At 43.2% G+C, this 551379-nt stretch overlaps 1 protein-coding gene and 1 pseudogene across 1 annotated transcript; both read right to left on the bottom strand.

Annotated features, from left to right (window-relative positions):
- Positions 1-64078: 64078 nt before the first annotated feature.
- LOC126176415 (uncharacterized) lies at positions 64079-308763 on the bottom strand. The gene is made up of 5 exons (XM_049923572.1): positions 308677-308763; positions 106409-110708; positions 94537-94853; positions 87614-87724; positions 64079-65655 (listed from the first exon to the last, which is right to left on the bottom strand). The coding sequence occupies exons 1-5, from the start codon at positions 308689-308691 to the stop codon at positions 65500-65502; spliced, it is 4899 nt and encodes a 1632-aa protein (XP_049779529.1). The 5' UTR covers positions 308692-308763; the 3' UTR covers positions 64079-65499.
- LOC126177467 (5S ribosomal RNA) lies at positions 72647-72764 on the bottom strand (annotated as a pseudogene).
- Positions 308764-551379: the final 242616 nt, after the last annotated feature.

Genomic DNA, 551379 nt, shown 5'->3' with positions numbered 1-551379 from the left:
CATGGTAGTTCAGGTGAGACGATGTCATAAACAACTGTATTCGCGAAAATCTACCGCATCAAGCACGATGTTTAAATGTATTACTCCTGCAGTGCTAACTACATTTGGAGTTAATTTCGGAGACGGTATCTAAATATGCCGCTAAAATCACCTTCAAAAATATGTCATGGTACCACAAATAGTTCAGGAGGTATGACGTAATAAACACCGAGATGCGTGAAAAATTGCCGCAGCATGCTTGACGTTTAAGTTTGTTATTACTAAGCTACTAATGCTATTCACATCACAATGTATTTCGAAGACAGTATTCACATATACCGCAGAATGTACCAACACAAATATATCGGTGTACGACACATAGCTCAAGAGATATGACGTCCTAAATACCGACATGCGTGAAAAACTGCCGCATCATGCATGAAGTCTTAATACATTTATCATCTTTTACTAAGACACTCGTACAGTGCATGGGGGCTTAATTAAAATAAAGATATAAGAATGCAATGCAAATACTTTTTAATTTTCTGTCGCTGTATGTCCTATTACGCAAGTCTCGTAAACGGATGGCCCTGAGTAGTATTATTACGCTATCTGACTGCATAGAACAACAACAAAGAATGAAATGAAAATTTCAGTTAATACAATTAATTAATTAAGTCCCCAGCAACTATAAAATCTACGAAGCCAACAAAGCACAAGTGTAGCTGTTCTGTGTGTGGTAGTGTGACTCAACGCACATCTGGCACGGTTCTTCTTCAACAAGACAATAAATTTTAAATACCATTTATACTGACGTGATAAAAGAAAATTAGAAATACTATAATTGTGCAAGAAACCCAGAATTACACTCTAATACAAAAACACACGCCAGATGCTTTGTTGACTGAACCTGTAATGAAGCATTATTCAGGACACACAAATAATAAGAAAATAAAGAACAGTAGTTAGTTACCTTAATTTATATTGACGAAAAGCACTCAGATCATTACAATATCTCCATTGGAACAACATCTGCCATCTCTCCCATCAAATAACTGCATAAACATGGAACCACACTCTCCACTACCACATCTCACTCTGACTTCACGACATGCAGTGTCCACCACAACTTCTCGGCCAGCACTGCTTGCTGCTACGTCTCAATAATCACTGCCAGTGGAGGCGGCGGAACAATACTCTCTGGCGCGATTTTTGGCGCTGTGGCTCAGTGTAGCCACCTTTCATATGCCCTTCCTCCACGGGCTAGAATTTGATGGTATTTTTGCCAGCATTGGTGGTGAAAATACCACCAAATTCGTCAAAAAAAATACAGACAAAAATAAAAGATAATATTAATACGTAAATATAACTAGATAAAATTTTGGCTTTGCACTGACCTTTCAATAGCCTAATATACAAAATACACTAAGCAATACAAATTCTTTCATACATGTGACTTTACATAATAGTTTACACAAGTATTATGTGGTTAAACAGTTCAATCAATAGCGTCAGCAATGACGAATATGTACAGGTAAGAGTCTCATAACTTTTCACAAACAGTAATACACAAAAAATCAGTTTATACAAATATTCACATAAAATGTTTACACAACAAGTGGTTGACAGTTCCAGCAGTAGCACCCAGCAATGTTGAGTAGGTGCAGACTCCAACAGGTGACATCATTTCAGTAGAAGCAGTCCATCAGTGGCACCCAGCATTGTGGAATAGGTGCAGACTCCAACAGGTGACATCATTTCAGTAGAAGCAGTCCCTCAGTGGCACCCAGCATTGTGGAACAGGTGCAGACTCCAACAGGTGACATCATTTCAGTAGAAGCAGTCCATCAGTGGCACCCAACAATGTTGAACAGGTACAGACAGCAAGAAGTAACATCATTTCAGTAGAAGCAGTTCCATTTGTGGTACCCAGCAATGTTGAAGAGGTACACACAGCAACAAGTCACATTTCTCAGTAGAAGCAGTTCATTAATGGCACCCAGCAATGTTGAGTAGGTGCAAACAGCAACAGATGACATCATCTCAGTAGAATCAGTCCATCAGTGGCACCCAGCAATGTTGAGTAGGTGCAGACAGCAAGAAGTAACATCATTTCAGTAGAAGCAGTTCCATTTGTGGTACCCAGCAATGTTGAAGAGGTACACACAGCAACAAGTCACATTTCTCAGTAGAAGCAGTTCATTAATGGCACCCAGCAATGTTGAGTAGGTGCAAACAGCAACAAGTGACATCATCTCAGTAGAAACAGTCCATCAGTGGCACCCAACAATGTTGAACAGGTGCTACAGCAACAAGTGACATTATTTCAATAGATGCAGTCATCAGTGGCACCCAGCAATGTTGAGCAGGTGCAGACATCAGTCCATAATATTCACTATCACTTATCACACTGTTGATCAGAGTTTATCAGCAGAAATGAAACATGTCCTAGTGGCACCAATCACGTAGAAAAGTGCAAGTAACAGTCCATAATATTCACTATCACTAATTAGACAGTTCATCAGCAGTAATTAAACATTTCCAGGTGGCACCCATTATGTTGAACAAGTGCAGGTAACAGTCCATAATATTCACTATCACTAATCAGACAGTTCATCAGCAGAAATTAAACATTTCTAAGTGTCACACATCAATTTGAACAGGTGCAGGTGTGAACAACAGTTTGAATGCACACACAATTGCTTTTACAAAATTATTATCAATGCTCTTACACTAAACATACAAATCATAACAAACACACAAATGATGTCAGATAATTGTCATATTAACTATTACAAGTACACAAACATCGGTAACCTATAATATTTATGGGTGTCAGTGCAAGCCACTACAAACAAATAAAATAATATTTAGGAGATAGGTGGGTAGGATTAGGAAAGGAAAACACACAAAACACACTCACTCATCTTTCATCCACATTAAGTACTACTGTGTAATTGAACAGTGTTAACTGTGTACATGCACTTCTGTCAAAATTTCATGTTCATCATGTGTATCAAGTAGTAGTGACAGCAATGTATAACAGTCAATAATAGTTAAGTCAACGTCATAGTCATCATGTCAAGACCAATGTTTGCCAAGCCAGATCAAAATGTACGGTTGCTGAACAACTGTCAGTGTGCCAAGACATGCAACTTCCTCTCTCCAAAAAAGAAAGTACATACTGCTTAGTGATTTAACAAAGTGTGTGTAGACAATCTTCCTTCCATTTTAGTGTTCTAGTCTGCTATCTTCATCCTCCTTGTTCCATATAGACCAACAACAAAAAAAATATGCACCTCACTTATTTTACCTCTTATACACCATAACTCCAATCAACTTCATATAATCTCAATACCTCCATAATACCTCTTCAATACGTCGATACATATAAACCTTATTGCCAGTATCATTTCACTTCCATAACAACTCTTTCCTCTAGTCAGTCTCCTCGATCGAGTACAGATAAAATCCTAATGCAAACCTCCTCATCCCATACAATCCGAAGACACACTGTCAACACACAACCTCTGTGTAATCCATCTGACCAAAATCTTCTACTCATTATGAATTATAAACAAAGAATGCATACATGACCTCTAACAGACTTAGTTCCAATAACTCTCAGTAATTAAGTACGATTACGAAGTGTGAATGATCCTAATATTTCACAGTTTGTACACCACTTCAAGAATTATGGCAAACAGAAGCAAACATGTGGAGTATTTCTTGTGTCAAGTGTCACTTCCTATTTCAATTGCTCACGAAAAATGCAGTGTAATAACTGTGTTGGTATGTCATGTCGTTAGCTTCCTTCCTATTGGCATACATTTATACAGCTTTCATAAAACCTCCAGCTCATGTGACTTCTATGAAGTTTCTTGTACTAATGTCGTTCGTCGAATTATAGCAGTTCATTTTCTTATCTTAAAAATATAAGGCACTGAGCGTAAGCAAGGCAAGCAATAGCGAGTAAATATACCAGTAGTGAACAGAATGTCAACAAGTGGATGCAGCACAATTCTTACAACGAGGCTCTGCCAAGCGAACAATCTGTAACTAGTACCATAGTGTAACCTAAACTCTATGTTTGTACACTGTACATCAGCATTGCTATATACCAAATTAAAGTATAGTTATGACAACAAGCAGAAATGTGTAAATATGCAATCCATACGCATAGCAGCAAACATATCTTACGTAATAAACAGGTCATCAGCATCGTATAACCGTAAGCAAATAAATGTTCATATGTAATCTTAATAAATAAACATGAAGGCGCAAGCAAATAAGTAAACATGAAGGCGCAAGCAGATAAATCACAAAGTATAACTTACATACCTAACCACATCAGCACAATTAATCAGGTGACAATTATAATTTAAATAAATAGGCACAGCAGGCACATAATTAAAAATATGACATCAGTGAAAAAGCAGTGCAGCCAAGCGATGCATAATATACACAAGTAACAATCCAGTTCATTAACAATCATTGTCAAAATCAGTTAACGTACGCAAGCACGTCGCTTCACAAGTAATTTCATTGAACATGTAATTAGCACAAAGTATGAATCACGTAATCGCGAGCAGCAAATTACGTCTAAAGTACGTACCTAAGTGGAAATATGTTACCTGAAAAATAAACTCAATTAATAATTACCTTTTTAGTTTATTACTTTCTTCTTCGAAATGACATTTTTCCTGAAATTTTCTCGATAGCAAGTCGTCTTAACGTCGGACACGCACAGAATTTACCTGAAGTTCTTAAATATTTTATAGAACTGTATCCTGAAAAATACTGAATGTTAATAACAGAATTCATCAAGTCACTATAGCTTTATACTGAATTTAGTCGGAGACATTAGACTGTGTATTTGTCAGCTGTAGGCGCGTGACGTAGGAAGTGATTGTTTGCGGTCAACGACTGCCCTGTGCGGCGCGCAGACTTGACTGTTGCTTTGAGTATACGCCGCCGCCAAAACACAGCGCGGTATCCTTGTACTCTCCGCATGTTTACATGTAGCTGTTAGTTTCTCAAAAGTATGTCATTCTACAAAAATTTTTCAAAAGTATATCATTCCACAAAAATTTTAACGTTAGATATATGATGTATTCCCTTAGAGCGTCGTGATTTAAGAGTTTCTACTTCGACAGTGTTATCATGAATAATTTTGCGAATTCTATATCGGCCGTTATAAAGCAGAAAAAATTTGCGACACAAGCCTTTTCCTTTGTGAGACAAACGATAAGACTTAATTAACACTTTCTGACCAACTGACAAGATTTTTAAACGACCAGGACGCTTAGCTGATTTCTCTCTTCTAGCAGCCGCAGATGCAATATTTTGTAGAGCCAGGTTGACAACTTCAGAATGCCGCACTTTCCGTGTAGGCGGAAAAGGAACGATTTCAGAAATGCGATTTGTCGGTGCTTTGTTTTTTAATATCAGTATAGGTGGTAAAGAAGTTGAGTCGTTAGGAAGTTCATTCAGAATGTTTTGAAAAATATGAAGATACTGATCCCAAGTTCTGTGATTCTGATGACAATAAAGACGACACAATTTATTGATTTCCTTCATCCATCTCTCTGAAGCGTTAGATTGAGGGTGAAAAAGTGAAATGAAAATTGGTTTAATTTTACGACGCCGTAGAGTACGAAGCCAAATTTTAGAACGAAACTGCGATCCATTATCTGATAAAAACCTTATCAACATGACCCACTTCTTTAAGAAAATGGTTAATGAAAACATTAGATACTGAACGAGCTGTTGCTTTGCGTAATGGTGTAAAACACACATATTTTGATGTCAACTCCACTGCTACGAAAATGTACGCAAAACCATTAGTAGATCGAACCACTGGACCGAACAAATCAACTGCAGCCATGTCCTTTAATTTTGCTGGAATGATAGGAAACAACGGTGCTCTGTGAGAAACTGTCGGCGGCTTAGCCTTTTGACATAATTTGCATTTGGCAAGAACAAATCGAATACGTTTTTCCATATTATTGAAGTAGCAATTTTCTCGTAATTTATGAAAGCATTTTCTGGGACCAAAGTGTGCATAACTGAAATGCGTATACCAAATCAGCTTATTAACCCACTCATCAGGAATACAAACTAACCAAACAGAGTTGTCCACCGATTTTCGTTTAAAAAGAATGTCATTGCGAACTAAATAATGCTGTCTAATCGCTACGCTTTCCTTTCTCTTCCACTTCTCCTTAATGTCCTTCCAGATTGGATCCTTATTTTGCTCCTTAGCCATGTCCTGGAGCGAAGACGAAATAAAGTTCTCAAACGCAACACCTTGAATATACATCAAACAATAATTGTTTTCCTTGCAGTCCTCTTCAGCACTTTGTTTCAAACCCATAGGTGCACGTGATAAAGCATCAGCAACAATATTTGAAGAACCCTGTATGTAAACAATACTAAAATCAAATTCCTGTAAGTACAACGCCCATCGTGACAATCTGCCATGAGTTAATTTTGTCGACATAAGAAACTCCAGAGCTCGATGATCGGTGTAAACCTTAGTATGTCTGCCCAACAAAAATGTGCGAAATTTGGTAAAAGCCCAAACAACAGCCAAAGCTTCAAGTTCCGTAATCGAATAATTCTTTTCTGATTTAGAGAGAACACGACTTCCAAATGCAATAGTCTTTTGTACTACAACGCCGTTTTCTTCTATCTCTTGAAATAAATGTGCACCTAGTCCTTTGTATGATGAGTCCGTCGCCAAACAAAAATCTTTAGATAAATCCGGGTGTGAAGGAAGTGGAGCAGCAACTAAAGCATCACGGAGTTGTTCAAATTCTGACTGAGCTTCCTCATCCCAACACCAATTAGATTTCTTTCCAGATAGTTCACATAAACGAGGTGTGGCCAAATCGTCCAGTCTAACAAAGCGTCTAAGAAAATTACAGACACCAAGAAAACTACGAACATCACGTTTTGTGGTAGGAACAGCATAATTACGAATAGCGTCTAATTTTTCTGGATCAGGAAGAATACCTTCTGTAGAAATAATGTGACCGAGAAATTTCACCTGAGAACGACCAAATTCAGATTTTTCTAAGTTCACCGTAATGCCAACTCTTGCAAAAATACGTAATAATGAATCCAAAATTTTGTTGTGCTCACTCCAAGAACGTTTAGCAATAAGAATATCGTCAACATATGAAGTAATATTGTCACGAAGATAAACAGGTAAAATTTCATTTAAGCTACGAATGAATGCTGCCGAAGATACAGTAAGTCCAAACGGTAATTTCCAAAGTCACTTTTGGGTAAAATAGTCATATACGGTTATTTTTTAGCGTCTCTCTAGATAGATTGATAGTCGAAGAGTTGTTTTGATAGATGCAAAGAATAGTAAAAGAGTAGGCAGCGGTGCAGAAAACTAAAAGAGAAATAGCACCACTACAGCTCGAGGCCCTGTGCACGCTACGGCACATATTCACTTAGTGTAGTGAATCCCCTGAGGACATTAATAGCTGCACATAAATTTCAGTTTGTGACTTAGTGGCAAATTTAGCGGAAGTGCGTACGTAAATTTATCTAACCATGAACATGGATGTATGTCATTGTTAGAATTACGAAAGATCTTAAATTTCCGAACAGTTAAAAAGTGTTTATAGTCAAAGTTTTCGCCTCGTGACGACAAAGACCTACCGCGTCTGTCCCAGTCCGAATGCCGATTATTGTCAAGTTCGCGCGCCTGGCGCTCTCTTGTTGCATCCCGTAAATGAAACAAATTATTTTCTTCAAACCCCTCTGGTATCTGTGATTCTAAATTTCTTTTGCCGTCTTTTCCTACGATTTCGCCTTCAATTTGTTTGACTTGCTTTTTTAATGCCTCAAATTCCCTTTTCACGCGTTCATTAAATTTTCCCTGATTTTCAACATGTTTACTTATGCTCTGGTACTCTTCGGTTTCTGAAAATGGCAATGGAGCTGTGTCATCTGAATCTCTGTCCCCATTTAAACTAAGATTTGTCAATTTATCTGAAATCTCCTCCACTCTTTCCGATAAGTCACCAATTTGTTCTTTCTGTTTATTTACGTCTTCCGTAAGTGTCGCGACTCGCGTTTCAGTATTAACGCATTTAGTAGTTAACTGTTCATACTGTTGTGTTAGGTTATTTAATCTGTCATTTGGTACGGATTCCTCGATTCTCTCAAATATTTCTTCCTTATCTTTTGCACGTTGTAAATTTAACTCTGAAAATTTCTGTACTATCACGCGATCTCTTTCTTCCTGTTCTCTATCCTGTTCCCTTTGTCTAATCTCTACTGCACTTAATCTATTATTGTGAGAATTCAAAATCGGTTGTACTTCTTCTCTGATTTCTTTCTTTAATTCATCTTTCATATTTTTGAAACATGTCCCTATTCGTGAGTCTAACCGTGTTTCCATTGTTCCCATCTGTGTTTTTAATTCAGATCTAAACTGTGTTTCCATTGTTCCCATATCATTTTTTAATTCAGATCCCAAAGTTCCCATCTCAGTTTTAATTGTTCCTATCTCTGTTTTTAATTCAGATCGAAACTGCTCCATTGTTTCCCTATCTGTTTTTAATTCAGATCGTAACTGTGATCCCATTGTTCCCATATCAGTTTTAATTTCAGATCGCAACTGTGATCCCATATTTAATATAGCACTCATCAACCGCTCCATAGTAACTGGTTCGAAATTCTTTTCGCCCATAACGTTTCCCGCAAAACCAGCTTCCTTTGTCATAGCTGTAAGACTATCTGAGTTCGATACTATTCCAGAATCTTCTGTCGTTAATCTCGGATTCTGTGAATTTTCTAATTGAGAAAAATTTTGAAATGGTTCCGGACTATTTTCCCGACTTACTACATTGTTTTCCACTTCATTATCCATCATACTGTTTTCCTCTGTTGGCGAGTTCGCCATGTTAACAATTTCGTCATTCTCACTATTCATCATTTTTGCCTTTTTCATCGATCGCGTAATCATTTACAAAACATACAAAACTCGTCACTATATGAAAATTACACACAATGACTATTTATCTTCAACAATACCATTCACACGAAATATTTCCCTCAAACACGATTAATCGAACAATTGAAATAATTGCACCAAATCGTCAAACGCGTATACAAGGCAATAAAAATTAAATTTTGAAAAATACCATTAGAAGAATGCCAATTACCAAATCTACACATGCAAAATAGACTACAATTACTAAACTACAAATTACTACAACAATACTACTGTCTACTATTTTTACAATCAGAAGAATTCCAAGGGACGATCCGAAGCAGCGGTCGCCACGTGCATGGGGGCTTAATTAAAATAAAGATATAAGAATGCAATGCAAATACTTTTTAATTTTCTGTCGCTGTATGTCCTATTACGCAAGTCTCGTAAACGGATGGCCCTGAGTAGTATTATTACGCTATCTGACTGCATAGAACAACAACAAAGAATGAAATGAAAATTTCAGTTAATACAATTAATTAATTAAGTCCCCAGCAACTATAAAATCTACGAAGCCAACAAAGCACAAGTGTAGCTGTTCTGTGTGTGGTAGTGTGACTCAACGCACATCTGGCACGGTTCTTCTTCAACAAGACAATAAATTTTAAATACCATTTATACTGACGTGATAAAAGAAAATTAGAAATACTATAATTGTGCAAGAAACCCAGAATTACACTCTAATACAAGAACACACGCCAGATGCTTTGTTGACTGAACCTGTAATGAAGCATTATTCAGGACACACAAATAATAAGAAAATAAAGAACAGTAGTTAGTTACCTTAATTTATATTGACGAAAAGCACTCAGATCATTACAATATCTCCATTGGAACAACATCTGCCATCTCTCCCATCAAATAACTGCATAAACATGGAACCACACTCTCCACTACCACATCTCACTCTGACTTCACGACATGCAGTGTCCACCACAACTTCTCGGCCAGCACTGCTTGCTGCTACGTCTCAATAATCACTGCCAGTGGAGGCGGCGGAACAATACTCTCTGGCGCGATTTTTGGCGCTGTGGCTCAGTGTAGCCACCTTTCAACAGTCGGGCCAAATTAAGGAAATTTCTGACACCTTGCAGCATTTTTGACAGCTTTCAGCTGGGGAGAGCAAACTGCTGTAGGCGTAAACAGTAGCAGCCTAGCCGGCCGGAGTGGCCGTGCGGTTCTAGGTGCTACAGTCTGGAGCCGGGCGACCGCTACGGTTGCAGTTTCGAATCCTGCCTCGGGCATGGATGTGTGTGATGTCCTTAGGTTAGTTAGGTTTAATTAGTTCTAAGTTCTAGGCGTCTGATGACCTCAGAGGTTAAGTCGCATAGTGCTCAGAGCCATTTGAACCAGTAGCCGCGTAAATAGCTACGACGAGTCGTTGCCATAGGGACGTGTACAAAATCGCGTTGTAGACAAGGGGGAAGCAGCTGTGCCTAGCGCACGGAAAGTGTGCCGGATCGCGTTTCTTGATTTGGGTACTGTACTTTAAATTTGTATGTACTGTTCATTTTTTTGTACTATGTTGTTGTTGTTGTGGTCTTCAGTCCTGAGACTGGTTTGATGCAGCTCTCCATGCTACTCTATCCTGTGCAAGCTTCTTCATCTCCCAGTATCTACTGCAACCTACATCCTTCTGAATCTGCTTAGTGTATTCATCTCTTGGTCTCCCTCTAGGATTTTTACCCTCCACACTGCCCTCCAATGCTAAATTTGTGATCCCTTGATGCCTCAAAACATGTCCTACCAACCGATCCCTTCTTCTAGTCAAGTTGTGCCACAAACTTCTCTTCTCCCCAATCCTATTCAATACATCCTCATTAGTTACGTGATCTACCCACCTTATCTTCAGCATTCTTCTGTAGCACCACATTTCGAAAGCTTCTATTCTCTTCTTGTCCAAACTAGTTATCGTCCATGTTTCACTTCCATACATGGCTACACTCCATACAAATACTTTCAGAAACGACTTCCTGACACTTAAATCTATACTCGATGTTAACAAATTCCTCTTCTTGAGAAACGCTTTCCTTGCCATTGCCAGTCTACATTTTATATCCTCTCTACTTCGACCATCATCGGTTATTTTACTCCCTAAATAGCAAAACTCCTTTACTACTTTAAGTGTCTCATTTCCTAATCTAATTCCCTCAGCATCACCCGACTTAATTTGACTACATTCCATTATCCTCGTTTTGCTTTTGTTGATGTTCATCTTATATCCTCCTTTCAAGACACTGTCCATTCCGTTCAACTGCTGTTCCAAGTCCTTTGCTGTCTCTGACAGAATTACAATGTCATCGGCGAACCTCAAAGTTTTTACTTCTTCTCCATGAATTTTAATACCTACTCCGAATTTTTCTTTTGTTTCCTTTACTGCTTGCTCAATATACAGATTGAATAACATCGGGGAGAGGCTACAACCCTGTCTTACTCCTTTCCCAACCACTGCTTCCCTTTCATGTCCCTCGACTCTTATAACTGCCATCTGGTTTCTGTACAAACTGTAAATAGCCTTTCGCTCCCTGTATTTTACCCCTGCCACCTTCAGAATTTGAAAGAGAGTATTCCAGTTAACATTGTCAAAAGCTTTCTCTAAGTCTACAAATGCTAGAAACGTAGGTTTGCCTTTCCTTAATCTTTCTTCTAAGATAAGTCGTAAGGTCAGTATTGCCTCACGTGTACCAACATTTCTACGGAATCCAAACTGATCTTCCCCGAGGTCGGCTTCTACCAGTTTTTCCATTCGTCTGTAAAGAATTCGCGTTAGTATTTTGCAGCTGTGACTTATTAAACTGATAGTTCGGTAATTTTCACATCTGTCAACACCTGCTTTCTTTGGGATTGGAATTATTATATTCTTCCTGAAGTCTGAGGGTATTTCGCCTGTCTCATACATCGTGCTCACCAGATGGTAGAGTTTTGTCATGACTGGCTCTCCCGAGGCCATCAGTAGTTCAAATGGAATGTTGTCTACTCCCGGGGCCTTGTTTCGACTCAGGTCTTTCAGTGCTCTGTCAAACTCTTCACGCAGTATCTTATCTCCCATTTCGTCTTCATCTACATCCTCTTCCATTTCCATAATATTGTCCTCAAGTACATCGCCCTTGTATAAACCCTCTATATACTCCTTCCACCTTTCTGCCTTCCCTTCTTTGCTTAGAACTGGGTTGCCATCTGAGCTCTTGATATTCATACAAGGGGTTCTCTTCTCTCCAAAGGTCTCTTTAATTTTCCTGTAGGCAGTATCTATCTTACCCCTAGTGAGACAAGCCTCTACATCCTTACATTTGTCCTCTAGCCATCCCTGCTTAGCCATTTTGCACTTCCTGTCGATATCATTTTTGAGACGTCTGTATTCCTTTTTGCCTGCTTCATTTACTGCATTTTTGTATTTTCTCCTTTCATCAATTAAATTCAATATTTCTTCTGTTACCCAAGGATTTCTATTAGCCCTCGTCTTTTTACCTACTTGATCCTCTGCTGCCTTCACTACTTCATCCCTCAGAGCTACCCATTCTTCTTCTACTGTATTTCTTTCCCCCATTTGTACTACTGTTTCATAATTTCAAAGATGTTTTCACGCTTATATGGGAACGAAATTTTTCCAGCACTTCACGACAAACATAGTTCATTTTTTGTTTTGTTTTCGTTTCTAATAGAAAATTGGCAAATTGAATACCCGGGCAATGACTGTTTTGTCAGCTTATTAATTACTATAGGTGGGAATTGGATTTCCTGTTGACGTGTGGATTTAGAAAGTGGCGCGAAGTAAATAATGGCGTATAAATCATGAACGCCGAGCGTGTGTCTGCTTTGTCTCTGCCTACAGCGCCACTCTCTCGACAGATGCTCTCGGGGTGGAGTGTTGAATGAGGCCCCTGCGGCGCCCCGAATATTGATACCGGCGCACGGACGCGCACATTGGGTTGCATATCTCGCATTCGCAGGCGCCGCGCCTCTGGCGGCAGCTGCGCCTCCGCCGGGTACTGGCAGACACGTACCGCCCGCCGGCATAGGTACGGCGCTGCTGTAGCCACGCCAAACAGAAGACTGTCGGCGCTACCATGGCGCCCGAATATTTGTTGCTGGTGCAGTCGCGGAAAGTCTGTTGCGTGATACAACAACGCCTTAGATGAGAAACGCAAGCGAGACATGCGATTCGAATTACAGTAGACCGTAGTGGGAAGAAAGAGAAAGAGAGTGTTCTAGTCTCACAGAGGCCACATGTATTCCTCAAAATAACCGGCTTTTGTTAACTATGAAATAGTGCAATTACGTACATTAAGATTCTGAAGAAATCTTTGTGTGGCAGAGGCAGGTTGACAGAATCGTAGCAACCGTCTGCAACAGGAGCCTAACATAAAAATCACTGTATAAGCAACAGATTTTCCAAAAACAATTGAGGTATTGTCATGGGAAAACGTGTAAGTCAAATAGCTAAAATCAGTTTTTAACGGTTCCGTATCCCAATCGTAAATACGAAACACTTATAGGATCTCGTCGTTGTCTGTCTGTTAGAAACCCTTTTTCTCAGGAATGGATAGACTTATCACGTTAAAATATATATTACATACTACGACCTACGGCCCGTTGGAGTTGTAACACATAGTAACTTCTAATATAATGCAATCAAAAGCTACGGCCATATATGTCACATATTTTGATACTCAAAAATTCATCAAAATTTATAGGGTACTTCCCTTTAGCATAGAATCATGAAATTCGACACGAAGCAAGGTTTCACAGTACAGCTAAATGAAAAAACCGAAAGTGTTAATTTGTAATTATATTACACAAAAAAGATTGTCATTTTTCATCTATCTGACCATCCATCTGTTATTACCCCTTTTCCTCATGAATAAGTAGATGTTGTTGTTGTTGTTGTGGTCTTCAGTCCTGAGACTGGTTTGATGCAGCTCTCCATGCTACTCTATCCTGTGCAAGCTTCTTCATCTCCCAGTATCTACTGCAACCTACATCCTTCTGAATCTGCTTAGTGTATTCATCTCTTGGTCTCCCTCTAGGATTTTTACCCTCCACACTGCCCTCCAATGCTAAATTTGTGATCCCTTGATGCCTCAAAACATGTCCTACCAACCGAGCCCTTCTTCTAGTCAAGTTGTGCCACAAACTTCTCTTCTCCCCAATCCTATTCAATACCTCCTCATTAGTTACGTGATCTACCCACCTTATCTTCAGCATTCTTCTGTAGCACCACATTTCGAAAGCTTCTATTCTCTTCTTGTCCAAACTAGTTATCGTCCATGTTTCACTTCCATACATGGCTACACTCCATACAAATACTTTCAGAAACGACTTCCTGACACTTAAATCTATACTCGATGTTAACAAATTCCTCTTCTTGAGAAACGCTTTCCTTGCCATTGCCAGTCTACATTTTATATCCTCTCTACTTCGACCATCATCGGTTATTTTACTCCCTAAATAGCAAAACTCCTTTACTACTTTAATGTGTCTCATTTCTTAATCTAATTCCCTCAGCATCACCCGACTTAATTTGACTACATTCCATTATCCTCGTTTTGCTTTTGTTGATGTTCATCTTATATCCTCCTTTCAAGACACTGTCCATTCCGTTCAACTGCTCTTCCAAGTCCTTTGCTGTCTCTGACAGAATTACAATGTCATCGGCGAACCTCAAAGTTTTTACTTCTTCTCCATGAATTTTAATACCTACTCCGAATTTTTCTTTTGTTTCCTTTACTGCTTGCTCAATATACAGATTGAATAACATCGGGGAGAGGCTACAACCCTGTCTTACTCCTTTCCCAACCACTGCTTCCCTTTCATGCCCCTCGACTCTTATAACTGCCATCTGGTTTCTGTACAAACTGTAAATAGCCTTTCGCTCCCTGTATTTTACCCCTGCCACCTTCAGAATTTGAAAGAGAGTATTCCAGTTAACATTGTCAAAAGCTTTCTCTAAGTCTACAAATGCTAGAAACGTAGGTTTGCCTTTTCTTAATCTTTCTTCCAAGATAAGTCGTAAGGTCAGTATTGCCTCACGTGTTCCAACATTTCTACGGAATCCAAACTGATCTTCCCCGAGGTCGGCTTCTACCAGTTTTTCCATTCGTCTGTAAAGAATTCGCGTTAGTATTTTGCAGCTGTGACTTATTAAACTGATAGTTCGGTAATTTTCACATCTGTCAACACCTGCTTTCTTTGGGATTGGAATTATTACATTCTTCTTGAAGTCTGAGGGTATTTCGCCTGTTTCATACATCTTGCTCACCAGATGGTAGAGTTTTGTCAGGACTGGTTCTCCCAAGGCCGTCAGTAGTTCTACTGGAATGTTGTCTACTCCGGGGGCCTTGTTTCGACTCAGGTCTTTCAGTGCTCTGTCAAACTCTTCACGCAGTATCGTATCTCCCATTTCGTCTTCATCTACATCCTCTTCCATTTCCATAATATTGTCCTCAAGTACATCGCCCTTGTATAAACCCTCTATATACTCCTTCCACCTTTCTGCCTTCCCTTCTTTGCTTAGAACTGGGTTGCCATCTGAGCTCTTGATATTCATGCAAGTGGTTCTCTTCTCTCCAAAGGTCTCTTTAATTTTCCTGTAGGCAGTATCTATCTTACCCCTAGTGAGACAAGCCTCTACATCCTTACATTTGTCCTCTAGCCATCCCTGCTTAGCCATTTTGCACTTCCTGTCGATATCATTTTTGAGACGTCTGTATTCCTTTTTGCCTGCTTCATTTACTGCATTTTTGTATTTTCTCCTTTCATCAATTAAATTCAATATTTCTTCTGTTACCCAAGGATTTCTATTAGCCCTCGTCTTTTTACCTACTTGATCCTCTGCTGCCTTCACTACTTCATCTCTCAGAGCTACCCATTCTTCTTCTACTGTATTTCTTTCCCCCATTCCTGTCAATTGTTCCCTTATGCTCTCCCTGAAACTCTCTACAACCTCTGGTTCTTTCAGTTTATCCAGGTCCCATCTCCTTAAATTCCCACCTTTTTGCAGTTTCTTCAGTTTCAATCTGCAGTTCATAACCAATAGATTGTGGTCAGAATCCACATCTGCCCCAGGAAATGTCTTACAACTTAAAACCTGGTTCCTAAATCTCTGTCTTACCATTATATAATCTATCTGATACCTACTAGTATCTCCAGGATTCTTCCACGTATACAACCTTCTTTTATGATTCTTGAACCAAGTGTTGGCTATGATTAAGTTATGCTCTGTGCAAAATTCTACAAGGCGGCTTCCTCTTTCATTCCTTCCCCCCAATCCATATTCACCTACTATGTTTCCTTCTCTCCCTTTTCCTACTGACGAATTCCAGTCACCCATGACTATTAAATTTTCGTCTCCTTTCACTACCTGAATAATTTCTTTTATCTCGTCATACATTTCATATATTTCTTCATCATCTGCAGAGGTAGTTGGCATATAAACTTGTACTACTGTAGTAGGCATGGGCTTTGTGTCTATCTTGGCCACAATAATGCGTTCACTATGCTGTTTGTAGTAGCTAACCCGCACTCCTATTTTTTTATTCGTTATTAACCCTACTCCTGCATTACCCCTATTTGATTTTGTATTTATAACCCTGTAATCACCTGACCAAAAGTCTTGTTCCTCCTGCCACCGAACTTCACTAATTCCCACTATACCTAACTTTAACCTATCCATTTCCCTTTTTAAATTTTCTAACCTACCTGCCCGATTAAGGGATCTGACATTCCACGCTCCGATCCGTAGAACGCCAGTTTTCGTTCTCCTGATAACGACGTCCTCCTGAGTAGTCCCCGCCCGGAGATCCGAATGGGGGACTATTTTACCTCCGGAATATTTTACCCAAGAGGACGCCATCATCATTTAATCATACAGTAGAGCTGCATGTCCTCGGGAAAAATTACGGCTGTAGTTTCCCCTTGCTTTCAGCCGTTCGCAGTACCAGCACAGCAAGGCCGTTTTGGTTAATGTTACAAGGCCAGATCAGTCAATAATCCAGACTGTTGCCCCTGCAACTACTGAAAAGGCTGCTGCCCCTCTTCAGGAACCACATGTTTGTCTGGCCTCTCAACAGATACCCCTCCGTTGTGGTTGCACCTACGGTACGGCCATCTGTATCGCTGAGGCACGCAAGCCTCCCCACCAGCGGCAAGGTCCATGGTTCATGGGGGGAGGAAGTAGATGTATGAAACTGAAATGTGTCTCACATATTAAGATCTATGGTACCTTGGCTGTGTAATAAACGTTATCTTTCAAATCAATGCATTCAGAAGGTGCCACCATCTATGTCATAAATTTTCATACTCATATTGGTAAACTCACTCATCAAAAACCTATAGGGTAATTCCTGTTGGCCTATAATCATAAAATTTGGCAAGAAGGAAAGTTTCACGCTACAACTAAAGGAAAAAGACCGAAAATTGATAATTTGTAATTATATCACACGAAAATAATTTTTATTTGTTATCCGACTTCAAACTTAAAATTAAAACATTCTCGAAACTCTTGGAATTCCTGTGACCGATATGTTGCCAGTATCACTCTCGATAACAAGCACAAATCGTCGATATTTTCGATTCTCAGGATGGATGAACCATCTATACACACAAATGAATTTGAACGGAACCCTCACATCGTGAGGTTTACTTGTACCTGGCCTATTTTTCACGGATTAAATGGTATGAATCTACGTAAGTGTCCTGGTAAAGCCAGTAAACGTATAGATAAAACAGTTTAATTACTGCAGCACTCCAAAGATGGTATAAGCAGTAGGTATGGTGGCTTTGCCTTGCCACACAGAAGTAGTAGATTCATGTCAGCTGTTGACTGAATATAATCTTTCAAATTACGTTCTCAACAGTCTTAATTTGTTCGACGTTACCGTCAGACTGGTTTAGCAATTAGGCTAAAGTTTCCTTCAAACCGGTAACCTACAATGAGTGATTGTCATCCACAACTACATATTTCTTCACTGTTTGCTCGTCAACTAAGCTTCATTACTTTTGGTTATGTTTTGTCAGGTCACTTGCAAGTGCCGCTACAAGAGTTGGGTCGTCACACAACACGAAGAACGTAAACTTTATTGCACTGCACAAAGAAGAAAATTTTATTTTTGTCCTAGTGATCATTGCAAAAATAAAAAGGAGATGGCTGCGTAATGACAACCTCGAATCCCAAACCTCTAGGGGACAGGCTTCGATCAACTATACTTCATCTACAACTCGTGATCACATTCAGACATGTGATCATCCATTTAGAAATATTTTGGGACTTTCTGGCATTCGCGTTTACACCAGCATACGGAAAATGAAGAGAGGGGTTGTCATGTACCAAACATACGGGGACTGGACTCTTAATTTCATCGCCACAAGTCTAAATAAGCATAACAGGATGTCGAGTTAAATAAAGCTCGTATTTCCTGTTTCCCAGAGGAAGGAACTTATTACACACGACACAAGCCTAATAAGCTATCCGTAAGTCTAAATTCAAACATCCACAATACGTACCGAACACTTAACATAGCTCATTCCACAAAAAACACTGACCATCGGTTCTACCTACGAGTTTTCAGGAAACGCTTCAAGAAACTTTCATTTCACAGTCGCCGTTCAGATATATGACCAACCCGTGGCCAAGTAACAAACAAAAAGTAACTGTGTATCCTAGAAGGTGGCTTTGATAGGTAAAAAAGTACTACAGCTACGAGAAACATAAAAAACCACAAAGAACCTTGGTTCTGACAACTCTAAACCTCGAATGCCTTCAAGTACCTTCTGCTCACTTTCTAAGAACATATAGCAAGTGGTCGTATTGGTGAAAGTAGGCAAAGTTACATGTGTTTGTGGCACGAGAGCATAGTTGGAAGAAGTGTGAATGAGGTCGCATTGTATCTATTAAAAATAACTACATGACATGGATTTATTTATAAGACTTCCTACAGATCTGGTTTGATAACTGTGCAGGACGAAACAAGAACCGCATGGTTCTTATGACACTTATTCATGTTGTATCTGATAAGTACTTCGAAACAGTTGACAGGAAATTTCTAGTGTTGGACACTCCTATTTGTCTTGTGACAGAGATTTCTGCATAACTGTGAAAAAGTAATAATGTATGGAAAACAATGATGCCAGAAGAAGTTACAGATGTGATACGAGACGCGAAACATGTACTGGCATTCACCGTTACTTCCATGGTCCCTGGAGATTTTCTTGACGTGGCAAGAGCAAGGACGAACACCTGAATAAAATCACTCCGAAAATAAGCACCCTCTCTTGGATCATGGTGTCTAAACCTGACTTTCCCCTGGTAAAAACATGCCTTAGATTCAAATAGATTGACACATGGTTGTTGCTGTTGTGGTCTTCAGTCCTGAGACTGGTTTGATGCAACTCTCCATGCTACTCGATCCTGTGCAAGCTTCTTCATCTCCCAGTACCTACTGCAGCCTACATCCTTCTGAATCTGCTTAGTGTATTCATCTCTTGGTCTCCCTCTACGGTTTTTACCCTCCACGCTGCCCTCCAGTACCAAATTGGTGATCCCTTGATGCCTCAGAACATGTCCTACCAACCGATCCCTTCTTCTGGTCAAGTTGCGCCACAAACTCCTCTTCTCCCCAATTCTATTCAATACCTCCTCATTAGTTATGTGATCTACCCATCTAATCTTCAGCATTCTTCTGTAGCACCGCATCTCGAAAGCTTCTATTCTCTTCTTGTCCAAATGACACATGGTAGGAGATAAAAATTACCAAGAGAAGACATTCTTTGGGTACCATCACTCATGTGGGACATTTTCCAACAGTCGAGACCAAGCCATAGGTTAGTGAACATAAAAAGAAACATTTATTGGAAATGCTTGAATTTTTGTTTCCAAAATATCACATATTTTATAGAGATGTTTTCTCTACATATTGGCACGTGTATTACAATTTGTTTGTATTATGTTTTGCTTTCTTTTTCTTTTCATCCCATATTGTATTATTCACATGATACACTTGTTCACTTACTCATATTACTTGATGTCCATGGTTTGACATGAGTTTTGTGTATTTTGCTACCAGTTTATGGAAATAAAACTGTTTAAAGCTACTCCTGTATAATTAGGTTTTTGCGAATTACATGCTTTCCCATGTCAGTGCCTCAATTAATAACAGGGTTATCCGTCACTTGCAGCCCTTGTCCCGTCGCTCAGCAGGTGCTTATAACGCATCAATCTATTTTCTTTTTTATTTTAGGGTTCTACGTTAGAGGAGGAAATAAAATGGAAATGTAAGGTAAAAAAAGTGAGACTTAACGATGTTATGACTACACTGCTAACGTCACAGACATCACTTTCAGGTACATGATGATAACGTCATATATTTCGCCTCTGGCGATTATGTCACCAAAACGTAACTAGCAAGGAAAAATAAATCCACTCGTAAATTCGAATGTCTGCGGTAAATACGTGAAAATCAAAAAAGTGAAAATTTATTTCCTGCTTGCCATTATTTCAAAGGCAACGTAAAATTAGTGAGATGACGCAAGTAAACATGAACTCTTTGTTATTCAGTCACACCGATTCGAGTTTGAATGAAGTTTATTTCGAATTATCAAAAATAAAGGGAGATGATAATTGTTTTAATATAACCATATCAGACGTAACTCTTTTTTTTAGTTAGGGATTTCAGATTCTTTCACTAACATACGAATTATTCCCTGAGTTTGTAACACATGTCCTGTCATCGTGTCCTTTCTTGTCGTCATTGGTTTCCAAATATCTCTTTCTGCACCAACTCTGCAGGGAATCACATTCCTTATCTTATATCCACCTAATTTTCAATATGTTTGTATAGGACCACATTTCAAACGCTTCGAATCTCGTATTTTCTCGTTTTCCACTAGAGAAAGATTGAATAACCCATCACATAGTGTTTTTAATTCTGGAACCGGTTTTCGGATGTCATTCTATTTTCAGGTTTTTGTACATCATATGGCATCTGTTGAACAAATCCCTCTAGGTATCAGTAGTGTTATGTATACGTGCACTGTGCACTTCAGAATAATATACATGCTCATTATACAGCGAGGAGGTACGACAATCCATTCAGACAGTATCTAGTACGATACACGATGACTTGGAAATGGAATGACTTGGTTGTGGAATTAAAGATAAATATGTGATACAGCTGGGTAGTTTTATAAAAAGATTGGTCGTATCTGAACTATAGGCACACAAGACCCATCATGGACGAATCATATAGAGGGTGATTAAAATTAAACTTTCAAAATGCTGTAGAAATGACACTACTGGTCAAAATGACGTCAAATTTCAACGGAATATTATCAGAGAAGGGGGAAAACGTATGGCAGAAGAAAAAAATTAATGTGAAAATTGATCAATAGATGAAGCGGTAAGTGCCAGAATACGTAAATGAAATCACCTGTCATGCGCACGACCTGTGAAGTTGGTATAAACACGCCGGGAACACACCTTTTCCTCCGTTCGCGTCTGCGACGTTTGCCATGGCTGCCTCAGTGCCGGAAATGCTGCAGACGTTCCGGACACTGAAGGGTTTGAAAAAAGTTGTTGGTCCGAGGACTGCCGTGGATATGGAGAAAATGATTCGGAAATTCGACAAGACGGGTTCTTTTGGTATGCAACTAGGTAGAGGGAGGAAACGAATTGATTCGTCGTCAGTGGAAGCAGTGACCACAGCAGTGCAGGAGGAGAAGAATGGTGGTATGCAAACGTGTAGTGCACGACGAATTGCCCGAAAATTGGACATACCCATGAGCACGGTGCGTAAAATCCTAAGAAACATCTTTCTTTGCCATCCATTCAAAATTACTCATGTCCACGAGATGCTTCCTGATGACCTGCCAGCAAGAGAGACCTCTGCTTTAGAATTTCTTGCTCCCATGGAAGTGGACACTGATTGGCCGTGGAAGGTTTTGTGAACACGATGCCCACTTCCGTCTGACGGGATACATCAATAGACAGAATTGTCGAATATGGGAAACGGGAAATCCACACGCAAATCAACCAGTACCACTTAATCCTGAAAAGGTCACTGTGTGGTGCGGGTTTACGGCATCATTTATCATAGGGCCATATTTTTTCGAAGAGACAGGTGCTTCCTGTCCTATTACCTGTACCGTCACTGGTATGCGCTATAGGTGTCTTTTGCGCAACCACGTCATTTCAGTTCTCCAACAGCGTGAATGTGTGGATGAGATCATTTTTATTCAAGGTGGCGCACCTTCGAACATTGCAAATTCAGTTGAGCAGCTGCTGAAGTGCCATTTCGGAGACGCTAGAATTATCAGGCACCATTTCCCGACAGCCTGGCCGTCCCGATCACCTGAGCTTAATCCGTGTGACTTCTGGCTGTGGGGCTATCTGAAAGATGTTGTGTTCAGTGTTCCGATTGTAAACTTACTGCATTGAAGGCACGCACTACGCAGCACATTCTGAATGTGTCCGCGGAAACACTTCGATCAGTTGTGAAACATGCTGTTTCTCGATTTCTACTTTTTGCAGAAAACGGTGGACAGCATATTGAACATGTTTTGCGCATCACAATGAAATTAATAATTCGATTAGATTTTTATTGGTGCTTTTTATGTGGTTTTTGGTCTCAGGACACTTAAAAACCGATGTGACTGATGCTTGTTATGTGGATTTTGGCCTCAGGACATGATTTTTATCCGGTGTTTGGCCCCAGGACAATTAAAAAACGATTTTTCCCGTCCGATGTCATATGACCTTTCCGTGATGGATGGGATTACGTAAACAACAGTATCACACCTGTACATCTATGCACACTGGGTAGTACAGTTTGTTAACGTTGTAAGACGTGTATATTTATATTGTCTATTGTCAAACCACAATTTGTGAAAGATGTTTATATTTTATTAATAGGATTAAGTAGGAGTAATTAATATTTTCCATGTAGAAATAATTGTGGTAGCAGGGAATGTCTGTACCAAAGTATTGTTGGCAAGAGAGACCATACATTGATATAATTTTAAAAAGGGAGGGAGAGACAGCGTATGGATACATTTTAAGAAAAGAGTGGGAAAGACCGCGCATTGATACATTTTGTAAAGGTATCAGGGATTTTCTGCACCAGAGAGCATTGTTGGCAGGAGAGACCGCACTTTAGCGTTCGTAGGAAGTCAGTAGTAAGCGAGATGTGATGCGAGTTGGTAGCAGGTCTGAAGCGAGAGGAGCAGTGTGCCTGCCCGAGGCAGGATTCGAACCTGCGACCGTAGCGGTCACGCGGTTCCAGACTGAAGCGCCTTTAACCGCACGGCCACACCGGCCGGCCTGGTTGGATATATATGGCAAAGTTGTTTAACTTCGAGAAGTGAGTGAAAGTCAGAAGTATATTTCAGCTTTATGACACTTCGACAATGAGTATTTAAGAAAGAATAATTTTGTGTTTCAAAGACAGGCAGGAAATACAAAATTTACATTAATATTACCTGAGAAATAACCCCAGGTTGAGTTAATTTTGAAAATTTAACCGCTAGAGCAATAAGCATGGTAGAAACCCACGACTCATCGATCCCATTGTGTGCCTGTTAAAACAGCTTCTCTGTTTGTCTGGGGGAGAAAATCAGTGACTGAACTAATGACAATTTCCAAAAGTAACTACAGAACAGAATTTTATTTTCTTTAACATGTTTCTCAAATCAGGTCAGCCAGCATATATTCATGGATTTAAGGAAATACGGTTAAATTGTAACAAGCATCAGACGAAATTGTGGTGCTGACAGATCAGCACATGATCTTAACATCATAAATTATATTCTTTAATATTGTTTCATTTTCGAAAGGGATCCGTGTCACAACAAATACGGAATACTGTTTCACAAATAATAGATGCCTGATATGTTTACCTCCGTCGGCAGTGGTGAATAAGGTGCCAAGAGCTGGAAGAGTGACGTGAACCTTGAATAGTGTCTACCAACGCCTTCGGCACATGATGAGGCAACGGTCGGTCAAAAGAAGCACCGCGCTGTGGTTTTGAGTCTGAACACGAAGTCGGGCTTTGTCTTTCCTTTCCATTTACATAAATGGTAGGAAAACTTTTAACCGTTTATTGTGACATACATGCAGCTCGGTTAACACGATAGCTGGCCTCCGTTCACAGTCGATGAATATAACGGTGCACCGTAGTAAGTCGGTGCCGTGTGCTCATGTCGCCTTTACAATATTCACTTCCTTTCCCTATATAAGTGTCTCTGCCCTAAGCAAAGTGGTGAAAACCAAGACCACACACATGTTTATTTAAAAAACCGAAGCACAATAAAATTCATTGGGAAGGCCTGTGGCGTTCGTGAAAACAGTTTTATACCGGGTTCAACGTTCGTGGAGCTACGTTCCGTCTATGCAACTAACTGATGGTAGTTTGTTTATTCCTATACGTGTTTCGTTTCTTCTATTTTTGAAGCATCTTCAGCGGCTTGTAATACATATTTCTTTTTAAAAGTATAATAAATGCATTATGTGGTAGTTACAATATGTTACTATGTTACATTTTGTCACGTTTTTCTCCTGTTTTTTAGGTTAGAATCAACTTTTGCAGCACAAATTTCGTGATGTGAAATTATCGTTCGGTGTTAGTTACGATTTCCAGTGCTGCTAGCCCATGAGTGCGGTTCTGGAGATGTGTTCATTAGTCTTCATGCTCCAGTTGGCCGATTTCCGGCGTTCCTCCGCCAACATTTGATTCAACACATCGCATAAATCTCTTGCACTTTACATTCTGTGTTCGACATGAGTGTGTTTTCGGTTTATAGTGTTGCCAACTGTCGCTGTTTCTTTATCTCTCGTCTTTTGTTTGCTTTGTGTGTGTGCGTTGATATTTTCATTTGTTTTATGTGTGTGTTTAACATATATAAGTGCAGATATTTTTATACATGGCGTCTTAATATGTACATACAGTCAGAGTGTTTGCTGTTTTTTCTCTGCGACGAACAGTCTTTCGACGAACATGTCACGTAATTCACTATCTGATATTTTTTGCACGGTCGTAATTACACCACTAAGTGGACTACGCAGGTCAGTATAGACTACCTGTTTTGCGTCGGCACTTAAACACCTGACCTGTTGCCCATGAGAAAAAAGCATTAATAGCGTACTCTTTTGACATCTACTTGAGAGTTACAAACTAACTTAAAAACATAAAAATCCTGATAGATATAGTTATTTATCTGCAAATGACGTAAACAGTGATGTAATGTTCAGTATACCGCACTCGGTCACCAACAGAAATATCTGCACGTACACCCGTTACCGAATGTTTGTTGTTGTGGTCTTCCGTTCGACGACTGGTTTGGTGTAGCTCTCCATGCTACTCTATCATGTACAAGCCTCTTCTTCTCCGAGTAACTGCCGGCCGCGGTGGTCTAGCGGTTCTGGCGCTGCAGTCCGGAACCGCGGGACTGCTACGGTCGCAGGTTCGAATCCTGCCTCGGGCATGGGTGTGTGTGATGTCCTTAGGTTAGTTAGGTTTAAGTAGTTCTAAGTTCTAGGGGACTTATGACCTCAGATGTTGAGTCCCATAGTGCTCAGAGCCATTTGAACCATCTCCGAGTAACTACTGCAACCTAGATCCTTCTGATTCTGTTTGGTCTCCTTTTACGATTTATATTCCCCTACACACTTCCCTCCAGTACTAAATTAGTGATCCCTTGACGTCTCAGAATGTGGGCTACCAACCGATTCCTTTCTCCTAGTCAGGTTGTGCCAGAAATTTCTTTGCACCCCAATTCTCTTTAGTACCTCCTCATTAGCTACGTGATTTACCTATATAATCTTCAGCATTCTTCTGTAGCACCATATTTCAAAAGCTTCTACTCTCTTCTTGTCTAAACTGTTTATCGTCCATGTTCCACTTCCATACATAGCTACACTCCATACAAATACGTTCAGAAAAGAGATCCTGACAGTTAAATCTGTATTCGATGTTAACAAATTTCTCTTCTTCAGAAATTCTTTCCTAGCCACTGCCAGTCTACATTTTATATCCCCTCTATTCCGGGCATCATCAATTATTTTGCTGCCCAAACAGTAAAACTCATCTACTGCTTTATGTGTCTCGTTTCCTAATCTAATTCTCCCACCACCACTAGATTTAATTCGACTACTTTCCATTATCCTTGTCCTTTGAATAAAGTGTTTATTCCGTTCAATTGTTCTTCCAAGTCATTTGTTGTCTCTGAAAGATTTACAATGTCAAAGGCAAACCTGAAAGCTTTTTACTTCTTCTAAATTCTTGTGTAAACTCCTAAGGGATCAAACTGCTGAGATCATCGGTCCCTAGACTTACACACTACTTAAACTAATTTAAAGTAACTTATGCTAAGAACAACACACACACCTATGCCCGAGGGAGGACTCGAACCTCAGACGGGAGGGGCCGAGCAATCCGTTACATGGCGCCTCAAATCGCGCGGCCACTCTGCGCGGCTTAGTTGTTTTCCCTTAACTTTAATTCCTGCTCTAAATTTTTCCTTTTGCTTCCTTTACTGCCTCCTCAGCGTACAGCTTGAATAACAATGGCGATAGCGTACAACTCTGTCTCACTCTCTTCTCAACCACTGCTTCCCTTTGATACCCCTCGACTCTTATAACTACCGTCTGGTTACTGAACAGGTTGTGAATAGCCTTTCGCTATTTTACTCCAACTGCGTTTAGAATGTCTAAGAGAGTATTTCAGTGAAGATCGAAAAAGATTTCTAAATGTCTACAAATGATATAAACGTGTGTTTGGCTTTCCTTAACCTATCTTCCAAGAAAAGTCGTGGGGTCAGCATTGCCTGGCGTGCACCTAATTTGCTCCTGAATCCAAACTGATTTCCCTCGAGGTCGGCATTTACCAGCGTTTCCATTCTTCTATGAAGAATTCATGTTAGTATTTTGCAACACTGGCTGGTTAAACTGATAGTTCGATAATATTCACATCTGGCACTACCTGCTTTCTCTGGAATTGGAATTATTGCGTTCTTATTGAAGTCTGAGGGTATTTCACCTGTCTCATACATCTTGCCCCAGTAGGTGGGTGTAGTTAGTACTGATTAATTTGTGTTACATGTCTCTTACGTACAGATCAAGGGACTCTGTATTTTTGCTACGGTTTCTGGATTGATTATTGTGACATGACCAAGTCGACTGACTTTGTGATGAAGGTGGTCTGACTCAGTTAATATGGTAGAGGCGTAGTCCACTATCTTCTCCTTTATGTACTTCTCTTGACATTCGTTATAAATACCCGTCGTTCCACACCATCTTCGAGCCCAGAGCGATGTTTTCCGTCAGCTGTTTTGGAGTGTTTATAGGGATTTAAGATGTGGTTCCCCAAGCCGGGCATCCGAAAAGAATTGTTGGCTGCACTCTCGATTTATGAAGCTGTATTTTCGTCTTCGGATTTAAATCTTGGCTGGCGAAAAATTGTATCGGTGCTCTGGTAATTTTAAATTTTGTTTTCTTCCGTTCACTGCTGTTAGTTGTGAACGTTAATGATTTACGCAGGACGATGCTGACGTATTTTGTAGTGGCCGAGCACTGGTTTCTTCACCAGGTATTTGAAATATTGTCCTTTGGCCAAGTTTCCACGATATTTGTTTTGCTTTCTGCTGGTAACCCAGTCGACGTCAGGACCGCCGTGTCATCTGCGTATGCGGCACAGAGCTACAGCTTCGTAGCAACGGTCTGAATCAGCTCTTCCTGACAGTGACTCTACAGGACGCCGGAAGTGCTGGGGCGCCCTCATGAGTCACAACCAATCAAGTAGTCACTCACAGCTCACGAAGGTTTATCGGGGAAGGGAGCTCGAGACGCACATCCCTCTTGACAACAAGCCGGACTCGCTGACGTCAAGCAATGTTAGGAAGCCATGAATATACTACCATGCTCCCCCCCCCTCCCCCCCAGATACACCTAAACTCGTAGTCCGTAGGACTCTATAACGTGTGTGTGCCAGAGAATACACTGCACTAACCTTATATAAACGGAAGTAGCCCATCTCAGTAACTCCCCTCATAAAGATTTCAGTGCGTAGTAATCGATAGAAAATCGTTAAGTAAAACAGAAGTGATGTCAGACATTCCCCAAGCAATTGTTATACAGATGATGCTGTCATTTACTGTCAGGAAAGTCATGGGAATATCAAAACCAATTGCAGAAGATTTGGACACGATATCTGAATGGTGCGTAAAGTGGCAATCATCTATCAATAAGGAAAAGTGTGAAGTCATCCACATGGATATAACAAGAAATGCGTTAAATTTCGAGTACATGGTAAATCACACAAATCTAAAGGCTGTCAATTCTATTAAATACCTAGGCCTTACTATCAGGAAGAACTTAAGTTGTAACAATCACAAATATAATACAGTGGGAAAGGCAAACCAAAGACTGCGTTTAATTGGCAGAAAACTTAGTATTGCTAAGAGTATGGCTGTGTTATGTGGGATCCTTACCAGATCGGACTGACGGAAGATATCGAAAAAGTTCAGAGAAAGGCAGCTCGTTTTGTAGCATCGCGAAATAGGGGAGAGAGTGTCCCGGATATGGTGAGTTGGGACGGCAATTATTAAAACAAAGCCGTTTTTCGTTCCGGTGAGACCTTTTCACGAAATTTCAGCCACCAACTTTCTCCTCTGAATGTGGAATACCTACATAGGAAGATATCACCATCATAATAAAATAGGGAAAATCAGAGCTCGTACAGAATGATTTAAGCGCTGATTTTCCCCACGGGCTGATAAAGAATGGAACGGTAGAGAAGCTGTCTGCAAGTGGTTCGAAGAACCCTCTGCCAGGCACTTAAGTGACTTTAAAAGTTCTCTAGATTCGAAGAACCCTCTGCCAGGCACTTAAATGACTTCAAAAGTTCTCTAGAATCACATAGTTTAATTTGATTAAAATTAATCAGAGGAAAGGCAGATGTTAGAGATTCATTGGAAGAATCGTCATGTATTCGACTCTTGAACGTGGTATTATGCTAATGTCTTGGTCGACCGATACTTGAGTTCTGATAGCCAGTCTGGGCTTGGGCATACGATCTCAGTTGGCCCATGTATTGCTCCCTCTACATACATCTCACGAAAGGGCCACGAAGATAAGGCCAGTCATCTTCGAGTTCACATGAAGGCTTTCCGACAGTCACTCTTCCCGAGCATCATTCTCAACAGGAACACGAAAGGGGAGGCGAGATAGCGGTACGTGAAGTACAGGGTGTATCAAAAACAATAGTCCAATTTTAAAAAATCATAACTATAATGTTATTTGAGATATGTGCGTGAACAACGTACTGTTAGAAAGACCAAATCTCGAGTTTTAGATGGTTCCCTCTAGGTAGCAGCAGCGTGTGCCCACTTCAGTTTCAGTAAAAATGGTGTCGGGAGAACAGTGAGCGTTTTGTGTTCTCCGTTTTACGCGGCGCGGGTCAGTAATAACTGTTCAGCGTGACTTTCGTACTAGGTATGGTTTGGACCCTCCTACAATACAGAGCGTTAGACGATGGCAAGAACAATTCTGAGAAACAGGCTGTTTGTGTAAAGGCAAATACCCGGCCTGTCCCCGAATGTTTGACATAGACGTCGAACGTATTCGCCATAGTTCGACAAGGAGTCCGCAGAAATCCGTTCGCCGTGCGCCTCGACAGCTCTACATGCCCCCGATGTCTGTCTGGCGTGTGTTACATCGATGTTTACACATGAAACCATATAATATTCAGCTACTGGAAGCTCTTCGTGAAGGTGACAGACAACAACGTGTCGACTTCGGTAATTTCGTTCATGGTAAGACGGAGGATGACAGTTTTCTTCCACGCTTAGTGTTCAGTGACGAGGCAACATTCCATTTAAATGGAATAGTGGACCGTCATATATGTGAGAATATGGGATACGGAACAACCATATGAAGTTGCACAACATGAGAGGAACTCTCCAAAATTTAATATGTTTTGTACAGTTTCACGGGAAAAGGCGTATGGTCCTTTTTCTTTGTCGAGAACACTATTACAGGAAAGCACATATTTCGATATGCTTGAGAATTCTTTTTCCCACAGCTGGAGACTGATTCGAAGGACTTCATTTACCAATAATATGGGGCATCGCCATACTGGCATCCGGAAGTGAGGGAATTTTTAAATCAGAGGATGGTTCAAAAATGGTTCAAATGGCTTTGAGCACTATGGGACTCAACTGCTGAGGTCATCAGTCCCCTAGAACTTAGAACTAGTTAAACCTAACTAACCTAAGGACATCACAAACATCCATGCCCGAGACAGGATTCGAACCTGCGACCGTAGCGATCTTGCGGTTCTAGACTGCAGCGCCTTTAACCGCACGGCCACTGCGGCCGGCGAAATCAGAGGACTACTGAACGATAGATCGATCGCACTGGACCAAATGATTCAGTCTTACATTACTGGCGTCCAAGGTCAACGGACCTGACTGTACGTGATTATTTCTTGTTGGGATTTATAAAAGACTCTGTTTATGTGCCTCCATTACCAATAACAATGAATGAACTGACACATCTCATAACAACAGCTGTGGAAGCTGTAACTCAAGACATGTTCGCTGCAGTGTGGGAACAATACGAATGCCTCATTGACATATTGACATATCCCGTGGATATCAAGGGTAGGATATTGAATACTTGTGAAAAGGTATTAAAAAACTTTTTGAGTTTCCCGATCATCAAAAAACAAAACTATATGTTTATTAGTTTCAGAAGTATGGACGTACCAAATCGGATGATTCTTTTTGATACACCCGGTATTTTCCTTGCAGACAACGAATGGTGACTTACAGAGTGTGGATACAGATGAAGATGTAGACGCAGATGAGCGATATACACTATGTGATCAAAAGTATCCGGACATCGGGCTGAAAATGACTTACTAGCACATGGCGCCCTCCATCAGTAATTCCGGAATTCAATATGGTGTTGGGCCACCCTTAGCCTTGATTGCAGCTTCCACTCTTGCAGGCAGACGTTCATTCACGTGCTGGAAGGTTTCTTGGGGAATGGCAGCCCGTTCTTAAAGGAGTGCTGCACAGATGAGACGTATCGATGTCGGTCGGTGAGGCCTGGCACGAAGTCGGCGTTCCAAAACATCCCATAGATGTTCTGTAGGATTCAGGTCAGGACTCTGTGCAGGCCAATCCATTACAGGGATGTTATTGTCGTGTAACCACTCCGCCACAGGCCGTGCATTATGAACAGGTGCTCGATGGTGTTGAAAGATGCAATCGTCATCCCCAAATTGCTCTTCAACAGTGGGAAGCAAGAAGGTGCTTAAAACGTCAGTGTAGGCCTGTGCTGTGATAGTTCCACACAAAACAACAAGGGGTGCAAGCCCCCTTCATGAAAAACACGACCACACCATAACACCACCGCCTCCGAATTTTATTGTTGCTACTACACACGCTGGCTGGTGACGTTCACCGGGCATTCGCCATACCCACACCCTGCCATCGGATCGCTACATTGTGTACCGTGATTCATCATTCCACACAACGTTTTTCCATTGTTCAGTCATCCAATGTTTACGCTCCTTACACCTAGCGAGGCGGCGTTTGGCATTTACCGGCGTGATGCGTAGCTTATGAGCAGCCGCTCGATCGTGAAATCCAAGTTTTCTCGCCTACCGCTTAACTGTCATAGTACTTGTAGTGGATCCTGTTGCAGTTTGGAATTCCTGTGTGATAGTCTGGATAGGTGTCTGCCTGTTACACATTACGACCCTCTTCAACTGTCCGCGGTCTCTGTCAGTCAACAGACGAGGTCGGCCTGTACGCTTTTGTGCTTTACGTGTCCCTTCACGTTTCCACTTCACTATCACATCGCAAACAGTGGATCTATGGATGTTTAGAAGGGTGGAAATCTCGCGTACAGACGTATGACACAAGTGACACCCAAGCACTTGACCACGTTCGAAGTCCGTGAGTTCCGCGGAGCGTCCCATTCTGCTCTATCACGATGTCTAATGACTACTGAGGTCTCTGATATGGAGTACGTGGCAGTAGGTGGCAACAAAATGCACCTAATATGAAAAAGTATGTTTTTGGGGGTGTCCGGATACTTTTGATCACATTGTGTATATCTTGGAGGCGGACTCTGTTATCGTAACCATATTGCTTCGTAATATTTATTTTATTGCAGGTTTTGACACAGCTGTTCTGTTTATACTTTCGTGAAAATCATCCCCTCAACAGTCACTCAGTTTTACAATCGAAACAATACCGTGTCATATGCTGTTGATGTTGAAGTATCTGCATTTTCATATGGAATTTTTACACTAAATACCTTGAGGAAATAGGAGTCTCTGTGGAATGAAGTCCTTAAGGAAGCGATCGGCCTGACCGAAACTGGGCAGTCCAAAATTGCATCTCAGTACCATTTTCTTTCATCAAAACTAATATCTGTGAGTGTTTGCTAGTGCAGCTAAGGCTGGCAAACAACAGACTACAACAAGCGTTCAAACATATCTGACGTTTATACACTCCTGGAAATGGAAAAAAGAACACATTGACACCGGTGTGTCAGACCCACCATACTTGCTCCGGACACTGCGAGAGGGCTGTACAAGCAATGATCACACGCACGGCACAGCGGACACACCAGGAACCGCGGTGTTGGCCGTCGAATGGCGCTAGCTGCGCAGCATTTGTGCACCGCCGCCGTCAGTGTCAGCCAGTTTGCCGTGGCATACGGAGCTCCATCGCAGTCTTTAACACTGGTAGCATGCCGCGACAGCGTGGACGTGAACCGTATGTGCAGTTGACGGACTTTGAGAGAGTGCGTATAGTGGGCATGCGGGAGGCCGGGTGGACGTACCGCCGAATTGCTCAACATGTGGGGCGTGAGGTCTCCACAGTACATCGATGTTGTCGCCAGTGGTCGGCGGAAGGTGCACGTGCCCGTCGACCTGGGACCGGACCGCAGCGACGCACGGATGCACGCCAAGACCGTAGGATCCTACGCAGTGCCGTAGGGGACCGCACCGCCACTTCCCAGCAAATTAGGGACACTGTTGCTCCTGGGGTATCGGCGAGGACCATTCGCAACCGTCTCCATGAAGCTGGGCTACGGTCCCGCACACCGTTAGGCCGTCTTCCGCTCACGCCCCAACATCGTGCAGCCCGCCTCCAGTGGTGTCGCGACAGGCGTGAATGGAGGGACGAATGGAGACGTGTCGTCTTCAGCGATGAGAGTCGCTTCTGCCTTGGTGCCAATGATGGTCGTATGCGTGTTTGGCGCCGTGCAGGTGAGCGCCACAATCAGGACTGCATACGACCGAGGCACACAGGGCCAACACCCGGCATCATGGCGTGGGGAGCGATCTCCTACACTGGCCGTACACCACTGGTGATCGTCGAGGGGACACTGAATAGTGCACGGTACATCCAAACCGTCATCGAACCCATCGTTCTACCATTCCTAGACCGGCAAGGGAACTTGCTGTTCCAACAGGACAATGCACGTCCGCATGTATCCCGTGCCACCCAACGTGCTCTAGAAGGTGTAAGTCAACTACCCTGGCCAGCAAGATCTCCGGATCTGTCCCCCATTGAGTATGTTTGGGACTGGATGAAGCGTCGTCTCACGCGGTCTGCACGTCCAGCACGAGCGCTGGTCCAACTGAGGCGCCAGGTGGAAATGGCATGGCAAACCGTTCCACAGGACTACATCCAGCATCTCTACGATCGTCTCCATGGGAGAATAGCAGCCTGCATTGCTGCGAAAGGTGGATATACACTGTACTAGTGCCGACATTGTGCATGCTCTGTTGCCTGTGTCTATGCGCCTGTGGTTCTGTCAGTGTGATCATGTGATGTATCTGACCCCAGGAATGTGTCAATAAAGTTTCCCCTTCCTGGGACAATGAATTCATGGTGTTCTTATTTCAATTTCCAGGAGTGTACATAATTGGGTTATTGGTTGTTTTACTGTACGAAACATTTCTCGGACAACGCCGAACAATGTCTTCTACATAATTGAAATATTTTAAGTTTATTAGTCGCATACAAGCTTCAGGTACGAACCACCTGCGTTATTCTGAGTTTTAGTGTACTTAAAAATGTATTTTCAGTGTAATAAAGTAAGTTAATTTTTTAGGAATATATACTGAGCTTCAGGTTCAATTATGAGCATCTTGGCCTCCCTTAAATACATTTGCAATAGTAGTAGGGAGGTCTCAGTTGACTGATGCTAGGAACAGGGTGTGATGCCTGAAGTTTTGCTCTGTCAAATGTGGAAGTATTCGCTGCCATCTTGTCCCATCGTCTGTTCTAATCAGACAGAAAAAAATGTGTTCTACAATTGGCGACGCGTTTTTGAACCTTTTGTCAATGATTTGAATTTCAGCTAGACAATTAGAGTAAGTAATAAGCTATTACTATGGAGACTGATGTTCCGACGATTGTGGCGTGTTGTAAACACAGCTTGACATGCACATAGAAGAAAGAAGGGCTAAGAACGCTAGAAGATCGTCTCATAAATACGGATTTTCACATGTCCTCTCCAACTGGAAAACACATGCATCGCTACATCTAGCTGTGATTCACCAAGCTTCGTTTCCATTTCTCTTAAACAACTACTATCCCTATTAACATCTGTTAAGACGGCCTTCTTAGGCAGCAGCAGTTACAATAAATCTTTATTAAGCTCTCTTTTGCCCCAAGAGTACAGCACTTTGGGAAAAAGTTATACCATAACGTTTCCATTTGTTGGCAAAGTGCGCTCAGCAGTGATGTAAACATTTTGAATATGAATTTCCTTTTGATATATCCATTACTCCGTCTTCAGGCCACGAGTGGCCTACCGCAACCATCCGACCGCCGTGTCATCCTCGTGGAGGATGCGGATACGAGGGGCGTTGGGTCAGCACACCGCTCTCCCCGTCGTAAGATTGATATATCCATTACTACAGATTTAAAAGGATGTAATAATCTACTGTGTAAGAAAGGAAACAGAAAGGAGTAGGAATCCTTAGAGGACAGGGTTCAGCTGACACATATCTTTTGACAGATTTTTATATGCTGAAAAATCTGCCTCCTTCGAAATGCGTCATTTTTTATAAGTTACAGCATTTATTGTTCTGTTTCACATGATATGATTATTTTTCTTTTCTTTTCGTTGTGAGCAGAGGGTGAAGTCGCAGACATGCGCTGAACATTGACAGGCCACTTGTTTTTCGGCGTTTAGAAGCCCTGGTTTTCTTTTCCATTTTATATTTTTGTACTTCTCATTTTCAACTAGGAGGACTTTGTATTAGAGCTCATTTGCGAAACTACACTATAAATGTGTGTGTGTTTTGCACTCAGTACTGTTTTTATCTTTAACCGCCAACGCCTAGAGTGGACTGCTTCTTTTATCACTGCTTGAATGGACGACTGCGTGGGCGCGTGTGTTTATACGTATGGGGGGGGGGGGAGATTAGGGGATTAGGGAGTAAATATGTTAATACTTTACAACGAAGGTTCAGATTGTAAAAAAAAAAAAAACTTCTATGTGTGGATTACGCAGCAAAGCTATAAATTATATCCCATCTGATTTTTGATATGTTTCTGAATTCTTTTGAAAGTCTTTCAATTCTGGTGGCTGGTATTGAACTTCGCCTCGTGAAATGCTTCCTCCAATTGATCAGTTAAAGTTTGGCGTTGGTAATTCTTAAATAGTTTATAAGCTTTAACCGTCACTGAAATTGCAGGTTGTAGCACGCCTCATCATGAATTGCCAATAAACAGCGTACCACGTCACTTCTATCTTGAAGGATCAATCAAGAAGGTTGAAATAGTAATTAACATAATCACACGGATTACATTTAACTGTCGCACCTTATTCTTACGACGTTTATTAATTCTTTGAAAATACTACGGCCGTCAGTTTACGAATCGCACCTAGACAAAAATGGGGTGGTCAGTCTTTAACGAAAGTACGTCCAACTACAAGACCAGAGCGCCTGTAAAATTTCCATCTTTTCAGTTCATGATTTCGGAACAGTCAAATGAAGGCAGAGAGAACAACACGTAATCTATGCATGGGCACTGCACTACAGACTTATACTGCATGTTGCTTTGAACTCAGCGCTGCCACACTAATTGCCCCACAATATTTGCAAGATACTATTTACAATTGCTTCTTGCTCTTCGTTTCTGCCATGTGCACGGAACAGTTGTTTTAAACAGTAAACGTTACAGTGCTTCCGTGAATAATACAGGTCAGGAAGGCATTTTCAGACGTTCTTTCTGGTCTTAAATGCATATTAGATACAGTATCACGACGCATTTAGCTTCGATAATGTAACCTTGCTTTTATTATATGTTTTGCACAAACCAGAAGAGAGGTGTGTAACGTGACAAGTCTGCATTCCTAATCCAGCATTTTCCTTAATATGTACTGATGAAACTGGTGTTAGTCCTATGTCCTCTTCCCGTAATTTTCTGAGAACATATTTTCCTATGTTAGGTCGGTTTTCAGTCTTTCCTCCCAACAGCGTTCACCCAATGAGCTTTTGGAGTTGGGGGAGTTCTGAAGTCAAATGACAAAAATAAAACGACTACAATAGAAGTAATCAGCGAAATCAAAATTCATGTTGGCCTATATGAAAGAAAATATGGCTTGAATGAGTCAAATTACACTCTAGACTACAATCAGAATGATTAATACACCAGTAAATGACGCAAGCTGGCATTTTTTTATCAAAACGCATCTACTTAAAATTAATGCTTCGAGCAACTAACATAGCTGACGTCGACTTCTAGTTTGTGACATCATAACAACTCCCCTTATTATACCTACATGCACATAACATCACCATCTCTATCACAACGGATATTCTGGCTGGCTCTGGCTCTGAGCACTATGCGACTTAACTTCTGAGGTCATCAGTCGCCTAGAACTTAGAACTAATTAAACCTAAGTAACCTAAGGACATCACACACATCCATGCCCGACGCAGGATTCGAACCTGCGACCGTAGCGGTCGCTCGGCTCCAGACTGTAGCGCCTAGAACCGCACGGCCACTCCGGCCGGCCGGATATTCTGGCGTACACTAAAATTCTTAATGTTTATATTATATTACTATCCATGGTTGAATATGGAGCTAATATACGAGTGAATAGGTCAAGGATCATGAAAGTTACGTTATTTGTTCAGGTGCATTTGTTTCAATGAAATTCTTCTGGGTGTGTGACCGCGACGTGATGCGATAAAACTAATGACGTTTCGGCTACTTATTGCAGGCAGCCCCCGTCAGGGTGACTACTTTAGGTTTGTAGTTGCTGCTTTATATATACGAAAATCCATAGTTGTCTGGGAGTGCTATGTTTTGATTCGGTGACAGGATGGAAGGGGAAAATGTCATACGCTTTTTCTGGGAGTATTTGATACTAATTTTTATCGATTGTTATCCGCAATTCCGGTGGAGGCTGCCACTGAGATATAATACTGCTAATATGTCAGCTGACGGAGCCTGCGACCTGTCATTGATTCCAGTAGACTGTTGTGCGTTGTTTACGCCAACGCAAGCGCGGGCGGCCAGACCTGCAATTAATGGCAACCCAGACGGGGAGAGTCTGTGGCCTACGTCGGTATTAATGTTGGGCGGCCGTCTTGCCACCTCAACTGCCTCTCTGACTGGCACTCAGTGGTGAGTGGCTGCCTGACTAAAACACGGGTTGGTGTAAACTGTATCGATCGCCACGATTGTCTTCATGTTGTGCCGCCGAGTATTTAGTACGCTGAGCAAGCCGTACATATCGCTTGTGTTCTGCAATCAGTCTTTGACCGACGATGACCTGTACACAGTAACAATTAAGCTCGTAAACTTCACTGGTGTGTGAAGTTTGTCCGCGGCTTCTGTAGTAGAGCTCAGGAAGAATTCTGCCATTCTTGCACTAAATGTATTTAATACCCCATTCTACCAATAGTATCTCGTACGCATTATGGGCGGGCTATTTGCTATGGCATTTCCTCCAAGAAGCCCTTGATCTGGTCTCGCTATCTTTGTGGCACTCTCACTACATCCATTCGCTATAAAACTGGTTCATTGCTTGCGCAGTTCATCCACCAGGCTGTCAGTATTGCTGTTTCGGTGTGCTTTGGTGGGCAACATATCAGTCACTGAGTTCTTCAGCTTTGGGTGGTGATGGGACTCTCAGCTTTGGGTGGTGATGGGACTCTATGTCCATGTTTCTCGTCACGCCCTGAAAAGGAAGCTCACCGTCCTTTCCGATCTCCACCACTCACTATATTCAGACATGTTTGATGATTTGTGTAATGGTGAAAACCGAAATTAGTTTTCTCCATATGAGCAAATGGTGACTGTTCCATCCACATACCGGATACAGCATTCAGGGCGAATGAGAGAGGAGAGAAGATGTGTCTCCCGTAAAGGTCTCATCAACAGGTTTGAGCTTATTTATAAGAAAGGGGAACTCATTACCGCGCCGCACGTCTAACCGCTAAATTTGTCATTCCAGTAATCAGAACTATGTCAAAATTGCAGCTTCCAGCGGATTGGCCAACAGCGCTCTATAATGATGTATATGAGATATTCACAGTATTCTCAGCAGTAGCATCCGATACCCCTGCATTGCCTGATAGTGAATCACGGACAGTGGTAAAACCAGGAAAGGTGGCAAGTGTTTGACACCCGTCGTTACACATGCATGTTGACGGCGATGACAAATGAGGAGATCCTCCACAGAATCGCCGAGGAAAGAAATATGTAGAAAACTCTGAATATAAAAAGGGACAGGACGGTAGGACATGGGTTAAGACGTTATGTAATATCTTTTATGCTAATAGAGCGATGTGTTAGAGGGTAAAACTGTATGGGAAGACAGAGTTTTGAATATACATAACAGTTAATCATTGATGTCGGGTGTAGGTGCTTTATATATGAGGGTTGTTGAGAAAATAAGTTCCTATCGGTCCCTAAATGGAAACCACAGTTCAAAATGGTTCAAATGGCTCTAAGCACTATGGGACTTAACATCTGAGGTCATCAGTCCCGTAGACTTAGAACTACTTAAACCTAACTATCCTAATGACTTCATACACATCCATGCCCGAGGCAGGATTCGAACCTGCGACCGTAGCGGCAGCGCAGTTCCGGACTGAAGTGCCTAGAACCGCTCGGTCACAACGGCCGGCGAAACCACAGTGAAAAGCAGAAACATTTTATTTGCAAGAGTTAGCTACACTTTCCAGATACTTCTCTACATAGTCGCCGCTCCGACTTAGACATTTGTCGGAGCTGTATTCATTAAGGCGAAGCCTCTCAGACAGCTCTCCTACTTGCCGGGAGACATCGTTGTTCTAGGCACCTTTACTCGCTCACAGTGCGCTCACAACTGAAAAGAGCGTCTTGATACGATCGACGGTCATACTAGAGACACTACCCAACACATCTGCTCGAAGCTTCATCAGGTTTTCGCTGTGGGGTCCATTTCACGACCGATCGGAACTTACTTTCTGGACAACCCTCGTATGTAATAACTTTAATACTTTAAAATTGCCTGTTTCCTAAAATTCAAGGCCTGTAAAGTGTGACAATGAAACTGAAGTTGAAAAGAATTACTAGACGAGAATCACTCCACTTAAAAATAAAAAGAACGACGGACAACGAAGGAATTATCCGAATGGGAGGAAATCGGTAGATGTGATGTACATGTACAGACAACAAATGATTACAGTTTCAGAGAAATTGGATGATTTCTTCAAGAGACAGAACTTCACAAATTGAGCAATTCAATACCAGTTTGGTCGACCTCTGGTCCTTACGCAAGCAGTTATTCGGTTTCTCACTGATTGATCGAGTTCTTGGATGTCCTCCTGAGGGATATCGTGCCAAATTCTGTCCAACTGGCGCGTTACATCGTCAGATTCCTGTGTTTGTTGGAGGGTCCTGCCGATAATACTCCAAACATTCTCCATTGTGCGAAGATTCGTCGACCTTGCTGGCCTAGGGAAGGTTTGGCAAGCACGAAGAGAAGCAATAGAAACTTTTACCGTGTGCGGTCAGTTATTATCTTGCCGAAATGAAAGCCCAGGATGGCTTTCTATGAAGGTAACAAAATAAGACGTAGAGCATCGTAGACGTACCGCTGTGCTGAAAGGGTGCCTCTGATGACAACCATAGGTGTCGCGTTATGAAACAAAACGGCACTCCATATATCATCACTCCTGGGCTGTCGGGCCGCGTAGCGGGTGACAGTCAGGTTCGTATCCCACCATTCTCCACATGCTTCTTCTACTGTCATCTGGGCTCATTTCGAAGTGGGACTCATCACTGAAGACAGTCCTACTCTAGTGAATGAGATTACAGGCTCGAGGATAAGTGTGGAGACGTTTCGGATAACAGTGCGATTCCAAGCTGACTGTCGCCTATGATACGGCCCTACAACCCAGAGTGATGGTCTTGGCTGCCATTTCTTTTCATAGCACCGCCCCTTTGTTTGTCATCCCTGGCACCCTTATAGAACAGCAGATCGTCGACAATGTTCTACGCTCCGTTTTGTTTCCCTTTATGGCAAACCGTCCTGGGCGTACATTTCAGTACAGTAATGCCCACTCTCACACGGCGAGAGTTTCTCGTGCTTGTCTTCGTCCTTGGCGAATTGTACATTAGCAAACAAAGTCGGTGTATCTCTCCCCAATTGGACCGTTATTGGCAGGTCCCTCCAACCACCTCTGGAGTCCGACGATCTAACACGACAATTACGGAATTTGTCACGATAACCCTCAGCAGGACATCCAACAAGTTGATCTATTAATGCCAAGTCGAACAACTGCATGCATGAGGGCCAGAGGCGGACCAAGGCGTTATTGACTTGCTCAACCTGTGAAGCTGTTTCTCTTGAAAAAATCGTCCTAAAATTATAAAACTACAGTCGTTTGCTTGTCTGTACACGTATATCACATACACCGAATCCCATCCCACTCGGATAATTCCTTCGTGGTGGGTCGTTTTTTAAAGGGTACGTGTCAAGCAGTAACCACAGATCACGCAACGCTGATGAAGACTGGGCGCAACTTTACTCGAGCCATCGGTAGTTTTATAACATCACTAGGCGCTCACACAGCCAGAAGAATTCTATTGAAAAGGTCCGTGAACGTGAATGCCTGCACTCCTGTATCAGGTGCATTTGGTACTAGACCCACTAACCCAGTAAAGATTAATTTTTGTGTCCTGAGAACATTTCTGCGTCTTCGAAAAAGAGGACTGATTTAACGGTGGAAGTTATCACACCACACGAACAAAACAATTGGGACTCAAGTAGACAATCGCATCTGCTTCAGATGACTTGTGGGCAGAAAGATCGGACTCTTCTGCCAGATTGCTTCACTACGGATGGAGCAGTGGTCCAAATAGCTTACTTAGAACAAACTGCTGGTCTTGTCCACTATTTGATAATCTATAGCCTCTGTCAAAAACAAGTCTGCAATTTGTTTAGAAGGTATGACCTAGCTGCGACCATGCAACAACAGGTCCGCCTGACGACATTCTACTAAAACGTGCACAGTAGGCTCTGTTTCTTGGTAGGAGGGAGACAGTTGCTAGTGTCCTCCCTAGAAGGCAGCAGTTGCTCCATGTTTAATATAATGGTAAACTCTACTACCATAAGTCACACTGTGTCTCCAGCCAGCCTTATTTTCTAGAGTTCGCGTCCTTACGATGGCCACTAGCGTTTGTGGTCGACACATTCCTACTGGGACTTGTTTTACACTACGCTGTTCCGGCCTTCGACAGCTAATTTGGTTGTTTTTCGCGAGTATTTATCTTCTTCATATTTCCCTGTAGTGTGCTTTTCTGGGAAGAATCCAGATGTTTTACATTACTTCTCATCTGTGTGAATGAAGCAAGACCTAGCTGTCAGAAAATGTGCAAGTAAGTAAATAAACGCAAAAATGTAATTAAATCCAGTACAACTCTTGCGAACATTTTACTACGTTTGAAAAGTCGAAAAGAAACGTAAGTGCATCGAAATTCTTCGTTTCGTCATTTGTTCGATCAAAATAGCTTTTAAATCGTAACAAATAATTTTTATATCTCCAGTATAAATACATACATTTAATAGATAATGCAATCATTTACGATGTCCTTTTAATGCTTTAAAATCGTCTCTGTTTCCTAAAATTCTTTCGCCCGCGAAGTATGGCAATTAAACTGCAGGTTAAAGAAATTACTACACGTCACTCACTCCACTTGGTGTAGCTGTACAAGACTGTGATACTGGCGATTTGTTTGGAAAGTGTTTCATACCAAAAAGAGTATCTTTTCGGTGAGAAGCAATTCTATCTGTCATAGGTAATAAGCGATAATTTTCTGTAAATTTTGTTTCGTTTTATCTCAGAATACCTAACCATTCTGTCTCCTCTTATTTTATATCACTGTCCTCGCTGTTTTTCATGTCGTGCTCCGCGACTTTTTCTTTCCTCTTCTCTGGCAGTCTCTTCATCTCAGAGTAATATCAATATCCAAGTTTTTCAGTTAGTCGTTGCATACCTGTATAATCTCTACCTTCCTCCACTATTTTTACCCTCTACGCATCCTGTTACTTATTTTACGCATTAATCTTTCCTCAACGATTCCACGGAATTTGCCGCACCCCCCCCCCCCCCCCCCACACACATACACAGTCATGTCTGTCACCAATCCATTTAATTATCAGACTCGTTCTCTAACACGTCTCAGACGTTTCGATCCCTTTAGAGTTTCCCACAGTGCATGATTCACTTCGAAACACTGCTGGGCTCACATGTACATTACATCGTTTCTCAAATTAAAGCCTATGTATGTCATTATCAGACTTCTTTCGGCGAAAATGTTATCGCTATCTGTGCCAGTTTGTTTCTTATGACTTCCGTGCTTCGTCCGTGATCTGCTGTTTTGCTTCCATTGAACGGAAGTTCCTTCACTTCGTATATTGTGTAGCCGTCAGTCTTAGTGTTTTATCACCAATTTTATTTCTGCCGCCCTTCAGAACTTTCGTCTTTCTTTGATTAACTCAGTCCATATTATGTATTAAATAGACCCTTCTTTACAAAGAACAGTGTCAAAATTTTTCCTCACTTCCACATAGGACTACAGTCTCGTCAGCGAACCTTGTCATTGACATCTTTCCACCTTCATTTTTGAAACACTTTTCTGAAGGTTGTTTTACTTCCTTCATCTCTTGTTCGGTGAACCCATTGAACAGTAGGTGAATGAATCCCTGGATCACACCCTTTGAATCCGAGTGCTTCCCCCACGTGGTCTTCCATTCTAATCGTTACGTCTTTAAGCGTTTTTACGCGTACCACAGTCATAATGGCTTCCTTTAGTATGTGAGTAACAGAAATGTATCATCAATAAAAATAAATCACTGTTCTGCAGTGCCTGTTGTCAGCGGTGTACTACGCAATTCCCTGCAGACAAGCATGTATGTCTGAAAGGAACAGATACTGTTATCATCGACAGCTGCATGAAATATAAATGTATTCGCAATTATGGATAAGATTAGACTTCAGGTGCACAGTTTATTAGTGATGGACCAGGACTCTAACTCGGATTTCCCATTTTATGTAAGCATGTAGGCTGTCCGAGCACGCTACTCGGACCGACCCAAACCACCACATGTCGTTGTGTATCGACTTCCTGCTCTCACACAACTGCTGTGATTCCTGTCCCACAACAGTGGATACATTTGTTCCACTTCATATAGCTGTAGATCGCAGCAGGTCTGTTCCTCCAGACATACATGTATGTCTTAAGGACACTGCATAGAACCTTATCATTGACATTAAAAGGTCTCTGTTGGATTCCTTTCATGTTAATTTCTTAAATCTGTTGTCATTTACGGCATAAATTCCTCTTCTAAATTTACTGTGGCGTTTCTGACTATCTGGGAGGAGACTGAGTAGTGGAACGTGTTACTTTTACACATAAACAAGAACGATCTGTCACACTACTACACTTTAAAACACAGTTTATATGTAATTCATGTCACACAGTCTCATACGGAACCTACATCCGCTTTCTTTTATATACTGTATATGATAAGATACTGTCATCCCCCTTCCCTTCTGTGTGAGAGGATGAATGAGCAAATGTATTTCTAGTTGCATGCTTGAGGGTAGCAGACAAGCCTGTCTGCTAGAGAACAGTAGGACCAACGTCGGAACAGGTAGCTACGCTTTCTAAAAGCAAAGAGGTTTCTATCCTTAGTATGGTCCTGTCCGTCCTTTGTCATGTTGGTAAAGGAAGCTGCCTCTCTGGCCACTTCCGTTTGTATTTGTGAGTCACCCTCAGAAAGGGACCAGTCAGTCTGTCCGTGGCGAGCGTCTGAAGTGGTAAGATCTCCGGCTAAGCGCGTGTCTGCTAAGTCCGTAGGACAATGGATTTCTTAAGTTCAGCCTAACTGAAAATTTAATCACCTTTATTTCAGGTTTAGCTCTAAAATATCTAATGTTATCTTAAATTGCAACGCAGTGTAATTCGCGTGTGAAGGTCAGATTATTTTCCGGTAGTTGCTTTGTCACTACTTTGTGAGTAAAGTGGAACCACGTGTTGATCAGTAACTCTAACTAAGATCATCAATCTTAAATGCAAAGGTGCGTGAGATTATAACGTCTCGTCTTGACAATATTTTGCAATATAGCAACTTTTCTTTATGTTCAACCCACGTGGGGTGTACTTTGTGAGACCAGTACCACGTGCTTATACAATTGTTTGACACATCAGGTTAATAGTAAGACGTTAGTAACCAGTTCGAGGTTTTTCTTTTGTAAATTGCTTTTCGATCTAATTTATTTTAATTATCAAAATTATTGTGGCGTTACACGCTTTGTGTAAACCAAGTTGACCACGTGAAGCATGTGGTGTAATCATCAAAGTAGCCCTCAGCTATTCTTTTTGGGAAGATTTCACAGAGAGTTAGTATGAATTTTAGTATACCAGTGTGTGGTAATTACACGACGGACAGGATTGTGCTACGAATGTAACTTCTTTGGGTGAAAATTGAATCGGTTGGTTGTGGTTAATTTTCTCTAGCATATGTTTCAACGTTCTTCGTGTGTTATTTTATGAATGCAGTGTTGTACGCAGTCTCCCAATCTTGGCTCCCTATTTGATGTGTTCCGTAAGATTACAAACTCACATTTTCACAATCCTAAATAAGGCACCAGCTTAGTTATGACTCACGTTTAATATGCTGAAATTTCAATGATCAATGTTAAAATAAATTTCCAAATATAAACTGATTTATTTCTTTTTATTTAAATTCTCTTTATATATATATATATATATCACTGGATGTCGTATAACTATTAAAAGGTTATAATTAATGTTAGTCTGGTTGGGAATTTGGTAAGCTAGACTGGATACCTGGTGAAACAGTTGCGCAGTAATGCAAGGTTAACTTCCCCAGACAGCTCACAGCTTTTAAACCGCTTTTATCGTCTATCAGCACCGCTTACACCACAAAATAAAGCGACAACGTTATAACATATTTCCACCTTCATTTTTGAAACACTGCAAAACACTGCAAAACTATTAGATTGGTGCATTTTGTTTTGCATGTTGGTATCCCGGTTGCTATGGGTTTATTTACCGATAATCATCTTTTATTTGTAGTTCGCTCCTGCTATTTGAGTTTATGTACCATCATTTTGTTATTTGAAGATAGCGAATGGAGTTTTGGACGCTAGAAAATGGAGTGCCAAGTGGAGAAATCGGAATATTTCCGATATATCCTTCTGTTTGACTTCAATAGAGAGGAGACAGCAGCAAAGGCAGCGAGAAACATCTGCGCCGTGTAATAGGGATAATTCCATTGGACAGAGCACAAAATGGTTCACATGGCTCTGAGCGCTATGGGACTTAACATCTGAGGTCATCAGTCCCCTAGAACTTAGAACTACTTAAACCTAACTAACCTAAGGACATCACATACATCCATGCCCGAGGCAGGATTCGAACCTGCGACCGTAGCGGTCGCACTGTTCCAGACTGAAGCGCCTAGAACCGCTCGGCCACATCGGCCGACTGGACAGAGCACATTAGTGACTCCACGTTCAGGACGACATTCAGGGTTTTATGAAGATCGTTTGAACACATTACCGCACAATGATCCTCGCCATTGTAGTTGAGAACTGGCAATTGTGATGAACTGTGATCATTCCATCATCGTCTGACATTTTCATACAGTGAGGAAGGTTCAAAAATCGGGTGTATAGGTACCGCAGTCTCTAAGCCAAAATTACAAAAATGAGTGGGTGGCCATATGTGCTTATCTGCGTACCTGTCATCAAGTGGCTCATGAAAAATACCGACCATGCCTATCCTGGTGAGGAGAAATGGCGACATTATGCTAACATAAGGGAAAAAAAGAATGGTTGCATTCAAACAAAGCAGCAACTTCCTTTACAAAAAGTTGAGTGCATCCACAGAAAATAATGCTATGCATCTGGTGGAACAGCGGCGGTGTGGAGTATTACGAACTGCTTCCCTGAGGTGAAACTATAACTGCTGACATTTATGATTAACAACTGAGACGTGTTGCAGACGCAATACAAGAACAACGACCATAAAGACGGCGTGAAGTGATGCTGCTCCACGGTAACGGCCGTCCGCCTTCTGCTGGACTGACAAAAAAACGATGTACAGGATTTGGGTTCAGAATTCTTTCCGCAACCCACCTTATTCACTCGATGTTGCGTCCTCAGATATTCATCTTTTCCGCTCTCTATCGAACAACCTTCGAGGAACTTCTTTCCTATATGAAAATGCGCTCCGAACATGTCTCGACGAGTTCTTCGTCTCAGAACCACTCTCTTTCTGTAGTCGCGGAACCGAAAAGTTACTCTATCGTTGGCAGACTATTGTAAATAGTGAAGCAGAATATACACTGAAGCCCCAGAGAAACTGGTGTAGGGATGCGTATTCAAATACGGAGATATATTAATAGCCAGAATACGGCTGTGCGGTCAGCAACGCCTATATAACACAACAGGTGTCCGGCGCAGTTGTTAGATCGCTTACTGCTGTTACAGTCGCAGCTTAACAAGATTTAAGTGAGTTTCACGTGGTGTTGTAGTCGGAGCACAACCGATGGGACGCAGCATCTCCGGAGTAGCGCTGAAGTGGGGATTTTCCCGTACGACCATTTCACTAGTGTACCCTTAATATCAAGAAACCAGTAAAACATCAAATCTCCTACATCGCTGCGGCCGGAAAAAGATCCTGCAAGAACGGGACCAACGACGAATGAAATCAATCTTTCGACGTGACAGAAGTGCAACCCTTCCGCAAATTGCTGCAGATTTCAACGCTGGGACATCAACAACTGCTAGCGTGCAAACCATTCAACGAAACATCATCGATATGGGCTTTCGGAGCTGAAGGCCCACTCGTGTACCCTTGATGAATGCTTGACAAAAAGCTTGACAACGCCTCTACTGGGCCCATAAACACCGAAATTAGACTGTAGATGACCGGAAACATGTTGCGAGGTTGGACGGGTCTCGTTTCAAATTGTATCGAGCAGATAGACGTGTACGGGTATGGAGACAACCCCATGAATCCATGGGCCTTTCATGTCAGCAGGGCACTGTTCAAGCTGTAGGAGACTCTGTAATGGTGTGGGGCGTGTGGAGTTTGAGTGACATGGAACCCCTGATACATCTAGATACGAGTCTGATAGGTGACACGAACGTAATCATCCTGTCTGATCGCCTGCTTCCATTCATATCCATTGTGCATTCCGACGGACTTGGGCAATTCCAGCAGGACAATGTGACACCCAACACGTCCATAATTGCTACAGAGTGGCTCCAGGAACACCCTTCCGAGTTTTATCACTTCCGCCGGCCACCAAACTCCCCAGACATGAAAATTATTGAACATATCTGGGACGCCTGGGAACGTGTTATTAAGAATATATCTCCACCTCCTCGCACTCCTACGGATTTATGGACAGCGCTGCGGGATTCATGATGTCAGTTCCCTCCAGCACGACTTCAGACATGAGTCGAGTCCATGCCACGTCGTGTTGGGGCACTTCTGCGCGCTCGCCGGGACCCTACACGATATTAGGCGGGTGTACCAGTTTCTTTGTCTCTTCAGTGTTTTATTTCTTACTAAAGGCGCCTTTATGTGTATCTGTTGTGTTTATTAAACTTACGGAAAAACGCTACGAAGTTATGCACTGACTTAATAGTTCTACATGCGTACACAGGGCGCGACAGTAATAAATAAGTCTCTCCCTGTGTGGGAGAGTGGAGGATGTGGACACACTGCGCATGTGGAGGTTTGGGTCGGTGCGGGAAGTGTGCTCGAATAGTCGGAGTTGTTAAGGGGGTAGGACGTCAAACGGGCCGACTTCGAGAAGGACAGGCACCATAGAACATTTTAATTTTACTGTCTATACTTTTACAAATAAATTAATAAAAATTTGTCAGCATGACCAGGAAGGATTCAGGATTCACACTCATAGCAGTGGAAGTTCAAAAACACGAAAAAATAATATTTTTTAAATGTGAAATTTCATGTTTTTTTTTTCACTTACTGTTGGCTGCATTTGTTGCTATAGGTACACTTTTCTTCATTTGTAAGAGAGATTCTTCGATGAATTTTGCATAGCTTACAAACCGTATTTGCATGTGTATGAAACTCTAGAATTTATTTAACCTGTGGAAAAATGAATGGGCTGTTACGTTTTAAGCTTCGTGTTTAGAGAAAACTCGAATTTTATAGTTAATTATCTCAATTTCTACCACAGTTTTTAACAGATTTGGGAAATTCTAGAGTTTCATACACCTGTAAGTATGGTTTGTATGCTGTGCAAAATTCATCGAAGAATCTCTCTTACTTATGATGAAAAGTGTACCTACAGCAACAAATGCAGCCGATAGCAAGTGAAAAAAATGATGAAATTTCACACGTAAAAAAAATTTGTTTTGCTATGTTTTTTGAACTTCCTCTGCTACGAGTGTGCATCCTGAATCCTTCCTGGTCATGCTAACAAAGTTTTATGAATTTATTTGTAACAGTATAGACAGTGTAAATTAAAATGTCCTGTGGTGCCTCTCCTGCTCCAAGTCGGCCCGTTTCACGCACTACCCCCCGTAAGGCGACCATTCGTGGAAAGTGGTAAGTCCGGGTTCGAGTCCACGTGCGACACACACTTCCGTAGGTCACAAATAAACTGTGGAACTGAAGCCCAGTCGTATTCGCACTCGTGAATACACTTCTTTTAAAAATAAATTGTCCACAGTGTGTTTTACAACAGTGCAGAATTTTATGCAGAGCAATAGCGGAAGCAGCATGGCGTGTTCAGCTTCGCGGCATCAAATTTCCATTCGCAGTGCTCGTCAGGAATACGTCGCACCTTGCGCGGGCGTTTCCAGCCCCGCGTGCGCGGCGCTGCTGTGGACCCATTCATGGCGGGCGCGCCGCTCCGGCGCGGGACAGCTGCGATCGCGGGGCACCACGCAGCGGCGGGCTGCGGCTGCGGCTGCGGCTGCACTGCCTGCCGCCGGCACATGCATTATGGATCGGCGCGCCGCCGCGTATCTCGGCACGCACGTCCGCCGGCCTGCAAATTCGGACGGCGACCCGCGTCTCGTGCATTATTCAGCGGACACTGGGCCCGCAATCATAGCCGCCGCGTGAGCCATCGGCCGAGCCCGGGGCCGGGGGCATGTCCCAGCACGCACCCGTCTGCTACCCTATCACTCCCGCCAGGTGATTGCTTTCCTCTCTCGGCGGCAGTAGCACTTTCGCGGCAGTAGTTGCGTTTCGACATGATCATTACTTCCGAGCTGATGATGACAGTCGTGGCGGTAATGAATGTCCCCGAACAAAATGTGCAACCGTGGTACAGATAGATGGGAAGTAATTATGTAAGTAACTAAAATTGCCCATGTGGGAGTAGGACTAGCGCTCTGAGGGTTCAGTACAAACTTAATTATGTACCGGGTGATCAAAAAGTCAGTATAAATTTGAAAACTTAATAAACCACGGAATAATGTAGATAGAGAGGTAAAAATTGACACACATGCTTGGAATAACATGGGGTTTTATTAGAACCAAAAAGAAAAGTTAACAAAATGTCCGACAGATGGCGCTGGACAGCAAAAAGGCAGTGATTGCGCATAACAATCGTGTATAAAAGGAGAGAGAAATGAGAGAGAGAATCAGATGGGCCAGCAGTCACAGCATGTTGACGTTACCTGAAAAGGCTCTTTTAGTGAAGCTGTATCATCAGAATGGGGAATGTGCTAGTTCAGCGTTACGATCCTATCGCCACAGGAAGGGGATTCGAACGGGTAAAGTTCTGTTGACAAATGCAACTGTGGCGAGAATCATTTCGAAGTTCGAAGCCACGGGTTGTTTAGACGATAGACCCCGTAGTGGCCGGCTGAGCACAAGGCGTGATGCTGCTGAGACAGTTCAGGAAGAAATGGAGACTGTAGTGCACGTCGCACCGGCATTCCATACACTACTGTTTTGTTGGCACTGAGGCGTACCCTCCGATGCTATCCGTACAAAATCCATCGGCTTCATGAACTGTTACCTGGCGAATTAGTGAAATGGAGGGCATTTGCGGTGTGGGCGTTTCAACAGATGGCGGAAGATGACGATCGGTTGAGTAACGTGTTATGGACCGACGAAGCTCATTTCACGCTCCGAGTGTCTGTCAACGCCCACAACTGCAGAATTTGGGCTACCGAAAATCCTAGAACTGTCGTGGAAACTCCATTGCACGACGAGAAAGTCACGGTATGGGTTGGATTTACTACATCTACCATTATCGGGCCTTTTTTCTTCGAGGAAATGCTTGATTCTGGTTTTGTAACTGCTACCGTGACGGGTAAGAGGTACGCTGATATGTTACATAATCCATCATCCCCAGCCTGGCTGATAAACACCTGCTGGAACGTACGATGTTTATGCGGGATGGTGCTCCACCCCATATTGCTAGATGCGTGAAGGATCTCTTGCGCGCGTCGTTTGGTTATGATCGTGTGCTCAGCTGCCACTTTCATGTTTGGCCTCCCATGTCCCCAGACCTCAGTTCGTGCGATTATTGGCTTTGGGGTTACCTGAAGTCGCATGTGTCTCGTGATCGATCGACATCTCTGTGGATGCTGAAAGACAACATCTGACGCCAATGCCTCACCATAACTCCGGACATGCTTTACAGTGCTGTTCACAACATTATTCCTCGACTACAGCTATTGTTGAGGAATGATGGTGGACATATTGAGCACTTTCTGTAAAGAACATCATCTTTGCTTTGTCTCACTTTCTGATGCTAATTATTGCTATTCTGATCAGATAATGCGTCATCTGTCGGTCATTTTTTGAAGTTTTGTATGTTTTTGGTTGTAATAAAACCCCATATCATTCGAAGCATGTGTGTCAATTTGTACATCTCTACATTATTCCGTGATTTATTCAGTTTTCAAATTTATACTGACTTTTTGATAACCCGGTAGATACACAGTTCATTCATCCCCGAAATCGAGAATCTCAAAGATTTTTGCCTGTTGTCGACATTGATACTGGCAACATATCAGTCTCGGGATTCCAAGACTTTTGAGAATGTTCTAATTTTAAGTTTGGAATCACACAACAGATGACAAAGGAATTATTTTTTGCGTGATGTAATTACAAATTAACAATTTTCTGATTTTTTTTCCTTTACTCGTACTGTGAAACCTGCATTCTTGTCAAATTTCATTATTCTAGGTCAACGGAAAGGACCCTTTAGGTTTTGATGAGTGAGCTTTCGATTATCAGAATATGTGGCATAAGCAGCCTTAACTTTTGACTGCACTTACTTAGATATTTACATTGGTTACACTGCCACAGGAACTTAGACCTTAGTAAGTTGCATAAATTTAAACTCTGAAACGTCTCCTTAGAAAAATTAGTGGATTACTGTTCTGATAAACCTTTACGTTATTTGATTTTCAAACAGCTGAGCAAAACTGAACGTACTCTGACATTACTCTCTCTACTTATTCTGATCAACACTAAACTGACACACAGTATTTTTAGCGCAACGCAATCTGACTTTCAAAAATCCCTACAAAAGAATGGCCCTGACTAACAATAACCAATACCTTTCATGAATCACTTACCTCACAAAACTCTTCGTTACTCGAACTACTGCAATACAGCGGCGCCAATACTGCCAGCTAAATAAAAGATTCTAACTACTGAAGGCACTAACTACTGATGGGCATACTTAGCAAATGAGAGATTTTGATAGAGAACAAACAATGTATTTACCTTAATAGTGTTAAACCATTGCTGGCGGCTCACCTCCAACTGCGCAACGCTACGCGCTGTTTGCATCCAACTGCCCAACACTACAATAGCAAATTCCAACAATGCAAACCAGCCACAGACTGCACACAGCACAGTCAGTGATTTTCATACAGAGCGCTACGTGACGTTACCAACATAAAAACCTAAATAGGTTACTTAGAACTTGGTACATCTAAACGTTCTTGGGAGAAAGGAATTTTAGCTGAAGTACAGGCAGTCAGAGAATCGGATTACAAGTGACTACAAGTTTCTGTGTTATATAATTACAAATTAACCATTTTCGCATTTTTTCCTTTACTTTTACTGTGAACCTTTGCTTCTTGCACTATTTCTTGATTCTACGTCAGCGGGAAGTATTCTGTTGGTTTTGATGAGTGAGTTTCCGAGTGTCAAAGTATGTGACATATATGGCTATATCTTTTGATTGCAATGGCTTGGAAGCTTCAATTTTTTACACTGCTAAGAGACCGTAGACATTGATATGCGACGTAAATATCAACTTTTACGCCTACCCGTCCCTGAGAAAAAGGGTTTTTAACAGTCGGACTGATAGACAGACAAAGGGACGACAAAATCATCCTATAGTGGTTACTTTTACCGACAGAAGTAGGGAACCCTAAATATTTTCTAATACAAGTTTTTAAAAAGGAATAAAAAGTATAAAATAATTTATTCCTAAAACTATACAGTTAGTCGTTAAAATTTGAGCTTGTGAACTTTTAATAGCTATGACAATATTTATAAAATTTAAAACGAAAAACGGGGTGTGTATGCAATAGGTAATTGATGCATGATTTAGTTCACTTGCGTCGCAAACAACTTCATCGCACAGCATATGATATGAACTGTTGTGTGATTGTTCTCAATGACAGATACTGCCTGCGCTCCTTACTATTATGTGTTACACTTTTTTTCGTTTTAAATTTTACAAGCTATTAAGTTTTACAAGCTATTACAAATTCACAAGCTCAAATCTTGAAGACTATCTGTTTTTTATTTAAGTGCTTATTTTCCACCTTTTAGTCTCAAGTGTGCAAAACTTTTCAATCGATTTCAAACGTTTTAGTGCGATTACAAGAAGACATGCCGTAAATTTCAGGCTTTTTCAGTTTCCATGCAGCTGAGTCAGCCAATATCTTGCTTCCTCCTAGCTATATCACGCCAAAAAGGCCATGAAGGTAAATATTATAGAGAACCCAGAGGTTTACCGGCAATTGTTTTTTCCGCGAAACTTTCATGAGTGGAACAGGAAAATGGGACAATAGCAGTTATACATAAAGTACACTTCGTGACACGCCAGACAAGAAAGCGAGTTAGTGTTACATTGTCATCTAGTTTTGAACTTTATTAGAAGTTTCAAGTGTGTAGCTCATTGGAAAGTTAGTTTAAAATAATTTGCAAAATTTGTTAGAATCATTTGCAAAATTTATGCTGAACCGACACAGAGACAAGAAAGCGATCTAATAAAAACGTAAAAAAGTAGCAGATTTTAAAGTTTATTTCGGGTGTCCATGTTGTCTCAAAGGCCGTGAACAGCCACAAAACTTCAGTAAAGCATTCTGAAAGCTCACATTCGGGAGGACGACGTGTAGGGAAGCAGCCTACTCACGCTGTAGTAAATTCACATCAGTTTCCATTGTGTGCTAGCCAGTCTGCTGTAACTAGCTCTGACGTCATAAATGTTGCGCAATACCTTAAAAATCAAGCAAATGACCTAAAACTGTTCTAGCATGTCAGGAATAATACTAAATTAATGTGTGTTAAATATCAGTTCGATAACTTCAGCCATTTTTGAAATTTGGACGTTTTTCTGAAAAAATCATTGGCGCAACAGAAAAGAGCTAGAGACTTCAAAATTTATATTTAGATTCATCTTTCATAATGATTTAATAAAAACAGTACTTTGGATTTCACAAATTGAGACTTTAGTGGAAATTCATGATTTTCTGGTTTTCATCTCAAAACTGAAGGAAGCAAGATAGATTAAGTAGGCTAATAAATAAGGCTAGGATGTTTAGATTTAAATAGGTTGGAGGTCCGCTATGACTGTGTAGATGTGAAAAGTTTCTTTTGAATACCTATAAAAATATAGCGATAGCGGATCTCAAAAGGGCCAGTTCAGAGCTTATCTACTGCGTGCAATGTAATTTAATTAATTCTCTCGCCCAAAATATTTAACTTAGCCACGTCAAAATTTTATTATCAATACTTACCTGCGTGTTGAATGCACGTTTAAATTAAGAGCTTCATCGGCCATCAGCAAAAGAAGCTATAAATTATTATGTAACTTGAAGTGGTGCGTTACTAGCCCAGCGGCTAGTCGGGAGAGCCGATTTGATCAGGCGTTCCCTTAGCCGTCCGCACCGCGGCTATATATATATAAGAGCGCTGCGCGAGAAAGGAAGGCCCCAGTTCTCTCCAGACGCTGAATAACATGCCATCTGTGTCGGGAGTCGCGTCGCCTCGGTATCACTGCTACAAACAGCCTCGGGTGCCGTATTAAGTTACTATAGATACGCGGAACCATGAAATCATTTCAAGTGAAGGGTTAATTCTGGGATGATTTTCATTATCTAGCTTCAGTTTGCGTATTGTCGTATTTTCACGTGCCGTCGCGTGACAGACATTCTACCAATTATTTAGCGTGGCGTTTGATGAAATATTCTCATCAAATTTTGGCGAGCATTCTTTTAACATTTAATTCGGACATTTATAGTTGCATCAGCGCATTAGACTCTGAACTGCTCTGTTAGTTAGGTTGTAGGGATACTTGTGTTTTTATCAGTGAATTTCAGAATATACTCAACTGCTTTGGAAAATCGTTTTTTTTATTAGAAATCCCGGACAATCTCCTAATTCCTCAGAGCTATAAGCTGCAGCTATAATGGTGTTCTCAGATGAAGTGGGCACTAGGAACTCTAACTACAGGCTTCACGTTTTGTTAAATCACTTTCTGGGTGCTAAAAAGTAAATAGAGAGCCAGTGTTGAGAACGGCGAAAGACAGCATTAACAACATTCTAAAAGGCTGAAACTGATTCAACATTCAAACATTTGTATTTCAAACATTTATACAGCAATTATTTTAATTTTGACAAGTTACTCGCCGCCCCACAGACGGTTCTATTCTCCGTCTGGTAATGCAGATTTACGTTTTCAGCTGTATTGTGCTTCCACGCTCAGGTGCCCATACCATCCATCTTGGCACTTCCTGTGTGATGCAGGACCAACACATCCGTGCGGGCTTTTCCACCTAGGGCTTGAGTTACGCCTGCTGTGTCATTTCCACTGGCGTTCCAACGTCTACTAATATAGACAGTCATTCATTACACCATTTTGGTAATAAAGACACTCCGTCACCATTCATGCAATAAGCGTTAACAACTATTTTCAAGGTGTACATGAGAATGTCAGCCTTCTTTAAATATTCGTGTATACGGTATACAACCTATCAAATGATACCTAATTGCGATTGTAAATCATAGCAAAGTATGTAGATGAGTGTTTGTAAGGTGCGAAATTATAGCCACCTTACAATCTTTCCACCTTGTACGAGGTCAGCCCAATGGTCTTCTTGCCTGGAGAGTTCTTTCAAATGCTTACTTGGTGATACTGTTGTTTACCATTCTAGCCACATTTCTGGATAATAGTGGGTTGCTTCATTAACTGATAAATTTAATTTCTCCAACACAGGTCCCCAGATTTTTCTTATTACTTTTCTTTTGAAAACATTCAGTTTTTGTCTTCCATTCTTTGTAAGCGTTCAGATTTCTGAACCCTACAGTACTATGGGGCAGATGAAAGCGTTGTATATTTTCATCTTTGTGGTGATTGACAACGCTTCACTTTTGAGTGGGTTGCTTAGTGAGTACAGAGATCTAGACCCTGAGGCTATTCTTTCGTTTGTATCCATTGTTATGATATTTTTACTGTTGAAACATGATCCAGGGTATTTAAACTGAAGAACGTTACTGAATTTAGAATGTTGGGTTTATGACTCGACCTATTTTCATATATTCTGTTTTCTCTTGGTTAATCAAAAGCCCCATTTTGCTGGCACTATGCCTGAGAGATCGTACATGTCTTTCAGTTCTTCTTCAGTTTCACTCAGCAACACTGTATCCTCTGCATAATCCAGGAGTTTTACTTCACTGTGTTCGAATCGGAGACCATTGTATAGATGTTAATTACTCTCCCGAACTTACTTTCCTATCCTTCCTTAAACCCAGATTCTTCTCCATCTCTAATGATCTCGTTATTGTTGGACGTTAAACACTTATCTTACTTTCCTTTCATTCTTAGTCAAGGATCAAAGCAGTCAGGTGGATGCAGTTTTCTTGACTTGCGAAAGAAATTTCACTCAGGACCACATCAACCCTTATTAACATTACCGATCTGAAGGGGTATCAATTGAAATTTGCTGCTGGATTGAGGAATTCTTGGTAGCATGTAGCCTGGGATGAAGAGACATCGAAAGGTGCAACAACGTAAGGAACATTCATAAATAAACGAGGTGGAGGTTGTAAAAAGAAAATCCCTGAACAGATCGCAATACCATTGCCAACGGAAAAAGGTGTGGTCCTCAGAACATGCCCAGGACAGAAGAGAATCGCAGCGTTTAATATGTGGCGTTACAGAAGAATGTTGAAAATTAAGTGGACTGGTAAGGTAACGAATGAGGAGGTTCTCCGCAATATCGCCTAAGAAAGGAACAAATGGAAAACACTGACAAGAAAAAGGGACTGGATGATAGGACATGTGTTAAGATATCAGGCAATCTCTCCAAGGTACTAGAGGGTGCTATAGAACGTAAACACTGCAGAGGAAAGAGATTGGAATATATCCAACAGATAACTCAGGACGTAGGGTGCAAGTGGCACTCTGAGATGAGGAGGTTAGCGCAGGAGACCAGTTCCTGGTGGACGCATCGAACCAGTATAAAGACTAATGACTCAAAATAAATAAATTGTTATTATCCCAGTTTCGCCACTAGAGGGACACGGGCGCACAACCATATGGTGGCAGTGGGAGGACGCCCACACGTCGACCGTCCACGCTGCATTCAGTCGATCTGAAAATTTTGAAACGGAAATTCGAAAAGAAGAGGGAAGACGTGTAGTCCGTTTTGAGTGGCGGCGACGCTGCAAGCTGCCACTGGAGACTGATTTTGACTCGCGTTCAAAGTGATGACACCATGCCTAGTCTGGAGCGACCACTCGTGATAGGAACTCATTCACTTCCTTGGCACACCACTGCAAATGTTCAGGAGACAGTCAAATTCGACATACGTCCTGTGCTTGCTGTTGACTGTGAAGATCCCACTGAACGCTCACTCTGCGAATTTTCAGTCTGTTCTGACGGCGTGAACAACTCTGACGCTCAATTCGACCTCAGCAACAGTGGTTCCTATCGTAACTGGCCGATCTTGATTGGGTATTCACCTGCCAGACAGTGGAACAGGTAATGTACTGTGGCATTCCAGATTGTGCAGCGTCTGTAACATTAGTCCTTTCCTGAATCGCTTATGTTACACCTTAATCTTTCCAGTGAACAAGTACTGCTGTCGGTACACTTGTGTCATTCTTCGATGAATTTCTGTTCCCCGCTCTCCTCCCAAAGCCATGAAATGCACTGCTCCCCTTTGCTCTACTTTTAAAGTTTCTGTTTCACTGTTCACAGCTCGACTGAGCTTGCGCGTGCTACGCCCATCATCATGTGGCTGTGCGCCATTGACCCTCTGGCGGCTAGTTTGGGACATCACTGTTCTTCTCCCGGAGGCAATGACATTACGATCCTTTCAGTGGTTTTTGTTTTACAGTCTGTGGCTCGTTTCTTTTAGAATGCACCTTATAAATTCAGGAGTGCCCCAAGGACGTGTGATGGGTCCTTTGCTGTTCATACTCTGTACTAGCAATTGCTAAATATGTATGGGAATTGGATATACATCCTAAAGTCCTACCCCCCTCCCTCTCCCATCTCCCTCTATTTATCTCTCCAACCCACTTTCACTGTCCATCTCCTTCTCATCCGCTTTCTCTGTGTGCGTTGACTCTTTCCCTCCTCCCTCTGTCCACCTCTACAACCCCATTATCTCTGCCCATCACCTCACTCCTCCTTCTACGTCTGTGTCCATCACTTCCCCTTCCACCTCTGAGCTTGAGTCTTGTTTATTATTGCGTGAACGATTGTAAATGAAAGTAGCTTAAAAAATGAATCGGTAGGAATCTTTGGTGTACGAGGTACGAGAGATACAACTGCTGGATCTATGAGGACAGTAGCTACAACGATATTATTTCGCACAGTTTTAATCTGTGGATCAGCAGAGTTATAAAGTTTCGAACGATTCGTACTCTGTAGAAATGTTATAATTATAAACCATAAATACACCTTCCCTGTTTCCTACAACGAACGCCAATAGAGCAAACAAAGCATAACACTATTGTGTACACAATTTTTGTTTGAAATTATTTGTAAGTAGAAAGAACATACAGGAATATTCCGAAAATTTTGCTAACAACTGCTAACAACCTTTCCCCATTATATATATATATATATATATATATATATATATATATATATATATAGAGGGTGAGTCACCTAACATTACCGCTGGATATATTTCGTAAACCACATCAAATAATGACGAATCGATTCCACACACCGAACGTGAGGAGGGGGGCTAGTGTAATTGGTTAATACAAACCATAAAAAATGCACGGAAGTATGTTTTTTAACACAAACCTACGTTTTTTTAAATGGAACCCCGTTAGTTTTGTTAGCACATCTGAACATATATGCAAATACGTAATCAGTGCCGTTTGTAGCATGTTGTGTTAATTACATCCAGAGATATTGTAACCTAAAGTTGTCGCTTGAGTACCACTCCTCCGCTGTTCGATCGTGTGTATCGGAGAGCACCGAATTACGTAGGGATCCAAAGGGAACGGTGATGGACCTTAGGTACAGAAGAGACTGGAACAGCACATTACGTTCACATGCTAACACCTTTTTATTGGTCTTTTTCACTGACGCACATGTACATTGCCATGAGGGGTGAGGTACACGTACACATGTGGTTTCCGTTTTCAATTACGGAGTGTAATAGAGTGTGTCCCGACATGTCAGGCCAATAGATGTTCAGCGTGGTGGCCATCATTTGCTGCAAACAATTGCAGTCTCTGGCGTAATGAATGTCGTACACGCCGCAATACATCTGGTGTAATGTCGCCGCAGGCTGCCACAATATGTTGTTTCATATCCTCTGGGGTTGTAGGCACATCACGGTACACAGTCTCCTTTAACGTATCCCACAGAAAGAAGTCCAGAGGTGTAAGATAAAGAGAACGGGCTGGCCAATTTATGCGTCCTCCACGTCCTATGAAACGCCCGTCGAACATCCTGTCAAGGGTCAGCCTAGTGTTAATTGCGGAATGTGCAGGTGCACCATCATGCTGATACCACATACGTCGACGCGTTTCCAGTGGGACATTTTCGAGCAACGTTGGCAGATCATTCTGTAGAAACGCGATGTATGTTGCAGCTGTTTGGGCCCCTGCAATGAAGTGAGGACCAATGAGGTGGTCGCCAATGATTCCGCACCATACATTTACAATCCACGGTCGCTGTCGCTCTACCTGTCTGAGCCAGCGAGGATTGTCCACGGACCAGTAATGCATGCTCCGTAGATTCACTGCCCCGTGGTTTGTGAAACCCGCTTCATCGGTAAGCAGGTAGAACTGCAACGCATTCTCTGTTAATGCCCATTGACAGAATTGCACTCGATGATTAAAGTCATCACCATGTGATTGCTGATGTAGCGACACATGAAACAGGTGAAAGCGGTGACGATTCAGTATGCGCATGACACTACTTTGACTCAGTCCACCGGCTCTCGCAACGTCCCGTGTACTCATGTGTGGGTTCATGGCAACAGCAGCTAACACACCAACTGCACCCGCTTCTCCTGTGTCGGGCCTGTTACGGACCCGTTTGCGTGCTACAACCACACCTGTTGCATACAGTTGGCGGTGAATATTTTGCAATGTGCGGCACGTTGGATGCTCTCTGTCCGGGTACCGTTCTGCATACACCCTGCAGGCTTCAGCTGCATTTCGTCGACACTCGCCATAGATGAGTATCATCTCCGCCTTTTCAGAGTTCGAATACACCATGGTCACAGTTCCTACAACACTACACTATCACAGACGTCTGGTACCACGGTGTACTACAGTTGGTCTGCGTGCGGAGACGAATGCAGAATAACAATAGCAGCAAGCGCTACATGCGGACGCTGCAATAGCTAGACCAAACCACAACAGTGCACTACAGCCACACTCGTAAACACGGTCGTCATCATAAACATGTCCCTGCAGATGCTGCTCGCCGACCGTGGCCTGTGTTCGTTACAACACACAACTGAACGTCGGAGGTTTCAAGCGTCAAATTTAGGTTACAATATCTCCGGATGTAATTAACATTTTACAATGCAACAAACGGCACTGATTACGTATTTGTTTATATGTTCAGATGTGATAACAAAACTAACGTGGTTCCATTTAAAAAAACGTAGGTTTGTGTTAAAAAACATACTTCCGTGCATTTTTGTATGGTTTGTATTAAACAATTACACTAGCCCCTCTCCTCACGTTCGGTCTGTGGAACCGGTTCGTCAGTATTTGATGTAGTTTACGAAATATATCCAGCGGTAACGTTAGGTGACTCACCATATATATATATATATATATATATATATATATATATATATATATATATATATATATATATATATATATATATATAGTATCGTGTATAATTTGAAATAAATCAGTCACGGACTTTTCGTGATATTCGATAACAAAGCTCCATTTACATATTACACATATATATTGAAAAAAGTACGTATCCTATGTCTTTCCAGACTTTCGTTAGAGTATCGTGTGAAAATTGGAAGCAAATCGAGCCAAAACTTGTCGAATTTTTTTCTAACATCGTTTCCCCTTTATATATTACATTTACATATATATCACATACAGGGTGTTACAAAAAGGTACGGCCAAACTTCAAGAAACGTTCCTCGCACACAAAGAAAGAAAATATGTTATGTGGACATGTGTCCGGAAACGCCTACTTTCCATGTTAGAGCTCATTTTATTACTTCCCTTCAAATCACATTAATCATGGAATGGAAACACACAGCAACAGAACGTACCAGCGTAACTTCAAACACTTTGTTACAGGAAATGTTCAAAATGTCCTCCGTTAGCGAGGATACACTCATCCACCCTCCATCGCATGGAATCCCTGATGCGCTGATGCAGCCCTGGAGAATGGCGTATTGTACGAGTATCACAGCCGTCCACAATACGAGCACGAAGAGTCTCTACATTTGGTACCGGGGTTGCGTAGATAAAGCTTTCAAATGCCCCCATAAATGAAAGTCAAGAGGGTTGAGGTCAGGAGAGCGTGGAGGCCATGGAATTGGTCCGCCTCTACCAATCCATCGGTCGCCGAATCTGTTGTTGAGAAGCGTACGAACACTTCGACTGAAATGTGCAGGAGCTCCATCGTGCATGAACCACATGTTGTGTCGTACTTGTAAAGGCACATGTTCTAGCAGCACAGGTAGAGTATCCCGTATGAAATCATGAAACGTGCTCCATTGAGCGTAGGTGGAAGAACATGGGGCCCAATGAAGACATCACCAACAATGCCTGCTCAAACGTTCACAGAAAATCTGTGTTGATGACGTGATTGCACAATTGCGTGCGGATTCTCGTCAGCCCACACATGTTGATTGTGAAAATTTACAATTTGATCACGTTGGAATGAAGCCTCATCCGTAAAGAGAACATTTGCACTGAAATGAGGATTGACACATTGTGGATGAACCATTCGCAGAACTGTACCCGTGGAGGCCAATCAGCTGCTGATAGTGCCTGCACGTGCTGTACATGGTACGGAAACAACTGGTTCTCCCGTAGCACTCTCCATACAGTGACGTGGTCAACGTTACCCTGTACAGCAGCAACTTCTCTGACGCTGACATTAGGGTTATCGTCAACTGCACGAAGAATTGCCTCGTCCATTACAGGTGTCCTCGTCGTTCTAGGTCTTCCCCAGTCGCGAGTCATAGGCTGGAATGTTCCGTGCTCCCTAAGACGCCGATCAATTGTTTCGAACGTCTTCCTGTCGGGACACCTTCGTTCTGGAAATCTGTCTCGATACAAACGTACCGCGCCACCGCTATTGCCCCGTGCTAATCCATACATCAAATGGGCATCTGCCAACTCCGCATTTTTAAACATTGCACTGACTGCAAAACCACGTTCGTGATGAACACTAACCTGTTGATGTTACGTACTGATGTGCTTGATGCTAGTACTGTAGAGCAATGAGTCGCATGTCAACACAAGCACCGAAGTCAACATTACCTACCTTCAATTGGGCCAACTGGCGGTGAATCGAAGAAGTACAATACATACTGACGAAACTAAAATGAGCTCTAACATGGAAATTAAGCGTTCAAATGGCACTGAGCACTATGGGACTTAACATCTATGGTCATCAGTCCCCTAGAACTTAGAACTACTTAAACCTAACTAACCTGAGGACATCACACATATCCATGGCCGAGGCAGGATTCGAACCTGCGACCGTAGTGGTCACGCGGTTCCAGACTGTAGCGCTTAGAACCGCTCGGCCACCACGGCCGGCCAAATTAAGCGTTTCCCGACACATCTCCACATAACATCTTTTCTTTATTTGTGTGTGAGGAATGTTTCCTGAAAGTTTGGCCGTACCTTTTTGTAACACCCTGTATATTAAAGAACTATGCAATCTATATCCATCCGAAGGTTTATCAGAATATCGTGTAAAATTCTGGAGTAAATCGATCAAAAACTCATCGATATTTCTGCTAATAACATTACCTCTTTATATAATTTATGTATCCTTATATACAATACCTATTAAAAATGTGTAGCCTATGTCAGTCCGAACTCTTAGTAGAGTAACGTGCTAAAATTGGAAGTAAGTCGGTCATGAACTTTTCCAGACTTCTGCAAACAACTTTACATGTCGACTTATCCTTGATAACAGAATAAATTTTAAATATATATTTATGTATCATATATATTAAAAATATGTAGCATATGTCCGTCCGCAGGTTTATTAGACTATCGTGTAGAAAGCTGAAATAAATTATTTCTGCTAATAGCATTGCCCATTGAATCAACCACCTCATTCATCAGCTACGGCACCTTCAGACTTTTATCAGTTCTCACATTTCGGAAATTTGTGGTTAACATCCGTTCTGAGTCTGTTATAGTTATCGAGGCAGCCTTAAATAAGTATTCTGTAGAATTCCAAAATCAAACGCTAGGTACAGAATTTAAAAGTGTAAAAAACGTTGGACTAAGTGTATTAACCAGAGGTTACATCGAAAAATTAGTGTAGTTTTGTCTTGTCCCTAATTATTCAATCTTTTACCACTAGGCCCAGAAACTTTCATGTTCCTTTTTTTTTAATTATCATGAAGAGAAGTATGGTCACATTGAGACTGAATAGAATTAACGGCACCTGTAAGTGCATACCACATTTAACAAGCGTTTTCTGTGCAGTGGTAAAACATGTTGTAAGTGCAGGGTAAAAGACTGCTGCCTTTTAGTATGCACTAAGTGATCACAAAGGTTTTAAAACTAATGTCAATAACAAGACTACTTTTTAAAAAGTTTTATTACAGTTGCTAAAATTATGTATAAAAATACACAATGTGGTATCATAAATAATTACATTTAGTGAACTTATCGTGATTATTTCAAAGACACATCTACTGGCACATAACTTTTAAAGGGTCGATTTTATTCATGCACTGTCCATCTGTATGCGGTCTGAAAAATAACCAATAATATGGTAGTATAGTTTGACTGAAATAACTTAAGAACACACAAAGCGACAATGCAGAAAAAAATATTTGATTTAGCGTATCTTACTATAAGATACGTAATCAAGACATGCAATATTTTATTTAAACGTGTTTCTTATACATTCACTCTCTTGAAATATAAATACTATTGAACTATTCACTGCACGCACTCGCACGTTCACTCCCAAACTCTTTCATTCTGGAAATTGATGTAAGATTGCTCGACGACTCCCGTCGAAATCTAAACATCTCTTGGGTATGAAGATAATGGTGGGTGCACATTAAGTTCATATCAAGGACTATACATCATGTTTGATATACGGTTCGATTATGTCAGTTCCTGGAAAAAGTCACTCAAGTACCACTCTGTTCTAAAACGAAATGAAACAAGTAAAATTTTGAAAGAAAATTAATATTATCTGACGACAATGCCAGAATTGAGAGAGGAACAAGCTTCTTGTGATTTATCTGTGGGAGTAAACAGATTTCTGTAGCAGGAGCCAACTAAGGTTCTGTATCGCCACAAACTACAAAATTGGCAGCAGGTGTCTACGATATTCCCCATAAAAACAAAAGTGCTCTCTACTTCGAAGAATATACTGTATCAAACTGATAAGTCAAAAGTTTGCACTCAGAGTATAATTGTGGCTGGTTATATTCATGTTTTTGTCTTGAAAGACGCTTTTTCGCTACTGAACAAGAACAACAAAATGTCTCGCAGCCACAAAAATCGTTATGATTATGAGACAGAGAAAACTGGACTATTAATAATACTCAGATTCTATGTCAAATAGTTATCCCGAAAACTAATTCCGGCTTTGTGGCAAAGCTTATTTATGCAACACAGCTAAACAAAAGAGGAGACAACGCTCTTTCTCATATAAACGAATTTAGTGCCTATTAATGATTTTCGAAAGATTTGCAGAAAATATTTCTGCTGCGACGACTGACCAAAGCATCATGGCAGTGCGCGTAAAACACTGCTCACGTCTTGTCAGACAGACATGGACTGAAAGTACCGTAGTTAGTGAGTGACTCCTTGCAGGTAATTGTTAGTTAACTCTGACATAAATAGGGTAGTGTAAATTGCCAGTATGGCTATAAATACGTGGGACTAGCGGTTCAGGGTCGCCTTCATGTGGCGAGGTAATAGCAGTGTCCTTTGACAGAGAGTCCTATCGCTTTTGTTTGGTCACTTTACTGCGGTGGCGCTGGCCTCAGCAGAGTTCCACGAGTGAGGCGTCCTCAGGACGAGGGTTTCTGGCTGCGCGTGTGGTCGGCGGCCGTTAGCGACAAGTCCTGCTGCGCCTTCCCGTCCAGCACGGGGTCTGGGAAGTGGCGCAGGTACGAATCCCGCGACGTCCTCCCTCCCGGTGTCGCCGAGGTTGCCGCCGTCGACACCTGCAACATCAGCGCCAGAAGAGCGTCACTTTAGCCTACACACTAACACACGCTTACTCAATACAGTAATGGAGTACTGAATTGGAACACTAATATTGGCGGGAAGTATCCTTCGCCGTGCATTGTACGGTAGAGCGGCAATTATCCGAACGTCCGCTTAACCGAACTGTGTGCTCGCTCGCACCTGTTACTCTCCCACCCTACCGTCCATCATCCCCCTCACTCCAAAACCAAGTTCCCACAGTAGTCGCCGCACTGGGCCACCGCTGGCGGAACATTGCTTCTAATGGAGCCTTCACAAGGCGCTGCTGACCGGCCAAGCCGCCAGTCGCTGTGTTTCAACAATCAGCACACTTCTGTCGGCTTGGCACTGGCAGTAGAAGTAGCGGCAGTATCGAAGCTGTTCACAGCAACAGCTGCGCCGGCTTAGAGTTGAGGCGTGCCCCTCCACGCAGTTTTGAAGGACTTCTTATTACAGCCCATGCATCAATGCGTTATTGAGACTTTCAAACGATGTTACAGGAAAGAATTGTTGCGTAAGTTATTGTTAAGAGGATGGAGAAGAAAGTCTCTTAAGAAATCATAAGAATATTGACTTGAAAGATGTCAGAAATTCTAGGTATGCTAAAAGAAATAGATTGCCACGAATGGGATGAAGAAGACGTTCATGAATGGATGAATATCGATGATGCAGATCCAGGACACCAAATCATGCAGGACAGCGAGATTGTAAACGCCGTCACTAATAAAGATGACGCCGCCAGTATCTCATCAATCAGTGCTCCAGAAAGTGAAGACGAAAGTATACCAACAGCTTCTGAGGCGTTCACTTGTTTAGATACTGCCTTGCGATGGTTTGAAGCCCAAGATGAAAGTGACCAGTTTCAGATATCTGTAATGAAAAAAGTACGTGACATAGCTGCTCGTAAGCGTGTAGGCTTGCTTAGGCAGACCAAAATAAAGGATTTTTTGTAAACGTTAATTTTGTATACTGTGTGTATTGTTCATGTAAAATGCGTATGTAATATGTATATATTTTTGTTTAATAAACTGTGCCACATACTATATACTCCTACTGAAGTTGCCTTTGTATGTTACTTTGTAATACTGAAAGAGATGCCTGTTTTTATGAATAAATTTACTGTACAGTACTTGTTTTTGGCAAATAAACATGTAAAGTTCGATTATCCGAACAAACCAGTTTTCCGAACACCCATGTCCCCCAATTACTTCGAATAATCGACGCTCTACTGTACAATGATTTAAGTACCTTCCGTCATGCACTGTACAGTTATTTGCTGGGTACAAACGAAGAGTGGAAATGGCAACTGCCAAATCTCGCAGTTGTCAAGAGAATCTAAAAACATTGTAAATAACTAATTTTTACCAGAAAAACTGAAAAGGTACTCAATAATGCACAATTATGCTCCTCACGTCATCACTCCACAAAATAATAAGATGAATTAGAAAATAAATAACTTCCTTAGAACGTTCTACACTACTGGCCATTAAAATTGCTACACCAACAAGAAATGCAGATGATAAACGGATATTCATTGGACAAATATATCATACTAAAACTGACATGTAATTACATTTTCACGCAGTTTTGGGTGCATAGATCCTGAGACATCTGTACCCGGACCAACCACCTCTGGCCGTAATAACGGCCTTGATACGACTGGGCATTGAGTCAAACAGAGCTTCGATGGCGTGTATAGGTACAGCTGCCCATGCAGCTTCAACACGATACCACAGTTCATCAAGAGTAGTGACTGGCGTATTGTGACGAACCAGTTGCTCGGCCACCATTGACCAGACGTTTTCAGTTGGTGAGAGATCTGCAGAATGTGCTGGCCAGGGCAGCAGTCGAACATTTTCTGTAACCAGAAAGGCCCGTACAGGACCTGCAACATGCGGTCGTGCATTATCCTGCTGAAATGTAGGGTTTCGCAGGTATCGAATGAAGGGTAGAGCCTCGGGTCGTAACACATCTGAAATGTAACGTCCACTGTTCAAAGTGCCGTCAATGCGAACAAGAGGTGAGCGAGACGTGTAACCAATGACACCCCATACCATCACGCCGGATGATACGCCAGTATGACGATGACGAATACACGCTTCCAATGTGCGTTCACCACGATGTCGCCAAACACGGATGCGACCATCATGATGCTGTAAACAGAACCTGGATTCATCCGAAAAAATGACGTTTTGCCATTCGTGCACCCAGGTTCGTCGTTGAGTACACCATCGCAGGCGCTCCTGTCTGTGATGCAGCGTCGAGGGTAACCGCAGCCACGGTCTCCGAGCTGATAGTCCATGCTGCTGCAAACGTCGTAGAATTGTTCATGCATATGGTTGTTGTCTTGCAAACGTCCCCATCTGTTGACTCAGGGATCGAGACGTGGCTGCACGATCCGTTACAACCATGCGGATAAGATGCCTGTCATCTCGACTGCTAGTGATACGAGGCCGTTGGGATCCAGCACGGCGTTCCGTATTACTCTCCTGAACCCATCGATTGCATAATATCTTAACAGCCATTGGATCTAGACCAATGGGAGCAGCAGTGTCGCGATACGATAAACCGCAATCGCGATAGGCTACAATCCGACCTTTATCAAAGTCGGAAACGTGATGGTACGTATTTTTCCTCCTTACACGAGGCATCACAACAACGTTTCACCAGTCAACCCCGGTTAACTGCTGTTTGTGTATGAGAAGCCGGTTGGAAACTTTCCCCATGTCAGCACGTTGTAGGTGTCGCCACAGGCGCCAACCTTGTGTGAATGCGCTGGAAAGCTAATCATTTGCATATCACAGCATCTTCTTCCTGTCGGTTAAATTTCGCATCTGTAGCACTTCATCTTCGAGGTGTACCAATTTTAATGGCCAGTAGTGTAGGTGCCACACCTGCTAACTGACTGGATCTGACGAGGAGAACACAAGTGCCATAACCCGGTTTCTTAGAAACTTCGCTCGGTGGAAGAGGGATCAAAATGAGCGAACTTGTGTCTCAGCTTATATGTAGATACTCAACCGTTTCTGAGAAAACGACGGTTACAGTGTTCAAGGTAACCTCTGTGTCTCTTAGCGAATAAATAGCACAACCGAAGCGGTAGTACAGCGGCTAGAGTCGCGGCTCTTCGCACTTTTGCGCTCCGTGATCGAAAGCCGATTATTATTTTTATTTTTGTTTTCCAGTTATCTACCCTTGTCCGTAGAATATTCACGAATGATTTCAAATGTATATTTAAGTAACGTTGTTCTTATTCGTTTACCCACCGTATTTTTTGTTAATGAATTTAAAAAATAAGTGAATTAGGAAAGTGAATCTTCCTGGCAGATTAAAACTGTGTGCCCGACCGAGACTCGAAATCGGGATCTTTGCCTTTCGCGGGCAAGTGCTCTACCATCTGAGCAACCGAAGCACGACTCACGGCCGGTACTCACAGCTTTACTTCTGCCAGTATCTCGTCTTCTACCTTCCAAACTTTACAGAAGCTCTACTGCGCAGGAGAGCTTCTGTAAAGTTTGGAAGGTAGGAGACGAGATACTGGCAGAAGTACAGCTGTGAGTAGCGGCCGTGAGTCGTGGTTCGGTAGCTCAGATGGTAGAGCACTTGCCCGCGAAAGGCAAAGGTCCCGAGTTCGAGTCTCGGTGGGGCACTCAGTTTTAATCTGCCAGGAAGTTTCATATCAGCGCACACTCCGCTGTAGAGTGAAAATCTCATTCTGGAAACATCCCCCAGGCTGTGGCTAAGCCAGGTCTCCGCAGTATCCTTTCTTTCAGGAGTGCTAGTTCTGCAAGGTTCGCAGGAGAGTTTCTGTAAAGTTTGGAAGGTAGGAGACGAGATACTGACAGAAGTAAAGCTGTGAGTACCGGGCGTGAGTCGTGCTTCGGTAGCTGAGATGGTAGAGCACTTGCCCGCGAAAGGCAAAGGTCCCGAGTTCGAGTCTCGGTCGGGCACACAGTTTTAATCTGCCAGGAAGTTTCATATCAGCGCTGTGAAAATCTCATTCTGAATTAGGAAAGTATCTGAACTAGTTTCAGGTGAACTCTTGTAGTGTAGCTTGATTCACAATTAGTTGCAAGCTCCAGTTTTCAGAAAAGCGATTCATTGTGTGTGGTTTGGCGCGAAATTATTGCCAACGCATGAAACCATCATCATTGTTAACGTTTCTTTCTCGTGCGAGATTCATACGAAGAAATATCACTGTAGCCAATCTGCGCGCGCTGTTCAGGATTTCTACGTTCCGCTTGTTTCTACAATCGGTAAATGCACCAAATCTTCCTGAAGACTGAACGCAAGACAAAAATATAAGAATTAATACATGAGTTCATATGATAATGAAATACAAGAGTATGAGAATTTGAAAAGGTTTTAAACCCTGAAAATAGCATACAAAAATACTATATAACAAATGTAGGGTATTGTGATACCCAATTGTAATTATACAGTTAATATAACGCCCTTGTACCCCTAACTTGTTAAGAAACATTCACATAGTAACCTTCTTCGGACGTGGATAGGTATATGAAGAAATAAAAATATAAAATAAATAATAACAACAATCGGGTTTTGAATATGGGACAGCCGGTCGGAGTCACCGTGTGGTTCTAGGCGCTACAGTCTGGAGCCGAGCGACCGCTACGGTCGCAGGTTCGAATCCTGCCTCGGGCATGGATGTGTGTGATGTCCTTAGGTTAGTTAGGTTTAATTAGTTCTAAGTTCTAGGCGACTGATGACCTCCGAAGTTAAGTCGCATAGTACTCAGAGCCATTTGAACCATTTGAATATGGGACACGAAACTGAGAGTCCGCCGCTCGTGGTCTCGCGGTAGCGTTCTCGCTTCCCGAGCACGGGGTCCCGGGTTCGATTCCCGGCGGGGTCAGGGATTTTCACCTGCCTCGAGATGACTGGGTGTTTGTGTTGTCCTCATCATTTCATCATCATCCAGGAAAGTGGCGAAATTGGACTGAGCAAAGGTTGGGAAATTGTACGGGCGCTGATAACCACGCAGTTGAGCGCCCCACAAAACCAAACATCATCATCTCTCATCACGAAACTGTGAGGCCACCACGCTAAGCACTGTGTCTCTATTTCAGCTCAGATTATCGCGCTATAAAAGGCATTACGTTGAAACTATTACCATCATTTTCTCAGAACTGGCCGACTATTTATGGATAAGCCGACAAATGTGTCCGCTTATTTTGAGTTGTCTTCCACTGAATGAAGTTTCCAGAAAATTTGGTTATGGTTCTTATATTCTCCTCGTAAGTGCCAGTAATACTGAAGCACTAAGTTTTGTTTGTGATAATACCAGTAGAGAGATACAGCAATAATATTTCAACTGTTAGAATTGTTACCAACAAAAACCATTTCTCATGTCTTTTAAATTTTTCCAAGAAAAGAACAGGAAAGGGAACTCTGCAATAAGGCTGAGAAATGCCAGCAGGTCTTGGGTGTCGACATCACAGGGCGCTTTGGGGTTGATTATCTGTAGCCAAAGTGGACGCGCAGCAGAGTTGAATGGTGCGAGCGCTCATTCTGGAGTCGGCGTGTGAACGAGGGAGGGCACGCATGGTCCGCTGGAGCACCTTCAGCAGCTTGTTTATTGGTATTGTGGGCGATAAGGGAATTCATGAGTTGCGCCCGCCAGGTAAAGGCTGTTTGTCTATCCATACGGCAGAGCGATACCAGGTGGAATGAGCATGTAAAAAGTGTGGTAGGGAAGGCAAATGGTCGACTTCGATTTATTGGGAGAACTTTAGGAAACCACATATAGGACACTAGTGCGACCTATCCCTGAATACTGCACAGGTCGGTTTGAAGGAACACGTCGAAGCAATTCAGAGGAGGGCTGCTAGATTTGTTACCGGTAGGTTCGAGCAAAACGTAAGTGTTACGGAGATGCTTCAGGAACTCAAACGGGAATCCCTGGAGTGAAGGCGGCGTTCTTCTCGGGAAACGCTATTAAGAAAATTTAGAGAATCGGCGTTTGAAGCTGAATACCGAGCCGTTCTGCTGCCGTCAACATACATCGCACGTAAGGACGACGGAGATAAGATACGAGAAATTAGGGCTCATACGGAAGCGTACAGACAGTCTTTTTTCCCTCGCTCTATTTGCGAGTGGAACAGGAGGGGAAATGACAAGTAGTCGTACGCGGTACCATCCTCCACGAATCTTATGGTGGCTAGCGGAGTATCTCTGTAGATGTGGATGTAGATGTTATGACATAGCCTACACTGAATGCAGGCTTTGTGCCTGTTATTACGTTGGTGCCGTGTACCGCGTGGACATTGCGGGTTCGTTGGCAACAGGTGTAAACTGTCGGCTTACCACTTTCTCGCTACCGTGTACATGCTGTACCAGTCCTGTCCCTGTCGGACTGGATGCTGAAGTGACGGCGTCAGATAAACATGGTGCTCAGCTGTGGCTCCAAGAGGTCGATCAAGTGAGTGAGTGACGATATTTTGCCCTCCATCGTGGCTTTTACGGCGTTGTATTTCTTTCTGATGTCTTCTATGCCACGCTCGTCTACTTAATTTAGTTGTGTTTGTGTTACACCTGCTACATCTGAGATAAAGTTCTTGGTAAACTGCTTTCGTACAAGTTTAGAGCGTGAAACTTGTTGTTTGGCCCGGTTAATTGAGGTTAGTGTTTAACTTGGCTTGTCGTTTGTCTACCTGTGCCTGTAGCCATGTATGTTTCGCGCTGCAAAGAACAGTCACGTTTTATTGAGAGGTTAAATTGTAAAGCTTCCTGCCAAACAAACCTCCCGAACAGGCCATGAAGGCCCAAAGGTACCGACCGCCTGCCGTGTCATCCTCAGCCCACAGGCGTCACTGGATGCGGATATGGAGGGGCATGTGGTCAGCACACCGCTCTCCCGGCCGTATGTCAGTTTCCGAGACCGGAGCCGCTATTTCCCAACCAAGCAGCTCCTCAGTTTTGCCTCACAAGGGCTGAGTGCACCCTGCTTGCCAACAGCGCTCGGCAGACCGGATGGTCACCCATCCAAGTGCTAGCCCAGCCCGACAGCGCTTAACTTCGGTGATCTGACAGGAACCGGTGTTACCATTGCGGAAAGGCCGTTGGCAGCCTGTCTATTAGATGGTTCCAAATAAGTGAAGCTATACATCTCAGGTAGCGATCGTTCCATTCTGTAAGTTTTGGTCCGTCACTTGCACCAAAGCTATGTGAAGACTTCGATGTGTGGTAATCTAACTGTAGTACATGTCATTTACGTTATTTCACGCAGAGTTTTGTGTTGACTATTTGTTTTAAAGAATTTCTTGTCTGCTTGTAAACGTGTCACCGCCTTATTCGCTCAGTGTCCCAGCTGAGCTTTATTGCTTTCACGATTGTGAAGACCTTAGTAATTATTTCTCGACAACCTAAAAGGGTCAAAGGTACACGTACATAATTTAAATCTTCCACCGGGTAAAGCATTGTGCATACGTGGCTGCCAAAAAGGGTCAGTTAACTTAGACAGGGATATTGGTAAGAATTTGTGTCACCCTATCTCCTGACTTGAACCACGAAGGGAGCATTTCAGCAACGTGCACCTAGTGAATCAGCTGCTTATAGTAGCACTGAAATCACTACAAGCCCATCAGACAAGTGCATGAGTGTTATGTGCTAGATGTAGAAATGAGGGTGGTACGAAGGTGTGCACGTGGAAATAAAGACCTGCGCTTACAGCTCGCGATGCCGCTCAACTGAGCAGGTTCCCGAGATGCGACGGTGGACAAGCCGGTTTCCACGTTAATTATCCCGGGCAGCCAGTGAAAACGGCACTCGGGGGCCCCGGAAAGTGTAACGGAGGCGGCTAACTGCAGCCACGTGCTACTTGTCCCTACCAGCACACACCTCGCCAATACGAAGCGCACCCACCAATTGTCGCTTCAGGTAAGTCTAGTCACAGTTACAAAAGTCGTGTCCTCAGATACCAAAAGGTCGGTAGACGAAATATGTACAAGGTGATGATAATTAAAGTTAAACTTGCAAAACGCTGTAGAAATAACACCACTGGTCAGATTGACATCAAATTGAAACGGAATATTATCGGAGAAAGGAGGGAAACGTATGGCAGAAGAAAAAAAATGGTGTGAAAATTGATCAATAGATGGCGATGTATGTGTCAGAATACGTAAACGAAAACACCTGTCATGCGCACGATCCACTGAAGTTGGTATAAAAACGCCGGGAACACGGCTTTTCCTCCTTTCGCGTCTGCCACGTTTGCCATGACTGCCTCAGTGCCGGGTCCCGCTCTGCTTGTAAAGCTGTATTACAAGAAAGATGACTGTGCACTCGTCGCCCTGCAGAAGTTCTGGACACTGAAGGGTTTCAACAAAAGGCGTTGGTCCGATGACTGCCGTCGGTCTGGAGAAAATGATTCGGAAATTCGAAAAGACGGGTTCTTTTGGTCTGCAACCTGGTAGAGGGAGGAAACGAATTAATTGGACGTCAGTGGAAACAGTGGCAACAGCAATGCAAGAGGAGACGAGTGGTGGTGTGCAGACTTCCAGTGCACGGAGAATTACCCGATCATTGGACATACCCATGCGCACGGTGTGTAAAATCCTACGAAACATCCTTCTTTCCAATCCATTCAAAATTACCCGTGTGCACGAGTTGCTTCCTGTTGACCTGCCACCAAGAGAGAAAATTGCCTTAGAATTTCTTGCTCGAATGGGAGTGGATAATGATTGGCCATGGAAGATTTTGTGGACAGACAAAACCCACTCCCATCTGACAGGATATGTCAGTACACAGAATTGTCGAATAAGGGCAACCGAAAATCTACAAGCAAACCAACCAGTAGCACTTCATCCTGAAAAGATCACTGTGTGGCGCGGGTTTACAGCATCATTTATCATAGGCCCATATTTTTTTGAAGAGACAGGTGCTTCCGGACCTGTTACCTGTTCCGTCACTGGTAAGCGCTATGATTGTATTTTACGCAACCATTTCATTCCAGCTCTCAAACAGTGTGGATGTGTGGATGGGATCATTTTTATGCAACATGGCGCACATCCGCACATTGCAAATCCAGTTAATCAGCTGCTGAAGCGCCATTTCGGAAATGCTAAAATTATCAGCCGCCATTTCCCTACAGCCTGGCTGTCCCAGTCACCTGATCTTAATCCGTGTGACTTCTGGCTGTGGGGCTGTCTGAAAGATGTTGTGTTCAGTGTTCCGACTGCAAACTTAGCTGCATTGCATTGCGCAACACATTATGAACGTGACCCCAGAAACACTTCTATCAGTTGTCGAACATGCTGTTTCTCGATTTCAAATTGTTGCAGAAAACGGTGGGCAGCATACTGAACATACACTCCTGGAAATTGAAATAAGAACACCGTGAATTCGTTGTTCCAGGAAGGGGAAACTTTATTGACACATTCCTGGGGTCAGATACCTCACATGATCACACTGACAGAACCACAGGCACATAGACACAGGCAACAGAGCATGCACAATGTCGGCACTAGTACAGTGTATTCCACCTTTCGCAGCAATGCAGGCTGCTATTCTCCCATGGAGACGATCGTAGAGATGCTGGATGTAGTCCTGTGGAACGGCTTGCCATGTCATTTCCACCTGGCGCCTCAGTTGGACCAGCGTTCGTGCTGGACGTGCAGACCGCGTGAGACGACGCTTCATCCAGTCCCAAACATGCTCAATGGGGGACAAATCCGGAGATCTTGCTGGCCAGGGTAGTTGACTTACACCTTCTAGAGCACGTTGGGATACATGCGGACGTGCATTGTCCTGTTGGAACAGCAAGTTCCCTTGCCGGTCTAGAAATGGTAGAACGATGGGTTCGATGACGGTTTGGATGTACCGTGCACTATTCAGTGTCCCCTCGACGATCACCAGTGGTGTACGGCCAGTGTAGGAGATCGCTCCCCACACCATGATGCCGGGTGTTGGCCCTGTGTGCCTCGGTTGTATGCAGTCCTGATTGTGGCGCTCACCTGCACGGCGCCAAACACGCATACGACCATCATTGGCACCAAGGCAGAAGCGACTCTCATCGCTGAAGACGACACGTCGCCATTCGTCCCTCCATTCACGCCTGTCGCGACACCACTGAAGGCGGGCTGCACGATGTTGGGGCGTGAGTGGCAGATGGCCTAACGGTGTGCGGGACCGTAGCCCAGCTTCATGGAGATGGTTGCGAATGGTCCTCGCCGATACCCCAGGAGCAACAGTGTCCCTAATTTGCTGGGAAGTGGCGGTGCGGTCCCCTACGGCACTGCGTAGGATCCTACGGTCTTGGCGTGCATCCGTGCGTCGCTGCGGTCCGGTCCCAGGTCGACGGGCACGTGCTCCTTCCGCCGACCACTGGCGACAACATCGATGTACTGTGGAGACCTCACGCCCCACGTGTTGAGCAATTCGGCGGTACGTCCACCCGGCCTCCCGCATGCCCACTATACGCCCTCGCTCAAAGTCCGTCAACTGCACATACGGTTCACGTCCACGCTGTCGCGGCATGCTACCGGTGTTAAAGACTGCGATGGAGCTCCATATGCCACGGCAAACTGGCTGACACTGACGGCGGCGGTGCACAAATGCTGCGCAGCTAACGCCATTCGACGGCCAACACCGCGGTTCCTGGTGTGTCCGCTGTGCCGTGCGTGTGATCATTGCTTGTACAGCCCTCTCGCAGTCTCCGGAGCAAGTATGGTGGGTCTGACACACCGGTGTCAATGTGTTCTTTTTTCCATTTCCAGGAGTGTATTTTGCGCCAGTCGCACGGAAATTAATAATCCGATTTGATTTTTATTGATTCTTTTTATGCGTTTTTTGGCCTCAGGATAATTAAAAAACGATTTTTCCCATTCGATGTGATATGAACTTGCTGTGGTGGAGGGGCTTACGTAACTAACAGTATCACACCTGTACACCCATGCACACTGAGTAGTACAGTTTGTTTAATGTCAAACGTACACCGTAGGCATTGTTGAATGATTCATTTATGGTTCAAATAGCTCTAAGCACTATGGGATTTAACATCTGAGGTCATCAGTCCCATAGACTTAGAACTACTTAAACCTAACTAACCTAAGGACATCACACACATCCATGCCTGAGGCAGGATTCGAACCTGCGACCGCAGCAGCAGCGCGGTTCCATACTGAAGCTCCTAGAACCGCGCGGTCACAGAGACCGGCGATTCATTTATCATTTGTAGTCGACTACTATACAATTATTATGCTTACAGAGCCATCTATTGCTACATTTTGTAACTATTTATTTTTCTTTTGCCAGTCGTTTTCCCCATTCTCTGACAATATTCCGTTGCAATTTGACGTCATTCTTCAGTCTGGAACCGCGCGACCGCTACGGTCGCAGATTCGAATCCTGCCTCCGGCATGGATGTGTGTGATGTCCTTAGGTTAGTTAGGTTTAAGTAGTTCTAAGTTCTAGAGGACTGATGACCTGAGATGTTAAGTCCCATAGTGCTCAGAGTCATTTGAGCCATTTTTTTGACGTCATTCTGAACAGAGATGTTATTTCTACAGCGGTTTGAAAGCTTAACTTTAATTATAATCACTCTGTATAAGAGCTCCCAAATGACCAAATTAATCCCGATTTATACGTGGTGTCATGACTATAAGTGCAGATATTTTTATACGTGGTACCTTAATATGTGCACACTCAGTGTGTTGATTGTTTTTTCTCTGTGTCGAAAGTCTTCCCACAAAGACATTACTTAATTTACTACCTAATGTTTTCTGCATGGTCGTAACTGCACCACTAAGTGGAGCAGGCCTGCAGTTTAGGCCAACCGTTTTGTGACGACGTCTCGATGCTTCAACACCTTATATGCTTTCCATGAGAAATTAAGCATTAATGTCTTGCTCTTGTCACATGTACTTGGAGGTACTAACCAACCCAAAAACATACTACTCCTAATAGCTATAATTATTTGTCTGCAAATGAAAAATACTGATGTAATGTTGTTCAGTAGGCTGTCGTCAGTCACCAGTATCACTAGACATATCTTACCGCCGTTGCACCCTGTATATGGAAACTGAATACAGATGACGAAAGAGAAATTCCGATAGCAGCCGCATTCGAGCAATGAAATGAATTCAGTGGTATGTCGGGCCGGGACTCGAACCCGGATTTCGTGCTTATTGCGAGCGGTCTCTTTAACCACTTTGGCTATTCGAGCACATTTACCGTCCAAACCATATTCCCATATGTCTTACGCTACATACGTAGTGTACCCATTATCCTCATTGATTGAAGTTCCAAATTTACTAAATTAGTCCACATTCGTATCTTTTAATGTGTGTCAGGGCGCTGATGACCTCGACGTTGAGCGCCAGTGATCACCAACACACACACACACACACACACACACACACACACACAACTCACTCACACACACACACACACACACACACACGCGCGCGCGCGCGCGCGATTCCCACAAGAAGTGCATACACACTAAGGCTAGGCGCAAATTGAGACGCGTATAGCGCGTGTGGTGCGACGCAGCGCAGCGCGCGTTTTTGTGACATCACAGGTTCAAATGGGACCGCGCAAATTGCGACGCGACGCGACTGGGACGCGACACGCGCCTGCGCCAGGTCGCGCGGCGTTGTGGTTGAGGCACAGTTTCTCGCGCCGCGCGTCGCGCTTGCCTCGCTAGCACTGTGGGAAATTTGAGGCGGGGAGCGGAAAAGTAGCCCGGCCATATGCTCACATCGGAACGGCGCATATCAGCAGTGGTAGTATTGCCAATACGATAAATTTTGCCTTACTGCGTAGTGAACTTTATTGCCTTTGGGTAGTGTTTCGCTTTTCGCCATTTAAACGCTCCAGCTTTCTTCGTTAGCACGTTATACTTTTCTGTTATTTATATCTGCATAGTTTTGTTTTGTTTTTCTTCTGTCAAGAAAAATGTATACTTCAGTAACTGATGAGCCATTGGCCGCTGGAATTGCACCATATGCCTCCGTGATGTTTTCAGATCGCAAGAAGGGACAGAGGGTAGTGAATTTCTAGCAAGGAATATTATAAAATCATGTGATTAAGAATCAGGGCAGGAAAATAAAGCAAGGTTATATTCTCGCTGCCTAGTAAGCTAGCGTATCTGTACGATCTGTTACAAAAATTTAGAAAGGGATAATCTCCCTTTGCGCTTGTGGTAAAAAGCGTCCAAGATCTGTAGAAGTTTCACTGTGATTACTCTGATATGGATGTAATAATGTAATACGACACACTGTACTACATGCATGTGAACAACATATTTCCACTGCAAGCTAGAAACAGTCGAAAAGCAGTCTCAAATAACAACGTTTTAATTGGTTCGCCGTAATGAGAAAAAGCATTTCAATTGTTGCATGGACATTATCAGCATTAATAAACTAATTATACAACAACAGGCTACACAAATGAAGAAAATGGTCGGTATTATTACGAAAGTAGGAATATCCTAAAAGAGTGTTATGATTAGATATATTTAATTTTTTGAGCTACGGTCGCAGGTTCGAATCCTGCCTCGGGCATGGATGTGTGTGATGTCCTTGGGTTAGTTAGGTTTAATTAGTTCTAAGTTCTAGGGGACTGATGACCACAGATGTTAAGTCCCATAGTGCTCAGAGCCATTTGAACCATTTAATTTGTTGAAATGTGCTGCTGACAAAGGCAGATCTACTTTCATGACTTAGTTTTTCGAACTCCATCTCACAAGGCACACAAGGCTAGCTTGTGCATTCCTGTCGCGCGCATTATCCTTCGCTGCTGACAATACACTGACCATTGTGTTGTGCGATAGATCATTTGTTTATTTTTCTCAATAATAACTATTTTATTCGCGATCACGCATTGTTAGTTTGGCAAGCCCTAGGTGAGTAAACAGTATATGGCATGTGCCTATCATTTCGCCTGAAGGAACGCTCGTCATTATTTACTGCTCAGATCAAGAGAAGGAATAAAATCCTTCGGTAAGTTTCCAATCCAGTCGCTCAGTGTTAAAAATACGATGGGTTACGGGGATTCCACCAAAATTCCAACAGAATTGCCAATCTGTTTTTGTGTGAGTTGTTAACCTTTTCTCATTCGAAGAAGCATCACTATTTATGAGTAAAAGCCACATTTTTCTTGGTGACTGGTTTAATTGTACTTTCTTTGTCACAATGTAATTTGCCAAACTCATCTCACAGCAGCTATTGAGACAGAATTCCGAAACGGAGGGCCTCATTAAACAAGTAATTGGCAATCACAGAGCTCAATAGCTTATGAAAAACCTCATAATATCGGTAGATAAGAAAGTTCCGTGTGTTTAATAATTGGCAAAACACTCTCCTCCTTGTGTGCTATCATTCACCAAACTTTCGTTTCGATGTCTCAAGCGGTTTAGGAGATACGAGAGATGTTGCGAGTATTTCATTCTCGCGGGCGTGAGATCGGAAGTGAGCGCGCTACATGGGATCCATTTTCTCGAGATCGGAGGCAGATAGAGATCTCCTCCCAAGTCTAAACAAAAATTCAGCATGTTAGCTAAATTTCATACGCAGCAACATATGGTGTAATACGAACCAAACGCAAAATCATAGCGACCCCTAATTTTCGTTGCAAACTTTTTGAGTTTTGTGTAGTGTCTTACTAAAATGTGTACATCACAATAAGAATGGTCATTAGCGAGGTGATGGGCACTTCGTCACGAAGCTGACATATAACGCTACTAGTAAGGCAAAAATCATATATTTTCAAAGAATAGTTTCTGTAAAATCGTTTGAGAAAGATAAGAGGTTGCGCGCGCTTCGGTTCAGTCAGCGCAGAGCGTCGCCAGTCGGCGCGTGCGAAGTGTGGTTGGTGTACGTGTCGCAATATGCGCTGGAGCCGCGCGACCGTGCGGCACGTGCGTGTCGCGCTGTAGTGTCGTGCCACGTCACACGTGCTATACGCTTCTCAATTTGCGCCTAGCCTAAAGGTATCATTATTTCTTGTCAAGTCCCGTGTATTTTTATGTTTGGTGTTGCGCTTTCGGACATATCCGAAAAAACAGGCAACACACATGTAAATTAATCCAAATAATGGCATGGTCAGGGTAACGGCTAGAGCAATGGTTCCCACTGGGGAGCTTACCCCCTGAGGGGTACAATAAAATTTTATGAGGGGTAAAAGCAAAGGGTTCAATTGTTTTTGTGTCACGAAACCAAATTATTTTTAAAACATTCAATATTTAGTACGACTGTAATACGGAATACAGAAGTTACCAATAATTAAATGTATTTAAAAAAACCAGCATTAACATTTAACACATTGTGGTCGAAGTTACAACTTGTGAAACAAATTTATGATTATCTTTCTCGAACATAACAGACGTTATGATTTTTAGTGCCAGTGGACAGACACGAAGCATTATCAATCAGAAGTCTTCCAATTTCTGCCTGTTCACAAGTAAGGAGTCCAGCAATCAAGCGATTTAGAAACAGTAGGCCTACTTGCAGTTCACACATTTTAATTTGGTTGATTTTAAATGTGAGTGTAGGGTATGGGTGAAGCAAGCGCTGCTAGAGAGAGGTTCAGTCCCATATATCTCGCGCCTCGCTGTGGACAGTTAGCCTTATTTTCTGAGGACGAGTTGAACGTACCACCCTCGATGCGGTAAGAATTGCTTCGCAGTTCTGTAAGAAGAGGTTAGAAATAAGCAGTAACAACTGTCTAATTAGTTCTTGGTTTAATAAACAACACATACAAAAACTAAATAATATTTTTCTTTCTTCGTGTTAGATGGTTCAAATGGCTCTGAGCACTATGGGACTTAACATCTATGGTCATCAGCCCCCTAGAACTTAGAACTACTTAAACCTAACTAACCTAAGGACAGCACACAACACCCAGCCATCACGAGGCAGAGAAAATCCCTGACCCCGCCGGCAATCGAACCCGGGAACCCGGGCGTGGGAAGCGAGAACGCTACCGCACGACCACGAGATGCGGGCTTTTCGTGTTAGAAATAAAGATATTCAGGGAAAATATATTTTCATTGTAAAGTTTAATTAGACTGAGGTGACGAAAGGCATGGTGTACTTCCTAATATCGTGTCGGATCTCCTTTTGTCCGGTGTAATGCGGCTGCTCGACGTGGCATGGTGTCAACAAGTCGTTAGATGTCCTCTGCAGAAATACGGAGCTATGCCGCCTCTACAGCCGTCCATAATTGCGAAAGTTGTGTCTATATAGGAGATTTTACACGAACTGACCTCTCGATTATGTCCCATAAATGTCGATGGGACGCATATCGGGCAACCTAGGTAAGCAAATCATTCGCTCGACTTGTCCACAACGTTCTTCAAACCATTCGCGAAAAACTGTGGGGCGGTAATCTGGCTCATTGTCATCCATAAAGATTCCATCGTTGTTCGGGAACATGTAGTCGATAAATGGCTGCAGATGGTCTCCGAGTTGCTGAATTTAACCATTTCCGGCCAATGATTGGTTTAGTAACACCAGAGGACCCAGTCCATTCCATGAGAACACAGTCCACGACATTAGGGAGCCACCACCAGCTTGCACAGTGTCTTATTTTCGGCTTCTGTCCATGGCTTCTTGGGATCTGCACCACACTCTAGCCTAACATCAGCACTTAGCAAGAAATCGGGACTCACCTGACCAGGCGACGGTTTTCCAGTTGTCTAGGGTGCAAATAATATGGTCTCGAGGCCAGAAGAAGCACTGTAGGCGATGTCGACCAGTTAGCAACATTGTTTTCTGCGGTTATTTCAGGCGGGGTTGCTTGTCTGTTAGCACTGACAACCCTACGCAAACGCAGCTGCTCTCGGTCGTTAATTGAAGGCCGTCGGAAATTGAGTTGTTCGTGGTGAGAGGTAATGCCTCAAATTTGGTATTCTCGGCACTCTCTTGACACTGTGGATATCGAATTACTGAATTCCCTAACGATATCGGAAACGGAATGTGCCATACGTCTGGCTCCAACCCCGCGTCAGGATCTGTTAATTCCCATGATCCGGCCATAATCACGACGGAGACCTTTTCACATGAATCACCTTATTACAAATGACTGTTCCGCCAAAGCACTGTTCTTCTGTACCTTCTGTGTACGATAATATCTGTGAATGTGCATATCGCTATCACGCCATCACATGACTTTTGTCAGCTCAGCGTAGGTGCTAATGCTGAAGATGATCGTGATGGAAGGTGGGGGTTACTAGCTAATATCTGATTGCACTCAGGAGTAATAATTTCAGAGAAGTTGGAAACCACTGGGGTAGAGTCGTAATCAGGCATGATTCTTTATTTTATCTATCGCCTCGAAGTACGAGGGGTTGCATGTAGTTTTAACTACCAACTAGAAAAAAAAATTACATAGTTCATTAATTTGTTTGTTCGCAGCTGCAATTCTGCAGTTGTGGTATAAACTTACATCTTCGCATGACAGTACCGCAGCACAGCACTAGAATAGCTAAAATAAAACCGCACTCAGCTCAGTGATAAAGTAGAGCATCCGGCAGTAATTTGTTTTCAGCAGCAACGGAAATGCCGGAGCTGCTGCCAAAAATGGATTAACACACAAATGGTACACTAAACGGGTAAATACACTGCTGTGTGAAGAAACATTAGAACATGCACCTATATTTAAATACTTAGGAAGCGGAATAGGAAGTGACTAGAAGTGCAACACGGGAATTAATTCCAGAATAGCTATGGCGTAATAGGCATTTTTTAGATATGAAGAAGAATGTGTACAAAGAGTTGAGGATAACACAGACAAAGCGTTTTGCATGAAATGCCCTCCTGAATAATGCTGGAACGTGGACAATGAGGACGAATGTTAGAACAAGTTTGGGGGCTCCTGAGTTGTGGACGTAGAAGAAGAGAAATGTATTGGGAAAGAGATGGGAGGTAGGGCGGTATTTGAGATCTTGGACAGGAGCATTCAATAGGAGACAATACGCCTTAACAAATGGGGAGGCAAAAGGACCCGCTAACATTGAAAACAAGACGAGTCGTCAGGAGTGCCCCATGGAAGTATGCACCGTTGTTCTCTATATACACAAATTCCCTGACGGACTAGGTGAACGGCAATCTGCGGCTGTTTGCTGAAGACGCCGTAATGTGACTGTCATCTTCGAGTGTCTGTAGGAACACGCCGATTTCTTTGGACAGAATTTCTATTTGCTATGATGAAGGGCAGCTCGCTCTAAATGTGGAAAAACGTAAGTTAATGTACATCAGGGGGGAAAATAATTCTAGAACGTTCGAATACGGTATCAGTGCTGTGCCGCTTGAAACACTCGCGTTGATGAAACATCTAGGTGTAACGCTGCAAAGCAACATGAAATAGGAGCACGTCAGTTCGGCTATGGGATAGGCGGTTAATCGTCCGGAGTATTGGGAGAATTCTAGGAAAGTGTAGCTCGTCTATAAAAGAGACTGCGTACAGAACACAGTCATGACTACTGCTCAGGTGTTTAGGATCGCCACCAAGGCGCGCTACTGGATTTGTTAGCGGTAGGTTCGATCAACCTGTGAGTGTTACGGAAACGCTCTATGAACTCAAATGGGAGTTCATGGAGGGAAGTTCTTTCCACGAAACACTGCTGAGAAAGCGTAGAGGAACGACATTTGCAACTCACCGACGTACATCTCGCGTAACAACGAGGAGAGCAAGAGGAATCAGGGCTAGTACGGAAGCATGCATATAGTCGTTCTTCCCTCGCTCCATTTGCAAGTGCAACAGGAAAAGGAATGACAAGCAGTGGTACAGTATTACACGTACCCTCCTCCATGCGTCGTTTGATGATTTATGTAATACGTATATGGATGTGGACATCAGGAAACTGATGATGAAGACTCCACATTACCAAGGACCGGCGCTGTTGTGTTTTGGCCCGTCTGGCGGCCAGCTACGGTTAGGCGCGGAGGTCTGGATTTGAACCAGGACTGTAGACCTACACTCGCCAATAAACAAAAATAGATTACGTTACCTTAATACTTAAAACCTTACGACTACCCAGCGAATAAGTAGGATTGCCTTCCAAATGGTGATGCAACAGCATCCGGTGGCAGTCATAGTCCCTAACTAAAGTATATATCAGTTCAGAACTAAAGCTCGTATCTCTACAGAAGAAATTCACACAATGCCGTTCAAAGGGTTTGGTTGTTAGAGACTGAACAAGGATACGCAAGAGATTGTAGCGTCTCCTTCGTGGGGGACCGATCATTGAAACCCTCAATGATTATAGTCAGACGGGATTTGAGCTCTATTTATCCAGAACGCAAGTCCAAGGCTTTAACCAAAGGACCACCTAGTCAGATTTTAAGGTGATGCCGGACAGGTGACTCCTAGACATAGTGAAGTTAATTTTGCGTTCAAAGAAAAACCACAGAAACAGACAGGCTCTCGTATTTTTAGCCCCGTTTATCCGAGAGACACGGCAGGCAACTGTCAAGACTCGTTAAAGTGTACCCAACAACTGGTTGCCTCGCGAAACAGGTTTCGTATGTGGCCTGTTGCATACCTTCTGAGTAGTAAAAGCAGAGGTAGACAGCTCGCTGTAGCCTGCGAACGTGTCGTTATATCTCTGAAGGCTGTGTGTGGCTGTTTCTTTTCTTTCTTTTTTCACATTGCGATATACGTGTAGATATTATGAGTGGTTCTTCAGTCCTTTCGAGACTTTTCCTCAGATGCTAAAATTGAAAGTCACTCGCAATGGTTGCTCAAGTGTAAACCATGCATTTATTTCGATGACCTTGAACCTTTTACCCCCCGCTAGTGCCAACATTTTCAGTCTTTAGTGTGATCAGTCGCATTTTATAGTTAATGACAGAGTGTTGATTACCCTCCCTAATAACAGAACACGTTAAAGCGCTGCTTCCGGGAGGGGGAGATGCGTCGACTACACGTCGAATCCGCCCGGCTGAGTGACGACTAGGGTCGGTATGCCGGCCAGTCCGGATGTGGTTTTTCGGCTGTTTCCCACATTCCATTAAGTGACTATCGGGCTGGCAACCAAGTCCCTCTTTATTTACACAATTTGGAAACATTCAGAAAACTGTCGCTCACTTTCACAGGCAAATGCGGGGATGGTTCCTTTGAAAGGGCATGGCCGACTTCCTTCCCCATCTTCCGCTAATCCAATGGGACCGCTGACCTCGCTGTTTGGTCTCCTTCCCCAGTCAACCAAGCCGGCCGGGGTGGCCGAGCGGTTCTAGGCGCTACAGTCTGGAACCGCGCGACTGCTACGGTCGCAGGTTCGAATCCTGCCTCGGGCATGGATGTGTGTGATGTCCTTAGGTTAGTTAGGTTTAAGTAGTTCTAAGTTCTAGGGGACTGATGACCTCAGAAGTTAAGTCCCATAGTGCTCAGAGCCATTTGAACCAACCAGTCAACCAAGAAACTTGGTACACACAAACTGTTGGGGTACACATATTCCGTCCGGTGGGGTAGCGGTATGGCGTTGGGAAGAGCAGCCAGCCGCCTCTTAAATTAACCAGGCCAAACCCGTTAATAACCTTGCCAACACTAAGCCAGTGCGGGACAAAAATAGAAGAAAAATAATAACAGTGTGTCGCTTATTCTTTGAGAAACGTGAGGTTCGATAAGAAAAATCCAGGCAGTGTCTCTTTTCCATTGTACTAATAATAGTGTTACTAGTATTCGTTATTCAATAATTATTTCTTCATACTCGTAACACATCAGTAATATTTTAAAGCAACTCAGTACAGACTATTTTACAACTATGGAAACAGCTAAGTTGGAATCCATTAAATCATTGTGGGAGCAGTGACTTCGTAGTATTCAGGTTTAAAGAAGACAGAAATCACTCTCAAAATCCGTCATTTACTGGAGCAGATCTAATGGCATTATTCTTTCGAAGAGAAAGTAAACTGAAAATGAAGTATTACTGGTGTAATCAAATGCATAATCGAATACAACTAAACTCATGGGTCTAAGTATTGTATTACTGGATAGAGAATCTGTAGATTTGTGTCTCATACTCAGAGCTTAACAACTGAAGCTATAAGCTTTCACACACATTTTTGTTGTTTCTCTTCCGCGCATCCTTACATATGTTTCCATAAAGTTTCATTACCGTACGATCACTTGTGTTTCACGGTGCCGTATATGGAGTACAAGAGCAGTCCTATGAAACTTCTCTGGCCACTCCTTGATCTGGCACAGAGGCGCCATCTAGTACAACATACTGGACTGTTGATATTATTGTGGTCTTCAGTCCAGAGACTGGTTTGATGCAGCTCTCCATGCTACTCTATCCTGTGCAAGCGCCTTCATCTCCCAGTACCTACTGCAACCTACATCCTTCTGAATCTGCTTAGCGTATTTATCTCTTGGTCTCCCTCTACGATTTTTACCCTCCACGCTGCCCTCCAATACCAAATTGGTGATCCCTTGAAGCCTCAGAACATGTCCTACCAACCGATCCCTTATTCTAGTCAAGTTGTGCCACAAATTTCTCTTCTTCCCATTTCTATTCAGTACCTCCTCATTAGTTATGTGATCTACCCATCTAATCTTCAGCATTCTTCTGTACAGGGGTTATGTAACTTAAAAAGTCTTCGAGTCACTCACGAGTCTGAGAATCTACTCCGTATCCTCGGACCTTCGTAACAGTCTGAAATTTGGCACAGTATCAAACGATTTCCGGAATTCCAATAAATTGGAATCAACCTTCCGGTTAACGAAAGCCTTATCTTCTCTATGATGCATTAAGTAACATTTCTCCCGCGTGCAGTTCTGAGTCGCGCCGTACGTACAGAATACGCCTACACATCTCAGGAGTCGATTCTTCCCCTTAGTCTGACACCCCAGTAGTGGATAAGAGGAACGGAACCTAATGTAGTCATAAGAGGACTTAGATGTGCTAGCTCGTGTGCGTTTCAGGTACTACGTCACATGTTGCTGAGCGGACATGGCGGGGACGCCCACCTTGGAGTGCCCGGTGATGGTGTGGATGGCGGCAGCGTCCGGCGGCGAGTACGTGGGCACGTCCAGCAGCCGCAGGAAGACGGCACCGGCGCGGGACCGCATCGCCATAGGCGTCGGCGGCGTCGGCGGTGACATAGGTGACCCCGGCGACGTCGGCGGCGTCGGCGTCGTCGAGTTGCTGAGCTCCTCCTCTGCAAGGAACAGCACGCGATCAAGTTCAGGCCACCTAAAGCGACAGCAGCATTTCCCGCTGCCTACAGGATACATCAGAAATTATATCACAGTTTTTGCAATACGAGAAATTCAGAACATTTTTCCGATCCGAGGTTTTGTGAGGCCTGTACGACGAACACATCCATAACAACTTCATTCAGTCAGCCATGCTAGAGATGCAATCAGTATTTCTGCCACTTCGCGAACACTGTTAGTGTTTTCCTCATCCCTGTCTATTGCTGTTTCTTTTCCCCTCTTCTCACCCATTAACCTCATCCTGCCACTTCCTGCTCTTCTCCAGTCCAGTGAGTTTTTCCACATTGCGTTCCTTTTACAGTGTTGCAATATGTTTCTGTCAAATGTAATTAATCACATTCGACAGACATTTAACGAGTAAATTACTTAATACAGTATTAATTAAACTGACATTCCTGAAATGCCATACCTATATTAGTAATTATTACTGTTATTGTGATTACTGTTTTTGTATACAGGGTCAATCATTTTGTCTTGAAACTCTACAATTGATCCGTGTTTGCATAAAAACAATAACTTAAGGTTGTGGGCACACCTTGATGAAAAACACTTTTGCTTTATTTATTTTCCTTCCCAAAATAGCTTCAGCGACATATCGTCATCACCAGTGGGTTTTTGTTTATTCTAAAACATGTAAAACGAGTATTCATATAAACATTTATTACATACGTACCGTTTGGTTTTAAATATTATATTCTGTGAATGGTTTTACAATACCTTATTTAATTAAAGTCACATCATGGTCTCTACGTTTGTTGCTGTTACTTTCTATATATTCTGTTACCATTTCTCCGGCGTTCAGCATGTCGTCTGCGACCGCACGAACTAATATAGATGAGCGTTATACTATTGGGAAATGCCGTAGTGATGTGGATATAGTTTTAGTGTACATTAGACTGCTACGTGTGGTAGTGGTAAGGTCTTACGGGATCAAACTGCTGAGGTCATCGGTCCCTAGGCTTACACACTACATAATCTAACTTAAACTAACTTACTCTAAGGACAACACACACACACCCGAGGGAGGACTCGGACCTCCGACGGCGAGAACCGTGCGAACTGTGACAGGGCGCTCGAGTCCGCGCGGCTGCCAAGCGCGGTATTCCATGTTTCCTTCAGTTTACATTGTGAAGTGTGTTTGTCGACATACGGTGCTGATGTTACTTTTAGCTCTTCTATCCTATTCCGTGTTTCATGTAGGAGACAGATTATGTCGCCGTAAACACACTCCACTTCGCAATAACACACTCTTGTCCGCCGCTCGTGGTCTCGCGGTAGCGTTCTCGCTTCCCGAGCACGGGGTCCCGGGTTCGATTCCCGGCGGGGTCAGGGATTTTCACCTGCCTCGAGATGACTGGGTGTTTGTGTTGTCCTCATCATTTCATCATCATCCGGGAAAGTGGCGAAATTGGACTGAGCAAAGATTGGGTAATTGTACGGGCGCTGATAACCACGCAGTTGAGCGCCCCACAGACCAAACATCATCATCATCAATAACACACTCTTTACGGCTTTAACAAACAGAACTGACCCAGAACACCTACCCACCCACCCACACACACACACACACACAATCACTCCCCCAACACACAAAGAAACATGAGCAAGGAACAGCGGTCGTCAGAACTACCGCTATTATTCTCAAACACTTCAAAACATTTTCGTCACACATGCGAACAGCAAGATGACGTAGTGTTTTTACAATGGCTAAGTTGTAAGAGTTACGTTTTTCTATGTGTAAAACAACCTGCAAGCCGACTAACAAACGTGAATACATGAAAAATTAAGTAGCTGTTAATGCACACCAAAATTGTATCCACGACACTACGACAATTCCCAATAGTATAATGCTCACGCATATAAGTTCACTTCCGTCGCTCTTTCTATACCACAACCAATCACTATGTACTATCTTCCAGTATTTACACTCCTGGAAATTGAAATAATAACACCGTGAATTCATTGTCCCAGGAAGGGGAAACTTTATTGACACATTCCTGGGGTCAGATACATCACATGATCACACTGACAGAACCACAGGCACATAGACACAGGCAACAGAGCGTGCACAATGTCGGCACTGGTACAGTGTATATCCACCTTTCGCAGCAATGCAGGCTGCTATTCTCCCATGGAGACGATCGTAGAGATGCTGGATGTAGTCCTGTGGAACGGCTTGCCATGCCATTTCCACCTGGCGCCTCAGTTGGACCAGCGTTCGTGCTGGACGTGCAGACCGCGTGAGACGACGCTTCATCCAGTCCCAAACATGCTCAATGGGGGACAGATCCGGAGATCTTGCTGGCCAGGGTAGTTGACTTACACCTTCTAGAGCACGTTGGGTGGCACGGGATACATGCGGACGTGCATTGTCCTGTTGGAACAGCAAGTTCCCTTGCCGGTCTAGGAATGGTAGAACGATGGGTTCGATGACGGTTTGGATGTACCGTGCACTATTCAGTGTCCCCTCGACGATCACCAGTGGTGTACGGCCAGTGTAGGAGATCGCTCCCCACACCATGATGCCGGGTGTTGGCCCTGTGTGCCTCGGTCGTATGCAGTCCTGATTGTGGCGCTCACCTGCACGGCGCCAAACACGCATACGACCATCATTGGCACCAAGGCAGAAGCGACTCTCATCGCTGAAGACGACACGTCTCCATTCGTCCCTCCATTCACGCCTGTCGCGACACCACTGGAGGCGGGCTGCACGTTGTTGGGGCGTGAGCGGAAGACGGCCTAACATTGTGCGGGACCGTAGCCCAGCTTCATGGAGACGGTTGCGAATGGTCCTCGCCGATACCCCAAGAGCAACGGTGTCCCTAATTTGCTGGGAAGTGGCGGTGTGGTCCCCTACGGCACTGCGTAGGATCCTACGGTCTTGGCGTGCATCCGTGCGTCGCTGCGGTCCGGTCCCAGGTCGACAGGCACGTGCACCTTCCGCCGAACACTGGCGACAACATCGATGTACTGTGGAGACCTCACGCCCCACGTGTTGAGCAATTCGGCGGTACGTCCACCCGGCCTCCCGCATGTCCACTATACGCCCTCGCTCAAAGTCCGTCAACTGCACATACGGTTCACGTCCACGCTGTCGCGGCATGCTACCAGTGTTAAAGACTGCGATGGAGCTCCGTATGCCACGGCAAACTGGCTGACACTGACGGCGGCGGTGCACAAATGCTGCGCAGCTAGCGCCATTCGACGGCCAACACCGCGGTTCCTGGTGTGTCCGCTGTGCCGTGCGTGTGATCATTGCTTGTACAGCCCTCTCGCAGTGTCCGGAGCAAGTATGGTGGGTCTGACACACCGGTGTCAATGTGTTCTTTTTTCCATTTCAAAGGAGTGTATTACTTCTCCGTCTCTTTCCCACTGCCTCAGTCTCCTTTTCTTTCACCATAGAAAAGCTGAATATGTTCTCATGACATTATTGGGATAATTTTTAAAGGTGCTGAGGAAAGTAGAACGGAGCAGCTATTATTTTTCAGTTAGTTTATCAGATAGAAGCGTATTTGCATTTCTTGTGCTCCAGTGGGAGCATTTTCCCGCTGGTTCCCTTCTTTTTCCTGCTGCAGAAGGTCGTGTCATTCATATGAAAAGAACTTAACGGGTTAGTAAAATTTTGACAGTTTAATTTTTTGCACAGATATTTTGCTTGTACCTCAGTACTAGAACTGGAGCTCCCAGAACTCTTCTGATGTTACCGGACACACTCTGAAGCATGTTTCTCCGTGCTATGTTACTCAGATTTTACATGCGTGTTTTGCTTGTAAAGTAGGGTAACTTTGAATATTTATATCTCGGAAACGGACAAAAGTATCAAGACAATTTTCTAGGTTTTTCTTTGGAATATATCGTAACAATTTGAGCCATTTGCTGTGCATAGCCATCATGGAATCCGTGGCTTGGTTTAGCTACCGAAATACCAAATTTCTGGAGTGTTTTTAGGTAACGAATGAAGATTTTCTAAAACTGAAAGGTGGAACTTCTAGATAAATGCCTAGAGATTATTACGTTAAAATTTGAGCAATTTTCTGCGAGTAGTTATTTAGATATCCGGCGGCGAAAAAATGGTGAAAAAGCCTTTTTCAGGTTTTCTCAGGAGCCGCCCAGTATATGGTGCCTCCATAAGCCCGTTAAGGCGCACCGTAAACCACATCTAATACAAAAAGAACCAACCTATTTGCTCTATTTGCCTTGGCTGGAGGAAGTGTGTAGTATTCAAACTTTGACACTACACTGTAAGACATTAACACTACGCCGATCCATCGGTTGAGCATACAAATGATTCCTAGCCCAAGGGCTATCCAAAACATCTGACTATCTTTTATCACAAATAGAACCCGAGGCATGAGCACCGGAAAAATCACGTTTTTATGCGCAACGTTTTGGAACGTATTGGTAGCGTATATAGTTACACTGTGCTTGAGTGCGTGGGTACGCTTGTGTGTGTGTGTGTGTGTGTGTGTGTTTGTTTGTTTCACAAAGATGACGTGAGATCGATGTGTTGGCACATATGTTCCGTGCTTGCCCGTCATCGGCGAGGTGTCCCCTCGGCCCTCTCGTATATCACGATCCCTCCATTAACCTTTAGCCGCGTCCGCTGGATCTGATTGAAGCGTCTCACGCAAACAGCTATTCCCTGAATAATAGCGCCGTTACTCAACGCAGTGTGTGGGTACGTGTACACGCACGCGTGTGCACGTAACACGGCCACGTTGCCGCTCCATTGGCCTGCATTGCAGTCCCGATCCCCAAGCGATTCTGCGCAACTCCATCACTGTTGCACGGTGTGTGGCAAGAGCGAGCTACGACTGCTGAATCAGGATTGCACTCTTGTATTTGTTTGGCAAAACAACCTCTACAGTTGGGTAAACCTTTGTTTCGCGCTGCAGGAGGCGGGAAACTGGTATCCCTCTTGTGAATACAAATGACGTAACATCTTTCTGCAAGCTCTGAAGCGTACTTGAAATACAGAGTGTAAAGCCAGGACTGTGTACAGAATCGATCTCCCATGTATAAAACATCTTCGAACTTCTGACTACAAATGAGTTAGTCTGTTAAATACACACTAAGACAAGAAAAGACACACCGCGAAGGAAATACCCGGAAGGGACGGAAATCTGTAGATATGATGTACATGAACAGACCAACAAATAATTACAATTCAAGAAAAATTGGATGATTTATTCAAGAAAAAGACCATAAAGCGAGCAAGTCAATAGCGCGTTATGCCCTTTATGCCAGCCGTTATTCGGGTTGGCATTGTTGGGTAGTGTTGTTGGATGTCCTCCTGAGGTTTGTCGTGCTAAATTCTGTCCAACTGATCCCTTTGATCGACAAAATACCTCGATGGTTGGAGCTCCTTGCCCATAATGCTCCAAACTTTCTCATTTGGCGAGAGATTTGGGGGCCTTGCTGGCCAAGGTAGGGTTTGGTAAGCACAAAGACAAGCAGTAGAAACCCACGTCATGTGTGGGCGGACATTATCTTGCTGAAATCTAAGAACACGATGACTTGCCATGAAAGGCAACAAAATAGCGCGTAGAATATCGTCGACGTACCTCTGTGCCAAAAGGGTGCCGCGAGTGATTACCAAAGGAGTTCTTCTATGAAAAGAAATGACATACCTGACACGTACTCCTGGCTGTCGGGGCCATGTGGTGGGTGACAATAAGGTTGGTATCCCACCGCTGTCTGTGACTTCTCAAGACATATTATTGGCATGCAATCGCGCTGACTGGAGTAGTATTGTCTTCAGCGATGAGTCCCGCTTCGAAATGACCAGCAATCACCAGCGACTCTGAATTTTAAGCAAGCCTGTATCTTTCTTTCCTACTCGGTGAAATCCCTGAGAGATTCTTCCTTTAACTATGCTGCACAAGTACATGTAGAAAGTAGCACGCCCGCCTAGCCGCGCGGGCTAACGCGCTGCTTCCCGAGAGGGAAGGCGTGCCGGTCCCCGGCACGAATCTTCTCGGTGGATTAGTGTCGAAGTTCGGTGTGCCGACCAGCCTGTAGACGGTTTTTAGGCGGTTTTCCATCTGCCTCGGCGAATGCGGGCTGGCTCCCCTTACTCTGACTCAGTTACACTATGTCGGCGTTTGCTGCGCAAACACTGTCTCCACGTACGCGTACACCATAATTACTCTACCACGCAAACATTTGGGGTTACACTTGTCTGGTGTGAGACGTTCCCCGTGGGGTCCCCTGGGGGCCGAACCGCACAATTACTCTGGCTTCGGCATGAGGCAGCGGTGAGGTGGGTGGACTGCTGTGGCTTGTTGTGCGGTTGTGAACCACTGAGGGCTATGGCGGGACGAAGCGTCTCCGTTGTTTCTACGTCCCCGGTTCAGTACACAGTACACATACACATGGAAAGAGGGACACAGATATTTCCAGTTCAGCAGCTGTTGTCGGCAGTGGGATGCATTCTTGTTGCTGAGATACCGCTGATCCTTTGCAATGAAAAGAAGGCTGAAGTCGGACAGTCGGCCTGCGTCAACAAGTAATGAGCTGGGAGAAAATTCTTCTAGGGATGGGTCAGGAAACGAGCGGAATATCTGACCAAAATGAGTCCCCTTCTTTTCGCTGAGTTGGCGGCGTCGCTTCCGGTTGGGAAGTTGGAGCTGACGGGTGGTGCGTGATGCCTGGCCTGCGTTCCTAGAGCTTGCCGGTGGAGGTGGTGGTGGAAGGAGGGGCAGGGGGGAGGGAGGCTGTGGAGGCGGCTGGACTGGCGCGTCGGTACTCGCGCCGAATTGCCAATCAGGATGAAGTGGTCCGCGGATCGATTTCACTTGCCACCCGCGGGCGGTGGCTGCGGCGGCGGTCAGCCCTCGACGCCTTTTGCGAATGCTGGCGGCAGCGCCGCGTTCGGGGCGGCCTCGGCTGCCCGTGTTTTCACTGATAAGCGGGCAGGCCAGCGAGAGTTCCGACCCGAGGTGCGCTCTGAAATCCAAGCAGGACCGCCTTCCCTCTAGTGAGGAGTCTCCTCCACACGGCGAAGGCCTGGGCCGGCTTAATAGTTAGCCAAGCGCGCTGTGACATCAGGCGTTTTCCCAGAGAGGGGTCTCTGAGCTTCTCGGGTGAGGCTACCTGCTACCTACAAGTAGTCGGCAAAGTTCATAGCGATTCCTCGTCGGTTCTCTGGTAAGCATGAGCGTCAAGTACAAGTAACTCACGTCATACGTGTAACTGTGGAAACAGGGTCCTACCTTCAGCAAATACAATTTTCTTCTGCAACACCCATACATCGTTCGGTGAAGTTTCATTATCGTCATTGGCTTCCTTTCATTGTCTGTCGCATAACAGGTAAAATTACGCATAATACACACTTTTTTTTAAATTGTGATATTTTTATACGTAACATTATTAATAAAATACGTAGTATGTTAAAAATGTGTCACATATTACTACAGGAGGTAACACTGGTCGAAACTAGAAGAAAAGTTTGTTTGCATGGCCATCACAACAACAAGGACAAACAAAATGAAAATTGGGAAGAAAAATGTTCGAAACATGCTAATGTTTCGCAAATAGTGCGACTTCCATATGATCAGATGAAACACCGATGCTAACAAAAAACGTGAAGAACTATCCCACTGATGACACCTTGAAAGTGAAAAAAGGCGAAAAGTCTCTGAGAGAATAAAATACAGTGCAGCAAGAGAAGGCGTTCTTTATTTACAAAACAAATACAGAAGAAAAGTTCTTATTATGATATGTCGAAAACCAGTACATGTTGAGATCTGGGTCAACTTGTCCTTCGTTCCTCTCCGATTATACGTAAAAGTAGGCAAGACAGGCGCGAATGCGTCCTTATACACCCTTCAACCCTTCCTCGCAGTGAATCACGAACTCTTCCAAACGCACTTGGCCCCATACGGATTGCGTCACTTGCGTTGGTCACACTCTTCTGCAACTTCTGCACACTGTTCCGTAACTCTGCGTCTGGGCATTCACTAATGACTTTAAATGTTGCCACAACCAGATGTCCAACGGATTCAGGTCCGACGAACTGGTAGACCATCATACAGAAGTTCCACGACAAAAAGATTGCCCATGAAACGTTGCACTCAGGTTCTGTCGCACGATGCATAGAAAATGGAGTGGTGCCCCATCTGTATAAACAACAGCCGTCGTTCTTCTGCAAGGGTTACGTTCTTCAATACTGTTGGTGGTTCATCGAGTAAAAATCGGTGATACACAGCACACGTTAATTTGTCTGGTAAAAGTGTTTATCCGTGTCCGAAAATTCCTGCCCTTACAATATTCTCAGAGATAGTTCGGGACCTCGGTTGTTCAGTACAGAATGTCAAATCAAACACCTTTCAAGCGTCTAAATTTCCAAATTGTTATTTTATTGGGCTACGAATTTAGGCGATATATGACGCCATCTTCAGGCCCCCTTACCAACGTGTAGGAAGATTTCAACCTCCGTTCCGGTCAAAATAGAGGCCAACATTCAAAGACTGGTAGTGCAGATTTTTGAGGCGGCGATCACTTCAAACACCACCTGCCGACTCAGAACGGAGGTTGGAATCGTCCATCAAGGGGCCTGAAGATGGCGTAATATATCGCCGAAACGGGGAGCGCAATTAAACGATAATATGGAAATTTACACGGCTGGAAGGTGTTTGATTTCAATCAGTGGTGACAGCAGAATGTAAGTTAACTGCAGTGCTGTCATGTAACATCAATAAAGTGGGAAATCAATAGTCGTTTAACACCAAACATTTTGGTAAGTATATGTTACACATTGTTGAGAAATTCTTTTTTGGTGCAGATGACGAACTTGACTAAAATATCAGTTGTACTGCAAATGACAGAAAGCTGCCAAAACACCAATACGTGACATTAAAGTACAGTTCTTTAATAATGCCAGAAACCCAAATACCTTGAACCTCAACGTGTACACACTATAATGCCAAATTCTTTACATATTATTCGAAAGAAAACGAAATGTATCCATTAACCACGAAGAAACTTCACCGAATCATATATGGGTGTTAAACAAGAAAATAGAGTTTGGCAAAGCCAGAACCACATCTCCATAATTATGCAGGGTGGTCAGAAACAGTCTGAAAAGCTTGTAGGCGTGTTGTAGGGTAGGTTACGCTCGCGCCAGGTTAGTGTCAATTGTTCTCAAAGCGTAGACGACTGCGCACGAGACTGCTCAGCCTTTGGCTCGGGTTCGATACTTACTACCATCTCATGTCTAATTTTTGTATCGCTCTCTTGTTTGGTTTTAGGAAACCAAATGAAAAACACGTTTGGCGGGCCATTCGAATTTGCGCGCACCACGGCTTGATTGGTTCACTTCAATGCTACTCAACTAGGAAACGGTGCAACGTATCGAATTTTTTTTAAACATTTATTTCTCAGCACAACCTAGCCTGTGGTACCCTTACAACCTCTTGAGACTCTTTCTGACGATCCTGTGTATTTGAAGCCAAACACGCGCAAAAAGGGAACTTCAGTCAAAGATGCACTACTTCACACAATTGTGAATTTTGTGGTGGAGATCAACATCACAAAAAAAGACTGTACCAACAAACTCTGAGCGTTTGTAGGGAAGGAAATTTGGGATGGGAACTCATATCCCGCGCCGGCCCCAGATCGAATCCGCCTGGCGGATTAACGACGAGGGCCGGTGTGCTGGGCAGCCTGGATGTGGATTTTAGGCGGTTTTCCACTTCCCACTAGGTGAATACTGGGCTGGTCCCCACGTTCCGCTTCAGTTACACGGCTCGCAGAAATCTAAACACATTCGCTCTGTTCTATGGATTACACTAGACGGTGACAGTTGGAGTACACTAACTCCTTCCCGGTGGGTGTGGGTGGCGACAGGAAGGGCATCCGACCGCCCCTTAACATTAACATGCCACATCTGATTAAACCAGCAAACCCCGAAAGTCGGGATAAATGCTTGGAATGAGAGAGAGTATAAGTTATGAAGCCAAATTTACACAGATTGTAGTCCATAACACACTAAGTACCTATTAATGGCTGCACGAATACTAGCATGGGACAGTGGAAATAAAACTTTAAGTTGGCATCTTTATCAGTGTGTGTTGTGCGAATGACAAGTCAATTTGTTTCGAAGAAACAAATGACAGAAGACGGTTAAATTTTTTTACCTATAAAACTAGTCGTTGATTCGGTGGCCACTCAAAAATCTATGTAGTCTCAGCTCGATGATGAAGTCGAGTGGTCAACGGCCTAGTGCAAGAATTTTGTCGATTTATTCCTGTTCCCCGGCTGGCATTACAAGTACAGCTGTCTTATATAGGTGCTTGTGATGAGTGTATTTGTAGTGTTGTGTTTGTGTAGCTGCTGATGATGAGGGCAGGAGAGGGGAGGTCGCTTATGGCATTGTGGGGTGAGATTTGAAATTTCAACCGGGGCACTGGCACAAAGCCATCAGATACCACCTCTTCTCATCATCCCGACCAAATTTGTTTCACCAGCACGATTCCGTACGAAGCCACTGGTCAGGGAACAGTGCCACATTCAGATGCTCGTCACGGTCACTTCATTCCCTCGGAGTGACCACTACCAAGCTACGCGACGGAGAGGTATGCTTGGCCCAGAGGAGCCTATTGTCCGTCACTGCCATCCACTCTTTCTCCCATGGTTTCATGGCTCTCTGACTGAACAGCGAAATGACAGTCTGAAGAAGAATGGAGCATTGTGTCACGTCATTGGCGTCTCTTGCTTCTTGTGCATTTCCACAGATTCTCAAGTGCTCTGGTACCCAGTAGAATGATACATGTTTCCTTTGCTGCTGAAGAACAAAATGTTCTGAATTTTTGTATAATTTTCTCCGCTGGCTTGTATGGACATGAGATATTTTATATAGGTAGCAGATAGAAAGAGTGCAATGGAAGGCAGTGAGGTAGGTAATGGAAGCTACAAGAGGATAAGTAGTGCCACAGAAATGACAAGTAAACTAAAAAGAAAAAGCCTTACACAAAGAAGTAAAAGTGCCATTTTTGAGGGAATTTAGCAAGTCTGTCTGAGTGAGAACGCATGGGAAGATATAGGACGTAGGATAGTCTCAGATGATGTGCACAAAGGCAAGAAATCTCTAATTCATTGCGTTAAATCCCGGAATAGCAATGAGGGTAAATATTCTGTGCTGATACAGGAGTAAAAGGTTGGAATTATTTTCCAGGATATATGCTAAGTCTTTTCCAGAAAGAATCACCATATTTAATACCTGGTTCTCAAACGGCAAAATACCCGAAAATATGGAAATCAGCATAAGTGTCAATTTAGTAATAAGGAATAAAATTTACTTATAAAGTTAGGCTATTGTTACGTTCATCCCCATCACAACAGACGTATCTGTAAGTTAATAAAAATTAATGCGTAAGTGAAAATGGTGCAATTAAAATGATCTGTCGCATTGCTGGCAAGACTGCCCTCATAAAGGTACGCGGAGATGTGCTAACACAACACTAATTTTCTGCTGAGAGCAGAAAATTGAAATGAATTTTATGATGGACTTTCCGAAAGTTAGGTGAAACATGCTTATAATTGATTATGAACTTATAAAAATAGTTGTGGGAAGCTTAAATGTGTACTGCAAAAAGTTACATACTTGAAACTTCACAAACGAATTGTAGTCAATAGCTTATAAGTAAACAGCCATGAATCCAAAGGTAGTTTTGAGCATGATAGCGCTTTACAAAGCAGGAACCCGTTGGAGGTGGTACACCGTTGCATTCCTCCGAACTTTGAACTGATCCAGCCAGTTGCGAAGGCACCTGCAGTTTAACGCGAATTTCGAGACATGGTGCAACTCCGCATGCTTCACATCATCTATCAGAGGTGGAGGAAGCGATAAGCGACAGATAAAAATCCCAGGATTGCTGGGGATCAAAACCAGTCCTTGGATTTATTGTTTGCCACTTCACCACTGATCCACAGAGCCAAATAAAAAAAGACTAATAGAACTAGTTCTCATACCGAGGCCGTTTGATACAGAGCAAGTGTCTACACGATCTTCATTTCGAATGGCCATTTATGCTATATCCCCTAATACTCTTCTTTCATCGCGGTACGCCTTTATAACAAGAATAAGAGCGAATACATCGAACAGGCGCCGAACTCTGATGTGGCGGTAGTACATTGTCCCCAGGTTATGCCTAATGGAAACTAACGAAGCTGCCTAATACATTTTTGTGCTACTACTGGTAAAATGTAAATTATACTAATTACCAACCCTTTATTGCTGGTGATAGTGACACGATTTGGCCTCACGCGGTTCGGTATAGACCTCGCAAATCATCTCCGCTATACACGGAATTAACGAACCATGAACGGATGCGCTACGTAAGACTGAACGCGACAAAAGAAGTACGTGTTTCCCATTCTTATTTTGGATCCAGACTTAGAACTGGCCTGGCTGTTTTAAACTGTAAATTTTTGCTTGTAATATAGAGTAAATTTCATGTAACAAAGGTCAGTAAATGTTACTACATCTGCTCGTACATTATGCAAAGGTACATCCAGCTGTTCTCAACATTAAAAAGTGTATTTCCATATTACGTGATCGAAGGGCACCGTTTTCTTCATTTTACAAGTGTGTCATTACGCTACTTAACGATCTATCGTAGCTACGATTGATCATTTACGTAAAGGTTTTTTTACAGTATTTTACTCAAAATAAACAATCAGAAAATAAAGAAGTAAAAAGAAGAAAAAGGGCTTGCAATTTTGGCTGGGTTACATTTTATAATCATACATCGCCAATAACAAGGCATCGTAGGCCTTCTAATATTTGAAGATCTCCATAAAGTAATGTGACTTTCCCAGATAAATGCCTTATACAGAGGTGAAAATAATAGTAATACAGGCGGTATTTTATTACATGGTTAGTGAACTGGTAAATAATAATACAGGCGGTATTTTATTACATGGTTGGCAAACTGGTAGATCTGTAATTCAAATCGTGATCGAGCAAGATAAAAGACAGGCACGAAGCAAACGTAGTCACAGTTGTTACGCTAACAGATCTAAGGCACATTCTTCGTCATCATTTTATTTCCTACACGGTTGAACAACTATTTACAGAAGAAAGTGAGGACTAGTAGAAACCGATCTTTGAGAAGGTCAGCTTGACTGCCGGAGAAATGTAAGAACGCGCCATTCAACGCTCACCCTACGATTTATTTTAGAAGACAGGTCGAAGAGAGGCAAATTTACGTTTATAGCGTTTGTAGATTAAGAAAAAGCTTTTGTCAATGTTGACTGGAGCAAATGCTTTAAAATTCTGCAGCACGAGGCCAAAAGTAAATGGAGCGGAAGGCTATCTACAACTATCCAGAAACCAGACTGCATTTGTAAGAGGCTAAGGGAATTAAAGAGCAGGAGGGAGACAAGTTTGTGGCCTATCCCGAATATTATTCAATCTGTACGCTGACAAAGCAGTAAAGGGAACGGAGGAAAAATTTGGAAACGGAATTAAAGTTCAGGGAAAAGAGATGATATTTTGATTCTGATGGAGACAGCAGAACATTCGGATGAGCAGTTGAACGAAGTGGATAGTCTTCAAAATTGGTTAAAAAATGGCTCTGAGCACTATGGGACTCAACTTCTGAGGTCATTAATCCCCTAGAACTTAGAACTAGTTAAACCTAACTAACCTAAGGACATCACACACATCCATGCTCGAGGCAGGATTCGAACCTGCGACCGTAGCGGTCTCGCGGTTCCAGACTGCAGCGCCTAGAACCGCACGGCCACGTGGGCCGGCATTGGTTAAAAGATGAATATCAACAAAGTTAAAACAAGACTAACTGAATATAGTCGAATTAAATAAACTGATGTTTACAGAATTAGCACAGGTAATCGATGAGTTGTGCTATTTGGGGCCGGCCGGAGTGGCCTGCGGTTCCAGGCGCTACAGTCTGGAACCGAGCGACCGCTACGGTTGCACGTTCGAATCCTGCCTCGGGCATGGATGGGTGTGATGTCCTTAGGTAAGTTAGGTTTAATTAGTTCTAAGTTCTAGGCGACTGATGACCTCAGAAGTTAAGTCGCATAGTGCTCAGAGGCATTTTTTTTTTTGTGCAGCAAATAAAATAACAACGGCCATAAAAGAGAGGATATATACAGCAGACTGGAAACAGCAGGGAAAATGTTTCTGAAAAGCGAAGTTTGTTAACATCGAATATAATTTTAAGTGTTAGCAAGTGTTTTCTGGAGGGTTGTAAGCAGTCTACGCCTGTACGGAAGTGAAACGTAGACGATAAGCAGTTCGGATGATAAGAAAAGAGGAGATTTTGAAGCGTGGTATAACAGAATAATGCTCAAGATTAGACTGGTAATCGAGTTATTAATGAGAAGGTACTGAATCGAACTGGGGAGAAAAGGCTCCATATCTATGGTACCACTTGACTTAAAGAAGGGATCAGTGTATGAGACACATTCTAAGGCATCAAGGAATCATCAGTTTTGCTAATGGGCGGAAACATATGTGGTAAAATTATGAAGATATACGGTGGCTTGACTACAATAGAATGAAATGATCGTGTGCTATTGATGGCCGAGAGTTCCCACCTGGGCAGTTTGGCCCCCGAGATGGAACTCTTTTCAACTGATGCCACATTAGGCGACTTGCGTATCGATGATGATGAAATGATGGCGGACACAACACGACACCCAGTCCCGGAGCGGAGAAAATCTCCGGCCAGGCCGAGAATCGAACCCGGGCCCGTCGCATGGCAGTCAGACGTGCTGCCCAGTTTGTTTCTTACTTTTCGTTTTCTTTGTTGTATTTGGTGGGGGAGGACGTCACATGACACCCCTTCAAGTTCATCGTTGACCCCTTCACTCAGTTTATTTTATTTACTTTGATGCTACGAACCTAATTAGACCCACGGTCTAATTCCGTAACGGAAGAATCTTATCCAACACGGAATTGTGTAGTCCTCTCTATCGAAATTTTTCTTGGACGTATCTTTTCAGTTCTCAAATGTAAGAACTGTCACTGCAGAAAGACTATCTCCGAGTGAGCTATTCAGAGCTCTTTACCTGAATATTTATATTACGCTCAGACAACCGGAGTCGCCGAGTAGTAGAAGACTGTCTCTACCGAGCTGCGTATCTCATTATATTTTTTCAGAACAGATTCACATTGTCATTTAATGGTGCTCTATATTATTCAGCAAACACAGTCAACAGCATTTACAGATCCTACAAAATTTCCAGTCATTAAAGTGAAGTTAATCATAAAATTTACTTTCATATAACTACGAGATTACAGTCTGATAAGTAAGGTCATGGTTCGCTTAATCAGTAGAAAAATGTATTTGAAAACAAACTAAAACATGTACATACACCATTTATGAACAAAAGAATAATGCAGTTGCAATTACTAATAAGTTCAGTCACCCGCAGCGTCGACAATTTCTTGGCATCTCCGAAGCATGCTTGAAACCAAGTTGCCCATGTATTCACGTCGAAGAGACCTCCAAATGCATAGAATTAGCGCTGACAGCTGTTTCGAAGTGAATGTATTTTTCCTTGCAACATCTTCTTGATATAAGACCATACACTTTCAAAAGGGTTAGGGTCAGACGGCTGTGAGGGACAATGCAGTACCCGCACACCTTTCTTCTTTTTCCAGTCACAGCAAAGACGCGATGCTTCCTGTCATTGTTCTCTTGCAGTTTCCAGTCTTTATTTTTGTGGATGGAGCAACGTTTGGCAATCGGCATCAAGCATCTCTGATAAACGCGACGCATAAGCTGCACCCATGTCTCTTCTTGCGTAACGCACTCAACAATTCAAAGTAAACTAATGCTTTATGGACACCGCATAAACGGTCTATTGACACACAGTCAACATGGGTTTAGAAAACATCGTTCCTGTGAAACACAACTAGCTCTTTATTCACATGAAGTGTTGAGTACTATTGACAAGGGATTTCAGATCGATTCCGTATTTCTGGATTTCCGGAAGGCTTTTCACACTGTACCACACGAGCGTCTCGTAGTGAAATTGCGTGCGTATGGAATATCGTCTCAGTTATGTGACTGGATTTGCGATTTCCTGTCAGAGACGTCACAGTTCGTAGTAATTGACGGAAAGTCATCGAGTAAAATAGAATTGATTTCTGGCGTTCCCCATGGTAGTGTTATAGGCCCTTTGCTGTTCCTTATCTATATAAACGATTTGGCAGACAATCTGAGCAGCCGTCTTCGGTTGTTTGCGGATGACGCTGTCGTTTATCGACTAATGAAGTCATCAGAAGATCAAAATAAACTGCAAAACGATTTAGAAAAAATATCTGAATGGTGCTAAAAGTGGCAGTTGAACCTAAATAACGAAAAGGGTGACGTCATCCACATGAGTGCTAAAAGGAACTCGATAATCTTTGGCTACACGATAAATCAGTCTAATCTAAAAACCGTAAATTCAACTATATACCTAGGTATTACAATTACGAACAGCTGAAATTGGAAGGAACACATAGAAAATGTTGTGGGGAAATCTAACCAAAGGCTGCGTTTTATTGGCAGGACACTTATGAAATGTAACAGACTTACTAAGGAGACTGCCTACACTACGTTTGTCCTATTTTAGAATACTGCTGCGTGATGTGAGATCCTTACCAGATAGTACTGACGGAGTACATCGAAAAAGTTCAAAGAAAGGCAGCACGTTTTGTAATATCGCGAAATATGGGAGAGAGTGTCACAGAAATGATGCAGGATTTGGGCTGGAAATCATTAAAATAAAGGCATTTTTCGTTGCGACTGTATTTTCTCACGAAATTCCAATCACTAACTTTCTCCTCCGAAAGCGAAAATATTTTATTGACACCGACCTGCATAGGGAGGAACGATCACCACGATAAAATAAGGGAAATCAGAGCTCGTACGGAAAGATATAGGTGTTCATTCTTTCCGCGCGCTATACGAGATTGGAGTAATAGAGAACTGTGAAGGTGGTTCGATGAACCCTCTGCCAAGCACTAAAATGTGATTTGCAGAGTATCCATATAGATGTAGATAAAGGAAAAATTTCCCTCCGTTGCGTTGTGAAAGAACATTACATACCATCTGTATGTAATGTCGTCCACGCTCTTAGCCCTAGGACGCCCAAGCCTTCTTTTCTAACTTGGATGCCTAAGGGAGGGGGGAGAGGGGGGGGGGGTTCGGCGAGCCCAAAGGTATTAAATAAGTTTACTGACGAAAAATTACAACTTTCAAAATGGTTTATGAATTTAAACTAAGGCATCAGCTTATAAATGTTGTTAATTGTTATAAATATTGGATTGAGTGAATAAAAAATTGACATATTACAATACAATATACAGATGTGTTCGTATACAATAGACTACTCTGAGTCCTCAACTTCAAGGCAAGAGAGACACTGCACAATTTTCTCTGAATGTGTGTTACACACATGTTTATGACACTGTCCACAATACTGTTTTGGTTTACTTAGATTGTTGCACTTCTGCTTCTTTGTTTTAGCTTTTCTTACACAAATATGGCACCGACCTTTCCCTGCAGGAGGCTGACGTGCTTCTGTTGTCACTTCTTTGATTTTCTTTTGTAGAATAGTCTCCATTGATTGAACAGTTTGGTTAGATAAGCCTCTTGCATTGACACCTCTTTCTTCTACCTGCAATTTCACTAGTTCCATCCCAGCTTATAGAAGATAAAGTTTCCGTTTGTTGTGTTTCTTTTCATTCCATCTTGGATGTTGCTAGATGAATATGATGGTTGCATTGATAGCACAAATGTCGATGAGAGTAAAATACAGATAGCGGCCATCTCATTGTTCCCCTCTTGCAGGTGAACATACGCGCCATTTGATCAATGGTATCATTTCCACCTTTAGTGGAATTATAATATGCATTTATCTCGGTTTTATTCTTCTCTTCTCCAACAGTGCCTTTATCTTGGTGCATTGTTGACAACATCAGTAAGTTCTTACTTGGTTTCGTTTCTGCTGTGTAGGACACCAGAGTTACTGGAGGCCTACGTGTTGGGAACTGCACTAACTCACTGCAAGTTTACAAGATAAATAACAGCTGACTGACATCAACAATCACTACCTCTGAAAGTAAACAGATTGTTGCGAATATCAAGAATACCAGCCAACAAGAAACTAACTTGTATTGTTGTAGAGATGAGAAATACGAAATCCTACTAAGGGAAATTTTCTATAGTATGGGAGCTTAAGGGGGGGGGGTTTGTTGGACCCATAATAAGTTTATTTACTTTTTCTTTCAAAGCAGGAATTTTCTATAAAATATGTTGACACTAACATTTCATAAAATAGCCAACAAACAATAACTCAAAGGGAATATGTAGTATGAAAGTTACTTGGGCAAAAGCAGGGGACATAAAAAAATTGTGGGTTCAACGAACCCCCCTCCTCCCCCCCTTCGACGTCCTAGGGTTAATAGACAGACTGTAAATCTGATTTTCAGTAGAAGAGATCAGGTGAAGTTGCAGATAAAGAAATTAACTTCAACAAAACAAAATAAAGGGAAGTGATGATTACTTGCTGCTATATTACCTGTGCTGAATAACGACACGAAGTCGTCGAACAGGGTGTTGCCGGCGCTGGCCGTGCTGTTGGCGTCCTCGTGGACGGTACTGCTGCGGTCATCTGCTCGGGCGCCGCCGTCTGCCGCCGAGAAAAGCGTCTGCAGTGGCAGCGTGGTCGCCGGCGTAGGCCTCACGACGAACCGCGGCGAGTGGAAGTCGAATTCTTGCGACTTGCCCTCACGGTACGACTCCCCCGGGGTGTACCTCCGCTGCGCTGTCGGCGTAGTCGTCCCTTCCAGTTGCTGCTGTTCCCAAGACGAGAGCGGTGTCACCACGTACACCCTCTCTTTTGTGATTGGAGAGATTGACACCTGCAGGTTGGTCCACGGCGCTTGCGTCGTTGGCGGTGGCGTAGTCGGCACTTCCGGCTCTGTATCAGTTTTCTGTCGCTCTTCTGCAGCTTCCGTGGTGACCTGTTCTTCTGCGGGCGTGACAGTGGCTGCAGTCGATGCGACCGTTGTAGTTAACACAGTCACGGCTTCTGGGAGTACGAGGTTATTCTCAAAAAACTTCCATTTGTGGTCCACAGGTTCGCTGACCCCGTTCGTCTTCTTCTGCGATGGTCTGTCGTACGCGTTGGCTGTAACTGCGTGGCTGTAGCTACCCGCAGCTTCGTGGTCGAAGAAACGACTAGAAATTGGGGGCGAACTGGAAGCAGTGCTCGGCTTCAGGGCAGGGACGGCAGTCGGTGCGAAAGGTCCCACATTCTGGTTGATATCGTCGTACGGCAGTGGTGTAGTCGTCAGGTACTCTTCTGGGATCTGCTTTGACGAAACTAAGCGGTGTCGGAGGGCACTGACTGGTGGTTTTGGTGTCGTCGTCTTGCGTTCCTCTGCTCTGTTGTGTTTGGAGTAGGCCAGTGCCGTCCATTCGTCAATGTTCTTCTGGAGCCGCAGAAGAGTGTCCTCAGTTACGTTCTTCACCTCCTCTTCACCGCGCAGTAGCTCACGAATGTTAGATGCGAAAATGTGTTGAATTTCTCCTGTCTTTGAGACTGTTTGGTGATTTTTCAGTTGTGGGTGGTTCTGAATGGTGGCTTTCTGCGTCGCTGGTCTGGATTCCTGATGCTGTTGGTAATCCTGTGAATTATCTGAAGGCTGCGAAATGTAAAACTGAGATGGGTAGCAGAAAATGTAACCTTGCCAAGGTTTCTGTGGATCACTACAGTTGACTTGTGGGACAGGCTGCTGTTCTGATACGGCCACGCCTTGGTTAGTTTGCGGTACGGGTGTCCACGGACCAGCATTCAGGTCCGCTGCATTCTGACTGCCTGCAGAGGGGAATTGAGCAAGGTCTTTGGTCGATGTGTATGGAACTATTACTTGAATCTTCTTTGGCCTTTTGTGCCCCTGTTGAGGGGTCTGTTGGGTAGGTTCCTGCTGCGGCAGTGGTACTGGTGGGGGTGGATATAGCCCAGGACTGGAGAACGAAGCTACAGCACTACTGTCAGGGAGGTATTTGAAAGGTGGAGGCCCTCCAGCGTTTGCCCATGGAGCACTGTAATCTTCAGCCGACTGTGACCAGATAGGTGGTGGATTGATGCCTGGAGGGTTCAGAAATTGAGCGGGAATGTCAGGTTTGTAGAGACTCTGGAACGCAATGAGTGGATTTCGAAAGGAATTCGGTGGTCTCACGAAGGAATCGTGTACTGGTCCTGGGCCAGGAGGAGGGACAGCTGGTGGGACGCTCTGAGGAGCAGTAGCGCCTTGTAACCCATTCTGGAAGGACACAAATACTGCCGTCTGTGTTGGACGGTTGGGAAATCCATTGGGATATGGAGCTGTTGGTGGTGGAGCCTTCAGATTGTTGATCTGATAAATGAGTGATGCTCCTTGAGCGGACGTTTGCACCGATGGCTGTATATCGACAATGACTCTCTGGCCTTCTGGCGGCTTCACGAAGCCACTTTGGAGCAAAGATGGTGTTTTCTGTGATGGTAACACATTCTGGCCCTGTGGAACCAAATAATAATTGTTTCCACTCTGCTGACGCGGCGGTTGTAGAAGCACGTTGGATTGTTGATGAAAATCTAGTCCAGATGTTTGCTCAAGAAGAGGCTGGTCGTTGGTCTGGCTATGGTCCTGACCATATACATTGTCTGTGGAAGTACTGTGCTGTTGGGTACTCACACCAAACCCAGACTTATTATCTTTTGTTTGGCTTTGCACATCTTGTGGGAATGTGATGTTCTTGTTTCCTGCGTTAAACGAGTTCTCATTTGAATAATGGCTAGATGGTAAGGAGAATGACTGAGGGCTCTGGTGTGTGGTCCCGAGATAAAAATTATTCCCTTCCGATTTTAGGTCACTTCCTTCTGTTTGGTCCTTAACAACTGAGTTTACGTTGATGGGTTGCTTTATAGATCCACTTTGCTTCTGATCGCTCTGATCATTTTCTCCTTGCTGATTAACATTGTTACTCAGATTTCCAGAATCATCACCATTATGATTTTTATATCCTTCATTGCTCGTGCTCTGTGCAACCTGTTTTATATTTAGTTCGCCCTTCAGAACCGGTTTACCAATTACTATTTCTTCATTCTTCGGAAGATACTCAGGATTTTCCCTAACTTTCTGTTCTGCAGAATGGATGCTGTTTCCATCATTGTCAACTGGTGCATCTGGGGATACATCTACATAAGATGGAGACTGTATGACTTCTATTGGGTACTCAATTGAGGACACAAAATCTGCCAGTGGCACGCTCTTTATAACTTCTAGTTCACTTCCTCCATGCCCTTTGGTTTTCGTATGCTGAGTAAATTCAGATTCTAATGTATGCTGGTCAGTAAATGCATTATTTCCTGCCTCTGATATTGATGAGTGAGCTGTAGGTGGAGACGGCCAGTTAGGATTACTTGCTGGTATAAGGTGTACAGGAGACTGGTACAGTTGACTGTTCTGCCCTGGAGTGTTGATGGTAGGAGGATAAGATTCGGAAAGCAATGTTACAGACTTCACAATGTCCAGAGATTGGTCTCCTTCTGTTGAACCCCCGTAAATTCCATTTTGCGTTTCTGCAGCAGTCTGTTGATGTGACTGAGACGACGATATAGTAGGTAAGTAAGCTGGACCTTGCTGGATGCTTCCTACTGTCGATGCAGAAGCTGTAGATTCTGATGCACCGTATTGTATGTTTGGAATCTGTAATAAGGGTGGAATAGGCGGAGGACCATAGTTGCCAGGAGATCCGTTTGAATTGGTATGTGAAGTGTGAATGTGCCCACTTTGTCCATTAGATCCACTTCCAATGTGTCCCTCTATGCCAACAGCTGCGTTTCCTGAATTGTAAGCAGAGGCACCAGGAATGTTCAGAGGTGGAGGTGGTACATATGAGCTTGATGGTGATGGCAAATAAAGCCCACCTGATGATGCAGAAGAAGATGGAGGCAGATCTGATACTCCTCCTACAGACATCGGAACCCAAGGAACCCTGTTGCATGGATTGCAGTCCTTTTTTGGTGGTTTAGGATGACTGACAATTCCTGGAGATCGGGGTGGACCATACCCTGGCGATGGAGGCCTGTGAGATGTAAGTAGTCCTGGAGATCCATATGTTGGTGATGGTGGTCTTGATGGCCGGAGTGGCCCATGAAATATTGAAGATTGGCCACTGCTACCAGTAGGCTTTGGTGAGCCATAATGAATCGATGGAGGAGTTAATGGAGGTCCAGATATACTGGGAGGTTTCAGCGATATATAGCTGGCTGGGGAAGAAACAGATGGTCCACCGTGTGCATTGGTGGGAGGACCATAATTACTTGTAGGTTTAGGTGGGCCGTAACTAGAGGAAGGGGTTTTAGGAGGTCCATACTGATTTGCTGGGGGCTTTGGCGATCGCAAATAGTGACTGTCTCCAAGATCAGGACGCTTTAACGGTTTTCCTTCAGGACGAGAGATGAAAAAGCCAGGTGGTGGACCGCTGGGGAATTCATGTTGATTCGATGTCTTTGGAGGACCGTAATGTGTGGTAGGTGGCTTTGGAGGACCGTATTTGAATCTGGGTGGACCATAGTTGGACTTGAGTGAGCCATGTCGTCCATGGGAGCCGGATGGATGAGGCGGTGATGACGGTGGCGGCGGTCGACCGTAGTCCTCATGGTGCCCAGCTTCATCATCACCCGAGGAAAAGAACCATCGAGCTACCCTCTGCACAACAGAACGGGGTTCTGACGATGGCGAGGGAGGACGCAGGAACGTTACTGGTTGCGGAGGCTTCTCAGGCTCTGCGAAGGCTGCAGTAGCAAACAGCAGCCATATCAGCGCCACCTGCAAAGGAAAAGGTGTAGTCAATGCACTGCAGTCCCACAGGAAAGCACTTTAATCAGATTTACAATGTCTAATAGCGTATGCTGCATATACTCTGTTCATCGCATATTCCCTTTCCAAATACGAATACATAACCGATTTTTGTTAGACCCTTCAAACGGATCATTGTAGAATCGTTCCCTGGATGCAACACTTAATATTTCTCAATGAAATTTTCCAACCACGTGTCTTATATATTAATTACTAAATATACGTTACGGCAGTTGGATGTATCATAACATGAACTTAAGATAACAAATGGCGGCAAAACATAATTTGGTTTGTTATACTGTGCAACGAGATGTGTTCATTACACACATTTCAAAGTGAAAATGGAATCGTTACGAAATGATTGTTTTCCTTTTTCCATTTTACTCAGTGCGACGAAAATTTTAAAGAAAGAGGTGGTAATGAACTGACGCAGAGGTGAGAGAACAGACAACGGAAAGAATCTTGAATGTGTACTGTTACTACTGTGTCCTGCTGAATACTGTCTTCAAACGTTAGAAAAACATAACTTAGACCAACAGTTCATAGCTTAGGCCTACAGTAATACATCGACTTCAGCTGAAAACTAATTTGAAGATGTTAATCTTTGACAGTACTTGTAGTCACAGCATAGCCGTGCACGCTATCCAGACATATTTTTTGTGAAACTTGATTAACAACATCTAAAGTCGTGAAATAACATTGAGCGTGGTTTTCTGTCACATTCGTCAAGACAAGCAATCATTACTTCCATACTTGAAGTCATGAATAACACCGTCAGTTGCGTGCTTGCATTTATTATTTATTTAATTGCGGTCAGTTTCGGTGGTCCCTTCCACGGTTGTCGGGCCCTCTCTATGGTACATAGTGGTCATATGACCAACGGTAATCATCACTGTACAAGGGCCGAAAACATCGGCGTCCGCACATCTGCTCACGTGTGGTACCTCTAGTTACGGCACTGGCTCCGTGAAAACGGAGAAACTGAAAGGGCTTACAAAATATTAAGACTGAGCAATTCGATGGTGTGTGAATTACAGAAGTGGGCCAATTAAAGTCGAGTAACTACCTCAATGGAGAAGATACAAAGTGTTCATAATAAATATTACGCCCACAATATGAATAAAGGTGCCGTTTGGCAAATAACTCTATAATACCAGGTGGTTATAATTAAAGGCAGCTGTTCACAGAGGTCCTGTGTGGGCTGTAGCTATCTTCTGGCAGCCAAACTGGGTAGATATTCTGATGCAATAATGCGGAAGCGATTTATGATGGAAAAATTTAGTTCCAATTTTGGCCACCAGGTTCTAATCTGGCTCTGTGAACGCAAGAAAAACATGTAGAAATACGTATATGAAGATAGTTACTGTTCTCGAAAGAACAGGTACCATTGATGACCGTGCAGCTTCACTAGAATAAATGATAATTAATTGAAACCCTCAGCTGCCGACAGGTGTTGTTGACATACCTTGATGGGGACAGCTGGAAATGTGTGCCCCGACTGGGACCCGAACCCGGGATCTCCTGCTTACATGGCAGACGCTCTATCCATCTGAGACACCGAGGACACAGATGAATAGCGCGACTACAGGGAATTATCCCTTGCACGCTTCCCGTGAGACCCACATTCCCAACTGTCCACAATCTACATACGTAATGTTCCTAATAGATACTGTGTCCTCGGTGGCTCAGATGGATAGAGCGTCTGCCGTGTAAGCAGGAGATCCCATGTTCGGGTCAAATCGGGGCACACATTTTCAGCTGTCCCCGTCAAGCTATGTCAACAACACCTGTCGGCAGCTGAGGGTTTCAATTAATTGTCATTTACATGTAGAAATGTTTCCATATGTAATGAGTTAGGAAAGGGACGTGGGCATAAAAGGTCAAACAAGTAAGAAGGGCATAACGTTGACGTTATTATTAGTCACAGCAGTATGAACATCGGAGACATCGACGAGATGCTACATACGTAAAACGACGTGTTCAACAATTGCTCGCCGCAGTTCCGATGGAATATGAGCAACTGTATACTCACCTTCAGATCAGGTAGAGACCGAACGTGTCCCTGGTGAATGCGTTCTTTTAAGTATCCCCAGAGACAATAATCACATGGATTCAGATAATCTGATCTTCCAAGCCATGCATCTGAGCAATCTCTGGAAGTAACACGTTCGTCGAAGGCTGCATTAAGCAGCTCTTTCACTGAGTGAACGACATGAAGTGTTGCCTCACCTTCTATTAAAACCATGGTTTCCACGCAGCTGCGCTCTTCCAAAGCAGGAATCACATGATGTACGAGGATGTCTCGATAACATGCAAACGTCACGGTGCACCCGACAGGCTTTTTGGCCGTATTCTTTTCAAAAAAGGACGGACCAAGAATAGAGGTGCTTGTGAGTCCACATCATACAGTTACATACGGCAGTGCAGTGGCTCTTCGTGCACAACACGCACCCCAAATCTGGCAGTTCTGTGTATTCAGTGCTCCATCTAGCGTAAAATGTGCCTCGTCACTTCCATAGTTCACGTTCAAATCGTTCAAAAGGCTCTAAGCACTATGAGACTTAACATCTGAGGTCATCAATCCCATAGACTTAGAACTACTTAAGCCCAACTAACCTAAGGACGTCAGACACATCCATGTCCGAGGCAGGATTCGAACCTGCGACCGTAGCAAGAGCAAGTTCAGAACGTTGCTGCGGATCACGAGGCTTCAGTTGCTGTACCGTCTGGTTGTTGTAGGGGTTGAGTGTAAAGTAGATAGCAGAACTTCCCGTACTGTTGACCACGGGATGGACAACTCTTTTGACACTGCACGAACACTAGCGCTACCCGGGGCACGTGCTGCACGGTCAGTTAACAGCAACAGCAATCTCGTCAATAACATCCATCGGGATAGGAGTCCTTCCTCTTCCAGGTGCCATATCAAGCTCACCCGTGTTTTAGAATTTCATCATTACCTTTTTTAAACAATTTAATGACGTCGCGCCTCTCCTCAGACCTTCAGTCAGTGATACTCTCCCAATGCAGAATTGTAATTGCTGCCGTTCACATAAAACAGTTTCACTAACAGCGCATTGTCTCTGTTTTCTCACGATTGGGCTTGTCAAATTACAGCGTGAACGTCATACCGTCATACAGTGTACAGCGCCAGATTTGCGCCTGCTGGCCACAACTGTAGCAAACTTTTTTTCATTGTAAATCGATTCTGCTTTAACGTATCAGCATATCAACCAAGTTTCTCTGCCATATGATAATTACAGCCCACGCGAGACCTCTGCGCGTTACTACGTGTCATAGACGGAAATGAAATCACTGCAAAAAGAAGTGGACTTGCTCACAACTGTACTTCAACGTTAGCAAAGAGAGACGATAGCCTCAAAAGCTGCCTCATTAAATGAATGACCATGAGTGGACGAAAGGTCAATTGTGAAAAAGGCATACTACATTAAAGTTCTACCAAAAAAAAAAAAAAAATTAACATCACAGTTCAAACGGCCAGTGGATTATTTGCTCGAGACGAATTGACAGTCATCAAACAGTAAATAAATGACGAAAATGTCACAGTGTCGTCGCGCATTTGCGGAACAAATGTGAGGAAAAAGGAAGAAAGTAAGACTGTAGCTTAACTTCCCGTCGACTACGAAGTCATTAGAGATGGAAGACAGACGTAGATGGAGGCAGGATGGAGAAGGAAATCGGCCATGAGTTAATCAAAGGGACAATCCCGGCAAACTTCCCAAATGCGAGTTATTACTCACCACTGCGCCATCCCACTCGGACCAAGTTCCCATCAAAGTTTATTTATTGCTAGACGACCATTTGATAAAAGTGCTCAATTTGTAAGAATGTCGGAGTGTTCGCCGTTGTTGACTACCTCTCTCTTTTGGAGTGTTAAACTCAACGATGGAGCTGGTCTAACATCAACTTCAGTTTGCATTGTAAGGTAATATTTATAGGCTGAATAAATATAGCTACAATGGCAAGTGAGTATTGTCTCCCTCACGAAAAGTGGCCGAGCTGAGAATCGACGAACCGCCGGAGTCCTTCTACAACAGTTCATTTCCTGTTGGCTGAAATCAGAATCCTCTTACTCCAGCTGACAACAAAGCGTGTCGTTAGGCTTTAAACATTATACAGAGGGTTTCAAAAGGATGAATCCAAATTTACAAGGCTGTACTTTCTATATGAATCAAGATAGAACGAGAACGAAAATCGATATTCCAATAATGGAAATGTGAAGGTATGTGAGTACAGGAGTACCCAAAAACAAACAGTGGCTCTCAGTGGAGGATAAGTGGTGCGCTCTGATCTGCCATCATGTTATCTGGAGTCAGTAAGATACGTATTGCTGTACCCGAGACCATGGTTAATCTGGTGCGGAAGAACTATACAAGCCAATAATAGTGAAGTTAGTGTGTGTATGTTTCTCAATCTATAGCGAACAGAAAATGTGTGTTATCATACAAGACGACGTACTACTTAAGTATGCCCTGAAGATAAGCGACCAAAATGTGATTAGAAGTGATATAAGTGGAGGTATGGTATTATTATCGGTCACGTAACAGGGCCTACTAATATTTGTAATGTTCAAATGTGTGTGAAATCTTATGGGACTTAACTGCTATGGTCATCAGTCCCTAAGCTTACACATTACTTAATCTAAATTATCATAAGGACCAACACACACACCCATGCCCGAGGGAGGACTCGAACCTCCGCCGGGACCAGCCGCACAGTCCATGACTGCAGCGCCCCAGACCACTCGGCTAATCCCGCGCGGCGAATATTTGTAATGGGCTACTTGTGTTTGTAGAAGTAGAAATAGTCTTGGTTGCTGCGATAGCACTAATAGCAGCAGAAGACAAAGATAATAGCCTAATTAGTGAAAACGAAGCGAAATAAGCAAAATCTATGGCTCATTTTCTGTGACGAGAGCGATACTGTAACTGAACTGCATGTAAAGTACCGTACAGGTAGCAATAGAAAGGGTAGAGGAATAGAAACGACGAAAAGTAATATGACAGATATAGTAAACTTAGTTAAACGTTCAGTCTAGAACAAAAGCACTCTAAGAATTGTTGTCGTAATGCGTTACGTAAATACAGTCTGGCCTGCAACGGTTTGTAGTCATGATCAAGAAAGTGGACTGGAATGATTACATTAATCAAAATTATCAGTCCTATGTTCATAAGATCAACTAATTTCTGGAATCTCTATACGAAGTTTCTTGGAGACCATCCGTCTAATATACAACAAGCAAAATTAGTTCTGTGAATAGCCTCTCTCTAAATTTCAAAAAGACACATGTTCAGTTCTAGAGGTCAACGCCAATGGTCAGTGTAACAAGCGATGAAGAAATAATATCTAGGGTGGAAACCAAACATGTAGTGGTCCATATTGTTGAGAATTTAAACTGGAAAAGACACATTTCTGAAACTCTCAAAATAACTTAGTTGCCATATTTGCACTTCAAGTGATTGCAAATCTTGGCTAGAGACAAATCAGTAAGTTGACATGTTTTGTGAATGTTCATTCAAATGATGTTTCGGGGAACCTCATTTTCAAGAAAGAAAGTCTTTATTGCTCAAAAAGATACTGTAGGAATAATATTGGTTCACCCACAATCATCTTGCAGACATTTGTTTAAGCAGTTAGGCGTTCTGTCTACTGCTTCACAGTAAATTCATTCCCTTATGAAGTCTGTTGTAAATAATTCTTTGGAGTTAAAAATGTAAAATGATGAATGTAGTTACAATTCCAGAAGAAAGAATGACATTCATTATCTCATATTAAGGCTGTGTTTAGCGCAAAAAGTGCACGCAACACTGTCACCTGACATAGGCTACAGCAAAGATAAATTCGGAAACAATCTGAAGAATTTCCTCCATGACGACTGGTTGTCCCGTAGAAGAATTTCTGTTTTTGTAACGTGTTTAAAGGTGCATGGTAGGACTTATTGTTTCATGTCTGTAATTAAAAATGAATAAACGGTGAGCTTGTTGCCATATTTACATGAGAATATGTAATGTGAATGTAAAATGACTCGTCCCATATAAATACGATTAATCATACAAATGATTCATGGAAAATGAAATAACTAACGAACTGATTAACCAGTTAAGAACTCAAGGTAGAATTCAATATAAGGCCTCTGAAACTCAATTACCGTTCAGTATCAAATCACTTCATTCGTGAGACTTATGTTCAGGTTATCGGGAAAAAACTTTATAAATAAAGTTGAAATACTTAAAGAATTTCATTTCGTCATTGAATTATTTCAGTCCTGCGGCATTTTTCCTCAAATAAACAGTTCAATATTTATTAGTCTTAAGCGTTTATATTTCCGGCACGAGATTTCCGTGGTAACCCACCTGAACTGCAAACTAGTGTGTCTTTTAGGTATGTTTCTTGAAAAGGAACTAAAAAATGTTGTAATTTAATCTCAAAGATACAAGAAGAAAATTTGTTCGACTGTCATACCAGAGGAATACTCTAAAAAAATCTTTTTTATCATTGAGAGACAAAGGACTAATTTCGAGATTCTTTTATTACATCTAGTATTAACTACCCTTTTTGTTCTGATGTGCTGGCGTAAAGACGTACTGTATAGTTTCATGTCTATGTGTGTGTTAAATGAAGGTGTTAAATGATGAAAAATGTGTTTTATAATTTCTGTCAAGATCAAGCCTAAATCCCATACCAATGGAGTACAAATTATTCTGTTAATTCGAGAAGGCGAATTTTAGATGGAGGCGACGATCTTTACGACGGCGCTGCTCAACAATAGAGGTACGTGGTTGTGCTCACTACTTTCCTTTGGTGGCCGCTAAGATTAATTTCGATGTGTTTATGCCGAGACATTCAGAACCTGCAATCTTCCTTTTCGTATAAAAATAGGAGTCCGATTGAAAAAGAAATATTCTTAAATTTAAATAATTGCAATTCTTTTACCCAGGCCACGGGGAATGATAGAAAGTACGTGCCTCTACCCTGATTGTACGTTCGTAATCTCCGAGTGTTACGACGTAATTATTTTACACACAAAAAATTAAGATATATCTTTCTCATCAGATCGCAGCCACTCGTACGCGAATGTACGTACCCTCTGAATGTGTCTAGTCAGTCGTGAGCATTGTTCTAAAGCTTTTCTGTTAATATTCTGTGGATTGCATCTCCACAATTAATTTTTGTTTATGCCGCAAATCGCACTTCACGCGAAGTATTTATTACGCAAGTTTCAGGCTCCATTTAATGTCAAAAAATTCCGAAGTACGGCTGACTAAGCAAACCGCTACAATAATTTCATATCTCTACAACTACAATAACAAAAAACAATAACAAAAAACAATAGCAGAGAGGGGACGTTACAATCTGCACGCAGCCATAGGATCACACACAGATCCTACAGCTGTAAGGACCGACTAAGGTGGCGCAATGGTTAGCATACTGGACTCGCATTCGGGAGGACGATGGTTCACATCCGCCTCCGGCCATCCAGATTTATGTATCCCGTGATTTCCCTAAATGACTCAACGTAAAGGCGGGGATGGTTTCTTTGAAAGGGTTCGGCCGATTTTCTTCCCCACCCTTGACACCATCCGAGCTTGTGCTCCATCTCTAATGACCTCGATGTCGATGGGACATTAAACTCCTTCAATCAGTTGTAAGGAGCTCGATGACTGCACTATTATCGAGCTGCGAGCTCTCTGTCTAATCCAACTCCTGTTTTCTGTCATTTCCTAAATCGTTAAAAGCGGATGTTGGAGTGGTTCCCTTGAGAAGGACACGGCCTTGAGAGTCCAAGCTTGAGCTCCGTCTCCGACAGTCTTTTCGACGTCTGGACGCTGCATGACAATTTCCTTCCGTTGGGCGCCTATGCGTGCCGTGTACCACAGCTGGAAGAGGCACGTGTTAAGACGTCACACATCAACACAGCAAGTGCAGAGCAGCCGGCACGCGCCCACGCCGCCTGGTTTGTCGGCCTCCGTGTGATGGGAGTCTCTGTGTCGGCCGTGGGAGCGTCCCACGCCCACGCCCAGTCCCAGACCCAGTGATTCACTAACCCAGTACGGCTGCTAACTGCTCCGCTCAGGTGTGCCTACACCCGTGGAACCGTGTTTGCTTTCACTTTACTTACTCTCCCAGGCCACCACCTACGCAAGTCTGTACACTTAAGGCTGGCAAAACTGGTTCCCTCCAGTAAACTCGTCTTCAGATATACGTAACAAGACTGGAGCGAACCACGGATCTTGCTGTGGCGGGACAGCACGCGTGCCTCAAAGACGTGCAAAAGGTCTAGGTCTCTACAGCTGTTTCAGAGAGAATATATGTATTATAAAGTGTTATGTTGTCAAAACTATCACCGAGTGAGGTGGCACAGTGGCTAACACACTGGACTCACATTCGGGAGGGCAGCGGTTCCAACTTCCAACCCGCGTCCGGCCATCCTGATTCAGGTTTTCCGTGATTTCCCTAAATTACAATGAAATGAACACCCTTAGCTGCTTACAGGCGTTGACATACGTCAACGGGGACAGATGAATATGTGTGCCCCGACCGGGACTCGAACCGCGGGATCTCCTGCTTACATGGCAGAGACTCTATCCATCTAAGCCACCGCGAACACAGAGGATAGTGCGACAGGGGGGATTTATCTCTGGCACTCCTCCCGCGAAACCCACATTCTCAACGTATTGTCCCGCACTACATTCGTAGTACCCCCGCCGATTATACTCATTTCTCGCGGCGCGTTGCCGATTCCCCTAACAGTTCGGGCACTGTTTGTGCATTCGCACAGAAGAAGATGGTCAAGTGGCCGATGAGCCTTATATATATATATATATATATATATATATATATATATATATATATATATACTGAGATGGTATCTGTTCTTTCAGACATGTCCGAAAGAACAGATACCGTTTTAGTATATACACTCCTGGAAATTGAAATAAGAACACCGTGAATTCATTGTCCCAGGAAGGGGAAAGTTTATTGACACATTCCTGGGGTCAGATACATCACATGATCACACTGACAGAACCACAGGCACATAGACACAGGCAACAGAGCATGCACAATGTCGGCACTAGTACAGTGTATATCCACCTTTCGCAGCAATGCAGGCTGCTATTCTCCCATGGAGACGATCGTAGAGATGCTGGATGTAGTCCTGTGGAACGGCTTGCCATGCCATTTCCACCTGGCGCCTCAGTTGGACCAGCGTTCGTGCTGGACGTGCAGACCGCGTCAGACGACGCTTCATCCAGTCCCAAACATGCTCAATGGGGGACAGATCCGGAGATCTTGCTGGCCAGGGTAGTTGACTTACACCTTCTAGAGCACGTTGGGTGGCACGGGATACATGCGGACGTGCATTGTCCTGTTGGAACAGCAAGTTCCCTTGCCGGTCTAGGAATGGTAGAACCATGGGTTCGATGACGGTTTGGATGTACCGTGCACTATTCAGTGTCCCCTCGACGATCACCACTGGTGTACGGCCAGTGTAGGAGATCGCTCCCCACACCATGATGCCGGGTGTTGGCCCTGTGTGCCTCGGTCGTATGCAGTCCTGATTGTGGCGCTCACCTGCACGGCGCCAAACACGCATACGACCATCATTGGCACCAAGGCAGAAGCGACTCTCATCGCTGAAGACGACACGTCTCCATTCGTCCCTCCATTCGCGCCTGTTGCGAAACCACTGGTGGCGGGCTGCACGATGTTGGGGCGTGAGCGGAACACGGCCTAACGGTGTGCGGGACCGTAGCCCAGCTTCATGGAGACGGTTGCGAATGGTCCTCGCCGATACCCCAGGAGCAACAGTGTCCCTAATTTGCTGGGAAGTGGCGGTGCGGTCCCCTACGGCACTGCTTAGGATCCTACGGTCTTGGCGTGCATCCGTGCGTCGCTGCGGTCCGGTCCCAGGTCGACGGGCACGTGCACCTTCCGCCGGCCACTGGCGACAACATCGATGTACTGTGGAGACCTCACGCCCCACGTGTTGAGCAATTCGGCGGTACGTCCACCCGGCCTCCCGCATGCCCACTGTACGCCCTCGCTCAAAGTCCGTCAACTGCACATACGGTTCACGTCCACGCTGTCGCGGCATGCTACCAGTGTTAAAGACTGCGATGGAGCTCCGTATGCCACGGCAAACTGGCTGACACTGACGGCGGCGGTGCACAAATGCTGCGCAGCTAGCACCATTCGACGGCCAACACCGCGGTTCCTGGTGTGTCCGCTGTGCCGTGCGTGTGATCATTGCTTGTACAGCCCTCTCGCAGTGTCCGGAGCAAGTATGGTGGGTCTGACACACCGGTGTCAATGTGTTCTTTTTTCCATTTCCAGGAGTGTATTTCCCTAAATCGGTCAAGGCCCTGCCGGGATGGTTCCTTTGAAAGGGCACAGCCGACTTCCTTCCCCATCCTTCCCTAATCCGATGGGACTGATGACCTTGCTATTTGGTCCCCTCCCTCAAATCAATCACCCAACCAATCAAAACTATCGGTCTCTGCGCCACGGTTCTGTCATTGGAGGAACGAATGCGATGTCTAATTTATATTCGTTGCCACTAGATGTCGCTTGTCTTCCGTTTGCTCGCTTACTGTCACGTATTGCAAAATGGCTACTCCGCAGTAGAAATCATTTTGTGTTCTCGAGTTTACGAACTGTAATTCCATGATTGCAGTGCAAAGACGTTTCAAGCTGAGGTATCAAACTGATCCCCCAAATGGATTGAACTTTCGCAGATGATATCGGAAGTCTGTAGACACAGTATGTGTATTTAAAGGAAAGAGCCCTGGCTGCCCTTATGTTTCCAAAGCAGTCCTTCAAAATCTACTCTTCTTGCCAGTCGGGAATTAAAACTGTCTAAAAAAACAATTTGAAGAGTCTTGAGGTGTCGGCTGGTTACGATGCCGTACAAGTTAAAGTTGTTATAGTCTCTACGTCACGATGACAAACGCAAAAGTGTCACAATTTCTCACGAGCTTCAGAATGCTGTTTACAATGATAACACTTTCGCACAATGCATCGCATCAGCAAGGTTCAATATTAGGGCCTACAGAACCGACATGCACACATTTAACACGCGCGAGATTCATGCAATGTCAATGTGTCTGGGCGCTATAGTCTGGAACCGAGCGACCGCTACGGTCGCAGGTTCGAATCCTGCCTCGGGCATGGCTGTGTGTGATGTCCTTAGGTTAGTTAGGTTTAATTAGTTCTAAGTTCTAGGCGACTGATGACCTCAGAAGTTAAGTCGCATAGTGCTCAGAGCCATTTGAACCATTTTTTTTCAATGTGTCTTGTGCAATATCCCACTCTTTTTTTTATGGAAACACGGTTAACCGTCAGCAGTATCTTCCTATGTTACGTTTCCGAGGTTGAACGAGGACAATTTAATTTTGCAACAAGACAGGGCACACCCTCCCTAGCGTCGCAAAGTGCATGAATGTCTTAAAGAAACTCCATCGAGCCGTTAGATTGGTCGCCAAACAGTCGGCGACGTGGCACTCCTCAGCTGGCCTGCAAGGTCACCTGATTTCACGCCCTGCGACTTCTTCCTATGGGGTTTATTAAGGACACCGTATGTGCACCATCATTTCCACAGAACCTAGACGAGTTGAAAAACCGGATCCGTACTGCCATAACACCACTAACGATGGACACGACTACTCGAGTATGGGGGCAATTCGAGTATATGTGTGACACTGTCCGTGTCGCTGGTGGAGGAGATGTAGTTCATTTGTAATCTAAACTTGGGGGATACACAAATACGTAAATATGTGTTTCAAGTTTCATACATGTATGTAAAACAGATTAATAAGTATATGAGTTTGAAATGCGTATATTCTTTTCGATACACCGTGTACATTGGGCGGGTGTCTGTGGAAATGCTAGTCTATCATATAAAGAGTGGAAATTTGAAACTTTCTAAGTGCCATTTTTTCTACAAAACACATTTTCAGAGCTGTTTGTTTCCGGTATTCTACTGCATATACCTAGAATTGTTCCGAGTGTCAAATTATGTAGAAAATGTTCCAAACATACATTACTAGATGACACACGGTCTTCGTGCTAAGCAGTACTTCCTAATGGAGTTCCAAGCGCCATGTGTCTAAGTCTCTTCCATTAAGTCTGGGGTGGTACGAAGAGACAGCACACAAGTTTTTTCTGAGTCAGTGCAACTTTTTGAGCTGCGACGAAGGTTTTACAGCTGTAGAGAAACGAAAAAAGGTAAGGAAGAACTCTCTTCCGCAAGATTTACACAAGTTCGTTATGTCAGCTAAAGTTATGAACCCTTTCCATGTAATTTCTGTGCATACAAATAAATTCTTTGATTTTAAAGGTGCTACTGAAATACTGTCCGCCCCGATAGCTGAATGGTCAGCGCGGTGGTCGTCACGCCAAGGGGCTCGGGTTCGTTTCCTGGCTGGGTCGGAGATTTTCTCCGCTCAGGGACTGGGTGTTCTGTTGTACTCATTATCATTTCATCATCGTCAGTGGAAGGCAACGGAAAACCACCACTGGAATCTCTTCCCTAGACGCTCATGTGATGGACCTCTCTGACGAAGCTCCCCCATGACAAGACCTGCCGTAAGGCAGAACACAGAGTTAACTGAAACATTGTTCTCAATGTTGACGTGTATGATTTCCAGATGTAGTGTGATCAAAGAGTCCCATATTCGTCCATCTCAAATAGCTGTTAAAAATTCTTGCTCTTGTAACAGAAGAATGGAAAAATGTGAGTGCTTTCAGAAGAGGACAAACAATAGCAGATGTATGTCATGCCGCACTTCGTCTGAAAGATCAGCCATGTTTATCAGTTGCAAAGCAGAAACACATGTCGGCGATGTTGCCATTTCTTCCTCAACAGCTCGAGAAGTTTTAGAATAAACTTTGCAGAATCTGTTGGCAAGATTGGAGTTGTATAATAAACAGAAACCAAGATTTTTTTCCTTGAATTTAATTTTGTTGTTCTCTTGTAAATAATTTGAAAGAAATGAGAGCTTGTTTTGTTGACTAGTTTTACTATTATTGTAGTAGTTCTGTACTCGTATTATCACAAATAATACATAGTCTTAATGGCAGTTGCAAAAACGTTCTTATTGACACTTGGAACCAATCAGTTTTCTTATTTCGCGCTTAGAAAGCTGTTAACAAATTATTTGATTTCTAATTTGTCTCTTTTTTTCGGTGATAAGGCTAGCAGCAAAAATCTGTGGTATCAGAATACCTTCTCAGATTTCTGGGTACAGATCAATTATATACCAAGAGATACATTGTGCCTGGGCTCTCCTGGCAAATGTGGGATTTGGTACTTAGAACCTTGTCCATTTCCGCTGTTCATACGGTTCCTGAAGAGGAATTAGCTGCAGGGACAACAGTCTGAACGTTTGGTTGATCTGGCCTTATATAAGTACGTAGGCTTTCCCTGCTTTCTGTGTATGGTGATGTGTCATATTGGAAAATAACTGTCACTGACTAACATCGACACTTCGGCCACAATTGCAGTGCTCAGAAGACGCAGGATAAGGACATTGCAACCGGAGCTGAAGCGTCGATTTTATACAGTGACAGTAATTTTACAATATGACGCAGTATTTTACGTAAAAACTTGTATATTAACTGACATGGCTTTGTAATGTTACCTTCATGGCCACGCTATGTCGATGTTGGGGACACCTGAAAACAAACGGAAATTACAGCAGTTGTACTTGCCGAGAATATGCAACTGTACAGTACAGTTTAATGATGATGGAATCCTCCTGGGTAAAAATGTGCCGTATTCGTATTTTCTGCCGGGATTTAATCAGGAAGACGAGGTCATCACAAAAGCAATCGTGGTGCTACAGAATAATGCTGAAGGTTATACGAGTTTATCGGAAAATGTTCGAAATCTGGAAGAGGAAACCATTTCTTTGTAGCATAAGTTTACCTAAAAGAAGGAGTGGATGGATGAGGTACAAATAGAGTACAGCAGTTGATTCTAAATAAGCGCCGGCCGGAGTGGCCGTGCGGTTCTAGGCGCTACAGTCTGGAGCCGAGCGACCACTACGGTCGCAGGTTCGAATCCTGCCTCGGGCACGGATGTGTGTGATGTCCTTAGGTTAGCTAGGTTTAATTAGTTCTAAGTTGTAGGGGACTGATGACCTCAGAAGTTAAGTCGCATAGTGCTCAGAGCCATTTGAACCATTCTGAGTGGTAATTCGATGCTTAACCTGTCCTCACATACCGAATATAGCTCGCGTTACTCTCACCGACTTCATGCTTTTTTCTTTGAAATGCTAATCAATTGCTTATCCAAACATGTAACACAGCTGCTTTAGGAAGTGTGTAGTAAACAATACTTATTAATCTGAATAATATGGAATTACGGGAAAATATTTACTCCTTGAAAAAGCTATCTACTCATTGACTTTCGAAGTTTATCATGCTTGTGTAAATGCTTTTATTGGCTGATACGTGCTACGTGATACGATTCAAAGTAATGGATACAATTCTTATGCAGTCTACGATCTATTTATTCCACACTTCCACTTACATCTTTAACTTTCGTAATCCTGTCATCCTTAGTTGCGTTTAATGTTACAGTATGTTGATAACTATTACTTTGGGACCATCTAATCAGAGCTTAGTAATACAGCATTTTTGTACCATAAGCGTTTGCCTTTATACTTCGCAAGGCATCTTCAATAGCCCTCAATATGCACATATTGTTGATTACACTATTTAGTTTGCATTTAGAACGTAGTATATCTGGGTTATAATCAGTTCTGACATTTTTACAGGATGTAGTAATAATTTACTAACAGTGCGTAGGATATTAAATTATTATTACATCACAGAGAAACAAAAACTAGTAATAATTTAAGATATACTCACAGCAAGTAGTACATTAAATTATCACTATACTCACAGTAAGTAGTACATTAAATTATCACTAAGTCATAGAAAAACAAAAAGTCCCAGGAGTGTTTATAACAATAAAAACAACGCCCTAAATGTAAAATAAATAGTATCAACGAAAATAAGTACATATTCCATCCCACTGAAGATGCCTTGCAAGGAAAAGAAACGAAACACATATGCCACAAAAATGGTATGTTATTCAGTTACGATTAGCCGGTACCATAGCAGTAATTATCAACATAATGTAGTGGCACACTTCCACTTACTTGTTGCATAATGTACACGTTATGTAATGTTGTATAATACTTCAGTAGCACAATGCATACATCCGCGCTCCTGCCCATTCCCCTCTGTAAGCACTGGTCAGCAGCGGTGTCGAGCGTGCCGACCCGTCAAGAGTTCATACAGCTTGGGAAGGGGTAGAGCGTGGCGCACATCAAGAGCTGTGCATTCCTGAGCAGACAGACAGCTAAGGGCAGCTGATGTTATTGCTCGTACAGTAGCTTACTTACTCATCATAACTAAAGTACTGATATGCGAGCACAGCCAAAGGGCAACAGCTACTCATAATGAGTGAAAATTCTTTATTTTCTACTCTTCTTGGTGTTGCAATTTTAACTACCGTTGGTGTATTTTCCTGAAAAATTGTAGTATGGAAATGTTCCTCAAAGAAGTGTACCACACTCTCTACACTGATTGAAATGCACATCCTCACATTAAAGTAGCTCCTTCAGTGGTCTACTCACTGTGTGACAGTATTGATTGTGTTTCAACATAGTACACTGAGGAGTCAAAGAAATATCGTGTACGCCTCACGAGAGCACGCAGAAGTGCCGCAAGACGACGTGGCATCGACTCGACTAATATCTGAAGTAGTGCTGGTGGGAACTGACGCCGTGCAGGACTGTCCATAAATCCGTAGGAGTAGGAGGGGATGGAGCTCCGTTCTGAACAACACTTGCAAGGCATCCCAGATACGCTTAATAATGTTAATATCTGGATAGTTTAGTGGGCAGCGGAATTGTTTAAACTCAGAACAGTGTTCCTGGAGCCACTCTGTAGCAAAACTGGACGTCTGGGTGTCGCATTTTCCTGCTGGAATTGCCCAAGTCTGTCGGAATGCACCATGGACATGAATGGATGCAGGTGATCAAACAGGATGCTTATGATACGTGTCACCTGTCAGAGTCGTGTCTAGACGTATCATGGGTCCCATATCACCCCAACTGCACGCCCTCCACAGCATTGCAGAGCCTCCACCGGCTTGAACAGTCCCTTGCTGACATGCAAGGCCCATGATGGATTCATGAGGGTGTCTCCATACCTGTACATGTCCATCCGCTAGATAGAATTCGAAACGAGACTCGTCTGACCAGGCAACATTTTGTTTCCAGTCATCAACAGTCCAATGTTGGTGTTGACGGGCCCAGGCGAGGCGTAAGGCTTTGTGTCGTGCAGTCATCAAGGGTACACGAGTAGGCCTTCGGCTCCGAAAGCCCATATCGATGATGTTTCGTTCAATGGTTACACGCTGACACTTATTGATGGCCCACCATTGAAATCTGCAGCAATTTGCTGAATTGTTGCAGTTCTCTCACGTTGAATGACCCTCTTCAGTCGTCGTTCTTGCAGGATCTGTTTCCGGCCGCAACGATGTCGGAGATTTGATATTTTACCGGATTCCTGATATTCACGGTACACTCGTGAAATGGTCGCACGGGAAAATCCCCACTTCATCGCTACCTCGGAGGTGCTGCGTCCCATCGCTCGTGAGCCGACTATAACACCACGTTCAGACTCGCTTAAATCTTGATAACCTGCCATTGTAGCAGCAGTAACCGATCTATCAACTGCGCCAGACACTTGTCGTCTTATATAGGCGTTGGCGACCGCAGCGCGGTATTCTACCTGTTTACATGTCTCTATATTTGAATACGCATGCCTACACCAGTTTCCTTGGCGCTTCAGTGTACAAGGCGCCACCATTAGGAATCTCAGTCTGCTGAAAATTTTGGTTTTGATGTTAATAAATTTCCAATGAAGTAATTTCCAACGAGGGGGCACAGTTTTCGCTGCCAGATTTAGCTCGCCGTTTGCGACGGAGGCGGTTCTCAATTTTGGGCAGAAACGGTGCACGGCGTGATTTCCCAGGGCAGTGGGCGCGTTAATGGAACCGCAATATCGGATCACGCTCGGCATTAGCCGGCGCGGCTCCGGCCCAGCCCGCGATAATCTGTCGAGCCTGCCCGTCACTTACCCTGCGGCGCGCTCGATTAGGTATTCCACTGGTGAACCGCTTTCATTACCTGTAAGCTCTCTGTGCGACACGGATTAAAACTGTCGGAAAACACGACGCAGAGGCGGAGAGAAAAAAGAAGTGAAGCTCCACGGACTCGAAACTGCTGCCTGTGCATTATTTAGTCAACGCAGTGGTGTACCAATCCAACTGTAAAGTAGTAATATCTGACAGCAACATTAAACGAAACTGTGGGATTCTGCCACAACTGCCGAGCTTACGGCACATCCTTACAACACTACATGGGCACTCTCTCCACATACTCTCATCTGTAAATGAAATTCAACATACTTTCACTGGGTCCCCACGAAACATGTCCTGACACCTTTCCATCCTATAAAATCTAAAAGAACAGTTCTTACCCTTTTGTATTAAGCGTCTCTCCTTTCTACTGCAATATTCCCTTACCAGGATTTACACTTGATTATCTCGTCCCATCATTCACCAGATTCAATCATTTCATATCAGTTCCTAGACAACCTCCATCCTCCAATCCACTTATTACATTTCCATGCCAGAAATTAGAGTCAGTTTTTAACAGAATTTTAAAAGAAATGCGTATCCAATGAGCTGATGATTAATGGTGTGATTTCGTTCACCATTAATCAATTTCACCGAGAAGACCTGCGAGACAGCTGATCATAGTAGTCGGCTGTAACGCGTAAGCCATTTGAAAAATTACAGTGCGAGCTAGCCAGAAATTTTTTTGTATATGTCTATCATGGTCGCAGACTTCTCTAAGACTTCTTTTCATTATCAACAGCTCTGGAAGACTTGCGACCAAAGAAGGAGGAACGCGTATATAAAATTCCTTCAGAATTTCCAACGTTATTAGGAAAAGTGGCAACTAAACTACTCTTCAAGTTGGTGGTTAGAATTTAGTGGTGTGGAGACATAGGACCAGACTTAGGAAAAAATATCATCCACGTACTGCCCATGCTAGCAATGGCAGATAAGTGCAAGGACTTCTGCGTAATCAGTTTAACATCTCATGTATCCAAGCTTCTGAAAAGAATAATATACAAGAGAACGGAACAGAAATTTGAGAAGCTTTTAGATTAGGATTAGTTTGACTTTAGGTACGGTAAACGCTCCAGAAAGTTCTGACGTTGCGCTTCATAATGGAAGAAAAATTTAATAAAAATCACGACACGTACACTGGGTCGGTCTGTCTAGAGAAAGAGTGCGACAATGTAAAATGGGGCAAGAATTCCCACGAAAATAGATATGAATTATAGGGAAAAAAATGTGTGTGAAATCTTATGGGACTTAACTGCTAAGGTCATCAGTCCCTAAGCTGACACACTACTTAACCTAAATTATCCTAAGGACAAATACTCACACCCATGCCCGAGGGAGGACTCGAAACTCCGCCGGGACCAGCCGCACAGTCCATGACTGCAGCGCCTAAGACCGCTCGGCTAATCCCGCGCGACTATAGGGAAAGACAGGTAGTCTACAATGTGCAGAAGAATCAAGAGGGAAAAATGGAAGACCAAGAATGAATTGCTCGAATTGAGAAGGGTGTAAGATAAGGATGCAGTCTTTTACCTATACTCTTCAATGTAAACGATAGATTCAGGAGTGTGAAAGGATAGCACTGTTAAGAATGATGATGAAATTGCCATTCTCAGTGAAAGAGAGGAAGAAGGGTCTGTTGAACGGATTAAACAGCCTAATGAACGCAAACCTTGAATTGATAGTGAAACGAAGAATGATGAATCTAATAAGCATTAGCAGAAATAAGATTAGCGATGAAGTTTATATCAGAGTTGGTGTCTACATCATCATCATCATCATCATCATTTAAGACTGATTATGCCTTTCAGCGTTCAGTCTGGAGCATAGCCCCCCTTATACAGTAAAGTACCAGGGAAGCAGGTTGCTAGCCTTACTTGCCCCGAGTCCCATTGGGTTTTACCCCTAACGGCTGAGGGACTAACCGGTGGATTTGGTAGTCTTTGCCGTATGAGCACAAAGGTGACCAGGACTCAGAATATGTCCGAGATGCCCAGCCTTATTCCAAAGTAACTGGTATCCCGACTGTCGGGACCACTTACTTGGCCACTCATACGTTGCCCGTGGTTCATGAACTAGGACATGACTACAGGAACCCACACCATAGAAAAAAATTGGAAGCAAAACAACATGATGAACGAAGCAAAGAGGACATAAAAAGCAGACTAGCACTGGTAAAGAGAGCATTCCCGGGCAAAAGAATTTCACTAGTATCAAACATTGGTCTTCATTTGAAGAAGAAATTTTTAAGAATGCACTTTTGGAGCACAGAATTTTATGGAAGTTGATCATGGACTGTGAGAAATGCGGAAGAGAAGGCAATAGAAACGTTTCAGAAGGATGTCGAAAATTAGGTGGACTGAGAAGATAAAAAATTAGGATTTCTGCAGAATCAGTGAAGAAAATAACGTGTGGAAAACACAGACAAGAAGAAGTGACACCATCGTAAGACGTGTGTTAAGATATCAGGGAACCACTTACATGGCATTTAAGGGAGCTGTAGAAAGTGATAACCGTATCGGAAGACGGAAATTGGAATATATCCAACAAATAACTGATGACGCTGGGTGCAACTGCTATTTTGTGATGCCATGGTTGACATGGTGGCACAGGACAGGAAGTCGTGCCTACATCAAACAAATTAGAAAACCGACGATAAAAATAAATATCAGCCCTCCGGCCACATACCTTTTCTTCACATAACAATAACACAGTCATGAAGACAGCATTTCACTTGTAAGATAATGACACAAACTTGATCAACTGTTTTAATGTAAAAGTTGCAAATCAGAATCATCAACGTTCATTCATAAACTTAAGGTGAACTTCGTCAACGGCTTGAAGGCAAATGTATAATCTACATTGGTTAAAGAATACACACTTTGTGTTACTCACAACCGGTCTTAAGCCCATGAGGATGAATAGATGTCACTGCATGTCATTTGTCTGTTTCGGCTGCAACGCTTTTGTATTTGGCGTGCACTCATGCAGTTTCTGATTCTAAGAATCTCTCAAGGGGAATCTCACGATGTTGTCCTAACAAAGGCATGGCCTTTGAGATAGTCTTGTCGATCTTCGTTAGCGAATAAGTCTTTTTAAATCCTTTACATTAGTCTCATCAGTCTTAATTGCTCACTTCTTTCTTGTTTTGTCACAGAAATTTAAAATTAATCAGTCAGACTGGTGGTACTTCGTGTCTCCTTGAAAAAAACTGTTGAGTAAACATTTGAACTAAATTTTCATATGAATGCACCATCATTCGGTTCCGTCCTTTAGAAATGTTGTTAGTGTGATGACATCGCCCATTGCCGTTCCACATATCGCACGGCATGTGCTTGTTATTGAGCCACTGGTCCACAGAACAGTCGTAGAAATCCTGAAGCTTTTGGTTTCAGAAGTGCCCTCCCGAATACACAGACGACTATCATCCAACATTTCCAGCTGAGGATGTGCTAGAGCTGATGAAATTCTTGTGTGGCAGTGTATTCCTTTGTTTTCCTTATAGGCCGGCAGAACAATTTCGAAGTCCATAGTGAGAAATGCAGGGTTCTATCCAGGCATGTTTGTTTCAACAGCTTTAATATAATCAACTGTACCTCGGTTTTTGTTCTATAGCAAAGAGTAGACAGCTGCAATAGTGTTTGTTTCCTCCCAAGAACTTGTAATATCGGCGTGAAACGTAAACATCTGTCCTAACTGCTTGCTGGAAGCGGCTTTTCTCGGTAGTAAGTCGCAGACAGCAGCGTTCAGGGCGGTGTATCCAACTTTTGGACAGCCTGCTCCGAGATCTGCCACCTGAAGTGTATTGGGCTGCGCAGAAATGTCAACACATCCCCTTTCACTTCTCCGTGCAACTGTCATAAGCTCGGCTCTTTCAAATTAGCCATATCGCACCTCCTTTCTGCAACATCTTCAGTTTTAATGTGGAGTTCATAAGCAAATGTACACTGGGACGCGTGATGCCAATTGAGGAGCTGCTTCACCACGTAATAGCGGCTGCAGGTCTTGAAAATTCAGAACGGCCAGGAGAGCGGTGTGCTGACCCACACCCATCCATACCGCATCCAGTGATGTCCACTGGCGGAGGGTGAGACGGCGGTCGGTCAGTACCAGTGGGCCAGCCAAGGTCTGTGGATGGAGTTCATGTCAAACCAATAAATTATGGTCAGAGCGCTCGTCGATCCTTGGGAATGCACTGAAGTTTAAAATCTGCCTCCGAAATCTCTGTCTTGCCATTATACACTCATGGAAATTGAAATAAGAACACCGTGAATTCATTGTCCCAGGAAGGGGAAGCTTTATTGACACATTCCTGGGGTCAGATACATCACATGATCACACTGACAGAACCACAGGCACATAGACACAGGCAACAGAGCATGCACAATGTCGGCACTAGTACAGTGTATATCCACCTTTCGCAGCAATGCAGGCTGCTATTCTCCCATGGAGACGATCGTAGAGATGCTGGATGTAGTCCTCTGGAACGGCTTGCCATGCCATTTCCACCTGGCGCCTCAGTTGGACCAGCGTTCGTGCTGGACGTGCAGACCGCGTGAGACGACGCTTCATCCAGTCCCAAACATGCTCAATGGGGGACAGATCCGGAGATCTTGCTGGCCAGGGTAGTTGACTTACACCTTCTAGAGCACGTTGGGTGGCACGGGATACATGCGGACGTGCATTGTCATGTTGGAACAGCAAGTTCCCTTGCCGGTCTAGGAATGGTAGAACGATGGGTTCGATGACGGTTTGGATGTACCGTGCACTATTCAGTGTCCCCTCGACGATCACCAGTGGTGTACGGCCAGTGTAGGAGATCGCTCCCCACACCTTGATGCCGGGTGTTGGCCCTGTGTGCCTCGGTCGTATGCAGTCCTGATTGTGGCGCTCACCTGCACGGCGCCAAACACGCATACGACCATCATTGGCACCAAGGCATAAGCGACTCTCATCGCTGAAGACGACACGTCTCCATTCGTCCCTCCATTCACGCCTGTCGCGACACCACTGGAGGCGGGCTGCACGATGTTGGGGCGTGAGCGGAAGACGGCCTAACGGTGTGCGGGACCGTAGCCCAGCTTCATGGAGACGGTTGCGAATGGTCCTCGCCGATACCCCAGGAGCAACAGTGTCCCTAATTTGCTGGGAAGTGGCGGTGCGGTCCCCTACGGCACTGCGTAGGATCCTACGGTCTTGGCGTGCATCCGTGCGTCGCTGCGGTCCGGTCCCAGGTCGACGGGCACGTGCACCTTCCGCCGACCACTGGCGACAACATCGGTGTACTGTGGAGACCTCACGCCCCACGTGTTGAGCAATTCGGCGGTACGTCCACCCGGCCTCCCGCATGCCCACTATACGCCCTCGCTCAAAGTCCGTCAACTGCACATACGGTTCACGTCCACGCTGTCGCGGCATGCTACCAGTGTTAAAGACTGCGATGGAGCTCCGTATGCCACGGCAAACTGGCTGACACTGACGGCGGCGGTGCACAAATGCTGCGCAGTTAGCGCCATTCGACGGCCAACACCGCGGTTCCTGGTGTGTCCGCTGTGCCGTGCGTGTGATCATTGCTTGTACAGCCCTCTCGCAGTGTCCGGAGCAAGTATGATGGTTCTGACACACCGGTGTCAATGTGTTCTTTTTTCCATTTCCAGGAGGGTATGTAACCTGATGACTTCTAAAGTGGAGGAGAGCAGCCACTTCCTAATTTTTCTGCATATCTTTCTGAATTTTTCAGTAATGTTACCAAGATGCCATCTATCTGTAACAACATATTTGACCTATTTTCTCAGAAATTTGCTGCCAGATGGAAGAGCAGGAGTCTTGAAAGGAGGCCGTGAGACATGTTCCATATAGACCTTCTGACTAAAAAGGTAAAGCACACGTAAGACATGGTCGGCTGTGGGTGTAACTTCGTATAACACACACCATCAGCAGGTAGACGGGCCACCAGAGTGCATTAAGGCTTTTCACGTTTAGTGCTGTTACCAAATGGCTCTGAGTACTATGGCTCTGAGCACTATGGGACTTAACATCTGAGGTCATCAGTCCCCTAGACTTAGAACTGCTTAAACCTAACCAACCTAAGGACATCACATACATCCATGCCCGAGGCAGGATTCGAACCTGCGACCGTAGCAGTCGCGCGGTTCCGGACTGAAGCACCTACAACCGCTCGGCCACCGTGGCCGGCTGCTGTTACCAGGCCAGGTATATAAGGGGCGTGAACAGCGCCAGATGTTGAGTGATCAGTAAAAGACAGAGAGATGCCGTGTACTCGTATGAGACAGCGTTATCAGAACTTGAAACTGCTTGAAATGGGTGTCCATTTGGCGGGCTGGTCGAATCGTGCAGTATCTAGATTTGTGCAGCGTTCAGAAGTTGCGGTGGCATGATGTTGGTATACATGGGAACGCGAGGGCAGGCGTACTCGTCATCAAGGTTCGAGTCGACCACGTCTGAGGAGGGAGGATCGTTGTACTGTGCACCGAGCACATCATAGCACCTTCACGTTTGCGCCTGCCATCTGGGAACAATAAATGGATTCTGTGCTAAATTCTGTCTCGTCCCGTAACATTTGTCGAAGGCTAGCAGCAGCTAGACTAGAGTATTACCGTCCCACGGGTAGGCTGCGCTTCGTGTGGTGCTGTGACTAAGACGCAAGCACTGCTTCGGCAAACAATGGCTTCTTGCAGCGATGAACTTCAGTTCCGCACAAGCCTGCATGACAACCGTTGGCGAGTATGGCAGCGATAGGAGAAGAGATCCCATTCTGCCAATATTTTGGAAAGTCACAATGATGTTACCCTGGGCATCACGGGGGCACTTATGAACTTAGTTGTTTTTCGCCCTCAAACACAAAAAGGGCATCATGGTGTTGAAAGCCATGGGGTATGACAGCAGGTCGCACCAGGCAGTGATTGAGGGAACTGTGCCGGCACTTCACGCTGCAGTATCGTGGTGGCATTTTTCAGCAGAACAACGCTCGTATAAGAACGTGGCGCAAATTTGTGATGGCCCTTCCAACCGAAACAGTGAATGCATCCAGTCAAAGGTGATGCAACGACATACTGATAAGTTCTTTGTAAATTCGACTCTATTTTGTAATCACTGAAATAACGTAATAGGCCTATACCCTTTCAACGTGTGAAGTTTTATACCGTTTCCTCCTTCCTGCGTGGGTGTATCATTTTTTTCTGTCATGCACTGTGTTTCATTGACGATAATCATTCTACGTTTAGTAGCGTGTGCTCGCCTTACCTGAACTGCCCCTGCAGCAAGCCTTGCTTCCGGGCCAGCCAGCTGGTAGATAGGCAGGGGGGAGGCGGGCTCGCGACGCCCCCCCCCCCCCCCAATCCATCCGCCGCTCTCAATGCGGCCTTCGGGGCCAAAACGCGTTACCGCGGGCGGTGGGAAATTCTCGGCTGCGCTTGTACCCCGTTACTGCCCGTAAAAGTTAAATCCTCGGGGTGAATTGCATTATGCATGCGCAACTTTTACAGCTACTGTTTTACGGACCACCCTCCTACGAAGCGTTAGATAACCATACTGTCGATCTGCGGGGTTTGCCTCTCCCTTCTTCTTCACCACACTACTTCCTACAGCTATCTTACTTGTTGCTTCCCTTTTTTTGGTCTCTCTCTCTCTCTCTTCTGTCTATCTCTACTTCACGTCATTCATGCTGCTTCCTCCTCCTCTCATCACTGCTTCCATCATAAACGACCCTTTAAGACATGCAAGAAGTCGACCACATGGAAATTTACTGCTGATCCGTTTTAGCTAGGTTAAAAATGGACCAGCGTACTTTATAGACCATAAGGTATAGACAGTAGTAAACGCCGTGGCTCCGTGTTCTTTGTATTGGAGGATGGAATAGCTAGGTAAATATGTATCTCAGCATGTAGCAGCGAAAAGATGAGAAATGCATTAAGCGGTGAAATTTTATCGTTGAATAAAAAGTGGGGGAGGAAGCTACGATGATTTTTCTAGGTGCTTAATCTGTTTTTTCAGAGGATGAGCTTCACCTGGAGATGAGTTTAAAGGAAGTAAACGACCCTTGCAACCAATTACTTCTAAATACATAAAAACATTTTAATTTATCGCTTTAATTGGACAATGATTTTGGTGGATTAATAAGATAAAATATTTTTGAACTGCTGTGGCGTACCTGTAATCCTGTAGCGCTTATTGTGTACTTTCCTCGAGAGCCCTGTATAAACACAGTCACTCTCTTCAAATTTTACCAGAGATGTTACAAATACGTGTCTTACAGAGGTGTTACGCTTTTGCCTGTAATTATCTGCAAAGAGTATTACACAGCTGTATATGATTGTTATTTTACTATTTTCTACACAATTTATATATATATATGTCGGTGGTGAGGGGCACAGGCGAGGCGTAAAGTTTTGTGTCGTGCAGTAATCAAGGGTACACGAGTGGGCCTTCGGTTCCGAAAACCCGTATCGATTATGTTTCATTGAATGGTTCGCACGCTGACACTTTTTAATGGCCCGGCACTGATATCTGCAGCAGTTTTTGGGAGGGTTGCACTTCTGTCTCTTTGAAATGTTCTCTTCAGTCGTCGTTGGTCCCCTTCTTGCAGGATCTTCTTCCGGCCGCAGCGATGTCGGAGATTTGATGTTTTGCCGGATTCCTGATAGTCAAGGTATACTCGTGAAATGATCGTACGGGAAAATCCCCTCTTCACCACCACCTCGGAGATACTGGGTCCCATCGCTCGTGCGCCGACTGTAACACTACGTTCAAGCTCACTTAAATCTTGTTAACCTGTCACTGTAGCAGCAGTAACAGATCTAACAACTGCGTCAGACATTTGTTGTCTCATATAGGCGTTGTTGACCGCAGCGCCGTATTTTGCCTGTTTAGAAATCTCTGTATTCGAATACTCATGCCTATACTAGCTTCTTTGGCGCTTCAGTGTATGACGCACCACAACAAGCAGTACAGTGCGGCCGGTGCTCACGACATAGTGGCTCTATACGTTACGGTACTTGCGTAATGTCTGTTGCCTGCACACCTACCTATTATTTGTAGAAAAGACGTGCAAGTGGACGATGAATGTTGCAACAACGGAAGAAAAAATTGAAATGAGCCTGATTCACGATGAATTTAGGAGAAATGTTGAGGCTGCTATTGCTCTGCATGACGAGGGTTTTCCAGAGAAAATTCGCACTTGTTCGTTCTTTTACGATGTGGTGAACGCCTTTATGTCTGATGGCAACGTACAGAGCGACGAAAGGAAACGAAGCAAATGTGTTACAGGAGAAGCTAATGAAACTCCTGTACTAGCGTCAAGGCACCACACTCCACGGATAAGCGCCCGGCAATTACACCGTGAGTCCGTTATGTCCGTAGGTAGTATTCTCACAATACTGCATGATCATAAGTATCATCCATACCACGTGTCACTGCATCGAGAACTTCATGGCGCCATAACCGCGTAGTGCTTTGTGACTGGGCTAGTCAACAAACGCAAACAACCCCCACGTTCTTTGCCGAGTTACTATTTTCCGATGAGTCTACATTCACAAACCATGTTAGCTTTAACCGGCATAAATGCAGTGTTGGTGTGTAGGCAATCTCCATTGGTTATGGCAAGCTGACCATCGACGTCCTTGGCCGGGCGCCGGCCGCTCTGGCCGAGCGATTCTAGGCGCTTCAGGCCGGAACCGCGCTGCTGCCACGGTCGCAGTTTCGAATCCTGCCTCGGGCATGGATGTGTGTGATGTCCTTAGTTTAGTTACGTTTAAGTAGTTCTAAGACTAGGGGACTGATGACCTCATATGTTAAGTCCCATAGTGCATAGACCCACTTGAATCATTTGAACCTTTGTCGGATAACGTATGGTGTGGCATCTTGGGGAACGAAATCATTGGTCCTTATTTTATCGACGCCACATTTTAATGGACGCAAATATCGAACGGTCCTGAAACAGGAACTACCGGTACTACAGCAGGATGTTGCCCTGGCCGTTCGACAACGCATGCAATTTCAGCATGAAGGCTGCTCAGCGCGTTGCTCAACTGAAGCATGGGAGGTATCAGACAGTGTTTACGCTGGTCGGTGGATTGGCGGAAGTGGTCCTGCTATTGGCCTGCTAGGGCCCCGAATTTGACGTCGTCATATTTCTTTCTGTGTAGATATATAAAAGATAAGTTGTACCTGGAGGTGCCAACAGGCCGTGAAGACATGGTCGACCACATCAGAAACGTCTGTGCTGACATTTCAGCAGATATGCCTCTGTCCTGTGTACGGTCATTTGAAAAACGGATCACCAAGTGTATTGAAGTTGACGATACTACGTTTGGACACTTACTGTAATTGGACAAGTAGAGTAGCTTTCGCTTCGAGTCGTGGCCATAGTGGCGCGCTGAGTAGTCTGAGTGACATGTCGGAGGAATAGAACGTTGCGAGGGGGGGTTTCCAATTAGAGGTTGTGAAATACTGGGCTGTCCTACCCTTGCAGCCTGGAGGTGGTTTCCCACATGTCATTGGATATTCAAGGGCCATTGAGTGGCATGTCATAATTACGATTGTGCACCCATTTCTATTCCTCCGATTACATCGCCATGTATGGCGAAACGAAGAAAATTCTTCAGACAAAACGTATGTAGATTATGCCGTAAAATCGTAGTCCGCAATAAAAATAGGGTATGCCATTGAAGATCTGGAAGTTACTCCCCGCCACCCACGAACGGGGTGTTGTGGCAGTGTTGAGTGTGGTATCATTGGGTGTCCCCCTACGAGACAAAGAAATTGGAATCAAAACTTTTTTTTATCGGATGTGTAGTTTTCGAGATACTCCAATGTCTTCAATTAAAATGAACACCCTGCATATGATGAAAGGGAAATACGGACGTCTGCCGCAATTGGTAATTGAAAGAATCCAGTGGCGACAAGTGCAAAATTTGTGCTGGACCGGTTTCTATCCCAGATTTCTTGCGTAATGCCAGCAGTCGCCTTAACTGGGGTGGACGCTACATTTGTAGTGTGCGACAAGTTGAGAATTTGGGTCGGGCAAAAAGCATGCTCGGATAGCCCAGCCCCAGGCAGAAAAAAGCAACCGCGCTATTAAAGCGGGAAATCCGTGTTGGAGTCCCAGTTCAGTACAAATTTTCATTTGTCGGCTTTGTATTTACACTCCTGGAAATTGAAATAAGAACACCGTGAATTCATTGTCCCAGGAAGGGGAAATTTTATTGACACATTCCTGGGGTCAGATACATCACATGATCACACTGACAGAACCACAGGCACATAGACACAGGCAACAGAGCATGCACAATGTCGGCACTAGTACAGTGTATATCCACCTTTCGCAGCAATGCAGGCTGCTATTCTCCCATGGAGACGATCGTAGAGATGCTGGATGTAGTCCTGTGGAACGGCTTGCCATGCCATTTCCACCTGGCGCCTCAGTTGGACCAGCGTTCGTGCTGGACGTGCAGACCGCGTGAGACGACGCTTCATCCAGTCCCAAACATGCTCAATGGGGGACAGATCCGGAGATCTTGCTGGCCAGGGTAGTTGACTTACACCTTCTAGAGCACGTTGGAACAGCAAGTTCCCTTGCCGGTCTAGGAATGGTAGAACGACGGGTTCGATGACGGTTTGGATGTACCGTGCACTATTCAGTGTCCCCTCGACGATCACCAGTGGTGTACGGCCAGTGTAGGAGATCGCTCCCCACACCATGATGCCGGGTGTTGGCCCTGTGTGCCTCGGTCGTATGCAGTCCTGATTGTGGCGCTCACCTGCACGGCGCCAAACACGCATACGACCATCATTGGCACCAAGGCAGAAGCGACTCTCATCGCTGAAGACGACACGTCTCCATTCGTCCCTCCATTCACGCCTGTCGCGACACCACTGGAGGCGGGCTGCACGATGTTGGGGCGTGAGCGGAAGACGGCCTAACGGTGTGCGGGACCGTAGCCCAGCTTCATGGAGACGGTTGCGAATGGTCCTCGCCGATACCCCAGGAGCAACAGTGTCCCTAATTTGCTGGGAAGTGGCGGTGCGGTCCCCTACGGCACTGCGTAGGATCCTACGGTCTTGGCGTGCATCCGTGCGTCGCTGCGGTCCGGTCCCAGGTCGACGGGCACGTGCACCTTCCGCCGACCACTGGCGACAACATCGATGTACTGTGGAGACCTCACGCCCCATGTGTTGAGCAATTCGGCGGTACGTCCACGCGGCCTCCCGCATGCCCACTATACGCCCTCGCTCAAAGTCCGTCAACTGCACATATGGTTCACGTCCACGCTGTCGCGGCATGCTACCAGTGTTAAAGACTGCGATGGAGCTCCGTATGCCACGGCAAACTGGCTGACACTGACGGCGGCGGTGCACAAATGCTGCGCAGCTAGCGCCATTCGACGGCCAACACCGCGGTTCCTGGTGTGTCCGCTGTGCCGTGCGTGTGATCATTGCTTGTACAGCCCTCTCGCAGTGTCCGGAGCAAGTATGGTGGGTCTGACACACCGGTGTCAATGTGTTCTTTTTTCCATTTCCAGGAGTGTATTTCAGTGCCCCATTGCAACTGAGATCTTATTTTACGTTGCGTCATAGGAAACAGAAGGTTGTCTAGTGTTCACAAACTGGGAAGAGTTTAAATCTGATTGGGGTCACGTAAAGTGGGGAGGGGGTGGGAGAATACCAAAGGGTTCTGTTCTCGGTTAATTGTTTTTCTTGATAATACATCAATGACCTGCCACAAAACATGACAGATGACTCGAATACTTTTTTTTGCAGATGACGTAAGGATTATTGCGTAAGACGTGGACTGTAATATAGATAATACTGCTAGTATAATAGTCAATAATGTCAACACATGTTTTCCGCAGTACAGATTAACGCTTACCAGTAACAAAACGGAATACATACAGTTTCTGACTTGGAGCTGTTGTAAAAGGGAAAGTTTATTGTCTGAAGATGATTAAACAGTAAGTGAAGTCGATCATTTTAAATAGTTAGGACTCAGGATAAGTGAAAAGCTTGGAGGTTGTAATGGGACATCTTTTCTAACATAAACTGTTTTGTTTTAGACGTAGCCGATACCAGGATTAATCTCGAACCTGGTATAGGGGAACATTCTCGGCTGTTTCACTGAAAGAATTTCATTTGATTTTGTATACGACGTATTATATTTCAGGCTAAAATGTGTAAAAAGAAATTAATTTGTTAGTACTCTGTACGTACACTTACAATTACTCTTTTTTTAACAGTACTTGCTTCTGGTATACTTAAAATTCATATTATTAATTGCGCAATATAAAACTAATTATTAAATTTATTTCTAGATTCATGTATACAAGAATGTTATATCTTGGTGATGATTCTTCTTTTGTCAAGAAAGTCTGTGAACTCTTTTGCTTTATAAACTCTTTGGAATATTGTGAGTACCGCAGAATATAGGAAGTAGTGGGCACGCCTCTGATGGAATCACACGTGTTTTTGATTGTGTCACAAATAATGAAATTTGTGGTGTGATAGGAGTGGAAATTATAAAGACGGTGTAACGTTTAATAATGTGACAAAGAATAAAATTCAAGAAATATACAGGCAAATCTTCATCAGTTATTTAGTGATCAGGAACCCACAATGTTAAATCAAAATTTCAGCCGCAAGAATGTACCCCTAGACGCAAGAAGTGGAGCCATCACAAGAAGAGAAAATGAAGATAAGTAAAAAGTTTCTGTTTTGTATATCTTACGTATCTCGAAGCTTTTGAAACTAATGAAGACACTAAGAAAAATTTAATAGTGCTGTGTGGAAGGGAAAGATTACAAAGTTAAAAAAATGGCTCTGAGCACTATGGGACTTAACTTCTAAGGTCATCAGTTCCCTACAACTTAGAACTACTTAAACCTAACTAACCTAAGGACATCACACACATCAATACCCGAGGCAGGATTCGAACCTGCGACTGTAGCGGTCACGCGGCTCCAGACTGAAGCGCCTAGAACCGCTCGTCCACCCCGGTCGGATAATTACAAGTTCTTGCGCAGAAACTATATGGTAGTATTCCTCGCTATGAGAATGATCTTCACTGTCTCTGAGACTGGAACACAAAAGACTTGTCTGCTAAGTTTACTTTCAGTCATTACCTCATACAGTGTTAAGCTTTGCAGTTATCTAGAATTTTTCTTAGCCCCGAAACGGGCGGTCAGACTGATCGGCTGTGTCAGTACGCAAACTTAATCTAGCCATGAGTCAGGTTTCTGAGAACTGTAACTCTGCCGCCGCTGCACATATACTCCATCATGAGATACGTTGCTGACAATAGCGATTTTTCAGAATAAACAGCAACATTCATTCGTTGAACATTAGACAGGGAAACGTTATGAACTTGAATAACGCTTCCATAAGAATTTTTCAGGAAGGGATGTACTATTCAGCAGGGTTCATCGGCGGTTCCTTGGCGCAATTTAAGCGCAAGCGTAGCTCACGATGAGTTCTGCTGGTGGTCGATCGTCAGCGAGAGAGTCTGTATTGTGGCCTGAACTGGATAGCCGTGCAAGTTTGCTCGCCGCCTTTTGATGACGGATATTTTATTTTGGGGAACATTCTTGCACCTACAGCAGAGTCGCCACGTCCATCAGCCTTTGCGGTAGCAGGCTGTACTTTGGAGTTCGACTAGTTCCGTTTCCTGCTGCCTTGACTAGTGTAGGTGGCCATATACGTCGTCCTTGGTTACTCTAGTTTCAATGCAGGAATAATGGTGAGCACCATATGTTGTGTTTGGTAAAACCGCTGTGCTTTTGCTACAAAGTTTCTTGTGGCATTCTTGCCGTAAGCTGGTCTGGCTTATACTATTGGCAGGTCGACCCGTTTAACGTGGATCAGCATCCCCTCCATAAGGACGTGCACCTTTTAAACATTGATTCAGTTGTGCGAGGGCTTACGTGTTACCGGCGTGTTTTGTGGGGACCTGCTATAGAGAGATTTGCCTTTATCTACACTACTGGCATATGTATTTTCTAGACTAAGGAATATTTAATGTTTTTCAGTGTCAACTGAAAAACATTAAATGTCAGTTATGTTTAAGTACTTGTGAGCCGAACGGAATCAGTTATTGACTTTGGGTTCTTTTATCAGCAATAAAAATCCCATGTGTACACTGTAATTTAGTTCGTTGTGTAAAGTATCCTTAAGTATTTGCAGGCAAAATAACGGACTGAGTTGGCTGCCCTGATTCACACTCCCATGGTTGGAGGGCCATGAAACTATATGGTACTATTCCTCGCTATGAGAATGATCTTCACTGTCTCTGAGACTGGATCACAAAAGACTTGTCTGCTAAGTTTACTTTCAGTCATTACCTCGTACAGCCATTTGAAACTTCCTGACAGATTACAACTGTGTGCTTTTCACAATATATATAAATGACCTAGTAGATAGTGTCGGAAGTTCCATGCGGCTTTTCGCGGATGATGCTGTAGTATACAGAGAAGTTGCAGCATTAGAAAATTGTAGCGAAATGCAGGAAGATCTGCAGCGGATAGGCACTTGGTGCAGGGAGTGGCAACTGACCCTTAACATAGACAAATGTAATGTATTGCGAATACATAGAAAGAAGGACCCTTTATTGTATGATTATATGATAGCGGAACAAACACTGGTAGCAGTTACTTCTGTAAAATATCTGGGAGTATGCGTACGGAACGATTTGAAGTGGAATGATCATATAAAATTAATTGTTGGTAAGGCGGGTACCAGGTTGAGATTCATTGGGAGAGTCCTTAGAAAATGTAGTCCATCAACAAAGGAGGTGGCTTACAAAACACTCGTTCGACCTATACTTGAGTATTGCTCATCAGTGTGGGATCCGTACCAGATCGGGTTGACGGAGGAGATAGAGAAGATCCAAAGGAGAGCGGCGCGTTTCGTCACAGGGTTATTTGGTAACCGTGATAGCGTTACGGAGATGTTTAACAAACTCAAGTGGCAGACTCTGCAAGAGAGGCGCTCTGCATCGCGGTGTAGCTTGCTCGCCAGGTTTCGAGAGGGTGCGTTTCTGGATGAGGTATCGAATATATTGCTTCCCCCTACTTATACCTCCCGTGGAGATCACGAATGTAAAATTAGAGAGATTAGAGCGCGCACAGAGGCTTTCAGACAGTCGTTCTTCCCGCGAACCGTACGCGACTGGAACAGGAAAGGGAGATAATGACAGTGGCACGTAAAGTGCCCTCCGCCACACACCGTTGGATGGCTTGCGGAGTATAAATGTAGATGTAGATGTAAATGTAGATGTAGACTCGAACTCCGGACCTTTGCCTTTCGCGGGCAAGTGCTCTATCAACTGAGCTACCCAAGCACGACTCACGCCCCGCCCTCACAGCTTTACTTCCGCCAGTACCTCGTCTCCTACTTTCCAAACTGGATAGCTCAGTTGGTAGAGCACTTGCCCGCGAAAGGTAAAGGTCCCGAGTTTGAGCCCGGTCCGACACACAGTTGTAATCTGCCAGGAAGTTTCATATCAGCGCACACTCCGCTGCAGAGTGAAAATCTCATTCTTGATACTTGCCATTTATTTATTAAATAAATTTGATGCATATTTTACATGTGTATTTTAGACACTGCACTGAGCCGGGGAACCGTTTGGGGTGTGATCCTAACTGAAGCCGATGACCGTGTTTTGTCTAACACCTGTCTTCAGTCCGCTTATTTAGTTTCAATTTGCCTTATTTGCTCTTGGGAAAAGCTACTTATACTTTCGATTTTCTATAGCTCCCTTTTTTATTTTAAAGGCAATACAAAAATTACCTATTCTGCAACATTGTAAGTTTTCTTGTTCTTTCAAATGCTACTCACATTATGGACAATGTGATACTGATTTTTAAATTTTCAAAATAATTGTTGTATCCTCTGAGTGCCCCTGGCAGTGATTTTTCAAGTGGTCATCAAGTTATAAGGTTTTCTTTCCTGTAAATTACAGAATAAGAATTCTTTGAGATATTTAAAAGACAGTGATTTTAAATCAATCCAACTTATACTGGTGTTCTGGAGCTTAATTTTTCGTACTGTTTACGTTACACTCGCCTCTGTGGCAACTAAATATTGTTCATCTTTGCTTATGCTAAATTTGGTCTCTGTCAAAAACAAAAATGTTGAAAAGGATTATTTTCCTAATTCCCAGCATCTTACCATTTTCAGATCCACCATTTCAGTTCCTTTGTGGCACTGCCCCCTCCCCCTTCTGTCTGTACGGGAGCTCCTCGCAGTAGTTGAGAACTTTTCTCTTTAATATGTTACTCATTCAGATATTCTGCTTTTTCGTGATTTATTAATTATTTCGTTCTTTCTTCATAAATTTGCTAATCAGCATTCTGTAAACTATGTACTGACTCGTTCCGTGACCAAGTAGCTGTGACTCGTGTAGAACCAGGTAGTTTGATAAATAAAGAAATACTGCTTGTCGTATAACGTTGCCCATAGGTCGGAGAAACTCTGTAGGAAGTCACCTCAGTTATTACCTTTTCAGCTCTGTAGTTACAGCAGCCTATTTCGGATGATGGAAGCGCCATCAAAACACGCTGGAGCAGCAGTTAAAATAACTTAAGTTGTAATAGCCGCACAGGCACTATGTTTCTCGCTGGTTGTGTAAAGACCGTATAAGCAATGCACAAACTATCGAGGGACTGCCTTTTAATCCGAGTTTTAGGCAGTCAGGTGCTACGAAGACTCTTATGCTAAACATATAAATGGCAGATTTCCTTTACAGAAGTGCATCGACCTGTCATTTGTATGAGGTGTAACTTGGTACTAAAAGCACCCGGAGCGAACGCAGGAGTGTTTCATTATGTTGCAGTAAAGTGCAGGTGCTCTTTTCCTTCTCTTGGAGTGCTTAATGTGCGTCACAAACCGAGAATAAGACCCAGACAAAGCGTGTGCGCGCTTTCTCTCTGTCAATAGCGACACAGAACACCGCCTCTTCTGGCACTGGCTTGAGAGAGATAAGGTGCTTGGACTCAAGTTAAGTTCCGGAGTGAACCTGAACGAACGAGCGGTCTGAGGCGAATGGTTGTTCCGTTTTATCACAAATAAAACTGAAAGATATATTACGACAAGCAGTAAAATCAAGAGCTGTACCAACCAAACTGCGAAAGTGTGCCACAGAAAAAGAAAGATCACGTCAGAAATATTTATGACACCGCCGGAATCTCAGCGTTAGGGTAAAATGTCTTGGTTGCCTCATCTGGACAGCGAGGTCCCGGAATCTACAATATTTCAAAATTCGCAGCTGTATTTGATGCTTTGTACGAAAATTTAACACCTGCGGCAAGAGACAAAGTGGAGAATAGGGAATATTTGCACAACATTGCAAATATCAACAATATGCACTGTGTATCTTGTACGGAAATAAACTATCTCCATTTATACACGGTTCTTGTTGTTACAGTAACAGTAATACCCACTTTACTCTTCGCCCACAAGCTTGCATTTAGTACTCCTCGGTCCTATCTCGGGTTTGTTTTGATGACAGTGTTAGTTACATGTTAACAGTGATACCCAGCAGTACGGATAGATTTACTTATGAAGAACTGCCGATATGCACCTCATCCATGCATTCACTGAAGACAATGGAAGAGCGGCGCACCGATACTATGGTAAGCTGTTCTCACAGTGATGTAACCACATCACAGTACTTTTGCATCTCTCTGAAAGCTGTTGCATTAATCTGTGCTTTGTGTTGTACAATTTCGGTGAACGTCTAATACAGAATTTTCACTGCTGCGGAGACATTTTCAGAGGAAAAAAGCTATTGAGGGTAACAATCAGAATAAATCATGATTACATTATTTGTATCGAGCCACCGGAGACAACGGCCACTTTATACTTAAACAAACCACGAAATATCTTTGAAACTACAACAAAATTATGTCGCTGGAATCCAGGTCCACCCAGCACACACACTGATAAGTCAACAGTTCTCCGCATGCCATTGTAATACGATTTTTATTTTGTGAGCCGGCCGTTATGGCCGAGCGGTTCTAGGCGATTCAGTCCGGAACCGCGATGCTGCGATGGTCGCAGGTTCGAATCCTGCCTCGGGTATGGATGTGTCTCATGTGCTTAGGTTAGTTAGGCTTAAGTGGTTCTAAGTCTATGGGACTGATGACCTCAGATGTTTAAGTCCGATAGTGCTTAGAGTCATTTGAAGCATTTTGAATCTGACATGCTGATATCCAGCGATGTTCATTATCTTCACATGCATATTCGTAACGTGACACGATACATGGCACAGAGGGAGGAGATTGTAGAGCATAAGATCTGAAGATGTTAACATAGTCTTACCGAAACCTGTTATTGAAATAAATGCTTGACTAGCGATCTTGGCTTTCTGAAGTCTTTCTTCTAAGTTTATTATATTTTGACTTTATGAGAAGATGTTGCCAGGGTAAAGAAAGGACTTGAGCACTCACTGCATCGATGGTGACATATTTCTCTGTCCTTCCCGAGGTTGTGGTTGGTGGAGGATATGTGTTTTTCTGGTATTCACTTTGACCAGTTTTTTTGAAAGTGTGTGCTGTGGAGAAGGTATTCATTATTAACCCTCATTGCTCTTCAAACGAGGCCACGACAACGCAGTCGTCAGCGTATTGTAGCTCAATTAGTGCTGCTTTTTGACGGCTCAGATTAAATAGTTCCCAGTTCATCCTAAAAGTTAACTATATTCCTGGAGAAAAGACTATCTTTGATTAACAGCGTTAACAGCGGGTTACACGCAAGGAAAATAACGTGGGGACATTCTCACCCTCTTACCTAACACCGGTACTGACGTGAAATGCCTCACCAACATCGTCGTTACCAATGACAGCTGTTGTCATAAATGTGTATAGCAATTTCAGGATGATAATTTCTGTGGAAAACCATAAAGAGCTAAAATCTTCAATAAATGTTCTCTGTTTACCATGTTAAGTGCCTTAGTGAGGTCAATAAAAGTAATGTAAAGGGGTCTGTTTTGTTCGCTCCATTTTTCCTGAATATCTTTGTTTTCTCTAGAAGTCTTGAAGGTACACTGGCCCTCTGATACTACCCTTGCCTTCTCTAAGGGCGCAGCGCGATTTGTCCCAAGCTGGACAACAACGATATTCCGCTGCAGTTATTGCAATCTGTGCGGCCTCCTTTCTTAAATAAGGCAGCCATCAGACTATTTCTGGAATCAGAAAGCATTTATTCAGTGTATCAAATTCTGACACTCACTTCATATACACTCCTGGAAATGGAAAAAAGAACACATTGACACCGGTGTGTCAGACCCACCATACTTGCTCCGGACACTGCGAGAGGGCTGTACAAGCAATGATCACACGCACGGCACAGCGGACACACCAGGAACCGCGGTGTTGGCCGTCGAATGGCGCTAGCTGCGCAGCATTTGTGCACCGCTGCCGTCAGTGTCAGCCAGTTTGCCGTGGCATACGGAGCTCCATCGCAGTCTTTAACACTGGTAGCATGCCGCGACAGCGTGGACGTGAACCGTGTGTGCAGTTGACGGACTTTGAGCGAGGGCGTATAGTGGGCATGCGGGAGGCCGGGTGGACGTACCGCCGAATTGCTCAACACGTGGGGCGTGAGGTCTCCACAGTACATCGATGTTGTTGCCAGTGGTCGGCGGAAGGTGCACGTGCCCGTCGACCTGGGACCGGACCGCAGCGACGCACGGATGCACGCCAAGACCGTAGGATCCTACGCAGTGCCGTAGGGGACCGCACCGCCACTTCCCAGCAAACTAGGGACACTGTTGCTCCTGGGGTATCGGCGAGGACCATTCGCAACCGTCTCCATGAAGCTGGGCTACGGTCCCGCACACCGTTAGGCCGTCTTCCGCTCACGCCCCAACATCGTGCAGCCCGCCTCCAGTGGTGTCACGACAGGCGTGAATGGAGGGACGAATGGAGACAAGTCGTCTTCAACGATGAGAGTCGCTTGTGCCTTGGTGCCAATGATGGTCGTATGCGTGTTTGGCGCCGTGCAGGTGAGCGCCACAATCAGGACTGCATACGACCGAGGGGACACTGAATAGTGCACGGTACATCCAGACCGTCATCGAACCCATCGTTCTACCATTCCTAGACCGGCAAGGGAACTTGCTGTTCCAACAGGACAATGCACGTCCGCATGTATCCCGTGCCACGCAACGTGCTCTAGAAGGTGTAAGTCAACTACCCTGGCCAGCAAGATCTCCGGATCTGTCCCCCATTGAGCATGTTTGGGACTGGATGAAGCGTCGTCTCACGCGGTCTGCACGTCCAGCACGAACGCTGCTCCAACTGAGGCGCCAGGTGGAAATGGCATGGCAAGCCGTTCCACAGGACTACATCCAGCATCTCTACGATCGTCTCCATGGGAGAATAGCAGCCTGCATTGCTGCGAAAGGTGGATATACACTGTACTAGTGCCGACATTGTGCATGCTCTGTTGCCTGTGTCTATGTGCCTGTGGTTCTGTCAGTGTGATCATGTGATGTATCTGACCCCAGGAATGTGTCAATAAAGTTTCCCCTTCCTGGGACAATGAATTCACGGTGTTCTTATTTCAATTTCCAGGAGTGTATATGTCTTACGAGTTCCTCACCACCTTTTTTGAGAGCTGCCGCTGGCATATCATCGGGACCGGCTGACTTGTGTTACTTTGTTTGACAGAAGTACTCCATCTAATGTTGGTGGGGAGCCAAGTTCGGCTTTGATGGGTGCTTGTCCTATTATGCCGTACGTCTGTTCATCACATCTGATTCCTGATTCAGAAAGTTTCCAAAATATTCCTTCCACCTATTCATGATGGAGCAATGTTCTTTTACAACTGTATTCTTATCACTGGACCACAGTGGATTTCTACCACTGGTGGTAGGACCATAAACAGCTTTCTTCGTTGGAAGAACTGTCGCATATCTGTCTCTACGAGACACTGTAGCTCTTTAGCTTTTCTTATCCGCCACCCATTCTTCAGTGCACAATTGCTTTACGAGGCATTCCTCTACTGTAAAATCAATGCTTCAGTTTCTTCATAATTTTCATCAAACTAGTCCTAATCTTTTCTGGTCTTATATCCTAAAGTTTCTTCGCAGACACCCGGAACAGTCGTGTCCAAATTCTCCCAGAGTTGTGTTACATCATGATGACATTTATTCGACGGTATCTGATGAAGCTGCTTTTGTGCACTACCAAGAGACACCTAGAAGAGACACACGGATTAAATTTCACTTTTTTAACGTGACTGGATGTCCCTTAGATTTTGGATCAGACATTCATGAACCCGAAGATGCTGAGATTACTTTTATAAAAAATATTTGCAACAAAAATTTCTTATGGTAACCGAGTTGTATTTGGCACTTATTAGTAAGGTAGAAACGCTGTTATTGACTTTCCATCTCCTTTTGAGAGTAGAGACGGCAAAATTTTCTGAAGAAACAGCATACCGATTTTTCGATAAATTGCATGAGATATCGATACTGACATCTCAGATTTTCGTTTTATTAAAGAGTTTTTTTTTACCTCAAAATGCTGCTAAGAGCGAAACAGGAACTGCTACAATTGATCTGCAAGATGTCTGTCGCTGTTCGTTTACAAATCTGTTTGCCGGCCGAAGTGGCCGAGCGGTTCTAGGCGCTACAGTCTGGAACCGTGCGACCGCTACGGTCGCAGGTTCGAATCCTGCCTCGGGCATGGATGTGTGTGATGTCCTTAGGTTAGTTAGGTTTAATAGTTCTAAGTTCTAGGAGACTGATGACCTTAGCAGTTAAGTCCCATAGTGCTCAGAGCCATTTGAACCATTTTTTTTCTTACATATCTGTTTGGTCGAGAAAGTTATTTAATTTTTGTTAAGAGATACCTAATTTTCATTCCTTATAAATGAAATATAATGTACAGAGCTGGCTAATTAACTGCAAATGCAGTGATGTATATATCTGAGAGGAAATATCCACAGAACTTGATTGAAAGATGGTTGTCAAGGAACCTCATGAGATAATTGGTAACTTGATAATGGAGAGACGTGTGGGGTTGATATTTATATAGGGACGCCAAGGCTTAAAAATAATACGCTGGTTCAAAAGATGTAGGTTACAGTAGTTATACTGACATAGAATTACACAGCATAGACTGGCACCGAGCGAGGTGGCACAGTGGTTAACACACTGAACTAGCATTCCGGAGGACGACGGTTCAAACTCACGTCTGGCCATCCTGACTTAGGTTTTCCGTGATTTCCCTAAGTCGCTTCAGGCAAAGACCGGGATGGTTCCTTTGAAAGGGCACGGCTAATTTTCTTCCCTATCCTTCCCTCATCCGAAGGGACCGATGACCTCGCTGTTTGGTACCCTCCCCCAAATCAACCACCCAACCAACCATCGACTAGAGTGGCAAGCTAGCCGTTTCTAGAATGATCACCACAACTTGAATAAAATTTGACAGAAAATGTGAGAAACACTGATTACATACATCCTCCATACAGTAAATATTTACAGGAACTGTGATTACGAAAGCCCGACAAATCGAGGAAACGTACAGATATTGTCGATGTATCGGAAATATTATTTCTAAAAAGCATGTGTATTTTCGATATATCGAAAATCATTTCTGTTTGCATTGAAGAGATATAGGAATTGCTGGAAAGAGTAGGCCCTGGAATTTTCCACTTACATTCCCTCCTTCCTTAGTACTGCTGGCCAGTGCCGCCACCATCACGCTATCGCAAGTGGTGTACTATAGCGCTGTCTACGTGAGGAGCGGCTTACCCCCTAGTTGCGCGCCCCTGACGGTGACCCTGTGTTATTCATAGGCGATCCTGGCGCCTCCCAGAGGCCGCTGCATAATGCACGGGCAGACAGCGTTGCGTCCCACCTCCGGATGTGTGGCCCTCACGCCCGAATTAAAGCGGATAGTTGGCTGGCAAGCGCAATTACAGAGTAAGAAAACAAGGTCGCCAGCAGCACGTTTACAACCCTCGACCTTCCGCTTGCTGTCCTCCGTCCTTCCTGTGACTTACCCTGAAAACACAGCTGCTCGCTCTCACCAGCTCCACATACGACATTTTTGTCTTCTCGCAGCGGTCACATTCCTCCCACTAACACTGTCCCAGTGAAGGACTGTGTACAAATACTTTGCGAAATGCATGGAGCAAAGGAGACGATAAAACGTTCTCTAATTCTGAAGTAAACATGAACATGTCCCACAAGGTTCTGACTTAGGTCCATTACTAATCGTCCTGTATTTGAGTCAGCACAAATTAAATTCTCCCAAGAGTAGCTACATCTTTTTTGTATACCTGACACAAGTATTATAATCAATCACAGTACGAACATTAGTACATTGTATCTTACAACCTAGAGAAATGGAGTTGAGAATCAATAACACGAAAATTGGCAACTCACTCTAAATAACGAAAAGTATGAGGACATCCACATGAGTGCTAAAAAACAACCCGTTAAACTTCGGTTACACGATAAATCAGTCAACTCTGAAGGCCCTAAGTTAAACTAAATAACTACGAATTACGGTTACAAACAACTTAAACTGGGAAGAACAATAGAAAATGTTGTGGGGAAGGTGAATCAAAGTCTGCGATTTATTGGCAGAACACTTCGTGATGCCACAGATCTACTAAACAGACTGCCTACACTACGCTTGTCCGTCGTCTTTTGGAAATCAGCTGTGCGGTCTGGGATCCTTGCCAGGCAGGATTAACGGACTACATCGACAAAGTTCAAAGAAGAGCAACATGTTTTGTATTATCGCGTAATAGGGGAAAGAGTGCCACTGACATGATACAGGATTTGGGGTGGATATGATGGCGGAATTTTCTCATGAAATTTCAATCATACAAGGTTCTCCTCCGTATACGAAAACGTTTTGTTGGCACCGATCTGTATAGGGGTACACGATCAGCGTAATAAAATAAGGGAAATCAGAGCTCCCACGGAATATATAGGTGTTCGTTTTCTCCGAGCGCTGTTCGAAATTGGAAAATAGAGAATAATTGTGAAGGTGGTTCGGCACTTAAGTGTGATCTGCAAACTATCAATGTAGAAGTAGATGTAAATGAATTAAGTTTTAATAACTGCGCATCCACTGCAAACTGAAAATTGTACTTGACGCAACTGTGACATGTCAGTTATTGTCCGTCAAATGTCAATGTGATGAGTATAGAAAACACTGAGACACAGAACAGTCATTTCAGTAGAGGGCAGGACGTTTCCCAGGAATGAGTTACCTTCACTGTAGCAGTATCTACCTTCCTAAGTTCATATATGATTTCATAAAAAAAAGCACTCCGTCTTCAGGCCACAAGTGGCCCATTGGGACCATCCGACCGCCGTGTCATCCTCAGTTGAGGATGCGGATAGGAGGAGCGTGTGGTCAGCACACCGCCCTCCCGGTCGTTATGATGGTTTTCTGTGACCGGAGCCGCTACTGTTCGGTCGAGTAGCTCCTCAATTGGAATCACGAGGCTGAGTGCACCCCGAAAATGGCAACAGCGCATGGCGGCTGGATGGTCACCCATCCAAGCGTCGACCACGCCCGACAATGCTTAACTTCGGTGATCGCACGGGAAACGGTGTATCCACTGCGGCAAGACCGTTGCCATATGATTTCATAGCCCACACTTAAAAATTTTCAGAAACGAAGTGTGTGTAGGTAGTACTCTTCCCGTGAGAGCAACTCAAACTTAAATACAACGGCATCCCAGAATCTTTCTTTAAGTAACACGTTTTCTGTGCGCTGAAAACGACGGCAGGTAACACGATAAGAACACCCTTCCTCAGTGAAGGAATAGTTCTTTATAATTCCTCTCTGATACGTCATAATGCCCTCACAACAGATTTACGTCATATTTATCTTTCCTACACGCTAGATTGTGAAAGGCGAGCGTTGAGGTACTAAATCGCCGAGGTCGCTGAACGACCAGCTGACCATCAGCGTTGCAGGTTTTGCCAAAAAGAACACAGTGGTTGGTAAACTACGTTTTGAGGACGTTCAGCTAGCATAGGAGCCACTAGTTTATGAGATCATGTAGTTATTCAGATTATATTACTATTAACCTAGCGGCTTATAAATCTGAATACACATTTATACAGGGTGAGTCAGTAGGAAAGGTACGTATTTTGACGGGTGATAGCGTTACTGATTCTGAACAAAAAACTTGATAGGGACATATGCCTTATTCCGAACGGTTTCCGAGATAGGACACTTTTAATGTACATTTGCATTTATTTTCTGTATTATTCATTTCATTGTTTACAACGTACCACAGTAACATAGAGGAAGTTGAGATGAACATTTTGATACAGGACGCTTGTGGTCTATCAAATCGGAAAACCACCTCAAACTGGCCTACAAAAAGTACCTAAGATACAGCGCACGCGCGTCGGTTGAAGTTTTCAATATCGCGATCTCTCCGCGCAAACTGTTAAACCTAAACAAAAAATAAATAGGACCTTTTTTTGTAGCAAATTTGATTTAGTTTAATTGTGTACTGAGACACTTTTTTTCGGAATGTACGGTTTTCGAGATATTAAAGAAAAACGTACAAAAGTGATATTAAACATTTTCTACCTCGGAAACCATTCGCAATGGGGCATATGTCCATATGAAGTTTTTTGTTCAGAATCATTAATATTATCGCGTCTAAATGAATGTACCTTTCTTCCTGACTCCCCCTGTATATTGTCAAATGATTTGTCGCTAGTAACATCCTCACTCAAAAAAATGGTTCAAATGGACTTAACATCTATGGTCATCAGTCCCCTAGAACTTAGAACTACTTAAACCTAACTAACCTAAGTACATCACACAACACCCAGTCATCACGAGGCAGAGAAAATCCCTGACCCCGCCAGGAATCGAACCCGGGAACCCGGGCGCGAGAAGCGAGAACGCTACAGCACGACCACTAGCTGCGGACCAGTGCATCTCCATAAACTGATGTTCATGAGTAGCTCTGCATATACAGGGTGATCCAAAAATCCTTTAACATTTAAAAATGCACTAATTCACGGAATAATGTATATAGAGAGGTAAAAATTGACACAGATGCCTGAAATGACGTGAGATTTTATTCAAACCAAAAACGAGTGCAAGAACAATCGTACAGATGGCGCTGGACAGCAACACCTCAGTGATGCTGCATGAGAATCGTGTGTAACATTAACATTAACTGTTGTGAGAGAGGGAGTCAGATCATCCCTATCCTAGCTGATAGAACACCTGCTGGAAGGTACGACTTATCTGAATCGGGTGCGGACATCGTTTTGGGAAATATCGATGTGTCTATCAGTGGATTCGTTGATCAATAGTCGTCGATCCTTGATTTTTTTACAGTTCCGATAAGGATAGCAAGCCCAAACCATTTTCTAAGTTCGGGTCGCCTAACGTCCACAAATTTGGCATTTTTTTAAATCCAGTTTCCTTCTGTTGCAGTTTTGACTGTAGTACTTGTTGGTTTCGTTACTAATATATTCAAATAAATCGTTCCCAATATATAATTCTACGAAATCCTTGACGCTCTATGTATCTTTGGGAAATATGTTTGAACCAGGAGATCCTTCAAATTTATTACTGGTCCTCGGTAAATCAAAGTCTCACCACTATGCACTGTCTTCTTCTTCTGATTCATCCGAATCAGTTGGCAACCGTAGCATTCGCCGAATTCTTCTTGGACGTATTTCACTATCTTCCAACGATTCTGCTTCACTTTCATTTGTTTTGATATTCACAATCGTCGTCCGGAAAGTCAGACAAGACGTCCGCGCATGCATCGTAAATAATCGTATGTGTCTTTCGTCTGCTATGATGAAAGGGCACAAGTACCGGGTGATAAAAAGTTAGTATAAATTTGAAAACTTAATAAATCACGGAATAATGTAGATAGAGAGGTACAAATTGACACACATGCTTGGAATGACATGGGGTTTTATTAGAACCAAACGTTCAAAAATGTCCGACAGATGGCGCTTCATCTGATCAGAATAGCAATAATTAGCATAACAAAGTAAGACAAAGCAAAGATGATGTTCTTTACAGGAAATGCTCAATATGTCCACCATCACTCCTCAACAATAGCTGTAGTGGAGGAATAATGTTGTGAACAGCACTGTTAAGCATGTCCGGAGTTATGGTGCGGCATTGGCGTCGGATGTGGTCTTTCAGCATCCGTAGAGATGTCGGTCGATCACGATACGCTTGCGACTTCAGGTAACCCCAAAGCCAATAATCGCACGGACTGAGGTCTGGGGACCTGGGAGGCCAAGCATGACGAAAGTGGCGGCTGAGCACACGATCATCACCAAACAACGCGCGCAAGAGATCTTTCACGCGTCTAGCAGTATGGGGTGGAGCGCCATCCTGCATAAACATCGTACGTTCCAGTAGGTGTTTATCAGCCAGGCTGTGGACGATGCGATTCTTTAACATATCGGCGTACCTCTCACCCGTCACGGCAGCAGTTACAAAACCAGAATCACGCATTTCCTCGAAGAAAAAAAAGGCCCGATTTCGGTAGATGTGGTAAATCAAACCCATACCGTGACTTTCTCGTCGTGCAATGGAGTTTCCACGACAGTTCTAGGATTTTCGGTAGCTCAAATTCTGCAGTTGTGGGCGTTGACAGACCCCCGGAGCGTGTAATGAGCTTCATCGGTCCACAACACGTTACTCAACCAATCGTCATCTTCCGCCATCTTTTGAAACGCCCACACCGCAATTGCCCTCCGCTTCACTTAATCGCCAGGTAACAGTTCATGATGCCGATGGATTTTGTACGGATAGCATCGGAGGGCACGCCTATTTTGTACGGATAGCATCGGAGGGTACGCCTAAGTGCCAACCAAACAGTAGTGTATGGAATGCCGGTGCCATGTGCGACTGCACGAGCGCTGACTTCCCCGTGGATAGACGAACCCGCTACAGTCTCCATTTCTTCCTGAACTGTCTCAGCAGCATTACGCCTTATGCTCGGTCGGCCACTACGGGGTCTATCGTCTAAACAACCCGTGGCTTCGAACTTCGAAATCATTCTCCCCACAGCTGCATTTGTCAACGGACCTTTACCCGTTCAAATACCTATGGCGATAGGATCGTAATGCTAAACTAGCAAATTCCCCATTCAGATAATAGAGCTTCACTAAAAGCGCCTTTTCAGGTAACGTCAACATGCTTCGACTGCTAGCGCATCTGATTCTCTCTCTCATTACACCTCCTTTTATACACGATTGTCATGCGCAGTCAAAGACGTTTTGCTGTCCAGCGCCATCTGTCGGACATTTTGTGAACTTTTTTTTTGTTCTAATGAAACGCCATGTCATTCCAATCATGTGTGTCAATTTTTACCTCTCTATCTACATTATTCCGTGGTTTATTAAGTTTTCAAATTTATACTGACTTTTTGATCACGTGGTACTTACAAAAACAGAAAACTTGTTGACGTGTGTAACTTATTGTTACCTAAACAAAACACCAACAGAATGCAAAATATACTAAAGTGGTGTCGCCGGCCACTGTGCGATACTGTGCTCACGACACCACTGTGTTGTCGTCGGCCACTGAGCGATACTATGAACACGATACCACTGTGGTGTCGCAGGACGGTATAGTGTTAATTTGAACGAATAGTTTCAGAACATCCCGTATGTCGTGAACAGCAACAACCATGGAAACTCTGCTTTTGGGTACGTGCACAGTCGGAATTCTTCTGGTAAACAGACAGTCTGACGAGCGCAGTCTAAGCTTGCTGGGCGCGGTGAGGCGTGCTACCCACTGGCAGGCAGCGGCGCTCCTCAGAGAGAGTGACGTACGCGCAAGGCCGCAGCAGCCGCCACAACACGGCGCAACGCGAGGCCAAGTTCACGGCCGCGACACGACACACTGGCGGACCGGTGCGCGCGGTCTGCCGGTTCAAGGCTCGCGCCGCCACGGCAGCGGCTGCTTCGTTATTGCTTTCGGAAGGGAATTACGTATAGTCTGGGATCATATAGAGGGTCACTCCAAAAGAAATGCACACTATTTTTGTAAAAATACACTTTTCATTAAGCATGTGTGAAAGTTTTACAGTGTGTAGATACATCCTTCCCGCTTGTTTTCAAACTTAGTTCAACTTGTTCCCATTAGTGGCGCCGTCACACAGGCCCCCATAACCGCACGAGTGGTCGACTGTGAAGAGCGGACAAATTGAATAGCTGGCCGGCGGCCATTAGAGTGGTAAACTGACGCGCGGAGTTCGAATGTTTATACATCGCTTTTGGTTATAAAATACCTTCTCTTGAGTTAGGTCGCAAACATAATGCCTCATTTAAATACGTTACTACAATATACTTTTTAATTTATGAACAAACAGCAACTAGTCACTGTTTATGAATTTATCTTACGTACTACATGGAATCTGCCGTAGCTAAAAGTTATGTACTGAACCCCTAGCATTTTTCGTAGCTCATTTACGATAGATGTACGCAAAATGCGTCAAATTACTCGAAGATTTGCCCACTATATTAATAGATATTTTCTGACTCTACCTTGCTTTAGATTTTATGACGAGAAGTGCGTTATATATGGCATAGTGCTTTGGCAACTCACGACCAAATTATCAAGTTTCAACCTAATCTAGACCATGAGAACACTATTGATCAGCGAACTTTCTTCAAAATGATCAGAACATATAAAATGGTATTCTGTCGGTCGGAAATCTTGCCTCCTGGCAGCGTGTAACCATTTTTGTAACAGCTGTGGTTTTGAGAAAGGAAACCTGAAAATAGATGCATAGCCATTATGCTAATACCGTGTTACAAAAACATTTATTAAGCAAGTGCACTGACATACAAAACAACTTAAAATATTCGCATACCTGTGAAATGTAATATTCGTTCCTTTCTCGAATTTAATTGTACAATTAATCGCTGCACAACTCTTCACCATTGTACTTCTTTTGATTGGAACGTACAGACAGTAGAATTACGAGTAACAAATACTGTATGTACGCCCCAACAAATATACAACGTTGAATCAGGGTCTTCATAAACAACAATACTAGACAACACATCAGACTACAACCACTATAATGGCGTCCAGCGGAAGGTTCAAATTATCCCGCGACTGCAGCGCCATCAGTGAGTCTAGTTATTTTTTACAAGGTCTTTGCCGTCACAGCATATCTTCAACATGGCTGCTACACTTGTCGTTCGTCAGAAGCAACGTGCTGTCATAGACTTGCTGTGCTGCGAAAACGAGACAGTGGGAAACATCCACAAGAGGTTGAAAAAGGTGTGTGGAGATGCTGCTGTCGATCGCAGTACAGTTAGTCGGTGGGCAAGCAGGTTACCTGATGAAAGCGGGCACGGCAATATTGACTGTCCTCGCAGCGGCAGGCGTCGTACTGCACACACTCCAGACAGTGTGCAGAGAGTTAGCGAATTGGTAACTGCTGACATACGCATCACAGTGAACGAACTGTCACGCTACGTTGGGATAGGGGAAGGAAGTGTTTGCAGAATACTGAAAGTGTTGTCGTTAAAAAAGGTTTGTGCCAGGTGGGTTCCCAGGATGTTGACAGTGGCTCACAAAGAAACAAGAAAAACGGTATGCAGCGAACTTTTGCAACAGTACGAGAATGGTGGAGATGAATTTCTTGGAAGAATTGTGACAGGTGATGAAACATGGCTCCATCATTTTTCACCAGAGACGAAGAGGTAATCAATGGAGTAGCATCATGCAAATTCACCCAAGAAAAAAAATTCAAAACCACACCTTCTGCTGGAAAAGTTATGGCTACGGTCTTTTTCGATTCCGAAGGACTTTTGCTTGTGGACATCATGCCAGGTGGAACCACCATAAATTCTGATGCATATGTGACGACACTGAAGAAACGTAAGCTCGACTGAGTCCTTTTCGACCACATCGGCAAAAACAGGATGTTTTGCTGTTGCACGACAATGCACGGCCAAATGTCAGTCAAAAAACCATGGAAGCGATCACAAAACGGATGGACAACACTGAAACACCCGCCTTACAGTCCTGACCTGGCTCCATGTGACTGTCATCCCTTTGGGAAACTGAAAGACTCTCTTCGTGGAGTAAGGTTTCAAGATGATGACTCCCTCGTGTACGCTGCCAAACAGTGGCTCCATCAGATTGGTCCAGAATTTTACCGTGCAGTTATACAGGCACTGGCTTAAGATGGCGTAAGGCATTTGAGAGGGATGGAAATTATGTGGAGAAATGAAAATATTGTTCCTAAAGGATGTATCTAAACACTGTCAGACTTTCAAACGTGTAGAATCAAAAGATGAATTTTAAAAAAATTGTGTGCATTTCTTTTGGATTGACCCTCGTATAGAGGGTGAAAACTGTTTAAACCGACAGCCACTGGAAGTTTGCTTGGAACACTGAAAACATTTTTTGTAATGTGTTTTCCCATGAGGCACCATTTTACGAGGACATTAAATCTTACTTGCGGTAAACAAAAACTGTGGCAGACTATTTTTAAATTTTTACTACCAAGTGACAACAACATCAACACTACACTATTACTTCAGTTTCAGTAGAGGTTCAAACATATTTCCATTGATTTGTATACAAAGGTTACACCGGTGGGTCATGTTCTGCCTGATACTTTCAAACACTGCAGAAGTGTACTTAATGTCTCCTGCTGCTACTATCCGGGTAACTAGATCGTCTTTTGATTCAACAGGGGTTTTGTAAACGAGGTTACGCATCTCTTCCCACACAAAAAAGTTCAGAGGGGTAAAATCAGGGTATCGGGTAGGCCATGGTACAGGACCATTTTTGCCAATCCACTTTTCTGGAAATTGTCTGATCGAGAATCGATACACAGGACGCCTGAAATGTGCCCTCGCCCCGCCGTGCTGGAAGCATATGCGCTGTCTCGTAGCCAGCGGCACGGTATCCAGCACTTCTGACAGTGTCCTGGCGAGAAAATTGTAATAACGACGGCCATTTAATGGGTTAGGTAGGAGATATGGTCCAATTAAATGTTCAGTAACAACGCCTACCCACACATTAGCGTAGAACCGCTCTTGACGAGCGCAAGGAAATATGGCATGTAGGTTAAACCCACTCCAAACATGGGTATTGTGGTCACTGAAGACCCCATCACGCCCGAACGCTGCTTCATCTGTAAACAGCACACAGCACGAAAATGTAGGATGCGTTTGACACTTTCCAGGTACCAACGAGAAAATTGTGTTCTGAGTGCATAATCATCTGGTTCCAGGTTTTATACACGAAGAAATTGAAATGGATGTAACACTTGCTCATGAAGGACTTTTCTTACATTTATCTGATTCGTGCTCACGTTGATGGCAGTTCCGCAGGTGCTGCTGGAAGGATCTTGCTCCACATGCTGCAGGAGAGCTTCCTCAAACTGCGCAGTTTGCACTGTGCGATTTCGTCCCTGTTCAGGTAATCTGCGAAATGACCCACTCTCACGCAGACGTTGATGCACAGCAGTAAACGTCAAATGATGCAGGGTACGGCGATTGGGATACTGTTGTTAATAAACACACTGTGCTGCTCGTTGTTGCGGTTAGCTATGTAGTATGAAGAGGAGGAAATTAGTGTTTAACGTCGCGTCAACAACGAGGTCATTAGAGACGGAGCACAAGCTCGGATTAGGGAAGGATGGGGAAAAAAATCGGCCGTGCCCTTTCAACGGAACCATCCCAGAATTTGCCTGAAGCGATTTTAGGGAAATCACGGGAAAACCTAAATCAGGATGGCCGGATGCGGGCTTGAGTCGTCGTCCTCCCGAATGCAAGTCCAGTGCGCTAAACGCTGCACCACCTCGCTCGGTCGCTATGTGCTAGGCATCAACCTTATTGGTGTACTCACTGTAAGTATATCGCTCCATAGGTAAACTGTGATGGTTCAAGACGCACAACTAAATGTCAATGTGAAAAAGTTATTGCAGCTGAAGAGCGAAGTATTCCGTCTACCGGTACAACAGAAACCGTTACAACGAATCAGTCATTGCAACTGAAGAGCGAACACGACATCTACTGGTGCAAAAAATCCTCACAGGAACATATGGCACTAAAGAAAATTATTCATTTTAGTGTCCCGTGCAACCTGCCACAGTGTATCGGTTTACGTAATTTTCGCCCATTATACGCACACAGGCAGCGCACGGACACGTCTTGCGATGTTTGGAACAAAAGTCTAAGTCACGTGAAGGACGCAAAAAGCCAAGTTTCTGTCATTAGGCACTATGTGCGGTGGAGCTGACATTTACGGCATATTTCGTTTCTAAATTAAATCATGCACTGGTTTCAGAAATTGAGCGACCTGATGTACTACACAAGTATTAAGTACTACAATTAAGCTAATCTTTCCAAAATTGCGTATATTAAAGCGCGTTTTTGCATTTGGCCAGATGAAAGGGTAACTAATAGTTCGAAACATTGCATTGACAGTTTTTGTTTTCTTTTTGCAAGCAACAGAATTACAATTCTTAAATAAATTCTTGAATTTTTTGCACTGTGAATCATTCAGTTCACTGCTTTCGCGGAAGTGTAAGAGAAAATATCAGTCTGGCAGGAAGAATTCAGATTTCTGGTAAGTCCTCAACAATATGCGTGAAATATTCTGTTACTCTTTTATAAGAAACGGCATCCACAATCTCCGTTTCTTACACAAAACGAGCCTTTATGTTTTGTGACTTCTGATTAACTCAGTGCAGATACTGAAACAAAATCAAGATAAGATGCATAATATGTTAGAAAACATTGACTCTAGAGAAAACTCTTGCAGTCAGATATTAACATTTTGTCGTCTCAGAATCTTCTTCATACATCGAATTTTAGATCCGAGTACTGATGTAATTCCCCGATGTAGATGTACGGGTCTAGCCAGAGCTCCACTGCCAAATTCGAAGAGGTGGTAACCATGGGCCATAAAATGTGTACCGCAAAAGCTATGAGCGCTTGTTCATCATCGCAATCATGAAATAAATCTTTTCTACTGGAGAAGTGGTCATAGCTCTTAAGATATGCAGTTTAGAGTCCATGTTTTCTGACCCTTTTTTTTTCTAGTTTTGCTCCATCACCTGTGAAAGTTTGTCAGTGAAGTTCTAGTTCACACTGTATAATGACACTTACGTTCAATTCGTATTATTTACAAACAAATCAATGTCCTCAAATAGGTGAACGTTCGCAGCTGTTGGTAACGAACTGACTCCTTAGCTTCTGCCTGTAAATTCACTGACTCAATAGGAAAAAAGTGTTCATAATTTTTTCCGTGCTTCTCGGACAACTTTACCCTTGAAACAAAAAATTATTTCGCTCAAATCGCAACCAGGCAAGAACGGTGACACAACTCATAACCCGATTATTTGAGAAAATTATAGTAAAAGAATTAAGTCTCTAAAACTTATAATGAATCAGCTAAAGCTTTTTTAAAATTTGAAGTAAGTATTGTTGGTAGTAAATTCCATTACATTTTTCGTGCTTGTTGGGGCACTTTTTTTTTGCCGTTTTTCGACTTGAGTGACTTGTCTTCTGATGCAAAGAAACTGTGCACATGAATTCACCATTTTAATACAAATCTTTACTGAAAACACCACAACTAAATGTAAATCGTGAAATAGCGTAAGGATCAAAGCGAGAATCTGTGGCACAAAATTAGTATTTCGCCACCGGAACGTATTTGGTCATGCGCGTTTTTGGCAGATTTGTCACTGTCTTCGCGAATACTGACCTACGTTTCTTCAACAACATACAAGTTTAATTATTATTGGTTACAATCTTCTGGTTTGTTTTCACCTTGCATCCCAAGTGTAGTCTGCATGCACATTTCATAAACTGACACTGACATTTCGGTCTGTTTTCTATTTCCAGCACTATCCCTTATCATTTTAATGTAGATGTTAAAATATTGTAGTTTCACACATCCAAGTTCTTTGCACTGACATTTAAACGCTATGTTTGGATTTTATAAAAGCAATCAACAACCATGCTGGCTGGATCTCGAGAGCTCCGCGACCGTCAATTCTGGTGAAGAACGTAAGGAGCGCCGTCCACCGGAACATACACCAGTAACCCAAAACATCAAGACCACTTGTTCAGTAGCGCGTCGGTCGTGTTGGTCTGCTACTCAAACACAATACGCACAGCAGCGATTCTGCTTAGTATGGATTCTACAAGGCTTTGACAGGACTCCATAAGTATGTGGCACCAGACGTCTCCGGACAGGTCACACAATTCCCGCAAACTTCTGGATGGTGGTTTACGGACACACAGCTGGCGCCCGACATATGTTCCAGTAAGCACAGATCAGGCACATTTTCTCACCAAGACATCAATGTGAGCTTACGATAACGCCTCTCAAACCACTTTAGCACGATTCTGACCTTGCAATACGGACAGTTAACCTGCCGGAAGATGTCATCGCCGTAGCGGTAGACTTTGTAAGGGATCCGTGATCCCACGAACATAGATATTAGTGTCAGACGCCCAGGTCGATAGTGCACAGGAGTCGATTGTCGAGTGCTGCAGGAGGCAGTGAGACGAGTGTCGAGTGAGAAGTAGTACTGGAGAGATGGGCAAGAATGGTGGTCGAGTGAGTTGTAAACGGTAAAATTCACCGGAGTATGACAAATGAGCGCGTCCCCACCCCGTCGTGGGGTGGACCCTTATCGATACCGATTCTCGAGTGATATGAAACCAAAAGTGACAAGTGCCGAATTACGTGTTTAGCGTCAACCGCGTCGGCCTGCAACAGCCATGGATTGCAGTGGGGATTGTTGTGAATGTTAACCATCGTCATTGCGTGTGACGAAGAACTTGAAATCAACAACCAATAAAAAGATATAACCGTAATTAAACGTGTAAGGCGAAGGTAGCAACTGCCTCAGAATTTGTGTGTTAGTAGAAAATAAATATCAGTTTGTACATCGCAACCTTTATGGTCTTTAATGATAGACAAACTTTCAATCATTAACTATTCCGTTTCAGAACAGCCGCACTCGGTTGAAATACCCCCAAAACTACAGCAGAATAACTGATGGCCTTTCATCCATTAAGCACACGGTCATATAAAATGGTTCAAATGGCTCTGAGCACTATGGGACTTAACTGCTATGGTCATCAGTCCCCTAGAACTTAGAACTACTTAAACCTAACTAACCTAAGCACAGCACACAACACCCAGCCATCACGAGGCAGAGAAAATCCCTGACCCCGCCGGGAATCGAACCCGGGAACCCGGGCGTGGGAAGCGAGAACGCTACCGCACGACCACGAGATGCGGGCACGGTCATATAATTATAATAATTAACTGCTTGGCGGCTTCGGTAAATTACACAAAACCCAATAAAGGACAAAACGGGGGTGTTTCAACTTCAAGCATGAAGCGATGCAGGTAGGCCGCAATAACGTTCACGCTGTTCGTTGCCCTCATGATGCCTTCGATTATCACCACAGATCCCATGGAACCCCAACTCATTGTACACAACAGCATAGTTCTCCCCTCCCCGGCCTACATTTCGTGCCGCCATTCGCCTGGATGACGGCGTGTGAGGATCCAACCATCGACCTGGTGTAACAAGGAATGTGACTCATTTGACAGGCGACACGTTTCTGTCAATTCACGGTGAAAAGTCAGTGATACTGCGCCCACTGCAATGCTAACTAACGATGTCGATGTGTCAACACAGTAACACGTGCGGGTCGTGTGATGAGGAGCTCCTTGCTCAACAATGGCCTTTGAACAGTGTTCTCCGAAACACTTGTGCCTTCACCAGTATTGTACTCTGTCGTCAAATCTCCCACAGATCGTTGCCTGTCTTGGACTACACAGTGGCAGATCCTCCAACCTGCACGTTTTGTGACGAGACTAGGTCGTCCAATAAGGTCTACTCGTTATTTCACCATTCTTCAACCACTTTCACGATAGTAATACAACAGGCGACCAAATTCGCCGTTTCAGAGAGTCTTGTTTCCAGATTCAGCGCCACAACAATGTACCCTACGCAAAACCTCTTATATCAGTCGATTTCCGCATTTGAGGTCCATATCTTCGCTGTGATGACTGCCCATTCGTGTCTCTTCAGCTTACATTCTTTCCTTACAGCGTCACGTGCTCACAACACCACCAGGAGGCCCTCAACCTCGCAGTGGGCAATGGTCATAATGTTTTGGCTCATCAGTGTATATAAGTGTCTGTAGTGGTTCCACTTCAACGGGGTGTTCAAAAAGTCTCTCCGCAGTGCCGTATGATTGTTAGCCACGCGTGCCGTATGCCGCAGTGAATGTACCGAAATGAAATTCAAGCTATTAATTTATTGAATATTCGTTTTTACTTACAGATTTTCACATTGAAGGTTGAAAGTGTCAAAATGGCTCTGAGCACCATGGGGCTCAGAACAACTTAAAACTAACTAACCTAAGGACATCGCACACGCCCATGCCCGAGGCAGGATTGGAACCTGCGACCGTAGCGGTCGCGCGGTTCCGGACTGAAGCGTCTAGAACCGCTCGGCCACATTGGCCGGCTTTGAAAGTGTCCCCCCCGTTGTTGAATACACAATTCAGTTTGTCTAATCATGTTACTGAACACAAGCTGTAACATTTCTTCTGTAACAGAAGCAGTTTTCAATTCATCGATGGATTTTGGACGGTTTTTATTAACAGTTGCTTTCGCTACACCCCAGAAGAAAAAGTCAGGTGGTGTTAGGTCAGGCGATCGTGGAGGCCAAAGTCCCTGTGAAATTATGCGATCACCAAAACATCAGCCGGCCGTGGTGGCCGAGCGATTCTAGGCGCTTCAGTCTGGAACCGCGCGACCGCTACGGTCGCAGGTTCGAATCCTGCCTCGGGCATGGATGTGTGTGATGTCCTTAGGTTGGTTAGGTTTAAGTCGTTCTAAGTTCTAGGGGACTGATGGCCTCAGATGTTAAGTACCATAGTGCTCAGAGCCATTTGAACCAAAACATCAACAAGCAGTGACACTGAAACGCGAGCTGTAGGCGCGGTTGCACCATCTTGTTGAAAATAACTGTTCAGTATTTCACACAAGTTCTCCCATGAACGGGTACAGAATGTCACTGCAGTATTTAATCAAATATAGGCACAACAGCATGTATTTACTATCCAAACAACGTATAAAGTAGTGCCAAATAGTCAAGTATGTGAAATCGCCCATTTCCAACCGGTTGTAAACCAACCTCACCCCTGTTGTAAATAAAATAGTAGCAATTTACAGTGGTAATTAATGACTGACTAGTGTTTCTCACGATATGGATGAAGAAGACGTAAGTGCTCTGGTCTAAGTGAACAAATACGTGGATGTTTCTATTTTTTCTGGAAAACACCTGGATGACCTGGGTATTGTTGTTTTAAAATAGCTCAGTAAAAAGTTACGGAGCACAGTACAAGTGCAAAAGTCGATCTGTTACAGTATCTAACTACATCTCCACCATTTTATGCCAATAAACGATGCAGTTTTGAAGACATCTCTAGATTTCAGTTTCTTTAATTTCATTTTTGCTGACATCCCACACACCGAACTGTGAATTCTTCGATATTTTATGGTTCAAGTTGTGACGCATCAAACATTTATCAAATTTTGTGCGTCATTCTCGAATGTTGTTCCAGAAACGTTCAGGTTCGTATCTGAGTTTTTTTCTCAACGATTAAGCAGCCATTTCAATAATATGATTGTACGCTCACTTTCAGGATGGTACCTGTTGCTCAGCCAGCGATATGAAAGTTTTGTTGCTTGAGGCTTTCCCGGCGGATTAGTTGTAGGAATGGTTCTTGAGCGAGTGGACGGCGTGCTGCTGACGAATACATTAGTGTAATTGGACAAGTTAGCCATCTGAAGATGAGCATGACAACCCGAAACCGGTGACAACATTAAGATAAAGGTCTTTTAAAAATGAGTTTGTTTTTGTGGCTATCCTCCGCAACAAACACAAAAATATTTGTATTGTACATAAAAAACGTCTTCTCTTGCCGCACTGTGTTTTATTCTCCGAGACGCGTTCCCCCTTTTTGTTTAATGCATAATCAGCGGGATGCATAATGACACAGTTATGATACACTTATGTTTCAGTATGTATTATTCGTAGATAATAAAACAGTTCATTTCTCGATTTTTATGTAAAGCCGAAACGCGTCTGGGAGAATAAAATACAGCGCAGCAAGAGAAGGCTTTTTTATGTACAAAACAAATGCATCTTTTAAGAATATTTATAGCTTCTTGCGTTCTTCACCAGAATTGACTAACGGTCGCGGAGCTCTCGAGATCCAGCCAGCATGGATGTTGATTGCTTTTATAAAATCTAAACATAGTGTTTAAATGTCAATGCAAAGAACTTGGATGTGTGAAACTACAATATTATAACGTCTACATTAAAATGAAAAGTGAGTAGTGCTGCAAATAGAAAACAGACCGAAAGGTCAGTGTCAGGTTGTGAAATGTGCATGCAGACTACACTTGGGATGCAAGGTGAAAACAAACCAGAAGATTGTAACCAATAATAAACTTGTAAGTTGTTGAAGAAATGTAGTTCAGTATTCGCGAAAACAGTGACAAATTTGCCAAAACCGCGCATGACCAAAGACGTTCCGATGGCATCATACTGGTTTTGTACCGCAGATTCCGAAGACGGAAGAGAACAGAACCATGTAACGATTATCCTCCTGTTAGAAATGTTTCATCTGCGAAGAAACAGCATGAACGTCGCAGATTGTAACCAGCAAACCGTTACAAGGAAAGCTTGAACGGCGGCAGCCGCCCAAGCGGAATGCAGGCTCTGATAGTTTGTGCTCTTTTTCATTTTTCCTTTTCAGCTATCGTTCGGGGGAACCAGCCAGCGTCATCAGTGAAAGCCAGGAGGGTGGGGCGCACCGCCACGCATGTGGGATTGTAGGCCAAAGACGAGGCCTGAAGACGCCGACAGCAGGCGGTGCGAAACGCGGAGCGCGGCCCGGTGCATAAATCAGCCACGGGCATAACTACTCGTCCGGCAACAGCTGTGAGAAGCGTTTACTACATCTTATCCGTCTGGAGTGTGCAGCGAAATGTGAAATCGCCCATTTCCAACCGGTTGTAAACCAACCTCACCACTGTTGTAAATAAAATAGTAGCAATTTACAGTGGTAATTAATGACTGACTAGTGTTTCTCACGATCTGGATGAAGAAGACGTAAGTGCTCTGGTCTAAGTGAACAAATACGTGGATGGTTCTATTTCTTCTGGAAAACACCTGGATGACCTGGGTATTGGTGTTTTAAAAGAGCTCAGTAAAAAGCTACGGAGCACAGTACAAGTGCAAAAGTCGATCTGTTACAGTATCTAACTACATCTCCACCATTTTATGCCAATAAACGATGCAGTTTTGAAGACATCTCTAGATTTCAGTTTCTTTAATTTCATTTTTGTTGACATCCCACACACCGAATTGTGCAATCTTCGATATTTTATGTTTCAAGTTGTGACGCATCAAACATTTATCAAATTTTGTGCCTAATTCTCGAATGTTGTTCCAGAAACGTTCAGGTTCGTATCTGAGTTTTTTTTTTCTTAACGATTAAGCAGCCATTTCAATAACATGATTGTACGCTCACTTTCAGGATGGTACCTATTGCTCAGCCAGCGATATGAAAGTTTTGTTGCTTGAGGCTTTCCCGGCGGATTAGTTGTAGGAATGGTTCTCGGGCGAGATGTCGGATGTCGTTGTGAAATTTCCACAATATTACATCGGCGCAGCTGACTGACATCTTCCGGTGTGGCGAGCACAGTGCTGTGTCCGCAGGGTCTGAAGAGGTCGGTAACTTGCGCCGATGAAATATTGTGGAAAGTTCACAACGACAACAGACGTTTCACCCGAGAACGATACGAAAGTTCCTTCATTTTTCATCTCCGCGAAACGAAGATGATAACCGGAGTAACTCAGCATTTTTCAGTGGGTCGGTTTCTGAACTAAGATATGGTTCAGAATGGCTCTGAGCACTATGGGACTTAACATCTGAGGTCATCAGTCCCCTAGAACTTACAACTACTTAAACCTAACTAAGCTAAGGACATCACACACATTCATGCCCGAGGCAGGATTCGAACCTGCGACCGTAGCAGTCGCGCGGTTCCGGACTGAAGCGCCTAGAACCACTCGGCCACCGCGGCCGGCTGAGCAAATATAAAATTATACAGCCAAGGTGCTAGAAATGTAATAAAATGACGTATATTGAAGCGAAATCTCACACAATATTTCGCGAAGGTCCGTTACTAATGGCAAGTACGTGTTCAGGACGGTGCACCATCACACTGAAAAATTCAATCCCTTCTTATTGCAAATGCGGCATCTATATGAGTCTTCTTTGAAACTCAACGACAAATAAAATACCAGTGCTAATGTGACAATGCTATCTGCTTTCGACATGTCTGAAACAAATAATATTTTACCTCTTATGGAGATAAAGTGATGAAACCATCACGTCTGGATTCCAGCTGAGTGGGAGCTCGGTTTACGACTAACATGAAATTTCTATAATGACAAATGTGTTAATGAGTTCTAAAGTAACGACGTCGACAATTCTAGCCCAATTTGGGATAATTCCGCTTTCTGGACAAAACGGCAACAATGCATCAGTCACACTACGACTGCTTCTCAACGGAGCTAAATGGACGACGGCAATGTCTCAGGTGTTTTCATCTCCATAAAATCATGCCTAGCACTCTTGACTTCCGAAATCAAATTTGTTCATTAGCGATTCCATGATTTTTGACAACCTACGTTCGTTATAGTGCAACATCGATGAAGAAAAGACACGAACAGTAACTAAAAACTCGAGAAACGAAGATAGCTAAAAACTCGAGAAGTGGGTGTGAAGAGATGACGATCATATGATGGACATAATTTAATAAAACGTTAGTATGAGATGACATTAAACGAATTTGCAAGTTATGTGAAATCGTTCAGCCTAAGTAAGATATTTCAAAAACGCATTTTGCACTCTGACAGAGTCGAGAATTTTGTAAATTGATAGCGGAACAGACCGTTCCTGACGGAGGGGCTGCTGATTTGCTAGAAGAAACAATGTAAGATCTATTCTCCAAAACAGCATAATAAATATTTTGGGAGTATCGGAGCTGTTTACCCGAATTAGTTGCAATAACTGAGAGACTCCTTTATCCTTGCAGTAATAGCCTAGCACTTGCGTGGCTATTGGGTTCTTTAACAAGCATTCCTTTTTAGATGCATCACAAATAGTGTTTTACTTTCAGTTTCCTGACTCATGTTACCCTTAGATGGACCTATGTAAAAGATGTTTTTGTATATATGAAGGGAAGGAAGGTCAGATGCTTCTCTGTAACGGCACAGGGCACCGATATTCCCGGCCGTGCTGTCGGGATTTGGCTGCTTCGTCACGTCTCTCAACTCCCTGCCTCGCTTCCGTCGCCGGCAGCAAGTTGTTTCAGCGTGCTGCAAGAATTTTTTCGAACTTGGTTCGCTTGGGAATGAAACCAAGTAAGCTGAAAAAAAAAATATCATGGAGCGACCGATGTCACTTACCTATGTAAAACCAAATGAGCTCTTTTTGTTTTACTTTTAGAGACCAAAAATACACCCGATCTTTCTCAGCATTTTATTGTAGACACCGTCATGAAATCTACGAATGACATAGGTAAGACAGGCGCCATTGCTGTCCAAAATTATCTAGAGAGTCATCTATGCAAGAGCATTTGTATGGTAGTAAGACATGCACTGTGAGAAAACCGGAACGGAAGAGAATCGAAACCTTTGAGATGTGGTGTTTCAGACGAATGCTGAAAATTAGGTGGACTGATAAGGTAAGGAATGCGGAGGTTCTTCAGAGAACTGGCGAGGAAAGTAAGGTATAGAAAACAGTGACAAGAAGAAGGCACAGGATGACAGTACATCTGTAGAGACACAAGGGAATGACTTCCATTGTACAAGAGGGAGCTGTGAAGGGTGAAAGTTGAAGAGGAAGACACAGAGTGGAATACATCCAACAATTGAGGACGTATGTTGCTGCTGCTAATCTTGTATGAAAAGGTTGGCACAGTAAGAAGACTGAGGACTCAAAAAAGAGCATTTTGTCCTTTGCGTCTTCCTAGAGCTCAATCGTTAAAAACCAAAATAATTCTGGTCGATAGCGTTTATTCGCAAGACTGTTGTACACAAAACCGTTACACAGTAACACATTAACAACTTAAGATGAATGCTCCTGTTAACTTCCGAGTACAATGCAGGTAAATTTTGTTGCATCAGTATGTCAAGTTTCAAGGTCATGTATTCTCGATGCTATTCCAAAGTGTAATTCACAGCCACTGACAATACTGCATCCGTAGCCTAATCACCTAGACCATACAATCCTCCAAAATCTTATCAGTCAGAAGAAAACTGGATTTCTCGTTGCGGCACTTTACAGTTTTATCAAGATCCTACTGAATATCTGTGTAGTTTTTTCAGACAGTACTTCACCACAGATAAATGCATCATCTGCGAAAAGTACAATGTTACTATTAATATTGTCTGAAAGGTCAATAATACACAACATGAACCGCAGGAGTTCCAACAAACTTCCCTAGGGTAGTCGAGGATTCTTTGTCCAAGGTAACATGCAGCATCCTTCCCCCTAAGAAATCCTCAGTTCAGTCACAAATTCACTTCATATCTACATACTATCATACTTTCAATAATAAAGATAGCATCTACATGACTGTCTTGATCCATAGCTTTCAGGATGTCCTGAGAGAAAAGTGCAAGTTGGCTTTCATACGATCGATCTTTTCGGAATCCATGCTGGTAGGCATGGAAAAGGTCATTCAGTTCGAGGTACCTTATTACGTTTGAGATTAAATATCGTCTACGATTCTACAACAAATAGATACCGAGGATATGACAGGCTAATTTTATGAATCACTTCTGCTACTCTTCTTGTAAACGGGTATGGCCTATGCTTCCTTCCAGCTACTGGGCATGGTTTTCCGTTTGAGGAATCTGTAGTATACTGTGGCGGAAACAGAGGTTAATTCATCTGCAAATTCGGTATAGAATCTGATAGGAACTCAACCGGCCCTTGTAGCGTTGCTGAATTTTAGTGATTTCAGCCGTTTTAAAGGAACATTTGAAAGCGGAACTCAGCATTTCTGCGTTTGCCTTGCCACCCTCAGTTTCAGTTCCTGTCTCGTCCACGACTCTTACGATCACTGATACCAGTTTCAATGAGGACATCCACAAAGAGGACAGGTCTATTTAGTGCTAGTGTATCTAACATATTTTTATCGTGGTTGGGCTTCCGAACAATCTGTCACAAGTAGTTCTCAGAGAACATATGTAGCAACGTTGCTTAGGACGTTTTGTGAAGCCACCTCTTGCGAAATTATAATTTTCTCAATTGATTGTTGGATTATTAAAGTCTCCTCTATTGATAACAGTATAATGCAGGAACCTACGCACTCTAGAACTTAGGTATTATCTGAAAATTTGCTTACGTCTGGAGGCGAATGTTGTGGTCGATAGAAGGATCCGATTAAAGTTTATGCCCATCGTTGGTAATGAGTCTTGCCCAGACAATCTCACATGCAGTTTCCAATTTCTATGTCGGTGGATATGAGTTTCCTTTCTACTGTGGCAAACACACCTCTTCCGTTTACCATTAACCCATCCCTTCGCAATGTACTTAGGTTTTCCCCAAAAGTTGCACTGCTATCAGTTTGGAGTTTTTTGTAGCTAGTATTATGTAAGCTCCACTGCTTATCAGGAACGCATCGAACTCTATAAGTTTGAAACTTCCTGGCAGATTAAAACTGTGTGCCCGACCGAGACTCGAACTCGGGACCTTTGCCTTTCGCGGGCAAGTGTTCTACCATCTGAGCTACCGAAGCACGAGAGCTTCTGTAAAGTTTGGAAGGTAGGAGACGAGATACTGGTAGAAGTAAAGCTGTGAGACCGGGCGTGAGTCGTGCTTCGGTAGCTCAGATGGTAGAGCACTTGCCCGCGAAAGGCAAAGGTCCCGAGTTCGAGTCTCGGTCGGGCACACAGTTTTAATCTTCCAGGAAGTTTCATATAAGCGCACACTCCGCTGCAGAGTGAAAATCTCATTCTATAAGTTTGTTTGCGAAGGCTTCGTAAGTTAGTCGTTAGGGCTCTAATCGTGTGTGGTGAGCATTCCTTTAGATTTATAATAAAACTACCAAGTCCCTTGCAACCATTGTTATCTGGTTGGACGTAGAGTCGCCTAACCTAAAAGACCTATGTGTGCAGCGCACATGCAGTTTGCTGCCTGGTTAACAGCTTCTAATGTGTAGTGCACCTCAGACCCATTTAGGGAGACCCTATAGTTCTCAGCACTATGATGCAAGTCAAGGAAATCGCAGCCGAGCATGTAACGGCACCTTCGATGTTTCTGGTTCAGTTCTTCTTGAGATTATAGTCGCTAACAATCTCGAAAGTGGCGTTAATCCATACATATTATAAAAATATATGTATGTATGTGTGTACTTTCCACATCACCTCCTAAACCGCTGGACCGATTTCTACCAATCTTGGTACACATATCCCTTACTGTCACACAAGAATCGCTGTTGGGATAAGAAGCACCTTCTTATTACAGTTCAGCAGATATGTCGTCATAAATAATGAGACGCGTGAAAAACTGCCGCATCATGCACGACGTTTAAATTTATTACGTCGTTGCTACGTAATCTACTTGCAACATATTTCGCATATTCCGCACAATACACGTACACAAATATATCACTGGGAGACACATATTTGAGAGTTATGCCGTCATAAAAACTGAGATGCGCGAAAAAGTGTCGCATCATGCATGAAGTTTTAATACATTTTTTTTCTTTACTACTAAAACACTCCTACAGTCGAGTCCACTTAGGGAAATACCTGACACCTGGCAGCGCTTTTGACAACTGTTAATTGCGAAGCGCAAACTGCTGTAGGACAGCCGTCTACAGTGCTATGAAGAGGCGTTGCCATACAGAAGTTTACAAAACCGCGTTCAAGATGGGTGAAGGAGCTGCACTCAGAGTACAGAAACTAACCGGGGTCTTTGTACGACTATTTCACAGTTTCATAGGTATTTTCACGAATACATGGAAACGAAATCTTTTTGATATTACAGTACAAACTAGTTAATATTTTGTTCTCGTTTCCAATAGAAAACTTACGATATGAACACCCAGAAAATGGTGGGTTTGTCAGCTAGTTTGCAGTGAATGGCGACCTTATACGCTCCTGCCGAAAGGGAAAACTAATTGTAACACGGGATGCGAATTTAGCTATTTGCCGCCCTAGGAAGAGAAAAATATTTCTGTTCCTCATTTCGACATAAATGTACCGCCAAGTAACTTAAATCTATACGTAACTGAATGTTGTAACTGCTGATGCTGCTATAATAATAATAATAATAATAATAATAATAATAAAGCCGTCGCTCACAGCTTCATAATCTAGTTGCTCAATTAAGTTAGAATTCATGGAGAGGACGACAAGACGGTTGATTCAATCCTGCGCCATAGACGACTGCAGAATCATCCTTCAGTTTTTAGAGGAGTGAGAAAGAGTGCCCGGCCGAACAATTGGCTGCAGCGATTGACAAAAATATTCGTAGTGCAATACCCCGATTAGGAAACAATTCTTGAACATGGTTTTCACGTAACAGTCTATACAAAGTATTTACAGACGAGGTCTTACTCCGTTGCAGGTCACGTTTGTATTAAAATGTAGAAATCATCACTCAAAAATACTTCCTAGTCATTTTTGTAACGCTGTTGCAGTTTTCTAGCACATCTCAATAGTTCAGTGTTGTCTCATCCAGGAAAATTACTTAGGAACTCAAAATTGCTGTAAGAATCTTCCAATGATTTTATCTTTTCTCTAATTCAGGTATCAATTTGTCTACAATAACCAGAAATGTATTCACCCGAAAATCTTCCTTTCATTCAAAAATAGGATCAAGTTCGGTTTTTTCGCTCAGTTTTAGTTTTCTTGGCTTTTTTCTTTTTTTTGGCAGTTTTGTACATATTTATCTTAATCGTTTCAAAGCCAACGTTTTTATATTTGTCGTACATAGAACGATCCTCTCGAATACATCAGGTAAAAAGTCGCACATCATTATTACAGTTCCAACATCGGTATCAACACATTGCAAGCACTTGTTTGTACCAATAAATCTCTTCAATACCACTCTCCAAAAAGTTCTTATTGCCACAGTTTCAAGGCTCCGCAGACTGCTCAGCATTCCAGTCACCACGCATCTTAGTAAAGCCTTTTGAGTTTCAACATCCTGAATAACTTCACAAAGCTGATATTTTTTTTCTATCCAGTTGCCAGTGAGACATGAGCAGGTATCGTGACGCCCTGACCAGCGTGATTCTGAAGGTTGCTTTGCGGTGACTGAAGTATCTGAATCTGACTTCCAAATATTCTAAAGACTCGTCGAAGCATGTAAGAAAGTGTAAATTCGTTGCAACAAGCGGAAAAATGAAACCGCTTGAGTACAACGCTCTGCTGCACACGATCCTGCAAGGGAACATTCCCAAATGTAAATAAACTGGCTTCATGAAACTTTGCGAATGTGTAGAGAGGGAAAAGTAATGCAATATGTATTTCTCTGTTTGTGCCCAGCTTCACTTTTAAGGGGTAAAACACATTCCAAAAGGTAGTTTGGTTTAGAGGTTATATCTTCGAAAGGATGATATATAAACATATTTTTCGTATAAAAGTTGATGTGTAATTAAATTACTTGGAAACTGTACAATCAACTTTTGTAATAATCTGAAATTTTGCCAAATACCCCACCACAATTAATTAATTCTAAAACATGAAAATTAATGTTACAAAATGAAGTAAAGATTTCAAATCATATACAAAGTGTAATAAAACTGGTTTTTTGTAAAATAAACTGTACACACTATGCTGTCGGAATAATTTCAAAATATCTAATTAAAATATATAAACATTCATTTCTATTATTTTTATTTATTTAACTTACATTGGTTTTATCTTTTAAACTATTATTGTACAATCATGGTTTATTTGTTTATGTTTTTACATATATACATTTTGTTTACTGAAAATAATAAGTAACTCATTATTATGATACAAAATCACTACAATAATGATCATCTGTAAGCAAATGCTTAAAATAAATCGTTCTTTTACACCATACACATAAAACGAACGACTTTTCTTCACATAATATACATGATGGAAGCACAATGTAAAACAAAATTTATCAGGCTTTTCAACTGTCACGAGTGATCCTCTAAATACCTAGATTTGTATCACGCATATTTCATTGCATCAGTAAGCCTTGGCGAAGAGAATTGACATGTACTAGTGACTGTAGCTTTATTGTATTGTTTCTCAAGTGGGTTCAAATGGTTCAAATGGCTCTAAGCACTATGGTACTTAACATCTGAGGTGATCAGTCCCTTAGACTTAGAACTACTTAAACCTAACTAACCTAAGGACATCACACACAGCCTTGCCCGAGGCAGGATTCGAACCTGCGACCGCAGCAGCAGCGCGGTTCCGGACTGAAGCGCCTAGAACCGCTCAGCCACAACGGAACTACGTCTGAAAATCTTCTCAGAATGTTCTTCCAACATCGAAAGTTTTTTGTCCTTGTATACGACGCTTAAAATGGTTTATTCACACTGACCACTCGCGTTTCATAGTTTTAAAAGAAACTAATTGTTGGTTTGAGCCGAGAATTCGAGAATCTGTTTTTGAATCCCCAAATGTCCTTGTGACAGCATCGACTCAGGTCAAAAAAATATTTGAAACTTTTTTTCTGCCCTAGTATTTGAGAAAAATCTGTTTTATTGGTAGATTCTTGGGGTGGTCAATAGGGAAGAAACGTAGAAACATTTCGAGCATCATACCTCATGACAAGGAAATTATTCATTTAGGTGACTCCAAATGGCTCTACCTCACAGACACAGCCATGGGACGCATATAGCTTTCGGTGCTGCAAGAACTTTCTAAAGTGATTTCCAGATACAGTTCCATTGAATGATTATGACATCAATCTCCATTTGAGAAACAATATAATCAAACAGCAGTCACTAGTACATAATCAATTCTCTTCGACAAGACTTACCAGTGTACTGAAATGAGCCTGACACCAATCAGGATATTCAGAGGATCACAAACGACAGCTTGAAAGGCTGTTCAATTTTGTTTTATGTTGCCTCCTCCATCATGCATATTATGTGAATAAACTGCGTTCATTTTATGTGTATGGTGGGAAAGAATGTTATTTTTGATCATTTATTTACAGATTTTTATGACTGTATTTATTTTGTACGTATAATAATAACGAGCTGCATATTACGTTTAATAAACAAAATATATTTATATGGAAGGGTAAACTAAAAAACAAAAAATACGTGATTGTAAAACGTAAAAAAATTTAAAACATAAAACAAACACAAGTAAAATAAATAATTATAGTAATAATAAACGTTTACAGCAAATTGTGTACAGCTGATTTTCCAAGAATAGTATTTCAGAAACCAGCTTAATTACACATCGATGTACGTGACTTCAAATCTTATTTAATTTATATTTTAACAACAGTTTTAATTTTTAATATTAATTAATGGTGGTGGGGTATTTTGCAAAATTTCAAATTCTTACATAAGTGTATCATACAGTTTCCAATAACGTTAGTCACATATAACTTTTATACGAGAAATATTTCTTATAAATCATCCTATCGAAATTTCTGTTAAGCCTAATATGCCGCATTACCTTTTGGGGTGTGTTTTTTCCATTAGAAGTGAAATTGGGCACAAACCAAAAAATACGTATTGCACTATTTTGCCCCCTTTACACACCCGCCTGGGTTAGTCAATATCGTTTGTTTACACTGCAGTATGTTCTCTTGTAAGTTAAGAGAGTGAGATGCACGTAGAATATACACGGCAGGAGGGTGGATTTGTTGAATTCTAGTTGGAGATCAGAGTAAATAACAGCCTCACCCCTGCATAAGTGAAGGTCCAAATCATATTTACATAATCAATTTATTCGTGAATCATCTAATTCTTCTGCTTTGGACCATGAATTTGGACAAAAGAGTAAATTTTTCTATACGAAATACGTCTTTTGGTTCAAAATGGTTCAAATGGCTCTGAGCACTATGGGACTCAACATCTTAGGTCATAAGTCCCCTAGAACTTAGAACTACTTAAACCTAACTAACCTAAGGACATCACACACACCCATGCCCGAGGCAGGATTCGAACCTGCGACCGTAGCAGTCCCGCGATTCCGGACTGCAGCGCCAGAACCGCTAGACCACCGCGGCCGGCAATACGTCTTTTGATAAATACCTTATAACAAAAAACAACAGATCGACATGTGGAATATAGGGGGTGGCGTCTAATATGGTGGAAAAATATTTAGTTTCCTGCACTTCATCTACTATATACTTCACAATCCTTTCCGCCAGAACTGATACGAACTCTGCACACGTTCGAGAAGGAAGATATGATGTGCTCTCTTTTCTTTTGTTTCAATAAAGTTCTATATGTTTAGCTAGAAAAGGATCGAATTCTGCTATTAGCTGTACTGCCACCCCGAAATTTCCGCAATGTGTTGACCCAAACGCATAGTTGTGATCCTGAAAGATGGGCTTTATATGGAAAATGGTTTTACCACAACAGCAACTCGTCTTAACACGCTCTTCCAGTATTTTACCGAGTTGAGTCGTTAGTTTCTTGTCTATTCTTCACATGATTAACACACATTTCCCACGTTCAGGTGAGTTCTCATGGACAGTTAATCGGGGAGACTGACCGTTTATCCAGCCATTAAATCCCTCCATACGTTTAGCAAACTGTAATGGTCCATTAAACAATAAACACGTGGTGTTACGGCGCAAATTGAGGCGCCGGCACGCCGGTCGGGAACGACAGAGAAGAGATGGCTGTGAGAAGTCAGCCAATCGCACGCTGACCGTCCCCTCTCCAGGACGACAACGCGACAGCAGCGGACGCTGGGCATCAGGAGCGCGCCCGACTGGTCGCGGCCCAGTTCTACAGCAGCTTCAAGACTAGCAAGTTGGATAGAGCTGTCAACCCTAATCACTTGGTTGTATTGACTATGTAACTCGGATTTGGGAATTGTTATACTGAAGAGATCTCTTGTTTTGTCTGTCGCCCTTTGTTGCTACACATCTGCGTAACGCAACGTTAAGTATTGTTTCTTTTTCATTCTATAATAAAACTCATTAATACGGTTTGTTTGAATGTTGTCTAGCGATCCGAGAAAACAGGTTTGCTAGACACCCCATACTTGACGACTAGGCTGGATTTAACAAGTGACACAAAATGTACTATCCTTGCTTTGAGAGTATACCAAAAATAGTCTTTGTCGTTTCTTGCCATTCCTCTTAGTTGTGAAAAAAGTGACCTTTATTTAATTATCTCGGAAAGACTGTTCATTGCCTCCATGAATTCTGTGCCACGTCACATTGATTAGCGATATGATCACCACGGAATTCATTTATTATCCAGTTCTCAGGATCGCCAGAAACTGAATCACTGTCACCATTTGCTTTATACGCGACATTTGCGTCAAATGGAACATTGTTTCCGCGCCGTAATTGTTATTTCTAATATCAGAAACGCCCAGGACCGTGAATCGTGTTACGAATTACAGAGAAAAAACATTTATCTTAGCGATCCCCATAGGTGGTCGACTACGTAACGTGGTTTCTGCTCATCCCATATTCGGAAATTATGCCGATTCATTTACCACAGGTTTGGATGGCGACTTCGGCAATGAAGACAATTTTATTCAGAAAATCGCACACCTTCAGACTACAATGGTGATAGAGAAATGTTTAACGAGAAGTACTCTTAGATACTTAAGTTATTCTGCACCGTTTTGGCATGTGATGTGGAAAAATAGATGGATAACCTAATATGGGGGAATAATGACTTCGTATGTTGGTATGCTGTTCCCACAATTCTTTTATTCTTTTAAATAATCATTCACTTTGTTCATATGAAACGGGTGTCTTCTTGTGTGTGTTCAGTTGCATTCATTGCTGAAACTCCTTGCACCTTGTTCAACCGCTGTTTATAAATTTGCAAAGGATTGGTATCACATGACATCACAGGCAACGTTCCTGTGCAACAGAAACAAAATAGCAGTAACAACAAGGCTTGATTCGATTTAACTATCTATTTGTCGATCTCGATGTTGACAGTCACTTACAGTGTCTTCTGCGTACTTTGCTGTCGCACCTCTGATGTTTGTCGACGAAATATTCTACAATAAATGAGACTGGATAATTTTCTGTTCAAAAATGAGAGCATAAAAATTCTTTTTAAGAATTATAAATATACACTCCTGGAAATGGAAAAAAGAACACATTGACACCGGTGTGTCAGACCCACCATACTTGCTCCGGACACTGCGAGAGGGCTGTAGAAGCAATGATCACACGCACGGCACAGCGGACACACCAGGAACCGCGGTGTTGGCCGTCGAATGGCGCTAGCTGCGCAGCATTTGTGCACCGCCGCCGTCAGTGTCAGTCAGTTTGCCGTGGCATACGGAGCTCCATCGCAGTCTTTAACACTGGTAGCATGCCGCGACAGCGTGGACGTGAACCGTATGTGCAGTTGACGGACTTTGAGCGAGGGCGTATAGTGGGCATGCGGGAGGCCGGGTGGACGTACCGCCGAATTGCTCAACACGTGGGGCGTGAGGTCTCCACAGTACATCGATGTTGTCGCCAGTGGTCGGCGGAAGGTGCACGTGCCCGTCGACCTGGGACCGGACCGCAGCGACGCACGGATGAACGCCAAGACCGTAGGATCCTACGCAGTGCCGTAGGGGACCGCACCGCCACTTCCCAGCAAATTAGGGACACTGTTGCTCCAGGGGTATCGGCGAGGACCATTCGCAACCGTCTCCATGAAGCTGGGCTACGGTCCCGCACACCGTTAGGCCGTCTTCCGCTCACGCCCCAACATCGTGCAGCCCGCCTCCAGTGGCGTCGCGACAGGCGTGAATGGAGGGACGAATGGAGACGTGTCGTCTTCAGCGATGAGAGTCGCTTCTGCCTTGGTGCCAATGATGGCCGTATGCGTGTTTGGCGCCGTGCAGGTGAGCGCCACAATCAGCACTGCATACGACCGAGGCACACACTGCCAACACTCGGCATCATGGCGTGGGGAGCGATCTCCTACACTGGCCGTACACCACTGGTGATCGTCGAGGGGACACTGAATAGTGCACGGTACATCCAAACCGTCATCGAACCCATCGTTCTACCATTCCTAGACCGGCAAGAGAACTTGCTGCTCCAACAGGACAATGCACGTCCGCATGTATCCCGTGCCACCCAACGTGCTCTAGAAGGTGTAAGTCAACTACCCTGGCCAGCAAGATCTCCGGATCTGTCCCCCATTGAGCATGTTTGGGACTGGATGAAGCGTCGTCTCACGCGGTCTGCACGTCCAGCACGAACGCTGGTCCAACTGAGGCGCCAGGTGGAAATGGCATGGCAAGCCGTTCCACAGGACTACATCCAGCATCTCTACGATCGTCTCCATGGGAGAATAGCAGCCTGCATTGCTGCGAAAGGTGGATATACACTGTACTAGTGCCGACATTGTGCATGCTCTGTTGCCTGTGTCTATGTGCCTGTGGTTCTGTCAGTGTGATCATGTGATGTATCTGACCCCAGGAATGTGTCAATAAAGTTTCCCCTTCCTGGGACAATGAATTCACGGTGTTCTTATTTCAATTTCCAGGAGTGTATTAATGAGGAACAGGGACATATACATACTCTTAATTTTTGCATCTTCCTGTTTCAACAACACTGAATTGAAGTTGGGTAAGAAATGTGATTTCTTGAAGTATATAATTTCGTTTAGGATATATTTTTCCCACCTTTAGCCATGGATGAACAGCTGAGCAACCTATAAGGTGAATATTCCCTCATAGCCGTATTACATTATCCTTCTACACTGTCCATTCGCATTAATGTGACCACCTGTAAAAAGGCTGAATAACCACACTTTGCAGCGCTGACCGGTTCGAGACATGCAGGAAGAGAATCGATGACGTTCTGGTAGGTACCGACAGCGATGTGGAGCCATGCCGACTACAGTGCTTTCGTCAACAACGCTAGGTTTCTTGGTTGACAATCAATGGCGCCTACAGATCGAGCGATGTGGTTCCACAGATTTTCTATTGGATTGAAATCCGGTGAGTTTGGTGACCATGGAAGTGCGGCAAACTCGTCCTGGTGCTCTTTGAACCACGCACGTACACAGCGAGCTGTGTAATACTTTGCATTGTTCCCCTGGTATGCTAAAGTGTCGAGGAAAAAGCAAACTGCATTTAGTGGTATACATGAGCCCCAAGGATAGGTGCATCCATGGGTTGATCCATTGTGCCCTCCAGAATGACCAGATCACGTAGAGAATGGCACGAAAATATTCTCCAGACTATAATGCTCCCTCCTTCAGCCTGGAACCTTCTGAGAATTGATGCAAGATGTTTGCTTTCAGACATTTCACGATGTACACGCCAATGGCCGCCTGTTGGATGGAGCATAAAACGTGATTCATCTAAAAAGGACACCTGTCGCAGTGGTACTGACGTGCTAATTCCAGCCATCGTCGCCGATGAACAGCAGTCAGTGTGGGTGCGTGAACCAAGGATGAACAGAAGTATGCATCTAGCCGTGGGGACCATGCCAACCCCTGCATGCAGTTTGCTTTTCCTCGGCGCGATGGCATGCCTGGAGAACAATGCAATGTGTTACACAACTCTCAGTGTACGGACGTGGTTCCAAGAACACCAGGACGAGTTTGTCGTATTTCTATGCCCATCAGAGTCCCCAGATTTCAGCCCAGTCGAGAATCCGTGGGAGCACATAACTAGGGCTGTACGCAGCATGTATTCTCAATAGAGAAACCAAGCGCAGATGACCACAGCTCTGGAAACGGCCTGGCTCAAACATCCCTGTCGGTACCTTACCTTCCACAACCTCAAAGACACTCTTTCTGCATGTCTCGCAGAAGTCCGAGCCACAAAACACAAAGTGTGGATATGCAGCCTTTTCACAAGTGGTCACAATGACTGACTGGACAGTGTAGAAGCCGCGCGGAATTAGCCGAGCGGTCTTAGGCGCTGTAGTTATGCACTGTCAGGCTGGTCCCGGCGGAGGTTCGCGTCTCCCCTAGGGCATGGGTGTGTGTGTGTGTGTTTGTCCTTAGGATAATTTATGTTAAGTAGTGTGTAAGCTTAGGGACTGATGACCTTAGCAGTTAAGTCCCATAAGATTTCACACACATTTGAACTTTTTTTTTTAACAGTGTAGAAGGATAACGTAATGTGAGGGAATATTCACTTTACATGTTGGTCTGTTGTTCATCCATGGCCAAATGTGGAAAAAAGATGTCCTAAACGAAATTAAAGACTTCAAGAAATCACATTTCTTCGCTACCTTCAATTCGGTGCTGTTGAAATAGGAAATACGCAAAAATTAAGAATATGTATCCCAGTTCCCATTAATATATTTATGCTTCTCAAAAATAATTTTTGAACTTTCATTTTCAGCAGGAAATTATCCAGTCTCTCTTACTGTAGAATTTTCGTCGACTGACACCAGAAACGTGACAAATAGGTATGCAGAAGCCCGTACACAGTAACGTTCGCTGGACGGGCGTTGAGGCGGCACTGTTGGTGCCCCATTGGTTCATCAAGGCGGTAAGTTGCTCGACAGATACACGTCAGTTCGCCCGTACACATCTCCACAGACGTCGTTCACCCTTGGCTCTAAATGGTTCAAATGGCTCTAAGCACTATGGGATTAAACATCTGAGATCATCAATCCCCTAGACTTAGAACTACTTAAACCTAACTAACCTATGGACATCACACACATCCATGCCCGAGGCAGGATTCGAACCTGCGACCGTAGCAGCGGCGCGGTTCCGGACTGAAGCGCCTAGAACCGCTCGGTCACAACGGCCAGCTTAAGTCCCATAGTGCTTGGAGCCATTTGAACCTTCTTTTTTCACAAGATGACCAGAGCACATGCCAAGACTGTACGTAACAACTTTAATGTCTATGTGTACCACTGTTACTGTCTTTGTAGTGCCATTGCAGCCTGAAGATGGCGTTAATACTTCGGACCATTTTGCTTCATTAAGTAATTTAAGAAGTCGACAAATTTTGTGACTAATAGCTATCTCTGAACAACCTGTTCATGTATTACAATGACATGATTACCCCTAGCTGCATACAGGCGTTGAAGTAAGTCAACGGCGACAGTTGAAAATGTGTGCCCCGACCGGGACTTGAAACCGGGATCTCCTGCTTACATGACAGACGCTCTATCCATCTGAGCCAGCGAGGACACAGAGGATAGTGCGACTGTAGGGACTTACCTCTGACACGCCTCCCGTGAGACCCACATTCCCAACTTGTTGTCCTGCGCTATATTCATAGTGCTCTTGCCCATTATACTCATTACTTGCGGCTTTCTGCCGATTCCCGCAAGAGTTCGGCCACTGTTTGTGCATCCGCACAGAAGAAGAAGATGGTCAAATGGTCGTGAGCCTTAATTATATACACCTCTTCATGTAGCTCGTGAGAACTGTGCTCCATGGAAGTTACGCTCCCAGATATCTGCTACACGGAGCTAACTGGCATTTCAAGGCGTATTGTAAGTAGGCTGTTTATATTTTCTTATTGGCAACGTTACGTAGCGCTCTGTATGAAAATCACTGGCAGTGCTGTGTGCAGCCTGTGGCTAGTTTGCATTGTTGTCTGCCATTGTAGCGTTGGGCAGCGGCAGCTGGATGTGAACAGCGCGTAGCGTTGCGCAGTTGGAGGTGAGCCGCCAGCAGTGGTGGATGTGGGGAGAGAGATGGCGGAGTTTTGTAATTTGTCATGAACTGCTATATATATATTATGACTATTAAGGTAAATACATTGTTTGTTCTCTATTAATATCTTTCATTTGCTAACTATCCCTATCAGTAGTTAGAGCCTTCTGTAGTTTGAATCTTTTATTTAGCTGGCAATAGTGGCGCTCGCTGTATTGCAGTAGTTCGAGTAATGAAGATTTTTGTGAGGTAAGTTATTTGTGAAAGGTATAGTTTAATGTTAGTCAGGGCCATTCTTTTGTAGGGATTTTTGAAAGTCAGATTGCGTTGCGCTAAATAATATTGTGTGTCAGGTTAAGCACAGTCGTGTATAAATTGTTCTAAGGGGACGTTTCATATGTCGACCCTTAGCCTAAGATACCTCACTGGAATCTTCAGACTTTTTCTTGTAGTTTGTGTATTTAGTGTAGCTTTTGTTTATTGCAAGCGCGTAATTATAGAGAGAATTTCCTTTGTAGTTGTGGTTTTTCATTGTTGCACAGTAAAACAGTTGTGGCATGCATGTAGATTTGCACCAAGTATTTCGCAGCTGCGCTTGCAATTAACTAGATATTATTTTCAGTTCTATGTTAATGTGTTCTCTTATTTTTGCTCTTCAAATTGTGTTTTTTTTGTGTTGTCGTGTGAAATATTGTGACAATAATGGCGTGTGAAAAACGTAATACTAGGCTCCAAAGTAAACTGAGAAATGACAGTGAAGACGAAAGCAGTGTGTTAGCGCCACCGAGTAATGAATTAACTAATGTTGAAAGTAGTAATTTGGTAACTGTACATAGGGAAATGGAGCGGGCTGCAAACAATGGTGTAGACAGTGAAACAATTAGTGAACAGGGAAGCATTATCGATCGATCGGTCGGCAACAGCTCCCCTCAGGAATCCGAAATGACAGAACACAATATTGCAAATACTGTAGACTTAGGTTTTGGGTCCTCACCGTTTTCTCAAATGAGTCAAGACACATTTTCTGCTTGTCAAAATGTGAATGTTGCTGGTGCAAATGCACTGCCGAAAAGCGTAGAGGAACAGATTCCAGACACTAATGCATTGTTATTACAATTAATGCAACAAATGGGACAAAAGCTTCAAAAGTTAGACACAATGGAACAATACCAGAGACAAACACAGCAACAGTTAGACACAGTGGAACAAAATCTTAAAAAGTTAGACACAGTGGAACAAAATCTTAAAAAGTTAGACACAATGGAACAAAATCTTCAAAAGTTAGACACCACACTTGAACAAGCACGTGAAGATTTAACTACTGAGTTACATAACATCGAATCGAAATGTCAAAAAGTCTGTAATGACGTAAAAACACAAATTTGTGAGCATTTTCAACCTATTTTTTCGCGTCATGAAAATGCATTACAGAATCACGAAGCAGCCATAAAAGAACTGCAAACTATTGTTCATGAAAATCACGACACCTTGCAAGCTAAAATTGACTCAGTTGCATCTACCGATTCGGTTACGCAACTTGCAAAAACTCAGGAAAATTTAAAGGACACAGTAGATACCCTGAAAATTGGTTCAGAAAGACACATGGAGGAAATAAGTACACTATCGGAGAAAGTAGCCGAACTTTCGGATCAGGTCACTAACTTATCTACAAAGGTAGATGATGATCTGAATGACACAAGACCCGTAGCCTTCACTGACACAGAAGAGTATGAACAAATAAGAAAATTCAAACAAAATCAAAATCAAATCAATACACAGTACAAAAGAGAAATCCTGGAAGTACAAGATCAGTTGACGCAGGTAATACAAGAATTACATATTTCAGAGGACACTCGCGCTCCAACATGGGAAGAGGAACTTAGAAATACGGAAAAGCCACAAAATAATAACACAGGGCATTTCGGTAATTATGAAAGAAATTGGCAAGGTACACCGAATTTTGAGATGGAACCGCCGACACGACGTAACAATGACCGATATGCTACTCGCCGACGCGATGACTTTGACTATAAGCTGTTCATTACTACACGTAAATTCAAAACGTTTAAGAATTCTGCCAACGACATTCATCCACAAGCGTGGCTCCATCAATTCTCTCATTGTTTCCCTCCCAACTGGTCATTGGAGCACAGGTTAGAATTTATGTGTGGCTACTTAGAGAATGAACCAGCTGTAAGAATGCGATCGGTCATTCACGATTGCCACAGTGAAGGAGAATTTTACCATGCCTTCCTCTCAGCATATTGGTCTCAAGCCACACAAGACCGAGTAAAACATGGCATCATAATGATGAAACATTTCGAACAATCTGAATTTTCCAGTCTTGAGAAATATTTTGAAGACGTGTTGCACAAGAATCAGTACCTGTCAAACCCATACAGCCCCTCAGAACTCATCCGCATTTGCTTAATCAAACTGCCTGAACATTTACGACATATTATTTTAGCAGGACGTTGCAAAGACGACATTGAAGCTTTTCAGGGACTGTTACAAGAACTAGAAACTGAGACTGACAATCGCGTAACGTGAAAACAGGAACACAACAACTACAGGTCACATCCGTCGCAATTCCGCGATGAAAGAAATAATAACTGGACAAGACAAGGCTATTCTCCATATGAAACGTCCCCTTAGAACAATTTATACACGACTGTGCTTAACCTGACACACAATATTATTTAGCGCAACGCAATCTGACTTTCAAAAATCCCTACAAAAGAATGGCCCTGACTAACATTAAACTATACCTTTCGCAAATAACTTACCTCACAAAAATCTTCATTACTCGAACTACTGCAATACAGCGAGCGCCACTATTGCCAGCTAAATAAAAGATTCAAACTACAGAAGGCTCTAACTACTGATAGGGATAGTTAGCAAATGAAAGATATTAATAGAGAACAAACAATGTATTTACCTTAATAGTCATAATATATATATAGCAGTTCATGACAAATTACAAAACTCCGCCATCTCTCTCCCCACATCCACCACTGCTGGCGGCTCACCTCCAACTGCGCAACGCTACGCGCTGTTCACATCCAGCTGCCGCTGCCCAACGCTACAATGGCAGACAACAATGCAAACTAGCCACAGGCTGCACACAGCACAGCCAGTGATTTTCATACAGAGCGCTACGTAACGTTGCCAATAAGAAAATATAAACAGCCTACTTACAGTATCTTTACGAGTAGCTATTCCCTCTTTGAAAATACGTCATTCGATATCACCACTTCTAAAATTAATTTTTATTAAAATCTGTGTGGAAAATACTCGAAATGGTTCCTAATAATGCAGTATCGCAAACATTATATATTGGAGCAGCTCCACCACAGAGCGTTTGACTACGGACCACTCTTGCTCTCAGGAGTGCAGATAGAGTGTGCCATCGCCAGAGCTGCGCAGGTAAAACTGTGCACGTGTACCTATACAGTACGCCCGACAGGTAAACCGGGACTCCTCTTGGCTTTGCCTGTGCTGCTAGGAGCAGCTGCTGTCTCGGTTGCATGTGTGTGTGACGCGGCCAGGGTCGCCGCGCCCTGGCGCTGGGAGGCTGCGCGTTCCTGTGGGTGTCGCGGTCTCGCCTGCCTGCAGCAGCCGCGGGGCGCGTTTCTCCGCAAGTGGCACACTCGCTCGCTCTCTCTCTCTCTCCCCCCACCTCCGCCCCTGCCGCCCACACACGCCTAATGACTGCCGGCAGTGTGCGATGATTACCCTAAACACGCACAGGGCAGGCGCTAGACCAGCTAACTGTCGTCAGGGAGAGCGCGTTTCCATATGCATCCTGTTGTTCGTAGAGGGGAACAAAACACCGCTTACTAATGTCGCCAGGCTCTCGTTGCCGCCAAACTGAGATCACCGCCACAGGAAAACAACCACCGCTTCCGTCCGCTACGAATATTTTCATTTATTTTGTTTTTTTCTTCACCGCTCGTAACACTGGTACGCAGCCATTAGTTTGTTTTCGAACACAGGGGCTATTTTCTAACTAATATTTCACTCACGAAGAGAACACGACAAGTGCCATAACCAGAAAAAAATGTTCAAATGTGTGTGAAATCTTATGGGACTTAAATGCTAAGTTCATCAGTCCCTAAGCTTACACACTACTTAACCTAAATTATCCTAAGGACAAACACACACATCCATGCCCGAGGGAGGACTCCAACCTCCGCCGGGACCAGCCGCACAGTCCATGACTGCAGCGCCTAAGACCGCTCGGCTTATCCCGCGCGGTGCCACAACCAGATTTCCCAGTATCTTCGCTCAGCGGAAGAGGAGTCAAAACAAGCCAAAGCGTGTATCGGCTTACCTGTAGCTACATACTCGATCGTTTCTGAGAAAAGAACGTTCAAAGTTTTCGACTTAATTTAGGTACATTTTAGAGGGAGCGACAATGGTGGCAAACTGGCTACCGTTGTGGGCTTCCAGTTTTGTGCTCCGGTTCGAAACCCGAATATCGTTATTATTTATTTTATTTTATTATTTTTTGTCGTTTGTTTACCCATGTCATTTTAAGGGTGTTACACTAACGTTTCTTACCAGTTTAAGGTTCCAATGGTTCAAATGGCTCTGAGCACTATGGGACTTAACATCTGAGGTCATCAGTCCCCTAGAACTTAAAACAGCCGTGCGGGATTAGCCGAGCGGTCTCAGGCGCTGCAGCCCTGGACTGTGCGGCTGGTCACGGCGGAGGTTCGAGTCCTCCCTCGGGCATGGGTGTGTGTGTTTGTCCTTAGGATAATTTAGGTTAAGTAGTGTGTAAGCTTAGGGACTGATGACCTTAGCAGTTAAGTCCCATAAGATTTCACACACATTTGAACTTTTTTTTTTGAACTTAGAACCAGTTAAACCTAACTAATCTAAGGACATCACACAAATCCATGCCCGAGGCAGGATTCGAACCTGCGACCGTAGCGGTCGCGCGGTTCCAGACTGAAGCGCCTAGAACCGCTCGTCCACACCGGCCGGCCCAGGTTCAGGGTACAAGGGCGTTAAATTAATGGTAAAGTTACAATTGCGTTCCACAATAAGTGTCATACATTTTTTATTTAATACGTGTACATATGACCTTTTAAAATATTACAATCGATTTGAATTTTCATACTTCATTCTTAATTCAATTCTTATATTAAGTCTTATATTTTATTCTTGTGTTTATTCTCCAGGAGTATTTGGCGCATTCTCTTGGATGTTACGGATCGTAGAAGCTTTCGAAACAATGAAATTCCGAACACAGCGAACATCGCACGAAGACAGGTTCACCACATTGACATTTCTTCGTACGAATTTCACTCGGGAAAGAAACGGAGATAGCATTGCTAAAGATTTCACGCGTTGGCAATAACTTCACGGTGGCAAACCACACAACAGGGATCACTTTACCGAAAACTGACGCTTGCAGTTGATTACGAATCAAGAAACACTACAGCAATTCCACCGAAAATAATATCTAATAAATCTCTCATTCCCTCTTTTTAAAATTCATTCAGCGGATATACAATTAATAGACGAAGAAGGAAAACGATATTTCAGTACATATTGGAAAACATTCGTGTAGTAATCTTCTACGGACTTGGGCAGATAAATGAAAGACAAAAATAAAAATAAAAGCTCGGTTTCGAACACGGGGCGCAGAAGTGTGAAGTCGTGACGCTAGCCACTGTGCCATAGCTTCTGCGGAACAGTGAACTCACTGAACGGCACATAAAGTACCTTTTTCTTAGAATCGAGTGTCTGCGGATAAGCCAAGACACGTGTTCGCTTATTTTGAGTCCTCTTTCACTGAGCGAAGTTGCTGGGAGTGCCTACTATGACACTGCCGTGCTCCCCTCGTCAGCTATGTTTGTTGTTCATCTGAATGTCTGTGGAGGATTTCCGGCACATTCTCCCTCAATAGCCGAAACCAGAGAAGGTAGTGACGTTGGACGCTGAGATCTGAAGCCAAGTCGTCGTTCTATTAGGTCTACAAGTTTGCTTCGCCGTTTTTGCAGTAAGTGGCAATAGCTGCAAGTGATGGTGCCGGTTGGAATTCGTAAGTGTCATACAAAAAGCTAAGGCGTATCAGAAACATTAAGCCCTCAAAATGTTAGTCGATTTATGATTGCATCATAAAGCTATCCACAATTGAATACGTCAACTTAGAGCCGAATTCTCATAATTTGCGGGGAGTTTTAATTTTCTGCTTTAACATAAATAAATCATTCTTAACCGAATCCAGGTACCTTCTCCTCGGTCTGCCCCGACTCCTCCTACCCTCTACTGCTGAATCCATGAGTCTCTTGGGTAACATTGCTTCTCCCATGCGTGTAACATGACCCCACCATCTAAACCTGTTCGCCCTGACTGCTACATCTATAGAGTTCATTCCCAGTTTTTCTTTGATTTCCTCATTGTGGACACCCTCCTGCCATTGTTCCCATCTACTAGTACCAGCAATCATCCTAGCTACTTTCATATCCGTAACCTCAACCTTGTTGATAAGGTAACCTGAATCCACCCAGCTTTCGCTCCCATACAACAAAGTGCACCGTTCAATCTTTCGACCAACTTTGTTGTATGGGAGCGAAAGCTGGGTGGATTCAGGTTACCTTATCAACAAGGTTGAGGTTACGGATATGAAAGTAGCTAGGATGATTGCAGGTACTAGTAGATGGCAGGAGGGTGTCCACAATGAGGAAATCAAAGAAAAACTGGGAATGAACTCTATAGACGTAGCAGTCAGGGCGAACAGGCTTAGATGGTGGGGTCATGTTACACGCATGGGAGAAGCAAGGTTACCCAAGAGACTCATGGATTCAGCAGTAGAGGGTAGGAGGAGTCGGGGCAGACCGAGGAGAAGGTACCTGGATTCGGTTAAGAATGATTTTGAAGTAATAGGTATAACATCAGAAGAGGCACCAATGGTAGCACTGAATAGGGGATCATGGAAGAACTGTATAAGGGGGGCTATGCTCCAGACTGATCGCTGAAAGGCATAATCAGTCTTAAATGATGATGATGATGATGATGATGACATAAATAAACCTGCGGCTGAGCGTCATAAAATACTTGGGGGGACATGTGGTCAGCCACCTATTAGTGCAAGAACGTGCAGAGAATGGTTTAAACGCTTCAAGAACGGCGACTTCTACATCGAAGACCGGCGTAGCGGTGGAAGAGAGAAGGTCTTCGAAGCTACTGGAACCGGCGGCAAAAATCACGGGAGACTGTTATCGAAAGCAGCTGATGCAAGTATTGAAAGACAAACATCCACCAGACAGCGACAGAAAAGAAAAGATGATTTTTGCAGCATGACAATGCTCGACGTCATGTCGCAAAATCCGTCAAGACATACTTGGAAACGTTGAAACTGGAAGTGCTACACAACCCGCCGTGTCCTCCAGACATTGCTCTCTTTGACTGACACTTTTTTCCTTCAATGGTACACGGTCAGGCTAACCAGCCCTTCCTGTCATATGAACACGCCACATACTGAGTCGACTCATGGCTCTGAGCACTATGGGACTTAACACCTGAGGTCATCAGTCCCCTAGAACTTAAACAGAACTAACCTAAGGACACCACACACATCCATGCCCGAGGCAGGATTCGAACCTGCGACCGTAGCGGTCACGCGGTTCCAGACTGAAGTGCCTAGAACCGCTCGGCCACACCGGCCGGCTCGACTCATGGATCTCCTCAAAAGACACCCAGTTCTTCCACGGCGGGATTTGTACGCTCTCCGAAAGGTGGAAGAAATCAGTGGCCAGTGATGACCAATATTTTGAATCGCACATTTTTTGTCTTTTTTTTCACAATAAAGCTTCGAACTTCGAGACGAAACGGTGAAAATAAAGTTGTAGACCTAATAATTCGTCCGAGAGATGTTATATTGGGACTCTGGGCAGGTCAATCCTTTTTCAGGAATGTTACCGTGCACAAGCCGTTGCTTCACAGGTGCTGCTTCATAACAGCGTGCACTGTCATGCTGCACAGGTGCCTTCTCGGAACTGTTTCTCTATTGTCCACTGGACACAACGCTGTAAAATATTTTTATATCCTTCCGGATTTAGCTTTTCCTTAAGCCCAACTAGAGGATCGTACACTAAGCATGAAAAAAAAAATTTATACCGTAACATGACATCGTCCATATTTCACTGTCGTCACTACGCAAGGTGTAGGTGACACTCACCTGGCATTAGCCAAACTCAAACCTTTCCATCGCATTTCCAGAGGGTACAGCATGATTCATCAGACCAAATCACTCGTTTCCTGTCATCCACTGTCCAGTGATGTCACAGTTTACACCACCTCATGCCTCGTCTAATGCTGACTACACTACTGTGCGGTTTATGATTGGCTGCTTGGCCATTGTACCCCACTGTACGTACAGTCATTGTACTACCTGGACTGTTGTTAGGACTTTGAACTCACGAGTGATTAATTCCGCTGATTTCACGCGATTGTTTTACAACCACCTTCCACAATTCTCGACTGCGTCTGTCCATCAGTACATGAGGCTTGCCCGTTCTTGCTTTAAGTGTGACTATTCCTTTGCGTTCCCATTTCACTGTCACATCACCAACAGTACACTTGGACTGTTGCGCAGGTGACATGCAGTGGCTGGTGCGCGTTCGAAATAACTAAACTCTCTTGACCGATCCATTCTTCTGCCATATTTCACTCATTCGGTTAATAAGAAAGTAGGATCTCGTAGGTAATGTTCTTTGTAAGCTCTAACAGGTATAAAATATCAATCACTACACCAAAGCAAGTAGTCATAAACATTACGGCATTTCTTCATACAGTGTGACCATTCAGTTTTCACAAGTCGCTTAGCATTGTAGAAGCAAAATAGGACGGTGTACAAAAGGAACAATATTACAGATTGTTATCAAGTGTGTAAAATATTTCTTCTGAATGGTCTGATACACCAAGGTAACATCGCACTCATGGTCGGGAGAGACGATCGAAGTACTAGACAACCAGACCACACTGAGGTTTGCCGCAGTTTTCGTTGATCAGTCGAAGATAATTTTCCTTCGCCGTGCCATCCATTCCACTCCCCCCCCCCCCCTCCCTCCCCTCACCCGATCCCAGCTCCACTTTGGAAGGGAATCGTGAATTTAAATAAATGATGTAGTCAGATGGCGCCTGTAGTTGAACGACGTGACTGTATGATACGCACCGCCGAGCAAATGTTATTATAAGAGAAAGTATATGAATGTTTGGTAGTATATTAAATTTTAATGAACTACAGGCGATTAGAAGTCACATGATACCTGTGTTTCTTATCAAAATATACAAGCATTCCACACCTGTAACCAGCCAACTATTTTAACAACAATGCATTGAGACAGGTAGCAACGCAGGCCACATACATTGCACACAGCACGTGAATTGCCTACCCTTCACAAACTGCCACAAAATGAAGTTGGGTGTTACACAGCACACAAAGCTGTCAGCATGTAACGAGAACACTTAAATGACTCCATATAATTCTCGGCGCTCTTTACAGCTACGCTCAAGGCGAGTTAGCTCACTTCCTTGCGAGAGATGGGGGCAGTGGGTAACGCATCCGAACGGGCTGTTTCTGAACGGGTTGTTGCAGTCGCAGCAGACGAGATACTTCGCGTTCCGAGAAACCGCAGCGCTGAGCAAAAAGAAAATAGATGAATAACAAAGCTTCGTGTCACTGTTTTTTGGATGGACGCAAGAGGTGAACTGAAACCGCAATAAATGGTAGTCAAACGTTCATTTCTAGTTGCGCTTCTCGTGTAGAAACACGTTACTTGCGGCTGTTTAACGTGTTTTCGGAAACCGTGCCGACAACTACATAAAGTGCGTTGGTAATGTATATCCTTCCGCCTTCACTTCATTACACTAGCAAGCAGAGCTTAAGCCAAGAAAGGTGCCTGTCCCGTCAAAGTACATTCGAATATGCAGAAGGAAACTGAGGAACGTAGAGATTTTGTGTGAAAATAGTTCCGATGGGACCATGGGAAGTATTCCCTTACTTTTTTATACCCTTTCTGTAATATTGTTACCAGCTTAAAGATGTCCTGCTTCTTTTTAGAACTTCAAGTGACCCTATGAAGCATGAAGAAAGGTAAGGCGAATAGATCTGATAGTTTTTAAACAGAAATAATTAAACTTGTTGGGAAAGTAATATAAGAAGGATGTCACAAATTTACTTAAGAATATTTGAGAAAGAAGACAATTCTCCACAGCTAGAACAATGCTGTAATAGCTACTAACTCACAAGAGAGGCTCCACACAAGACGTAGGTCTATAGAACAATCAACTCCCGTTCTGTAAGGCACAATATACGTTTTGCGCCTATCTTTCCTTATTAAATGCAGTTGGAGTGTCCCTCTTGTTCCGCAATCGTGGACACCGCTGAGAGTACGCACAGATGCATCAAGTGTTCAAAAACTTACAAAATCTCATGAAAATACAGGAAAGTTACAAAACTTATTGTAATTGGTCTCTCTTATGCGATTGACGTAATTTAATCCGGTACTACATGTTCTAAAGTAAATATTCTTTGAGGAACTGTAACATCTCGTCACTTGAGTTCTTTACGCAAAGGAAAGAGTTTGAGGGTGAGTTTTGCAAGCAGCAATGTTAAAGTAGGGTCCTATGCCGCAAAAAAGTCAGATGGGGATAAATCTGGAGACCAAGGGGATTAAAACGCCTTCGAAATCACTCGTCCATTAAAATACCGATCGAAGAAAGTCATGATGTTGTTCTCTGCATGAGACATAGCACTGCTCTGCTGAAACCACGTCTAGCATATTGTAGTCGATCCTTATGTATAGTGTTTACAAATTGTTGCATCATTAATATTTAGAACTCACTGTTCACTGTATTAATGAGAGAATATGATGAAAACTCTCCCGCATGGCGTTACATGCGTACTTTTTTTTTACGAACAGAGGATACTCGTGCAGTTAATACGGATTTAGCGTAGACCAGACCCGTGAATTCTGTGCATTCACGTATCCAACAAGGTAGAAACACGTCTTACAATATCAAAATCAAACAGTGAGCTCGTCATTCGGTTTTACAGATGACAGGGCACACTGACGGAACCTACAAGTTTTCTGTTTTTTACAGGTGGCAAAGAACAGCATTTTATCCGTAGACATGCATCTTTAAACTCTTGCGCGATTATCTGTGCGCCATAACAACGGAGAGACCAAAATACTAGACAGACAATCGCAACTAAGTCTGTATGACTCAAATAAGCTGCAGCTTGCTCTTCGATCAATTTTTCTTGCTTTAGCGTCTTCCGTACAGCATTTTCAGCTTCATCTGACACTTTTCCTGTCCTTTGGCTTAGCTGCGGTTTTAGTTTGCCTCTAGTGTTCATCCAAAACACAATGACAGGAGGGCGGTTGATGGTAAGTTTGTTTTGAACATTCTTACCGTATTTTTCCATGGGGGCGTTCTGAGGTTCGGCATAGCTGACTCACCATATGTATTGGTTGACAATGGATACCCACTGCAGTAATGTTTTCCTCAATGAAACAAGGATCATACCTGCAACAAAGAAGAAAAGCTCTTCTGTAATAGTAGTTCCCAACTGTAGGTAATTGCCTCTCGAAAGGTAATGTGAAATTTTCTGAGGGGTGAAAACAAAAAGCATTTGACTATCGCTTACTTACCGATTTCATTTACTTTAAAAATTTGTCCCTTTATATTGTTGCTTTGTTAAATATCAATATTTGTTATATAAGTAAGTAGAAACTTGGAGAATATCAAGCTGGCTTCAGACCAGGAAGATCCTGCGCCGAACAAATTTTTAACCTCAAAACAACAATGAACTATTTATCTACAAGGAGCAAGAAATATTTCATAACATTCATTGATTTCAAAAAAGCTTATGATCCAATCGATAGGGACACACTCATCAAAACACTTCGAGAATATGAAATAGATGAAACAACAATCACCATAATCAAAGAAACATTAACAAATACAACATCAAAAGTAAAATTCCAAGGAGAAATTTCACGGCATTTCGAGGTCAAAACCGGCGTCGGACAAGGAGATGCGCTGTCCCCGGTACTCTTCAACTGTGTTCTGGATAAAGTCATAGCAGAATGGAGAAAACTCACGCAAAAACATGGAGTTGAGAAAGTCCAAATTGGAGGGAAGTACTACAAAGCCATTGAAACCAACTGTTTTGCCTTCGCTGACGATCTCGCCTGTTTAGCTTACACACAAAAAGACACAATAAAACAATTAGAATTACTTAAAGAAACTGCTGAAAAAGCAGGCTTGCAAATTTCATTTGAAAAGACAGAAATCATTACAAATATCAAAAATCCACCAAAGAAAATAACTACGAAATACGGGAAAATATAGGTATCTAAACATTTTAAATATCTTGGTGAACTAATTCAGCCTGTGGCAAAAGGTCATCCAGCCTGCAGGGCTAGAATACAAAAACTAGAGACAGCAACTCACTACTGCAGACAAATGTATTCAAAAAAATGTATATCCAAAAACATTAAACTCAGACACTACCAGACTGTCATTAGACCGCAGATACTATATGCATCAGAAACACTGGCAAATTTTACATACGCAGAACAGATAGAAAATCGTGAAAGAAGAATTGTGAGGACAATTCTTGGACACAGGAAAATAACAGATGATCAAGGCAAGCCTGTATACAGACTAAAAAGCAACAAAGAAGTGTATACGAAGTGCAGCAAAATTACAGACGAAATTAGAAAAAGAAGATGCTCCTTTTATGCTCACATCATGAGGATGAACCCGAATAGGCTTATAAAACAAATATTTTCGTACATCGCGAATCTAAAAAATAAAAATTTATGGTTTACCAACACAGAAAGAGATCTAAAAGAAATGGACATAGATCAGGAAACAATATTTAACAGAAACCCTTTTAGAAAAAAAACTGAATTCATTCACGGGTTTCGGTGTGAAAATTAAGAAGACTTGTGGAACTAAATGGTCTGAAGAGAGAAAAGCCGCCTTCAGCGCAAGAATGAAAGAAGTGTGGACTGAGAGAAAGAAGACTTCCCAGAAGCGCAAGAAATAACTGTTTTCACGGTCTTTAACGGCCAAATTTGTATAATAATAATAATAATAATAATAATAATAGTAAGTAGAAATTAAGCTACTATTTTTTTTTCAAATAAGAGCACTAGTACGTGACACGATAAGGCGAAGCCAGTGCTTATGAAGTGAGTGTGCAAACGACGTTACTTGAAATTTGCGCGCGGTCAGAGATGACCACCAGTTAGCGCGACCCGCCATTTGGCGCAGGGCCTCCGGTGGTTTATGGCCTCACTTGTCTTTCATTTTCCCGCACTTAGTTGTCTCCAAGACTGGGGTAGGTAGTGGCTTTTTCTTTCGACCTGGCATTTTTTGTGGATTCATTTGAAAAAATAATTCAAGGAAAACCCTCAAAATTTTTTCAAATGGTTCAAATGGCTCTGAGCATTATGGGACTTAACATCAGTCCCCTAGAACTTAGAACCACTTAAACCTAACTACCCTAAGGACATCACACACATCCATGCCCGAGGCAGCATTCGAAACTGCGACCGTAGCGGTCGCGCGGTCCCAGACTGAAGCGCCTAGAACAGCTCGGCAACAACGGCCGGCGCAAATATTTTTAAGAAATAAAATAACGTCTACAGTTTTACTTTCAAATTCGACGTTTACAAACGTAGAGCTGGAGGCGAGGACTTTCTGATGTTCCTGAAACTGAAAACGATGCTAGCCGAAAGCCGTAAAAAATACTAATTCGCAGATTAGATGAGTCAGTGCTTATCACCAATAACTGAATTAGCTTTGATAACTCTGTTAACAACTATTTTCCTGATTTGGAAACATCGCCAAGGAAACACGTAGGTTCACAGACAGCTTTCAGTAAATGAAGGGCTACATTCAGATAGCGAAATCTGAGCCAAAGCACAATTTTTTGGAATACACTAGGACAACACATTGAAAATAGCCTTGATGAAACAGAATTTGCAATATTTTGACTACGAACTTTTTCATTTTTCGTACCACTGTACCACATACTTTTAAGTAAATGACGCTTTTGTACTGCAATGTATATGCGAGATACTGAGTTTCAAAATTTTCACTGCGTAGTTGCCGTACAAGAACGCCAGTCATCGAACAGTGGCGTTAGCACAACCGGCCAAGGCTCTAAATGGTTCAAATGGCTCTGAGCACTATGGGACTTAACATCTTAGGTCATAAGTCCCCTAGAACTTAGAACTACTTAAACCTAACTAACCTAACGGCATCACACACATCCACGCCCGAGGCAGGATTCGAACCTGCGACCGTAGCGGTCGCGCGGCTCCAGGCTGTAGCGCCTAGAACCGCTCGGCCACTCTGGCCGGCTAAAGTCATTACACCGATAATTCTTTGCCTCCTTGGTAGGCCGGCAGCGTTCGGGGTGGTATCATAAAAGCATAAAAACATAGCACAAACGTGCACGGAGAACATTTTAGAAATGCCTCTTCCTGGCACACAGCTCTGATTTTTAATTATGATAACGGTAAACACTTTAAAAGTTTAAAAAGGATGTCCATTCGAAAAGAGTGTTATGCGTAAACTAAGCATGTTTCAACGTTGATCGAATACCGGAGACGTCAACTATACAGTGCCAGTGAGTGAAGAAGAGTAATGCAGTCTTCACAAGATGTTAATATGTCTCTGGCTCTGAAACAAAGTATAATCATTCTGCAGTCGCTTGAGGAAAATTCTGACCGGTTGCGCTAACGCCACTGCTCGACGCTTCACCATGTTGTGTGGTACACAAAAAGCTTGTAAAAGCTTGAACCTCGATTTCTCGGAATGGATTGAGCACTGCAGTATTTGTTATATTTGTAATCTATTCGTGCGAAAGACGAGAAAGATCGGCGACCCGTTGGCTGTATGCTTCCGTTGTGAGTGTTTGTAATGATAAACCAGTATTTCCGGAACAAAAGCACTACAAATACAGATTCCATTCACGTCAACGTTCAGAAGTGAAACTGCATTTTTGACTGATATGCATTAGCTGAGACTAAAAGACTGTCGGTAATAGGCAGTACCATCTGAATCAGTGGCTCGTCATTTCTTGTTTAATATACCGCTTACCAAAACATGTGAGTCCTTACTTGCGTGAACATTAAATAAATACCATTCATTTTCCACCAAAAAATGAACGTGTTACCTTCTTTTCGAGCAGCTGTCGCCCCACACTTCGTAAGGGATTGAAAAAAGAGTCATGTTTAAGAACTTCCAAGTGCTGCTGGTAATTCTCTCATAACTGCCGGTTTCAATCATTTGATTATCTTCAGCTGTCATAAAATTATTTCGAACGCCCGACACGAAAACCAATAAAATAAAAACCTTGCATCACAGCCGTCAGTACTAAAAGACATTATACAATCAATGATAAAATGCTCCATCACAGTATGTCAGTTTTCGTTCACGATCATAATCAGGTTCCATTATTCCGCGTGCAGCGTGCTACGAAATCCTAAAACACTAATGCAGAGTGCATTCCACATGGAAGGATGGAATCTGAATCTGATAGCTGAACCCCTAGAACTTGAAATTCCCACTCCCAAACGACAGGTCAACAAAATACCAACACAAAACTTCAAGCTTACTAGGAGGAACTGTTATGGCTGGGCTGAGCTAATTTAAGTACAAGTTGTATTTTTCATTAGACATTTATTTTTGAATAACATCACAATGCAATAATTAAGGTAGTAAACAAATATCACTATTAAAGTACACTCCCAACCAAGAAACGATTATCAAAACACAATTCCTTTTCACATTAACAAGAGCTTGTACGTTTATCAGAATAATTAGTAATTTTCTAACGTACGCAGTTATTAAAACATTGAACATGAGTACATTTAAAGCAAATACATCTCAGCCATGCACTGACATCGCCACTGTGGCATCCACGAAACCAATATAAATAAACTCCGACCACTGTGATACAGTGAGCAAACCTTCAATAGTATTCAATTTTCTTATTCATCTCTATCAAAGGCAAATCAGGCTAACGTTTGGATGGCAGTCTGAAAATGAACCAGCATTAATACTATGTATTAACATTTGAGAACTTATGGGCTAAACCCAACTTAAGATGATAGCTTACGAACTATAATACAAAAGACCTTTGTTTAAAACTACCTGGGGAAGTTTTCTCTTTTACGAAAGGAACGAAAAAGAAAACACAATTTCTGAAATAATTAGTTTGGCCACATGCCATTAATGCCACACAATTGCACGTACCGCTCACGCTGCAGGTATATTTTTTTGTTTATTTTTTTATTTGTGGAGCAAAGACCATTCAGTCAACAGTAGTTATAAAATCACAATTCCCACAGCAGAACAATAAAATAGAGTTTGGTATACAAACATAAGATCATAATGTGAAATAAAAACATCAAAAGACTAACACAATAGAGCCAGCAGTAGTTACAACATGTAAGTAGGCTGTTTATATTTTCTTATTGGCAACGTTACGTAGCGCTCTGTATGAAAATCACTGGCTGTGCTGTGTGCAGTCTGTGGCTAGTTAGCATTGTTGTCTGTCATTGTAGTGTTGGGCAGCTGGATGTTAATAGCGCGTAGCGTTGCGCAGTTGGAGGTGAGCCGCCAGCAGTGGTGGATGTGAGGAGAGAGATGGCGGAGTTTTGAAATTTGTAATACTGGATATCATGAACTGCTACATACATTATGACTTTTGAACACTATTGAGGTAAATACATTGTTTGTTCTCTATTAAAATCTTTCATTTGCTAACTATGCCTATCAGTAGTTAGTGCCTTCTGTAGTTTGAATCTTTTATTTAGCTGGCAGTAGTGGCGCTCGCTGTATTGCAGTAGTTCGAGTAATGAAGATTTTTGTGAGGTAAGTGATTTGTGAAACGTATAGGTTAATGTTAGTGAGGGCCATTCTTTTGTAGGGATTTTTGAAAGTCAGATTGTGTTGCGCTAAAAATATTGTGTGTCACTTTAGTGAATGTTTGAGTACGTTCAGTTTTGCTCAGCTGTTTGAAAAGCAAATAGTGTAAGAGGTTTATCAGCACAGTAATTCAGAAATTTTTCAAAGGGGACGTTTCATAAACACTTCCAAGTTAACATCAGTGCAGTTGTCCCAATACAATAATGATAAGAATGTGAAGTGCTAAAATAAGTACGTTATATAAATTAAAAAAAAACACGAAATTACGACCCAGGTTTCAAACTGGGTCTGTTCCAGAGGAGTATGAGTCCACGGCAACTTGAAAGCTGGAAAACAGCGTCTGTTACAGAGATAAGTTCTTACTGCAAAGGAAAAACACAGACGTCCCAGTTGTCGAACCAGGCTGGTTCCATGAGACAACAAGAACCACACAGCTACGTCTTAGGTCAGGGCCAACGCATTCGGTAAATAGGCAGGGTGCGCTAACTGTCCATACAGGAAGTCCTACGCAAAACATCTACGCAACAAAACACATCTGCGGCTCACGATGTGTCCCGGAAGGGAAGGCAACGAGAAAAGTCGGAATATCAGGTTGCAATGTAGACCAAGAATGCAATACGTTTCAGTCCAGCTGTATGGATCATAAAACTTACAGCCGGGTCTGCGAGGCCTTCTTACTTAAAGTTGTTGGACGTTGTGCACCATGAAGGGCTTCGGTTGGCCACTGGGGCATTCCGAACAAGCCCCATACCCAGCCTCTGTGCAGAGGCTGGTGAACCGCCACTTCATATGCGGCGACGGCTACTTACAGTGCGCCAGGCGTATAAAACTTTGTCCACACCATACACCTCTGCATACCATACCGTTGCTCAGCCTCATCTGGCACGATTGTTTCATAACCGGCAACGTGCGACGCAGCCCTATGGGATTCGCGCACAGGATTGCCTCGGTGCGATGTCTATGGCTGGTCTTCGTGTTTTACGTCGCGGTTGGAGCAGATCTCCACCTTGGCTCCTTCGGAGACCCAAACTTATTTTAGATTTGACTAATTTTAAGAAAACTGGCACACCAGATTTTACGTTCCAATCTCTGTTTTTTAACATTTTAGATGTGCATCACGGTTTCACTGTCGTTTATACTGATGGCTCCAAACAGACTTTCCTTGGCTGTTCTGTGGTGTTCCCTGATCATGTTACCCGGATTCGCCTCCCTGCTGAATATACTGTTTTCGCAGCGGAGCTCCACGCGATCCTGACGGCACTGGAGCAGATGCATCGTGTTCGGGGCGATCGATTTCTTCTCTGCTCCGATTCTCTTAGTGCCGGACAGTCACTGCAGAACCTGTACCCGACTGAAGAGATGGTGCAGCTGATACATGACCAACTGTACTTGCTCGAACGGCGGGGTAAAGAGGTATCCTTCTGCTGGGTGCCTGGTCATGTCGGCATATGGGGCAATGAACAGGCTGATCGGGCTGCCAAGGAGGCCTGCAGAGAGCAGGATGTGGTCCAGTGTCCTATCCCCTTGCAGTCAGTCATCACTGCACTCCACAGGAAGTGCATGGAGTTGTGGGAGGACGAATGGCTGGCGGTGACGGCCAATAAACTGCGGTCGGTAAAGTCGACCACTCGGCCGTGGCGTTCCTCCTGCCGGTTGCTCAGGCGGGAAGAGGTGGCGCTCACACGTCTTCGGATCGGGCACTGTCCTCTGACACGTAGCTATTTATTACGGCGGGAGGATCCTCCGTTTTGTGATGCTTGTGGTGTGCACATCTCTGTCCGGCACATTTTAACAGACTGCGTTTTATACCGTGATGCAAGGGCAGAAGCACAAGTTGATGGGGATCTGCCCTGTGTTTTAGCTAACGATGAGACGTGTGTGTCTAGGGTTTTTAAGTTTTGTGATGTGTCTGGATTCTGGCCTAAACTTTTAGGCTGGCGGTTTTAGTGTATTGCAGAGTGGCTGACTCCTCCCTTTTTTCCTTGCGGTCAGCCAGCCACTTCCATCTGCTCCATTGTTTTAGCTCCCTCTACCTTTCTCTTCCTGTGTTGTCCATGTTTTACTGCTGACGCCCTGCTTCATCCCACGCTTCGGTGTGGGTGAGCACATATTTTTCCGTGATTGTTCCCCGTGTTTTATGTTCCGTTTGATGTAAATGTTCTGAGTTTCTTTCTTGACCCCCGTCTCACTATGATACTGAACGGGCGCTGAAGACCTTGCTGTCGTGCGCCCACAAAACCCTTCTACTACTCTACTACTACTACTCAACACCCGCAACTCGGGATAGAGTTCCAAACACAGATCTCACTTAACGAAAGCAGTGTACAGTCCCAGATCTGTACCCTGTAATACACAGGCGTAGAGTGCACAACGTGACCCCTGGACCTCAAGACGACAGCCCCAGTCAGTATGGGTCTCCACAAAGGCTTACTCCAGCTCCGAATTCAATCAGTCATCACTTCAATATAATGTGACTGAAAGATGTTTTAGAAAAAAAGGAAGAAAGAAAAATGAGTGAGAAGCAGACGAAAGAAACTGGAAAGATTGTAAGTTCCACTAAAGGTAGGAATGTTGTGGAGAACCTTCAAGCATTTTCAGATTATAAAATTTACGTGAAGCTTCAAGAAAAGAACATACCACGCGAGATGAAAAGGTCAGTGAAGGAGCTGCGATGAGGAATTAGTATTATTGCCTAAATTGTGAAGAAAAGTATGAAGATCCTCCTACTGAGGATTATACAAATGTCATTTATGGGAGCTGGGCTCACGAAAACAGCACGAGGGTTGAAAGTACATCGAGAGGATTTATCTATGACTTACGTGGTGATTAGATCATGACCGTGATTACCCCACACATCATCCGTTATTACCCTGTAATATTTCTGTCTTTGCAGCCATCATATTGAGGTACAAGAAGCTCTTTTTAATAGCAGTTGTGAAGGGAGCAGTGACAAGATGACGTAATGTGGAGTGAGGTACCGAGGACAGATCGTTTGTTCGGTACGTGTACCGTGAGAAAGACCGCCTACATTGTGGTCCTTCTCCGCGATTGGCTGCTGCGTTCGGTAGTTGCGCGCCAAAATAATAATCTTCTGTTATTAATATTAGAAACGATATACTTGCATTTCAGATTAAACCATTCTCAATAGCGTCCTATCATTATTTCACAAGTGCTAATAACCAACAGAATGATAAACAACTGCTAAAGAAAAAGGCAGACGAAGCACTCCGTAGGTCTTCGGATCGCGCCTAGCTTGGACGGCGGGTGAAGCGGTTAGGCTGTAAGATTAGAGCTGGTTTGGCAGTCTCAGAGGACGGTCATGTTGCTGCCGCGGTATCAATTCAGACTTAACTTGCAATGTCTGCTTTGTAAATGTGAGAGCTGTAATTACGGAAATACGCAGTTCATTAATTTGTTGAAGTTATTGTGGTTGTGGCCTTCAGTCCAGAGACTGGTTTGATGCAGCTCTCCATGCTACTCTATCCTGTGCAAGCTACTTCATCTCCCAGTACCTACTGCAACCAACATCCTTCTGAATTTCTTTAGCGTATTCATGCTGCCCTCAAATACTAAATTGGTGATCCCTTGATGCCTCAGAATATGTCCTACCAACCGATGCCTTCTTCTAGTCAAGTTGTGCCTCAAATTTCTCTTCTCCCCAATTCTATTCGATACCTCCTCATTAGTTATGTGAACTACCCATCTAATCTTCAGCATCCTTCTGTAGCACCACATTTCGAAAGCTTCTATTCTCTTCTTGTCCAAATAATTTATCGTCCACGTTTCACTTCCATACATGGCTACAGTCCATACAAATACTTTCAGAAACGACTTCCTGACACTTAAGTCTATACTCGACGTTAACAAATTTGTCTTGTTCAGAAACGCTTTCCTTGCCATTGCCAGTCTACATTTTATATCCTCTCTATTTCGACTATCATCAGTTATTTTGCTCCGCAAATAGCAAAACTCATTTACTACTTTAAGCGCCTCATTTCCTAATCAAAGACCCTCAGCATCAACTTATTTAATTCGACTACATTCCATTATCCTCGTTTTACTTTTGTTGATGTTCATCTTGAACCCTCCTTTCAAGACACTGCCCATTCCGTTCAACTGCTCTTCCAAGTCCTTTGCTGTCTCTGACAGAATTACAATGTCATCGGCGAACCTAAAAGTTTTTATTTCTTCTCCATGCATTTTAATACCTACTCTGAATTTTTCTTTTGTTTCCTTTACTGCTTGCTCAATATACAGATTAAATAACATTGGGGAGAGGCTACAACCCTGTCTAACTCCCTTCCCAACCACTGCTTCCCTTTTGTGCCCCTCGACTCTTATAACTGCCTTCTGGTTTCTGTACAAATTGTAAATAGCTTTCCGCTCCCTGTATTTTACCCCTGCCACCTTCAGAATTTGAAAGAGAGTATTCCAGTCAACATTGTCAAAAGCTTTCTCTAAGTCTACAAATGCTGCAGATGTAGGTTTGCCTTTTCTTAATCTAGCTTCTAAGATAAGTCGTAGGGACAACTGAAATAAAACAAAACCAGATAAAATTACGAAACTTTACTTAAACGGGTTAATACTACATTCGCATAATCAACGGAGATACATTTTCAATACAAAATCAAATATAAACAACAAAAACCCTTCGCGTCAGCGATTACCCCACAGAGCGTGAGGTTATGGCAAGTTAAAAATGAGATTTAGATAGGTAGATAGAGAGAGAGAGAGAGAGAGAGAGAGAGAGAGAGAGTGGCCCTGAGCCGAATGCACAAGTTCTAATACATGTTCACCAACCTGCACTCTTCTATAGTTGTTTTCCTATGCGCAGAAAGGAGCACGTAGGTCAAGAATCCGTGATCTTGAGACTGCAAGAATCTCTTAGAAATGAACTGTTATTTCAGACACAATTAAATTTCCAATCAGTTTGTTTATACGTGGTGCCACTCGTTTTTTTTTTCTTTTATCAGGACACGAGAAACTGCACAATTACATTCCACTTTAGAACCTCAAATAATTTCTATTCTTTAACAAACATCAACAAAAGCTTAAAGTAGTAGATGAGTTTTGCTATTTGGGGAGCAAAATAACTGATAATGGTCGAAGTAGAGAGGATATAAAATGTAGACTGTTAATGGCAAGGAAAGCGTTTCTGAAGAAGAGAAATTTGTTAACATCGAGTATAGATTCAAGTGTCAGGAAGTCGTTTCTGAAAGTATTTGTATGGAGTGTAGCCATGTATGGAAGTGAAACATGGACGATAAATAGTTTCGACAAGAAGAGAATAGAAGGCTTCGAAATGTGGTGCTACAGAAGAATGCTGAAGATTGGAAGGGTAGATCACATAACTAATGAGGAGGTATTGAATAGAATTATGGAGAAGAGGAGTTTGTGGCACAACTTGAGTAGAAGAAGGGATCGCTTGGTAGGACATGTTCTGAGACATCGAGGGATCACCAATTTAGTATTGGAGGGCAGCGTGGAGGGTAAAAATCGTAGAGGGAGACCAAGAGATGAATACACTAAGCAGATTCAGAAGGATGTCGGCTGCAGTACGTACTGGGAGATGAAGAAGCTTGCACAGGATGGAGTAGCATGGAGAGCTGCATCAACCAGTCTCAGGGCTGAAGACCACAACAACAACGTCCCGTAAGTGTTCGCAGTTACCCACTCTCCCCTAACGATAAAACAAATATCGCACATCCAGCCTTCTTCGTGACTGATAGATTCACAGAGGTTGGGAACCAGTGTTTTATAAGGTCGCGTCGCGTGCTGAACGCCCTATAGGTGCAGATCGTTCGGGCAGGGCCGCAGGCCGCCCGGCGGATGGTCGGATGCTTCGTTAGAGGCGGCGAAAGCTGTGCCCAGAGGCGGCGGCGGCGCGCGTTTCCCAATTAGCATTCGGGACGGCGTGGGCCCGGCCGGGAGCGCGGCCGGCGCTTAGCGCGCCCGGCTTACGGCTCGGGCGTTCGTTAGGCGGCAGAGCGCGCCACGTGTTTACCTGCCGCGACACGCGCTACCTGCTTACCCTGCCCTGCCTCTTTGCCAGCCCAGCAAGCCGTCCGGCGCGGGGCGGCAGACTAATTAGCGCTGCTGGCGCTGCTACTGCTGCTAGAGCAGGCCTCGCCTCATCGGCATGCAGCCGGGCGAGGGCGGCCCACACCCACACATCCCGCCGCAGGTTGCGTCTCTCTCCCCGAGCCAGCGTCGACGACACCTCCCAGCGACGCCGGCGCTTAAAGGCGCCCTCACACGGGGCGTCAGACCATTCTTGGACGAGGATATTGTGACGTCACAGCGTGGAAATTATCGTTCCACTACATTGCGTAGTGTAAACTGATGAATCCGACGTGTCAGATCTTTGCCTTGTGAAGAGGAACTTGGCCAGTGAGATGTAGCGTTAGTTCGGTGTCACAAGCAGTTGCTCGGGGAAGCCATATTGTATATAGTTCCATTATTTTTTTTAGGGGGTGGGGGTCAGTAGTATTTTGACTACTTCGTTGCAGGCCGCCACGAATTCCTCTTCGGTGGCTTTTTTTTTCCATCTCAGAGTAGCATTTGCAAACTACATCCTCAGCTATTTGCTGGATGTATTCCAATTGCAGCCGGCCTGTGTGGCCGTCCGGTTCTAGGCGCTTCAGTCTGGAACCGCGTGACCGCTACGGTCGCAGGTTCGAATCCTGCCTCGGGCATGGATGTGTGTGATGTCCTTAGGTCAGTTAGGTTTAAGTAGTTCTAAGTTCTAGGGGACTGATGACCTGAGATGTTAAGTCCCAGAATGCTTAGGGCCATTTGAACCATTTTGAACCAGACCACCTACTTCTCAACATTCTTCTGTAGCGCCATATCTTCAACGCTTCTATTCTCTTGTGTTCCGGTTTTCTCACAGTCTATGTTTCATTCCAGGTGTACACTCTCAGACATTTCTTCCTCAAACCAAGATTTATTTTTGATGCCAGTAGACTTTTCCTGGCCAGGAATGTCCTTTTTCCAGTACTAGTCTCTTTTTTATGTCCCCCTTGCTCCGTCCGTCATGGGTTAGGCCTACTTTTTGCCTAGGTAGCAGAATTTCCTAACTTCATCTGTTTCGTGATCACCAGTACTCATATCAGTTCCTCGCTGTTCTCGTTTCCGCTACTTCTCATTACTTTCGTCTTTCTTCGATTTACTCTCAGTCCATATTCTGTATTCATTTGACTGTTCATGCAATTCGTCAGATCCTGTAATTCTTATTCACTATCACTGAGAATGCCAATGTCATCAGCGAATGCTATCATGTATATCCGTTCGCCTTGAATTTTACTTTCACTATTGTGCCTTTATTTCCGTCATTGTTTCTTCGATGTATAGACTAAACAATACGAGCGAAAGACTACATTCCTATCTTACACTCTTTTTAATCTGAGCACTTCGTTTTTGGTCTTCGATTCTTATTTTTCCCTCTAGGAACTTGTACATATTGTACATTACCTGAATGGAGCTACGTTCCCTATTTGGTGCTTTTTTTCTAGTATACTCTTAGAGCACATGGTATGAATATAAGCTATATATTGCTGACATAGCGCCAGAATGGGGGCGATCTGTAGTGTAATAAACTCAGAAGAAAACTTTCAGAAACACAAGATCGCTAGAAAACCACTTATTTCAATAACCGGTATCGATACAACTATATTACTATCTTCGAATCCTGTGTTCACAACTATGTACCGTGTCATATTACGAATATGCAGGCGAAGGTCATGAAAATCATTGCATATTGGCATGTCAACTTTCAAACAAACGATGTGTACAAAGACAAGGATAGTGCGCCGAGTACATGGGTTCAAGCTCACACAAGAGCTGCCTACAGTTAAGACAGCTGGGGTGGGTGAGCATGAACACTTCTTTCGGTGCACTATCCTTCTCTTTGTACATATCGTTTGTTTTAAATCTGACATGTCGATATCCAGTGATTTTCATGATCTTCACATGTATATTCGTAATGTGACACGGTATATGGCGTAGATGATGGAGATTATGTGAATTCGTACGGCGTAAGATCCGAAGATGGTAACATACTCTTACCGAAACCGCTTATTGAAATAAATGCTTCACTACTTTGAGTTTTGAGGTTTTTAATCTGAGTCTGATAAAAGCTACTTCAAAGGCACTAACGATCTTTCTAATACACGTTGAATCAGGTACGTTTGTTAATACTAAAATGACAGGAAACTACATATGGGTAGTTAAGGGCTTCCTGTATATGGCAGCAAAATATAGAATTTCAGTGCTACGGCGCAATGATTACCTATGAATGGCACCTCATTTTTGGTGCAATTTTCCGTAGTTAAACATCAAACAATGACCTTTGCCATTACACCCTTTCCTTGTAACGCAGTGGCTGAATCCGTGGATCTCAGTTCAAACGCGAATTATGATGTGGAAGTGGACATGCTGATATAACTGTAGGAAAGCTGAGAATGGAAGAAGTTGGGATGGAGCAGCGGATACATGAATAAGAGAAAATGTGTTGGTGGATTCACTTTGTTGTCTTGATTTTTATGATAAACGGACTAGATGCCTCCTTGTGGGTTCGCAGGCTCGTGAGGCGGTAAGAATGCATATACGTGGAGGAGAGATGAATGTGGTGTCGTTCGAGCGACCGACACGAGCTTCAAATGAGGAAATCCTTCGACTTGAGTGACTACGACAAAGTGCACGTTTTTATGGCCCAGCGTCTAGGAACGAACATCTCTAAACCCGTGAAACTGATCAGTGAAACTAAGTTCTTCTCACTGCTTTTAGCTACTTGTCTGCTACGATACCTTCAAAAAAACAGTGTCTCTGACAAAAAATGGACCATGTAGTTGCTTCCTAATATTGAAAGTTAATCTCTTTGTGACAAAATGTGTCATGTTACGACAAGTTGCTATTCTCTCATACTGTTCACAATGCAGGGGAAGCAGCCGCTTTGTACCTTATCTATAATACGGATCTTCGCCAGAATACAGAATCCACCGTGGAGCCAGAATTATAATTGGATCATCTTTTGGATACTGTAGAACCTTTTAACTTTTTTGTTTGCAAGGAAAAATTGGAAAACAGTTCTGCATTATCCAAGACATAGTTCATTTATTTTCTTTTTCTCGTACTTCATGTATCATGTTCCATATTATGTGTTAGCTTGTATATCTTTTTAATTATTGCTCTATCTGAAAACAGCACATAAAGATAGGGACCACGTGTGGGTAAATGGATTATAAATAAATTGTGTCTCGCATATGGCGGAAGTTTTCTGCGATTACAGTTAGAATCAAGTTCATGTACCATGGCTTTCATATTTTACAACTGTTGTATAATAAGTCTCGAAGACATCGGGAACATATATAGTCTCTTTAGTGTCCAGACTCACTTTGTATTTCTACTGTAAGTTATTGTGTCTGTTCACTAAGGCCGTAACTGCTCTCTGTAGTTACACTCCTGGAAATGGAAAAAAGAACACATTGACACCGGTGTGTCAGACCCACCATACTTGCTCCGGACACTGCGAGAGGGCTGTACAAGCAACGATCACACGCACGGCACAGCGGACACACCAGAAACCGCGGTGTTGGCCGTCGAATGGCGCTAGCTGCGCAGCATTTGTGCACCGCCGCCGTCAGTGTCAGCCAGTTTGCCGTGGCATACGGAGCTCCATCGCAGTCTTTAACACTGGTAGCATGCCGCGACAGCGTGGACGTGAACCGTATGTGCAGTTGACGGACTTTGAGCGAGGGCGTATAGTGGGCATGCGGGAGGCCGGGTGGACGTACCGCCGAATTGCTCAACACGTGGGGCGTGAGGTCTCCACAGTACATCGATGTTGTCGCCAGTGGTCGGCGGAAGGTGCACGTGCCCGTAGACCTGGGACCGGACCGCAGCGACGCACGGATGCACGCCAAGACCGTAGGATTCTACGCAGTGCCGTAGGGGACCGCACCGCCACTTCCCAGCAAATTAGGGACACTGTTGCTCCTGGGGTATCGGCGAGGACCATTCGCAACCGTCTCCATGAAGCTGGGCTACGGTCCCGCACACCGTTAGGCCGTCTTCCGCTCACGCCCCAACATCGTGCAGCCCGCCTCCAGTGGTGTCGCGAAGGCGTGAATGGAGGGACGAATGGAGACGTGTCGTCTTCAGCGATGAGAGTCGCTTCTGCCTTGGTGCCAATGATGGTCGTATGCGTGTTTGGCGCCGTGCAGGTGAGCGCCACAATGAGGACTGCATACGACCGAGGCACACAGGGCCAACACCCGGCATCATGGTGTGGGGAGCGATCTCCTACACTGGCCGTACACCACTGGTGATCGTCGAGGGGACACTGAATAGTGCACGGTACATCCAAACCGTCATCGAACCCATCGTTCTACCATTCCTAGACCGGCAAGGGAACTTGCTGTTCCAACAGGACAATGCACGTCCGCATGTAGCCCGTGCCACCCAACGTGCTCTAGAAGGTGTAAGTCAACTACCCTGGCCAGCAAGATCTCCGGATCTGTCCCCCATTGAGCATGTTTGGGACTGGATGAAGCGTCGTCTCACGCGGTCTGCACGTCCAGCACGAACGCTGGTCCAACTGAGGCGCCAGGTGGAAATGGCATGGCAAGCCGTTCCACAGGACTACATCCAGCATCTCTACGATCGTCTCCATGGGAGAATAGCAGCCTGCATTGCTGCGAAAGGTGGATATACACTGTACTAGTGCCGACATTGTGCATGCTCTGTTGCCTGTGTCTATGTGCCTGTGGCTCTGTCAGTGTGATCATGTGATGTATCTGACCCCAGGAATGTGTCAATAAAGTTTCCCCTTCCTGGGACAATGAATTCACGGTGTTCTTATTTCAATTTCCAGGAGTGTAGATTGCGAACCAGTATGCACCACTACACCAGGTAACTAACTGGTATCATACTTGTCTTTGCAGTACGAGGAAAAAAACATAAATCTACCGTTATCTAGTTTTCTGCATTGCTGTCACAGCAAACTAATGATACCCGAAACTAATAGTTAACTTAAGTTTAAGGAAACGCAAGTATAACACCGCGAGGTGGCAGCACTAAGAGAGGACAGTATATAATGAGTGATGTGGGCGGGGGGGGGGGGGGGGGGGGGTCTAGAGACGGAATAATGCAGTCGTTGTCTGACATCTGACATGGAAAAAGGCATGAGCATTGGCTTTTGGCAAAGAGTAGAAGCAGTTCCGAAACGGCTAAGTTATGGCGTAGCGCCGTATAATGATCCTGCCGTGGAGGCGGTTAAGTGGGAGATGGGTCTCAGAGCTGGATAGTGGCAGAAGGTGACGCGAGACTGGACGCGCACGTAGTTTATGTATCAGCCGATAGAGGACAATATTGGATATGGGGACTATGACATTAGTTTCGATTGTGCCCACTACAGTCCGCTAAAGTAATAGAATGTTTTTCATAAACTGTTCTAGTATTTTCATAAAGTGTTATTATGTCTTTTTGTGTATGTAAAATGTTATAAATGTGTTTTAGCAGAATGAATGATGCGTGAGTGTGGATTAATTTTAATATGAAGATAATTGTTTAACGAGTTATGTAGTAGGATTTAGTGTAGGAACATTTCGAAGAAGTATGGATATGAACAAAGGGGATTTTTGTAGGATAGATTTTTAAGGTAAGTTTATGGTAAAGGGAAAGTTAATTCAGGTATAAATAACAATAGTAAATAACTTCATGCATAAGTAAAACTTCAGCATATTAGATAATTACGTCGGTAAAAAGCGCAGTCGTTAGGTTTACTATTTTGCGATTGGTTGTTGATGAAAAGCGCGGACTGACGCGGGAGAATGTTGTTTTGCTATTGGCTGTTGAGGAAACTGACCAATGGTAAAGCAATATTCTTCGCGCGCCTTTCTCTGCTGGTAGAGAAGACTTAGAGTATTCAGGAGTAGAGTCGAAGCCTAGCCATGAAAGAGATCGGACGTGTGCAGTAGTAGTTCCGATGGAAATGATAAATTGCCGGATCTAGCAGTGTTTCATACATCAAAAGTGTTGGAAAGTGACGGCATAATTATTCCGATGTGTGATTTCGGAATTTTTAAGTGAATTTTGTGACGAGATAGACATATATTCCGCGTGGCGCATTGAACAGGTCGGTGGCTTAAAACTGTGACTGCATTTGGTACCGACAGACTTAGTATTTGGCGAGCATTATCAATCAAAAACAATCAGTATTTTTGTAGCTATTACGTTTTCGGGAAATGCAACACCATAAACTTGCTGACGTGAGTGAAAGGGGTTGTGAGTGACTGTGTTAAGACTAGCACGGGCGTGGCAGTGATAGTTGTTCACCTAAGTTTCAGTATATATTAACTGAGAACAAAATTTCCGAACTTTCATTTCGTGTTTCTCCCGAAACGTAGATTAGTGACTTAAATTGCAGCCTGGTTCACTTCGAAGTACACTCGGCTTTCCTACTGATGATCTGCTGAGACAATGTTCACAGGTAGGTGCAGGTTCTTCGTAAAGGGGCGGAAAGAACCGCGCCGCCGCAAAGTTTTTAAACTGTTCGCGTGCTGCTGTGGTTAAAGTGCACGACGGCTATGGACATGTGTAAAGGCGATCAGACGAATAGCTGTTGAGCAGCTGACAGCCCATGTGAACCAAGCGGCTGCCAATTGTGTGTCCAGAACTATCGTTTAGCGAACGTTACCGCCTCTGCACCTTCGCAGCAGGTGCCTGTTTCATGCACCTATGCTGCCTGCTGTTCATCGGCAACGAAAGCTGGAATTTACAATCCAGTACCGGAGTTGCATGTTCACTGAGTGGCAACAGGTAGCGAATCACGTATTATGCTTCATTGGACAGATGGGCGTTGGCCGGTATGGCCGTACAACAATCGTCGGGAGTGTCCAGGAGGTCAGAGGAGGGACGACTATGGTGTGGGGAATGTTTTCGTGGCAGTCCCTGGGCGATCTAGTCATTCTGGAAGGTACAGTGGATCAACACCACTATGCATCTATCCCTGGAGATGCAGAGAGTTTGTTCTTTCGTCGGGACGATGGCATTTACCAGCAGGACAATGAAACGTCTCACACAGCCCGCAGTGTACGCCTGTGTTTCGAAGAGCATCAGGATGAGATAACCCTACTCTGCAGACCACCAAATTCCCAGGACTAAAACCCAGTCGAGAGACTGTGGTACCACCTCTGCTGGAATGTCCGTACCACACACCTCTACTGGACTGTCCGTACCATAGATTCTCGACCTCGAACGTTAGGGCAGCTGACCACGGCACTAGAGTCGGCATGGCTCCACATCCCTTGCAGTAACTTCCAGAATCTCACTGTCTCTTTCCGCACGTCCGTGCAGGAAAAGGGTGGTTATTCAGGCTTTTGACAGATAGTGACATTAATGTGATCGGACAGTGTATAATGATCTGTCATCATACAACAAAGCAGAAGTGAATAATTTTTTGCATACTTGCGTCTTTTTTTTCCAATGTGTGGGTGAAGTAACTCTAACAAGTTTTTATAACTTCCTGGCAGATTAAACTGTATGCCGGACCGAGACTCGAACTAGGGACCTTTGCCTTTCGCGGGCAAGTGCTCTACCAACTGAGCTACCCAAGCACGACTCACGCCCCGTCCTCACAGCTTTACTTCTTCCAGTACCTCGTCTCTTAGTTCGAGTTCGAGTCTCGGTCCGGCACACAGTTTTAATCTGCCAGTAAGTTTCATATCAGCGCACACTCCGCTGCAGAGTGAAAATCTCGTTCTGGAAGTTTTTAAAAGTTACCGGTTTATTCGGAGAAAGCTGATGTAAACTTAATAATCAGATTCTGAGTGTAATACTTTCTTTGGCAGATTCTCATGGTTGTATTTCTCTCTCTGATTCAACTAGTCTCTGGACTAGCATTTTGTTTTCTTCTTCTTCTTCTGTATACACAATGCTAATGTCAAGGAGTTTTGCTATTTGCGGAGCAAAATAACTGATGATGTTCGAAGTAGAGAGGATATAAAATGTAGACTGGTAATGGCAAGGAAAGCGTTTCTGAAGAAAAGAAATTTGTTAACATCGAGTATAGATTTAAGTGCCAGGAAGTCGTTTCTGAAAGTATTTGTATGAAGTGTAGCCATGTATGGAAGTGAAACATGGACGATAAATAGTTTAGACAAGAAGAGAATAGAAGCTTTGGAAATGTGGTGCTACAGAAGAATGCTGAAGATTAGATGGGTAAATCACATAACTAATGAGGAGGTATTGAACAGAATTGGGGAGAAGAGGAGTTTGTGGCACAACTTGACTAGAAGAAGGGATCGATTGGTAGGACATGTTCTGAGGCATCAAGGGATCACCAATTTAGTATTGAAGGGCAGCGCGGAGGGTAAAAATCGTAGAGGGAGACCAAGAGATGAATACACTAAAACAGATTCAGAATGATGTACGTTGCAGCAGGTACTGGGAGATGAAGAAGCTTGCACAGGATAGAGTAGCATGGAGAGCTGCATCAAACCAGTCTCAGGACTGAAGACCTCAACAACAACAACAATGTCAATGGAACAACATACTTTGTTTGCGTTGGTAGCCATAGGCACTACTGTCACGAACAGCATCTCCTTCAAACGCAAGGTTAAATTGACAAACGTTTTTGGTACATCTGCAAGGTTGTTTAACAGCCCCATGGATAGAAAAGAGCAAGTCTGACAAAATAGTTCATGCGGGCCTTAATGTGCCGCTCATCAGATAAGAATATCTGCTGCTATTCATTGTCCTGTTGTTAATACGTTCAAGTGTTATAATTCCGTTCGCCACTACTGTCAAAACACTTCGTATTTAAGGTGGTACTAAACGGAGCTTTAAGTTTTAAACGAGTTACCATCACGGCAATTAGTATCTGAAAATACTCTTGTGCGATGAACGAAACTAAGAACACTTAAAAAACCGTGACCTGTGGTGATTCTGTGTACATTAACGCGCGTGAGTGTCAATAAACTATTGGAGAATGTACGGTGTCCAGACGGCTGCCTGCGACAGTTTCGCTGTAAATCTTGCTGTATTCGCTCACACTGAAGTGTACGTGATGACGTGGTTGCGGCTCTCTAAGACGCCGCGCTGTGTTCCTCGGTGGAAGACGGGATCTATAGCGGTAATGCGGTCTGAATCGGACACAGCGCGGCCATCGGAAAGCTGTCCACGCCGAGGACATCTCTCCCCATTGTTATTCCCAGCAGCTGCAGGCAGCCGGGGTTCGCGCCGGGCCAGCGAGCGTTGGACGGGACACGTTCGTAGTGTGCCTGGCAAGGAGAAAGGGAAAGAGAGAGAGAGAGAGAGAGAGAGAGAGAGACGGAGAGAGAGAGAGAAGCGGTGAACTGGGACTGCTCCTTGCATCACGGTGCGCGCTGGAAAATTGTCCAATCTGCGCGCCTCGTAACCCACCGAAACTTCTCATTACACATTCTTGAGGCGCGCATTCGTCTCGTTGCAGCTCCTATAGCTATGCCGCAATCCTTATCAGAACGGTTTGCAACTCGACAGCCGGACAGAACTACGGGTACTCCAGACTATGTATCGTTACTTGCAGCTGCCGTTACAAAATACGCAGAAATTTGAGTGCAACAAAAAATACTGGACACTGAGGGGATTGTATTGTATAGTATTGTATGGTATGGTAACCAGGGGTCTAGAAACGACAGAGAGGCTCCGTCCTCGCCGCAGTCGCAGTGGTCCACAACCCCACGACGACTGCCGGCCGCAGTGGCCGTGAGGTTAAAGGCGCTGCAGTCTGGAAACGCAAGACCGCTACGGTCGCAGGTTCGAATCCTGCCTCGGGCATGGATGTTTGTGATGTCCTTAGGTTAGTTAGGTTTAACTAGTTCTAAGTTCTAGGGGACTAATGACCTCAGCAGTTGAGTCCCATAGTGCTCAAAGCCATTTGAACCCACGACGACTACCGCAGTCCACTTCACCCCTCTGCCGCCCCACACCGAACCACTCTTTCAGGGTTATTGTGCGGTTCTGCCCACGGTGGACCCCCCCAGGGAACGTCTCACACCAGACGAGTGTAACCCCTATGTATGCGTAGCAGAGTAATGGTGGTGTACGCGTACTTGGAGAACTCGTTTGCGCAGCAATCGGCGACATAGTGTAGTTGAGGCGGAATAAAGGGAACCAGCCCGCATTCGTCGAAGCAGATGGAAAACCGCCTAAAAACCATCCACAGACTGGCCGGCTCACCGGACCTCGACACAAGTCCGCCGGGCGAATTCGTGCCGGGGACCAGGCGCTCCTTCCCATCCGGAAAGCCGTGCGTTAGACCGCACGGCTAACCGGGCGGGCTATCACTGAGGGGACAAACGCGATGGGACACCTCCATATATCGCGTCGGACTTCCTTCATCACGGCGTAGTGCAGCAACTCGAACTCAACAAGTCGTTAGAAGTCACCCGCATAAATATTGGGGCATGCTGCCTCTGCAGCCACCCATAATTGCGGAAGTGTTGCCGGTGCAGGAGTTTGTGCACAAACTGACCCCCAAATCATGTCCCATAAACGTTCGACGGAATTCATGATGGGTGACCTGTGTGGCCAAATCCTTCTCTTGAACTGTCTAGAACGTTCTTTCAATGAATGACGAGCACCTGTGGTTCAGTGGCGTGGTGCATTGTCATCCACAAAAATTCCATCGTTGTTTGGGAACATGAAGTCTATGAATGGCTGCAGATGGTCTCCAAGTAAACGAACATAACCATCTCCAGTCAGTGATCGGTCCAGTTAGACCAGAGGACCCAGCCCATTCCACGTAAACACAGCCCACACAGTTATGGAGACACCACCAGCTTGCAAAGAGCCTCGTTGACAACTCGGGACCATGGCATCGTGGTCTGCGCCAAATGCGAACCCTACCATCACATCATATCAACTGAAATCGGGACTCCTCTGACGGGACCGCTCTTTTCAAGTCGTCTAGGGTCCAACCGATATGGTGACGAGCGCAGAAGAGGCGAAGCAAGCCATTTCATGCTATTAGCAAAGACACTTGCGTCGCTCGTCCCCTGCCATAGCCCATCAACAGGCAAATTTCGCGGCACTGTCCTAACGGATACGTTCGTCGTTCGTTCCACATTGATATCGCCGGTTATTTCGCGCAGTGTTGCTTGTCTGTTAGTAATGACAGCTCTACGCAAGCGCCGCTGCTCTCGCTTGTTAAGTGAAGGACGTCGGCCACAGCATCGTCCGTCGTGAGGGGTAATTTCTTAAATGTGGTATTCTCGCCACACTCTTGACGCTGTGGATCTCGGAACACTGAATTTCCAAACGATTTCCGAAACGGAATGTCTCAGTCGTCTAGCTCCAACTACCATTCCGCTATTAATTCCCGTCGTGCGGCCATAATCAAGTAGAATACCATTTCACGTGAATCACCTGAGTTCAAATGACAACTACGCCAATGCTCTGCAATTTCATCCCTTGTGTACACGACACTACCGCCATATGTATTAGTGCATATCGCTGTACCATGACTTTTACCACCTCAACGCATTTGCGTAACAGTGAGATCTGGCTATTGCTTATTTCAAATAGCATTCAACACGAGCTGCAAGTAATCGTCCAATTGCGGGCGACGCGGACGTTTGCGCCGAATTCTTTCCGGACAATTTCGCAGGTTTCGCGATCATCGCATCGGACGTAATTTCCGCTCTGTTTACACGTCGGAAGTTGTGATTCTCCCGTCGAATACTTTTCTGTTCCTCTGTAACACCTCAGGCTGCTATTGTCCCGTCAAATCGTTTTATGTTGCTCTGGAATTCCGGAGATCGCTATTTTTCCGTCTGAAACACTGAGTGTCGCGCTTTTCACGTTCTCCGCTCTCACTCACATACTTACACATATCGCTTCTCGTGTCAGCAATTTTGTTCCCATATTCCCGAGCTTGTGTATAGAACCGCGCTTCAAAATATACAACACTAAGAAAATTTATCCATAAGTTTATTTTGCTTTTGTAGCGTTGAAAGCGATTTTCCCACTTTACTTACGTTAAACGTCTGTTAAAAATAAAGTCTAAAGTAAGTTTTTGGTTTTCTTGTTACATTCCTACAATTCTATCTTTACAACTATTCTGATTATCGATTAAAAATGCCCCGCGACTTAGGAGAGAAAAATCGGGAAATCGCCCGCGACTAGAGGGTTTGTAACGTAGTACCCCAAACCACAACTTCCTTCAATATTCTTATCATATGGTCGTCCACACCTTCAAATGGTTCAAATGGATCTAAGCACTATGGGACTTAACATCTGAGGTCATCAGTCCTCTAGACTTAGAACTACTTAAACCTAACTAACCTAACGACATCACACACATCCATGCCCGAGGCAGGATTCGAACCTGCGACCGTAGCAGCAGCGCGGTTCCAGACTGAAGCGCCTAGAACCGCTCGGTCACTGCGGACGGCTCCACGCCTTCGTATTTCGAATCAGTTGATTTTTAATTTTATAAATAAACGACAGAAACTTTGCGTACTGTTTGCTTATTTGGCTTCCAAATTAAAAACAACACTTGCAGCAAGTACCCAGCTACCTCGATGTCTCGCTACGTCAATATTGCCACATTAACGCTCAGCACAAATAGTGTAGCGCTATCTCGAAAGATTCGCACATCTGTAGCTGTCAAAGCGTCTTATTACTTTTTCACTTGCCGACGGTGTGTCGGAACTCTCCTCGCAACTGCTGCTACTGACAAATTACCCTGATGCAACGCCAGAATTACGACGTGTCTTATGAATCATATGAAGTTTCGTGTCTAAGCTGTACTGATACTTAGTTATACATGTAATTCAGTGCACACAGATGACAAGGCGAATTCCTAACAAATCGTCGGCTCTGTTCCCATGCGAATGTTGCTTACAACGTACTAACTGAACCGTGTTGACAATGGGTCGAAAATCTAACAACATACAAAAAAACACCAGAAAAGTATCAAAATAGAAATCTACGTGGTATATTGATATTGTACTACGAGTTTCGTGAAGTCCCGACAGGTGAAGGCGCTATACGGAGCCTTCACAATGGCTTCTGCGTTTCAAGCAGAGCGCTGTCATTGAGTTTCTTTTGGCGGAAAACTAGACTACCGCAGAAATTCATAAGCATAGAACTCTGCGGTGACCTGGCAGTGAACAAGAGCACGGTGAGTCGTTGGGAGAGGCGTCTGTCATCATCGTAACAAGGTTGCGCAAACTTGTCCGATCTCCAGCCTGCCGGCCGGCTGCACACAGCTGTGACTCAGGCGATGGTGGAACGTGCGGACACTCTCACAATCAAACACCTTGCTGCGCAAATGGACATCTCTCTCGGTAGTGCTGACACACTCGCCCACCAGATGCGGTACTCAATGTCGTGTGCCAGCTGGGTTCCTCACCGGCTAACAAAAGACCATAAAGAACGATGACCGATGCACTTCACGTGAAGCAGTACGTAGGTGACGGGGAGGTTACTCATGCAGCAAGACGTTAGCTCCGACGTCGACCAGCAGAGTGATACCATGTGGGCGCAGAGAGCCTCCCCGCAAGGTGGCACACGACCTTCGCAATGAACGTAGATTAGGTTGAAAAAGAGTGTTTGTAGCCAAAAGATTGGGGGAGTAACTTGATGTATTGCAACCCTGAATAAAACCAACATGCTTTCAGTAAAAACTTTGTCTCTTTACTTATTGGATGCACCTCGTAATTTGGATTTTGTCAAGACAAAGTATTTCGACAGTTATCTATAATTTCTTGTCGATATTTCCACTAAATAATTAATAGTAATTGAAACACCGTCTTTTAACGAAGACTATATAACGGTTAGTAAAGCTAGAGACAGTTTACGAAAACTGTACCAAATACGAAAACTAAAGCACATGAAGAATGCTCATAAATTAAAGGGGCGATCAAAACTTTTCCACCTGAAGGCGTTGCTGCAGCATATATGCTGCGTAGCGAGTGTAATATGTAGGCGAGGGTTTAGTGCGGTAGTCGTTTCTCCCGACGTGCGTACGGTAAATGCGGAAACGTGGACTATCGTGTTTCAGTGTGCTACGGTCGCAGGTTCGAATCCTGCCTCGGGAATGGATGTATGTGATGTCCTTAGGTTAGTTAGGTAAGTAGTTCTAGGGAACTGATGACCTCAGATGTTAAGCCCCATAGTGCTCAGAGCCATTTAAACCATTTCTTTGGACTATCGTGACGTTATTACCAAATGCATCGGAATGGGACCAATGTAATGTTATTCTCGTCTTGGCTGCCAAAGGACAAACATCGGTAGATATGCTTCGGAGAATAAAGAATGTATATGGGGTACAATGTCTGTCGAAGACCACCGCTGTGGCTTGATGCGGCAAGCTCCATGCTGCTTCATGATGACGCGCGTTCACATATCGCAAATGTCATAACACAGAAGTTACGCCAACTCAAGTGTGGTATACTCGAGCTCCCGTCCTATAGTTCTGGTCTCTCCCCATGTGATTATACGCCTTTGGTTCCATAAAAAGAGTCTTGAAGGGTCGACAGTTCCTGTCAGAAGACAATGTGCAGCAGGTAGTTACGGACTTCTTCACACGAAATGGGTATCTTCAACCAGGTGCGCTGGTGAGGTAATTGCGTCAAAGGTCACGGCGATTTTACCTGACTGGCATACCGATTATGGATTCAACGCCCCTCGAACGGAAACTTCTGATCGACCCTTATGAATGCACAAATAAAATAATCGATATGGAAAGGAATGGATAATATCATGAAATTTTATGTAGTGGCCGAAAGTTTGTGTTATGTTACGTTATAACCAACTTCTATTTCGAAGAATTTTGGGTTATTGTTTATAAAGGAATTTTCATATCAGGCAATCGATTTGGAATAGAAAAAATATTCGCAAACTCCGATTTAAATAAAGAGCGAAGAGTTCAATAGAAATATAACACTACAGATTACTGGAAGAGTTTAACCAAACGGTAATGCTACATCGCAAGACATTTTGCAAACAACAGCAATTAAAACATTTAATTAGAAACGTTCGTAAAGAGGTACACATTACAAAGCAGAGTAACGAAACCGGAACATCCACCGGAACAAAGCAGTCAATAAGCTATGGAGTAACTCCTAAAAGCCATAAATCTTGGTGATGTCGAGGCAAGCTCTCCTTGAACTGGTTCAGAACCTTTACTGACAATCCTGCCCACTGCTTAAAAGTGGCTGCGTGAATGTCTGGAAAAATCTATAGGTGATGGGTCACAGGCTGCAGTTCGTGCTCTCATTCAAACAGAGACACGTTCTAAGAATATAGATTAGAGGCTTTCGCTAACCAGTTAAAGCGACAGACATCTCCACCTGCCATGAAACCGTTCACCAGAGCACCTCGTCCCAAAGGGACGCCGTCGTCCATAAAGCCGAGGTCTGTAGCAAATTAACCTCCGAGTGGTTGCAGTACTCCATCTCTGAACTTACGTCGTATGGGCATTAACAAATATATGAGTCTCATAATGCCCATTCAGCATGACGTTCCCCTCAAAACAGGACCGCGCCTCCATCATCAAACTGGTCTGTTTACACAACAGTAACGAATATCGCTTTTCCTCCACACGAATGAGATCCAAGAACCATTTGGCAAACTGGTATTCATCGTGTTTTGAAGAGCACCAGGATGAGATTATCATACTCCCCTGGCCACCCAATTCCCCGGATTGAAACCCAATCGAACATCTGTGGGATCACACGGGCCAGGATTTTTGCACCGTGGATCCTGACCAGAAAAAACTAAAGCGGTTGGCCACGGCACTCGAGTCGATATTGTTTGACATTGCTGTCGGTAGCTATTGACTCCATTTCTGCGTGTCCGCGCTGCAGAAGGTGGTTATTCAGGCTTTTAACAGGTGGTCACATTACATATACAATGAGCCTAATATCTTGTAGGTCCCCGCGAGAACGCGGAAATGCAGCAACATGACTTGGCATGGATTCGACTAATGTCTGAAGAAGTGCTGGAAGGAACTGACACCGTGAGTCCCGCAGGGCTGTCCGTAAGTACATACGAGTACGAGGGGGTGGAGATCTCTTCTGAACAGCACGTTGCAAGGCATCCCAGATACGTACAATAATGTTCACGTCTGTGGAGTTTGTTGCCCAGTGGAAGGGTTTAAACTCAGACCAGTGTTCCCGGAGCCGCTATGTAGCAATTCTGGATGTGTGGGGTGTCGAATTGTCCTCCGGGAATTGCTCAAGTCCGTCGAAATGCACGATAGACATGAATGGATGAAGGTGATCAAACAGGATGCTTACGTACGTGTTCGTATCAAGGGTCCCATACCACTCCAACTGCACACGCCTCACACCATTACAGAGTCTCCATCAGCTTGAAAAGTCCCCTGCTGAAATGCAGGGCCCGTAGATTCATGAGGTTGTCTCCATACCCGTACACGTCCATCCGGTCAATACAATTTGAAACGAGACTCTTCCGAGCAGGCAACACGTCTCCAGTCAAAAACAGTCCAATGTAGGTGTTGACGGGCCCAGGCGAGGCGTAAAGCTTTGTGACGTGCAGTCATCAAGGGTACACGAGTGGGCAATCGGCTCCGAAAGCTCATATCGATGATGTTTCTTTGAATGGTTCGCACGCTGACACTTGTTGATAACCCGGCACTGAAATCTTCAGCAATTTGCGGAAGTGTTGCACTTCTGTCACGTTGAACGACTCTCTTCAGTCGTCATTGGTCCCATTCTTGCAGGATCTTTCTTCGGCCGCAGCGATGTCGGAGATTCGATGTTTTGCCGGATCAAAAAATGGTTCAAATGGCTCTGAGCACTATGGGACTTAACATCTGAGGTCATCAGTCTCCTAGAACTTAGAACTACTTAAACCTAACTAACCTAAGGACATCACACACATCCATGCTCGAGGCAGGATTCGAACCTACGACCGTAGCGGTCGCGCGGTTCCAGACTGTAGCGCCTAGAACCGCTTGGCCACCACGGCCAGCTTCGCCGGATCCCTGATATTTACGGCACACCTGTGAAATAGTCGTATGGAAAAATCCCCACTTCATTGCTAGTTCGGAGATGCTGTGTCCCGTGCGCCGACTGTAACATCATGTTCAAAATCACTTAAATCTTGATAACCGGCCATTGTAGCAGCAGTAACCGATCTAACAATTTCGCCAGACACTTGTTGTCTCATATAGGCGTTGCCGACCGCAGCGTCACATCCTGCGTGTTTACATATCACTGTATTTGAATACGCGTGCCTATACCAGTTTATTTGTCGCTTCAGTGTATATTTCCGAGTAAAATGGTTCAAATGGCTCTGAGCACTATGGGACTTAACATCTATGGTCATCAGTCTATTGCCGAGTACAACGCTGCTATAACTGTTGTCGAGTGAACAGTGGACTTCGTCAGTCATTAGGTTAACTCGATAGATTTAATAATTTCCACGTTAAATTTGGTCTGGAAACCGCTAAATAAAGACCGACAATGAAGAAACCTCGTCGGCAGCTTTTGTCGTCACCGAAGAACGCTAACCAGTCCTTCGTCTCCACGCACTCCCGGCCTCGCTGATGCTGTAAATGCCAGAGACCGTGCCCGTAAGGTTTCGCACCGGAAACGCGGCTTTCGCGACTTCCTGCGACTTGGATGCTATCAGTCTCCCCGACAGCTTTCCACGTAAGCGCGTGTTCGGTGGAGGGAGTGGCGACGCAATGTTTCGTTAGTGTGTGGGCTCTAACAGCCACTCGCAGCCTTCGGCCCCAGTGAAAGTGTATCCTCCCACTCAGTGTCATCAGCACCCACCTGCGCCTCTTCTTCCGCTTCCGGATCGCCGCTTCTCAGCCTGCTTGCTGGCCGCGTTGTACGGTGGGTGTTGCTCCCTTTCGCGAGGGGAAGTGCTTCTTCCGTTAGTCCCACGAGCTACAATAACATGCGATACGGCACATCGGATGCGACTTCCGTTCCTCGTTGCAGGTGTCGGTGCGAGCCTTTCAAAGACTTTCTCCACTCTCTGTCTTTACGATTCTAGAAGCTTTTTAACTGAACTCAAACTACAGCCATAATAGTAACTATTCGTGACTGTTCTGCTAACATGGCATTAAGTACAAAGAGTCGACAGGTGGCAGAAAAGTGCAAAAACAAATTAGTCGGATACAGTTGCCAGCAGAGAGATGTGATTTTCACAGAAACTCATGGAACGTTGACCCTTGATTTTCCAGCATAGCTACAATGCTACAATGTAAACGTCTATTTGCTAGTCGATCGAACTTTCTTGTCTGACAAAACACCGTTTGAATCGCTAATTTCTACGAGACCAAAGAGATAGAGTATACATAGAGAGGCTGTCGCACGTTATTTAGTCGTTCTTGTGGTGTCACGCTATGTAGTTATGGCCATATTTTTGAAGTCATTCCGTGATTGTTTTGGAAGCGAAGTAGTACGTGTGCAAACTTTTAAGATAATCAGTTACCGTTCTAGGCGGTACAGTCTGGAACAGCGCGACCGCTAGGGTCGCAGGTTCGAATCCTGCCTCGGGCATGGATGTGTGTGATGTCCTTAAGTTAGTTAGGTTTAAGTAGTTCTAAGTTCTAGGGGGGCTGATGACCTCAGAAGTTGAGTCCCATAGTGCTCAGAGCCATTTGAACCAATCAGTTACCGAATTTCTTTTCGAAATCATGCCTAAGGTTTGCGCAGCGTGTAACTGCACACATTAAAGCAATAAAACTGCGAATACCTCCTATTTCCTTCACATTTTCATGATTACTCTGCCATTCTAAATTAAGTGCCTAGCAGAGGTTTCAGCGAAAACGTTCAAGCTGTTTCTCTACCGTTCCACTCTCGAACAGTGCTAGGGAAAAACGAACACTTAAATGTTTCCGTGAGAGTTCTGATTTCTCTTATTTTATTATGATGATCATTCTTTCCTATGTAGGTGCGCGCTAACAAAATATTTTCACATTCTGGGAACAAATTTAGTGATTAAAATTTCATAAGAGGATCCAGCCGCAACGAGAAACGCCTTTTTTAATGACTGACATCCCAATTCGAGTATCATATCCGCGGCATTCTCTCACCTATTTCGCGATAATACAAAACGAGCAGCCCTTCTTTGAAGGAGGATTCGAAACTATCCAGGAGCGTGTAGTTTGCAAGTAGCTTCAGACACACAAGAGGCGCTATTGGTTTAATCCGTGTCTACAGTAGCTATTAATCGACCGATAATGCCTTCAATCGTGTTCTCCAAATTGCAGAAAGGGCAGGGAGCGCTAACGATCGATGTCGCTGGCGCCTTCGATGGCCTGTGACGGCATTTGATGTTCGATCGTCTGCTATCCCCAGGTACTTTCAGCATTCGATGAGTCGACCAATATTTTATGACCTGATGACTGAAACGTTGTTGGAACTGTTGAATGGTGCTGATGATATGAACGGACTGATAGCTTATACTAATTACATGTTAATTCCAAAACTTACACGTCGCTGAAAGATCTAAAAAACATTAAAACACTGATTTTGTTTTATTTCCTTTTAATTAGCAAGTAGACCTACATTCCTGTGTACTCCTTCCTGGTTAACTATGCTTTTTTTGCTACGCAGTGGTTACCCCTTTGGTGCTTTTTGTTAATAAGCTTTCGATAAAACTGCATTCCTTAATACTGCATTAATCGAAACGAGCATAATAGATGTAACAGTATGTAGAGGACATCCCCCATTTGGTATCGTTACCTTGTCGCGGTGGTGAGGCTTGGGTAGTTAAATGATTTTTAGAGATGTGCCGGCAGTAGCTTTGCTACTGGAAGGTGCTCCAAAGCCGGACAGGTCAAAGGTCATAATCCAGAGTAAAAGTGATACCCTTGTCCTCCAAGTTGCGGGATTGGACGTGGGGCCAAATGTCCCACACCGTAAAAGAGGTAGCTGGTACAATATGTCGAGAAAACGTCTCCAATTCAGTGCGGAACAACAAAGGAAACATCGCCAGAAAGTCAAAGATTGACACCATAAGACCACAGAACAACCACAGATCAAGTGTGGCAACTGGAACTGTGAACGTGCTGGATGAAGAAGTGAACAAGTCCCAGCTTCAGTCGAGATCCATCAAGATTAGGATTTACAGGACCAGAGGCTTGGACTCTGACCCAAAAGATAGGTGGAAAACCCCTGACATTTGAGAATGCTGTCTTGAGACAGATTTTTGGGCTATTGGAGAATAGAAACAGTGAACTACAGGAGTTGTAAAAATCGCTGGACTTGGTGGCAGTGATTAAAGAGAAGAGACTGAATCGGTATGATTAGGTCACCAGGCATGTAATGGAAGAAGGCATCAGGGGTCGTAGACTGGGGGAATGACCATAGCTGAGATGGATTGACGGGGTTGGAGAAGACATAACTACGATGGTACTTCCTGGAGAAGAACACATGGACCGAGAAAGATGAAAGAGGGTGACTGGCAAGGCAAAAGACAGACTGAGCTTTGTGTGGGCACCCTAGGAAGTAAGTAATGTAGAGGACAAGCAATATAATGAATGTACAACACGATCTGATTAAAACACACACACACACACACACACACACACACACACACACACACACACACACACACGCAAGCACAAGCGCACACGCGCACACACACGCACGCACAAACACACAAACACACACACACACACACACACACACACACACAACACACACACACACACACAAGCGCACACGCGCACACACACGCACGCACAAACACACAAACACACACACACACAGACACACACACAAAGCGCCTATCTCCGCGTGAAACCATAAAATCAGGAAGAAAAGAAAAAAAATGACTCATGAGAAACAATTTACGCTGCAAGGTGACATTAAGTCCCATGGTATTTCCAAGAAAAAGATTACCCCGTGAATAATACCTGTGAAAAATTCTGAAGTAGTTAGGTACTCGATGTAGGACTACGATGTGCTCTCTAACTCTTATATTTATTCTACAATACCCTGCACGCAAGGTTACTGAAATCCTTCTCTCCAACATTTCTTTTAAACCGTCATTCCGAATTAGCTAACTCTGCATCGAGTGTCGCCACTCCACAGCCTGATACCCTTCTCTCTCCCCGGACTCGTCATTGCTTTTGTGCATAAGACATGCACAGTAAGACTCCCATCCACTCTCGTACCGAATAAGGTAGTGCAGTGCTGAAGACATTGGACACGCTTTCGGGAGGACGGGAATTCAAATCTGTGTTCCATCATCCAGATGTAAGGTATTCATAGTTTCCCAAAATCTTGTATAGCAAATACAGGTATAATTCCTCGGATACGGTCGATTTTCTTTCCTATCCTTTCCCGGGTTCGGTTCTGAGCTCCACCGCGAATGACTTTGGAACCCTATTTGTAATTATAGCCTATCATATATACATTCAATTAATTGAAAAAGAGTTTAGGTTACATTGATTCACTTAGAGAAACGCTAAGTAAAACACTTTATCTACTGGATGATAAAAATATTTAATCCGGAAACTGCCAGTTATACAGCATAGTACATGTGGTTGAACAACCCCGAAAATGCCATGTGACTTACGTAAAAACATTTTCTCGCATGCCTTGATTCAACAGTTGCGAAGCAGTCATTGTCACTCTTACACGTTTGCTGTCAAGCTGTTGGTTACTGTTCTTTATTTATCTTTCATTAGCTTCATGTTGCCTTTTTCGTTAATCAGTGTTGTAATTTATGATCCTTATATGAGAATCCGCCGCAGGTGTGATGAAATCTTCTCGTGTATCAACCAAGTAATAGCGTCACTATCGCGCATCGAACTTGCCGAAATCTAGCATCAAATTCGTGCTGTCATTCAGCTAATAATGTGATGGTCAATCATTGTTTCTGGTGTTCTCTACACGCTGAAATTCACGTGGATGGTCAGTGAAACGCAGGAAGCTAAAGTTTACGGCCGCAAGGCATTAATGGCTGAGTAACATCGGCAAATAGTTATGCTCTGGAGTAGGCAGGTTATCGCATCGCTTGCAGGTGAGGCTGCGACGTAAGTACTGCTTTCTGCGACAAATGACTGTCATAAGAGTACATGTAGTCCCTTGTAATGATTATAATGTTGCTGACGACGGGGAAAAAAAGAAGAAAGAGAGTACGGCGAGTAATCTGTCCAGCAAGCGACACGTTCGAAAAACTAGTCAAAACATTAGTTGTCTCTCACATGTTCGACCTGTCAAACGCTGTGAAGAGCTTTGAGATTTGATGAAGGACCATGCCTTGCTCTCCATTGTTTTGGCGAACTTCATGACACTACACACTGAAGTGAGAACAATCATGGGATACTTCTTAGTACCGTGTCGGGCCTCGTTTTTCCCTACGTAGTGTAATAATGCGACGTGGGATGGACTTGAAAAGACGTTGGAAGCCCCTGCAGAAATGCTGAGCTATGCTGCCGCTATAGCCGTCCATAATTGCGATAGAGTTGCCGGTGCAGGATTTTGTGCACGAACGAACCTCTTCAATTACGTCCCATAAATGTTCGTTGGGATTCATGTCGGACGATCTCGATGTTCAAATAATTCGCTCGAGTTGTTCAGAATTTTTTTTCAACCCAATAGCGAACAATTGTCACCCGGTGAAATGGCTCACTGCAGCCCATAAAAATTCCATCGATCTCTGTATGGCTCCAAGCAGCGGATTGCGACCATTTCCAGTCAGTGATCCATGTAAACACAGCCCACACCATTACGGAGCCACCATCAGCTAGCACAGTGTCTTGTTGACAACTTGGGTCCATGGCATCCTGGGGTCTGCGCTACACTCTAACCCTGCTATCAACTCTTACCAACTGAAATCGGCACTCATCTGACCGTGTCACGATTTACCTATCGTTTAGGGTCCAATCGATATGGGCACTAGCCCAGGGGAGGCGCTGCAGGCGATGTGCTGCTAGTAAAGACACTCGCGTCTGCTGCCATAGCCCATTAAGGGGCTCCGGAACGCCCTATACTTGCAATGTTAAAATAACGCTTATAAATTACATCTTTCCTCACAAAGTATTTGAGGGAGGAAGTTGAACTTTTTACAGATTATTTATTGGAATATGGGCTACAACTTAACACAGGGATTTTACAAAATTTTAGTTCAGTTATTAAAGATGATTTTTTTTTCAATTGTAATGAAACTTCACAACATTTTTTTGCAATTTTTTATTTATATATTAAAAATATACAGTTTTTTGGAAAAAGGCTGTGTTAAATTATGCAGAAGGTACTGTGTAACATTTACTGAAAGTTTGAAACAAATATGTTTGGAAGATCCTTAGAAAACATGTAATTAGTATGAGAAAATAAAAGTTTTGGGAATCGAGCGACAAAGATTGGATTAACTTTTTAGTGCATTCCAGGTCCATAGGATGGATTATCTTCATCCTCTGCAAACTCCTCCTCCAGCTTCCTCTTGTTCCTCCTCCTGTTTACTCTTGCTTGTATTTCTAGACACTTTACAGCCCTGTCTGCAGCCCGAAGGCGTTCCTTGTCTAAAGCAAGCATCGTTCGTACCATGTTAGAACCTATCTTCATTCCCATATTTCTAAATACCTTGCACCTTACAATGTTGCCATCATTGAAAGTCGCAACAGCATCATACACACCAAAGTGAAGTGTTTCTATTCCAACAAATACAGTCTTGGGGATTCTCGACCATATAACACTATTTACACTTACATTGGGGTTTTGAGTTTTTCCGTGAATACACTTTTTCAACTGTTCAGGTGCTGCTAAGTCTCTGAAAATAGATTAGCCACAACACATACTTTATCTCACATCACCAAAATGTACCTGATGAACACGGACGTTAATAATAACACCATTTGACAGCAGTTTAACAGCGCCACAGTGGGTCACGCCCATGTAGAACACATTTCAAAAAAAATTTAAAAATAGTTGTAGTCTTCGGAATAGAATAAATTATATATATATTAAAAGATAATAGTCTGCAGATTCAGAAAACGCAAAAAAGTAAAATTTGAACTTTTCATGATTTTGAGCCTTTCCGGAGCCACTTAACGCCAAATTTCGCCGCACTGTCCTAACGGATACGTTTGTCGTACGTCGCACATTGATTTCTGCCGTTATTTCACGCAGTGTTGCTTGTCTGTTAGCGCCGACAACTCTAGGCAAATGCCGTTACTCTCGGTCGTTAAATAATGGTCGTTGGCCACTGCGTTGTCGAGTGGTGAGAGGTAATGCCTGAAACGTGGTATTCTCAGCACACTCTTGACACTGTGGATCGCAGAATACTGTATTCCCTAACGATGTCCGAGACTGAACGTCCGATGCGCCTAGCTCCAGCTACCATGCCTCGTTCAAAGTCTGTTATTCCTCGTCGTGTAATCACAACGTCGGAAACCATTTCATATGAATCACTTGTGCACAAATGACAGCTCCGCCAATGCACTGCCCCTTTATCGTCACAGTTGTTTGGTAACCACCAAGGAAGGTAACAATACAATCCGGAAGAAAACATGTCTATTAAAGGTGTATGTGTTCGTGGTACTGTACATTCTGGACAAAAATGCAATCAGGACACAATCTGTAGTTTTGTTAGTAGTATTATTTGTCTTGTAGCAGTGTGAATCGTTGATGGCCACTGGGGAAATCAGGAAACTGCGGAAATTGAGCAAGTGTATTAAGACGAATGCAATGGAAATTATCTTTTGTAGTACATGAAGAGGTGAAACGGAAAATATTTACGAAATGCGTCTTGCAAATATTTAACGATTTCTTGTACAACACAACAAAAAGGTTGAGGACATTGCTTCACGAATGGAAATTAGGAAGTAAAATACAATGTTCAAAATATCCACGGGTGTATTGATTATCAAATACGCCGGGAGAAACTAAAGAATCACAAAATACAATGTGTTTGTAATAAATTTGTAAGACGCGAACTCTGATGTACAACATGGAACGTGAAAGTGGCTTAGAACCCCCATGAAACAAAAGAAAAAGCGATGGTCATTTTGTGAATGAAATGAATTTAAATGACTGTAAACGTGAGAACACTCCACAGAGATGAGTGACGAAACTGAGGTGGCAATGCCCTAGCCATAATTTTAAACTCGAACATTTCTCTGCAATTCGACCCCTTTGTTCGGAACGCTTTCGCTCGTTATATGCAAATTAAGACACGTATCCGTCTGGTGAGAGCACGCTGCAGTCTGCGAAGGTCGGCAGCGTCGCGTCTGGGTAGGAGGTATCTACACCGACCAGTTTCCGCGGTGTTCGGACGCTGTTTCCTGACAGGATCCCTCCATGACATCGCCTTCCACTCTGGCGTAAAAGTAAACTTTTGCATGGTTAGGGCACCAGATATCTGAAATATCTATTAGACTACGTGATGTAACAGGCATGGAATTCAAGCTACACAAACTTACGAAATTACTCTTGGCGTGATACGCAAGATGAAGAAGGAAGATACATATGAAAAAGATACTAGTGACATTCCAGGCCATATCGTCATTTTATTGTTTTCCGTATTTCCTTAGTTGCTATTAATTTGTGGAGGTATGTTCCATCTGTGTAATTAATTAAAGGCAGATTGTTAATTGCCATACGCGTTTCGCTTCTTTTATTTGTGAAGCATCTTCAGTGGCCTGTAATACGTGTTTCCTTTTTATACATATAATAAACGTATTATGTGGTAGTTAATGTTGCGCAGACTAAATAACAACCCACTCAGCAAGCAAAACTATGAAAAAGAATTACAAACGCTACAACTCACAGCCACAAACAATGGTTACAACACCCGTGCAGTACAAAAACTCAGCCATAAACAACTAAACAAAAATGAAAACAAGCAGAAAACACAAACACCAAAATACCCCAAACACACTACAGCACACCCGGAAAAACAAAACAGTAACACTCATGACATGACTAACAGAAAAAATGGCACACTATTACACACAAACACAAAGGACCGCACCAGATAGCAAATATATTAAAGAAATGGGGATTACACATAGCTTACAGAACAAGAAACACACTCCAACCACATTTAACAAACAACAGACAAACCAGATAAATACCAAGGAGCAGGTATATACCATCTTCGAGTGCCAAGAATGTAAATCGCTATAACTGGGGATGACAAGCAGGAACTTTAAAACAAGATATGAATAATATATAGGAACTTGGAAATATGAAAATAGCCGTTCTACCTTCGCCGAAAACCTGATAGGGACACGAACCATCCAACATGGAACGTGACATGACAGTTATCAGAGTGAATAATCACAACAAAAAGCTCCTGACCTTGCAAGAAAACTTTCACATACAAAGAGTCATTGCAATGGGAAAGAAAGTACTCAATGACCAAATCCATACAAGCAATAACTCTCTGATCATTGTAGCCACCAAAACAGTAACAGAGATCCGAAATGTAACCAGAAGAAATAATTAATGAATCTTCCTCCCCCCTTTTCTCTCTCCCTCTTTCTCTCTCTCTCTCTCTCTCTCTCTCTCTCTCTCTCTCTCACACACACACACACACACACACAAACACACACACACACACACACACACACACACAAACAAACACAAATGCAAACGTAAAAAAAATCCCACTTTCAAGAAAGAATGACACATTTACACACAGCAAATACAGGCACACACACACACACACACACACACACACACACACACACACACACACAACAAATGAAAAAATCAAACCTCACACACAAAACAAACAAAAGGCGACAGATAAACACACAACAATACTACACACCGCAAACATACACATGTTGATCACAAAACGGAAAGTACAAGTGATGTATGCGATGTGTTGAGTCAAATGTGAGTGAAAGAACGCCGCAAATCGGCCAGATGGAGCTTGGAAACTAACGATTACGTCTCCAGGACCACACGCATGAACTAACAACGCAGAAAATCGTAGGTAACACCGATCAATAATTTCACATCACGAAATTTGTGCTACAAAAGTTGATTCTAAGCTAAAAACCAAGAGAAAAACATGACAAAATGTAACATAGGAACATACTGTAGCTACCACATAATACGTTTATTATATGTATAAAAGGAAACATGTATTACAGGCCACTGATGATGCTTCACAAATAAAAGAAGCGAAACGCGTATGGCAATAAACAAACTGCCTTCAATTAGTTGCACAGATGGAACATACCTTCACGCATTCTAAGACACAATCTTCTGGAAAGAGAGAGAGACAGAGAGAACACAGCTGTAGCTGTTCAGCTATTTTTCAAGTGTTGCGCATCCAGTTTCCATAACAAACGTTTTCAAAAGTGCTTTTCGCCACTTCATCTTGCAATGAAACAATGAAGTACAGCATGAATGGAGATCATGTTCCAAACAAGAATAGTTCTCTCCCGCTCAGTTGTAACAAGACACGGAGTAGAGAGTGGTTTTTGTCTGCCTTCAGGTGAAAGGTGTTTACCGCCTGGTGCCCGAAGCCTATCCTACTAATAATAAGAGGCGGACGGACGTAAGTAACAGGTAACAAGAACCAAGCGACGTGCGCCGCAAACCGCAGGCTTACAGGCTGGAGTCGGCCGCATACTTGGCTAACCGCAGGCCTGCACGCCTCCTCCTCCGCTTTCTTCACCGACATCACCGCTTATAAGTGGCGGAGCAACTACTCCAACCTACTTGTTTTCTTAAGGAGCCAAGTGAAGCAAACCTGACGTTTGATGAACATCTCTGGAGGTGGATGCTAATGATGATGACGTGAACATGTTCTCACTGCTTTGTATATTGAGAGAAGATCCGACGGTGACAATAATTCGAGTATTTTTCTAGTTTCCAGAATGAACTATTCACTCTGCCCTGACGTGTGGGCTGTTTTGAAACTTCGTGGCAGATTAAACCCGAATGCTAGACCGGGACGTTGACAAGCAAAAGTGAAGTACCAACAAGCCAGTCGTGTGAAAATTACGGAAGAATGGACGCAATGCCATATGAAGCAGCGTTCAGGTATCTGCTCCAAAACAGAACAAGTAAAATTTACACAGTAAATATTTTGTTGATGATGTAGACACATATTCAGCAGAGCGTAAATTATCCGAGCTAGCAGGGGGACACGAGTGTTCCGAAAACCGGGGTATTCGGATAATCTACGTGTATACTTTTATTTACTAACTTTCCAATAAAAACAACATATTTTTATATTAAAATGAACCTCTTTTTTTGTTACAAAGGTAAGTACCGTAGGAACGCATGTAGTACATCCTAGTAAACAAAAAATACGCAGTGTCTATGCATTTTGCATGTTTAAAGGTGTGTATGAGTTGTGTTAGCGTGAGTAGGTGATGAACGTTGTCTAATTCTACCGAAGGCCTGTTCAGCCGTAAGTTTTTTTTTCTTTTTTTCTTTTTTCTTTTTTTTTGTACCTGTCTGCGACTCAGTATCTTCGCTATGTGGTAATAAGGACTATCCTTTTCAGAATAATGTCTGTATTTTGCATGCACAGTACATAAAAACGCTTAAAAATCCTTAATTTTGGTCTGTCTAAGCAAGCCTAACAGCTTACGAGCAGCTAAGTTCAAAAAAGGTTCAAATGGCTCTGAGCACTATGGGACTTAACTTCTGAGGTCATCAGTCCCCTAGAACTTAGAACTACTTAAGCCTAACTAACCTAAGGACATCACACACATCCATGCCCGAGGCAGGATTCGAACCTGCGACCGTAGCGGTAGCGCGGTTCCAGACTGAAGTGCCTAGAACCGCTCGGGCACCCCGGCCGGCAGCAGCTAAGTCAGACACTTTTTTCAGTACAGAAGTCTGCTGCTGGTGGCTTTCATCTTGAGCTTCAAACGATCGCAAGGCCGTACATGAACAGCTAACTGGTTCAGAAGCAGCGAGTAATTTTCATCTTCATTTTCCGGGCCGTTAGTTGATGAGACGCTGGCGTCGTCAGTCTGTCGGTGTCGAGGTTTACAATTTCGCTATCCTGGATGATTTAGGGCCCTGGATCTGCGTGGTCTAAACTCGTCCATTCTTGAACGTTTTCTTCATCATATTCATGGGTACTGAATTCTTTAACCCTGTTAAGAATTTCGGACGTCTTATTCTGTCCGCCATTTCGAGTTTAGCTTTGAAAACTTTTCGCCACACCCAAAATTTAATTCCAGGCTTTTTCCAAATGCTGTTCCTTTACACTTTTCCATGCTGCTCACTTTTCCATCACGAAGGACGCATGTTTCAAATCAATATTTTTATGATTTCTTAACAGACTTCCTTCTCCCCCTTCTGTTTCTAACAATAACTTAAGTAATAATTCTTTTCAGTTATACCGTTTGAAAGTCTCACTAATGGCTTGATCCATGGTTTGTAATAAGGAGGTTACGTTAGGTGGAAGAAGCATCACTTTTATGAACGCATCCTTGTCGTTCACATGAGAGATTAGTTGTTGTATCGTCAGGGAGCAGTAATGCTTTCTCCCTTTTGCCATTTTTAGCTGATGTGCTTCTACAGAGGGTAAAAATCTTCCATAAACGGTTTGATGAATATCATATTATGCATCCAGGCGCTCTTCTGTGTGGTGAAAACAATAGGTATAGCCTACGTATTAACGAGTTTGAAACACGTGTTTCTTGCTTTTACCAATGACGAGCATAGGCAGTCAGTGGATACCAGTAGCATTCAGTACAAGCTAAAGCAGTATACGATCCCTGCTTATTTTAGGTTCAAAATGGTTCAAATGGCTCTGAGCGCTATGGGACTTAACTGCTGAGGTCATCAGTCCCCTAGAACTTAGAACTACTTAAACCTAACTAACCTAAGGACTACCACACACATCCATGCCCGAGGCAAGATTCGAACCTGCGGTCGCGCGGTTCCAGACTGTAGCGCCTAGAACCGCTCGACCACTCCGGCCGGCCTTATTTTAGGGCCAGGTGCTGCTAATTCACGTAGTGACCCAAAGATTATTTCTTGGTAAGGCTTTCCAATTGAGCCCATTTTCGTCAGCATTCTAAACATTTTCGACAGTATAATCTTCTTCCCTCAATACGTCACTTAGTTTGATTCTGAAAGAATCAGCAACTTAAGAATCAGCAGACAGCTTTTCTCCTTGTATTTGAAGCTCAAAAAATGCTGTGGCTTGACTTAACACGTTTTAACTAGCCCATGCTTGCTTTAAACTTCGACGGCCCTCCAAGATTTGCATTAACTAGAAATTCCCTTTTTAGTAGAATGGGACCAGAGATAGGTTCTCCTTGTGATCTTTTTGTGTGAATCAAACGTTAACTCCATCATATAAATCCGTGTTCGCGGCGAGCTTCGTAGTCTTTGTCTTCTCGATCGAACCAAGCTTAGATATAAAATTTGTGATGCTCGTCTTTTTTATACAAGACCGTAATTTTCGACTTACCAACGTTGTACGTCGTAGGTAACTTGGGTACAGATTACTTTACGCCGTAAAGTTGACACAAGTGATCGTAACGAAGCGCAAACGGTTACTGTCGTAGGCAACTCGGTGTCGAGGTGAGGCAGTCGGGGAGGGGAGAGGGGGAAGGGAGAGAGGGATGGGGTAGGCTGGAGATGTACGCATTTCGCTTGCAGATCTCTGGTCCTGCACTCCTACATTTAAGTTTGAAGCATGTAATACAAGAGGACTCACTGTCCTCCCCAGTGGTGAGACGGAACACAATCTTTACGTGAAAATACTTCATTCCGTACTACCTTACAAGTACACAACGTGATATTCAGTAATACATTACAAACTGCGCGCTGGTCGAGACAGACGTCTGCTCGCTGCAGCGTCTCCAAGCTGCCTGAGGCGTCTTTTCTCAACGGATGCTCCATAGTACCTGCCATAACGAAGGACCTGGAAAGTCCAGAACCGCATACACAAAATTACAATATTTCACGAGAGGGAGCGGATTATACTGGATAAATTGACCTGTCCGGTTTGCAAAATGCCGCTAGATGGCACTTGGAGTGGCAGATGGGTTACGCAACTCAACGAAGGGCAAGTCGGTAGCGGGGGCAGGGTCGCAGAAGGCTTTTCATACCGTCCCTCACAAGCGACTGTTAATCAAATTCCGTGCATATGGAGTATCGTCCCAGTTGTGTGACTGGATTCGTGATTTCCTCTCACAGTTCGTAGTGATAGACGGTAAATCATCGAGTAGAACGGAAGTGATATCTGGCGTTCCGCAAGGTAGTGTCATGGGCCCTCTGCTGTTCCTGATTTACATAAATGATCTCGGTGATAATCTGAGCAGACCCCTTAGATTATTTGCAGATGAAGCTGTAATTTACCGTCTAGTAAAATCGTCAGACGATCAAAAATGGCTCTGAGCACTATGGGACTCAACTGCTGAGGTCATTAGTCCCCTAGAACTTAGAACTAGTTAAACCTAACTAACCTAAGGACATCACACACATCCATGCCCGAGGCAGGATTCGAACCTGCGACCGTAGCGGTCTTGCGGTTCCAGACTGCAGCGCCTTTAACCGCACGGCCACTTCGACCGGCCGTCAGACGATCAATTGCAATAACAAAATGATCTAAAGTGAATTTCTTTATGGTACGAAAAGTGGCAATTGGCACTAAACAAAGAAAAGTGCGAGGTCATCCACATGGGTACTAAAAGAAATCCGATAAGTTTTGAGTATATGATAATATGCACAAATCTAAGGGCTGTCAATTCGACTAAATACCTTGTTGTTGTTGTGGTCTTCAGTCCTGAGACTGGTTTCTTGCAGCTCTCCATGCTACTCTATCCTGTGCAAGCTTCTTCATCTCCCAGTACCTACTGCAACCTACATCCTTCTGAATCTGCTTAGTGTATTCATCTCTTGGTCTCCCCCTACGATTTTTACCCTCCACGCTGCCCTCCAATACTAAATTGGTGATCCCTTGATGCCTCAGAACATGTCCTACAAACCGACCCCTTCTTCTGGTCAAGTTGTGCCACAAACTTCTCTTCTCCCCAATCCTATTCAATACTTCCTCATTAGTTATGTGATCTACCCATCTAATCTTCAGCATTCTTCTGCAGCACCACATTTCGAAAGCTTCTATTCTCTTCTTGTCCAAACTATTTACCGTCCATGTTTCACTTCCATACAAGGCTACACTCCATACAAATACTTTCAGAAATGACTTCCTGACACTTAAATCTATACTCGATGTTAACAAATTTCTCTTCTTCAGAAACGCTTTCCTTGCCATTGCCAGTCTACTTTTTATATCCTCTCTACTTCGACCATCATCAGTTATTTTGCTCCTCAAATAGCAAAACTCCTTTACTACTTTAAGTGTCTCATTTCCTAATCTAATTCCCTCAGCATCACCCGACTTAATTCTGCTACATACCTAGGAATTACAATTACGAGCAACTTAAATTGGAAAGACCACACAGATAATATTGTGGGGAAGGCGAAGCAAAGACTGCGCTTTGTTGGCAGAACACTTTAGAAGAAGCGACAAACCCACTAAAAAGACAGCCTACATTACACTTGCCCGTCCTCTGCTGGAATACTACTGCCCGGTATGGGATCCTTACCAGGTAGGATTGACGGAGGACATCGATAAAGTGCAAAGAAGGGCAGCTCGTTTCGTGTTATCGCGCAGTAGGGGTGAGAGTGTCACTGATATGGTACGTGAGTTGGGGTGACAGTCACTGTAACGAAGGCGCTTTTCTTTGTGGCGAGATCTATTTCCGAAATTACAATCGCCAACTTTTTTGTTGACACCCACCTACGTAGGGAGAAAATCATCATAATAAAATAACAGAAATCAGAGCTCGAACAGAAAGATTTAGGTGTTCCTTTTTCCTACGCGCCATTTGAGAGTGGAATGGTAGAGAAGTAATATGAAAATGGTTTGATGATCCATCTGCCAGGCACTTAAGTGTGAATTGCAGAGTACCTTGTAGATGTAGATGCAGATGTAGATGTAGCAACGCTTCGGTTAAGTGGTCATTTGGTTGACTGACGTTCGGATAATCGACGCTCCACTGTATTATTATACAGCAATTTCTGAGATATTATGAACAATAGAAAGAAAACCGTCTTTGCAAAAACTTCACAGCTATTGTCGCACAAAACTGCTGAGGAAAAAAAGTGATGCATCTATGGGGTATAATTTTAAAGAGTGCCTGGATAATAGAATCTTAATTTATTTTTCATACGCACTAGACCGTGAATAAATGTTGAAAAGTGACATAACTCAACGAGTTCTGCCAAACAACAGTGCAAGGGAACGTTTCATTGTTGTGAATGCCGAGTTTCCTTTCATGGTCACTTCTCCCCTATGACTTTGGATTGTCGTGTAGAAATTAAGAGAAAAAATTTAAAAATACTTACAGGCAAGGAATCTGAGGCTTTGGCATTAGTTAAAGAGCACAAACACCTCTTTATTCTACTGACAAAGTTTTTCGAGACAATGTTCCCCACGTGCTCGGTGCCGTAGCATCTAGATCTAAATCGTATAGAACTGGTCGAAAATTTTGGAAATAATAAGACCCGTAGTTGTAATGCGTCACGCGTCTCACCCCCTAACCAAAATAAATAAAGGCTGATACTTTTGCATCTAATAAACAAATTTCATGTATCAAGTTGTTCCGACGTGAGGCTACTTTGGTGACTTGTCTGTAAGTCAATTTCGATGCTTTTATGTTCAAGAAGCTTTCCAGTTGGCCTCACGACGCTGACTGTACCATCTTCCTGATATTTCCACAAGAAAACAATTTGAAGTGATCGTCGGGATACGAACCAGGGACCTCAGCGTTTCTGGCAAGAATGATAATCACTAGTCCAAGCAATCAGCTTGTTCTGGCAGCTGTGCTGTTTGCTTATAGTGTTGTGGAATTAGTAGTTGAATTTACATCTTTTAGATTACACTGATTTATCATGGAACCGATGTTTAACGAGTTCCTTTTAGCAGTCATGTGGATAACCTCACACTTTTCGTTATTTGGGGTCAACTGCCACGTTTCGCACCATTCAGATATCTTTTCTAAATCGCTTTGCAGTTTGTTTTAATCTTATGATAACTTCATTAGTCGATAAACGACAGCGTCATCTGCAAATAACCGAAGACGGCTAGTCAGATTGTCTCCCAAAGCATTTATATGGATAAGGAACAGCAAAGGGCCTATAACACTACCTTGGGGAACGCCAGAAATCACTTCTGTTTTACTCGATGACTTTTCGTCAGTTACTACGAACTGTGACCTCTCTGACAGGAAATCACAAATCCTGTCACACAACTGAGACGATATTCCATAAGCACGCAATTTCACTCCGAGCCGCTTGTGTGGTACAGTGTCAAAAGCCTTCCTGAAATCCAGAAATACGGAATCGATCTGAAATCCCTTGTCAACAGCACTCAACACTTCATGTGAATAAAGAGCTAGTAGTGTTCCACAGGAACGGTGTTTTCTAAACCGATGTTGACTGTGTGTTTCTTCAAGGTAATTCATAATGTTCGAACACAATATATGTTCCAAAGTCCTGCTGCATATCGATGTTAACGATAGTGGCCTGTAATTTATTGGATTACGCCTGCTACCTTTCTTGGATATTGGTGTGACCTGAGACATGTCTTTCCCTTTCGGAAGTATAGAATAAATCTGAGACAGTGTGCTAACCACTGTATCGATTCGCTCGATGCTAGATCTGAGACATGTCTTTCCCTTTCGGAAGTATAGAATAACTACTCAACACTTAAAGGTTTTCTTCCACGCGCCACACGCCCTTTTAAAATTGTAGCAAGAAGACAACCTACGGCGTACAGAGTCACTCCGCGCGAACGCTGACTGTGAGACACTGTGACTGGGGAGGAAACTGAAAATACACTCCTGGAAATGGAAAAAAGAACACATTGACACCGGTGTGTCAGACCCACCATACTTGCTTCGGACACTGCGAGAGGGCTGTACAAGAAATGATCACACGCACGGCACAGCGGACACACCAGGAACCGCGGTGTTGGCCGTCGAATGGCGCTAGCTGTGCAGCATTTGTGCACCGCCGCCGTCAGTGTCAGCCAGTTTGCCGTGGCATATGGAGCTCCATCGCAGTCTTTAACACTGGTAGCATGCCGCGACAGCGTGGACGTGAGCCGTATGTGCAGTTGACGGACTTTGAGCGAGCGCGTATAGTGGGCATGCGGGAGGCCGGGTGGACGTACCGCCGAATTGCTCAACACGTGGGGCGTGAGGTCTCCACAGTACATCGATGTTGTCGCCAGTGGTCGGTGGAAGGTGCACGTGCCCGTCGACCTGGGACCGGACCGCAGCGACGCACGGATGCACGCCAAGACCGTAGGATCCTACGCAGTGCCGTAGGGGACCGCACCGCCACTTCCCAGCAAATTAGGGACACTGTTGCTCCTGGGGTATCCGCGAGGACCATTCGCAACCGTCTCCATGAAGCTGGGCTACGGTCCCGCATACCGTTAGGCCGTCTTCCGCTCACGCCCCAACATCGTGCAGCCCGCCTCCAGTGGTGTCGCGACAGGCGTGAATGGAGGGACGAATGGAGACGTGTCGTCTTCAGCGATGAGAGTCGCTTCTGCCTTGGTGCCAATGATGGTCGTATGCGTGTTTGGCGCCGTGCAGGTGAGCGCCACAATCAGGACTGCATACGACCGAGGCACACAGGGCCAACACCCGGCATCATGGTGTGGGGAGCGATCTCCTACACTGGCCGTACACCACTGGTGATCGTCGAGGGGACACTGAATAGTGCACGGTACATCCAAACCGTCATCGAACCCATCGTTCTACCATTCCTAGACCGGCAAGGGAACTTGCTGTTCCAACAGGACAATGCACGTCCGCATGTATCCCGTGCCACCCAACGTGCTCTAGAAGGTGTAAGTCAACTACCCTGGCCAGCAAGATCTCCGGATCTGTCCCCCATTGAGCATGTTTGGGACTGGATGAAGCGGCGTCTCACGCGGTCTGCACGTCCAGCACGAACGCTGGTCCAACTGAGGCGCCAGGTGGAAATGGCATGGCAAGCCGTTCCACAGGACTACATCCAGCATCTCTACGATCGTCTCCATGGGAGAATAGCAGCCTGCATTGCTGCGAAAGGTGGATATACACTGTACTAGTGCCGACATTGTGCATGCTCTGTTGCCTGTGTCTATGTGCCTGTGGTTCTGTCAGTGTGATCATGTGATGTATCTGACCCCAGGAATGTGTCAATAAAGTTTCCCCTTCCTGGGACAATGAATTCACGGTGTTCTTATTTCAATTTCCAGGAGTGTATAATGAAATCAGTTGGCGTGGATTCGAACAAAGAGTCAGAATTATCTTGCGTAACTGAAACAGCAGACAACTGCGAAACCTTGTTCAATATTTTATGAAATATCCTCCAGTTATTGCTCAGTATTTTAGACAAGGTGAGCAGGTCTGGAAGCGGCACTAACGCGTGTTTGGAACGCTACTCGCTCTCGGTAGGAGCGCCACTAACATAAGCGGAAGCGTTGCTTGCGAACCACTGGGCGACGTTGCAGTGTGGTGGCCCAGAGTGAAGTCGGCAGGTGTGTCGGCCGGTGGCAGTAAGCAGTGGTGATGCAGCAGTGACTGGGGCGCCAGCCAGTGTGGCGGGGCCGCGTCCCCATTATGACGCGTCACTGGCTGCTGCCGCCGCTGCTGCTGGAGTTGCCGCAGGACCTCGCTGGCTGCTGCCTGCCGGCTGGTGTTTGTTTTGTCGTTAGCACACCCGGCTGGCTGGCCGACCCGGCACTCCTGTGCTGCGAAAGTTGGGCTGGCAGCCGGCCTGCAGCCCGTGTTTATTTAAACACGCGCCCAAACAGGGTGTCCCGAGGGAAGCACCGGCCTGAGACTGAGCTGCGCCGCCAGCGAGCGCTTCATTAAGCCGAGTACCGGCTAACAGTGTCTTCTTTTGTGTAAACAACAATAGAATGTTTATATACTGCTGATCATTAAAACTGGAGAACCAGGAATGATAACAAGTAAAAAATTACAACTACTGTGTATACACTGTAAGGAAGGCTACATGCTGTGGCCGAGCGGTTCTAGGCGCTTCAGTCCGGAACCGCGCTGCTGCTACGGTCGCAGGTTCGAATCCTGCCTCGGGCATGGATGTTTGTGATGTCCTTAGGTTAGTCAGGATGAAGTAGTTCTAAGTCTAGGGGACTGATGACCTCAGATGGTAAGTCCCGTAGTACTTAGAGCCATTTGAATCATTTGAAAGCTGCGTGATAAAATTCTGCAGGTAAATGTCGTGTGACTAGGGCCTCCCATCGGGTAGACCGTTCGCCGGGTTCAAGTCTTTTGATCTGACGCCACTTTGGCGACTTGCGTGTTGATGGGGATGAAATGATGATGATTAGGACAACACAACACCCAGGCCCCGGGCCCGTAGGATTGACATTCTGCCGCGCTGACCACCTTTCTTTCCTTTTCTCTCTCTCTTTTTTTTCTTTTCTTTTTTTTCTTTTTTTATTTTTTTTAGGGGCCTCCCGTCTCCCCTTCTAGCCCTTCCATTCGTTCTCCTTCAAGCGCCTTCTTCGGCGAGCTTCAATACTCCATTTTTTTGAATGGGTTATGAAACTGAATTGCATCTTGAAGACAATGTTAGAAAATTGTAATCCGAATAGATTACCGTGAAAATCACTCTCACTATTATACTGTTGACTGCATTAACGGAACGCAAAATATTCTTCCATTAGGATTTAAACAAAAATGAGGGAGAAGCAAAAGTAAAATTAACAGAGGAAATTAAACTTCTTCAGTGATGCACGTCTTATGCATTAGAATAGTTTTCCCTACTATTCTTGTGCTGTGGCATGACTCCTGTTACTTTCTGGGAAACATGCATTTTCGGGGTTCTGTTGAGGCCTTCACGGCTACCGTAGCGGCCCCGGGGCACACGAAGTCCCCACCGTACTTCACCCTCAACAGCAATCCCCTACTTTGGCAGTCTATCTTGTTCCGTCGATTTTATATTATTTAGATATTAACCGATGCCTTGTTTCTGAAACAAAATTTGCATCATATTCCCGAACTTCTTTTTATGGTCTTTGTTCCGGTATATTTTGAAGTATTCATCTTTCATATATTCTCGATATTCTTGTATATTGTCATTACCTTTGTTGTTGACAACATAATTGACAAAATTTCAGAATAGCCACAAGATGACATTGTTTTTTTGTGGCGGAAAGGAAACTTCTTCTGGGAAGAGTATATCGTGTAGTGTGATCTCTCTTCCATCGGTCCGTTTGAGAAAAGCGACTTGCAATACAATGTCATTCCAAATATTCTTATATCCATTACAGATGAAGCGACGCATTAAGGAGTCCAAATTGTGACATTTTTGGCACACATTGGTTGCATGTAGTCCTATTGAATAGAATTTTTCATTGGTACTAATGATGTTGTTGACAACTCTGTACCATGACGCTTGCACTTCCGTAGTCAGTGTTTTGTTATTTATATTAGTCCATATTTCTTCCCAGTTTTTGCTGGGATACTACCACTCAGCTACCGGAGGCGGACATTTTGTAGGTGATTTCTGGATATACAGCATCCGAAATTTAGTGCCCGGAGCTGCCACCTTTGGCAGGGAAAATGACTCTAGCTCGGTTGGACATAGCGTCGATGTGAGCTTGGACGACAGATGCAGGTATGTCGTTCCACACCAGAGTTCACCAGTCGTAGCGGATGACGAATGACGACTTGTCAGTCTAAAACTAATGACTAGATGTTTTCAATTGGTGAGAGATCTGAAGGAGGTGATAGGTGGGGCAGTACGAGGTGCATTCAAGTTCTAAGGCCTCCGATTTTTTTTTCTCTGGACTGGAAAGAGATAGAAACATGCGCATTGTTTTAAAATGAGGCCGCATTCATTGTCAATACGTCCCAGAGATGGCAGCACCGTACGGCAGATGGAATTTTACCGCCAGCGGCGAGAATGAGAACTGTTTTAAATACTTAAAATGGCGACGTTTTCCTTACTTGAACAGCGTGCAATCATTCGTTTTCTGAATTTGCGTGGTGTAAAACCAATTGAAATTCATCAACAGTTGAAGGAGACATGTGGTGATGGAGTTATGGATGTGTCGAAAGTGCATTCGTGGGTGCGACAGTTTAATGAAGGCAGAACATCATGTGACAACAAACCGAAACAACCTCAGGCTTGCACAAGCCGGTCTGACGACATGATCGAGAAAGTGGAGAGAATTGTTTTGGGGGATCGCCGAATGACTGTTTAACAGATCGCCTCCCGAGTTGGCATTTCTGTGGGTTCTGTGCACACAATCCTGCATGACGACCTGAAAATGCGAAAAGTGTCATCCAGGTGGGTGTCATGAATGCTGACGGACGACCACATGGCTGCCCGTGTGGCATGTTGCCAAGCAATGTTGACGCGCAATGACAGCATGAATGGAACTTTCTTTTCGTCAGTTGTGACAATGGATGAGACGTGGATGCCATTTTTAAACCCAGAAACAAAGCGCCAGTCAGCTCAATGGAAGCACACAGATTCACCGCCACCAAAAAAATTTCGGGTAACCGCCAGTGCTGAAAAAATTATGGTGTCCATGTTCTGGGACAGCGAGGGCGTAATCCTTACCCATGGCGTTCCAAAGGGCACTACGGTAACAGGTGCATCCTACGAAAATGTTTTGAAGAATAAATTCCTTCCTGCACTGCAACAAAAACGTCCGGGAAGGGCTGCGCGTGTGCTGTTTCACCAAGACAACGCACCCGCACATCGAGCTAACGTTACGCAACAGTTTGGTTAAAATGGTTCAAATGGCTCTGAGCACTATGGGACTTAACATCTATGGTCATCAGTCCCCTAGAACTTAGAACTACTTAAACCTAACTAACCTAAGGACATCACACAACACCCAGTCATCACGAGGCAGAGAAAATCCCTGACCCCGCCGGGAATCGAACCCGGGAACCCTGGCGTGGGAAGCGAGAATGTTACCGCACGACCACGAGCTGCGGACTACGCAACAGTTTCTTCGTGATAACAACTTTGAAGTGATTCCGCATGCTCCCTTCCCACCTGACCTGACTCCTAGTGACTTTTGGGTTTTTCCAATAATGAAAGACACTCTCCGTGGCCGCACATTCGCCAGCCGTGCTGCTATTGCCTCAGCGATTTTGCAGTGGTCAAAACAGACTCCTAAAGAAGCCTTCGCCGCTGCCATGGAATCATGGCGTCAGCGTTGTGAAAAATGTGTACGTCTGCAGGGCGATTACGTCGAGAAGTAACGCCAGTTTCATCGATTTCGGGTGAGTAGTTAATTAGAAAAAAAATCGTAGGACTTAGAACTTGAATGCACCTCGTAGTGGAACAACCTCTATATCGAGGTCCGTTAAGGCCCTCGTAAGCGATCAACTATTTTGTCAAACATAACTATGCTTGACAAATATTTGCCCGTTAACGGTGCAGTTTGACGAGTTTGTCAAGCATCTTTTACGTGTATGCGATAAATTTTGATTGACAGAAAGTTTGAAAAGATGGCAGACGTTTCTTGTGTCGACGTTTCGCTGCATATGTTTAGTGAAAACTGGTTTTCTAACGATTTATCTCACTGTGTCGTTCGTTTCCACTACTGTGAAAACTCCGATCAGGTATAAAAATAAAATGGCACTGACAGATACCAAATTGGTAGAGGTACCACATCTTTGTCAGTCGTGCAGTACGCATGAAGAGGCTGTGAGTAAAATCAATATTAATCTACGCATAGAATGACATATAAGAGGAGTGGAATGAAATAAAGGAAACTGAAGTTCTCTGGTTCTTCTGCGGACGGTGTGGATTATTATGTTCACACATTGCGGTATTTTAAGTACCTGTCATTAATGGAACCAAGTAGAAGATTTTCGCATACTTGTGTCTTCTTCTTCAGTGTGAGGGTGAAGCAAAACTAAACAAGTTGTTTAACGTTTTACTGTCCATCTGCAGAAACTCGGTGTAAACATCAGGTTTCCAGTTGTATATTTCTCATTTTAAATCATTCCCTGTACTGCGTCTTATTTTCTTTTTCTTTAAACAAAGTGCCAGAGGCAATGTAAGAAATGCATTATCTGCCTAGTAAGATTTATAAAGTTCATTGTCCATTCGAGAGACAGCGCACAGTCTGGATGGAAGGATCTTAATTGTGGTCCCTCTCTTTTGAGCCCAACCCCACGGATACCTATGGTAGATCGGGGAAAACCACCGTTCAGGTCGTGTTGCCGGCGGGGCCGGGAGGTGCTTGTGCATGATGTACTCTACTAGGAGCCCTGTAGGCTCAACACAAACCGTTAGCGTCATTACCTTATTACGTTTGCCACAAGTATCCTTTCATTAGCAACTTTGAGCCAAGCACAAAATCAGTTACCTCTCTATTGTATATCGTAAATAGTTTAGCAGGCTGGACATGGAGGTCTTAGTCTTAGTTTCTAGCTTTAACGTACGCTAATCTCTTCTAGTTAAGTTAGTTTTTAGGGTGGTAGATTTTAAAGGCATGGTGAGCGACGGCCAGCGTCTTGAGGGTCATTCCAAGACCCGGGCCGCCGCCCACAACCAGGTGACGGGCAATAGTATACCTATCCCTTCTCTATTCAATTCTCTTCCTTCCTTCTTCCTAAATATTTAATTTCGTTTTGTTTATTAATATCTCACTTGATTTTGTATTAGTTATAAGTTTTTCTAATGCTGCACAAAAAAAAGATATAAAATGGATGTAAACAAATAGAACGAGCCCGCCTCCCCGTGGCGGGACACGGGCAACGGTGTGAGTGGGGACGGGAGCCGGGGGTGGTGTTACTTTCAGTCACTCCGGACCCCGGACCCAGTCACCACCCACCATAAGAAATTAGACGGTGGGTCATAAAATATAAGCAGCTAGTGAAAAAAAAGGTGTCCATTCGAAGAAACCTGGTGTAATCATCCGGTTCTGTGAGTAAAGTTTCCTTTACCAAATTTTCATGGCTAAATCTGTCATTTTAATTCATGCCCTAGATCAGAGTCTTATTTCCTCTTCTTCTTCTTCTTTAAACACAGTGCCGAAGTCAATGCCAGGACTGCTTTGTCTGCATTTGTGTCCGTCCTTACTACTCTCAAAATACACATGAAAACGAAAAGCGTATGTTTCAAAGTGAGGTTAAACTGACAAATATAATTTGAACGTGTATGGCCTTGCATAGCAAATCCGTGGCTAGGTAAGATCGATTTTGTCAAACACGCTTGATTCTTTACGGGGCCTTTAGGACAGCACAGGCAAATGTGCTTCTTGTTTTAACTTGTTAGAAGATAACGCCATAGAGAATGTGAAGACAGGTGACATCCACCGGTCGCGTCTGAAACGTAGCAGCTGTAAGAACCAGAGGTGACCGTGTTGTGCACGCCAAGATACCCCACATCACCACTGCAAGGGATGGGCCAGTACAACGATAACAAATGCGAACTGGCAACGTCCGTTCCCCTCGAAGCCTCCATAGTGCTAATGTACGCAGAACTTGGACTGTTCGTCTTTATCCAACAAACAACTGAGCGCATGGGCTACAAGTGCCAAGTACTACGCTGAGATGACGATCCGCATCAAACCAGTCAGAAACTGGTGCCCAAAAACAAAATGTCCTGGAACTACACCGAGCTTGTATTCAGTCTTCAAGGGGTTGTCGTCGAAGAGACAGGGGCCCTGTCTTCCGTCATCTCTTATCGCATAACTGTAGTACCACACATAGGTGACCCATTGGTGTCGGGAATCTGTGACAATCAACGACAAAGTAGATGCCGAAATCTCAGATTGCCAAAAGAGATGGTGAATTGGACAGATGATGCAATAGTATTGTGGAGGAGCATAGACTGAATATCAAATAAATAATGGAAAGGAACAGATCTTATTTACGAATTTTAAGCACTTCAGTCTTACTAATCTACTGTACAGTTCGCTTCTTCGGCCATGATGGATGGTAACGAAATATTCTGTATGAAATTTAAAGGTGTTGGTAATGAGAAGAATAATGAAAACAATAGCATCCCAAGGTTTAGCGAAAGCTCCCGGTACGACAGTGGAGCTTGGCGTACGGGGATTTGAATTATTTTCCTCCAGAATGCGACGCTAGGGTGTTACCTGATATGCTACCATACTACATTATCTTCCAGTAATGTGGAAGGTCATCATCGTTAAAAAAATCTATACAATATTTTTAACGAATCGTCGTGCCCCTCGGCGCCGTTCAAATGGCTCTGAGCACTATGGGACTTATCAGTCCCCTACACTTAGAACTACTTAACTTAACTAACCTAGGAACATCACACACATCCATACCCGAGACAGGATTCGAACCTGTGAGCGTACCGGTTGCGCGGTTCCAGACTGAAGCGCCTAGAACCACTGGGCCACAGCGGCCGGCGCGCCGTTCAATAATTCAATCAGAGAAAGAATTCTGCAGCAATATTTCACATGGTACCGATATGTCAACACAAGTATTAAACAGTGGGAACGGATGCTATCAAAGTTTTTAGTAGAGAAAAACATATATTCATTATTATTATTATTATTATTATCATTTGGCGTAACAGAACACAAAAATTCACAAAGACTTTGCAAGTGACTGTTTAAATTTGAGAACTAGGTATCAGCCTTAGGTGACACTTCATGCAAGTCTTTTAGACGAACTTCCTTAGCGTTAAGCGGGAGGTTCTCCGCAATACGTCGTATTGTCTGTTCCTCTGCACCACAGTAGCTCGCAGAACTTTCACAATAATGTCACTTATTCAAAATGTGGCCACACCTCCCTTGTTCCGATGCGGTAGACCATTCCTGACGGGGAAGATCAAACCCTGCAAACTTTGTTGTTGTGTTTTGAATTATTTGGGCGTTCTGGTGTAGGTGCTCATTCCAGCGATGTTCCTACTTTTCGGTGACCCGAAGATCTGCGTGACTTCAGAGATATAAAAGTGCGGATTCTGGAAAGCGCTACTTAGAAATGAAAATGTATGCTAATCAGTGTTTTTAACAAAATATACCCTGCCAGTTTTTCTTCTAAGGCCCAGAAGAGCAATATCGGACAGAATAGGCAACCACTTAATGGGAGTAGATTAGACAGTGCCACTGCCAATGTTGTCCCTCCGGACTCTCTTCACGACTGTACCGAATTGTATAATCTGAATTGGGCCACTTCCGTCGCCACTTCACAACTGGGCATCTCTCATAAGTGAGAATGCAGGCTTTCTCGGCGAATCTCGATGGTAAAATCTTCTCGGGTTGACAGTTCAAAAATGGCTCTGAGCACTATGGGACTTAAGTGCTGAGGTCATCAGTCCCCTAGAACTTAGAACTACTTAAACCTAACTAACCTAAGGACATGACACACCTCCATGCCCGAGGCAGGATTCGAACCTGCGACCGTAGCGGTTGCGCGGTTCCAGACTGTCGCGCCTAGAACCGCTCGGCCACTCCGACCGGCTCGGGTTGACAGCTGAGTCAATGTGTCTTCTCCGACAACGTTTCAGCAAGTTTCTTACTTGCAATATTCAGGCGAAGTCTGAAGATGGCAAGTAAGAAACTTGTTGAAATATTGCCAGAGAACGACACATTGACTAGTCTGTAAACCCGAGAAGATTCTATCATCTCTCATAAGATTTCGCGCTATTGCATGACAGTATCCTAACACAGTCCCACGTGAACTATGTGGTTCTTTGAGCCACACTGTCCTCCGTGCCGCTAGACATAGCACCTAGAGGTTCCCTTTTCAGACTGCTGTAGGTGCACTTGAATGTTAGGTGATCCAAAACACAGCTGATACGGATACTGAGCACACTTGTCATGACATGACTACAGGGCCCTGATGCAAATTTCTTCTACGCACGTTTCGATGCTTTATTGTACCGATGAAGCAAATGAAAGGAAAATATGATGAATATATGTTTTTCTTTTCCTCCAGTCGGCCGTAATACCAGAGAATGGCGCAGCTAATGTTTCTTCTTTCAACAAAAAACAAAGGAAGATTAGTGTCTGACGGTACGTCGCTGACGAGGCAGCTAGAAACTTATCTCAGTCATGGATTGGACAAGGAAATCGGCTGTGACATATTTTGTCTTAAGCAGTTTAGAAAAATCAGTAATAGAAAACTACTGGACAGTTTAACATGATGACATTTTTGGGCTGTAGGTGATACTTAAAAATTTCTTGACAGACTGAATGTGAGGTGTGGTACCATAAAAAAAAAACACTCAGGCAAAAATTACTAAGGGACGGAATGTTAAAATTTTATGAAGTTATGACAGTTCTCTGTGGACTCTAAGGAAGTGAAAAATGTACTGTTACCTTTAAAACACATAGTAGACTCCACGCAGTCGAGAAGAGATTTTTGAGAACCGTCTAGTAAGGGGAAGAGACAGGTTAAAAATATGAGACCTTCCAGAAGAACGTAGCAGTACAGAAAAGAGCTGGAAGAACGGATGGAAAGGATAGGAGATGACTGTATTGCAGAACAAGTGCTACAGTAGAATCCTAAAGGGAGAAGAGACAGATGATGGGTGAATCAAGAAGTTTTAGCGGACCTATTGGTCTAACGCTTGAGGGAGAAGAAAAAGAGGAAATCAAGAAAAATCTAAATTCAGTCTGTCACTGCGCCATCCCGTCGGTTTATTTCAAGGTAGTTGTCTCTGCTCGCCCTATGGATATATCGTTAGTTAACGATGTACAGCTTTAGTCAGCTAAAGACGCACAGCGATGCTTGCTGGAGTGACCTCCACTCGGCAGTTGTAGCTTCTGGTCACTGGAAAGCGACCAGAAGCAGTGTGACTGCGGTGAGGTAAAGATTGCCGTGGCTGATAGCGAACAGTGGTCTCCACAACAGGGACCGCCCCCCGGCCGGTCATGATTCGTGCGTGACGGCAGGCGGCAGCTGCCTGCCGCCCGCGAGGCATACTTCCCGCCGTGCCGGCTCTGGGCAGCAGCAGCCGCGGGAGTGGACGCATCACGCTCTCACCACCTGCCACATTTAAAGTCGATTTTACACCAGATACTTTCTTGCCAAAATTGGCTTTTCGTCCTAGGTGCACTTTAAGCGCTTGCATGAAAATCAGCCGCCAACCACGTCCTTCGTGTATCAGTGACGTCAACGATCAGCTGACTGTGCCGAATGTGGAGTTCTAAAATACTGAGCATGCTGCAGACTGTGCACAGGGACAGGCTTCGTCTGCTAACGTAGGTAGTGAAGCTCCTCTTGCCGAACTCAATCCTTTAGTAGCAATGGATTTTGTCAAACCAAACACCTTTCAGCCTTATAAATTGCCAAATTATTATTTTATTGGACTAGCAGTTTCGGCGATATATTATGCCATCTTCAGGAGCCCCGACCGACGGTTAACATGATTCCCGTCTTCGGTCCAGTTGAAATAGGGGCCAGCATTCACTGACTGGTAACTAGATTTTTGAGACACCGATCACTTCAAACATCACCTGCCGACAGGTCGCCTCCGGACCGAATCTACCGGCCGGATTAACGACGAAGGTCAGCTCGATTAGATCGGTACTGAACTGATACCCACGTTCCGCCACAGTTGCACGTTTCACAAACACTTCGAATACGATCTCACACCTTCACAAGGGTAACAATACATATGTGGGGTTGTAAGTAGGCTGTTTAGGTTTTTATGTTGCTAACGCCACGTAGCGTTCTGTATGAAAATCACTGACTGTGCTGTGTCCAGTCTGTGGCTGGTTGGACTCACTGTTTGAATATTCGCTTGTGTAGTGTTGGGCAGTTCGATGTGAACAGCGCTTAGCGTTGTGCAGTTGGAGGTGAGCCGCCAGCAGTGGTGGATGTGGAGAAACAGATGCCAGAGTATATATATATATATATATATATAATTTTGACATCCAATTAAACAAATTTCCTATTTCTGACGGAGACATATATATATATATATATATATATATATATATATATATATATATATATATATATATATATACAGGGTGTTACAAAAAGCAAAAAGGTACGGCCAAACTTACAGGAAACATTCCTCACACACAAATAAAGAAGAGATGTTATGTGGACATGTGTCCGGAAACGCTTAATTTCCATGTTAGAGCTCATTTTAGTTTCGTCCACCTACGCTCAATGGAGCACGTTATCATGATTTCATACAGGATACTCTACCTGTGCTGCTAGAACATGTGCCTTTACAAGTACGACACAACATGTGGTTCATGCACGATGGAGTTCCTGCACATTTCATTCGAAGTGTTCGTACGCTTCCGAACAACAGATTCGGTGACCGAAGGATTGGTAGAGGCGGACGAATTCCATGGCCTCCACACTGTCCTGACCTCAACCCTCTTGACTTTCACTTATGGGGGCATTTGAAAGCTCTTGTCTACGCAACCCCGGTACCACATGTAGAGACTCTTCGTGCTCGTACTGTGGACGGCTGTGATGCAATACGCCATTCTCCAGGGCTGCATCAGCGGATCAGGGATTCCATGCGACGGAGGGTGGATGCATGTATCCTCGCTAACGGAGGACATTTTGATCATTTCCTGCAACAAAGTGTTTGAAATCACGCTGGTGCATTCCGTTGCTGTGTGTTTCCATTCCATGATTAATGTGATTTGAAGAGAAGTAATAAAATGAGCTCTAACATGGAAAGTAAGTGTTTCCGGACACATGTCCACATAACATATTTTCTTTCTTTGTGTGTGAGTGTGTGTGAGGAATATTTCCTGAAAGTTTGGCCGTACCTTTTCGTAACACCCTATATATATATATATATATATATATATATATATATATATATATATATATATATATATAATGACTTTTGAACGCTATTACGGTAAATACATTGTTTGTTCTCTATCAAAATCTTTGATTTGCTAACTATGCCTATCAGTAGTTTGTGCCTTCAGTATTTAGAAACTTTTATTTAGCTGGCAGTATTGGTGGTCGCTGTATTGCAGTAGTTCGAATAACGAAGATTTTTTTTTTTGAAGTAAGTGATTCATGAAAGGTATAGGTTATTGTTAGTCAGGGCCATTCTTTTGTAGGGATTATTGAAAGTCAGACTGCGTTGCGCAAAAAAAATATTGTGTGTCAGTTTAGTGATGATCAGAATAAGTAAAGAGAGAACTGTCTGAGTTCGTTCAGTTTTACTCAGCTGTCTTTGTATCAAATAACGTAGAAGTTTACCAGCACAGTAATTCATAATTTTTCTAAGGGGACGTTTCATGGTACACAAACTCCGTCCACAAGCGGAAGGGTTGGCAGTAGGAAGGGCCAGTGCCAAATCCAGATTAACATGCCAACTCCATAAAGATACGGGATAAGACCAAGAGAAAGAAGAAGAAGAAGATGCTGAGAAAAAAATCAAGAGGCGTGCCCAGAAGATCTGTATTACAAAGTGGTGATGTAGGGGTAACTGCAGCAACTAAACCAAATGGTAAAGGTGGCTCGCGACAGAGATGGAGGATGACATCGACAAGTTCCTGCAGATGACATCAAACTGTATTCTGATATCCTCCTACCACGACTAGAACGACAGCAAAACTGACGCTTACGATCATGTAAATTATCTGAGGAATAATACGCGTTTTGAGAGCAAACGCGTCGTCCAACGGGGCAGCCGCCGCGCCTCCACGGCTGCAGGTACAGTGGCCAGCGTTTAGCAAGCGTTATGCCCGTGCCGGCAGCGCCCAGTGGGCGCAGGTGGGCGCGCGAGCACTGTCATAAGCCCCGAGGAGCGGCCCCTGAAGCGCTATTTTGTAGAGCAAACAACCGCCACCAGTTGGCTCGTATTTCGCGGCGGCGTGCTTCATTACGGGCGCGGGACGGCGTACAAACCAGCCTGCCGGCTCGTTACGCGACGGAAGGCGGCAGTTAGGGGTCCAAACGGCCTGTGAGCGACGCTGTTTACCTCACTCCAGCCCACGCTGCTGCCGCCCATTGCACGGCCCTCACAACTCAGCTTGCGCTCCTGGCGGCCTGCCGATTACATCTCAGGCCCAGGCTCCTCTGACGGAAAGGTTAATACTGCCGATATTTGACTGACGACTGTTGTTCCGACCTTATAAAAGCTGCAGTAACATTTACTCTGGACTAGCGACCCGACCCGGTTTCGCACAGGCAGCATTAAGGGTCTGCGGCCAGACGACTTCAGTGTCGTAGCGTATTTTGTTTGAGCGCCACGAATTAAATCCAGAGAACAACGTTAAGTAAATATCATCACACTTCGCATCGTTCCTGTGAAACACAACTAGCTCATTATTCACATGAAGTGTTGAGTGCTATTGACAAGGGATTTCAGATCGATTCCGTATTTCTGGATTTACGGAAGGCTTTTGACACTGTACAGCACAAGCTGTTCGTAGTGAAATTGCGTGCTTATGGAATATCGTCTCAGTTATGTGACTGCATCTGTGATTTCCTGTCAGAGAGGTCACAGTTCGTTGTATTTGACGGAAAGTCATCGAGTAAAACAGAAGTCACTTCTGGCGATCCCCAAGGTAGTGTTATAGGCCCTTTGCTGTTCCGTATCTATACAAACGGTTTGGGAGACAATCTGAGCAGCCGTCTTCAGTTGTTTGCAGAAGACGCTGTCGTTTATCGACTAATAAAGTCATCAGAAGATCAAAACAAACTGCAAAACGATTTAGAAGAAATATCGAAATGGGGCGAAAAGTGGCAGTTGACCTTAAATAACGAAAATCATGAGGTCATCCACATTAGTGCTAAAAAGAACGCGTTAAACTTCGGTTACACGATAAATAAATCTAATATAAAAGCCGTAAATTCATCTAAATACCTAGGAATTACAATTACGAACAATTTAAATTGGAAGGAACACATAGAAAATGTTGTGGGGAAGGCTAACCAAAGACTGCGTTTCATTGGCAGGACACTTAGAAAAAGTAACAGACCTGCTAAGGAGACTGCCTACACTACGCTTGTCCGTCCTCTTTTAGAATACTGTTGCGCGGTGTGGCATCCTTACCAGATAGGACTGACTAATTACATCGAAAAAGTTCAAAGAAAGGCAGCACGTTTTTTACTATCGCGAAATATGGGAGAGAGTGTGACAGAATTGATACAGGATTAGGGATGGACATCATTAAAAGAAAGGCGTTTTTCGTTGCGACGGAATCGTCTCACGAAATTCCAATCACCAACTTTCTCCTCCGAATGCGAAAATATTTTGTTGACACCGACCTACATAGGGAGAAATGTGCACCACGATAAAATAAGGGAAATCAGACCTCGTACGGAAAGATATAGGCGTTCATTCTTTCCGCGCGCTATACGAGTTGGAATGATAAGAGAAATGTGAAGGTGGTTCGATGAACCCTCTGCCAGGCACTTAAATGTGATTTGCAGAGTATCCATGTAGATGCAGACGTAGATGTATATGTAACTTACACCGTCTATGCTGCGCAAATCAGTAACATTGCCTGGAGGTGTGATGTTAAGTGTTTTAAGTTTTGAGTGACATTCAAAGTGGTTCAAATGGCTCTGAGCACTATGGGACTTAACTGCTGAGGTCATTAGTCCCCTAGAACTTAGAACTACTTAAACCTAACTAACCGAAGGACATCACACACATCCATGCCCGAGGCAGGATTCGAACCTGCGACCGTTGTGGTCACGCAGTTCCAGACTGTAGCGCCTAGAACCGCTCGGCCACTCTGGCCGGTCGGAGTGACATTCCGTGGCAATGATGGGAGCATAGCGTTATGTAAGTAATATGTTTACAAACACTGTAAAAACTGTATGCAAATTATGAGTATTTGTGTGTGTGTGTGTGTGTGTGTGTGTGTGATTCAGTATCTATCTGAGGCTGGCTGCAGTGCCACAAACAAAATAAAAAAAAAAAAAACACGCATGATCTACACGTTTAGCTCGTGTTAGAGCATTGCACTTTTAAAGTTTAGCACTCACTATGAAGCGCTATTGAGAGTCTTTGGCGCAATTCTTTGTTGTACATTCTTTATGGCAGACTTCTTCGCTGTGCCATGTGTCCTCAAACGACTGCACGGAAACTACTGGTTAAAATGATTGATTATTTCAAACTGTAAGTGATACATCATAGCCTGATGACGTGGTGGTCATCTTTTCGTTGTTGGACGTATTTGTTACGATACTTCGAAGTTGACTATATCATTGCCCTTTTTTCGAAGAATTTGCAGTTAATTAAGAGTGCATCTTGCGACTTTTACTCTGAGGGACGCAGATATTGCTTTCCGAAACTGTCGCATATTTCGAAATGCGTTCCTCAACCATGGATAGGAGTTGGAAGGCGTCCGGATGTAACGGACCGTACATGGATTAAATACATAACAATAGTACGATACAGTATGAGATCCTCAGAAAATAATAATTGCATTATATCAACAAAAGGCAATTGCAGTTAATCCCATGTATCAGAAAACTAACAAAACAATCTCTACCAATATATGGGCAGTGGCATGAAACAAACAAGTTAAAGCGAAACGGATTTTAGAGACGAACCGAGTAGGTGGGTAATGATATCGTAAAACTCCCATTAGCAAGAGAACGGCGAGCTCTAGCACAGAAAGGGGTAAGGCCAGAACAATACATTATTCCTTTTAGCGTAAATACGGCCGGGACCGAGGGTAAGTAGCTGCACGTCATTTACAGGGCTAGGCCGCCGGCCAGAAAGAAAAATAAAAATGTTTATCCATCTCTAGCGAGACGGTGATAGGCTGAAGCCGCACTTGGCGACGCAGACGCGACACTGTGGGGAGATTCCCATTATATAAAAGTATTTTGAGACCTAAAATTAAGGCTCTGTCTCTCTCTTTCTCATCTCGCGCCGGACCACACAAGTGTGTGGAAATAAGAGAAGGTATTGAGAGTTTGCTTTCTGCAAACTGAGGACGATACGCTTCACATATCGTGGCGGCAGATAGCAAAACGGTAGTCAAATATTCCTGCGGGAATTTTTTGCAGGCAAAAAAAAAAAAAGTTCAAATGTGTGTGAAATGTTATGGGACTTAACTGCTAAGGTCATCAGTCCCTAAGCTTACGCACTACTTAACCTAAATTATCCTAATGACAAACACACACACCCATGCCCGAGGGAGGACTCGAACCTCCGCCGGGACCAGCCGCACAGTCCATGGCTGTAGCGCCCTACACCGCTCGGCTAATCCATCGCGGCTTGCAGGCAAAGAAATTGTGCACGACGCTCCAACCCATAGCGAGTGTGTAATAGCCATTATTTCGACTAGGGAAAGATTAACGTTCTGCGGAACGCAGGAAAGTTGCGACTGAGTGAATTCAGCCAAGGCCAGAGAAGGGAATTAGCGTTTCAGACCCAGCACGGAGATAACGCCTTTTCAGATGCCGCTTGGTAAAGTACGATCACGAATTAGGCCAGTCAATGTTGAGTCTAGATTGTGCTCATTCCAACTTGCGTACGCTTTGAGCATTGAATATCAAAAGTTAGGATACTAACCTACCCTCACATTGACTACATGAGAGTTTTTTCATTGCTTCAAAGACTAAATTTATTTATTCTCCACCAACTCGGTGCATTGACTAGCTACGACAACGTAGATTTAAATGAGCTGATGAGGTTTTTTAATATTCATTCTTTCCTGTGATAAAAAATTTTCATGTGTAGAGATAACGATTTTAATAATCGTCATTTCAATATGGCCAGGAATTAAATATTTTGTCATTGATTATCAAAAGTAATTGAACACGATTGTTGTTTATCACTTGACCCCTGAAAGCAACAGTTGATAAATTATGTGTAGAATAAAAAAGGGAATAGCTGTTTTGTCTTTCTAGAATAGACCCCAAACTTTCGTTTTTATTAATGCGTGCATTCTGGGTATTTGACAGCTGCATTTCTAATGATTTTTGTTATGATCCGCACCTGATATTAGCTGCCTTACAAGGCCAGGCTCATATTTATTTAGAATGTCTGTTTGACAACCTGGGCTTGAGAAGACATTTGCGCGATAAGGGGTAAACATAAGTTTGCACACATTAGTACACTCATTGTGCAGATACAAAGATCGGACGTACGACAAAATGGCGACTGAGGGAAGCAGAAATTGCTTTCTGAAACTGCCACACATTTCGAAATGCATTCCTCTACCATGTATAGGAGTTTTTCAAAATATTGTATATTCATCCACAAAATATTTCTGAATCCCATTCGAGAAGATCGTGCCCATGTCTTTATCATCTTTAAAAAGTTTAATCTCGTCCTTTAAAAAGCTTAAATCTCTTCCTCTCTTTCTTCCTGAGTATAAGTTTTATGGCCTTCTTTTGTTTACATCACCTACTCATTATAGTTGACTGTGTTGTTCACAACAATTTCACAGTAGGTTTGGAGTGGGGGAGATGAAGTTCCAGACTGAGAATATTTTCTAAGGGTTTCTAGCTCCTCCCTTCACATTATGATCAAGGGGTACCTTCTAAAATAACTCATTTTTCTTGCTTGTTATTTTTTTCGTTATTTTCTTTCTCTATTCCAAATTGTGGAGAGCGGTCTTCAAGATCCGGGCCATTAATCAGTCGCGGTTCTATTTAGCGGATTATCAGTCAGTGTGGTAGTGGTGCAGATGGAGAAATGCCAGTTGGAAATAGATGGAGGAACCTACTATTTCTGGCATTTGACCCACAACCTAGGAAAACCTCCCAAAAACTTTGGATGGAACTGGGGAATTGGAACCATATTAATGTATTTCTGGAAAATCGTTCTTCATTGTGGACATTGTTCCAGGCAAACATTAAAATGTTAGTCGTTCGTCTTTTGGGGTGACACAGAGCTTAATACAGTTTTTTTATTTGCAGTTCTATGTGGGCTTGATGGGATGCTTATGTCACTACATAGATATTAAGATGATCAGCTTTGGCCGAAACTAAATAAATGCACAACTGAGAAAACGAGTTGTCAATGTAGACGTAGAAGTAGAGAAGGAAGCGGTGAGGTCAGGATGGCCGGTAGGTCAGCTGCATCAGATTTGCTGACGACATGGTATTCCTTGGAAATAAAACAACATGTCTTCAACGAACACTGAAAAATGAAATTTCATGTGGTGAGGGCCTCCCGGCGGGTAGACCCGATTGCCTGGTGCAAGTCTTTGCAGGTGACGCCATTTCGGCGGCTTACAGGTCGATGAGGCTGAAATGATGATGATGAAGACGACACAAACACCCAGTCCCTGAACGAAGAAAATATCCAACCCAACCAGGCATCGAACCTGCCCCCCCCCCCAAACCCCCCCACCCCCCAGCATGACAAACTGTACGCTGTAGACAATATATTTTTAATTTCATGTTGTTCCGTATTGTTCGTTGAATTTATCCGGGGTGGACGTCCGATGACACCCATTTAGCTTCTTTGTTCATTCATTCACTCTTTTTTTTTTTTTTTTTTTTTTTTTTTTTTTTTTTTTTTTTTTTTTTTTTGCAGAGACTAGGTAATTCTCTAACCTAAGACGCAGAGCTACCATACCAGCACCACTCAGCTATGGTGACAGACTTCGAAAGCTGACCATACTTTTAAAAAAAACATTGCATGAGTATGGAGTAAAAATGAGCCCACAGAAAACTAAGATGATGAGAGTGCATGAGACAGAATATATGCAACTGATAACGATATGTCAAGTTGAGCAGACCACACTGTACAGATACTTGGGGAGCATGCTAACTGATAACTGGACGAGCATGCTTCCTTAAAAGGAACGCTTATTATGCGGCAAACTGGGATTGGAGTTAAGCAAAAGGATAGTTAAACGATTTTTATGGAATGTTTTTCTCAACGACGTTGAGAGCTGGACATTGAAGAAAAGAGAGAACGACACGAAACTGAACCATTCGAGCTTTGGAATTGGAGGAAAATAGAGAAAATTAAATGTGTGGATAGAATGATAACTGTGAAGTAGTAGGAATGTTAAAGGATGTAGGTTCTCTGCTAAAGCAGATTGGGTTGGACATATTCTGAGGCACTTCGAGGAAACGGAACTCTGACAACTGTTACAGAATATACAGTGGGAAGACAGAATAAATAAGGACAGAAGAAATCAATAAGAAAGTGAAAACAGGAAGACAGCTTTCAATCAAGCAGCTGGAGACAGATGGAGATAGCGGTGGTGTCCGGGACTTCCCAACAGGCAGAACAACGATGAAGATGAACGGAAATGGGAAGTTGTAGAATTTTCCTCTCCTCATGCGGGTATTTTGCGGCTGTCTGGTTATATCCGAGGGGCTGTACTGAATCGCCCCCTTAGAGACCTGCTGCTAGCGCAGGCCCCTCTCTGCCTCTTCCCAGCGTCACATCCGTGTGAGCCGGCGCGATGCTGCTGCTGCCGCCGTGTGCCAGTTTGCCAGTTCCCGCGCCTCCGCAGCCGACAATGGGAGACGTGAGAGCGCGTACCTTACCAGCCTCCAGCCGCCAGCTGCCAGCTGTCGCAGGGACGCCCATTCACTGTGCTTCGCCGCCTGATAGCTGTAACGTGTGTGGCTCCGCGTCAGTCTACTGTCACTGCTGTCGCTGTTTAGCACAAGGGCTCTGGGGCCGCTGGTCCCTCACACAGCCGCCTCAGCTGACACGCGTTCCCCACGTAATTGGTCGGTTCAGACTTATGGTGTCTATAACACCCTTATCACGCAGATCTCGTAAAGTGGCCGCGACTGTAAAATCGGAGAAAATCATTTGGACAGTCGTTGTTCCCGCGCACTAATTAAGACAGGAATACGAAAGGGATGAAGTGTCAGCGGTACCAAAAGTACCCTCCGCCACAATCTAAAAGATACTTCTACATGTGCATCTGCAGGGTGGTTACAATTAAACTTCCTCTACTTGAGAAGGTGCCCATGAAAAACGTGTGAGACATTGGAAACATTTGTAAGGACATGCGGAAAGGAAATAACGAATAGACCGTTGAGAGAAACACGTTTAAATTTCCGCATGAAGGGGTAACATTCGTCAATTGCGTACCATGTTTACTTTATAGGTCACAAACGTTGCTAAATGCGACGACCATATGCACCAGCGACAGCCTGGAACTGCAGTGGAGATAACATTTGACAATCTTTCGCAGCGCTTTTCGAACGGTGGACCATCGAATGTTCAGCCGTCGTGACAGAGCTGGTGCACTGTCTTAAGATCACACATTGCGTCCAGCATTCTCAGCCATGACAATAATAACTTTTTGAACAGTTTGTGGCGCAAACTGCTATCGGTCACTCTCAGGAGCCATTCCGAAGTCGCCAGTTAGTTGACCTCTCCGTATTCCTTCAATGCACCAGTAATCGCGAAGAGCAGGAGCGCTATTGCTGTAGTTTTGGTAAAACAGTTTTCCGAGTAAAACCCTCCGCACCTTGTACAGATGCATGTTGACCGTCTGCAATGCACACCGAAGCTCGTGTTTCAATCCTACTTCGCCGTACCAGTACCGACGCCTAACGGCAAGTCATGACACTAACATATCTAATACCGCAAATGTTACAGCACACTGTCTGAACATCATTTCTATACAGTTTGGTATCCATACGGTAAATATTTTTCCAACTACACTAGCTTTCACAGAAAGTTTAATTACAACCGCCTTTACATCAATACTCTGGGAACCACTGTTAAGTGCGTAGCAGAAGGTACTTCCTGTCATAGTGTTATAGAATTCTTCGCCCTGATTTGACGTAACACAGTTTAGGCTACTACACAGAACTATTTGAAATTATCCATCTCTTCCCATGCAGATCCTTTTACCACTGTTTTTATTAGGTCGCTTTATGTTTGGTTCATGTTTTGCAATTGATTTTGTATTAACTCCACTATGAGCTTGAGACTTGAAATTCTAAACGTAGTTCAAAACAGGACGACGATGCAATATTAAAATTGTTTCTTGTCTGGTGTATGATGGAGGGTACATTTTTTTACCACTCCCATTTCCCGATGAGTTAAGAATTTGAAATTTTAAACACCTCAGTACTGGATGACAACTCGCTGTCATGCCTGGCATGTTGCAGGGAGTTGTTTGTGTACCACTGCTGTTTCCCCCTCCCCTGCTCCTGTCCCGGATGTTTCGCAGGTACGATTGCTGGTAAGCCCCTTAGTGACCTCGAACCACTCTAACTTTTACCTTCGCGGTCTCTTTGCAAGATGCACGAAGGAGAAACCAATATATTGGCCGAGTCAAGTTAAGGAAAACAGAGATAAATATGAAATTTACCACATGTCTCTTTTTGTAAACTCATCAATATTTCTGAAATCGATTAAAAATTTCATGTACAAAAGGCTAAAAATCAGAATAAATATTTAAATAGAAATGAATTGTTAATATAACGTGTTTTCAAATTGGACTAAAAAGTAAGGAATAATTTCTCTGGCCGGCCGCGGTGGTCTAGCGGTTTTGGCACTGCAGTCCGGAACCGCGGGACTGCTACGGTCGCGGGTTCGAATCCTGCCTCGGGCATGGGTGTGTGTGATGTCCTTAGGTTAGTTAGGTTTAAGTAGTTCTAAGTTCTAGGGGACTTATGACCTAAGATGTTGAGTCCCATAGTGCTCAGAGCCAATAATTTCTCTCACCCCATACAGTTTCCTAACCCTATACAGATATGCCTGAAAATCTGTCACTGTGTATTTTTAATATCTATGAAAATGCGTGAAAGATTTAAAACCGTAATAAGTACATAATATAATACATAACTGAAACATGAATAATTCACCTCCTTACTTCACACTGCTTCCTAATTCAATCGTCCATAGTTCACCCTCTTACTATTATCTGTTACATGCGCCCCACATTTTTCGTTTTAAATCTTACATCTACTTTTCACGGCTATTAAAAATTCAGAATCATAAATCTTAAGGACTATCCGTATGGGGCTAAAAGATATTGTGTTATATTTCGTAACCCGATTTAAAAACGTGATACGTTAAAAATTCATTTCGATTTAAATAATTACTTTATATGTTTACTTTACTATCTTTCTTCATTTAATTCAAGTTTTCGTATTTGATACCACCTTTAGAAAATAGTCACCAGCGTTACTAACATTCATTGGAAGTGAGAACTATCTCTCACCAACAGAGAGGGTTTTGAACTCGCGTGAACCAACCCTGCAAGGTATGAGATGGGAGCGGTGCTCGACCTACTTTTAGACGCATTATTTTAAAAGCATTCTTAGCAACTCACATGTCAAGGTCGATGCACAAGATCGAAATGATTCGATACAGGTTGATTAGTTTCATCCGAAAGGCGATATTTTAAGTAATATTCATTAACTCAAAGATCGATAACTTACGAGATACTCTGAATTGGAAAAAAATTCAGTTCCAGATTTGTAGCCTACGGTTAAAATGCAGTCTGTCGACATGTATGGCAAACACATTCTGTTTAGTTTTGATGTTTACATTTTTGAAGTGATTTTCGTTTTTGTATGAAGGAACGAGAAGAAGAGGGAGACCCAGAATCAGATAGCGGGATAACATTCGGGAGGACACGACGAGGATGAACAGCAGCAGCAACTGGACAAACAGCGCATTGGACAGGCAGAAGTGGAAGAGGCTCATAGAGCAGGCATATGGTCGATAAGTCCCTTGCCACATGTAAAGTAAAGTAAAGTATCTGTGAGGGTCGCAAAGTTCTATTTTTATCCACTGAATCGTACTGAATATTCGCGTACAATGTCACTGGGCATTTGATTCATATGGCACTTTGTAATTCTGACGTAGGGCTTGGTAGACGCCATATGAATGACGGGACAACGCAGAGTAACCGGAGCAACAGTTGAGATGATTTGATTCTATTTAAATAGTACGGTGGCAACACTGATGACGCCATACTAAAATGGGACATGCGTTTTTTAAATTGTGCTGAATAAACAGAGATTGTGCAATGTTTTTTTTTAAATTTTGTTTTGTTTTCAACTATTTTAAATCGTCTCACATATAAGAAATAATGGAACTACACCCCCTACAATAATAATCAAGAAAGGTATGTATATAACTGCGGGAGCTGTAGAGATGAAACCTAGTGATGACAGGTGTGTGTGTGTTTGGAGCGTATGGACGCTCAAAGCCGCTGTTATCAGCATCGTGTTGACAGCTGTCCTTTAATGCCAAAAGAATGATACATAGTGTAGTGTCACAAACCTGCTCGTACTTGTAACACTTATTTTATGCAACATCCTAATATTGTATATCTTTGACACGTTCAAGTTTAATTATGTTCTGAATTATATGTAGATCTATTACGTCATGTAATGCCTGATCACAAGGTGTGACGCCTTTGATAGAAGCACCGCGCTGGTCACGAATTTTTCCGCGTCCGCCTTACGAGATTCATAACCTAACATTAAACCTTTTCGTGACAGGAATATGCATTTCACCTCATTCAGGAGAAGAAATAAAACATGTATTAAGACAAATTACACCTGATGATGGTCCAACAGGGTCCGAAATGCATCGTGTAGTTAATAGAACACGGAAAAGTTGTGACTTAAAGCGTTGTTTAATTCATACCTCCAATGTTCTTAACTTTATGTCAGTGGAACGGTTCTGAGTTTAATTTTATCGGATTTGGCTTGATCATTCTATCGTGTAATCCTTCTAACACCAATAAATGTTCCATGAAGCTACAAAGTTGACGCAGTAGTTGCTCTGGATTTGCATATATTGACTTTTATGAAGAGACGGATATTAATTTTAAGACAGGAACAAAATTATAATTTTTCTTGTACGTTGGAGCCTGAAGATATGTTTAGTGAATTATTTACGAATATGAGGACAACTTTAAGAGACGAGAATACGATTTATTATTATTGAACCTTATAATAGAAGTTATTTGCCACTCAGCAGCAATTTAAAGAATGCTATTGACGACAGAGGTATCATGTTCTGCCAAGCACTGACGGAAAATTCAATTGATATTATTAGAAGTTTATCACAGTCGTCGCCCCTGCTCGACGTATCCTTTTAGCACAGTATAGAAACCCGAACTGTAGATCTAAAAATGGAAGTTAATATTATCAGTCGCAACACAGCAGAGAACATAGAACTTTGATTGGGATTTTTTTCTGTCTGAATTGTTATGTGGTATTCAACAAACTTGGAGGAGATAGCATATAATAAGTAGAAAACACGACGATAGCCCCACTGTAGTTAGATCTAAGTATCATATTGGAGTTTCTTCCCATTCCATTCGCGTAAGAAAACAACACCTCTTGAAATGCGTCTGCGCGGACGATAATTAGACTCACATTGCTTCGCGCTCTCTACGATGGTGTCATGGTAGATGGTGTACTTTCCCGTGTTATTTGGCGTCTGTCTTCAAGTGTCTGCTGGTACGTTCAGGTTTTTCAACATTCCCGAGACGCTCTCTCGTGGTTCAGACTAGCCTGTTAACATTCGTTCTGCCATTCTTATTATACAGGGATTATCATAATTAACGGTGTAAACGCGTACAGTTGGAAGATCACGACTCTAGGAGCAAAAAGTGCACTAAACATGGGCTCTAAAATGTATACCGTAAGAGCTATGAGTACTTGTTCACCTTGGCTACTGTAAAACACATCTCTTCTATTGAACAAGTGCTCATAGCTCTTAAGGTTGTGAGGGGTCCACTTGTACGTGGAGCCCGATTTTGTAATATTTGTTGTTGTTGTGGTCTTCAGTCCTGAGACTGGTTTGATGCAGCTCTCCATGCTACTCTATCCTGTGCAAGCTTCTTTATCTCCCAGTACCTACTGCAACCTACATCCTTCTGAATCTGCTTAGTGTATTCATCTCTTGGTCTCCCCCTACGATTTTTACCCTCCACGCTGCCCTCTTAATGAAAAATGACGTGAAGTGGTTATCAGATGTAGAAGAGATTGTATCTTTGACACCACTAAACCAAAGATGTTGCCTGAGTTGCAGAATCGATTGCAAGTAGGAGCGCGCGGAGCGCAGGAGCAGTTGCCGTGGCACTCTGTTAAAGGTAGGATGTAAGACATAAAGCTAGTGGATAGCTGTGAGAATTTAGCTGTTGTCCTATGGACGCAGAACAATACAGTTTTGTAAGGTAATGAAATTTTGTATATTTAGTTTTAAGTATGCAGCAACGCAAAGTGGATTTTTCTAATCCTAACAGTACCGTCCCTTAAATGTAGGAACCAATAATTTGCCATCAGATTTAATGTATAGGTTGATTAGGTATACCCGATTTGTAATATTTTGTGTGTTTTTTAATTCTGATACAGATCAGTTGAATTTTGGAATCTGTTTTTTTAACGATGTTAGACTTCTTGACATGTAACGATCCAAGTGAGTAATTACGTCAGTAAGTGAGAGCTGTAGAACAACTGAGAAGTTCACTGATTTTGAAGTTAACGTAAAATGTTTCACATCAGATTTTGTGAAGGAGAAACTTCACTATGAATACTAGTTTCTAACTGAGCCATTCGGTCTGAGCATATCCCCTTATCAGTACCTCATCCTCTTCCACATCTTATTTATTTAAATCCAATGAATATTCTTAAAAGATATAATTTTTCAATCAGAGTAAAAAAAAATAATGTGCCAGAACGAGAAAGGTATTAATGTTTGTAACAGTTTAATGCGGACAGCATTGTAGAGCGCTGAGCAAATGTCCAAATTTATCACTGATCATTTGCAAGGTTATTCATTTATCGACTAATCTACTGACATTATTTGTATGAAGCTATTTTACGGCCGGCATTGCACTTCGCTGAGCCTAGATTGAATAATTTGTATGCCTACTGTGGAGAGAACAGAATATCCAAATTACATCCGTTGCTACTCAAGTGCTAAGAAAAATGTATTTCATTGTTTATTTGCGTAAGGAATTTTATCAGTTTATTGCACAGGGCGATAGAACTCGGTGCTCACGAGATTGAGTAAATTTCAGAGGGATTGCTTTCATTATGGACATTACATACTGATTTTACAGATTAAGTTGTCTAATTTTTCTTTGGATTACAGTAAAACTGATTAAGCACACCACTTGCTCAACAACACATTACACAGTAACCTTCTGTAAGACGCATTTCACGCATTGCATATCCAATAACAAACACAAATAATAATATTTTTATAAAAAAACGTTATACGGTATACATCTTAGAGTGCATATTTACTACAAAAACTTTTCCTTTTTTGGTCCATACTACCTCCCTCTAAAATACGATAAGTATAGATCTTGCAGTAGAAGGACTTCGTGTCACAGATCGAAGATGGAGAAGTGCTCAGGGCTCTTAAGGTATACATTTTGAAGCCCACGTTTACAGTAATTTTTTGTTTCTAGTATCATCTGCTGTCAGCTGTACGCATTTGCACCATTGCTTTGAGCAGTATTATAGTTGGGTCGCATGAGTGTCTCCTTTGTGGACTCACTAATTTTTCCAAGTATCCTAACAATAAACTGAAATCTACTACATGGGCGTGCACATAAATTTTTCCAAGAGGAGGCAATGTTTTGAAATTACCACTTTTAATAAAACAGCCGGCCAGTGTGGCCGTGCGGTTCTAGGCGCTTCAGTCTGGAGCCGCGTGACCGCTACGGTCGCAGGTTCGAATCCTGCCTCGGGCATGGATGTGTGTGATGTCCTTAGGTTAGTTATGTTTAAGTAGTTCTAAGTTCTAGGGGACTGATGACCACAGATGTTAAGTCCCATAGTGCTCAGAGCCAGTTGAACCATTTTTGAATAAAACTGATTCGGTTAGTTTGAAAACGCGCCGTGCTCCAGAAAATAATGAAATAGCTTACTAATTAAACTATCTACTAAAGCTAGAAAAAATTACAAAAAAATTAATACATAATTTTGCAGCGTGAAATGAAACTGCAATTAAAATGTGAAACAGATAAAAGTCGCATCCTCCTCGATATGCATAAAAGTAACCAACTTCAGTAACCTTCCAAGCCGAGGAACAGACAGGGTAAACTTCAAAAAACGGCTCATTAGGTATGACGACATCTAGAAGACTTCCTTTGCTTGTAAAACATATCGAAACACATTAATTGATTTATTTCTTCACTGCCATGCTGTACCTTTTTTTTTTTTTTTTTTTTTTTTTGAGAGGAGTTCTTTTACTACTAAAACGAAGAAAGTTTGTTTTGAAAAGTTTGCCGTAGTTATGTAAAATGTAGCCTATGGCCTGTAACCGATTAGATCAATGTGAGAAATCGTTCGAAACCACCCCCAAAGTGTCCCATAGATTCAACGTTTAACGGCCTAGACTGAACCAGTTCAGTTCTCGTCTTCTCAATTTGTCACATTTTGTGCAGCCACACCAAGTCGTCTGTTGAATTTGTGGCTGTACGACTGCATTTAGGGCCGTATTACACCTCATAGAGTTGAGAAGGCTCCAATTCCTGGAGAGGATGTCTTTTCGATCCTGAAATGCCAGCCGGCCATTGTGGCCGAGCGGTTCTAGGCGCTTCAGTCCGAAACCGCGGTGCTGCTACGGTCGCAGGTTCGAATCCTGCCTTGGGCATGGATGTGTGTGATGTCCTTATGTTAGTTAGGTTGAAGTAGTTCTAAGTCTAGGGGACTGATGACCTCAGATGTTAAGACCCATAATGCTTAGAGCCATTTGAGCCTGAAATGCCATATTTTTCTTCGTCTCGTCTAGCGGATACAATGGCATTTCCTGTTTCGACTGAAGCATTTATTGTCGTCGAATAAGTAAAGACGGCAATGCCCTTCAGATCTTACTGTAATAGCTCCGGCGTGTAAAACTTCTTTGTCCAGAGACGGACAGTAAAGTGCTACTAAGTTTCCGTTGTGAAGCAAGAGGATGCAGCGTCGTTGAGGACGTTGGGCACCGATGCAGGCGCTTATGTCGTTGTCGTGCGTATGTTGTACCGAAGCCCCGCTTCAGGTTACTGGCTCGGTACAACTCGAAAAGGCTGTACGAGGAAGAGACAGAGAAAGGGTAAGTGACACTATTTCAGAAATGTTCTGTAAAGGTTCACATCCATTTTGAGTGTAGAAGGGTCCGAAACTGTCACCGCGCCTAAGAATCAGGATAATTTCTAGTGATCCGTGAAAAAAAAAAAAAAAAGAAAAGCATATTGTCATTGCTGAGGTCACAGTATCTCCCGTTGCGTCAGACAGTTTTAAATTGCTGGTTAATAGTGTCGCAGTTCATAATTGTTAGAAACTCTAGACAATTCTGTAACAAATAAATAGTCTGTATCCCAGTTTAGAAGGTGGCAGCTGCCCTGCTTACGACTGACCCTTTTGCGATAATTCCATTTCACATCGCTTCAAATACACAAATACACTCCTGGAAATGGAAAAAAGAACACATTGACACCGGTGTGTCAGACCCACCATACTTGCTCCGGACACTGCGAGAGGGCTGTACAAGCAATGATCACACGCACGGCACAGCGGACACACCAGGAACCGCGGTGTTGGCCGTCGAATGGCGCTAGCTGCGCAGCATTTGTGCACCACCGCCGTCAGTGTCAGCCAGTTTGCCGTGGCATACGGAGCTCCATCGCAGTCTTTAACACTGGTAGCATGCCGCGACAGCGTGGACGTGAACCGTATGTGCAGTTGACGGACTTTGAGCGAGGGCGTATAGTGGGCATGCGGGAGGCCGGGTGGACGTACCGCCGAATTGCTCAACACGTGGGGCGTGAGGTCTCCACAGTACATCGATGTTGTCGCCAGTGGTCGGCGGAAGGTGCACGTGCCCGTCGACCTGGGACCGGACCGCAGCGACGCACGGATGCACGCCAAGACCGTAGGATCCTACGCAGTGCCGTAGGGGACCGCACCGCCACTTCCCAGCAAATTAGGGACACTGTTGCTCCTGGGGTATCGGCGAGGACCATTCGCAACCGTCTCCATGAAGCTGGGCTACGGTCCCGCACACCGTTAGGCCGTCTTCCGCTCACGCCCCAACATCGTGCAGCCCGCCTCCAGTGGTGTCGCGACAGGCGTGAATAGAGGGACGAATGGAGACGTGTCGTCTTCAGCGATGAGAGTCGCTTCTGCCTTGGTGCCAATGATGGTCGTATGCGTGTTTGGCGCCGTGCAGGTGAGCGCCACAATCAGGACTGCATACGACCGAGGCACACAGGGCCAACACCCGGCATCATGGTGTGGGGAGCGATCTCCTACACTGGCCGTACACCACTGGTGATCGTCGAGGGGACACTGAATAGTGCACGGTACATCCAAACCGTCATCGAACCCATCGTTCTACCATTCCTAGACCGGCAAGGGAACTTGCTGTTCCAACAGGACAATGCACGTCCGCATGTATCCCGTGCCACCCAACGTGCTCTAGAAGGTGTAAGTCAACTACCCTGGCCAGCAAGATCTCCGGATCTGTCCCCCATTGAGCATGTTTGGGACTGGATGAAGCGTCGTCTCACGCGGTCTGCACGTCCAGCACGAACGCTGGTCCAACTGAGGCGCCAGGTGGAAATGGCATGGCAAGCCGTTCCACAGGACCACATCCATCATCTCTACGATCGTCTCCATGGGAGAATAGCAGCCTGCATTGATGCGAAAGGTGGATATACACTGTACTAGTGCCGACATTGTGCATGCTCTGTTGCCTGTGTCTATGTGCCTGTGGTTCTGTCAGTGTGATCATGTGATGTATCTGACCCCAGGAATGTGTCAATAAAGTTTCCCCTTCCTGGGACAATGAATTCACGGTGTTCTTATTTCAATTTCCAGGAGTGTACTTGCATGAGCTGAGTGATTTCAGTAGCAGCTCATTGCTATACACACAGTATGAGGATGCCGTGGCCGTTTCTGCAATCAAAATAAGACAGTGTCTGCTAGAAATTAAAGTTGAAATAGTCGGAACCAGCAGTTAGTATATCACAGCTCTTTTAGCCGCGTAACGGCTGCTTACTGTTGACGAGTGTAACTTCTCATCGTGAGTGGCCACAGGATAGGCAGAGGCGCGCAACCTACGTCGCGTGTTTCGTTGGTAGTATAATTTTTAAGTTTAGTGAACTTGCTAGTTCCGGTGTAGTAGCAGTTCAGTAGTAGATGTGGCACATGATATGAGTAAAAAGTTTCGACTATGACCTGCGATTCAGCAACTTTGGTGATCCTCGATAAAAAGAAAAAGGCCACTCACATCGCTCTTCAGTCTCTGCGAGCCATCGAAAAGACGGTGGGAAGCTTACAAGCTGGATTCTACGATTATGCTTTTCTTGACGTGCAGAGCCTTACTATTCTCAACTTTCAAAGTAAGTTGTAAATCTCCGCATCGCTTAGAAGTCTCAACACGTCAGTTTAAGAGCCTTGCCACACGTCTTTCACCTTAAGTAAGCATAAATGCCATATTATACGAAAAACGCAGTTCAGAATGGAAACTATTACCCGAAACTCGTTGTGCAAGAAATTAACAAAAGAAAATCGTGACTTTCAGCAGCAAAAGCTATTTTATAACAAAGAAAACATCCTTTCTACAGTCACAGACTTTCATTAACCATTCTCACGAATAAAGCTATCAGATCAGTAAACATGTAAGTAAGTTTGGGTCTCTCTGTGGTTCGTAGAGTGTAGGACTGTTGATATTTTTAAAAATGTCGGGAATCCGATGTATTGATGTCTAGAAAAGTATCGTTTTCGGCTCTCGACACATCGATAAAAGCTGTCGATATATCGACGGAAAATATATCAACGTACGGGCCAAAAAAATATCGGCTGCCCATTGCAACTATACTGCCAGTATTAGAGCTGTATATTTAACTGATTTATTATTAGGTATTTTGTACATCTGTGGTGTCACCGCCAGACACCACACTTGCTAGGTGGTAGCCTTTAAATCGGCCGCGGTCCACTAGTATACGTCGGACCCGCGTGTCCCCACTGTCAGTGATTGCAGACCGAGCGCCGCCACACGGCAAGTCTAGAGACACTTCCTAGCACTAGCCCCAGTTGTACAGCCGACTTTGCTAGCGAAGCTACACTGACAAATACGCTCTCATTTGTCGAGACGATAGTTAGCATAGCCTTCAGCTACGTCATTTGCTACGACCTAGCAAGGCGCCATTACCAGTTACTATTGATGCTGTAAAACATGTACCGTCAAGAGCGATGTTCACCAATTATGGATTAAAGTTAAGTATTCCAGCAACTACGTTCTTTTCTTACTAGACTCAACTACTTTACTGTTGCAGACCTCACGCCAGTCAGCTTCAGCATAACGCGTGCATTTCGGCCTCCTCTAGCTATACGGTGTTGGCTCTTCTGCCAACACATCAACATCAACAAGCTTCAACTTCATGATGTTCAAAGCGTGTAACAGTGTTTGTAATATATCTGTACGAAGCTCGTTAGTGGACTAAGCACATCTAAAGATGTCAACCACTCAGCTAAACCGGTAATGTGAATTTTTTTATAAATATTTAAGCGATTATTATAAAACGAAGCGCAGCGTTGGTACTTCTGTTCGCCATTTGATAAGTTCACACTTCTATTTAAGTGTTAGAGACACGTGCGGATACTCTCTAATGTCAATTTAGACGTCGTTCAAAAAGGGAAGGGTGACATAGTTTGACATGTCGACCTCAGACGCACAGCACAATTAGATATGGTGGCGTAAACGATTTATCATTCGCCTACAGGTTTGTCGGACGGAAATTTGAAGCTCACTTCACCGGTATCCGAGTACAGCGCCTTGACGACTGCGTTACGTCACTGAAGGTTTCAGTACAGAAAATGGTGTCGTCGGAGTTCGTAGTTATTGGACTGATATGGACCACGGCTTTCGCACAGTCGTGTATAGAGACCCACAAGGTGAATGGCGTACTTCGTCATTCGGCCTTATCTACAAAACAGAACGAGACAGTGGGCTCGCGCTGGGTAGCAAGGCCGTTAAAATATTCGTCTAGCCATCCATATTTAGGTTTTCTATGGTTTCCCTCAATCGCTTGTGGCAAATGCCGCAATGGTTTCCTTGAAAATTCTACTCACATTGTTGCTCACTCTTCCTTAACCCGAGCACGTCCTCGGTCCCTAATGACCTCGTCGTCGACGGGTCTTAAAACGCTAATGTGGCTTCTCCCTATTTTACCTACGGAAATTCTTTTGTACTCGTCCTCTCTTTCTTTTGATGCCCCCGGCCCACGTAACAGTGCATTACAACGGAGGAGACGGATGGATGGGAGAGCAGGCAACTGCGTGACTTTTGTGTGGGGCCTGAGGCAGGTAGCGTCCCTGCCTCCCCTGTGGGGCGGCCTGTGGGGCGATTAGGAGAGCCCCGCCGTGCTGGCCTTGACTCCACTCTCCCGGAGTGGGCGACGCATTCCAGCGACCCCGGCACCTTGGCCGCGCGCCCGACGTCTGCGTCTCACGCAACTTGAAACCCCCACAATGGACCCCAACGAATTTTCACTCTGCAGCAAGAGTACGCGCTGATACGAAACGTCCTGGCAGATTAAAACTGTGTGCCGTTCCGGGGTTCCATCGGGCAAAGTTAGGAGATGAGGTACTGACGGATGTAGAGCTTCGAGTACGGGTCATGAGTAGTGTGCGCATGCGATAGAGGACTTGCCTGTGAAAGGCAAAGATCCGGCATACAGCTGTAATCGGCCAGAAAGTTTCGGATCAGCGCACACTCCGCTGTAGAGCGAACATTCATTCTGCAAACTTGGTTTAAGTGTGCAGAGATGTGAAACTGTGTATTTCGTAAAAACTGCGATATCCCACGACTGTAGGCAACACACACAAATACATGGGCGTTAAAATTTGAGGTCATATGAAGTGCTATGGTCTCATTGGCTCCACTGAAGGTAAGGCGGGTGGTAGACTTCAGTTCGTTGGCAGAATACTTGGAAAATACCGTCAGTTCAAATGGTTCAAATGCCTCTGAGCACTACGGGACTTAACTTCTGAGGTGATCAGTCCCCTAGAACTTAGAACTACTTAAACCTAACTAACCTAAGGACATCACACATATCCATGCGCGAGGCAGGATTCGAACCTGCGACCGTAGCGGTCGCGTGGTTCCAGACCGTAGCGCCTAGAATCGCTAGGCCACCCCGGCTGGCAATACCGTCAGTTGAGGAGATTATTCACCAGACGCACATACAAGCCATCCTAAATATTACTCAAGTGTATGGGTTCATGCCAAAGGAGACTAACAAGGGATACTGAACATATGCAAAGAAGGGCGTCACGAATGCACTAATTGCAGAACCATTCAAGCAGTCATTTTCCCATGCCCCATGTTCCAATGGAACGGGAAGAAATCCCAGTATATGATAGATTGGAGAGGATCTTCTGCCAAACACTTCGAAGTGTTGAAGTGATTATTGACGTAGATGTAAGTGAAACTAGGTACGGAGAAGGTTACAAATGTCACAATATTATAGTTAAAGCATGAAGAAATTAGCAACAGTAGTAGTGTTTATTAATGGTGGAAGCGAAACTGATAATGGGTTTTTTTCCAAAAGTTGTTCGGCGATTTCTATACACTTCCGATACATTAAAAAAAGAAAAGCGTTATAAAAACATTTCAAAATATAGTTCATATCCTCGCGAATATATATACAAATACAAGAAACAAAATTTAGAACGCAGTAGATGACGTCTATTTGCCCTGCCAAATAACGACAAACAAAAAAAAATTCCCTCCTTCAGCAGACCTGACTGTTACACTGTAAGGTCAATTTTCACTGCCCACATTCATGCATAGTGTAGTTTGTTCAAGCATTGTAAGAATCGATGTTTTTTTTCAGGTACTGGTTTGTTTATGGGTGATCGCCCCAAGGAAAATTTGAGATTCTCATACAACCTTCGCAATATGTCATTAAAACCAAGCAAGCAATAAAATAGGAACTAGGAAATCACAACCGCACAAAATCAAGTACTATAACACAGCGCTGCAACGGTAAGTTAACTTAACATAGCTAGCAGAGAACGTGAACGTCAAAACTTTCTTCCCGAAGAATGCATTGTGGAATGTTTTGACGTTGCGTTCCGTTTCGTTCCATGAATTAAAGCGTGTACCTAATCTGACTGATCAGTTATGAGGGATACACACAAAAAAAATACATTTATAAGTGTTGTTTATGGTTCAGTGCTATATTGTATTTTATACTGATTCACTCACGTGCTTTGTGCGCTATTAAACTTCATAAAAGCTGTAGATCTCAATTTCTTGTGGACTTCAGGGGACTTAACACGGGTCATTATGTTGCATGGTGGAGGAATTCGAAACGTACGCCGTCGACGGTTGTCCGACAACATGGTTTTCCATTGCCATGATTCAAAACAGCGATCTGCGTCGCTTTGTGTCCATAGAGTGCAGGCAGACTTTCTTTCCTGACATGAGTATAATCGTACAATCGAGAAAAATGGTACTTTGCCGTAGTTCCTTTTTTGCCGAATAAAATGTACAAAAACCGTTTTATTTGTGTATTTTGGTTCAAATGGTTCAAATGGCTCTGAGCACTATGGGACTCAACTGCTGAGGTCATTAGTCCCCTAGAACTTAGAACTAGTTAAACCTAACTAACCTAAGGACATCACACACATCCATGCCCGAAGCAGGATTCGAACCTGCGACCGTAGCGGTCTCGCGGTTCCAGACTGCAGCGCCAGAACCGCGCGGTGTGTATTTTGCCATTACTCTAAATTATTTGGGTGCAGTCTTGTCATCCTTAGTGAAAGCTGTTACTTAATTATTGATGTGACTTACTTTATCAAAAATCTATACAATAACGTAGTAGACATTTTATGAGTGAAAACCAGGCATCTTTCTCTGTTTTAAAAAATGTTTCACTTTCATTTAGAGCAACAATATTTGTGAGGAATTTTACTGATTTTAATATGATTCACTGGTGCCATTACTACGTTAGGAATGTACAAAGCCCCATGTTTGTTCTAACAGCGTGTCAGCGAGAACATCATTTTTAAAATTACTTCGGTTTTCTAACAAGAGCAGTGGTAAACCTTGTTTCACGTTTTGTTTGTAACATCTTTTCATCAGCAATGAATCTTCAAATATGACCTCTCCTTCTCGTTCACAGGGCAAACACTTGTCACAAATGTTCCTGACCGCCGATTCATGTGACAGAGTTTTTAAGCCACTACGCTGATATTTATAGTTCAGACCTTATCCGTTCATCCTAGTTCCTCTAATGAGTCTGGTGCTGAAACCAATGTGAACGTCGGATTTTGTCCAAATGAGCCAACGTTTTGTTCTTAAGGGACACAGAGTCACGACGACTCAAATGTATAATTACATTCAGTCTTTTGTTTCCATGTACTCTCCTTGCATTTCAGTATCTAGCTCGAGTAGCACCGTTGCTCATTTTTTGAGAAACCAGAGAACTTCAAGAATAACGTAGAAATCCTGATCATGAGAAAATTCTGAATCGATACTTCCAGAGAGGTTACAGCTGTATGCTGAACCAGGTTTCGAAGTCGGGTGGGAAAATCGGTCCGGCAAACAGTTCGAACCTGCCTTGAAGTTTCATTGTAGTGTACACTCCCTTTACCACTGAAAGATCTACACTACATTGTTTATATTTGCTTTTCTTTCTTCCAGTGTTTCGCGATAAAACTTTTTTTTTGCAATGTCTTTAGGTAGCACCTGACCTGGATAAGAACGGCGTGTCACTGATGCCACACTATCAGTAAATTTCCTCCTTCGTTTTCATACTTGTTTTTATGAAATCATGGATTGACATTAAGTTTCCAGTTGCCTATAAGTTTCGGTTCCCTTCCACACTCATTGCAGAAAAACAAGAGAGGTCTTCTCTACTTTCTGACGGTCCCACGTGCAGCGCCCATTTCTACACTCTGTAGTGACGATATTTCCGGTCGTATAAACAGTTGCCATAAAAGGCTCTTCAATGCAAAGTTTTTACCTGAGCGTAATATCTATAGTCAATGGCGTTGTACAAATTTAAGCTTTTCGCTTGATTCACACTCGTAAACCCCAGAAACGGTTTCTTTCCCTCTGCAGTGATTCACAGTATCTTCGTTCCTCTACGGTGCTTCGAAATTAATCATTTAATACACCCTGTTATTACTCTGTTCGAACTGTCTCTTAAATTACAGCTTGTGAAGAGGTGAGGCGATATCTAACTCCACAATCTGCATCTGATACATGTGAATATATGGAGACGGAAGCAAAAAGAAAGCACACGGTAACTATTAAAGTGAGACGTGTTGCAACCAGATAAGTCTGAGAGGAACGATAATAGACAGAGTGTTTGCTAACCAGTTTCAGCGGCCAGTGTCACGGGTCGGCCACGAGGTGTAATCAACAGCACGAGAGTTTTGACTTGTATTTATTTGCACTATTACTGGATGATATCTTAATTGCCTCTGTCGGTCGTTATAGGCAGTTAAATAGTGCAGTTCTCTAAGGGAGATAACATCTTTCAACGATATGCCACGTAAAACGTGCCACAGGATTTCAACAATTATCATTTTATAGATGTATTTTAATCGAAAGTGCGCCAGGCTGACATATCACTGTTGAAGACGGATATTCTTATTTTCGTCGAGTACAGAAACATAACTACGCATCAGCATCTATTAAGATACTTTTATCGAAACCGAACGATCTCATAAAGCTTTGTTGGATGAGAATATCGAGGACAACTTTTCCTCTCTTCGTCTGCGGAAAAAAGTGGTTCTTTCAGATTCTGCCGTACACAAAACAAGCGTAAGTCACAGTCGTACAAAGAGTACTGTAGAATTTTTCAACTGATATTCTCCGTGTTAATGGAGTATATTTTTCACTTTTGTGCTCACGTTTGTTTCCACACAAAATAATTTTACTTTAACCATTTTTGTCAATTAACGCGACTCTCATCTATAATGCTGTTTTTTGGCATGTGAAAATGCCGAATTGCACTGTGTTTGAGAGTATATTTTAAACCACAGGTTCTCTTCTAAATAGAGAGCAGATTCGTTACATGGATTGTAGGAAATAAATACCATATCACTGCCAATCAGATAATCCTTAATAGCAATTGAAATATTCATATTAAGCTTCTAGTTGGTCAATTGTTTACCAACTTTGTGAAAGAGAACTCTGAGTTGTAACACCTTCGATACCTAACAATATCGGTCTGCATTAAGGGTGTATTGTCCATGAATGCATGCTCTATTAAATATTGTGAGACGTTAAGTCACAAATGTTTGTTGTAATTCCATTCGTAATAATGAAATTATAGTATAATATCCATTTCACAATTCGAATTTTCTTTCCCTTGAACCGACAGCTAGTTTATATCCTGCACAAGTGATAGTGCGCCTGCATGGGCGCTTCATTGTAATGGTTCTTGAAAAGCATAAGCAGGGCACTGTGTTAGTCTCGACTCCTATTTGGTCGTTCGTGACACCACACCAAGCTCGGGTGAAACACTGGTGGATGCGAGCAACAGGAAGATTGCATTTAGCACATTTTCTCTTCTACTACTCTCAATTAAGAGAGAATTAGTGAGTTTAGTGACTGATGTATGCATCGTGTGTAATGTGTCTGAATAATATTTTATCCAGCAGTTTCGCTAAATGAGTGATAGCAATAGTGAGGTTATAGCGTTTTTAATAAATCTTGCCACTCACGCTCTAAGTGATACAATGTCTTTGAGAAACTATTGTGCTTGGCTGAAAGCACGTGTAATACTCTAAGGAAGGGAAGAAAGAAAACCTGCACAGAAACTTCTATAAAGGATGATTACAGGAGGATGTACCTTGAGATATTAGATACTATAATCATCCAGGTAAACGTCAGATTTGATTCGCCCTCTGACTTGAAGCTTACTGCAATGTTTGACTTGAAAAAATTCTCAAGACTTGCAGATGTATCTCCCAAGTTCGAAAACCTTAGGACAATATATTGGAATCCTGTGACGGTTTAGGTTACAGTCTGATGTGAGTGCTATGTTTACGTCTAAATATTTTGGAGCCAAGTCTGAGAATCAAATACAAAGCTTCCTGCATCAAAACGACCTTCACATTGGACTTCCATAACACTATATATTCTGTGACCTGATTTTATCCATAACGTCGATATCCTCTTTAGTAGAACGATCGTTTTGCGCAACGAAAAGGATAAAGACCTTCATAAGGAATGTACAAGGACAAATTAATCTGACCCTATTCTCCATCATAATCATAGAGTAGGATATTTTGTCGCACAGGAAAGTTCGAAACATAGTTTTAGACGACGTTACTGAGGAGTTCTGCAAGGAGAACAGCACTGCGGAGTTCCATGGCAGATAAAACCGTGGTGCGTAAACTATGTCAGATATACATACAACTGATAAAGCAGCATGTTGCAAGCCGTACAAACACCTGCAGGATACGCCACTGCTCTGCATTAGATTTAAACTCTCGCCGTGTTCAAATGGTGAGCAATTTTGGAAGTTACTTATCGCATTACTTACGATGCTGGATGAAAGGTATAGTTCTGTTACGTAGATTAATGGTCTAGTTTTGTAGATACTGACACATTGTGCTATCTGCAAGTAGTTTGTAAGTGAAAGGATGAAATCCGCTATTTTACCATGATATCCTGTAACAGCCACCCATCGTCACCGCAACGCAGACACAAGAAAACCTCTAAACACGCTCATCACATATTCACGTAAAACATAATACTGCCGCTTTGCAAATGAAAGCTGCTTGACGAGTGTGAATGAGGAATCCCATGTCAATTTGTGCAATGATTCACTAGATAAGTTCGGAGTCAACAATGCTGTGACTCTAGATGAGTTTTCAGCAAATTTTTAAGAATTTCTTGTAGCATCAGAGTACTTCGGTGCTTTCTAACCACTACACGGCGAAGTCTTTTATTGCTATTGGGTCTTAGTTTCGAAGGCGGGTTGATGCACCACTCCACGCTAGCGTAGCCCGTACAAGCATTTTAGACACTGAATAACAATTGCAATCTTTTGAATGTGCTTATCGTAGTGAAGGCTTGGTCCCCCTATACAATTTTCACCTACCACACTACCTTCAATTACGAATCTTACGACCAGACGAAACGACACTTAGATTCACTAATTTACGAACTGTTCTCTTAAAGTACAAGGTTCATCCTTTATAAGAGTGTATTTCTACCTGAGACTTGAATAACTTTTTAGTCCTACTGAGTCTTGTTGACTGCTTCAACAGAGATCATGAACTGGGGCAGAGTGCTTCCACGCTGAGCTCTGTATTGACTTCCCTGCAAGTACACTGCGGCGCTGAGAGAGAGGACTTCTTCAGCCTCTCCCATTCCTCTTAGCGGAGTGCAGTGAGACATAGCTAATGTCTGTGATGTGAAATATTTGCGTAGTACCGACAGTGGTGTCGGACCGTGATCTTTGGACGAAACCACATCTAAATGAACTAATCATTGTTGCCTCAGGATTTTTCCCGTTAATAGATCTTTTCTCTTACCCACGTTGCCCCGCAGATTTCTTGTTTCCCCATCTCATTCAGTATCTTCTCAGAGCGTGCAAGGGGTAAGTCCCTGCAGGCGCACTATTCTCTGTGCCCTCGGTGGCTCAGATGGATAGAGCGTCTGCCATGTAAGCAGGAGATCCCGGGTTCGAGTCTCGAATCGGGGCACACATTTTCAACATGTCCCCAATGAAGTATATCAACGCCTGGTTGCAGCTAGGGTGTCCATTTAATTATCATTTCATTCTAGCAAGTCTGCATGATCATCTACGGTAATTGTTCTTTCGGGAAGAGTTACTACCGTCATATATACTCCTTGGTCTTATATCAAGTTCTGCCTCTCTGGTCACAAACGGATTAATCGGGACCGACCGACCGCCGTCTCATTTTCAACCAACGACGATATTTGGATGCGGATATGGAGGGGCGCTTGGTCAGCACAATAATGTCCGTGCCCGTTCTCGGGTTTGCTGGCCCTGGAAACGCTACTTCTCGTTCAGGTAGCTACTCAAGTGGCATCACAAGGCTGAGTAGGCCAGTTTCTAGTTCTCCTACCAAGAAAAAATCCCTGGCAGTAGCTGGAATCGAACCTGAATCCTCCGCGTGACAGTCCTCTAAGTTGACCACGAAGCCAAGGAGAAGAATCTTGATCTTGCATGATCTTCGCAAAGTCTACAATCCTCGGACTATGAATGGGCGAGACGTTCAAGTCAGCAATGGTGTTGCCCACAATCTGTAGCTGAACGCCGTAACAAGTGTTCCTGTCCTCCAGAATGCCGCGCTGCTGGCAGCTTATTACGGAGAGACACGTCGCCGGCGCTCCACATATGGCCGAGGCTGGCCCGGATGCAGCCGGCTCGCTCCTCGGTGGCTGTCTAGCAGCACAACGGCTCACGCCGCTAGACGCAAGACACCCAGACCACTGATTCACGCCCTGCCTACCTGCTCCCCCATGAGTGAATTTCTTTTCCTATTCGAATATTCCAAGCCTTAGACGATATGCCTCCTTAACTTACAAGAACTAATAATTTAAACAATTAAATTTTGCACCAGCTGCGTCTTTTCACGTGTAGCATACGTGTTTCAGCACTTTATTCTCATTTTCGAGTGCAGGGGGAATTTGTATTAGTACTGGACGTGACGTCTGGTTGTGTGTTCTTCTGCCTCTATTTCTCAGTTGTCTCTTTTTATAATAATAAGGTATTGTCCCTTCTTGTGATTGTTAACCAGCCGTCCGGTGTGGCCGAGCGGTTGTAGGCGCTTCAGTCCGGAACCGCGTGACTGCTACGGTCGCAGGTTCGAATCCTGCCTCGGGCATGGATGTGCGTGATGTCCTTAGGTTAGTTAGGTTTAAGTAGTTCTAAGTTTTAGGGGACTGACGACCTCAGATGATAAGTCCCACAGTGCTCAGAGCCATTTCAACCATTTTTGATTTTTCATTCAGGATGATTCAGATGCCCCTACCGATGTCGTTTTTATTCTATATCTGGCTTTCAAAAATCGCGCGCGAGATTTTCATACTCTCTCGACCGCTACGCACAAATTATTAGTCCTTCAGAAAAAAATGAACCTGACCTTCTTGGAGGAAATTTATTATAGTTAAATTCTGTACTGGAATTCCTTTTTCTACAGGCCGTAGTTTTCGAGTAATTCAAGAAAAACTTTCAAAAGTGGCCTTCAAAAGCACCCCCACTTCCACACTCAGTTCCCACTGGTCAGAATTTCTAGTATGTTGTTCATGGCACTTCCTCCTACCATTGAACAAAAATTTGCAACTGCACGAATCATTTCCCACATTCGAGCTTTTATCGTCTTCATTGAACGCGTCATTACACCACTGGCTTTGTCGAGCATTTACAAATTGTTAAACTTATGCCTGCGTTAATTTTTCTAGTAATTTTGTGACCTTAACAGTATAAAATAAACAATTACGTCATTATATTCATCAGGCCTTCTGATTACGAAACTAGTGTGCTTGTAAAGGTTAAATTAGGATCGAATTGTCAGCGTTATTAGTTTTGCCGTGACGTTTACAAAACTCGTTTTTCTTTAATTAACCTCATTGGCACTTTTAAAGCAATAATGTTAAAGAAACAGCAGACTGTGTAGTAATAGCGCAATCAACAGAGACAGAAAATGTCGAATATTGGGAATAGTTTGTGTAGTCGTAAATTTTTGTACGGTGATAGAAAGGAGTGCCGCGGACAACATGTCAGAAATCCTGACTGATGAGGGATGACTGTGGATGTGGAGGTACGTTTGATGGTCACTTTTGCACATTTTTCTTGAATAGGTCAAAAACCGTGTTCTCCAGAGAAAATGTATTCCAGTACAAAATGTAACCAAATTAAATTCCCCACAGAAAAGCGTTGTTCACTTTTTCTGTAGGACTAACGGTTTGGACGCGATGAGAGAGAGAATATGAAAATCTCGCACGTTGCTTTGAAGGCCAAATATAGCACTGCGGGTTGTATAAAACGACATCAGTAGGGGCAGCTGTGTCACAGTGTATAGTGAGGTCTTCATCAAATGACATGTTTCAACACAATATCACTATTTGACTGTAGGCTAGTTGTGAAAACCTGCTACCTTAGTCGCAGGAGAATAACATCCGCCTTGTTGCGTTGATAGATAGTGTGTATTGTACGACGACTTGGTGAAACCAGAAGACAGGCTTATTTATGCGCTCATGAACACAATCTGATCAAAAATATCCGGACACCTGTTAGCGGATATTAATATCGGGTGTGTCCATCTTCGGGTGTATGATGACTCGAACTCTGCTGGAGACACTTTCAGTGAGATTGCTGAATGTACGCAAGGAATGGCACCCAGTTCCTCCTCAAGAGCGGAAACCAGAGGAAGTTTCGATCTCGGACACTGGTTTCTGAAGCCAAGTCGAAGTTCTAACTCGTCACATAGGTGTTTCATTGGGTTCATATCGAGGTTCTGGGCAGACCAGCCCATTTCAGGAATGTTCTTGCCTACAAACCATTGTCTCAGAGATTCTGATTTATGACAGGGTCCATTGTGATGCTGATACAGTCATCGTCTCCGAACTGTTCCTCGACTGTACGCAGTACAAACACCCCCAGGCAGCAATAGCACCTCCCCCATACTGAAGTGTTGCTACTATGAAGGCAGGTAACGTTCTCCGTGGATTCACCAAACCCAGATACTTTCATCGGATTGCCAGAGGGTATAGTGTGATGCATCACCCCAAATGACTCGTTTCAAGTAATTCTGTGTTGTAAGGTGTCGCTCTTTACAACACCACAAGCGACACTAAGTGCTGGCTACAGAAATGTGTCGCCTACGAGCAGCATCTCGACCATTGTGATCCATTCTCTGTGACTCCCTGCACACAGTCACTGTGCTCGCTGACTGCTGCTGTCTCTTTGGAACTCACTAGTGATTCCTTCCGCTGATTTCATTCGATTTTGTACAAGCATCCTCCGGAATGCTCGACGGTCCGTTTCCGTCAGTACATGAGATCAACCTGGCCTTGTTTAGCTTTGAATGTTATTTCGCGTTTCCATTTCGGCATCACATCACCAACAATTGACATGGGCGGCTATAGAAGGGTTGGTATGTACGTGATGGATTTGTCTTGTAAGTAGGCTGTTTAGGTTTTTTATGTTGGTAACGCCACGTAGTGCTCAGTATGAAAATCGCTGACTGCTCTGTGTGCAGGCTGTGGCTAGTTGGACTCATTGTTGGAATATTGGCTAGTGTAGTGTTGGGCAGCTGGATGTGAACATCGCGTAGCGTTGGGCAGTTGGACGTGAGCGGCCAGCAGTGGTGGATGTGGAGAGAGAGATGCCAGAGTTTTGAGTGATTACTATAAGCGGACAATCTGGACGAGTGTCCGCCAGAAAAAGGAAATTTGTAAAGATGGATGTCATGAATTGACAGATATATATATGATGACTTTTGAACATTATTTAGGTAAATACATTGTTTGTTCTCTATCAAAATCTTTCATTTGCTAACTATGCCTATCAGTAGTTAGAATCTTTTATTTAGCTGGCAGTATTGGCGCTCACTGTATTGCAGTAGTTCGAATAACTAAGATTTTTGTGAGGTAAGTGGGATTATTGAAAGTCAGATTGCGTTGCGCTAAAAATATTGGAGCTGAGTGATGATCAGAATAAGTAAAGAGAAAACTGTCTGAGTACGTCGAGTTTTGCTCAGCTGTTTGAAAATCAAATAACGTAAGAGTTTTTCCAGCACTGTCATTCATAATTTTTCAAAGGGGACGTTTCAGTTTTTCAGCTGACATCCAATAAATAGTCAACCTTCGAAGTCACTGAGCTGTCATGACCGATCCACTCTACTGTTACTGCTGCTCTATTGACAATACAATACTACCCGCCTGCCTTTATAATGAATTTAGTGGTCTGTCTGGCCCAGTATGTTGCCCTCAACGGCGAGTGTTCATCAGAGACAAGGGTGTCATCAGGAGTGCCCCAGGGAATTGTAACAGACTGCTGTTTTCTGTATACATAAATGATGTTGCGCACAGGGTGGGTAGCAATCTACGGTTATTTGCTGATGATACTGTGGTGTACGAGAAGGTGTCGAAGTTGAGTGGCTGTAGGACGATACAAGATGACTTAGACCAAATTACCAGGTGGTTAGATGAATGGCATCTAACTCTAAAATGTACAAAAATGTAGGTTAATGCGGATGAGTAGGAAAAACAAACCCGTAATGTTCGGATACAGCTTTAGTAGTGTCCTGCTTGACACAGTCGCGTTGTTTAAATATCTGGGCGTAACGTCGCAAAGCGATATGAGGTGAAACAAGCATGTGAAAACTATGGTAGGGAAGGCGAATGATCGACTTTGTTTTATTGGAAGAATTTTAGGAAAGAGTGGTTCACCTGTAAAGGAGACCGCATGTAGGACGCTGTTGCGACGTATTCTTGAAAAATGCTCGAGGGTTTGGGATCTGCACTCCGGCAGATTAAAGGAAGACATCGGATCAGTTCAGATTTGTTACCGGTTGCTTCGAATAATACGCTAGTACAACGGTGGTGCTTCGGGAACACAAATCGGAATCCCCAAAGGTAGGACGACGTTCTTTTCGAGGAACACTACTGAAGAGATTCAGAAAACCGGCATTTGAAGCTGACTGCAGAACGGTTCTATTTCCGCGAACACAGATTTCGCGTAAGGACCACGAATATAAGATACGAGAAATGAAGGCTCATGAGCATGCACATAGACAGTCGTTTCTCCATCACTCCATTCGCGAGAGGAACAGGAAAGGAAATTGCTAGTAGTGATACAGGGTACTCTCCGCCACGCACCGTGCGGTGGCTTGCGGAGTATGTATACAGATGTAGATGAAGAATTCCGTATTACATAGATATGTCCGGATACTTTCGGTCACATAGTGTACAAGAAGATGGGAACCGACGGTCTCAGAAAAGTTAGCTTGTCCATGGTAAAGTTTGCTATGAAGCCTATGCGACACGTGGAGTCGTTACGGAACCACACTCACTCGAGGATCTCTGTCGATTTTTGTGAACACAGAACGAATGTTGGTCGTTTGCTGCAAAGTGATTCTTTCTGTTGTATAGTAATTTTAGTTGTTTCTTGGCGATGGCTATATCGGTAAATTGAACTGGAAGGACCTGACAGGGCTGTAGCGTAGAAGGGAGCCGAGTAACTAATGAGAGTCCGCTTTTATGGTTGTTTATGAGACAACTTGGGAACAGAGAAAAAAAAAAGCTAAAAGTTTGTTAGGGTATGGGAGCTCGTGGAGTGGGCTAGCAGTCGAGATTAGGACGGTGCGCTCTCCCAGAGTGAGGATAGCGCGTGCGGAGTACGACCAGAGATACACAGAGGCAGCGAGTAATCACCACGAAGGAAGAGGGTGACAGTGGAGCGGAGAGACGCAGTCTTCGCTGCGTAAGATAAAGCGCAGAGGAGAATACGGCTAGGAGGAAGGATTACTATTCCGTAAAAGACTGGAGCATCCGTAGTTTTTTTCTTAAAGTGTGTTGTTTTAAGGAGGGACTCGCAGTTTGTAATGGTGGTACTGAAATGTTGTACTATACCCTACGCTGTCGACAGGCGTTGATATACATTAATCCACGGGGACAGTTGAAAATGTGTGCCGAGACCGGGACTCGAACCCGGGATCTCCTGCTTACATGGCCGATGCTCTATCCATCTGAGCCATCGACGGCACTGAGGGTAGTGCGACTGCAGGGATTTATCCGTTGCACGCTCCTCGTGAGACCCACATTCCCAACTAAACGTCCACACACTACATTCGTAGTACCCCTGCCCACTACACTCATTACTCGCGTCAGACTATCTTACCGAGTCCCGTAAGAGTCCGGGCAATGCGTGTGCATCCGCACAGGAGGAGGTCAAGGCCGGTTAGCGTTAACTATATGGAGATGGTATCTGTTCTTTTGGACCGAAAGAACAGATACCATCTCCATAAAAAAAATTGTAATGGCGTGTCTTTCTGAGCAGTTAGTACTTTCCTCTTTAAATGCTGTTAAGTATTTTGCGTTGTGCCTTTATTGCAGTATGCACCGTAATCTATGTGTGCGGTAGGAATAAGGAACGGTAGAAGTCGGACCGGCCATTCTGTATACGAGTAATTTTATTTATTGTTGTCAGTCTTCTGGCGTTGCTATCCTTGTAGTACGCTGATTCTCTGAACGGATACCGGGTCTTCGAGAAGTGATTGCTCAAAGGGCTAGATGATCCGCATTTTGGAAAGTACCTTTGTCTACAGGGGTAAACATTTTGTCGTGAGGCTGGAGACCCAATTAATTTCAGTTAGCGGCATTGGACATTTGGAAAGGTAGGGGTGGGTGGGGTGGAGGGCAATTGTAGGGGCAGCTCAGCGTGAACATCTGTATTTAGGGGCCAAACAAACGGGTGGTACATTAGTCGTTATTACGCAAAAATACACACACACGCAGCACATAACTTATCCTGTTTATTTTCTTTAAATCGTAACAAACATTAGCTTTGTAGTATTTAATGAGCCAACGTCGACAGTTTGAATGATGTGTTGCGTGTGCTAGAATTTCTGTGTAATAAAGAGACAAATTACTCTAATTCTGCAAAAAGACGATTGCAGGGGAAGAGAACGTCACATTCATTGCTAATATAAACTCACACGACACTTGACAATGGCAATAAATTGCTGAAACACTTTGTGCTATGAGTGAAAAAACATAACTGTCGCAATACTTTATTATTAAATCTGTACTGACATTGCAAACTTTCTGAAAAACATTGTTTATGGTGGATGAAATTAAGCTGCAAGTGCTTACCGTGGAATGAACTAAGAGCCAATTTTCCATACACAGAGTGTCTAAATGTTTGCATTCAACTAGGAACATCAACATACGAGGGCACCGGCAACTGTATTGTCAATCGTCGATGAGGGCAACACACAACGTAACTTGTTGGCTTCACTCGTTGGTGTCATAGGAGTCGGTAGGCACCGTCACTCTAGAGCTCATACATTTAATACAGAACTAATTCTCAAAACCCTCTAAGCAAGTAGACAAGTCAGTGAACAATTTACTGTACGTGAATAAGTACAGTGAATGATATAAAAAAAGACCGACCCACTACGAAGGAATTATTCAAATGTCACGGAAATCGAGGTGATGTACATGTAAAGACAAACAAATTACTACAATTTGAGAAAAATTGGATGACTTATTCAAGAGAAACAGCTTCACAAATTGAGCAAGTCAGTAACGCATTGGTCCACCTCTGCCCCTTATGCAAGCAGTCACTCGGCGTAGCATTGATTGATAGTGTTGCTGGATGTCCTCCTGAGGGACATCGTGCCAAATTCTATCCAGCTGATGCATTAGATCGTCAAAATCTCGAGCTGTTTGGAGGGCCCCGTCCATATTGATTGCTCCAAATCTTCTGAATTGGGGAGGCATCCGGTGACCTCGCTGGCCAAGATAGGGTTTGGCAGTCACGAAGACAAGCATTAGAAATTCTGCCATATGCGGGCGGGCATTGTTTTTTGAAATGTTAGCCCGGGATTGCTTAGTAAAGAAATGACACCCCAGATCATCACTCGCGATTTTCAGGACGTATGGCGGGCGACGGTCAGGTTAGTACCCAACCGCTAGTCATCAGGGATCATTTCTAAGCGGATCTCACCACTAGAGACAATTCTACTGCAGTCAATGGGATTCCAGTCCGAAGACGCGTCTGGAGACGTCATGATTTGTTATTTTTGCAAACACCCACGAAGCAGCGATTCTCATTACGAATGGTAGATATGGTAGAAACACCACCTCACTCCAAAAAGTTTTGAGACTAGTTTAATACAAAAACTATGGAAACATTAAGATGAAGGTTTTAATGTTTCAGGTGTATTACGTAGACTCTCTCTCTCTCTCTCTCTCTCTCTCTCTCTCTCACACACACACACACACACTCATACACACACACACACACACACACACACACACACACACACACACAACACACACATACACACACACACTATATGAGTACAACGCACAGAAAATTCATACAACTTTGTCAAACTGTCAGAAAAGTCCTTGTTTGACACGTTGTTCAACTCACGCGTCACACTGTTTTGACGCGGTTACGTCGTCAAACCGTTGACGCTGCATGTGAATTTCTGCACTTCGTCGTTTTGTGGTAGGTGCGTATGGATAACGTCATGTTTCGTCACCCATGATGTTTTTTCCAAGAGAAAAACTTTTCGCGATTTCCATTCCAGTCAAGTCGCTGCAGGCGTCCACACGTTTTGTTTTTCTTCGGGAGTCCTCACACCCTTTTCTCTTCTCCAAACCATTCAGGAGAATATCTTGAACACTTGCTTTAGCGATATTGCTGCAGTGTTATTTGTGACGCACCTACATTGGCGGACTACTTCCGCACATCCAATTCTTAACATAGCCTGCCCACAACTGACTGGTCGAATACACATCTGTTACAGCAATTAGTTCAAGCTGCCACTGTAATTACTGCACTAACGTCGCTTATATACCACGACTATTATCTATCTCGGAACTTCTTGAACTGACGATACTGTTAACAGTTCTCATCGTGGTGAAGGCAACAATTCCCACAATTAAAATCTCATTGTTCGAATTTATATTAAAAGACAGTTTTTGAGAGCACGACCAAATAGGGTAACATAGTTATCTGTGTAAGGTTAATAGGTATGACGTAAAGAACCAAGTAAAAATTGTCTCTATTGAAATGAGGCCCCTGTCTGCCATTAGTGGTCTGAAACACTTGTTACGAAGGACTAATGGGTCGTTTAATAGGTTACCATCGCTTAACCGAGTCACTTCAGTTTTGCGTTGTCAGAACAAGAAAAACGCGCAGCCTAACAGGAGTCTAAACGCTTTGCGCCGATACTTTGTTCCGGACTGCGTGCTAATTGTTCGTTTGCCTGTAATTATCTCTCCGGGAGGCAGAGTGGCTGGAGGATTGGACGCCTGCAAAGCTTTTGTCGGTCGCAGCGAGTGACCTTGTGCCTTGTATTTCATGCTGTGCATCTGCGTCCTTCTGCCGAGCACTTCACAAAGCGTGGTTTCACCAACATTCGTCTATGATATTTCTGCTATCGTGCAGTTTCTGTTTGCGTCAAAAAAGATTACATTCTTCATGTCTTTGTCTATACTAGCTTCACTATGGCTCATCCATACGAAAGGGTCAGTAAACTTCGGCTTGCCACGGATCTTAGAGGTCATGTATGCAATTCATTCTCTTACCATCAGCATTTGGACTAATCTGTAGCCTTGCTCACTCTACTTTAACGAACCTAATACCCCTAACGTCTTTAGCAGCCTTCTTTCAATATTCTTTTCTTTTCGTCCACAGTTTTTCTCCTTGGTTTTCACTTACAGCATCAGGTTAACTCAATAAGTGTCCCACTAACCTGTTCCTTGTCATAATAAGAGTTTTCAAAATATTTCTTTCCTCACTTGTTCCTTCTACTACACCAAAATTTCACCTTTATTCGCTTTTACGTGACTTCATTTTCTACCGTTTAGTTCCTAATTTTCACATAACGATCGATCACTTTCATTAGCCCTTACCTTTCTTCTAATTCACAGTAAGGTTTCTGTTCTGTATTTTTCACTTGTTTTTCATGCTATCTACTAAAATTCTCCTTGGCTGGTATCAAAAGTTTGTGAACAAATATTCGAAAATGTCAGTATAAAACGAAGCCTGGACCACCGCGTAGACAATGAACTGTCAGCGCCGTATGGTGGTAAACAATCCGCTCATACTTCCTATGATGTATCAAGAATTGACGTCAGAAAGTAAGTGAAAACTCAAAACATATACTACTAAGCAGAGGAAATGCTCATAAGGCTTGTGAGTTCATAAAAGGTGGGACATAATGTTCTACCTGTACATCTGATCTCAAATACTCTAATACACTTCGTATTACGGACTGCGGTAAGACAAGTGAAGAAATCAAGTCCTTCATCGATACATACAGACAGTTCTTTCTCGTTACATGACCATTACGGAACGTGAAATTCTTGTTAGGTATTTGTCACTCCACACTGAACAGCAACTCCCCGTTGTACGAAGAGGATGTAATGAACAAGCAGGAGTTAAAACGAAGTACGTACATCCCTTATCAATGGAAAGAAGAAAGGGAAAAAAGAAACTTTGTACGTATCTACATTTATGAATGTTTTCAGTAACAGTATTACTGTCCCACGTGCATACTTCACTCTTAACGCTCTGGTCTTTTCAGTATCGCGTCGCTCTCAGTTACTAGAAAGAAATTACATCACTCAGGATCTCAAGCACTGCAGATGATTTTTTGTTTCGTAAGTGGACTGCTGAGCACTTTTGGGAGAGACTGCATGTACAGCGTCACGTACTGAATGTCTCACAACTCGTATTACAGGTTTCTGAGAATTGTAGAAGGGACTTAGTAGATAATGTATTGATAAGTAACCCACGTCGGGAAATGTGCCATTTGGATTTTAAATAAGTTTGATGATCGGATCACTTTCAAATCTCCCGATTCACGGTACTCACACAGCGGAGGCAACAAGCTACGAACTGCGTCCTCTACAGGAGGTCAAGACATGAGCAGTGTTTCGAGCACTCACCGTCAGGTTCTCTTCTAGACGTGACGAAGGACGTCCTCTTAACAGCAGAGAGTGCTGTGCGTCCGTGGGGCACCACAGTCAACCCTCCTAACTGAGAACGTCCAGGTTTCTTGCAGCCTTTATGAAGTCGAACGAAAATGGTATGTGATGTCATAGTTAGAACTGGGACTGAAGACGGCGTCCTCAGTTTGTGTGGCACCGTGAAGCGGAAGATTTGAAAGTGATCCGAGCTTCAAACTAATTTCAAATCCAGGTCGTTCATTTCCAGGGGAGAGAGGTCGGGGGGGGGGGGGGGCGTGGGAGGGGTGGAATTGGTGGAGGACCTAGCTTACCCTGCCACAAGGGGTATGCAATACGAAATCAGCTGAGCGAAATGAACTGAGACTGTGACAGTTGTGTTCGGAGATCGTGTGTGTGAAAACGTCAGTGACAACGAAAGGTTGACTCCGGCGTGGAGGTGCGGCCAAACCAACAGCCATAACCTGCCCTCCATTAGCACGAAATCCCTGTTCGAATCATAGGCTGGCATAAATTTTCGATTCTCGCCACATTTAAGGCTTATAATAGGTAACCTGATAATGTAATATTAAACTGAAATTTGGAAACTGTATTTACTTATGACGTAAATTAAAACATTTATTTGCGCCACTCACTTTTATTTTAGCCGGGCGGAGTGGCCGAGCGGTTAAAGGCGCTACAGTCTGGAACCGCACGACCGCTACGGTCGCAGGTTCGAATCCTGCCTCGGGCATGGATGTGTGTGATGTCCTTAGGTTAGTTAGGTTTAAGTAGTTCTAAGTTCTAGGGGACTTATGACCACAGCAGTTGAGTCCCATAGTGCTCAGAGCCATTTGAACCATTTCACTTTTATTTTCTTCCACAATATGTTCCAAGGTTTTGCATTCTCATCTTCAACTACGTTAAATGAGAATTTCTGTTTCTGGATGCAGACAGTTGTCTGTCTTAAACATCATTTTGCTACAAATAAGTTATTATGTTTCATCTGTAATCATAATGTCTCACTGCAGCAGGTGCAGCTCATTGTTGGTGTCTGAGGTGAGGTCTCCCAAAAATGTATATTAAAATATATTTCCCAGTAATGAATTACAGAACTTAAATTATGAGGGTGCATTTGCAATATTTTGCACACTGATTTAAATAATGGCAGTCATAGTTTTTGTAAATTTTCGTATCGAGTGATGTTTTTCAAACAGGAAGAAGCTAAGCGTAAGGCTGCATTTTGAAATGTCGAATAGCTCCTTGTTGCAGAGGTCTGGGGTATGGCTTCCGGAAAGCTCATTTCTTTCAGCGTAAGAGTGCACTACCAACTTCCACGTGGCTGTTACCTTTTACCGATTACAAAGAAAGTGAACTAACAGAGTGGTTGAACCTTCCTGCCTTACCCCTAAGTTCGTATACCTGCATTATGCTTTGTTGCGTCACTGAATGACTTTCAGTGTTAATATTTTGGTACTGCTGAAGATGGTTTTTTGCTCCAGCCGCCGACAACCGTATTTGCTGCAGGAGAGGCAAGCTAAGTTTGTAAATATCTCACTACAGTGCATTAGAAACCAGTAACATAAGTGACACCACCTAGCGAGGGTTTCACGAATGATTAGATGGAATAAGATGACATGTACTGTTTAGTTGCTAAGAATTTTCTTGCATGCTGACGACATTTGCGTGCCAAAGTGTGATAGTAAGCAGCTTCTTTTGTGAGGGTACTGTGACGAGGTTCTAGTATGTTTTATTTACTTGGGAATAACTGTAACACACTGCGAGTCTGAAAACAGCACAATATGAAGCTAGTGTGCAATTTATTAGGCAGAAATTCGGAACACAAACTTAGTGTGAAAGTGAAGGAACTTGGCCCACCCAGATTGTACCTAAACATCAGTCAAACACCGAAGCAGTCCAAATCCAGACGAAGAGTAAATACATACTTTCAGCGGAGTGATGTACCCATTGCTTAAGAAGTATAGCCATCCACATATCTCTCGACACTTTAGCACAGCGAACCGTACTGGAAATGACGCGTTTTGGAGAGAACTTTAATTTGGTGCATCATTTAAACTAATATTTTCGTAATACGAAAATATGAACTGAAAACAAACAAACACGACCTGTTTACTTCTAAAATACTTAAATCTACATGAGGGCTACTCGCTTTGCCTGTGTCAGCTGGACACAGTCAAGAAATCATGTCGTGCGTGCTCACAGACAACGCGAACTGAATAAACGCGCACGCACACATACAAACACACACACACACACACACACACACACACACATACACACACACACACACACACACACACAAACACAAACAGTAAACATACTGTTATAAAATGGTTTCTGCTCGGAAGGTATGTATTGTAGAATTTTCATTACATCGTCTACTTTCTTTTTCATATTGAAGTAAGTCTGCTATAAGTTTGCTTATATGGTCATGATCCTTTCTTTTACTCAATACGCATCTAACGAGCAGCTCTGTTGCTGGGACATGACCCCTGTTGTAAAAAACATTGCATACAGATATAAAGATCAGTTATGTCCGGTGGAAGTAATTTTTAAGAAAGTGGACATGACGCCTTTTCAAATTCATTGGTTCAAGTGTAACGTGATCCACTGATGCATTTCAAGATGAGGGGGTAAAGTCTCGAAACTCAGCGACACAGATAATGTTGCTTTCAGAGCTATTTACGAGACTAAGAAGCTTTCATCAGTCCGCAGTCCTTCGTCTAGTTTGAGTCTCTGAACCGTTGACAAAAATCTGATATAAAGACACACCACAACAGCTTATTCGTCCAAAATGCGGCAGTCAGGCGATGGCGACGGCTTGCGGAGCCGTGTGACCTGTTGTTGAGAGCCCGGGCGTACGGTGGAGAGCGTCATCATTGCTAAGTGCCGCTGCTCGCCGGCTGCAGTGTGGACAGAATGGAGCACAACGAAAGTGCGGCCACGCGGGCCGGGGACGCGGACTTGGCAGCGCGGCCGGCGGCGGGCCGTGCCCCGGCGCGCCTCTCCGCGCTGTGCTGTGCTGTGCTGTGCTCTCTCCGACGAGAGCCTTTGTTGTCCCGCGTCCAGGGCGGAGTTTCACCGGGAGATGAGCCAGCGGGGCGCAGCCGGCGCCGCGGGTCGCGCAGAATGCCGATGAGCCGCGCAGTGGGCGTGCGTCGCGAAAGCCATCCGCACTGCACTGCCAGCTGCCACCGGCGCCCCTTCTGATTAGGCAGCCCTCTGCGCCTGTCTAGCACAGGTGGCACGAAATACGGCTGCGCGAGAAACGACTACATTTTGTATCCTACGTGTACGGCGTTGTCGAGACGCATATTCGTAGCAGAGTATTCGTTACGCGTCGCGGAAGCGTAGCGAAGCGAAAATTAATCAAGTTTTTATATCTGATCAAAAGTACTTGGACACCAATTTGCTGACACCAGTATAGGTTGTGTCCACCATTCGCTTTTATGACGGCTTGAACTGTCCCGGAGACGGTTTCAGTGAAGTGTGTCAGTGCCTGTGGAGGAATGCCAGCCCATTCTTCCCGAAAAACCGAAACCACACAAGGCTGTGATGTTGGACTGAATGGTTCAAATGGCTCTAACCACTATGGGACTTAACATCTGAGGTCATCAGTCCCCTAAACTTAGAACTACTTAAACCTAACTAACCTAAGGACATCACACACATCCATGCCCGAGGCAGGATTCGAACCTGCGACCGTAGCAGCCGCGTGGTTCCGGACTGAAGCGCCTAGAACCGCTCGTCCACAGCGGCCGGCGATGTTACACTCTTGAGGTCTGGAGCGAGGCCGACGTCCTCATTTATTCCACTTATTTCAGGTCGGGTCTCTGAGCAGACTAGTCCATTTCAGGAATGTTGTTATTGTGGTCTTCATTCCTGAGACGGGTTTGATGCAGCTCTCCGTGCTACTCTATCCTGTGCAAGCTTCTTCATCTCCCAGTACCTACTGCAACCTACATCCTTCTGAATCTGCTTAGTGTATTCATCTCTTGGTCTCCTTCTACGATTTTTACCTTCCACACTGCCCTACAATGCTAAATTGGTGATCCCTTGATGCCTCAGAACATGTCCTACCAACCGACCCCTTCTTCTAGTCAAGGTGTGCCACAAATTTCTCTTCTCCATAATTCCATTCAATACCTCCTCATTAGTTATGCAATCTACCCATCTAATCTTCAGCATTCTTCTGTAGCACCACATTTCGAAAGCTTCTATTCTCTTCTTGTCCAAATAATTTATCGTCCACGTTTCACTTCCATACATGGCTACACTCCATATAAATAGTTTCAGTAACGACTTCCTGACACTTAAATCTAAACTCGATATTAAAAAATTTCTCTTGTTCAGAAACGCTTTCCTTGCCATTGCCAGTCTACATTTTATATCCTCTCTACTTCGACTATCATCAGTTATTTTGCTCCCCAAATAGCAAAACTCATTTTCTACTTTGAGCGTCTCATTTCCTAATCTAATTCCCTCAGCATCACCCGACTTAATTCTACTACATTCCATTATCCTCCTTTTGCTTTTGTTGATGTTCATCTTATATCCCCCTTTCAAGACACTGTCCATTCCGTTCAACTGCTCTTCCAAGTCCTTTGCTGTTTCTGACAGAATTACAATGTCATCGGCGACCCTCGAAGTTTTTATTTATTCTCTATGTATTTTAATGCCTACTCCGAATTTTTCTTTTGTTCCCTTTACTGCTTGCTCAATATACAGATTGAATAACATCGGGGATAGGCTACAACCCGGTCTCACTCCCTTCCCAACCACTGCTTCTTTTTCATGCCACTCGACTCTTATAACTGCCATCTGGTTTCTGTACAAATTGTAAATAGCTTTCCGCTCCTTGTATTTTACCCCTGCCACCTTCAGACTTTGAAAGAGAGTATTCCAGTCAACAATGTCAAAAGTTTCCTCTAAGTCTACAAATGCTAGAAACAGGTTTACTGTCCACAAACTATGGCCTCGTGGATACTGCTTTATGTCAGGTTGCATTCTACTTCTGATCGCCCCTTATACACCAATCATCGTCTCCGAACTGTTTCTCTACTGTACGGAGTACACAACGTTATGAAATGTGTTCGCACTGATCCGCCTTTTAAAGTTTTACTAAGCGCAGTGAGGGGACCACACCTTACCACGAAAAACACCACCATACCACAAAACCACCTGCTCTGAACGTTACTGTGGCACTATACATAATGGCAGGTAACTTTAGAAAGGTTTGATTTGTTACTCAGTTGGCATCCAGTGACTAGTCCACAACCGACGTCACTGAACTCTCCTGACTGACCACTTCAGCAGTTACTGTTTCTGTACTGACAACAGAATACTCCTCCTCTCCTTTTATAAGGGGGCGTCCACCTGTCGTGACATCTAGTGGTCAATTGCGAGCTACGGATGTACAGATACTTTTTATCAGATAGTAGATCTATTCGATGTTGTCGAGAGACGTACCCTGTGCAACGTGTTCGATACTAATTTCTTTCGTCACTGAAAGGCAGTGAATCTGAAGTATACAAATCATTTGTTCAGCAAATGCGTGCTGTAAGAATATTATGTAAAGTTAATAACTGTAAAGCCGCAGCCAGCCGGAGTGGCCGTGCGGTTCTAGGCGCTACAGTCTGGAACCGAGCGACCGTTACGGTCACAGGTTCGAATCCTACCTCGGGCATGGATGTGTGTGATGTCCTTAGGTTAGTTAGGTTTAATTAGTTCTAAGTTCCAGGCGACTGATGACCTCAGAAGTTAAGTCGCATAGTGCTCAGAGCCATTTGAACTATTTGTAAAGCCGCCTGCGTAGCCATGGTCACAAACGTAAAACATGTGGGTGGCGCTCGAGTCAGAGGTACGCCGGTTCGATTCCTGGTGGTGTGGAATTTGCACTGCCATCATTTGGCTTGCAAGGAAAGAAGGGTTGGTGGTGAAAGATTCCTAGTCACCTGTATTTGCGGCAATGTCCTGGATTAAATCCCAAACCTCCCCGCAGTGTCACATGAAGGGAGGGTATGTGACACTGTCGGTCTTGATGCGTCCGTCGGACGGGTGCGCTAAACTAGGCGGCCTTCTCTGGCGCTATTTAAGAGGCGTGGGCTTTGTGCCCACACCGGGTTTTACACTCTCCCTTTCTTTCATCCATGGCAACACAAATTCAAAACTACACTGTACACGGCACAGATACATACTTGCCACTTCATAACAGGTCGAGGGGAGGTAACGCCAAACCACCTACACAAAGACCTTGCGAACAGCGGCTACATACGGTTCCTCCATCTGCTGCCCTACTCTCAATTCCTGAGTGTGGAACCACTTTGACTTTGAGATAACAGTAAATCTTGCACAAGTCTTTTAAGGATGTTTGTAATTCTTACAATCATTTCTCAATACATTTGTTCCACAATGGTGTTTGTTGCTGATAATGGAAATCAGTTTTAAGTGAACTGTGATACAGAGTCACAACACGAGACACAAAAATAATGTACAAATAGGCGATGTCTCCTTGTTCAGGGTTCAGAACACAGTTATATACTCTGCTAGTAAGGCATTCAAAAAGTTCCCACTGACATCAAAAAGTAAATTAAAACAATTACCTGTGTCACTAACTTTTTATTTTCTCCCAAGGAGCGTTTAGATGGCTTACATCCTAATCTTCAGATGGGTCAGTAAATTTCATTACATTTTTATTTGTTGGATGCAGCCATCAAACGAAAATGTAATTTGATAAGCTGATCCAGATGAAGGAGTTAAGCCCTAAGGCAGCGTTGTTGGAGGAAATAAAATCTTTTATACCTTGAAAATTCGCAAATCATAGTCCGGCACGAATCACATAAAGTTCCCATCTATCATAAATCAACACAGTGAGAATCTCTACGAATTCATATGAAACTCAGGAACATACCTCACTATCCGCTCTTTCTACAAGTTATATGAATATCTAGATTCAGGGACTGAAAAGCTCTGTTAGTTACAAAACAAGTAGCAGGGTTACAATGCTATATGTCAAGAAATAATGTAATATAAATAGGACTCTGGAGTACGAGGGAATGGTACGGGGAAACCCCTAAATATATAAGAATTGGAACCAAAAAAGGTCAAATAAAAATAAATTGTCTGGGATTCACAGATGACTTATTCGCTAAAACCATTAAAGAAGCCAGAAATAAAATAAAAAGTGTTTAAAATATAGCACGAAAAGTAGGATTCTAGATATAATTCGAAAATACTGAGATAATGGTATGATGATGATGATGATGATGATGTTTGGGTTGTGGGGCGCTCAACTGCGTGGTTATCAGCGCCCGTACAATGTCCCAACCTTTGCTCAGTCCAATTTCGCCACTTTCCTGGATGATGATGAAATGATGAGGACAACACAAACACCCAGTCATCTCGAGGCAGGTGAAAATCCCTGACCCCGCCGGGAATCGAACCCGGGACCCCGTGCTCGGGAAATAATGGTAGCAGATCCATTAATAGTCAACCGCGTAACACCAGATAATAGTAAAAATAGTGAAACACGTTAAATTCCCATGAGGAATTATGAAGTACAACTTGGAAGAGAAACCTGCGTAACAAGAAAGAACTAATAAAAAAATAAAAGCTCAAAAATTAAAACATTGTAAGATGGTGGTTCAACCAGAGGTGATATGCAGAAGTGAAGCTCCTTTCAAATTCACTCAGAAAAACAGAATAGAGGAAACGCTAAAATTAGAGAGAATAATAGCTAGAGCATGCATAAATAAGAAATATCAAAAAGCTCGACAGTTGTGGATAGTTCGTAGTTTATTGCGACTGCAGTTATCAGATTAAGTTTCTAAGATGTCTTTGTCCCGCTTTGTCTCATGTTAATGGATACCTTGACTCATTTCACGTTCATGATGGTTCTCCTCCTTGATGGGATCTATGGTGGAGCTACCATTTGTACTCATGTGATTCATGTCAAAAGGTTTTCGACGTAAATATGGACGCACAGACAGAATTTACAGACTTTGAATGCGGAAAGGTAGTTGGAGCTACACGCATGGGACATTCCATTTCGTAAATCGTTGGGGTATTCGATATTCCAAGATCTACAGTGTCAAGAGTGTCCCGAGAATATCACATTTCAGACATTACTCTCAACAGGGACAACGCAGTGGTCGACGGCCTTCACTTAGCGACTGAGAGCAGCGGCGTTTGCTTAGAGTTGTTAGTGCTAACAGACAAGCAACACTGCATAAAATGGCCGCAGAAATCAATGTCGGACGTACGACGAACGCATCCGTTAGGATAGGAATGCGAAATTTGGCGTTAATGGGCTACGGCAGCAGATGACCGACGGGAGTGCTTTTACTAAGAGCACGACATCGAATGCAGTGCCTCTCCTGGGCTCGTGACCACATCGGTTGGACCCTAGACCACTGATAAACGGTGGTCTGGTCTGATGAGTCCAAATTTCAGTTGGTAAGAGCTGATGGTAGGGTTTGAATGTGGGGCAGACTCCACGAAGTCATGGACTTAAGTTGGCAACGAGACACTGTGCAAGCTGCTGGTGACTCCATGATGGTGTGAACTGTGTTCGCATGGTATGGACTGCGTCCTCTAGTCCAACTGAACCGATCATTGACTGGAAATGGTACGGTTTCTTGGAGATCATTTATTTTCTACATACTGATGAGCAGTCACCATGGCTGTTGTAGCATTAATGGTAACAGCTGGAGTCGTAAGAGTTGAGTCGTTGTCTTCGCTACATATAATGAATTAAAGTCCGCCACTGTGTTTTTCTATTTGCATGTGAAGGCTCATCTCAGGAACTATTGTAGGAATTTTAATACGGTTTTTACTAACACGTAAACTGATTCACAAGGAAGGTCTGTATGTATTGTTTATTACCTAGACCAGACGTAAATACTTAATTCCAAACAGAATCGCCACGGCTGCCCTCGGGTAGGCCACTATATGAAAGGGCAAGGCACGACTACGTAACTGTCACCGAGCGGCGGAAATTGCGTTCTAACAGGTTGACGTGTAGTTCTGCTACAATCCCCGTTTTAACACCGTGAGCTATGGAAAAAATCGAAAATTTTCTGTACGGTGGAAACCGTAGCGTGTTAAACGATGGAATGGAGAGCTATGAATATTGCCGACTCCTCCCGAGCGGGTCTTGAACTGCATACGGGAAATAAAACATGGTAAATGAGAAAATGTATCCAATACTTCACATCACCAACGACTTACTCCTGTGAGAGTAAGAAATTGGAGAAATATGAAAACTAGTGATCCGACAAAGACGTACGGGAAAGGAAACAGGCGAGTAACGAAAGGTTTCCACTACTCCCAGTGCGTTGAGGGTAACGAACTGGAGGAATGCGAAAACTACTGACTTGGCCAGAGCCGGGCACGAACCACGTGCGGGGAATGAAACATGCGAGTAACGAAACGTTTCAGGTAGTAACGAAACAGCACTTCCAGCAGCGTGGAATACTTGTTACTCAGTAACGAAAATATACGATACGCAACAGCCCTACCACGGAATTCTGTACAGACAGGTAGGTGCTCGAAATAAGCTCTTTAGGCTGTTCCCAGAGACATATTTTGGTCAGCTGCACGGACGCGACGTTTCCATAGGCACACTAATTCAGGAGAACGTCTTCTCTTTCTTTGTCATTTTTCTTTTCTGCAGAACGATTTGATGGCGTCCTCCATCACTCTGCATATTCTACTGTTCTTCTCTTCTCTCCATACATATATCACCCATCGATTATTATTTTTCGTATTCTAGTCTCATTCTTCCTCTATAATTTCCGTTTCTACTAGTCCCTCCAGAGTCAAGTTAACTATTCCTTAAAGCACATGCTACTAAACGGTACATTTTTTCGGTAAGGTTGATCTGTACAGATCTTGTCTCTCCTGTTTTCAGAGTGCCACTCTATTTGGTACTATGTCTTCATTTTGAACACAATTGTCTGTGAGTAGACTACCTAGGTACACATCTTTGAGTCGCTATTAACTCTCACAACAGTTATATTGTGTGGGCCGCATATAATCAGGCGAAATCTCTCACGGGCAATCATACTTGGCGGTAGCCACTCTTACCTAAGTATCTTCCCGCGCTCACTGTGCGCTCGGAACTGAAAAGACAGACGTGATGCGATCAACGGGCATACTAATGTCACTGTCTAACACAATTAGGCAAAGCTTTATCGGATTTTCACAATGGTTTCCGTTTCGCGATCATTCGGACCTCACTTTCGGAATACGTCTCGTATTTAAGCTTCTTAAATGAAGATGCACATGTGTAGTCAGTATTTATTGGGCATTGTAAACGCAAAGAAGTAAACATCACACAAGGATTAGGCCTCAAGCGCGTTTAGACTGGCCGACTGCTTCCCACAAAGCAGTACGAGGAGCGATATACGATCGTTGGACATGTGATCAGAGCATGTCGCCACTCCCTCCAGTTGTTACTTTTAGTACGTGAATCCTGGTGATGCCGCTGCTTCTTTATTCTAGTAGCTCCTCATTTGTCCTCAAGAGGATGAATGGACCCCGTACCAGACCTTCCTACCTCAGAAAAAATCCGAGGAGTACTGGGTATCGAATCCAGTCCTTCCGCGCCTAAGGCAGCGACTCAAGCCACTTAAAAAAAAAAAATATCTTTCGCCTATGGAGGTGGGTGCTAGACAGCCGTTAATCCAATTATCATTCAAGATTTGACTAAATCATCCATCAATAGATAGACAAAAAGCAGAAAACTTTTAGGAAGAGAATATTAAACGTGAGTCAGCTATAGCCGTGAAAGCGAAAAGGTCCTGGCAGCCTAGCGCTGGTAACGGGGTCGGCTGTGTTGTGGCAGCAAGCCAGGGATGAAACTCGCGACTCCTCCCATGCTGCCCCCCCCCCCCCACCCCCCAATCCCTTGAGGCTGCAAACAGGATCAGTGCCAAGTGTCCCAGTGCCGTCTCTTGTTGCGTGGCGGCACGCATTTCACCTTTTCAGCCGCACTCCCTCGTTGTACCGTTTTCCAATATTGGACAATCAGGACAAACATTTTGGAATGATTGCCGCCGATTTCACTCTCATTACCAAAACGAAAGAAACGTTTCCAGGTTTCCATGCATCTTCCCTACATGTGGCCCAGTATAGGATTTTCATGGTTGTTCGACACGTTTTCAGAAAACTACCGAAATAGTCCTTCAGTAAGACTTCAAACGAATCTGGTTCCAATGACTGTAAAATATTAACCAATGATGCACACGTAATGCATTCGATGTCCACGGCAAGCTGAAATTCATCCCTCCTCCCGGAGACTACCTGCGTGAAGTTACATAGCTGGCAAGGATATCAGCGATATTTTAGTGAAGATCAGCAACAGTTTATCGATGTTTTTAAATGGTTTTCAGAATATCAGTTGATTGTAAATGGGGATAGGAGGGACAGATTCTGACATATAACACACACTGCACTTAGAAAACTTCCGAGGGTGCGGTAGCTGTCAATATACGATACTTTGTTAAGGTCGGTTGGTTGATTGGGGGAGAGGGACCAAGCAGTGAGGTCATCGGTCCCATCGGATTAGGGAAAGATGGGGAGGGGAGTTTGCCGTGCCCTTTCAATTGAACCGTCGCCGATTTGCCTGAAGCGATTAAGAGAAATCACGGAAAACCCAAATCAGGATGGCCGGACGCGAATTTGAACTGTTGTGCTCCCGAATGCGAGTCCACTGTACTAATCACTGCGCTACTTCCTTTGGTGATTATTTAGGAACTGTAATATCTAAATGTTAACTGAATCACGTTAATGGGGAGCTAATGTGAAAATCCTCAGGAGTATAAACTCAAATTTGCTTCGAATTCCTCCATTTCTCATCAAGTTAACCAACTCCAAAAATTTATAACGCAGTTTCCTTTTACACTTCTGCAGTTGCAGGTGTACTGGTACTCACACGTACACGTTAATACATAATCAGTACTTTTTTTATTATGCTCATTTTGAGTATAGTTCATCGAGAGTGTATTTGTGAACAAAATTTAACAAAAATTACTTCGTGTCGTACAATATTTGTAACAAGTTCCTATAATAAGTAACATTTGTGTTGGGATTACATCTTCACAGTAACAAGAGGAAAAAAATAAATGTTTTACTTAGAGACACCGGACTCATTTCATAAAACTAAAGCTTACCTATTTATAACTACACTGTGTTTCCTGTGAGAATAGTTATTGTCTGCTAAGGAGCCTTTTATTCGGCACACATGAAATATAAGTTTCAGGACATTATTAAATATTTTTCTAACAGTGATACGTAGTCAAGAGCACACATAACGCAGCAGTTACTGTCCCAAGTTTGTTATCAATGGATATTATCAAAAATGCTAACTCCCAAATGAGCAAATGTCTACTAATTGAGTTAATGAACTATGGGACTTGTACATCGAATTTTTGTTTTTTCGTTCGGCAATGTTTATAGAACTGTAAGAAAAGTTTATCTTTTACAATACTGCAGTTTGAATTATACGATTCGTCACACGTAAATACTAACATGATGTTATTAGATGTTTGACAGTCTCTTTTCGACTACAGCCCTCTGAATACATCTTTGCAAATAATAGGTAAAAACGCATTGGATCGTGAATTATCATTAACCATCTCTCATCAGTAGTATCACGCGTGTTGGCAAGCCTCTCAGCAAAGGGCAAAATAGATATTACGTTTTATACTTTAGAACACGGAGTTTGCTTCATGAAACTAAAGATTACCTACTTGTAGCTACAACGTGTCTCCGTGAGAATGGTGATAATCTGCTAAACAGAACTACATATTCGTAAAAATTGCATGTCAGGGCAATGGTTATTATTTTGTAACAGCGTTACCGAGTCAAAAGCACACTAACACTGCAGCCACTGTCTCATAGCAGTAATAAAACCACCACCACTTCACAGTGTTTTTTATTTTTTACTGATAAAACTGATTTCAATTGCAAGTAATGCAGAGTCGTCGTGGATAACTATTGAGGTCGCAAGAAATTTATATGTGACGATGAACTCGTAGGTGGGATGCCAAGAAAATTTTCCGTGAAGTACTTCAAGTTATGTCCGGGAACATTTTTTTCTGATTTTGGCTTTCACAACTCTTCAGAAAAAGCACGACCGCGCTTTTGTACCTACACAAAACATCTGAAGCAGTCGTTCACCCATTTAATCGAACTTCCATTTCACAAGACAGACTTAATGAAATAATTCACCACTTCAAAGACACGTGCCTTCATGTCGTTTACGAAAAAACAGATGAAGAACGTTCCACTAACGCCTCGCAGTAGACGCAGGTCCGGCAGTAAACACAACACGGGAGCCACAGCGTTTCGGCGCCACTCACCTGCGCCGTCGTCATGTTCGTCGCTCAGTCGTCGCGTCGGCTGTTGTCGGGAGTCTAGGCGTCGGGGCGGGCTGGCGTCGTCGCGCGTGTCTCGGCACCCTGCGGCTCCGTTCAGGCGGACAGCATCCCGGACGCACTCGCTCGCACACACACACCACGGACAGCAGTGAGGCGCGCGCCCGCCCGCCCGGCTATATAGCCGGTGACCCACATCGCCCCTCCACGGGCCAGCGCGGTTTCCCTTTCCCATTGCCGCGGCCGCCGGTTTCCATCTCGTCGGCGGCATCCCCCGCCCTGCGGGGTGCGCGTCCTTCCACCAGGTGCGTCGCATTCCGGACCGTACGCCACCGAGCCCTGCTGCAGCCTGAGGCGATTTCAATTCAGGACTACGACGTAACTCACCTGTATGCTTACACAGAGGACCAAACCGTTCAAGAACTATATTTTTTTCAAGTAAAATAAACAATAATACAAACTCAGAGTAAGATCAGGGAACTACTGTACTGCTGGCCACTAAAACAGCAACCCCAGGAAAGGAAAATAACGAAGTGTTGCACATTATAGTAGGAAGATTGCGTGATGAAATGTGTTGTGATTTGGTTCGAATGGCTCTAAGCACTAGGGGACTTAACATCTGAGGTCATCAGTCCCCTAGACTTAGAATTACTTAAACCTAACTAACATAAGGACATCACACATATACATGCCCGAGGCAGGATTCGAAGCTGCGACCGTAGCGGTCGCGCGGTTCCAGACTGTAGCGCCTAGAACCGCTCGGCCAGATCGATTTGTACTGAGATTGGACGAGAGATACAGGTACGTCGTTCCATGCTGCTTCAGTTCTGTGACGAAGATCGTCAGTTGTGCTAGTCTCTCGGCGTCCCATGACCACATGTTCCCAAGGAGTCAGAGAACTGGAGAATGTGCTGGCCAGGGAAACAGTCAGGTAAGCCCTGTACACTATTTGCGATCTATAACTTGGCATTTTGCTAGCGGGTTGACTGTTTGGGGGGGGGGGGAAGGGGGAGTCGAGCTAGCGGGTAGGGCGTGCTGGGGGGAAGAGGTGGAGTGCGGGAGGGGCACGAGCTCCACCTCCATGTACTGTCAGTACACAAACCGGTGTTTTCAGCTTCTACGAGCTCCTGATAACCGGCTTCATTTCCTAAACTGGGGAAAAAGATAACGCCTATGATGGACTGCCAACCGCATCGTCATTCATTTTCGAAAAGGTCGCAATCAAAATAGCGAAACAAAACACAGGCTGCGACAACATAGCTCAGCGCTAAAACTGGCGACAATGCAGTCAACAGCGGCATATAGTAACGAAGTCTTCGACTGGCGCCGACTGATAGCGATCGACGCTGGGGAGTCCGCGTGCCGAGTTATAGATCTGATAAAGCACGTTGGGGGGGCGGAAATAGTCCAGCCGTTCTTGTAATGCAGCGACAGACCGATTATCTGACGTCCAAAAGGTCATGATCGTTGGCTTTCACGCCAAGGGTGGAAGCTTTCCCGAAACGGCTAAGTCTGTCAACTGTTCGCCTGCCGCCATGGTTAGAGTATGCCGTAATGGCAAAATGACGCTATCCAAAATCGGCGCCGAGGCAACTGTGGTGCAGCACTGGTCCTAAATGACAGCGGTGAACGACTGCTGCAGAGATGCGTATAGGCGAATAGGATTGCAAATGTTGAGTAACCGACCCCCCAGATGAACTAAGGGGCTACCGACAGTGTCTCCTGAACGACTGTTTAGCGAACGGTGCTGCGTATGGACCTCCTCAGCTAGGCGCCTGGTTCATATACCCATGCCAACTGCTGCTCAACGGCGACGAAGGCTAGAATTTACACGGCGATAGCGCCACTTAACGTCTACTGAGTGGAGACAGGTGGCCTTTTCACGTGAATCACGTTTTACGCTCAATCGGACAGATGGATATTATTGTGTGTGGTGTGAAACATCTCATAAGCAAACAGACGGCAACAATCGTCGGAAGGCTCCAGGCCGGAGGGGGGAGTGTTATGCTCTAGAGAATGTTTTCATGGCATTACCTGAACGATTTCGTCATTGCGTAAGGCTCAGTGGATCAATACAAGTACGCATCTATCCCTGGGAACCGTACCACACCCCCATGTTGTTTGTTTTTCCTCGCCACTGTGGCGTCTACCAGCAGGACAATTCAACGTGTCACGCAGCTCGCAGTGTACGTTAGTCTGTGTACGAGCACAAGGATGAGTTTATAGTACTCCTCTGGCCACCAGACTCCTCGGATTCAAACCCAATGGAGTGTCTATGGGACCATCCCGACAGGGCTGTTCGCACCATGAATCCTCAGCCGACGCAATGGAGCCAGTATCAACCACATCCCTGTCATCATGTTCGAGGACCGCATTCACTAGCCGGCCGTTGTGACCGAGCGGTTCTAGGCGCTTCAGTCCGGAGCCGTGCTGCTACTACGGTCGCAGGTTCGAATCCTGCCTCGGGCATGAGTGTGTGTCATGTCCTTAGATTGGTTTGTAGTTCTAAGTCTAAGGGACTGATGACAGATGTTAAGCCCCATAGTGCTTAGAGCCATTTGAACCATATGCAAGGAAATTCACAATTATTATTGCTGTACTGAGAGTCCATAGCGCTCTAGGCGCCGTCGTACTTACCCGTGAGGATGTATGTCTTTCCGTAAATAGGTTCATTTCTGACTTAAAGTATGTCACGTAGCTGCGCAATGTTGCACGACGAAGACAATATACAGGGTGTCTCACATAACTCTGCCACCTCAGATGTCTCTGGAACTACAATAGACATTCAAAAACGGTTTTCACCGTCATGAACGTACGGCAGGGGCTTAGGAAACCAAACACTATGCGAAATTTTAAAACGTAAACAAATACTGTTTTCAACACAAACTTATGTACTTTTAAATGGGCACCCCCTATTATTTCGTATGCAATCAGCAACATGGCAAGTCACAAAAATAATGGCGTTGGTTGCATCGCAATACGTCAATTACATCCCGATAAATTGCGAAGCGAAGATGACGCTTGAAATAAATGAAACACACAGCTAGCGCACGTCCTGAGACTCAAGCGTGCACCTCACGCTGCCTGTAATTGTGAGGTGATTGACGTACTACGTCAGTGGAGTCTTAATGTATGGTGTGTTAATGTATGACAACACATCATTGGCCCATATTTCATTGATGGTACTCCTAAAGGGGGATAGTTTAGTCCCTTCTTGAACTGTAGCCCTACCTTACTTGAAGCAGACAACCTCTTATAATGTGTCAAATAATGCGGTTCAGAATGATGGATGTCCTGTGCATAATGTTTATTGTTGCGAAATGACAACTAGAGGTACAATTAGTGGTAACACACTTGTTTTCACGTTTATAAACCTCATAAGTTCTGAAATGTGTGGCTTGTAAAGGATAGCAACGGCATCACAGTTTCTGACGTAATACATCGCATGTAGTACTGTGCTCAGGGCAGGGGTTGCCTGCACTGGCGCCTGTATCCTGCCGTAAACATACCAATATCACCACGGCACGCTCTACCTTCAGTGTACAAGTGTCTGGTCTGCTGATCTGCTGCTGTAACGTAATTAAAACCTGTTTTCTTGTGGCATGTTACGTTTGCCGTCATCTAGTCGATATGCCGGCCTTCAGTAATGAAGAAAAACTAGATATTTTTTTAATTTATGGCGAATGTCACAGAAATGCAACCGCAGACTGAAAACTACCCGGATCGGCGGTGTCCGTCACGTCGAACCATTGGCAACATCTGCAAGACACTCACGAAAACAAGAAGCTGGGCTTCCACAAAACGTCGAGGTACAACGCCAGCGACTGACAGTGGAAACGAAATTGCTGTTCTGGCTGCTACAGCTCACAATCCTCAGGTGGGTGTACGAGAAATTGCACGAGGTGTAGGAATACGTCACAGTAGTGTATGCAGAATCTTGCGTCGGCATCGGTTTCATCCGTTCCATATCTCACTGCACCAAGAACTGTACGGGAATAACTTCGAATCCCGCAATGCATTCTATCGTTTTGCACTTCAGCAGTTGCAAGATAATCCAGTATTTCTAAGCAATACGTTGTTTACGGACGAGGCTTCATTTACAAATCATGGTAAAGTGAATCTGCGGAAAATGCGCTCCTGGTCCGTGCAAAATCCCCACTGGATTCGCCAAGTTGCTCATCAGCGGCAGTGGAGTGTCAGTGTTTGGTGCGGTATCATTGCTAGCTGTATTTAAGTCCCTGTTTTTACCGTGGAACATTGAATGGACAGCAACATGCATCATTTCTTCAACGCACACTAGCGCTACTCATGGGGGATCTAGGATTGGAAACTCGTCTATCAATGTGGTTCAAAATGGCTCTGAGCACTATGGGACTTAACTTCTGAGGTTATCAGTCCCCTAAAACTTAGAACTACTTAAACCTAACTAACCTAAGGACATCACACACATCCATGCCCGAGGCAGGATTCGAACCTGCGACCGTAGCGGTCACGCAGTTCCAGACTGTAGCGCCTAGAACCACTCGGCCACCCCGGCCGGCTTACCAATGTGGTTCCAACATGATGTATGTTGCGCACACAATACAAAAGGTGCCAGAGACGTTCTGGATGAGACATTCCCAAATAATTGGATGGGACGGGGAGGTACTGTGCGATGGCCAGCACGGTCCTCCGACTGGACGCCATTAGACTTCTTTCTCTGGGGCGCAGTGAGAGACAGAGTACATCAAGAACCCTCAACGACAGTAGAGAATATGCAACATCGTATTACTGCGGCGTGTGTGGCAATATCTTTAGAAACTCTACAATCTGTGCAACAGTCTCTCGTTACCCGTCTGCATACGTGTATTCATGCCAACACAGGGCACTTCGAACATATGTTGACGTGTCACATTTTCATTGGTCAACATGTGGGTGTATTCTCTATGCTGGATGTAATGCACAACTATACAGTTTCTGTGGGCGACAGGGCACTAGTAAATGTGTATAGCAAAGTGAATTCAAGTGTGTTATCTCCAATTGTAGCTCTAGTTGTCATTTCGTTAGAATAAACATACATTTACAATTTAAAAAACGTAACTTTACGTTGGACGTGTTACTTGTTTATTTTTGTGGTTTGTGCATACCTTCCCATTGTGTGAATGAGCCCCTGACACAGGCAGCGTGAGGTGCACGCTTGAGTCTCAGGACGTGCGCTAGCTGTGCGCTTCGTTTATTTCAAGCGTCAACTTCGCTTCGCAATTTCGCGGTATGTAACTGACGTATTGCGATGCAACCAACGCCATTATTTTTGTAATTTTTCATGCCATTGATTGCATACAAAATAATAGGGGACATCCATTTAAAAATTCATAAGATTGTGTTGAAAATAGTATTTGTTTACGATTTAAAATTTCGCATAGTATTTGGTTTCCCAATCCCGTGCCGTACGTTCATGCAGGTGAAAATCGTTTTTGAATATCTATTGTTGTTCCAGAGATATTTGAGATGTCAGAATTAGGTGGGACGTCCTGTATGTCTGTTCTGTCAGGCACTAATCACGTGGGACCACACAGATTCTTCACGGTACTGAGTATATTCGTCCAGGGAGGACTTGACCATCCCTCCGCCTCAAGAATATTTTAATAAAGTTGTTTATATTTTTGCAACTATCAGTTACCGAATTTTTCAGCTTAATTTTGGAAAATAAAGTAGTATGGAACCAACATGCGTCGAAAATAACAATAATTCTACAGATTACAAGCTATGTTCAGCACAACATAAATTTCACATGAGGGCTTGCCCACTCAGATGGTCTAGGGGCCTGACCGCCTGCAGAGAACATCATAGCCAAGTCAAGCAACCCATTCAGAGGTTGTCGCACCTAGTATCAACAACAAATTCGGCATAATTCCCCCAGTCCACACGTAGAACCAGTTAGCCACAGGAAACTGAGTAAGGGAAAATAGAAAGGGTAAAGACCTTTGTGGTGTTTATGTGACAGTGCGTTTCACGATCATATCATATAGAATTATATTAACCGCTGTAGCTGAGGGATCCGCTAGAGACAGAGGTTACCTGGTCCACAAGTGACGAATGGACCCGTACTGTGGGAAAGTTCTGGCAGTAGACTACTTTGCCATTGAGAGATAGCAGTGAACTCCTGTATCAGAATTAGCGCCAAGAAGCAAAAAAGTTGTGTAATGATATTTAATAAATGATTTGTTAAAAAATCGATATAATAATGCTGAAGTCCGTACCCACACTGATGGTTTTATAAATGCAACTGCGTTTATTAAAGATCAACCTGAAAAAGTCAACAAATGAATTACGTCACTAATATGGATAACAGCGGAAATGGTCAAACTATATCAAAAGTGCACTCTGCCCAGATGGGCTGGAAACAGTTAGACATATTCTAGTACTAGTCTTAGACGAGTTGTCAGTCATTCTCGGTGAGGTAAAGACTTATCGATCACGATCATATAGACTAGTTCTTTTCATATAAGTGGTAACATACGACTGATAAAAAGAAAATTGTGGTAAGGTCTATGAGACTAAACTGCTGAGGTCATTGGTCCCTAGGCTTATGCACTACTTAATCTAACTTAACCTAACTTACGCTAAGGACAACACACACACCCATGACCGACGGAGGACTCGAACCTCCGACGGGGGGAGCCAAGCGAACCGTGACGAGACGCCCTAGACCGCACGGCTACCCCGCGCGGATTCGACTGATAACTTAGACTCAGGAAGCACTTACGTGATGTTATAAGAATCGGACTTAAGGACAACGAAGTTTTCTTCAATATTTTTGTTGCTCCGGGTAGTACTATCAGACTTCATCATCATTATAGTGACTCACGATTTCGATTTGCTCTCATTGCTTGTGTTGTAATGACCAAGTGTTTCCTTACTTCACTCGTAGCAATACATAATATGGCGTCCCTTGCAATTTCTTGAAATATTATTGCACTGACTGTAGGAATAATCATAAGAGTATCTCCGAATTTCTCTGATTGAAACAGCACGTTAGAAATCGCGATCTATGGAGAATAATTCCGGTGCGGACAATGAGACCCCTTCAGAATCTGTGTAAGCAGGCTTCCTCTCGAACAACCACCGAACACCGATTGTTCCATAATAAGAGTTACTCTTGCAGTTTAATATATGTAGCCGTCCATTCGTAATTTCACGTAAATGACAACTTACGTTATCAGACTTAGGTGTAATAACGTATCGTAGCAGGATGATTTCCTGTGTAAATCTTTTCAATTAGAAAAGAATGGGATTTGTTTCTGTATGGGGGATCGTTACATCCTCCAGTAAGAAATAAAACGAGACTGACCATAAACGATTGAAAAAAAAAGCATGTCCCTCATGTTTATGCTCACATGGCCGTAGTCTGCAAATCTATGTTCACAGTCACAGCACTAGGTAAACTACACTGATCAGTGAGAACATTATGCCCACCGACCTGCTATCGACATAAACCCCTCCAGGCGAGAGCAGCGTCGCATGTGACGAATAACAGCTAGTCAGGCAAACGCATGGTGTATTTAGTATCAGTGAGCGTGCTGTCGTGTAGAATGGGGAAGGCGCCCTATCTATCTGAGTTTGACCGAGAGAAGATTGTGATAGCCCAAAATCTCGGCACGAGCATTTTTGAAACTGCAAGACTTGTCGAGTGTTCGAGAAATGGTGTGGTGAATGTCTTCAACATGAGACGGACGCAGGATGAAACCTCGTCGAGACGTTGTGGAGTCATTACACATGTCGCATGTCGTAGACTGGGAAGACTGGTAAAACAGGACAGGCAACGAACTGTGGCGGAACTAACATCAGACTTTAATGCTGGGCGGAGTAAAACTGTGTCTGAAGACGGAGTGCACAGAAAGCTACTAACGATGGGCATCTGTAGCCGACGGCCCATGCATATGCCAATATTAATACCGCAACATCGGCAACTACGACTGAAATAGGCATGTAACCATCGGCATTGGACGTTGGCTCAGTGGCAGAGCGTTGCATGGTCTGATGAATCCTGATACCTTCTTCATCATGCCCGTGGGAGGCCCTAATCAGTCGTCTTCCAGGAGAGCAGCTCCTTGACATCTGTACTGCTGGACGGAGACAAGCTGGCGGCGTCTCCATTATGCTCTGGGGGACATTCATGTGGTCATCCATGAGTCCAGTGGAGCTCGTGCAAGGCACCATGATGGCCAAGGAGTATCGTACACTGATTCCAGGCCACGTACATCCCTTCATGACGATCACTTTTCCCGACGGTAGTGGCATTTTTCAACAAGATAATGTGCCATGTCACAAGGCCAGGAGTGTGATGAGTGGTTCGAAGAACACAGTGGCGAGTTTTAATTGATGTGCTGGCCTCCCAACGCACCAGATCTGAACCCAATTGAACCCATCTGGGTTGTGATTGAATGTGGTGTCAGAGCTCATCGACCTCCTCCCTGGAATTAATGGGAGTTAGGTGACTTGTGTATGCAGATGTGGTGCCAGCTCCCTCCAGCGACCTACCAAGAACTCATTGCTACCATGCCATGATGTATCGCTGCTGTTATCCGTGCCAAAGGCACACATACCAGCTATTAGGTAGGTGGTCACAAAGTTCTGGCTGACCAGTGAATAATGAGTGCACACTTCGGTTTCATTTAGTGTAAATTATGACGTTGTGAGAGTTGAGAGAGTTTGTTGCTAGTATGCAGGTGGACAAAATACAACTGGCCCTGATGGTATTATAGTGACAGGGTGAGTGGGGTCGCTATGGGGTAGAAGAAATGGAGTGGTGTATTGTGAAGTTGATGGTGCTGACCAGGGATGGTTAGAAAAACTTCATTGCAAAATATCACATCTTCTTCTCTGTCTTGAGCTACAATGCTGAAGTGCAGTCACGCCCCAGAATGCACTCTGCAGGTGTGTAGTCTGACACTGACGTCGGAATGTCGTAGCAGCGTAATGGACAAATGACGTCTGCGTATTGCTTTGCTGACACTTTACCCCACTGTGTAGTGTCTGCTCAATTAGCATTATGTGGCCCTGTGTGAGCTGTGCCAGCGACGCAAACGTCACTGAATACTCGTAGGTGCCCACTGATAACCGAGGTAGGAGCTCGCCCTGATGTGGATGGAGGGCAGCTGTGCTGTCCAGGCTGCTAACTGCTACCCTCCGAGGCAAGCATTCAGTTGCTATCATGGAGCCTAGGGACGGCTCATCCGCCTTGTCGTTCCAAGTTCACATCACTTAGAAACGTGAACTGGTCTGGTGGAGTTGGCTGCCCAGACTGACGTCAGCTGCTGGCTGGCCCATAACATGATGAAGACTTGTGTGGACCACATTTCATGGACAGTGCTGGCAGACTGCGCGTAACTATGCTAGAATCAGAGGTCATTTGCAGTGATTAATAGCACGCTTATTGTGCTGATAGATTTCTTCCAGTCGTATACAGATCTACATCCAAATCAACACCCAGTATTGGTCAAAATTAGTGACTGTGTTACAAACCTCCCCTTTTTTGGTGATCTGCCATCTGTAGACATACAAAAGAAAACCGAACTCCAAAATGCCTAGCTTACATGAAACATAGAAGTGTAGCTCGTGGCGTTCAAGACGTCTAGTGTTTCTTCCCTGAACTGTCTTCCAAATTCCTCTCACTGTTCTAGCAAAATGCTTGAGAGACTCCCCATTCTCACCAACTCTTGGCATTATTTTGTCAATTGGCGATGGCATGCGCCTCCCGTAAACTACCTCATATGGTGATAGTTCTGCAGCAGATTCGACTTTTGAACTCTGTGTGCTTACAGTAATACATATTCCAATCGTTATGGTGTGAATTCACATAACGACTCAATATCCTTCTCACTGTGTGATGTACCGTCTCCAAAAAATGGCTCTGAGCACTATGGGACTTAACATGTGAGGTCATCAGTCCCCTAGAACTTAGAAGTACTTAAACCCAACTAACGTGAAGACATCACACACATCCCATGCCCGAGGCAGGATTATAACCTGCGATCGTAGCAGCCGCGTGGTTCCGGACTGAAGCGCCTAGAACCGCTCGACCATAGCGGCCAGCTGTACCGTCTCCATCTTATCATTACGCTCAGGGTGCAGTGGACTGTCCTTAACTTCCTAACCTCTAGCAAATTACACAGCTGCTTTAACAAATCCAACATGAAGTTTGTCCCTTGATCTGTAATCATAGTTTCTGGCGCTCCCAATTAGAGTACACAGCTGTTGATCAGTTTTTGTGCTACCGTTGCTGCCTGTTCATTACGACTGCCCATATCTAGAAAAATGATCAATAACAGCAAAAATTTATTCCCAGCTGGAGTCCTGTTCACTTTTCCTAGGACGTCCAACCCAATCATTTTAAATGCTTCCATCGCTTCTGTTAACTTCTGTAAATGTATTAGCTTATGACTCATATCTGGCCGTTGCATATATTGTATGCAACCCCTCACATGCTGATCCACAACAGTTTCCTTGACCTCTACCAGAATCATTCTGTTACTCATCTATTTGTTATTCTATTGTAAGGTGGGAATAGTCTTGCCCCTTCCATGAGTCCATTTAACGTGACTATAATCACTTTGCGAGCACTTTAGGTCAATAAAAACGACTGACAGTGTCGCAGTCGCTTTGTAGATAATTAGTTGTTGTTTGTTGGTGTAATACTCTCGATTATGGTGTATGAAATGTCTGCGGAAACGCATGGCATGCTGGCTTTGTAATGCAGGGAAAATTAAGCGATTTTCTCATTATCAGATTTTGCGTCAACGCGTTGTATGCGAGGCACCCGGGACAGCGCTTGGCCATCAGCCTGACACCGCGTGTCCTGGTGTGTAACCTCAAGTGTTTACAAAACAGAGCAGTGGCTTGCTGGGCGTGCTCTCGCCTACGTTACACTAATTTTACGCCCTCGAGTAATTGAAGTGGGGCAGGCCAGTGGCTTGCTGGACATGCTCTCGCCTACATCCCACTAATTTTACACCTTCGAGTAATGGAAGTGGGGCAGGCCAGGAGTCCCTTCGGAATTAAAAATTCCAGAAAAGTTGTTGCCCGCAGCTGTGGATCTTCCCAGGTGGCTTGGTCGGAGTTTACTCGTGAAATTTGGTATAAAGGGAAGAATTGTGGAAAATAGTTCGATTTCCAGGCCGTAAATTGGTCGGCACTGGGAAAACAGGGTATTTTGAGCGTTTCTAGGGATGTGATTCGCTCGGTAAAGTTTTGGTAGGGCAAACAGAGGCAAAGAACGATCTTATTAGACTCTCTGTCGCGGTCTTCCGTCTTGGGCTTTCGTTCTGAAAGGACGTGAGCCGTGTCAGCTGATAGGAAGATTGTCGCAGTTTGAGAAGTTTATGGCCAGCAGTCTGTTGTCCAAGTATTGTAGGAGTGTAATTCTCGAGGCGCCGCACGCGGATACCACGGCCGCGCCGACGCCCGCTGGAGACCACAGCAGCAGTAGTACGGTGAGGTCGCTCCGGTATTTGTATTTCTTTATTGGTCCTGTAAATCGTGTTTAGGTACATATTTTGCACAAAAGATGTAGGACAAGTCAGGTTGGTACAGTATATACACTCCTGGAAATGGAAAAAAGAACACATTGACACCGGTGTGTCAGACCCACCATACTTGCTCCGGACACTGCGAGAGGGCTGTACAAGCAATGATCACACGCACGGCACAGCGGACACACCAGGAACCGCGGTGTTGGCCGTCGAATGGCGCTAGCTGCGCAGCATTTGTGCACCGCCGCCGTCAGTGTCAGCCAGTTTGCCGTGGCATACGGAGCTCCATCGCAGTCTTTAACACTGGTAGCATGCCGCGACAGCGTGGACGTGAACCGTATGTGCAGTTGACGGACTTTGAGCGAGGGCGTATAGTGGGCATGCGGGAGGCCGGGTGGACGTACCGCCGAATTGCTCAACACGTGGGGCGTGAGGTCTCCACAGTACATCGATGTTGTCGCCAGTGGTAGGCGGAAGGTGCACGTGCCCGTCGACCTGGGACCGGACCGCAGCGATGCACGGATGCACGCCAAGACCGTAGGATCCTACGCAGTGCCGTAGGGGACCGCACCGCCACTTCCCAGCAAATTAGGGACACTGTTGCTCCTGGGGTATCGGCGAGGACCATTCGCAACCGTCTCCATGAAGCTGGGCTACGGTCCCGCACACCGTTAGGCCGTCTTCCGCTCACGCCCCAACGTCGTGCAGCCCGCCTCCAGTGGTGTCGCGACAGGCGTGAATGGAGGGACGAATGGAGACGTGTCGTCTTCAGCGATGAGAGTCGCTTCTGCCTTGGTGCCAATGATGGTCGTATGCGTGTTTGGCGCCGTGCAGGTGAGCGCCACAATCAGGACTGCATACGACCGAGGCACACAGGGCCAACACCCGGCATCATGGTGTGGGGAGCGATCTCCTACACTGGCCGTACACCACTGGTGATCGTCGAGGGGACACTGAATAGCGCACGGTACATCCAAACCGTCATCGAACCCATCGTTCTAGCATTCCTAGACCGGCAAGGGAACTTACTGTTCCAACAGGACAATGCACGTCCGCATGTATCCCGTGCCACCCAACGTGCTCTAGAAGGTGTAAGTCAACTACCCTGGCCAGCAAGATCTCCGGGTCTGTCCCCCATTGAGCATGTTTGGGACTGCATGAAGCGTCGTCTCACGCGGTCTGCACGTCCAGCACGAACGCTGGTCCAACTGAGGCGCCAGGTGGAAATGGCATGGCAAGCCGTTCCACAGGACTACATCCAGCATCTCTACGATCGTCTCCATGGGAGAATAGCAGCCTGCATTGCTGCGAAAGGTGGATATACACTGTACTAGTGCCGACATTGTGCATGCTCTGTTGCCTGTGTCTATGTGCCTGTGGTTCTGTCAGTGTGATCATGTGATGTATCTGACCCCAGGAATGTGTCAATAAAGTTTCCCCTTCCTGGGACAATGAATTCACGGTGTTCTTATTTCAATTTCTAGGAGTGTACAACATCATACACATTGTTATTTTGAAAGGATAAATAATTAAAAATTATTCAATACATGTTGAATAATGATGACAAATTTAACATAATAAGATAAAATGATAGACTTATTAAGAATATTTGAGCAATTACACTACACTTTTCTGGTACTCTAAAAACTCGGAAACAGAATAGAAGCAGTGGTCAAGCAAGTACTCTTTCAGTTTCACTTTAAACTTTTGTAAATTTTGCATCTGTTTCAAATAGGATGGCATGTGATTGTAGAGCATTATGCCAGTATGATACACTCCTCTCTTACAAATATTTGTACTTACTGTATCGACATGTAAGTAATGCTTCTGCCTAGTATCATGAGGGTGGTAATCACAGTTATATTTGAAGATATTTCCATCTTTTAAAATACTTCCTTTTGTGAAATTTAATATTTCATACATATATAAGCAAGGAAGAGGCAGTATACTGAGATTTTGAAATATTGGTCTACAGGAGTCTCTGTACTTAGCATGGTTCATTATTCTAACAATCTTTTTCTGTAGCCTAAATATTTTGTTTGTACCTACAGAGTTCCCCCAAAAGATAATGCCGTACATCAGCAGTGACTGAATACTGCCATCGTACATTGTGATCACAGACGCACGGCTTGTATTTTGTGCGAGGATTCTTACTGTGTACGTAAGTGTGTTAAGCTTTTTATTTACACTCTTAAGATGTGTCTCTCATTTTAGGTTCTGCTGAATATGTATACCTAAGAATTTTGTGTCACTCACGGATGAGACAGTTTTTCCATCAATTTTAAAAATTGGTCTTGCAGGATGTAGTTTCTGTGAATTGTGGAAATCGACTGTCACTGTTTTTTCATTATTTATTATTAGCTTGTTTGTTCTGAACCATTGTGTCAAATTTTGTATTATACCTGTAGCTATTTTTTGTAGGCTTTCCTCATCACGTGATTTGATTAGGATATTTGTATCACCTGCAAAAAGTATACTGTTGTCCCTTCGGCCTGCGTTAGGAGTAGCGTTAAATAGCTGGATCACGTGCAATTGCTGTTTCCACTGAGGTTTCACGATACTTTGGGGCTTAGTGACTCTTCTTACTTTTCGTTTTGTGTCGATGTCAATCGGTCAGCCAATTTATAAGAGATCGCGTTTTGTACCGATTTTGACACAATTCACTGCCAATCCCAGCTAGGAGGGTAATTTGTAAATGGTTCATTTGTGTTTTTATTCAGCATTGGTCTTAAGTTGATAATAAATTTAATGATTCAGTAGAGCTTTTACTTTCAGTTATTTGATCCTGAATTCGCCATTTGCTTTATTTTATTTCTGTGCAATTGTCTAATATCACTGAACCCCCTAAATGTTCGTTATGGTTCATGTTTGGAATTAAAAATTGGTGTGATTTATCGTCAACACTACCACTGCAGATTAATTAGGGGTGACAGGGTTACATTTAAATCTAGCGTTATCCATTCTTGTGTACATTTCCACTCCCGATTTCTCTGAAAGTTGTTTGACAGGGGCAAATGCACGCAAAATCCAAACAAGCAACGGGTGGAGTGTTACACTATAACCCACATGTCCTGACAATATGTGCTCAAATGCTTCTTTCAGCGCTTCCTCGTTCAGCTCCACTGGTACTATTACCCACAGCTCTAGTGTCGTTGTCTTACATAATAAACCATCACACGCAGAGAATTGTGGCTGTTATGCATATTGTTTATATTTCACATCAGCCCATTGCTTGCTTGCCACTGTGCAAGGTGTGTTCCAGTGTTTGTACCACTGTTACTTTTCAGCTTAAACTACTTGTGTCTGTATGTTTTAGGAGGTTTTTGTATGACTTCATTCTCAAATTTGCTTAACCTCAGTGCCCATTTAGTCAAACTACTAGTAGGATGCTCAAGGTATAAATAATATCAGAAATATCTGAGTCCATATGTCACACTTAACACATCTTTTCATGTTGTGAAGTCGACTTTCTTGCTCTGCTCAAATTCCTGGAAGCATACGCTACGGAATGTCCTTCCTGTTTACTACATGACCGAGAACACGCCCTATAGCTTGTTTGTAAGTATCGATTAACAAGATAAACTTCTCATAGTTCAGGAAAATTAATACTGGCTTGATGTTAACGCTCTCCTTAACTCCGCGAATGCGTCTTGGCATTCCTTTGTCCATCTGAACTTTACATCCTTTTTTAACAGTTGCATAAATGCATCTCTATATCGGAAAACCCTTTCATGATTTTCTGTAATAATTTTATAACCCCAAGAAAGACTGTAATTCCTTGTAGTTACTAGGAATCAGAAATTCCTTCACTGCCTTTATTAACCTCGGGTCCATTTTAATCCCTTCACTGCTATGGAGCTAGAAATGTTTATGAACGCTACGGGTGGATAGTATACATCGATAGTAGTTTTCAAAGAGACATTTCTTTTTATGTAAGCATCTACAAAAGAATAATCTAACGGGAACCCCGCGTTCCACAAATGCTGAAAGCTGCAAAAGAGGGCTTGAAAAATGGAATATCTAAACGACAAATAGCGCGGGAGCTTCGAGTAAGTGAAGCTGCTCTCAGAAATCGCCTTAAAGAGCTTCGAGGCCCTTCTCAAGTGTATTTTTATCTCTATATTTTTTGTTTTGGAGATCGTTTCCTCTATAAAGATAAGCGTAAAATTAATACTCCTACCTGTATTTTTTTTCAGGGTTTTGGGGTAAACAAACTGGAAAGATTCGGAAGAACTTTTAATGATGAGCAGTAACTACATTCATGCTCATAAATTAAGGATAATTGCAGAATGTCGTGCCACACAATGTGGCACTACAAAAAACTGGCGCTAATAGCATAGGCACATAGGGAACACACACGACACAGATCTGTAAGTCCACGGTGTTGGTGATAAGTTGAGAAAACCGTCCCGAAACACATGTGCTACAAAACGCCACTGTATCCTGCGCATATACCCCGACATCAATATGGGACATGATCACCATGCACAGTAGACAGGCCGCACAACGGGCTGGCATACTCTGGAACAGATGGTCGAGCAGCTGCTGAGGTATAGCCTCCGATTCTTGCACCAGTGCCTGTCGGAGATTTTGAAGTGTCCTAGAGGTCTGAAGACGTGCAACCATACGTCAACCGAGAGCGTCCCAGACGTGCTCGATGGGGTTTAGGTCTGTAGAACAGGCAGGCCACTCCATTCGCCAGATATCTTCTGTTTCAAGGTACTCCTCCACGATGGCAGCTCGGTGGGGCCGTGCGTTATCATCCATCAGGAGGAAGGTGGGACCCACTGCACCCCTGAAAGCCGGACATACTTGTGCAAAACGACGTCCCGATACACCTGACCTGTTACAATTTCTCTGTCAAAGACATGCAGGGGTGTACGTGCACCAGTCAGTCACCATCCCACACCATCGAACCACGACCTTCATACAGGTCCCTTAAAGGACATTAAGGGGTTGGTATCTGATTCCCGGTTCTGCCAGATGGAAATCCGGCGAGAATCATTGTTCAGACTATACCTGGACTCGTCTGTGAACATAACCTGGGACCATTGTTCCAATGACCGTGCACTGTGTTCGTCGCACCAGGCTTTACGGGCTCTCCTCTGACCAGGGGTCAGTGGAATGCACCTTGAGGTCTCCGGGCGAATTAACCATGTCTGTTCAGTCGTCTGTAGACTGTGCGTCCGGAGACAACCGTTCCAGTGGCTGTGGTAAGGTCCCAAGCAAGGCTACCTGAAGTACTCCGTGGCCGACTGCGGGCACTGATGGTGAGATATCGGTCTTCTTGTGGTGTTGTACACTGTGGACGTCCCGTACTGTAGCGTCTGGACATTTTTCCTGTCTGCTGGAATCGTTGCTATAATACTGAGATCACACTTTGTGGCACACGGAGGGCCCGTGCTACGACCTGCTGTGTTTGACCAGCCTCCAGTATTTTGCCCCTCATAACGTCATTAATATGTGTTCTTTCAGCCATTTTCAACACACAGTCTGCACACGTACTCGCTGCACCGTACTCTGACGTGCACCAACACACCTCTGCGTATGTGGAGTGCTGCCAGCGCCACCGTGCGACGACCGCAGGTCAAATGCACCGCATGGTCATACCCCGAGATTTAAACCCGCAAACCGCCCACCAGAGCGTTGTTTCACCATGTATCAGCATTATCCTTAATTTATGAGCATGAGTGTAGAACTCTCAGAAAACTGCAGATCTTTGGACAGATGTTATTATGGTATGACACTGAAAAAATTCAGAAAATTAGTTACTGACTAGTCTGAGAGGGTTATTATAAAAACAAAATTTGACACTAAGATGGCCGGAAAGGATTGGTCTTATGACTTCACGCAGAGGCGAAACCTTAGCCTTCGGATCCCACAGAAAAGTAGTCTTGGTCGTACGAGCATCTTCTATGATAATCATTCGTCGCTTATGGAAAGATATACATTTGAACCTCATCTCATATTTAACATGAATAAGTCGAGGATTACAACTGTTCCTAATAAAGCTGCACTGATTGCAACATGCAGCAAGAAGCACATAGGCAAAATTGCATCTGGAGAAAAAGGTCAGTTGATAACGGTTATATGATGTACTGGAGATTGGGAGACTTACATTCCTCCAGGAATAATATTTCCTCGCAAAAGGATGAAGGGAAGTTTGAAGAATGGTGCCCTTCCTGGGTCACTAATGATGTGTTCGGATGCTGCTTACATCAACTCAGATCTGCATCTCACAAGGCTACAACATTTTGAGAAACATATACAGACAACAGAAGAAAATCCAGTCTTGTTAATTTTGGACCATTATTCGTCACATTTGAGTCTGAATGCCGTCCTTTATTGCAGGGACCATAACATTCATGTGCTTATCATTCCTCCACGCAGCAGCCATCTTTTGAAGCCACTGGATCGCTGCTTCTTCAAGCCCCTGAAGGACTGTCTATCACAAGAATGGCTCATAAACCACCCTGGATATGTAATTACGCAAGAATTTATTACTGAATTGTTTCAAAACGCTTATCAAAGGACGGCCACAATCACTAATGCAACAAAGGCGTTCAAGATACGCGGTATTTATCCAATCGATCGTCGTGTATTCACCGAGGAAGATTTCCTGCCTTAGACTGTTACAGACCAAAGTGACAAATTTAATGATGCATCCACAGTTGAAACTGGATCTCTCTCGCTAAAGCCAAAGTTCACAAACACTTACAAATGAACCACAACCAAGTACCTACGATCCCTAAGAGAAACAGTTCTTTTGACAAGAAGGAAAGATTGTCAAAAAAGGCAGAAGAAAGGGAGGAAGCCAGAAATAATATGCGGGACCCTAATCAAAGAGGAACTGGAATTCCAATCCACAGAACAAGAAATAAAGAAACCAAAGAGGAAACTCATTGATTCAGATCAAGCAAACAAAAAGAAAGCAAAACTTAAATATGTCGACGGAAAGTCCACAAACTTTTCACTGTCCAGGCTGTACTGAAAAGTGCATAACCTATCAACAGAAGACTGGATTCAATGTCTCGAGTGCGAGGAGTGGTGGCATGAATCCTGCTCTTGTTATGAAGGTTCTGTACACTTTATCAGTGATCTCTGTTAAACAGCTTTTGTTCACAGGTCCCAGAATTGTTCATTACGCCAAATCTTGTATCAACAGTAACTGTTATATGCTGTGAAACACGGCATATTATGTTTATGTACGCTATAAATTAAATAAAGAAGAACTGAGTGGCACATACGTTTTTCTCATTTAATGATAATGAGCAAATTTACCCCACTACAAACGCACTCTCACGCCACGGTCGGCTAAGACTTCGAGTTTGCATTGCAAATTACAGTTTAAATTGTACATATGATTTTCGAATTCTATTACACAATATGCAAAATTCAGATGAAATTCCAGTTATAATATATTCGAAATTTTATGAAGTTTCTGTCAGTATATAATTAATTAAACAATAAGTGGCTCTATAGGTAAATTTAGTTAATGATTCCAGCCATTTCATATTTGATTATTAAGAGCGTTTTTGAAGTAAGTGTTTGGCCTGCGTTCTCATATGGTGTCTACATTTAGTACTACTCTCTGCGAAATGTTCATAGGAAATAGTTACGTAATTCTGACGAACAGTATTGCAAAGCTGCACTCTTGCGTTCCTAACTAATAACATTCACAAAAAGCATGTGACATCTTCAGGAAACAGTAATGTATTCTTAAGAAACGTTACTTCAAAAATGATTAATGATTCCATGATTCAGAATTTTTAATATTAATGTAGAAGATCTGTGAAGCAGTTTCTTACAGAATTTCTAATTTGGATGTTGGTCTCTAAACTAATACGATAAAGAACAAACGTTGGAATCGACAACTAGAATTCACGTATGTAGTTCAGTTGTAGTTACGGATTCGAAGATTTGACATTTAGCGCGTTTTCCCAGTAGCAGAAAGAGCGACACCATACAGTTACATCCTTAACGATTTAGCAATTGACGCCAAATAAAATGATACATAATAACGGAACATGGACTAGACAGTTAAATCGATACCACATATAAAAATTAAGAAGAATGTGCGATAAACACCTATTAGAAACGCAAAACAACGTATCTTTGAATCGGTAACTACAGTATTAAGCTATATAGGTCAATACTAGTTACCGATTCCTTGGTTCATTATTTTTCTCGTTTTCGCATTGGAAGTACGCAGTGGTTTGGTATAGGATTTCTGTTTTTGGTTTTACATTCTGTACTACTGTTGTAGCAGTACGTATGTACAGTGCATTCTTTGATTTTTTTGGTCCATATGGTATGGCTTTACTTGAGGTTTCCACTTTCAGTTATGTGTCATTTTCATTAGTTGTGGATTGCTATTTAATTAAAAATTTAACTGTGTGATATCGGTCTGTATACTATTCCAGAAACGTAATAAATAACAAACCTTTATTGATAAATTCTTGTTATCAACCCGAGGTTTTTTATTTACCGCGTTTTGCAATAGTACAGGGAGTGTTACCATAACTTAAATCCTTAACGAATTAGCAATCCACACCTAATGAAAATGATTTAATAAAGAAACGTGGAATCGACAGTGTGTATGACGTCACATATGACAATTCTAAAAGAATACACAGTACATATTTACTGCAAAAAAGCGAAAAATAACAAACGTGGGTTCATTATTTTATGCAATTTTATTCTAGTTTTGTGCGGTGATTTCACAAATGAATTATATTTTTGTTGTTGCTCTCTCGATACCAAATCTAGGAATCGATAACTAGAATTAAACTACTCGTATACAGGTCAGTTTTAGTTACCGATTCCGAGACTCATAATTTTCGGCGTTTTTGCAGTAGGTATGTGTTGTGGTATGTTGTAGGATCCCTGTTTTTGCTGTTGCTTTCTGTACAAGTGGGATTAATAAATTTTTTATTTGTCGCAGAAGTAGCGAGAGGAAGAAAGAAACGGAAGTGCTGAAACAGAACACTGCCCACATGTGCTGGAAAAAAGCACAAGTTCCACTCCTTAGAATTGACAATTAGAATTCGCCTGTACAGGAAAAATCTACTTATCCGTTTCAAGGATCATTATTGTCCAAATAAGTACAGACAACATCTGCAAAAATGACAATCTTAAAAAGCATTACTGCACAGACCAAGTACGAAAACACGATATGTGACGTACCTTGGAATCGGTGATTAGAACGCAGTTGACTTACACGTTACAACAGCTTGGAAAATAACAAAACTTATAACTGATATGAACTATTGCCGAAGTCCAGGTTTCTTACCTTCGGGAATAAAAGAAAGAGCAACACGCTAATTAGGCAAAATTGAAAAGCGCTGCAGCACAAGTAGTGCAAAAACATCAAAATGGAAAAAATTAGATACTTATAAAGAAAGTTGCTACACACGTACCTCCAGAGGAGTAAGAAGAAAAATGAAATAAAGACATAAAATGCAATGAGAATGTTAACATTTCAACAATAACAATTTCTGCAATAACCAACATAATTAATGAAGACAATTTAAAAAAACACGAAATGCTATGCACGAAACACATACCATCCACATCAGTTCTTCACCTCCCCCTTCCGTGCCCTCCAAATTGTTACGCAAAATCAGAAATAAAATCATAAACATAACACAGAAAACCCCTGCACAAAACACTATAACCATCTCCCCTTTCTATCTCCTAATTAAATGAAACGACAAAAATACGTATAAAGTACAAATTGGATGAAAAAACATGAAACAAAAAAAAAACAGGAGAAAAAATAACATGAAACCTATTCACACCTCCGTATATTTTTTCTTCTGCACCTCTACATGTATTCATCGAATGTCGAGAAGGGAACCTTTGTGAGAACATGTAATTGCCAGAAATATGATATTGCCACTTCGTCGAGTATAACCGGCGTTTGTAAAAATATTATTACAGATTTACAATCTGACTTGCAACATTTTTCATTATTTGCAATAGACTCATCCAATAATGAATAAGAAATTTAGTCTTACAGGAGAATATTCTGACAACGCGAATACGTTCACTAACGAAATGTGGCGGAAACGCAATACGACATGGAAAGGAAGGAGAATATATTAAATTATTCATATACGCGTGCGACGAAGACAAAGACAACCTTCAATATTCACTTCTACAATTTTTGTAGTAAACAAAATGACATCACACATTACATCATTGCGCAAAGACAGTGCTTCTAATGGGACACTAGAATTGACCCACTGTGTTGAAGGTCTCCATATTCGTTAAATATACATGACGGAATTCAAATGTTAGTTGTTGGCTTACCTACTGACTACTATCGTTACCCGGCGTTCTTCCTACATATCGTCGTCTTCTTAACAGTTTGCTGACTGCGAGGGAAACATTCATGTCGCTCGCCAGTCGCCTTGTCACAAACTGTTGCTAAGCAACGTCGTGGCCCTCTGCAAAGACCAGTGTATTGTCGAGAAGTGCGTCGCGTCGCCATATGTTATTTACTCTAAAAAAATATGGGAAAAATAAGAACCTCGCAATTAAAGAAACAGTCCAGCGATAATAGCAGAGGCGTAACTATGCTGGAACAACCGATAAAATTCCACGAGGTGTCTGTGTATAATGACGTGCAAAAAAGAATCAAGTCCCAATTTAGTTTCATTACTTAAAGGTGCTGTAGAGAACATCTACAAATTAGTCACAGAATTCTACATTGGCATGATTTAAAAATTTTGCCCGTGGCTGGCAGATAAGACACCATCTATACACTTAGAGATTCATTGACGTTCTTAAGGTTCCGACAAACATAATTGGATAACAATAAATGGTGCAAACTAAATGGATTTAAAAACATAATCTTACTCTTTCCACGCACAATATAAACCACTAGAGAGAATTGGTAAACCACCAATGTCTTTGCAATCTAAAATATGGAAGTTGCATCTGCATATGACTTCCTGGAACGGTGTTGTCAAGAAAGAAGATGGAAGACTATGGTTTAAGGTCCCGTCGACAGCGAAGCCATTAAAGACTAATGAAAACTTGGGTAGGGGAAGGATAGAAGATTCACAGAAAACTTTAGCCTGGGTGACCTGACGAAGATTTGAATCTCTTTTCTCCCGAATACGAGTCCAGTGTCTTACCAATGCAATATCTCGCGCGGTTCCTCTCAGAAATAACTAGGAGAAAGGATCGCGGGACAAACTGTGTGGCGGTAACTGCTTAATAGACGAGCTTCGCGATGCATAAGGCTGACAGAGCCCGTAACTGTGGTTGAAGTAACACACTTTGTCCAACGATTGACAACATTTATTCGCAAGTAAACTACTGGCCTTAAGGAATGAAGTGTGTTATACTCGCATACATAGCAATATAGTTTTGGTATGTACCGCCTATGAGGCAGATCTTAAAAAGAAAGCAATTCAGTTTTTCAGTGAAATTTTCTCACGGCATATTTTATTCCTTTTCCAGCACAGCTAATGTTGATAAGAAGCCGTCCTGACATATCTGACAAAACCCGGGGTCTGTTGTAAAAGCTGAGCCTAATTTTCCAGAGTTAAAATATTTTAAAAAAAGCTTAGACCTACATTTTGCAATGCGTCAGGAACGGTTACGCGGTTTGTCAATACTATGAACTGGAGGAAGGTGGCGCGAATGTTCACTAACTCGTCTGACTGGCGAAAGCTAGTAATAGCAGTCTTGTAAAATCTTAACTGGCAGATCTCGAAGCAGCAAGCCGTACATATATCTGTTGAACGTGCTTGGAAATCCCCACGACTCACCTTGGAGTCCCCTACGCACTTAGCCAGCAGAAATACTGCAGATAAAATTCTGCAAATAACAGCTCTCATAGAGACGCAGTAGCATTCATTTCTCCTACGCTCCATTCAGTAATGGAAGGGGGACAGACTAATATATGGTTCACCAAGAAGTATCATGTGTCAAACAATTCATAGTCACTTGCAAAACTACGGATTAAGATGTGTAAGCAAATATTATGTAGGAAATTAAGGACAACACTATACTGATTTTTCTAAAATAACGCAAGAATGAGGAAAATTTGTTAAACTAAGATAAGGATTTAGGTCACAAACGAAATACGTTTTATTAGCAGATTACCTTTTTACTTGGGTATTCAAACTTTTGCACATGTCTGGAATTATCTACTCATTTATATTTTGCATTGAAGAACAGCGTTACATACTGTATAAAACATTCTCGGTATTCTTGCCGCGTCAGTTCTAGATAAAATCTCGAGCTTTCGACGATTACCTCCATCGTCATCGTCAGGAGCTGACTGTCTCCAATGCTGCTATGGTGGCCTCTATATGGCCCGAAGACGGCTTCTAGTTGGTCGGCTTATGATTGGTCGGCGATTACGTGCTGGTGTCTCAGACGGTGTCACTGTGTGCGCCGGTGGCGCCACCGCTTCCGTTTGAACGTAAACCTTGGAAGGAATGTCTCTGCTGCTTCTTTGCATCAAGCGCTCGTTTCCACGCACAGCTCAGATGGTTAAAGTTCTTATGGCTCATCCTTATTTCCACAGCCTCCTTAATAACAGAATCCCAGTATGTGGAGACATGGGACAGAATTTTAGTTTCATCGAACAATTTATCTAGAACTGACGCGGCAAGAATACCGAGAATGTTTTATACATAAGTGCCGCCGCGAAAAACTTCGTTCCCAGCATTACATACTGTTTCACTTTTGTGACATCGTTCGGATTTTAGTGAAATAATTCTTTAAAGTTTTGGTTTTAAAAATATGAAGATTGTCTCGCAAGTTAAATGAAGATTCTCATAAGGGAAAATTCTGTTATGTACCGTCTTAGGTGATGTGCAGATTGTGTGAAGGGACAAATGGCTTTTTTATGTGTACACAAATCGGAGAAAGAACATTAAGAATATATTTCGCTTCACCAAAGTATTTAAAAAAAACGCTGTTTTTTCTAACATTTTCTTCTTATTTCACTTTTTGAGTGAGGCGGGAGGAGAGCAGAAAGGGTACTGGTATGATGTAGTGTGAGTGTGTGTAAGCGCAATGGAAGGGAAGGAGAGGAGTCTGTGAAAGATGATGTTTAGGCACAGTTTGTTAAATTCACGATGGAGTGGGTTGGCAGCAGACACGTACTTGGGGAAGTGGTCTCACTTTATGTACACTTGACAGCAAAAAAAGTGGGTCACTGCCGAATACAACCAACATAACGTAGCTGTGTTGCAGGTCCTGTACACACCAAAACCCCGTGGGGTACAGTCGTTTGACTAACACAATGGGTACCGCAAGAGACTACTAAGAGACCAAAGGTGTTTATGGCAGTCAGTCTCACCATTAACTAATATCGTCATACAAAATATATTAAACATATTAAAAAACACGTTCTTAGCGATGAGAAACCCCATAGGACTCATAAACTAAACTTAATTACAACAAGTGACATTCCAAAAGTTCTGAGAAAACGGATTATTTTACATATATCGTACAGTAATCCTTAGTCAAAAGTAAATACTTGAGACAATATATGGAGTTACAAAGCCGTATGGCAATTGGAAAAAAGTTTTTCACTCTCTAAAAGGTTTTCCATCCATGTGCTGAAGATCGCTCAAAGGCGAGTGGCTCTGGAAACCGGATATTGGACGAACCAGTAGAAAAACGCGATTAACGGCAACAAGCACTCTAAGGAAATCTCAACATTAACAGCGAATCACCAGTAATATCATTGTTCTCGTAACACATCAACAGCAAAGTGTACACAAATTTGAACTTTAATTGACGTGACCAACGTCGTCGTTCTGGACCGGATTCAAACCCAGCACCTATAGCCATTGCTAACTAAGCTAAGCTTGTTTGTGGCTTATTGAGACCGGATCACTAGGCATAAAGAGACATGAAGTATAGACGTTTGCACCAGTATCAGTTATCAATTCATATCCTGAAAATAAATGACGAAAATGTTTATACTGAACTGGGAATCCTGTCATAACAGTTACCGACCTGGGAACTAACCCCAACGACGTTTAATATTTTGTCATTCACAAGGAACAAGGTATGCTTATGTTTAAAATTGAAATGCCATCATATAAAGCTTGTGACAGGGATGCGAACCCAGCACCTAATCGGATTCTTAACGAAGTACAGTCATGCTCAAAAGTATCCGAACGACCTGGATTGAATTTCGCCTGATTCCCATGCAACCCACATAACGCAGCTGTCTAGCAGGTCCTCTAATCGCTCCTTGACACAGTCGGTTGACTATTGAAAATGGTTACAACAAGTCACCACTAGAAAACACTGCTCTGTATCGCAATAACACAGGATGTAAAGTAATACCACGATACTAAAAATATCAGGGAACACCTCATCACAGATAAGACTGTCCTTAAGGCTTGTAAGCTCACATTTACTGCAATAACTGACATACCTGAAATATTAGCACTCTCATTATTACGTCAGATAGGTAATTTACGTAGTAAGTTCGTCGTATTCATGATTTCCTCTTCAAAGTAACATACCATACAACACAAAATGTCATTAAAAATTTCCGTTATTCACGAGCAGCTAGTTGAGAATTTGTATGATCTTCAAATGACACGACGAACCGATTCGTTCTGCATATGGATTCAAACACAGGTCATGAAAACTAAGATTTCGTGACTGACGGAAATTAACAGTCTTTCCTGACTAGGCATAAAGAAAGTGATATCCTCGATTTTAGACAGTATCAGTTAACAAATATCAACTTTAAATTACATAATGTAAAAATTTTTAACGGTCGCGAATTCCTACCCAGCGTCTATTGTCCCTGTTAACGAACTACGAGAGATGTTAAATACTGCTTCTTCACAAGTAACTTACTTGAAATGCAGTGAGGTAAAGCTTTGTGTTGGACAGGGATTCGAACCCAGAACCTAATCGGATTGTTATCGAAGCACAATCAACTTTGACATATCGGAGTTTCTCGGCAGTAGCTAGATGTATTAACTGAAATGACGAGACGAAACATTAATTTTTCCTTCCCAGGACTCCAACCCGGCATATATCGCTGTTACATTCTAGAGAAAAGGAACGTTAATTATGGGTTTGTTACACCACCAGCGACATGTGAACATATTTGAACTAGAAATAATATGACAAAGTGTTCAGTGCTGACTAGGAATCGAACCCAACACATATCGTTGTTGACTACACACAAAGAGACGTCAGCTAACGAATTTTTCTCCAACAGCAGCTCGGAATAACATCCTTGAACTTAGAGTGATCTCGCAAATAGTTCTGTGTCTCACTGGGAGCCAAAAACGTCGGATATCGTTAGTGTTGGCAACGAATAAAAATGCATTAAAAATAAAAATTATTATCCACCAGCAGATAGGTCTTCTCATGCTAGAGCTTGATAGTACATAGTGAAAAGTTTAGTGCTGGGCCAGGATTCCAACCCATTCATGCGCAATATATGGAGATGTTGAGGAATCTGCAGTTTTGAACAAACAAGTTGTAGTCGAGCTGTATTGATACGAAGGGATCAAATTCCGCTTTAAGGGCGGTCTGAGTTGCATTCCCAGTTCAGAACCAGTTTTATCGACATACAGAAGCTCAAATAAAAGATGGAATAAGTGTCCTGTGACCATACACAGGGTTTGTTTCGTCACTAGAAATAAATAACTAGTATAAGAAAGGTTTCTGGTGATGGAGATTCTACATGTGGTCACTCCTTACTTTATTGTGGTTCCACCTAACGTCTACTTGGAACAGAAGGAATATCACGTTTAATGCGATTTTCAGACCACAATGCCAGTATACCTTCTTTACTTGGCGTAGCCAGAAGAGAATAGAATCTGCCTCTCCCTATCAAAAAACATCGGCAGAAGTTAGAATCGAACTGAGACCAACATCATGTGAAACTATCATCAGTCCAACAGACCACCAAAGCCTCTTCTCTACAATTCATTTCTCTATCACACAACCGTTGCGGCACACAAGACGAGAATTCTGACACACAGGCTCCCTGTAGTGGTTTGCAGGATGTTTAGTACATTCATTTACTTGGTTGACCGAATCGCCATGAATTAGCTGCCTTGGCTACCCAGTGCATACATTCGACTCTGTTTTGTAATCGAAATAAAATAACGTAACTGCCACCTACACAGATCTGCCAAAAGTGTAGGATGCAGAAATTTAAATAGGAAGTGTTCAATTTCATTTGAGCTACTCTATTGCGCGATCTGTTTGTTGAAACCATCGTGCAGAGGAAAAGAAATGCTGTAACTGTCTGTCGCTCAGATGTCTATATCCGGCCATATGCATTATCTCACAGCACTGTGGAATGCCGAAGTTCTGGAGGAACTGTTGTTCACTGCCAGAGGTGCTCCAGCTACGTCACAGCTAATAGGGTAACGGTAAGCGTCGCGTACTGTTGATAAGACATTGCGTGTTCTATTACATTCGCTACTACAGTTTTTTAAAACGCAATTCTGCTGAAGTTAACAATTTAGTGGAACTTTGAACATAATTCTCTTCACTTCTCAACCCAAAATAGTCGCATGTGGAAAAAAGGCTAACTTCTGCGTCATTTTGTTCTTTTCAGGTTTAATAGACGGCCAGGCAGCAGATGCGTCTCGAAGCTTTTGTATTATGTATGGGGAGAGTGCATCGTGCCAAAATAGTCAGAAAAGTATTTTCTACATTAGCTGTCGTCTGGTAGTGGCATTTTATTCTTCTTCAAACCTTGTTTGACAGCTTTAACACAGAACAGGTTTTCTACATGCATGTAATCAATAAACTGCATGTGCATTGTCAGACTGTTATAGATAACATCAGAGAATTCGCATATATCGTTGATGATTAATTTCTCTCTCATGTTTAGTATTGTTTTAACAACACTAAAAGAAACCTTACGAAAACTGTGCACTGTATTGTAAGAAATGAAATAAAACTACCCACGATAACCTTACGACGAAAGTAAGTCTGTTTTAACAAAACTGAGTGTCTGTACACAAACGTGCCTCTATCTGCACGAATTAGTAAAACACTATTCACTAAGATTTCGATTGGGTCTATGTTTAAATGGTATGCTGTGTCATACTCAACAGGTATGCAAATGGGGCATTTCATAAATAAAGTTCCGTAATCCTAGAAACTCAAAATTTGCCTGTCAGCAGCGGAAAGAGGCGTTACCTGTTGTGCAGCATTGTAAGTTTTTCATTATTGCACTATGAGCTAAAAGTATTTTCTTACGATTTGCTTATTGATGTTTGATCTGATTGCTTGCAGCTCTTACACAGATGGGATAAAAACTCTACATTCAGCGAGGGTGGAACCGCGAACCATAACAGTCGCATTTCCAGAGGTCAGGACGACAACACAGAACTAGAGGATAGATATGCTTTGTGCCTTCCCCTTACGAGACCAATAGTGGCTAGAACTCGTAAAGCGCTATTTACAGGACGAGATTAGTTGTGATTGCCACGTTCAATGACTTTGCTGGGCTGAAAACCGTAAATTTACAATCTTCTGTTACACCTCAAGCGATAACAACTCAGGTTATTCAATGGAAATGACATGAGAAATCAAGTGATCTTTGAGTCTTAATTCCGTGCATACCAGGAAGTAACTCGTCGATCACAGAGTTGACAAACATACCTTGCGTTGTTGCCAAATCTCAGTTACATTACCACCAGGAAGAAGACGAACCGATGTGATCCTACAGCGGGCTGGAATGTGACCATAGCTGGCGCCTCAAAGACGCGGCTGCTACGGCCTGGAATACGTAATGCGTCTAATTCGCATTTCTGTAACTATATTTAGGGACTTGAGCTTAGTTTCTAATAATACTCAGAACTGACTGCTACTAGGCATCATAAATCAGTAACTCTCATAGCTGTTTTTATATTTCTTTCGTAACTGTACACAAAACTAAGAAAGTCATTCACAGACGTTTTCGTGCCTCGCCGATAGTCGAGCACAACAAACAAATAAAAATAAAAAGAGAATGTGTGTGTGTGTGTGTGTGTGTGTGTGTGTGTGTGAGAGAGAGAGAGAGAGAGAGAGAGGGTAAAAAATTGTTGTAAAGAAATTGAAAACTGGTATGTAAAGAAATATTTCATTAAAAAATGGTTCAAATGGTTCTGAGCACTATGCGACTTAACTTCTGAGGTTATCAGTCGCCTAGAACTTAGAACTAATTAAACCTAACTAACCTAAGGACGTCACACACATCCACGCCCGAGGCAGGATTCGAACCTGCGACCGTAGCGGTCACGCGGTTCCAGACTGAAGCGCCTTTAACCGCACGGCCACACCGGCCGGCAATATTTCATTAAAATGACTCGTTCCACATCATTACGAAATGTCGTTTTCATGATCTGTGGAACAAGTATTAATTTAGTCTAATCTAATCTAATCATATTGCTGACTATCCATGAAGAGTCATGAAGTACCGAAATTTTCGCCTATATCAGTAACCAAATCTAAACTTGAAAATAAAAGACGACCGTTTTTGTAATAAACTGGGACTCCTATCAAGACCCTTTCATCCCTGTTAACTAACCGTGAAAGATGTCTGATATATATCAATTCAGAAGTAACGAAGTGTGTATGAATTTAAAGATGAAGCGCATGATGTGAAGTTCTGCGACGGAGATACGAACCCAAGACGTATTCGGATTGTTACCTAAGTAAAATCAAATGTTACGTATTGGTTTTTCTTGCCAGCTGCTAGGTGTTTAATCTAAAATAAGGATACAAATTTTTGTGCCTGAGCGACAATCGAACCGCACTCATATCGTTCTTCTTTATTGTCCACGAATATTGCTTAAGTATCAATTTCTTACTCACCAACAGTAAGATGTGTGCGTGTTTGTTCAGAAATTGTTGGTAACATGAACAAACATTAAAAATGCACGTTAATTTTCACTAGCAGGCCGGTGTGCACGTGAGAGGGCTTGAAATGAAATTATGAATATTTTTGTACTGGATCAGGATTCGGACCCACAGAAGACTACAGTCTTGGGAAAATGAATGAAATGATTAAACTATAATGTTCCGAGAGATTCAGATTCTCGAAAGAGAAGATACGAATTCGAATCACAGTCCAGCACCAAATTTTTCAACGTCTCTAGTTCAATCAAGTACAAGTAAAATAATAGCCCTGTTCCTTTAGACGGCTATCAGTTCATCAAATAAAATAAAATTTTCTAATGTAAGTAAGTTTACTGGTGACAGTATTTCTGTTTACCCTGACCTCCACCTATGTCATTTTCCAACGTAAACCGGCTCTGCCCAGTTTGGAATGAAGGAACGTGATGTTTAATGCGGATTGTGGATTATAACAGCTTTCTCTTGAGGTTACGAGAGGTAAAGCAAATCTGTTTGTGCCTCTTAAAAGTAAATGCCTGAACCTAAGGATTGCACTTGTGATAGTTCGTTCCACCAGACCATTGTGGCCACATTTCCCAGCCCCAGGAGTGTGCTGTAATGTATGATGTGCTTAGCTTACTAAACTAGTCACGGTGGAAAGAAACGCGAGTCTATTAAATGGTTAAGTAGAAGCAAGCTTCTGACGTGGAGATTATGCTATTCTCATGTCAGCAGGACGTAAAGACTCTTCTAGGCGTCATAGCCTCGATTTGAAGCCATTTTGAAATTTTCACTAATTCAGGAAATTTCTTAGTTCCAGAAAATCCACACTGAAGTGTGAAGTTACCGGATAATTCGATTATCACCGTCATTATTACTATCATTTTCTTCATACCGCTGCTGGAACACATGTGCTTGAAGATCATTTAAGTCCTTTTGGTCAGTATAGAAGTAGTTGCCCAAGAACAAGTTCTTTCCCTGTCTACGGAATCCTTTTCATGTTAATATCAAACATCAGTAATTACTCGTAGATCATATTAAAACTAAAGTAATTGATGAAGACGTTACTTGATAGCAAAAACGCGCTGCCTTTCTTCATTTACCTGCGCCTAGAAATGGCTGTCGGATACTGCCATACCAAAAGCCAAGGGATCTTACTGCCTTCCACTATACGTCGCTGTCGGTTCTTTCATATGATTGTGACCTGTTTCAAGCTGTGTATGACACAGAATGTTTTAGAAAATCAATTGTTTTCCTTTGCAATAAACAGAAAGATTTTCATTCTAAGCCATCCAAGTCCAAAATTTTCGCAATATTAGTTCAAATTTAATATTCGCTTCCATAATGTAAGGAAAGTATTTCACAGTTGCAAAACCCGCATCCGACTCACTGTCCTTACACTTAGTCGCTGGCCATAAATTCTAGCTCAAAGTGACGCCAGTTTTAGTAACCTAATGTAGCGAAGACTGTTTGCCAGTGCTCTTTCCCATCGGAAAATATGCAGTTCACTCATTGGGCTTCATAAGTACACTGTAACAGTAATTTCTGTGTGTATGCAATGCATACGGATTGTAGAATTTAGTGGTGCTCTCTCTTCCACTTCTATGTACAATATGCCTGGCCTAAACGGGCCCTTTATCATTACAGGCCCTGGGCGGTGCAACATAATATTGACAACAGTAATGTGCTTATACTGACAACCTCATTGTTCGTTTTACCCGATTTTGTAATCATTTAAGTAAAACAACATGACTTTCGAGTGGGAGACGTTTCGTCCCCATTTTCCTTCCGTGAAATTTGTCAGTAAGCTTTTTGCCTTCGAACCAGCGAAATGCGGCAGAGTACGGCTGGTAAACGATTTACAAACCACGAGTTAGTGCCGTTAATACGATTTCTTTAAACATTGGCGTAATTGAAGGAATTTAGTTTCTTCTTAAATCGTCTTATGCAGCAACGTTCACAGGGATCTCAAATAGGAAAAGCTCTTTATCCGGGTACGAAGGTTGTAAATCGAACTTCTCCCAGTTTGTGTCACGTTGATCTTTTCGTCTGATAGCACTGCGTAAGTATTTTGTGTAAGAGGTATTAAAGTAGTGTTCCTGTAGCTGTGGGAATCATTGGTTTCACACCAATGGGTACAGTACTGATAAATATTCAAAATGATTATCAACCTAAGTCTGCGTTCATCCACAAACAGAGGCGTATTTGTAATATTGAAGCTAGACTAGGTATCCTTGTCTTCCTTGAGTGGGCATTGAAAGGCGTTTACACACACGTATACGAGGGTAATCCCAAAGGTAAGGTCTCCTAAGGGACACGCAAGTGCCAACGCAGGTACAAACGAGAGATCCTTAATTTTAATGCCAAGCAGAAACCACAGTCGTGGCTGCATGGTGGCAAGGTGATAAAGAACAAGACTATGGATATGAAGGTCTCAGGTTCGATCCCTCACCAGTCCCACATTTTTTATGTGCCGTTTTACACATATTTCCCCTGGAGCAGTGAGTGTTGATGTGAAAAATGCCGAGTTGCACTGTGGTCCGAAAGCCACGTAAAACTGTAGGTTCTCCTACTAACTGGCTAGGTAAGTCAACTCAAAGGTCGGATGAAAGCAACAGCATACCACCTCCAACAAGTCCGTGCCTATTAAAGCACTGTGATGTTCAAACCACTCTTGCGACTGATAACTGCTTTACTTTCTATGGGTTCCAAAACTAATGATCTTCGGGTTATTAACATTTTTGTGTTTTCATGCTGTAGCGTCGATACTAGTAAACGTAAGTAACCGGCCGAGAACTGTCACCGTTCGAGTTGTCAAGGTGGTAGACGACGATGCTGTCGACCCCAGTTACAATTTTGGTCATGGCTATTTTTCAGTCGAATACCGCTATGGGCCTTTCTGCGTATTTCAAGATATACTTTTATACACTTGGTACGCTTCCAAATTGATGTCTGATAGAGCTGTATTTAGCAACATGAATCAGATATGTTTTCCGTGCAATATATCGGACAACACGCCAGTGCAGCGAGATTTCGTTTATGTGTTGCGCATGGTGCAAGAAATATTTGTGTTTTCCTTGCTTCTGTGACAGGTTTCACCCCACTGAATGCGAGCAAGCTCACGAATAGACTGTCAATAACTGGAATTACGCAATAACACACTTAAAAGTTGTATTTTTGCATTATGTATCCCGATGAAAATAACTGTAAACAGGTTATATGCCTACTTGCTTATTATCGCACTTCTCGGTGCTTTCCTCAAAAAATTAAAATAAAAATAAAAGGAGAGAGAGAGAGAGAAAACAGAAATGTATTTCAAATATTAGCTCATTGACGCCATGTTCGTCTCGTGATGTAAAGCAAGGATAGTTGATAGGTAATATCTCGTTGTACTAGCGATATGTATGGCTACAGGGTTCTTTGTTTTCTCTCTGCAAACAACTAGAACAGAATTCAGTAAGAAAGTGGTAAGAACACCTACTCAGTGCGCCAATTAAACACTCAGCCATTCTTGGTTATTTTGCTAATCGTCTGTAATGCAGTAAACGTCATTGATTATTGATTTGTAATTACTACCATTGTTATTATTATTCGTCACCCCACAACAGCTTTCCTATCACTCATTGCCGCCGATGCACGTAACGAATGGATCAGGATGGATGGAATGTGGGATGTTTCGTCACGGAGAATATACACATTTATCTCGGCGTCTTGTGTCAGGGTAATATGAAAATCTCAATAAGAAATGGCTCTGAGCACTATGGGACTTAACACCTTAGGTCATCAGTCCCCCAGAACTTAGAACTACTTAAACCTAACTAGCCTAAGGACATCACACACATCCATGCCGGAGGCAGGATTCGAACATGCGACCGTAGCAGTCGCGCGGTTCCAGACTGAAGCGCCTAGAACCGCTCGGCCACTTCAGCCGGCTCTCCATAACAAAGACGACAGTAACACCCAACTATTTCTGTCCACTTAACACCATGACGACAGACAAATTGGCGTCTCACTGTATTTTGATTATAATTCGTTAGCCTTTTTGTGACCTCATTTTAATACCTCGTGGGAGCAGGCATAATATTTTGCTTTTTGAACACCGAACAATAACACACAAAGATAGTAGATGGAAGGATACAAAGAAAAAATCAGACTCATGAGTGTGGATCCAGTTCATCATAAGAAGACTAAACAAGACGGAAACATTACTAAAGCAATGAATACGCTGGTTAGTATACATTATTTGAGTAGATCTGAAGATGAAAAAGCGCAGATCTGCACAGTGCCCGCATCTGCACTTAAGTTTCTGTCTTAATAGGCATAATTTTTAGTTTCTTCTCTTCTGAATTATCAAATGAATTGATTATTACGTGGTACAGAATAATTAGGTAACTGTGTTTCTTACAGCTTCCATTCGCACCAACATTTTTCTACATTCTCGTGCAATTCATGAAATTCTACTTGTATGATCACAAGACTGCACATTGATGCAATCGATTTCGAGGTGCAAAGTGTTTGTTATCTTACGTTTCGTGACAGGTTGGCAAAGTTGATTTACAAAGACTTTTTATTGTACTGAAATAATCTTTTGTAACAAAATAACAAGGTAAGTGTTTTATTCGTATATATTTTGTGGGAAACTGTAATCGTGATGGAAGACTACACACCTGAATGTTTCACACACCTGGTAGGAGAAAACGCTGCATATTAACCAAACCCCGCGCCTCCTCTCTGTATCCTCCTATGACACGAGCACAGGATTCTTCTCCTATAACGCTACAGAGCTGTTCCTAGCACAGCTGAGAATTGGCAACATCGTCACAAACATTTGGCAACACTGTGACAGTGCAATCACTTCCACGTATGGCACTGAATTGACTCCCTAAATTCGCTTGATATTCCCTTTCCATTTGAATGACTCGTGGTATATAATCCTCACGTAAACTAAGACACTGAGACAGAAATTTCAATTTTTTGGCTAAAGAAATGCTATTCTTCACATAAGTGACAACTTTTTATATCTTTCACGATGCGTTATGAGGCTGAGCGACCAATACCATGACGAGAGTGGCGCCCTCGCAACAGTGTGTCAGTAGCCCCGTGGTACCGCCCGTGTCTCGTGTTCTAACGGTTAAGAAAATCGCCAGTTCTAACTGTGGTAGGGGCAGCGCGTGTGAGCTTTTTTTGTGTATTATTTCATGGAGATACGATTTCCCAGAAAAAATTCTGTAACAAAATCGGAAGAAAACCTTTACACACCAAATCCTCTTGGCAGCTCGACTCAGTAAGTTGTGTTAATGGTCGTAGATCTCGGCTTTCTGACTGCCAAGCTGCTATACAATACAGGCGTCTCTGAGGAAATTCGAATCGACCGTCAACGATACGAAATTCAATAATGTTCTTCACTTAAGGCTCCCATGCAGGGGTGATACGTATGAAGGAAATAAATTGATTAGCAAATCGCAAGAAAATACTTTCAGTTCAAAGTGCAATGGTGAAAAACTTACAATGCTGCACAACAGGTAACGCCTCTTTCCGCTGCTGACAAGCAAATTTTGGGTTTCTAGGATTACGGAACTTTATTTATGAAATGCCACATTTGCATACCTGTTGAGTATGACACAGCATACCATCTGAACACAGACCCAAACGAAATCTAAGTGAGTAGTAATTTACTAATCCGTGCAGATAGAGGCATGTTTGTGTACAGACACTCAATTTGTTAAAACAGACTTACTTTCGTCGTAAGGTTATCGTGGGTAGTTTTATTTCATTTCTTACAATACAGTGCACAGTTTTCGTAAGGTTTCTTTTAGTGTTGTTAAAATAATACTAAACATGAGAGAGAAATTAATCATCAACGATATATGCGAATTCTCTGATGTTATCTATAACAGTCTAACAATGCACATGCAGTTTATTGATTACATGCATGTAGAAAATTTGTCCTGAGTTAAAGCTGTCAAAAAAGGTTTGAAGAAGAATAAAATGCCACTACCAGACGACAGCTAATGTAGAAAATACTTTTCTGACTATTTTGGCACGATGCACTCTCCCCATACATAATACAAAAGCTTCGAGACGCATCTGCTGCCTGGCCGTCTATTAAACCTGAAAAGAACAAAATGACGCAGAAGTTAGCCTTTTTTCCACATGCGACTATTTTGGGTTGAGAAGTGAAGAGAATTATGTTCAAAGTTCCACTAAATTGTTAACTTCAGCAGAATTGCGTTTTAAAAAACTGTAGTAGTGAATGTAATAGAACACGCAACGTCTTATCAACAGTACGCGACGCTTACCGTTACGCTACTAGCTGTGACGTAGCTGGAGCACCTCTGGCAGTGAACAACAGTTCCTCCAGAACTTCGACATTCCACAGTGCTGTGAGATAATACATATGGCCGGATCTAGACTGCTGAGAGACAGACAGTTACAGTATTTCTTGTGCTCTGCACGATGGTTTCAACAAAGAGATAGCGCAATAGAGTAGCTCAAATGAAATTGAACACTTCCTATTTAAATTTCTGCATCCTACACTTTTGGCAGATCTGTGTAGGTGGCAGTTACGTTATTTTATTTCGGTGATTACAAAATAGAGTCGAACGTATGCACTGGGTTGCCAAGGCAGCTAGTTCATGGCGATTCGGTCAACCAAGTAAATGAATGTACTAAACATCCTGCAAACCACTACAGGGAGCCTGTGTGTCAGAATTCTCATCTTGTGTGCCGCAACGGTTGTGTGATAGAGAAATGAATTGTAGAGAAGAGGCTTTGGTGGTCTGTTGGACTGATGATAGTTTCACATGATGTTGGTCTCAGTTCGATTCTAACTTCTGCCGATGTTTTTTTGATAGGGAGAGGCAGATTCTATTCTCTTCTGGCTACGCCAAGTGAAGAAGGTATAATGGCATTGTGGTCTGAAAATCACATTAAACGTGATATTCCTTCTGTACCAAGTAGACGTTAGGTGGAACCACAATAAAGTAAGGAGTGACCACATGTAGAATCTCCATCACCAGAAACCTTTCTTATACTAGTTATTTATTTCTAGTGACGAAACAAACCCTGTGTATGGTCACAGGACACTTATTCCATCTTTTATTTGAGCTTCTGTATGTCGATAAAATTGGTTCTGAACTGGGAATGCAACTCAGACCGCCCTTAAAGCGGAATTTGATCCCTTCGCATCAATACAGCTCGACTACAACTTGTTTGTTCAAAACTGTAGATTCCTCAACATCTCCATATATTGCGCATGAATGGGTTGGAATCCTGGCCCAGCACTAAACTTTTCACTATGTATTATCAAGCTCTAGCATGAGAAGACCTATCTGCTGGTGGATAATAATTTTTATTTTTAATGCATTTTCATTCGTTGCCAACACTAACGATATCTGACGTTTTTGACTCCCAGTGAGACACAGAACTATTTGCGAGATCACTCTAAGTTCAAGGATGTTATTCCGAGCTGCTGTTGGCGAAAAATTCGTTATCTGACGTCTCTTTGTGTGTAGTCAACAACGATATGTGTTGGGTTCGATTCCTAGTCAGCACTGAACACTTTGTCATATTATTTCTAGTTCAAATATGTTCACATGTCGCTGGTGGTGTAACAAACCCATACTTAACGTTCCTTTTCTCTAGAATATAACAGCGATATGTGCCGGGTTGGAGTCCTGGGAAGGAAAAATTAATGTTTCGTCTCGTCATTTCAGTTAATACATCTAGCTACTGCCGAGAAACTCCGATATGTCAAAGTTGATTGTGCTTCGATAACAATCCGATTAGGTTCTGGGTTGGAATCCCTGTCCAACACAAAGCTTTACCTCACTGCATTTCAAGTAAATTACTTGTGATGATGCAATATTTAACATCTCTCGTAGTTAGTTAACAGGGACAATAGATGCTGGGTAGTAATTCGTGTCCGTTAAAAATGTTACGTTATGTAACATTTCAGGTATGTCATTTATTGCAATAAATGTGAGCTTACAAGCCTTAAGGACAGTCTTATCTGTGATGAGGTGTTCCCTGATATTTGTAGTATCGTGGTATTAATTTACATCTTGAGTTATTGCGATACAGAGCAGTGTTTCCTAGTGGTGATTTGTTGGAACCATTTTCAATAGTCAAACGACTGTACCAAGGAGAGATTAGAGGACCTGCTAGACAGCTGAATTGTGTAGGTTGCAAGGGAATCAGGTGAAATGCAATTAAGGCCGTTCGGATACTTTTGAGCACGACTGTACATAAAATCAGAAGTTGAATATCAAATATTTTCACCAATAGCGGAATGCTGAAACCTTAATTGACTATAGAATTGTTTTTGCCTGACTGGGATTCGAACCCAGCATCTAGCACCGTCGTTTTCTAGCCAGGAACGGACGTTATAAAGCTATTGTTGGTTACCAGTAGCGAGATGGTCGCATGTTTAGCTAGACATCAGGCGACGAAAAGTTTTGTGCTGAATGGAATTCAAACCCCGCACACGTGGTCATGAAGAAACTTTAACTATCAAATTCTTTTCCAATAACAGCTAGGAATGGCATGTTTGTACTTTCAATGATGTGATCGAAAATACTCTGCTGGCTAGAAGTTGAATCCACAACATGTCGTCTAGGCGCTTCAGTCCGGAACCGCGCGACCGCTACGGTCGCAGGTTCGAATCCTGCCTCGGGCATGGTTGTGTGTGATGTCCTTAGGTTAGTTAGGTTCAAGTAGTTCTAAGTTCTAGGGGACTGATGACCTCAGCAATTGAGTCCCATAGTGCTCAGAGCCATTTGAACCACAACATGTCGTCGTTGGTGATCACAACGAACACAACATCAAACTCAAATCCGTTTTCACCATTAGGATGGAGAGGAATGTTTGAACTTGAAAAGATGTAAGGAAACGTGTGATCTTGTAATGTTGTGATAAAAAGCTCATCAAGTGGCTGTGGGTTGAATCGAACACGTTACAGCTGACAACACACGAAGAGACGTTGAAAATGCAACTATTTTTCACCAGTAGTTCGGAGTGCACATGCTAGGGCTTGAAATGAAATAATGAATATTTGTGCTGATCAGGATTCGAAACCAGATAGCTTCCTTTCGAGGACGCCTAGAAGAGTTTGCAATCTTTGGGAACACAGTGCAATCGAATTCTAATCCCAGTCCAGCACCACAATTTTCAACGTCTCAGTTTCAAATAAAGTAAGAGACTTGTGAACTTACATGGCCATTGGTTCATTAAATGAAATACGTTTTCTAGTTTACGACGGCTTGCTGGTGACAGAGTCTCTGCCTTTCTCCATCTGTCACAGCTCAAACGAATGCCCAGTCGGCAGCGAAGGGATGTTATCTTTACTGCGGAAATTGAACTACGGAGCTTACTGGCGTTCTGCACTTGGCGTTACTGGGGGTGAAGGAGAGCTACTTGTGTGTGTTAAAAATCTACGCCTGACGTGAGATGTGAACCTACACGTTTTACACATCAATACAAGATTAATCCACCAGACCACACAATCCCCTGCTAAACACATAATTATGAATTGGAGAATATTCATTTAGATGTAGATGCAGATGTCAAGGGACGCGTAACAGGAAGGAGGGCGGGATCTGGGAATGGATAGAAGTGCAGAAGTGCAAAATATAAGCGTGAAATGCTTGCAAAGTATTGCCTACTTAGATGTGTGTCACAATTCGTTTTATCTTAGGACCGAGAGATAAGGAAGGACTGTTCTCAGAACGAAGAATGGGTTATAGGGAAGGGGAGATCAAAGAATACGGTTTCATAGGTGGTGAGAGGAATGATAGAGAGTAAAGACAGCAGCAATTAAAAGAGAAAATGTAGCGTCATTGGAAACCGCTAGATTTGTTTACAAAGTTTTGGGGGAGTGTAATAGAAGGGCACTTGCGGCGATAGTGTCAGAGAGAGAGAGAGTGTGAGAGAGAATAGTAGAGATATTAACAACGAGTAAACATAAATGTTCAAATGTGTGTGAAATCTTATGGGACACAAGTGCTAAGGTCATACAGTCCCTAATCTTACACGCTACTTAATTTAAATTATTCTAAGGACAAGCATACACACCTATGCCCGAGGGAGGTCTCGAACCTCCGCCGGGACCAGCCTCACAGTCCATGACTGCAGCGCCTTAGACCGCTCGGTTAATCCCGCGCGGCGAGTAAACATAATAGGAAATCGTTGGCGTATTGTGTGGAGGACGGAGGGTGTATTCATGGATGGAGGGGAAGAGAGAGACGTATTTGAAATAACAAAAACTACTGTGACAGAGTCCATCTACGCTGATTAGTTTGTAAGTATGTAGACAAGGTATAAATGAAATCAAAATAGAATACATAACAAACTGTATATTCAAAAGAAACCCACTTGAATTAAAAGGGCAACTCAAAGGAAAGCTAACCCATATTGTATTTTTTCTGTTGTCACGCGATATTCCACTAGCTCCCAATGAGGAAATATGACGAAAAAGGAGACATAACAAAACATTTTAAGAACTCTAATATTTTATCCAGATTAGTTCACTATTTTGTACTTCTATCACGCGTCTTGGCATAGAATGTATAAGCCGTCGGACGTAACAGCCTGAAGAAGCAACTTCCTCCCAGGCTTCCAGGACGCAGTCCCAAAGAGCGTCTGCAGTAGTTGGTTGGTTTCGTGGCCAGTGCTCTGTTAATGTTCTGGCGACCTCAGCCCACATGTTTTCCATGGAGTTCATATCAGCCGCCCGTGGCGGCCAGTCCATGACGTTGACGCCAATCGTGGAGAGCCGCTACTGAACAAATGCAGACTTGTGAATGGGAGAATGGTCCTCTTCCAATGTGACGACCCTTCTGCGTACAGCATTCGCACTGACGGAAGCATCACATTTTCCAATATGTGGGCATACTGCGTGCTGTCCAGAGTTCCTTCTATCCTGTGAAGAATTCCCGCCCCTCTCGTAGAATTCCAACCCCAGCAGGTAACAGATAGCCGGCCACTTCTTCTCGTCGTGGTTACATTTTCGCGTCGATAGCGAGTCCCTTGCGGCCTGTAAACGATTCGTGGACCGTCGTTATTGGTGGGAAACACCTTCTCATCAGTGAAAATGACGTCCCACGACGCCCTCAGATGGAGCTCCGCAAATGCTAGCCGGTATAAAACGTTGTCTTCGCTGAGTTCTTGTTTCAAGGCGGATCGTCGTGCATGCAGTCCAGCGTCCCTCAGCCTTCGGTGAATCGTGTCACTGGAGCCAGGGAAGTTGGTCTCCCGCCGCAACTGCTTCACATTCAGAAAGGGGTTTTCTCTGCTCCTAGACACTAGGTCCCTGTCTTCCTGCTGTGAGATCACCCTCTTCCTGCCTGAGCCAGGAGCCCTGTTGGTGGTGCCTCTTTCAAGGCAGATCCTCCACCATCTCGTTGCAGTGGTATGTGGTACGCCATACCGTCTGCCAGCTTCTCTGATGGAACATCCTCCTCCCTCCATGAGAGCGACGACTCTACTTCGGCCGGCCGGAGTGGCCGAGCGGTTCTAGGTGCTTCAGTCTGGAACCGCGCGACCGCTACGGTCGCAGGTTCGAATCCTGCATCGGGCATGGATGTGTGTGATGTCCTTAGGTTAGTTAGGTTAAAGTAGTTCTAAGTTCTAGGGGACTGATGATCTCAGATGTTAAGGCCCATAGTGCTCAGAGCCATTTGAACCATTTTTTGACTCTACCTCGAATAGACCTCTCCAGTGAGCCATAACGGCAGACAGCCTGATGTGTATTTCTGCTTGCCGCTCTTATACTGATTCCAGGAGAGGAGGTAAACATACACTCCTGGAAATTGAAATAAGAACACCGTGAATTCATTGTCCCAGGAAGGGGAAACTTTATTGACACATTCCTGGGGTCAGATACATCACATGATCACACTGACAGAACCACAGGCACATAGACACAGGCAACAGAGCATGCACAATGTCGGCACTAGTACAGTGTATATCCACCTTTCGCAGCAATGCAGGCTGCTATTCTCCCATGGAGACGATCGTAGAGATGCTGGATGTAGTCCTGTGAACGGCTTGCCATGCCATTTCCACCTGGCGCCTCAGTTGGACCAGCGTTCGTGCTGGACGTGCAAACCGCGTGAGACGACGCTTCATCCAGTCCCAAACATGCTCAATGGGGGACAGATCCGGAGATCTTGCTGGCCAGGGTAGTTGACTTACACCTTCTAGAGCACGTTGGATGGCACGGGATACATGCGGACGTGCATTGCCCTGTTGGAACAGCAAGTTCCCTTGCCGGTCTAGGAATGGTACAACGATGGGTTCGATGACGGTTTGGATGTACCGTGCACTATTCAGTGTCCCCTCGACGATCACCAGTGGTGTACGGCCAGTGTAGGAGATCGCTCCCCACACCATGATGCCGGGTGTTGGCCCTGTGTGCCTCGGTCGTATGCAGTCCTGATTGTGGCGCTCACCTGCACGGCGCCAAACACGCATACGACCATCATTGGCACCAAGGCAGAAGCGACTCTCATCGCTGAAGACGACACGTCTCCATTCGTCCCTCCATTCACGCCTGTCGCGACACCACTGGAGGCGGGCTGCACGATGTTGGGGCGTGAGCGGAAGACGGCCTAACGGTGTGCGGGACCGTAACCCAGCTTCATGGAGACGGTTGCGAATGGTCCTCGACAATACCCCAGGAGCAACAGTGTCCCTAATTTGCTGGGAAGTGGCGGTGCGGTCCCCTACGGCACTGCGTAGGATCCTACGGTCTTGGCGTGCATCCGTGCGTCGCTGCGGTCCGGTCCCAGGTCGACGGGCACGTGCACCTTCCACCGACCACTGGCGACAACATCGATGTACTGTGGAGACCTCACGCCCCACGTGTTGAGCAATTCGGCGGTACGTCCACCCGGCCTCCCGCATGCCCACTATACGCCCTCGCTCAAAGTCCGTCAACTGCACATACGGTTCACGTCCACGCTGTCGCGGCATGCTACCAGTGTTAAAGGCTGCGATGGAGCTCCGTATGCCACGGCAAACTGGCTGACACTGACGGCGGCGGTGCACAAATGCTGCGCAGCTAGCGCCATTCGACGGCCAACACCGCGGTTCCTGGTGTGTCCGCTGTGCCGTGCGTGTGATCATTGCTTGTACAGCCCTCTCGCAGTGTCCGGAGCAAGTATGGTGGGTCTGACACACCGGTGTCAATGTGTTCTTTTTTCCATTTCCAGGAGTGTATTTACGTCAAACGGAGCGGCAGAGGCAGAGGCATGCGGTGCAGCCGTGCTGGCTCGTCCCGGGCTGTTGGCCCACCAACGCCACCGCCAGCTCGCTCACTTGCGTCTCGCCTCGGCCAGCCTGGCTGGCCCGTAGCTCGCGAGCCGCGACTAGTACAGACGCGGGCCGCATGGCCACGATCACTCCTTGAAGGATCAAAAGTTACACCTAACCTACCTAAGTCTGTAGTACAAACTAACGCAGCTGCAGCTATTATGCTATAACATGTGCAGGCACACCTACAGTTGACGATTTATTCAAATATTTCACGAACAATACTTTCAAAAATACATTCATTTTAAACATAGCTACCACAAAATATTTCACCCAGCCAGCAATAGCATGACGCAGGAAACTAGACTTTCTTGTAAGCTCTGTGCATTAGATGTAGCCTTAAGAAAACCTGTATTCAACCACGACAACTAAGCGGAATGTAAAAGTAAACAGGTTTGGCGGCAGCTTCTCCAAATAATAGTATATACTTAGTATATAATACACTTTTTGTGCACTTATAACTTGTACTCAGTGTCTCTGAAACAATACGTACTGCACGACGGAAATTACTTTCTGCTGAGGCACTTCATTTACCTCTCAATGATACACGACTACTAGAGAACAATGCTCTTTACGACAGTCAATCCACTTGTAAATTAACATCATGATATCGCAGATATTAGGCAACACGTTACTAGGGATGAGTAAGGCCTTAAGGTTTGCAACTAAACATGCTACTCCTAGCTGCTACTGAATATGAAGTTGATTATTAACGTGTCTTCATAACCATGTGTGCGGCGTTCGACTATCAGTCAGCATAGACGGTTTCGTCACCTTATTTCTTGTTAAACGTGTGCACATCTCGCTGATGGTGGACCAACATTGGACATTTCTCGTCTGTTCCTGGTTAGACAACGACGGCGGTAGCGCCGGGTTCGAATCCCGGTCAGGCAATACAACTTCAGTCGTCATTTAAGGTTCCAACCCCACTACTGAGACAAACTGGGATATCTACATTCTGATTTTACGTACTTATTCAACAATCCGATTAGGTACTGGGTTCGCATCCTTGTCCCCAGCATTACATGATGGCATTTTAATTTTAAACATGTGCATCCTTTATTCCTTGACAATGCAACACTATACAACGTCTTTCGAGGTTAATTATCAAGAAGGTAATTGTCATGTTAGGGTTCCTGCTTTCGTACAAACATTATCGTCATTTACGTTCAAGTTGAGAATTGATAACTGATACTGGTGCAAACGTCAATATTTGACGTCTCTTTCTGCCTAGTGATCGAGTCTCGATAAGGCACAAAGCTTTGCTTGGTTAACAATGGCTTTACGTTCTGGATTTGCATCCGGATCCAGAACGAAGATGTTGGTCATGTCATTTAAAGTACAATTTCGTGTACAAGTAACTGTTGATGAGTAATGTGAACAATGATATTACTTCTGATTCGCTGTTAATGTTGGGATTTCCGTAGAGTTGTTGCCACCATTAATCACGTTTTCTTTTAACTGCTTAGTATTACATAAAGTTGGTGTAAAACCACTCCCCATTGAACGTTGAACGACATTCAGCATGTGTTGGGTAAATCTTTTAGACAGCAAAGAACTTGTTTCAAATTGCCATACAACTTTATAAATCCATATACTGTCACGAATATTTAATTGTGCCTAAGGATTACTGAACGATTTATGTGTTTGTCCCATAACATTTAAAATGTCACTTATTGTAATTAAGTTTAGTTTACAAACGTTAAGGACTGTCTGATCTCTTCTGTACTATCATGGTGTTACTTACATCTGGATGGACTGTCATAAAGACTGGTGTTCTCTAGTAGTCTCTAGCGGTACCCATTGTGTATCTTACAACGACTGTACTGTGGAGGGTTGCGACTATGTGCAACACAGGTATACTATGTTGGTTGCATACATTCAGGTGCAGCCTACACGTTGGAATTCAGGGGTGACCCACTTTTTTTGCTGTCAAGTGTACCTGCCCCAGGGCCTCCATCATCGTACACTTCACAGCAGAAACATCGGCCGGCGCTCAGAATCCTACCATACACGCAAAGTAAGTAGTCACTCAGCGCAGTGGTTGATAGCGGTGACTATAAATGGGAAATGCCTTTACAATTGCTCCCATCAGTCACCACGCCGAGTGTCAATTTAAGTCTGGCCATATAGAGATGGGGCTCCTCCATGCCCGCGCCAACGTGGTGACCAGACCAAAAGTTCTACTGTCACCTCCATCAACATGTTAGTTATCTAATAGGTGGATCACAGGATGCTAGGCTGTGATGTTGTCCGTGCGTCTGGGTAATACTACGCATTAACACAGTCCATAAGTAGATAGTAGTGGACGTAACGCGAATGAGAGCAGAGGGAAAAAAGTGCCAAGGCTCGTGCCGTGGGAAAATAAAACTTCTGCGACAGTGGGATGGGGTAGTAAGAGCAGTAGTGGCTTACTAGCTGCGATAGATCGTACAAGGCTGGGTTTGTTAGTGTGGGTATCATGCACCATTACCATGGCAAGCGATGGCGATGTATCCCAGTTTGCTGCAGCCGCTGCATTCCTGGAACAATCAAGATCGTTATATAGTAGTGGGAGATCGGCCATATATAATCTCACTGTGTGTGGGGGGTGGGGGTGGGGGTGGAGCTAGTCTGCATGTAGTGTACGGTACGGCTTCCCTGCGTGATGCCAGTTATTCGTCAAGTGTGTTCCAGTTGTATATCCAGTAATGGTGTCTGATTAGCAGGGTCTCACCTGTACCGTTATGTTTGCGTGTACTTGGCCATAGATGTTAGGTCCTTACAAGTATGTCTTTTGGTCTTTTATGTTTCCATCTATGGTTGTGGTCGTTGTTCCACAGATTCAGAATAAACGGGATTTGCGAATGTCTGGAGTTTCTGTATAGTCTTGTGGTGAGTTTGTGGATTACCTCCGTGAGAGTCTCAAGTCGGTATTCCCGGTGAAGGTCCGCGATGCGTGTGTATCGTGGAGCATTGCTTATGATTTTGAGCACTTTGTTTTGTATGATCTGCAGACGGCGCAGGCGTGTGGGCGCAGCGTATCCCCATACAGGATCTGCGTACGTCATCAGGGGTCGAATAAGTGTCATGTACATGGACCTCGACATCCTTCTGTTCAGTGTGCTACGCCTGTTGAGCATATGGTAGAGCTGTTTGAGCCTCGCGTTTGCTCGTTTGGTCATGTGTTGTATGTGGTCCCCCCAGAGTAATTTCCGGTCCAGCCAGACACCGAGGTATTCGACTTTCTCGCGGAAACGTATTGGGCGTGCATGTAGAGTTATTGGTCTGCAGTATCGGTGTTTGCGCAGTTGCTTCGGTCTTCTAGTGAACAGAACGGCTTCGCACTTGTCGACGTTTACTCTAACACTCCATTTCTCCAACCAAGGCTCAGCCAGTTTTTCTCGAGGATGGCTGTGTCATCCGCGTAGATTGCCATCGTTTTGTTGTGTGTGGTTGGGAGATCGTTTATGTAGAGGTTAAACAGTAGGGGCCCTAGGATGCTTCCCTGGGGTACTCCCGCGTGTATACCGTGTCGTGTTGATTGTTTTCCCGGCACGTCAGTGTTGAAACTCCTGTCTGTGAGGTATGAGTGTATGAGACGCACCAGCCCGTCGGCGAATCCCGCGTCGCTGAGTTTGCGAATGAGGATGTTGTGCCATAGACGGTCGAAAGCCTTCGCGATGCCCAGGAACACGACACCTGTTGCTTTGTTTTTGTTGAAGCCATGTGTTATATGTTCAACAACCCGTAAGAGTTGTTGTGTTTTGGAGTGGTGATTCCTGAAGCAGAATCACTCCGGTCTCAGGATGTCATTTGTTATGCAGTGCCTAGTGATGCGTTTGAGAATCACCTCCTCAACAATCTTGCTGAGCGAGCTCAGAAGGTTGATGGGTCGGTAATTTTGGGAGTGGTCTTTCCCGGGCTTCCTGAACATCAGGACCTTTGCCGTCTTCCAAAAGGTGGGGAAGTGTTGGTGTTTTAGTATGGCATTCGTTATGTGTGTGAGGTATTCAGTGGCTTTATCCGTGAACCCTAGAGGACACGGGTTTGAATGCCATCATGACCAGGGACTTTCCTAGCAACGGAATGCAATATAGCCCAGGAGACTTCGGTTGTCGAATGTCTGTGCGGGCCATTAGTTCTGCTTTCTCTTCCGCTGAGTATGCAGGTCCGTCAGGCCCTTGATGCGTTGGGGTGTACATTTTCTCCCTGGTGAAGTGTCGGGCTAGTTGCCACACGCCAGGTCGCACGGTGTCCAGCCCTTCGAGTTTTTGGTTCCACTGTTGTGTTCTATGTGTTTGTATTTTGTAGTGTATGATGCCCTGTAGCCTGTTAATGTGACGCCTGGTACGCTGCCATTGTCTCATGAGGCGATTTCTCATTGAGATTAGGCCCAGGATTTCCTGGGTCAGGGCCGCACTGTGTTGTTGTGAGGTGCGATCAGGTATGGTGCCCGCCATTGCGTCCTGGACGGTGTTAGTGGCGGTTTCTACTGCCTCGTCAATTTGTGCTGTTTCGTTAATTTCGTGTATGGATGGGATGTGCCTATCGATATTGAACAATATCCAATTCGCACGCCCATAGTCCAACATCCTGCGTTGTTCCATGTGCTGCAGTGTTGAGCCTGGCCGTCTGTAAGATGTCAAAGTGTATGGAGAAGTGTTAGGCCGCATCCTACGTTAGCGACGCAAGCTACCGACGATGTGCGACATCTAGATTCGCGACACTCCAGCTACAAGCAGCAACGACGGGCGACATGCGCTGATGTCCTGCGAACGAGCAACGAACCACCGTCACAAGATGGCTGCTAGAGCCAACCAGCTGTTTCTATAAAATGGCTCCCGTAAACTGTAGAATATTGTTGATCGAGAGTAAGACATCAAAATTAGCTTTAATTAGGAAAATTAGGCGATAAAGAGCAGTGTGCACGAAATTTACGACAATTTTATGATTTATACCATCAACTACGAAGATCACTAGACAAATTCTTCACATATAACTGGAGGAGTAGAGATTGACTATCTCATCAGTGGATTAAAGACGAGTGTTTCTCATGTGACCACGAACTTTCTACAGCCGATAAATGCAGAAGAATGACTGACAAACATAAGTATGAAAAAAAAGAGTCCTAGCAACGTGGTGTCCATGGTGCTGTAGTAATGAATTTGGCTCATAATCTGAAATGTCGTGGCTCACAGATTCGGACCTGACTACTTCTTGTAGCTCAACTGACTCAACTACAATCCCATCATCTGTTCTGTGTACTACTATTTAATTATATATTTTACACTGCATCCCAAGGTATATTTTTAAGGTCTTGTCAAAGTGTTTGGTCTTTAACTGTATACAATACATGTTGAACCACCATGAAGTATTACACTGATATTTCATTGTTGGGAACATAATTCGTCAGAAGTCAAATTTAATGCCGAGTCTTTATTTCTAATCAAAATATTCTGCATAAATATAGCATAAATTTTTTTTGAAAAAGAGTCAGATGTTTTGTGAAGAGGTTTATCTAAAACTAACTAATGAGGCAGATTAAAGAAACATTAGACACATCTCATTCGCTGGTCATCATTTCGAGCATCAGTCAAACGCACATCAAATGTTTCTCTAACCCATTTTATTTCTATTAGACAAAGCATTTGACGCATTTCTTTTTTATTCATTTTTATTTTACAGTTTTATTCAGGAAGCACGATATTACTAGCACCACATTTGCCTCCCTAGTGGCTTATTTTCTCGAAATATTCTAAACGTAGTACTTGATTCGAAGGAAGCCTTTTTGACAGTTAAATATCCCACAAATGTATGTTTTTATGCAGAAAATAGCTAGGCCCTAAAGAGAAGAAATGTTTGACGTTTATTCAGGAAAAGCTTACAAAAGTGACCTTCAAAAGCGTGAGAGAATATAAAAATTTCGCACTTGGTTTTTGAAGGCATTGCGAGTCACATAAAATCCGTAGATAGGGGCAGCTGAATCAGCCTGTATATAAAGGGGTTGAACAAAAATAAATAAATACTATGAGAAAGGCATGCTTTCACATAAATGCAGATGGTAGCCAAGCCTGTAGGTTGCGCTGTTATATTTGACTATAAATATGTCCTCAATACGTTGCAAGAGTCAGTCGTGCTCAGAACTGCGTAGCTGTGAGTGCATCATGTCGGAGATAGGGTGAACTGGTATGTGGCCCAATTGTTGGTGCTCACATGGTCCTTCCATAACCGAGGTAACCGACTGTTTTGTGTTTCAAAAGTACCGAGGTTCTATGCTGCTTATAAGAAAAGCAGAAACACATCAACCACTAAGCGACGACATGGATGAAATGTGTGTTGAGTGATAGTGACAGATAGTCATTGGATAAAGGTAATCAGACAAATGCACTATTTACTGATTTCTGAAAGTCAGTTGACTCGATAACACCTTCGCTCTCATTATAAAAGGTACAATCATGTGGGGTACCAAATGAAATTTGTGTCTGGGCTGAGGATTTTTTGATTTAGAGGATGCAGCATGTCATCTTGAGTGAAGAGTCATTGTCAGATGTAGGAATAATTTCGGGTGTGCCACAGAAAAGTGTGTTGGTAGCCTTGCTTTTCATGTTGTATATTAATGACCTCCAGGAAATATTAATACTAACCTCAGAGTTTTTGCAGATGATGCAGTTATTTATAATGAAGTACTGTCTGAAAGAAGCTGCATAAATATTCAGTCAGATTCTGGTATGAATTCAATTTAGTGCAAAGATTGGCAGCTGGCTTTAAAAACTCAGAAATGTGAAATAGTGCACTTCACAAAACAAAAAAAAAAAAACAACAACAAAAACGAAAAAAAACGTAGTAGCTTATGACTACGATATCAATGAGTCACAACTGGAGTCGGCCAACACGTACAAATATACTACGTGATCAAAAGTATCCGGACACCCTCAAAAAACATACGTTTTTCGTATTAGGTGCATTGCGCTGCCACCTACTGCCAGGTACTCCATACCAACGGCCTCAGTAATCATTAGACCTCGTGAGAGAGTAGAATGGGGCACTCTGCGAAACTCACGGACTTCGAACATGGTCAGGTGATTGGATGTGACTTGTGTCAAACGTCTGTACCCGAGATTTCCACACTCCTAAACATAGCTAGGTCCACCGTTTCCGATGTGGTAGAGATGTGGAAACGTGAAGGGACAAGTAGAGCACAAAAGCGTACAGGCCGAACTCGTCTGTTGACTGACAGAGACCTCCGACATTTGAAGAGGGTCATAATGTATAATATGCAGCCATCTGTCCAGACCATCACATAGGAATGCAACTACTATAACAGTTAGGCGGGAGGTGAGAAAACCTGGATTTCACGGTAGAACGGCTGCTCATAAGATACACATCACGCCGGTAAATGCCAAACGAGGTCTCGGTTGGTGAAAGGAGCGTAAGCATTGGACGATTGAACAGTGGAAAAACGTTGTGTGGAGTGACGGATCACGGTACACAATGTGGCGATCCGACAGCAGGGTGTGGGTATGGCGAATGTCTGGTGAACGTTATGCGCCAGCGTGTGTAGTGCCAACAGTAAAATTCGGAGGCGGTGGTGTTACGGTGTGGTCGTGTTTTTCATGGAGGGGGCTTGCACCCCTTATTGTTTTGCGTGGCATTATCACAGCACAGGCCTACATTGATGTTTTAAGCACCTTCTTGCTTCCCACTGTTTAAGAGCAATTTGGGGATGCCGACTGCATCTTTCAACACGATCGAGCACCTGTTCATAATGCCTGTGGCGGAGTGGTTACACGACAATAACACCCTGTAATGGACTGGCCTGCACAGAGTCCTGACCTGAATCCTATAGAACACCTTTGGGATGTTTTGGAACGCCGACTTCGTGCCAGGCCTCACTGACCGACATCGTTACCTCTCCTCAGTGCAGCACTCGTGATGAACGGGCCGCCATTTCCAAAGAAACCTTCCAGCACGTGATTGAACGTATGCCTACGAGAGTGGAAGCTGTCATAAAGGCTAGGGGTGGGCCAACACCTTACTGAAAACCAGTATTACCGATGGAGGGCTCCACGTACTAGTAAGTCATTTTCAGCCATGTTTCCGGATTCTTTTGATCACATAGTGTACCTGGGGGTAACACTTAGAGATATGGACTGGAATAATCACACAGGATCAGTCATGTGTAAAGTGGGTGTAGACTTCGATTTATTAGTGAATACTGGCGAAATGGAATCAGTCTACACAGAAGATTGATTACAAACAATTCATGCGACTCATCAGAGAATATTGCTCAAGTGAGTGGGACCCAATCAAATGTGACAAACAGGAGATATTTCAAGAATGAGATTTTCACTCTGCAGCGGAGTGTGTTCTGATCTGAAACTTCCTAGAAGAAGAAGAAGAAGAAGAAGACGATAGTCGAAATCGGGACCTTTACCTTTTGCGGGCAACACTCATTCTTTCGACACTCCATGAGTGAATGGAGCTGGAAGAAATTTAGTAATTGGTACTATGGGACATACCCTCCGCCACGCACTTGACAGAAATTTGCATAGTATAGATGTATATGTAGATGTGGAAGGTAGACAGCAGTGATGTAATAGTGGCACCTTGATTTGGAAAGCATGCAACTCACAACAGCAGACTCGTAACCTCTCAGTTTCTGATCCCCACTGGCCAGCCCCCACCGACCGCTTGACAATGGCGCCGTTCAACCAGGTGAACGTAGCACAGAGCTCCTCCCGGCACGTTTCTGCTGCTGCATCGATAAGCGTAAAATTGTTTGTTGTTGCGGTTTGCCGTCTCGCATAAAGTAATTTTGATAAATGGAGTGAATACCATGCAGTTACACAACAGGCGTAGTTTACTATGAATGTGTATATCAACTGTCATTTTCTTATTTGATGTTCTAGAATTTGTCTTCCATTTACCGATTAGACTTTGAATACTTGAATCCTATGAACGTTGTTTAAGGGTTAAAACATAGTCGCAAGCGGATAGGGTCTAATATTTGCAACATACTGTTCCCTTTGAGTTTCATAGAGTGGTTAACTCAAGGAGGCAGCTGGGAACAATTGTGAGACGAGTTTTGGGCAAATCACATCAGAAAAGATTTTTTTGTTTCAAGAAAGATCATTCTGGCACGAATGATTTTTCACAGTGAGGAAATATCGGTAACTGACGTATGTGATGAACTGCGACCGTTTAATCTCTGCGCAACATTAGCGTTCAATACGCTAGGTTCAAAAGTTGGTTGTAGGAGTGCTGCATGATCTAACGCAACGCAACAGAAGTCAAAGGGGTAAGTATTACTGCATTCATGTTCGAACATCATGAGTTCGCACACCGAGAATTCCTATACAACATTTTTACTGGCGACGAGTTATGATGTCTTTATGTATCTTCTCAAGAAGAAATTAATGGCCGAGTCCTAACAGAAGACACATTCTAGAGCAAAGGGCAATTTGAACAGATAATGTATTGTATTTGGTGGCACAAAATGCATGTTTCCCACTACGATTTCCTCCGCAGGGGTACGTCTGTGAGGGGGAAGACTTGTCTTATGACGTGATAGAAGAAACGACAGGCGTCGATCCAGTACCTGAACCAGAATTTAAAGAAGTTTTAGAAAATTTAAGATATAATAAGCCAGAAGGGATAGATAACATTCCATTGGAGTTTCTAAAATGATTTGGGGAAATGGCAACGAAACGACTATTCACGTTGGTGTGTAAAATATATGAGTCTGGCGATACACCGTCAGAATTTCGGAAAAACAACATCCACCCAACACCAAAATAGCAAGAGCCAACAAGTGCGAAAATTATCGCAGAATCAGATTAACGGTTCATGCAATCAAGTTGCTGACAAGAATAACATACAGAAGAATGGAGAAGAAAACTGAGGATATGTTAGGTGATGATCAGTTTGGCCGTAGGAAAGGTAAAGGCACCAGAGAGGCAATTCTGACGTTGCGGTTGGTAATGGAAGTAAGACTAAAGGAAAATCAAGACACGTTCATGGGATCAGTCGACCTGGCAAAAGCGTTCGACAATGTAAAATGGTGCAAGATATTGGAAATTTTGAGAAAAGTAGGGGTAAGTTATAGGAAAAGTCGGGTAATATACAATCTGTAGAAGAGCGAAGAGGGAACTATAAGAGTAGAAGACAATAACTAAGTGTTCGGATTAAAAAGAGTGTAAGATAAGGGCGTAGTCTTTCACCCCAACTGTTCAGTCTATACAATGAAGAAGCAATGACGGAAATAAAAGAAACATCCAGGTCTTGGATTAAAATTCACAATGAAACAATATCAGTCATAAGGTTCAGCGATAATATTGCTATCCTCAGTTAAAGTGAAGAAGAACTACAGGATGCGCTGAATGGAATGAACTGTCTAATGAGCACAATATATGGATTGAGAATAAATCGAAGAAAGATGAAAGTAATGAGAAGTAGCAGAAATGAGAACAGCCAGAAACTTAACATTAGGACTGGTGATCACGATGTAAATAAAGTTAAGGAATTCTGATACATATGCAGCAAAATAACCCACGACGGACTGAGCAAGGAGGACATCAAAAGCAGACTTGCACAGACGGAAAGGCGTTCCTGGCCAAGAGAAGTCTAGTAGTATAAAAAATAGGCCTTAATTGGAGGAAGAAATTTCTGAGAATGTACGCTTGGAACTCAGCATTGTATGGTAGTGAAACGTGGACTTTGGAAATATATGAAAGAAGAGAATCGAGGCATTTGTGATGTGGTGCTACAGAAGAGAGTTGAAAATTAGCTTCCCCACAGAATCGACGAGGAAAGGAATATAGGGAAAACATTGACAAGAAGAAGGGACAGGGTGACAGGACATTTGTTAAGACATAAGGGAAGAGTTTCTGTCGTACTATATGGAGCTGTATGGGGAAAACTGTAGAGAAAAACAGAAATTAGAATATATCCAGCAAATAATTGAGGATGTGGGCTGTAAGTGCTACTCTGAGATGAAGAAATTGTCACAGGAGATGAATTTGTGGCGGACTGCATCAAACTAGTCAGAAGACTGATGGCTCACATAAATAAACAAATAAATTGTTGACAACAATTGAGACATGTTTCTGTCGCACGGTAAGAGAAACGACCACCAGAATTGCATCGAGTGTTGCTACCACATGGTGACACACTCTCCCGATTTCACGAACAAAAACTATCCAGGTAAGTCATCCCTCATACCCCCGTTTTTCTGAACTTGTGCGCTCGAATGTTCACCTTTCGCACTCCTGATCGAACAACAGTTAAGACCATTTCTTTCTGGACGAAAATGCACTTCAAATCTTGCTTGATTGCATCTTTAACTCCAAACGTGGAAACAGTGACGTACCTGAGAACTGTCAGACTGATTTAGACTATGTTGGAGAATATATTTTTATGATTAATTTCACTCTTATCCTTCTGACTCTTGCTGAAATCCTACGTCCACTGTTCTAATATAACGGTCATTAGCCACTTGAATTAATATGCGCTGGACTCTGATTCAGATATATAATGTAAGCCAGCTAACGATGTCCACTGTTAAAACAATGAGGTAGAGGTAGTTCTGCGTCATGAATAACCAGCGTACGGATGCTCTCAGCAAATTGCAATAATGTCTGCCCATCTGTACCGTTATGTTACACCTCAATAATTCACGTATGAATATTGTGGTAGCCTAGAGGTGTCGTCCATATGAAACCAACAGGGACTAAATTAATAATTCTCTGTGCCGATTGTAAGGTGCTGCATAGAAAATCAGCACCACAATTAGCTTGATTAACTTATTATTACTTCAGTTTCTCTCTGTCTTCAGCGTGCTGCAAGCTGGAAAGCTCTTCAGCATAGATGACTTTTGCTTTCATTGACAAAGCTTCATCAGCATCTACGTAAGTAGATGATACCTGTCATTCTTGCAGTATTTATAGACTGAATGACGGTTTTGCTTAAGGATGACTCATTTTAGATATTATTGTCAATGTTTTGTTCCTTGCTCGATGTTCTGATGACAACTCCTCCCCCTTTGAATTAGCAGAAGCTAGAGTCGGTCTTGCTGGTTTCATTTCCCTCAGAGCGGTTTCAGCGTATGGTTTCCTGTATAGTGGACTATATTCATTCGGTCTGTATGTTGTTAACAGCTTACGAATTCTTTCTGTGGCTATTCCATCTTGCAATTTGTGTTCCTCTGTTTTGGAAATAGTATCAATGACATCATGATCTAAAAATGTTTTGCTTACACATATTTTTTACAGTATAACCACCGCAGATGTTGCAGACATGAGACTCGCATTTGGTGAGTGAGAGATTCGGTTTTAGTAGACTTAAAACAGAAAAGTAATTGTGACAGTTATTGATTTATGATGTTTAGTTTCCAGTCAGAGCATTTGAGTATAATTAGTACTTTGACTCTAGTCCTTAAACGTATTTACAGGAATGGGAATAAAACTCCTTCGCCTATAAGCACTTTCGGTATTCTGGCCTTAGGCAGCTCTGTCTTTTAGATCCAAACTCTGTTCACTTCCCAGCTCGCTCAAGGAACATAATTGTTCGAAAACGGTTTCTCCTACTAGTGGTAAAACTGAACCTTGGTAAAAATGTAGAATATGTTTGGCAGGTGTATGATCATCAAATTAATTACAAGATGGCTAGAATTATCCTACTTAAATCACTTCATATTTTCTTGTCATTTCGATAGACTAATCTGAATGATTTTCACTTAAGGCACTGCATCTCGTTAACAATCTATGACTTTGAGTCCAGGAAAGCCGTTCCAAGCCGCAAGTGCGACTAATCTTGTTCTTTACTTACGATTTAGATGTCTTGCCATCACTAGGGAAAAAAGGGAGAGACGAATGCTGCAGTTATTCTGAAGTAGCGGAGTCACGCTATAAAGCGAACGCTGCGTTGGCTTTTAGTTCAAATCTCACTGGGAGCCAGTTTCTTACCTATTCTGTGACAGAGGTACAAACAGCGCTATCAAAATAGATAAGTAGATCTTAAGAAGAATTGTCCTTTACAAGCCTTCTCGCTACTTCCAGTAACGAATAGTGTATGGGTGGAAAATTTACGATAGTGCACCCTTGATAATGAATGTTTATGCTGACACAATTTTTAATTTTTTTGAATACACAGTTTAATTTATGAAATAGTGCCACTGAATAATTTATTAACTGGGTTTTTTCACGTGTCCACTTCAAATGCTTCATTTCCACAGTACCACAGTATAAAGGACAGCACGTACATGTCGACGATTTCGAAGTCCTAAGAGTGTAACATCTCACTAAATAGTGCCCATATAGGCACACTCCTGTTAAAGATACTTAACGTTTCATTAAAATAGACTTTCATCGTAAGGTTTTCGTCGTAAGACGTAAAGCATTTGTATTAGTACAGTATATACACTTAACGGAAAAAGTAGTCGAAACATCAAGAAGAAGCTGTGTGACACCGCTGACGGCAGTAATGTATAATGGTTGCGTTTCTGTCAGGTCTTCCTGCAACATCACAGGAGACCATCCAGCTTCTAGTAGCCCTATTACACCACCTCATTCAAATTCAGTGAGGTGTTAACATTGTCGCCAGTGTCGCCTTGAGGACATCCTTGACTAACATTAACTCACCACATCCAACCTCGAAGGTAAGTAACGCTCACGACCGTTACAGCGTGTATTTGAAGCAGACCTGATTTGCATCCTTCTAATGGCGCTACTAGTGCCACTCTTAACCGACTGGCGCAAAATCTGAATAAATGTCATCTTTCAGATGTAGAAACACGACTATCAGTCGAGATGACAGGCATCTCATCCGCATGGCTGCAACGGATCGTGCAGCCACGTCTCAATCGCTGAGTCAACAGATGGGGACGTTTGCAAGACAACAACCATTTGCACGAACAGTTCAACGACTTTTGCAGCAGCATGGACTATCAGCTCGGAGACCATGGCTGCGGTTGCCCTGGACGCTGCAGCACAGACAGGAGCGCCTGCACCTTGGTGCACGAATGACAAAACATTTTTTCGGATGAATCCAGGTTTTGTTTACAGCATCATGATGGTCGCATCCGTGTTTGGCGACATCGCGGTGGACGCACATTGGAAGCATGTATTCGTCATCGCCATACTGGCGTATCACCCGGCGTGATTGTATGGGGTGCCATTGGTTACACGTCTCGGTCATCTCTTGTTCGCATTGACGGCACTTTTAACAGTGGACGTTACATTTCAGATGTGTTACGACCCGTGGCTCTACCCTTCATTCGATCCCTGCGAAACCCTACATTTCAGCAGGATAATGCACGACCGCATGTTACAGGTCCTGTACGGGCCTTTCTGGATACAGAAAATGTTCGACTGCTGCCCTGGGCAGCACATTCTCCAGATCTCTCACCAATTGAAAACGTCTGGTCAATGGGGGCCGAGCAACTGGGTCGTCACAATACGCCAGTCACTACTCTTAATGAACTGTGGTATCGTGTTGAAACAGCATGGGCAAGCTGTACCTGCACACGCCATCCAAGCTCTGTTTGACTCAATGCCCAGGCGTATCAAGGCCGTGGTCACGAGAATCTAAGGTCGCAAGAAGACCGGGCATCGACGGCTATTTGGCACGACCGAGAGGAAACGCCATCGGGTTCAGCGTATGTGTCTCGCTCGTAGTGCTGCATCTGCAGCAGCGATTTGAGCAGCATTTGGCACCACAATGATTCAGCGAACTGTTGCAAATTGGTTACTTCAAGGCCAGCTCCGTGCCAGACACCCTGTATCGCGCATTCCACTGACCCCAAAAGCACCGCCATTTCCGACTTCAGTTGTGTCAAGCGAGAGACAATTGAAGGGTACGCTGGTGGTCTGTTGAGTTCTCTTATGAAAGCTGGTTCTGCTCAGTGTCAGTGATGGCCATGTATCTGTTACAAGGAGGCCAGCTGAGGGCCGGCAACTTACCTGTCTGCATGCTAGACACACTGGACCTACACCTGGAGTTATGGTCTGGGGTGCGATTGCGTATGGCGGCAGCAGCACACTCGTGGTTATGCCACGCACCTTGACAGTAAATTTGTACGTCATCCTGATGACTCGGTCTGTTGCATTGCCATTCATGAACAACATTCCAGGCATTGTTTTATAACAGCCGACATACTGCTGTTGTAACCCAACATGCCGTACAGAGGTCGACATGTTGCTTTGGCCTGCTCGTTCGGCATATCTGTCCCCAATCGAGCACGTATGGGACATCTTCGGACGACAAATCCAGCGTCATCCACAAACAGCATTGACCATACCTGTATTGACCGACCAAGTGCAACAGGCATGGAACTCCATCCCTCCAACTTCACCCAGCACCTGTACATACTTGCATTTAACTATTACTGTACCAGCATTTCACATTAGGAATGATGTATCTCGCATTTACATTAACCTGTAATCTTGTAATGTTAATGACGTAAATATGTTACCTAGACAACGCTATTCCCAAACTTCATTACTGTATACACTATTGGCCACTAAAATTGCTACACCAAGAAGAAATGCAAATGATAAACTGGTATTCGTTGGACAAATATATTATACTGGAACTGACATGTGATTACATTTTCACGCAATTTGGGTGCATAGATCCTGAGAAATCAGTACCCAGAACGACCTCCTCTGGCCGTAATAACGGCCTTGATACGCCTGGGCATTGAGTCAAACAGAGCTTGGATGGCGCGTACAGGTACAGCTGCCCATGCAGCTTCAACACGATACCACAGTTCATTAAGAATAGTGACTGGCGTATTGTGACGAGCCAGTTGCTCGGCCACCATGGACCAGACGTTATCAATTGGTGAGAGATCTGGAGAATGTGCCGGCCAGGGCAGCAGTCGAACATTTTTTGTATCCAGAAAGGCCCATACAGGACCTGTAACATGCGGTCGTGCATTATCCTGCTCAAATGTAGGGTTTCGCAGGGATCGAATAAAGGGTAGTGCCACGGGCCGTAACACATCTGAAATGTAACGTCCACTGTTCAAAGTGCCGTCAATGCGAACAAGAGGTGACCGAGACGTGTAACCAATGGCACCCATACCATCACGCCCGGTGATACGCCAGTATGGCGATGACGAATACACGCTTCCAATGGGCGTTCACCGCGATGTCGCCAAACACGGATGCGACCGTCATGATACTGTAAACAGAACGCTGGCCGGAGTGGCCGAGCGATTCTAGGCGCTACAGTGTGGAACCGCGCGACCGCTACGTTCGCAGGTTCGAATTCTGCCTCGGCCATGGATGTGTGTGATGTCCTTAGGTTAGTTCGGTTTAAGTAGTTCTAAGTTCTAGGGGACTGATGACCTCAGATGTTAAATCCCGTAGTGCTCAGAGCCATTTGAACCATTTTTGTAAACAGAACCTGGATTCATCCGAAAAAATGACGTTTTGCCATTCGTGCAACCAGGTTTGTCGTTGAGTACACCATCGCAGGCGCTCATGTCTGTGATCCAGCGTCCAGGGTAACCGCAGCCACGGTCCCCGAGCTGATAGTCCTGATAGTCAATGCTGCTGCAAACGTCGTCGAACTGTTCGTGCAGATGGTTGTTGTCTTGCAAACGTCCCCATCCGTTGACTCAGGGATTGAGACGTGGCTGCACGATCCGTTACAGCCATGCGGATAAGATGCCTGTCATCTCGACTGCTAGTGATACGAGGCCGTAGGGATCCAGCACGGCGTTCCGTATTACCCTCCTGAACCCACCGATTCCATATTCTGCTAACAGTCATTGGATCTCGATCAACGCGAGCAGCGATGTCGCGATACGATAAACCGCAATCGCTATAAACTACAATCCGACCTTTATCAAAGTCGGAAACGTGATGGTACGCATTTCTCCTCCTTACACGAGGCATCACAACAACGCTTCACCAGGCAACGCCAGTCAACTGCTGTTTGTGGATGAGAAATCGGTTGGAAACTTTCCCATTTCAGCACGTTGTAGGTGTCGCCACCGGCGCCAACCTTGTGTGAAAGCTCTGAAAAGCTGATCATTTGCATATCACAGCATCTTCTTTCTGTCGGTTAAATTTCGCGTCTGTAGCACGTCATTTTCGTGGTATAGCAGTTTTAATGGCCAGTATTGTATTAATTATTTTCTGGTTTGCGATTGTTTTCCGTGAGTGTCTGACAGTGCTCAGGTAATTCACCAATTCCGTGTCTGTAGAAACCTACACGTTCGTTGTTAGAGATGTTGTCAAGCCTGGTTTGAAATGCAGTTTCGTTTAGAAAGGAATTTTCTTGACGGTTGTTCGGTAAGGAGCGGGAAAGGTGAACATTTGAGGCCACAACTTGAGAACAATGTGCGCGTGTGGGATGGCTTCCCTTCATAGTTTTGTCTGTAAAATCAGCAGCATGCGTTATCATGTATCACCAATACTCGATGCAGTTCTGATGGTTGTTTTTCTCACTTTACGACCGAAAGGTGTCCTAGTTGTTGGCAAGAAATACCGGAACCAATGGACACAACTCTTGGGGAGCAATTTTTAGTGCGCAACATGCATTTTATGCTACCAAATATAAAAGATTATCTGTTCACACCGTCCTTTACTCGACTATAAGTCTTTCGTTAGGACACAGCCGTTAATTTCTGCTTAGGAAGTTAACGTAAGGAAATCATAACCAACAATACTGTTGCATACGGATGTTTAGTGAGCTTACTGATGATTTTCAAATAAAATTGCAATAATATTTACCCCTCTGATTTCTGTTGCTTTGTCTTAGAGCATGCAGTACTCCTACACCCAACTTCTATGCCTAGCATATTCGCTGCAAATGTTGCTTAAATGGTCTCACTTCATCACGCATATCAGTTATCGAGATTTCCTGATTGTGGGAAGTGATTCACGCCAGAACGATCTTTCTTGAAATAAAAAAATCCGTTTCTGGCGTGATTTGCCCGATAGCGCTCTCCCCACACACTTCACAAATCTTTCAACCTGCCTTTGCGGAGTTCTCCAACTATTAAACACAAAGAAAACAATATGTCGCAAATGTTAGACCATATTCACTTGCGGCACTATCTTATGTGTTTAAACAACGTTTATAGGATTCATGTATGCAGAATCCAATTGGTAACTACAAGACAAATACTCCAACTTCAAATAAGAAAGAATTGACAAATATACTGATAGTAAACGGCGCATATTGTGTTGCTGTCTTCACTCAACTTACCGAACTTCTTTTGCGCAGAAAATCAAACAGCATTAAGAATCAGTTTGGTGTGTATCAACGCTAGAGCAGAATATACGCCCCGCCGCAATCGGCTGGTGGCACAGCAACCGTCGTCAAACGGCTGTTGACGGGTGACGTCAGCCGGTGGCAGCTGTAGGATGAGGTAACTCTCGACCAGTAACTTCTCTGAACTTGACGCAGCCACGAGATCTTTTGCCGAAGATTTTGCTGTTACTGCTGGGTTAGAAAGCGAAGCGAACTGTTTGTTAGATTCCATCAGACACCTTTACCAGGAAGGCAAAATGCGCTTAAAAATAATAAAGGAATGAGTGGATCCCAGCTCGTAACTTATAAAGTCTACACTGCGGGACGTTTACCACTAGACCAGGAGTGTAAGACAATACTTTCTCCGGACACTTACGCACCCTACAGTATTGTCAGGTCGTGCAGATGACAGGAGGTAATATTCTAACTAGAGATGACTAAATTTTATGTAGTCAAGTGTACTTAGGCTAAAGCTCGGAAGCCCAGTTTCCTCGATCAGAGCAGCAAGATTTTCATACTTGCACATCATGCCTAGGCATTAGACCGTGCCATTATATTTTACTTAATTTATAGCTTCTACCAAACCATCGGCATACCATCTAATGTTATCGTACTGTTCTCCTTGGTATGCAGTAATGAGTTGCTCATATTTTATCAGATTTGTTACCAAAATATTGAAGAAACTGAATTTTAAACACCTTCTGGATGATCCTAGGAAAGATATAAATCATATGCAGTAGAATATCCGTGAGGAAGACCGTGTTCGTCTTTAATACATTCTTTCAGAGGAAAGAGATAGAAAATGAACTGGGCAGAATTAAATGGGACTAAAATGAACCAACTATAATTTACCGAACAGTAACTACACCGAAGAGCCGAAGAAACTGGTACACCTGCCTAATATCTTGTAGGGCCCCCGCAAGCACGCAGACGTGCAGCAACACGATGTGGTATGGACTCGACTAATGTCTGAAATAGTGCTGGAGGCAACTGACGCATGAATCTTGCAGGGCTGTCCATCAATCCGTAATATTACGAGGAGGTGGAGATCTCTTCTGAACAGCACGCTGCAAGGCATCCCAGACATGCTCAAAAATGTTCATGTCTGGGGAGTTTGGTGGCCAGCGGAAGTGTTTAAACTCAGAAGACTAATCATGGAGCCACTATGTAGCAATTCTGGACGTTTGGGGCCTCACATTGTCCTGCTGGAATTGCCCAAGTCCGTCGGAATGCGCAACGGGTGGGCCTTCGGTTCCGAAAGCCCATATCAATGATGTTTCGTTGGATGGTTCGCACGCTGATACTTGTTGATGGCCCAGCATTGAAACCTGCATCAATTTGCGGTAGGGTTGCACTTCTGTAACGCTGAACGATTCTCTTCAGTCGTTGTTGGTTCCGTTCTTGCAGGATCTTTTTCCGGCCGCAGCGATGGCGGAGATTTTATGTTTGACCGCATTGCTAATATTCACGGTACACTTGTGAAATGGTCGTGCGGGACAATTCCCACTTCATCGGTACCTCGGAGTTGCTGTGTCCCATCACTCGTGAACCGACTATAACACCACGTTCAAACACACCTAAATCTTGATAAGCTGCCATTGTAGCAGCAGTAATCGATCAAACAACTGCGCCAGACACTTGTTATATAGGCGTTGCCGACGGCAGCGCCGTATTTTGCCTTTTTACATGTCTCTGTATTTGAATACGCATGCCTAATCAGTTTATTTGGTGCTTCAGTGTTGGTTCAACTGGCTCTGAGCACTATGGGACTCAACTGCTGAGGTCATTAGTCCCCTAGAACTTAGAACTAGTTAAACCTAACTAACCTAAGGACATCACAAACATCCATGCCCGAGACAGGATTCGAACCTGCGACCGTAGCGGTCTTGCGGTTCCAGACTGCAGCGCCTTTAACCGCACGGCCACTTCGGCCGGCTGCTTCAGTGTATGTTTATTTGGTGCTTCAGTGTATGTACTATGTGTGACGGACTATCTTAAACTAGTTTCGAATTTCGAGTTATCATAACATAGGGACAAAAGCAAAAAGTTTGAAGTTGGGGAAACAATAACATAGGCAACGAGACTTCGTTTAGAATAGCTCAGTAAACCAGAGAAAATAAATCAACAAGTTCAGAAACTTAAAAGTAATGAGTGTGTTGACATAGATGAACGCAGCAGTTATTGAACAACACTGTTACATAGCAGAAGACGCTACAGAAGAAAAAGGCTAAAGAAAATAAAATTTGAAATGGAATGAGGCAATTACTAAAGGAAGGCTAAAGTTTTGAGTAAACAGTAGTAGTACGTATCGCAATATCTAGAAGTCAACAAAACTTCTCGCTTCATGAAGAGGAATCTGTTTTCGGCTCTAGAATTCTGGTCAGTATTTACCGCCTGTGAATGAAATGTCAGTACCGGAGATAGATTTGGAACTGTTGGTTCCAAAAGCTAGAAGTCGTTTAGTCCACTTTTTAATGCATCATTCCGCCCTACTGTACTATTGTCTCTAGAACATAACTACTGACCGGGATTGGAAAACTGAAAGATGTGTCAATGAAGGAGATTCTATATGACACTCTTTAGTTCTAGACTAACTTTTCGTACCATTAAATGGAAGAAAAAGAAGGAGTTGGGTTAACTGAACAAATATGAACGATTTTCATTTTGATTATCTCCTCGTCAATTACTTACGGAAGAAAACCAGTTAGACTGGACGCACTGTAAAATACAGTTTAATAATAAAGGCCGCCGTGGTTACAGTATACCGTGCATGACAAAGTGGTACTATCCAAAACTAGAGCCAAGCAACTGTGGTGCGCCACGAGCTACGGATGACAGGAGCGAACTCTGGCTGCGGAGATGTATACAGGCGAATACGTGTGCAGCTGTTGGGCAACTGACGGCCCAGATGCGCCAAGGTGCTACCAGCAGTGTCCCCTCATCGACAGTTCAGAGACAGGTGCTGCGTGTGGGCCTGTGCAGCAGGCGGGTGGTTCCCCCACGCTGACTGCTGTTCTTCGGCGAAGAAGGCTGCAATTTGCGCGACATTACTGCAACTGGACTTCCAGTGAGTGCCGACAGGTGGATTTTCAAATGAATCACGTTTCATGCTCCAGCGGAGAGATGGCCGTTGGCGTGTATGGCAAGAAATGTCTGAAAGCAAGCACCCTGCAACAATCGTTGGAAGGGTTCGGGCGGGAGGAGGGAGCGTTATGGTCTGAGAAATATTTTAGTGGCATTCTGTGAGCGATCTCGTCATGCTGGAAGGCACGATGGATCAATGTATCTTTGAGGACCGTGTCCACTCTTACATACAGTTTGTCTTTCCTTGGTGGAATGGCTTCAGTTAACAGTACAATGCAGCACGTGACACAGCTCACACAGTGTTCGCGCGTAGCCCGAAGAGCATCAGGATGAGTTTACCGTACTCCCCTCTCAACCGAGCTCCAAGGATCTACACCCAATCGAGAATCTGTGGGAGCACTTCATTTTGTCTAAATCCTCAAGCAAGAAACCCAGCGCATCTGGCCACAGCAATGGATTCGGCATAGCTCCACATCTCCGTCGGTATCTTCCAGAACCTCATTGTTTCTCTTTCTGCACGTCTTGCAGCAGTGCTTGCTGTGAAATGCGGTTATTCAGTTTTTTGGCAGGTGGTCGCATTAGTGGTATGCAGGGAACTTTCTGTGAAGTTTGAAAAGCGGGAGAGACGTGTGGACCGAATTGAAACTGCATGCAGGGGCATGAATCGTGCTTAGTTAAGAAGAACGTTGACCACTAAGACACAGGATCAGGGTTTATATCCTGGTACGCATGCAGTTCTAGACAATCAAGAGGTTTCGGCATACTATTTAGGTTCCATGATCATATTTTGAAACACTTCGATTGGATTGCTGCCGCCGCTTTTCAAGCCGCAGCTGCTGCTTCAGTTCGTATTTCTGGACGGTGATACTGGGTCATTCAGTACTGACATCCCACTTGGAGCTAAAACTCAGACCGCCTGTCGTTATTTGATTATTATGTTCTGTTCTTCCTCCAAATCAAGTATTGCTGGAACGTTCTGAAGTTAAGGGATGAACTGCTCTCTCCAGTATTTCCTGGTTTATCTCAAGAACCGTAGTTCCCGTCCTGTGAATTTGGATGCCTGTAGTGATGGTCTCTCAGAGAAAATCAGCATTATGTGTTGTAACCATGTATACTGGTAGCTTTTCCGCTTCTCCCACCAAGTCTCTTGTAATACCAAGTACATAAACTTGCACCGATAGAGGCCTCAGGAGCATCATTCCTGTTGCTTGTATTCTTCTTTTATCATTTTCTCTTGAAGTCTATGTTTCACTTGGAAATAGTATTGCACTTTTGACACTATACAGGGTGTGCGTCTCAAATTGTAGCATACATTTCTCATATGATGACGAAGAAATTATGTTACATGAGCGAGACTCTGGGAACGCTTTGTTTCCCTGTTATAACTACACTACTGGCCATTAAAATTGCTACACCAAGAAGAAATGCTGATGATAAACGGGTATTCATTGGACAAATATATTATACCCGAACTGACATTTGATTACATTTTCACGTAATTTGGGTGCATAGATCCTGAGAAATCAGTACCCAGAACAACCACCTCTAGCCGTAATAACGGACTTGATACGCCTGGGCATGGAGTCAAACAGAGCTTAGATGGCGTGTACATGTACAGCTGTCCATGCAGCTTCAACACTGTACCACAGTTCATCAAGAGTGGTGACTCGCGTATTGTGACGAGACAGTTGCTCGGCCACCATTGACGAGACGTTTTCAATTGGTGAGAGATCTGACGAATGTGCTGGCCAGGGCAGCAGTCGAACATTTTCTGTATCCAGAAAGGCCCGTACAGGACCTGCAACATGCGGTCGTGCATTATCCTGCTGAAATGTAGGGTTTCGCAGGGACCGAATGAAGGGTAGAGCGAAGGGTCGTAACACATCTGAAATGTAACGTCCACTGTTCAATGTGCCGTCAGTGCGAACAAGATGTGACCGAGACGTGTAACCAATGGCACCCCATACCATCACGCCGGGTGATACGCCAGTATGGCGATGACGAATACACGCTTCCAACGGGCGTTCACCGTGATGTCGCCAAACACGGATGCGACCATCATGATGCTGTAAACAGAACGCCGGCCGGAGTGGCCGAGCGGTTCTAGGCGCTACAGTGTGGAACCGCGCGACCGCTACGTTCGCAGGTTCGAATTCTGCCTCGGCCATGGATGTGTGTGATGTCCTTAGGTTAGTTCGGTTTAAGTAGTTCTAAGTTCTAGGGGACTGATGACCTCAGATATTAAATCCCGTAGTGCTCAGAGCCATTTGAACCATTTTTGTAAACAGAACCTGGATTCATCCGAAAAAATGACGTTTTGCCATTCGTGCAACCAGGTTTGTCGTTGAGTACACCATTGCAGGCGCTCCTGTCTGCGATGCAGCGTCAAGGGTAACCGCAGCCATGGTCTTCGAGCTGATAGTCCATGCTGATGAAACGTTGTCGAACTGTTCGTGCCGATGGTTGTTGTCTTGCAAACGTTCCCATCTGTTGACTCAGGGATCGAGACGTAGCTGCACGATCCGTTACAGCCATGAGGATAAGATGCCTGTCATCTTGACTGCTAGAGATACGAGGCCGTTGGGATCCAGCACGGCGTTCCGTATTACCCTCCTGAACCCACCGATTCCATATTCTGCTAACAGTCATTGGATCTCGACCAACGTGAGCAGCGATGTCTCGATACGATAAACCGCAATCGCAATAGCTTACAATCCGACCTTTATCAAAGTCGGTAACGTGATGGTACGCATTTCTCCTGCTTACATGAGGCATGACAACAACGTTTCCCCAGGCAACGCCGTTCAACTGCTGTTTGTGTATGAGAAATCGGTTGGAAACTTTCCTCATGTCAGCACGTTGTGGGTGTCGCCACGGGCGCCAACCTTGTGTGAATGCTCTGAAAAGGTAATCATTTGCATATCACAGCATCTTCTTCCTGTCGGTTAAATTTCGCGTCTGTAGCACGTGATCTTCATGGTGTAGCAATTTTAATGGCCAGTAGTGTAATTTTCCCAACTCATTAATATATGAATTCTTGTTGTACACAGCCAGTGATTTGTTTTACATGTCCCTGTTGCCATGCGACGTACATCAGTGCTTGTTTACACGTAAATCAACTGTTCCAATGATCAGTACGACCGTTGGAAGCACACGGGTTTCTACGTAGAGTTTATCACAGACGCTGCTCGTGCTGTGGCGTTTTCCCAAATGTAGAGATAGCAGATTATGGATTAGCCGACGGCAATGGCGCTCGCGCTCAGCGTTTGTACCGGGAGAGATTTCCAGGAAGAAGACGCTCCGACGGGAAATCGTTTGAAGACTTAGGGAACATACAGCATTTAAGCCTGACACTCGGGACCGGGGGGAGGGATGGGGGGGGGGGGGCTGTTAGGACGAGGACACAGCAACGGGAGACGGTGTCAGTACACACTATTTGGCGACTATTACACGATGACCAGCTGTATCCATAACATTTACAGCGTTTGCGGGAACTATTATCAACAGCTGATTTTCTTGCACAGGTATTCAAATGGTTCAAATGGCTCTGAGCACTATGGGACTTAACTTCTGAGGTCATCAGTCCCCTAGAACTTAGAACTACTTAAACCTAACTAACCTAAGGACACCACACACAACCATACCCGAGGCAGGATTCGAACCTGCGACCGTAGCGGTCGCGCGGTGTCAGACTGTAGCGCCTAGAACCGCTCAGCCACTCCGGCCGGCGATGCATTCTGTTCTTGTGTGTTTCCCATGAGTAATGAGTTGGAGAAAATTGGTTGTGAAATGGAATGATAGTGTTTCCAGACCTATGTTCATTTACACATAATCTCTTCGTCTACGTGTGAGGAATGTCAATTTGCGCAGTACATGTTTTTTGCAGCCTGTATAGTGTTTTCTTTCAGTTTCCTCTTTATGTACTTTACATTTTCTCGGAACCTGTATTTAGGTTAAGTAGATTTATATAACCCATCTTTTCAGTTATCAGTCCTTTGTTTTGATGAGGCCCGCCACGAATTCCTCTTGTGCGCCAACTCCTTCATTTCATAGTAGTACTTGCACCCAGCGTCCTCAATTATTTCCTGAATATATCCCAATCTTTGCCTACCCCTACAGTTTTTACAGTGTACAATTCGCTGTAGGACCATGGACGTTAATCCCTGATGCCTTAACACATATCATATCATCCTGGCAATTCCCCTTGTCAGTATTTTTCATATGTTCCTTTCTTCGCCGTTACGATAGAGAACCTGCTTGTTCCTTATCTTAGTAGTCCACCTGACATTCAACATTGTTCTGCAGCCTCACATCTCTAACGCTTCGATTCTCTTCTGTTTTGGGTTTCCCACTGTTCATTATTCACTACAATGCAACACTGTGCTCCATACGTACGTTCTCAGCAATTTCTTCCTCAAGTTGTGGCCTATGTTTGACACCGGTAGACTTCTCTTGGCCAGGAATGTCCTCTTTTTCTGTGGTACTGTGTGTTCTTCTTGCTTCGTCCGTTATGGGTAATTTTGCTTCCAAGGTAGATGAATTCCTTCACTTCGTCTACTTCGTGACTACCAATTGTGATTTTAAGTTTCTCGTTATTCTAATTTCAGTTACTTCTCATTACTTTTGTCTTTTTATGGGTTACTCTCAATCCGTACTCTGTATTCAGTAGACTGTTCGTTCCATTCATCTGATTATGTAATTCTTCTTCGTTTTCACTGAAGATAGCAATGTCATCTGCGAAACTTATCATGGATATTCTTTCACCCTGAATTTTACATCCACCCTTGAATCTTCCTTTTATTTCCATCATTGCTTCTGCTATGTACAGGTTGAACAGTAGGAGCGAAAGACTGCATCCCTGTCTTACACAGAGTCTTTACTCGAGCACTTCGTTCCTGCTCTTCCAGTCCTGCTGTTCCTTCCTGGTAGCTTACTCCTATTTTTCTCAGAGTTCCGAAGTATCTTGCACCATTTCACACAGCCGAACGCTTTTTCTCGACAGACATTTCCTATTAGCGTATCTTGATTTTTCTTCATTCTTCCTTCCGTTGTCAAGCGCAAGCCTCTGTGGTGCCTTTACCCATACATATGAATAAATTTGCTTGTTCTGTTTCTTGGTCATACATAACCATTCTCTCAAGAACCGTGCCGAGGTACAGGATGGTTAACGTACCTTAGCGATAAAGATAACGTACCTTTCCTGCAACCCCATCCACGTCTATATGTACATCTATACTCCGCAAGGCGCTTTACGATGAATGGCGGAGGGTACTTTCTGTGCCAGTGTCACTTCCCCCTTTTCCTGTTCCTGTTCCAGTCGCAAATGATTCGCAGGAAGAACGCTTGCTGGTAAGCTACTGTGTGAGTCAAATCTCAATATTTTATCTTCATGGTCTTTCCGCGAGATATACGTAGGAGGAAGCAATATATTGGCTGACTCTTCAAGGAACTTACGCTTTCGGATCTTTAGCAGTAAACCACACCGTGATGCAGAACGCCTCTCTTGCAGCGTCTGCCTCTGGAGTTGACTGATCGTCTCCGTGACGCTTTCGCGCTTACTAAGCAAACCTGTAACGAAATTCCGGCGAATGTAGTTTGTGTGCAGAGTAACCTTAATTAATGATGACATTCATCGCCGCTTGAAGTGCGAATGGCACTCTCAAACAGGATGACATAACATATCACGTTAGCAGTGCTATTTAACATCATCGCTTGTTGACAGAAAGCATACAATGTCATCGTGTTGTACATCGCTTATCACACACAACTCACTTGCGGAATACGAGTTTTATGTCGACAGAGCACACTAATAGTATTTTGGTGTCTCTGTCATTTCTGCAAATACGTTTTGGTTTATTTTGTCAGTTAATTGCATAAATTACTTAGTCACTGTAAAGACGCGCGTGGGTCAGTTTTGTTATAAACGCTCCCTGATCCTCTAAAAAGATAGATTACCAAAACTATTCAGTTTAATATAAATTGGAGTTTTAGGAAGTAGTTTCTGAGAGAATTTGTGGGGAGCATAGCGTTGTGAGCAAGTGAAACGTGGACGATAAACAGCTGAGATAATGAGAGAAGAAAAGTTCTTGAAATGTGGTACTACCGAAGAATACTGAAGGTTGGTTGGTAGATCGGGTAGCTGCATCAAACTAGATAGAACAGAAATTTGTCGTGTTACTTTGCTGAAAGAAAGGATATAACACATCACAGGTATTAAGGAATCATCAGTTTTCTGGTGTTTAAAATTTTGGAGAAAGACCGGGTCTTGAGTGAGTAGATAGATGCAAATAGTTGCAGGTGACAACAATCTTGCAGACTCAGGTATACGTAGAACAAACTTGGGTCGAGGGCAGTGTCAAACTATCTTTCGTACTGAAGACCACCCCACTGTTTCGTCAATGATCGTGTTACAATATTGTTAGCAGCAATTTTAAAACTACGAGTGCGACCCGTGCGTGGATGGAAGAAATCTGTGCTCAACTAAAATGCTGGCATGAATAAAATACTGTTATTAGGCCTGGCTCTGTAGGAGTTGCTAGGGCTTTGCCTTCCTCCATTTGAGAATCGACACACCCAGGCGCTGATAGGTCGCCCAACATTCTGGCACGAAATTCGAACCACTGTGCTCATAAATATTTACGTTGCATGCCGAGAGTATTGTTACGCCTCAGGATAGTATACCCGACGGGCACTAAAAATTCGTCCAAGTTTTACCTCGGCAGCTGCCGGAAGACGAGCCATCCCTGTCAGTGACCAGTAGACTGCCAGCTACGAGAAAACGCTGAGCGCGTTGCGGCAAACGCGGAAGCTATCGCAGCATACGACCGAGCACTCAGGTCTGCGAGCGAAAGATAATGACGTTATGGAAGAAGAGACATGCCGTCACACTGGTAACAAAGCAGAGTTCCGTAAGGAAAGCTAGGTACAACGCAACTTTTAAATATTCAGGTTTGGAGCCAGCAGGAAAGAGCCTCTGAAGGATGAAGTTGCGAAAGTGGTTCAAATGGTTCAAATGGCTCTGAGCACTATGGGACTTAACTTCTGAGGTCATCAGTCCCCTATAACTTAGAACTACTTAAACCTAACTAACCTAAGGACGTCACACACATCCATGCCCGAGGCAGGATTCGAACCTGCGATCGTAGCGGTCGCGCGGTTCCAGACTGTAGCGCTTAGAACCGCTCGGCCACTCCGGCCGGCAGTTGCGAAAGTCTGAAGTTGCTAGGAGAGCTGACAGCGTAGGAAAATCCAGGACACGTGATGTTGTAGTCAGACCCACCGCCACAGGGTACACGTGAAGTACTAACATAAAACCCCACCCTTCTTAAAAAATGTCTCAATTGCTGACTGATGAGTGCTGATTGTCGACTGCCCAGTGCGTGGACTCAGCCCTTGTGTCAGTTGCAGCTACCTAGTAGGAGGGGAGGCTATGGAGGTCGACCTTCGGCACACCTAGCTGTCTACGATGTCTATGGAACCACGAGTCCGGCTGTAAGGACGTTTCTGCTGCCAGCTGCGCAGCCAACTTCCGAGACAACATTGATGGGGCAGAAGGGTACCATCACCCTGCAGACCCGCTGGAGACTTGACCTGCATCACCTGGACGCTGCCCGTCATCCACTCATCCACCTTCGAGTGGTTGAGCATCGTTGTTGCTCATCCTGTTCCTGTAGTAGACGCCGATCGTGCTGGCTCTTTCGTAAAAGGAGGCTCAGAGCCAACCCATACGAGAAAGAGAACAGGTGGACCTGGCTCGAGACTCCTGAACGCAAATCTTCGATGTCCACGAGAGCACTGTGGAGATCTATGCGTAGTGCTGGAGGCTGCCGAAGTTCGCAGGTCGACAACTGTCCCGTGATGAAACAGCTACCGGCCGATGCTTCACTGTGCTGGCGATACTGCGAGGCAATTGCACGTCATCACTCTGCTGCTAACAAGGCGCTGCTCCGTTGGTCTGTCTGTGGCGTGGCGCTTTGGAATGCAAACCTGTATTACTGGCTAATAAATGTGTTATTTTCAATGATGCTCCCTTGGCGCTCTTGATGATAACAAGGACGCCACTGCCGTCAGCTCTCTGCTGACGCCTGTAGGATTCTGGGACAGTACCCCTATAATATTAAACAGAAGAACGTCATGATGCATATAGCTCTGTGACTAACCAGGGCTCGAATCACAGACACTGGAATATGCATTCTTTCACCTTACATTCTGTCACCACACAACTCAATGTCAGTATCACTGAAAAATCACATTTTCCCATTTAATCATGAAGTCGGTTTACGTAACAAATTAGCTTTTTAAAAGAATTAAGTTCACAACAGGTACAAATCTACAATGTTTACAATGAACTCAGATGTAATTTCGTGTACTTCTCGCTTTGCGTTAGCATTTGTACCTGAGATTATGTATGGCAAAACAATCAGTCCAGAGAACTGAGAAGGTGGGACAACAGTAACTACAAGCTGTAAAATCTGTAAAACCCTTCGTTGCGACTGCACAGATAACTGAACTTAGATGCGTTCTGTTTTCTTCATTGGTTTCTTAATCCGTCTCAGTCGATGTGGGGGCTGGCATGGCAGACTGGCACCTAAAAGGGTTCGGGTTCAGTTCCCCGACCGGACTGGGGATACTTCCTTGCTCTGAGCTTGGGTGTTGTGTGGTTCTCATCACCATTTTATCATCACCGACGTGCAGATCACCTAAATGTCGTCACATAAAAAAAGAGGCAGATGACGGTCGGCCGCCATATGACGCAAGAGATCAATTTCTTATTGACTGGTGTCATTAGAGCCTTTCCTCGCGTCCTAGATACCTCTTAACATTAGCTAATACTAAATCTTTTTCCGTCTCCTTTCCCATTTCAGCAGTACGACTCTGCAACAAATTTCCCAGTACCCTCTGTTGTATGCAAAACCTCTATACATTCAAGAGGGTATTTCAGCTGTACCTTTATCATAGGTGTACCCTTTTTACGGAATATCCCAGCTGTTCTCATTGTCCAACAAAATTTCTGCTACATACTCGCCACTATCCACACTTTCCTCATCCTGTCTGTTTTCGGTTTCATTCTTCCATAGGATCTGATAAACTTCCCCTATTGTTTATATCTGATCTCCAAACCAGTCAACTTCTCAAGATTTGGTCCCTTCTGTTATGTTGCCACACAATTCTTTTAGACGTCATTCCACATATTCGAAAAAATATATAAGCAGGAAATTACTTATCACACAAGTAATTTTACAATAACATATATTCATTAGCATATGTACTATTACTATCACTATTATTATTATTATTGGCCATTAAGATCATTAAGACTAAAATACTTAGAGGTGGGCAATTGTCTCCCTTTGAGGCCATATTTATTTCATTCCCTTCCTGTGAGCTTCCTTTTTCTCTTCAGACCATGTTGTCCTACTCTTCTTCTTTGGTTTTTCCTCTTGGTCAGCTTGCTATTTGTGAATTTTGCACCTCGAAATTTCGCAATTTTGGATATAACTTTTTGTAATTCCTCCCGATTTCAGATCAGTTTTGAGTTCGCCAATCCATTTCATTGTGTCCGTTTACTCTGTTGTCACAGAATTCGACTATTTTTTTTAATGCATGTCTGATTGTGTTCATAAGACTTTAACCTGTCTTTTCTAATGTCACTAAGGATATTTGCGCATTTTTTGATTTCCTGCTTACCTCTGAATCTGTCTTTCGTCTACAAGTAATGGGCCTGAAACTGTTTCTTACAGTTTTGCTTTCCTTTTTCTCAATGTTTTTAGTGTCTGTTTTCCTGTTCGAAGTTAGTAAAAAATGTAAGTGTCGTGTGAGTAGGGCCTCCCGTCGGGTAGACCGTTCGCCGGGGGAAAATCGTTCGATTTGACGCCACTTCGGCGACTTGCGCGTCGATGGGGATGAAATGATGATGATGATTAGGACAACACAACACCCAGTCCCTGAGCGCAGAAAATCTCCGGCCAAGCCGGGGCCCGCATCTCGTGGTCGTGCGGCAGCGTTCTCGCTTTCCACGCCCGGGTTCCCGGGTTCGATTCCCGGCGGGGTCAGTGATTTTCTCTGCCTCGTGATGACTGGGTGTTGTGTGCTGTCCTTAGGTTAGTTAGGTTTAAGTAGTTCTAAGTTCTAGGGGACTTATGACCACAGCAGTTGAGTCCCATAGTGCTCAGAGCCATTTGAACCGTTTGAACCGAGCCAAGCCGGGCCCTTAGGACTGACATTCTGTCGCGCTGACCACTGAGCTACCGGGGGCGGACTTCAAAGTTAGTGTTTCTGACCCATAGAGACCTTAAAGTTTTCACTACTGTAATGTAATGTCTTACTTTTATGTGCTAGGAGATATATTTCTTATTGTAGATATTTTCGGTATATCTAACACTTGCTCAATTTGTGAAGCTCTTTCTCTTGAAAAAAAAAAAATCATCCAATTTCTGGGAAATTTTAATCATTTATTTTCTGTAGATGTACATCACATATACCTATTTCCGTCCCATTTCTGGTAGTTACGTTGAACCTATAACGTCCGGTTTGTCTTCAGATGTAATGTCGACACAAGACAAGAGAGACGTTCCTCAACTGAGCATTCTGTGCTGCACGATACGATATTGCAGTGCCTGTGTTGTGTTACTCTAATTACGACGCAAAGTTCCTTTGGATTTCCAAAGGATGCCCAAAGAGTGAGGCACTGCGCCGACCACAGCCGTTACGAAACACTTCAAATGAATTCTCAGATGCGAATAATGACTACCGTCAGCTGTAGAATGGAATGACGACAGTGAAAATTTGTGGTGGACCGCGAATCGAACTTGAATTTCCCACTTGTAGCTAGCGGTCGCCTTACTATTTGGCACTCCGTGAACGACTCACCGCCAGAAACAAACTTTCATATGTCGTCCATGTGCATATGCATATGCAAGCATGTCTAAAAGAACTTTGCGTCGTAATCTGAATAACACAGGCACTGCAATACCGTATTTACATGCCAATACCGGGCAAGCGGCTTTAAAGTACAACGTCTGACCTGTACGGGAATGTACATAATGGATGTACGAGTACAGGTCGTTGGCGCATGGTTGGTGACATATGGATGTTTGTGTCTTGCTGTGAATCGTGCTCACATGGCCAAATGGGAAGGCGATGTAATGACACATTCCGACGCAGAGACATACAATACCTTAAAGGCTGCGCCAAAGGTTAAATTGAGAGGGATGTAGAATATAATCTCTGTAACGTTCATATTGGATTCTCTTTTGTTTCATACTCCAAGAAGGAGTTAAGAGACACTTTCGATTGTTACCTTGTAGGGGATGGACGTAATTTTTGGTGTGTGCGGAAAGGCAGCCATCTTGTTGGTATTTATGGTTTGTGCGACGAGCAGAGCAAGTCTTATTGTGTTGTGAATAAAAAATAATGAGAAGTATCTAAGTTTTACGAGAATTATTTAAAGCGACGTAGCATTGTATTCCTTGGTTTCCACCGTCTTCGTGAAGTGAACCGATGCCGACTCAGGAAGATACACACGGCCAACAAAGAGAAGAACATCGATGGCGACTAATGATTTAATATTGTGGGAGAAGGACGAATTCTACGTCTAAGGTGAGAACTCTGAATAAATCAACAATGACGTAGAGTTCAAAAATGTCATTAATCGGAATGGTAAATTATATTACAGGCAAATTTCACACAGCACTGAATTTGTCCGCATTAAAGATGGTCAATACAGTCCGTAAAAAAAGCCTTTCAAAAATTCTACATTTACAGTTCCATATCCATAAATTTTTCTCTTTTCAAAAAATCAATAAATTTAATTAATTTATTTATTTGGCCACAGCGACCGCTAGCAATAAGCGGCAAATCTGGGTTCGGTCCCCGGTCCGGCACAAATTTTCGTTCTCCTCATTCCATTCCACAGCTGATGGTAGTTACTATTCGCAATAGCGAATTCATTTGAAGTCTTCTGTGCTGTATCGCTACACGGTCTGCGACCAGTAGAAAGTGACGTGTAGCGGTTAAGAGCCACCACATCCGCACCGCCACTCTAATTTCATATACCACACGCTAGGTACAAGCAACATAAATTCACAAGAGGGGGGAATCTATGATATGTACGTCAGTACTTGAGCCTGTGATATCAAGTTTGTGTTCAGACACAATACCGACACCAGTGAGGCGTTCATCAAGCGACACGTCCGTGCTGCGCCACCTGACGGTCGCCGGCTTGGCTGGCCGTCGCTGCAGTGATGCAGGTGGAACCCGGCCCTAATCACCGTGCGCAAAAACGGCGCTGGCCTTCGTGTGAAAGTGCCGCTGCTGCGTCGGCTAGCCTAGAAACTGCGGTACCCACACGTCTCTGGCTACTACCCTACTTTCGCATCATACAGGGTGTTTCAAAAATGACCGGTATATTTGAAACGGCAATAAAAACTAAACGAGCAGCGATAGAAATACACCGTTTGTTGCAATATGCTTGGGACAACAGTACATTTTCAGGCAGACAAACTTTCGAAATTACAGTAGTTACAATTTTCAACAACAGATGGCGCTGCAAGTGATGTGAAAGATATAGAAGACAAGCTGTCTGTGGTTGCGCCATTCTGTACGTCGTCTTTCTGCTGTAAGCGTGTGCTGTTCACAACGTGCAAGTGTGCTGTGGACAACATGGTTTATTCCTTAGAACAGAGGATTTTTCTGGTGTTGGAATTCCACCGCCTAGAACACAGTGTTGTTGCAACACGACGAAGTTTTCAACGGAGGTTTAATGTAACCAAAGGACCGAAAAGCGATACAATAAAGGATCTGTTTGAAAAATTTCAACAGACTGGGAACGTGACGGATGAACGTGCTGGAAAGGTAGGGCGACCGCGTACGGCAACCACAGAGGGCAACGCGCAGCTAGTGCAGCAGGTGATCCAACAGCGGCCTCGGGTTTCCGTTCGCCGTGTTGCAGCTGCGGTCCAAATGACGTCAACGTCCACGTATCGTCTCGTGCGCCAGAGTCTACACCTCTATCCATACAAAATTCAAACGCGGCAACCCCTCAGCGCCGCTACCATTGCTGCACGAGAGACATTCGCTAACGATATAGTGCACAGGATTGATGACCGCGATATGCATGTGGGCAGCATTTGGTTTACTGACGAAGCTTATTTTTACCTGGACGGCTTCGTCAATAAACAGAACTGGCGCATATGGGGAACCGAAAAGCCCCATGTTGCAGTCCCATCGTCCCTGCATCCTCAAAAAGTACTGGTCTGGGCCGCCATTTCTTTCAAAGGAATCATTGGCCCATTTTTCAGATCCGAAACGATTACTGCATCACGCTATCTGGACATTCTTCGTGAATTTGTGGCGGTACAAACTGCCTTAGACGACACTGCGAACACCTCGTGGTTTATGCAAGATGGTGCCCGGCCACATCGCACGGCCGACGTCTTTAATTTCCTGAATGAATATTTCGATGATCGTGTGATTGCTTTGGGCTATCCGAAACATACAGGAGGCGGCGTAGATTGGCCTCCCTATTCGCCAGACATGAACCCCTGTGACTTCTTTCTGTGGGGACACTTGAAACACCAGGTGTACCGCCAGTATCCAGAAACAATTGAACAGCTGAAGCAGTACATCTCATCTGCATGTGAAGCCATTCCGCCAGACACGTTGTCAAAGGTTTCGGGTAATTTCATTCAGAGACTACGCCATATTATTGCTACGCATGGTGGATATGTGGAAAATATCGTACTATAGAGTTTCCCAGACCGCAGCGCCATCTGTTGTTGAAAATTGTAACTACTGTAATTTCGAAAGTTTGTCTGCCTGAAAATGTACTGTTGTCCCAAGCATATTGCAACAAACTGTGTATTTCTATCGCTGCTCGTTTAGTTTTTATTGCCGTTTCAAATATACCGGTCATTTTTGAAACACCCTGTATTTACTGGGCAATCGAATAACATTTTCACCCATAATTGAAACAGCAATTTGATCACCTATGTGCGTACGCGCGCACTCGTCTTTGTGTGTGTGTGTGTGTGTGTGTGTGTGTGTGTGTGTGTGTGTGCATGTGTGTGTGTGTGTGTGTGTGTGTGTGTGCTTGTGTTTTGTTGATTAGGAAACGTGTCAATAATTTACGTCCACATATATTTTTCTATTTTCTCGACAACTAGCTGTCTCCCTGACACAAAAAGAGTATTAGATCTGCTGTGGTGTTACAGACTGCAGTATGAATTCGAGCAAGAGCTGATTGCAGGTAATAATATACAGGGTGGCGCAAGAAATGTGTTACCTTTTTTTTTTTTTTAATATAAACTTTATTGTCAATACAATCTGAAAGGAACATATACTACAATGAAGAGCCGTCCATGGAGATTTGTTCTTACTCAGCACATGCTCAATATGTCCACCATTTCGTTTCCTAACTTCCTTCACACAAACACTGAAGTCAGTGATTACCCTACGGCACATGTCTTTCACTACAAGCTTGAAGAATAAGTCTTCTGAGCTTCATTAAATCACTTGGACGTTTCGGGAAAAATTTTTCCTTTAGCTACCCCCAAAGTAAAAAGTCACATGGATTGACGTCGGGCCTATTGGGGGGCCAATTTTGTCCGTCATTGAAGCGACCTGGAAACCTGAGTGAAATGATCCGCATGTCGAAATGCTCGTGTAAAAACTCCAAAACAGTGTTTGCAGTATGCGGCCTTGCTCCATCTTGCATGAACCACTGCGTGTTGAAGGGCAAGGCAGTAGCAAGAAGCTGTGGAATGAAGCTATTGCGAAGCATGCTCAAATAACGCTCGCTCTTCACAGTTTCTTCAAAGAAAAAGGGTTCAGTAAGTCCGTGACTGGAAATTGCTGCCCACGCTGTAATCCTCGGACATAATGTTGTCGTTCATGAAGCACTTGTGGGTTTTCAGTAGCCCAAAAGCGTACATTTTGTTTGTTAACCACACCGTCTAAATGAAAATGCGCCTCGTCTGAAAACCAAACGTTATTGAGAGTTTCTTCCCTATCCTCCGCCCACTGAACAAACAGTAGTCTTTGCTGCTTGTGTTCTTCAGTGAGCTTCTGTGCACAGGTCATCTTCTATCGGTACATATGGAGGTCACTTTTAAGAATACGTTGGACGGAGCGTCTGGATATCTCCAATTGCACTGCTACCTTTCTACACGATTTCCCGGGACTTCTCTGTACAGCAACTCATACCCCTTCAGTATTCTCCGGCGAACAAATAGGCTTAGGCTGATGTCGCTTCGCTTCCAATACTGTTGCTTCCTGTACAAATTTATCGTACAACCTGTGGATGGTCTTCTTGCAAGGGACCCATCGTGTGTTAAACTGTTGTCGAAAACGCCTCTGAGTAACAAGGCTTTTCGTTTCATGAAAAAGTAACACAATTGCCGATCGTCGCTGTGTCGTCAGTCTTCCATTGTCAGTCATTGCTGCTCACTAGTCTCCTAGCGGCAGTATCGTGAATTACACGTCATTTCGTAACTCATTTGTTTTTCCAAGCTCTGCTGGTACTGTTGTAGAGATTGGTTCAAATGGCGCTGAGCACTATGCGACTTAACTTGTCATCAGTCGCCTAGAACTTAGAACTAATTAAACCTAAGTGACCTAAGGACATCACACACATCCATGCCCGAGGCAGGATTCGCACCTGCGACCGTAGCGGTCGCTCGGCTCCAGACTGTAGCGCCTAGAACAGTACGGCCACTCAGGCCAGCTGCTGTAGAGATCCCAGCGGGATATCTAATGTGCGTCGTAAATTGTGAAAGAAAAATTGGTAACAAATTTCGTGCGCCACCATGTAGTTACTAACTGCAAAACATTTAATACGATCCTGATGGATCGATTCCGTAAATACAGTATCTGTCTTTTAAGTTTTCTGCAGATTTGACATTATACGTTATATACTGTTTTATTTCAAAGGAGGGGGGAAAACAACCTGATAATAAGGTAAGTGCAAGTTGGCGGACGTCGAATCGAACGAAAAGCAGAAGGTCGGAATTTGGACGTTGTGGACCTGCGGCCATAAAGTGAAATCCAAGCAGTGACGAGCAGGTGTAGGTTTGTCCGATAAGAGAACCTGTTTTCAGGCTGCGACCACCATTCGCAACATGCAAAGAATTTTCAGGAGTGTGTGCCAATCGTTTCCTCGACGATCTCAACTTTGTACCGGTGTCGGAGGCAGGAATTTCGAATTTTTGCTGTAAAAAATGTGCTTTGAGGTTGAAAGAGTGTTTAAAATTTTAATTTCTGTTTTTTTTTTCCCACCACTGTCTTAGCTCACATGTACTGGTCTACTGTTTCTGTTGGAATAAAGGTTCATTCATACTTTTTGTACATTAACGAAACTTAAAACATCTGGTCTTCAGATCATTAAGCTGAGTAAAGTGGCCACCCTAAGGTAAATGTTGTTTTTTCTCTGACGTCATGTCATAGATAAGTGTACGAAATATATCTTTGTAAACTGTACACATTCTGTAACCACAGTACAAATCAGTAGTATAGGTCTTCGAATCATCGTTTTTATGGTAGAAAAGAGAGCTTACGCGAAAGTCTGCAAATTGATACTTTACCGGGCAGAGACAGAGAAAAGGAATGATATGACTCACATGATGTGGTATCTGGTTTCTTAAGGCCAACGTTTGATTGTCTTCTCCTAACTATATCACCCAATCCTTGTGTTCCATCTATTTCTCTATGATGAATGACATGGTGTACGGCATAATATCTCCGTTGCATGTAAAAAATATGGTTACGGAGTCCTTCCTCTTCCTCTTGATTGGATGGATATCTGAAGTTCCCAAGAATCTTCCTGTCTTCGGTAGAATCATAATTTTTTTAAGAACTCTTTTCTTTAAGTGTGTGTCTTGAGACGGCGAATAGTTTTGATGACGTAGCAAACGGTATCTTTCCTTTTCTTACAGCATCCAGTGCCTACTGCCTAGCTTGGAAACTTTATGATTTTTTAGTGATTTTCTTAAATAATTTCGTAGCATCTTCACATGCGCTAATTACAGCACATAATTTTTCACCAATTTGTTAACACACTAATGCCTTAGTGAACATATTCTACCGAAAGTGTTGTCTCGGTATCAAGCCCCTTGTTTTGAAGCAAAACAAATACGAGCGTTACAAAATGTGAGTGGTAAAATGGCTACATCGCCTGTCCGGTGACTAACAGCTATGGCCGACTAGACGCCATTACGCTATGTGTTCTCTGAATACGAAATTACATAACCTAGTTAATTCGCAAACGCGTGGTTTCGAAGGTTAAAATATAACGTTTTACAAGCATAGCAATTAACTGTTACAATGTATGTATATTAATACATGCAAATGAATTTGTCGCTTGCATCACATCAGAGGTAGAGACAAACAAAATATTTCAGTGTAGGAAGCACGGGCAACAATGGCCATGACCGTCAGCTAATTTAATTAGTAACTGTACGGTACACTTCAAAACAGCAGGTGTTAGCAAAAAAAAGCGCGTTCGTCGCTTTTTGGCTGTCATTTTATATTTCCGACGCACCGTTATCTGATAAATTTTGTTCGATTCAGTGCCCTTTACCCTAATATGACCTTATTGTCACGTTACTTTTCTCCATCTTGTGTAAAATAGAATATTTGGCTTATTTAGGATACTTTTCGAGAAAGTGAATGCTATTGTCACAATCTCTCCAGGTTACTGAACGAAACGTTACCAAACGCTTCTCACGCCTCTGACAGAGAAATTATCGGTGTGACTGTATATTTCACTCATCAACATCTGCATTATAACAGACAAACTGGGTTTTTAAAGGTGTGTGTGGGTTATTTAATCGTGACCGACTGCGATTATGACATGGAATGGTACAGGATTGTTAACTGAGATATGGAACGTCGTACAGAATCATCCCTATAGTATAGACATTTTGCACAATTTGAATAAACACTTTTAATCCTATTCATCACTTTGATTAGAACAGGACTAAAACGATAGGCCGGAACACGGTCATACACTGTCACTCTCAAACAGATAAGAGTTCTCAATTATTTCATTAATATCTCCCTGTAAAAATGTAATTGTTAATTTTATTGCAGTTTTATCTTGTTCCTACTGATACAAAAGAAGCATAGAATATATTTATTTCTCTTGTTGTGTTTAGCACCACGTTTCCCATCTAACATTTTGAAATAAAATAAAATAATGTAAGTGTATTTTTCTCCTTCCGAGAATTATGTAGGAACCAGCTAATCAACGTCATGGATTAAAAATAATTATTCCTGGCGCAATCCTCTAGTTCCTCACGTAGTAGAATAACGTTAGTTCCTTTTTTAGAAAATGCACATTTAAAATACATACACTCCTGGAAATGGAAAAAAGAACACATTGACACCGGTGTGTCAGACCCACCATACTTGCTCCGGACACTGCGAGAGGGCTGTACAAGCAATGATCACACGCACGGCACAGCGGACACACCAGGAACCGCGGTGTTGGCCGTCGAATGGCGCTAGCTGCGCAGCATTTGTGCACCGCCACCGTCAGTGTCAGCCAGTTTGCCGTGGCATACGGAGCTCCATCGCAGTCTTTAACACTGGTAGCATGCCGCGACAGCGTGGACGTGAACCGTATGTGCAGTTGACGGACTTTGAGCGAGGGCGTATAGTGGGCATGCGGGAGGCCGGGTGGACGTACCGCCGAATTGCTCAACACGTGGGGCGTGAGGTCTCCACAGTACATCGATGTTGTCGCCAGTGGTCGGCGGAAGGTGCACGTGCCCGTCGACCTGGGACCGGACCGCAGCGACGCACGGATGCACGCCAACACCGTAGGATCCTACGCAGTGCCGTAGGGGACCGCACCGCCACTTCCCAGCAAATTAGGGACACTGTTGCTCCTGGGGTATCGGCGAGGACCATTCGCAACCGTCTCCATGAAGCTGGGCTACGGTCCCGCACACCGTTAGGCCGTCTTCCGCTCACGCCCCAACATCGTGCAGCCCGCCTCCAGTGGTGTCGCGACAGGCGTGAATGGAGGGACGAATGGAGACGTGTCGTCTTCAGCGATGAGAGTCGCTTCTGCCTTGGTGCCAATGATGGTCGTATGCGTATTTGGCGCCGTGCAGGTGAGCGCCACTATCAGGACTGCATACGACCGAGGCACACAGGGCCAACACCCGGTGTGGGGAGCGATCTCCTACACTGGCCGTACACCACTGGTGATCGTCGAGGGGACACTGAATAGTGCACGGTACATCCAAACCGTCATCGAACCCATCGTTCTACCATTCCTAGACCGGCAAGGGAACTTGCTGTTCCAACAGGACAATGCACGTCCGCATGTATCCCGTGCCACCCAACGTGCTCTAGAAGGTGTAAGTCAACTACCCTGGCCAGCAAGATCTCCGGATCTGTCCCCCATTGAGCATGTTTGGGACTGGATGAAGCATCATCTCACGCGGTCTGCACGTCCAGCACGAACGCTGGTCCAACTGAGGCGCCAGGTGGAAATGGCATGGAAAGCCGTTCCACAGGACTACATCCAGCATCTCTACGATCGTCTCCATGGGAGAATAGCAGCCTGCATTGCTGCGAAAGGTGGATATACACTGTACTAGTGCCGACATTGTGCATGCCCTGTTGCCTGTGTCTATGTGCCTGTGGTTCTGTCAGTGTGATCATGTGATGTATCTGACCCCAGGAATGTGTCAATAAAGTTTCCCCTTCCTGGGACAATGAATTCACGGTGTTCTTATTTCAATTTCCAGGAGTGTATTTTAAGACACAGAGCTGTGGAGAGCAGGGAGTGACATAAAATGGCCCGTGCTCAAAGCATACATACTTGTTGAGGCAATGAGGGATGCACAAAGCACTTACGGCAGTTGGTCATCATATACCATGATTTATTTATATTTTATGGGCCGCTCCGAGGCAGTGCCGATATCAGGAAAGCAGCACTAAAGTTACGTAGTTGTCACATTTGCACTTCTGAGGTAGGTTTGTCGTCAAGACGAATAAAAGTGAGTAATTTCATATAAAACTGTAAATTACATATTTTACATTGCAAAAAAGTATTTCGTTAATTTTACTGACTTCATTCTATCATTTTCAGGTGAACAGAGCAATTAGTTTTATTGAATGAAAGGCATAGATTCGGTTAATTAAATTTTGTACGAGTGAAATTTTACATTTCTGCATGCTCGTAATTACAGTTCTATTAACTAACACCAATTAGAACATGAGCGTGTTTACAATTTCTGATTTAAAAACATAAAAATAGCTCTCTCTCTATGATTTGGAAATATCGGAATTTTAATTCTTAATTACTCCATAATTACACTAGCAGAATTATTCCTACCATGTGCCTGCTGTTCGTATTGTGTGTAAATTATGATGGACATTAGTTTTTAATCTAATATGTTTCCTTGCTTCTATATACTGGTGAGGCCCAATCTAAACAGTGTCAAAGGAATAGTTTAAATTGGTGTAAATTGCTAATATTACATACATGCCCTATTCGGGAGAGTGGAGATGAGATTGGAATATGATACAGGATCCCAAAAGGGGTTATGGTATTACATGATGTTCCAATCAATCGATCCCTTTTGTTAGTCAAGTTGTGTAACAAATTCCTCCCCTCTTCTTTTCGTTAGCTATCCGATCTACCCATATAATCTTCAGAATTCATAGCATCATTTTTCAAACTATTTTGTTCACTTCTCGTCTTAACTGTTTATCGTTCACGTATCACTTCCGAACAAGACTACACCAGACAAATATATGCAGACAAGATTCCAATACCCTAATAATTAACAAATTATTCTGTTTCGGTAACGATTTTCTTGCTATTGAAAATCTGCAGTTTATATCCTTTCTGCTTCGGCCATGGTCAATTACTTAGCTGACCACACACTGAAACTCATTTTTTTTTAGTTACTATTTCCTAATCTAGATCCGTCAGCATTAATTTAAATCGACTACATTCCATTCGTTTATGAAACATTATTAGTACCCACACTACTACCTAGTACACGAAACATCAAAGAAATTTTATTGCGGACCATAATTTTGTCTCACCATATTGTGAAAGAGGGCAAAGTAATTGAGAAGCATGTTAATCAGTTTTTTAAGAAAATCAATTTTTTAAGAAAATACTTGTCAGTAAACACATATAGCGGAAAGGTAAGCTAGCAAAACAGCAATTCGGAAACACATTTCCGATAACCTCGCGCTGTGGGCGTCTTTGGCTACGTCACCTCTCTTTTCTTAACAGTAATACCAAATATCGCTTTGTGGTTAATTAGCGCTAGAAGTGCATTATTTTAAATATTTATATTGCTTCATTAGAAAACATTGCTCCAACTGCTCTCTAAAAGTGGTATAGTTCTTTTCGACTTTCGAAAGAGATGAAATGAAATCGCAAAAGCCTGAAAAGACATAAATTATTTTACGTAATTATGGACAGCGATTCCTCCCCAGTGTATAACAAGCCTATTTTACACGCTGTGAGAGCATTTATTATGGCGAGCTGAGCCGCCACAGAAACAAAACAATCTGCCGTGTTTGTGAATGTGCATATATGTGGACAGGAGGAGTAGGGGATGGAGGGCTGTGCTTAGTAAGCCGTTGTATAAGCCGTAGCCAGGCTGCATCCGTCTGGAAACAATAAAATATTCACTAAAATGTGGTTAACGCAGCGCTACGCCGTGTTTCCGAATAATGCAAAGGTTAATTCAGTGAACGCTTCCATAATACAAATGTGCGATGGTAATGAACTGTATTTTCTAACGTGATTGTCGAAAGCTGATTAGAGGAAACAGTAGGGTGCTTTCAAACATTCGCAATTTCCCCCTGTTTGTCGCAGCCATGTGTGAAACCGGGCATCGGAATAATCGGAATGGACACAGAATTTCGAGAAACAGCATTTTGTATTTGCGGGTATTCGTATGGAAAGATCTTTCCATACGAATACCCACATTTTCCAAAACAAATTCCATCCGCGGCCAGTCGATGGCATAGTGTTCGAATCAATTCCGTCAAGCTCCATAAGTAGCTGGATGTGCGAAATTCTCGTCGAGGATCATAAGTAACTGTCAACAAACTAGAAGCTTAAATGCGCCTTTGTGGACATACATCTACAAGGGCGGTCAAAGGAAGAGCCATTCCAACACCTGCGCTGAAAAAAGTATTTATTGTGGAAAATGAAAAACGAACAGCGTCAGGCAATAAGTTTATTTATTTATTTAACTTGATCTGATTGGGGCCATCAGGCCTTTCTTATATCAGACCAGTAGCTTTTTTACCTCATAGTTGTCTAAGAAATAACAATCTTAACATGGTAAATAGCATTAAAATGATTTGGGTGTCTATAGTGGCAATGGGAGTAAGTAATACCGACTGTAAGCTAACAAAGTTAATACTGGCACTACCTGTACTACTGTTGCTACCACTGATAGTGATAATTGGAATAATACACTGGTGTCCAAAATTAAAGCACCAAAAGGAAATTTTGCAAGGTTGCGTTTATTTTGACACAAAACGTTATAAAAAGGTGATGATAAAGTTTAAACAATGTAAAGAATACAGAACGTAATCAATTGCAACATGCGTAACAGTAGACAAAATCGTTCTTCGTTTTTTTTCCCAACTTAACGGATTTGCGCACACATTCTGACAACTCAATATGGGGTGTGACCACCTATGGCACCAATACACGCCTGACGACGACGCGACATGGTGTGAATGATGTCATCAATCTCATGTTGAGGCAATAATACGCGTTCTTCCTGCAGAGATACTCACGAGTCTTGGAGAGAGGCTGGTGGATGCTGACGTGATGCAACCCGTCTCCCTAGTGCATTCCAGACGTGCTCTATGGAATTCAAATAGGAAGAGCGAGCAAGCCACGCCATGCGTGCAGTATCTTCCGTTTCCAAAAAAACATCAATCACCTGTGCTGTATGAGATTGAGCATTATCGTCCATGAGTATGAAGTCTGGGCCCGCAGCCCCTTGCAACAACCGCGCATGAGATCCCATGATATTCTCACGGTATCTGACAGCAGTTAAATTTTGTTGATTCACCTGTATAGTTTCACGAAGAGGTGTCCAAGTGGTCAGTATAATCCATGTCCACACCATTATGAATCCTCCTCTTTCCGCAATGTTTGGGTCCCTAAAACGTGTTCCACGTGCCCTAGAGATACGAAACCGTCGAGAATCACTCTCCAGTCCAATTCTGGCCTCATGTGGGAAAAGAACATTGGCCCACTGTTCGGCCGTCCAGATGGCATGATGATGGCTTCACCCTAGATGTTCCGTTCTGTGAATACATGACAGAGGTAAACAGACAGGGCGTCTCCAGCAATAAAGGCTAGCCGCGCTGGGTAGCCGCGCGGTCTATAGGCGCCTTGCCACGGTTCGTGCCGCTCCCTCCGTCGGAGGTTCAAGTCTTCCCTTGGGCATGGGTGTGTTGTCCTTAGCGTAAGTTAGTTTAAGTTGGATTAGGTAGTGTTTAAGCCTAGGGACCGATGACCTCAGCAGTTTGTCCCATAGGAACTTACCACAAATTTCCAAATTACGCCACTCTGCTGAAGCCTTCTGTACACCGTTTGCCTCCATACAACACGTCCAGAGGATGCTGCGAGGTCAGATGCCAGTTGCAATGCAGTACTAAAGTGGTACCGTTGTTATCTTACCGCCAAATAATGGTCCACTCTTTCTGATGTCACATGTGGTCGGCCCTGTCCTGGTCTCCGGGATGCAGTTTCGGTCTCCATTAACTGTCGACTTGTCAGAGAAACAACAGAACGATTCACATTAATCCATCGGGCCACATCAGTTTACGACTCTTCTGTTTCCATTCTTCCTATGGCCCTCTACAGCAGAGAACCTGTAGGCGTCTTCTCTGTGCCATACTGCACCGTCTGTGACTGTGTACGCAGCGATTGTGGCTGTGGGACTAACCTACAAGCACTATCCCGCTTGAGAGGTGCCCTGACGTCATTGCTGGCGTGGCTGTCAGTTGATCGGAATGCCATCCTCCGTGCATAACACGATCGTAACGACATCTGTTGACGGTTTGTATGATTATACCGTGAATTAACCACAGGACGGGGAAATAACATTTTTATGCTTTAATTTTGGACACAAGTGTATTAATAATGACAATAATAACAATAATGTTTGTGGCAGATATAAAGAGAATTTATAGGTATACAAAACAGATGTTTTCTGACATAGCAAGTTCTGAAAAAAGTAAATTTGACTGCATCAGCTGAAAAATATTGGAAAATGAGGATGATCTGGTTGGAAAGAGGGATGTACAAAGATAACGAGTCCATACGGGGACCATCGTATTCATTAATGTTGCATCCGTGGGTGTGTCATTAACTGTCTTCTGAACTTGGAGACGTTATTCACTGCTCTTATATAATGCGGGAGGTTATTTCATAGATGGGTTCCTGATACTGAAAAAGGACTTCGAGAAAGTGTTTGGATGATGGAGTGGAATGGAAAGAATTTTGCTCTGATGGGAACGGGTGTTTCTGCCATGTTGTTCAGACAAGGGTGAAAAGGTCGAGGTGAGATATGGGGGACAACGTACGTTGATGAGACAGTAGAGAAGACAGAGGGTACTGAAATCTCTCCGCTGGTCCGCATGCAGCCAGGATAGCTGTGCATATGATGGCGAAATGTGATCAAATAGTCGAACATCGTACATATAACATAGGTATTCAGAACCAATTTCAGGCGCAGTGAGCTTTCCTGACAAAGGTCTTGCAGGAAAATATTACTATAATCAATAATTGGAAGTCTAAGTGTTTGTTCAAGGTTTCTTTTGCAGGTTAAGGGGGAAGAGTTTTTTACATTTTGGTAGGGCGTGGAGAGATGCTGATGCCTCCTTGCTCATTGCAGTTATGTGCACAGTCCAATTTACATTTCCATCTATTATTACTCCTAGACCTTTTGATTAAGGAGAAAAGTTGATATTTTTCCCATTCAGGGTTAAAGATTGTAGGGATTTCCGACCATTCAGGTTAATGAGCGTAGAATGACCAACCAGTACCACTTGAATTTTGGATGGATTGAGCTTTAACCCATAATCCTGCTCCCATTCTGATAGTGCACACAGGCTAGTATTGAGATTCTCAATAGCTGTCTTCACGATTATTTATTTTGCACTTAGATGCGACTGGAGGTCTTCAGCTTACATGTGGTATCTGCAGTGGGACAAGTGATGACACATCATTGACATATAATGTGAAGAGTATAGGACCTAATACCGCACCCTGGGGGACGCCTGATCCTACCTGCCTCCATTGTGACTTTGTGGTGCCTAATATGACGCTTTGCTGGCGAGACGTTAGGTACGAGCGAAACTATTGCACTCCGCTTTGCGAAAAAGTCAAAGACTTTGCTGAAGTCTAGGAGACACGTAATGGTTACCTCTTGTGCTTCCATGGCAAGCTTCTGGTCATCTGTTACCTTTATTAAGGCAGATGTTGTGCTACGATGTTTATGGTAAACTGTCTGGTATGCGTCTAGTAGGCTGTTTGTGGTTTGATAGTTTGTTAGCTGGTCGTGGACTACGTATTCTTAGGGGATGGTGCAGGAAGAGTTTGTAATCAGAGGCAACGACCTTTCTAGGTTGTGGCTTCACTAATACCTATATCCAGGCCTCGGGGAAAGGATTGGTTGAAGACATCTGTTATAGTGGGCCCTAGTGGGTCGGTAATACGCTCCAGCATTTGGACCGTGATGCTATTGTGTCCAGTAGATATTGATCTGATACGCATGATGGCTTTTTTGACGCTATTGCAAATAACATGCTCCAGATAGAAGTTTTTGTGGCTACAGTAGTTTACTGCCATTAAATAATCAATGAACTTCTGTCTAGTTTATGGTTCAATTGTAGGGCAAATAAGATGGAGCCCCGGTGAAGTTCATCAGCTCGCACAAATAGATCAACTGCAGTTTTTACTTTGTCTGTACCAAGACCACGCAGGTTTTTCCATAGGGCAGTTGGTCTGTTTCTGTTGTCGGTTAATGTATGGCATGCTTGAGTTTTTACGTTTCTTACAGCTCCACTGAGTCTGTTCCGGTTCCTCTTGTGTGTAATATATTTTCACGCGGGGTGCTGTTTTTTATCCGTCTCTGAGATTTATGACCTGTTTTAGTTATCCAGGGTGTACGTTTCCTTCTTACCGTTCCGGTCTTTATGAAAACATATTTGTCATTTAATTGAGTCAGTTTGATAGTAAATCCATGAAGTTTTTTGCATATGTCAGAGGAAGGAATAGGAGACGTCCCACAAATTATTTATTAAGCTTCAGTCTCAAGTTCAGATAAATTAACGCGTTTGAAGTCTCAGTATGTAAAGAGTTGTGGTTTCTTTCTGGGCATTCCAGCGAGTACGTCATGAAAATTATGTCATGAGCAGACATGCCACGTGCAGATATTTGAGAGATACGAATTACTCTGTTTGGGGATTTGGTTGCAAATACGTATATGAGAGTGTGACTACTGATTGCTTGCAAGATAGGAGCAAGCTGAAGTAGCGAAACGTTTGAAGAAGAACGTATCCGTTCAAATTTCATACTGGAACGATTATTGTATAGAAAACATGTTAGTGTCAGCAGCTATAATTAATCCCACCTAAATGAAATTATGTGCGTATGCGCAGGTAACGTATTGTCATCGTCACCTTCCCATCATCATCAAATGTTTGTCATTCACACCCATATGCTTCTGTGTATTTTTTTTGAACGTTTTCTAGCGTAAACTATTCACTTTCCATAGGGTCTTCGTCTAGCTCCTTTTGCAATCCAGTGAGTTCTTTCTTAGTCAGTCTATCACCCAACTGCATGGTTACATGTCCCGCCCATTCCCATTTCATTTCCACTGCAGTCATAATTACGTCATCCGGTACAGTGTGTTAAGTGATCAGTTTGTTTGTTTTCCTGTACATAGCAGAATTATTAACAAACTACGTCATTCAAGAGATCACGGAACAAACCTAAAAAAGGCAACAATATTTTGCAAAACTGCAATGAATGTATCAACAGAAGATATCAGTTGCTGCTTTAATTCGTGAGTATCAATAGCTACCTCAGTCAGAACAATACTCTGTATTTATGATCTCTTTACGGCTTCAGAAGAGTGTTATGGCAATACTACATTTGTTTTTCTGGTGTGCAAAGCACGTATAACATCGCCTATGTATCAAGACAAAATTACGTTACGCACATGGTCCTCAAATGAATAAACAGGTCAATTAAGACGAAGTCAATAAACAAGTCAAATAGAATAAGATGAGGGTGAATGTGACTTATGCACTGGTATGTAACCAATAAATCCGTTTCAATTTTTTAATACTAATGATTACTGGGCATTTGTACACCATTTCTGAAAAGGATATAACCTTGTTATCCACACATTACTTTCATGCTTGGAAATAATTGGGTACTGTACTGAAAACAGTAACCAGCAACATTTCAAATCGGTAAACTGCTACTACAAAAACGTTTCCTAGGTGATAACTTATATCAACATTGTGGTAGTGCCAACTCCCAAGTAAAACCGTGAGACTCTATGCTCATCGCGGTAATACCTCTCCGTAAACACAAGACAGATGACCACCTGGAAATAATTGGGTACTGTAATGAAAACAGTAACCAGCAACATTTCAAATCGGTAAACTGCTACTAAAAAAACGTTTCCTAGGTGATAACTTATATCAACACTGTGATAGTGCCAACTCCCAAGTAAAACCGTGAGACTCTATGCTCATCGCGGTAATACCTCTCCGTAAACACAAGACAGATGACCATCTCACACGCTCAGGCTCTATAAGACTACGGAAATCGATAGTCGTCCCGACAGTCGATACTGGGCATGTACACGCCATAGTAACGTCACAGAGAAGTGTCACTGGGGTGAATCCAGCGTCTACCAACCTGTCACAACCGGCATTCACTCTCGCAGTGGCAGTGATCGTAACGTTTCGGCTCTTCAGTGCGTGTCCAACGGCAGCAGGTCTGATGTTGCAGGTGGCCAGCATAGTTGAAGAGTGTCCCGCAGAGAGCGCTTCTAGAAATAGTGCCTCCCCTGTAGTTGTAGTATCGGTTGTGAAATGGTTTCTGATTTATTCTCCATTATTCAATGTTCATTTAAGGAACTGAATGTTTAAAAAGGATATATTCCATATGCGTAAAGGAGATAGTGCTAGTCGAAACTAAAATATAAAGCTCTATTAAAATATACCTAGAAACAAATACTTGTTGTACATGGCTGCAAGTTCAGAGACCGTGAATAGTTACAATTGAAAGAAAAAGAGCCCTCGGTCACTATTTATAACAAATTAACCTGGTTTCCGCAATTATATCCTATCATATGTTTTTAGTCGTAATTCTGTGACCATGTTATAGAATATAGACCATTCTTTGATTTAAATTCTGAGGAAGCCACTCCTAGCAGTGTTGAAACCAGGTTAATTTGTTAAAAATAGTGACCGAGGGCTGTTTTTCTTTCAATTGTAAATTTTACGCGTGTCAACATCAGTCAGTTCTCAGCAGTGTAGACTGTTTTTCTCTCTTCTTGGTCCTTCCACTGTGATGCTGTGGTAAGACGTAAAACACTGCCTCCTGTATCAGTCATACCGTTCTGTCTCTTCGTATAGGTTGTGCGGACATCTCAACATGACTAGTGACTGTGTGAATTGCGAAAAACCTTTACAGTGAAATAACGTCCTGTTATTCAACTTGGGAAATGCCATAGATCGTATTCTGCTGTGGTTTAACCAACATCATTAGTGTCAAGTACACCGAATGTCTTCTTCGGCAACCATCTCTGCGTGAAAGATGTTCAGTTGACTGTTCCACAGGTAACCAAAACGTACCATTCACAATAAGGACATTGGATTGCGGTAGACTTCACACTGTTCAGATCGATGGGACGAATGTTGCGAGGAGTAGAAGATAATCGTGAAAGAAGCGTGCGAAGAACTGAAGCTTCCGAAGGCAGAAACAACGTTCTTACATGTTCAGTTACACGCAAGCAGTTAGTTTATGCATTTCTCTTACAGCGAGTGCAAGCCCCCAGAGTATAAGAGTACTACGCTGGATTATTTATTTTATTTATTTATATAACCTGGAAAGACCCACCCACACATCTGACCAACCATTTTATATACTTTATATTTAGTTCACACGGTAGGCATAAATTACATGTAGTACACAACATTATAAAAATTTTGTAATTACTATAGCGGAAAAAGAGAAGAAACAATTAGGCAGAGTTTACATTCGTTCATGAGTACAAAAACAGGGACAATTTACAGAGAGGATGTTTTAAACTATGGGGCTAATAGCAATGGGCTTGAGAGAAGGAGTCGATCAGAGAAATAGAAGAACATGATAAAATGTAAGAAACAATACTGTGAGTACAGGGGAAAAGACAGTGACGTGATTGGTTGTGAAATGAAAAGACCAGGAAGTGTAAATGCAAGAAGATAGAAGCGGTTGCTTTACTATTTCACAGAGGGAACACTGGCCGTACGCCTTAGTTCTGGAAGGAAACGTTATGAGGGTGACAGAAGGAAGTGTTTCAATTTCTTTTCAAAAGCATCTGGGCATTTAATTGTGCGCAGAGTGTAGACTAGCTTCTTCCAGATGAGGACAGCAGCAACAGAGGAAGATTCTGTGAATGCTTTTATTTTATTGGTGAACATCGCAGTAATGGGGGCTCGGTAGAACGACTGACTGCAGAAATTCACGTTTCACATCCTGTGGAAATACGTTCCGGAACTTTTTAAGGCCAAAAAGGCAGTCGGAAGCCTTCCTGACTGTGGCCGTTGTATTTTATGCCCAGTTGAGATTCTCATCCAAAATTGTGGCTGTTGTTTGATAAGGAATTGGAATACTGTCTAGAAGAATAAGAGGCAGTCTTTCGCGGAATTCCAAACTTGTTAATTTCAGAAGGGGCACTAACATCGCTCGTAGTGTTAACAACGCACTATACGGAAAATAAACGCCTCCTAGACATGTCTGTGCTTTTCATAAGGAAGACTGCAGAGAGTCCTTATAACTTCGCGAAACACACTGCAGTTGCTTCTTGTGTCATAGTGGGGTAGGTAGAGTAGGTAATCACCTGTTCGCTCTTGAGTTTACAAAAATGGTTCAAATGGCTCTGAGCACTATGCGACTTAACTTCTGAGGTCATCAGTCGCCTAGAACTTAGAACTAATTAAACCTAACTAACCTAAGGACATCACACACAGCCATGCCCGAGGCAGGATTCGAACCTACGATCTTGAGTTTACACATCTGTGTAAATGCCAACCAGCCACAGACTGTACAGCCAGTGATTTTCATACAGAGCGCTACGTGAAGTTACCAACATAAAAACCTAAACAGCCTACTTACAGTTATATCCCCAGAACATAGTTTTGTCCCTTAATACTGCAAGAGGCTACTGTTTGGGAGGGTGGAAGTAGGTATCGTTCTGTGTCAGGAGGCACCCTCCCAGTTCGCTCCTTGCCAGTTTTCCTCGGAAGGATGGTTGTGGTATGTTGTCGCGGGTAGGCGCAGTAAAAGAATATTCAGAGTCAATTATTTATTTGCATAAGCTACGAACAGTGTCTTGACTCGCTGCTGAGATCAGCTATTGATGCCCGTCGAGGATTCGCCCACTCAAATGTAACTGACGCCGCACTCTCCGTTTCTGGCCGGCTGCTGCTATGGCGGTTTGTCGCCTGTGGTGGCTCTGCCACCGGCCGTTCTGCGATGCCGTGGCAGCGAGTGAAGGCGGCGTAAGTGATGGACTTCACTCACTGCGCTTTGGGAGGTGCTGTGTCCCACCCAGCTCATCGCCGTTCTTTTCCATCTGTCGAACTGCAGTGACGGTTGCCGTGTAGCCGTGTAGTACTGCGATTTTCGCCTACCTTTCAGGTAGACCCTGGACAGTCCGCTAAAGTGTCAGGAGCGCTGGTGTCCTGCCCCGGGTTGATAGGGAAGATCGGATCCACCCATCTGTGACAACGGAAAGCTGTGCTGTTGAACTCTGCGACTGGTCTCTCCCAGTATCGGCTATCGTTGCTCTGTAACGTGCGGGAAATCTGCAACAGACTTGTGCCAAGCGTCGCTTTACCGTAACCACTGCGCTTTGGGAGGTGCTGTGTCCCACCCAGCTCATCGCCGTTCTTTTCCATCTGTCGAACTGCAGTGACGGTTGCCGTGTAGCCGTGTAGTACTGCGATTTTCGCCTACCTTTCAGGTAGACCCTGGACAGTCCGCTAAAGTGTCAGGAGCGCTGGTGTCCTGCCCCGGGTTGATAGGGAAGATCGGATCCACCCATCTGTGACAACGGAAAGCTGTGCTGTTGAACTCTGCGACTGGTCTCTCCCAGTATCGGCTGTCGTTGCTCTGTAACGTGCGGGAAATCTGCAACGGACTTGTGCCAAGCGTCGCTATACCGTAACCAGGGAATCGAGTGCCAACGTCATGTACGCCACCGATTCGTCATATAGATTACCTTAACATCCAAAATGCTGGTTTTTATGGAGTGAAGCAGTGGCTAATGTTTACCTGAGTTACTTGTCATAACCGATTAGGTCTTGCTATTACGAAGGTGTCAGCTATTCTCACTCGTCCGTGCTTGTTTAAAGCGTACGTTATAGTGTAGGACTGGTTCGTAAAGACTTTTGGTACGCGTTATTGCATTAGCACGTAACGAAAGAGACGTGATCCTGTCTACCTTCTCTGACCCACTACAGTTCTGCTGAGATCCACTGTGTGGCTCGCCAGAAGCGTCGATGTTGTGTTTTCCCCTAACCCACTCTCGGTGGTGAAATGTTATTCTTCGCACCCGCCTCGTGTTGACACCATCGTAATGTAAACAAGGTAGCTTCGCTCTGGGACTTCGAAAATTAACCGTTTGCTGCCTTGAAAAAGATTAAGGTTGGCATGCAACAACACGACTCTACTCCATTTAGTTGTAGTACACAAATTTAATACTTGTTCCTAACCCACCTCATCGAGCAATAAACATTAATTTTATAGCACTAAAACACCATTTTTCATAATCTGTGGTTTTTCCATCCTCTGCAACGCGGACACTGTTAGTTATAGACAAAGATGAATAGGAATTTCTTGTGGGGAACTGAATGTATTTTGATTTTGTACTGGGAAAAATTTTCGCTAGAAGGCGCAGCTTTCGAGCTACTGAGAAAAAACATAAAAAATGACCTTTAAATGTTCTCCACTCCCCTCTCCTCCCCCCCCCCCCCCCAGCCCAACTCTCACATCCCACGGGTCAGGATTTTTGGTATGTTGTTCATGATACTCCACCTCTACCACAGTACAAAAATTTGAGACTGCACTTATTGTTTCCCTTAATTTTCCTTTATTGACAGGTTTGTTATGCAGTGCTCTAGATCAATGGTGTCCAACCCGCGGCACGCCAGGACAGCAGTCGAACATTTTCTACACGAGTGGTAAAAAAAAGTGCTCTGTTCATGTGAAGTTATGATAAATCGAATACATTCAATTCGAAACTCGCTTTACACCATGCTATCCTCTAATTGGTCCAGCGCGTATTTTTTATTTTTTACCCATCTCTCAGTGGTAACTGTTAATGTTAAGTAATCATGTGCAGCCCAAAAGCAGCCGTCTTCTTCGAATCTGGACCAGGTAAGCTAAAAGGCTGGACGGCTGCTCTAGGTATTGTGTCTCCACAGATCGGTCCACAAGGTAAGAGTAGAACTATCAAACTACAGCCAAGCAATAATTAACGTATTATTTTCAACCTATTTACATCATTTACCATCTAATCAAAGCATTTGCAGTGATAAGACAGTTAACTAACGAAGTAGAGTGGACGTCACATCATTCTGGACGTGAGTACCACGTCTTTTTTTTTTTATTTTTGAGGGGGGCGCGTCATCAGTCTTCTGACTAGTTTGATGCGAATTCTTCTCCTTTCCCATTCTCTTCACCTCAGAGTATTCCAATCTCTGTCTTCCTCTACAGTTTGTGCCCTCTACAGTTCCCTTTAGTGCCATTAAATTCATTCCCTGATTTCTTAACGGATGTCCTATCATCCCGTCCCTTCTCCTTGTCAGTGTTTTCCACATAAACGTTTCCTCTCCGGTTCTGAAAAGAACCTCCTCATTGCTTACCTTTCAGTCTGCTTACTTTTCAACATTCGTCTGTAGCACCATACCCCAAATGGTTCGATTCTCTTTTTTTCCGATTTTCCAAGAGTCCATGTTTCAGTACCATACAATTGTGTGCTCAAAACGTACATTCTCAGAAATTTCTTCCTCTAATTAAGGCCTATGTTTGATACTAGTAGACGTCTCTTGGCCAGGAATGCGCTTTTTGCCAATGCAAGTCTGCTTTTGATGTCATCCTTGTTCCGTCCGTCACTTGTTATTTTGCTGCCTATGTAGTAGAATTCCTTAACTTCATCTACTTTGTGATCATCAATTCTGATGTTAAGTTTGTCGCTGTTCTCATTTCTTCTGCTTCTCATTACTTTCGCCTTTCTTCGACGTATTCCTCAAATACGTTTTGTACTCATTAGACTTTTCATTCCATTCAGCAAGTCATGCAAATACTTCACTTTCACTAAGGATAGCAAAGTCATCAGCGCATCGTATTATTGATACCATTTCACCCCGAATTTTAATTCCACTCCTGAACCATAATAGAAGCTTTCGAAATGTGGTGCTACAGAAGAATGTTGAATATTAGATGGGTAGATCACATAACTAATGAGGAGGTATTGAATAGAATTGGGGAGAAGAGGAGTTTCTGGCACAACTTGACTAGAAGAAGGGACCGGTTGCTAGGACATGTTCTGAGGCATCAAGGGATCACAAATTTAGCATTGGAGGGCAGCGTGGAGGGTAAAAATCGTAGAGGGAGACCAAGAGATGAATACACTAAGCAGATTCAGAAGGATGTAGGTTGCAGTAAGTACTGGGAGATGTAGAACTTGCACAGGATAGAGTAGCATGGAGAGCTGCATCAAACCAGTCTCAGGATTGAAGACAACAACAACAACCTGAACCATTCTTTTACATCCATAATTGCGTCTTCGATATATAGATTGAACAGTAGGGGCGAAAGACTACATCGCTGTCTTACACCCTTTTCATCCGAGCACTTCGTTCTTGGTCGTCAACTCTTATTACTCCGTTTTGGCTCTTGTGCATATTGTATAGTACTCGTCTCTCCATAGAACATACTCCTATTATTTTCAGAATTTCGAACATTTTGCACCATGCTACACTGTCGAACGCTTTTCATTGGTTAACAAATACTATGAACAGATGTTAAGTGTTTTTAGTCTTGCTTCCATTATCAATCGCAACCTCAGAATTGCCTTGCCAAACTGATCGTCGTGTAACACATCCTCAGTTTTCTTTTCCATTCTTCTGCATATAATCCTTGTCAGTAACCTGGATGCACGAGCTATAAAGCTGATTGTGCGATAATTCTCCCACTTGTCAGCCCTTGCAGTCTTCGGATTTGTGTGGATGATATTTTTTCGAAAATCAGATGGTATGTCGCCAGACTCGTGAATGCAATATAGCCACTTTAATATAATATCATTTACGTTAAAGTGACTATATTGTACTTACTACAGACGAGTGTGAATACGATATAGTTACTTTAATATATATGACATTCACATTTATACATGATCTCATCAAAATTTTATTCGCAAGTACTTGTCACTGACGATAAATACCGAAACAATCTGTCGTTAATTATGATTAATTATTATAAGCAGCTATGATGCATCTTGCTAATAATCATGTCATTATCTAAGTGATTGTGTTACGTCGTCGTGATTGTGTGCTATTCCTCTTTCCCGCAGCGCGGCCAATGGTCACAGTAAAGAAGAATGTGCTCTGTCTCTCCACAAGCAAAAGCAGCTTGCTGACCGAGGTTCACTACTGGCCATTAAAATTGCTACAATAAGAAGAAATGCAGATGATAAACGGGTATTCATTGGACAAATACAGGGTGTTTCAAAAATGACCGGTATATTTGAAACGGCAATAAAAACTAAACGAGCAGCGATAGAAATACACCGTTTGTTGCAATATGCTTGGGACAACAGTACATTTTCAGGCAGACAAACTTTCGAAATTACAGTAGTTACAATTTTCAACAACAGATGGCGCTGCGGTCTGGGAAACTCTATAGTACGATATTTTCCACATATCCACCATGCGTAGCAATAATATGGCGTAGTCTCTGAATGAAATTACCCGAAACCTTTGACAACGTGTCTGGCGGAATGGCTTCACATGCAGATGAGATGTACTGCTTCAGCTGTTCAATTGTTTCTGGATTCTGGCGGTACACCTGGTGTTTCAAGTGTCCCCACAGAAAGAAGTCACAGGGGTTCATGTCTGGCGAATAGGGAGGCCAATCCACGCCGCCTACTGTATGTTTCGGATAGCCCAAAGCAATCACACGATCATCGAAATATTCATTCAGGAAATTAAAGACGTCGGCCGTGCGATGTGGCCGGGCACCATCTTGCATAAACCACGAGGTGTTCGCAGTGTCGTCTAAGGCAGTTTGTACCGCCACAAATTCACGCAGAATGTCTAGATAGCGTGATGCAGTAATCGTTTCGGATCTGAAAAATGGGCCAATGATTCCTTTGGAAGAAATGGCGGCCCAGACCAGTACTTTTTGAGGATGCAGGGACGATGGGACTGCAACATGGGGCTTTTCGGTTCCCCATATGCGCTAGTTCTGTTTATTGACGAAGCCGTCCAGGTAAAAATAAGCTTCGTCAGTAAACCAAATGCTGCCCACATGCATATCGCCGTCATCAATCCTGTGCACTATATCGTTAGCGAATGTCTCTCGTGCAGCAATGGTAGCGGCGCTGAGGGGTTGCCGCGTTTGAATTTTGTATGGATAGAGGTGTAAACTCTGGCGCATGAGACGATATGTGGACGTTGGCGTCATTTGGACCGCAGCTGCAACACGGCGAACGGAAACCCGAGGACGCTGTTGGATCACCTGCTGCACTAGCTGCGCGTTGCCCTCTGTGGTTGCCGTACGCGGTCGCCCTACCTTTCCAGCACGTTCATCCGTCACGTTCCCAGTCTGTTGAAATTTTTCAAACAGATCCTTTATTGTATCGCTTTTCGGTCCTTTGGTTACATTAAACCTCCGTTGAAAACTTCGTCGTGTTGCAACAACACTGTGTTCTAGGCGGTGGAATTCCAACACCAGAAAAATCCTCTGTTCTAAGGAATAAACCATGTTGTCCACAGCACACTTGCACGTTGTGAACAGCACACGCTTACAGCAGAAAGACGACGTACAGAATGGCGCAACCACAGACAGCTTGTCTTCTATATCTTTCACATCACTTGCAGCGCCATCTGTTGTTGAAAATTGTAACTACTGTAATTTCGAAAGTTTGTCTGCCTGAAAATGTACTGTTGTCCCAAGCATATTGCAACAAACGGTGTATTTCTATCGCTGCTCGTTTAGTTTTTATTGCCGTTTCAAATATACCGGTCATTTTTGAAACACCCTGTATATTATACTAGAACTGACATGTGATTACATTTTCACGCAATTTGGGTGCATAAATCCTGAGAAATCAGTACCCAAACAACCACCTCTGGCCGTGATAACGGCCTTGATACGCCTTGGTATTGAGTCAAACAGAGCTTGGATGACGTGTACAGGTACAGCTGCCCATGCAGCTTCAACACGATACCACAGTTCATCAAGAGTAGTGACTGACGTATTGTGACGAGCCAGTTGCTCGGCCACCATTGACCAGACGTCTTCAGTTGGTGAGAGATCTGGAGAATGTGCTGGCCAGGGCAGCAGTCGAACATTTTCTGTATCCAGAAAGGCCCGCACAGGACCTGCAACATGCGGTCTTGCATTATCCTGCTGAAATGTAGGGTTTCGCAGGGATCGAATGAAGGGTAGAGCCACGGGTCGTAACACATATGAAATGTAACGTCGACTGTTCAAAGTGCCGTCAGTGCGAACAAGAGGTGATCAAGACGTGTAAGGAATAGGACCCCATACCATCACGCCGGGTGATACGCCAGTATGGCGATGACGAATACATGCTTTCAATGTGCGTTCACCGCGATGTCACCAAACACGGATGATGCGACCATCATGACGCTGTAAACAAAACCTGGATTCATCCGAAAAAATGACGTTTTGCCATTCGCGCACGCAGGTTCGTCGTTGAGTGCACCATCGCAGGCGCTCCTGTCTGTGATGCAGCGTCAAGGGTAACAGCAGCCATGGTCTCCTAGCTGATAGTCAATGCTGCTGCAAACTGTTCGTGCAGATGGTTGTTGTCCCCATCTGTCCCCATCTGTTGACTCAGGGATCGAGACTTGGCTGCACGATTCGTTACAGCCAAGCAGATAAGATGCCTGTCATCTCGACTGCTAATGATACGAGGCCGTTGGGATCCAGCACGGCGTTCCGTATTACCCTCCTGAACCCACCGATTCCATATTGTGCTAACAGTCATTGGATCTCGACCAACGCGAGCAGCGATGTCGCGGTACGATAAACCGCAATCGCGATAGGCTACAATCCGACGTTTATCAAAATCGTAAACGTGATGGTACGCATTTCTCCTCCTTACACGAGGCATCACAACAACGTTACACCAGGCAACGCCGGTCAACTGCTGTTTGTGTATGAGAAATCGGTTGGAAACTTTCCTCATGTCAGCACGTTGTAGGTGTCGCCACCGGCGCCAATCTTGTGTGAACGCTCTGTTAAGCTTATCATTTTCATATCACAGCATCTTATTCCTCTCGGCTAAATTTCGCGTCTGTAGCCCGTAATCTTCATGGTGTAGCAATTTTAATGGCCAGTAGTGTATTCACGCAGCAAATGTATGCGCCATAGCCCATGACGGGTTAGAAAATGAATCATGCCCTGGCTCGGATTAACACGTTTCGTCGAAAGTCACATTTGTGGAGAGGGATATTGCGGTGAGCGCAGTATGTGTCGCGCAGTGCAGCTTTCCGGCAGAAGCAGGAGGAAGTGGAGGCGGTCGCGATCCCAGAGCGGCGCTGCGGTGAGAAGCAGGCCGGCCGGGATGGAGCGCAGATAAGGGGCGCTCGTCGAGAGCTGGCCGGGCCGGCTTTCCACGGGCCGCGCGGCGTGCACCAAAATAATTGAGTGTCCGCCGGGCTGCGTCGCGCCGGCTGGAGAGACGCTCCGCTGCGCTCCGGCCCTCTGTTCTCCGGGAAAGCCCGCGGCGGGTCGCGACCCAGTAGCGCGGCGCGGCTTGGCACGCCGGCCGCCCACACTTTCCACGGTCCGCGAGCGCAGGCGCAGGCGCGGTCGGCGTGCTCGCGCGTGGTGCCTCTGCCTGCCAAGCCGGCTCTCCTCTGCTGACCCCTACGTGCGGGCGTCCGGCGATAGGCTGGCGCCCGGCGCGTCCCATGCGTGTCCAGCCGTGGCCGCCAAGCGCACCGTTCCTCCTGGGGCGCGCGAGCGCGGTGGCGAGAGGTGCGAATTGATTCACAACCAGTAAATCTTTGTTGTAAATCGTTGATAGCTTTGCGGAGGGGAATACTCCATCTGTTGCTCTGTCCGTGTGAAATACACGGTCCAGTCACATCAATGTGACCACCACATATCTTCTACATGAAAGTGCAATGATCTCTCGCAAACGGCAGCTGACACCACTGGCAATGGATAATACACTGCTGTCCAAAATTAAACGAACAGACTCCTATTTTCCCGTCCTGTGTCTAATTCACGGTATAATCGTACAAACCGTCAACAGATGTCGTTACAATCGCATTCTGCACGGAACGTGACATTCCGATCAACGGACAACCACGTCAGGGCACGTCTCAAGCGGGATAGTGTTTGCAGGGTAGTCCCACATCCACAATCCCTGTGTACACAGTCACAAACGGCGCAGTATACCACAGAGAAGACACCTACAGGCTCTCTACCGCCGAGGGCCATCGGAAGAATGGAAGCAGGAGAGTCGCAAACTGTTGTGGCCCGATGGCCTAAGAGGGGTAGGACGTCAAACGGGCGAACTTGGAGCAGGAGAGGCATCGCAGGACATTTTAATTCCCAGTGTCTATACTTTTACAAATAAATTCATAAAACTTTGTCAGCATCACCAGGAAGGATTCATGATTCACACCCATTGCAGTGGAAGTTCGGCAACGTAACAAAATACATTTTTTTATGTGCGAAATTTCATAATTTTTTCACTTATTAATGGCTGCATTTGTTGCTATAGGTACACTTTTCTTCATAAGTTAGAGAGATTCTTCGATGAATTTTGCATAGCATACATACCATACTGACAGGTGTATGAAACTCTAGAATTTATTTAATTTATGAAGAAACGAATGAACTGTTATATTTTAAACTTCATGTTTAGAAAAAACACAAATTTTATAGATAATTACCTCAATTTTTACCACAGTTTTTAACAGATTTGGAAAATTCTAGAGTTTCATACACCTTTAAGTGTGGTTTGTATGCTGTGCAAAATTCATCGAAGAATCTCTTTTACTTATGAAGAAAAGTGTACCTATAGCAACAAATGCTGCCATAAGTAAGTGAAAAAAATGATGAAATTTCACATGTAAAAAAAAAAATACTTCGTTATGTTTTCGAACTTCCACTGCAATTAGTGTGGATTCTGAATCCTACTTGGTCATGCTGACAAAGTTTTATGAATTTATTTGTAAAAGTATAGACAGTGGAAATTAAAATGTCCTGTGGTGCCTCTCCTGCTGCAAGTCGACCCGTTTGACGTCCTACCCCCCTCAATGTGAATCGTTCTGTTGTTTCTCTGATGAGTCGACAGTTTATGGAGACCGAAACTACATCCCGGAGACCAGGACAGGGCCGACCACATGTGACATCAGAAACAGTGGATCGTTATTTGGGGGTAAGAGAACGACGGTACCACCTTAGTACTGCAGTGCAGCTGGCATCTGACCTCGCAGCATCCGCTGGACGTGTTGTTTGAGGCAACCGGTGTCTAGAAGATTTCAGAAGTGTGGCCTTTATTGTTGGGGACCTGTTGTCTGTTTGCCTCTAGTGTGTTTTCACAGAAGGGAACGTCTGAAGTGGAGTCGTCAACATGCACCTGAACGCTCGAGTGGTGGGCCAATTTCTTTTGACGGATGAGTTCCGATTTTCGAGTCAATCTCGACGGATTCGCATCTGTAGGGCACGTGGAACACGATTTCGGGACCCAAACATTGTGGAAAGAGAACGATATCGAGGAGGATCCCTAATGGAATAGGCACGGATAATGTCGACTACTCGAATACCTCTTTATGAAATTGTACGGGTGAATCAGCAAGATTTAAATGCTGTCAGGTATCGTGATGATATCTAGGGACATCATGTGCGGTTGTTGTGAGGCGCTAACAGTTCAGAGTTCAGACTACGTATTGATGGACTATGGTGCTCGACCACGTAGAGTACAGAAGGCAGATTTTTTTTTGGGGGGGGGGGGGACGGAAGGTATTGCACGAATACCGTGGCCTGCTCACTCTTCCTTCCGATTTGAATTCAATAGATCAGTCTGGAATGCACTAGGGAGACGGATTGCATCAAGTCAGCATCCGCCAACCACTCTCGAAGACTTGTGAGCAGCACTGTAGGAAGAAAGGGCGTTATAGTCTCAACATGAGATTGCATGGGGGCTTAATTATAATAAAGATATATATAAGAATGCTGTGCAAATACTTTTTAATTTTCTGTCGCTGTATGTCCGATTACGCTGTTTCGTAAACGGCTGGCTCTGACTAGTTTTTGTACGCAATCTGACTGTATGTAACAACCACAAAGAATGAAATGAACATTTCAGTTAATACAATTAATTAATTAAGTCCCCAGCAACTATAAAACCTACGAAACAACAAGCTCAAGTGTAGCTGTTCTGTATGTGGTAGTATGACTCAACGCACATCTGGCACGGTTCTTCTTCAACAAGACAAGAATTTTTAAATATCATTTATACTGACGTGATAAAAGAAAATTAGAAATACTATAATTGTGCAAGAAACCCAGAATTACACTCTAATACAAGAACACACGCCAGATGCTTTGTTGACTGAACCTGTAATGAAGCATTATTCAGGACACACAAATAATAAGAAAATAAAGAACAGTAGTTAGTTACCTTAATTTATATTGACGAAAAGCACTCAGATCATTACAATATCTCCATTGGAACAACATCTGCTATCTCTCCCATCAAATAACTGCATAAACATGGAACAACACTCTCGACTACCGCATCTCACTCTGACTTCAGTTACAAGCAGTGTCCACCACAACTTCTCGGCAAGAACTGCCTGTCGCTGCGTCTCAATAATCACTGCCAGTGAGGGCGGCGGAACAATACTCTCTGGCGCGGTGGCTCAGTGTAGCCACCTTTCATATGCCCTTCCTCCACGGGCTAGAATTTGATGATATTTTTGCCAGCATTGGTGGTGAAAATACCACCAAATTCGTCAAAAAAATACAGACAAAAATAAAAGATAATATTAATACGTAAGTATCATATAACTAGATAAAATTTTGGCTTTGCACTGACCTTACAATAGCAAAATATATAAAATACAGTAAGGAATACAAATTTTTTCATACATATGACTTTACATAATAGTTTACACAAATATCATGTGGTTAAACAGTTCAATCAATAGCGTCAGCAATGACGAATATGTACAGGTAAGAGTCTCATAACTTTTCACAAACAGTAATACACAAAAAATCAGTTTATACAATATTCACATAAAATGCTTTCCTAACAAGTCGTTGACAGTTCCAGCAGTAGCACCCAGCAATGTTGGATAGGTGCTACAGCAACAAGTGACATCATCTCAGTAGAAGTAGTCCATCAGTGGCACCCAGCATTGTGGAGTAGGTGCAGACTCCAACAGGTGACATCATTTCAGTAGAAGCAGTCCATCAGTGGCACCCAGCAATGTTGAGTAGGTGCAGACAGCAAGAAGTAACATCATTTCAGTAGAAGCAGTTCCATTTGTGGTACCCAGAAATGTTGAAGAGGTACACACAGCAACAAGTCACATTTCTCAGTAGAAGCAGTTCATCAATGGCACCCAGCATTGTTGAGTAGGTGCAGACAGCAACATGTAACATCATTTCAGTAGAAGCAGTTCCATTTGTGGTACCCAGCAATGTTGAAGAGGTACACACAGCAACAAGTCACATTTCTCAGTAGAAGCAGTTCATCAATGGCACCCAGCATTGTTGAGTAGGTGCAGACACCGACAAATGACTTCATTTCCATAGAAGTAGCTCCATCTGTGGCACCCAGCATTGTGGAGTAGGTGCAGACTCCAACAGGTGACATCATTTCAGTAGAAGCAGTCCATCAGTGGCACCCAGCAATGTTGAGTAGGTGCAGACAGCAATCCATAATATTCACTATCACTGATCACACAGTTCATCAGCAGAAATTAAACATGTCCTAGTGGCACCAATCATGTAGAAAAAGCACAAGTAACAGTCCATAATTTCACCATCACTAATCAGACAGTTCAAGCATGAACAATAGTTTGAATGCACATACAAATGCTTTTACAATGCTCTTACACTAAACATACAAATCATAACAAACACACAAATGATATCAGATAATTGTCATATTACTATTACAAATACACAAACATCAGTAAACCTATAATATTTATGGGTGTCAGTGCAAGCCACTACAAACAAATAAAATAATATTTAGGAGATAGGTGGGTAGGATTAGGAAAGGAAAACACACAAAACACACTCACTCATCTTTCATCCACATTAAGTACTACTGTGTAATTGGATAGTGTTAACTGTGATTCCACTTCTGTCAAAATTTCATGTTCATCATGTGTATCAAGTAGTAGTGACAGCAATGTATAACAGTCAATAATAGTTAAGTTAACATCATAGTCATCATGTCAAGACCAATGTTTGCCAAGCCAGATCAAAATGTACGGTTGCTGAACAACTGTCAGTGTGCCAAGATATGCAACTTCCTCTCTCCAAAAAAAAGTACATACTGCTTAGTAATTTAACAAAGTGTGTGTAGACAATCTTCCTTCCATTTTAGTGTTCTAGTCTGCTATCTTCATCCTCCTTGTTCCATATAGACCAACAAAAAAAAAAAAAAATATGCACCTCACTTATTTTACCTCTTATACACCATAACTCCAATCAACTTCATATAATCTCAATACCTCCATAATACCTCTTCAATACGTCGATACATATAAACCTTATTGCCAGTATCATTTCACTTCCATAACAACTCTTTCCTCTAGTCAGTCTCCTCGATCGAGTACAGATAAAATCCTAATGCAAACCTCCTCATCCCATACAATCCGAAGACACACTGTCAACACACAACTTCTGTGTAATCCATCTGACCAAAATCTTCTACTCATTATGAATTATAAACAAAGAATGCATACATGACCTCTAACAGACTTAGTTCGAATAACTCTCACTAATTAAGTACGATTACGGAGTGTGAATGATCCTAATATTTCACAGTGTATACACCACTTCAAGAATTATGGCAAACAGAAGCAAACATGTGGAGTATTTCTTGTGTCAAGTGTCACTTCCTATTTCAATTGCTCACGAAAAATGCAGTGTAATAACTGTGTTGGTATGTCATGTCGTTAGCTTCCTTCCTATTGGCATACATTTATACAGCTTTCATAAAACCTCCAGCTCATGTGACTTCTATGACGTTTCTTGTACTAAAGTCGCTCGTCGAATTACTGCAGTTCATTTTTCTTATGTTAAAATATAATGCACTGAGCGTAAGCAAAACAAGCAACAGCGAGTAAATATACCAGTAGTGAACAGAATGTCAACAAGTGGATGCAGAACATAATTAAAAATATGACATCAGTGAAAAAGCAGTGCAGCCAAGCGATGCATAATATACACAAGTAACAATCCAGTTCATTAATAATCATTGTCAAAATCAGTTAACGTACGCAAGCACGTCGCTTCACAAGTAATTTCATTGAACATGTAATTAGCATAAAGTATGAATCACGTAATCGCGAGCAGCAAATTACGTCTAAAGTACGTACCTAAGTGGAAATATGTTACCTGAAAAATAAACTCAATTAATAATTACCTTTTTAATTTATTACTTTCTTCTTCGAAATGACATTTTTCCTGAAATTTTCTCGATAGCAAGTCGTCTTAACGTCGGACACGCACAGAATTTACCTGAACTTCTTAAATATTTTATAGAACCGTATCCTGAAAAATACTGAATGTTAATAACAGAATTCATCAAGTCACTATAGCTTTATACTGAATTTAGTTGGAGAAATTAGACTGTGTATTTATTTACGGCTGTCAGTGCATTCGCACTGAGCGCTCGATCAGCTGTAGGCGCGTGACGTAGGAAGTGATTGTTTGCGGTCAACGACTGCCTTGAGCGGCGCGCAGACTTGACTGTTGCTTTGAGTATATGCCGCCGCCAAAACACAGCGCGGTATCCTTGTACTCTCCGTGTGTTTACATACAACTGTTAGTTTCTCAAAAGTATGTCATTCTACACAAATTTTTCAAAAGTATATCATTCCACAAAAATTTTAACGTTAGATATATGATGTATTCCCTTAGAGCGTCGTGATTTAAGAGTTTCTACTTCGACAGTGTTATCATGAATAATTTTGCGAATTCTATATGGGCCGTTATAAAGCAGAAAAAATTTGCGACACAAGCCTTTTCCTTTGTGAGACAAACGATGAGACTTAATTAACACTTTCTGACCAACTGACAAGATTTTTAAACGACCAGGACGCTTAGCTGATTTCTCTCTTCTAGCAGCCGCAGATGCAATATTTTGTAGAGCCAGGTTGACAACTTCAGAATGCCGCAGTTTCCGTGTAGGCGGAAAAGGAACGATTTCAGAAATGCGATTTGTCGGTGCTTTGTTTTTTAATATCAGTATAGGTGGTAAAGAAGTTGAGTCATTAGGAAGTTCATTCAGAATGTTTTGAAAAATATGAAGATACTGATCCAAAGTTCTGTGATTCTGATGACAATAAAGACGACACAATTTATTGATTTCCTTCATCCATCTCTCTGAAGCGTTAGATTGAGGGTGAAAAAGTGAAATGAAAATTGGTTTAATTTTACGATGCCGTAGAGTACGAAGCCAAATTTTAGAACGAAACTGTGATCCATTATCTGATATAACCTTATCAACATGACCCACTTCTTTAAGAAAGTGCTTAATGAAAGCATTAGATACTGAACGAGCTGTTGCTTTGCGTAACGGTGTAAAACACACATATTTTGATGTCAACTCCACTGCTACGAAAATGTACGCAAAACCATTAGTAGATCGAACCACTGGACCGAACAAATCAACTGCAGCCATGTCCTTTAATTTTGCTGGAATGATAGGAAACAACGGTGCTCTGTGAGAAACTGTCGGTGGCTTAGCCTTTTGACATAATTTGCATTTGGCAAGAACAAATCGAATACGTTTTTCCATACTATTGAAGTAGCAATTTTCTCGTAATTTATGAAAGCATTTTCTGGGACCAAAGTGTGCATAACTGAAATGCGTATACCAAATCAGCTTATTAACCCACTCATCAGGAATACAAACTAACCAAACAGAGTTGTCGACCGATTTTCGTTTAAAAAGAATGTCATTGCGAACTAAATAATGCTGTCTAATCGCTACGCTTTCCTTTCTCCTCCACTTCTCCTTAATGTCCTTCCAGATTGGATCCTTATTTTGCTCCTTAGCGATGTCCTGGAGCGAAGACGAAATAAAGTTCTCAAACGCAACACCTTGAATATACATCAAACAATAATTGTTTTCCTTGCAGTCCTCTTCAGCACTTTGTTTCAAACCCATAGGTGCACGTGATAAAGCATCAGCAACAATATTTGAAGAACCCTGTATGTAAACAATACTAAAGTCAAATTCCTGTAAGTACAACGCCCATCGTGACAATCTGCCATGAGTTAATTTTGTCGACATAAGAAACTCAAGAGCTCGATGATCGGTGTAAACCTTAGTATGTCTGCCAAACAAAAATGTGCGAAATTTTGTAAAAGCCCAAACAACAGCCAAAGCTTCAAGTTCCGTAATCGAATAATTCTTTTCTGATTTAGAGAGAACACGACTTCCAAATGCAATAGTTTTCTGTACTACAACGCCGTCTTCTTCTATCTCTTGAAATAAATGTGCACCTAGTCCTTTGTATGATGAGTCCGTCACCAAACAAAAATCTTTAGATAAATCCGGGTGTGAAAGAAGTGGAGCAGCAACTAAAGCATCACGGAGTTGTTCAAATTCTGACTGAGCTTCCTCATCCCAACACCAATTAGATTTCTTTCCAGATAGTTCACATAAACGAGGTGTGGCCAAATCGTCCAATCTAACAAAGCGTCTAAGAAAATTACAGACACCAAGAAAACTACGAACATCACGTTTTGTGGTAGGAACAGCATAATTACGAATAGCCTCTAATTTTTCTGGATCAGGAAGAATACCTTCTGTAGAAATAATGTGACCGAGAAATTTCACCTGAGAACGACCAAATTCAGATTTTTCCAAGTTTACTGTAATGCCAACTCTTGCAAAGATACGTAACAATGAATCCAAAATTTTGTTGTGCTCACTCCAAGAACGTTTAGCAATAAGAATGTCGTCAACATATGAAGTAATATTGTCACGAAGATAAACAGGTAAAATTTCATTTAAGCTACGAATGAATGCTGCTGAAAATACAGTAAGTCCAAACGATAATTTCCAAAGTCACTTTTGGGTAAAATAGTCATATCCGGTTATCTTTTTAGCGTCTCTCTAGATAGATTGATAGTCGAAGAGTTGTTTTGATAGATGCAAAGAATAGTGAAAGAGTAGGTAGCAGTGCAGAAAACTAAAAGAGAAATAGCACCACTACAGCTCGGGGCCCTATGCTCGCTACGGCACATATTCACTTAGAGTAGTGAATCCCCTGAGGACAAATATTGTAAGCCTTGTATAGTTCCCGTGTGATGACTAAATACTGTAGCATGTGAAGTCAAAATGTGGTGCAGCTCTTCTCTTGCAACGTCATCTGGCACTTCAGCCTTCTTAACCTTCTCATTAATTAATTCTTCGCTATTAATTATATCATCCATCGCGTCGCTGTATCTATTGTCATTGTCATGAATAAACACATTGTCGTCATAATGCTCAACGAAAACATCAGAAGTAAGAAACCTGAAACATTTTGTATCTGACTCAGATCTTGTTAAACACTCGAAAAATTTCAAACATTTCGGCATTCCGGCAACAGTCAAATTCACACTTCCTTCTTTAAAGTTCAAAATTGCCTTATGTGCGTTAAGAAACTCCATACCTAATATAATTTGTGTACTGAGTAATGGAACAATAATAAAATTAGCAGAAAATTCGTATCCTTGACAATTGAAATTTAGGTTGGTCTGTTGTTTAACTTCTACACCTTTTCCAGAAATCGCTCCTCGAATTGTAGTTTTAGAAATAGGTAACACAGGACAGGCAATAGTCCTTTCACATATACGAAAAACTGATTCACTAATGACGTTCAATGGGCTCCCAGAATCTAAAACTGCAGTGAACTTATTCTTACCCACACATACTTCAATAACAGGATGTAAAAATGCGTCTCCATTATTTTCCTTTTCGTCTAACAAAATGTCTCTCATGTCTTCCAGGCGTACGTAGTGTAAAGTCGTAGTGTCATTACTTTCTGAACCGTCTATATTGCTGCCAGAAGCCGAAGCTGCAAGTCATTGTCGATTGTTTGCGTCACGTCTTTGATTATTCGCGTCATTTCGCGGATCCATTTCTACGATCTGCACTTGTCTCTCTGAAGTTCTGTCACGTGGAGGATGCCAATTAGGTCCCTCCTGTCTGTTAGATACAAATTCTTGGTTGTGTCTGTTATTGAAATTTCTGTTTTCCTGTCTGTCTGCATAACTACTTCTTGTGTAATTTCGACTGTCACTTCTGAAATTATTGTTGTATCTACTACCCTGGTTATTTCTGTGGTAAGAATTTCTATTACTGTATGAATAATTTCTGTCTTGATGATACCGATTACTGTTTCCGTATGATTGATCATTCCGGTAGGAATTACCGTTATTATAACTGTCTGTGTAATTTCTGTTAGAACGTCTGTTATTGTCATAAGGCTGGTATCTATTGTCCTGTCTGTTTCGTCTGTCATTCTCAAAATTACCGCTATAACGCCCGTTCCGATCACTATCCCTTTTCTCTGAAAATCTATCATAATTACTGTTACTGAAAAAATTACAGGTAGTCCCGTCGTCATTGTCGTACTCGAGTTCTAGTAGCAAAGTCTTAAAAGTCTCAATGTCGTCTTTACATCTTCCGGCTAAAGCAATTTGTCTTATGGATTGTGGCAGCTTGGTTAAACAAATGCGAATTAATTCAGTCGGGCTATAAGGATTGGAAAGGAACTGATTCTTTCGAATCATGTCTTCAAAATATTCCGCTGGCGTGCGGAATTCAGACTGTTTGAAATTACGCTGCATGATAAGACTGTGTTTGACTCTGTCTTGCGTGTTTTCGGACCAATATGCCGATAGAAATGCATGATAAAAATCATTCAGATTATTACAATCTCTAATGAGTGCGCGCATCCGCGTCGCCGGTTCGTTTTCTAAATATCCACACATAAATTCCAGTTTGTGACTTAGTGGCCAATTTGGTGGGAGTGCGTACATAAATTGATCTAACCATGAACATGGATGTATGTCATTCTTAGAATTGCGGAAGATCTTAAATTTCCGAACAGTCAAAAAGTGTTTATAGTCAAAGTTTTCATCTCGTGGCGACAAAGACCTACCGCGTCTGTCCCAGTCCCAATGTCGATTATTGTCAAGTTCGCGCGCCTGGCGCTCTCTTGTTGCATCCCGTAAATGTAACAAATTATTTTCTTCAAACCCCTCTGGTATCTGTGATTCTAAATTTCTTTTGCCGTCTTTTCCTACGATTTCGCCTTCAATTTGTTTGACTTGCTTTTTTAATGCCTCAAATTCCCTTTTCACGCGTTCATTAAATTTTCCCTGATTTTCAACATGTTTATTTATGCTCTGGTACTCTTCGGTTTCTGAAAATGGCAATGGAGCTGTGTCATCTGAATCTCTGTCCCCATTTAAACTAAGATTTGTCAATTTATCTGAAATCTCCTCCACTCTTTCCGATAAGTCACCAATTTGTTCTTTCTGTTTATTTACGTCTTCCGTAAGTGTCACGACTCGCGTTTCAGTATTAACGCATTTAATAGTTAACTGTTCATACTGTTGTGTTAGGTTATTTAATCTGTCATTTGGTACGGATTCCTCGATTCTCTCAAATATTTCTTCCTTATCTTTTGCACGTTGTAAATTTAACTCTGAAAATTTCTGTACTATCACGCGATCTCTTTCTTCCTGTTCTCTATCCTGTTCCTTTTGTCTAATCTCTACTGCAATTAATCTATTATTGTGAGCATTCAAAATCGGTTGTATTTCTTCTCTAATTTCTTTCTTTAATTCATCTTTCATATTTTTGAAACATGTCCCTATTCGTGAGTCTAACCGTGTTTCCATTGTTTCCATCTCTGTTTCTAAACGTGTTGCCACTGTTTTTAATTCAGATCCTAACCGTGTTTCCATTGTTTCCATCTCTGTTTTAATTGTTCCTATTTGTGTTCCCATATCTGTTTTTAGTTCAGATCGTAAAGTTCCCATCTCTGTTTTAAATTCAGATCGTATCTGTGATCCCACTGTTTTTAATTCAGATCCCAAATTTAATATTACACCCATCAACTGCTCCATACTAAATGGTTCAAAATTCTTTTCGCCCCTAACATTTCCCGCAAAACTAACTTCCTTCTGCATAGCCATAAAGCTATCTGTGTTCGATACTATTTCAGAATCTTCTATCGTTAATCTCGTATTCTGTGAATTTTCTGATTGAGAAAAATTTTGAAATGGTTCCGGACTATTTTCCCGACTTATTACATTGTTTTCCACTTCATTATTCATCACACTGTTCTCCTGTGTTGGCGAGTTCGCCATGTTAACAATTTCGTCATTCTCACTATTCATCATTTTTGCCTTTTTCATTGATCGCGTAATCATTTACAAAACATACAAAACTCGTCACTGTACGAAAATTACACACAATGCCTCCTTATGTCCAACAATACCATTCACTCGAAATGTTTCCCTCAAACACGATTGACGAACAATTGAAATAATTGCACAAAAGCGTCAAACGCGTATACAAGACAACAAATCAAATTCTAAAAAAAAGGAAATACCATTAGAAGAATGACAATTACCAAATCTACACATGCAAAATAGACTACAATTACTAAACTACAAATTACTACAACAATGCTACGGTCTACTATTTTTACAATCAGAAGATTTCCAAGGGACGATCCGAAGCAGCGGTCGCCACGTGCATGGGGGCTTAATTATAATAAAGATATATATAAGAATGCTGTGCAAATACTTTTTAATTTTCTGTCGCTGTATGTCCGATTACGCTGTTTCGTAAACGGCGGCCCTGACTAGTTTTTGTACGCAATCTGACTGCATGTAACAACCACAAAGAATGAAATGAACATTTCAGTTAATACAATTAATTAATTAAGTCCCCAGCAACTATAAAATCTACGAAACAACAAGCTCAAGTGTAGCTGTTCTGTATGTGGTAGTATGACTCAACGCACATCTGGCACGGTTCTTCTTCAACAAGACAAGAATTTTTAAATATCATTTATACTGACGTGATAAAAGAAAATTAGAAATACTATAATTGTGCAAGAAACCCAGAATTACACTCTAATACAAGAACACACGCCAGATGCTTTGTTGACTGAACCTGTAATGAAGCATTATTCAGGACACACAAATAATAAGAAAATAAAGAACAGTAGTTAGTTACCTTAATTTATATTGACGAAAAGCACTCAGATCATTACAATATCTCCATTGGAACAACATCTGCTATCTCTCCCATCAAATAACTGCATAAACATGGAACAACACTCTCGACTACCGCATCTCACTCTGACTTCAGTTACAAGCAGTGTCCACCACAACTTCTCGGCAAGAACTGCCTGTCGCTGCGTCTCAATAATCACTGCCAGTGGCGGCGGCGAACAATACTCTCTGGCGCGGTGGCTCAGTGTAGCCACCTTTCAAGATTGATGACATCATTCAACCACGTGCTGTCGGTGTCAGGCGTGTACTAATGCCAGAGGTGGTCACATTCCATAATGAGCATATTAACCAGTTGTCATAATGTGTGTGCAAATCAGTTAAGTTGAAAAAAGAAACGCAGAAAATTCTTATCTACCATTACGGATGTTGCAGTTGGATACTTCTGTATTCTTTACGTCGTTTCTACATTATTATCACTTGTTTACACTGTTTCGTGTCAAAATAAACGTAACCGTTCAAAATTACCGTTTCTTGCTTTAATATTGGACACCAGTCTATATATAAAACGCATCAGGTGCTCGTGCGGAACAGTGGAGTCGCTGTCGTAATACGGAAACGAAGTGATTTATCTGACGTCCAAAATAATATGATTGTTGGCTTTTGGGAAAGGGTGTAAGCATTTCCGAAACGTCTAAAAGTTTGTAAACTGTTGGCGAGCAAAATCAAATGGCTCTGAGCACTATAGGACTTAACTTATAAGGCCATCAGTCCCCTAGAACTTAGAACTATTAAAGCTAACTAACCTAAGGACATCACACACATCCATGCCCGAGGCAGGATTCGAACCTGCGACCGTAGCGGTCGCGAGGTTCCAGACTGTAGCGCCTAGAACCGCTCGGCCACCCGGGCCGGCTTGTTGGCGAGCAGCCACGGTTAAAGAATAATGTGCGTAGCAGAAAGACCCTATCCGAAATCAGCACCAAGGCAAGTGTGATACTCTGGGTCATAAGTTACAGGGTCGAACAACTGCTGTGGAGACCTGAACGGGAGAATGGACGTGCAACTGTTGAGCAACTGACCGTCCAGATGAACCAGGGGACTACGAACAGTACCGAGCGAGGTGGCGCAGTGGTTAGACACTGGACTCGCATTCGGGAGGACGACGGTTCAATCCCGCGTCCGGCCATCCTGATTTAGGTTTTCCGTGATTTCCCTAAATCACTCCAGGCAAATGCCGGGATGGTTCATCTGAAAGGGCACGGCCGACTTCCTTCCCCATCCTTCCCTAATCCGATGAGACCGATGACCACGCTGTCTGGTCTCCTTCCCCAAACAACCAACCAACCAACTACGAACAGTGTCTCCTTAACGACCGTTCAGCGAATATTGCTACGCATGGACCACCTCGCCTGCATAATGAACTAATTGCTGGAATCTGCACGTCACAACCGCAACTGGACGTCCGCTGATTGGTGACAAGTTGGACTTTCCAGACGAATCAGATTTTACGTCCCATCGGAGAGAGGGTAGTTGACATGTACAACCCCACAATCGTCGGAAGGGTGCAGGCTGGAGAAGACCGCATTATGGTCTGAGGAACGTTTTGGTAGCATCCCCAGGATGATCTCGTCAATCTGGAGAGCAAAATGGATCAAAACAAGTACGCATCTATCCGTCCACCTCTACATGCAGGCCGGCCGGAGTGGCCGTGCGGTTCTAGGTGCTACAGTCTGGAACCGAGCGACCGCTACAGTCGCAGGTTCGAATCCTGCCTCGGGCATGGACGTGTTGAAAGGTGGCTACACTGAGCCACAGCGCCAGAAATCGCGCCAGAGAGTATTGTTCCGCCGCCTCCACTGGTAGTGATTATTGAGACGCAGCGACAGGCAGTTCTTGCCGAGAAGTTGTGGTGGACACTGCTTGTAGCTGAAGTCAGAGTGAGATGCGGTAGTCGAGAGTGTTGTTTCATGTTTATGCAGTTATTTGATGGGAGAGATAGCAGATGTTGTTCCAATGGAGATATTGTAATGATCTGAGTGCTTTTCGTCAATATAAATTAAGGTAACTAACTACTGTTCTTTATTTTCTTATTATTTGTGTGTCCTGAATAATGCTTCATTACAGGTTCAGTCAACAAAGCATCTGGCGTGTGTTCTTGTATTAGAGTGTAATTCTGGGTTTCTTGCACAATTATAGTATTTCTAATTTTCTTTTATCACGTCAGTATAATTGGTATTTAAAAATTCTTGTTTTGTTGAAGAAGAACCGTGCCAGATGTGCGTTGAGTCACACTACCACACACAGAACAGCTACACTTGTGCTTTGTTGGCTTCGTAGATTTTATAGTTGCTGGGGACTTAATTAATTAACTGTGTTAACGAAAATTTTCTTACATTCTTTGTTGTCATTCTAAGCAGTCAGATTGCGTACGAAAACTAGTCATGGCCAGCCGTTTACGAGACTTGCGTAATCGGACATACAGCTACTAAAAATATTTGCATTCATATTTATTATAATTAAGCCCCCATGCACGTGGCGACCGCTGCTTCGGATCGTCCCTTGGAAATCTTCTGATTGTAAAAATAGTAGACCGTAGCATTGTTGTAGTAATTTGTAGTTTAGTAATTGTAGTGTATTTTGCATGTGTAGATTTGGTAATTGTCATTCTTCTAATGGTATTTTCTTTTTTTTTTAGAATTTGATTTGTTGTCTTGTATACGCGTTTGACGCTTTTGTGCAATTATTTCAATTGTTCGTCAATCGTGTTTGAGGGAAACATTTCGAGTGAATGGTATTGTTGGACATAAGGAGGCATTGTGTGTAATTTTCGTACAGTGACGAGTTTTGTATGTTTTGTAAATGATTACGCGATCAATGAAAAAGGCAAAAATGATGAATAGTGAGAATGACGAAATTGTTAACATGGTGAACTCGCCAACACAGGAGAACAGTGTGATGAATAATGAAGTGGAAAACAATGTAATAAGTCGGGAAAATAGTCCGGAACCATTTCAAAATTTTTCTCAATCAGAAAATTCACAGAATACGAGATTAACGATAGAAGATTCTGAAATAGTATCGAACACAGATAGCTTTATGGCTATGCAGAAGGAAGTTAGTTTTGCGGGAAATGTTAGGGGCGAAAAGAATTTTGAACCATTTAGTATGGAGCAGTTGATGGGTGTAATATTAAATTTGGGATCTGAATTAAAAACAGTGGGATCACAGATACGATCTGAATTTAAAACAGAGATGGGAACTTTACGATCTGAACTAAAAACAGATATGGGAACACAAATAGGAACAATTAAAACAGAGATGGAAACAATGGAAACACGGTTAGGATCTGAATTAAAAACAGTGGCAACACGTTTAGAAACAGAGATGGAAACAATGGAAACACGGTTAGACTCACGAATAGGGACATGTTTCAAAAATATGAAAGATGAATTAAAGAAAGAAATTAGAGAAGAAATACAACCGATTTTGAATGCTCACAATAATAGATTAATTGCAGTAGAGATTAGACAAAAGGAACAGGATAGAGAACAGGAAGAAAGAGATCGCGTGATAGTACAGAAATTTTCAGAGTTAAATTTATAACGTGCAAAAGATAAGGAAGAAATATTTGAGAGAATCGAGGAATCCGTACCAAATGACAGATTAAATAACCTAACACAACAGTATGAACAGTTAACTATTAAATGCGTTAATACTGAAACGCGAGTCGTGACACTTACGGAAGACGTAAATAAACAGAAAGAACAAATTGGTGACTTATCGGAAAGAGTGGAGGAGATTTCAGATAAATTGACAAATCTTAGTTTAAATGGGGACAGAGATTCAGATGACACAGCTCCATTGCCATTTTCAGAAACCGAAGAGTACCAGAGCATAAATAAACATGTTGAAAATCAGGGAAAATTTAATGAACGCGTGAAAAGGGAATTTGAGGCATTAAAAAAGCAAGTCAAACAAATTGAAGGCGAAATCGTAGGAAAAGACGGCAAAAGAAATTTAGAATCACAGATACCAGAGGGGTTTGAAGAAAATAATTTGTTACATTTACGGGATGCAACAAGAGAGCGCCAGGCGCGCGAACTTGACAATAATCGACATTGGGACTGGGACAGACGCGGTAGGTCTTTGTCGCCACGAGATGAAAACTTTGACTATAAACACTTTTTGACTGTTCGGAAATTTAAGATCTTCCGCAATTCTAAGAATGACATACATCCATGTTCATGGTTAGATCAATTTATGTACGCACTCCCACCAAATTGGCCACTAAGTCACAAACTGAAATTTATGTGCAGCTATTAAAGTCCTCAGGGGATTCACTACTCTAAGTGAATATGTGCCGTAGCGAGCATAGGGCCTCGAGCTGTAGTGGTGCTATTTCTCTTTTAGTTTTCTGCACCGCTGCCTACTCTTTCACTATTCTTTGCATCTATCAAAATAACTCTTCGACTATCAATCTATCTAGAGAGTAAGCAAACAATAACCGGATATGACTGTTTTACCCAAAGTGATTTCGGAAATTACTGTTTGGACTTACGGTATCTTCAGCAGCATTCATTCGTAGTTTAAACGAAATTTTACCTGTTTATCTTCGTGACAATATTACTTCATATGTTGACGACATTCTTATTGCTAAACATTCTTGGAGTGAGCACAACAAAATTTTGGATTCATTGTTACGTATTTTTGCACGAGTTGTCATTACAGTGAACTTAAAAAAAATCTGAATTTGGTCGTTCACAGGTGAAATTTCTCGATCACATTATTTCTACAGAAGGTATTCTTCCTGATCCGGAGAAATTAGACGCTTTGCGTAATTATGCTGTTCCTACCACAAAACGTGATGTTCGTAGTTTTCTTGGTGTCTGTAATTTTCTTAGACGCTTTGTTAGATTGGACGATTTGGCCACACCTCGTTTATGCAAATTATGTCAAAAGCCGCCAACTATTTCTCACAGAGCACCGTTGTTTCCTATCATTCCAGCAAAATTAAAGGACATGGCTGTAGTCGATTTGTTCGGTCCAGTGGTTCGATCTACTAATGGTTTTGCGTACATTTTCGTAGCAGTGGAGTTGACATCAAAATATGTGTGTTTTACACCGTTACGCAAAGCAACAGATCGTTCAGTATCTAATGCTTTCATCAAACATTTTCTTAAAGAAGTGGGTCATGTTGATAAGGTTATATCAGATAATGGATCACAGTTTCGTTCTAAAATTTGGCTTCGTACTCTACGGCATCGTAAAATTAAACCAATTTTCATTTCACTTTTTCACCCTCAATCTAACGCTTCAGAGAGATGGATGAAGGAAATCAATAAATTGTGTCGTCTTTATTGTCATCAGAATCACAGAACTTGGGATCAGTATCTTCATATTTTTCAAAACATTCTGAATGAACTCCCTAATGATTCAACTTCTTTACCGCCTATACTGATATTAAAAAACAAAGCACCGACAAATCGCATTTCTGAAATCGTTCCTTTTCCGCCTTCACGGAAACTGCGGCATTCTGAAGTTGTCAACCTGGCTCTACGAAATATTGCATCTGCGGCTGCTAGAAGAGAGAAATCAGCTAAGCGTCCTGGTCGTTTAAAAATCTTGTCAGTTGGTCAGAAAGTGTTAATTAAGTCTCATCGTTTGTCTCACAAAGGAAAAGGCTTGTGTCGCAAATTTTTTCTGCTTTATAACGGCCCATATAGAATTCGCAAAATTATTCATGATAACACTGTCGAAGTAGAAACTCTTAAATCACGACGCTCTAAGGGAATACATCATATATCTAACGTTAAAATTTTTGTGGAATGATATACTTTTGAAAAATTTGTGTAGAATGACATACTTTTGAGAAACTAACAGTTGTATGTAAACACACGGAGAGTACAAGGATACCGCGCTGTGTTTTGGCGGCGGCATATACTCAAAGCAACAGTCAAGTCTGCGCGCCGCACAAGGCAGTCGTTGACCGCAAACAATCACTTCCTACGTCACGCGCCTACAGCTGATCGAGCGCTCAGTGCGAATGCACTGACAGCCGTAAATAAATACACAGTCTAATTTCTCCGACTAAATTCAGTATAAAGCTATAGTGACTTGATGAATTCTGTTATTAACATTCAGTATTTTTCAGGATACGGTTCTATAAAATATTTAAGAAGTTCAGGTAAATTCTGTGCGTGTCCGACGTTAAGACGACTTGCTATCGAGAAAATTTCAGGAAAAATGTCATTTCGAAGAAGAAAGTAATAAACTAAAAAGGTAATTATTAATTGAGTTTATTTTTCAGGTAACATATTTCCACTTAGGTACGTACTTTAGACGTAATTTGCTGCTCGCGATTACGTGATTCATACTTTATGCTAATTACATGTTCAATGAAATTACTTGTGAAGCGACGTGCTTGCGTATGTTAACTGATTTTGACAATGATTATTAATGAACTGGATTGTTACTTGTGTATATTATGCATCGCTTGGCTGCACTGCTTTTTCACTGATGTCATATTTTTAATTATGTGCCTGCTGTGCCTATTTATTTAAATTATAATTGTCACCTGATTAATTGTGCTGATGTGGTTAGGTATGTAAGCTATACTTTGTGATTTATCTGCTTGCGCCTTCATGTTTACTTATTAAGATACGATGCTAATGACCTGTTTAGTACGTAAGATATATGTTTACTGCTATGCGTATGGATTGCACATTTACACATTTCTGCTTGTTGTCATAACTATACTTTAATTTGGTATATAGCAATGCTGATGTACAGTGTACGGACATGGAGTGTGGGTTACGATGTGGTATGGGTTACGGATTGTTCGCTTGGCGAAGCCTCGTTATAGAAATTGTGCTGCATCCACTTGTTGACATTCTGTTCACTACTGGTATATTTAATCGCTGTTGCTTGTTTTGCTTACGCTCAGTGCTTTATATTTTAACATAAGAAAAATGAACTGCAGTAATTCGACGAGCGACTTTAGTACAAGAAACGTCATAGAAGTCACATGAGCTGGAGGTTTTATGGAATCTGTATAAATTTGTGCTAATAGAAAGGAAGCTAACGACATGACATACCAACACAGTTATTACACTGCATTTTTCGTGAGCAATTGAAATAGGAAGTGACACTTGACACAAGAAATACTCCACATGTTTGCTTCTGTTTGCCATAATTCTTGAAGTGGTGTACACACTGTGAAATATTAGGATCATTCACACTCCATAATCGTACTTAATTAGTGAGAGTTATTCGAACTAAGTCTGTTAGAGGTCATGTATGCATTCTTTGTTTATAATTCATAATGAGTAGAAGATTTTGGTCAGATGGATTACACAGAGGTTGTGTGTTGACAGTGTGTCTTCGGATTGTATGGGATGAGGAGGTTTGCATTAGGATTTTATCTGTACTCGATCGAGGAGACTGACTAGAGGAAAGAGTTGTTATGGAAGTGAAATGATACTGGCAATAAGGTTTATATGTATCGACGTATTGAAGAGGTATTATGGAGGTATTGAGATTATATGAAGTTGATTGGAGTTATGGTGTATAAGAGGTAAAATAAGTGAGGTGCATATTTTTTTTTTTTTTTGTTGTTGGTCTATATGGAACAAGGAGGATGAAGATAGCAGACTAGAACACTAAAATGGAAGGAAGATTGTCTACACACACTTTGTTAAATTACTAAGCAGTATGTACTTTTTTTTTGGAGAGAGGAAGTTGCATATCTTGGCACACTGACAGTTGTTCAGCAACCGTACATTTTGATCTGGCTTGGCAAACATTGGTCTTGACATGATGACTATGACGTTAACTATTATTGACTGTTATACATTGCTGTCACTACTACTTGATACACATGATGAACATGAAATTTTGACAGAAGTGGAATCACAGTTAACACTATCCAATTACACAGTAGTACTTAATGTGGATGAAAGATGAGTGAGTGTGTTTTGTGTGTTTTCCTTTCCTAATCCTACCCACCTATCTCCTAAATATTATTTTATTTGTTTGTAGTGGCTTGCACTGACACCCATAAATATTATAGGTTTACTGATGTTTGTGTATTTGTAATAGTAATATGACAATTATCTGACATCATTTGTGTGTTTGTTATGATTTGTATGTTTAGTGTAAGAGCATTGATAATAATTTTGTAAAAGCAATTGTGTGTGCATTCAAACTGTTGTTCACACCTGCACCTGTTCAAATTGATGTGTGACACTTACAAATGTTTAATTACTGCTGATGAACTGTCTGATCAGTGATAGTAAATATTATGGACTGTTACTTGTACTTTTTCTACATGATTGGTGCCACTAGGACATGTTTAATTTCTGCTGAGGAACAGTGTGATCAGTGATAGTGAATATGATGGACTGCTCTCTGCACCTGCTCATCATTGCTGGGTGCAACTGATGGAACTGCTTTTATTGAAATGATGTCACTTGTTGCTCTCTGCACCTACTCAACAATACCAGGTGCACAGATAAAGCTACTTCTATGGAAATGATGTCATTTGTCGGTGTCTGCACCTACTCAACAATGCTGGGTGCCACTGATGAACTGCTTCTACTGAGAAATGTGACTTGTTGCTGTGTGTACCTCTTCAACATTGCTGAGTACCACAGATGGAACTGCTTCTACTGAAATGATGTTACTTCTTGCTGTCTGCACCTACTCAACATTGCTGGGTGCCACTGATGGACTGATTCTACTGAGATGATGTCACCTGTTGCTGTTTGCACCTACTCAACATTGCTGGGTGCCATTGATGAACTGCTTCTACTGAGAAATGTGACTTGTTGCTGTGTGTACCTCTTCAACATTGCTGGGTACCACAAATGGAACTGCTTCTACTGAAATGATGTTACTTCTTGCTGTCTGTACCTCTTCAACATTGCTGGGTACCACAGATGAAACTGCTTCTACTGAAATGATGTTACTTCTTGCTGTCTGCACCTACTCAACATTGCTGGGTGCCACTGATGAACTGCTTCTACTGAAATGATATCACCTGTTGGAGTCTGCACCTACTCAACATTGCTGGGTGCCACTGATGGACTGCTTCTACTGAAATGATGTCACCTGTTGGAGTCTGCACCTGTTCCACAATGCTGGGTGCCACTGATGGACTGCTTCTACTGAAATGATGTCACCTGATGGTGTCTGCACCTACTCAACATTGCTGGGTGCTACTGCTGGAACTGTCAACCACTTGTTATGAAAACATTTTATGTGAATATTTGTATAAACTGATTTTTTGTGTATTACTGTTTGTGAAAAGTTATAAGACTCTTACCTGCTCATATTCGTCATTGCTGACGCTATCGATTGAATTGTTTAACCACATGATATTTCTGTAAACTATTATGTAAAGTCATATGTATGAAAGAATTTGTATTCCTTACTGTATTTTATATATTAGGCTATTGTAAGGACAGTGCAAAGCCAAAATTTTATCTAGTTATATGATACTTACGTATTAATATTATCTTTTATTTTTTTCTGTATTTTTTTTGACGAATTTGGTGGTATTTTCACCACCAATGCTGGCAAAAATACCATCAAATTCTAGCCCGTGGAGGAAGGGCATATGAAAGGTGGCTACACTGAGCCACAGCGCCAGAAATCGCGCCAGAGAGTATTGTTCCGCCGCCTCCACTGGTAGTGATTATTGAGACGCAGCGACAGGCAGTTCTTGCCGAGAAGTTGTGGTGGACACTGCTTGTAGCTGAAGTCAGAGTGAGATGCGGTAGTCGAGAGTGTTGTTCCATGTTTATGCAGTTATTTGATGGGAGAGATAGCAGATGTTGTTCCAATGGAGATATTGTAATGATCTGAGTGCTTTTCGTCAATATAAATTAAGGTAACTAACTACTGTTCTTTATTTTCTTATTATTTGTGTGTCCTGAATAATGCTTCATTACAGGTTCAGTCAACAAAGCATCTGGCGTGTGTTCTTGTATTAGAGTGTAATTCTGGGTTTCTTGCACAATTATAGTATTTCTAATTTTCTTTTATCACGTCAGTATAAATGATATTTAAAAATTCTTGTTTTGTTGAAGAAGAACCGTGCCAGATGTGCGTTGAGTCACACTACCACAGACAGAACAGCTACACTTGTGCTTTGTTGGCTTCGTAGATTTTATAGTTACTGGGGACTTAATTAATTAATTGTATTAACTGAAATTTTCTTTTCATTCTTTGTTGTTGTTTCATGCAGTCAGATTGCGTAATAATACTAGTCAGGGCCAGCCGTTTACGAAACAGCGTAATCGGACATACAGCGACAGAAAATTAAAAAGTATTTGCATTGCATTCGTATATCTTTATTATAATTAAGCACCCATGCAGTGTGTGATGTCCTTAGGTTAGTTAGGTTTAATTTGTTCTAAGTTCTAGGCGACTGATGACCTCAGAAGTTAAGTCGCATAGTGCTCAGAGCCATTTGAACCATTTTTCTACGTGCAGTCTGTTTTTTCCTCGGCACGATGGCATCTACCAACAGGACAATACAACGAGTCCTTCAGCTCGAAGTGTACGTGCGTCTTTTGAAGGGTATCCAGATGAGTTCACTGTACTCTCCTGGCCACCAAAGTCCCCGAATTTAAACCCAACCGAGAATCTGTTGGACCACCTCTATCGGGCTGTTCGCACAGTGGATCCTCAACCGAGAAACTTAGCGCTACTGGGCGTGGCACTGCCGTCGACGTGGCTCCACATTCCTGTTGGTACCTTCCGGAACTTCAAAGACTCTCTTCTTCCTCGTCCATGTGTAAGCTTATTTGTCCGTCGCTGACATAGAAGACTGCAAACCGTCTTTCCTTCCTGTCTAGGCATGCTGTGCAGTGACTAGAGTACGTGTGAAGCTTACTGGGACAGGGTAAATGCTAGCTACAATGAAGTCGATAATTCGATTGTAATATTGGTATTTTAATTTGATAGTCCCCACAACTGAAAAAATTTACAAAAAAATGTGAATCTTTTGGTCTACCCACACACTCCTGAGAATGGCACATTAACAATTTGCAATTACGCGCCCCTATTACCGGCAGCTGCGTTGATAAATACTCGGCACCTCGCAAGGATAACTACCAGATGAACAATATTAGATAAGTTGTTGGAAGTGATTAAGCGTTGGTGAAAATCTCACTTCTGAGAACACAAAGGGCTCTAACCGCAGAACTCTGCACGGAACACGCGTTGGTGCAGTGCTGAGGTACAGACCGTATATCTCCCGTCGAAGACGATGGTCAAGACGCCGTCTCCAAGTCCGTACCGCTCGATGGCTGAAAGCTCTCCACAATTCCCCCGTCTCCCAGGCGTACGGAAACGCGGTGGAAGAATACTCAGTTTCGGCCAATGTCGAACGCTCTATCATCGCCGAAATCCCTCCAACGGCATTTCTGAGATCTACCCAATGATCGAGTAGGTCATAACGCCCCTAGGCAAACGAAATTCCCGTCTTCGCCACATGTTGCCCAGCACAGGTGGCTCCGGATGCCGGGCTATCCCCAAAAGCGCCGTATTGTCTCGCGTTTCCGGTGACCGCTACCTGCCGCCCACGGCGGCCCGGCGAGCTACGGCCATCTGCACACTTTATATTCCACGATTCTCAACCCCCCCGACACTTTTCACCAACGCTTTACGTTAGTGGCTCAATCATACAGACATGCAGGGAATACTACTGAAGAGTGCCTCATATTTATCATAATTCAATAGACTCATGATCTGATGCCCTTGCCAGTCCCTTTATTATTAATACTAATGTTGGTAAGCTAACTTGTAAGTGCCTATGTCCTGGCACCTTACACACACTGCAGAAGATGGTTATTCAGGCTTTTGAAAAATGGTCTCATTAATGTGACTGGACAATGTACGATCTCTGGTCTCAATCTTGAACGCGTAATATAACGTAACCGTCGTGATAAGAAGTTAAAACTTCAGCCACTTATTAGTGGCCTGCCACCGTTGACAGAGGTTATCAGTGCCCATATCACCTGGAGCTGCTGTTACGCTGTCTTACTCTGGGAGCCATGTGTGTTGCAGTAAGTCGACACTGCACCTGATTATTAACGCTCTGTAAAGTCCGCATTAATATTTAGTCTGAAGCCCACCTTTCCATATCGTACTTGTCTGCTGATTACTACTTCTGTTTGTCAAATTAGCGCACTGACTAAGAAAAATACTGGAAAAGAAACTTAGATTTCAGTTTGCCTTCTATTTCAATGACATTAACTATAAGTGTTTGAACACAGTTAGAAATTAAGTGAAATAATTATTGAAGATTAAAAGTGACTGTAACGTAATTTTTATTGTAATGAAGTAATTAAAACTACACAACATTTCTCCTTTCTGGAAATTCTGTTTGTTAGAATCCTTTCCAAGTACTTCTAGTTCGTTAATAAGAGACATTCACAAAAATCTCATTAAATGATGTCTAAGATCGTCCTGAAAAGCATCGTTGAAGTTCTTAGAAAACTCTTTTTATCTGCGTGCAGTTACCTCAAAAATTGCGCTGTTTGTTGTCCCGTGTATTGCTATTAGAGGAGTCCCCATCAATTGTCTCTGACTGCTGCGCTGCCCTCTGTTGGTTTAAAAGCTCAACGGACAAAAGATAAGTCATCACTAGAGAAATCTTAACAAGCATCACTCAATACCGGGTAATTCCGCAGCTGGACTTGATAACCGCCGGGATTCGGTTAGGAAGTGAGTCTAAAATGTTGTGCAGCTACGTTGTATCCAGGTTAAGCCACTAGCTGATGATTTGATGCTCAGTTCCACCAGGTCATGGAGATAGCTATGTCGGCTTTCTATCAACATGTCCCACAAATTTTCTGTTGGGTTTAAGGAAGGTGAAACGGTGGCTGCTCAATATTTTTTTCACTTATTTCGTGTTGTTGTGGTGCTGTGAGGTCATTTAGATGAAGTTTGACGACTTTATACCTGGAAACATGAATTTCAGTACCTGTCTTGCTATTCTAGGAGATATTAAATGAAACAAAATGTTCCATTACGCTATGTAAGTATGAGCGTCTCTTGAAAAACAAGTGACATTAATCAGACTCCATTTTATTAATTAGGACTTTATTCGTTTTTGAGGGAAGCTATACACAGACGCCCTACAATCTCTGAAGAACAACTGAAACTTCCAGCGGGTTTTAACGGTCGTCTCCAATTTGGAAAAACTGCTAAGTCCTCTACCGATGATCGTATTGTAGATGAAGTACTGGAATACACACATCAAAATAAGTTTTGCATCACCTCGGTTCTGAGAGTTCCGGAACCTGTACAGAAAATTGGAATAGTGATCAACATAAACATCATTTCCACTCTTTTTGTTGCTCATGAAAACCACACATTACATGTTGTACGACCATACAATGAGACCTTCAGAGGTAGTGGTCCAGATTGCTGTATACCCCGGTACATACAATAGCCAGTAGCACGTCCTCTTGCATTGATGCATGCCTATATTCCTCGTGGCATAATATCCGCAAGTTCATTAAGGCACTGTTGGTCGAGATTGTCCCACCGCGCAACGGCGATTCGACGTAGATTCCTCAGAGTTGTTGATGGGTCACGTCGTCCATAAACAGTCAAATGGTTCAAATGGCTCTGAGCAGTATGGATACTTAACATCTGAGGTCATCAGTCCCCTAGAACTTAGAACTACTTAAACCTAACTAACCTAAGGACATCACACACATCCATGCCCGAGGCAGGATTCGAACCTGCGACCGTAGCGGTCACGCGGTTCCAGACTGAAGCGCCTAGAACCGCTCGGCCACACCGGCCGGCCATAAACAGTCCTTTTCAATCCATCCCAGGCATGTTCGATAGGGTTCATGTCTGTAGAACATGCTGGCCACTCTAGTCGAGCGATGTCGTTATCCTGAAGGAAGGCATTTTTAAGATGTGCACGATGGGGGCGCGAATTTTCCTCCATGAAAACGAATGCCTCGCCAATACGCTGCCGATATGGTTGCACTATCGGTCGGAGGATGGCATTCACGTATCGAGCAAACTTCACGGCGTCTTCCATGACCACCAGTGGCGTACGTCGGCCTCACATAAGGCCACCTCAAAACAACAGGGAACCTCCATCTTGCTGAGTCGTTGGACAGTGTGGCGAAGGCGTTCAGCCTGACCAGGTTTCCTCCAAACACGTCCCCGACGATTGTCTGGTTGAAGGCATATGTGACACATCGGTGAAGAGAACGTGATGCCCTGAGCGGTCGATTCGGCATATTGTTGGGTCCATCTGTACCGCGCTGCATGGTGTCGTGGTTGCAAAGATGGACCTCGCCATGGATGTCGGGAGTGTAGTTGCGCATCATGCAGCCTATCGCACACAGTTTGAGTCGTAACACGACGTCCTGTGGCTGTACGAAAAGCATTATTCAACATGGTGGCGTTGCTGTCATGGTTCATCCGAGCCATTATCAGTAAATAGTGGTCATCCACTGCAGTAGTAGCCCTTGGGCGGCCTGAGCGAGGCATGCCATCGACAGTTCCTGTCTCTCTGTATCTCCTCCATTTCCGAACAACATCGCTTTGGTTCACTCCGAGACGCCTGGTCACTTCCCTTGTTGAGAGCCCTTCCTGCTACAGAGTAACAATGCGGACGCGATCGAACCGCTGTATGCACCGCTAGGCACGGTTGAACTACAGACAACATGAGCCATGTACCTTCTTCCCGATGGAATGACTGGAACTGATCGGCTGTCGGACCCCCTTCGTCTGATAGGCGCTGCTCATGCGTGGTTGTTTGGGTGGGTTTAGTGACATCTCTGAACAGTCAAAGGGACTGTCTCTGTGATACAATATCTACAGTCAACGTCTATCCTCTACATCTACATCTACATACATACTCCGCAATCCACCATATGGTGCGTGGCGGAGGGTACCTCGTACGACAACTAGCATCTTCTCTCCCTGTTCCACTCCCAAAGAGAACGAGGGGGAAATGACTGCCTATATGCCTCTGTATGAGCCCTAACCTTCAGGTGTTCTAGGAACCAGGGTGATCCAAAACTTTTTTGATTCGTGTACTATAGGTCTCAGCAGGCACGCTTGTTTCTGTGCGGTGAGTAGACGACGTTAGACTCTTGCTAATGGAGCTTTGTATTCTGGACATCAGCTTAGGGAAGAACAGCCCCATTATGAGAACTGACGTGAAACACGCCACATGGTGTGCAGACTTGTTGATCTGCATGCTTCAGTTCAGGAAGGCAGCAACGAGTTCCTCTGCGGCTGGCCGATGCGTCCCTCCTGTAAGTGGAGAAAGCGGAACGGGGGAGCTACACGCCGGTTGATGTAACGTGGGGACACAGGGCGCTAACTCGCCCGCCGCCGGGCGGTCTGGACTGGTCGCCGCTTTCGTAACTGCCGGCTCCCTCCCAGCAGCACTTAGCGCCGACACGCGGGTTACGACCTCGTGGCCAGCGACTACCAGAGCCCCGGACACTGCATAACCGCTGTAGCGGAACTTCCTGGCTCGGCAGATGAACACAGCGTTAACTGCAGACATACGCGCGCCGCCCCTAGCGCAACAACTGAAGCAGGAGGTGAAGCTTTAGTGTGACATTCTACGTTAAGTCTTATGAGTGCAAACACCGCATTCTGACACAAAAACTGTATCTATCTTTGCACTATGTTTTCCTTACCCAACCTGCTGTAGAAATAAGCGATTACAATACCTAATCATGACGACGTGCCGCTACATGCATTGTGTAAGACATCATGTGGGAAAATATGATTTATGGAATTAAAATTTATGTTTCGTATCGATGAAAAATTATCGTGGATACATTTAGGATTCCAGAAATCAAGGAAAAATCACAAAAGTAATTGCAGGTGTAATTCGGAAACTTTGCCTTGATTGTTATGAAGTTTGGCTAAAACACATAACACGGCGTGAACAAAATCAGTTTTATACGCAGTATTCATGTGTATATTTTAACGAACTAGATTGGTATACCACAACTAAGATCCATACGTAGTATGCAGAAGATCAATTTAGGTGTACAGGGGTCAGTGAAGTGAAATGGAAAGAACGTAAGGATATCTGATCAGATGAATAAAAGCGTAATATCAATAGCAGCAGAAAATCGTACAACGGGAGTGTAATTGGTACATCATATCCCAATAACGGATAAAGATTATTGGATAAATTGTTTGACTTTACCGATTTACCTACCTCTGTGCAAAGTCTGGACCGATTCGTTCCAGTTTAAATGATAGAAGTGGCGCTCTTCAAAAACCTCCCACAGAAAACGTGTTTATTGCACATAAAATCCAAAAGAAGCAAGGTTTCTTTTCAGACTGTTAAAACTTGTCTTAGACCAATGTCCGATACACCGGTGAACCAAATGTGAATCATCAGTCTCGCTCCCGTCCGGAGTTATTTAGGGATGACTGTGTTTGCACATAAAATGATTAGTAGGATGACGCTTTTTGAATGTAAAATTCGAACGGTGCACATAAAAATGGTGCCATTACCCGAGCATTAATTTCAGCCCAATTAAAATCTTTTGCAAAAGGAATTAATCGGTTCGCAGAATTTGCCTGTTCGCCAGCTCCGGTTCGTCTTCAAACATTGCTTGATATACTGTAACATATCTACAATAAGACAGAGGTTCGGATGGCTATACAAATGGCCACTGGTACGGGCTAAAACAAAAACATTTCACCCCATGTTCCTAGCTCAAGTAGGAACCGAGCACCAAGCCCTCACCCTGCCCTCCCCCCCCCCCCCCCCTCCTTCTCTCGTCAAACCCTGATTCCGGGCGCGGCCATTTAAGCCACTATTGATACAGTGCTTCGGCATTGTAACGGTAGTTCAGGTATGCAGGGTGGACAGTAATGGTTCGAAAAGCTTCTAAGGGCGTTGGAGGGGAGACTGTACTGAGGAATAATTGTTAAGAAAAAAATTCGATACGTGGCGCCGTTAGTCGGTTGTTCTCAGAGCGTAGGTGACAGCGCAAGAGACTGATCAGCATTATGCTCGGACTCATCCCTACTATAGTCCCTACTACAGTCCCATGTTCAATTTTTGTATCGCTAGCTCGTTCGGTTTTAGGATACCAAACGAAGCAGAGGTTTGGCGACACTGTCTCTGGAGGGCCACTTGAATTTGTGCTCGCAACAGCCTGATTGGCTAACTGCTATTCCGATTAACTCGGAAATGGCACAATGTGTCGAATTCTTTCTTAACAATTATTTTTCAGAACAACTTCCTCTGCAGCACCCTTAAAAACTTCGCGAGGTGTTTCTGACCACACCGTATATGCCAGTGTTACAGACAAACGAAGAAGAGAAATTTTTCGGAAATTTGTGGTAAGGTCTTATGGGACCAAACTGCTACCCCGCGCGGCGAAGAAGAGTATATGAGGGTACTGAACAGGTAATTCAGCATGTAAAGCCAGACGATAAATTGGCAATCGTGAAGTTCCCCTAGGATAAGGGGACACTGCGACCGAAAAAAAATAGTAAAATCCATCAGCCAAGTGAAGTCTTTTCTTATATTGAAATAATCGAACTTCATTTTGAAAATCATTCTGCCGTAAAAAAATAAAAATCATTTAGCCAACTTTTCTAACATTCTGCGTGGTCTCTGTTCTATATGGTGTCTCCCTACCACTTTCGCGCAACGACGCTCTGAGCGTGTTTTTTAGGGAATTGACTAGTTTGAACCTGGGACCTGTTGGTGGTAAGGAGACGCCAGACCACACGACATGTAGAATTCAGAAGAGTTCAGTGACACTAGCGATGATATAACCAAATACTTAATGATTTCAGCGTCAGCTCCACTGCACTCCCTGTAAAAGAATCTTAATACTAACTAAATTTAGTAGAAGGGGTTCAAGGCTTTCCTATTTTTAGTTAGCTGGTAAAATAACGTCGAAAAAGCAGTTAAGTTTATCATTGGAAATTTTATTCTACTCACAAAACATTGTTTATAAATTGCACTATTGATAAAAGGAAATGTTTTAATACAGGATGGTAAAAACCAACTGCGTTCAAGAAAAATGTGAACGAATATTCCCTGAATGGGTTTCCAAGTTCTACAATGGATCGAAGGATGACCTATGCCATATCACATCTATAATATAGGTTTAAATTAAGTTTCACAAAAGAGAAAACTATCAAAATGGTCTACAGTGACCCTCAATTATCTTTAATTACTTATCTAACTTGTCGTAAATTACAGTGGCTGATGTGGCAACTATATAACAGAAAAATCATCGCGTTTCAGATTTTTACTTCAAGTGGCAAATGTGAACACCATGAGCTTTAATTGACGATCGACACTAGTATTACGCAAAAAGGGGGTGTAACGGATGAGACTTCTGCAGTTCTGAGTGAATCTTTATGCGCTGTTATGCGGCATCGCATGCGTTCATTACCTTGTCGGTGTTCGTCAGGGGGCGGCGGACAGCACAGCTCCGCTCACCTCACCGTCTCGGAAGTAACTCTGTCCTAACTTCTCCTACTACAATTTACCGAAGTTGGTTTAAAAAAAATTATCTGGCTGGTTTTCATCTGACAAATCAGGGTCTCAATGTTAACCTTAAGCTCCGCCTACAAAAATTCTGTCTATCCAATGAGAAACGTTATACTTTTCGTGGTGGGGCAATGTTTTTAAAGTTTGCAACGTAACAGAGACGCGAAAAAGTCTCACGCTAAACTTGCAGCTGGTGTGGTCCTTTAGTGTTATCGTAAGATTTATACTATTCTTCTGGAGGGCTCTATCTTTTAACATGGCATGGGGGGTGGTCCTAATGTAAGAGAGACACGAAAAAGTCTCACGCTAAAACTTGCGGGTGGTGTAGTCCTTTTTGTATTATCGTAAGATCTATACTGTTCTTCTGGAGGTCTCTAGCTTTTAACATTGGCTGGGGGGGGGGGGGGGGGGTCCTGACGTAACAGAGACGCGAAAAAGTCTCACGCTAAAACTTGCGGGTGGTGTGGTCCTAGCGGTTAGCTGGCGACGTGGGTGTCCGTCCGTCTCTTATCGTAGGGCCTCCCAGCTTAACACGGTTCTGCCCTCGGCTTCTGTTCTCGTTTCTCCCCTCGGAACTGCGTCTGTCTCACGGTGGGAAGGTATGACATGCATTTAGGCATTCTTGTGTTAGTCTGTGGTATTCCATTTGTTCACTCGTTACTCGTATTACTTTGGTTAATTTAATGTCACGATTTATTCGGAGCTATGTGACATACTACAGGATTTGCTTATCATGTCAGGGTTTTCATGGAAGGTGTGGGATTTGCCTGACACCTTACACTTTAGCTACCAGATAAGGCGTATTCAGTGCATGCACGTACTCGGAAACGAAAGTAGATGCAACGCAGACTGTCAAAGATCACAAAAATGCTACCGGATGGTTATAATTAAACAGCGGCTCCTCACAAAGGTCCAGTGTGTGTCGTAATTATAGTATAGCAGCGAAACATGGTAGATAGGGCGATGCGTACTCAAGAAAGACGTATAGACCTATTTTCATGTGTAACTGACTAGGAAAGGGCTGTGGGCAGATCAGGTCAAATAAATGAGAAAGGCATAATGTTGATTTTATAATTAATAGCTGCTTACACAGTTTGTTCAATATGAGCACCAGAGACGTCGACGAGAGGCTGTACAGCGCCAGATTTGCACCTGGTGTCCAAAATTGGAACTTTTTTTTCCAGCGTAAAGCGGTTCGACATTAACGAATTAACACATCTACCAAGTTTCGCTACCATGCGATAACTACAGTGCACACTCGACCTCCGTCAGTAGCTGCACTAATTAAAATCACCTGGTATATGTACTGAATCTGAAATGTTTTAAATTTATGTGTACGTTCCATGAAGACACCCTATGCACATAATACTGAAAGCTAAGGTTTGAAGCGATTGGAACCAAGAGAACATCAGTCCGAAGTCATACGCAACCTTTCGATGTCTCTCGAAGCAGCTATTCCCGTCAGCCACTGCTTCGAGAGTCTTCTCATAGTGAACGATTAATACTTGTTGTGTCAGGTCAGAGGGGTACAGAGTGGCTAAGAGGTCTTGTGCAAATCATGTTTACCGCCATAAATTACTTATCACCAAAAATAAACACTGTGTTAAATAACGACGACTCTAGAATCAGGCTTATTGCACACAGTATCGCTCAATCGGCAGAGCTGGCAGCAACAGGAGTCAACCTACACTCCTGGAAATGGAAAAACGAACACATTGACACCGGTGTGTCAGACCCACCATACTTGCTCTGGACACTGCGAGAGGGCTGTACAAGCAATGATCACACGCACGGCACAGCGGACACACCAGGAACCGCGGTGTTGGCCGTCGAATGACGCTAGCTGCGCAGCATTTGTGCACCGCCGCCGTCAGTGTCAGCCAGTTTGCCGTGGCATACGGAGCTCCATCGCAGTCTTTAACACTGGTAGCATGCTGCGACAGCGTGGACGTGAACCGTATGTGCAGTTGACGGACTTTGAGCGAGGGCGTATAGTGGGCATGCGGGAGGCCGGGTGGACGTACCGCCGAATTGCTCAACACGTGGGGCGTGAGGTCTCCACAGTACATCGATGTTGTCGCCAGTGGTCGGCGGAAGGTGCACGTGCCCGTCGACCTGGGACCGGACCGCAGCGACGCACGGATGCACGCCAAGACCGTAGGATCCTACGCAGTGCCGTAGGGGACCGCACCGCCACTTCCCAGCAAATTAGGGACACTGTTGCTCCTGGGGTATCGGCGAGGACCATTCGCAACCGTCTCCATGAAGCTGGGCTACGGTCCCGCACACCGTTAGGCCGTCTTCCGCTCACGCCCCAACATCGTGCAGCCCGCCTCCAGTGGTGTCGCGACAGGCGTGAATGGAGGGACGAATGGAGACGTGTCGTCTTCAGCGATGAGAGTCGCTTCTGCCTTGGTGCCAATGATGGTCGTATGCGTGTTTGGCGCCGTGCAGGTGAGCGCCACAATCAGGACTGCATACGACCGAGGCACACAGGGCCAACACCTGGCATCATGGTGTGGGGAGCGATCTCCTACACTGGCCGTACACCACTGGTGATCGTCGAGGGGACACTGAATAGTGCACGGTACATCCAAACCGTCATCGAACCCATCGTTCTACCATTCCTAGACCGGCAAGGGAACTTGCTGTTCCAACAGGACAATGCACGTCCGCATGTATCCCGTGCCACCCAACGTTCTCTAGAAGGTGTAAGTCAACTACCCTGGCCAGCAAGATCTCCGGATCTGTCCCCCATTGAGGATGTTTGGGACTGGATGAAGCGTCGTCTCACGCGGTCTGCACGTCCAGCACGAACGCTGGTCCAACTGAGGCGCCAGGTGGAAATGGCATGGCAAGCCGTTCCACAGGACTACATCCAGCATCTCTACGATCGTCTCCATGGGAGAATAGCAGCCTGCATTGCTGCGAAAGGTGGATATACACTGTACTAGTGCCGACATTGTGCATGCTCTGTTGCCTGTGTCTATGTGCCTGTGGTTCTGTCAGTGTGATCATGTGATGTATCTGACCCCAGGAATGTGTCAATAAAGTTTCCCCTTCCTGGGACAATGAATTCACGGTGTTCTTATTTCAATTTCCAGGAGTGTATTAACAGTCTGAATTCCTGTGAACTCTACCGATGCTCTACCAGGCACATGAGAACCCAAGACAACCTGGGAACGCTCTACTGTACCAGATCTGAGAGACACGAAATGCGTTGACATAAAGACAATAAAGCTGACCCACCTTATTTAGTCTTATGTAAGCAGAAACAACCATTTCAAATCCCAGTTAATTCCATTTATAAGATGTATATAATTTCAAAGGCAAATTAATTTTCTGGTGAAAATATAGCTTAGTGCTTGAAATTTGTCTACAATGCTGTAGAGATTTTTATAAAACCGTATTATTTCTTGTGATGTGTGCATGGAAATCATGTGTTTCAAGTTAAACTCCTGGAAATTGAAATAAGAACACCGTGAATTCATTGTCCCAGGAAGGGGAAACTTTATTGACACATTCCTGGGGTCAGATACATCACATGATCACACTGACAGAACCACAGGCACATAGACACAGGCAACAGAGCATGCACAATGTCGGCACTAGTACAGTGTATATCCACCTTTCGCAGCAATGCAGGCTGCTGTTCTCCCATGGAGACGATCGTAGAGATGCTGGATGTAGTCCTGTGGAACGGCTTGCCATGCCATTTCCACCTGGCGCCTCAGTTGGACCAGCGTTCGTGCTGGACGTGCAGACCGCGTGAGACGACGCTTCATCCAGTCCCAAACATGCTCAATGGGGGACAGATCCGGAGATCTTGCTGGCCAGGGTAGTTGACTTACACCTTCTAGAGCACGTTGGGTGGCACGGGATACATGCGGACGTGCATTGTCCTGTTGGAACAGCAAGTTCCCTTGCCGGTCTAGGAATGGTAGAACGATGGGTTCGATGACGGTTTGGATGTACCGTGCACTATTCAGTGTCCCCTCGACGATCACCAGTGGTGTACGGCCAGTGTAGGAGATCGCTCCCCACACCATGATGCCGGGTGTTGGCCCTGTGTGCCTCGGTCGTATGCAGTCCTGATTGTGGCGCTCACCTGCACGGCGCCAAACACGCATACGACCATCATTGGCACCAAGGCAGAAGCGACTCTCATCGCTGAAGACGACACGTCTCCATTCGTCCCTCCATTCACGCCTGTCGCGACACCACTGGAGGCGGGCTGCACGATGTTGGGGCGTGAGCGAAAGACGGCCTAACGGTGTGCGGGACCGTAGCCCAGCTTCATGGAGACGGTTGCGAATGGTCCTCGCCGATACCCCAGGAGCAACAGTGTCCCTAATTTGCTGGGAAGTGGCGGTGCGGTCCCCTACGGCACTGCGTAGGATCCTACGGTCTTGGCGTGCATCCGTGCGTCGCTGCGGTCCGGTCCCAGGTCGACGGGCACGTGCACCTTCCGCCGACCACTGGCGACAACATCGATGTACTGTGGAGACCTCACGCCCCACGTGTTGAGCAATTCGGCGGTACGTCCACCCGGCCTCCCGCATGCCCACTATACGCCCTCGCTCAAAGTACGTCAACTGCACATACGGTTCACGTCCACGCTGTCGCGGCATGCTACCTGTGTTAAAGACTGCGATGGAGCTCCGTATGCCACGGCAAACTGGCTGACACTGACGGCGGCGGTGCACAAATGCTGCGCAGCTAGCGCCATTCGACGGCCAACACCGCGGTTCCTGGTGTGTCCGCTGTGCCGTGCGTGTGATCATTGCTTGTACAGCCCTCTCGCAGTGTCCGGAGCAAGTATGGTGGGTCTGACACACCGGTGTCAATGTGTTCTTTTTTCCATTTCCAGGAGTGTATTAAACTGACGACGTTCCGAGTGCTACAGTGTCTGCTGCATATATATCGCAAGATGCTGTAACAACATAGGCTCGTGGGGTATGCTGAAAACAATAATTGTTCCACTTCCTGCAACAAAGTGGAAATATGGTGTCGTAAGCAGTTAGAATGTGAAATGCTTTTTGTTTTGAAGTTAGTATGCTGTTTGTCACTTGGCGACTCATTTTCATTTCTTTCGTGAAGTGACTGTTGGTTTACAGGTTTAAGAAAGTTGAAGTTTTTCGTACTAAACACAATGTCTATTGACAAGAAAGACCATGCACTGATATTAACTTGTTTCATCAGAACGGCAGCAATAACATCGTTGTATTTCCGGAGTAGCGCGGACAGAAACTACTGTAAAGATGTCAAATGTCTAAACAATATGATCAAGAAATTTGAAGAAACGGGTGAAATAGGTGGTGCAGCAGGGAGAGAGAGGCGGCCCATTTTCCCAAGGCAGCTGTTGATGAGGTTGCTATAACTTCAGCCGACCGTGCAGCACATTCTGCAGCCAGTGCAGTGCAGCCAGTACACGAATATGTAATAAAAATGGGGGTTCCTATTTTTAAAGAAAACGCAGTTGATATCCGTTTGACCTATGGCAGCGCTATCTAGCGGGCCAACCATAGCGCCATCTGGTTTCCCCCGTTCTTTGTAGTTTTTTCGTTTGAAGCTTATTTTGTGAGATATTTGGCCCGGTCACGATCAATGGACCACCCTGTATATCATTGAAAGGAGTCGGTCGTACAGTATGTTAGGATTTTATCTCCCAGATTAAGTAGTGTGATCCTCTATAGTTACCGCATTACATTCCTTGCTTGAAAAGTTCTGCTGGAATGCCGTCTGCGCCTGCCGTCTTGTTCTTCTTTAATTTCCTCATTGCAGTTCTCACCTCTTCTAAGTTAGGTGCGTCCACACTGTTATCTGGGTCGCTTCCCCCTGTATTTCTACGTGTTCCTTGGTACAACTGATCTTGGATTAAGGACTTTATCAAAGTAGCGACGCCACCTCTCACATATCTTCTTCTCTTCGCTTATAATTTCGTCTTTCTCGCCTTTTATTAGACTTGTTCTGCACCCTAAAAGGTTTCCGTGTCTTATTCACCTTTCTATAAAATTTTCTTCCCTCGTTTGCACTTCTCAGAAGCTCTGGTGCTTCAATATTTCATCCACTCCATCTTTTTCCTTTGATGGGTCACTTTTTTCGATTCTCCGGTTTTCTTTATATTCTTCCATTATCCTCCTGGTACAAAGTGTTTCATCTTTTTCATTTGTTACTGTTTCACATTCAGTACCGAATCACGAGGTCCTTACGCTGTTTCCAAGTATCTCGTTTGCTGCTATTTGCACCGCCTCCTGTACAATGTGAAGCATAAATTGGATTTATTAATCGTTACTTGGAATGTGAGACCAATTCACGGCCCAGGAATTTTTAGTTATGTCCCAGAAAGTTCTCCAAACCAGTCGCGAACAATAGTGGCCCGCGACATGGCGGGTCATTCATAAAAATTCAATCCTTGCTTGGGTACACGAAGTCCATGAATGCCTGCAATTGGTTTCCCAGTAGTTGAATATAAACAATTCCAGGCACTGATCGGTCCAGATGGACCAGAGGACGCATTCCATTCGATTAAACACGGCCCACACTTTGCACAGTGCCTTGTTGAGTCGATGGCTTCGTGGGGTCTGCGCCACACGCGAATCCCACCATCAGCTCGTACCAACTGAAATCGCTACTTATGTGACCAGGCTGCGGTTTTCCATTCGTGTAGGGTCCAAACGATAAGGTCGCAAGCCCAGGAGAGACGCTGCAGGCAATGTCGTGCTGTTAGCAATGTCACCCGCAATGGGCGTCTGTTGCCATAGCCCATTACCGCCAGATTTCCTCGTATTGTCCTAACGGATAAGTTCGTCGTACGTCTCACATTGATTTTTGCGGTTATTTCACGCAGTGTTGCTTTTCTGTTAGCACTAAAAACTCTACGCTAATGCTGCTGAACGCGATCATTTTTTGAAGGCCGTTGACCACTGCATTGTCCGTGATGAGAGGAAACACTGTTGACATTGTGGATCTCGGGATATTGAATTCCCTAACGATCTCAGAAATGGTACGTCCTCTGCGTGTAGCTCGAGCTACCATTCCGCGTCCAAAGTCTGTTAACTCCCGTCGTGCAGCCAGAAACATGTCGGAAACCTTTCCATATTAATAACCTGAGTACAGATGACAGCTCCACCTTTTGATATCCATACTACAATCATTTGTATGTGTTCATATCACTGTCCCACGACCTTTGTTACTTCAGTGTATACCGTTCTGTGGTTTTATTGTGAAGTGCCAAGCTTGCTTTGACACACCGTTTTTTGGACGGCAGCACAGTGTACATTGGTGCATTTAAGCGGGGAGGAAGAAGAAACGGGCGTAGAACGTATGAGAACGATTTTCGCTTAAGTCAAGTGAATACACTTTCCCCTTCTCCAGTATCCTTGAAATTTTGTAGCATCGTCACGGAATTCCCTGTGTAGGTACAAGGAAATAATTATGGTGGAGCCTTGAGTAACAGGGGAAATACTTGTGGCGATCGATGTAAGAAGGAAGCGGAGTTACCACTTGACACTATACTTTGTTACAAGTTTACTTCTGTTAGTTTAACGATGGGCTGTATCCGAAAGGCGTCGAGGAGGTCTTTTGTAAGAGGTGGACTATGATTCACCCGCCACAGCTCTTAGAGTCGAACCACTGATCCGTGCATAGACCCCTACAATTTACGATGTAACTGAATGTTACCTGTTCAATACTAAAACGACCTCAGAAGTTCGTTGTGTGGCAAACTGAACTATGGCTGTTGACAAAATATCGATTTTTCAATAAATATCGACATACATAGGCCACTTATGTCACCGATATGTCGATAAGTCGATATCAACATGGCAGTATCGAGTGCCGACATTTTTATTGTAAACTATATATTTTTTGCAATTTTTGGTAAATATATGAAACTGTTCTTTTGAAATTGTAGTAGAACATTACTTAACTTTCACTTTGTGATGGAGTCTTACTTACTTTTTGAGCTTTCGTCGCATCCAATCTTTCTCTTTGACTGTGTGAAGCAAAGATAGATGGCACAAGGAAGGTTTCCGATTGCACTAGGGGGATGGCAGTGTGAGTGGGTGAGTGGAATAACAAGATTTCCGAGTGGAGAAGCAGCACACCAGTTGACTTAACTACAATTTTTAACCCAAGTACTGTTCTATTTCTTCAGATCGGTATAATTGGAAAACAGTTGGTGAAAAAAAATGACCATAATCTAAATGACAAGATTGGTCTTTGCGGTGGGCGGAGACGTGTGAAAGGATATGTTGATGTAATCGGCGCTACCAACAGGAACTGCAACGAAACTTCCTGGCAGATTAAATCTGTGTGTCGGACCGAGACTCGAACTCGGGACCTTTGCCTTTCGCGGGCAAGTGCTCTACCAACTGAGCTACCCAAGCACGATTCTCGCTCCGTCCTCACAGCTTTACTTCTGCCAGTACCTCGTCTCCTACCTTCCTACCTTCCATATCAGCGCACACTCCGCTGCAGAGTGAAAATCTCATTCCAGGAACTGCAACATTTAACTTTATCACTAGAACTGCTAGGTCACCAGCGTTTGCAGAAATGAAAAAAATCAGGGAAGACGGCATCAAGTGTTCCAGACAAATCCGATATGTGATGAAACTGAAGGACGGACCCATCGGACACGTTTTATTGTGCCACTTACATGCATTGTTAGCAAAATGGTTATAGCCAAGTGTGAACGTGCATCGTTTTCCATTCAATTCTTGCTCGACGGGGCATAAGCAGGTAGCTAACTTGTTAATGTACCGAATACGTGATAATAAATCAATACTTGAATATACAGATCTAAAACTGACAGTTTATTTAAAATATGCAGCTGATATTTTTATAGGGCGCCTCGTCGATATTTTCTTGGCGATACATCGATACTTTTTTCGATAAGTCGAGAGCCGATAACGAAATTTCTTTAGATAGTGATATATCGGATTCCCGATATTTTTAAAAATATCAGCAGTCCTAATTAGAACAGATAGCAGTACAAGGTGTTTCGATAGAGAAAAAAGTGGTGTTGGAAGGGGGAAAGAAGGGAGAGAGAGACAGCCTTGGAGGGGGAGGAAGAGACGGAGAAAAAGAAGGTGAGAAGAGGGGAAGAGAACGAGAGAGAGAGGGAGAGAGAGAGAGAGAAGGAGAGGGAGGAGAAAGAGAGATGATAGACATGAAAAACGTCACGGGAGTTGCAGTACAGAGCAGAAGGTATCGGCAGGGCTGCCGTGTAGCGGTCCCGGAGGAAACGCGGCTTTCGCGGCAGAGCGTCGCGTCGCGGCGGCGCTGAAACGTTTTCCGTGTCGCGGCTGATACCGGCCACCCAGGGCGGCGGCTGACAGCGCCGCTACAGAGCGAACCAGGGCGGGCGCTGTCGCTTTCTGCCGCCTGCGCCGACTCTGGCCGGGACGGGGCGGGACAGGGTGTGGCCTTCCTGTGCTGCGCACTGGCGCTCGTCTCCCCAGCTGCGCCTCTACACCTGACAGCTCCTCCTCCCATTCATCAGTCTTTCGGGTTGCACTCGACCGTCCTCTTCCACTTTAATGCCACAGTATCCGATTAATGTCTCTGGTCATCTCCTGACGTTTGTTTTGCATCGTACTGTCTTGTGTCTTTTCTAACACTCCTTACCATTGGAGGATACCTGTTTCACCGAATTAATTACCACTGCCTGGCTCTTCATTTGTTAAATTCTCAGTCGTTTGTTGTATTTCTAATGCATTATACGCAACATGTTAGAATGAACACTACCTGGTACGCTTATAAGTTCATATACTGCGTTTAAAATTAGTTGGGACTTTTAACGTTTGGTTTACCGGTGGGGGGAAGACGCAGTTGCCCAGGTAACGTTAATGGCAAGCCGGCTTCCCCTACCACGCCGCCAACAGTTCTGCCACTCCGTGGTTAAACAGTACCACGTGGTGTCGCGCATTAAAAACACGTACTTTCAATAGCTCTCGTCGTAAGGCGGCATTTTTGTGTTGAAGTGTTCTGCAGTAGTCAGGTATAGTGAGCAACTGTTTTGTGTTGGCGTTGCATTAATAATAAAGTGCAGTATGTCTAAATACGAGATTAGAAATACGAGGGCTGTTCGAAAAGTAAGGTCCGATAGGTCATGAAATGGAATCCACAGTGAAAATCAAAAATTTTTTATTCGCATCAGTTAGCCACACCTTCCAGGTACCTCTCTAAGAGGCGTTCTACAAACTTTCCAAAACCCTCGTCACACAAAGCAGCAACCTGTGCTTTCCGACAGTTCTCTATGCTCGTCTACCCTTCGTTGTTTCAAAAATGGTTCAAATGGCTCTGAGCACTATGGGACTAAACATCTGTGGTCATCAGTCCCCTAGAACTTAGAACTACTTAAACCTAACTAACCTAAGGACATCACACACATCCATGCCCGAGGCAGGATTCGAACCTGCGACCGTAGCAGTCGCGCGGTTCCGGACTGAGCGCCTAGAACCGCTAGACCACCGCGGCCGGCCCTTCGTTGTTTGTGCCAGAACGTTGTCTTCGTAGCGAGCGGTTAATGTCAGCAGAGATGAATATCGGAGAGAACCAATTAAGTGCTATATTGTGGGTGACCAAACACTTCCCATAGAAAACGCTGCAGGAGCGTCTTCATTGCCCCTGCAGAATGCGGCTGAAAATTTCTTGAAAAAATAAACGCATGACATTTAAGTTGTGTGGGCTGCTAAGGGCGAAGTCTCTCACCAGATCTATACACTTGGCGGGAGACACTCTTATCTTAGGCATTTCTACGTGATCACTTTGCCCTCTGAACTGAAAAGAGCGACGTGAAGCGATCGACAGTCACATTGGAAACACTGCCCAACACACCTATGCAAAGTTCCATCGGATTTTCACAGTGGTTTCCATTTCGCGCCAAATCCGATATTACCTTCCGAATACGCCTCGTAAAAGTGGTCTTCAAGAACACGTTCACCGGGTGTGAAGATAACGTTCTGCTGCAAAACATTCCTCCGAATGGACAATGCGACATACCACTCCGATGTGGTGGATAAAGGTCCAGCAATGCCTGGAGGAGAGCGGATATTTTGTTCTGGGTACAAAGAAATGTTGCATTGGATAAACATGAACCTACATTATATAAGGCTGAGTTAACGGAACTTTTGTACAAACCAAAAACTCCACGCTACCAGATTGACGAACTGACTAACTTTAAACTGCTTGGTTTAATCAGGCTGCAAAACATTCCTCCGAATGGACAATGCGACATACCACTCCGATGTGGTGGATAAAGGTCCAGCAATGCCTGGAGGAGAGCGGATATTTTGTTCTGGGTACAAAGAAATGTTGCATTGGATAAACATGAACCTACATTATATAAGGCTGAGTTAACGGAACTTTTGTACAAACCAAAAACTCCACGCTACCAGATTGACGAACTGACTAACTTTAAACTGCTTGGTTTAATCAGGCTGCAAAACATTCCTCCGAATGGACAATGCGACATACCACTCCGATGTGGTGGATAAAGGTCCAGCAATGCCTGGAGGAGAGCGGATATTTTGTTCTGGGTACAAAGAAATGTTGCATTGGATAAACATGAACCTACATTATATAAGGCTGAGTTAACGGAACTTTTGTACAAACCAAAAACTCCACGCTACCAGATTGACGAACTGACTAACTTTAAACTGCTTGGTTTAATCAGGCTGCAAAACATTCCTCCGAATGGACAATGCGACATACCACTCCGATGTGGTGGATAAAGGTCCAGCAATGCCTGGAGGAGAGCGGATATTTTGTTCTGGGTACAAAGAAATGTTGCATTGGATAAACATGAACCTACATTATATAAGGCTGAGTTAACGGAACTTTTGTACAAACCAAAAACTCCACGCTACCAGATTGACGAACTGACTAACTTTAAACTGCTTGGTTTAATCAGGCTGCAAAACATTCCTCCGAATGGACAATGCGACATACCACTCCGATGTGGTGGATAAAGGTCCAGCAATGCCTGGAGGAGAGCGGATATTTTGTTCTGGGTACAAAGAAATGTTGCATTGGATAAACATGAACCTACATTATATAAGGCTGAGTTAACGGAACTTTTGTACAAACCAAAAACTCCACGCTACCAGATTGACGAACTGACTAACTTTAAACTGCTTGGTTTAATCAGGCTGCAAAACATTCCTCCGAATGGACAATGCGACATACCACTCCGATGTGGTGGATAAAGGTCCAGCAATGCCTGGAGGAGAGCGGATATTTTGTTCTGGGTACAAAGAAATGTTGCATTGGATAAACATGAACCTACATTATATAAGGCTGAGTTAACGGAACTTTTGTACAAACCAAAAACTCCACGCTACCAGATTGACGAACTGACTAACTTTAAACTGCTTGGTTTAATCAGGCTGCAAAACATTCCTCCGAATGGACAATGCGACATACCACTCCGATGTGGTGGATAAAGGTCCAGCAATGCCTGGAGGAGAGCGGATATTTTGTTCTGGGTACAAAGAAATGTTGCATTGGATAAACATGAACCTACATTATATAAGGCTGAGTTAACGGAACTTTTGTACAAACCAAAAACTCCACGCTACCAGATTGACGAACTGACTAACTTTAAACTGCTTGGTTTAATCAGGCTGCAAAACATTCCTCCGAATGGACAATGCGACATACCACTCCGATGTGGTGGATAAAGGTCCAGCAATGCCTGGAGGAGAGCGGATATTTTGTTCTGGGTACAAAGAAATGTTGCATTGGATAAACATGAACCTACATTATATAAGGCTGAGTTAACGGAACTTTTGTACAAACCAAAAACTCCACGCTACCAGATTGACGAACTGACTAACTTTAAACTGCTTGGTTTAATCAGGCTGCAAAACATTCCTCCGAATGGACAATGCGACATACCACTCCGATGTGGTGGATAAAGGTCCAGCAATGCCTGGAGGAGAGCGGATATTTTGTTCTGGGTACAAAGAAATGTTGCATTGGATAAACATGAACCTACATTATATAAGGCTGAGTTAACGGAACTTTTGTACAAACCAAAAACTCCACGCTACCAGATTGACGAACTGACTAACTTTAAACTGCTTGGTTTAATCAGGCTGCAAAACATTCCTCCGAATGGACAATGCGACATACCACTCCGATGTGGTGGATAAAGGTCCAGCAATGCCTGGAGGAGAGCGGATATTTTGTTCTGGGTACAAAGAAATGTTGCATTGGATAAACATGAACCTACATTATATAAGGCTGAGTTAACGGAACTTTTGTACAAACCAAAAACTCCACGCTACCAGATTGACGAACTGACTAACTTTAAACTGCTTGGTTTAATCAGGCTGCAAAACATTCCTCCGAATGGACAATGCGACATACCACTCCGATGTGGTGGATAAAGGTCCAGCAATGCCTGGAGGAGAGCGGATATTTTGTTCTGGGTACAAAGAAATGTTGCATTGGATAAACATGAACCTACATTATATAAGGCTGAGTTAACGGAACTTTTGTACAAACCAAAAACTCCACGCTACCAGATTGACGAACTGACTAACTTTAAACTGCTTGGTTTAATCAGGCTGCAAAACATTCCTCCGAATGGACAATGCGACATACCACTCCGATGTGGTGGATAAAGGTCCAGCAATGCCTGGAGGAGAGCGGATATTTTGTTCTGGGTACAAAGAAATGTTGCATTGGATAAACATGAACCTACATTATATAAGGCTGAGTTAACGGAACTTTTGTACAAACCAAAAACTCCACGCTACCAGATTGACGAACTGACTAACTTTAAACTGCTTGGTTTAATCAGGCTGCAAAACATTCCTCCGAATGGACAATGCGACATACCACTCCGATGTGGTGGATAAAGGTCCAGCAATGCCTGGAGGAGAGCGGATATTTTGTTCTGGGTACAAAGAAATGTTGCATTGGATAAACATGAACCTACATTATATAAGGCTGAGTTAACGGAACTTTTGTACAAACCAAAAACTCCACGCTACCAGATTGACGAACTGACTAACTTTAAACTGCTTGGTTTAATCAGGCTGCAAAACATTCCTCCGAATGGACAATGCGACATACCACTCCGATGTGGTGGATAAAGGTCCAGCAATGCCTGGAGGAGAGCGGATATTTTGTTCTGGGTACAAAGAAATGTTGCATTGGATAAACATGAACCTACATTATATAAGGCTGAGTTAACGGAACTTTTGTACAAACCAAAAACTCCACGCTACCAGATTGACGAACTGACTAACTTTAAACTGCTTGGTTTAATCAGGCTGCAAAACATTCCTCCGAATGGACAATGCGACATACCACTCCGATGTGGTGGATAAAGGTCCAGCAATGCCTGGAGGAGAGCGGATATTTTGTTCTGGGTACAAAGAAATGTTGCATTGGATAAACATGAACCTACATTATATAAGGCTGAGTTAACGGAACTTTTGTACAAACCAAAAACTCCACGCTACCAGATTGACGAACTGACTAACTTTAAACTGCTTGGTTTAATCAGGCTGCAAAACATTCCTCCGAATGGACAATGCGACATACCACTCCGATGTGGTGGATAAAGGTCCAGCAATGCCTGGAGGAGAGCGGATATTTTGTTCTGGGTACAAAGAAATGTTGCATTGGATAAACATGAACCTACATTATATAAGGCTGAGTTAACGGAACTTTTGTACAAACCAAAAACTCCACGCTACCAGATTGACGAACTGACTAACTTTAAACTGCTTGGTTTAATCAGGCTGCAAAACATTCCTCCGAATGGACAATGCGACATACCACTCCGATGTGGTGGATAAAGGTCCAGCAATGCCTGGAGGAGAGCGGATATTTTGTTCTGGGTACAAAGAAATGTTGCATTGGATAAACATGAACCTACATTATATAAGGCTGAGTTAACGGAACTTTTGTACAAACCAAAAACTCCACGCTACCAGATTGACGAACTGACTAACTTTAAACTGCTTGGTTTAATCAGGCTGCAAAACATTCCTCCGAATGGACAATGCGACATACCACTCCGATGTGGTGGATAAAGGTCCAGCAATGCCTGGAGGAGAGCGGATATTTTGTTCTGGGTACAAAGAAATGTTGCATTGGATAAACATGAACCTACATTATATAAGGCTGAGTTAACGGAACTTTTGTACAAACCAAAAACTCCACGCTACCAGATTGACGAACTGACTAACTTTAAACTGCTTGGTTTAATCAGGCTGCAAAACATTCCTCCGAATGGACAATGCGACATACCACTCCGATGTGGTGGATAAAGGTCCAGCAATGCCTGGAGGAGAGCGGATATTTTGTTCTGGGTACAAAGAAATGTTGCATTGGATAAACATGAACCTACATTATATAAGGCTGAGTTAACGGAACTTTTGTACAAACCAAAAACTCCACGCTACCAGATTGACGAACTGACTAACTTTAAACTGCTTGGTTTAATCAGGCTGCAAAACATTCCTCCGAATGGACAATGCGACATACCACTCCGATGTGGTGGATAAAGGTCCAGCAATGCCTGGAGGAGAGCGGATATTTTGTTCTGGGTACAAAGAAATGTTGCATTGGATAAACATGAACCTACATTATATAAGGCTGAGTTAACGGAACTTTTGTACAAACCAAAAACTCCACGCTACCAGATTGACGAACTGACTAACTTTAAACTGCTTGGTTTAATCAGGCTGCAAAACATTCCTCCGAATGGACAATGCGACATACCACTCCGATGTGGTGGATAAAGGTCCAGCAATGCCTGGAGGAGAGCGGATATTTTGTTCTGGGTACAAAGAAATGTTGCATTGGATAAACATGAACCTACATTATATAAGGCTGAGTTAACGGAACTTTTGTACAAACCAAAAACTCCACGCTACCAGATTGACGAACTGACTAACTTTAAACTGCTTGGTTTAATCAGGCTGCAAAACATTCCTCCGAATGGACAATGCGACATACCACTCCGATGTGGTGGATAAAGGTCCAGCAATGCCTGGAGGAGAGCGGATATTTTGTTCTGGATACAAAGAAATGTTGCATTGGATAAACATGAACCTACATTATATAAGGCTGAGTTAACGGAACTTTTGTACAAACCAAAAACTCCACGCTACCAGATTGACGAACTGACTAACTTTAAACTGCTTGGTTTAATCAGGCTGCAAAACATTCCTCCGAATGGACAATGCGACATACCACTCCGATGTGGTGGATAAAGGTCCAGCAATGCCTGGAGGAGAGCGGATATTTTGTTCTGGGTACAAAGAAATGTTGCATTGGATAAACATGAACCTACATTATATAAGGCTGAGTTAACGGAACTTTTGTACAAACCAAAAACTCCACGCTACCAGATTGACGAACTGACTAACTTTAAACTGCTTGGTTTAATCAGGCTGCAAAACATTCCTCCGAATGGACAATGCGACATACCACTCCGATGTGGTGGATAAAGGTCCAGCAATGCCTGGAGGAGAGCGGATATTTTGTTCTGGGTACAAAGAAATGTTGCATTGGATAAACATGAACCTACATTATATAAGGCTGAGTTAACGGAACTTTTGTACAAACCAAAAACTCCACGCTACCAGATTGACGAACTGACTAACTTTAAACTGCTTGGTTTAATCAGGCTGCAAAACATTCCTCCGAATGGACAATGCGACATACCACTCCGATGTGGTGGATAAAGGTCCAGCAATGCCTGGAGGAGAGCGGATATTTTGTTCTGGGTACAAAGAAATGTTGCATTGGATAAACATGAACCTACATTATATAAGGCTGAGTTAACGGAACTTTTGTACAAACCAAAAACTCCACGCTACCAGATTGACGAACTGACTAACTTTAAACTGCTTGGTTTAATCAGGCTGCAAAACATTCCTCCGAATGGACAATGCGACATACCACTCCGATGTGGTGGATAAAGGTCCAGCAATGCCTGGAGGAGAGCGGATATTTTGTTCTGGGTACAAAGAAATGTTGCATTGGATAAACATGAACCTACATTATATAAGGCTGAGTTAACGGAACTTTTGTACAAACCAAAAACTCCACGCTACCAGATTGACGAACTGACTAACTTTAAACTGCTTGGTTTAATCAGGCTGCAAAACATTCCTCCGAATGGACAATGCGACATACCACTCCGATGTGGTGGATAAAGGTCCAGCAATGCCTGGAGGAGAGCGGATATTTTGTTCTGGATACAAAGAAATGTTGCATTGGATAAACATGAACCTACATTATATAAGGCTGAGTTAACGGAACTTTTGTACAAACCAAAAACTCCACGCTACCAGATTGACGAACTGACTAACTTTAAACTGCTTGGTTTAATCAGGCTGCAAAACATTCCTCCGAATGGACAATGCGACATACCACTCCGATGTGGTGGATAAAGGTCCAGCAATGCCTGGAGGAGAGCGGATATTTTGTTCTGGGTACAAAGAAATGTTGCATTGGATAAACATGAACCTACATTATATAAGGCTGAGTTAACGGAACTTTTGTACAAACCAAAAACTCCACGCTACCAGATTGACGAACTGACTAACTTTAAACTGCTTGGTTTAATCAGGCTGCAAAACATTCCTCCGAATGGACAATGCGACATACCACTCCGATGTGGTGGATAAAGGTCCAGCAATGCCTGGAGGAGAGCGGATATTTTGTTCTGGGTACAAAGAAATGTTGCATTGGATAAACATGAACCTACATTATATAAGGCTGAGTTAACGGAACTTTTGTACAAACCAAAAACTCCACGCTACCAGATTGACGAACTGACTAACTTTAAACTGCTTGGTTTAATCAGGCTGCAAAACATTCCTCCGAATGGACAATGCGACATACCACTCCGATGTGGTGGATAAAGGTCCAGCAATGCCTGGAGGAGAGCGGATATTTTGTTCTGGGTACAAAGAAATGTTGCATTGGATAAACATGAACCTACATTATATAAGGCTGAGTTAACGGAACTTTTGTACAAACCAAAAACTCCACGCTACCAGATTGACGAACTGACTAACTTTAAACTGCTTGGTTTAATCAGGCTGCAAAACATTCCTCCGAATGGACAATGCGACATACCACTCCGATGTGGTGGATAAAGGTCCAGCAATGCCTGGAGGAGAGCGGATATTTTGTTCTGGGTACAAAGAAATGTTGCATTGGATAAACATGAACCTACATTATATAAGGCTGAGTTAACGGAACTTTTGTACAAACCAAAAACTCCACGCTACCAGATTGACGAACTGACTAACTTTAAACTGCTTGGTTTAATCAGGCTTCCAGCGTATCATGCTCATTTAAATTCGACTGAGAATATATGAGCCTAGGTGAAAAGTAATGTGGTAAAAAATAACAAGATATTTACACTCAGCGAAATTTCCTGCAGTAGTTTACCTAACATCGAAATATCACAGTAACACTGACAATTAACGTAATGATAGGTGAGGAATGAAGCTATAGGATGAGCGAGAATCAGAGGTTAGTACCAAATAGTTTCTTTAAAATCGTTTGAGACAAACTGCAGAGCGGCCGGCCTGCTGTTCAGGCAGTGAAGCAAGATTGATAGCTTCCGGGCGTAGCACACGTTTGCAACTACGCTACCAGCCACTCGCTCCTTACTGAATTGTCAAAAGTTGCAACAAATTTTAAACGGAAGTTTGAAGAAGTAATGTGTGAATTTTTTTTTCTAGAATCAAACGAGAAATTTCTTAGACTGGAATTTCACCAGGCACGTTTGCTCAGTTCGGTTTTTGGGAAGAGGCGAGCGTGAGGGGTGATGTCACAGTTTGCTTCTGTCTCCCGCAAATTTGTGATTACATCAGCAAAAATAAAAGAAACTAATTTTAAATGTAGTTGCATGAGTACGACTAAAAAGAATGTGCTCATTAATGTTAACATTGACCACGTACAGATATTCTGTAAACTGATCCCGTTCACATCAAAAATCTTTCAGATTAATTATTTGTGGTTTCTGCTACCAGTCACTTGTATTTGTTTCAATATATTGCAGCGCGTTTCAAGCACGTCATAATCATCGTCAGGCGTTTGTATTAGGTTGGTGCAGAAGTTCATAGCGTTTTTCCGTACGTTTAATAAATACAACAAATACACATAACAGAGGCTTTAGTCATCAATAATATGTTCTCCTTCATTATTCGCAACAGTCTGCCAACGGTAGGTTAACGTTTCGATTCCAAAACTGTAGAAATCACGTGGTTTTGAGACGAAGAATTCGTTGAGCCATGTCCGGAGCAGGAGGTCCCTTGAAGGTTGTTCGATAGAGAGCGTAAAAGGTGAAAATCGAGGGCGCAAGATCAGATCAATAAGACGGGTGCGGAATGACTACCCAGCCAACTCCTTTATAGTGTTTCATTGTCATTCTTGCAGAATGCGGTCGGTCGTTATCGTAGAGTAACATCACTTCACGCAGTCTTCCTGGTCGTTGTTCTTCCATTGCTTCTGCAAGACATCTCAGTTGTTAAAAAAATGTCAGCAGTGATGGTTACACCTCGGGAAAGCAATTCGTAATGATGATCCACCAGATGCGTAACATTATCTACTGTGGATGCGTGCAGGTCTTTTGTACGGAGAGTTACTTCCTTGTTTGGGCTCAACCATGTCTTTCTTTTCCTTATGTTAGCATGAAGGCAACTTTTCTCGTCACCAGTCACAATACGGTACGGGAATGGTCAGTGTTTTTCACGAGCCAATTTATCACCAGCAAGCAGAGATGCACTTATGTCCACCCGCTGATTTTTTTTAAATTTTAGTTAGAGAATGCAGTACTCAAGCACCCGATCTTTGAGCCTTCCCCACTACATACAAATGTCGCACGATGATGGAATGATCACAGTTCATCACGTTTGCCATTTCTCGAATACTCTGACGTGAATTATTGGTGACTAAAGCTTTTAAACGATCTTCATCAAACCCCGAAGGTCTTCCTGAAGGTGGAGAGTCGCTAATGTCAAAATAATCTTCCTTAAAACGAGAATATCATTTTCTTGCCATGTTCTGTCCAGTGTCATTATCCCCATACACTGCACTAATGTTTCTGGTTGCTGTCATCCCTCCACTGAATTCAAAAAGAAAAATACGTCGGAAATGTTCCGATATCTCCACTTGGCACTCTATTTTCTAGCGTCCACTGCTCCACTCATATCTACAAATAACAGAACGACAATATGTAAACTCAATTAGTAACAGTGAAAACAATTAAAAATGGCAATCGATAAATAAACCAGAGACCAGAATACTGACATGAAAAACAAAAATGCTACGAACTTATGCGCAAACCTAATAAAATCATTAATTAAAAATAAAATATCTTAAACTTCATTAATATAGGGCGGTTTTTTTTATTTTTCGATGCTTGTGTGGCTGTTGGGGTATTTGAGGGCAGTGGCTGACAGAAACTCATGTCCACTGGTATATTCTGATGGCGTCAATACGTGTCTCGTTATTTATGCTTGACACCACAGACTGCGCAGGATCCAGATAGCTTTGCATCGGTTGCTTTGATGCGAGAATCGTCTCATATACCTTCTTGTTTCACAGTCGTTCACTTCCTATTTTGGTGTCCCAAGCCTTCGTTGGCATCATTGGTACCCTGGCAGAGCTGTTGTAACATTTTTCGCTATTGCGCCTTTATTTTGGTACTGTTTTTTGACGTAATTCGTTACACAGACTTTTCAACATACTTGTAAACATTATACGGTTAATACAGTATGGCGGCCTTGCAACGTGTGAACGAGCATCGATTATAGTATTTTACATAGATATTCGCAATATTAACAGTCTGGTAGCCGTTTGTTTCACTCTGACACATCTTAAAATCAACTCCATTAGAACTGGCTTAGGACTACAGAAGAATTTTGAGTTCTTAAATCCTGTTATTTCTTTAAGAATATTTTCTCCATATTTTGATTATTAATGAAAATTTCCAATTCTTCCATGATATCTACTCTTTTACTCTTCGGGTTTTGTGCAAAATTTCGATATTGTCTCCCGGGTGGCCTGCCGATGAGCAGAACATACACGGAACGCATTGAAATTCACTAAACATAAAACAAATAAAAGTGACTGGCAGCAGAAAATATAAATAAGTAATTATTCCACACCGTTTCCAAAAGTAGCCTCTGTGGCCACAAGTAATCATTCAAAAGATCTATGGAACATGTAACTAACTAGCTAATTAACTTTGGCATAATTTTCAAAAAAAATTAAATTCAGAGAAATATAGAGTGTCTATATAATCCTGCTATCATAGCTTGGAAACTATTGGTGACAGAGAATCGTAGTTTCTTGCAAAGCGGTTAGCAGCTCTCATAGTTGTTTTTCTCCTGTGTCCTTTGCTTCACATTTCCCTTGGAGTGCATCAGATAAGCGACAGAACAGTAAAGGGTCCAATATATCGTCCGGCACGCAGAACCCAAATCTGTTACCAAGGAACTACTGAGTTATCGACGCTGGTACGGGAGGGCACCGTCGAAAAAAACAAGCATAATTAGAGGGTTCAAAAACCTTAAATAAACATGCAGTGTCAAAGATATTCCTAGAAGAGCACGTCTCCCTGTGTCTCAAGCACATGTTGTCAGTCGCTCTGTCTCTGATAGTTTCCGAGTTATGGGTTTTTAAAATGATAGCGGGACTTTATCCCCTGTATATCATCTGAAAAACAATCGCCAGAAAGTTTAGAAGTATATCTGTCACCAGATTTTAAGCTGTAAGATATTTCCAAAGGCAGATGTGACTCTGATCATAGCTTTCTGATTATGGACTGCAGATTAAAACCGAAGAAATTGCAAACAGATAAGAAATTGAGGAAATCGGATCTGAATAAGCTGAAGGAATAACAAGCTGTGGGAAGTTTCTGAGGGAGCATCGGGCAACAGGTGAAAGGAACACAACAGAACAAGATCGGTAGCTTTGAGAAATGAAATAGGAGAGGTAGCAGAGGACCACATAGGCAGAAATGCAAGGTTTAGTTGAAATTCCTGTATAACAGAGAAGGTAGCTGACGAAAGGCTAAAATATAAAAATTCAGCAAATGAAGCAGCTGAAAGAGAATACAGATGTCTAAAAACTGATACTGACAGAGAGTGCAGAATGACTAAGCAGAAATGGTTAGAGGACAGAAGCAAGACTGGTAGAAGGAATTAGGGGCGCGCATAACCAGGGAAAATATACATGCTGCAGATAGCAAAATTAAAGAGACGTTTAGAGAAACGAGAAGCATCTGTATGAATATCAGGCGCTCTCATGGCAAGCCATCGCTAAGCAACAAAGTGAAAGCTGGAAGGTGGAAGAATTATAGGCAAGGGCTCTACAAATAAACAGACTTGAGGACAATGCTATAGAAAATGAAGAGGAACTAGGCGGAGATAAGATGGGAGACATTACACCGCAAGAAGAATTTGACGGAGCACTGAAACATCTAAGTGGTAACAAGGTCCCTGGAACAGACGATATTCCCTCAGAATTACTGCCGTATACAGTGAGCTAGCCATGGCAAAATAATTCCATATGTTGTGCAAGATATATCACACAGGCGAAATACCCTCCCACTTCAGAAAGAATGGACGTATTAATTCCAGTTCCAAAGAAAGCCGGTGCTGGCAGGTGTGAATATTACCGAACTATCAGTTTAATAAGACATGGTTGCAACATACTGACACTAATTACTTACAGAAGAATGGAAAAATTGGTGGAATACGACCTCGGAGAGGACCAGATTGGGTTCCAGAGAAATACAGGAATACTCGAAGGAATACCATACGACTCATCACAGAAGACAGTTGAAGGAACACAAACTTACATTTACAGCATTTGCAGGTTTAGAGAAAGCATTTGCCAGTGTTGAATAGACCACAATCTTTGAAATTTCGAAGATAGCAGAAATAAAAATACAGGGAGGAAAAGGTTATCAACAGCTGTTACAGAAACCAGACTGCAGCTATAAGAGTTGGACATGAAAGAGAAGCCGTAGTGGAGAAAGGAGTAAGACAGGGTTATAGTTTATCCTCTATGTTATTCAGTCTGTACATTGAGATAAACCAAGGACAAATGCGGAAGAAAAATTACAATTTATCAATCAAAGAGAAAGCTCAAAAATTTCAACGGAAGACAGGAATACAGCAATGCAAGAATCACTCAAGAACGAAGTCAGTAGGGACCACAGGGAAGCTAAAGTGAAAAGGCTGTTGGAAAACTCTGAAGGACTCTAAAAGAAAATGGTGGCTGTAAGGACAGATTCAGCGTATACTAACGTCAAACTAATATTCGTGGAAACTGAAAGCAAACTACCTCAACGTCAAGAGTGCAGAAGGAATTTCTAACCAAAGTTAGAGCGCATACTGGATAGTAGGAAAGAGTACACCGAAAGCCTCTAGAGGAGCGAAAAAATCTCTGCTGACATTCGGTTTTTGACAGAGCTTTGAAAGACCTGCGATCAAATAAGTGAGAAGGGATAGGTAACATTTCTTTAGAAACAAAAAAAAAACATTGGGGAATGGTAGCCAAACTATTATTAAAGTTTGTTTTTAAAATCCGTGGGACTGACGACACACCATCGGACTTCCGGAAGAATATCATCCACATAATTCCGAAGACGGGAAAGGTACATAAATGAGAGAGCTGTTGCCTAGTTAACTCAGCAGCTTATGCATCCAAACTCCTGTCAAGATTATGTAAAGAGGAATCGAAAAGAAAAATGTTAGATGAATTTCAGTTGGTTCTTAGGACAGATACAGACACCAGAGACGCAATTCGGAAGTTGTGGTTGATAACGAAAACGAGATTGCAGAAAAATCAAGACTTTTCGTAAGCCTGTCGACCTATAAAAATCCTTCAACCACGTAAAATGGTCCTAAGACGTTTGAAATGCTCAGAAAAATAAGGTTTCAGACAATGCAGACATATCAGTGTTATAATTCACGCACTCATTGCGTGCATATGGAACAGATTCTGAGAACTTAATGTTCCCAAAATACAAGGTGGTGCGTCTATTCTTCGACATATCAGTCAACAGAATTCTGGTATGTAGATGAAAAATTAATGGGAGAGATCTGGAATTCCAATACGAACAAAAAGTTTATTGGAACTTTCGGCACGAATTCTGTGTAAAACTGACTGTCTGTTTTTGGTTTAGTAATAATACATAATTCAGGCTTCAAATTCTATCGGTTAAAACACTATTATTTTGAGATATTTGATTTCAATTTTCCAATCACGACGAATTTTCATAATAGTGTCCAGTAACGGAGATTCATCCCACAAACAATCACAGAACCTAATGTCACGTATCTGAAAAATTAAAAAAGACGCTAAATATTCTCCTAAGATTCTCTAACAAACGACAGAAGATAAATAACATAGTTATATGATTACAGTGTTGGTTACAACACATCTTATTACGGTAGTAGGAAAGATGGTTCAAATTGTTCAAATGGCTCTGAGCATCATGGGACTTAACATCTGAGGTCATCAGTCCCCTAGAACTTAGAACTACTTAAACCTAACTAACCTAAGGACATCACACACATCCATGCCCGAAGCAGGATTCGAACCTGCGACCGTAGCGGTCTCGTGGTTCCGGTCTGAAGCGCCTAGAACCGCTCGGCCACAGAAGCAGGCAGTAGCAAAGATAGTCATGAACAAAAAGCAAGAAAGCACTGAAGTAAAACAACATTGGAATTACTACATCCTTATTATCAACGTCATACCACTCCCGTGTTCAACACAGGAATAGCGTACATGATATAAACATTTATCAATTACGGCTCTAAAATGAAAAATGTCGAAACTTGTCAGTTGTAGTACCTGATTGCCCGTATTAAAATGTTTGTGTGAAGTGTATGTGCAATACTGTGGATCAGGTATCATTTCCTATTAAAGAGTTAATTATATCTGGCAATCAGATCTTAAAAAGTTTGAATAACTTGGAACTACACATTATGAAGTGTCAATGAAAAGTGGGACTGAAGTAGTGATTAGGTTTAATAATTTTGGTTGACTAAAATTTTAGTGGGCCTAGGTATTTTCTAAAATAACGCTTTTAAGTAAAAATAGAGCAGGTTGTTATATTTGTAACACAAGTCGATTTAACGGTTTCTGTTTGACTTCTTGTTACGCCGTGAAGACAGCGGTCAGACCCGTCTCCCATTTCCAGCGAAATTAAGCTGTTAGTTAATTCTCCATGCGTCCGGATTAATTAACTCCACCTTACTGCGCTGTGTTAGCAGAGAGCTGCAGTATTAGCCCCGCCGCTTCTGCATCCGGGTACTGTAAATTTCGATAACGGCAGGCATTTCCCACGCGCCTCTCTGAGGTACATTATTGCCACGCGCGTTGAAATGCAAGTACCGGCCTCTCATCCAACACGTTTCGGAGACTATTTGCTTACAAATATCTCACGGATTATTTATAACAGAGTTCATGAGGACTTTTACTATACTACATCATAAGGTGTTTTCCGACTTAATTATGCTGTATTACACGTATGTGCCAATAAAATTCTGTGTTTAATATAGACCGAAAACTTTCGCATGCACATTACACTGTCGTTATACCATGAAACTTGACAGATAGCTTAAACCCTACTGTTGAGCCACTGCACACTCCTTGAAGAGAGAGCAAAAGAATATTTTTGTTCAACCTACTATTGCTGAACTACAGCACAAATACCTCATTTACCTGTAGCTTCCATCTCTCCACTCTTTTTCTGTCTTTCAACTAATCCCAGAACAAGAATGTCTCCACTGTCCATGCATCAAGCGGGTTTTAGAGCAGTCGGTGATTTACTTTTAGACACGTACAGCTACAATCTTTTCTATCCACATTCGAAGCCTCCGAATACTAGTGATACCATACAGAATGTTTAAATGAATCACAAAGAGCCATTGCTGTATAATGCTCCTTTCTCTTCAACGAATTTTATGACTTTCTTTATCTACTGAAGCCATGGCTCTTTTTATGAGAGCTACATTGCTGTACTTGGCACAGTTCGTCATCCGTTGTTCGCTGTGTGAGAAATACTTCGTTATGGTTAGGTTCGGTTTCGGTTGATAACAAATTATTTATCACACAGCAAAAGAAAGTGTCATCCCTTTCCTAATGCCACATATTGTCCTCTGCTGAATAACGAGTGGATTTAACCATCTGAATATACACTCCTGGAAATTGAAATAAGAACACCGTGAATTCATTGTCCCAGGAAGGGGAAACTTTATTGACACATTCCTGGGGTCAGATACATCACATGATCACACTGACAGAACCACAGGCACATAGACACAGGCAACAGAGCATGCACAATGTCGGCACTAGTACAGTGTATATCCACCTTTCGCAGCAATGCAGGCTGCTATTCTCCCATGGAGACGATCGTAGAGATGCTGGATGTAGTCCTGTGGAACGGCTTGCCATGCCATTTCCACCTGGCGCCTCAGTTGGACCAGCGTTCGTGCTGGACGTGCAGACCGCGTGAGACGACGCTTCATCCAGTTCCAAACATGCTCAATGGGGGACAGATCCGGAGATCTTGCTGGCCAGGGTAGTTGACTTACACCTTCTAGAGCACGTTGGGTGGCACGGGATACATGCGGACGTGCATTGTCCTGTTGGAACAGCAAGTTCCCTTGCCGGTCTAGGAATGGTAGAACGATGGGTTCGATGACGGTTTGGATGTACCGTGCACTATTCAGTGTCCCCTCGACGATCACCAGTGGTCTACGGCCAGTGTAGGAGATCGCTCCCCACACCATGATGCTGGGTGTTGGCCCTGTGTGCCTCGGTCGTATGCAGTCCTGATTGTGGCGCTCACCTGCACGGCGCCAAACACGCATACGACCATCATTGGCACCAAGGCAGAAGCGACTCTCATCGCTGAAGACGACACGTCTCCATTCGTCCCTCCATTCACGCCTGTCGCGACACCACTGGAGGCGGGCTGCACGATGTTGGGGCGTGAGCGGAAGACGGCCTAACGGTGTGCGGGACCGTAGCCCAGCTTCATGGAGACGGTTGCGAATGGTCCTCGCCGATACCCCAGGAGCAACAGTGTCCCTAATTTGTTGGGAAGTGGCGGTGCGGTCCCCTACGGCACTGCGTAGGATCCTACGGTCTTGGCGTGCATCCGTGCGTCGCTGCGGTCCGGTCCCAGGTCGACGGGCACGTGCACCTTCCGCCGACCACTGGCGACAACATCGATGTACTGTGGAGACCTCACGCCCCACGTGTTGAGCAATTCGGCGGTACGTCCACCCGGCCTCCCGCGTGCCCACTATACGCCCTCGCTCAAAGTCCGTCAACTGCACATACGGTTCACGTCCACGCTGTCGCGGCATGCTACCAGTGTTAAAGACTGCGATGGAGCTCCGTATGCCACGGCAAACTGGCTGACACTGACGGCGGCGGTGCACAAATGCTGCGCAGCTAGCGCCATTCGACGGCCAACACCGCGGTTCCTGGTGTGTCCGCTGTGCCGTGCGTGTGATCATTGCTTGTACAGCCCTCTCGCAGTGTCCGGAGCAAGTATGGTGGGTCTGACACACCAGTGTCAATGTGTTCTTTTTTCCGTTTCCAGGAGTGTAGAATAGCTCCCAAAGACTGGTCATAGGGACAGGTGATATGCCTTTTGGGTGACATTGTTTCAGCTGATACGCCACTGCAAATATTTAAGGAATTTCTTTAGAAAAGATATTGTGGGCGCAATTGCTAGGGAAGCTAATGTGTATTCAGTGCAGCAGACTACAGTATCTATCAACACAAATAAAAGTAGGGTGGAACAGGTCACTGGTACGCTCATTTATATATGGGTAATTATAAGTCTGCCATCTTACACAGATTACTGGGCAGTCAACAAATCTCGACAAAATTTCAAACATTATGAGCTTGAACTGCACCAAGAAATTTTGTAGCTATATTCATTTTGCAGACAATGAGCTAGCAACAAACAGTAAAGACAGAATATTCAAGATAAGACCACTTCTTCTTTCTGTGGTAGAAAACTGCCGTCAAAAACGATGAGAAACTGAACAGTTCATTGATAAAGCTCCAAGGGCTGCAAGGGCTGGTAACGTGCGTCAGTATTTTCAAAGTAAATCCCATGATAGGTGTTTCAAAATATGTGCAAGTGCTAATGCGTCAATCGTTGTGTACGATTTTATTCCTTGTACAGGCAAAGGAACGCCGAGAGATGTTACAGCAGAGGAAAAGTCGTTTGGAATTGGTGGGCAGGATGCATAACCAGTCCGAAAGAAAGAAAATACAGGAACTCTTGTGCCAGAGAATGATGTACGATATGACAGTCATTGACCGCAGTATGGAGCAAAGAGATGTCAGCTTTGCCCTCATGGGTGCTCGACAGTAAAATTTTTGTGCTTTGTTCCAAAGAGCAATTCTTTTAAGACATTTCACCTGAAATAAAGCATAATGCAACCATTGTTTCATCCATAGGAAAAATATTGAGGTATTTCATATTGTAACATCCACGCACCTAACAAGCAACATGCTGTAATTCGAAAAAATAAATATTGTAAAACCCCAGATGCATGTAAAATTCCTCACATGGCCATATGCATCTAACTTAAGCAACCCATTATTTTTTCTCGTAATGTTTCTGTGTTTTACCAATAAAGGGTTAAATAAAGGAAGAAACTATAGAAAATAATGTTTCAACATCATATACCGTCAGTCACTAATATAGTCAAGGAAGGTTGAAAAAAGTTAATAAAAGTGTCAATGTTAAGTTATTTCCGTATAACTGACAGCGAATTCAAAGAAAACGTATGTAAGTTCTCTCCTTACGTTAGCATAAAGACCTTCATAAAATAAACTTTATGAGGTTCTGAAGAAAAAAACATGACAGATGATCCGTTATAGCTATTTCGACAAATTTCAGTTGTCGCTAAAGCACATACTTAATATTACGCTGACGCTGACTTCCGCTTTGCTATCACTGATCGACCGTTGGTTGGATTTTCAACAATTCGCCAGACGAAGCTGTTGCCGTTTTAGAAGACCATCTCTTTTCATTGGTTGCAGAATTTATTCTGAACATGTCTGCCACAGATTGTGGCGGTTTAAGATCGCCTCAGTTGGATGACGCCCGGGAAAGGGTATTGACCATAGCAGTGTCAAACGATCTATCCCGACACTCGTCTGAAGTAACGTAGGGAAACTGCGGGATTTGAAGTCCGGTTTTACTGAGCCTGAGTCCAGTGTGTTAATCAGGGCGTCACATCACTCGATTGACGTAATAAAGGAAATAAATTAAATAAGGAAATCAGATAATTCTGTGTTATCTGAAGTCACTTGTACGCATTTGGATTCGTTATGCCCAGCTAAGAAGCACGATTGAACTTATTTCTCACCCTTTTCCCCTTCTTTTCATTCCACAAACGCTTGATTCGTTCTCTGTGTTTCTTTCTACGTTCATCCTATAGTTAGCCGTGTATGCTTCTTAATCACTTTGTGTTCGTGAATTTGGTTTCCAGACATCACACTATTCTGAGTGAGTTCTACATGAATCTGAGTACTGTTAGGTCTTCTATGACTCCTGTTAGCGGTTTGATGTGGTTTTTCACATGAAGGCTAAGATTAGAGTTTTCGTTGATAGGCTGTTGTTCATACTCTATAAATGACCATGATGCTATCTGGGATTTATTCCTTAAATTGATAGATCTCACGTGATTTCTTTTTCGTTAAAATTACATTTTCGCATTTAGATCTTAAGATTTTTGCGAGAATTTTCCTTTCTTGTGTTTCAATGATTTTTATTTGTAACTGGTCGCCAGTTGCCATGCTTACAGATACAGGGAGAGTTTCTGTTTTAATAACTGTGTTGCAATTTTCCCTTTTGTGATGTATATTTTTCTGTTTTGTATGTTCAGGGTGTATTCCATGCTCTTAGTTGTTTTTCAATTATTTGTTTGTTGTCTTCCGGTTTAGTCATGGACGTTCTATAACGTATCCTTCACAAATGGGCCCAGATGGGTTATTTTGTGACTTTGATGATCAAACATTAATTGTTGAATCCTGAAATGGTCCATCCCCTAAAGCGCGTCTTCCCATGGTACATTTGGAGTCCAGCTTTTGTTATTATTTCATGCAGTTTTCGTTGAGACGGTGTCGCTTCTGGTCTGTCAGTGGAGAGAACTGTAATCTCTTCAGTAAATGATAGAGAATGAAGCCTTGTTTTATTCTGGAAATTTCTCCAACGTTTTCTTTTTTTTTCTGCTTTTATCCTTTGTCTTCAGAGCGTCGACATGTTGTCACTCCTTTGCCCTCCTCCAACGGGATGGGGTTAGTGTACCACAACTGTCTGTGTCTAATATTATCACACGTACAAGTGTGCGAACGTTTTCTAAATATATGTGGACCGCGTATTTGACACAGAATGTGGTTACCAGTCTGGTATTGACTTAGTGAGATGTGGAAAACCGCCTAAAAGCAACATCAAGGTTGGTCGGCACACAATCCTTCGTCGTTAATCCGCCAGGCCGATTCGATCCGTGACTGGCGCATCTCCCTGAATCTCAGAAGCAATGGCGATAATTCGTCCCCCTTATCTGACTCGTGTTTCTACGAGGTGCATTCAAGTTCTAAGGCCTCCGAGTTTTTTTCTCCGGACTGGAAAGAGATAGAAACATGTGCACTGTTTTAAAATGAGGCCGCGTTCATTGTCAATACATCCCCGAGATGGCAGCACCGTACGGCAGATGGAATTTTACCGCCAGCGGCGAGAATGAGAACTGTTTAAATACTTAAAATGGCGACGTTTTCCTTACTTGAACAGTGTGCAATCATTCGTTTTCTGAATTTGCGTGGTGTGAAACCAATTGAAATTCATCGACAGTTGAAGGAGATGTTGTGATGGAGTTATGGATGTGTCGAAAGTGCGTTCGTGGGTGCGACAGTTTAATGAAGGCAGAACATTGTGTGACAACAAACCGAAACAACCTCGGGCTCGCACAAACCAGTCTGACAACATGATTGAGAAAGTGGAGAGAATTGTTTTGAGGGATCGCCGAATGACTGTTGAACAGATCGCCTCCAGAGTTGGCATTTCTGTGGGTTCTGTGCACACAATCCTGCATGACGACCTGAAAATGCGAAAAGTGTCAGCCAGGTGGGTGCCACGAACGCTGACGGACGGCCACATGGCTGCCCGTGTGGCATGTTGCCAAGCAATATTGACGTGCAACGACAGCATGAATGGGACTTTCTTTTCGTCGGTTGTGACAATGGATGAGATGTGGATGCCATTTTTCAATCCAGAAACAAAGCGCCAGTCAGCTCAATGGAAGCACACAGATTCACCGCCACCAAAAAAATTTCGGGTAACCGCCAGTGCTGAAGAAATGATGGTGCCCATGTTTTGGGACATCGAGGGCGTAATCCTTACCCATTGCGTTCCAAAGGGCACTACGGTAACAGGTGCATCCTACGAAAATGTTTTGAAGAACAAATTCCTTCCTGCACTGCAACAAAAACGTCCGGGAAGGGCTGCGCGTGTGCTGTTTCACCAAGACAACGCACCCGCACATAGAGCTAACGTTACACAACAGTTTCTTCGTGATAACAACTTTGAAGTGATTCCTCATGCTCCCTACTCACCTGACCTGGCTCCTAGTGACTTTTGGCTTTTTCCAACAATGAAAGACACTCTCCGTGGCCGCACATTCACCAGCCGTGCTGCTATTGCCTCAGCGATTTTCCAGTGGTCAAAACAGACTCCTAAAGAAGCCTTCGCCGCTGCCATGGAATCATGGCGTCAGCGTTGTGAAAAATGTGTACGTCTGCAGGGCGATTACGTCGAGAAGTAACGCCAGTTTCATCGATTTCGGGTGAGTAGTTAATTAGAAAAAAAATCGGAGGCCTTAGAACTTGAATGCACCTCGTATAACGCTTAAGAAAGTTCTCCCAAAAAGATAACTGTAGATTTTCTGTTGATCAAGGTTTATGTGATTAGTGGTCTTTTGTTCTTGTTGTCAGTCTGGAACTCCTCTAGTACCTTAAGAGTGTCCGTTTATCGAGACTATCGTACGCCTTTTTAAAATCAACAAATGTGTTTTTGTATATTGTTTTACAAGGAGGTGAAACATGAAAAGGATCCCCTGCACTACTATGCAGACATGGCGTAGCGAAGTGCCTGTCGTGTTTCTGTAGTACACGATACAAAAGCGTGTCGCTCTATGGCCACCGGAGAGGTGTCTCTGACGTGTTACCTGGCGGCCGCACGCAGCTGCGTGCATTCCAGGACAGGGGGAGCAGGGAGGATCCGGGATAGGGGCTGCTCAGAGTAGGTCAAGGCGAGAGCAACCCCCACAACCAACTCGCTGGCTGCTTTTTATTAAGCGCTGCACACGTAGCGGTCGCGCCACGAACGGAAATGTATTTTACCGCTTGACCCCTTAAGACACGAGTGACTTGCTGAGGGTCGTGTAAGTAGAGATGCTGTGTGCCAGAAACAGAAGAAACTAGAGAGGAGGCTTGGTTGTCAATGGAGCTAATCGATATGCCTTTCTGCTACAGAGGACAGCAAAATATAGGAACCCTTATCGTGATTTACTAACTGAACTTTTTAGTGTCGTTGTTTTACACAAAACTGTATCATGGAAAATCATACAAATGTAACATTAGTTGTGAAAATTCGATGTACTAGACATACGCTTGACTTATTACAGTGCGTGAATACTCTCTATTGGTTGTACTATGGGAGAACGTTGCAAATCTGCAAGCGGACTAGTACATACAGACTAGAACATACCGGTCGCAGTTTGTTCGGGTAAGACGAGACTGGCACACAAACGTATAGAAATGTGAAACTGCAGATGCTTGAAGAAAGATATTGGTTATTTTTTGGAAATTTGATTACGAAATATGAAGGAGAATAGAAACGCTACTTAGTTGATAAGATTAGATAATGTATAGAAGACGCAGTGGCATTTAACACCTATTATCCAATGATCAATCTCGAATATACTCGAAACAACTTCAAGAACGCACTGCAGTTTTTTTTTCCTCAGATGTAGTAGATGTTTTAAGAGTCAAAAAGGGTCGCTATGAGTTAATTGGCTGCTCAGATTTCCTAGTTCTTGCAAAAAATGCACGAATAATACCATCGTCAAGAGTTACTGCTGAATAATGGCCTAATCTAGACTTTTCAGTGCATTATGATCTTCGGTGATAGGCATCCAGTAATAGCTTTCGCATGTTTTTTAATGTGATCTACCCAATTTCCAATTAGATAGTCGTCTCGATTTTTTCCTATCTTTTAGATGCCAGCAGAGAACTTGCTTGGCACATTTACCACCCACTCCCTTGACTACATGACTCGTCCACCGCTATTACATTTTCATTGCAGCGAGAAGTACATCTTCCACACCAGCCTGCTCCTCCGAACACTTTTTTGTGTTTTGTTTTGTTTTCCTGTCTCTCCTAGTGATTCCCAACAAGCATCTATCCATTGTTCGATGAGCAATCCTAAGTTTCTGGATGATTTTCCCACGAAAATCTATGTCTGTCATAACTCAAAACTAGTATTATAAACTTCTTGTAAATTTTCGTTCTCCAACACATCAGAAGCTTAGTTCCAAAAACTAGTTTACTTTAACAAACTTCTCTTAGCCATTTTTACTCTTCTGTCTTCAACTATCTAAAATGAGTCCCTTTTCAGCATATTCAACATGTCAATAGATAAATAGTATCGTATTAAGTACTTATACCTCTACTGAAGCCCATCTTACGAAACGCACTCTCGTTCGATACAGAAATGTAACACGAGTACCTCCTAGCGTACGTGAACTCTCTGTAGCAACGTCATACAGCGCGTATTAAAAGACGTCCCCCATCTTTTGTGTTGTTATCGTATCTATTTCGTGACTTTTCCTATTGTTTAACAGTTTTTCTCCGGGACGCCTCTTTTGCGTATGCCGTGGACTTCTGAAGAGTTTTTTAACACTCAGAAATTGGGGAAAGTGACGTTTCTATGCTTCAGTTCAACCGCGTGTCCATTTTTATTCAAATTTTCACTAAAATATAATTTTTGACCCTGTGAATTAACCCTCGCAATACCAAGGGGGCGGGAGGGGGGTAGTTTGCGCCCGCCTTTTGACAATATTCAATTCTAGTTACGTACTTTATGTATTACAAATGTGAAAAAAATATTTTTCCTTTTCAATGATTTCTTATACGAAATACTGTAACTGTTTTAATTTTCTTAGTACAATGTAACCCAAAAAATTATGTCTTAATTGTGAATGTGGCTCTTCGCTACTAATGTCACATTCATATTTTCAAGTTCATGGCCCTTCTTACACATCTATACATCTTTAAAATGAATGTTGTGAATACAAGTCAACTAAGAAATCTGTACTTTTTTAATTTTTTTTGTGATGAACATAACGTACCCTTCGTCTCTGTGTACACACTACGAAAAATGTATTAGTATTGCAAAAGTTATGCAAAAAGATATTTTCAGGTTCCGGATCCTACTTACACATCATTATCTGTTTGAAAACGATTTTAATAAAAGGTAATAACAAATAACGAAATCTGAAATTTTTTGTGAGGTGAGCATAAAGCACCCTCTCCCCTTGATATTACGAGTTATGCAAAATGAGTTGGTATAGCTAGGGTTAATTAAACGCGCAACGGAATTAATGCGAAGACTTCAACACAACAGCACAGGATTATGTTTCATTATACTCGTATTTTTGTCAAAAAATTTCCAACGGAATGACTTTCTGTTACTGATTTTATAAACAATGCAGGGAGACGGTGTCTCATGGTCGGGTTAACAGCAAAAGGGACTCATCTTAATCGATATAAGGTATAACTAAATTCCTTTACAGTCTTACACCAAATCAATATAGAAAAGTCTATTAAACATGGGCCCCGAAAACCATACCTTATGACCTATGAGGACTTCTCCACCTTCGACAATGCGAAAAACATCTCTTCTACAGCAAGCTCTTAGCTTTTCATAGTTTGGGAGGAGGTAATATGGACCAAAATAAGAAAAAAATTGTCCAGTAAACATGTGCTATGAGCACTCGTTCAGTAGAAGAGGTTCGTTTCGCAGTAGCAAATATTAGCAAGTGCTCACAGCTCTTAACGTATGTATTTTAAAGCCGAGGTATACTAGTCATTTTTTTTCTTGTTTTGCTCCACACTAGCTCCTCCCAAAATATGGAAAGCAAAGAGCCTGCAATAGAAGGTATCTAAGTTGAATATGTGCACATAGCTCTTAAGGTATGCATTTTAGAGTCCAACTTTACTAGACATTTCTTTCTTGTGTTGTCCTCAAAGTCTGTAAAGCAAATTTACGTACATCCTGTCTTTTCGGTACGTATAACCAAAAAATTTAACAGCACAATTTGCGTGCGGTTTTTTACGGTATACGTAGAGGGTAGTGAGTACGTAATATTTTCAATAGGAACCCATATCCAGAAACATACTGTTTCCATTCTACGATGGTTTCTTTTCAGATGTGTAATGCGTCCACGCCTGCTGAGGGAAAGAGAAAAGTCTCAGAGTCACTTGTCCTGGTATGCATTAGGATAGGCAGGATGACGTGTACAACGTCCTACGGACTACTTCTTGTGAGGTCGTATGCCTAGTTTTATTTACGAGACTCCTATAGAGACGAGACAGAAATATCTGCTGATATGAGTTCTGGCCGCTGCACTAGAAAATTGAAGAGACATCAGATGGGATGGAGAGTGTGTACCAGAACGTGCTTCTTAGGTACAATGTGTTTAAGAAAGTTGGTGGTCGCCACATTGTGCAGCTGTTGTAATTCAGCAGTAATGTTCTGTACGTACAGTATGCTAGGTTCTTTTTTGTTTTAGCATAATGAAAACACGTAATGTTTAAGTGTTAATACAGGGTGCGGCAGCGTTCATAGTAGGGTATTAAAAACACACCATCAGGCAGTAATTTATTTATTACCTCTTATGTCAATTAATAGTTAAAGGTATGCCATTTACTAATGTGTAAGTCATTACCCATTGCGTGGATTACTTTTTGAATATGACTCCTGTCAAATGATGTGCCCTCTGCACAACACATCAATCTAGGCGGCGTTGAAAGCTTTCCATAACTCGTCGTAATGTATTCCCTGGGACATTGCCGACTTCAGTTCTGATGCGCTCCTTCAGCTCAGGAATGGTGGCACAACGTGTTCGGAACACTTCTTGCTTCAGGTAGCCCCGAAGGAAAAAGCCTGCGCATGAAAGGTCAGGTGAGTGAGGCGGCCAGGAAATGTCACCAAAACGGGAAATGTCTGTCGCAAGAAATCCATGCAAATTCTGGCTGTATTCGAGGTCGCTCCGTCTTGTTGAAACCATAATTGTTCCACATGGTAAAGCAGAATGTTTCGCGTGAAACCCAATCGCGAGGCCTAATTTCCGGAACAATCTGTAGCTTATATGGGTGAAAATGCAATATTCTCCTGAATGAGCGATCGGACATATGCACAGTTTGTGCATGATGACGAGCAGATCTTTTTGGGCTACACAACAGTGCAGCACAAACATTTTCCACGGCTTCTGGTGTCCGCACAGTTCTTTCACTTCTTCCCGGTTTGCCATTTCGAACAGAACCTGTTGTTCGAAATGCACGTACCCACCTCACAATTGTCCGTCCATCTGGAACTTTTCCATGACGTCGCAAGTTGAAATGTTGCCGAAATAGACGCTGGGTAGCAATAACAGAGTCGTTATTCTTGAAATAACTTTCAACAGCAAAGGCACCATGCTGTTCACTCCACTGCTCCATATCACTGTCACACTCGAAATGGCAGCTCTGTAGTACATGAATGCGACACGAGCTGGCGCGCATTCCTGCAGTACGTCGTTGTACTACGCAAGTCAAATTACGCTATGAACGCTGCCGCAAATGTTCAAATGGTTCTAAGCACTGTGGGACTTAACACCTGGCCGAGCGGTTCTAGGCGCTACAGTCTGGAACCGCGTAACCGCTACGGTCGCAGGTTCGAATCCTGCCTCGGGCATGGATATGTGTGATGTCCTTAGTTAGGTTTAAGTAGTTCTAAGTTCTAGGGGGCTGTTGACCTCAGCAGTTAAGTCCCATAGTGCTCAGAGCCATTTGAACCATTTTTGAACTTAACATCTGAGGTCATCAGTCACCTAAACTTAGAACTACTTAAACCTAACTAACCTAAGGACATCACACACATCCATGCCCGAGGAAGGATTCGAACCTGCGACCGTAGCAGCAGCGCGGTTCCGAAGTGAAGCGCCTAGAACCGCTCAGTCACAGAGGCCGGCACGCCGCCGCACCCTGTACAAACAAATGTGCTTAAGTTATAAATGGATGTTTCGCTAAGTTTCCTTTCGAATTGTTATCTAATAACTGTACTCCATCAAGCCAAATCCAATTCCTCTAGAAGTTGACGAGTTAAGCATCTGAACGATTCGTTTCTGGACGTGGGTTCCTATCAAAGATGTAATGTACACTCTCCCTTCTGCAAGTACTAGAAGCGTGTAACGGCAATTTCATAACACACTGTGTCTGCACTGATGGAAGAATATCGCAACACCAAAAAATAATTAATGTAGAACAACAAAATTTATTTTTGTCTAGGTAATTTATTTAAGTGATTAACTGTATTTAAGTGATTTATTTAAGTGATTACAAGTTAATGTACGGATGAGATAAGTCATTGCAAATATGAAATGCTTGCACAATAATAACCGGTGTAACTGCCAGAATGTAGAACGGAAGCATGCAAACGCATATGCGTTGTGTTGTATAGGTGCTGGAATTCTGTTTGTGGGATACAACTCCATACCTGTCGCACTTAGTCGGTCAATACGGGGACGGTTCATCCTGGTTGTGGATAACGCTGGAGTCGTCATTCTACGATGCCTCAGATGTGCTCGATTGGAGACAGACCTGGTGGTCGAGCAGGCCAAAGCAACATGTCGACATTCTACAGACCATATTGCGTTACATGAGTGGTATGAGGGCGATCGTTAACCTGTTGGAAAACACCCCCTGGAATGCTTTTTATGAGTGGAATCACAACAGGTCGAATCAGCTGACTTACGTACAGATTTGCAGTCAGAGTGTGTGGGATAAGTACAAGGGTGTTTCTGCTGTCATAGGAAATCGCACCTCAGACCTTAACTCCAGGTGTAGGTCCACTGTGCCTAGCACACAGACAGGTCGGTTGCAGGTCCTCAACTGGTCTCCTTCTAACCAACACGCGGCCGTCACTGGCATCGTGGCAGAACCAGTTTTCAGCAGAAAATACAACAGACCTCCACTCCGTCCTCCAGTAAGCTCTCGCTCGAGACCACTGCCGCTAATGACGGTGGTTTGGGGTCAGTGGCATACATGCTACAAGGCGTCTGGCTCAGAGCCGTCCTTAAAGTAACCTATTTGTAACAGATTGTTGTATCACTGTGATGCCAACTGCTGCTCCAATTGCTGCTGCAGATGGAGTATGATGCAACACGCCGAATATGATGAACTTCCCTCTCGGTAGTGACACGTGTCCGTCAGGAGCCTCGTCTTCTTGCAGGTAGATTGGCGTACAATGCCTGCATTTCTATCAAGTCTTTCTGCAGTACTGCAGAAGATCAGGCAGCTTCTCGTAGCTCTGTTACGCTACCTCGTACAAATGGCGTCTTCGTCGTCTTAAAGGCATTCTTGACTAACATCAACTCAACACGTCCAATCTCAAAGGTATCTAACGCTCACTACCTGATCTGCATCCTCATAGTCGCGCTACTAGCGCCACTCTTATTTGACTGGCCCGAAATTTGAACAGATATCATCTATCAGATGTAGAAACATGTATACCAACTTTCGTTTATGTCGTACAACTCCTTCTTGGTGTTGCTATTTTTTCCGTCAGTATATGGTATATGTATAACTTTCCATTCTACTGTGAGTGAGGCGGCCTGGTTTCGGCAGCAATAATGTACTGATTACCCGTTAAAGCCAAGAGCGAGAAAGACAATGCTGCAATTCTCGACAATTAGTCTTCTATATGGTGACATGTCTGTAACATCTCACACCTCAGCAGTCTTGTGTAACAGTTTGTTTAACAAAAGGGAGTATCCTACGCAATAATTTTTCATATGTGAGAAAAATAATTTGTTCATCCAACTAATTTGGAACATTGTACAGTTGTTGGTGCCGGCCGCTGTAGCCGAGCTTTTCTAGGCGGTGCAGTCCGGAACCGAGCTGCTGCTACGGTCGCAGGTTCGAATCCTGCCTGGGCCATGGATGTGTGTGATGTGCTTAGGCTAGTTAGGTTTAAGTAGTTCTAAGTCTAGGGGATTGATGACCTCAGATGTTAAGTCCCATAGTGCGTAGAGCCATTTGAACCATTTTGAAGTTGTTGTTGCCAGATCTACAAACCAGACATAACGGAGAAAGCGTTTACGTGCTTATCACGGAAGCGAGGATCGCCAACGAGCAATGTATCAGATCGTTTAGGGATTGCTCAGTCACGTGTATCAGAGTCTGAAGACGAACGCACAGCAAGGAATTCATCTGACAGTTTACGAGCTGCTCGAATGCAAGCTTTGGAATCAGGTGGGCAACTTCTAGCATGAAATTTGGCTGATCGCTTAGCAGGTACTCGATCGCTTGCATTGGAATAGGATGGCAATGAATGGTTACAGTGGACGCAGAATTTTTCTGAGCTACTCGATCTCTATGGATAGTGCATGTTGACTTAACTCTTGCTGCATTCCAATGTAGTGTCAATTACGACTACAGTCAGCATCCATCTGTAGACATTGGCCAAATGGATAAACTATGTGCACATTGTTGTACCAAAAGTTCTAAGTGAAACACCAGAAATGTGCTGTGTAAGTGACGAAGTTAAACTTCGGACGTTCCGTACGCCACCTGAATGAACCTTTCATTGCTTTCAGGCGAGTCCGCCGATTCCAAGAAGTTTCTACAACACACTCGCAAATACAGTCCGGCCTTTCAAATGACTTATTATGGACCTGACAAATTATTCAAAGATCAACATATAAAACTTTTAAAGTTCAGTGGCAAATACATCATCACGTAGGGTCACTTTTTCCAGTCCCCGGAGCTGGACATAAAATTCTAAAAATTTACTGCATGGGCGACGATGAAGTGCAAGTTTATCAGCGATGCGATGTGATTCCAGGCACAAAATGTCATAATATTACCAACTTTGCAAACACTGTTCCATCGACACGACGCCCTGATAAAATTGTTCAAAAGAGCAGTTGAACGACGCCAGCAGATAATCATCCATAGAAGGGCCGACAAAACACCAATTATAGAGCATGCACACGACAATGCACTTACCATCAATGAAGTAGTGATAATTGTAAGTGTAGAACAACCTGATATACGTGATATAATTCTACAGCGACGTAATTACACAACTGTACGTGTCGCTGAAACACATCGATGTTATGACGCGCTGCAATATCCCATAAATTTTTTAGGAGACTGAGCACGGATATCACTTCAGTATTATGCGAGTTAACCCAACTACAGGTAATTGCATTCACTATTACTTGCACACATTTCATCACATAAAACAAAAAAAAAACTATCCCTTCATAATTTCGTACATCCGATTTCTATTTTTCTAATCTCATCTTTCTTTTTATTCCTTCTTACAGGTGAAGAGCTGAATAAAAACGTATCCGAAATGAATTTATTCAGCATAATGATACGCCAAAACAGAACAAACCATATTCTGCAATTCCGTCAACTATTTTACCAGTATGTGCTAGATGTGTGTGCGAAAAGTGATCCTGGAAGTCTCCTCCTCATTCTATTAAATAAAAAATCTTTGTGTTCAGAGGAGTACATACATTTACGAGATGCGACTACAAACAATGGAAACATCAGCAACATTGGAGAAATGGTGCTACTTTCAGCGACGTTCTTTGCCAGTCCGAGACACGTACATGAATATGTGCGAGATACCATCACATATGTGCGTTCATAAGGACGTCCCGACTTACTCATCATATACACAAAAATCCCGCATGCGATGAGATAAAGGAACGCCTATTATCTGAACAACTGGATCTAAACGTGAAAAACATTATATTTAAGACGAAAATGCTCGATGTATTCCGTGGAGTGGCAAAAGATAGGTCTCTCTCATGTACACATTGTCATGTGGCTCATAACTAAAATGCATTCAGCTCAGATTGATGTAATTTATGCAGAAATACCAGATCGTGGAGACAATCGTTTGCTTTTCGTTATTGTCATCAAATATATGACGCATGAAGCATATTGTGCGATGAAACTCGCACTTGTGATAACCGCTACCCTCAACACCAGTGCCGCGAACCAGATGACAGAGATCGAACAGCTACACTCAGAGTGAGACACACCCCTAAGTTAGTTATAATTTGCTCTCAAAATGGCTCTTGCGGCAGCAGGTATTACAGCTACATTATTGGGCGGCGGCCGGACAGCGCATTTGCCGCAAAATTGCGTTTGTGTGTCCATTTTGCGAAGACTCACACGTAATATTTCAAAAGGTTCTGGTATGGTGAACGTATTCATTTTTCGAACTGACTGTGTGGAATGAATCAACTAGGGCACATAAGAAAACGCTTGGAGACCCTGATAGAACCCATCGATATTTACGAGTAAATGTACAACCGTTCCGTGGTACTCTCACTTCATTAGCAGAGGTATTTCGACAGACTCTATCAGTTGTACCAGAATCAACACAGGTTGAAGAACTCATCGCTTCCCTCAGAGCCTCCCATCTTTGGCGACACGTGCACACACTCAGATTGGAGACTAATATGCATGTACTGTATATCTACAGATGAATACGCCAGCCATATTTTCGAAACAGCTGATCCAGCCGTCAAAAAATATATATCATTTCCACTGAAATTTTGTGTCATCGTTTCGTCAATCGAACAACTGACTGAGAAACGTTTGCCGCGCGGGATTATCCGAGAGGTCTCAGGCGCTGCAGTCACTGTCTGTTCGGCTGGTCCTGACGGAGGTTCGAGACCTCCCTCGGGCATGGGTGTGTGTGTCTGTCCTTAGGATAATTTAGGTTAAGTAGTGTGTAAGCTTAGGGACTGATGGCCTTAGCAGTTAAGTCTCATAAGATTTCACACACATTTGAACTTTTTTTTTTTTTGATAAACGTTTCACAGGAATTGCCACAAATTACAAAAATCATCAATGGCTTTGCGAACGTGCTATTTTGGCGGCAAAACGCACTGACGTCAATGCAATGAAGTACACCATCCATGAAAAACTTGTGGGCGAGTCTGTCTCTTATAAATCGGCTATTGACAGTGTCGTGAATCCGGATGGTATTTTAATCTGTCCGACTGAATTTTTGAAATCGTTGGATCTTTCTGGTCTCGTGCTCATTCCACGTACTCTTGTCGTTTCTACCGACCTGCCATGTTATTTAAAACGACTACGGTTCCCTTTTCGGCTAACATTCACGGTGACCATCAACAAAAGAAAATGTCAACCTCCTATAAGTGCGGGCAGCCAAAAGCGCGCAGGCAGCCGTGGGCAGGGGTGTCCAAACAGTTGATGCGTGGGCAGTCAGGCATCCGGGCTGTACGTACGCGACCGCATTGCTCTGGCCCGCGCCTGAGGACAGGGGTGGCCAAGTGATCCGCGCGTGCACAGACCTCGTGCAATAAGGCTACCTGGTAAATGGCCTATACTAGCCGGGCCTACCCACGACCAAGCTGATGGGCTCTCCCCAGTGCCCATGCCCCAAGGGCCAGTGTTGGAACAGCCTGTTTGTCATCAGAGTATCTTAGCATTGACATTTATTCGTCTTTAACATTCATTCCTCCTGGTAAATATTCTTTTACTCACTTCGCTGTTTCCTTGAAATAAAGTTCAACAGCAGTGATGATACGTTGCAACCCTGTACTACGCCCTTCTTGACCACCCACTTTTATTACTCCCACTTCAGTTTTGTATATAGTAGATTATTTGTCTGTTTGCATAGTTTAGCTGCAAGTATCCATTATTTTGATTGACCGTGTTTGCAGTTAAAATTGTTGGATGTGAGGTCTGGAAACGTCTACACACACACACACACACACACACGCACACCACACACGCTCTCTCTCTCTCTCTCTCTCTCTCTCACTCACTCACACACACACACACACACACACACACAAAATAGATAAACTAAAATATGCAAAGACGCACCATTAGCCGGCCGGAGTGGCCGAGCGGTTCTGGGCGCTACAGTCTGGAACCGCGCGACCGCTACGGTCGCAGGTTCGAATCCTGCCTCGGGCATGGATGTGTGTGATGTCTTTAGGTTAGTTAGGTTTAAGTAGTTCTAAGTTCTAGGGGACTTATGACCACAGCAGTTGAGTCCCATAGTGCTCAGAGCCATTTGAACCATTTTGACGCACCATTTACACACAAAAGGAATACCATATAAAAGTCAACACAGCTAAGAAACGCACAGAAAACACACACACGCACACACTCACACACAAAGATAAAATGCAAACAAAATTCAAATTTGGCGTCGTACTCTTTGGTGAACAAATGAACACCGACTGGGCTGGGACACATAACAAACCACAATCACACTGTATTCTCGTGAAGTGAAAAGTGTTTTACTACGTTATTTGTGAAAAATACTTGTTATGGTTAATTTGCATCACAACACCTCAGCATTATGCGGAGAATGGAAGTACTTGCCACACGAAACCGTAAGTAAAAACGAATATAGGAGCGAAAGCATCGCAAAAAACTGAATTACATTCTAGAAGATAGGTTAACTCTCAGAAAAAAAATCTCATCAACATCGTTTGGTTGCAGATGACTAGCTGCCTGTAGTAATTAACACACAAGTGATCCAGAAAATTTATGCACACCAAATCTAAAGATATTCACAAATAGAAACGATCTGTTGTTTGAACTAAAAATGCACATAACTTTATAATCATTTAGCAAAAATGTTTACATTTCAGAATAAATAAAAACGAAAATCCACTGATGATGGCACAGTGGTGCCGAAACATGTTTGGGTACTGAGAAAAACGGTGTTTTGCATAACTGGCGGACCTCACATCCAACAATTTTAGCTGCAAGCTTTAAATGACGATGAACATCTTGATCTACCTAGCACGGTGGAAGACTTTTTTCTGGGGCATAAATGCTAGGAATATATCCTTTTTTTATTCATTCTGCCTTAAATTACTAATGTCAATATTGCTTTCTGGTACATTTACCCTTCCCACAAAAAATTTTATCTCTGTCGACTACGTGTTCCATTTTTCCTTGAATTTCCTGTATATTATGCTGGTCAGCGTGTGAAACTGCATTTATTTAATTAGGGACCCAAGCTATAAATTAAAATAAAAAAAACACCGTCCGGATTTCTATTTGTCGCCGAGACGTAAGTGAGACAGAAATTACTTAACATTTTTCCCTCTCTACAGCTAAAATTTTGGACAATGTTAATTTAAAGGCAAAGCCTTTCTAGCTACAATTGTTGGTGTCTACCAAGATGGCAGTAACACAGAACCTCTGTGCTTTGAAGAAGGATGCCAGGACAGCAGTTCGCTCGTGGTTAGGACCAGCCAGGTGATGTCAACCTAATACACCTCAAAATTTCGCCGGCCGGAGAGGCCGAGCGGTTCTAGGTGCTACAGTCTGGAACCGCGCGATCGCTACGGTCCCAGGTTCGAATCCTACCTAGGGCATGGATGTGTGTGATGTTCTTAGGTTAGTTAGATTTAAGTAGTTTTAAGTTCTAGGGTACTGATGACCTCAGAAGTTAAGTTCCAAGTGCTCAGAGCCCTTTTAACCATTTGAACCATCTCAAAATTTCCCTCAGAACCTGCTGGTAAAAGAGACGTACCTTCTTGTAGCTACGGCCGTTCATCATGGCGATAGAAAATAGTGCCAACCCTGACAGTCTACTGTTTTCCTGCTTGAGCCGAGTTTCTAAACAGGTCCCTACAGAGCCACCCAACCGCACTTTTGTCGGTTTCCTGGAGCAGTGAACACTTAGTGACTGTGTATATTACAGAGGAACTAGTGAACAACCGCCCGTAATCAGCGAAGAGCTTCGACCTATTGGCTAGGTCAAATTTGAGCTATTCGTAATGTTGTGATCTGGTACTGCCTCTCCTGTTCGTGTACATGCCCTTGATTAGCTTCGATTAATCAAAGTGATTGCCTGAATCATGCAAGAAGGATAGAGTCAAATGGTATGGCAACTCCTTTGTTGGGTTACATTTTTTAGCGGAAGTGGTGGGCAGGCGAGGTGTAGCGGCACAAGCGGTTAACAAGCGTGACGTGTCAGGATAATGGTCCGATAGTATTCAGATTTAACCGCAACTGCCTTCTTTTGTACTGTGATGATAATGCTTTCCTGAAAATCTGGTGATTAGTGACCCGTTTCATAGGTTTTTGATATCTACTGCAAGAACCTTAGTTACACAAAAATGAGTTGCAATTTGTGTGTGTGTTGTTTGTGTGTGTGTGTGTGTGTGTGTGTGTTTCTTTGTATGAATGTGTCACTGAGAATCAAAGTGTGACATAGGTACAATGGAATTGTCTGATATAGCTGGGGTTCTAAAGTTATTCGCTGACAGAAATAATATTGCGACACAAAAAAGTAATTAATGTAAGGCAATAAAATTTCTGGAGTACATTTGTCTACATAACGTATTTAAGTGATTAATATTGCACGATCACATGTTAATGTAAGAGCGACATAAGACTTTCAAGTGTCAAACGCTGATACGTTAATAATCGGTGTAACCGCCAGAATGTTGAATGCAAGCATGCAGCTGTGCATCCATTGGGTTGTACAGGTGCCAGATGTCAGTTTGTACGATGGAGTTCCGTGCCTGTTGCACTTGGTCTGTCAGTACAGGGACGGTTAATGTCCATTGCAGATGACGCTCCAGTTGTTGTCGAATGATGTCCAATATGTATCCAACTCGATTTGAGACAGATCTGGTGATCGAGCAGACCGAGGCTACATGTCGATACTATGTTGAGCATATTGGGTTACAACAACGGAATGTCGCCGAGCGTTATGCTATTGCAAAACAACCTTTCCCTCTTCAACCCCCCCCCCCCCCCCCCGACTCCCTCCCGTGAAATGCTATTCATGAACAGCAGCACAATAAGTCGTACCATCAGACTGACGTACAAATTTGTAATCAGGGTGCATGAAATAACCATGGAAGTGCTCCTGTTGCCATAGGAAATCGCACCCTAGACCATAAATCTAGGTGTATGTCCAGTATGTCTAAGCACTCAGACAGTTTGGTTGTAGGCCCTCATCTGGCCTCCTTCTAATCAACATATCGCCACGACTGGCACCGAGGCAGAAACACGACAGAGTTCCACCCTGCTCTTTAATGAGCTCTCGTTTGACACTACTGAAGTCGCAAATGGCAGTTGTTTGGTGTCTACATCTACATCTACGTCCATACTCCGCAAGCCACCTGACGGTGTGTGGCGGAGGGTACGCTGAGTACCTCTACCGGTTCTCCCTTCTATTCCAGTCTCGTATTGTTCGTGGAAAGAAAGATTAGCGGTATGCCTCTGTGTGGGCTCTAATTTCTCTGATTTTATCCTCATGGTCTCTTCGGGAGATGTACGTAGGAGGGAGCAATATACTGCTTGACTCCTTAGTGAAGGTACGTTTTCGAAACTACTTCAACAAAAGCCCGTACCGAGCTACTGAGCGTCTCTCCTGCAGAGTCTTCCACTGGAGTTTATCTATCATCTCCGTAACGCTTTCGCGATTACTAAATGATCCTGTAACTAAGAGCGCTGCTCTTCGTTGGATCTTCTCTATCTCTTCGATCAACCCTATCTGGTACGGATCCCACACTGGTGAGCAGTGGGCGAACAAGTGTACTGTAACCTACTTCCTTTGTTTTCGGATTGCATTTCCTTAGGATTCTTCCAACGAATCTCAGTCTGGCATCTGCTTTACCGACGATCAACTTTATATGATCATTCCATTTTAAATCACTCCTAATGCGTACTCCCAGATAATTTATGGAATTAACTGCTTCCAGTTGCTGACCTGCTATATTGTAGCTAAATGATGAAGGATCTTTCTTTCTATGCATTCGCAGCACATTACACTTGTCTACATTGAATGGAATGCACGCTACAGGGTGTCTAGCTTGGAGCTGTCCTTGCAGTAACCGATTTCTAAGAGTTCATTGTGTCCCTGTGGCGACAACTGCTGCTCAAATTAATGCTGAAGATGTTCAAAAAAATGTTCAAATGTGTGTGAAATCTTATGAGACTTAACTGCTAAGGTCATCAGTCCCTAAGCTTACACACTACTTAAACTAACTGATCCTAAGGACAAATACACACACCCCTGCCCGAGGGAGGACTCGAACTTGCGCTGGGACCAGCCGCACAGTCAATGACTGCAGCGCCTTACACCGGTCGGCTAATCCCGCTTGGCTGAAGATGTAAAACGATGCGCTAGTGCCACGTTGCCTTCTGGATCCCGGCCTTCTTGCGATCGTACGTTCTCGTGATAATCGCTGCCATCAGTCATGTACAGCGGCTACATTCCAGCCACATCTTTCTGCAATAACGCAGAAGGAACATCTAGCTTCTCGTAGCCTTATTACACGACCTCGTACAGAGTCAGTGATGGGTTGATAATGGCGTCTTCGTCGCCTTAAAGGCATATTTGACTAACATCAACTCAGCACGTCCAACCTCAAAGGTAAGCAACGCTCACGACAGACACAGCGTGTGTTTAAAGCAAATTTGGTTTGCATCCGCATAGCGGCGCTACTAGCACCACTCTTACGTGACTGTCGCGAAATTGGAATAAACATTACCTTTCAGATCTAGAAGCAGGCCTACCAACTTTCGTTTATTCTTGGTGTTGGAATTTCTTCACGTTAGTGGACTATCTAGTTGGTGCGAACCGCAGGCAGCTTATCAGTACAGCCTGCGGCAACAAAGTGAAATGAGTGAAATCAGATTACTTTCGCAAATCTGCAGACAGAGGCAGCTCGCCAAGTGCGTTACGCGACGTGGCGATGAAGATGCACAAACGGGATCAGCCGGCCAGTGTGACGGATATTGACGGGCAGACGTAGAAAGCGCCTGGCGACTGTTGACGCGCACACCGTGGAAGGTCACTTTCGTCTGCTGGCGGCTGCCGAATGTGGGGCGAACTTTCAAGGGCGACTCCTTGGAAAATCGCGGCGCACGCGCGTTGCGCAAATGCGGCGGCCGTGCTCTTCCTTGGCCGGCGGCCACGCGTCCAGCCGCGTGCAGAGCAACTGCAGCAGGTAGCAGCAGCCTGCGGGTAGCCGCTAGCAAGCGCCGCTGCCAACCAGCCGCCCCCTCTGGCGCCCATTCTATGCTAATCGCGCGGCCGTCTGCACGATTAAACTACTGTCGACTTCCCCTTGTGTCGTTCAGTGTACAAATGTAGCACCACGTCGGTACAAGCTAACGAAGTGCTGCGCAGAATAAACTTCTAATTCCTTTCACTGCCGTGCGTCGATGCGAATGGAATGCGAAGAAGAAAATTAATCACAGCAGCAACAGTTCTCGTCGTTATTGAGTGTCAGTTCGTGGAATGTTTTCTAGAGGTTTTGTGAAGAGATCACTAATTACCTATAACACTTTTTTGTATTATTCTGAATCAGTGCTACAGTGCGCAATATTTGTTCTTCAATTCTCTGTTTGCTAAATACTTCGCTTGCCGTTGACCGTCTGTGTTTTGAAAACATTTCATACCACTAACCTTTGCGCTACGTTCTATAAAGACACTAACTCCTACACATAAAACAGTTTTAACGTATGATTACTTTACAGGCGAATTAATATGTTAAATATTTGACGTTAAGCGTATAAAACCTTTATGGTTGAAGACGAAAGACCCTGTTTATGTTTGTTTTGTCAACTTCGGGTTATTCACCTCTTAATATAAAGGACGTTCGAAAATTCCCGCAACAGAATTCTAGGACTTGTCGAGTTACAGACTTCTAGGACTTGCAGAGGGGAGTGTGTACATTCTGCTTTGAACAGGAACGTACCGTTTCCGTGCAACAGCAGTTTGAAAACATTTTTGCTAGGTACATATTCAATGGATTTGGGTTCTTAATTAACAAGAATATCGCTGATAGAGTATCTGATTCAGAAATAACTTCCAGCAGGATAGCTCGAGTGGTCCTTAAGGTGTCGAATAGCTATAAAATACAGATTGTTCAGGTGTACGCTCCCACCTCAAGCCAACCTGACGCAGAAATTGAATCTTCATATGAAAGCCTGGATAGCACCTGTAAAAAAGGTAGCGATCGTCACTTCCAGATGGTTACTGGCGATTTTAATGCAAAAGTTGTCACCAAGAAACAAGGTGACACAGTGGTGGGCAACTATGGGATTGATGACCGAAACGATAGGGGGCAGAGATTAGCCCAGTTCCCTGAGTACTGCAATATGTCCATCATGAATACGTTCTTTAAGAAGCACCCTGGCCGGAGATGGACTTGGAGGAGCCCAAATTTCAGTATCAAAGATGCCGCAGATTGTAAAGGACGTATCGGCACTGGCAGTGATCACCGTCTGGTGAGAGCAAGGCTCGAACTCAGTGTAAGAGATGAAAGGAATAAACTTATGAAAGGAAAGAGAAGTATAATCAGCCTCAAAAACCTGGAAGAACATTCGTCGAAATTCCAAGAAGTCCTCCAAAGCAAGTTCCACGTAACTAGAGATTCGGCGGAAATGATTGTTTCAAGTGCACAAGAAGTTGGTGGCCTATGCCAAAACAATAAACAACGAAAGAAATTCAGTGTCAAAACTGAAAACCTTTTGCAACAGAGGAGTGAAATGAAAATCCAAACCGATCGCGACATGGTAGCGTAATCCGAACTATGTAAGGCAGTGCGAAAAGAAATGAAAACTGATAAATAGAAATTCAGTGAAGGCAGCTTACGAGCAAACTTAGAGAACAAGACAAGTTTAAAGCCAGCCAAATGCAAACACACAATCGGTAAAAAGCAGATTATCACACTTGATGGAAATGACAGTCGAATCACTGAAAAGGACGAGGTTTTGAAGTTCATCAGAGAATTTTATAGCAATTTGTATAGCAAACCAAGGGAAAATTTGAGTGTATCTAAATTAAATGATGTACTTAGTGTTCCAGATATAGTCCCATCGGAAGTCAAGTGTGCTCTAGATACCATGAAGAAGGGAACAGCGCCGGGTGACAACGAGCTCGGTGTTGAAATCCTGAAACTGGCAGGAGAGGTAACAATAAATAACAAAAGTATTTACTTCCTGCCTACACTATGCTTCAATCCCACTATCGTGGAACAAGGCAAAGATTATATTCATACACAAGATGTAAGTAGGCCGTTTAGGTTTTCTTCTTGGTAACGCCACGTAGCGCTCTGTATGAAAATCACTGGCTGTGCTGTGTGCAGTCTGTGGCTAGTTTGCATTGTTGTCTGCCATTGTAGTGTTGGGCTGTTGGCTGTTAACAGCGCGTAGCTTTGCGCAGTTGGAGGTGAGCCGCCAGCAGTGGTGGATGTGGGGAAGTGAGATGGCGGATTTTTGAGAGCGGATGATCTGGACGTGTGTCCATCAGAAACAGTACACTTGTAAGAATGGATGTCATGAACTGCTATATATATATATATATATAATGACTTTTGAACACTATTAAGGTAAATACATTGTTTGTTCTCTATCAAAATCTTTCATTTGCTAACTATGCCTATCAGTAGTTAGTGCCTTCAGTAGTTTGAATCTTTTATTTAGCTGGCAGTAGTGGCGCTCGCTGTATTGCAGTAGTTCGAGTAACAAAGATTTTTGTGAGGTAAGTGATTTGTGAAAGGTGTAGGTTAATGTTAGTCAGGGCCATTCTTTTGTAGAGATTATTGAAAGTCAGATTGCGTTGAGCTAAAAAATATTGTATGTCAGTTTAGTGTTGATCAGAATAGGTAAAGATCGAAATGTCTGAGTACGTTCAGTTTTGCTCAGCTGTTTGAAAATCAAATAATGTAAGAGATTTATCAGCACAGTAATTCAAAAATTTTTCTAAGGGGACGTTTCAAAGAAGGGAAGTATTCACAATATCAAAAACTGTCGTCCTATCAGCTTGCTCTCAATTTTATACAAACTTTTCACAGAGATCCTGTGAAATCGAATTAGTTCCAGCCTAAACTCAGCCCAACGTATAGAACAAGAAGGATTCCGAAGAAATTTTAGCACTATTGACCACATTCTGACCGTTTGTGAAGTGATAAGCAGAGGAAATGAGTACCAACTGTATCTTTGCGTTGCATTTGTTGATTTTGAAAAGGTGTTTGACTCCGTTAGCCATATAGCTGTCCTCCAAGCTTTGAGTGAGCAAGGTGTGGGAGCAGCGCACATTGAGTGCTCAGCAGTATCTAGGGGACTTCTTCAGCTTATGTTAATATCGGCGAATCAACTCAAGAATTCCGCGTCATGAAAGGTGTCAAGCAAGGCGATCCCGTCTGCCCAAAACTGCTCTCGGTTGTACTCGAAATGGCTATGTGAAAGCTGAGCTGGGAAGGTAAGGGAATTAGAATTAATGGAAGAAGGCTTACCAATTTGAGATTTGCTGATGATATTGCCTTACTGGCCAACGACTTCGCAGAGCTCCAAAACTTAGTTACATATCTTGCATCGGAATGTCAGTTGGCTGGCTTGAACATGAACCTTTCCTAAACAAAAGTAATGTCCAACAAAAGGTTCCCAGCTGGAGATGTGAAAGACATGGATAATCCATTACAAGAGATCAGTGAATATATCTACTTTGTCCAGATTATAAATATGAAGGGAGATGTAAGGCCAGAAACCTATTGGAGCATCAAGCTTGGCTGGCAAGCATTTGAGAGGAACTCAACAGTACTGAGATAAAAGATTCTAGTAAATCTGAAGAACACAGTATTTGATCAATGCATTCTTCCTGTGGTGACGTATGGTTGCGAGACAGGGACACTGAACTCATGTACAAAAGGGGAACTTAGGACAGCACAGAGAGCCATGGAAAGATCAATGCTTGGTTATACAATAAGAGGACAGGGAAAGGGCAGATGACATCCGGTCTGTGACGAAGTTTAAGAACATCTTAGAGACAGTAGGCTCCTTGAAATGGCAGTGGGCTAGTCACGTCGCGAGAAGAAAAGACAGCAGATGGACGAAGCTGGTACTGGAGTGGAGTCCGAGAGAGCGTCCGAGTCCTAGAGGAAGACCACTGGACAGAAGGGGCAAAGATATCAAGAAGATCGCTGGTAGCATCTGGCAGAGAACTGCCCAAGGCCATTCCACTTGCAGAGGACTGCTGAAAGCCTACCTGAATCATTTGATTATTGAATTGGCTGATAATGATAATGATGACATGCGCAACAGGGTAGTCACGGTGAGGGGGATTATTATGTTCGACCGGCTGATGTTACTTGACGTCTGTTCTACCTCTCTGACGTGTTTCGACCTGATTCATGTGTCTTTATGTGTTTAGAGCACCATGGTTGAGTATACGTTTGCAGAATACACCGAAATGATATTTCAGAATTGCGAAACTCACGTTAATGGAAGAGCTACTCGTTGCGTTTATCAAGATCCTTCTCCGCAACGTCCACCTCTATCATATATGCTACGGTTTCGAGAAAGGGTACCTTTACCATCAGCAGGAGTTACTATGGTGCTCCAAGGAGACGCCGCACACCTGAATTGGAAGAGGCCGTACTGCATCACGTTGAAGTGAACCATTCAACGAGGACACGAGCAATTTCTTCAGTTATTAATGAGTGGATCTGTAAAAATTCAAATGGCTCTGAGGACTATGGGACTTAACATCTGAGGTCATCAGTCCCCTAGACTTAAAACTACTTAAACCTAACTAACCTACGGACATCACACAAATCAATGCCCGAGGTAGGATTCGAACCTGCGACCGCAGCAGCCTCGTGGCTAAGGAATGAAGTGCATAGAACCCCTCGGCCACAGCGGCCGGCGTGGACCTGGAAGACAGGTGAGATACTGGGCCACTCCTAATCAATTATCTGTAAAAGTGGGGGCGTTACCAACATGTCTTCAAATGGTTAAAGCACGGAAGTGATGAGTTTCCGGATATGGATTCCAATTCAATATGTTATCTCCGCACTCACGTCTACAAGTCCAAGAAGTTTTCAACGGCAATTTCCGAATACCCTACAGATATCTAATTAAGTCAATAATTATGCGAAATACTGAGAATCAAATTTTTGTCGCCCTGGAACCCGTTAGACAGGCAACCTGCAACTGGAATCGGGTGACCACTTTAACCGTTTAGAAATATAGATGCCAGATGTACAGTATCTGTGTTATCATTGCAGTAATGTTTCTTTTATTTAAAAAGTGTTACTGTATTATTAAGCGAGGAGAAGTTAAACTTGTAAAGGTCCATGTTCAGTACCAAAGAAACACCTAGCATAAGCACAGCAGAGAGTAGCAGACAGTAATGGCTGACACGTAGAGGGAGGAAGTCTCATCGATAGCTGTGTCCTGAAATATCGTCTTAAAAATGAAGGGAATTCAGCTCTACTTACTATTCAAACAACTGTTATTTATAAATGTCCAAACACGTTTCAGCATCTCTGCACCACCATCAGCGAGTACTTTTATTAAAATGTAAACATGTTTCAAGTACTAATTTTTCTTATGATGTTAAGCCTAGCTAATGCGGTGAGTGCTCAGCTACGATCTACTCTCTTGTGCAAGAAGGAAGTCAGTACCAAGACTAAGTTATCTGTGCACCGTTCAATCTTTCGACCAACTTTGTTGTATGGGAGCGAAAGCTGGGTGGATTCAGGGTACCTTATCAATAAGGTTGAGGTAACGGATATGAAAGTAGCTAGGATGATTGCAGGTACTAGTAGATGGGAACAATGGCAGGAGGGTGTCCACAATGAGGAAATCAAAGAAAAATTGGGAGTGAACTCTATAGATGTAGCAGTCAGGGCGAACAGGCTTAGATGGTAGGGTCATGTTACACGCATGGGAGAAGCAAGGTTACCCAAGAGACTCATGGGTTCAGCAGTAGAGGGTAGGAGGAATCGGGGCAGACCAAGGAGAAGGTACCTGGATTCGGTTAAGAATGATTTTGAAGTAATAGGCTTAACATCAGAAGAGGCACCAATGTTAGCACAAAATAGGGGATCATGGAGGAATTTTATAAAGGGGACTATGCTCCAGACTGAACGCTGAAAGGCATAATCAGTCTTAAATGATGATGATGATGATGATGATGATTAGCCTAAAAACTTTTAATGTTGATTGTTGTTATTTTCTGCATTCTTATGTTCTGTACGATCCTCTTTCATTATTGTATACTGATAGCTTTTCATCTGCAACCAAACGATGTTTTTATGAGCTTGCCTGGCTCTTCTCCACAGCGAGAACCAAGAGTATAAAAGAGTGTATGTGACTGGCAAAGGCTCAGTCGCAGTGTCGGGAGCACACCGCATACCTTGTACATGTGGAAGAGTCAATGTTGGAATGACCGGTCGATCCGCCCACAGCAGCATCATCAGATGTAAATGGTACTGCAAGCTGGGAGTGATGGAGAAACAGGTCGTGGCGGAGAACGCCCGCTGCGTGACATGACCACTGAATGACGTTCTTGCTATGGACAACAGCTATCGAGCCCGCTTGTTCAGGGAAGCCACTGAAACTCGTAAAAATGACGTTTTGGCAAGAAAGAAGAAATCCTCAAGATGAACGGATCCTAGATTTTCCGTGATGAAGCGAACTATAGTAGTACGTAGGGGAGAGCCGCAGCACAATAAGCGAAAGGCACTCAGACGTGGGCGCCGCAGGTGGGCCTACACATAACATCAGTCTGCGGCCTCGACTCCCGTCCACCATCAGCAGTGGATGATGAGCCTTTGACAGTAGCAGCCATTGATGCTGGTGAACTGTCAGAAAAATCACTAAACAAACTTCAGCTGTACATCCCGAGACGAAAGCCAAAAGGCAGTACACCAACAAGTGGGGGCAAAAGCCTCAACTATTTTGTATTCTCCATTTAAACTGCGACTATCTCTATACAGTGTCCTCGAAAATCTCAGCGAAGATAAAAGTATCTCCGTGCAACCTCCTTACAAACAAAAATATTTAATATGAAGATAATAATGTTCTCGAAAGAACAGATACCACTGATGACCGTGTTCTTTCGAGAACAGTTAATATCTTCATATAGAGGCACGTTAAATGGCTATCCGGCCATTGACCTTCGTCTGTCCGAATGCGCACAGGTTGCCCGAACTCTTAAGGGAATCGTCACCTTAGTGTGCGCGAGTAATGAGTGGATGGGTAAATATCTATTAGGAACACTACGTATGTAGATTGTGGACAGTTGGGAATGTGGGTCTCGCGGGAAGCGTGCAAGGGATAAGTCCGTGCAGTCGCGCTGTTCATCCGTGTCTCCAGTGGCTCAGATGGACCGTGTTCGGTCAGAGCGCTGCGTGCTCTCTGTAATAAAAAAAACTGAGTCAAAGAATCAACGATCATATAATGTTACTTAAAATCCGTCTTGATTGCAAAATTTTTTTTTATTAGTCATATGACCGGTTTCGGTTAATTCAGAACCATCTTCAGATCTGTAAAAATAATTATACTAATTTACTATTTCACGGAAGCAAATCTTTTTCATCCTATCTAATCAACATCAAATGTACCAGGACGTACCTGATATTTCAGTTACAGGAGTAACCCGTCCAAATCCAGCAACTTTCACATGCTACGTCACATAAAATTGGTTGGCAGAGTGCACGTCATTTATATTAATTATAACACTATTACCGACAGGTGGCGTCTGGTACATTTGTTACATTCCATTTGCACATACTGTATTCAGTAGATCTTTTTTATATTAAAAATATTTAATTAAAATATGTAGATGTCAAAGTTAAAATCTGTACTTGTCAGGATTACAAAACAGTAAAATTATCATTTTTATACGATCTAAAAAGCATAGGGCGATTTATATATCTATGGTGCTGGTGTGAACTTGTTTTCCTCTACGGTCTGCTTCCGTGGTTCCCGCCATTTTGGTGTTGTGCCGCGGTCCGCTCAGTCGTCTGATGTCCATCGCCGCGGGCAAGAGGGCCGCACAGGAGGGCCCCGTCAACGACGCCAGGCGCTGCACGCGTCTTCCGGCTTCTCCACCGCGCACCATCTCTCATCCCTCGGCCTGGATCTCCACACGCAACAGTTGTCATCTTAGTAGGTCGTCATAAATGCTAAAATAGGCGTTATGATTAAATTCGCTTTGCTCGTTGAGGATTAAATCCGGATCTTTATTTTTGTGGGTGTATATTTCGATCTCTTCCAAAATGTTAAGAAACCGTCCCTTATGAGCTCTATGCAGGATGTCTAAATTGTTTTCAATATTTGTGATTGAGTGCTTTGTCGCAGCTTGAACGATCAGCTTGAACGGATGTCTCGTGACGTCCGCCCAGACCAAACGCAACGAACTATATCGAGCAAAATGGGAGAGAGAGAGAAAAAAAAAAGATGGATAGAGCGTCTGCCATTTAAGTAGGAGATCCCGGGTTCGACTCCCGGTTGGGGCGCACATTTTCAGCTGTCCCCATCGAGGTATATCAACAACTCCTGTCGGCAGCTGAGGGTTTCAATTAATTATCAAAAATATTTCAATTTCGATGGAAACAATAGGCTTTATTTCTACATCAATAAACATTGGAAAGTTCGTTTCCTTGGTCAGCAATTTTTCAACTCCCTACCTAACACAAATCCACTACTGAAAACTCACACCAGCTAATGCCAAAATCTCGTAAACGTCACTGCGCAATTGCTATAGAACTGATGCCAAGGCTCCCTGCGCTGAAATAATGAAGTTCGTCTGCGAAGATTTGAATTGTCGCTATGGATCTATGTCAAGGTTCTGTTGCGGCTGCATTCTTTTATCCATGAAGATTTGCGACCGAAACACTGATTCCGCGAGTTCGGAGGAGGAAGCGAAATTTGTAAAAAACATTAGGTTATTTAGTCCAACAGTGCTTTAGCTGCCGATTGATCGACTCGAATCTCGCTTACGGGCCATCTCACTGATTTAGTCACCTCAACCGCTAGTAACACCACAGCAGTCGCTAAATTTAGCAAAATAGCGAGCAGAAAAGTTCCCGCGCTGAGCAAGCATTCCCAAGCACCGCGCTGCTCTCGTACTTGGGGGATAATCCCCCTAGAACTATCGCCCAGAGGCATCTTATAACGCCAGCAGCGCATTTCAGAACGCTTTCCGAAAATCACTCAGTAACTAGATCACCTCTCAACGACTATGGTGGTCTGCCGCCCCTCGTTTAAACTACTCTTCGGATTGTAATACGTGAGTAACCACTCCTCCGTTAACCTACCATTATCACCATGGAAAACATACAAATTGTTTCGTTAAAAGGCTTCTGCGCGTCATTTTAAACAGGAGTGACCGACCCACTACCGTTCTTGTGATGGTTCTAAACTGTTTCCTTAATAGAGCATGCCAAAAAAATGGTTCAAATGGCTCTGAGCACTATGGGACTTAACTGCTGTGGTCATCAGTCCCCTAGAACTTAGAACTACTTAAACCTAACTAAGACATCAAACACATCCATGCCCGAAGCAGGATTCGAACCTGCGACCGTAGCGGTCGCGCGGTTCCAGACTGTAGCACCTAGAACCGCTCGGCCACTCCGGCCGGCAGAGTATGCCAATCTCTGCTTTCCGCTTCTAAAACATCATTACTACTGCGCACTGCAAGGTTGGATGCCTCGTGGTGGCGTTGCGGGCACGTGTATGTAACCCGAACAGAGACGGATGGGATATTATCCTAGCGAAGATATACGCTGAAAAAAGGAGAAACCACTGAGATAATGGTTCAAATGGCTCTGAGCACTTCGGGACGCAACATCTGTGGTCATCAGTCCCCTAGAACTTAGACCTACTTAAACCTAACCAACCTATGGACAACACACTCATCCATGCCTGACGCAGGATTCGAACCTGCGACCGTAGCGGTCACGTGGTTCCAGACTGAAGTGCCTAGAACCGCACGGCCACACCGGCCGGCCACTGAGATAAGCGACTTTGCCAAAGGGCAGATTATTATTACGCAATGCCTGTGAACTAGTACACTCCTGGAAATGGAAAAAAGAACACATTGACACCGGTGTGTCAGACCCACCATACTTGCTCCGGACACTGCGAGAGGGCTGTACAAGCAATGATCACACGCACGGCACAGCGGACACACCAGGAACCCCGGTGTTGGCCGTCGAATGGCGCTAGCTGCGCAGCATTTGTGCACCGCCGCCGTCAGTGTCAGCCAGTTTGCCGTGGCATACGGAGCTCCATCGCAGTCTTTAACACTAGTAGCATGCCACGACAGCGTGGACGTGAACCGTATGTGCAGTTGACTGACTTTGAGTGAGGGCGTATAGTGGGCATGCGGGAGGCCGGGTGGACGTACCGCCGAATTGCTCAACACGTGGGGCGTGAGGTCTCCACAGTACATCGATGTTGTCGCCAGTGGTCGGCGGAAGGTGCACGTGCCCGTCGACCTGGGACCGGACCGCAGCGACGCACGGATGAACGCCAAGACCGTAGGATCCTACGCAGTGCCGTAGGGGACCGCACCGCCACTTCCCAGCAAATTAGGGACACTGTTGCTCCTGGGGTATCGGCGAGGACCATTCGCAACCGTCTCCATGAAGCTGGGCTACGGTCCCGCACACCGTTAGGCCGTCTTCCGCTCACGCCCCAACATTGTGCAGCCCGCCTCCAGTGGTGTCGCGACAGGCGTGAATGGAGGGACGAATGGAGACGTGTCGTCTTCAGCGATGAGAGTCGCTTCTGCCTTGGTGCCAATGATGGTCGTATGCGTGTTTGGCGCCGTGCAGGTGAGCGCCACAATCAGGACTGCATACGACCGAGGCACACAGGGCCAACACCCGGCATCATGGTGGGGGTAGCGATCTCCTACACTGGCCGTACACCACTGGTGATCGTCGAGGGGACACTGAATAGTGCACGGTACATCCAAACCGTCATCGAACCCATCGTTCTACCATTCCTAGACCGGCAAGGGAACTTGCTGTTCCAACAGGACAATGCACGTCCGCATGTATCCCGTGCCACCCAACGTGCTCTAGAAGGTGTAAGTCAATTACCCTGGCCAGCAAGATCTCCGGATCTGTCCCCCATTGAGCATGTTTGGGACTGGATGAAGCGTCGTCTCACGCGGTCTGCACGTCCAGCACGAACGCTGGTCCAACTGAGGCGCCAGGTGGAAATGGCATGGCAAGCCGTTCTACAGGACTACATCCAGCATCTCTACGATCGTCTCCATGGGAGAATAGCAGCCTGTATTGCTGCGAAAGGTGGATATACACTGTACTAGTGCCGACATTGTGCATGGTCTGTTGCCTGTGTCTATGTGCCTGTGGTTCTGTCAGTGTGATCATGTGATGTATCTGACCCCAGGAATGTGTCAATAAAGTTTCCCCTTCCTGGGACAATGAATTCACGGTGTTCTTATTTCAATTTCCAGGAGTGTATCTCGAAAACGGCGAAGCTGATCGAATGTTCACGCACTAATGGCGTGAGCTTCTATGGGAAAGTGGTAGAAGGGCAGTGAAACTACCAATAGGGGCTAAGCGGTTGGACGTCCACGACTCTTCACAGAACGTGGGGTTTGGAGGCTTTACTGCTCTGTAATGTTGGGTAGATGGTGATCTGTGGCAACTCTGGTAAAAGAGCACAATGCCGGTGGACGTACGCGTGTGTTCGGAGCTCACCACTCAGCACACATTGTTGAACAATGGGCTCCGCACCAGACGACTCCTGCGTGTTCACATGTTGGCCCAACGACATCGTTACGATTGTAGTGGGCCCGGGGTAATCGACATTAGATCGTGTACCACTGGAAACGTGTCGACTCGTCGAATGAACCACGTTTTTGCTACACCAGGTCGATGGCGTCTCCACAAACGCCGTCATCCAGGTGAACGACTGCTCGAAACCTGCACCGCGCTACGGGAGCAGGCTGGTGAGAGCGGAATTACGCTATGAGAGACATACTCCTGCGCTCGCATGGAACCTGTGGTAGCAATCGAAGACAACATGTCAGCTGCGGAACACCTGCATCCCTTCATGCTTGATGTCTTTCTTGATGCGATGTCCGTGTCTCGAAGCCAGAATCGTGCAGTAGTGATTTGAGGATCATGATCGTAAAACCACGTTAATATCTTGACCACCAAATTGCCTTATGTGAATCCGATGGTTCCCATCTGTGTCGCTATCGAGCACCATCACCGCGTATACAGACCAGCGACCAGTTATTTACGAAATTACATTACTTGTACGTAGACAGCTGGTTCCACAGAGCTCCACAAATCTACCAACGAAATGTAGAATCGACGATAGGGCTGAATCGGTAATATACTCCGTTACAAAGATGACCCAACAAGCTATTAGGCAGATGGTCATAATGTTTTGGCTCGTCAATGTCTTTTGCGGGACTTCAGAAGTAACGAATGCAAGAACTGATAAATAAATTCTCAGTGAAGAAGTACACTGCAAACTCAAAGCACTAAGTAGTTGAGCGATAACTGTGTCTCGTCTGCTATGGATGATACCAAAGTGACAAAAATAATCTCCTGTCTTGCTTCCAGAATGAGATTTTCACACTGCAGCGGAATGTGCGCTGATATGAAACTTCCTGGCAGATTAAAATTGTGTGCGCGGACCGGGACTCGAACTCGGAACCTTTGCCTTTCGCGGGCAAGTGCTCTACCGACTTTTTTTTGTTCATGTCATTTTGTTCATAACTGATCGTTGTATTTGTGTGGGGTGGACGTCCTATGAGACTTGATCAAGTTCAACGTTTATCCATTAACCCAGGTTTTTTTTTTTTCCAGAGGACAGCTAACCCTCCGACCGAACACACTGAGCTACCGTTCCGGCGTCGATTAAGCTTCCGAAACACGAGTGACAGCGCGTCCTCAGAGCTTCAATTCTGCCAGTACCTCCTCTCCTACTTTCCAGACTTCACAGAAGGTCTTCGGCGAACTTTGCACTCCTGGAACAAAGGATACTGCGGAGACATGGCTTAGCCACAGCCTGGGGGATGTTTCTAGAATGAGATTTTCACTTTCGAGGGGACTTTGCGCTTATATGTAACTTCTTAGCAGAAGAGCTTCTGTGAAGTCTGGAAGGTGGGAGACGGGGTACCGACAGAACTGAAGCTGTGAGGACGGGTTGTGTTTGGGTAGCTAAGTGCCGGCACGGTAGCTCAGCGTGTTCGGTCAGAGGGATAGCTGTCCTCTGTAATAAAAAAAGATAAATAAATAAAAATAAAAACAATAAACTGAGTGAATGGATTAACAATGAACTTGAACAAGCTTCATTGGACGTCTTCCCCGATCAAATATAACGACCAATAACTGACAAAATGAGGTTGAAAAAAAGAGATAGAGTCGGTACAGCACTTGCCTCCGAAAGGCAAAGGTTCCGAGTTCGAGTTTCGGTCCGGCACACAGTTTTAACCTGCCACGAAGTTTTCTTTCTTGCGTTTTCATGACAAGCGACTAGTCTACACAAAACGAAAAGCAATACAATGCAAATACATTCCGAAATAACGACGTACAGAAGACCCACTAAACTACCATAATTATTTTAAGAACGTGGTGCTACCTCGTAAGTACTAGAAAAAAGTCATGGTTCACAGCCAAGAGGTGCTGGTAAAAATTTGTGTTTTACACATCCAGCTGTTACGGTCCACAACAAATCCATAATTTAATTTTTTGAAGCAATCGAATCTGAGTAGCCTTGTAAGCTGTTGTAAATATTTTATGATTCCTGATGACGGTCTGTGGACCGAAACTGGTTGTACAATAAATAATTCTTTATCATCAGTTCTTGGTGGTAAATCACAACGTTTTTCAAATACTGCTACATTTTATGAAGCACTGGCTTTGTCATGTCCACAAATTTTAGCTCAAAAGCCCCTAACTGTTCATACAAATCTGGTTATCGTATCTTTCAAGTAACTATGTTTTAATGTTATCGTACTGTAGTTGAGTATCCTGTTTCCTCCAAATGTACCGGCATATGTAAGTTGGAATGCTCGCGTTTCTTAACTTTCTCTTACAAGTCCCAGACTGTCAGCGTCTATTGCCCCATCCTCGACGCACCCACCATTCACTACGCACGCAACAAATACAGCCACAGATCTAATCTCTGAACATCTTACAATTTATTTACATTTATTTCTAATATTATCACCTTAGAAGTTAGTGGTGTTGGTCGTGAAGATAATTGTTATCGTTATTTAGTATACAACGCACAAACGTAAGGAAAGTAATTGTTAACTACCCATTTCCAGAGTCAAGTTCCCATCATCTGGCTGTCTGCGTTGAAGCTTTCATGCACGAGCACTTAAAAAGCACAAAATAGTCGTAAAATGAAAACAAATTAAAAATATTAGGACATAAAGTTCAGGTCTTACTTTGATATCGATAGCACCTTGTTCTTTGTTTGGCTTCTCGATACTATCGCCCATACGCCCGAATGCTCCTTTTCTGTAGTGGTAAACACCAGCGACACGTGCTTCCAGTCACACTTGCGGCATTTCCGTGCACTGGCTAGTTCTGTAAACAAATACACGGCACCAGCTGACTGCACTAAACCATTGACTGTTCCACAGCGTTCTAGAGACGTTCTAGAGGACACGAAGACACAACATACCAGTAGTTATCTGTGCAAATTGGTCACTTATCAGGTATTATTGCTCATCTCAAAAAAGATCCACAAACCCGTTGAACAAACCATGACACATGCAAATTATCGAACCTATTTCTGTGAACTGTTACTTCAAGTTCTTCGAGAAGTTCAAGCTCTCTTTCCTTCGCTGCGTGCATCACCCCTCAGCCCTCTTCAGCGCCTCCGAAAGTCGTTTACACCTGTGCGCCTTGAGGCTACTCGACGTTCAGTTGCGCTTCTCCCCACGCGCAAGTAGGGGCACGTTTCTCCCCGTACGGTATGGAGCTACTCTTTCAGACGCATGCGCGACTTTGCACTAGTGCATGCGCCTCCTCGCCTCTTCGTGCAACGGTTGTAAGCGCCTAAGGCGCACGGAAAGTCGCACGGATGTAAACGGACCTTTAGCGGGTCACCTGTCTCATATATATGGATATGACTAGTTTAAATGCACAGCTAAAAGCTTCAGTGCGCTTGAGGCGTAGCGCTTTGCATGGCGCCATTCAAGTCGGATGGTGGCGTGTAGATAGATACAATGAGCCATCGTTCTAGCATGACAGATGTGCGCTCTGATCCGGCAAGAGCCGCAAGTAATTGTGGCTGTAGCCAAAAGGTGTTAGCATCATACAGACCAATGTCCTGAACGGTCGAGATAAATATTTTGAAACTGTAACTTCATGTTTTGTGACTACTGCGACCTCCATGTATTAGTCCTGATTTAATACGTTTAGTTATTAATGTGAATGAACTTATGAATGCGAAGTAATGTAATAAATGAATGTTGCTAGGTCTGCTAACTGAGTACGCACCACCGTGAGAACTGTGGATTTTATAAATTTGTTTATTTAATAACGTGTTTTTAAAAGCTATTAGGTTGAGACTGGTCAAATCTAAAAGACGCGGGATGGCGCGGTTAATACAGATATCGGATTGGCTCTGATGTGCATCAGGAAAATAGAGAACAGTACGCGCGTATTTTGTGGGCTAAGAGAATTGCTTTTTGAAGTCTAAATTAAGTTCGCAGCCCAGCCTTTATCATATTTGGGCCTGTGTATTAGGAGCTCTGGACAGATGAACAGTTTTCCAGAACAATAAGTACAATTTGACCGTCGAATGTCGCAAAGTGAACGCGAACGTGTGAGAAAAACTAACACGCGAAATTCCGATTTTTACGTGTAAACTGACTTTTGAATTAACTAAAGCGCACGTGGCGTGTTACACAAGTCGAGACCGCGAACTGAACATCCGTAGTGATGAACTTGAGTAATATTTCAGCGAGTATTCTGTCACAGATAATCCGTTTTGTAATCCTTTTTGGTATTAGCTTTGATTCCATACCATAAGCTGGCTATTACGAGTGCGTCGAAATTGTTACTTCAGATCAGCAAGAACTTGGCGGCGTTTTCATATCCAGCAAGTAACAATACATCGAAGTTTTCACTCATCACCTGTCTGTCCTTTAATTGCTCAGTTAACTTGATACCGGAAAACATTTGATGCAACCTGCACAGCCGCGCGGTTTTAGGCACCTTGTCATGGTCCGCGCGGCTCCTCCCGTCGGAGGTTCGAGTCCTCCCTGGTGCATGGGTGTGTGTGTGTCGTCCTTAGCGAAAGTTAGTTTAAGTTAGATTAAGTAGTGCGTAAGCTTAGGGAGCAACGACCTCATAAGTCTGGTTCCATAAGACCTTACTACAAATTTTCAATTTTCCAACCTGCACAGGCGTTTAGTGTGCTAGTTTCCGCTACAGCTCTCTCTAGGCGAAGAACATTACGCATTTTCTAACAGGTCAGGAGTGTGGATCTGAATTTCAAAAAAAGAAATCAGCACAACGTGAGTGAAACTGCTTTCTGTAGGAAGATCACAAAAGAACGCGCCGTTGCACGCCCTTTATACCTTGTCGAAAATGTTCTCCCTATCTCTCGTATATACTTCGCGTCACATTAAGCACACTGCATTTTATACAGTGTGTTCCAGGAGAAATCGACAACATAATAGGAACGATCATCGGAGCACAAAGTCTAGCAAACATGAACTCTGAAATCCATACCTTAAGAGCTGCGGGCACGAGTTCACAAGAAGAGAGGTGTTTCCCAGTAGCGAAGAAAGCGCTCATAGCTTTTAAGGCGTGGATTTCACAGCCCATGTTTCCTACACTTTATTGCGTCGAATAACCGTTCCTCTTGTATCCCTTAATGTCGACCATTCCTCCTGGAACACACTGTGTATGGTACCTCATTCTAATTTATCCTGGGAAAACATCAGAGTAATTAGCGAACATACACTCCTGGAAATTGAAATAAGAACACCTTGAATTCATTGTCCCAGGAAGGGGAAACTTTATTGACACATTCCTGGGGTCAGATACATCACATGATCACACTGACAGAACCACAGGCACATAGACACAGGCAACAGAGCATGCACAATGTCGGCACTAGTACAGTGTATATCCACCTTTCGCAGCAATGCAGGCTGCTATTCTCCCATGGAGACGATCGTAGAGATGCTGGATGTAGTCCTGTGGAACGGCTTGCCATGCCATTTCCACCTGGCGCCTCAGTTGGACCAGCGTTCGTGCTGGGCGTGCAGACCGCGTGAGACGACGCTTCATCCAGTCCCAATCATGCTCAATGGGGGACAGATCCGGAGATCTTGCTGGCCAGGGTAGTTGACTTACACCTTCTAGAGCACGTTGGGTGGCACGGGATACATGCGGACGTGCATTGTCCTGTTGGAACAGCAAGTTCCCTTGCCGGTCTAGGAATGGTAGAACGATGGGTTCGATGACGGTTTGGATGTACCATGCACTATTCAGTGTTCCCTCGACGATCACCAGTGGTGTACGGCCAGTGTAGGAGATCGCTCCCCACACCATGATGCCGGGTGTTGGCCCTGTGTGCCTCGGTCGTATGCAGTCCTGATTGTGGCGCTCACCTGCACGGCGCCAAACACGCATACGACCATCATTGGCACCAAGGCAGAAGCGACTCTCATCGCTGAAGACGACACGTCTCCATTCGTCCCTCCATTCACGCCTGTCGCGACACCACTGGAGGCGGACTGCACGATGTTGGGGCGTGAGCGGAAGACGGCCTAACGGTGTGCGGGACCGTAGCCCAGCTTCATGGAGACGGTTGCGAATGGTCCTCGCCGATACCCCAGGAGCAACAGTGTCCCTAATTTGCTGGGAAGTGGCGGTGCGGTCCCCTACGGCACTGCGTAGGATCCTACGGTCTTGGCGTGCATCCGTGCGTCGCTGCGGTCCGGTCCCAGGTCGACGGGCACGTGCACCTTCCGCCGACCACTGGCGACAACATCGATGTACTGTGGAGACCTCACGCCCCACGTGTTGAGCAATTCGGCGGTACGTCCACCCGGCCTCCCGCATGCCCACTATACGCCCTCGCTCAAAGTCCGTCAACTGCACATACGGTTCACGTCCACGCTGTCGCGGCATGGTACCAGTGTTAAAGACTGCGATGGAGCTCCGTATGCCACGGCAAACTGGCTGACACTGACGGCGGCGGTGCACAAATGCTGCGCAGCTAGCGCCATTCGACGGCCAACACCGCGGTTCCTGGTGTGTCCGCTGTGCCGTGCGTGTGATCATTGCTTGTACAGCCCTCTCGCAGTGTCCGGAGCAAGTATGGTGGGTCTGACACACCGGTGTCAATGTGTTCTTTTTTCCATTTCCAGGAGTGTATTTAAGCTGTAGACTGTCGATTGGCATTCAAAGCGAGATAGTTTAAGGATTGAAAACAGGGGACAGGATAAGTAAACTAGAACAAGGCGGTGTATATGAAATACGATATGCCTAATGGAACGCGAAGTATATAGTACGGAGGAGAAGAAAATTTTCGACTGTGTGTAAAGAGAACACAAACAGTTTTAGCGCGGGCAGTTACGGTAAATTGGTGGTAGCTCAACATATGTATATATAAGAAACAGGTCACCCAGTCAAAGAAACTGAAGAAGATTTAAAGGCGATGCATGCAGTGAAGAAAGAAAGAAAGCCTGACGTACTTGAAGAATTCGAAATAGAAATTTAGCGAGATAGGTTCAATAACGTGCCTAATATAGAGACGGGAGTGAGCGGTAGCGCTTTTTTTCAATGGATGAACAGAAACATGTGATATGTTAGCAGTTTTCCCAGGGAAATTGGGTACGTTGTTTCTTCAGGCGATAGTGTTGAAAAGCCAAACGGAGAAACAGGTGTTACCGATTTTACAGTAGAAATGGATTTTATGTAGGAATATTTCAATTTTGTTTTTTTTATGACTATTTTATGCTTTTTAAGTGCATGCGTATTGAGGGTTGAACGCCGACAGCCAGGTGATGGGAACCTGTCGATTTCACTTGTTACATTTGTTTGTTGCATGGTGACTAACGATTTACATTTCTCAAATGGTTCAAATGACTTTGAGCACTATGGGACTTAACATCTGAGTTCACCAGTCCCCTAGAACTTAGAACTACTTAAACCTAACTAACCTAAGGACATCACACACATCCATGCCCGAGGCAGGATTCGAACCTGCGACCGTAGCGGTCGCGCGGTTCCAGACTAAAGCGCCTAGAACCGCTCGACCACTCTGCCCGGCGATTTACATTTCTGTTTGATTATTTAAACCAGCTTCATTTCCCGTGTCTGTCTCGCTATAATGCTTTTATCTTCAAGCGACAGAGAAGAGAAATTAGTTCTTTTAGTCACTGTCCTGAATTAAAGTATGTCTCACTCTTACACGTTAACACTGCATACTTGAGTTTTTTATCTTTATTTATTATTAACGAGCCGTGTGCCTTCTGAATGGTTTGATGTGGCCGCCACGGCTTTTTTATTTCATACTAGCACTTATATCCAATGTCTTTGATTATTTTTGAATATATATACCAATGCATACAGCAATGTCGTCAGAGAGTCTTACGATTGATATCGTTTCGCACTGAACCTAATTCCACTCCTGAGCCTTTATTTTTTCTACCATCTTTGACACATGCGTTGAACAGAAGGAGAGAAGTTCTGTATCCCTACCTTATGACCTTTTTAATCTGAACACTTCGCTGTTGGTGTTCGATTCTTCTTGCTCCCACTTTGGTGTTGTGCATATTGTATGTTACCCGTGCTTCCCTACTATATATACACATTTTTTTGAAAATAGTAAACATCTCCCTCCTTTTACGTTGTCGATTCCACTTCGACGTATTCTTTGAAAGTATATTGATTTTTCTTAAATCTTGCCTCTGTTATCAAGTACAACGAACGTCTAAACTGAGTTTCTGGTACATTCTCCGTTCCTGAAGCCAAACTGATCGTCATCTAACAGATACTCAATTTTCTTTTCCATCTTTCTGTAAATTATGCCTTCCAGCAACATGGATGCATTAGATGATAAGCTGACTGTTTTATAGTTACTGCATTTATCTGATTTTGATATTTTCGGGTTTTGTGGATGATATTTTTCACAAAGCTGAATGGATGTCTCGAGCCTCGTAGATTCTACACAGTAGCTTGAATAATCGTTTGGTTACTGATGACCTCAGCAGTTAAATCGCATAGTGCTCAGAACCATTTGAACCATTTGAATCGTTTGGTTGCCGCTTCCCCCAATCATTTCAGAAACTCCGATGGAATCTTATCCTTGCCTGATAGTGTGTTGAAACACAGAGCTGGGAACTGAATCATAACGACACACACTCACACCGATATCGACACATACACACACACACACACACACACACACACACACACACACACACACACACAGGAACAAGAGTTGACGTAGTTTTGGTAACTTAAATGCAACAAGTAAGAGACAACTTGTTAATCGCTACTGACTAACTCTTGTTGTTATAGCATCTTAATAAAGACATTTCCAGCTGGGAACCACACCATTATATATTTCATAAGGCACACAAACTTACAGGTATGACTAATCTCAAAACAACAGCTATTGACGTATGACGTTGCGGGACAAGCGGGCCAGGAAGTGGGGCAGCAATCAGACAAGCGTTAACAGTGGGAAAAGAAGGGGTGATTTCGAGCGGGTATACACAGCAGCCTTGCTCCGCTGTTCGAAATGGAGAAATACTGTGACCCCCCCGCCCGCCTCCTTTCCGTCGTGACTCCTCCGCTCCTTGCCAACGAACTCAGCGGCTGGAATGCGGACTCGGGGGACACACCATAAGATTCAACGCACGGTATGCACATCGCAGAGACGCGAAGGTATGTGGTCGCTTCGCTGCTCTCAGATACGAGTGTGAGCTTTGGAGGGCGGTTCAAATGAACAAGTAGTTAACTGTCTGTCAGGGCGGCAGCTGAATCGGAGACTGAAACCCGAAAATCTTAATGCATTTTAAAAAAATGCTTCAGGCGCATATCGCACATGATGTATCACAGGTGAAGGGAGAACTGACACCGGTGAACGCACGCGACAGCAGACGCAAAAGCGTTCCAGTAAACTTGGGTCTGCAAACATGCCGTCTGCGACATAAGTGGGAATGTGGACTTATAGGTACACTTCAGTCTGAAATATTATCCTGGTTAGTACAGATATATTTGAATTGCAAGCTTTTAGACTCAGTCCCAATCAAAACTCTCTTCCGTTTTCACCCCTCGCTCATAGTCGAGGAATGTAGTACATGCATAATGTGGTACCGGAGCATTTTGCTTCTGATGTAGAGGAAAGCTGCTATTCGGTGGGCCACCCAAGGAAAATGTGTAATATTGTAAGAAATATTTTAAAATTAAATATTTAAGAAATATATTAAACATGCAGCTCTACTGTATGATTAAATGATGATGGCGTCCTCTTGGGTAAAATATTCCGGAGGTAAAATAGTCCCCCATTCGGATCTCTGGGCGGGGACTACTCAGGAGGACGTCGTTATCAGGAGAAAGAAAACTGGCGTTCTACGGATCGGAGCGTGGAATGTCAGATCCCTTAATCGAGCAGGTAGGTTAGAAAATTTAAAAAGGGAAATGGATAGGTTAAAGTTAGATATTGTGGGAATTAGTGAAGAACAAGACTTTTGGTCAGGTGATTATAGGGTTATAAATACAAAATCAAATAGGGGTAATGCAGGAGTAGGTTTAATAAGGAATAAAAAAATAGGAGTGCCGGTAAGCTACTACAAACAGCATAGTGAACGCATTATTGTGGCCAAGATAGACACAAAGCCCATGCCTACTACAATAGTACAAGTTTATATGCCAACTACCTCTGCAGATGATGAAGAAATAGATGAAATGTATGACGAGATAAAAGAAATTATTCAGGTAGTGAAGGGAGACGAAAATTTAATAGTCATGGGTGACTGGAATTCGTCAGTAGGAAAAGGGAGAGAAGGAAACATAGTAGGTGAATATGGATTGGGGGGAAGGAATGAAAGAGGAAGCCGCCTTGTAGAATTTTGCACAGAGCATAACTTAATCATAGCCAACACTTGGTTCAAGAATCATAAAAGAAGGCTGTATACCTGGAAGAATCCTGGAGATTCTAAAAGGTATCAGATAGATTATATAATGGTAAGACAGAGATTTAGGAACCAGGTTTTAAATTGTAAGACATTTCCTGGGGCAGATGTGGATTCTAACCACAATCTATTGGTTATGGACTGCAGATTGAAACTGAAGAAACTGCAAAAAGGTGGGAATTTAAGGAGATGGGACCTGGATAAACTGAAAGAACCAGAGGTTGTATAGAGTTTCAGGGAGAGCATAAGGGAACAATTGACAGGAATGGGGGAAAGAAATACAGTAGCAGAAGAATGGGTAGCTCTGAGGGATGAAGTAGTGAAGGCAGCAGAGGATCAAGTAGGTAAAAAGACGAGGGCTAATAGAAATCCTTGGGTAACAGAAGAAATATTGAATTTAATTGATGAAAGGAGAAAGTATAAAAATGCAGTAAATGAAGCAGGCAAAAAGGAATACAAACGTCTCAAAAATGAGATCGACAGGAAGTGGAAAATGGCTAAGCAGGGATGGCTAGAGGACAAATGTAAGGATGTAGAGGCTTGTCTCACTAGGGGTAAGATAGATACTGCCTACAGGAAAATTAAAGAAACCTTTGGAGAGAAGAGAACCACTTGTATGAATATCAAGAGCTCAGATGGAAACCCAGTTCTAAGTAAAGAAGGGAAGGCAGAAAAGTGGAAGGAGTATATAGAGGGTTTATACAAGGGCGATGTACTTGAGGACTATATTATGGAAATGGAAGAGGATGTAGATGAGGACGAAATGGGAGATAAGATACTGCGTGAAGAGTTTGACAGAGCACTGAAAGACCTGAGTCGAAACAAGGCCCCGGGAGTAGACAACATTCCATTTGAACTACTGATGGCCTCGGGAGAGCCAGTCATGACAAAACTCTACCATCTGGTGAGCACGATGTATGAGACAGGCGAAATACCCTCAGACTTCAGGAAGAATATAATAATTCCAATCCCAAAGAAAGCAGGTGTTGACAGATGTGAAAATTACCGAACTATCAGTTTAATAAGTCACAGCTGCAAAATACTAACGCGAATTCTTTACAGACGAATGGAAAAACTGGTAGAAGCCGACCTCGGGGAAGATCAGTTTGGATTCCGTAGAAATGTTGGAACACGGAGGCAATACTGACCTTACGACTTATCTTAGAAGAAAGATTAAGAAAAGGCAAACCTACGTTTCTAGCATTTGTAGACTTAGAGAAAGCTTTTGACAATGTTAACTGGAATACTCTCTTTCAAATTCTGAAGGTGGCAGGAGTAAAGTACAGGAAGCGAAAGCCTATTTACAATTTGTACAGAAACCAGATGGCAGTTATAAGAGTCGAGGGGCATGAAAGGGAAGCAGTGGTTGGGAAAGGAGTAAGACAGGGTTGTAGCCTCTCCCCGATGTTATTCAATCTGTATATTGAGCAAGCAGTAAAGGAAACAAAAGAAAAATTTGGAGTAGATGTTAAAATTCATGGAGAAGATGTAAAAACTTTGAGGTTCGCCGATGACATTGTAATTCTGTCAGAGACAGCAAAGGACTTGGAAGAGCAGTTGAACGGAATGGACAATGTCTTGAAAGGAGGATATAAGATGAACATCAACAAAAGCAAAACGAGGATAATGGAATGTAGTCAAATTAAGTCGGGTGATGCTGAGGGAATTAGATTAGGAAATGAGACACTTAAAGTAGTAAAGGAGTTTTGCTCTTTAGGGAGTAAAATAACCGATGATGGTCGAAGTAGAGAGGATATAAAATGTAGACTGGCAATGGCAAGGAAAGCGTTTCTCAAGAAGAGGAATTTGTTAACATCGAGTATAGATTTAAGCGTCAGGAAGTCGTTTCTGAAAGTATTTGTATGGAGTGTAGCCATGTATGGAAGTGAAACATGGACGATAACTAGTTTGGACAAGAAGAGAATAGAAGCTTTCGAAATGTGGTGCTACAGAAGAATGCTGAAGATAATGTGGGTACATCACGTAACTAATGAGGTGGTATTGAATAGGATTGGGGAGAAGAGAAGTTTGTGGCACAACTTGGCTAGAAGAAGGGATCGGTTGGTAGGACATGTTTTGAGGCATCAAGGGATCACAAATTTAGCATTGGAGGGCAGTGTGGAGGGTAAAAATCGTAGAGGGAGACCAAGAGATGAATACACTAAGCAGATTCAGAAGGATGTAGGTTGCAGTAGATACTGGGAGATGAAGAAGCTTGCACAGGATAGAGTAGCATGGAGAGGTGCATCAAACCAGTCTCAGGACTGATGACCACAACAACAACAATTTAATTTTCAATTTTACTTCAACACTATCTTCTGCATTTCACTATAGGGGACACAGAAATCATAAATATTCGCTGATAATGAAAGATTTGGAAAGTAAAGACATGTATCATTGGCCCAATCAAAGAGACTGGTTTCCTTCATTGGACCGGACAATATCCGTGTATGAGCTATAGTGTAGTAGTTGCCGAATGCTACGCGCATCTAAATAAGCGTCACTAGATGTCACACTTTTTATTTTGAGGAGTTTTTTTGTTGGCATCTGAAACTGAATAACATGTTTGAAATCTGTTTCTTCGATGGTAAAAGTAAAACACATGTAACTGATTATCGGAAGGCTTACAAACTATTCTAAAGCGTATAATGAAACCCATTTCTTAAATTTTGTTCATAGTGACCTACTTAGGCCTCAGATTACACAAAATTCGAGTCGGCTCATTCAATGCAAATCGCAGTACATCGCTTGTAATATCTACCGTCCGTCCACAGTACGTACCTTCATTTTGTATGACTAATTGGTATGAATGGCTCATACTTTCCAATGACGGCTAAGGAAATTTAATGACTACTACTATATTACTCGACTTTTCAATCATTAATACTAGTCAGTTACAAGAACACAGTGAAAATCGTGTTTTTCTTCACTCTTTTCTTCGTGGAAAAACTCACCACTAAAATGGCGCGTCTTTGGCAACATGGGATACAATTAATGACCACTAGTATGTGTCTGATGTCAATATCCAGAGAGAGATAGAACTGGCCCATCGACAGCAACCTTACCCCTAAGACGACATTTAACGCACCAATATGATCTAAGACGGATAGGTGAAGCAGGGCCTGTCCTCTTTGCTGTCTGGTGTAATCTCAGTAGTGAAGTGTACGGCATTCTTTCTGATGCGATAGAAGAACTGGAGCAGGGAAATTAGCAGTCCTGTCAAAATTTGCGAGATGGTCGAGGAGTACTTGAAAGAATTCTAAACTCACTGCATAGACGGGTGCAGAACTGCATCCAAATGCGATGACGACACGTGGAACACCTCCCTTAACAGGTACAAGTGTAGCGTAACGTGTAACATGCAACGTTCCGGAGTAGGGTTGTCACCTTGTTAAGGCACGCTATAGGTTAAATGTGAGCCCAGTCACATTTGGATCTAATTAAAAAACTTACGCTTCAAATGCATTTGAACTAACTAGGTAATGTTTGATACTTTATTTCGCGAACTGCTCGTTAAGCAGATTGATGTTTACTGGAACGTTTTTGCTTCTGGTATCATTTACTTTCACCTGTTTCAGTCTGCGCTGTTGATAATGACACACACTGTGTAAGGAAGTGGAAACATCTATAAATGCAGCTATAGTTAGATATTAAACCATTTTTCACTCTGTGAAAGAAATCATTTCATGATTATTTTTCTTCGGATTTATTCTACAGCAAAATTTGCCATTAATCATACAGTTCGTAGAGTCATCAGTGAAATGGTGGATAGCTGTGGAATTGCTATTACTATTTTTTCTATTTTATCTGTCGGCGTTTACAGATGACGTGCCACCTTGTTACTAAGACAGGCCGTATCTTCACAATATGAAGGTGAAACTTATTTCAGTTCTTATTTGGAATTAGCCTAAACAATATTGCAGCTTTAAATTAAGGAACGGAAATATTTAAAATTGACTATTTATGTGTAGAAGACAGTAATTTAGGAACATAGAAAAGAGATTATGATATATTATTACTGTATGACATATTATAAATTCGGAAAGAACGTATAAAATAATAAGATTCTAGCATTTCAGAAGCGTAAATATAAGATAATATGAAAGTACATACACTCCTGGAAATGGAAAAAAGAACACATTGACACCGGTGTGTCAGACTCAACATACTTGCTCCGGACACTGCGAGAGGGCTGTACAAGCAATGATCACACGCACGGCACAGCGGACACACCAGGAACCGCGGTGTTGGCCGTCGAATGGCGCTAGCTGCGCAGCATTTGTGCACCGCCGCCGTCAGTGTCAGCCAGTTTGCCGTGGCATACGGAGCTCCATCGCAGTCTTTAACACTGGTAGCATGCCGCGACAGCGTGGACGTGAACCGTATGTGCAGTTGACGGACTTTGAGCGAGGGCGTATAGTGGGCATGCGGGAGGCCGGGTGGACGTACCGCCGAATTGCTCAACACGTGGGGCGTGAGGTCTCCACAGTACATCGATGTTGTCGCCAGTGGTCGGCGGAAGGTGCACGTGCCCGTCGACCTGGGACCGGACCGCAGCGACGCACGGATGCACGCCAAGACCGTAGGATCCTACGCAGTGCCGTAGGGAACCGCACCGCCACTTCCCAGCAAATTAGGGACACTGTTGCTCCTGGGGTATCGGCGAGGACCATTCGCAACCGTCTCCATGAAGCTGGGCTACGGTCCCGCACACCGTTAGGCCGTCTTCCGCTCACGCCCCAACATCGTGCAGTCCGCCTCCAGTGGTGTCGCCACAGGCGTGAATGGAGGGACGAATGGAGACGTGTCGTCTTCAGCGATGAGAGTCGCTTCTGCCTTGGTGCCAATGATGGTCGTATGCGTGTTTGGCGCCGTGCAGGTGAGCGCCACAATCAGGACTGCATACGACCGAGGCACACAGGGCCAACACCCGGCATCATGGTGTGGGGAGCGATCTCCTACACTGGCCGTACACCACTGGTGATCGTCGAGGGGACACTGAATAGTGCACGGTACATCCAAACCGTCATCGAACCCATCGTTCTACCATTCCTAGACCGGCAAGGGAACTTGCTGTTCCAACAGGACAATGCACGTCCGCATGTATCCCGTGCCACCCAACGTGCTCTAGAAGGTGTAAGTCAACTACCCTGGCCAGCAAGATCTCCGGATCTGTCCCCCATTGAGCATGTTTGGGACTGGATGAAGCGTCGTCTCACGCGGTCTGCACGTCCAGTACGAACGCTGGTCCAACTAAGGCGCCAGGTGGAAATGGCATGGCAAGCCGTTCCACAGGACTACATCCAGCATCTCTACGATCGTCTCCATGGGAGAATAGCAGCCTGCATTGCTGCGAAAGGTGGATATACACTGTACTAGTGCCGACATTGTGCATGCTCTGTTGCCTGTGTCTATGTGCCTGTGGTTCTGTCAGTGTGATCATGTGATGTATCTGACCCCAGGAATGTGTCAATAAAGTTTCCCCTTCCTGGGACAATGAATTCACGGTGTTCTTATTTCAATTTCCAGGAGTGTAGTACGTGATAGTACATGATAGTACCACCTACCTATCTCGGGTGTGAGAGCTCGGCAAATCATCAAGCCCGTCACACTCGAGGTAGCGTACTAAATGTATCTTTACTATTCATTTGATAAATTTATATGAACAGACGTGTATTTGTATCTCTCTTTTATTACATTTGTTACTGGTCATATTTTCTTTTCACTGGGAATAATGGGTATATTATTTGATGTGTATCTTTGACTTTCTTGTTTCTTTTTGTTTTCTCCATGGTCTTTGCGTTATCTGTTAGGTAAATATTTTCCTCAGCTAGGTAAGCAGACATATCATTTTCATTAAAAGTATTAAATTGTCTAAGCTTAATAAACAATTATATGATTTAAATTACACGTATTACACAAGACTTTTCCACATTTATTAAAATATTTTATGACATCTGACCATTTGTGTGTTCCTTAATTTTGTCTTATCTTTTACCTAAGTCTGTGTATTAATCTCACTGCCTGTTTGTGTTTCAGCATCTGAGTCTGTTTCCGTGTTAGTGTCTGTGTCATTGCAAGTATCCTGTGTTTGTGTGTTTGTCTTTATTCGTGCATGTGATTGTTGTTGTTTGTATATTTCGTGTAAGGTACGTGACACATTATCGGTCATGTTATTCAGTGTCCACCAATCTTCCTGCTGTCGTAGAACTTGACGTATATTGTCATACTCACTTCGGCGTCGTACGTGTGTGAGTCAATCACAGTTTAAAGTGACATCTTCAGGAATTCCCAGTTCTCTGCAAGTGCTCATGGGTGTCTGGCTGAGACTAAATCGATGGAAGTCTTTTGGATGTGGGCCATTGCCCGTGAGGAAATGGATTATGCCTCTTCCGTTACTTGATATTTGAGAAGAAGGTGTACGCGACGCCTATTTTCTGTTGAATCTCGTCCTTTCTGCCAGGCATCGTTTCGCCAGCGGTTTAGTTAGAGCCTTTCTGTGATGTCTTCTCCTATAATTTCAGTACCTCGTTGCGTCTGCCTTCTCCTACCAGTATGCTGGGCTGTTCGATGGATCCTGACGTCAGTGGGGCACACCGCCGTCATCACCCTCAGATCATCCGCTAACGTTGTGCTGAAGGCACCCGACATCGGGTGCTGCACGCACGTTTATTTGGCCACCCCTCGCAATGATTATGTATGTTGTAAGCCATAGTCGATGCAGCCAAGCTCTCGCTGCAAAGCATACTAGGGATTCGAATAGTGCAATATGGTATGTTCGTATTGTCTTTACGAGTATTTTGTAGTATTTAGTCTTGCTAGTTTATACACTTTTTCATTGCTTTGTCGGTCGTAAATCTGGTATGTTCAGTGAACTTCAAGTTGTCGCTAATATGTATACCTAGATATCTTGTCACTGTTTTGGTTACAAGGTTGTGTTACTTAGTTGGATGCTGGGGTTCCTTCTAAGTCCCCCTTTCAGTAGTAAGTACACCGTTTTATTAGTTGTAATTGTTAGTTTATTGGTGTTACGTCATTCATTGATGTCTACGAGGAATTGCGATCTAAATGTATTCTTGAGTTCACCGATATCCCTACGAGCAAATCATCAGCATGTGCTGCTATCCCATTTGCTATACCTTCTCTGCCTAGGCTGTCTAGAATCGGCTCAATAGCAATGTATCTAAATATGGTTCACTCCTTCGGTACCCTGTTCGGTGTTCTGCAATTCTGCCTCTGGGGTAGTCGAGAAAGCTGTTATATATAGCCGTTACTTGGCTTTGTTGAACTGTAAGGTCTACAACTTTGCTTCCACCGTTTTGCAATAGACGACAGTAGTGGAAAGTAGTGGTGCAAGTCGTTCGTCGTAAGTGTCACACAGTAAACTTAGGCATTTGAGAACATAACGCCATCAAAATATCAGTCGATTTTTGATCGCATCATAAAGTTATTCTCGACTGAATACTCCAACTTATGAGCCCAGTTCTCGTCATCTGCGGGAGATTTTAATTTTCTGCTCCTATATGAAGAAATCTGCGGCCGAGGCTCATAAAAAGCTGGGTAAGACCTACGATGAGACGGCTGTTTGTGACAGAACTTCGCAGAAAATATTTTACAAGCTTCAAGAATGGTAATTTTGACGTTGAAGACCGGTATAGTTGTGAAAGAGATAGAGCTTTCGATGCTACTGCAACCAACGGGAACAATCAAATGGTTCAAATGGCTCTGAGCACTGTGGGACTTAACATCTGAGGTCATCAGTCCCCTAGAACTCAGAACTACTTAAACCTAACTAACCTAAGGACATCACACACATCCATGCCCGAGGCAGGATTCGAACCTGCGACCGTAGCAGTCGCGCGGTTCCGGACTGAGCGCCTAGAACCTCTAGACCACCGCGGCCGGCAACGGGAACAATCACACGAGATCGTTATCGAAAGCAATAGATGAGTTTGAGCCGAGCACTGAAAGACAAACGGCCACACTTCAGGGATAGACATGAAAAAATGATTTTGCAGCAAGACAGTGCACGACCCCATGTCGAAAATCCAGTCAAAACATACTTGAAAACGTTGAAATGAGAAGTTTTACCCCACCCTCTGTATTCTCCAGATGTTCCTCCTTCTGACTGCCACCTTTCTCGATCTATGACACACGACGTAGCTGACTAGCACTTGCGGTCATGTGAACCAGTGCAAAACTGGATCGATTCGTGGTTCCCCTCAAAAGATGCCCAGTTTATCCACTGCGGGATTCGTATGCTGCCCTAAAGCTAGGAGAAAGCAGTGGCCAACGATGGCCAATACTCTGAATCGTAAATTTTTTGTAAGTTTTTCACAATAAAATCTCGAACTTCAAGAAAAAACGGCAGAAGCAAAGTTGTAGACCTTGTAAATGAGTATACAAGGTGTTTGAAATTCTAGTTACAAACTTCTAGGACTTGCATATTATGTACTCACTCCCCTCTACAAGCCCTAGAAGTTTATAACGGGAATTTTCGAACACTCTGTATTTTAAGCCTGTCTGTTGCATTAAACGCAAATTCCTACTCTCATTTTTCAATCTTATTGCGCATTCATAATACACAGTACGTATCTCTGATATCAAATTTTCATGTTTCCTGTACGTGTGATACAGTTAAACCCACTGCATTGACATCTCTTTCAGAAAGAGAAAATATTCTTCTACCTGCCTAATTTTCACACATTTCTATGCGTTCCTGTATTTTCTCACACGTTCAATAATTCATCGGCTATTATTAGCATAGAAGCATAGTTCGTGTTCGGTAGACTTTCCTCGAGTAATGTATTGAGCTCGAGTCGACAGCCGAAAAGAGCTACGACTGTCAATTTTCAGGCAGCTGCTCGCCGATTTCCACTGAGTACCTTTGCAGCCATGTGCACCGGCAAGCAGCTGTTATCGAGAGATTACCGCCAGTAGTGGCTTCCAAGTGGACGAGTAGCTTGAATGAAGCGAATTTTCAGCGTATACCGCTTTGCAGAAAACAGGGCAACTTTCCTTTAGTGGCGGTCCAACAAGAGAAACCGGCTAGCATCAGCGCAGCGCTGCATCCCGCCCGTCCACTACTGCGACTTCTAAGTCGAAATGCATGCGGCGGTCGGCGATAGACGCTGTCTGCAGCTAGCCAATTAGCGAGTGGGCGTTGTCCGCTCAGCACTGGGCTCAATCAGATCACGTCGGCTATGCCGGCGGCAGCATACCAATGTGTAGAAGGTGGTTTTCGTTTGTAATGTTTCTAAATATTTCGTAAATGTCCTCCTATCAAGCTAAACATAAATTCAGTATTAGTTTGAAGATAAAGGGTTATTTTTTGGCATAAAATACTACTAGTCTATTTGTGGGACTGACACAAGTTTCAAAAATTTTGTACTCCAACGATTCGTATGCCAGCATATAACATATACATAAAAGCAAAGTAGAGTGCAGTTTCAGACCCATTAGGCAACATCTGCGTAAAGTGGGTTGTGAAGAAGCGCTGTCTTAGCTCACTGCATCGTTCCTGTGAAACACAACTAGCTCTTGACAAGGGATTTCAGATCGATTCCGTATTGCGTGCTTATGGAATATCTATCGTTTCAGTTATATGACTGGATTTGTGATTTCCTGCCAGAGAGCGTCTTTGGTTGTTTGCAGATGACGCTGTCGTTTATCGACTAATAAAGTCACCAGAAGAACAAAACAAACTGAAAACGATTTAAAAAAGATATCTGAATGGTGCGAAAAGTGGCAGTTGACCCTAAATAACGAAAAGTGTGAGATCATCCACATGAGTGCTAAAAGGAACTCGTTAAACTTCGGTTACACAATAAATCAGTCTAATCTAAAAGCCGTAAATTCAACTAAATACCTAGGTATTCCAATTACGAACAACTTAAATTGGAAGGAACACATAGAAAATGTTGTGGGGAAGGCTAATCAAAGACTGCGTTTTATTGGCAGGGCACTTAGAAAATGTAACAGATCTACTAAGGAGACTGCCTACACTACTCTTGTCCGTCCTCTTTTAGAATACTGCTCCGCGGTGTGGGATCCTTACTAGATAGGACTGACGGAGTACATCGAAAAAGTTCAAAGAAAGGCAGCACGTTTTGTATGGGAGAGGGTGTCACAGAAATGATACAGGATTTGGGGTGGAAATCATTAAGAGAAAGGCGTTTTTCGTTGCGACGGAATCTTCTCACGAAATTCCAATCACCAACTTTCTCCTCCGAATGCGAAAATATTTTGTTGACACCGACCTACATAGGGAGGAACGATCACCACGATAAAATAAGGAAAATCAGAGCTCATACGGAAAGATATAGGTGTTCATTCTTTCCGCGCACTATACGAGATTGGAATAATAGAGAATTGTGAAGGGGGTGGGTGATTTGCAGAGTATCCACGTAGATGTAGATGTAGATGTACTGCAGGCTGCCGTTCTGCTCCCAGCTTATTCTTCTTCATTGTCTTCTAGTTTTTCAGAAAAATTCCACTCTAAACATCGTTATATGATACGCTCTTCTTTCCTCGAGCTAAAATTACCGTTGAAAATCACAAAAATCCATTTTAAGAACCACAGCTGGTATTATACCTCGGCAACTAACTCTGCCTAAGCCAGTCTCAATCCCGGTTTAAAAACGATTAGGGGGAGGTGTAACTCCTCGTTAAAAACCTGCAGTGAAAGCGGATCTGCATATAATCGGAACGGTAGAAATGGCGGAAGAGGCAAACTTTATAAAGAAGATAAAGCGTATTTAAAAGTCGAGACACGTCTCTGGCCAGCTCCTCTTCACCATGTGAGGTGCAGCTGAACACTGAGCTCCAGAAACTAACAATCCCTGGTTCTATCCAATCAACATTAGCTGGAACCTGCTCACAAGCAGAATGATTCGTAGAAGTAGTATTAAAATTTCCCCAGGCGGTCAATCCACTCGCTCTGTGGCGGCAACCAAGCTGTCGGATTCTGGGGAGCTTGGACCTGTACGACAGAGAAAGTGGTAGCTACAGACTACAACAACTACAGTATCTTTAAAAACAAAACAGAAAAGAAAATATGCAAAACAGATGCATTATTTCGTATAGCCTCTATTGTGAATAAGGACATCTTTGACTCTGTTAGCCTACATATGTAAATCAAATCAGCAACAGACTAATAACAATGCGAATTAAGCACACCAACAACACATATACAATTATTAATGTTCACGAACCTACTAACACTGACAACAAAAAAGAACCTGAGAATATAACAGAAAAATTTTGGGAAAAACTTGAAATTGAAATGTCCAAAATTCCGAAGAAGAACGTAAAAATTTGTCTCGGTGATTTCAACGCACAAGTTGCCAAAGAGAGTAAATGTAAGAAACAGTCGTCAGTTACCCTGTACATAAATTCACGAACAAGAATGGCTTCAGGTTCATCGGGTTGTGCCAACAAAACAATCTAAAAGTCATGTCAATGTCGCTTTGAAATAACCCTAAGACGTTCTCGCTTCCTACGTCCGGGTTCCCGGGTTCGATTCCCGGCGGGGTCAGGGATTTTCTCTGCCTCGTGATGGGTGGGTGTTGTGTGCTGTCCTTAGGTTAGTTAGGTTTAAGTAGTTCTAAGTTCTAGGGGGACTGATGACCATAGATGTTAAGTCCCATAGTGCTCAGAGCCAAATAACCCTAAGAAGCAAAAAACGAGGCGATCCCCTATCATTCAGCTAGGTGAACTTCAAATAGACCATGTTGCGATCTCCTATGATTTTCAAAAAGAAATACATGACATTCAAGTCCGCAGAGAGGCAAATATAGATTCTGAGCACTATCTTACCAGAGCCAAAATTAAATTCACACTAAAAAGGAAATACCGAAGGAAAACACCACCAATTCCCAAATATGATTTGAAAAACATACAAGAATAAAAAAATTACAGAAGTATTGGAGAAACAACCGACAAACAACTGGACAGATTTCCAAACGAAAATCATACAGAAAGCAAGAGAACTGATCCCATTAAAGAAAAAAGTCAAGCATCCATGGTGGAATTCAAATTGTAATAACGCAATATAAGAGAGACAGTAAGCCTTCTTAAACTATAATTATGACACATCAGAAACCACACAAGAGAAATTTATCGAAGTCAGAAAACAAACAGCTAAAATACTTAGACAAACTAAAATAAAATACCTTAATGAACAATTGAACTAAATTGAAGAAGATTTTGGGAAGCACAAAACACGCGACTTTTACCAAACGTTTGCAAATCGAATCAAAGGAAACACTCCACGTAACCTCTGTTTCAAGAAACAAAATAGGAAAGTGCCACTAACTAACAAAGAAAATTGTCAAGAATTAGCCAAATGTTTCTCTTAACTTCTAAATCTCACAAACAAGTACGAGATTCCCCAGATTACAACCAGAACACACGATTAAAACTTCACTACCGCCGACTCTAAAAGAAATCTGTAGTCACATTTAAAAAGCTCTAAAATAATAAGTCATCGGGAGAAGATGGCATTGTAACTGAAGTACTGAAGAACCATTTATGGAATTTGGCAGACAGAAAAAATTCCTGAGGACTGGAAATGTGCACTAATTCATCCATTGCACACAAAGGGAGACAGATCAAATGTAAACAGCTACAAAGGAATTTCACTTTTGCCGGTCACTTACAAAATTTTATCTGCGTGTCTTCTGAAGAGAGTACAAGAACAGCTAGAACATACAAGCTTATATCACCCAGCAGGCTTTCGACTTGATAGATAGTGCCCGGAACAGATCTTAAATCTTAAAACTATTTTAAAAATTGAAGCAATTAGGGCGAAACCAAAAGTCTCCACGTTTGTTGATTTTAAAAAAGCATACGATTCTATAGATAGACAATCTGTATGCAATATGCTAGAAGAACGCAGACCAGACACAATAACTCGAAAACTGAGCGAACCAACACTGTCAGAAACCACATCAAAAATTAAAATCATAGATAAAATTTCGGAACCATTCTTAGTTAATACAGGAGTAAGTCAAGGAGATGAGATTTCGTTATTATTATTCAACACAGTTTTAGACAAAGTAATGAAAGAATAGGAAATGGAACTAAGAAAATAAAACTTTTGGAAGCCAATCGAACTAGGAAGAGGTCAAGGAAAATTGAAAGTTCCACACCTAGCGTTTGCAGATAACCTGGCGATTCTAACTGACAATAAAGAAACAGCAGTAAAACAAATGGAGACATCAAAGAATATGCATAGAAGGTTGGCCTGAAAATCTCCTTTGAGAAGAATGAATTCCTGTGTTCCAAGTTCGATATTCCGAAACTTGAAACAAATTATGGTCAAATCAGCAGACAACCTCGGTGAAGCTATTGAACCGACAGGACTTGAAAAAATAGCGCAAAAATAGATTGTAGAAAACCAAGAAAGTATCTGGACTCGTTTCAAGTTTGTATAACAACAAATGCCGGTCAAAAGGCACTAAAATCAGATACTACAACACAGCAATCAAACCGACAGTCACATATACAAGTGAGTGTGAATAGAAGACAAGATTCACAAGAAATTGAGAGGGTAGAGAGAAAAATTCAGGGATTACGATACACACAAGACGGATACACACTGCAAACCATCGAGACAACAGAAAAAGTGTCAAATATCGAAACTGACATCAAAAAGACACGAATGAAGTTCTATGGACACCTAGACAGATTACCTGGAAACAGACTAACTAAACGTTTATTGGACTATGTGACATCCCTTAAAGCAGGGCTTCACAACATACGTGCTCGCGGAGCAAGCTGTGAGCAGCAAGGCGCGAGCACAGAGCAGCGCGAGCACGCTACCCCCACTACCGGACCAGAGCGGAGAGTGGGGCGAGTCACGTGGGGCACACAACAGCTACCGCCAGTCAATGTAAATCCGCGGCCGCCTGCAGGGATATCACTCACGAATTATTACTGTGACAAATGAAACAAATAAAGGAGAATGTACACGTGCCACATAATTTTATTAGCTTAGTGTATGCCTCTACATTCGTATTAATTTGTGAACTGTTACACAATAAAAGGTGTCACTGAAGTGTGGGATTCTCTGTTATCTTGTACTTTTTGCCCTTCACAATTGCGTCTATGGTTCAAATGGCTCTGAGCACTATGGGACTCAACATCTTAGGTCATAAGTCCCCTAGAACTTAGAACTACCTAAGGACATCACACACACCCATGCCCGAGGCAGGATTCGAACCTGCGACCGTAACAGTCCCGCGGTTCCGGACTGCAGCGCCAGAACCGCACGGCCACCGCGGCCGGCAGTTGCGTCTATGTTCGGAGTAATTGTTCTTGTGCGTGCATCGTAGGCGCAGCGTGCAGTTTAAATTTTGATCAGACAATGCGTTTCTCAGGCGCGTCTTGTTACATTTCATTGCAGAGAACAGTCATTCACAAACATACATGGAACCGAACATTGATATTATTGTAGCCGCCAGTTTGTGCAAATGAGGAAATCTATCCTGAGGGAATTCCAAAATGAAAATTGAAATTTGTCTCTGTATTCTCTGTCACACTGCAGGTCAATAATTTCTAGTTGCAGCTCAGGACGAATCTCTTCAATATTCGCTGAATATGGAGAGGAGAACAGATCAGAATCACTGTATAGTGCTGTCAGATCTTGAAAGCGTTGATCAAATTCTTCCTTAAGGGCAACTAAACTATGTGAATAATGTTCACAGTCTTTGTGAACATCTTGCATGGATGATAATTTAGGAAAATGAGCTAGATTTCCTGTTTCCAGCTGACTCACCCAAAGTGTCAATTTCATTTTAAAAGCTCGTATTCGATCTATGAAATGAGTAATTAGCAGATCTTTACCTTGTAGTGAAATGTTCAAAGCATTCAGATGGCTAGTTAAATCTGCTTCTTCTTCTTTTTCCGTGTCCGAATGCACCAATTATATCTTCCCTTCCCAGTAATTAGCAACGTAGATTGCTTTGTCATTGACTTTCATAATATCATCTTTAGTGCATGTTATAGACATATCTGGGCAGATCAGTAGGTGGTCCACGTCCTGTATTGCTCCGCATTCACACCTGTCGCCATCACTGTAACCCCATTTAAATAAGTTTGATTTGCACCCAGTTACTCCAGTGCGCAGCCGGTTTAATGACCTCCAAATTATAAAAGGTAGTTGAAATCCTGCAGATCCCTCTTCAAGTAGTTCCATTGTGGAGTGTGGCACCATTTCTTCCCAGAGAGATAGCCGCCTTGCGGCGGGCTTGGTGGCGAGCTCTTCAGTAGTTTCAATGAAACTCCTGCGGGATTTCAACCGGACACGTTGTTTTCGGTGCATATGCATCGGGTGTCGAGGATCATTCTTTTGTTTTGATCTTTCGATCTCGGCGGCTACTTGTCTGCGGATAGTGGGTGGTGCTATGCCTATGATGGGGTAAATGATGTCTGTGGGAATTGGTTTGAGGCATCCTGTGGCAATACGTACAGTTTCGTTTACGGCGACGTCAACTTGCTTAGTGTGAGCAGAGTTCCTCCAAACTGGCGCCGCATATTCCGCTGCTGAGATACTCAGCACCAGACCCGTGGTGCGCAAAACATGTGGTTGAGCTCCCCACGATGAACCTGTTAGCTTCCGCAGTATGTTGTTCCTGGCACAGACCTTTTTTTTAGTGTTGTGACAGTGCTGCTTAAAAGTAAGTGCTCTGTCCAATGTTACTCCCAGGTATTTTGGGCTGTTTGTATGTTTCAGCTCTTCCCCTTGCCACATGACTCGGAGTTTCCGTTTGGCTTGTTTGTTCCTAAGATGGAAGGCGGATACTTGAGATTTACTAGGGTTTCGTTTGAGATTATTGCCGTCGTAATAGGTAGCAAGTTCTGTTAAGGCTCCTGTGAGATTCTCCTCCACTTGTTCAAAGGTTTTATCCTGTGTGGCCACTGCTGCATCATCAGCATATATGAACATCCGTGTCTGGCGGCTGATGGGAAGATCATTGGTATAGATGTTAAATAATATTGGAGCCAAGACACTACCCTGTGCAAGTCCATTTTTCTGTGTCCTCCATCGACTGTTTTTAGATTGTAAGGTTACATAGTAGCGTCTGTTTTGTAGCAGACATTGCACGAACATAGAAAGGGTGTAGTCCTTAGTGACATTATACACTTTCTGGGTAAGCAACTTATGGTTAACTGTGTCATATGCAGCACTGAGATCCAGGAATGCGACCCCAGTTACTTCTCCTCTCTGATAGCCGTCTTCGATGTACTGTGTGAGATTAAGGATTTGGCCACAGCATGATTTTCTTGGTCGGAATCCAGCTTGTTCGTTAATGAGGGCTTTGTCCACATAATCAGCTATGCGTTTGAGGACCATTCGCTCCAGCACTTTAAATAAATGATAAAGCAGTGACACAGGCCGGAAATTTTTAGCTTCAGCTGGGTCTTTCCCTGGTTTTAGTAACGCAATAACCCGAGCTTTCCTCCACAGTTTAGGAATTTGCATTGTTGTAATACAGTTATTCATTAGCTCTAGTATCCATGCTTGTACTCCCGGTCCAAAATGTTTAATTTGCTCAGATCTCAGATCGTCGAGGCCAGCAGCCTTATTGTTTTTCAAATCATTGATGGCATCTTGTAGCTCCTGAATGAAGAAAGGGCGAGCTAGGAAGCTAATCTCCTCGTTCAATTTTCTTTTAATTTTGCCATTCCTGATCTTCCTTTTAGTTTTTCCGTTCATGAGTAGTTGGTGAGCTATCTGATCAGGTGTAACTTCACTGTAGTTTGGTTGTGGTTCTGTTGGGTCGTTGTTGAGACTTTTGACCAGTTTCCATGCCTTCCTACTGCTGTGCTTCATGTCCGTCTCTTGTAGGAGGTTGCACCACTTTTCCTTTCTCGCTTCGGAGATACCAGACATCAGTACCTCACCTGCCTGGATCGTTTCGTCTGAGAAGGGGTCCTTATTGTACAGTTCTTCATACTTTTTCAGAGCTTCCTTGCTGCTACCATTTAGTCCAGCGATATACTGGGTGCGGCACCCTCTAGGTATGCGCCGTCGAGAGATTTTCTTGACAAGGTCTATGAAAGTTTCATATGATTGTATCTCTGGTTTAATTTCCAAGATCTCCTTATCAAGGTCCTCTTTAAAAAGTTCCCAATGAGCTTTTTTGAAATTGAAGCGTCTCTTAAAGGGCATTACATCTGATTTGATTACTGCAGTAATGCAGCAAGTTATTGCTCTGTGTTGCGATCTTGGAATTGGGTCCTCGATTTGCTTTACAGTTTGCAGGGATACCTTTTCGGAGACAAAGATGTTATCTGGATTATATCCTCGTTTCCATCTTCCGCTGTTAAATGATGCAGGAAACTTTGGGTCATGTATCAATTTCAGTTTAGTCTGGTCTGCCCAGGTCTCCAGCATTTCGCCATCGTCATTTGTCTCTTTATAACCCCATGCGAGACCGTGACAGTTAAAATCTCCTAGTACAACTTAAATGTTTTTTGAATGGAAATTTCCAGGCTCCGTAAATTTGAACCTCGCACTGGGTGGTTTGTACACGGATGTTACAGTACATGAATGTAGGTCAATAGTTAAAATTTCTATATTTTCTTCGCAGGTCAGAGCACAGGAGCATACGTCTAAGTTCGGTTTCACAAATATAGCACTTCCGTACCTTTCGTGTGGTCTCTCGAGAACTAATTTCATGCCCTGTATTTTTGGTCTAGGGCTAGTTGGTGCTCTGTGTGTTTCTTGTAACACAAAAATGTCACAGTTGTTGCGCTTGCACATGTCATGTAATAAAATTTCTTTATTTACAGATAAGCCTTCAATATTGCAGGAAGTTGTCACTAGTGATGGTCTTGATAAAGGCCTGTTTTGAGTCTCTTCGGAGAGTTTTGTCATCTTTGGTTTTGGTGCTCCGGTGTTTGCAGGATTGGCCGACTAAGTCGTTTCCAGGGGACGCCCGATTGCTTGTTGTTCGAGTGGTGAACGCAATCTTCGTGGAGGCTCCTGCAGTGTTAAATCTGCTAAGAACGCGAGATCACATTTCCATGAAGGCTCTTTCAATTCAGGAACACACACGTTATTTATTTCCATGAACATATTTATCTCATCTAATAGGCAAAAATTCGATTTAATAATTCGCCACGACTAAGCCAGCGGACTTCGCTGTAATAAGGCAGGTTACCATACTGGCTTTCTACATCCTCAAGAAAGCTTTTAAATTGTCTGTGTTGTAGCCCATGCTTCCTTATATAATTGGTTGTACGAACAACAACACTCATCACATTTTTTAGAGTGATACTCTTTGCACATAAGTTTTCCTGGTGGATCACACAGTGAACGCCCCTTATTTCATTCGGCACGGTCAGTTTTTGCATTTTCTCCTTCCACAGCGCAACGAAACCTAATTTTTTCCCTGTCATCGCTCGTGCACCGTCTGTAGACACTGAAACTAAAGAATTCCACGACAGTCCTATATTTCCAACACTTTCTTCAACACTACTTAAAATATCACCTCCGGTTGTACTGTTCTTCATGGCTACTACATCGAGGAGCTCCTTCCTCACCTGAGGATCTTTATTAACACCTCTAATAAATATGGAAAGCTGTGCTGTTCCAGTGATATAAACACTTTCGTCCAGAGCTAGAGAATATGCCATAAAATCTTTATATATATTTGCAAGCTGGCTCTGGACGTCGTCTGCAATGTCCTGTATGCGACGCATAATGGTCATGTCAGATAATGGCACAATCCGAAACTGTTCAACTTGAGATGGACACAAATGTTCCGCTGCAACTACCAAACATCTTTTATTAAATCGCCATCAGTGAAGGGGCGCAGGGATTTTGCTAAAAACAAAGCAATTTTGTAGCTCACTCTGAGAGCTGCCTCAGTTGATTTTTCTTCTTCATCCAGATCTTCTCCGGATAGCTTCTTTTTAAGTTTAATAACTTCCTGTGCACGATCTGGTCCATCACATTTTCCACTTCCGTAGTCTTTCGCGTGGTACGACATATAATGTCGCTGCAAATTAAATTTCCTAAAAGAATTCAGCGTTTTGTGACATACTAAACATTTTGCAACACCATCTTTTTCTGTAAACAGATACAATTCCTCCCAATGGGGGTTGAACTGCGAAAGCATGGTTGGGGTTACACAACGGCGGCTTGACATGATTCTTAACCAGAGAAGTGACTGTTAGAGCTGATCGTAGTACTTTTAACGTTACACAGTCGGCGCGAATTCAATAGGCACACTGCGGTCCTATTCATACGTGCGCGCGCATTTCCCCTCCCTCCCCTCCCTCCCTACTCCGCGACCTTGCACCTGCTCGCGAGCACGTGCCTGAGCAGACGCGAGTACTCGCGCTCAAAACCGGCCAGTTGTTAAGCCCTGCCGTAAAGCATCAGTACTTTGGGTAACTGAAGTTAAGGAGGATTTGACAAAAGTAAAAAATGAAGTAACAAACACATCAGACAAACACATTCTGAAGTGGAAATTAATTCCAGATATGGAACCAAACCATACCGACCATACCGACCAAAGAGGATCGATGAAAGAAAGAAGGCCTTCGCAGAGAAAATGAAGAAATATTGGGAAAATAAGAGGAACCCTAAGAGAGATTGAAAATCACCTGCTTATGGTTCTCCAATGGGGCCATTCGTTAATAATAATAGTAATAATACATTGTTAACTACGAACACTCTAAGCCGGCCGCGGTGACCGAGCGGTTCTAGGCGCTTCAGTCCGGAACCGCGCGACTGCTACTGTCGCAGGTTCGAATCCTGCCTCGGGCATGGATATGTGTGATGTCCTTAAGTTAGTTAGGTTTAAGTAGTTCTAAGTTCTAGGGGACTGATGACCTTAGATGTTAAGTCCCACAGTGCTCAGAGCCATTTGAACCATTTGAATAAACACTCTAAGCACTGCTAGTTTACGTCGTGATAAGACAAAGCTTTCGAAATCAGATATCGGTCTGCAAAGCTCACTTAGAAGCAGTTACATCCTCAAGTCACAATTTAGTAATAGTGAAGAGCAGAAATAAGATTAAGAGAATCGTCAGAAAGAATCGGCGTAGAAGAAACTGAGATACTTAGGTCCTGAAAAATGATGATGACATTCGATGTCCTCTAAGACGGTAGATACTGCGAGAAAGACTACCATAATAAGTTGTTCACTTGAGGAGGAGGAGGAGATCAAACTTCTTGTCGAGACCAGGGTCATTAGAATGGTTCAAATGGCTCTGAGCACTATGGGACTCAACTGCTGTGGTCATCAGTCCCCTAGAACTTAGAACTAATTAAACCTAACTAACCTAAGGACAGCACACAACACCCAGCCATCACGAGGCAGAGAAAATCTCTGACCCCGCCGGGAATCGAACCCGGGAACCCGGGCGTGGGAAGCGAGAACGCTACCGCACGACCACGAGATGCGGGCAGGGGGGTCATTAGAGACGGAGCAGAAGCTCGCATTATGGACGGACGGGAAAGGAAATCAGCGATGCCCTTTTCAAAGAAACCATGCCGACATTTGTCTTACGCGAATTACGGAAATCTGGATGGCCGGACACGGGTTTAAACTGTCGCTCTCCCGAATGCGAGTCCAGTATGCTACCTACTGCGCAACTTCACTCGGTGTTCAGTTGACGAGGAATGGACATGTCTAAAAAGGTTTATCATAGAACAAGAGCGCCCATATAATCATTTTTAGGGGGTGGGCAAGACCTGGGGGTATGGAGTATTTTTAATGATTTCGAAGATGAATGGCAACTTAAAGTACCCATAAAAAAGTTCCATTTCCGACCCTGTTACAAACTTGCGTAATACAGACTTCTAAATCATTTTCTTGAAAGAAAAACACTTGGATGCACTCTAGTTTTTCCTGACGTTAAGAGCCATGGTGAGGAAGGGGGGGGGGGAGGGGGGAGCACGACCCCCTTGTCCCCGGTCGTGGGCGCACATTTCATAAAAGCTATACATATACAAGTGCATACACTTATAAGGTAGGTACCTACGAAGAGATTATGGGCTATAGAAGAAACGCTTCAAATTATCGATGAAAAAGGAAATACAAACATTTTAGGATAACGTTCAGTTCAACAATAGAAGGAGCAAGGACGCTAAAGCGAAATGGTTGTTGCGAAAATGTGAAGGAATTAAACGGAATAGCTCGTCAGAAAGACAGATTCAGCTTATAGGAAAGTCAAAATAGCTTTCGGAGAATTTAATATCAAAGGCGTGCAGAAACAATTCGAATGTTAAATGTAGAACCGAGAGCGAACAGATTGAAGGAGAGGAACCTTCTTATAACGGAACAGATGAAACACGTGTCGATTAGTAAGACACACAGGATCAGTGGTAGAGTTTTGAAAGGTTTTAATCAAACAAGGCAGAACGAATAGATATCTCTTCTTATAGCAGAGTGGCTCTGTGTGTATACGAATATTTAGTACTTAAAGCATGAAATGTCTCTGACAAATATGACTTTAGATCGTAATACGAAATATTTAACCGCTACGCACAACAGTGGCTGGTATAAGTCGTTATTAATTATAAGCGTCGCCAAACAATAAATTTTGCAGCACAGACGCGCTTTGAAAGCAAGCCAACCGCTAAATATGCCTAAGATTCGATTTTATCGATAATCAGCCTCTTTATGACAGAGATTAACTGACGATTGTGCAGGAGCACTGGTTTAACTGAATACAACGAAACATAAAAGATTTTCCCTCCAAAATCTGTAGAAACACTGAAAGGATGTTTTGACAAAAAATGGAAAGTGATAGTGACGGATAATAAACTGAAGAATACTGTAGTACTAACTGAAGAGTATCACAATCAGGTGACGCAATGCAGATGAAGTACATCGCGTCGACAGCAACGAATGGAAAGGCAAAAATGCATTCACTCACTCCAGAGTATCAACACGCATATGCCGCATTCAAATACACAGACTTAAGTGATAGCACATAGCTTTAGCAATTTCTTCAAACACATAATGATTGGTCAGTCATGACTGTGCATGTTACAACCAAATTACTTAAGTAAGCTACTCAGTGCAAAGCAGCGTAAAGTAATACCCAAACAAAGTGCTTGTTGTATAAGGACAGTGCTGGTAAGTATCTGTAAACTGCGAACTTTTTTATTATAAATTCTTCAGTGGCTGTTGTGATAGTGCATACCTACATAGACGCTCTGGGATAATACATGTCTATCTTTGAGTCCACTAGATGTTTATGGACTAGCAATGAATAGTTGACAATGGTTTGAATGGATGAAACGATTGTTACTGTTTAGAATATATCAATTTAGAATTATTGAAACAAAAGTTAGTAATTCAGCGTGTGCATTGCAGAGTGGGGCATTGTGAGTGGACGATACCTCAGCGTAAGAATTGTTCTGAAGACAGCAGCTCCACGGAGCAAGAAGTCAATAAATAGCAACGCGAAGAGGGGCTTTGGGGATATTTTATTCACCTGCCAAATGGGGTGAAGGAATGTTGAAACTTTCCTTTCATCCCCAGTGCCAAGTTCCAACCGCAGTCGTGACCAGAATCCACGGCTTCTTGTAGATATACGGCACGCGAGACGAATTACACGGAAACGTTTACCCGCGTACCTATCCCACCAATCTAAACAAGAGTCGCTAGTCTCTCTTTGATCCACGAGACGATGAAATTTTCACAACTCTGAGGTCAACACGACTTATTTTGTCGCGGAGCCTTCGGCCGGCGTTTAACGGTTTTTCTGACGTTTAGCCAGCGAGGGTGGCTGGCGTTGTCTAGGGTTTACCCTCAATTGCTGCTGCGGACTGGATTCCAACCAGCCGCCAGAGATTGAACAATCATTTTCAAAAGTATCTGAACGACATGAATTCCGTCCCGCCTGACTTGCGAGCGTGTCATTTGTCGTAACGTCCTTGCAAGTCCCCTAATCTCTTTTCGACACACGTGTTTGACTATACAAAATGGTTCCCATAGAAGACCACTACACGCAGATTAAAACTGCTTTGTGATTGACTTTTGAGCGAGTCGAGCGGTAGCGGCCAGCTACAGCCAACCGTAGTTATCTCTCGAACGCAACATGTTCGCTGTGTTGGCAATTTTGTAGGTACGTGCAGCAGCGCCTTTGTGGAGCTTGGCTGGCTGCATGTCGACGACACTGTTCCCCGCGGCTACGATCTGTCAGTTACAGAATAATTTTAATTAGAATACAGAAAATATTGCTCTATTTGGCAGTCCGTTCATATGTAAATTAATACTACGATATTGCAAATATCAGAAAACACATTATAAAAAATATGAGACAATCTTTTAAACTCAAATTTTGGATAAGCCACATTTCAGAAACGTTACCGCTCTCATAAGTATCGAGGACAACTCGTATCTGTAACTCTGTTACATAAATCATTCGGTAATCCTTAATGAAATCCATATCTTATTTGTGAGTGAAAGATTCTACAATAATAGCTGGACTCCCCAAGTTCTATAATATTCGTAAATCGAAATATTACTGCTCTATAAAAGATCTTCAAACCGCCTGCTAAGCGTCGTTTGCTTGGCATGAAGTTTTGCATAAACTTTTAGAAAACCACGATTAACATAATCAATAACTATGGAAATATCAACATCACAAGCGTGTCACTAGTATCACCATTGTACTCATAGTGTTACGTGGCCCTATGTGCAGTTCGAAGTTCACCTATCACAACTTGATATCTAGCACAAAATGACATTAAGTATCTAAAATGTTCATAGACATGTTTGAACTTCAAATGACTTGAAGAATTGTTGTAAGTATAAGTTCGACCTTTGCACATAATTGCCAAAGTTAACTAAGCAAAGCTTTCGTACCTGCCCGAGACTTGAAAACGGCACCAACTGGCATTGCTGAATAAACATAAAGAGTCTTGAAATATTTAACTTATAGCCAGTATGTGATATGTTTATGAGGGCTGCACTTGTTTAAACTGTTCGCGCATACAACAGACGTCAAGTGTAACGTTTGATGTGGATATACCGAGTATAATAGTTATATAATTCCCGAGAGATGATAACTGTAACCCTCATATATTACCGTATAGGTTCCTGAATGTAACACCCTCCACCAAAACGAGATGCCAGGTGCCACAAGCAAGATGTATTTCTGAATATAATATCCGTGCCCACATTTCTGGAAACAACTGGAGGCAGTTTGCTTACCTCTTATCTTGTACAGATAATTCGGAACTGTCTCGCCAATTGGTTTCTTCCCCACTGCATTCTCTAACATTCATGCATTAAACAGTGCATAACGAATTGGCCAATGGGAAAAATCTCAGTGCCACTAGAAAATGAAATTAAAAAATAGGGATGTCACGTAATTATCTAAGTCAGTCCGAACGTTTATTAGAGTGTCGTGTAAAAATTGAAATAAAGTATGTTTTGAGATTTTTGCTAACTACATTAAACAATGAATTGCCTTTGTGATATACCATTATAGACGAACCATACATATTATAAATATGTATCCTGTGGCACTCCACACATTTATCAGAGTATCTTTTAAAAATCCCAAGTCAACTTGTCAAGAAATTTTCGAGATTTTTGCTAACAATGTTCCCCTTTATAGAGTACATATAATTTTATAAACCACATATATTAAAAATATGCAGCCTGTGTCCATCTGAATGTCTATTAGAGTATCGAAAATCTAAAGCAAATTGGTCAATAACTTTTCGAGATTTTTCCTAGAAATTTTTCCCTGTTATACACACATTTATATATTGCATACATTAAGATAAGTAGCCTACGTCTATTCGGAGTCTCATTACAATATTGTGTAAAAATATGAAGTAATTAGTCGAAGTATTTTTAGACATTTTTGCTAACATCGTTCCCCTATATATATTATGCCGTTGGATATATTTACATACCATATATATTAAAAAATATGTAACATACGTCTGTCTAAACTTTCATTAGAGTATCGTTAAAACTTTGAAATAAACTTGTCAAGTACTTTTAGAGATTTTGGCTGACAGTTTTTTAACCGGTTTGATATACAGGATGAGTCAGTTGTAATTTATTTTATTTATTATTCAAACATTGTCATTGTTTCCAATGTACCACAGTAGTGTAGAGGAAGCTGAGATGAATATTTTGATGCAGGACAGTTGTGGTCTATCAAATCGACAAACTACGTCAAACTGATCTACAAAAACTACTTTAGCTACAATGCATGCAGGTCCGATGAGATTTTCCATGGTTTTGTGCTCTCTTAATTCAAACTATTAGTCATAGAGAAAAAGTGTATAGGACCTTTTTGTAGAATATTTAAAGTAGTACAGTTTTTTACAGCAAAACATTTTTGCTGGGGGGTGCAGTTTGCGAGTTACTCAAGGAAAACGTAAAAAAGTGATATTTACAACAGGGCATACGTCTTTAAAAAGATTTTTTGTTCAGAATCAGTAATACTATTACCCCTCAAAGCATGTACCTTTCCTCCTGACTCAACCTGTTCACTTATATATTTATATACATATATATATTTAAAAATGTACCCTACATCCGTCCAAATATTATTCAAACATTTGTTTATGTATTATTCCCGAAAGAATAGTACACACACACACACAAACACAGAGATATACATATCTTGTGAGTTCATTGGTACTGCAGCTGCAGATTGGCTGTCCGAGTTGAAACGTCCCCTTAGAACAATTATTCAAGACTGTGCTTAAACTGACACACAATGTTTTTAGCGCAACGCAATCTGACTATCAAAGATCCCTGCAAAAGAATGGCCCTGAGTAACATTAAACTATACCTTTCAGAAATCACTTATCTCACAAAAATCTTCGTTACTCGAACTACTGCAATACAGCGAGCGCCACTATTGCCAGCTAAATAAAAGATTCAAACTACGGAAGGCACTAACTACTGATAGGGATAGTTAGCAAATGAAAGATATTAATAGAGAACAAACAATGTATTTACCTTAATAGTCATAATATATATAGCAGTTCATGACAAATTACAAAACTCCGCTATCTCTCTCCCCACATCCACCACTGCTGGCGGCTCACCTCCAACTGCGCAACGCTATGCGCTGTTCACATCCAGCTGCCGCTGCCCAACACTACAATGGCAGACAACAATGCAAACTAGCCACAGGCTGCACACAGCACAGCCAGAGATTTTCATACAGAGCGCTACGTAACGTTGCCAATAAGAAAATATAAACAGCCTACTTACATAGCCACCATGCTCCCCACAAAAAATTTTACTAAATATTTTTGGGCAGTGGCCAATAATGATTTGATAAAATTTTTCATAATTACAGTAAGAAAGATATCAAATGCACACACTTAATAATACAATGTTGGTCAAAAGCTAAAATTTTCTCACAGTCCATAAAGACAGTCCAGATTGTTCATCACAGTAAAATTTCAGTGTTTTTTTTTTTCAAAGTCTGAGCAGTAAAAGACAATGCACACGGAAGTAGTGGATTTCCATGCAGTCTCGAAGAAGTAGTGTTGTCCTTCCAACAGAAAGACAGTGGTGACTCTTGACATGCTGACAGGTAATGGGCCACAATGGAGCAAACCCACAGCAGAGTCATTCGACATTCTGAAGAATATTGGTAGGTAGGTCAACGCAGAGCAGACCCACTGTAGTCCTGGTAGAGAGTATGGTATTGGTGGGCCACCAGAGGTGCAGACCCACTGCAGTCCTTGTAGAAATAATGTTACTGGTGAGTCAGCAAAGGTGTAGACCCACTGTAGTCCTTGTAGAGACGGCCAGCAGCCATCTGTTGCGACTGTGCAGGTGCACAATCACCACCGAAGAGTCTTGCGGAGAATATAGCAAGTCCATAAACCACCACTTGTGCACGCACAAAGTTTTTGTAATTGTCCTTAGAACCAGCAATGCTGTTATCCAGTCCCTTGCTGAATTATTAACACATGTGCAAACACTAACAGTCCCAACTTCTCACATATTGTCCATATACTATGACCAACAGAAACGTGTGCAGTGAAATGGAACTTACAAGTTACTTAATTAGATGAACTGGTGTCAATTACAATATTATAACAGAAGAATACAATTACAAAGGTACAAAATACATCATTAAAAACATAATAATACACATAACATTTGTGGTAATATGGGCTTTACAAAAGAATTGAACTAACATATACATCAGTGTTACAGGAATTATGACATGAGTACATACATAAAAGATCAGAATAACTTTCGAAACATCAACTTTACACATAAGCATTAAAACAAAACAGAATAAATAATGTCTAAGCATCTTTACGAGGTAAATAACATAGTATTAGAAAAATTCTACAACATAGCTCTCATCAGCTAAACACATAAAGACAGGAAAAACACAAATACACAAGGGTACACAAACATATGGAGGGATGACACAAAAGGAAAGGACAGGGTTTGTTTTACTGCAGTATTTTGCATGGAGATCTCCCTTTGTTCATCATTATTCCCAAAAGTACTATCTAAGCCTGCTTTCTGTATTCTGTTCACATCCTCTTTCAAAATAGTTTTTCTCCACTGTACACTACTTTTTTTTTTTTGGCCAGACCATTTTCTTATAGCTTCTTAATGCATTTCGTCCAATTCATCATAGTTAGTTTCTTATATAGTCTACCCCCTCTTAAGCTAACTTAAATCTACTGAGCTCAGATGCTAAACTAAGGGACGAGGCAATGCAGCATCACATAAAACAATTAATACAAACATCAATGACAAAAAATAGAAATGGCAAAGCAAGCAGCATAAATTACAACTAATATAAGGCACTGTGCAGGAAACAAGAAAAACTAGCTTAGAAGAGTAACACAAAGTCAAATTCAGTAACACTATGCCTGGCAAACAGCAGCAACTTATACCTAGACATGACATAGCTCAAGCAGAAAAAATATTACAGTAAAAACAACAATGCAGACAAGGGAAATGTCTATTCACATCTTAATGTCTATGTAATTAAAGTGGTGCACCACAACAACTTATTGTAAAAAAAAAATATTACCATGTACTTGAAAAGAAAATTATGTGTCCAGTTACTGTTACTAGTCCCTTCTTATTGTTCTTTCCTTTCCAAGTGCGCCTTTTTTTTTTTAAAGAATGTGGATTACAAAATTATTATTTAATAGATCTGTTGACAGAAAGTGTTCACATTAGCAAATGCATTTTATTTTATAAAAGCAATGCTGCAACACAACTGGAAACCAGATATCAAGTGAAATAAGCAACTACGAAAAGCAAAGCATAAAAATATCATTCAATAGCCATGTGACATTTCATAAGTTAGTAGAAATTCTGTCAACTCTCGTAGAAAGACGCTTGTCGTAATCAGGTGTGCAGATGTAAAAATATTTCTCGTCTTTTCATTAGGCATTTCAGTAAATATCATAAATTATGAGCTCCACAGTATGCTTTCAACAAGGAAATGTCAGTAGCGTGGACAATGGCCTCCCCTTTCTTTTTTTTTTCTACCTGTGCTTCTGACGAGGCACTCACACTAATGGCTTGTTCTCCAGGCATCTGACACACCTGGGTGCCCACGACGCATTATGTGCAGGTGGTCACTTAACTTTCTTACGGAAATATTTACCACAGCAGTTTCCGCTACAATGACAGTCTCATATAAAAATATTTCATAGGTCAAGAATTTGCGTTGCAAATGTGTAGAAACAAAATCCTATTGATATAACAGTGTCCAAAAAAATTTTCGCCGGCATTGTGATACATTCACGCATTTACACACATTTCATAACTCTTAAAGTACGATTCTTGGTTTCCAACATCCTTTTTCACAAGTCAAGAGTCCCTAACTTATATTCATTATTCATATACATATAAACACGTAATCACATTCCTCATATATGGTAGCATCATCTTATTGACATAAACATACCTCAACAGCATAATACACATTGTCGTCGTAAAAATAACATCATAACACCTCAGTCAAATCTCAAAAAAGTCGTAGCTTTCTGCAATAATTTCAAACCATAAAAAATATTCTCTGCTCATTTCAATAGTGTCATCTGCCTCAAACGTACTTTAAAAATCATGATCTCATACCAAATACATCATTCAAAGCTGTCATAGTAACACAATGGTTCCGAAAAAATATGAAGAGTTCACACAGTGCAGACAAAATACAATTTCGTAAGTGTGAAGTTACCCAACAGTGTAATTACATAAACATGTGTCACTGACGTAATAAAAAAGTTTGTCTCTCTCAGTTAAATGATCAGATAGCTGTGTAATTTGTGTTTTAGAGAAATATGGTACCGATGTGTAAAGTTGTATAAGCAAATACCATATTACCTAGGGTTCCTTGTGCTTGCCAAACACATGGTACACAAAGTAGGCGTGTACCCTCCTGAGGTTTAATGTAATTATACCCTCAGGTGTTACAGATTACAGCAATGGAATGAAATGTATCATGGAAAACTTTCTTTGTAATTCAAAAATCGTTAAAAATAAATGTTTTAAGTACAAAATTAATCACTGAAATGCGTGTCCTGTAGCGCTAAAGGTGCATCTTGTTGTAAGATAATCTCTGTGGAAGTGTCGTAGTTATCGTCCTCCAAAAGCTAAGTTCTGCAGAAGTCAATGTACTTACCTCATGATAAACAAAAGTGAAATGCTTTGCGTGTAGATATCTTACTTATTACGCTTGTTGCCGTGATGAAGAAAGTACTGTGCTGTAACGTATTGTTGTGCTACAGAAAATGCTGTCTCCTTGTAGCTATACCACAAAAGTTACTACTAAAACATGTTTTGCTTTCCAGAAGAATTCAGAAAAACCGTGCAGATATAAAACAGATACACCGCAAAAGCAACATAGTAAATTGTCACTCATTAGTAGCGTCGTGATAAAATCGTGTAGCTGTCACATAAACTAACCACTGTGTCATCTGGTATCTCACAGAAAGTACTTTAAATCCAGAACGTATTTTCAAGTAAACCAAAATATTGCATTAGAATCTCATTAGCAGTACCAGATATAATGTTATTTTTCTCGGAGCCAGCCGGCGCACGTGTATGCCTGTGGTGCGAGTCATTGTCTGTCTCTTTGTTGCCGCGCGTCGTTACTGGGATTAGGAGGCCTAACTTCCACAAATTCGCCTTGCCGAGGGGGCCCAGCTCTGTTTAAAGCTCGCCATTTCTGATGGAATTCAGGTCTGTCGTTTTGTCGGTAGTTTACACAGTTTCTTTCGTGTCGGTCACATGGTGGAGAATTTCTCCCTGAATCGTAACTGCGCGCTGAACAGTTGCGTCTGAAATTATTCTGTCTCTCGTGATAATAATTGTTCTGGTTGCCAAATTGTCTGTTTCTATGAATGTCTCTGTCATATTCATTACTACGGAAATGCGATCTCTCTCTGTAACTATTACTCTGCCAGTGGTTGTCATACGGGTGGTGTCTCTTTTGGTCACGATTTACGTGGTAAGAATAGAATTGTCGTGTCCAGTTATTGTTTCTATCGTCACGGAATTGTGACAGATGTGACCTGTAGTGATTGTTTTCCTGTTTTCGCATCCCGCGACTATCTGTGTCAATTTCTAATTCTTGTAAGAGTCCCTGAAAAGCTTCAATGTTGTCTTTGCAACGTCCTGCCAAAATAATATGCCGTAAATGTTGAGGTAATTTGATTAAGCAAATGCGGATGAGTTCTGAGGGGCTGTATGGATTTGACAGGTACTGATTCTTGTGCAACATGTCTTCAAAATATTTGACAAGACTGGAAAATTCAGATTGTTCAAAGTGTTTCATCATCATGATGCTATGTTTTACTCGGTCTTGTGTAGCTTGAGACCAGTATGCTGAGAGGAACGCATGGTAAAATTCTCCTTCACTATGACAATCGTGAATGACCGATCGCATTCGTACAGCTGGTTCATTCTCCAAGTAGCCACACATAAATTCTAATCTGTGTTCTAATGACCAGTTGTGAGGAAAACAATGAGAGAATTGATGGAGCCACGCTTGTGGATGAATGTCGTTGGCAGAATTCTTAAATGTTTGGAATTTACATGTAGTAATGAACAGCTTATAATCAAAATCATCATGTCGGCGAGTCGCATGTCGGTCATTGTTACGTCGTTTCGGCGGTTCCATCTCAAAATTCGGTGTACCTCGCCAATTTCTTTCATAATTTCTGAAGTGCCTTGTGTTATTAATTTGTGGCTGTTCCGTATTTCTATGTCCCTCTTCCCGTATTGGAGCGCGAGTGTCCTCTGAAATACGTAATTCTTGTATTACCTGTGTCAGCTGATCTTGTACTTCCCGGATTTCTCTTTGATGTTGCGTATCAATTTGATTCAGATTTTGTTTCAGTTTCCTAATTTGTTCGCTCTCTTCTGTGTCATTAAAGACTACTGGTTTTGCGTCATTCAGATTATCATCTACCTTTGTAGATAAATTATTTATCTGATCCGAAAGTTCAACTACTTTCTCTGATAATGAACACATTTCCTCAGTGTGTTTTTCTGAACCAAGCTTCAGAGTGTCCATTTGTGTTGAAATCGAATCTACTGTGTCCTTTAAGTTTTCCTGAGTTTTTGCAAGTTGCGTAACCGAATCGGTAGATGCAACTGAGTCAATTTTAGCCCACAAGGTCTCATGATTTTCATGAACAATGGTTTGCAGTTCTTTTATGGCTGCTTCGTGACTCTGTAATGCATTTTCATGACGCGAAAAAATAGGTTGAAAATGCTCACAAATTTGTGTTTTTACGTCATTACACACTTTCTGACATTTCGATTCAATGTTATGTAACTCAGCAATTAAATCTTCACGTGTTTGTTCGAGAGTTTGTTCCAATGAGCCTAACTTTTCAAGCTTTTGCTGTGTTTGTCTCTGATTTTGTTCCATTGTGTGTAACTGTTGCTGTGTTTGTCTCTGGTGTTGTTCCATTGTGTCTAACTTTTGAAGCTTTTGCTGCGTTTGTCTCTGATTTTGTTCCATTATGTCTAACTTTAGAAGATTCTGTCCCATTTGTCTCTGATTTTGTTCCATTTGTTGCATTAATTGCAATAATAATGTATTAGTGTCTGGAATCTGTTTCTCTATGCTTTTTGGCAGTGCATTTTCACCGGCAACATTCACATTTTGACAAGCAGAAAATGTGTCTTGACTCATTTGAGAAAACGGTAAGGATCCAAAACCTGAATCTACAGTATTTGCAAAATTGTGTCCTATCATTTCGGATTCCTGAGGCGAGCTGTTGCCGACCGATCGATCGATAATGCTTCCCTGTTCACTGCCTGTTTCACTGTCTACACCATTATTTGCCGCCCACTCCATCTCCCTATGCACAGTTACCAAATTACTACTTCGAATGTCTGTTAATTCACTACCCTGTGGTGCTGATAAGCTACGCTCGTCGTCACTATTATTTCTCAGTTTAGTTTGAAGCCTAGTGTTACGTTTTTCACACGTCATTATTGTCACAATATTTCACACGATAACACAGAAAAGCACAATTTGAAGAGCAAAAATAAGAGAACACATTAACATAGTACTGAAAACACGATGCTGAGACAACTTGGCTCATCATTTACGGCCCAGGGAAGTGCTTCCCCGTCGTATGTGTGTATGTGTGTGCAGCCTATGTCTGTGTGAATGTTTTTTAACAATGGTGTAAAAAGTTGTAACATAGTACTGAAAACACGATGCTGAGACAACTTGGCTCATCATTTACGGCCCAGGGAAGTGCTTCCCCGTCGTATGTGTGTATGTGTGTGCAGCCTATGTCTGTGTGAATGTTTTTTAACAATGGTGTAAAAAGTTGTAAATCTGTCAAGAACTTTTCTAGATTTTTGGTAACATTGTTAAACATCGAATATCATTGTATGATAGGTAGATGTAGGCAGAGAGATGCCGTAAATGCTACATATATCCTAAGAAAAATGTTTTTTACGTTGTACCGGTTATGTTACAAATTAGAAGATTAAAAAAAATAAGTGAAGCTCCAACCCCACTGAGGCCTTATCTGCAGTGTTACATGATATTTCCTCATTATTTTCCTTTCAGTACTTCACAACAGCTTTAAATTCTAAGGTTCTAATCCCTGCTGTCGAAATACAATGACATATACATATAACTATTCATATGAATGGTCTGGCTCTCCTAATACAGTGTTACACTCGATTAAGATTTCTTTTTGTTCTTCAGATGCATAAAAATATTAAATTTCCTTGTCAGCACTCAGGACACGGCCGTATTACGTCCGTTTATGCGTTTTCCGAGACCACTTGTGGAGTTATCTGTTGATCCATAGGTCGCTTGTGTCGTTCAGGTGTTGCTGGCATCCTTTCTCCATTCCTCTCGAAGATTTTCATATATGCAACGAACATTAAATAATACAAGTATTAGACACGTACTTCGCGATGTCACAATATTCCTGGAAAAACAAATTTACAAGTGTATTAACTGAATAACTTGGATGATAATTTAAACACAATAACTCTAGTGTTAATCATACAACATTCATTTTGATCCTACAGGCAACTAGATGTTTAATCTGTAGTAAAGAAACATTAAATGACCTCTTACGACTCGCAGCACACCAGACAGCTATGAGTCATACGCAAACCGCTCCGTCAAACACCACTGGAACGACCTTGTCACTACAGCTGGTAGCTGGCTGTTCGTCACCCGCACATCAGCCGCATCTCCAGGACTGATACTATGCATTCAGCTGACATAACAGTCCATACACCACGCGTCCGTTCTACAAAATCTCTCTTATTTTTAACGCATATCTGAGTTCAATGCCATACCGTATTTGCAATGCTAAATGAACTTAGTGTCACATTATATTACTATTTACACATTTAATAATCTAACAAATGCTGACTACTATAACCTACGACTCCTTATGTTACAACAGCGGTCCCAGAAGCCATCGTTCGAAAGGGCTGTTCTTGTGTACCTCAAACCAGTAAGCATAGTCTTCCATAATAACACAAATTTCAGAAAACATTTTCTGACACTTTATCGGTAATGTTAACAATGCTTTGTTCTCATCATAGCCTGTTGTCCGACCCATCTAATCATTAGTTACATCCTTTGTACTTTGCTCCGACGAAATAAAGTTGCACTTTATGTTGCAAATTTTTAAGCCACTTTCCTCGTTTACGACGTCGCAAACAGTATTATCTCTCTCACAAATCGGTTTATTTACATATTTCTTGCCTATCTTATCTTTACTTCCCATTATCCCGTTATCACTCCAATCTATACAACAGTTAGTTTCATCTCTATTTTTTTAGTGTTACCGTTTTTGTGTTTATCTTTTATAACACACTTTTCCACATATTTCACCTCTGTTTCTCCTTTAAACATGTTTATTCTCGTATTTCCATTTACGACATTTACATATCACTTAACTTCATAATTCTGAATCTCACTTTCCCCAATTTATAGTCATATTCCTGAACTTAATTTCATTTCCAATAAACTTCCCTAATGTTTCCTTTTCATTATTTAATTCGTCATTTACAGTATCCTAGAAGTTAAAAAATGTTTCCAGTCAATCACTTCAGAGTTCATTTCGCCCAATTCATCTAGCTGGACAGTTCACTCATCAATTTTTTTTGACACATCTGTCGCACGACACAAAGATTCGTCTTTCCATCTCCACCGGTCCCCATGACGAACATGATACATACAAACAAACATATCATACTTTTGTAGTATTTCATACGAGCGTTAAAACGCATGAATAATTATATTGATGTTTTCAAAACGTATCACTATGTACCTTGCCATGTATTGGCCAGCAGAAAAGAGCTCGTGTTGTACAGTATTTATAGATATTGTATCATTATACTGGCAAGGGAAGGAGAGGTCCACGTATTCGCGTGCTGAGGTGTAGACTTAAAGAAGTTGCGAATTATTAAGTATGTGGAGACTGGTTATTGTATAATTTCTAAGCTAATTTCATCCTGTTTCGTAATCGATTATTTACTGTCAAAACTGACTTGGAGTGTGAGATCATGAGATCAATTTTTGGGGATGGTGTCGGATCACATACCCGACTACAGAAGCTTGGTTTTATAAATGCTACAATTCATCATCAGCAACACATGTTGCTTGGTGATTTCATAGATAACTCCTTCTTCATGTTCATGTTATACGTAATGTGCTTAAAAGATGGAGGTACTGTCTTGTTGATGTGGGGTCAGGCAAAGTAGTGGCGAGGTGAAAGTGATTATGATAATTAAGAGGTAAAAATGATTTTGATGATTAAATTTACGTATCAAGCGCCATGGTTGGGAGCAGATGGGGAAATTCAGAAAAGTCTTTTCCACGCTAGTTAGTTTTTGTTGGTCGAGTAAGGTAAGTTGCTGATTGCTGGTCGCTAGAGTATTACGTGTGGTAGCGCTGTCTCACTGAATTATTATTTTTGGCTCTAAGCACTATGGGACTTAACATCTGAGGTCATCAGTCCCTTAGACTTAGAACTACTTAAATCTAACTAACCTAAGGACATCACACACATCCAAACCCGAGGCAGGATTCGAACCTGCGACCGTAGCAGCAGCGCATTTCTGGACTGAAGCGCCTAGAACCGCTCGACCACAACGACCGGCAATTATTATTATTATTTTAGACACAAGAGTTGTTCGAGGTCTATTGAATCCTGTTCACAACAACAATATTATTGGACATTGTGTTGGGCCTTATAGAAGATTAATTATTGCGTACTTGGTGATTTTTAAAGAAGTTGCTTGCTTATGTACTTGCGGCATTCTTGAGGTATGCAGGCCCTTATTTATTTGCGATTATTTATATAAAGGTTGTGCCGTTTGGCTGCTTTAGAAATTTGCATTAGCGTCAGGTAGCGTTAGAAACCTATGCATTGTTGTGGTCTTCGGTCCTGAGACTGGTTTGATGCAGCTCTCCATGCTACTCTATCCTGTGCAAGCTTCTTCATCTCCCAGTACCTACTGCAACCTACATCCTTATGAATCTGCTTAGTGTATTCATCTCTTGGTCTCCCTCTACGATTTTTACCCTCCACGCTGCCCTCCAATGCTAAATTTGTGATCCCTTGATGCCTCAAAACATGTCCTACCAACCGATCCCTTCTTCTAGTCAAGTTGTGCCACAAACTTCTCTTCTCCCCAATCCTATTCAATACCTCCTCATTAGTTACATGATCTACCCACCTTATCTTCAGCATTCTTCTGTAGCACCACATTTCGAAAGCTTCTATTCTCTTCTTGTCCATACTAGTTATCGTCCATGTTTCACTTCCATACATGGCTACACTCCATACAAATACTTTCAGAAACGACTTCCTGACACTTAAATCTATACTCGATATTAACAAATTTCTCTCCTTCAGAAACGATTTCCTTGCCATTGCCAGTCTACATTTTATATCCTCTCTACTTCGACCATCATCAGTTATTTTGCTCCCTAAATAGCAAAACTCCTTTACTACTTTAAGTGTCTCATTTCCTAATCTAATTCCCTCAGCATCACCTGACTTAATTTGACTACATTCCATTATCCTCGTTTTGCTTTTGTTGATGTTCATCTTATATCCTCCTTTCAAGACACTGTCCATTCCATTCAACTGTTCTTCCAAGTCCTTTGCTGTCTCTGACAGAATTACAATGTCATCGGCGAACCTCAAAGTTTTTACTTCTTCTCCATGAATTTTAATACCTACTCCGAATTTTTCTTTTGTTTCCTTTACTGCTTGCTCAATATACAGATTGAATAACATCGGGGATAGGCTACAACCCTGTCTCACTCCTTTCCCAACCACTGCTTCCCTTTCATGCCCCTCGACTCTTTAAAACTGCCATCTGGTTTCTGTAGAAATTGTAAATAGGCTTTCGCTCCCTGTATTTTACCCTTGCCACCTTTAGAATGTGGAAGAGAGTATTCCAGTCAACATTGTCAAAAGCTTTCTCTAAGTCTACAAATGTTAGAAACGTAGGTTTGCCTTTTCTTAATCTTTCTTCTAAGATAAGTCGTAAGGTTAGTATTGCCTCACGTGTTCCAACATTTCTACGGAATCCAAACTGATCTTCCCCGAGGTCCGCTTCTACCAGTTTTTCCATTCGTCTGTAAAGAATTCGCGTTAGTATTTTGCAGTTGTGACTTATTAAACTGATAGTTCGGTAATTTTCACATCTGTCAACACCTGCTTTCTTTGGGATTGGAATTATTATATTCTTCTTGAAGTCTGAGAGTATTTCACAAGTCTCATACATCTTGCTCACCAGATGGTAGAGTTTTGTCAGGACTGGCTCTCCCAAGGCCATAAGTAGTTCTAATGGAATGTTGTCTACTCCCGGGGCCTTGTTTCGACTCAGGTATTTCAGTGCTCTGTCAAACTCTTCACGCAGTATCGTATCACCCATTTCATCTTCATCTACATCCTCTTCCATTTCCATAATATTGTCCTCAAGTACATCGCCCTTGTATAAACCCTCTATATACTCCTTCCACCTTTCTGCCTTCCCTTCTTTGCTTAGAACTGGGTTGCCATCTGAGCTCTTGATATTCATACAAGTGGTTCTCTTCTCTCCAAAGGTCTCTTTAATTTTTCTGTAGGCAGTATCTATCTTACCCCTAGTGAGACAAGCCTCTACATCCTTACATTTGTCCTCTAGCCATCCCTGCTAAGCCATTTTGCACTTCCTGTCGATCTCATTTTTGAGACGTTTGTATTCCTTTTTGCCTGCTTCATTTACTGCATTTTTATATTTTCTCCTTTCATCAATTAAATTCAATATTTCTTCTGTTACCCAAGGATTTCTATTAGCCCTCGTCTTTTTACCTACTTGATCGTCTGCTGCTT

Source organism: Schistocerca cancellata, chromosome 3 (assembly GCF_023864275.1).
Source record: "Schistocerca cancellata isolate TAMUIC-IGC-003103 chromosome 3, iqSchCanc2.1, whole genome shotgun sequence".
Classification (NCBI taxonomy): Eukaryota; Metazoa; Arthropoda; class Insecta; order Orthoptera; family Acrididae; genus Schistocerca; species Schistocerca cancellata.
This window is presented reverse-complemented; position numbering and strand designations above follow the sequence as displayed.

Bases quoted from the DNA above. Each gene is read 5' to 3' on its own strand.
- LOC126176415 (XM_049923572.1), bottom strand. The intron at 94,854-106,408 runs GTAATATAGCAG...CGCCGTGTGGAG, and splicing joins CGTGTCGTTATTCAGCACAG to GAGACTCCTCACTAGAGGGA. The intron at 87,725-94,536 runs GCAAGCTCTAGG...ACGCCGCCGACG, and splicing joins TTCCACCACCACCTCCACCG to CCTATGGCGATGCGGTCCCG.